Here is a 576,716-nt window from a genome sequence, read left to right on the forward strand (position 1 = left end):
GGAACAGCCCACAGTGGTGCTGTCGGACCAGATGGAATCTATTACGTCATGCTACAACATCTTGATGACAAAGCTTTGCGTCTCCTTCTGCTCTTTTACAATCGTATTTTTCTAGAAAATGTCTACCCAACTTCTTGGCATCATTCTACTGTTTTGGCATTCCTAAAACCTGGAAAAGATCCAACCAATCCCCATAGCTATAGACCAATATCCCTCTCAAGCTGCCTCAGCAAAATTCTAGAAAAAATTGTCCACTGTAGACACGTCTGGATCATTGAGTCAGAACAGTTAATGAGCAATAGTCAGTATGGCTTTCGTCAAAACAGGTCATGCTTGGACCTTATGGTCAAGGCTGAATTTGCCATACTTAATGCCTTTATTAAGCATGAACATCTAGTAATGGTTTCCATAGATATAGAGAAGGCTTTTGATACCACCTGGCGGCATGCCATACTAAGAGATCTTTACTCTCTTGGTTTGCTGGGCAATCTTCCTATATTTGTGAAGCATTTTCTACACACTAGATCGTTTCAAGTTCGATACCAACGTGCCCTCTCTGCAAATTTCATTCAAGAAGAGGATGTTCCACAGGGATCAGTACTGAGTGCCACTCTTTTCGTCCTTAGAATAAATTCTATCACTAAACAACTTCCAAATACCGTAGAAACTTACCTTTATGCAGATGAGCTTTCCATCTCCTGTCATTCCCAAAATATGAGATCTATTGAACGACAGCTTCAGATACCATTAAATAAAATACAGCAATGGGCCAGCCTTAACGGCTATAGGCTTTCGCAGCAGAAAACAGTTGCTATCCATTTTTGTATACAACGCAAATTTCATCTGGATCCCTAACTTCACATCTCTAATATCCCAGTCACTAGTAACATTAGATTTCTAGGTTTAATCATGGACAACAAGCTAAATTTCTTAGAGCAAATTGAAAAAGTACGTACTGCCTGCTTAAAAAAGATAAACATACTCAGAGCTTTATCTGCACAAACGTGGGGTGCAGATCGTACCTCCCTTTTTCGATTATACAGTACATTAATCAGATCCCGTCTTGATTATGGAGCTCCCATTTATGACTCTGCCAGATAGAGCGCATTACGCTGGCTTGATCCAGTTCAACACAGTGCACTGAGGATTGCACTTGGCGTATTCAGAACATCGCCAGCACATAGCCTTTACATTTATGCTCACGAGCCGCCACTATCTTTAGGTAGGAAATTGCTATTGCTGAAGTATTCTGTCAAGATACAAGTTTGTGCCTCGCATCCCATTCAGCCATATCTTTTCAATCCACCATTAGAAAATCTGTACAGAAATAAACCTAGCATAGTAAAACCAGCTGGTCAACGCCTTCTTGAACTACTGCAAGTTTGGAATGTTTCCATCCATTCCGTACAACAGGTAGCAACTTGTACTCAACCACCATGGGTTCCGCCTCCTATACCGACCTGTGACACTTACCTCTGTCAGTGAGGAAAGAATATTTTGCAATCATCAAATATCCGACAAGTTCATGCTGTTCACACTCAAAAATATATTGATTTTTTACCAATATACAGAGATGGCTCTAAATCCAATTCAAAAGTTGGAGCAGCGGCAGTGTTTCCGAATACAATTGTATCAGCAGCCCTTCCTTCTGAATTCAGTATCTTTTCAGCTGAATTATTCGCAATTATACTAGCTTTAAAAAACCTCTCTCCTGACTGCTCTTTAAAATCAGTAATTTGCACTGATTCCCTCAGCTCAAACAAGGCATTGTGTAATTCCTCAGATAAATTTCACCGTGTTATAAATGAAATTAGAAACTTATTACTAAAGATTAAAGAACGCCACCAACTGATCACCTTCTGCTGGATATCACACATTCTGGTATTTTAGGCAATGAACTGGCTGATAAAGCTGCAAAAAACCCTACCAGCTTAGATTTAACCAATATCCCTGTTCCAGCCTCAGATTATGCACTAATGATTCATGCTGCATGCCTATCAGAATGGACAGCACTATGGCATTCCAAACGAATAATAAACTCTTTCAGATTAAACAGGTTCCGAAAATCTGGCTCTCCACTGTCCGGACATCAAGACGAGAAGAAGCAGTTCTTTCAAGAGCAAGAATAGGTCATACTTACCTGACCCACCTTCATTTACTCACAGGAGATGATCCACCACAGTGTCCACATTGCTATATAAATATGACTGTTAACCACATTCTCATTGACTGCCTCTATTATAAACAAGACAGAATTTCAACCCTACAATCACTGGTTATCCTTCAACAACCAATAACCCTAGAGAATTTGACTGGTGACAAGGCCAATATATCTGAATTTTTCCGTTTTCTGAAGCAAACTAGAATTTTTAATCTTTTCTGATTAAGGACATTCCAGACAGTACGATTCTTTCTCTTTTCCTTTAATATAAACGAATAGGCGCATTATAGCCAAAGTAGCTTATGCGCCATGAAACCCCCACAACAGCAACAACTGCCTTTTGTTTATAGTGTTGCATTTGTTAAACTGATATTATGCGATACACTGAGAATCTGCTTATTTTGCATAGAATTTACTGATGTGATTTAGATTTATTGTGAAGTCGAGTGGTCAGGAGCGAGAGTGCAGTAGCGTATGCTCTTTGAGTGGACTGTGGTTCAAGCCCATGACTGCTAAATACGATTGACGATTATATTCATGATTTATTGTAAACTCCTCTGACCTGGTGGTTGTGCCGAAGTATAAACAAGAACATAAAAATTCTGTAGCTGCAGTTCGCAGGTACGCCAAAACAATTCCAGCTGGACTTGTACCAAATCGTTAAACATTTGCTGCTATAGATTTAGAAAAATAGTTACACGGAAACCATTACAGGTAAACGCTGATAGGGGAGATTTCTACGAAGTGTTAAAGGGCAAATACTTCGTGCTGTACAAGATCTTCTAATGGAAGGTCTCAGGTCGCATAAATATTTCATCTGATTATTTTATTTTGATGTGAACTGCAAAGTGAACATTAATATTTTTAGTAATTTTTACACTTTTTAGTTCTTTATCGCAATAGATTACGGCAAATCATTTCCAGAATAATTAACAACGAGTGTGATTTTAACCATATTCACGCGTGCTTGAACCACGGTCTACTTAAACTCATGTATACTATTGTACTCTCGCGCTAGACCAGATAAGTATACTTAAATCAAGCCGATATGGGATGATTGACTCATTAAACATGAACGCTTTTTTTTATTATTATTAAATAATGACACATTGCTTGTTACTGAAATTGACTCACCTAGGTATTTATAAATTGTAGCAATGAAACGGTCGCCGCAAAGAAGAAATTATTACATTTGCAAATCAAAATGAACTGTTTTACTCTCAGGATATGAGCAGCATTAACATTGTGTATGATCCCCACATGCAGTCCTCGTGGGTAGCACAGTTGGTAGGATCGCCGTCCTCCCCACACCAGGTGGAAAAGACCTGAATTCGAAACCCGTCGATGACGCGAGAAATTTTTATGGGTCTTTTTCACAACGTAGCTGAGTTAGTCGGTCTCAGGCGAGGGTAGCATAGTTTTTTCCTCCCAGAAACTCGGAGTTTTCTTCGAGAAAATTGAACACAGAACATACGCAATTTACAGACAATATACACGGAACAATATTCCTAAATGATGTTCCTAAAACCTAACTACGACAGCAATAACCCCACATACAGTGATAGGAGGCAGCTGATTCACTATCACCTTTCGTTAGCAAATCAGAAATGGGCGAATATCTTGCTGTGTGTAATATATAACAATTCTCTGCATTCGCTATTTGTGCTGTCTAAGTTCGGCAGCATGTTGACTTGGGCGAAACAGAAAGTCAGTGGATGCTCTTCCATGTTTCAGACCTCTGTTGAAAGACAACGGGTGACCTTTCGAAATAGGAAACCACGTTAACTAAAAGAAGACGTTTATGATATGTGGGCAAACAATGACTTGCTAGAGTACAGTGCAGTTGGAGAATATGAATGACAGAAAATGGATCTCAGAATGCACCAACATATTTTTGGACTGTCAAAATACCTTCAAGTAATCACTAAGAGTGTCCTGGCTGCTAGCACAGTGGTTACGATCAGTTCTCTTTCACACCGTAGGGAAAAGGTCTGGATTCGATTCCTGTTGAGACTGGAGGAACAAATATTAATTTTTTTCGTACCTTAGCAGTCGGTTACGCTTGGACGAAGTTTGTATGACTTTTATCCTCCCTGACACTCATGTTTATCCAGCTGACAAACAAACCACCATAAGAATACACATAATTTATAGCAACATAAACTGAGGCACCATAGCTGTAATTGTTTTGGCAAAAAAAAACAAACAACAAAAATATCAATGTGAGCAAGTGTTAAGAATTAGGAGATTTAAAATAATTTTCTGTGACTTTACTTGGTGCATTTGGATCATTACTACATAGTTTAATTTTTTAGACAAACCGAAATTTGTACTTTGGCATCATTATTGTAACATCTCATATTGTAATAGTAATAGTATTCGCCATATAGTGCAAGGAAGCCAGATGCTTTTGCGGGCACTGATAAAAAAAAAAAAAGTAGACAAGAAAACACAAATTATATGCTTCCCTCCTCACACAAGTAAGTATCCAGTTGACCTTTGCATTTATTGAGATTGTCAGCCTCGACTCCCTGACTTGTTCCAGCTATCAGAGGCTCGCTGTCTAAAAGAAAATTATGATATTGATTATGATGTGAATACTGTGAAACCTTCACAGCGAGTTGCCCTCCTTATACCGCATATAAGTAACACTTCACCATTAGAGAAGACTATTGTTACTTATTGGTTATTTACTGACCTAGCTGGTAAAGCTACAAGACATTTAATACTAATAACGACCTAATGCAAATTGCCCACTTACGTACTACGCCACTCGACAAAATTAACAGGACAAAATGTTTTCATGAATATTTTATTATGAACAGTGTCATCGAAGGCGAATATTTGATATGATAGGCATCCTGGCATCCAAATTCCGAGTAGCCAATAGAAACCGATCTACCAACTTACAGAGCCGCACATTATGCAAATTTTCCATGCCTATAAAAACACGGGTTGAGACAACATCACTTCATTTGCGTTTTTTTTTTTTTTTTTTTTTTTCCGGTAGGATAGTAGATATCTCGGTAGTTATCTCCAGTGCTCAGAATGGCAAGTCATCGCTATTTAGATGATTCTTTGAGTTGGCGAGCCGTTGGACGATTGAAGCCTGGCAGTCGCAGGCGGAGGTGGCACTTGGCTTAATGTATTACGCAGTGTCGTCTCGGCACTATGGAAGGAGTTAGTCTGCGCAGTAGCACAATGGTATCGTCACCGTCCTCCCCATGCCGAGTGGAAAACGGCCGGCTTCGAATACCGTCGATAACGCGAGGAACTTTTATGAGCTTTTTTCACTCCGAGGCTGAGTTAATGGGTCTCGGGGGTGGAGAGCAAGGTTCCCCCCCAGAAAAAAACAGGAGTTTTTCGTCCAGCAAAGCAGGCAAATCGACCAGAGAACACACGCAATTTACAGACATAATATACATGGGTAGTTGAGGTGACTTTATATATTAGGTGTCCCTAATATATAAAAGTTTGTAATAGTTTTATGGAAGCAGTTTCAGAAGACATGAACCATTACAAGGAGAGTTGGCCAAGGTCGCCTGAGGGTTACGTCAACCAGAACAGACAGCTAGCCGATTCTATCAGTAAGACGGAACCCTACGATGTTCTGTCATTAGCTATCCCTTGAGTTTGCTGCGGCTACAGGTGAAAACATTTCCCACAGGACTGTGTTAAGAAGGCTCAATTCAAGTGGAATCTTAAGCAAGGAAGCCAGTGGTTTATATCCCATTAGCCCCAAACTCCTCAAAGCTCGTCAAAATTGGTGCCATGGAGCCCTAACAAATGGGGTATACATAGCGTTTGGGGAGGGGGCGCCACCGGTGATTTCCCGCACCTGCGCCATAAGTACTCTTGTAAAGTTTACGTTACTCTGTAAAAGCTAGACAAAAGTATTGTTTAGAAATTGAGTAGTATTAGCATTAGTACTGGCAAGAAAGCAAGCTGACATAGCCCAGTGGTCAGGAGCGAGAGTGCGTAGCACGCGTTCCTTGCAGTGCACTGGGGTTCAAACCCGTGATTACTAAATACGATAAATATTTGTATTGACGATTTATTGTAAACTCTACTGACTTGGTTGTCGTGCCGGTGTATAAACAGAAAATTTATTTATTTATACAGCATCAGCCAAAAAAAAAAAAAAATCCTTCCCATTCATTCTTTCCAAATGTTTGTCTATTTTTTCCTTGAATTTATTTTAGCTATCAACTTCCACAACGACAGACGGAAATTTTGTTCCAGCAATCGACTATCTCTCCTCAATTTCAGTTTGTCTTTCCTCAGTTTCAGTTTATGTCCCCTGAGGTTTGTAATCTTAACAAGAGGAAGAATCCCGTCAGCATTGAGCTTGCTCAATCGATTGAAAGCCAATCGATTGAACACCTCAATCCGGTCGCCTCGCCTGTGCCTAGTCTCCAGACCCAGCAATTTTCAGAACTTAAGCCTTTTTTTGTAAGAACACCCCTTTGTCCCCTCTCACCAGTCGTGTCGCCCTTCTCTGTACTTATTCCAGCAGCTCTGCATCTTTCCTAAAATGATGCACCCAGATCTGTTTGCAGTACTCAAGGTGTGGCCTCACCATTGCCCTATACAAGGGGGTAATCACTTGCTTATCCCTGCTCGCAAAATTCCTGTATATCATTGATAAGACAACATGACCTACTCTGGAAGCCTGTCTGCACTGCTCACGAAACTTCATATCTGAATGCACAATTACCCCTAAGTCTCTTTCATTCTCCACTACATTTCTCTGGGGTTACTGCTAACCATATGCAGTACTGTGATTTGTCAATGTTAAACTTCAGTTGGCACTTCTCCAACCATCTGCCCAACTTTTCCAGATTCTGTTGCAGCTGTACACACCTACATTGTCATTACTGATATTAACAACCCTGCCAATCTTTGTTGGAACAAAATCCCTAGTAGCTTTCAAACTTTGACATTAAGCTTGATTTATCTTCATCAATATCATTGATAAATATACAACGCAACAGTGAGCACAACACCAAACCATGGGGGACACTGCTAATGACATTAGTCTAGGAAGAGCAGTGTCCATTGATTTCCACTCTATCTTCTACCACTCAGCCACCCTTTTATCCATTGTAGCAACTTACCCTTAACGTCATACTGATCCCATTTGTACAGCGGTCTTCCATGTGTAACAGCATCAAAAGCTTTCCTGAAATCCAAATATAAGATATCAAAATTATTTTTTGCATTCAGTTCCTTTGTGACCACGTCACAGTATCCAATCAAATTTGTCTGATAAGACTTCCTCTTAACAAACCCATGCTGTGTCTGAATTATTACTGCAGTCTTTTCTTGATGATCCTGCAATGCTACTAACCAGTGACTCCATTATTTTCTCTCCATTATATTCCCTCCATTATATTCTGAAACAGAAGTCAAACTAACAGGTCTGTAATTACTTGTGTCACCCTTCGATCGCACTTTGTGAATTGGAGATACATTTGGAATGAAAAGCCGATTAAAGTTCCTCGAGTCATCGACGGGATTCGAAACCGAGCCTTTTCCACCCGGTGTCGGGAAGAGGGTGACGATACTACTGTGCTACATGCGCAGACCGGGGTGTAAGAAAGGGAGAAGTAAAGTAGACCAAGCAAGGTTGCTCAGTCTTGACCGTCACTTGGCAGATTCACCGTTGGCAGGTTAGTTATACCTGCGTTGTTAATGTAGGTCAGTATGAGTTGTCTGATTGGAAGGTTTTGGCTAGTCTCAATCTTTCTGGTCTTAGTCAGGTGGATGTTGTCGTTGTTCCAGTGGTAGGGTAGGGATCTTCTTCTTGTGAAAAACTTCTAGCGATATTGCCAGAAGGGCCTTGTACTCTCTGTCACTGTCCAACAATCAGTGCTTCTGGTCTTTTGGATTGAATATCAGGATGCAGCGAAGGTCCTTACAAGGAGCAGTCATAGGAGGGAGGGGGTCTTCAATAATTTCAAGAGTTGGGAGCTTGGCTCTGATAGATCCTTATCCTGTAAGCATGAAAGTTGCGTGCAGATTAGGGTAGAACCATGGAGATAACTTGGGATAGACCTTGGTGATTTGTGGGATAAATATCCTAGTGACATCTCCTTTAGTGGAGTTAGCCCATCTATCTTGCCAGGTCTGCTGTAAGTAGAGGTTAAGTCTCTTCTTTTCAGCCTTCAAATTGTTGGTGGGATCAATGATATATTCCGTGAGGATTACCGATGTGCCTTTTGATAGGTGGTAGAGGAGCCCGCATCTGATCACCTCCAGGTCCAAGGGGAGGGCACCTGAAGCGCCAGCATCTGAAGGGCATGGGTGCTGACACTACGGCAAGCCCGGGTAAGGAGGATTAATCTTTGAATCGTATCGAGCTTCTTTCTGTTTATTGCTATTTTTGATTTCGGATACCAAAAAAAAAAAAAAAAAAAACAAAAACCCCAAACTATTATATTTGGGTCACCCGGTAACTCCTTACACCCATATATGTATTATGTCTGTAAATTGCTTGTGTTCTCTGGTCGATTTTCCTGTTTTTATGGACGATAAAACCCGTTTCTGGGGGGAAAAATTGCTATATACGCCTGAAACCGACTAATTCAGCCACGGAGTGAAAAAAAAAAGCCCATTAAAGATCCTCGCGTCATCGACAGGATTCGAACCCGGGCCTTTTACACCCGGTTTGGGGAGGACGGTGAGGATACCACTGTACTAATCGCGCAGAGCTCTCAGACACCCAAAAAAAAAAAAAAAAAACCTATTATTTTTAGGCCACCCGAATAATGAAATTCATCTGCCGTGCTGTGTATCTTATGTCTGTTAATTGCGTATGTTCTATGGTCAACTTATCTGTTTTGCTGGACGAAAATTCCCAGTTTCTGAGGGAAAAACCTTGCTATCTACGCCTGAGACCGACTAACTCAGCCACGGAGTGAAAGCTCTCGGATACCATATACCTGAGGTGTATGTAATCGCCAGTAGAAACACTGCCCTGAGGAACAGCGAGAGAGTGCGGCGGTTGAAGTCCCTGTCCCGCCGCATAACTCTGGGGACAAAGGCAGTATAGTTCCTTATCTTTGTCTGCAAATGTTTCAAAATGTGGGTGGAATGTGAGTCCCGAGTCGAGGATTATTCCTAGATATTTCAGTTCGGTAGTGAGACGAGTTATCCCGTCTGTCTTAATTTTGCGGGGGTTTTCTCGGGGAGCCTTTGAGGAAGATAGAATTTGCATTCACTGGAGAGATTTGAAGATTGTGATACCTTGCCGTTTTAAAACATCGAGAATCCCGATTTTCAGAATTTTCTAGTTGTGCTGTGCTGTCTGCAGCCGCGGCCAAAATTAGATCTTCTCCGTAGGCCTCGGAGAAACTTCATTCAGGTTAGTAGTGAAGTCAAGTACGACATTCTAAAGGAGTGGCCCAGTACCGATTCTGCGTTTGATTCTGCAGTATAGTGCATTGACACGTATTTTTCAGGCTGTGAGGTAGCTTTTTATGGAGTTATAGAGGTTTCTGGGAAGATGGGCACGTCGTAGACGGCTCAGGACACTCGGCCACCAGAGTGAGTCAAACGCCCCATAAAAGTCTATGGAAATAATCAGGAAATATTTTCTATTGAGTTTGTGGGACAAATGGGGGTACAGTTCTAGTCTCTGATGAGTCCCATTTTAGCCTACAAACAGATTCTAGACGTTATTTCATCTGGAGACAACGAGGAATATAGTACCATCCCCTCATTCACCGTTGGCAGGTTAGTATTTCAGCAGACAAACCTTTCTATTTGAACAAACATCAGAGAAAGGGACACTTACAGTGGCGGTGGTGTTCTCGTGTGGGACGGAATAATGATCAACGGCCGCACCCCTCTTCATAGGGGTGCCGTAGCAGTGCAGAAATAGCAAAGAAAGACCCTCGAACCCTATGTGCGACCTTTTTTATGGTGCGGTTTAGCCCAGATTTTCTTTTCATGCACGACAGGGCCACTGCACCACTCGAGCACATAGAGCTCGAATGATGGAGAAATATCTTGAAACTGAAGATATCCAATGACTGCCGTGGCCAGCATGATCAGCAGACTTAAATCCGATAGAACATGTGTAGGACGCCCTTGAGCGTCGCATTGTACGCCAACAGACAACTCCTCGGTCACTTAGTGAGCTAAGGTCTGCGCTGGTGGGAGAATGGGATTTGTTGCCACAGAATGTTATAACCCTTATATCTAGCATGGTTCACTGCTGTCTGGTCTGTTTGGCTGTTGGAGGGGATCATACGCCGTACTGATATCATGTGACTGACCATATTTTCGAACATCTTGTATCGACTTCTGTAATGTGACCTTTTTCATAATTCTTTTAAAACCCTTATATCTGTCTGAAGTTTCTCGCTGTCTTCCAATTTCATCGTTATTCTGTGGTACACCACCATACCAAATTTTGTCGCGGTTTATCTAAAGCTGTACGAGTTACACCACGTTTTCTACGTGTTATGTTAATTTTGTCGAGCGGTAATTTTGTTGTTCATTTATAAATAATCTGACCACTAATCTTTTCCTAATAGAAAGAATATATGTCAGCCATTCTCTGGGTAGTTCAGCTAATGAATGAATGAATATTGATTTTTTTCTACCCATGTTTCACAATATGAGCTGTTACAATAATGATGCTAATGGACAAACTGCGGTTTGTCTAACAAATTCAACTATGCAGTAATAATACATCTAATGTCATGGTTTGAATTTTACATAGTTTCAGGCTTTCTATCCTAAAATATTACTAGATTAATAATTTTCTGTTTATACTCTAGCACAGTCACACAATCGTTTACAACTACAGTGATTAAAAATAAATAGAATTTTCCAATCTTTTTTATTTATTATTATTTATTTATTTATTATTTTTTTTGACATCACGTGGATTCGAATATGCGGTTCGTCGCTTTGTATCAAATGACCACTCGGCTACTTTCCTGCCAGTAGTTGAACAAAGAAAAGAAATTATGTCATTAATTTCAAAAAGGGGAAGACACGGATTCCACATCTTGTTTAATAATTTTAGTTTTATAGTATTCACAAAAGATGCGTACAGCTCTAGCTTATAGAAACTCCAAAATTTAGCGATTAGCGTTCACCTACGTCTCTGGATTAATTATAAATTTGTCTTCGTGGAAAGCCAGTGAAAACACTGACTACATCCACCGAAAACTTCGAAAAAAAAATTTCGTAGCTCCCTGAATACTCCTTTAACATTTCATAAAGTCATCCGACTTTGCATTACTATGATGCCAAACAACATGAAACTGAGAATATTTTAGAAAAGAGTTCAGTGAAAGAAAATATCCATATTCATTTGTGAGCTGAACTACCCAAAGAATGACTGATATACACTGTGCTGCCACTTTATTAGGTACACCCCTACTGTGCACCCAAATGGTCTGTCCCACAACGTTGCAGGTCACATGACCACAGTTGTGGATATAAATGCAGCAGAACAATCTTTCTAGTATCAGTTAAGCGTACAAACCGTTGCAAGAATGGAGAAAAGGAGTGATCTAACGGACTTCGAACGTGGCATGGTAGTAGGTGCAAGACGTGGACAAAGCATCTCTGAAACGGCAGTTCTCCTGAACTATTCACGCACCACAGTTTCAAGGGTGTATCGAGAATGGTGCAACAAACAGAAAACATCTTCTCAAAGGCACTCCTATGGAAGAAAATCGCTTATTCATGAGAGAGGTCAGAGGACGATGGCTAGAATTGTGCAAGCAAACAGACGGGCCACAATGTCGCACATCACGTCAGAATACAACCTTGGTGCGCAGAACAAAATATCGCAACGGACCACTAGTCGCACTTTGTCGCGAATGGGCTACAATAGCCGACGGCCACATCGCGTACCTTTGTTATCAATGAAGAACAAGAGAGCACTTCCCCTTTGGGCACAGCAACAACAGCATTGGACTATCGAGGGTTGGAAAACAGTTGCTTGGTCTGACGAGTCGAATTTCCTGGTGCATCATGTTGATGGAAGGCTCAGAATTTGGCGAAAACAACATGAATCCATGATCCGTCATGTCTGACGACTACTGTGCAAGGTGGTGGGGGCAGTGTTATGGTGTGGAGAATGTTTTCTTGGTACACGTTGGGTCCATTGATATCCATAGATTCACGTCTGGATGCCACATCGTTGCTGACCAAGTGCATCCGTTCATGTTGACAGTTTATCCTCAGTCAGATGGTTACTTTCAGCAGGATAATGCGCCGGTACACAAAGCCTGAATCACTATGGAATGGTTCCAGGAACATGAAAATGACTTTTCTTTGCTGCAGTGGCCCGCTCAGTCCCCTGGATCTCAATCCTATTGAACATCTTTGGGATGAGCTGGAAAGGGCTGTTCGCTGCAGGCTTACACCTCTGTCGAATATCAAGGAACTGCGTGACACACTGATGTCTGCATGGTACCCCATTCCTGCACAACGTTTTCAGCATCTGGATTTTCAGCACCCTATTCATAATGGCGTGTGCATTGTTTCTGATATCGTCGTACAGACGCGAACCTACAGCATCTTTACTTATGATTGCTCACGCTAATCGCTAGACCACGGCCAGTCCCTCACTGCTTTTACTTTCCAGTAATGAACTGGTAAAATTAGTTGTAGTCAGGTTATTTTTCAGATCACCCAGAAGGCTCGTGAAGTGTTTCCCTTTAAATTCGGTCCGGTCTGTTATTATTATTATTATTATTATATATATATTTTTTTCCGGTTTTAAATTTTTACTTTCGAAATGTAAGAGCTGTTATATCCCACCATAATGTCTGTTTCTAACCTTAAAAGGCCACGTCATGATATGGTAATGAAAAGAGCAGAGAAAATGGAGAAGCAACAACTTTGTTCTGTTGAGTCCATATATAGTTTTCGACACTTCACCGCACCTGCGACGAGATCTGATTGAGGTGTTTAAGGCTTTGAATGGATTGTATAAACCAAATACTGATAGCATCCTTCCTCTTGCTTAGACAGCACGCACATGAGGAGCATAAATTTAAATTGAGGAAGGATGGCTGCAGGATAGATGTGCGGAAATTTGCTTTCAGCCAGTGGGTAATTGATTGTTGGAACAAATTTCCATCTGGTGTTATGGAAGTGAGTAGTTGGAATAAATTTAAGGAACAAATAGACAAATTATAGCGGGGTAAGAAAGTTGATGTGGTGGGAGGTGGGTTTTTTTTTTTTTTTTTTTCTCTTTTTGGCTGATGCTATATAAGCTTGCTTTCTTGCTTCAATTGTCAGTAATACTAATATGCAAGACAGTGGTACTACCTCAGGCGATGAATAACACCAATTTCCTAATATAATTAGGAAATGACATTACGTGGTGATTTTCCATGAAATTTTTTTCTCTCTAAATAGCCACTGTCATACCATGTGAGTTTTTTATGAGTTAATTTATTTAGCCTTATTGTCTAAATGTGCTATACAATTACTTAACATTTGGGGACAAGAATCCCTTGGCTCTTGTCCCGAAATGTTACTTACGACCTCTCATTTACGTGGCTGAATAGACCTCTCTCTCTCTCTCTCATTCATTTTACTCAACCCCCTTCAGCACTTATACACCTCAATCAGATTTCCCCCTTGGATGTCTAGTTGTCAAACTCTGTAGTCTGCACTTTCTGAGCAGTTTTTCATATGGGCATCGATTTGTACCTATCACTAACTTTGAACCTTCTCCAAGAGTTCTATGTCGTTTTTAGATGTAGTCTACAAAAATACAAGGTACTTCATAGGGGCAGCAGTAATCCCAGATTAATACACCAATTAGGTTGTACCTCACTTTTAATCCAATTACTAATTTTAATATGGATTTAGTTCTGTTGGAATGGGTGCAAGGAAGAGCAAGACGATTAGTCAAGGATACAAAGAGTACTCTTATCATGGCAGATTTCAATTATGCAAATTGTAGCACTTGGAAACCAGGAACCTGTAAGAAAAACTGATTTAATGTTTAAGGATTTAAATGGATTGAGTGAACTAAATGCTTCTGGCATCCTTAAAGGTTACAACCAAAAAAAAAAAAAAAAAAAAAAAAAACAAAAACACCACCCATGTTATTTGTCCATCTCTTTTAATAAATTTGTTAATCCTCCTTAAACTTATTCGAACAAACTTCCATCTAATGTTGGGGAAGTGGGTTGTTTGAATAAATTTAAAGAGGATTAGCCAAATTATTAGAAGAGAAGTACAAATAATATGGATGGATGTTTTGGCTCATGCTGTATAACTTTGCTTTCTTGCATTATTTTACAGTACTAACATTAAAATTAATACTAAAATTGTGAGATGGTTATTACTGATTTCAAGTTCGCGAACAGTTGTAATCAATCGGGAATTGTCAGAAGTGCCAACCGGTGTAGCATGACTATGTTGAATAAACTTTTGACAAAAATATATAACCCCATCTATACGATTATATATATCCCGTCACTTCTGTCATGTGTGAGTCATCTTTAGAGATTATGTTGGGCATCATGCCGAGATTCGACATTCCTCACATTTCGAGGCACACTTTAAAACAGTTTTAAAAAGTTAACGTTTGTTGCTGTTTTCCAATTTGAACACTGTGTAGTGCTTTGTCCTACACGCTGTATTTCACCCATTTGAACTATTACATCACTATGGTCCATGATAACCATAACAAACGAAACTGTTAAAAGTTTTGTTTATTTTCATTAACAAAATCTTTATGCTGTCAAAGGCAGTTGTTTCAACTAAAAGTTTGATTATTTTCTCTTAGAGTGAAAAACAGGTTTTTCCGCCTTCATTTCGATACTGAGTTAATTACTTTCTTTTCACTACACTAATTAACATACAGACAGATGTGTTAGAGATCATTCATAAAAACTGCCAAAAAGAATGTATTTCTTCTATTTTTTTTAGCAGATATAAATGCCGTTGCTAACTTGAGTACATTAAATCCTATGATGTCTAGAAGTCTAGTAGTAGTGACGTACTGAGAGAGAGAGAGAGAGAGAGAGAGAGAGAGAGAGAGAGAGAGAGAGAGAGAGAGAATGTGTATTCAGGAAGTATTCGGTTTCCTTGTCTTAATTCCTTAAGGCTGTATGTGAGTACTTCCGATAAGAAAATTGAGCTAACGGATTAATGCGGACAACGCTTGCTTATTATGACGTTGACAATTAGTCGTGAAGAACTGTGGGATACTAGCCTCCATCACCTTTGTTCTCCATCGTCACCAGCTCACACATGAGACTTGTTTCTTTCACTTCCTTCTTCCGCATCAGTTAACTGACATAAAAGATCAGATAACAAATCACAGAAAAAGGAAACTTGTTTGCAAAATAAAAACAGTGCTTCAGTCCGCTAATCTTAGCTAGCATGAGATTCAAGAAGCTCTTAAATATTTTTATTCTCTACTAGCGAATTTTAGACTGAAACCGTTAACTGATAGGTCAAAGGTTGTGAAAAGGTTGTTACAGAGTAATATTAAAACAATTACATATTGTAGTGGAAAAGTAGGCCATTAAGCGATAAACAGGATGTGCACGAAAGACGAAAAGTACCTATGGTTAGGAAGGCTATCGTTTACCGAAAAATTTTAAAATAGTATTTATTTACGAATAACATTAACCGATGTTTGACTGTGATGTCCTTGTTCTGAATAGTTTTTGTGGAAGTGTGTGTGTGTGTGTGTGTGTGTGTGTGTGTGAGAGTGAGTGAGTGAGAGAGAGGCCTGGCACTCGTGGGGAGCAGAGTTGGTATAATCACCGTCCGCCCACACGTGGTGGAAAAGACCCGAATTTGAATCTCGCAAATTAATTATCTCCAATAATTATCGCAGTATATTACATTCAATAAGATTAGTGTAATTTTTGAATCTATCATCATCCTGACAACTGTTTCGACGATGGCGTCATATCACTAAACGGCGGTTAAAACCAGCTAACATGAAGTTAACACTAGTTAGTCGATGGTGCTTGAATCCTTCAAGCACCATCGACTAATGGATTTGGACCTGGTAAAAAAACTAGTTAATGTACTGAGTGCTTTACATTTCAGGCTTTAGCAAATAATAGTAATTCATAACTTTAAAAAAACGAGCAAAACAGCAAGATTTTTATGCACAACCGAAAGAATTTCGTTTCTGCGCATCAACTATATAACCCAGTCATTCATCCAACAAGAGTCCAGAAATAAATACGATATTCAGTGCTTCATATACAACATTCGGCATATGGAAATCATATGTGATATGTATGAAAAAAATGAATAATAATTATCGAATATCTATTGGTCCGATTTTAATAAAATATGAGATTACTCAACGAATCTTTCGAATAGCGCTAAATATAAATTTCATGAAAATCCATATGGTGAGTGTCGAGTTATTACATGCGGAGTGATGGACAAAGAAATAATAATTGCAAGATTTGCGCTGACTAATTTTTTTTTTTTTTTTTTTTCCCCGATTTGGGACGGCTCGACAAATTTTTCTAAAAGGGCTAAAGATTCTTGAGCTGCTTCTATTGGAAAATGCAGCAGCCTGTAAAGCAAGGTGCCGGGTATTTCAGGCCTTGCTGTAGGTCATCATGGAACAAGTGAATAAATAGACTGTGTAAGCGTAACTAAGAGTAAGAACTTGCGCATATATACTTACATGTACACTAATGCCAGGAGCATTGTAAATAAACTTGATGAATTTCAAGTACAGATTAAGTCATCAAATGCAGACATTGTAGGAATAGCAGAAACGTGGTGTCACTCAGACATAAGTGATGCTAAATTTGAATATGAGGAGTACAATATATAAGAAAAATGTATACAATATATATGCTCTGAGTTCAGAAGCATATTAAATTTAAGGCAGTGCATCCAGTCGACATGGGTGACCAATGCAATGCTGAAGCCGCTTTGTGCGATATAAGCACTAGCAAAACAAAATTGAGAGTAGGAGTGTGTTATGGCTATGATGAGTATATCAAACAGCTATACAGAAGATTAGAGTGGGCCAGTAAATCAGAATGTCTTATTATAATGAGGGATTTAAACTTTCCTGATGTTAACTGAATTTGTAACTTGGTCACTCACACACTAGCAAGACTTTTGTAGATTTCTTGGATGAGTTTTCTACAGCAGCATGTTAGAAAGGCAACAAGAGGAAGTAATAGTCTTAGCATTAGCATTAGCATTAGTAGAGGCATATGATGCAAGAAAGCAAGCTTATTCAGCATCAGCCAAAGAAAAAAAAAAAAAAAAAAAAAACACCACTCCCATTTCACCCCTCCGTTCGCTCGAAATACCTGTCCAGTTGAGCCTTAAATTTGTTTAGGCTATCAACTTCAACAACAGGTGATGGAAGTCGGTTCCACCAACCAACCATCCGCTGGCCAAAGGCAAATTTCCGCACATCTATCCGACATCCGTCCTTCCTCAATTTGAATTTATGCCCTTTCAGGTGATTATTCTGAGCAAGATGAAGAATCCCATTGGCATTAAGCATGCTCAAACCATTCAAAGCCTTATACACCTCTATCAGATCACCTCGCCGGTGCCTAGTCTCCAGACTCTGTAATTTGCAAAATTTAAGCCTTTCTTCGTAAAAGCAACCCTTTGTTCCATTCACTAATCTTGTTGCCCTTCTCTGTACCCGTTCCAGCAGCTCTACATCCTTCTTGAAATGAGGCCTCCAGACCTGTATACAGTACTCAAGATGTGGCCTAACCATTGTCTTATACAAGGGAATAATCACATCCTTATCCCTGCTAGAAAAATTCCTGTATATCATTCACAAGACACCACGAGCTACTCTTGCAGCTCGTCTGCACTGCTCAGAGAACTTCATATCTGCCTGCACAATTACCCCCAGGTCCTTTTCATTCTCCACCACTGTCAGTGTAGTACCGCAGAGTTGATACGTTACTGTTTCCCATATGTAGTACTTTACATTTGTCAATGTTAAACTTCATTTGCCACCTCTCAGCCCATCTGTTCAACCTTTCCAGATCCTGTTGCAGCAGCGTAGCATCAGTGGTGTCCTTAACAACCCTGCCAACCTTTGTATCATCTGCAAATTTGGACATTAAACTTGATATCCCATCATCAATATCATTCATAAACACCGAAAACAAAAACCAACGAAAACCACGTTGAGCAGTGTCCATTGATTACCACTGTGTCTTCTGCCACTCAATTATCCCCTTATCCATAGCAGCAATTTGCCTCCAATGTCACACTGCTCCAATTTGTGCAGCAGTCTTCCATGTGCAACAGTATCAAAAGCCTTTCTAAGATCCAAATATATAATATCAAAGTTATTCCCTGCATCCAGTTCTTTTGTGACTACATCATAGTATCCAATCAAATTGGTCAGGCAAGACCTGCCCTTAACAAAACCATGCTGCGTCTGAGCTATAACTGAATTCTTGTCTAGATGATCCTGCAGTGCTTCTTTAACCAGTGCCTCCATTAATTTACCTGGAACAGAAGTTAAACTAACAGGTCTATAATTACTTGTGTCAGGTCTATAATTACTTGATCCTCCTTTGTGAATTGGGGTTACATTTGCACATCTCCAGTCTATGGGTACCTCCCCTGAGTCCAAAGAAGCTCTCATAATTATGGCTAGGGGTTTGCTTACCTCCTTTGCTGCCTCCTTTAATATAACTGGATAGATCCCATCCACCCCAGGTGCCTTTTTTATGTTTATCCTCAACAATCTCTCCTCCACTTTCCTCTCAGTTATTACAAAATCATCCAGCTCACTGCCAATTGTTTACTTTACCTACATCATTCTCCTTTCTGAATAACTCCTCATGCGTGAATGTATATGCAAAATTCTCGTTTAGATTGTTAGCCACCTGAGCAGGATCCTCAACTGTTGAACCATCAATATCCAGTGGACCAATCTGATTCATCCCTTTCCTTCTTGAGTTTAAATAGGTAAAAAACTCTTTTCTGTTTTTCTTTGCATCCTTTGCCAAGGATTTTTCATAGTCTGCCTTTGCCTGCCTAAATTCCTTTGTGACTTGGTTACAGACCAACTTATATCTATCATAGGCTTCCATGTCACCCATTAATTTGTATGTATCCCATGCATTTTTCTTCTCTGCCACATGTCTCATTAGTTCATCTGACAACCATTTAGGTCTTGATCTGGTTATCACTCTTGAGTCTGCATGCATTAAGAATCTGCAAGTAAAAGAGCCAGGGTGGCAGCGATCACAGCGTACTAATGCGGAATTTAATTAAAGACATAGCTACTGTCAAGGGTAAACGGAAAGGCTTTCCCATTCGTAAGGGTGAATACAGTGGTCTCAGACAGTTTTTAAATTCTGTGCAGTGGGACCAACTGATGATGTTACCAACAGCAAATTCTAAATGGGAAACATTCAGGGAAGTAATCAAAATACCTACTAGGCTTTTCATACCAACGAAGAAATACTGTTCAAGGCTTAGACCTAAATGGATGTCAGGCCACGTTATGTCAAGGATCTGGGTATATTCTTACCATGTGTTTTTTTTTTTTTTTTTTTTTTTATGAAAACCTCAAACACGAAAGGTATCAAAACCTATAGTACTTAGTACCGTGCATGGGTTGGAGGAGAAGTATGGGGGGAGGGGGATGCCGGAAACTTTGCTCTAGAGACTAAACATGGGTTTCACCACTTCAAGCCTCCAATAAGCAAAGTGGTGGTATTTCACCGGTTGATGAAAGTCATCTACCATATCCAAAAATTTCATTACTTCATACAGCATGTCCCACCCACTTTTTCTTACTATTGAATACACCATGAATTGTCAAACTAATAGAGCAAGCTTATCTGCGAAAAGATCTAAACCTCCCAAACACTTCCCAGTTCATTTCACAAATACACGTGGTCTCAGTTCTAATCACAACGGTGTCCATTTCCACATACACTCTGCCAAACCCCTTGTACTTTTTCTGACAGAATCTCAGTTATCGGTTGATTCAACAACTGTTCACCTCAGTTGCCCAAATTATTCGCTGTATGATTCCTTTCGACTCAAAGGTGGTACTTGTGCATATGTCCGTTCCGATATTCCCTGTCAGAGACTTGGTAATTTGGAATCTCCTCTTTTCGATCTTCTCTGGCTTAAAATCTCTCTACCTCATTGTGTCAAATTCATCTGTTGTCTCTATCGTTCTCCCAACCCCACTAATCACTTGGAACTCTGTGACTTCCTCTCTTTGCAACTAGATTTTCTCCAATCCAACTTTCCTAACAGTGAGGTAATCTTCTTGGTGATTTTAATGTTCACAACTCCAGCTGGCTTCCGTTTTCTAGTCATACCGACCCAGCTGGTCGAGATGCTGAGGCTTTTGCAATTACTAATTACCTTGCACAGATTGTTCATTTACCTACAATAATACCGGACAATCCTAATCATATAGCCAACACGCTTGATCTTTTTCTCACAAACAACCATTTTAAGTACACAGTCGAAGTGTGAGGTCCTTACGGCACCTCAGATCGCAACTTGGTGATTGTCTCTTCTCCAATGCAGCCTTTATCTCATGGCTAGTCCCAACCTCCTGTTATTGGGCATTACGAGAATACAAAGTGGGATGACCTGCGAGATTTCTTTTCTTCTTTTGCTTGGTCGGATTACTGTTTCAAAACTACTGATGTCATCGTTTGCTCAGATCGTGTCAGGGAAATTATTCTTGCAGGGATGGAATCCTTTATCCCACACTCCACTTTAAAATCTCGTCCATTATCTAAACCTTGGTTTTCCAATAAATGTGCCAAGGTTGTTCAAGAGAAGAACATTGCCTATCGTAATTGGCTTGTTTCTAATTCTTCAGTTTCATTTTCTGCGTACACCAAAGCTCACAACAATTGTAAAGCAGTTATTAATCAGTCCAAACTAGATTTTGATGAGGCTAAAAGTAGAAAACTTACTTTTTGCCCTACTGGTAGCTGAGCATTCTGGTCTCTTGCCAAAGCTATTGGGCACAACCTTTGCCCATCTCTGCTCCCGCCTCTGTCCAAACCAGATGGTTCTATTGTCACTTCAGCCAAGGATAAAGCTGACCTGCTAGCATCCCATTTTTCTTCCAACTCATGTATTAATGATCTTGGTAAAACACCTCTCACCATTCCCAACCCGCTCCATTCAATGCCGCCTGTGGTCTTCCGTCAAAAGGATGTCAGAAGGATTTTGACGAATCTTGATGCTAAGAAAGCTTCACGTCCCGATGGTATTTCTCCACACACAAAACGAGTGTTCCTGAACCTACTCCTATTCTTTGCCACATTTTTTTCACTTTCTTATTCGAAAGGTGTTTTTCCTTCTGCTTGGAAGTTTGCTCATATCCAGCCAGTTCCTAAAAAAAGGATGACAAGTCCCTCCCATCCAATTATCGTCCCATTACACTTACTTCTACTCTTTCTAAAATAATAGAGAAATAAATTAACCGCCAAGTCTTAATCTACCTAGAAACCTTCCGTCTGATCAAAGATCGCCAGTATGGATTCCTTCAGTGTCGATCCACTGGTGATATTCTGGCTTATGTTACCCATTTATGGACTAATTCAATGTAAAAGTTCGGTTTAACACAAGCAGTTGCTCTTGACATCTCAAAGGCTTTGGATCGTGTTTGGCATAAAGTCTTCTAATCAAGCTTCCATCTTATGGTTTGTCAACTGTTTTTTTGTAATTGGTTATCCAGTTTTCTCTCTAATCGCTCACTGAGGGTGATGGTAGATGACTCTCTGTCTTCTGACTTCCCCACTAATGCCGGTGTCCTCCGCGGTTCAGTTCTTTCCCCCACTCTTTTCCTCTTGTATATAAATGACCTTCTTCCATTGACTGGAAATCCTATCCACAGTTTTGCCGATGATAGCACATTGCATTCCACTTTCCATTTTGAGAAACCTTGTCCTGCTCAATCAGCTTCAACTTCTCGAAAATCTGCTACCAGTTCTTTAAATGCCGATCTCCAGGTAATTCTCCAATGGGGCAAAGATATCTTAGTTGATTTCAATCCTTCTAAAACTCAGTCTTGTCTTATATCTCGCAAAAAGGATTCTTCTGCTCCTATGCTTATCTTTGTTGAAACTCCGATTTCTTGGCAAAATGATATATCTTTTTTGAGATTATCGTGACTTGTGATCTCTCCTGGCACAAGCACATTACAAATATTGCTTCCTCTGCAACTAAAAAACTTGGTTTTCTCTTTCGCTCTCGGCGTTACTTTTGTTCCAAACAGCTGTTCACTCTTTACCAATCGCAAATCCGCTCTACCATGGAATATTATTCCCATATCTGGGGTTGTGCCCCCAAATTCTTTGCTTTCTCTGACTGAAAGCAAACTTTCTGACATACAGTCTACAGTTATTCGTATTATGTATAAGACTGTGCCCCTCCCCTGATCGCCCTCTTCAGTTGCAGTTGGTAGAATCACTGTTCTCTCCACACTGGGCGGAAAAGACCTGAGTTAGAGTCCCGTTGATGACGCCAGGAATATTTATGGGCCTTTTTGAATCAGTCGGTCTCAGGCGAGGATAGCATAGTTTTTTCTTGTGGAAACTCGAATTTTTCGTCTAGCAAACTGAAAATCGACCACAGAACACACGCAATTTACAGACAGTACAATTTATAGATAATATGGGCTATGATGCTCCTAAAACCGTACAACAACTGATCCAAGTCCCCTGATCCAAGTCACATTTGAGAGAGACTAAAAATATCTCCTCTACAATCTGACTAGCCAGATGTCACAAGGCAAGTCACCACACAGATGTCTAATTTCCACGCTCTGGAAACGATAAATTTGCAGGAGATTTGTGGTTTGCACCTTTTCAGAGAAGTCCGTATCCTTTCTGAACTGCTATTCCCAACCTGTATCCAGTACTCCACTGAGGCAGGTACTAATGACATTAAGCATAGGCAAACTGAAGTCTTAGACCTTAGTCAAGAGTTAATATGTAAAAAAGTCAAGACGTTTTCAGTATCTTCGAGTTTTAGAAAATTCGAAAAAGTTTTAGAATTTGGCCTAGACGTTTAAGATACAAGCTGTTCCGTTTAAGATACAAGCTGTTATTGTTATTTGATTTTTTAGGTGCATTAGCAACTAAGGCCATATTGCTCCGCGGGGATATGCAGTAGTCATTCCCTGACCTTTTCGCATCCTCCATATTTGGTGGTCACGGGCTCGAACCCCGGTCTAATCAAGAAGCGGGTGCTACGCACTGCTGCTCCTGCCCACCTGGCTACGGAGGCGCCAAGATACAATTAATGACAAGCCTTGTCATTAATATCAGCCTGGAGAGATAATGCAAAGCTCAGGGTAAAATCTTTCTCAGCGTGGCATACACTCGAATAGAAGTGGCGTATGACTTCTGTTCATGCTACTATGCTCGGTTTGTCGGAAAACTTTTGGTGAGAAAGGGGTACACAGACTACCAATTTAATGCCGGGTATTAAGGGGAGTACAGGGCATGGCTGGGATTTTGATGACACTGGTACAGTGAGTGCTAAAACTGGTTGGTAAAACCATGTAAAAGTCTCTTCCTCAAATATTTATGTGATAATGCCATGAATATGAAAAGGTAGCTTTTAACTTGCTTAATTTATGTTAGATTAATCTACTTGGTGGAGGGGGAGGAACACCGCTGCATTCAGGTCACAGTTGGGTCCAGTGCTCTCCCGAATATGTATTTTCTATATTCGGTATGCATCTTATTGTCGGTTTTACTTGTTGATGGTAGCACCATGGTTAAGATCGCTCTCTTTCCACAACGTATGGAAAAAGTCTGGGATCGAAGTCAGTCAATACGGGAGGAATATTTTACACCGTAACCATAGTTAGTTGGACAAAAGTTGCAACTGTTTTTTCTCTCCTAAACACAAATTTTTCTTCCAATAAAAGAGATAAGAGTGAACCCCCGAATGCACCAAGTTTACACTGACGTTTCATTGTCTTAGTTGATGGGGGGGGGAATTATAAAAAGAAGAATAAAGTTTCTGTTGTATTTTTTGCGCCAAGGCAACTAAGCCCACGAGACGCCGATATATTTCATGGTTAATTTCCTGTTTTGTGTAATGAAAAGCATTAGTTTCTGGGAGGAAAAACGATGCAACGAGACCAACTAACTAGATCATGGTATGGAAAAAAAAAAAAAAAAAGTCTGTCTACTGCTCTCTTATTTTTCACTTAGTGGGGTTCTGTGAAATAAAACCCGTGACAGCACCACATATCCCCATATGGCATCTCTCATATTCCACTTCTTTTCGCAACGTTGCCACGTTTTCAACTGGTATTCACCTGCCCTCTGATAAACAACTATTAGGATGATGATACCTTCTCGGAAGCAAATAAAATGCAAATAAATTGCGGTTTTCTTCTGAGAAGCGCAGTTTATTTGCAAGTAGTGCAAAACGAAGCATCAACACTGTTATGAGAGAAATAAAACGGTCACGAGGCATTTCTGTCTTTTCTGTTCATATCTTATCTGAAAAATCCAAGAATATGAAAATAATAGAACCATCTCTTTTCAGCTCTTCTCCAAATTGCAGGATGATCCATAATTAGTCTCTTATATATTTTTAAATATACGTCATTAATATAAATGATACATCACGCACATATATGCGCATATGCTTGCCACCGTGTCTTTCATTTTTGTTAACCATTTTTCGGAACACCTGAGATACAGATATTTCATCAGTGCTGACTTTCTCAAGCTAAACATAATTAAAGTGGATTGCGAAGAACAAACATTAAAGGATAGCCTTGAACTGTGACCTTCTATCCATGCTTGGCTGATAAATCGTTCACACTTGTTTGCTTAACATGAATGGAGGCGTATTTTCTTAGGTAATAAGGAAAGAAAAGGATTCTTGTCGGGAATGAAAGCCCTCGGTTTAGTAAGAAATTGCCTTCTCCTATGAAAGGTATTCACAAATCTTGTCATTATTTTAGGTGAACGTGACATCTGAGTGGGTATTAAATTACCTGAGCTTTTTTTATTACACGATTCTGAACAAGAGAAAGGTAGAGCGTAAACAGATAAATAATTCTCTAGAAGTGCACTCTTTATTTGTCTGCGTGAGTCGTAATGATATTTTTCTCACCAGGAAGACATTAAACTGTTACTGAGTCGTGACATTAAACTGTTACGGCTCTTTAACACTAAATAGTATGGTTTAACATTGGCATTTAACATTGGCATTCCTTCTAATTATTGGCATTTAACATTGGCATTCCTTCTAATCGCAGCAGGAATAAAGATTTCAGTGTTTCGAAAAAGACATGAAAAGTTTTCGAAATAGTTCTACGGAGGACCATATGTGTTTTCGCAAAGACATTATTGGACTTCTGAAAGAACTAGGTGAATGACGTTTATTAATATATGCCTCAAAATTAAGTTTAAAAGCAGTTTTGCTTCATAATGGCAACGAATTTCCATCAATTCTGTGTTTCATTCAGTTGGACTTAAAGAAAGTCATGAAAGCATGTCTAAGGGTCTACATGCTATAAAATACCAGGATTATGGAACATATGCAGTGATCTTAAGGTTATTGGTTTGCAGGGGAGTTTAAAAAAATATTGTTGTTTTTTGTGTTTGTGGGACAGCCGTGCAACAGAAGAACATTATGTTGTGCACCATTAGGACAAGCGGTACGAGTTCATACTAGGACAGTGGAATGTAAAATATATTCCTTTAGGGCAATTAAATATGGTTCTTTTTCCACCCCTGCACATCAAACTTGGATTGATGAAAAATTTCTTGATATTTCGTCTAGATAAAGAAGTTAAGGGATTTGCATACTTGAGAAGTGTGTTTCCCAATTAACATATGCCAAACTTAAGGAAGGAATTTTCGTAGGACCCCAAATTAGGAAACTCCTGAAAGACGATATATTTGAAACCCAGTTAAAGGAGGTTGAATTGGCAGCTTGGCGATCATTTAAGGCGGTAGTACATGGTTTTTTGGATAACAGGAAAGAAGAAAACTGTGAAATGTTGGTGTCTACATTTCGAGTGCTACAAAAACATGGGCTGTCGAATGTTGTTGAAAATTCATTTTCTTCATTCCCGAGTGACGAGTTCTTCATGACGAGTTATAACACAGTTAATGTGCGTATCCCATGGAAGAATGTAAAATTGGAATTTGGGTTGAAGAAGAAGAAAGGATAACAGATAGTTTCTTCCTGTAAATAGCTTTTCAAATAATTTAAAATTTTCAGCACTCTGGTCAAACTACAAATTTGATTGGATTGCTGATATTCATTAATTACTGGCGGATTCAGCACTTTGAAGGTAATGGCAGTGCGCTTAAATTCAAATGTTAATTCATAATTAAGTTCACAACAAATTAGTTTCTTCTCTCCGAAACGTCAGCTCATCTGCAGTGCTCAGGTTCTACATATTCAGCAACCTCTGCTATTTAAAATTATTGAAGGGATTGGAATCATGATTTTTTCTAAGTACGGAACAGACGCATCCACCAAAGAAAAGATCCAAATCCTTTCATGTTATTTGTTCAAGACTGCTAAAAAGAATAATGGATTAATAAAATATTGGAAATTCAGAGTGAATATAACTTACGCAGGATGTGTGTCTGTTATTGCATGTATTTTCTTTTATTAACCGCTCAGGTAAGAGAGTGCGAGGGGATGAAGATTTTCTGTTCTTAGAATAAAATTTCTATCAGATACGTAGATGGATATACTGTATATCAGTGACAACTGTGTTTGTTCACGAAGGTCAACGTACTATACGCGCAAAATTGAATACCTTCCTTTTCTGAAGAGTGTTTTTATGGTTTCTACAAAACAGAGTGCTAATCAAACAACTACGTTAAGCAATACAGGTACTTTATAAATAGATTTCTGTGAACTGGAGATATGGTGCATTTCTTTTCGCTCACAAAAAATTACAGAAAGGGACAGCAGCACTCAATAAAACAGATTATCAAAATATCAATAAAGTAAGTCATCAATCTATAAGATATCTGTTATATCAATAAGATATTTAACACGAATAGGCAATGCCCATTTTGCTTATAATAATAGTGCAGTTATATACAAAATCTACTGAAAAAGTTCCGGAAATATACAAGGTGTTTCAAAACTATTTTTAAAAACATTCAGCGATATATTCTAGGATCCAAACTAACAAAAAAAAAAAAAAAAAAAAAACACAATGAAAATAATAAAATTAAAAATTAATAAGAATGAGCAGATATATCACAAAGCAAAGAGGGGGGGGGGGGATAAGGAATTCTTCGCATATACAAATTTGTATAAATGCTAAGAAGAGCAGGCCAAACCAGATCGGACCTTTATGTAACTGAAAGGGGATAGTATTAAATATACCAGCTGTCGTAGCAGATGAACTCAACAGTTATTTTTCATCGATATTTACAGAAGAAAAACCTTTTGTGGCATAGTGTGCATAGTGTGCATAGTATTAGGGTCAGGCGCCACCTGTGGTTTCCCACATCTGCGCCATATGTTCGCTGTGAAGGAATACAGTACTACTGTAAATGCCAGAAAAGTGTTGTGTGTTGTATATGACATATTGCGTTAGGTTCTGTTGTGTGTCCTGGCATATGGCCGCAGGGCCCCTAGTGGGACTCCACGTTGCCCGCACACACCACTAGGAGGTAGCCAGTCTGCCCATTATTCTCTGGCTTGTCTCCGCCAGGGTCGCCAGAGCTTCCTGGACGGAGACAAAAAAAAAAAAAAAAAAAAAAGGTAGAGTTGGGGAAGTACAGAGTGTACGCAAGAAAGGAGGGTATAGCTAGAAATATGGAGGATGTAGGCGAAGGTATCCTCCAGGTTATCAATGGAGCAATAAGCGCCATCAGTTGAAAGGGGAACCCGGGAAGGACAATAAATAAGGCAGCAAGAGAGCTGCGTGTAAGTTGCCACTGAGGAATGAGATGGTCCATACGTCAGTTGATCCTATCCAGGTTAAGATCGGTTGGCCAGTTAGGTTAGGATCAGATGTTTGGGTTGTTCCTATTTTGTGTTGGCAATAGGGTGCTCCGTCTTGTGAAGAGGGCTTGTGCAAACTTGGTAAACTCATAGTAGTAGTTTTCTTCTGTGATGAATAAGTGTTCGTTTCCTTGAGGGTTATCTTGTATACGAGTAAACAGGATGCTGCGGAGGTCCTCATAGTGTTGGCAGGTATATACTAGATGGTTCCAGTCTTCTATTTCACCACATGCACAGTAGGGGTTGTCAATGATTCCCATGGATGTTAATTTATGGTTTATTGATCCGTGTCCAGTGATGAGGTAGGTGGTATGAAGACCAGGAGAAAACCAAGTTGGAGATTTAGGAAATACGGCATTCACATAAGGTATAAATTTCTTGGTGATTGGGCCCTTGCCGGTAGCAGTCCATCTGTCCTGCCAGGTCTGAAGTAGTAGGATGGCAATTTTTTTCTTTTCCTGCCTGATTTCATTCAGGTTATTGATGGAGTGTCCAAGGATAGTTGCTGGTATACCCCTGGATAGACAGTAGTGGAGGCCCCTTCGAATAACCTCCAGATCAAGCGGAAGGACGCCCGCAAGAACCTGAAGGGCTGGGTTGCTAACTGTGCAGCATGCCCTTGTAATAGTAAGAAGGATGGTGCGCTGGATGGTTCCCAGTTTACGTTTGTTGTTGTAAAGAGTTGCCCTGTGAAACCAGACCCCTGATCCATACGTTATGAAGGGAAGGAAGATTGATTTGTACAGAATCTTAAGGGTGCGTCGGTTCAATCCCCAATCGCGACGACTCACCCGTGCGATGAGAGCAGTGTAGTTTCTCACTTTCGCGTGGAGGTGTGCAAGATGCGGAGAGAAAGTGAGCTTAGAGTCAAGTACTATTCCCAGTAGTTTTAACGTAGAAACTAGCTTGACGGTTTGGCCTAGAAGTTTGATAGTGGGGTTTCTAGTAGGCTGCAGTGATCCCTTCAGGAGAATGGATTGTGTCTTTTGGGGTGAGAGTCTTAGTTTGTGTAGGGCTGCCCAGTTCTGAAGGATTTGAAGTGCCTGGTTTCCTCTGGCTTCCAGAGAAGCTCTGCTGTCAGCCTCAATCGAAATGGTCACATCATCAGCAAAGGCTTGTATACCAACAGGACCTAGGTCCAGTCCAAGGAGCTCATCCAGGACAATGTTCCACAAAAAAGGACCAAGGACTGAACCCTGGGGGCAACCTCTGTAGATTGACCTGGTAATTCTTCGGTACGTTGAGGAGATTGTAATTTTCCTATTTGATAAGTAGTTTTCGATGCATTTGTATAAATTTAATGGTATATTTGCTTGCCTAAGTCTGCGAAGGATACTTGCCCACCAGAGCCTGTCAAATGCTCCTGCGAAATCTATTGCTATTAGTAGGTAGTATTTGGAGGTAGAAGTTGAGACTGCAGAGATGATCCTTTGCAGTGCGTCTTCTGTGCAACGCCCCGGTCGAAATCCAAACTGGAAGTTGGACTGGAGCCCAGTTTTGGTGTAATGGTCTTGGAGCCGTACTAGGAGTAGTCGTTCAAACAGTTTACTGACCATGGATAAAAGGGCAATGGGTCGGTATGACTCTGGTTGTTGGAGTGGTTTAGACGGATTTTTTATGATCAGTTTTACATTGGCGTTTTTCCATTCTTCTGGGAAAGATCCATGGGACAAGCACTTATTGAAGAGGTCGAGTAGAAACTGGATGTTAATTTGGGCGGTCTTTTTAAGGACTTCGGGTTCAATGAGATCTGGTCCGGGACATTTCCTCTCTTTCATTTTTGTGGCAATGGAAAATTGTGGGAGCGAAGTTGAAAAATATGTAATTAATGATATTGAAATTTCGCAAGATTATTTAATGAAAAAACTTTCGAGCCTACAGGCCTGTAAGGCTCCTGGAGTTGATGGAATATACCCTATAATCAGGCGGTGGCAAGTGAGTGCATTGAACCATTGAGGCTAATTATGCGAGCATGACTAGACTCTGGGGAGATTCCGTTAGATTGGAAAAGTGCCAATGTATCTCTCATACATAATGGTGGTTCTAAGAATGAAGTGGGAAATTATCGACCTGTCAGTCTGACTTCAGTGGTAGGGAAAACCGTGGAAGCAATGATCAAGGGTGGAATTCAGGATCATTTGGATAGAATTGAAATTCTCAAGGATACTCAGCAGGGTTTTGTAAAGGGAAAATCGTGTTTAACAAATCTGGTTAGCTATTTTTAAAGGGTCATTCATGAGCTGGATTTAGGGAATAATTTTGACATTGTTTATTTAGATTTCAGCAAAGCTTTTGACTCAATTCCACATGAGCAGTTGCTTTATAAGCTGGAACAGATTTTAATCACTGGGAAAATCTTTAGATGGATAGCAGGATGGCTTCAGGGCAGGAGGCAGAGGGTCGTGATAAATGACTATTCCTCAGAGTGGGTTGATGTAAGAATGGGGTTCCCCAAGGATCAGTATTAGGACCACTGTTGTTTTTAATTTTCATAAACGACATTGATGAAGGGATAGAGGGCGTGATGTCTAAATTTGCAGATGATGTTAAAATTGGTAGCTTAGTTAATGATCACTGTCAAGCTCAGCTTGACAGTGATTGTTCAGAGAGACCTAGATAGACTTCAGGAATGGTCAGAAAATGGCAGCTATGCTTTAATCCAACAAAGTGTAAGGTATTACACCTGGGAAAAGTAATCCCAAAATAACTTATTCACTTGGTGGAATTCAACTAAACCCAGTATTGGAGGAAAGGGACTTGGGTGTTACGATACGGTCAGACATGAAATTCTCTGAGCATTGTAAACAGGTTGCAAGGAAGGTCCATGGTGTCCTATCGATGATCTATCGAACTTTTGCAAGTAGAGATAGGGACGTAATAGTCCCATTGTATAAGGCTTTTGTTAGACCACACTTGGAATACTGTGTTCAAGTATGGAGACCGCACTTAAAGAAAGACATCGAGCTTCTTGAAAGGGTGCAAAGACGGGTAACTCGCCTGGTGAGATCGGCAAAAGGGCATCCTTATGAAGAAAGACTTAGAATATGTGGGTTGTAGAGTTTGGAAACTAGACACCTTAGAGGAGATTTGATTGAGGTGTTCAAGGCTCTGAGAGGCATCAGTAAAATGAATGAGGACGAAATTTTCAAGATTATAAATGATGCTAGAACTAGGGGACATAAATTCAAGTTACGGGGGGTGATATTTAGATTGGACTGCAGGAAGTTTTATTTTAGCCAGCGAGTTATAAATTACTGGAATAAGTTTCCTACATGGTGGTAGAGGCTGACAGTTTGGGGAAATTCAAAGGTCATCTGGATAGTACCTTCGGGTGAGGGAAGCGCATGAGATGATAGGTTTAATTTCCTTTTCTTTTATTAATTATTAATTTTTTTTATCATTGTTTTATTCGGTTTTTTTTTTTTTTCTTTTGGCTGGTGCAGCATAAGCCATAGACTTTCTTGCACCACGCGGTCATTACTAATACTAATATCTAGTATGAATAAATATTTTATTAGCATATATCTGCATATTGTTATTGTTATTATATCTTTATTATTATATCAGGAAGATTCGATTAGGTGTACATTACCCATCTCGGTCGTTAGCCGGGGCTTAACGACAAAGAATGGCAAGTAATGAAATTACGTAATAGAGAATTAAAGAAAACATTATAACTCAATTCGACAGGCTTAAGGATATTAAACAGTAAATGTTATTAAATAACAGTGAATAATGCAGGTTTAGATAAAGGAGCGACAGTTTCAGTGCAACAAAAATGCACACTACTGCTCCCATCTAAGGTGGATGGAGTGGAGTGTCTGCAGGATTCGACGCCTAAACGCCTTGTCGTGCATAAATTTCTGGAAGTCACAAGTCTAAATCAGTGATTTTCAATCGTGTTCCGAGAGTATCGCCAAAAATGGGCACTTCTCTGCATTTCGATGTGCAGATGTGTCCATTTTTGGATTTCAATATGCAGATGTGCCCATTTTTGAATTCCAATGCATTATAAAATAAAAAAAACAAAATATACCCTGTCCATGTATACTACAAGTAAAAAAAAAAAAGAATTGTGATGTAGTTAATTTATATTATTATTATTTTTGAAAAATTAAGTAAATAAAGTTTATATAGATTTGGTTTTTCGCTAATTGCTTATTTATTCCATTACGCAGAAAAACTGATCTAAATCATTTTTAAATGGCAGATTGTAAAAAAGGAGGAATCTCATCATCATCACGGATTCTGTGTTTGCTTACTGCAAGTGATGTCCTAGATTTGAGGGAGGGCTGGGGAATTCTCCAGGTTATTATTGTTAGTGGGGGATAGCTGTTTTCCAAATCTCTGATCCGTAGAGAACTGCAAGATATACCGTTTAGTTCACATATCTACTGACAATTACTGAATCTCTCAAGTGGAGCGGATGTTTCTTCACAAGCCACCATAATCTTCAGAAATTAACATTAAAATTCTCAACGTGTTTATTGAAGCACAGCTTGTGAGCAGATAGGATGACAAGTTTTGTACTAGGTACAGTTGAATTACCAAGCATCATGTTGAGTTTTTTGGAGGTGAGGTTTCAGGGAGAAGGTCATCAAAGGTATCAGTTTTGGGAGTTAATGTGTAGGTCAAAGCTTGACAGGTAGCATTCCTATTTTGTAAACTTCTGTGGTGAAGGTAGTCGGGGTTAGCACCCGATGCTACCATTATGAGCGTTTTCATGTCATCAACCTGAACCATGCTGGAAGTGAACGGGGAGAGACAATAACTGCAGTGAACAGTACTCCTGACAACACTTATTTTGTGATCTTACGAGAGATGTAGTATTAGTGTTAGAATGTTTATAACATTCTAACAAAAATGATGCGAGGAAATGAACTTATTCTGTATTTGTCAAAAAAAAAAAAAAAAAACTTAAACTTTTATTCCCATCATAAAAAATGGCAATTAGTTGTCAGAATATGCACTATTTCTCGGAAGAGGGAATTGAGGAACCAGATGTCACCTCTGAAATGAAATTGGTGTATCAATAGAAAAGCAATGTTAAGGCACTCACATCATCAAAGGCTATGGGGATATCTAAACAGATGATAGCCATAGATGATAACTACTGCTGAAATACCTGAAGGATGTTAAAACATACTATCATATTAGAGACACTCGAATATTACCTTATCTACCTGTGTATTATGTCTGCAAATTGGTGTGTGCTTTCTGGTCGGTTTGCCTGTTTTTCTGGACGAGAAACCCAAGTTTTCGGAGAAAACTTTTCATTCTCTTCTGAGTTTGATTAATTCAGCAATTAAAAAATCCCATAAAAGTTCCTCGCGTTATTATCGGGATTCGAACTGGGCCCTTATACCAGGTATGGGGATAATTATAATCACTGTGCACCCACGAAGACCCTGAAGGATATTCAGCCTAATATCACCCTTGCGGGTAACACACTGAATATAATCAACGTCATCCCTCACACAGTATGGAAAAGGTTTGGGTTCGAATCCGCCTAAGACGCAAGGAATTTTTATGGGCATACTCGCAACGTGGTTCAGTTAACCGGTCTCAGGCGAGGTTGCGTGGTTTTATCTTCTGGAAACTCCAGTTTGTTATTCTGCAAACAGGTAAATCTACCACAGAATACACACAGGTTACAGACAATATATTAACGCTCCATAGCCTTAGCTACGTTGACACTTAACAAACATAACAACAACTGTTGTTGTAATAGGGTTTTAGGAGCATTAGCAACTAAGGCCATATTGCTCCGTGTATATTGTCCGTAAATTGTGTATGTTCTGAGCTTGATTTTTTGTTTGCTGGACGAAAAAACCATGCTACCCTCGCCTGAGACCGACTAACTCAGCCAAGTTGTGAAAAGGTTCATAAAAATCGGTTCCGTCGTCGACGGGATTCGGACCTGTGTCTTTTCCATTCGGTGTTTGGATGACAGCGATCCTACTAACTGTGCTACCACGAGAGCCATAACAACAACGTACAATCAACCACGTTGGTTATGTTTTAGTGGATCATCTTCGTGTTACTACATAATGTCTGCGCCAGTAGCACAGTGGTATCGTCACCGTCCTCCCGACACCATATGGAAAAGGCCCGGGTTCCACTCCCGTCGATGACGCGAGGAACTTTTATGGGCTTTTTTCACTCCGCCCTTGATCATTTTTAAATGATCAAGGGCGGAGTGAAAGTCAAGGGTGAGTTAGTCAGTCTCAGGCGTAGATAGCAAGGTTTTTTTTTCCCCAGAAAATTGGTATATGAAATAACTTTCTGGGTAACCCTAATGTAATATTGTTTTTTTTTTTTTTTTTTTTTTTTGTGACTGCATAATGGATTACTGCTGGCTGATATTGAAAATGTTGGGGAGTAATCGCTGGTAACGGTATTTTTTTCATAAGGATAGGTCTAAAAACTCGAGCAGCTATTATAATTATTCATGACAAATATTCAGAATATTTAGAAGAATAGATTAGAAGTGTTGAGAAAAGCCATGCGAGTATATGATGCACAAGTTCCCATTGAAAAATTATCTTATAAATGCCAAATTAGATCAAATTTCAATTGGAATTACGTCATATTCATATTTGAAATTTTTTGTTTCAGAAATTTTCAGTAATTCACAATATCATTGAGAGAAAGAAATAGACGAAACAATAGATGTTTTGCACTATCAGTTTCAGTATGAGACCTACAAGACGCTAATGTGAAAGCAGAAAGAATTAACGTACAGTAAGCTTGTTATACAATAAATTATCCCAACCTTACTCTAAAGGCACATGTGGTTACGTCTCCAAGACTATTGTAGAACCATGAAACCAATGCTGAAAATTAATGATACAGTTAGGGTAATACTTGACAAGGTGCAATTCTGCTACCTGAATATCACTATACCCTAATATTCAAAATAAAATAAAATAATAAAAATAAGAAACAACAAAACACTCACCTCGCAGTGCAAACGCACGACTCCCTGTCCAAGGAGACGCATGCTTACACTCACAAAAGGAAGAGTGCCACATCCACAACAAATGAAATTGAATGAAACAGGGAACACTGGCACTTTGAACTCCAAAAGGATCATATTTCAGTCGTTTACTACTGTCCAGTCAAAGGTCAACGGGTGTTCTATACAGTCCAAAAGCAAAGTGAAAAATAATTTTTCTGTCATTTGCTTTTCATTAATGATCTGATCACAATTGATTTAATTTAATTATTTTGCTAATCCTATTTATTATGATTTAGATTAAGATTAATTTATATTCTTGTTTTTGGTTTAGACCTGTCGATTGGTCGGTAAACGTTCAAATTGAATATTCTGTGATACTTTCGTTTATTTTAACATATGTCAAAGTAGTGCCACGGTATATGTTACATTGAACAAGGGGGGTAATAATTTTTGATATGATCTGCGTGTGTGATGATTTTTTGTCACAGATATGAGGGGCAATGACAGCTGTAAATAATTGGCCAGATATTATTCCTCCTTGGGAATACCAGTAGCGAACTTTTTTTTTTTGTGTGCGATTATCCATGGTCGGCGACCCATATTATCCGAGCATGGATGATTGACGCTTGGAGCCAGCGGATACTTTCATGGATTCGTATTTTTTTTTCTATAAATAAAGTCCTTTCTATAAATAATTTGTATTTTTTTTTTAATTTCTTAAGTTAGGGCGGTCCCAAGCCAGACTATGGCAAGCCCGCCATTCATGGATACTAGTGTGGGATTTACTAAAATTTCTAACGTAATTTTTCAAAAGAAAAACTGATTCTGCCCATCAGACAATGTTAGGAATTTTAATGGGCTTTTTTCATAACGTGATTGAATTAGTTGGCCTTAGGTGAAGGTTTATGGTTTTTCATTCCGGAAACCCGAAGGTCTTCGTCCAATAAGCAGCAAACCGACCGTTCAATAAACGCAATTATAGACACAATATACTGACGACTCAATCTTAGGTGATTTGGCGCTTAACACACACATAAGCTATAGTCCCCCCATTTTGTATGTCGTGATTTCATTAGCATTTGTGTTCATAATTGTGCGCTCGATTAAAATATGTATTACTAATAAAGTTATATTGATTAATTAAATAACAGCATTAATTATTAATTAGTTATATTATTTTTAAAATTGTAAAAATAATGTATAAATGAAAATATAGTAAAGCGTATATATACTGCGTGTACAGGGCATTCATTTTAAAAGTAAACCCAAAAAAAAAAACGAGCAAAGGAAATACAAATTGCAGCGTCTGAAGGCTAGGCACCTGCGAGATGATCTGACTGAGGTGTTTAAAAAGCCTGCAGATATATCACTCTCAAACGAATTTGGGAATTAATACTTCGAAGTGAAGATAGTGTTTTTGTAAATTTGAAGGAGCGAGGGTTTGTTCTAATGTAGCTTCTCTTAAACTAGGGTCAATGATCACCTGTTTGAAGGTGTTATTGCACTAAGGGAAGGGTGTCAACGAACTTTTGTTTGGGGAAGAAGAAAACATTACTTTCTAAATCTAACTTGCAGGTGTTCGACTCTACATGTGCGAAAGTGTGTCGATCAACGACATCGAAGTAAATCTTGTTTTCCCGCTTTACTTTTCGCCTTAATGACTCGTTTCTCTGGTGGTGTCCTACATCGAACGGCTAGACATTGACCCTGACTCCTAACACTGAACAAACGTTTCTCCTTTGTCTGCTGTCAAAAGGCTGGTTTGTTGATAACAGTCCTCATTTCGCCCAGATCGCCTTGATATGTATGTCTACAGGCCATACTTATTTAATAGGGGTTAAAAATAGAATGACGGGCTATGATAAAGAGGCAGCTTTATTTTGACTAGCCTCACAGCTTGGAAACGCGTGAAATATCGCAGCGTATGACCGACTGGGTCAAAAGTTGATGAACACCGAGCGACGTACGTGTAAAAAGCATCTTGGGAGGTATTTTTGCATTTACCTTGCTACCAGATCTCTAACCTAAACATCAAAATTACTGTCACATGACCCAGTAACCATGACATTATTACTATAGAAGTTTATGGCATTTCTGAAGTAAAATGCTTCATATGAAATAAGATAAGGGGTCAAGGAACACATCAGCCACAGCAGTATTCATATGCCACAATCAAAAAACTTTTCGTAAATCAGTAAATTTCCCAACTACAAGATAGTGCTTTGCCCTCAAATTCCAAATCCTGCTTTGTTGATTTGGTTACTAGAAAGGTGTCAAGTGAAGAGGCAAAAGTGAATTTCTTGTGAAATTGACTTGTGAAAAGGTCGAAGAACGCACCTGATGCAGCCGAGTAGTTGAGCATCAGAGTGCCCAAGCACACGAGTTTGAGTAGACTGTGGTTCAAGCCGGCATGACTTCTAAATACTTCCAAGGTTAACGATTGTATTCGTTGTCGAAATGTTTAGCTGTAAACTCCTCTGACCTAGTGGAGTATAAAAAGAACATTAATAACATTTAAGGATTAAATCAAGGTAAACTATTGAGATTTCAACTATTTAAAGAGTTATAATTATAGAACAGAACATAAAATAGTAATGTGCAGAGAAGCTGAGAACACAAAATCCATCGTAACCACTGTCACAAGAATTTCTTTCAGTGATTTTTTACAGATAGATAATAATGAACTATGTCAAGGAAAAATAAAATAAGAAATTTCAAACAATATAAGAAACAACCAAATGGAAAAATTACAATACTGTAATCGAAGGAGGATACAAAGGAATTTAACAGTGCAGTAATGAAGCCAGAATTGGGTTGGGTTGGGATGGGTTGTAAGCGCCGGAAAAAAAAAAAAAAAAACGTTCTTACCAACTTCGAAATTAATTACGAAATACTGGTATAAAGTGATAACTAGAATGCACGTAACATACAAAATTTAAATCATTTGAGGGTAAATCCTTAAGTTTAGCCCTGGCTCCAAATACGGTCCCTCTGAATATCTGGGCCTCTAAGTGGCGCACTGATGCAGCAACAGAAGAAATGAACGCTTAAATCTTGAACATATAGACAAATAAAAAAAATTTGTGATAATAGTGAGTTCTTTACGGACTTAATTATTATGAAAACATTTTATTATGAAAATTATGTTTTAAAGTCTTTATTTGTGATATGCCGCTCTTACAACGATGATACATTTGTATCATCGTCGTAAGTGGACACGATGATCTACCATGTCGAAAGCATAGAAAGCTCCAAATACGGCATCATTTATTAGTCCAAACGTGGCCCAGGGCCGTATTTGGATTCCAAAAATTAAGGGAAACCTGTTCACTGATATTTTTTCAGATGTCTAAAAGAAGCAGTTGTGATAAATTAATTGCTTAAAGCAGTAAAAGCTGTTAAAGAAGTTAAAATGTGAGTGAAACGAGCTCCAAGGGAATTTGAAGTACCACTACAACATTGTACACTTATTTACAAAATACTGTATAATGTCTAGCGATGAAATGCTTGTAAATCGCTAATTAGGTAGGCCTTTTTTTTTTCTTTTCTTTTAGTTTTAGTTCTGTCCCGCAAAAACATGGAGCATAAATAAATCATTTGAAGAGAATGAAATCTCTGCTTTGTATAAGAAACATCTTATCATATATTCATTTAAGATGGTTTCGCCGAATGTACTCCAGATACAATAAAGGAGAAAATCAATACGTTGTATAAAATGCTTTGTTTGGAATGAAAAATGTAATGAAAAAAAATTCTTGAGAAATAAATATTTATTTGTATCATTTGTTTGAAAGGTCGAGACAGAATCTGTTTGATTTATCAATGTTCTCTATTTATTATTATATTGTATTATCACCGTTAAACCCCTGGCCTGATGGCCGTGAAGGGCAATATTGCAATGTATCGATTAGTATTACTATTATCATTGCAATAAAGATTTCTTAAATCCTTGGTATTGTATTAGAGATAAAACATCATGTAAAAGAGTACAAAAATTGTTTGTATCCTTTTGCATGATATATATATTTTTGCATATTTACTGATAAAAAATGTTGAAGTAATAATTTTCTTTCATTTTTCTGAATTTGGGGCCAATTTTTCAAAAATCGAAAGACCTGTTTTTAAAAATGTTTGCTTTTTCATAATGTCAGATAATATAATCTGAAATAATGACTTTGGCTTATCATAGTGAAGGGATATGGATCGGCCATATCTTGTAATTGTTATCATGTAATAATCACAGTTGGAGTTTGCATCGTATGCAGAAAATAAAGAGGGAGCCGTAATTAAGATTTTATCCTTTTTCCCCCCTTCCAGAACAGAACTAGAATCAAAAATAGTGAAACATGGACAACTTGAAAGTACAGAGTTAAGAGATAAATTAAACATTTGAGAACAACATTATACAAGAAGGGAAATAAGAAAACCAAGAAGCTATAAAACAATAAGTTTTAAAGTTAAAAAATAAGAAAATCGTCAGTATTTAATTATAGAAATAGCAATAAAATATAGGGATGAGTTGTCTAAATTTTCCCTAAGACAGCTAAAAGCACGGGTCTTCTGTGTATTGTGATAGAAATTGCGTATATTCTGTGTTCTCTTTTTCCTGTTTTGTGGGATGGAAACTATACAATCTTCATCTGAGGCCAACTAACCCGTGCCGTTAAAAAAAAAGAACTACGGTAAAAAAAAAAAAAAGCTCATGAACGTTCCTTCCATCCAGAAGGAGTTGAATTACCATCACTGTCACGGGAATCGAATCTACTTGAATGAAATCCTGAGTACATCTCTCACGTGCAAAGTCTAAAAACACTATGCCTAGTATTCTGGAGATGACCAACCAGGAGTGAACCATCGTAAATAGGAGTCTGGGTATGGCTGACACTTTCTGTTACTGAGAAGTATCGCCACTTTTTTGCCTAATGAATATAGAGCAAAACTTCAGGCATCTCCTCATTTATTCTCTCACCCAGTATCGGCCATACCTTTTGCAGTTATGGCGAGCATCATAGCGACATCCAGTATTCTTTGCATTTCGAAAACAGTTTTAAAACAGTTTTCACAGGCCTGCAGCTAGGTAATTCGTATCATTCTATTTGTTTATGATAGCCCTGCTGTTGTGCCCTTGTGTCATTAAACCCCAAGCCAACAACAACAACAACCTGCTATTGCCTGCACACAGTACACTGTAAAGGCTAAAGATTTAAAAGTGTATGGATATTGTTAAGTGTAGTGTCGTGTACCGTTGTTCATCTGGCCATTTAGCTGTTGGACCCCTATTGGGGCCCACACTTGGCCCCGTGAAGGCAGACCAGATACACCAGTATTAAAAAAAAAAAAAAAAAAACGCGGTAGGATTGAGCACTGAAAGGGTTTCAGGCAGAGAGGACCACTTGTACAATGGAATTTGAAAGTTTTAAATTAAGACTGTTTGTTTGTTGTTTTGGTTTTTTTTAAGGAGCATTAGCAACTAAGGCCATATTGCTCCGTGAATATGCGGTGGTCATTCCCTGACCTTTCCGCATCCTCCGTATTTGGTGGTGACGGGATCGAACCCCGGTCTGATCAAGAAGCGTGTGCTACGCACTGCTGCTCCTTCCCACCTGGCTACGGAGGCGGCAAATTTAGACTGTGTGAGGCTTACGCTGTGAAAGTGAACAGACTAGGGGAGAGAGACTGAAGGTTGGGGACGAAAGAGGTGTGTGCGTGTGTGTGTGTGTTATGCGCTAATGCAACTAAGGCTGCTCTCCTGGATGAAAAATCCTAGTTTATGGTGGGATAAGAATGCAACTCTCGCCTGAGACCGGCTAACTAAAAAAGCCCATAAATCCTGAAGGAATTTTCTTGTGGGCTTTTTAATCGCATAGTGATTTATATCCATTTGTTTGTTTAAAACAACTTGATTTTCACCGCTGTTATGATAAAGTGTTTTCATATGATTTATAAAAATAAACAGTGTTGTGGTAACCACTTGGGCTACCCGGGAAGCCTGTTGCTCTGTTCTCATCATTCACTACATTGGAAATACTTTACCAGTAATTCCGAATACGATTGATAGGGTAATGAATATTTAATAACGGTTAATAATAATACTCACATACAGCATGATTAATTACTGAAACAAAGAAAAATTTTGCTATTGCAGAAACGACCTCTGTTTTCTGAAATCCAAATATATGATATCAAAATTTATTTTTTGCATCCAGTTCCTTTGTATTCACGTCACAGTATCCAGTCAAATTTGTCAGATAAGACTTTCCCTTAACAAACCCATGCTGTATCTGAATTATTGCTGCAGTCTTGTCTAGATGATCCTGCAATGCATCTTTAACCAGTCACTCCATTATTTTAGCCGGAACAGAAGTTAAACTAACTGGTCTGTAATTACTAGTGTCACCCTCTTTGTGAATTGGGGATACATTTGCACATCTCCAGTCCGTGGGGACCTCCCCTGAGTCCAAGGATTCTCTCATAATTATGACTAAGGGTTTGCTTAGTTCACATGCCGCCTCCTTTAATATAACTGGATAGATCCCATCCACCCCAGGTGCTTTTCTTATGTTTAACTTCAATAATTTCTCCTCCACTTTGCTCTCAGTTATTACAAAATCATTAAGCATCCTGCTACAATTTGATCACCTTCTGCCATTTTCTTTCCTTTTGTTGCATTCGGAGAGGTATACCCACGCTTCATCCAATGTTGCGCCGACCTGGCTAGCCGGGTGGGTAAAGTGCCTGCCTGGCAACCCAAAGGTCGCGGGTTCGAATCCCGCCTCGGGCTTGGATCAAAGTACTGCAAAAACCTTGGGAGGTGCACTATGGCCACAGAAGCCGATGCTCCAACAACTACCAAAAAAAAAAAAAAAAAAAAAAAATCCAATATTGTTACGAATTTCCACCTTTCAGCTGCTAGATATTTTTCGTAGAGTTTTCGAGCATTGACCCGCCGCTCTGCAATGTGCCTTGCTCCTAGGTGGGCCTTGTGCTTCTTCTCCAGTTGCACATTTTCGTTGATTATGCGACAAACGGTTGACTGGAAGGTTCCCACACGTGTCGCTATAGCTCTTTGGGTTTTTGGATTTTCACCAACAACGAGCGACTGCACTTTTCGTACTACCTTCCTCTTTCGTCTTAGAGCAGGTTGCAGTTTCTTCGGTGTTTTCCGCCCACTTGCAGCAGCTTCGCGAAATTTTCCTTTGCCATTCAAAACCTTATGGATAGTAAACTTCGATACACTAAAATTTTTCTACTTGCACCTATCAATAATTTTCACATAACTGTACTCTTCTTCGGAAAGCGCGGCTATGTAACCTTCCAAACATGGGTCCAATTTCCGAGGCATGTCGACATTAAAACAACTTCTACAACTGATGCACCTGTTCATAAGATTTAATATTAATCCTGCTTGTGACGTACGGCAACAATGTAAATTTTTTTTTTGCGCCTGCGCGAAAAAAAAAATTTACATTGTTGCCGTGCAGTTGACCCCACGAAGAAAGAGTGCTATTGTTGCTTTACGTGAGGAAGGATGTTCTTCCCGTCATATTGCTTACAGAGTGTCTTGTAATCAGTCGACAGTGAGTAAATTTCTTTCCAAACTCAACAATACTGCTTCTGCTGATAGGAAAAAAGGAACCGAACGCAACGAGTCTCTACGACAAAACAGGGCCGCGTTTTCACGCGCTTATGCCTTAAAAACCGTAAAGCTTCTTCGTGTGAGCTGAAAAGAGATGAGAAGAACATACAGGAGTGGTAGCAAGTGCAGTAACAGTCAGAAGACGCCGCTTCAAAAAAGGACTTGTAGCCCGTAGTCCTAAGGAGAAGCTCCTCCTCACACAAAAAATGAAAATGAATTTAGTGTCACGCTCATGCTATATCATATTGATTGCACACTGGTGTGCAAAACTTAAGGACCAGTCAGGTTTTCACCTCTAGCTTCTCAGGAGTGGCCTGGATATGGGAAAAGCATACCAAAGGAACCTCGTAAGGTACAGAAATGATGTAAACAACACCGACACAACAACGGAAACAAAACAGTACAGAGGGACTTGATTAAAAAATGGCAACAAAGCACTGGCTGCCATGATACAGATGCATCACTGCCAATGATGGAACAAAGGGAAGAGGTGGTCCTCAGTAGGAGATATGGTCACCCCTAATGTCGATGCAGGCTTTGCACCGCCTCTCCATACTTTGAACAATGTTGTTGATAAGTTCTTGCGGTAACATCGTCCATTCCTCTGTCAGCGCCATTTTTAGCTGGTGAACATTTTCTGGTGGGTGTGGACGTGCCGCTAGGCGTCTCCCCCAGAGCGTCCCATATGTGTTCGATAGGATGTAGATCGAAGGAAACGGGCAGGCCAATCCATACGAACAATGTCCTCACTTTCCAAAAGCATATCAACAGCTGCAGTGCGATGGGGGTGTTGCGTTATCATCCATAAGCAATAACTCGGGACCAATGGCACCTCGGAACAGACGCACATGGGGAGGGAATACCTCAGTACAGTAGCGTGCACCGGCTACAGTACCGGCTTCCAGTATCTGGAGTTGTGTACGTCCATCCAAGATAACGCTTCCCCAGACGTGAACACCTCGACCGCCATATCGATCCCTTTCAATGATGTTTCCGGGTTGATACCGTGTGCCAACCTCTCGCCAGATTAGCTGACGTCCAGAATCGCTGCTGAGACCGAATCTACTCTCATCAGTAAAGATGAGAGTAGATTAAGTAAATATTTTGTGGGCGTAAACTTCAGAAACAGTGTTAGTCCTTAAGTTTTGCACGCCAGTGTATAAAGGTTGCAAATGCTCATTTTGGAATATTTTGAGAGCGCCTGTGAAATATTACTTGGCTTTTCCTTAACTATTAATAAATATCTTTGGTTTATATTTCTGTTTGTGATGCTAGTCATTAATGTAACATACCATCGCGAAAAAGGGTTATATATATCTTATAAGTTTCTGTTAGGTATGTTAAGCATGAAAGGAACTAAAGCCATGAGGCGTCATATATCGACACTTCATAGCCTTAGTTGCTTTCATGCTTTTTCTGTTTTTAATTGCATGTTGGGACTGTCAAATCGCAATTAATCCTGAAGTGTTAATATTTTGGCGGAAATGAAATGTTTTTGCATTATTTACATCTATTACGTCTTATATATATATTACGCAAGTGTGTATCAATATTGTGATATAATTTTTATTCTGTTCGTTGTGGCTATCAAATGAAGATGTAAGTTATCTACAGCTCATTCCGTTATGTCTGTGGACATTATTTGTAGGTCCGACGCAAATGAAGCATAATATCGTTGATCGCGCCAAGTTTTTCAGTACATATGAAGCCATTTTGGAATGCCTATGGATCATAATAAATTATTGGCAGCTCTTATTTCTGCTATAAATTCCGATGGTTTTGTGGTAGGCTTAACTGTATGCTTTTTGCTGTACCTTGAATATGGAGAAAGCCTTCAGATTATATATTGCAGTGTATGCCAATATACCTATTGCTCCGGTGTCATACAATGGAGAGACCTGCCAATTCCCACTCCATCTTTCAGAATTGGTTGATTATACTGGTTAACAGTATAACGAAGCTTATACCTCAAAAGCTTCTTCAAGCGCCACATTTCCCTAATCAGCAAGAATTATATGACTTAGTGAGGGATTTGTGTTTAACCAATGTTCAATGCAGATATCTCGTTTGAAAGAATGAAATCTACTTTAACTTGCTGCAAGGCTTCCACATGTCTCTGCAGGTTTTACATCCTTTTATTTTGATTTGCCTTTAATGAAGAAATTAGTGTTAGTCACAATCCAGAAGAGTGGCATCTTTGCATAGACAGTTCAAATAAAAGCTTGAAAGCTGCATTACCTCACAAGGGAAATACACACCCATCGACACCTGTTGCGCACTCTGTCCGTATTGCACCGCGGGATTTTAGTGCGCTGAGCACTGACAGTGAATAGTAGACCCACGGGCCCGGCTTCTCCTGCCTAGGGACGGGAATTAGGCATTAGCTGCAAAGGTGTTCGCTGCTCCCTGGTGGCGAAGAGGCCTGACACTAACAACAGAACACGCGCATACATCAACACTTTTTGAGGTCTGTTTCGCAGAGGTTTTGCGCCATTACAGTTGAACAAGATGGAGATGGGCATATGCTTAGGAGCCACACACACACACATTATTAATATTAAAGAAGACTACGTGTTTCTTCTAGGTTTTTAATGTAGTTTTCACTGTTCTCTTGCTTTCTCTGCCTCTGGGACAGCAGGGCAGTAGATTGGCAAGTGAAGAGAATGGTCTGCCGGAATTGATTTGCAGCCTGGCTCACGCAGTGTAGTAAACAATCCCTTGATTTCAAGAAACGCTGTTGGTTCCACCACTCCGTATCAAACCGGGACTGATCAAACAAGTTGTTAAAGCATTGGATCCTCAAGAAGCACCCTTCAAGCATACATTCGGTGTATGCAATCTGTTTCCATAAGTGTTTGATGCAAAAGTGAAGTGCGGCATATTTATTGGTCCACAAGTTAAGCAGATGTTGACTTCACAAGAATTGGAAGACAAAATGACTGATGTCATTTAGCCGCATTGCAGTGAATGGCTTTTTTTTTGTTAACATTAAGAGTGAAAATTACAAAGAACTACTTGACAAATTGATTGAAAATTACGTAAATATGGAATGCAGAATATCAATCAAACTGCATTAATTGTATTCTCATCGTGATTTTTTCAGACCAAATTTCTGAAATAAATTACCCGATGTTAGTGAAAAGCATGGGAAGAGAAACAGGACATACAATCGATGGAGAAGAAGTACCAATGAATGTGAGATGACGTTATGATTGGTGACTATATCTGGTCCTTGGCTTCTGTTTTTTTTTTTTTTTTTTATTAATTAGAGTAGGATTTCTACTTTTTAATTTGTAATTTTTTATGCGCTTTAGCATATACACCGATGAGCCAAAACATTATGACCACCTACCTAATATAATGTTGGTCCTCCACGTGCAGCCAAAACAGCTCGTACCTGGAGAGGCATGGACGCTACAAGATTTCTAAATGTGTCTTGTGGTATCTGGTACCAGCACGTAATCAGTAGATACTTTAACTCCTGTAAGGTCCGTGTTTGAGACCCCCAGATCGGAGTTGCTGTTCTAACACAAACCACAGATGCTCGATGGGATTGATGTCTGAGGAATTTGGAGGCCCGGGCAATACCTGGAAGTCTTCCTCATGTTCCGCGCACCAGTCTGGAACAATCCGGGTGGTGTGGCATGGCGCATTATCCTGCTGAAAGATGGCACTGCCAGAGGGGAAGACCTTTGCCATGAAACGGTGTACCTGGTCAGCAATGACCAGGTACATATATGTTAATATGAACTTACCTGAACCTGAACTTACCTAGACGTCAGAGTGCCCGGTACATGGATGACTGGACCCAGGGTATCCCAGCAGAACATCGCCCAAAGTATGACACCGCCGCCACTGGCTTATTTTCGTCCCATGGTGCATCCAGGCGCCATCATTTCCCCAGGTAAACGACGCATACGTACCCTGCCGTCCACATGGTGCAACAGGAAACGTAATTCATCAGACCAGACGACCTTCTTCAATCACTCAAGGTCCAGTTTCGATGTTATATATTGATATAACATCATAATAATTATATATTGATATAACGATGATAATAATTCAGCAATTATTCCCTTTATTTGCATACATGTCACATACGGTATCCATATATCGTATATTATAGCAGAAGCACTGGATATTGTGTTGCCGTGCGCTGATTGGACGAATAAACTGGCAATATATCAGATGCGCAGAAAATGTTCTCAGTTCGCGCTTAAGAGTCATGACCTTTTTGCTCGTTTTTTTTTTTTTTTTTTAATAAATCATGAATTATTAAAACATATGTATATTACTAATTAGGCACCTGAAATGTAACGCACTGAGTACGCTAACTTCTTTAGCTTCTTAATTACTTGTAACAAAATTAATACTTTGTTTTTCGTTAATTTCTGGGCAAGCCGTGATGTTATGGAAAAACAGATCATATTCGGAATCAGCATATCCCAATTCATAAAGAAAAAATAAATGCATATAAACAGAACTTTTTTTTTTTTGAAAATTTGTTGCATGGTGATATGATAATTGATGAGTGTGCAATACCCCGATTCTGTTATTGAATAGAATATATATATGCTTGCGAAAATTATCTACTACTTTTTAAGTTATAATTACTTGAGTACAGTATTAGTAGTAGCAAATGATACAAGAAAGCAAGATTATATAGCATCAAGGCAAAAAAAAAAAAAAAAAAAAAAAACACTTCACCTGTTCAAACTCATTTAATAATTTGTATAATCCACAACACCAGATAGAAGTTTGTTCCAACAATTAACTATCCGCTAGTTGAAAGCAAAAGCTGAGCTTAAATGAAAAAAACTTTACTTTCCAATTTTGTCAATTTGTGTACGAATGTGAATATGAATCAGTACGAATGTGAATGGGTGGTTATTTATGGCCCACGTGGGGTAGCACAGTTTGTATAATCACTGTCTTCCTCACTCCTAGTAGTAAAAGAATTGAGCTCCAATGACGCGAGAATTTTTATGAGTGTTTTTTCTAAACATGGATTTTGAATTTTTCGATTTCAGGCGATGGTAGCATGGATTTTTGACCCCAGAAACGCGAGATTTTCATCCAGAAAACAACAAACCGACCAAAAAATCAGGCAATTTATAGACATATACATCGCAAATGGCTTACGTTTGCGCCTAAAACTCAAAAAAAAAAAAAAAATAATAATAAATAAATAAAATAAAAAATAACTTTGCTATTTACAGAAACACTTTTCTTTTGACTGATACGGGAAAAGCATACATTTTTGCATTCTTTTGATGTTTGCTAATACGAATATTAAATGAGTGGCGTGTTTAATATTTGCAATGCTTAAGTGATGCTAAGTACGTAATAAAAGGCATTCGCCTCAATAGAAATATGATAAAACTTAAACCCCGTTTTGTTTTTCTTCCCCCCCCCCTCCAAAAATAACTAAATACTCTTTGGTAACCCACTTTAGGAAGGAACACAGCACAATAGCGATACCTAGGAGACCTTTAATGAACTATTTCAACAACAATGACCTAAGATTGTGTCAAGCACGTGAAACTGGGTTGATTCAAAGTGGGAGAACGTGCCTCGTGAACGAGGAAAGATGTCACAGAGTACAACTTCGTTTTAACATTTGCTTTAAACACATATGTTTAATGTTATAGTTTGCACAACTTTGCTCTCGCGTATACCAATTACACATTTTGTTTCCTATTAAATATTTGGGATTTCGATTTTGTAAATTAGCTTGCAGTTTGACTCTTCCCGGCACTTGTAGTTAACCTTAAAATGTTGAGGGTGGAAGGAAGGCAATGCTGTAGTCGTAAAATTAGAAAAAGGTATATCCTATGAATGTTATAATGTTAAATATTTTAATATTTGTTTTTTCAAGTCTTTCAAAAACCAGAGGGTATACGCTATTCACCTAAAAAAAATCCAGAGGATATACGATGTATACTCGCGTATACCCTCCACTGCAGTCCTGAAGGAAGGTCCCACTTTTAGGCATCTGAAAGGGATGGCTACCCAGAGATTTAAAAAGGGCTCTAACATTAATAGAAATATCATTTTGGTATTGTGAATAAAATATATGAATACCTCTAAAAATGTTTATCCCCCACCGAAGAAAAAAGTTATATGCAGCAAGAAAATCTTACCTTCAATATATTGATTGAAACATAATATCAATTTTTTTTGAGTGCGCATTGAATGGTATAACGAAAAATTTAATTACTACAGCGTCTTCTAAATGTAGTATTTTATATATGAAAATAATTTTATAAAATTTTTAATTCACGATAGCATATTTACACGTAAAATATTTCGTTTAATTGAAAACGTTTGTAATAAAAAGTGCAGTTAATAAATGAACTCGATTCAATCTCTTCTTAATCATATTTAGACCCATCTATTTTCCGTCACAGTATGTATAATTTTTACAATGTCCATAGTTTTATTTTCTAAACTCCAACCATATAATTATTAGAGTATTAATAATTTTTAAGACTGCAATAATAGACTATGTATATAAAGTGCTTAGCATCATAATACACAGCCATTTCTGAATAAACAGAAAATTTTTAAGGTGGCATCGTTTTAGGTTATATCTCATATTGTGAATGCCTTCACAACGAGTTGCCATGATATTGCACTACTTCGAATAAGTAACGCTTCACCTAAGGAGAAGACTAGTGTTACTTATTCTCAGATAGGTACCACCACCCAGACAGCACTGAAACAGAATGCCTTCACAACGAGTTGCCATGATATTGCACTACTTCGAATAAGTAACGCTTCACCTAAGGAGAAGACTAGTGTTACTTATTCTCAGATAGGTACCACCACCCAGACAGCACTGAAACAGTGCTGTCTGGGTGGTGGTACCTATCTGAGAATAAGTAACACTAGTCTTCTCCTTAGGTGAAGCGTTACTTATTCGAAGTAGTGCAATATCATGGCAACTCGTTGTGAAGGCATTCACAATATGAGATATAACCTAAAACGATGCCACCTTAAAAATTTTCTGTTTATTCAGAAATGGCTGTGTATTATGATGCTAAGCACTTTATATACATAGTCTAAATTTGTTCGCAGCTTGAGGCTCTAGCCCTAAATGCGCCTTAGACTGCAATAATAATAAAAAAATGATGTAATAATAAAATAAAAATGATGTAATAATAAAATAAAAATGATGTAATAATAAAATAAAAATGATGTAATAATAAAATCCAAAATAATAATAAATAATCCAATAATAAAATAAAATTATTAATAATTTTATTTTACAACATAACTTCAACATAATAATATTTTCTATTCTGTTCTCCAACAAATTGTCACCGAGTTGTTGGAAAAAATTTTGAATTCATTGTTGTATGTCTTATTGCTTTAAATCTTTGGAAACTTCAGTTTTACCGAAATCAGTTAATCAACTCTTCATTATCTTATTGTAGTTCATTAATCCCTTAGCATCTTTAGTTATCCACTCAGGCATATTTCTTTTGTGATGCTTTTCCACTGGAACAAATCATTGGTGGCTTCCAGGATAAATCCCTTGAATAGTTCCCATAACGAACTCGTTTACAGTTGTTTCTCCAGTTAATATAACTCAAGAAATACCTCAATCCATTATAGTCCTCTCTCTCTTCAGATTGAAGCCTTCCCCCTTTGCCTTGTCCCCAGAAATATTTTTGTATACTACCCATTATATGACATTGTGTTACAACCCGAAATTGGTTCCTGCATTGTCAAATTTCGAATGCAGTTGTGGATCCTTGGGGAGAACCAAATCGAGGATATTAGCACTTGTTGTATTTTCTCTGATATCTTGGAATAAATAACAATGATCTCAAATGGCTCAAAAATCTGTTTCCCCATGGCGTATTTGCCGTCCATGACTTCAAATCTATAAGAGATAGGTTGAAGTTTCCTATAGAGATTGTTGTCATACTCTTCACAATCGTTTGGTTTGTAACATACCCTGGCTGTCATATTCCTTTTACTGCATGTCATCTTGCACCACACAGACTCAACATCCATTTGAACTTGATCTGACTCTGGGAACAATCCGATCGCTTTCAGAGAGCTTTAGATAAATAGCATGACTTTCCCTCTCCCCCTGTCCTTACTGAACACGCTAAACTCACCATAATAATATTCTTCATCTCTTAGTCCTGGATGATCACCTCCTTTTCCCTGCTAGCAAAATTCCTGTATATCATTGACAAAACCCCATGACCTGCTCTTGCAGCCTGTCTGCATTGTTCAGAAAACTTCATATCTGACTGCACAATTATTCCAAGATATTTTTCATTTTCTACCACCCTAAGTATAGTAACACAGAGTTGGTACGTTTCTCTGGGGTTACTTCCACCCATATGCAGTACTTTGCATTTGTCAATGTTAAACTTCAGTTGCCACTTCTCAGCCCATCTTTCCAAATTTTCTAGGTCCTGTTCCAGTAGTACACTGCCATTACTGTTATTAACAACACTGCCAACCTTTGTATCATCTGCAAACTTCGACACTAAGCCTGATATACTCTCATCATTATCATTGATAAATACACAAAACAACACCGAACCCTGCGAGACTCCACTAATAACATTAGTCCGCGAAGAGTAGCGCCCATTGATTACCACCCTCTATCTTCCCCCACTCAGCCATCCTTTTATCCATTGTAGCAACTTACCCTTAATACCACTCTGCTCTAATTTGTACAGTAGTCTTCCATGTGCAACAGTGTCAAAATATTTCCTGAAATCCAAGTACATGTATATGATATCAAAATTATTTTTTGCATCCAATTCCTTTATAACCACATCATAATATCCAATCAGATTTGTCAGACAAGACTTTCCCTTAACAAACCCATGCTATGTCTGAACTGTAACTGCAGTCCTGTCCAGATGATCATGCAGTGTTTCTTTAACCAGTGACTCCATTATTTTCACCAGAACAGAAGTGAAACTAACTGGTCTGTAATTACTCTGTCACCCATCGATTCCTCTTTATGAATTGGGGATACATTTGCACATCTCCGGTCCGTGGGGACCTCCCCTGAGTCCAAGGATGATCTCATAATTATGGCTAAGGGTTTGTTTAGTTCCTTTGCCGCCACCTTTAATATAACTGGATAGATCCCATCCACCCCAGGTACCTTTCTTATGTTTAACTTCAACAATTTCTCCTCCACTTTGCTCTCAGTTATTACAATATCATTAAGCACCCTGCTACAATTTGATTACTTTCTGGCATTTTCAATCCTTAATAATTCCTCATGTGTGAATGTAGATGCAAAATACTCATTCAGTTTGTTTGCTATCTGAGCAGGATCATCAACAGTCGAACCATCCATATCAGGTGGACTAATGTGATTCATCCGCTTCCTTTTAGAGTATATATCAGTAAATAAATCCTTGCTGTTTTTCTTAGCATCCTTTGCCAAAGATTTCTCGTAATCTGCCTTCGCCTGCCTAACCTCCTTTGTGATTTTGTACTTATATCTGCCATAGGCTTCTGTGTCGGCTGATAATTTATATGCATTCCATGCATTTTTCTTCTCTGCCATGAGTCTCATTAGTTCATTTGACAACCGTTTAAGCCTAAACTTTGAACAATATTTCTTAATATGTATGAAACGTTTAGTAGCTTCCACGTTTAATTCCTTGAATGCTTCCCACTTAGAATTTGCTGTTGGTAACCTCATCGGTTGGTCCCACTGTACAGAATTTGAAAACTCTCTGAGACCACTGTAGTCACCTTTACGGAAGCAAAAACACTTTCCTTTACCCCTGATGGTAATTATATCTTTAAGTAAATCCCACATCAGTACACTGTGATCACTGCAACCTAGTGGTTTCTTTATCTGCAAATTCTTAATACACGAATGATCACTGCTGATAACCAGATCAAGATATTACCTTCTCTGGTTGCCTCTCGAACATGCTGCTGCAGAAAACGATCATCCAATAAATCCACAAAAGTCTCACTAGTGTACGAGTGACCAATCCACACGTTCCAGTGAATATCTGGGAAAACATCCAGTGAATATCTGGGAAGTTAAAATCCATCATTATAAGACATTCTGATTTACTAGCCCACTCTGTTTCTCTGTACAGTTGTTCGTTGTACTCATTCTAGTCTTTAGGCCTATAACACATTCCTTCTCTTATTTTTGCTTTTGCAGTGCTTATATCACACCAAACTGACTCAACAGTTCACTGTCCATCTATATCAACTGGATGCCCTTCTTTTGATTTTGTTTTTTCTTAATTAACAGCTTAACCCCTCCTCCCTTCCTATCGTGTCTATCCTTTCTGTACACATTGTACTCCCCAAATTCCAATTCTGCATTCCTAATATCTGTCTGACACCACGTCTCTGATATCTCAACAATATCCGCCTTTGATTTCTTGACCGACACTTCAAATTCATCAAATTTATTTACTTTACTTCTAGCATTGGTATACATGCAAGTATACATGCACCTGTTCTTATTCTTAGTTACCCTAACACATCCCATATACCCACCTGTTTCACGATGACTGCCATCAGTCCCTGAAACCCCCAGCACCCCTCGCTCCAGGCCGCTGCTTAGAAGTAGTGCAAGAATCACCTTCACCTCTGCCTGTGGCTACTTTTAATCTGTGAATCCCCCGCAAGCTAGCAGTTTTCTGACCCACCTAACACTGTCTCAATAGCATCAGCAAATATTCTTGCACCCTTTCTATGTAAGTGTATCCCATCCCTGTAGAAGCAGTTCCTTCCGTTAACAAACACAGGACACACTGAAAAAAATTCTACCCCATGAGCCTTGCACATTCCTTCCAGGACCGAATTGATTGACAAGGCTCTCATCATGTACTCCCTCCTATCGTGTCTGGGCAGAATTGCAGACACTTTCAAATTTAACCCTAACTCACGACTTTTTTGCAACATTGACTTGTACTTGTTAAGTAAATCTGCAGATCTCCTACTCTTAATGTCATTGGTGTCAACGTGTACAACAATATCACCCTTTGTGCCCTTAAAAGATATGTTTGACAACATCATCAGCTTTTGTCCTTGGCAGACATACCCTGGTCCTGTTCCACCTATCCTTCTTGCATAGTATATTTCCCGTTTCCCTGACAATAGAGTCACCAACAATAACTAGTTCCTTTGGGATCAGCGCATTCTGCCTTGGAGATTGCCTGACTGATGCACAGGAGTGAGCTCTGCCGTTGAGCTGGGCAGCTGAGAGCTTGACGGGCCCGTCATATTAATTTCTTCGAGGGCATTTACCCTACACCTCAAGCTCTCATAGACGCCCATTAAAACTCTGAGTTAACGCCTAATTTCTAGACACTCTCTGAACCTGGCACACACACAAAGACGTCCTCCTTGGCTAAATCATGTTCTGTTCCAGAAGTTCGGCAAACATTTCACAAGTTGCACATTTTTTTAGGCTGTGATGCGTTGGAGAATCGCCCCCCTCAGTTCTCTCCCGAGTCACAGCACTCCTTCCACTTTGTGCCCGTTGCTTTGCTGCTCTAGTCTGGGGCATGATATTTTAAATTAATAAGATCAATAAATTTAATTAATTGTCAATACTACACTATCTAATAGAATCCTAAATGCATTGATGCGTATTACGCAATATAATTTTATGTTAGAGCTACCTAGTTACCACAATTAAAAATTTGAATTCCCTACCATTCTCTATACAAAAACAATGGTTGCAAGATTCGAACGAAACAACGGTTTTACGTATATTAAGTAGTAACCTACAAAAACTCTTATCTAAATTTAAAAAAATAAAAATAACCAGCGTAACTAGAACTGTAAGGCTACTTATAAAGTGCTATATAAAATAACAATTAGGTAAATAAAAGGCAAACACATCACTTTTTCGGAGCCTGTAATTCACAGTTGTAATTTTTAAAGAGAGTCAGAGCCCTCTGTAACTTTGTTTCTGACAGGGAATACAGACGCCGTATCCTTGACTTGTACTTTCCTGTTCCTGATCCTTCTCCTCGAAGCTTGTCTTAATGCTGCAAGCCAACATTACCATCTGATATAACATGGCATACTAACTTTTCAGTATGGCAGTGAGTACTGATGAACTAACTACTTCTGTTCAGTGCAAAGGACGTTGCCTGTCTTATATTACTATATGAAATTATTTGTTTCCACCAATATCTTCTTTGTATATTGTAGTGTAAATAACTGTATTATACATTGAGCTGTACCTCACACATGTATTTCCTTATGTTCGATATATCACTGTTCTCTATTTATTATTATATTGTATTATTACTGTTAACCCCTGGCCTGGTGGCAGTGAAGGGCAATATTGCAATGTATCGAAGTGTATTACCATTATTATTGCAATAAAGATTTCTAAAAAAATCCGAGTTTCTGGGAGAAAAAAACATGCTACCCTTGCCTGAAACCGACTAACTCAGCCACGTTGTGAAAAAAGGCCATCAAATTCCTCACGTCATTGATGGGACTTGAACTGTGGTCTTTTGCACCCAGTGCAGGGAGGACGGCGAGTCTACCAACTCTGTTACCCATCAGGGCATATTTTTGGTGGTGGCCTGCTTTACAGCCTTGCTGGAATCTAATTTACTTTCTATAGTTAGGGAAGGACTTTACGTAGTTGTGTTTCTTGAAGAGTGATTACTATATTTAATAACCACTCTTATACCACGCAAAATTAATAATATAGTTTATTAAGCTTATAGTCCAAACCACTATACATTTAAGGCGGCGGCGGCGACGTTTCAGGCATCTTTCCAATAGCCGTCATCAGACCATGCTGTTAGGGGTCGAAAAATAGAAAGGGTTACAATTTGAATCGAGACCGAGTAATTCAGTCACGTGATGAGAAATACCCATAAAAATTCCTCTCGTCATTGATGGGATTCAAATTCAGGTCTTTTCCACTCGGTATGGGAGGATCGTGATTATACCAACTGTGCTACTCATGAGGGTAGGGCGAGGAAGTGCGAATGCCTTGTTATGGGTAATTTCAACTTGCTTCTTATTATTTGGAGCAAAGGGTAGGAAACCTCACCATCGAGGAAAACGTTTTAAGTCAAGTAGACAATTGTTATTTATACAGCATGTTAGGGAAAAAAGGTACTAGGGACAAGAATATTCTAGACCCAGTTATCACAGGACTCGTACGAAATTTTTTTATTGAAAGATAATAAAACCATGCGGCAATTATATTACTTTGGACTGAATGGGTGTATTCAGAAGGCTATGGTAGGACAAAATTGGCCATGTGGTATTTATATTTCAGCCGCATACTTCTCTGTATACACCTTGTACAAGTACAGTATTATAAGTCACTTGGGTTCAATAGGCTTTAAGATAAACGAAAAGTTTCTTACGGAGATTGACCCTGAGCCCCCAAATTCCACGTATATCTACATTTTTCAGTTACTTAAAACGACTACCGTTGTGGGATCGTTCAGAAAATATCATTCATTTGAAATGACTCAGAATTTCTGCTGCACTGTTTTATTACACTGCAAAAGAAAAAGAAAAAGAGCCGTACGATGCAACTGGTTCGTGTGAAATGGGCCTTAGCGAGGAGTGATCACGAAATTATAGGTTTGACGATGAAGAAATAAGTCGCGATTGTTAATGATAACGGAATGAGTTTTCATTTCAGGAAAGGAGACTATGACAATTTAAAATACTACATGGCCTATTTAGTGGGCAGACAATTCACAGAGGACGAATAACGGAGAACCATTGCGCATCATTCTCAAGCCCGCCTGTATGAGTTTCAGCAATAATGTTTTGCTCTTTGAAAGATTTTTTCTGTGCCTGAAGTACTACTTGGCTGGTATAGAGCTCCGAATTATCGCGACTCGAATTATCACACGTGTACTTGATTATGCTGAAAATTTATTATACTAAACATAAATTGTTCTTAAAATAATAATAATAGTTTTTCTTGCTTCATGTAATTAATTCTGTTTCGCCAGATATTTCCACTTGATTCCTTTTAATTTTCGGATTAATTTCCTTCTTTCTATATATAAATAGAAAGAAGGAAAATAATAAGGGAACATTATGTGCACTATTTTAACTCGAATGCATAAAATTATCTCTGAAATTTCCATTTACGGTTTTATGATTTCGAAATATAAAATGTAAAGTATGCAGGCATCTTAACATGCAATTATTTTGCATTTTCTGCCTTCGGTTACCGGTATTTCGATTCATAATGTTTGCCTGTTCCTGTTCGCTTGTAAACTGTTTCTTATTCCACTAAATCAGAGGTTCCTAATTTTTTATACCTTGTGCCGCCCTTAAAATATTTCATAAATTTCACACTCATCCTCAAAGAACGAGTGCAAATAAACAGATTTGACATATAATTTAGCTAGACTGTATATATTTTTATAAAGTACTAAAAAGGATTTAGGGTTGAAAGCTGCAAACTACGGGAAGTTTACCAGGCAAACAAGTTAGTGCAAAGCATCATTTTATTTCGTAGTAAATCACCGAAGTAGATGAAATGGCGACGTTATTGTTACATCTCATTATGAACGCCTTCGCAATGTTACTTATTCTCGGCGGATACCACCACCCGGACAGTACCGTATCGAAGCGTGTTGGCCTCTCATCGGTGGGCTGGTAAATATCCCGGTGACAAAATGGGTGACAATTCAGTTAAATTTCTAATAAATTTCTCAACTTGTTCGTCTAGTAAATTTCCCGTAATCTGAGGCTTTCAGGCCTAAACATTTTTTAGTACTTCACTATCGCAAACCGTCTGTATCTCTCATATTGTGAAGTTAAACTTCATAACTGGGTTGTCACTCATTGTATCACTGCGGTTCCTACCCGCCCACCGAAGAGTTGCCAACAAGCTTCGAAACGGTGCAGACTGGGTGGTGGTATTTGCAGAGAATTAGTAACATTAGTCTTCTCTACTAGAGAAGCGTTGCTTATTCGAGGTAGTGCAATAACAGGCAAGTCGTTCACATATGGCACGTAATAAAAACGATGCAATTTCATTAACTTAGGTGATTTACTACGAACCAAAATAATGCTTTGCACTAACTTGTTCGTCTAATATTTTTATAGATTAATATATACTTCAATACACTTGAATTGACATCTATAATCCCCCATTCCCTTCCAGATTAGTCTGAACATGTGCCGCAACTACTAGCCAGCATCTTTTCACTGCCCAATTCCAAACTGACTTTTTTTTTCTTCTCTCATTTATCTCTGCTATTTCTGTTTTTTGGAACAACCTTCCTTCAGATGTATTTCTTGAAATGTGAGCCAAGCAAAGGGAAAAGAAGTGTCCATATTTCGTGCTGCATGCAAACATCAAGGCCCTCCCCACCAGAAAGCCGATTGCGTCCCCAGGGGAGGCGCATCTCACATTTTGGGAAGCTCTGCTCTAAGTAAAACATCCATTAATGTTCAAAATCATAAATGAAACCATAACGGAAAAATTTCATGTCAGTTTTAAGACAATATTCCCAACCTTGAGTAAAACAGTGAAAAAATATCGTATTAAAATATTACAAAAGCTAAAAATAAGCGAATAAAGCCGGATACAACGTTCCGTACATAGAATACTTTATGACGCACAATTTAATTTTACGTAAATATGTAAAAAATAAAATAAGGAATGGAATAGTAAGCTGTTTTAAGGAATCAATCATGAATAATTTTTTGTGTTCATCGGACACATTGAACCACTGTTAAGTCTAGTTCAGTATGTCAGGAACTCGAACTATTTCTTTTCAGGAATTTAACCAGAGCATCAAATCTACCGAATCGATTACTGTAGCACTGAGTGTGTGAAGGAATAAAAATGCAGGTTAGATGGAAAGAAAGGAGTGATCCAACAAACAATTTTGTCAACACTTTCCTTAGGGCTGGCCAAACATCCGTGACTGTTACAGGATGTCGCTTTCACTGGTGTGCACCACTTCAAAAGAATCCAAAAGAAGGTAGTAATAGCCGCACCGAGTATGGAGACTTGTGGAAAAAGCAGTCACATAGATCAATGAACCGTTGCGTAGAGAAAGGCAACAAACCAGGCCACATACCTAGATTCCAAATTAAAGAAAGTTGTCTTTACATGCGAATAGTACCTTAAATAAAATTACCTGTCAATGTGTCAGTCATCGGTCTGTGGTTTACGTTGTTCCAAATTATCACTTTTATTATGACTTTATTAGTTCATTCCACCCTAAAGGGACGAGAGTTGCAAATGAATCAGTATTACACAGCATAGTGATGGAATAAATAATCTGTTTATATAGAATAAGTAAATTGCCAGTATGACGATTAGTTAGGAATCCCCTGCAGGGTGAATTCCCACAAGTTACCGGGATTCTAATCTAGAAACATACCTAAACTGCCCTCGAGAAATGACTAATTGCAGACTGTCATGCTCTGTATATTTAAGGTATTAAATATTAAACCTCCTTAAGCTGCCTTACCACTTGCTTGAAATGTTCTCTAATCTTTTAACGTTTCTTAAAGCTTAATTTTCCTCTGATCATATCCACCAGACCAAATACTGTAGTCAGGACGCTACAGAATTATATGGCCGCATACCTCACAGGCAGAGAGGAGGAAAAATTTCTCATTCTCTTTCAGAATTAGAAAAATAATCATGAGGGCTTCCGGTTGAACTATAACATTGTTTGTCATTATTAAATATGTTTTTCATCTCTTCTTTGCATGATTCTTCTTCTCTTCATGTCTATATAGAGGAATTGGTAATAAGTACTTTTCTTTGGAAGCTGATCTCGGAGGACAAATCTGAGTCGAAAATATCTCTAAACACGAGTCAGACGTTTCGATCATAAGCTTGCACAAAGTTGTGTATGTAGAGAGAACGAGTTTCACAATTGCTGTCTTCCTTTCCTCTGTATTGCTGCCGTGTAGCGTATACAAATAACACTCGATTACCATACATATTCCGGCGCCTCCTTAGCCAGGTGGGCAGGAGCAGCAGTGACCACAGAGGATGCGGAAAGGTCAGGAAATTACCACCGCATATCCCCGGAGTAATATGGCCTTAGTTGCTAATGCTCCTAAAAACCAAATAACAACAACAACAACAAAAATCATACATATTCCATATGACAATATTTGTCCGATACTGTACTGTATTGCTGCTATGAGCAGTTTTACGTGTTCAGTACCGATGTTGTTACCCTTGTAAATGATTCATTGTAATATGTCCCTTGATCTCTGTGGGCTGTAAAAGGTTGGCTTGTACGTTTACTGGTTTTGAAACTAAGGCCATGGGCGTCAGTGTATTATGACTAAATTGCATGCAGTCCGTGGTCAGTTTGTCTGTTTTTGTGGATATAAAACCCAAAAATTTTACGACGAAATATTCAACTGAATCAGAAGCCCACAATTTTTACTTTTAATATGTTCTTGTTTATACTCCGGCACGACCACCAGGTCAGTGGAGTTTACAATAAATCAATCAATACAAATGTTAATTGTATTTAGTAGTGACGGGCTTGAACCCCGGTCCACTCAAAGAGCTTATGCTACTGCACTCGCGTTCTTGACCACTTGGCTACGTCAGGCCTAAATATATATATATATATATGTGTGTAAAATTTTGTCATTTTCTCATGGAATACCTTTCAAAAAGCCTTTGGCTTATGTTTTTCTTTTTTCCCTTTCTATTTTAAAACTTAAAAGGGATAAATAAATTTTATTTTATTATTATATATGGAAAATTGTAATTTGCATTATTTTCTGTCAAACAGTTCGCTAATAGCTAAAAACAAAATAAAACAAAATAAATAAATAACAATAATAAATGGTTGCAAGTAACACAGAAATTTAGGAGGGATAGTTCAAAAGAGCTTATTAAGAGTTGTAGCAGGGTTTTAGGATCATCAGCGACTAAGGCCATATTGCTTCGTGTATACGTCTGTAAATTGAGTATGTTCTGTGGTAGATTTTTTGTTTGCTGGACGAAAAACCCGAGTGTCCGGGAGGAAAAATGATGCTACCCTCACCTGAGACCGACTAACTCAGCCACGTTGTGAAAACGGTCTATAAAAATTCCTCACATCTTCGACGGGAGTCGAACTCGGGTATTTTCCACAAGCTGTGGGGAGGACGACGGTTCTACCAACGAGGGTCTCATTAAGAGACCAGATGAAAGGAAAAGAATTAAACTTGCAAATGAAACGGACAAATAATCGACTTATCGTTAATTGTTAGCAAATGGTAATAAATTACTGTTTATTGTTGTCTATTTGTTGTGAATTTGTTGTGCGCAGATGACAAGCCATTTGATCTGGAAATGGCAGATAATTTAATACATTAATTTTGAATATTTAGTTGGCGAATTGCATAATTAATATATGTGCTTCACTTCCTGGGAAAGTAGCTGTTGTCAGTAAAAGTAAATTAAAATAACACTAATTTTTTATTGCAGACTTCTAGGACACAGGTCGTTGTAGAATTTTAGACGCATCCAGCAACTTAGGCCATATTGCGCCGAATATAAATGTCTGTATTCTATGGTCGATTTGCTGGGAGAATAAAACACCATGCTACCCCCTTACATGAGACCCACTAACTCAGCTACTTGTAAAAATGCCCATAAAATTCCTCATGTTATTGACGGGACTCGAACTCAGTTCTTTTCCATGCGGTGTAGGGAGGACAGTGATTATACCAACTGTGCTACCAACGAGGGCGCTATTTCCCAACATAACTATTCCGTGGATTAAATAATTTCGTGAAACTGTTAAGATACATTAGTAAAATGAAAATTTAAAAGGAAAAAAATATCCATGCTATCAGCGAGCCCACTTCTAAAATTTAATCTCTAACTATGTATTTGGGAAGGTTCAATCTATTACACTATGTATAAAAAACACCCACAAGAAGTCTCAGAAGTTAAAGTTCATTAAAATAAATATGTACTCATAAGATTAACATTACTGTAAAGCGCTTCAATTTGAGAACAGCACGACAATTAGATGCTTTTATCAGAATATTAAACAGTTACAACGTATTGGCTATTTGGGTTGTTATTACGTACAGCACATGACTAAAGCCATATTGCTGTGTGTGTCTTATATCTACGCAACTGTGTGTTTACGTGCCGATTTGCTTGTTGTGTGGATTTTAAAACACGGAATAACTCACCCGGAAAACTCTACTCCCTCTGCCTGAGATCGGTTAACTACAACCGCAATTGAAGGTCTTTAATTAATTAAACGACACGGCGTACACTTTTTGATTTTTAGCATCTGGCAATACTACAATGATTTACTAACTGGACAGTTATTTGCCTGTTCGAAATGTTTGTTATTTGCCTGTTCGAAATGTTTGTTATTTGCCTGTTCGAAATGTTTGTTATTTGCCTGTTAGTGGCTTTTGATCTACTTTCCTAAAGTTTACTGAGTAATTTTGGCAGAAAAGGCTGCATGCAGTGGCGAAACAACACACTGCCAGGTCTCCTATTGAAATGGGAGGGTATGGGAGCCCGACAGCTCTGATTTGATATGGTTGATAACACCAGCGGCCGCTGGGCAATCTGGCGGAGAGGGCCAGAATTTGTAGTTTTGCTAATGGTGACAGGATTGTTTACGTAGAGTTGCATGTTTAATGAAATGGCTAGTGGAATAGAAGTAAACATTGAAATTGTTTGTTGAAAATATGTTTGTTTACGAATTTGCATTAAAACAACTTTTAAGAATTTCGGAGTGTAGTAATCTTCCTGAATCTCTGCTTGATGAGTATTTAACTATATTTACTTTTCACTTCTATTAATCACAGAAAAATAAAAATAAATCTATCGTTCCTGAAATGTAAGGCACATGTTTTTGATTATTGTCTGATCATTTGGGGTCCCACGCACAGGAATAGCCTTCTCATAAACTTGAGTGAATTCAAATCAAGTTCATTATATTCTTATGCTTTTCACCACCGCTTCAGAATCGTCCCTCTTCGCTCCAGACAACAATGGGTAGGTTTACAATATCATAAATTCTGTTGCGGATTCTCCATCTGTTTTTTCGAACAAATACGATTCACTATACTCGGCTTGAACTGTCATCATAAAATTTATTTCTTATTACCTGTCCTACCCAAATATATGTATAAGAAATTACGTAATTTTTACTCTGTTTCATTAATCCTAATTGTGGCATCATTTGGATGTACGATTATTATCTCTGCAGTTACCAGATTTTAAGGTCTGCGTGCCCTATAGGTGAGAAGTAAATAAATATTTTCGTTACAGTGATATTCGCTAATATACATTGTAAATTGGCAAGGGCTGGGAAGTGATTTCGTTATACCGAATATTTCATTACACTGGCATTCGTTAACATTTTACTGTACTAACTCTTAACATTTACCAACACACATTCTAAACTATCTTGGAATTCAGTGGACTTTTCAAAAATATTTTGTCGAATTAGAGTTATGAGTAATTTCCGGGTTTGAAATCGCAGATTTTTATTGCTTTTGCTTTTTTAAAAACTTTTATTGAACGAGTCATGCACAAGGTAAGCCCATTTGCGCTGCATGTACGATAACTGTAAAACGGCAACATATAATAAAATTAAATAGGTTAAGATGATAAAGTGTTAAAGCGTGCTGGGAGGGAAATAACTACAGAAGTCTGTCAGCCACGCTAGTAATACTGAGTGAACAGTAATTTCAGCAGCATTGTTCAAAGCGGTCTGAGAAGAGAGAATACGGGGAGAACAGAAATGTCTATACTGAACTCACTTGCAACATTCGCGAGTTTATTCCAACCCCGGAAGCAGCATTCGATTTATAAGAGGTGAGGAAAGACGAGAACATAAAAGAAGTACATTTATTAAAATCGGTATTGTACAGTTTGGTAAGTCTTGTGGAAAATTCCAGTCCTTGTGCTTTCTCAGAATACTAAAGTTCAGTTTATATCATATTTGTTGAATAAACAAATAGTATCGGGCAGGTTTGATCGAAGTGGTATGATGAAAAATCCATATACACCTCTTATGCCTCGTGTAATCATGATTGGTTGTATCTGAAGAATTGAGCATAAATGAAAGTAGTTTTTCTAAAGTTAATGCAATTTTTCTAATTTTGATTAGTTTCTCAGGGATAAAATTAGCAAAATATTTTGAGTATAATGCTCGAATTTTAGTTTAATTTATTACTAGCAACACCTTTCTTCAGGATGCATTGAATATATGAATTAACGAGGAGGAACTCTCAACAATGATCCACTGTCAATCCTCGAAGTGTATTTGCCTGTTGGCAAAATATCTGAGTTTCGCAGGGAGGATAAACATTCTTCACCCGAGACTAACTGACTAGGCTATTTAGTGAAAATAGCCCAAAAAGCCCTCTCCATTCCCGTATTATTACTATACGTATTTATTAAGCGTAATTATTACTAAATTATCATTACTAAAGCGAATTATTACTAAACTTCGTCGGCAACAAGAATTAAATCCAAGCCATTTTCCATTCGATGATGTGTGTCGCGCCATCTGCTGCCTACAAATGTGCTAAATTCCTTTAGCATTTGCAGTGTTTTTTTTTTTTTTTTTTTGGACTAAAGATGCAAAGTCAGCTAGGTCAGAATGCTCCTAAGCTGTTGTGAGAAGTGACATACAGTTTGAAGGTTTTCGACTAATTTTTAAAGCGCGTTATAGCATCGAATCCGTTTAAAATAGGTAAATACTTTGGCTACATCCGGTGTATCAACTAACATTCGGATAATTTGCAGCGACAATTAGCAAATCACAGAGTCAGTCATCCGATAAAGTTGGAACATCATCTCTATCCAGTCGATTGTTTTCTCATGTCAACTTTCTACTGTGTTCTAAAGCCTCGAACTTTTACAATGTGCTGCCATCTATGTCTCAAAATAACTACTATCATGAAAATGTCTGTACCAGGCATGCTAACCCGCGGCCATTCCTTCATGTTGTGGGACTCGCGGCCATGTAAGTAGATTTGAATGTTATCCAACGTCCCCCTCCCCAATCCCTGAGTTTTAAAAACTAGCGGTGGAGTGTCACTTATTTATTTATTCGTGTGATTAAAAGTAAATTTGAAGCTTTGTCATACAAAGTTTCAAATTGACCTTTAAAAAAATATTCGCCACGAATAAATGAAACTTCACCACATTTCTCAAATTAATTTTTTTCGAAAGTTTCTCTTAACATGCGAATTAGGCTGATTGTTCAATATTGTTTCCTCTTGCTAGAGTCAAATATATTGAACCGATGATCGGAAATGAAATATTGATTCATTCCCGGGTAAAATCCAGAACGCGGTGCCCCTTTGAAAATCACGTGCCTAACCTGCTATAGTTAGGGTGTTTATCTCACCCTTGCCGCTGTTTTAGAATCGGGAACTCGTTTTCGTATTTTAAAACAGCTGGAAGAGGGGGAATAAACACCCCAAGACCATGGCAGGCTGAAGGTGCACCATGTTCTGGATATAGCGCATTCCCGATCATTGTTATTTTATGAAGAGTGTCTTGCGTGAACTTTCACGGAAAGACAGTTTCATGGATTCGCGATTACAGAGAGAGAGAGAGAGAGAAACATTTACAGCAACTAAAACTTTATTTAAATATTAAATACATAAATGCCATTTGGAGTTAAACATCAAACGTATAAAACTATCTTAAATCATTTGACTTAAATGGAACATTCGAATTTATTTGTTCTGTAACGAAATAATTGTCATTTGAATGACGTAAGCGCACGTGCAAGGCACATTATAAGCTCAAATGCACAACTGACTAATAAATTCGATAACGTATAGTAGAATATTATCTAACATTAATTCAGATCACAGTTGGAATTTCTTTGATTTCCTTTTCAAGGATTTGACTCAGAATTTCCTGCGGCTTCACTGTAACTTCATCTACGGCAGTACACGGACGACACATACAGTCTACCGGGGCTCGAGTAACTATTTTCCGGAACCGAGGAAGTGAAGAGGGACAGTAAACACTGACACTAGCTTCCCTCTCTCCCATCTCCTGGCAACACATGCAGGACCTCTCGACCTGCCAGAATTTCGATCCAGACACCTGCAATAAAACATGTGCGTATAAATGTTATTATTGACAACATTATTAAAAAATTATTAACAGTGCATCCCTGTTAAATCTGTTTCTTAATAACAACAGTGTGTTTAATCTAATTAACCTTTCCGACGTAAGATAATCTAATGTCAACAAGTACAGTATCTTCTGTCTTCTCAGTTATGATTGAGTTAGTGTCATTTATTTTTATTTATTTATTTTTTTTTTATTAAAAATAAAGGCGGTACCCAGAACATAAGTTAAAATCCGCCTAACAACTCTCAGCTGAATATTTTTACATCTTTCATAAAATAAATAAATAAATAAAACGTTGGAAAAACATAAAATATATAAATTAATTTAAAAAAAAAACGCATAAAATTTACACTACCAACTCATCCATATCTTAAACAATTGTGGCTATCAAGAACTCTAACATCAAAAACAGACTTTTAAACTCTTAAGTATTGTCCAGGTCTTCTTGGTGAAACGAATCTTATTGTCCAATTTTATCTTCAGACTTGATTGATTTGAGGAAGAACCGGGTTCGCCCCTAGAATAAGCTTCTTCCTTCGAGCAAAAACTTCTTTTGCAAAGGCCTGGAGTGCTGCAAGATTACTTGCTGTTTGAATTAGCTGTTCCACTGCAGTTGAGGAGAATCCCTGGACGTTATTCCTCAGCTTTTCTGTGGATTCATTATACAAATTTGTATATTGCACAGTCGAAGAGTATGTGGGACCAGTTCTTCTTTGCTCCACAGAAACAAAGCTCTGACTCTGAAAGTCTAAATTGAAACAATTTCTCATTGAGGGGCCCCATGTCATGTGACTAGATAGGAGGTTTCCATCGTAAGAGTAAACCATTTCGTAACAGATTTTGCCATTGCAAAGGTAACATCAGGTATTAAGTTTTTCAGGACTAGTCCCTTGTTGGTTGTGTCCCATCGCGTCTGCCATACATGAACTAGGTAATTATAGCAGCGCAGCTTCTCTCTTTTCACGTCCGTGTCTAAGTAAAGGTGGATGCCTAGGATTGCTGCAGGAATCCTCCTCCTTATTCTGTAGCATAGTCCCCTATAAATTACAAAGTGGTCTAGTGGAAGAACCCCTGCAGTGACTTGTGTTGCCGCTGTGGAGACTGTTCTGCAGATCCGATGGGTGGCCAGGAGAAGTCCCCGTTGGACAGAGTTCAGCTTCTCTTTAATTTTACACTTAATTGCCCGGTGAAACCACGCCCCTGCAGCGAACGTGACTATGGAGAGGAACACCGCTTTGTAGTAAAGGAATATTGTGCGCTTGGAGAGCCCCCAGTCACTCCTGGAGATCCTGACTATTGAGGCTGAGAAGTTTCTTACTTTTATGTTGAGATTCTGAAGGTGAGGGAGGAAAGTAAGTCTATGGTCAATGATGACCCCTAGGACTCGGGTTTGAGTCTCAAGAGGTAACTGCGTGCCTTGGATTTTAACTTGGGGAGGCCTTCGAAGGTCGAGTTTGGCTCCAAAGATCATATTGGTTTTTGTTGGATTGATTCGGATCTTATTGGTTTGAGTCCAGTGGGCAAGGCCGTCAAGAACGTGGTTTGCAGTGGTCTCAAGGGCTCGCCGAGAGCGGCCCGAGAGGATAATGGTGAATGCAATGATCTTGGTACTGTCGAAGCTGCGGCGAAGCCAGTCCTGAAGAACCAGGTTCCAGATTAAGGGGCCCAGTACGGAGCCCTGTGGGCATCCTCTGTAAATTGGTTGTGTTAGTTGCCTATGTCTTGCTTGTACTGTAACGGTTGTCGGTGAAGTAGTTCCTAATTAACCAGTAGAGTTGTGGTGGGCAATCAGCATAGCGCAGCCTCTCAAGAGCGCTCTCCCACCATACCCGGTCAAAGGCTCTCTCAAAGTCTATAAAGATGGCCAGCTCGTACTTGGCTTTGGACGTTTCCAGATGGAGTGTTATTTTTGACCGTGCATCTTCACAGGAGCGACCTTGCGTGAATCCATATTGCGGAGAGATAAGTCCTTTATCTTGAAATATGCTTACAATTTTTATCGCTTAGCCTCATTTAGGATGTGATGTCTTTTGCGTCATTTCCGTCTCGCATTTTCGTTACCAATCGGTTTTATTTCAGTCCGAAAAATTTAGTAGGTGCCGCCAAAGATGTTTTCACATCAAAAAGAAATAATTATTGCTCGATTTCTTTGTGCGATTTTAAGGAAATTTGGGAAGGCTCGACAAATCGTTCTAAAAGAGCGAAATAAAAAATTTGAAAATCCATTCACTGATGGATGGAAAAAGAAATAATAATTGCCAGATTTCTACATGTCCAATTTTAATGAAATTTGGAATGGTTCGACAAATATTTCTAAAAGAGTCAAATATAAAATTTTATGAAAATGCATTCTTTAGGATTCGAGTTGTTACATGTGGTCGAATAGACAGACGGATATGGTGAGGACAATAGGCGGTTTACATATATGCTAACGTGCTTAAATAAACGAAAAACGCAGAAACAGGAAACCAGTTTACAAGAAGGAACTCTGATAGCGTTTGGCATACTTTAACACGTTTCCTGGTAGTTTTTCAGCTCGTAAGATTTTCTGTTCAAGTTTATATTTTGTCTCTAATAGCGTACAGTTATCAACATTTCTACGCCCGAACAAAATAATTGTAGGTCATTAAGCTCGCTTTGTTCAATCAGGCGTGATTCTTTGCTACTTTACAGATGTAGTTCGTATATGCTTTTTTTTTAAAAGTATTATTATTTAATTTATTACCGTATTTCTGTTGGTATGTTTTTTTTTACAGCTCGAAAAATCGTTCTAAAAAACAAAATATAAAATTTCATTAAAATCCATCCACTGAGAGAGAGAGAGAGAGAGAGAGAGAGTGTTAATTATTACATGAGGACGGATAAAAAAAATAATACTAATAACTTAATTTTACGCTTTCTGCTCATTTGAATTATTTTATTTACCATCTCTAATAAGGGCAACAAAAGATAATCGGACGCTTCTCGAAAAATGAACCTTTCCCACCAAAATGTCGAAAAAAGCAACTTTATATACACTGTTTTTTTTTTTTGGTAGTTGTTGGCGCATCGGCTTCTGTGGCTATAATGCACCTCCCAAGGTTTTTGCAGTACTTTGATCCAAGCCCGAGGCGGGATACGAACCCCCGACCTTTGGGTTGCTAGGCAGGTGCTTTACCCACCCGGCTAGCCCGGTCGGCAATATATACATTGTGCTGCCACTTTATTAGGTACACCTACCTAGTAGTAGCGTGTTGAGCCTCCTTTAGCCTTCAAAACAGCCTGCATTCGTCTAGGCATGGATTGAATAAGATGCTGAAACGTTGTGCAGGAATGGTGTACCATGCAGACATGAGTGTGTCACGCAGTTCCTTGAGATTAGACACAGGTGTAGACCTGCAGTGAACAGCCTTTTCTAGCTTATCCGAAATATGTTCAATAGGATTGAGATTCGAGCACTGAGCAGGCCACTGCAGCCAAGAAAAGTCATTGTCATGTTTGTGCATTCTTTCCCTTTAGTTTGCTCTGTTTTTTGATTGGGAGACAGAAGTAACCGTAGGTTACTTCTGTCTCCCAATCAAACTTGCTCCCACACAGTAATATTTCCCATATCGACCTGCACTGGTGAAAGCAGTTCACCAGTCACGGTGGCTTCACGTTTTCTTCATATGCTAGGTGCATAGAACATCTGAAATCGGGCTTCTAGCAGACGATCATTTTCAGTTGTTTTCATTTTTGGCTCATGTGACCTTTCCATTCCAGTGATCTTTGGCTCATTGTAAATATTTCTCTCTGTTGTATGCAGGCAGTAGTGGTATACTTCGTGATATTTAGTAATTACTTTTAAGTTAATTTTTTTTATGAAAACGCCAAACACGAGATGTATTAGAACTTATAGCACTTACGACCATGCTTGGGTTGGAGGATGAGAAGACGACAGAGAGAAGACGAAAGAAGATATTTGTTGGCATTAGACTTGAACTTCTGTAGACTGTAATCTTCAGGAAATACGAATGAAGGAAGGTTTTTCCAGAAAATGGCAGTTGAATGAATAAACGAGGAAGATGAAAAGTTGGTTCTGTGAGTTTGAAGTTGGACAGTAAATCGATGTTGGCTGGTGGTCGCACGTGTTCGGACTGTTTTGCAAGAGAGAGTGGGAATTATAGAAGCCAATTCAGAAGAACAGTGCCCGTGGAAGTATCTGTAGAAAAGGCATACAGCAGAAACAGTACGTCTATGAGACAGAGAGTGGAAAAGACTCTGTTAGAGATGAGTCATTAATTAACCTAACTGCCCTCTTCTGAATGGAATTTGGAAGCCTGAGAGTGATTTTGGGGGCATCACCCCAGTTGTGGGAACAATATTCCATGGAAGGGCGGATTTGCGATTTGTACAGAGTGAGCAGCTGTTTGGAAGAAAAGTAACGCCGAGAGCGAAATAGAAAACAAAGTTTTTTAGATGCAGAAGAAGCAATATTTGTAATGTGCTTGTGCCAAGAGGGATTAGAAGTCAGGGTAATCCCCAAAAAAGATATATCATCTTGCCTAGAAATCGGAGTGCCACCAAAGATAAGCATAGGAGCAGAAAAATCCTTTTTGCGAGATATAAGACAAGACTGAGTTTTAGAAGGGTTGAAATCAACTAAGTTGTCTTTGCCCCACTGGAGAATTACCTGGAGATCAGCAATTACGGAATTGGTAGCTGATATTCGAGAAGTTGAAGCTGATTGAGCAGGGCAAGGTTTCTCAAACAGGAAAGTGGAATTCAATGCCCTATCATCAGCAAAACTATGGATAGGATTTCCCGGCAATGGAAGGAGGTCATCAATATACAAGAGGAAAAGAGTAGGGGAAAGAACTGAACCTTGGGGGACACCAGCATTGGTGGAGAAGTTAGAAGACAGAGAGCCATCTACCATCATCCTCAGTGAGCGGTCAGAGAGAAAACTGGATAATCAATTACAAAAAACAGTTGGCAAACCATAAGATGGAAGCTTGTTTAGAAGGCCATTATGCCAAACACAATCGAAAGAATTTGAGATGTCAAGAACGACTGCTTGTGTTTCACCGAACTTTTCCATTGAATTTGTCCATAAATGGGTAACATAAGCCAGAATATCACCAGTGGAGCGACACTGACGGAATCCATACTGGCGATCGTTGATAAGACGGAGGTTTCTAGGTAGATTAAGACTTGGCGGTTAATTGATTTCTCCATTACTTTAGAAAGAGTAGAAGTAAGTGTAATGGGACGATAATTGGATTGGAGTGACTTGTCACTCTTTTTAGGAACTGGCTGGATATGAGAAAATTTCCAAGCAGAAGGAAAAACACCTTTGGAATAAGAAACTGAAAAAGGCGGCAAAGACCAGGAGTAACTTCAGGAGCACAGGTTTTGAGAACACGTGGAGAAATACCATCAGGACCTAGAGCTTTCTTAGCATCGAGATTCGTCAAAATCCTTCTGACATCCTTCCTTTTGAAGGCAGACCACACGAGGCATTGAATGGAGCGTGTTGGAAATGGTGGGACGTGTTTTACCAAGATCATTAATATATGAGTTGGAAGAAAACTGGGATACTAGCATGTCAGCTTCAACTTGGCTGAAGTGGCATTAGAACCATCTGGTGTTTACAGAGGTGAGAGAAGAGATGGGCAAAGGTTGCGGCCAATAGCTTTGGCAAGAGACCAGAATGCTAAGCATTCTGGTCTCTTGCCAAATTTAGGCTGCCATTAGGGCAAGAAGCAAGTTTTCTACTCTTAGCCTCTTTAAAATCTAGTTTGGACTGATTAATAACTACTAAAATGAAACTGAAGAATTGGAAACAAGCCAATTACGCTATGCAACGTTCTTCTCTTGAACAGCCTTAGCACATTTATTGGAAAACCAAGGTTTAGGTAAAGGACGAGATTTTAAAGTGGAGTGTGGAATAAAGGATTCCATTCCTACGAGAATAATTTCACTGACACATTCTTAGCAAACATTAACATCAGAAGATTTGAAACAATAATCCAACCAAGGAAAGGAAGAAAATAAATCTCGCAGGTCCTCCCATTTTGCATTCCAAACAACACGAGGTTGCGAATAGCCATGAGATAAAGGCTCCATTGGGAAAGAGACAATCACCAAGTTTTGATCTGAGGTGCCTAAAGGACTACTTACTTCGACCGTGTACTTAGAAGGGTTGTTTGTTAGAAAAAGATCAAGAGATATATTGGCTGTATGTTTAGGATTGTCCAGTATTCTGGAAGGTAAATGAACGATCTCTGCGAGGTCATCAGTAATTGCAAAAGCCTCAGCATCTCGACCAGCTGGGTCTATGTGACTAGAGAATGGAAGCCATCTGGAGTAGTGAACATTAAAATCACCAAGGAAAATTATCTCACTGATAGGAAATTTGCACTGGAGAAAGTGAAGCTGCAAAGAGAGGAAGTCAAAGAGCTCCAAATGATTAGTGGAGTTGGTAGAACGGTAGAGACAACAGATGAATTTGACACAATGAGGTAGAGAGATTTTAAGCCAGAGAAGACCGAAAAGAGGAGATTCCAAATTACCAACTCTCTGACAGGGAATATCGGAACGGACATATGCACAAGTACCACCTTTGAGGCGAAAGGAATCATACAGCGAATAATTTTGGCAACTGAGATGAGCAGTGGTTAAATCAACCGATAACTGAGATTCTGTCAGAAAAAGTACATGGCGTTTGGCAGAGTGTAAGTGGAAATGGACACCGTTGCGATTAGAACTGAGACCAGGTGTATTTGTGAAATGAACTAGGAAGTGTTTGGGAGGTTTAGATCTTTTCGCAGATAAGCTTGTTCTATTAGTTTGACAATTCGTGGTGTATTCAATAGTAAGAAAAAGTCGGTGGGGGGGGGGGGACATGCTGCATGAAGTAATTTAATTTTTGGTTATGACGTTCACATGGTAAGAATATACCCAGATCCTTTACATAACGTGGCCTCGACAATGCCCCCCGCATACACACTACTCGGACTCCCTCTAGTCACTATCTGGCTATAATCTTGCTACCTCTACTCTGGTAGAGGTAGCAAGATTATACATTAGCTGTTCCGGAAGCCTCCTGGAGAGTTATCAATAGGTTCAATCCAGTGTACTAACTAGCGGCCGGCCTGCGAACACCGTTTTAGAGCTGTTCTCTCGAAATGTAAGGAAGTTTGGATCTCGTCATGATTCCATCATAACCTCAAAAGACATCAGTCATACTGCAATGATGGAAGAGATTGGGAAGGTTTGACGGGATTTATCTCTGGAGACTAAACATGGGCTGACAATTGCTGAACTCTCAAAAAAAGATGTACTATCCGTTCATAACCAATTAAAGCAGGCAAAATTTGCTGAATTAAAATTAAAGGTGAATTTACTTTCTAAAATTGTTTGTAATGCATAAGTTTGGTTGCTTATTTTATTTAATTGAGATAATTCGCAAGCCAATGCAACCACGGTTTCTCCTCAATGCCAAGTAGTCCTCTAAAGTTTGGGTTTATTCGGATATATTTTACGAGTATATCGAGTTTGTTGAAGAAACTGCGGTAAGTAAAAAAAACTAATTCAACGTACAAATTGTTTTCAAGAAATGTCACTGATACAAATCATGTATCAATGTTAACGTATATTTAGAGAGGAATAAATATTAAAATACTGCTCAGCTAAAAATGATATTCAAAACATTTTACCTGTACATAAGAGGAGCAACTTCCTTGGCAGGCAAAGGAAGGAATGGGTTTGGGGATACAACCAGGCTGCTGCAGCACGTGAATCACTGGCCGAAGGTGACAGTCATCAGCTCGAACACAAGTTATTAACATAATCGTGGTAATTACGATCAAAAGCCCCTGACAAAAATTTCTTATTCTCACCGCAGGTTTACTCTGTACAACAGGCAGCCGCATTGGAACTCCCGTCTAAGCTTCTGAAAATATATAATTATTTGTTAAAAAGGTGAAATGGTTTAAAAATATTTGTGAATATTAAGTACGTTTGGCTTCAATAATCATTTGCGAAAATCTGGACTGGCTGGGCACTTTATTAGTACCATGAGGTAATTAGCGTATTGAATAGCCTTTAGTTGGAATCACTACTCAGAAACGACAATCAGCACAAAGAATATCGAACCATACATCTAACAAAACTATCCTCAGTTCCTTCACCATCCTCTGCCCACATTATTTCCTAGGATTAAGTGAGTAGAGAGTTGTACTAACTAAAACGCCTTTTCAGTACCACAAATGTGCAGATTGAGATTTCAGGGTTCTATAGTGTATGCTTTGGAACCTTCCTCTTTCAAACCACTCATTCGCACATTTGGTGGTGGATGCTTTCATTATCATCTTGAAAGGACTCTGCCGGGTGTATTTGATATTTGATCCTTAACGATGGTCAAGTATGCTTTGGCGTTCACGGTGCCCTCCAGGGGGATCAGGGGACTAAGGATACGTTACGAAAACATTCCCCAAAAACACTTAATCGCAGCTTGTACTATCGATACACAATTTATGGACATAATACACAAATGCACGGCAGATGAATTTAATTATTCGGGTGGCCTAAAAATAATAGGTAGGCGTACTGTCAATACGCAACAGAAAGGTTACAATGCCTTATGTGGTTCTTCCTTATCAGCACGCTTCCATCGGCGACGAAAAGCTTAGATCAGACAACGTGACTTACACTCTAGTTCTTTTTTTTTTTTTTTTTGATTCTTCCACCAACGGCTCAATATTTTCCGGTTTGTATCGAGATCACTGACTTCTGTGAAGGCTTCCTATTCCCTTAGCGCATTTTTTTCCCGCATTAGTTTCCCGCATTAAATGCAGTTTAATTGTTCCTTAAGGAATAATAATCCGCTCCAGACGTTGAGTACCTTTCTCAGTCGCCTTACATTTATCAGTCGTTTTTCCGTTCTCCAAAGATTGGAGTGACGCAAATTTTTATGATCACTCGCCAACTTCTCTACTATAGCACTTGCTAAAGTGCTACCGACCATCATCCTTTTTTTGCAAGCCGATCTTCTCCGTTCCCCATTGCTGGTGAAGCGATTTGGGCGTTAGTCGGGTTGCACTGCTTTATAGTACTTTCTTGCACACGGTGTATGCCGTGTGCAAGTACTTACTCACTGATGTCGTTGCGTCTTCTCCTCAACCGTTATAACAGATTCACAGCATTCCCAAACTTCCAGAGCTGATGAGACTTCCAGACCTGGATGGCCTGACGATTGCCTTATACAATGGGATAATCACCTCCTTATCCCTGCTAAAAAAATTTCCGTATGTCATTGACAGAACCCCTTGAGCTCTCGTAATAGCCCAACTGCACTGTGCAGAGAACTTCATGTTTGTCTGCACAATTACTCCCAAGTATTTTTCATTCTTCACTACTCTGATTGTGGTACCACACAGTTAGCATGTTATTTTGGAATTACCGCTACCCATATGCAGTACCTTGCGTTTGTTAATATTAAACTTCATTTGCCACTTCTCAGTGCATCTGCCTAATTTTTCTAGATCTTGTTACAGTAACATGCCCTGATTGCTGTCATTAACCATCATGTCAACTTTCGTATCATCTGCAAACTTAGACATGAAGCTTTATATGCCTTCATCAGTATTATTAATATAGAAAACAACACTGGGCCTAGCACCAAACCCTGGGGAACTTCACTAATAACAGTAGTTCAAGAGAGCAGTGCCCACTGATGACCACGCTTTTTCTTCTCCCAATAAACCATACCTTCATCTATAGCAGCAAGCAACTTTCCCTTAATGCCACATTGCTCCAATTTGTACAGCAGTCTTTTATATGGACCATTGTCAAAGGCTTTTCTTAAATCGTAAGTATATTATGTCAAAATTGTTCTTTGCATCCAATTTCTTTGTTATTGTATCATTAGTATTCAATCAGATTGGTCAGAGAAGATTGCCCCTTAACAAATCGATGCGGATTGCTGTGTAACTGCATTCCGGTGTAGATGATCCTGCATTAGTTCTTTAATTAGAAACTCTATTTTCCGTAGAACAGAAGTGAAACTAACAGGTCTGTTATTACTCACATCACTCTTTGATTCTCCCCCGTTTGTGAATTGTGGATACATTCGTATATCTCCAGTTCATAGGGACCTTCCCTGAATCCAAAGGTGCTCTCATAATTATGGCTGAAGGTTTGCTTAATAACGAACAGGAAACACTTAAATATCATTATTTCTGTATTCTGAAAATGAAAGACTTTCACGTAATTTCAACGTAAGAATTTTTCTGCAAGAGAAGAAGTCGTTCGCCATAACAGACTTGTAATCAACAACTAAACAAATAATTAAAAAAAACTAAACTTGCAGTTCTTTGAAACTGGTTTAAATTTGGTAAGCAACCATAAAAGTAAAATAGTAGAAACTTTCTTTTAAAGTTTGTAAGAAAATCAATAGATACCAAATGAACACGATAAAAATTTAATGAATAAAATCGCTTTTATTTATGTTCCTACCAACAGCCTAATTTTGACCCAGGACGGAAAACTTCGGGTGACATCTGATTCTAGAATTGCCACCTCTCTGGGTTTGACCCTGAGTCTTCCGGTTTAAGCATGGCTTATTTTCAGGTTTTGGGTTTTGCTGTCATTTCTCCGGATCACAGAATGACACGAAAAAAATAAAAATAAAATAATAATAATAAAATTTCCATTCCATTTTTAAACTAGTGTGTATTTTATATGCTTTTTTAGAATGTATATTACGGAGGAATTTAATACTTGTGTCATAATGTTTAAAACTATAGAATTGGTGTAGTCCTAAACCGAAAATTCTAAATTTATATATCAATAGCTTTCGCGAAAGAAGTCCTGTGATATGATTTTTTCTTAATAAAGAACGTTTAACCGATTAATATTTTAATTATAAAGTAATATAAATGTAGTTTATTAGAAAAAAATTCAAGATTGCTTTCATAACCATCCACAAAAAGCATCTTACTTAGAAAGAGATAAAAATATTGATGACTTTTCTTTAATACTCTTATATTTGTCCTAGATTGTATTTTGAAATGTAAATGTTTCAGTAGTGACAATAACGAAACTTTCTATATATGTGAAACTCTTCAATTAGCAGTTTGAACTTCGATTTCAGATGTTGACAGAAACATCAATTAACACTTCATCCCTAAGTGAGCGACATTACATCATAATTTAATCCTTGTGCAATATCCTTTATTTGTGTGTGATTTTTAAAATAATATGTATATTGTTATTTATTTTTATTGATAGAGTTCGAATTAATAAATATAATTCTAAGAAAACACTTTTGGCTGCATAAGGAGGCCATGCTGAAATGACTGCTTTATGCGGCACGAAGTGTTTAAAAAGTAAAAATAAAAAGTAAGGTCGTTGTTGGCTCAAATCTGAGTCTTTTTCCACACAACGTTTAATGGTAGGAGCTGTAACCCCTATGCCACACGAAACTGTTGAGGGTGGGATTGTAAAATATTCGAATGAAATGGTTTGAAATGCTATAAAAATAACTCTGTAATGCTAATGTGCTCTGCAGAGAAACGACATGTTCGGGAATAGTGTACTACAGTATGTACTAGAGTCCTTCGCGTGTCCACTGTATTAAACCTTAACCTGTAGTAATTGGAACCGCGCCCGAACCTTACCTCATTGTTTGTATCCACGACCCTAAAAAAATATAAAAATAAAAATAAAAATGACGTATTAAGAAAATTTGTTATTAAACTTTTTACACGTTAGTTATGACACAAATAGCGTTAAATTAAAATCAATCAATAATATTAATATTTTATTGTATATATAATACACAAAAAAGAAATATAAATTTAATACTAAAGAATGAAACGTATTCATAATATAATTACTTTTATAAATCGCTGCGCAAAAACAGGACGTCGACAGTTTCCGGTTTCAGCTGTATTCTTATTGAATCAGAAATCCAGATGGAGAAAACTTTCTCTCTCTTCCATCCCTCTTTAGCAGAGATGGCAAGAATTAAATCCCTCCCGTTCTCCAGCAGAGGGAAGGAATGTGCTTGATAAAGACCTAACGAAACGATACACCCTGAAATGTTACCTGCTATGTATCGACCCGGATGATACTATTTAATTTACGCAAATAGGGTAATCGGCCAAAACTACAATCGCTGTTCACAGTGTGGGATTTGTCCACCCAAATTCCCCCTCCCAACTTCTAGCTTCGATTTAAAACTCTAAATACACATTTTTATAATTATATAACCTATTATTTTTCATAAATGTGTACTCTTTTATTTTATATACCACATATCTTCATATACCACATATCTTCTTTACATCCTTGGATGGACTAGGCGCATCATGGCCTAAGTTGCCCATGCGCCATAAAAATTCAAATAAAGTATATACTTTCTAAAAATAAAGACCGCGCCCGTACTGCGGGTAATCCACGGATACCTGACCCGTTGCAGGACCCTACTATGTACTACAGTACGTAAATGGTGTGCTTGTGTGCACGCGCCAAAGGCCAAAGCAACTAAGGCTCTAGGCGTAAGTATATTGTGGCATCTGTAAATTGCTTGTATTCCGCGGTCGATTTGCCTGCTTGCTGGACGAAAAACCCAATTTTCCGGGAGAAAAAAAAAAACATGCAACCCTTCTCTGAAACCGACTAACTCAGCTACGTTGTGAAAAAAGCCCATAAAAATTTCTTACGTCATTGACGGAATTCTAACACAGGCCGTTTTCACTCACTGTGCTACATGCGAAGGCCTGTGTACTGCTTTCTTTTCTGTCTTCGACAAAGAAGGATAATTTCTGAACCTTATTTTATTGGAAGGGAAAAAAAAAAAGATTTATGCATTTCAATTAATAATTTAAAGATTATCATTACTAAAATAGAATCTTGTAGAATAAATTTTAATTTCGTGTTTTTAATTTTATTTTAGCTACTGTTGCTCACCATCAGTTGAAGTTGATATATAATAGTCGATTGTAACTTTTAATTAAAAAATATTTCACTATCAGAAAATAACTAGGTGTAGGAATTCGAATACTTATGATAATATAATATGACTGAATTGCCTTCTGACTTTAAAACTATATTGGTTCTTTATCTGTATTTCAGTTGTGATAAACACATAATTTAATCCATACAGAAAGTTTATATCATAAACAACGAAAGCATCCTTAGCATGAGTAAGCTAGTTACCTGAACGCATTTACACTTATAAATATTCGTAATTTCCTAGATAACTGTTCGCTAATATCTCTAAGAAATAAACTTACCTTGTGCCGAACCTTACAACGTTATCACAACTTTTGCTCTTGCAAAAGCAAGGTGTTCTCTAAACCCACGATTGTTCCTAGATGGCGTTGTACTCGAACAGTGATCCTCGTCTATCACCCTCCATATGCCTGACGGTTGCAGCAACTGCAGAGAACTAAGAAGGGGTTCACACTTACCGCCTTGTTCCTAGTAGGAGAACTGTCAACCGAAATGAATGCTTCCGCGTTTTCTTTCTCTCCTCAGGGGTTTCTCAGTGGGCAGTGAAATGCTTACTTCGATTGCACAGCGGTAGCATTCTTTTTGTCTACGCTCAAACAGAGAGCTGAGTAGCTCTTGGGTTACCCGCTAATGGTTAGGTCATTGGTTGGTTGGTATGCTGCTTTAAACCAACGATACTCAGCCTTCTTCTGATAATGGGAACTTTAATTTCTACGCTTGTTGTAGCTGAAAATTTATTTTGCAGTTGAAATAAATTGAAGAAGAGCTGAAGGATTTACTTTTCTTTCGTGGTACAGTAATAGATGATAAAGAAGAATTGGGAACTGAGATTCTCTCTCTCTCTCTCTCTCTCTCTCTCTCTCTCTCTCTCTCTCTCTCTCTCGTAATACTTAAAACTGAAAATTAGTCTCTAAATAAAATGTGATTGACTAATTCAAAGCAGTTAAAGCAGTGTTACAAATTACCACAAATCACTGTTGGTGGTTTATAGCTTCACAACGATTAAAATGCTCGAATTAAATATGATGTTTGGTCACTCATGTGCGGCCCTTGCCCTACAGAACTGGCGCGCTTAAATAAATAAACTATTATTTATATCTTTAAATATCATGCCACTAGTATGAATAAAGCTCAATTTTTTTTTTCTCACAGGACCATCGCGACAAGAATGGAATCCTAAATGGGTATCGGCAGAGCTTCGTAAAGGGGAGGGGATCTTTCCTGAAAAATATGGTAAATTACTGTGATGAGATTAGAAATCAGTTGGATGAAAGAACACCTTTAACATTATATATCTGGATTTCAGTACAGCTTTTGATACGATTTCTCGTGATCGCTTATTATGTAAATTAGAACAGGGCTGGATAACAGGGAAGGCCGATCGGTAGATTAGGAGTTGGTTGAAGGACAGGAGACAGAGTTTGGTCATAAATGAGTAGTTCTCAGAGTAGAACTTAAGAATTGGTGGTTAACGACCGGAACAGATAATGCTGCTTCAAAAGGATTACGACTGATTGCAAGTTCGAAGAATGGCTGCTAAAGTTTAACTCTAGAAAATGCAAAATGTTGCATTTGCGGAACGGAAACTAGATTGAGGGGTAGGAGAATCAAAAGATCTTCAGGATGAAAAAAACTGTGAAACAGAAATACTTGCAAGCTCAACGTGCAGTGTAACCTGGCGACAATAAAGGCACATAGAATTCTACGATTTACTGGAATTTTGCAAATAGACAGAAAGGGGTTATTATCTCTCTCTATAAGACGATGTTGAGCCCGCACTTGGAATAATGTATCCAGATCTGCAGGCCGCATCAGAAAGATATAGAACTTCTAGAGCAGGTGCAGAAAAGGTGCTAATTGCCGAAGTAAGGACATGATATATAAGGAAGATTTCCGGAAGTATAAGAACACGCCAGCACCACCTTAGGATTTCAGTTTAGGCATAACATATATAGAAAATTTTGCATCTTTTAACAGAATTTATTTATGTTTCAACATTTTCAATTTTTTTAGAGGTACCTAAAACCGACGTTCAGACACCTGTGTATTATATTTGTGAGTTGCCTGTCTTCTCTTGGTTTCCTGTGTGTTGGACAAAAAAATCCGGGTTTCTGGGAAAAAACTATATTTCTATCACTAGTGAATGACTAACTCGGCGACTGTATGAAGAAAAAGCCCATAAAAGTCTTCGCGTCAGTGACAGAAATGGAACTGAAGCCTTTTTCTCACCGTATAGAAGGATGGTGACTTTAATCACTATACTATCCTCAAGGGCAGTATAGTAACAATAACATATACAATTTTCTCAGTATTATACCCATACACTACCTGGTATTTTATTAGGATCATGATCCTAATAAAATGTCTCTGCAAGACGCTGTTGGCCCGAATTAATGCCTTGACTTTTAATGGCATGAAGTCAACAAGATGTTGAAATGTGACGTAAGGAATATTGTGCCATTCATGTAACAGAACTCTCTTCAATTCCTGGACTGGAGTGGGCAGAGGGTTGTGCTGACGAACAGCCATTGCAATTCATATCACAGTAGATTAAGATCCGAGAACTGGGCTTGCCAGTGTGGATGACTGACCTCATGTTCCTTAAACACCATTTCACACACTTGACGCGGTAGATGGTTGAAATGTCATCTTGAAAGTTACTCTGTCCACCACCGAGGTAAACATGCAGTACTTCCAGGTTTAACCGAAACTATTCGAGATATACTCCGGCGTCATAATGCCCTCAGCGGAATCAGAGGACCAAGTTGCACCATAAAAACATGCTTTGTACCAGGGACTTTCAACTTTTTTTTTTTTTTTTTTTTCTGACTAGGAACCAAAACCGATAAAATCTTAAAGGTCGCGGGCCCCTTTGATTTTCGCTGGGAGCGAAGCCGCCGCAAGAACCGCCGCAGTTCCTTATTACTGATTATGCATTTTTCCAAATCGATTGCTGAAATATGGCAAATTTCATGAATTTTAATCCGCTGAATCCAAATTTGAAGTCAGATATTGCCTGGCATCCACAGATTTAAAGAGGAATGGAAGTTACGCTTATTGAAATTTTTAATGAAATTTTTAATTATTACAATAAAAATACAGTCATTTCCCCCCCCCCCCCCCCTTTTAATGACCCAGGCAACTCTCTAATCAATGCCCAATATTAATCAGAAGAGCTCCTGATCATTACAAAAGTATTCCAGCGTACTAGGCTGCGACACCTTGATAACGTTTATCCATGGTAGAAAACAGTCTTCACGAGAACGTTCGCCGTATTCATTACTACCGGGTCCGGCGTTATCTGGGATAAAGTCTAAATGGGAATCTGATTTCATTAATTTTTGTTATTGATTTTTAGAGACGCCATAAAACGTAATAGGTTTTGGCCTGAAATAAACGTCCCTTTTAATAGTTTCGACGATTGGGCTAAGGCTAATGATTTCATAATCAACATAATAAATGCAATGTTAAGGATCCGAGGAAGTTGAACTATATAATTATTACGCCAACAGTCGAAACATTAAAATAATTAATTTCATATCAGATTTTAGAAATAATATTTAGCAATACTTGTTCATTTGTTTATTTAAGCATGCAAATAACATTGCTAGACAAGCATACACTAAAATTGGCTGCATTAAGCGTTTTTGTTCTCCATTATTCAATTCTGAGTTAGCTAAATCATTGTACACCTCCAGATTCCCTAATCTGGAATTTCCATGTCCTGTGTGCACCCTTAATTCTCATAATTTGGTCTATAAATTAGAGAAAATACAAATACCTGGATTAGTAAAATATCTCCTTATACACGATGTTCTAAGGAAATATTTTACTAGTCCATGCCCTAAATTTAGTTACAAAGTGGTCAACAGTTATTGCACTAACCATATTTTATTACCTGAAATATCCTTTCATCTTCCCCAACGACTGTAAACTCCTCTTTATTTTTTGTTACAACTCAGAATTGATTATAGCAAATATAATCAAATAAACTAAGATAGTTTACTTGCTCTCTCACTTATTAGACAATTATAAACTGGAAACCTTTATTGACAGTGCTGGCTTTACAGCTCAAAGCAATATATCCTGTTTCCGATTAGTTGCCATCCAAGCGGTATACCAAATAGTGTATTCCGTACTTAACTAATTGTTGTTTATTGAAAAGTTCTTTGAGTTTATTGAAGTGTTGTTAATTTTTATTTTTTGCCGTTTTCACCATTCGTTATAACGTATTCAGAAAGGATAGGAGGGGGAGGGGTTATGCTCTTAGTTAAGAAGCACATAAAATCTAAGCCAGTGCATCTAGTTTTCATGAGTGGACAGTATATGTTGAGTCAGTTTGGTGTGACATATGCACTGGGAAAGCAAAAATGAGAGGAGTGTGTTATAGGCCTAATGACTTTGAGTACAACGAACAACTATATAGAGAAATAGGGTGGGCCAGTAAATAAGAATGCTTATAATGGGATATTTTAACTTTCCAGATATTGAATGGAACTTGTAGGTTGGTCACTCGCAGATTAGCAAGACGTTTGTGGATTTATTGGATGACTGCTTTCTACAGCAGCATGTTAAGGGGACAACAAAGGGAGTAACACTCTTGATCTGATTATCAGCAGTGATTATTCATGCATTTGGAATCTGCAAATAAAGGAACCACCAGGTGACAATGATCATAGTATATTGAGTTGGGATTTTTCTTAAAGATGTAACTATCATCAAGGGTAAAGGGATGGGTTTTTGCTTTCGTAAAGGTGGCTGCTGTGGTCTCAGACAGTTTATAAATTCTATACAGTGGGATGGGATAAACTGATGACGTTACCATCAGCAAATTCTAAATGGGAAGCATTCAAGGAAATAATCATAGAAACTACTAGACGTTTCCCAAATGGATGTCAGATGAACTGTCGAAACTTGTGGCAGAGAAGAAAATTGCATGGGATGCATAGAAATTATCGGCTGACACAGAAGCCCGTGGTAGATATAAGCTAGTCTGTAATCAAGCCATAAAGGAGGTTAGGCAAGCGAAGGCAGATTACGAGAAATCTTTGGCAAAGGAAAACAGCTAAGATTTTACTTCAGTAAACTCTGGAACAGCGTTTCCCAAACTTTTTGGTCGCGGAACTCTTTAGGGATAGCGATGCCATCCCTAAAGCTTGAAATGAGTTTTGTAATAACTGAGAGGAAAGTGGAAAACAAATTGTTGAAGTTAAACATTACGAAAATCACCTGGGGTGGATGGGATCTATCCAGTTATATTAAGGAAGGTAGCGAGGGAAATAAGCAAACCCTTAGCCGTATGAAAGTATCTTTAGTTTCAGGGACAGTCCGCGCGGACTGGACACATGGGAATGCATCTCCAATTTCCAAAGGGGGATGAAAGTGGGACATAGGTAATTACATACCTTTTAGTTTAACTTCTGTTGCAGGGAAAATAATGGAGTCACTAGTAAAAGAAATAATGCAGGTTTATCTAAACAAGGCCGCAATTATCTTTCAAACACAGCATGGGTTTATTAAAGAGCAATCTTGGTTTCTTTTGCTTTATTTTGTTTTAATGTTCATTTTTCTAGGTAAGCATCTATTGTTGTCCCAGTACTGTCTCAGAGAGTGGTTTTAGACGTGTTCGTACTGCTTATACGGTAATAGTTTGTGAAGCTCTTGCTGTCTTTGCATCTACCTTAGGAATGTCCTATTTCTAAACTTGGTTATATTTTTTGGCCTTGTTGTTTATTCCTTGTTTATTGTACTTTACGCATCGCGGTAGCACAGCGCATATAAGACCGCCCACCCACACCAGATGGAAGAGATGCGAGTTCGAATCACGTCAATGTGTCGAGAAATCTTTATGGACTTTTTTCACAACATGGTTGACTTAGTCGGTCTCAGACAGGGTACATAGTTTTTCTCCGTGAAACTTGTATATTTCATCCAACAATCATCGAATTCGTTCAATTGGAATTCGAATTGGCCGAATGTGGTCGAATTGGATGAAATCCAATTCGACCACAATTCGACAGCTAATGGTGCTTTGTCAATAATATACACGAACTTTGCTAGCAGCTATAAGGAGATGATTATCCCATTGCACAAAGCAATAGTCAGGCTGCATCTTGAGTCAAGTACATAAGCTCATACACTTGCTTTCTTGCATCAAATGCCACTACTACTACTACTACTGTATACAGTTTTGGAGACTACAGTTTAGGAAGGATGTAGAACTGCTGGAACGGTTGCAGAGAAGGGCAACGAGATTGTTAAACGGAACGAAAGGGTGATTTTACCAAGGAAGGCTTCAATTCTGCAAATTGCAGCGTCGGGAGACAAGGCACCTGCGAGGAAATCTGACTGAGGAGCTGAAAGTTTTGAATGGATTGATTAAGTGCAATGATTGCAGAATAGATGTGAGGAGGTTTCCCCTTCAGCCAACGGGTAGTTGATTGTTTGGTAGTAAGAGTAGTAAGTTTTTTTGGTTTTTTTTTAGTAGTATTAGTAACTACAGGCGTATTGCTCCGTGTATATTGTCTGTAAATTGCGTGTGTTCTGTTTACTGTACGAAAAACCCGAGTTTCCAGAAGAAATGATCATGCTAACCTCGCCTGACACTGACTAACTTAGCCACGTTGTGGAAAACGGCAATACGAGCAATATGCTCGTATAAAAAAATTCCTCGAACTCAGGTCTTTTCCACTCGGTATGGGGAGGACGATGAATCTGCTATTTGTGCCGCCCACAAAATTCAAGGAAGAACTAGACAGATTATTGAGGGGGATGGAGAGGTGATGTGGGAAGGTGTTTTTTTTTTTGCTGATGCGTTTAAATTTGCTTTCTTGCATCATTCCTCTTCTACTACTGTACTACTTCTGTTGCCGATAACAATAATAATCCCTACGATAATAATAATAATAATAATAAAAGTATGGATATAACCTGAAAGAAGGAAGGAAAAACCTTGAAATACCTGGGGATGCAGGCTAAGCGGTTAGAGCACTAAGAGATCAAGTCGTGCCTGAACAAAAAATGCCATCAGAAAAATACTCAGAAGCCTGCTCAAAGCAAAGCTGAACGGAGGTAACACAGTTAAAGCCATAAAAACCTATACAGTCCCAGTGCTGACATATTCCTTCGGAATCATAGATTGGACTAACGCTGGGCTGGAGGATATCATGAGAAAGACAAGGACAATGATGACCAAGAGCTGCCAACACCACCCAAAGTCAGCCGTGGAGAGAATGACAATAGCTCAGAAAGAAGGAAGGGAGAAGCCTGATAGACCTCATTGAACAACAGAAGACAGCGATAGCTAACCTGAAGGATTACTCCTAGAAAAACACACACAGCACCACCACCACTCTACCAGGCCATAAGGAAGATAGACAAGCGGCATACTCTACTCAACCTAAGCGATGAGCTACAGATGGCACAAACGAAGCTAGAAAGATGGGCAAAGAAGACACCCCATGGGAGACATTACGATGACCTCCATCAAGACCACATAGATAAAATTGCTTCCAATGCTGGCTCACGAGTGGGATGCTTTTCCTCGAATCTGAAGGATTCATTCTCGCCATCCAAGACCAGGTGATCAACACCAGAAACTATAGAAAATAGTTTCTAGTGTTGATCACATGGTCAAGGAGCCCAGAGTGTCAGATGACACTTCTCGACAATGCCACCTGGCCTCATAAACGATCACACACACATCACCGCAAAATACAAGGTGACCACTCAGATGGAGTACACTCGTGTACCGACCAGGTTGCCAGAATAATACATCAGAAGCTAGTGAGGAAATACTAGTTGATCAAAGAAAAAGTGTACCGTATTACAAGTACGGATCCCAGGCCGTACTAGAGACCCCAACCCACAAGAGGTACTGGGACTGCGCCATAATAACGGACAAGACAATCCTGTACAACAGAGCGGACATAATTCTTGTCGAAATGAAGGAAAAGCCTACCTATCTAGTGCCCAACACTGGCAACCTCCAGAAAACCCACAAGGAAAAGATCAGGAAATACACGCACCTAAAACAGGAGATCAGAGATGTGGCATATGCAACAAGTAACGACCATCCCGATCATCGTGTCAACCACCGGTTTGGTGCCACAGACCCTGAATTGCCTAGCAGAAATATGTTTCTCAGATACCACATATAAGGAACTCCAGAAAGTCAATCCTGAGTACCTGTCGGATAATGAGAGTTCCTCGACTGACAGTAACACCAAACATAACAACCACCCTGTGCACTTGGTGCCAGTACCCATCACGGGGTGGAACCCCCATCAGGCAGAAGTAATATAACAACATCAATAATAATAACAGGATCAACCACCTGCATGGTGCCTAAGAATCTTTTTAAGAAATTAGCAGCAATAGGCCTCCCAGAGAACACTTATGTGAAACTCCAGAAAGCCATGATTCTGAACACCTGTAAGACAGTAAAAGAGCTCCTAGACCAACAGTAATAACAATAATAATAGTAACCGGACACAACGAACCAACCCATGCACTTGGTACCAATATCCGTAAAGGAGCGGAAAAAATCCCATAAATGAGAAAAAGTTTTTAAAAAATAATAACAATGCTGTGCTTGGTTTTGCTGAATAAATGTATTTCATGATTTCCGGTTCTTTCATCTGGATCGATTTTTAAATGAGGGTTTATGAGGGTTATAGGAAGAGTTATATCCGTCTCCCAGTTTGCTGGTTAAAATATTTCACGCGGGATCTTATTCCCCACAGTTTTTTTTTTTCCTTTGTTTTTTCGTTACCTAACTAGAACAAGTCATAATGACGTTTCGGTAGTTCCTTAATCAAGACTTGTATATTCCAATAATTTATATTGATAATCAGTTTTTACATATTCAATGAAAGACGTGGGAGAGTATTAACACAATGCAAAATATAAATAACATGCATAATAATATTATTATTATCAGTTTATTTATCTAACAACCCTGCACAGACATTATCTAGGAGGGTGGCTAATACAGACATCCTATAACAAATTAGACGGCAACATTGAAAATCAGAAAATACATAAGAATAAATAAATCAATAAATACATCAACAGTCACTTGATGCAAAAATCGTTCAATACGGATGATTAAGAGTTCATGGGCACAAATTCCACAGAAATGTACACTCTTCTCTTCATTAAATTTGTAGTGCAGTATACAAGTCTGCTGCTATCAGCTTCCTGTAGGCTTTGTCATGGCAGTACCTGTTCCGGTCGATTTTGAAGTCTCTAAAGAGCTCCAGAGTATTGGCAAGAACATTCACCTTAATCCCTACGTGTGATGTAGAGCGCTTCAGAGACTATGAGGGTAGTAGAGCCGGGTCCCAGGGCGTTACCTGACCACAAGGTTATCAATTTGTGGGTCATCTAAACTCCCAGTCAGAAGTTGTGTAAGAATGCTGATGTTTCGCTCGGTGACCATCTGTATCCATGGAGCTACGTTTAAGTTTGTATACAGTATGGATTTTTAAATTGTAAAGGGCTTCCCGGCAATCCTATTCAACTACCTGAGCACCCAGTAGTCCACGCTGAGAAACTTCCTAATATAGGTTTTTTTTTTTTTTTTTATGAAAACCCCAAACACGAAAGGTATCAAAACCTATATACTACTTAGTATAGTACTTAGTATATAGTACTTAGTACCGTGCATGGGTCGAAGGAGAAGTATGGGAGGAGGGGGATGCCGGAAACTTTGCTCTAGAGACTAAAGATGGGTTTCACCACTTCAAGCCTCCAATAAGCAAAGTGGTGGTATTTCACCGGTTGATGAAAGTCATCTACCACCTGCAAGATGTATTTGGGACAGAAGACCAAATAATTGAGGCATAGAGGGGAAACAGAAACAATACATCTTTAGATTGGGTCACTAGTTGTTGATTCCGAATTCCAGTTATCTCCTGTCTTATAGCCCAAATGGCAGTTTTTATTCTGGTGTTCTGAAAGTGCCTTTTAAAGGTAAGGCCCTCATCCCACGTCAATCCAAGCTCAGTGTAGGTGCCGACTTTCTTAATCTGCGCTCCATTTATCGATAACTAAATTCTATTCTTTATCTTCTTATTTATTATTGTCAGTTGTATTGACTTGTCAGAGTAAACTGACAAGTCAATACAACAACAAGTCAGTATAGCCATAAACCTATTTTACCTAAGTATAAATGCAGTTCTTGAAGCTGAGCGTTGGCGTGGTAATTGACATCGGACGCAGGACGAGTTCGCTAGAGACAACAAAATACTTAATGTCATTGGCGTATGAAATAAAACTATGATTCTGTGATAGAAAAGTTTCCAGAGCGGCCGCGAAAAGCAAAGCTGATAAAACACCTCCCTGAGGGATTCCCCAAGTGAGGGTGTGTTCTGCCCGGAATTCTTGAGCTGTTCCTCAATCAAATTGGTAGCTTCTTCCAGCGGTTTATTGTAGAGAGCATCCCGGTTAGGTCCTAAGATGTTCAAAAATAATTTCGGTTCTACAAACTTCAGGGAGTATATTTTCTTGGTTTGACTTGTTTGCACATCGATTTGTTGAAGAATAACTGTCAAGTTGTTCTTTTAGTCGCTGGTGCACAGGTAAACTGAAATGGAGAAAGGTAAAATTTTTAAGCACTCCAACCAGCATCAAGTAAAATCTGCGCCCTCGTGGGTAGCACAGTTGGTAGGATCGCCGTCCTCCCCTCACTGGGTTTTGGAAAACACCCGAGTTCGAATACCTTCGATGACAGAAGGAATTTTTACGGGTCTTTTTGACAAGGTGGCTGAGTTCGTCGGACTCAGACGAGGGTAGCATGATTTTCTCCAGGAAACTCAGGTTTTTCGTCCAGCAAACAGAAAAATCGACCTCCTTTAATCCCACAACAATACAGTAAAATCTGCCTTTCACTTTCTAAAGAATACAAATAAATCGCAGATGTTTCATGGTGCTTCTCATATCACTTTTCAGTAACTGAATTGCTTCACTTGTTTCTAAGTTTTAGTGGGTGGAATCGAAAACAATTCAGTCACTGAAGAAGCAGCGAAGGAAACATCTATGAAACATCTGAGCATTATCTGTATTCTTTTAAGAAATTAAATTTTAATTACTGAAAGTTTTCACGTTTCCCCAAGAACACTTACTCCACATGATTATACTGTATTTCAGTTAAATTAGTTTGTCTGACTATACAAAACGAAAAGATTGCAAAAAATCCCATATATAGACCAGTCCTAGAGTGAAGGGGACTCTGGTACAAGGATTAAAATTTGACGTATGAGGTCCTCCTTTCCGGGATATGGGGGCTGTTTTATTGTATTTCAGACTTTTCGTTCGCGACACCGAAGCATTGCGCTCATCGTATTACCCTTAAAGACTTTGTCGAGCCAAAATTAATAAATTTTAAAAATTATTAATTTTGACTCGACAATATAATAGACTCAATTTATAGGCACGGTATATCAACGTCTCGCGGCCTTAGTTCCCTTAGCGTAAATCTAAAAACACAAAGCTGGAAAATGTTAGAATCACAGGTAAGAATCTTAGATGGATCACTGGGTGGCAGGATCGTAGGCAGTGCAAGACTCAGAGGATAGTTAAAGGCAATAGTAAAACCGCAGTTGGAATATTGTGTTCAAGAATGGATACCACACCTAAAAATATGATATTGACGTCATCGGTGGGCAGGAAAAAAGCCCATTAACTTTAATGGGCTTTTTTCACTCCGTAGCTGAGTAGTCGATCTCAGGCGTAGGCAGCAAGGTTCCCCCCCCCCCCCCAGAAACTGGGGTTTTTCGTCCAGCAAAACAAACAAACAAATCGACCATAGAACACATGCAATTAACAGATATAAGACACACGGCATGGCAGACGAATTTAATTATTCGGGTGGCCTAAAAATAATAGTTTGGGTTTTTTTTTTTTTTAGTTTGACGCCCAAGGGCGTCACATTGCATGCCTGCATGTGTTCGAATCACTTATTCCAGGCAGCAGCGATGTCCGCTGGTCCTCAAAAAGTACCTCCCTCTTCCTGTAGGGATTGTGAAGGTGATTGGAGGGTGGCATTATACTTTCCAACAAAAGCATTCCAAGTGTCCATTTTACGAATAAGGTTTGGAAGTAATAATGTTGCCAATTTTATAATGATAGTTCATATCTAATTGTTGGTCAACGATATTGAAAAAATGTGATTGACGTTATTGTCCTGTAAAATGTAATTCTTTCCAATTGTACCTGAATAAGATCATGCCGAAATCTAAGATGCCATATTTGTTTATTTTTGCAGTTATGCGCACAATGGAACCAAATATAGTTCGGTATTTCCATCCGAAGAGATGTCTGTGCAAACCACCACCTTATTCCCCTTATTTATATTTTTAACTCCTTTCATCCTAATCTGTACAGTGATATATTGAGAAATGCTGCTCCTTGACTCTTCCAGAGTGCACGGCTCGAATCACTCTGTGTACAAAATATCAACGTACTGGTAAACAATACGCACCACAATTAGTTCGTTAGGTTTATCTAACATGGTATTATTTCATTTTGTTTGTGAACATCAATTAACGTCATCATAAATTTATTGCAAGTTAAAGGTTTTTGTCCTTTTGTCTGCTTCCACTCGAACTACACACACGCACACACACACGCACACACACACACACACACACACACACACACACACACACACACACACACACACACACACACACACACACACACACACACACACACACACACACACACACACACACACACATCCCTGACTCCTAGAACAGACCAGTTAGTTTAACTTCTGTTCTGAGGAGATTATAATGGAGCCACTTGTTAAAGATACATTGCAGGATCATCTAGACAAGACTGCAGTGATAATTCAGACATAGCATGGGTTTGTTAAGGGAAAGTCTTGTCTAACAAATTTGATTGGATACTATGATGTTACAAAGAAACTGGATGCAAAAATAATTTTGTTATCATATACTTGGATTTCAGGAAAGCTTTTGACACTGTTGCGCATGGAAGACTACTGTGCAAATTGGAGCAGTGTGATATTAAGGGCAAGTTGCTGCAATGGATAAAAGGGTGGTTGAGTGGAAGAAGATAGAGGGTGGTAATCAATGGGTGCTGCTTTTTGTGGACTAATGTTATTAATGGAGTCCCACAGGGTTCGGTGTTCGATCCACTGTTGTTTTGTATATTTATCAATGATATTGATGAAAGTATATCAGGCTTAATGTCGAAGTTTGCAGATGATACAAATGGTTTCCAGGGTTGTTAATGACAGTAATGACAGTGTGCTACTGCAATAGGATTTAGAAAATTTGGGCAGATGGGCTGAGAAGTGGCAACTGAAGTTTAACATTGACAAATGCAAAGTACTGCATATGAGTAGAAGTAACCCCAGAGAAACGTACCAAATGTGTGGTACTACACTTAAGGTAGTAGAAAATGAAAAAGATCTGGAAGTAATTGTACAGTCAGATATGAAGTTTTCTGAGCAATACAGACAGGCTGCCGGAGCAAGCCATGGGGTACTGTCAATGATATACAGGAATTTTGCTAGTAGGGAAAAGGAGGTAATTATCCCTTTTTATAAGGCAATGGTTAAGCCACATCTTGAGTACTGCGTACAGGTCTGGAGACCTAATTTTAGGAAGGATGTAGAGTTGCTTGAGCGTGTACAGAGAAGGGCAACAAGATTGAGAGGACCGAATGGGGTGGTCTTACCAACAAAGTCTTAAATTCTGCAAATTGCAGTGGTGGAGACTAGGCACCTGCGAGATTATCTGATTGAGGTGTATAAGGCCTTGAATGGGTTGACAAGCTGAATTCTGATGAGATTCTTCTGCTTGCTCAGATTATGAACCTGCGGAGGATAAATTCAAATTGAGGAAAGACAGTTGAAGAATATATGTGCGGAAATTTGCCCTTAGCGGATGGTTAATTGCTGGAACAAACGTCCATCTGTCGTTGTGGAAATTGATAGCTAAAATAAATTCAAGGAGGAACTGGACAAACCTTTAGAGGGAATGGATGTGTGAAATTTTTTTTTTTTTTTTTTTTTTTTTTGGACGATGCTATGTAAGCTCATGCGCTTGCTTTCTTGCATTGCATTCCTCCATTACTTCTACATGCTGAAAACCTTTAACAATTTAACAATCAGTACCAAGCCTTCTGCCTCCCTTTTCTTGTGCTTGGCCTTCTTCAAGCCTTTGAGATCTCCTTAACATGTTAGCAACCCTGAGGCGACTGGTTGATTCACGAAATGAAGAATAAGCTCTCTTTCGTACCAACTCCCTGCAGATTCTAGATAAGTTACCTGATTGTGGAGGTAGGCCATATTAATTTGCATGAAAGGAAAGTGGATGTAAGCCCGTCAGTGACGCGATATTATTATTATTTATTATTATTTTTTTTAGGGTTGCCCGTAATTAAATACATTAACCCGTATTTGTGTCTGTAAATTGCATATGTTCTATGGTTGATTTGCCTATTTTGCTGGACGAAAAAACCCCAGTTACTGGGGAGAAAAATCTTGCTATCTACGCCTGAGACCAACTAACTCAGCCACGGAGTGAAAAAAGCCCATTAAAGTTCCTCGCGTCATCGACGGGATTCGAACCCAGGCCTTTTCCACCCGGTGTGGGGAGGACGGTGACGATACCACTGTGCTAACCGCGCAGACCTCAGTGACGCGATGAAGTTTTGCAGGCTTTTACCACAGGCTGAATTAGTCAGTCCAAGACAAATGTAGCATGGTTTCGTTCAGTAAACAGGCAAATCCGCCAAAGAAAATGCAATCCATCCTACTGGGAATTAGGGGTTAGAGGTCAGGCCTGATGGAGGTGATTCTTCACCAGTTCAGTGTGCCACTGGTGATCCTGCCTCATGATGGGGTTGGTAGAATTGTACAAAGTAATCCCATACCGGGATGCAGTTCAAGCGTCAGCATAATCCTATTCTGTTCAGGATAATGTTAGCAGTGGTCAGAAGGGTTAGATGATTCCACACTGAGGGGAAAGGATCCCCAATATTCTCTTGAATCCCACACTACTCTGTGGTACCAGTGTCAACAATGCGTTAGTGGCTTGCTTGCCGATGAATGGCGAAGATGGCTGAGAGTAGGTAGTGAGCCACAGTCTAGAATGCCTGAAGGCGCTTCTGGATCTCGTCTGCGCGAGTAGCACAGTCGTATCGTTACCGTCCTCCCCACACCTGGTGGAAAAGGCCCGGGTTCGAATCTCCTCGATGACGGGAGGAACTTTAATGGACTTTTTTCACTCCGTGGCTGAGTTATTCTGTCTGAGGCGGGAATCTTCAACTGTTCCAAAGGCACACATCTGTGCTGATACTATCGAGACAATGTTAGGTGGGCCGGAAAACTGCTAGCTTGTGGGGATTCACACAATAGGCAGAGGTGTATTACTAAAAAAATATAGTAGCGGAACGCTCGTCGTAAAAAAATAGTCCAGAAACTCTCGATCTCCAGAAGACTGTAGGATAACGCCACATCGACTGTACAGTAACTGAATGAGACCTAATAACTCAGCAAGGTTCCCCCACCCCGGAAACTGGGGGTTTTTCATCCAGCAAAACAAACAACTCGACCAGAGAACGTACGCAGTTTACAGACGCAATAGATATACGGGTAGATGTGATCATTTACGGGTGACCCTAATATCATAATTTTTTTAAAATTTTTTTTATGCTTCTAGATCTGCTAGGGAGAGCTGTTCTTGAACAACTGGAAGAGATCTGATTTGTTCAGCAGAATGCTTCTGGGTTGATGATATAAAGGACAGCCGTGAAGATTATGTTTCCAGACCTCCAGCTCACCACTTGTGCAGCGGGGATCTTCAACTATTCCAAAGGCACGCATCTGTGCTGATGCTGTCGTGGCAATGTTAGGTGGGCCGGAAAACTGCTAGCTTGTGGGGATTCACATTCTAATAGGCAGAGGTGTATTGCTAAAAAAATAGTACCGGAACGCTCTTCGTAAAAAAAAAATAGTATAGGAACGCTCGATCTTCAGAAGACTATATGATAACACCACATCGACTGTACAGTAACTGAATTAGACTTCAGACTCACGGTTCATAGAAAAACCGGTTCTAGCTTTCAGCTCATGGCGAATCAAAATGCAGCGTTCGCATGCATCACAGTATATCTCATTTCGTTGAATCTCTTTATCTCACACATTGTACTTTAGTAAGAAACGTTCAAGTTTCATTGCAACATTTATATTTTTGTTTTAAAATAAATTTTTAAAGAAAGCTATTAATTTTAAAGATTACTATTAATATATATTTTTAGTAGCAATGGGTAAAAAATATATTTCTCCCTCCCCTTTGATTATGCCATTGTTTCATAATATTAGTTGTATAAATTTAATGATTTTCTATTATGACATTTATAAAAAAGTACCTGAACGTCGTTCCGGCCCGAATACACCACTGCTTATAGTTGTACAGTAGTCGCATGCAGAGGTGGAAATGATTCTTGCACTGCTTCTATTGGAATGAGCAGCAGCCCAGAAAGCCAGTTGCTGGAGATTTGAGGAACTAGTAGGGGTCATGAAACAAGTAAATAAATGGGCTGTGTTAGAGAAACTAAGAGTAAGAACAGGTGCATGTATACTTGCATTTACACCAATGCTAGGAGTATAGTAAACAAATTTTATGAATTTGAAGTGCTCGTTAAGGCAGCCAAGGCGGATATTGTTCAGATATCAGAGACTTGGGGCCACTCAGATATGAGGGATGCAGAGTTGGAATTTGGGGAGTACAATGTGTAAAGACAGGATAGGAAGGGAGGAGGGGTTATGCTGTTAGATAAAAACATAAAATCTAAGGAAGTGCACCCAGTTGATATAGATGGACAGTGCAATGTTGAGTCAGTTTGGTGTGATATAAGCACTGGGAAAGCAAAAATGAGGGTAGAAATTTGTTTTAGGCCTAATGACGCTGATGAGTGCAATGAACAATTATACAGATAAATACAGAGGGCCAGTAAATCACTGTGTCTTTTAATGGGGTATTTTAATTTCCCAGTTATAGATTGGAACTTTTGGGTTGGTCACTCGCACACTAGCAAGGCTTTAGTGGATTTATTCGATGATTGTTTTCTACATCAGTGGTAAAGGGAAGGGTTTTTTCTTTCGTAAAGGCGACTACAGTGGTCTCAGAGATTTTTTAGGTGATATTATCAAGAGCAAATTCTAAATGGGAAGCATTCAAGGAAGTAATCTTGGACTCTACTACTAGGCTTTTTGTTCCAACTAAGATATACTGCTCTAGATTCATGCTCCGATGGATGTCAGATGAACTAATGACACCTGTGACAGAAAAGAAAAATGAATTCAATGCACATAAATTGTGAGGCGACACAGAAGCCTCTGGTAGATAAAAGCTGGTCTGTAATCAAGTCACAAAGGAGGTCAGGCAAGTGAAGGCAGATTATGAAAAATCTTTGACAAAGGATGCAAAGAAAAACAACAAAGACTTCTTTACTTATATAAACTCTAAAAGGAAGGGATAAATCAGACTTATCCACTTGATATCAATGGTTTTACTGTAGATGATCAGTCTCAGGCAGCTGCCGAACTAAATGAGTATTTTGTATCTACACTCACACATGAGGAGTTATTGAAGGAGGAGAGGGCCAGTTGTTTGTCAAACTCTAACAGGGAGTTTTTACAATTATTCTGTAATAACTCAGAGCAAAGTGGAGAAGAAATTGTTGAAGTTAAACATAAGAAGGGCACCGGGGGTGGATGGATCTATCCAGTTATATTAAAGGAGGCAACAAAGGAAGTAAGAACACTTAGCCATAATTATGGGAGCTTTCTTGGACTCAGGGGAAGTTCCTATGGACTGGAGGTGTGCAAATGTATCACCAATTCACAAAGGGGGTTCAGAAGGTGACAAAAGTAACTACAGACCTGTTAGTTTAACTTGTGTTCCGGGGAAAATTATTGAATCACTGGTTAAAGAAGCATTGCAGGATCATCTAGACAAGTCTGCAGTAATAGTTAAGATACAGCATGGGTTTGTTAAAGGGAGGTCTTGTCTGACCAATTTGATTGTATACTATGATTTGGTCACAAAGGAACTGAATTTTAAAATAATTTTGATATCATATACAGTACTTGGATTTCAGGAACGCTTTTGATACTGTTTCACATGGAAGACTATTATACAAATTGGAACAGTATGGCATTAAGAGAAAGTTGCTACAATGGATAAAGGGATGGTTGAGTGGGAGTCGACAGAGAGTGGTAATCAATAGACACTTCTCTTCGTTGGCAAGTGTTATTAGTGGAATTCCCCAGGGTTCGGTTTTGGGCCCATTGTTGTTTTGTCTATTTATCAATGATATTGATGAAGGTATATCAGGTTTAATGTCCAAGTTTGCAGATGATACAAAGGCTGGCAGGGTTGTTAACGACAGTAAAGACAGTATGCTGCTGCAACAGGATCTAGATAAGTTGGGCAAATTCCCGCGAAGATAGCAAGTTGGTTAAGCAGAGGTCGGTTAATAGCTGTTGTACTGTATCCACTTCAGCAAGATGTGACAGATGACTAAAACAGGTGTAGGCTTATAGGGCTAATATGTGATTAATTAAGCGCGAATTTTCAAGCCAAAAAAATAGAGGTCGATTTATACATGGAATATACAATGAATGCTTTATTTAATGAAGATATAGAATTAAAACTTTCCAAATTTCTAAAAGTTACAGGTTTAATTGACAACATCCTAAACAGAATAAAGTTCAAAAGCCTACAAGGATATGAACTTATAAAGTGATAACAAGACCCACTTTACTCTATGGAAGTGAAACTTGGACAATTAAATCAAAATGTGAGAAAAGGATTGAAAGTGCTGAAATGAAATTTATTCGCCGAACCAGTGGATATAGATTATTGGACTAGAAGAAAAGTTCTGATATTTGAAAAGACTTAGGTATTGACCCAATAATGGATAGAAACTGCAAATACAGAGGAAAATGGATTAATCATTTGGATAGGATGCATGCAGCAAGATTATCGAAGAAGATTATGAAATATTGGACAGTTGGAAGAAGAGATCCAGGACATGCGAAGAAAAGATGGACTGCGGTTGGAACAGGCCATCTGGCCTAAATCCTTGAAAGGATGATGATTCTTTACTTAATGTGTAATACCCTCCTGGTTAGCACAGTTCGTATAATTACCACCCTTCCCACACTGGGTGGAAAAGATCTGAGTTAGAATCCCCTTAATGACGCGAGGAATTTTTATGAGTCTTTTTTCAAAAAGTGGCTGAGTTAGTTGGTGTCAGGCGAGGATAGCATGGTGTTTTATCCCGGAAACTCTGATTTTTCTTCCGGCAAAACAGTAAATAGACCATATGACACACGTAGTGCGCTCAGGGGCTCACATCTGGTGAGTATGGGCTTTGCACACACAGGGTTCTGTGCTGGATATCATCATTCTTCTCTTTCTTGGTGATTTCCTTTTACTAAATGGTTGTCAAATGAACTAATGAGACTCGTAACAGAGAAGAAAAATGCATGGGATGCATATAAATTATCAAGCGACTCAGAAGCCTATGGCAGATATAAGTTAATCTGTAATCAGGTCACAAAGGAGGTTCGGCAGGCGAAGGCAGATTACGAGAAATCCTTGGCAAAAGATGCTAAGAAAAACAGCAAGGATTTCTTTACTTATATAAACTCTAAAAGGAAGGGGATGAATCTAATTGGTCCACTTGACATCGATGGTTCGGCTGTTGATGATCCAGCTCAGATAGCAAACAAACTGAATGAGTATTTTGCATCTACATTCACACGTGAGGAATTATTAAGGTTTTAAAATGGCAGAAGGTTATCAAATTGTAGCAGGATACTTAATGATTTTGTAATAACTGAGAGCAAAGTGGAAGAGAAATTGTTGAAGTTAAACGTAAGAAAAGCACCTGGGGTGGATGGGATCTATCCAGTTATATTAAAGGAGGCGGCAAAACAACTAAGCAAACCCTTAGCCATAATTATGAGAGCATCCTTGGACTCAGGGGAGGTTCCCATGGACTGGAGATGTGCAAATGTATCCCCAATTCACAAAGGGGGATCGAAGAGTGACACCAGTAATTACAGACCAGTTAGTTTAACCTCTGTTCCAGGTAAAATAATGGAGTCGCTGGTTAAAGATGCATTGCAGGATCATCTAGACAAGACTGCAGCAATAATTCAGACACAGCATGGGTTTGTTAAGGGAAAGTCTTGTCTGACAAATTTGATAGGATATTATGATGTGGTTACAAAGGAACTGGATGCAAAAAATAATTTTGATATCATATATTTGGATTTCAGGAAAGCTTTTGACACTGTTGTGCATGGAAGACTATTGTACAAATTGGAGCAGAATGGTATTAAGGGTAAGTTGCTACCATGGATAAAAGGATGGTTAAGTGCGAGAAGACAGAGGGTGGTAATCAATGGGTGCTGCTCTTCATGGACTAATGTTATTAGTGGAGTCCCACAGGGTTCGGTGTTGGGTCCTCTGTTGTTTTGTATATTTATCAATGATATTGATGAAGGTATATCAGGCTTAATGTCGAAGTTTGCAGATGATACAAAGGTTGGCAGGGTTAATGACAGTAATGGCAGTGTGCTACTGCAATTCATATGGGTAGAAGTAACCCCAGAGAAAGTACCAACTGTGTGGTACTACACTTAAGGTGATAGAAAATGAAAAAGACCTGGGAGTAATTGTGCAGGCAGATATGAAGTTTTCTGAGCAATGTAGACATGCTGCCAGGCAGGTCATGGGGTTTTGTCAAGGATATATAGGGATTTTGCTAGCAGGGAAAAGGAGGTGATTATCCCTCTGTATAAGGCAATGGTCAGGCCACGCCTTGAGTACTGCGTACAGGTCTGGAGGCCTCATTTTAGGAAGGATGTAGATTTACTTGAGCGTGTACAGAGACGGGCAACAAGATTGGTGAGGGGAATGAAGGGATCCTCTTATCAAGAGAGGCTTAAGTGCTGCAAATTGCAGTGGCTGGAGACTAGGCATCTGCGCGGTGATCTGATTGAGGTGTATAATTCCTTGAATGGGTTCAGCACGCTGAATTCTGATGGTATCCTTCCACTTGTTCAGATTACGGACCTAAGGGGGCATAAATTCAAATTACGAAAGGACAGATGTAGAATAGATGTGCGGAAATTTGCCTTTAGCCAGCTGGTGGTTAATTGCTGAAACAAACTACCATCTGTCGTTGTGGAAGTTGATAGGTTGAATAAATTTAAGGAGGAACTGGACAGGCATTTGGAGGGAATGGTGTGATTTTTTTTGGCTGATGCTGCATAAGCTCATACATTTGCTTTCTTGGATCACATGCCACTACTACTACTACTACTACTTCCGACTTGTTCTCTCTCTCTCTCTCTCTCTCTCTCTCTCTCAGGGTGACTCCGATTTTTTTTTTTTTTTTTTTTTTTTTTTGGCTGGTGCAGCAAAAGCCTCAAGCTTCCTTTTGCACCATATGGCTAATTATAATAATAATCAGGCATACTATATACAGCGCAATATGGCTTAGAATACCCTACAATAATTAATGTGTAATTTTGAGTCGCTTTGATGTGACATAAGCACTGAGGAAACAAAAATGAGAGTAAGAGCTTTATAGGCCAAATGACTGTAATGAGCAACTATACTGACAAATAAAATGGACCAGTAAATCAGAATGTCTTATAACGGACGATTTTGTGAGTGGGTTACTGACATCATCCAATATATGTATTGGATGAATGTTTTCTGCGCAAACATGTTAGAGAGGCAACGAAAGGAAAGCAAATCTCTTGATGCGACCCTTAGCAGTTCAAGTTTTGGGCCAAATGACTGTGAAAAGGCGAAAAATTTATTAATAAAAATAGTAATCTTCACGTCGGTTTTATGCTGACCATGACTGCGGACATTTTCGTTGGCCAAATAAGAACAGTGGATATTTGTTAATTTCAAAGCTGTTTGCCGCAAGAGCACTTTCTTACTCCAAAGCTCTGCAAAACTTTGGGTTATTAGGTGTGTTCCAAGTTTAGAATTTGTTATGCAGTAAATGAATATGTTGGTGTCCACTTCTAGCTTTGTTTATTTTTCAGTGGAGAAGAACGAAGTAACAGTAATAAAAAAAGTACACTAAGAATTATATACTGTTATCAGAAGATAAGCAGAATAGTTGACAACCTGTAATTTCGACTTCACTGACGTCACAAACACTTCTTAAAAGTTTTGCAGTACGGCGCTATTCGTGTGTTTTTGCGCGATGAAGTGTTGCATGTTTAAAATGCTGTATAACTAATATTAATACATCGTTCTATGCAATTGGGAACTATTAGCAAAATAATTAATTCCTGCAAAGTGTTAGTACATTGTCGAATATTTGTTATGGCTAGTGACTTTCACCCCCTTCTAAGCCGCAAGCTTTCCCTCGATCTTCAAGGTAAAAGATTCAAGGTTAAGTTATAGGAAAAAAGGGAAAGCGTATTTTATAGAAATAAATAATCCGTATAACAAATATTTATGTGAATTTCTGGTTTCAGAGCTTGTGATATTTCTGAGAATCAACAGTTTTTTTTTTTTTTCGTAAATGTTTCTTTTTATTATTTTTTTATAACTCCAGGAGCTCACATCTGATGAGTATGGGCTTGGCATACCTAGGGTTCTGGGCTGGGCTGGATATCATCATTCTTCTCTTTCTTGGTGATTCCCTTCTACTTTTGAAGGTGCAATATAGCCACAGTAGCTTGTGTACTATAAAACACCCATACCACATACACACTTTACTTTTGACTCTGTCTCTCTCTCTCAGAGTAACTTGCAATTTTTTTTTTTTGGTTGGTGCAGCATAAGCCTCAGGCTTCCTTGCACCATATAGCTAATAATAATAATAAAAGCTATACCATATGCAAGAAACCCAAGAAGCATTTGATTGGATAATTATGAAATGATGCGATGTGAAAATTGTTCATATCTTTATCTATTAGCAGGTTATGATTTTTAAATATCGTATATAACATGCTGTCAGAAGGAAAGAAACAGAGTGGCATATATGCACATAAGGAAAACACATAAGTAATATTTTTGAAAACAACAGAGATATTAGAAGCATCCAGTGTAACAGTGTAGTGGTAGATAATGATGTATTATTAGTAAAAGCTCCAGCTGTGGAGTGCTATTCAGTAAAAGCTAGAGCTGGGAAGTGCTGAATATTGAAACCACAACATTCTACTGTAGCATGATCAAATAACATATAATGTGGAGTACATGCCTTTCACAGGTTTGGAAAAGTGAAATGAAATGCAGTACCATTATGAGGGCTTTCAGCTGAGGCTTGTTTGCAAGTTTTAAAGATGTGCAAGAGTTAAAGAATTTAATGATGTAAGTGCATATAGATAATTGGGAGGAGGTAAAGCTTCTAAATAGATTCATGAGGTACAGAAAGCATACCTTGTCCTGGCTCTGACAGAAAAAAACATTTGCCTTATTATATATAAATTTGTATATAAGAAAACCATACAGTTGGTAAATGTAATGGCTTATGAACATTTTCAGTTTATGAACAATAAAATCTTGTTTATACATTCCTAGTTATCTGTCCAAGCTTGTTCTAGGAATCTTTTTTTTTTTTTTTTTTATGAAAACCCCAAACACGAGAGGTATTAGAACCTATAGTACTTAGTACCGTGCTTGGGTTGGAGGTTGAGAAGATATTTGTTGACATTGGACTTGAACTTCTGTAGACTGTAATTTTCAGGAAATACATATGAAGGAAGGTTGTTCCAGAAAATGGCAGTAGAATGAATAAACGAGAAAGATGAAAAGTTGGTTCTGTGAGTTTGAAGTTGGACAGTAAATGGATGTTGGCTGGTGGCAGCACATGTTCTGACTGTCTTGAAAGAGAGAGAGCAGGAATTATAGGAGCCAATTCAGAAGAACAGTGCCCATGGAAGTATCTGTAGAAAAGGCATGCAGCAGAAACAGTACGTCTATGAGACAGCGAGTGGAGAGACTCTGTTAGAGATGAGTCATTAATTAACTTAACTGCCCTCTTCTGAATAGAATCTAGGAGCCTGAGAGAGGTTTTGGGGGCACCATCCCAGATGTGGGAACAATATTCCATGGTAGGATGGATTTGCGATTTGTACAGAGTGAACAGCTGTTCGGAAGAAAAGTAATGCCGAGAGCGAAAGAGAAAACCAAATTTTTTAGATGCAGAGGAAGCAATATTTGTAATGTGCTTGTGCCAAGGAATGACAGTTCTCAGCATTCTGCACATTGTAGGGTAAATGCACATAATGCATTTACCCTACAAGTTTATGAAGCATTGGCCAAAAAAAAAAAAGGAAAAACTCCCACATCACTTGTCCATCCCCTCCAAAAATTTGTCTAGTTCTTGAATTTATTCAAACTGTCCATTTCAACAACAGATGGAAGTTTTTTCCAACAATTAACCACCTGCTGGCTAAAGACAAACCTCAGCACATCTATCCAGAAACTATCCTTCCTCAATTTGAATTTATGCTCCTTTGTGTGATGTCTCAGCAGGAGGAAGAATGCCATTAGCATGATCACGCTTGATCAGTTGAAAGTCTTAAACATCACAATCAGATCACCTTGCAGGTGCCTAGTCTCCAGATTGCAATTTACAGAACTGAACATTGCTTTGATAAGACTACCCTTTAATTCCCTTTACCAATCTCATGGCCCTTCTCTGTGCCCATATCAGCATATCTACATCCTGTCTGAAATGAGGTCTCCTGACCTGTATGCAGTCCTCAAGATGTGGCCTAACTATTGCCTTATACAATGGGATAATCACCTCCTTATCCCTGCTAGCAAAATTCCTGTAAATCATTGACAAAAGCCCATGAACTTACCTGATAGCCTGTCTACATTGCTCAAGGAACTGCATATCTGACTGCACAGTTACCTTCAGGTCTTTTTTATTTTTCAACTACCCTGAGTGTGGTACCACAAAGTTATATTAATCTAGTATCTACCAGTATACAGTATCATGCGCCATAAAAAAATCAAATATCAAAAAACTCAAATCAAATTAAGAAACCTCGCATTTCTTAATGTATTGCACTTCAACTGCCATTTCTCAGCATATTGGCTTAATTTTTTAGCTCTTGTTTAGCATTTAGCATTATTAGAGGCATATGATGCAAGAAAGAAAGCTTATACAGCATCAGCCAAAAAAAAAAAAAAAAACCTCCCATTTCACACGTCTGTTCACTCCAAATGTTTCTCTAGTTCAGTAGCTTACCTTGACTACTGTATTGCATTAACAACCCTGCAAACCTTTGTATCATCTGCAAAATTATACATTAAGCCTGTCTACCTTCATCAGTATCATTAATAAATATTTAAAACAATAATGGGCCCAGGACTGACCCCTCTGAAACTCCCCTAATAAAACATTAGTCCATGAAGAACAATTTCCATTAATGACCACTTTCAGTCTTCTCCCACTCAGCTATCCCTTTGTTGAAAACAGTAGCTTTCTCTTAATGCCACACTGCTCCACAACACCAATTGATGTTGGTGGGCAATGCAATGTTGAGTCTGTTTGGTGTGACATAAGCACTGGCAAAGGAAAAATGAGAGTAGGTGTGTGTGTTATAGGCCTAATGAATCTGATGAGTATAATGAGCAATTGTGCAGAGATATAGAGTGGACCAGTAAATTAGTGTCTTATAATGATGGATTTTAATTTCCCGGATAGCTACATCGTATGTATAGCTTAACTTAATTTTGATTGGAATTTGTGGGTTGGTCACTCACACACTAGCAAGGCTTTTGTGGATTTATTGGATGATTGTTTTCTACAGCAGCATGTTTGGGAGGCAACTAGATTGAGTTTGTTTGTTTGTTATTTGGTTTTTAAGAGCATTAGCAACTAAGGCCATATTGCTCCGGGATATGCGGTGGTCATTCCCTGACCTTTCCACATCCTCTGTATTTGGTGATGATGGGCTCGAACCCCGGTCTAATCCAGAAGCGTGTGCTACGCACTGCTGCTCCTGCCCACCTGGCTACAGAGGTGCCTCACTAGATTGAGTAATACTCTTGATCTGATTATCAGTAGTGATTTTTTGTGCATTAAGAATCTGCAGATAAAGGAACCACTAGGTGGCCGTGATCACAGTGTGCTGAAGTGGGATTTACTCAAAGAGGTAACTACCATCAAGGGTAAAGGGAAGGGTTTTTGCTTTCGTAAAGGTGACTACGGTGGTCTGAGACAGTATTTAAATTCTGTATGGTGGAACCAACTGATGATGTTACCAACAGCAAATTCAAAATGGGAAGCATTCAAAGAATTAATCTTGGAAGCTACTAGGCTTTTCATACCAACAAAGAAATATTGTTCAAGATTTAGGCCTAAATGGATGTCAGATGAACTAATTAGACATGTGACAGAGAAGAAAAATGCATGGGATACATATAAATTAACACATGACACAGAAGCCTATGATAGATATAAGCTGGTCTGTAACCAAGTTACAAAGGAGGTTAGGCAGGCGAAGGCAGATTACGAGAAATCTTTGGCAAAGGATGCAAAGAAAAACAACAAACAGTTGTTTACTTATGTAAACTCTAGAAGGAAGGAGATGAATCAGATTGGTCCACTTGATATCGATGGTTCAACTGTTGATGATCCTGCTCGGGTAGCTAACAAACTAAATGAATATTTTGCATTGACATTCACACATGAGGGGTTATTCAGGGAGGGGAATGCCAGAGGTGTATTCAACTCTGGCAGTAAGCTAGATAATCTTGTAATAACTGAGAGTAAAGTGGAGGAGAAATTGTTGAAAATAAACACAAGAAAGGAACCTGGGGTGGATGGAATCTATCCAGTTATATTAAAGGAGGTGGCAAAGGAAGTAAGCAAACCCTTAGCCATAATTATGAGAGCTTCCCTGAACTCAGGGGGGGTACCCATGGACTGGAGATGTGCAAATGTGACCCCAATCCACAAAAAAAGAGGATCAAATGCGGAGCAATATGGCCTTAGTTGCTAATGCTCCTAAAAACCAAATAACAAACAAAACAAACAAAGGATCAAATGGAGACACAGGTAATTACAGACCTGTTAGTTAAACTTCTGTTCCAGGGAAATTAATGGAGGCACTGGTTAAAGAAGCATCTAGACAAGACTTCAGTTATAGCTTGGACACAGCATAGGTTTGTTAAGTGGAAGTCTTTTCTGACTAATTTGATTGGATACTATGATGTAGTCACAAAGGAACTGGATGCAAAGAATAACTTTGATATCGTATATTTGGATCTTAGAAAAGCCTTTGATACTGTTGCACATGGAAGACTGCTGCACAAATTGGAGGAATGTGGCATTGGAGGCGAATTGCTGCTATGGATAAAGGGGTGGTTGAGTGGGAGAAGACAGAGTGGTAATCAATGGACACTGCTCTTTGTGGACTAATGTTATTAGTGGAGTCCCTCAGTGTTCAGTGTTGGGTCCATTGTTGTTTTCTGTATTTTTAAATGATATTGATGATGTTATATCAGGCTTAATGTCCAAGTTTGCAGACGATATGAAGGTTGGCAGGGTTGTTAGTGACAGTACACTGCTGCAACAGGATCTAGAAAAGTTGAGCAGATGGGCTGAGAGGTGGAAAATGAAGTTTAACATTGACAAATGTAAAGTACTACATATGGGAAGCAGCCATCACAGAGTAACGTATCAACTCTGTGGTACCATACTGAGAGATGAAATGATACATGTAGAGAATGAAAAGGACCTGGGGGTAATTGTGCAGGCAGATATGAAGTTTTCTGAACGGTGCAGACGGCCTACAAAGTAGCTCATGGTGTTTTGTTAATGATATACAGGAATTTTTCTAGCAGAGATAAGGAGGTGATTATCTCCTTGTATAAGGCAATGGTTAGACCACACCTTGAGTACTGTATACAGGCTGGAAGCCTCATTTTAAGAAGGATGTAGAGCTGTTGGAATGATTATGGAGAAGGGCAACAAAATTAGTGAATGGAACAAGGGGTGCTCTTACGAAGAAAGGCTTAAGTTTTGCAAATTACGTGTCTCGAGACTAGGCACTTGCAAGGTGAGATGATTGAGGTATATAAAGCACTGAATGGTTCGAGCATGCTCAGTGTTGATGGGTTTCTTCCTCTTGCTCGGAATAATCACCTGAGAGGGTATAAATTCAAATTGAGGAAAGACGGTTGTAGGATAGGTGTGCGGAAATTTGCCTTTAGCCAGAGGGTGGTTTATTGCTGGAACAAACTTTCATCTGTCATTGTGGAGGTTGATAGTTTGAATAGATTCAAGGCAGAACTTGACAAACATTAGGAGTTATTGGATGGGTGAAATAACTGGAAATGTGCAAATGTGACCCCAATTCACAAAGGAGGATCAAAGGCTGACACAAGTAATTATAGACGTGTGAGCTTAACTTCTGTTCCAGGAAAATTAATGGAGGCACTGGTTAAAGAAGCACTGCAGGATCATTTAGACAAGACTTCAGTTATAGCTTGGACACAGCATGGCTTTGTTAAGGGGAAGTCTTGCCTGACCAATTTGATTGGATACTATGATGCAGTCACAAAAGAACTGGATGCAGGGAATAGCTTTGATATTATATACTTGGATCTTAGAAAGGCTTTTGATACTGTTGCACATGGAAGACTGCTTCACAAATTGGAGCAGTGTGACATTGGAGGCAAATTGCTGCTATGGATAAAGGGGTGGTTGAGGGGGAGAAGACAGTGAGTGGTAATCAATGGACACTGCTCATCGTGGACTAATGTTATTGGTGGAGTCCCTCAGGGCTCAGTGTTGGGTCCATTATTGTTTTCTGTATTTATAAATGATATTGATGATGGTATATCAAGCTTAATGTCCAAGTTTGCAGATGATACAAAGGTTGGCAGGGTTGTCAAGGACACTACTGACACTATTCTGCTTCAACAGGATCTGGAAAGGTTGAGCAGATGGGCCGAGAGGTGGCAAATGAAGTTTAACATTGACAAATGTAAAGTACTACACATGGGAAACAGCAACCCCAGAGCAACGTATCAACTCTGTGGTACTACACTGACAGTGGTAGAGAATGAAAGGGACTTGGGGGTGGTTGTGCAGGCAGATATGAAGTTCTCTGAGCAGTGCAGATGGGCTGCAAGAGTAGCTCATGGAGTATTGTCAATGATATACAGGAATTTTTCCAGCAGGGATAAGGAGGTGATTATTCCCTTGTATAAGGCAATGGTCAGGCCACACCTAGAGTACTGTATACAGGTCTGGAAGCCTCATTTCAAGAAGGATGTAGAGCTGCTGGAACGAGTACAGAGAAGGGCAACAAGATTAGTGAATGGAACAAAGGGGTGCTCTTACGAAGAAAGGCTTAAGTTTTGCAAATTACAGTGTCTGGAGACTAGGCACCAGCGAGGTGATCTGATAGAGGTGTATAAAGCCTTGAATGGTTTTAGCATGCTCAATGCTGATGGGATTCTTCCTCTAGCTCAGAATAATCACCTGAGAGGACATAAATTCAAATTGAGGAAAGACAGATGTAGGATAGACGTGCGGAAATTTGCCTTTAGCCAGCGGGTGGTTGGTTGGTGGAACAGACTTCCATCCCTTGTTGTGGAGGTTGATAGCCTAAATAAGTTTAAGGCCCAGCTGGACAGGTATTTTGAACGAACAGAGGGGTGAAGTGGGTTTTTTTTTTTTTTTTGGCTAATGCTGCATAAGCTTGCTTTCTTGCATCAAATGCCTCTACTAATGCTAATGCTAAATGCTAATAAGGATTTTTTTTTTTTTTTGGCTGATGCTATATAAGCTTGCTTTCTTGCATCATGTGCCTTTGCTAATGCTAATGCTCCAATTTGTATAGCAGTGTTTCGTATGCAAGAATATCAAAAGCTTTCGAGAAATTCAATTGTGATTTCATAATTATTTTTTGCATCCAGTTCCTTTGTTACTGCATCATGGGATCCAGTCAGATTGTTCAGACAAGATCACCCCTTAACAAATACATGCTGTGAGTGCAGTATAATTGCATTCCCTTCTAGATGGTCCTGCATTACTTCTTTAACCAGAGACTTCATTATTTTCTTTGGAAAAGAAATTAAGCTAACAGGTCTGTAATTACTAATATACCTTTTGACCTCCTTTGTGAATTGGAGATACATATTCACATCTCTAGTCCATAGGGACCTCTTCTGAATCCAAAGATGCTCTCAGAATTAATGCTATTGGTTTGCTTACCTCCTTTGCTGTCTCCATTAACATAACTGGTTAGATCCCATCCACCTCAGGTTTGTTTGTTTTTTTTTAATGCTACGCTTCAACAATTTATCACAAAATCATTTGTGCCTCCATAGCCAGCTGGGCAGGAGCAGCAGTGTGTAGCACACGCTTCTTGATTAGACCGGGGTTCGAGCCCGTGACCACCAAATACAGAAGATGCGGAAAGGTCAGGGAACGACCACCGCATATCCCCGGAGCAATATGGCCTTAGTTACTAATGCTCCTAAAAACCAAATAATAACAATAACAAAATCATTTAGGTCTCTGTTTGAGTTTGATAACCTGGCATCCCCCTCCATAAAGAATTCCTCATGCATGAATGTAGATACAGTATACCTATTCAATTTGTCAGCATCGTGAGCAGGATCATCAACAGTTAACCTATTGGCATCGGGTGGCCCAATGTGATTCATTCCCTCCTTCCTTCTACTGTTAATATAAGCAAAGAAGTCTTTGATGCTTTTATTTGTATTCTTTGCCAGAGACTTCTCATAATCTGCCTTAGCTTGGCTAACCTCCTTTGTGGCTTGATCATATACTAGTTTATATCTACCATAGGCTTCTGTATTACCTGATAATCTATATGTATCCCATGCATTTTTTAGTATTTTTTAGGAACAGTATTTCTTAGTTGATATGAAAAGCCTAGTAGCTTTTATGATTACTTCCTGATTTCTTCCCTCTTAGAATTTGCTGGTGATAATTGTCACATGGTCCAACTATATAGAATTTAAGAACTGTTTGTGGTCACCCCTTAGAAAAATAAAAGCCCTTCCCTTTACCCTTGACAGTAGTGACATCTAAGTAAATTCCACATCAGTACACTGCCATCCAGTGGGCAGTGTACTGATGTACACTGTACAGATCGCTGCCACCCAGTGGGCCTTTTACTTTCAGTTTCTTAATTCATGAAGAACCGTTTCTGATAGCCAGTTCAAGAGTACTGCTTCCTCTTCTTGCCTCTCTAACATGCAGATATAGCAAGCAGTCATCCAATAAATGCACAAAAGTCTCACTAGTGTGTGAGTAACATCACAGCCTTCTTAACTAAAAGCATAACCCTCCCATTCTCCTGTCCTGTTTGTTCTTTCTATATACATTGTACTCCCCATATTCAAATTCATCATCACTTATGTCTGAATAACATCATGTCTCCATTATCCCTACAATGTTTGCATTTGGTGACTTAATCAGTAGTTCAAAGTCATTAAATTTGTTTACACTGCTTCTAGTATTAGTTCACATGCAAGTATACATGGACCTGTTCATACTCTTAATTACCATAATACAGCCCATGTATTTGCTTATTTCATGATGACCCATAGCAGGGCTTGAAATCACAGACACCTTGCTTTCCAGGCTGCTGCAGGTTCCAATGGAAGCAGTGCAAGAATTACTTTCACCTCTGACTGCAGCTCTAGTTAATCTATTAGTCTGTGTATCTCCCCAAACTAGCAGTTTTCCAAACCACCTATCACTGCATCAGCAACAAAGGTTGGCAGGGTTATTAATAACAGTAATGACGGTATGCTGTTGCAACAGGATCTGGAACAGTTTGGCTGAGAAGTGGCAACTGAAGTTTAACATTGACAAATGTAAAGTACTCCATATGGGTAGCAGTAACCCCAGAGTAACATATCAACTGGATGATGTTACACACAGGGTAGTGGAGAATGAAAGAGACCTGGGAATAATTGTGCAGTCAGATATGAAGTTTTCTGAGCAGTGCAGACAGGTTGCCAGAGTAGGTCATCGGATTTTGTCAGCAGGGATATGGAGGTGATTATTCCCTTGTATAAGGCAATGGTCCAGCCACATCTTGATTACTGCGTAAAGGTATGAAAGCCTCATTTTAGGAAGGATGTAGAGTTGCTAAAACGAGTACAGAGAAGGGTAACAAGACTTGTAGGAGCAAAGGGATGCTCTTACCAAGAGAGGCTTAAGTTCTGCAAGTTGCAGCATCTGGACACTAGGCCCTTCGAGGCGATCTGATTGAGGTGTATAAGGCTTTGAATGGATTGAGCAGGCTCAATGCTGATGGGATTCTTCCTCTTGCTCAGATTACAAATCTGAGGGGGAATAAACTGAAATTGAGGAAAAAGTTGTCGAATAGATGTGTGGAAATTTGCCTTTAGCCAGCGGGTAGTTGATTGTTGGAACAAACTTCCATCTATTGTTGTGGAAGCTGATAGCTTAAATAATATCAAGGCAGAACAAGACAAACATTTGGAATGAATGGATAGGTGAAATGGGAAGCATTTTTTTTTTTTTTTTTTTGTCTGACACTGTATAAGCTTGCTTTCTTGCATGTATGCCTCTGCTAATGCTAATGTTATTCTTGCACCCCCTTCTGTTCAAGTGTATCCCACCCTGTTAACACTGACTTAGCGCATTATGGCCTTAGCTGCCAATGCGCCATTAAAAATCAAATCAAATCAAAATCAAAACCCTGTTAACAAGCACAGATTATGCTAAGAAAAATTCTACTTCAGAATGAGCCTTGCACATTCTCTCCAGGGCCGAATTGATTGACAAGGCTCTGAACATTAATTGGCCCACTTGATATCGATGGTTCAACTGTTGCTGATCCTGATTAGTTAGCTAACAAACTAAATGACTATTTTACATCTACATTCACACATGAGGAGTTATTCAGGGAGGGGAATGCCAGAGGTGAATTAAACTCTTGCAGTGAGCTAGAAGATTTTGTAATTACTGAGAGCAAAGTGGAGGAGAAATTGTTGAAGATAAACATAAGAAATGTGCCTGGGGTGGATGGGATCTAATCAGTTATATTAAAGGAGGCAGCAAAAGAAGTAAGCCAAACCCTTAGCTATAATTATGAGCACATCCTTGGATTAAGAAGAACTCCCCAAGGACTGGAGATGTGCAAATGTATCTCCAATTTGCAAAGGAGGATCAAAGGGCAACACAAGTAATTACAGACCTGTTAGTTTAACTTGTGTTCCAGGGAAATTAATGGAGGCGCTGGTTAAAACAGCACTGCTGGATCATCTAGACAAGACTTCAATTATAGCTCGGACATAGCGTGGGTTTGTTAAGGGGAAGTCTTGTCTGACCAATTTGATTGGATACTATGATGTGGTCACAAAGCAACTGGATGCAAAAAATAATTTTAATATCATATATTTGGATCTTAGAAAGGTTTTTGATATTGTTGCACATGGAAGACTGCTAAACAAATTGGAGCAGTGTGGCATTGGAGGCACATTACTGCTATGGATAAAGGGATGGTTGAGAGGGAGAAGACAGAGAGTGGTAATCAGTGGACACTACTCTTCGTGGGCTAATGTTATTAGTGGAATCCCCCAGGGTTCAGTGTTGGGTCCATTGTTGTTTTCTGTATTTATTAATGATATTGATGATGGTATATCAAGCTTGATGTCCAAATTTGGAGACAATACAAAGGTCGGCAGGGTTGTTAATGACACTAATGACAGTACGCTGCTGCAACAGGATCTACAAAAGTTGAGCAGATGGGCTGAGAGGTGGCAACTGAAGTTTAACATTGACAAATGTAAAGTACTGCATATGGGAAGCAGTAACCCCAGAGTAACATATTTGCCTAATTCTGCCTTGAATCTATTTATGCTATTAACTTCTACAACAAATGGAAGTTTGTTCCAGCAATCAACCACCTGCTGGCTAGAGCCAAACTTGCACACATCTATCCTACAACTGTCTTTCCTCTAATTTGAATTTATACCCTCTCAGGGAATTATTCTGAGCAAGAGGAAGGATCCCATCAGCATTGAGCATGCTCAAACCATTCAAGGCTTTATACACTTCAATCAGATCACCTCGCAGGTGCCTAGTCTCCATACACTGTAATTTCCAAAACTTAAGCATTTTTTTGTAAGAGCAACCCTTTGTTCCATTCGCTAATCTTGTTGCCCTTCTCTGTACTCATTCCAGCAGCTCTACATCCTTAAAATGAGGCCTCCAGACCTATTACAGTACTTAAGGTGTGGCCTGACCATTGCCTTATACAAAGGGATAATCACCTCCTTATCCTTTCTAGAAAAATTCCTGTGGTACCACACTGACAGTGGTAAAGAATGAAAAGGATCTGGGGGTTAATTGTGCAGGCAGATATGAAGTTTTCTGAGCAGTGCAGACGGTCTGCAAGAGTAGCTCATGGTGTCTTGTCAATGATATACAGGAATTTTTCTAGCAGGGATAAGGATGTGATTATCTCTTTATATAACACAATGGTCAGGCCACACCTTGAGTACTGTATACAGGTCTGGAGGCCTCATTTTAAGAAGGATGAAAACCTTCTGGAACGAGTATAGAGAAGGGCAACAAGATTCGCGAATGGAATGAAGAGTTGCTCTTATGAAGAAAGGCTTAAATTTTGGAAATTACAGTGTCTGGAGACTAGGCAGCAGCGAGGTGATCTGATTGAAGTGTATAAAGTCTTGAATGGTTTGAGCATGCTCAATGCTGATGGGATCCTTCCTCATGCTCAGAATAATTCCCTGAGAGGGTATAAATTCAAATTGAGGAAAGACAGTTGTAGGATAGATGTGTGGAAGTTTGGCTTTAGCCAGCATGTGGTTGATTGCTGGAACAAACTTCCATTTGTTGTTGTAGAAGTTAATAGCTTAAATAGATTCAAGGTATAATTAGACAAACATTTGGTCCGAGAGAATTGGTGAAATGAGAAAGTTTTTTGGCAGATGCTATATAAGCTTGCTTTCTTGCCTCATGTGCCTTTGCTAATAATAACATGTATTCCCTCCTGTTGTGTCTGGGCAAAATTGTAGACACATTCAATTTCAATCTGTACAACTTTTTCCCAACATTGTCCTGTACTTGTTAAGTAAACCCTCAGATCCTCTAATCTTAATATATTTGGGGCTAACAGTATCACCTTTTGTGCCCTTATTAAGATTAAAAGGTGATATGTGCTCTATCATCTTCTTTTGCTCATGGCAGCTATATCTTGGTCTTGTTCCTCTTATCCTTGCACAATATATTTCCCATTTCAACTGGCAATAAGTATCTCCTGTGGGACAACTGCATACTGACTTGGGGATTTCCTTTGTTGCCTCATGCACAAGTGTGAGCTGTGGTGTTGAGTTGGGCAGCTGAGAGCTTGATGAGTGCCCTATTTTAATTCTTTTGAGAACATCTGCTGTATTCTTCATGCTCTCATAAATGCCCATCAGAACACTGAGTTGGCACCTAATTTCTTCATGCTCTCTGCATGGAATACACATGAAGACTTCCTCCGTGGCTCTATCATTTTTCAGAAAGTCTGAAAAAATTGCACAAGTAGCACGTTTTGTTAGAGTGTGATTCATAGGAGAATTACCACTTCAGTTCTCCTCTGAGCCATAGCACTCCCACTGCTTTGGGCCTGTTGCTTTGCTGCTGTAGTTTGTAGCATTTCAGTTTAAATTCAATTTAATTTGACAATACTACACTAAGCTAATATATATCTAAATGCAATAATACATATTATTATGCTATGACGTTTATGTTTTATATGTTATGCTAAAGTATTACATTCATAGAGTTTTAAAATTAGTCATAGCTTTACTAAACATAGTTTTCTTAGCTGAAAATAAAAAAAATATATGTCAATCTATGTGACTAGAACCTTCAAGCTACTTATTTATCACAATTAAAACCCTACAATTCCACTACCAGAATTATTAAAAACTACTTTGTGGCTTCAATGACATCTGTCACTGGTACCATAAACTTTGGATTAATTAAAGAACATCACAGGAAAAAAAAAAAAAAAACAGTTAATCTACTTCTGGGAATTGTCTGCTTCTGCATATTTAATTTTTTTCCCCCCCAGTTGATGAAAAGATCACTTTTTTTGCATTGGTTAAACTGATTTAATTTATAAAATTTTACTGGATATTAAAGGTAAAATCATATGTTTCAGCTTGACTCTTTGTACCTTCACTAGTGATGAATAATTAGATTATTTAATTTTTTTAATAAATTAAGAAATCTGTGTTGCTGCTACTGTCTTATTCTTGCTGGGATCATTGAATTACAAACAGTCTTCTGTGATAGTGTAGCAGTTTTGCCACTTATCACTAGTAAGGACTGGGTTCAAATTTTGTCAGATTGAATAAATTCTTAAAGGCCCTTTGAACTCTGCACAACATGTAAATGAGCCTCTGAACACTTGATTTGAGCAGCTGAAGCTCTCAACTGCCCAACTCAATGCCAGAGCTCACTCCTGGGCATCAAGCAACAAGCGGCAATCTCCAAGGCAGAATGTGCTGGTCCCAAAGGAACTATTTATTGTTGGTGACTCTATTGTCAGGGAGACGGGGAATATATTGCGTAAAAAGGATAGATGGAACAGGACCAGGGTATGTCTGCCAGGGACAAAATTTGATGACGTTGTAAAGCATGTCATCTTTTAAGGACACAAAAGGTGATATTGTTGTACACGTTGGCACCAATGACGTTAAGAATAGGAGATCTGCAGATTTACTTAACAAGTACAGGTCAATGATGCAAAAAAGTCGTGAATTAGGGTTAAATTTGAAAGTGTCTGCAATTCTGCCCAGACATGATAGGAGGGGAGTACATGATGAGAGTCTTGTCAATCAATTTGGCCCTGGAGGACATGTGCAAGGCTCAAGGGGTAAAATTTTTTTCAGCCTGGTCTGTGCTTGTTAACAGGAGAGACTGCTCCTACAGGGATGGGATACACTTAAATAGAAAGGGTGCAAGAATATTCTTCTCCTCTTTCTTGGTGATTCCCTTCTACTTCTCTCTCTCAGGGTAACACAAAAATTTTTTTTTGGCTGGTGCAGCATAAGCCCCAGGCTTCCTTGCACCATATGTCTAATAATAATATTTGCTGATGCTATCGAGGCAGCGTTAGGTGGGTCGGAAAACTGCTAGCTTGGAGGGATTCACAGATTAAAAGGATAAAAGTAGCTGCAGGCAGAGGTGAAGGTGATTCTTGCACTACTTCTATTAGAATAAGCAGCGGCGTGGAGCGAGGGGTGTTGGTGTTTTACGGACTGATGGCAGTCATCTTGAAACAGGTGGGTATATGGGATGTGTTAGGGTAACTAATAATAAGAATAGGTACTTGTATACTTGCATGTATACCAATGCTAGAAGTATAGTAAATACATTTGATGAATTTGAGGTGTTGGTCAAAACCTCAAAGGCGGATATTGTTGGAATAGCAGAGATGTGGTGTCACACAGATATAAGCAATGCAGAACTGGAATTTGGGGAGTACAATGTGTACAGAAAGGATAGACAGGATAGGAAGGGAGGAGGTGTTATGCTGTTAATTAAGAAAAACATAAAATCAAAAGAAGTTCATTCAGTTGATATAGATGAACAGTGCACTGTTGAGTCAGTTTAGTGTGACATAAGCACTGCGAAAGCAAAAATAAGAGTAAGAGTGTGTTATAGGCCTAATGACTCGAATGAGTACAATGAACAATTGTACAGAGACATAGAGTGGGCTAGTAAATCAGAATGTCTTATAATGGGGGATTTTAACTTCCCAGATATTGACTGGAACTTGTGGGTTGGTCACTCACACACTAGTAAGACTTTTGTGGATTTATTGGATGATCGTTTTCTGCAGCAGCATGTTCGAGAGGCAACCAGAGAGGGTAATATTGATCTCGTTATCAGCAGTGATCATTCGTGTATTAAGAATTTACATATAAAAGAACCACAAGGTGGCAGTGATCACAGTGTACTGATATGGGATTTACTTAAAGATATAATTACCATCAGGGGTAAAGGAAAGGGTTTTTGCTTCCATGAAGGTGAGTACAGTGGTCTCAGACAGTTTTTAAATTCTGTACAGTGGGATCAACTGACGATGTTACCAACAGTAAATTCTAAGTGGGAAGCATTCAAGGAATTAATCGTGGATGCTACTAAAAGTTTCATTCCTATTAAGAAATATTGTTCAAGGTTTAGGCCTAAATGGTTATCAAATGAACTAATGAGACTCATGACAGAGAAAAAAAAATGCATGGGATGCATATAAATTATCAAGCGACTCAGAAGCCTATGGCAGATATAAGCTAGTCTGTAATCAGGTCACAAAGGAGGTTCGGCAGGCGAAGGCAGATTACGAGAAATCCTTGGCAAAAGATGCTAAGAAAAACTGCAAGGATTTCTTTACTTATATAAACTCTAAAAGGAAGGAGATGAATCTGATTGGTCCACTTGATATCGATGGTTCGACTGTTGATGATCCTGCTTAGATAGCAAACAAACTGAATGAGTATTTTGCATATACATTCACACATGAGGAGTTATTAAGGTTTGAAAATGGCAGAAGATTATCAAATTGTAGCAGGGTGCTTAATGATTTTGTAATAACTGAGAGCAACGTGGAGGAGAAATTGTTGAAATTAAACATAGAAAGGCACCTGGAGTGGATGGGATCTATCCAGTTATATTAAAGGAGGCGGCAAAGCAACTAAGCAAACCCTTAGCCATAATTATGAGAGCATCCTTGGACTCAGGGGAGGTCCCCACAAACTGAAGATGTGCAAATGTATCCCCAATTCACAAAGGGGGATTGAAGAGTGACACGAGTAATTATAGACCAGTTAGTTTAACTTCTGTTCCTGGAAAAATAATGGAGTCACTGGTTAAAGATGCATTGCAGGATCATCTAGACAACACTGCAGCAATAATTCAGACACAGCATGGGTTTGTTAAGGGAAAGTCTTGTCTGACAAATTTGGTAGGATATTATGATGTGGTTACAAAGGAACTGGATGCAAAAAATAATTTTGATATCATATTTTTTTTTTTTTTTTATGAAACCCCCAAACACGAAAGGTATCAAAACCTATAGTACTTAGTACCGTGCATGGGTTGGAGGAGAAGTATGGGGGAAGGGGGATGCCAGAAACTTTGCTCTAGAGACTAAACATGGGTTTCACCACTTCAAGCCTCCAAAAAGCAAAGTGGTGTTATTTCACCGGTTGATGAAAGTCATCTGCCATCATATACAGGGCTATTCAAAATGAAGTCCGGGGTTTCAGAATTTTTTTTTGGGAAAGCGCATGTGTCATAATCATTTGTAGCCATCTGAAAAGAACGCATAATATCACAAGTTTCGTTCCCACTCTCTTGATGTTCGGTCTTCATTTTGAATAACCCTGTATATGGGTAGATGTAATCATTTACAGACGACCCTGGACTTCATTTCGAATAACCCTGTATTTAGATTTCAGGAAAGCTTTTGACACTGTTGCGCATGGAAGACTATTGTACAAATTGGAGCAGAATGGTATTAAGGGTAAGTTGCTACAATGGATAAAAGGATGGTTGAATGGGAGAAGACAGAGGGTGGTAATTAATGTGTGCTGCTTTTCGTGGACTAATGTTATTAGTGGAGTCCCACGTGGTTCGGTCTTGGGTCCTCTGTTGTTTTGTATATTTATCAATGATATTGATGAAGGTATATCAGGCTTAGTGTCGAAGTTTGCAGATGATACAAAGGTTGGCAGGATTGTTACTGACAGTAATGGCAGTGTGCTACTGCAACAGGATCTAGATAATTTGTGCAGATGGGCTAAGAAGTGGCACCTGAAGTTTAACCTTGACAAATGCAAAGTACTGCATATGGATAGAAGTAACCCCAGAGAGACGTACCAACTGTGTGGTACTACACTTAAGGTGGTAGAAAATGAAAAAGACCTGGGAGTAATTGTGCAGTCAGATATGAAGTTTTCTGAGCAATGTAGACATGCTGCCAAAGCAGTCATGGGGTTTTGTCAATGATGTATAGGAATTTTGCTAGCAGGGAGAAGGAGGTGATTGTCCCTCTGTATAAGGCAATGGTCAGGCTGCACCTTGAGTACTTCATACAGGTCTGGAGGCCTCATTTTAGGAAGGATGTAGATTTGCTTGAGCATGTACAGAGAAGGACAACAAGATTGGTGAGGGGAATGAAGGGATTCTCTTACCAAGAGAGGCTTAAGTTCTGCAAATTGCAGTGGCTGGAGACTAGGCACCTGCACGGCGATCTGATTGAGGTGTATAAGTCTTTGAATGGGTTGAGCACGCTGAATTCTGATCGGATCCTTCCACTTGTTCAGATTACGAACATAAGGGGGAATAAATTCAAATTAAGAAAAGACAGATGTAGAATAGATGTGCGGAAATTTGCCTTTAGCCAGCGGGTGGTTAATTGCTGGAACAAACTTCCATCTGTCGTTGTGGAAGCTGATTGGTTAAATAACTTTAAGGAAGAACTGGACAGGTATTTGGAGGAATGGTGTGATTTTTTTTTTTTTTTTGGCTGATGCTGCATAAGCTCATACACTTTGCATTCTTGCATCACATACTACTACTACTACTACACATAACACTTGTACAGACATTAGCACAGCACAATTTGTCCTTAGATGATAATGCACTATAAATTCATAATTTTAGTAACAAAGTAGCAATTATGCAAAGAAGAAAGTTCTGTTCCACCGTGGTAGCTGAAACTTAATTCCCCTCGGCCATAAGGACAGATGCACATAAAACCTTGTGTGTGTAGTTCCTCAGTATTTCCAAGAGCTTTCATCATCATCATCAGCCATTTTCAATCCACTGCAGGATGAAGGCCTCTCCAGCAACTTTCCAAGAGCTTTACATAACTTTTTTAAATAGTTATGTAAAGCCTTTCAGTATTTTAGAATTAAAATTTAGAATTGACTTTCAGTATTTTAGAATTAGGTAATGTTATGTAAAATAAATAATATATATTCAGTCACCCAAAATCATATACAAAGAAAATTGCCATTGTACCTTTTGAGGACAATTTTGACTCTATTCAATGGAAAAGTCTCAAATTTTTAAAAAGAAACTCTGGGGTATTGGGGATTACTCTGGAAAACATTAAGTTACTCCTGAATGAACAGAAGTGTTTTTCATTTGCAGATGAGCTAAACAATAGTATGATACAACCTCCATATGACTTCCAGTAGGTTAATGTCATAATTCATATTAGCCCTTGCTTTATTCTTGCATGGAGTCTTTTTCAGTGATATTAGCAGAAATTTTCTCTTGTCTCTATACTTTGCCAGTTTCTTTAATAAGCGTTTATATAATTAGCAGAGAACTAGCATTAAATTCATTTTAAATGTCAACATAAGATTTACAGCTGGACTGCAGAAGTATTTTTCTTTTTTTATAGATCTGCGAAAACCATACAGATCAAAACAAGAACCATTTACAGAAGAGTCCCTTCTTGCCAAAGAACCAATAGCTATTTTCCATGACTGGTTAGAAGTTGCTTGCAATACACCAAGTATTCTAGAACCAAATGCAATGGCTCTTGCAACTGCTACTAAGTGACTATTTTAGAAATATCTTTAATCTGATTTAATTCTCGTTTTAATGTAATTTTTTTACATTTGATGCTTTGTGTAATTTAGTGTGATAAATTTTTGTCAATTTTCAGCCACCAAAACATGCAGATCAGATATACTACAGTATACTGCTCATTTCTAATCTTACATAGTACAGAATACATCTGATTAACATTGCCCTTTCTGTACAATGCAACAGATATTTGAAAGTTTCGGAGTGGTGGAAGGTTAATGGCAGAACTCTCGCCATTTGAAGCCAGAGCTCTAAATGTGAATAATGGTAATTTAAAGGTTATAGCATAATGTCAGAAGTTAAGAGGTGCCTTGAACAAAAGTAAAAGGTCTACCAATTGTTGACCTTCCAGAATAATGGCATCAATAATTTTTTATATATTCTGTGCCTTGAAAAGCACGAGTGTCAATAATTTTATTAAGCTCTATTGAATGTAGTACATCTTGCTCTATATTCATTATCGTTAGAGCCTGTAAAATTTCTTCTCCCATGTGCTGCATAAACATGATTTTATTATTCTTAATATTGAAAATGCATGTTCATGCCACTTGTATGTGCAAATATGCATATTGTGTTGTCTAAATTTTGATAATTTTCACTGAAGTGAAATCAGTTCATTTCACAATTCTATATAGTCAACATTAATATTTTGTTCTTCAAATAGGCCTCTGTGGGGTTTGGAATATTCATATTCATAATAACTGCACAATCCCACACAGTTGGTGTAAGATTGTTCAGTTGTTATGAATATTAATATTTTGTGATATAGAAATGAATGCCTCATTATTATCATTGTTTATTAATTAATTTATACTATGTAGATTTCTTGGATCAAGGAAGAAAAATCCTCTTTTTTTTTATTTTTTATTTGTTTCAAATCTGAACTCAGTGATTGTTACTGCATTATTAATTAAAGTTTTGTAAATTTCTTGTTGTATAAGGTAGTCCTGAGTGACTTCCCCAGACATTCTTTTTACTTTTCTGAGTCTTAACAGCAGGGTAGTGTGGTACAGTTTCATTAAGCAATTCAAGATCTCTTAGATATTTAATAAATTCATCTGTTTGTTCTTTCACTTTTTCAAAATTATTGAACATTTTTATTTGATTTTTTGAAGTTATTACAATATGGCAAACTTGCATTAAGTCTGTGCCTTGCACAGTCCATGGGGATTTCCCCTGAATCCAGAGATGCTCTCATAAAAATGGCTAACAGTTCGCTTCCCTCCTTAGCTGCCTCTCTTAATATAACTGGATATATCCCATCCACCCCAGGTACTTTTTTTATGTTTAACTTCAACAGTTTCACTTCCACTTTCCTCTCAATTATTACAAAATCATTTAGGTCCTTATTAGAGTTTGATAAACTTCTGGCATCCACTCCCCTAAAGAATTTTTCATGTGTGAATAATGTAAATGTAGATACAAAATGATTATTCAGTTTGTTAGCAATCTGAATGGGATCATCAGAAGTTGAACTATCAGTATGAAGTGGGCCAATATGATTCATCTTCCTTCTAGTGTTTACATAAGCAAAGTGGGCTTTGCTATAGTCAAACATTTGGAAAACATTACAGAGGGAATAATTTGCTGATTTCATACAGTGCATATCTCCTCCTCTCCTTTCTTATGGGAATTGTTAATGATTGTTTGCTCTCCTAGAGATTTTTTTTTTTTTTTTTTTTTTTTTGAAATTCAAAGATAGTTGACAAGATTGTGTGTGCATGCATGAGAATCATATATGAAGCATTGTTTTGATTGTTTCAAGATAAGAGCTGGATGTGGTTGTGGGATAGTATATATGACCACTAGTGTGCAGTTTCTGGCTGGTTTATTGGCTGGCATAAAAACAGTTATAATGGAGCTATAAGCCCTACTTGCTGGCTGTATTGGAGTAAAATAGAAATATGCTCTATTTTACTAAACTCTTAAGCAGTAAACACCACCAACTTCATTTAATCTTCTCTTCCAGTAATTTATCTAGTTGTTAAATCATCTTAAACTGCCCACTTGGTCTCTGGCTGAAAGCATATTTTTGCACATCTATTCTGCAACCATCCTTTTCTATTTTAAAGCTATAGCATTAGCATTAGTAGAGGCATACAATGCAAGAAAGCAAGCTTATACAGCATCAGCCAAAAAAAAAAAAAAAAAACCCTTCCCATTTCACCCATCCATTTATTCCAAATGTTTGTCTAGTTCTGCCTTGAATTTATTTAAGCTATCAATTTCCACAATGACAAATGGAAGTTTGTTTCAGTAATCAACTACCCGCTGGCTAAAGGCAAATTTGTGCACATCTATTTGATGACTGTCTTTCCTCAATTTCAGTTTATGCCCCCTCAGGTTTGTAATCTGAGCAAGAGGAAGAATCCTATCAGCATTGAGCCTGCTCAATCCATTCAAGGCCTTATACACCTCAATCAGATTGCCTCGCAGGTGTCTAGTCTCCAGATGCTGCAACTTTCAAAACTTAAGCCTTTCTTGGTAAGAGCACCCTTTTGTTCCTTTCACCAATCTTGTTGCCCTTCTCTGTACCTGTTCCAGCAGCGCTATATCCTTCCTAAAATGAGGCCTTCACACCTGTACGCAGTGCTCAAGGCCATTACCTTATACAAAGGGATAATCACCTCATTTTTCCTACTTGTAATATTCCTGTATATCAATCACAATACCCCATGACCTGCTCTGGCAGTCTGTCTGCACTGCTCAGAAAACTTCATATCTGACTGTGCAGTTACCCCCAGGTCTCTTTAATTCTCCACTACCCTGAGTGTAACACCACCCACTTGGTATGTTACTCTGGGGTTACTGCTACCCATATGCAGTACTTTACATTTCTCAACGTTAAAACTTCAGCTGCCACTTCTCAGCCCATCTGCCCAACTTTTCCAGATCCTATTGCAGCAGCATACTGTCATTACTGTTATTAACAACCCTGCCAACCTTTGTATCATTTGAAAACTTTGACATTAAGCTTGATATACCTTTATCAATTCATTGATAAATATAGAAAACAACAATGGGCCCAACACTGAACCCTGGGGACACCACTAATAACATTAGTCTACAAAGAGCTGTGTCCATTGATTACCACTCTGTGTCTTCTCCCACTCAAACATCCTTTTATCCATTGTAGCAACTTGGCCTTAATGCCATACTGCCCCTTGTCCTTAATGCCATGGTGTACCTAAAATCCAAATGTATGATATTAAAATTATTTTTTGCATCCAGCCCCTTTGTGATTACGTCATAGTATCCAATTAAATTAGTCAGACAAGACTTCCCCTTAATAAACCCATGCTTTGTCTGAAGTCTTGTCTAGATGATCCTAAATACTTTTTTAACCAGTGACACCATTATTTTTCCTGGAACAGAAGTCAGACTAATAGGTCTGTAATTACTCGTGTCACCCTTTAACATTAGTAGAGGCATACAATGCAAGAAAGCAAGCTTATGCAGCATCAGCCAAAAAAAAAAAAAAAAAAAAAATCATTTCACCCCTCCATTCATTCCAAATGCCTGTCCAGCTCAGCCTTAAATTTGTTAAATTTGTTTTGTCAACTTCCGCAACAAAAGATGAAAGTCTGTTCCACCTATCAACTACCCTCCGGCTAAAGGTAAATTTCCACACATCAATTCTACAACTGTCTTTTCTCAATTTAAAACTGTGCCCCCTCAGATTCTTAATCTCAGCAAGAAGAAGAATCCAATCAGCCATTTAGCTTGCTCAACCCATTCAAGGCTTTATACACCTCAATCAGATCACCTCACAGGTGCCTACTCTCCAGGTGCTGAAATTTGCAGAACTTGAGCCTTTCTTGATAAGAGCACCCTTTTGTTCCCCTCGCCAATCTTGTTTCCCTTCTTGTAGGCCGCCGGAGCCTAGTGGTCAGGCGCACGGGTGCATAAGTACACGTGCCTTGAGTGACCGGAGTTCAAATCCGTGACTACTGAATACGATGCTGTTTGTTGTATTCTGTCTATCTTGTGAACTCCTCTGACCATTTGGTTGTCCCGGAGTATAAACAGAAAATTTATTTATTTATTTATTTGTATTTGTATTAGCAACTCTACATCCTTCCTGAAATGAGGCCTCCAGTCAATAGGTGTGGCCTGACCATTGCCTTGTATAACATGATAATCACCTCCCTGTCCCTGCTAGCAAAATTCCTATATATCATTGACAAGACTCCATGACCTGCCCTGGCCACCCGTCTACACTACTCAGCAAATTTCATATTTGACTGCACGATTACCCCCAGATATTTTACACTTCCCTGAGTGTAGTACCACATAGTTGGTACATTTCTCTTCTGTTATTACTACCCATATGCAGTACTTTGCATTTGTCAATGTTAAACTTCAGTTGCCACTTCTCAGCCCATCTGCAAACTTGGACATTAAACCTGATATACCCTGTTCAATATCAACGATAAATATACAAAACAACAATGGGCCCAACACCGAACCCTGGGGAACTCCACTAATAAAATTTGTCCATGAAGAGAAGTGTCCATTGTTTACCACTCTGTCATCTCTCATTCAACCATCCCTTTATCCATTGTAGCAACTTGGCCTTAATGCCATACCTCTCCAATTTGTACAGCAGTCTTCCATGTGCAACAGTATCAAAAGCTTTCCTGAAATCCAAGTATATGATATCAAAATTATTTTTGGCATTCAGTTCCTTTGTAACCACATCATAGTATCCAATCAAATTGGTCAGACAAGACTTCCCTTTAACAAACCATGCTGTGTCCTAACTATTACTGCAGTCTTGGCTAGATAATCTTGCAATGCTTCTTTAACCAGTGATTACATTATTTTCCCCGGAACACAAGTTAAACTAACAGGTCTATGGCTACTTCTGTCACCTTTTAAACCCCCTTTGTGAATTGTTGGTACACTGGCATACTTACAGTCCATGGGGACCTCCCTGAATCCATGGAAGCTCTCATAATTATGGCTAAGGGTTTGCTTACTTCCTTAGCTGCCTCCTTTAATATAACTGGATAGATGCCGTCCACCTTAGGTGCCTTTTTTATGTTTAACTTCTACAGTTTCTCCTCCACTTTGCTCTCAGTTATTACAAAATCACTTAGCTCCCTGTTAATTTGATAAATGTATGGCACTCCCCTCATCGAATTACTCCTTATTTGTGAATGTAGATGCAAAATACTCAGTGAGTTTATCAGCTACCTGAGCATAATCATCAATAGTCAACCCATCTATGTTAAGTGTTCCAATGTGATTCATCCCTTTCTTTCTAGAGTTTACATAAGTAAATAACTCTTTGCTGTTTTTCCTTGCCTCCTTTGCCAAAGATTTCTTGTAATTTGCCTTCGCCTGCCTAACCTCCTTTGTGACTTGATTATAGACTAGTTTATATCTGTCATAGGCTAAAGTAAATCAGTATGTCACTTCATACTTTATATGCATCCCATACATTTTTCTTCTCTGTCACAAGCCTCATTAATTCATCCAACATCCATCAAATACCTTGAACAGTATTTCTTATTTGGAATGAAAAGCCTAGTAGCCTCCAAAATTAAGGTCCCTGAAAGCTTCCCATTTAGAATTAAATGTTGGTAACATCATCAGTTGATCCCACTGTACAGAATTTAAAAACTATCTGGGAACACTGTAGTCACCTTTGCAAAAGCCATTCCCTTTAGCCTTGGTGGTAGTCTTATACTTGTGAATACACTAATGCTAGGAGTTTGTTAAATAAATTTGAGGTATTGCTCAGAACATCAAAGGCAGTATTGTTGGGATATCAGAGACGTGGTATCACACAGATATAAGGAATGCAGAACTGGAATTTGGAGAGTACAATGTGTACAGAAAGGATAGGAAGGGAGGAGGGGTTATGCTATTAGTTAAGAAACACACAAAATCCAAGGAAGTGAAGCCAGTCGACATCGCGGGACAGCACAGTGTCTAGTCAGTTTGGTGTGACATAAGCTTTGGGAGATCAAAATTGAGAGTAGGAGTGTGTTTTTGGCCTAATGACTCTGATGAGTATAATAAGAAACTGTACAGGGAAATAGTGGGCCAGTAAATCAGAGAGTCTTATAATGGGGATTTTAATTTCACAGATATTAGCATTAGCAGAGGCATATGGTGCAAGAAAGCAAGCTTATGCAGCATCAACCAAAAAAAAACCCCGCTCCCATTTCATCCCTCCGTTCGTTCCAAATATCTGTCCCACTCAGCCTTAAATTTATTTAGGCAATCAACTTCCACAACAAAGGATGGAAGTCTGTTTCACCAAACAACTACTTGCTGGCGAAAGGCAAACTTCCTCATATCTATCCTACATCTGTATTTCCTCAATTTGAATTTATGCCCTCTCAGGTGATTATTCTGAGCAAGAGAATGAATCCTATCAGTATTGAGCATGCTCAAACCATTCAAGGCTTTATACACCTCAATCAGATCACCTCGCAGGTGCCTAGTCTCCAGACACTGTAATTTACAAAATTTAAACCTTTCTTCATAAGAACAACTTTCTTCATGGAACAGACTTCCATCCCTTGTCGTGGAAGTTGATAGCCTAAATAAGTTTAAGGCTCAGCTGGACAGGTATTTCGAACGAACAGAGGGGTGAAGTGGAAGTGGTTATTTTTATTTATTTATGTTACTTTTTTTTTTTTTTTTTTTTTTTTTTTTTTTTTTGGCTGATGCTGCATAAGCTTGCTTTCTTGCATCAAATGCCTCTACTAATGCTAATGCTAATGCTAACAACCCTTTGTTCCATTCACTAATCTTGTTGCCCTTCTCTGTACTCGTTCCAACAGCTCTACATCCTTATTAAAATGAGGCCTCCAGACCTGTATACAGTACTCAAGGTGTGGCCTGACCATTGCCTTATACAAGGGGATAATCACCTCCTTATCCCTGCTAGAAAAAGTCCTGTATATCATTCACAAGACGCCATCAACTCGTATTACACTGACAGTGGTAGAGAACGAAAAGGACCTGGGGGTAATTGTGCAGGCAGATATGAAGTTTTCGGAGCAGTGCAGATGGCCTGCAATTGTAGCTAATGGTGTCTTGTCAATAATATACAGGAATTTTCCTAGCAGGGATAAGGAGGTGATTATCCCCTTGTATAAGGCAATGGTCAGGCCATACCTTGAGTACTGTATACAGGTCTGGAGGCCTCATCTTAAGAAGGATGTAGAGCTGACGGAACGAGTACAGAGAAGGGCAACAAGATTAGTGAATGGAACAAAGGGGTGTTCTTATGAAGAAAGGCTTAAGTTTTGCAAATTACAGTGTCTGGAGACTAGGCACCTGCGAGGTGATGTGATTGAGGTGTATAAAGCCTTGAATGGATTGAGCATGCTCAATGCTGATGGGATTTTTCCTCTGGCTCAGAATAATCACTTGAGAGGGCATAAATTAAAATTGAGGAAAGACAGATGTAGGATAGATGTGCGGAAGTTTGCCTTTAGCCAGCGAGTAGTTGGTTGGTGGAACAGACTTCTATCCTTTGCTGTGGAAGTTGATAGCCTAAATAAATTTAAGGCTGGGCTGGACAGGTATTTGGAATGAATGGAGGGAGGAAATGGGAGCATTTTTTTTTTTTTTTTCTTGGCTGATGCTGCATAAGCTTGCTTTCTTGCGTCATGTACCTCTACTAATGCTAAAGTGTTCCAATCTGATTCATCCCTTTCCTTCTAGAGTTTACATAAGGAAAGAACTCTTTGCTGTTTTTCTTTGCCTCCTTTACCAAATATTTCTCGTAATTTGCCTTTGACTGCCTAACCTCCTTTGTGACTTGATTACAGACTAGTTTATATCTACCATAGGCTTCAATGTCACTTCATACTTTATATGCATCCCATACATTTTTCTTCTCTGCCACTAGGCTCATTAACTCATCTGACATCCATTTAGGCCTAAACCTTGAATAGTATTTCTTAGTTGGAATGAAAAGCCTAGTAGCCTCCAAAATGAAGGCTTCCATTTAGAATTCAAATTTGGTACCATCATCAGTTGATTCCACTGTACAGAATTTAAAAACAGTCTGGGACCCCTGTAGTCATCTTTACAAAATGAAAAGCCATTCCCTTTAGCCTTGATGGTAGTTACATCTTTAATTAATTCCCAGTTAAGTACATTGTGATCACTGTCACCCAGTGGTTCCTTTTCTGCAAATTCTTAATGCATAAATAATCACTGTTGAAAATCGGATCAAGAGTATTACCCCTGGTTGCCTCTTAAACATGCTGCTGTAGAAAACAGTCATCCAATAAATCCAAAAAAGTCTTGCTAGTGTGCTAGTGATCAAACCACAAGTTCAAGTTAATATCTGGAAAGTTAAAATCCCCTGTTATAATACATTCTGATTTACTGGCCTACTCTATTTCTCTGCACAATTGCTGATTATACTCATCAGATTCATTAGGCCTATAACACACACCTACTGTCATTTTTCCTTTTCCAGTGCTTATGTCACCCCGAACAGACTCAACATTGCATTGCCCACCAACATCAGTTGGATGCATTTCCTTAGATTTTGTGTTTCGTAACTAACAGTATAACCCCTCCTCCCTTCCCGTCATGGCTATCCTTTCTGTACACATTGTACTCCCCAAATTCCAATTCTGCACTGCTTATATCTGTGTAACACCATGTCTCTGATAACCCAACAGTATCTGCCTTTGATGTCTTGACTAGCACTTCAAGCTCATTAAATTATAATTCTAGCATTGGTGTACATGCAACTATACACGAACCTGTTCCTACGCTTAGTTACCCTAACACAACTCATGTATTTACTTGTTCCACTATGACTCCCAGCATTCCTGGAAATCTCCATTACCTTGCTTTCTCATTCTAATAGAAGCAGTGCAAAAATCACTTTTGCCTCTGCTTGCAGCCACTGTTAATCTTTTAGTCTGTGTATCCCCTCAAGTTAACAATTTTCCGACCCACCTAACACTGCCTCAATAGCATCAGCAAATATTCTTGCACCCTTTCTATTTAAGTGTACTCCATCCCTGTAGAAGCAATCTCTACTGTCAACAAGCACAGACCAGGCTGAAAAAAATTCTACCCCTTGAACCTTGCACAATCTGTCTAAGGCTGAATTGATTGACAAGGCTCTCATCATATGCTCACTCCCATCGTGTCTGGGTAGAATTGCAGATACATTCACATTGAACCCTAACTCGCGACTTTGTTTCAACATTGACCTGTACTTGTTGAGTAAATCTGCAGTTTTCTTACTCTTAATGCTATTAGTTCCAACATGTACAACAATATCACCTTTTGTGCCCTTTAATGATGATATCTGCTCTACAGCGTCATCAACTTTTGTTCCTGGCAGACATACTCTGGTCCTGTTCCATCTATCCTTCTTGATTAGTACATTCCTCGTCTCCCTGACAATAGAGTCACAAACAATAAATAGTTGCTTTGGGACCAGCGCATTCTGCCTTGGAGATTGCCTCTCTGTTGCTTGTTGCACAGGAGTGAGCTCTGCTGTTGAGCTGGGCAGCTGAGAGCTTGATGGCACCTCATATTAATTTCTTCAATGGCATTTACCCTACACCACAAACTCTCATAGATGCCCATCAGATGTTGGTGCCTAATTTCTTGACACTCTAGACACTTAGCGCGCGCGCGCGCGCACACACACACACACACACACACACACACACACACACACACACACACACACACACACACACACACACACACACAAAGGCATCCTCCTTGGCTAGATCATATCCTGTTTTAGAAAGGTCGGCAAACTTTTCACATTTCACACATTTTTTGAGACTGTGATGCGTTGGGGAATCGTCCCCGTCGTTTCTCCCCCGAGTCACAGCACTCTCGCTAGTCTGTGATCTTTGCTTCACAGCTCTAGTCTAAATCATGATTTCCGTTTAAATACAATTTAATTAACAATGAAATTTAATAAGATTAATAATATTTTTGATTAATTGATAATACTATAATAGATTCCTAATACAATGCTTCGTATTACGCTATCTAGTTTTACTTTATACCTTACGCTATCAGTTCAAGATATATATACGTTACGCTAGTTCTTATCGACTACAATATGGCGGCTAGTTGAACAATATTGGTGCCAATACCAGGAGTCTTCCAAAAATCTCTAGTTAAATTCAAAATAAGAAGCTAACGAACACTACTAAATCTATTTAATATCTCTGTAAAACACAATGTACTATGTTAATTAATGAAGAATATGATAAACCTTATGTTGTACTGAAGATATGGTCTAACCATGCCTTATACAATGGGATAATCACCTTTTTGTCCTTGCTGAAATTCCTGTATATCACTGAAATGCCTGAATTGTCCTGGCAGCCTGTCTACACTGCTCACAGAATGTCATGTCAAAATGTAAAATTACACTTGGGTCTTTCCCAAGTGTAATTTTACATTTGGGTGATAGTATGCACCTTGTGCATACTATCACCCAATTGGTATGTTATTCTGCTATCACTGTTACCCAAATGCAATACTTTGCATTTATCAATGTTAAACTTCAGATGCCATTTCTCAGCCCATCCAGAATTTCTCTAAGTCTTGTTGAAGTAGCATATCTTGATTATTGTCATTAATTACCTGCCCACTTTTGTAAAAGTGGGCAGGGTGTGGTTAATAATGCAAAGCTTAGACATTAAACTAAATACCTACATCAATAACATGAATGAATATTAGAAATGCTAAGGGGCCAAATTTTTTTTAGTTGGTGCATCGGCTTCTGTGGCCATATTGCACCTCCCAAGGTTTTTGCATTTTCTACTCTGATCCAAGCCCGAGGTGGGATTCGAACCCGCGACCTTTTGGTTGCCAGGCAGGCACTTGACCCACCTGGCTAGCCCTGTCAGCGGCCAGTAACTAAACCCACTTATAACATTAGTCCATGAAGAACAGTAGCCATTTAACCACTTTCTGTCTCCTGGCCCTCAACCATCCCTTTATCCAAAGCAGTAACTTGCCCCTAATTTCCCACTACTCCAACTTCTACAGTCACTTTTTTTGTGTGAAACAGTATCAAAAGCTTTTCTGAAATTTAAGTGTATGATGTCAAAATAATTTTTGCTTCCAATTCATTTGTTACAGAATTATAGTATTCAGTCAAATTAGTCAGACAAGATCGCCCCTTAACAAATCCATGCTGTGATTGTCATATAACTGCATTCCTATCCAGGTGGTCTTGCATTACCTCTTCAACCAGTGACTCTGTTATTTTCCTGAACAGCTCACAGGTCTGTAATTACTTACTTTACTCTTTCATCTCCAGTCTGTGAGGACTTCCCCTGAATCAAAAGATGCCCTCATAATTATGGTTGAAGGTTTGTCTACCTCTTTTGCTGTCTCTCTTAATATAATTGGATTGCTCTTATCTACCTCAGGTGCCTTATTTACTTTTAGCTTCAAACACTTTTCTCCTACTTCCTCTCAGATATGATAAAGTCATCTAACTCCCAGTTAGAACAGTTAGAATTTGGTATGCTTCTGGTATTCCTGTCCCCAAAACATTCCTTATGCATGAATTTCGATGCAGTATAGTTATTCACTTTGTTGGAAATTTGTACATGGTTGTCAGTAGTTATACCATTCATATCCAGTTAACTAAAGAGGTTATGTCTAGTTTTTAATGTAAACAGTGTGTGTTCTTAGTCAAAGACTCCTTGTAAGCTTCCCTAGCATGCTTACTCCTCCCCCATTAACTCAGTTTCAGGTTAATATATATACTTATTGTAGGTTTCTGTTTTCCTTGATAATTTATAATCATCTGATGCATTTTTCTTCTCTGCCACTTTTGTATTCCGTTCTAATATTCATTTAGGTCTAAATCTGGGTTGGTCTCTTAGTTGGTATGAAAAGCCTAGTAGCTTTCACAATTTGCATTTGTTATCAACATCAGTTTGGTCCCAGGTCCCACTGAAAACAAATTAAAATTATCTAAGACTACTGGAATTGCTTTTGCAAAAGCACAGTCCTTTCCTTTTATCATTATTGTTGACCGAATTAAAAAAGAAAATCTGTGAGAATTACCTAATTTTGGTTAACTTTACTCAGGTCTACAATTTTTTTTTTTTTAAAATAACTCCCCACCCATGTGAATTATAATATTTAATTCTAATGTTATTGAGTTAATGTTTATATTAACATAATGTTATTGAGTACAGAAAAAAAAACATATTGAAAATTGCATGTTGTCTTCTCTGTTGACAACCATACTATAAATTTAACAGATTCCATTAAGAAAATGATTTACTATAAGCGGTTAATCATTTTGCTGTGTTACAAATTCCCATCACCTGTTTAGGAATTTTTGATTTTTGCTTCCTAAAGGGTTAAAGAAGGTAGCTGATGAGAATCTCATTATTGGGATTGCATTTAAACTGTTGAAACACATTGTGCCTGGACCACCATTGACAAGGAGGAATGCATGGAATGTCATTTTGCAGAAAGTACTCTGTCACTTTCATGAATTAGATGCATGTCTATTCACTCTGCACTTGTGTAACTTGTTTATCTGGCAGATTTCTCTGCATTCTACTAATGTTTTATATCAAGTTATAAAAATTTAATTTTGTGTTTAGTTTGACGTTATTCCACTATGTGAATAACATGCTCTGACCAGAGAATATCCCTCTTTATTAATTACTGTAAAATAATGCTACAAATACTTTGGATTTGTATATTATTATGTTCCTGTAATTCTAACTACAAACAATAATTATAGTCAAGTGATTTGTGTGATTTCAAAAATTATTTTCAGACACGCCATACACAGTAGAATAAGACGATATCATAAAAGGACAGTGTCATATAAATTCTAAAAACAAAAAGTAAAATGTAAAGAATAACTATCAAAATTACTCATACATTTTTCTCAATAGTTTTAACAGGTAGAGAAGGAGAAATGATTAGTAATTAATTATTAAAAATTAAAAATTATTATAGATGTTTGTATGAGATTCATAAGTTGCATTACCATAACTGGTGTTAATCATGTTCCATAAAGATATCAGAGAAAAATTTAGTATCCCTTCTGACCAGTGCTACAGTTTTGAATTGATAAATTGTATGAATGTGCGCAACTATTGTCATATTTGATGTTCAGTCTGTCTGGTTGAATATATGTGAGATTTATTTCACTTGAAATTCAATATAATTTTTTTTTTTTTTCTTTTGGCAGGAGGGTTTCTTAAAATTCTGTTGTTATTGCTTTCTGGTGTGAATAGTTGAATGGTTGTAATTTTTAGAAACTGTATAGGTGTTGTGTAATTAATGTATATGTATACCAGAAATATATGCATAAGCTACATTATAAACATGTTCTCTCTGGAATGCTAGAACTGGAAGACCATCAGTAAGATATGTTTTGCTGAAAGGCTATGGAAAAGATGGCTTTCTCTTCTTCACTAACTACAACAGCAGGAAGGGAAAAGAATTGGTTAGTTTCTATATATTTTTTGTTTCAAATTTCATTTATTTAATTAAACCTCAATTTAAAAACCATTTGGAAATAATGTACTGCATTCACTGAACCAGGTTTTTCGTCCATGTAGGACTCATTAATCATATTTACTATGTGAACAAGTGAGACTCATGTACAAGGTGTGGAGTTTTGTTCTCATGTGAACTTGTCTTACAATACTGTGGTTTCCAACTAAGCCATTTTGTATTAAAGCTTTAAGTCTCAGAATTTTATCAATAGATAAATCAGCAAATGCTTATATATATATATATATAAGCAATTTGTGTGTGTGCGTGCCTCCTAGCCATATAGTTTAATGTGTTGGAAATATTAAATTAAAATAAATGACCAGAAAGGGAAGGAAATTAAAAGAACTTTAAGAGAACTTAGATGGAACTGAATTTTTAAATTTGTAAGGAAATCCCCATCAGATGTCCAGTTATGAAATTTATTTAGTATGCAGATGATGTGTTGATAGTACTGAATCGGCAAACCATTAATGACCTTTTTGAACAGTTCAATTCAGTCCATAGCACATTAAAATAAATATTAGAATTAGAATCCAAAAGTAACCTAAACTTCTTTAAATCTCTACATTTTTAAACATAATTATCAGCTTAAAACTCACATCTGTGTGAAAAGTATACATACAGAAAATTCCTACACATCATCGTCACAGAATCAAGAAACTACATTATATACACAAGTTTACAGTGCTATAAAGTATTGTTTTATTGAATATAATTTAAAATAGAATTGCAGGATTTAAACTATATGTTCATAAAAAGGGAATATCCATCACACTTGTGCAGAACCATATGAGAAGTCAGAGGGGTTTGATTTCCCCCCCCCCCTGCACTAAAGCATTCCCTTAAAAATTATTCTGCTATATCACAGTTAGCCAGCTCATCAAATCAAACTTTTTTTTTTTTTTCTGGCACAAATATCATCTTAATTTTTTCTACATATAATAAACTACTAATAAATTTCACATAACAAGGCATAATACCACCAAGCAATTTTCTGCACAATTCATTCAAGGACAGAGCTCAGCTAGCACCTGTGCTCCTCTTCCCAACTTCCCCTTAGTCAATTCAGCCTAAATTCTATTAAAATTAAAATTTGGTTACAAGTTACTGACACATGAAGCTTTAGCTGTTGAAGAGTTTGCCAAAATTCCCACTAAATGTCCTTAATATTAAGTTGGACTGCAGACATAGATATGATAATTGAATCATGTTAAATTTTCAGATTTCCATATTACACAAGCATACCAATTGATGATGCTTATGAAAGTCTGTTTTTAGGGGTCTTGGTTTTTCACATTTTTATCATGACAAACCTTCATAAGGAAAATTTACTTTTTACCAGTTATAAGTTCTTTTGAATTTCATGCCATTCTGTTCATTTATTTTATTTTAATTCTGTCTTTCCAGCATCTTGAACCATTTGCTGGGTTAGGAAATAACTTTCATATATATGTATTTTTAAAATAATAAAAGAAGTTTACCTCAATATAGTATGTAGAACACTTCTGTATGATACTCTCCAGAAATTAAAACGAAAATATCAAACTTACATTAGAGTAAAAAATAAATAATTAAAAACCAATTTAATTGATTTGAATTGTGTTAAATTGGTTTTTAATTATTTATTTTTTACTCTAATGTAAGTTTTCGATTTTTTCATTTTAATTTCTGGATAGTATCATATGGAAGTGTTCTACGTACTATATTGAGGTAAACTCCTCTTATTATTTTACATATATTAGAGTAACAAATAATTTAAAAATAATAAAAAATCAATTTAACACAATAAAACTCAATTTAAGACAATTAAAAATCAATTTAACGCAATTAACGAAAAAATTGTAAAATGATTTTCCTTCCTGAAGCTGACAACGCTTTTCGACCGTATGCCGTGATCACAGGAATGAATGAATTTTCATTAGCGTAGCGAGTTCATTTTCCTTTGCATTTTGGTTACTATTATTTTAATTAGTTGTGTATTATTATTATCAGCATAGCGAGTTAATTTTTCATTGCATTTTGGTTACTATTATAATTATTTGTGTATTATTATTAGCTATATAATATCGGTGTTTAGATACACCATAGATAACTCTTAATAAACTACAAAGTAGTTGTTGTAGGCATCATTTGCTGTTTCTCATATTGTGCTCTGCCTTCACGCCGAGTTGCCATGATATTGCACTACTTCGAATAAGTAACTCTTCACTAATAGAGAAGACTATTGTTACTTATTCTCAGTTGAGTACCACCACCCAGACAGCACTGTTTCACGGCTATTGGCCGATCATCAGTGGGTGGGCAGGTACCCTGGTAATGCAGACATGACGACCCAGTTGTGAAGTTAATCACACAATATGAGAGATGCCAAGAGGTGTAGATGTCAATATTTAAAATAAATAAATGCACAAGGCATAATACTTTAAGAGTTTGGTATCTATATAATATCGGTGTTTAGATACACCATAGATAACTCTTAATAAACTACAAAGTAGTTGTTGTAGGCATCATTTGCTGTTTCTCATATTGTGCTCTGCCTTCACGACGAGTTGCCATGATATTGCACTACTTCGAATAAGTAACTCTTCACTAATAGAGAAGACTATTGTTACTTATTCTCAGTTGAGTACCACCACCCAGACAGCACTGTTTCACGGCTATTGGCCGATCATCAGTGGGTGGGCAGGTACCCTGGTAATGCAGACATGACGACCCAGTTGTGAAGTTAATCACACAATATGAGAGATGCCAAGAGGTGTAGATGTCAATATTTAAAATAAATAAATGCACAAGGCATAATACTTTAAGAGTTTGGTATCTATATAATATCGGTGTTTAGATACACCATAGATAACTCTTAATAAACTACAAAGTAGTTGTTGTAGGCATCATTTGCTGTTTCTCATATTGTGCTCTGCCTTCACGACGAGTTGCCATGATATTGCACTACTTCGAATAAGTAACTCTTCACTAATAGAGAAGACTATTGTTACTTATTCTCAGTTGAGTACCACCACCCAGACAGCACTGTTTCACGGCTATTGGCCGATCATCAGTGGGTGGGCAGGTACCCTGGTAATGCAGACATGACGACCCAGTTGTGAAGTTAATCACACAATATGAGAGATGCCAAGAGGTGTAGATGTCAATATTTAAAATAAATAAATGCACAAGGCATAATACTTTAAGAGTTTGGTATCTATATAATATCGGTGTTTAGATACACCATAGATAACTCTTAATAAACTACAAAGTAGTTGTTGTAGGCATCATTTGCTGTTTCTCATATTGTGCTCTGCCTTCACGACGAGTTGCCATGATATTGCACTACTTCGAATAAGTAACTCTTCACTAATAGAGAAGACTATTGTTACTTATTCTCAGTTGAGTACCACCACCCAGACAGCACTGTTTCACGGCTATTGGCCGATCATCAGTGGGTGGGCAGGTACCCTGGTAATGCAGACATGACGACCCAGTTGTGAAGTTAATCACACAATATGAGAGATGCCAAGAGGTGTAGATGTCAATATTTAAAATAAATAAATGCACAAGGCATAATACTTTAAGAGTTTGGTATCTATATAATATCGGTGTTTAGATACACCATAGATAACTCTTAATAAACTACAAAGTAGTTGTTGTAGGCATCATTTGCTGTTTCTCATATTGTGCTCTGCCTTCACGCCGAGTTGCCATGATATTGCACTACTTCGAATAAGTAACTCTTCACTAATAGAGAAGACTATTGTTACTTATTCTCAGTTGAGTACCACCACCCAGACAGCACTGTTTCACGGCTATTGGCCGATCATCAGTGGGTGGGCAGGTACCCTGGTAATGCAGACATGACGACCCAGTTGTGAAGTTAATCACACAATATGAGAGATGCCAAGAGGTGTAGATGTCAATATTTAAAATAAATAAATGCACAAGGCATAATACTTTAAGAGTTTGGTATCTATATAATATCGGTGTTTAGATACACCATAGATAACTCTTAATAAACTACAAAGTAGTTGTTGTAGGCATCATTTGCTGTTTCTCATATTGTGCTCTGCCTTCACGCCGAGTTGCCATGATATTGCACTACTTCGAATAAGTAACTCTTCACTAATAGAGAAGACTATTGTTACTTATTCTCAGTTGAGTACCACCACCCAGACAGCACTGTTTCACGGCTATTGGCCGATCATCAGTGGGTGGGCAGGTACCCTGGTAATGCAGACATGACGACCCAGTTGTGAAGTTAATCACACAATATGAGAGATGCCAAGAGGTGTAGATGTCAATATTTAAAATAAATAAATGCACAAGGCATAATACTTTAAGAGTTTGGTATCTATATAATATCGGTGTTTAGATACACCATAGATAACTCTTAATAAACTACAAAGTAGTTGTTGTAGGCATCATTTGCTGTTTCTCATATTGTGCTCTGCCTTCACGACGAGTTGCCATGATATTGCACTACTTCGAATAAGTAACTCTTCACTAATAGAGAAGACTATTGTTACTTATTCTCAGTTGAGTACCACCACCCAGACAGCACTGTTTCACGGCTATTGGCCGATCATCAGTGGGTGGGCAGGTACCCTGGTAATGCAGACATGACGACCCAGTTGTGAAGTTAATCACACAATATGAGAGATGCCAAGAGGTGTAGATGTCAATATTTAAAATAAATAAATGCACAAGGCATAATACTTTAAGAGTTTGGTATCTATATAATATCGGTGTTTAGATACACCATAGATAACTCTTAATAAACTACAAAGTAGTTGTTGTAGGCATCATTTGCTGTTTCTCATATTGTGCTCTGCCTTCACGACGAGTTGCCATGATATTGCACTACTTCGAATAAGTAACTCTTCACTAATAGAGAAGACTATTGTTACTTATTCTCAGTTGAGTACCACCACCCAGACAGCACTGTTTCACGGCTATTGGCCGATCATCAGTGGGTGGGCAGGTACCCTGGTAATGCAGACATGACGACCCAGTTGTGAAGTTAATCACACAATATGAGAGATGCCAAGAGGTGTAGATGTCAATATTTAAAATAAATAAATGCACAAGGCATAATACTTTAAGAGTTTGGTATCTATATAATATCGGTGTTTAGATACACCATAGATAACTCTTAATAAACTACAAAGTAGTTGTTGTAGGCATCATTTGCTGTTTCTCATATTGTGCTCTGCCTTCACGACGAGTTGCCATGATATTGCACTACTTCGAATAAGTAACTCTTCACTAATAGAGAAGACTATTGTTACTTATTCTCAGTTGAGTACCACCACCCAGACAGCACTGTTTCACGGCTATTGGCCGATCATCAGTGGGTGGGCAGGTACCCTGGTAATGCAGACATGACGACCCAGTTGTGAAGTTAATCACACAATATGAGAGATGCCAAGAGGTGTAGATGTCAATATTTAAAATAAATAAATGCACAAGGCATAATACTTTAAGAGTTTGGTATCTATATAATATCGGTGTTTAGATACACCATAGATAACTCTTAATAAACTACAAAGTAGTTGTTGTAGGCATCATTTGCTGTTTCTCATATTGTGCTCTGCCTTCACGACGAGCTGCCATGATATTGCACTACTTCGAATAAGTAACTCTTCACTAATAGAGAAGACTATTGTTACTTATTCTCAGTTGAGTACCACCACCCAGACAGCACTGTTTCACGGCTATTGGCCGATCATCAGTGGGTGGGCAGGTACCCTGGTAATGCAGACATGACGACCCAGTTGTGAAGTTAATCACACAATATGAGAGATGCCGAGAGGTGTAGATGTCAATACAAAACAACTACTTTGTATTTTATTAAGAGTTATCTATGGTGTATCTAAACACCGATATTATATAGATACCAAACTCTTAAAGTATTATGCCTTGTGCATTTATTTATTTTAAATATTGACATCTACACCTCTTGGCATCTCTCATATTGTGTGATTAACTTCACAACTGGGTCGTCATGTCTGCATTACCAGGATACCTGCCCACCCACTGATGATCGGCCAATAGCCGTGAAACAGTGCTGTCTGGGTGGTGGTACTCAACTGAGAATAAGTAACAATAGTCTTCTCTATTAGTGAAGAGTTACTTATTCGAAGTAGTGCAATATCATGGCAACTCGTCGTGAAGGCAGAGCACAATATGAGAAACATTAAATGATGCCTACAACAACTACTTTGTAGTTTATTAAGAGTTATCTATGGTGTATCTAAACACCGATATTATATGGATACCAATCTCTTAAAGTATTATGCCTTGTGCATTTATTTATTTTAAATATTGACATCTACACCTCTTGGCATCTCTCATATTGTGTGATTAACTTCACAACTGGGTCGTCATGTCTGCATTACCAGGGTACCTGCCCACCCACTGATGATCGGCCAATAGCCGTGAAACAGTGCTGTCTGGGTGGTGGTACTCAACTGAGAATAAGTAACAATAGTCTTCTCTATTAGTGAAGAGTTACTTATTCGAAGTAGTGCAATATCATGGCAACTCGTCGTGAAGGCAGAGCACAATATGAGAAACAGCAAATGATGCCTACAACAACTACTTTGTAGTTTATTAAGAGTTATCTATGGTGTATCTAAACACCGATATTATATAGATACCAAACTCTTAAAGTATTATGCCTTGTGCATTTATTTATTTTAAATATTGACATCTACACCTCTTGGCATCTCTCATATTGTGTGATTAACTTCACAACTGGGTCGTCATGTCTGCATTACCAGGGTACCTGCCCACCCACTGATGATCGGCCAATAGCCGTGAAACAGTGCTGTCTGGGTGGTGGTACTCAACTGAGAATAAGTAACAATAGTCTTCTCTATTAGTGAAGAGTTACTTATTCGAAGTAGTGCAATATCATGGCAACTCGTCGTGAAGGCAGAGCACAATATGAGAAACAGCAAATGATGCCTACAACAACTACTTTGTAGTTTATTAAGAGTTATCTATGGTGTATCTAAACACCGATATTATATAGATACTAAACTCTTAAAGTATTATGCCTTGTGCATTTATTTATTTTAAATTATTATTAGCGTAGCACATTCATTTTTCATTGCATTTTGGTTACTATCATTATAATTATTTTTCTGCATTATTATTATTTTATTATTTTATTTTTTTTTTGTATTTGTCTGCTGACATTATGAACAAGAAGTGCTTCTTGTGTAATAAATCTGGAGTGCGATTATACTGATTTCTGAAAGAACATTTAAGGTAATTTAAATCAACATAATTATGCATCATTATTATATAATAATACTAGACCGTATGGATCTCATATTTATGATTGGTGTTTTACAAGCACTGAAAGGGAAAACCTTATCAAATTTGCTTGGCCAAATACTGAGGTTCTCCTTCAATTGATTGTGAGGCATTCAGTCCATGTGTTTCAGCCATGCCCGACAGAAACAATTCTGGTGAGTGATACTTTGCATGAAGTACCTAGGTTAAGTGCAGAGAATGAGCAAACACCCAAAATACAAAAAAAATCTTAATGTTGAGATCAGTTACATCCAATCTTAAAAGAAAGTTCTGGAATTTTGGCAGAATAAAAATTTATTGCTCAAAATGGTTAAGAATAGTCTTACTGCAGCACAATATGCATTTCTCTTATCCCAAATTCTGTCATCTGCATGCAGCTTGAAAGGCAGAAGGTGGGCAGCCATAGTCAAGGCCTTTGCTTTTAATGTTTACCTTCAAAGCCCAAGTACTTATAAGTTATCGAGAAGGAAGCTCAATTTACCAAGCAGAAAACCCTGAAGCATTTAATGTTGAACATTGCTAATAAGCCAGGATTCTGCCCTGTTTTGCTGAATTGTTTAAGGAAGCAAATAACAGCTATGCAGGAAAAAGCCAAACTGTGTATCAATGAATAAACAAAGTGCATTATCTAATTGTGAAGGTGATGATGCTGCTGTTCTTAGCCTCTTAAACCATACTGATACTTTTTCTTGAATTGGTTCACCTGGATGCTAGTGAGCCAGTAAGTCTCACTGACAAAGTGAAAGAGTCAGAATCAACCAGGTACAGTGAGGATATGGATATTTCTGATGAAAATGTACTGGCATATGTCTCAGGTTACTTAGCTAGAAATATTTTAAAGAGCAACAGTTGTGAAAGGTAAAAATTTACTATTAGGCCCAAAAGATCTTGATATTAAAAAAGTTTTGTTGTATTTTAAAGATTTTAATGTGAGGAGTATGGATTGAAATGGCCATCAAAGGAATTGTTGAATACAATGATATGTTTATCAAATATCATCTTTTCTGAAATTGAATTGAAATTTTCCATAAGGAAAATTTTGTAAAAAAACATGTTTGTGATAAAACATGTTTCATTGACCTTGAGTGGATTGGGAACCACAAGCACAAAGATAATATGCAAAAAGTGCTTATTCAGTCTTTCTTGAAAATGATGTTAAAACAAAGTGAAAAATGTGAACTTGGCTTACCAGTCTAGTCAAGCATCAAAATCCCTTAAAAAAATTGAAATATGTTAAACACACATAACTGGGAATTGTTAAACATGTGCTGTGAAAGCTAGAGGGAAAAATTGTCATGATTTTTAACTGTTTGATGAGGTGACATACTAGTGAAATATCAGAGGGGTAACATTCTTTTAAATAAATAGCTGTATACTCATTAGGAAGTGCTATTTATCTTAAAGTCTCAATACATGGCAAGTCAGCTATAATCTGTAAAAAAAAAAAAAAAGCTTTGCAGACTTAGGTTTCCTACATAAATTCATAGTTTTAGCTATTTTAAAAAGTTCTTAAAATTATAGTAGATATAGTGCAAAGTAATTGCAGTAAACAAATATAATTTTTTAATAAAAATTTACAAACAAATTTACTTCTATTTTTGTTTTAAGGCAGAAAACCCATATGCTGCACTTCTATTTTTCTGGGAATGTTTAAGTCGGCAGGTAAGAGAATTTTTCTGTGCAAATATTTTTAAACCATCATGTTATCTAGTAATAAATTATAAAATAATTGAGCATATATTAAAATCTTAAATTTGAATTGGATGAGGGATAGCCAACCCAGAGGCCCTTGTGGCTTGCAACAGCCCTTACTGGTGGCACTCCCAATGTGGTGGGAGAAAAAAAAGAAGAAATTATACAGCTGATATAAAAAATCAGAAATGAAGGTAAACACACACAGCAGAGCTATCCATAGTGGTCATTGCAACCCCTCAAGGTGCCTCATCATGACACAAAGGATCACCGAATTTTGACATCATGTCAGCATTGTTTAAACTCTCATTTCCTTTACTGCATATATTGATATAATTGATTGATTAAAATATAAATTATTGATTAATGCATAAAAACTTGTAAATTTATTTATTCATATGCTTCATACTTGGAGGTTGGTGAGCTCTGGACACTTTCTCTTTGAAGGTTAATAATGATTTCAAATAGTCTTCATTAAGCTTATTCCTAGTAACACACAACTATTCTCTTTTAATCTTGTTTACATTGTTTTTGGCCCAAAACTAAGAAAGTTGCATTGTATTTATCAACAACTTGAAGATAAGGAACAAAAATGGTGAATTGTGAAATAATTACAAAATTCTAGGTGAAATTTTACTTTTGGCATGTGCATAGCATGTTGGTGTCAAACAAAGTTTGGAATATACTGGCATAGTTTAAATTCCTCTTTTATTGCCAGAAATTGTGACCTGAGTTTCAGCATGATTGGAACCTTATTTACTGCCTTTTAGATTTCATTTAGCACAGGTAAGTAGAGATGCTAGTGAGCTTCTCACAACATAAATTCTGTGGGACAAACATATATCTGTTAATCTACATTAATTTTATTTTATAAGCAAAATTGTCTTAATTTTTTTTTATTACAAGTGCTTAGCATAAAATTCATTTACATAGTTAGCAAAAACATTTGTTAGTACCAAGCGTGGATCAGTGTAGAGGGAGGAGAGTATTGATTCCAGTAGCTTCTGGATCCACCACTAGGTGGCATGCAACACATTCCTATTGTAATGTGTTGCACATTGCAAGAAAAGGATGGTCCCTTCTGGATTAGAAAAGTATGGTATAATTTTACAGTCAAGATTTTACAGCTCTGTTTTGAACTTCATTAGGGATAGTAGTAGTAGTAGTAGTAGTAATAGAGGCATGTGATGCAAGAAAGCAAGTGTATGAGCTTATGCAGAATCAGCCAAAAAAAAAAAAAAAAAAGTCACACAAAAAGTTTGTTCAGTTCCTCTTTGAATTTACTTAAGCTATCAACTTCCACAACGACAGATGGAAGTTTGTTCCAGCAATTAACCACCCGCTGGCTAAAGGCAAATTTCCGCATATCAATTCTACAACTGTCTTTCCTCAATTTGAATTTATGCCACCTCAGGTTCTTAATCTGAGCAAGCAGAAGAATTCAGCATGCTCAACCCATTCAAGGCCTTGTACACCTCAATCAGATCACCTTGCAGGTGCCTAGTCTTCAGCCACTGCAATTTGCAGAACTTAAGCCTTTCTTGGTAGAAAAGGTTTGGAAATCTCTCTCTCTCTCCCAAGGTTTGGAAGAGTGATGGTATTGCATTAGGTGGATGAGTCATTTACCATTTAGTGTTGCACAGACTTGACCATTCTTCTGTGTGGCATGGGCACCACTCTTCCATTCTCGCTTATATTAGTTAGAATGGAAGAGTAGCTAATGTTAGTCATCACCTACACCATATTAGAAATTCATAGTCATTTTAGACCATGTGCAGGTGGATACTGGTAGCTCCACTGGCATGAAGGTGGAAGCAAAGGATTTGTATGTTGCAAAACAACTAGGCTTTGCCAAAATTTGGTGTTTTATACCCACAGGTGAGGCTCAATATCAACTCTAACAATGAGGCTCACGTGGTAACCTTACTTCACTGGAAGAATGTCAATGAAATGTTTGTGTGCATATAGTAATAGTAATCGTGGCATGTGATACAAGAAAGTAGGCGTATGAGCTTATGTAGCATCAGCCAAAAAAAAAAAAAAAAAACAATTCACACAGCCATTCTCTCTAAATGTTTGTCCAGTTCCTCCTTAAATTTATTTAACCTATCAACTTCCACAACAACAGATGGAAGTTTGTTCCATCAATTAACCACCCGCTGGCTAAAGGCAAATTTCCGCACATCGATTCTACAGCTGTCTTTCCTCAATTTGAATTTATGCCCCCGTAGGTTCGTAATCTGAACACGTGGAAGAATCCCATCAGAATTCAGTGTGCTCAGCCCATTCAAGGCCTTATACATCTCAATCAGATCACCTCGCAGGTGCCTAGTCTCCAGCTGCTGCAAATTGCAGAACTTAAGCCTCTCTTGGTAAGAGGATCCCTTCATTCCTCTCACCAATCTTGTTGCTCTTCTCTGTACATGCTCAAGCAAATCTACATCCTTCCTAATATGAGGCCTCCAGACCTGTATGCAGTACTCAAGGCGTAGCCTGACCATTGCCTTATACAGAGGGACAATCACCTCCTTTTCCCTGCTAGCAAAATTCCTGTATATCATTGACAAAACCTCATGACCTGCTATGACAGCCTGTCTGCATTGCTCAGAAAACTTCATATCTGACTGCACAATTACTCCCAACTCCCAGGTCTTTTTCATTTTCTACCACCCTAAGTGTGATATCACACAGTTGGTATGTTCCTCTGGGGTTACTTCTACCCATATGCAGTACTTTGCATTTGTCAATGTTAAACTTCAGTTGCCACTTCTCAGCTCATCTTCCCAAAATTACACTGCAACAGGATCAGTTGACAGTTGTGCTACTGCAACAGGATCTAGATTCTGTTGCAGTAGCACACTGTCATTGCTGTTATTAACAGCCCTGCCAACCTTTATATCATCTGCAAACTTCAACACTAAGCATAATTACCTTCATCAATATCATTGATAAATATACAAAACAACAGTGGACCTAACACCGAACCCTGTGGGACTCCATAAATAACATTAGTCCACGAAGAGCAGGACCCATTGATTACTACCCTCTGTCTTCTCCCACTCAACCATCCTTTTATCCATTGTAGCAACTTACCCTTAATACCATTCTGCTCCAATTTGTACAGTAGTCTTCCATGTGTAACAGTGTCAAAAGCTTTCTTGAAATCCAAGTATATGATATCAAAATTATTTTTGCATCCAGTTCCTTTGTAACCACATCATAATATCCAATCAAATTTGTCAAACAAGACTTTCCATTAACAAACCCATGCCGTGTCTGAATTATTGCTGCAGTCTTGTCTAGATGATCCTGCAATGCATCTTTAACCAGTGACTCCATTATTTTACCCAGAAAAGAAGTTAAACTAACTGGTCTGTAATTACTCCTTCGATCCTCCTTTTTGAATATCTAACAATGCCATGTAAAGTGGACTCTACTAGAAGGAAAAGAGTACACATCGAGCAAAAAATAAGAAGATACAATTGAATATATGCAACAAAACTTTCACAGCCAAAACTATACATCTCTCACCATTAGGATATAACACACACACACACACACACACACACACACACACACACACACACACACACACACACACACACACACACACAAGCTTCTGTACTGAATGGGTAAGGTGAGACCATTCTTGTTTTATCTACAGATTTTTCTCCCAGAAAGCCAAGGTTTTCCATTGTACAGAGCAAAAAAACTGACCATTTGATACCTGCCACTTGCAGAAACCATATACTTGTGGCCTTGGTGGCCATGGCAAAAATTCTAAACAACACAACCCATATAAGGTAATCCAATTTTTTTATGAAAATCCCTTTCTTATCAGAGACTCTTGACTGAGGTGACGTGTATTGCTAAGTCAACGAATTTACCATGCCTATATTTTTCATATCTCCAGTGGAAAATATTGCACAGAATGCATACGGTACTTTCATACTAGCATCTGTGCTCTTTATTATTTGGAATTATTTGAATATATTTTTTGTTTATGTTCTTGATTAGTTGGTACACAGTGTCTAGCTTTTATATTTATGCAGAATTGCATACCTATTCTTGACTAACTAAATGTTTGGATATGACAAAAAATTAGTGAAAACTTATTTTCAGTGTAGAATTTTCACAAATAGCTGTTTGTGAAAAAGTATTTTGTACTTTTTTTAGTTGTAATGAAAATTATTTTAAACAGATGTGCACTCTAAAATTCATTACAGATTCGAATTGAAGGGACGGCTGTAAAAGTTGATGAAAAGGAATCTGAAGAATACTTTCATCGCAGACCATTTGGCAGTCAACTTTCAGCTATAGTTAGTCAGCAAAGTTCTGTTATTAGAGATAGAGAGGTAAGGAATATCAGCATGTAATGTACTTGACTCACACCCACCAAAAACAGCATGAAATTATGATTTACAAGTGTTGGCCACCATTTTAAAATGCATATAGTGTGGATAGTTTTGAATATTTCTCATAGAATTTTTCTTTTCTTAATTAGTTGAACATTGGACTCGCGATATTAAAACTATAAAAATCAAAATGGAAGTGGTATATATTTCAGTTTTATTTTCATAATGTAAGTGATAAAATGCTAGTTCTCTGTGACAATATAATGATTTTGTTATGTCATGCATTTGAAAAAGCCTGGGCTCAGATCCTGGCAGAAACTGAAGAATTATAGTTTTCTTCTCTCAAAATTCAATTCATGTTTGTGAATTGAATTTTAATTGTATTAAACAGTGATTCTAATTCTAATAAGCAAAAGTAGGAGGAATATTATCCATAGGCTATAAAAGTAAAGATATATATTAAGCACAAATTTACACTTTATTACCTTACCAATTAAAAAATTAAATGATACGTGAAAATTGGAAGAATATTTTCCAGAGGTTAGCAAAATAAAAATATGCTTGCATACATAGCTTAATTAATACTGTAATATGTACATACTAACCAATTGATATTTCTGTTCACTGACTTTTTTTTTAAATTTAAAACAGTAAAAAAGATAAGCAATCAATAACAAAGAACACGGCACGCACAAATTGCAACTAACATGATATTCTCAAGTGAGATACGGAGTAACAAATTTACGAAGCTTTAAAATTAGGAATGAAGAGAAGATTCTGAAAATTTGTTTTTTACATGAGTGAAGAGGAAACACATTTCATCATATTAGCATAAAATTACATTATTATGCCAGATCTTGAAATTTTTTTTATTTATGACAACTGTAAAATTATGACTCCAGATTTAACTTAAATATTCAGCAGCAAAAAATAATCTCTTATCAGATTGCTTATTAAGCTTGTTTTGTAAAATAGCTTTTCAGAGTAATATTACAAAAAAAAATGGTTGTTAAGTAAATTAAATATACACTTCTTATCTCTACAAAAAATTAAATATATACTGTAAATATCATGTAATTATGCATACATTTTGATATTATGTGAGAGAAAAATGATTTTTAAGACTGAATTTATTTTTATTTGTTAGAAACTGAAATGCTTAAAACTAAAATTTGTTGAACCATAAATTTTATAAAAATATGTTACTAAAGAGATATATTATTTGGTTGTACAGTCAAACATCTCATATCTAGACATGTTCTTGCCATATTCTAGAATTTTTCGGTTTTTGGGTGGCCATGAAAAAAGGCTACAAAAATACTTTCATTATTGTACAAGTGTAGCCTTTTTTTTAAATGAGAAAGGTAACATACAGCACACAAAAAGTAGGAGTAAATATACAGTTCATTTTAGTGTTATTAAATTAGCCACTTCCTCAACACCATTTGGAAGTTTGTTCCAACAATCAGTTACTATCTGGCTGAAAGCAAATTTTTGCATATCTATAATGCAATCATCCTTTTTCAGTTTCAGTTTATGTTCCATTATGTGTGGTGTCTGAAAAAGAGTAAGGACATGTCAGTTGGATCTCCTTGCAGGTGCCTAGTTTCCAGGTGTTGCAATTTTTAGAACTAAAGGCTTTCTTGGTAAGAGTATCCTTTTGTTCACCATCACAAATCTTGTTGCTCTTCTCTGCATCCATTCCAACAGATTCACATCCTTCCTAAAATAAGGCTTCCAGACCTGTGTTCAGTACTCAAGGTGAAGTGTAACCATTACTTTTTACAATGGGATAATCAACTCCTTGTCACTGCTATCAGAATTCTTGTATATCATGGCAGAACTTGTATATGTTCTGCCTCATGGCAGAACCCCATGAGGTGTCCTAGCAGCCTGTCTGCACTGTTAAGAGAACTTCATGTGGCCAGACTTTGCAATTACTCCTAGTCGTTCTCCATCACTGAGAGTGTGGTACCATCCAGTTGGTGTGTTATTCTGAGATTACTGCTGACTATGTGCAGTACCCTGCATTTATCAATGTTAAACATCAATTGCCACTTCTCAGCCCATCTGCATAATCATTCTAGGTCTTGTTGCAGCACTGCACCCCGATCCTGTCATTAACCACTCTGCCAACCTTTCTGTCATCTGCAAACTTGAACATTAAGCTTGTATTCCTTCATCGATATCATTAATAAATATTGAAAGGGGGTCAGCACTGAATGTTGAGGCACTCCATTAATACATTAGTCCAGGAAAAACAGTGCCTAACCTTTTGTTTCCTGCCACTGAACCACCCCTTTATCCATATCAGTAACTTTCCCCTAATGCCACTCTTCTCCAATTTGTACAGCAATTTTTCTTGTGGAACAGTGTCAAAAACCTTACAGAAAGCTAAGTATATGATGTCAAAATTATGTTTTGCATCCATTACCTTTGTTACTGCATCATAGCTAATCAGATTGGTCACAAAAGATATTCCCTTAACAAATCCATGCTGTTATTTCCATTTAACTGCATTCTTGTCAAGATTGCAAGACTTCTTAACCACTGACTCCATTATTTTCCCTGGAACAAGTCAAGCTTACAGGTCTGTAATTACTCACTTCACTCTTTGATCCCCTTTTATGAATAGAATAAACATTTATGGAATTCCAGGCTGTAGGTACTTTTGAATTAAGGATGCCCTCATAATTATGGTTAGAGGCTTACTTACCTCTTCAGCTGCTTCTTTTCATATAATAGGGTATTATATGAAAGCTGTCAGCCCCAAGTGCCTTATTTACTTTTAACTTCAATAGTTTCTCTTCCACTTTCTTCTCAATTATCACAGAAACATTTAGCTCCCAGTTATTATATATACACTTCTGATGTTCCCATCTCTAGAAACTTCATGTCTGAATGTAGTTGAAAAATAATTATTCAGTTTTTCAACAATCTGAACAGGATCATCTGTAGTTGTGCCATTCATATTGAGTGGACTAATGTGGCTCATCTCTTTTTCTTCTAGTGTTAATGTAAGCAAAGAATTCTTTGCTGCTATTCTTTGCATCCTTAGCCAAAGACTTCTCATAATATGTCTCAGCTTGCCTATCCTTCCCTTAGTTGACTTAGTTGCAGACTAGTTTCTACTTAATGTAGGGCGCCTCTGTAGCCAGGTGGGCAGGAGCAGCAGTGCGTAGCACATGCTCCTTGATTAGACCGGGGTTCGAGCCCGTGAGCCACCAAATACGGAGGATGCGGAAAGGTCAGGGAATGACCACCGCATATCCCCGGAGCAATATGGCCTTAGTTGCTAATACTCCTAAAAACCAAAAACAACAACAACAACTTAATGTAGGATTCTGTGTTCATTGATAAGTTATAACAACTCATGCATTTTTCTCTCTGTCACGAATGTCTTCAGTTCATCTGACGTCCATTTAAGCCTAAAAATCGAACAGCATCTCTTAGTATGAAAAGTTTATTAGCTTTCGTGATTATTTGCCAAATGCTTTGAATTATGTTCTTCTTAACCAAGAAAACTACTCTCTTCCTACTGTCCTGTCTGTCTTTTCTGTACATGTACTTGCTACATTCTTATATATCTGAGTGGCACCATGTTTCAGATATTCCTACAATGTCTGCATTTGATGACTTAACCATTACTTCAAATTCATCAGATTTATTTACTATTTATTTATTTTGGATTTAGTTGCTACACATTAGTGTAATGTTTCTCAAAGCGTGGTCTGCAGTCTGGTACTGTTCCTTGGGGAAAAAAATTCCAGTACTTAGAAAATACACAAATAATTGTATGATCCTATAATTAATATAGGAAAAAGTCATAAGCAATATAAGTGTGAAACTATTTTCTCATCTTTGATGTTGCTTTTCCCAATAATGCTCCACCACGGCTGATTTCGCTGATTTCTTGGAGGGGATGAACAATTTCACCTGACGTGCTCCTGAGCCACTTCCGGTTCCGTTACGCATGAGAACAATGCACGTGTCATTGAATCACGTGACATGTGCCGTGAATCTGCAGGTATTTAACATTGCACTTCAAAAATAAAGCATACTGTTGAGAAAGAAGGCAGACCCTTCGAAAGCTTCAGATTTTAGCGCTTTTAACTCTGTATATTTTATGGTATTCTTTTTCTTTTTATATGCTTTTTTGTAAATAGTAATTTATTGTAAATTAGTAATACCAGTTATTAAACTATTAATTTTGTTTTTTGTTTTATTATTTCAACGCAAGGTTGGTGTAAACTACTAAAAATTTATATTTTTATGATGAGAATTCTTGAAATAGGCCCCAGAGGCCTATTTCAAGAATTCTCATCTTTGGTTTTCTTCAAAAACAATTATATAAATAGATTGGCTGTTGAACCAGATTTGAGAATAAAATTGTCTTGTTTTGCTCCTGACAAAATTACTATATGGTGTTAAATGATATCACTGTTCACATGAGTTCCTTTCTTAGTTATTTAAAAGCTATAGCGAACACAGTACTGTAAATAATTTATTGTTATAAAATTAAATAATGGAGATTATTTAATTGGTTTTTTTTTATATATATTTATATTTTTCAGCTGCAAAAAAAAAAGCATTGGAAAGGAGAGGAAAAAAAATAAAAAAAAATAGGTCCCAGGTATATAAAGTTTTTGGGGTCCCCAGCTGTATGCAGTTTGGCAAACACTGCATTAGTGTACAAGCATGCATATGTATGCCTGTGTTGCTCATAGTAACCCTAACACGGTCCGTATATTTTCTTTTCCCATGAGGACCACAAGCAGGCCCAGTAGACTTCCTTTCCTTGTTTTCCTGGATGCCCTGTGGTCCAATATAAGCAGCACAAGAATCAATTTCACAGGCGCCTCCGTAGCCAGGTGGGAAGGAGCAGCAGGCATAGCACGTGCTTCTTGATTAGACCGGGGTTCGAGCCCGTCACCACCAAATGTGGAGGATGCGGAAAGGTCAGAGAATGACCACCGCATATCCCTGAGCAATATGGCCTTAGTTGCTAATGCTTCTAAAAACCAAATAACAACAATCAATTTCACATCTGCTTATAGCTGCCATTAAAGTATTCATCTTGTGTCCCCTCCCAAACTAGCAGTTTTCTGACCCACCTAATGCTGCCTCAATAGCATCAGCAAGTATTCTTGTGCTCCTATTTAAGTGTAGTCCATTTCTGCAAAAACAGTCTCTCTCTCTCTCTCTCTCTCTCTCTCTCTCTCTCTCTCTCTCTCTCTCTCTCTCTCTCTCTCTCTCTCTCTCTCTCTCTCTCTGTGTTAGCAAGCCCTGACCACTCTGGGAAAAATTCTAACCTGTTTTCCTTGCATAGTCTCTCCAGGTGAATCAATTGGCAAGGCTGTCATCATGTACTCCTAGCAATCTTATAATTTCATTAACTTTCACTCCTTACAGACATACCCAGGTCCTATTTCATGTATATTTCCTATCTCTCTGTTAACAGAGTTATCAACTATATATGCCTCTTGTGGGAACAGTGCTTTTTTTTGGGAGGAAGAGGATGCTGCTATATTATCTGATGCATGACTAGGCTCCAGTATTGAGTTGGGAAGCTGAGTACTTTATGGGTCCTTTTTTTTTAAATTTCTTTGAGGGCATCAACCCTGTTCTTCTAGCTCTCATATTTTCCCATCAGAATGCTGAATTTATGCTTAATTACAACAAAAACACACAATGGCATCCCCCTTCACTGTATCATGTCCCATTACAGAAAACTTCACAAATAAGCAAAGAGTAATGCATTGTATAAAACCATGATTTGCATGAAGGAGAACTCAAAGTAGCGAGACTGCTCTCTGTGTTATAAAATACATAAGTGCAGTAATGCGCTACACTAGTCCGAGGTTATGCAACAGCAGTACATGCTACACTATCAAATTATATTACACATTGTTATATAGTTATGTTATTAAATTACATTCATACTGCTATAAATTTATAGTTTACAGACTTAATAAAAATACTTCTACTATTATACTCCTACACAACTGCATAAAAGAATTTTTGATAGCATATATGTTGTCTTTATATCAATGCAATAAGCACCAAACAACATCGGTAGAAATTCTCTCCTTCAATTCTCATGTTTGAGCAATTTCCAAGGCCAAGTAAAGAAAAAAAAATTTCACCTACTTTATCAGATAAACACAAATAATAATTACATTACTAATTTTAAGAAATATAAAAAGTCTATTTAAGAGGTTTTGAAAATCACTCCTGCATAATAGTCAGCAGCAAGGCCATAATAGTCAACTACTGTGTGGGAGCACTTCCACCTCCAAAAATCTGTCCTACTATATATGCTGTTTAAGGAGAAAAGCAAACATTTCACACAGTCGCTTCAATAAAATCCCAGTATTGAGTGTTTTTGACAATACAACCTTTCGTCAATCAATTAAAACCTGTGTATGCATTTGGAAAGGCCACTGTCCTCTAGGCTGCTTAATTTTCTTTTGGTGACATATGGACAAATATAAATGAATGAAAATTTTCAGTGTCGACATTGTTTGCTAACAACAATATAAAAGTTCTAAAAACATTCACCAAACAAAACAGGTTTAATGAATCATTGCTTCAGCCTAATGCTTCTGAAACTGAGTAATCCATTGTTTATTATTGAGTTGCTGATCATGTTCACAAATATAAATTAGACAATCCCATGACCTAACAAATACAAATTTCTCATTGTTATAGAAGCATAATAAAAACTTAACAGCTTTGTGGTGAAATCCTGGCCCTACACAATCAGCTAACATGTTGCTTTGGTGAACATTCAGTCCACAATCAAAATTTCCCAATTCTCAGCCACTTTGCTGTATTCATCCATTTTCCTAAATGTAGCCAGAAAATGTTGAGTGCCAGATAACAGATTACTGGTGAACATTCAGTCCACAATCAAAATTTCCCAATTCTCGGCCACTTTGCTATATTCATCCATTTTCCTAAATGTAGCCAGAAAATGTTTACTGCCAGATAATAGATTACTGGATTTGGCAGATTTGGCTGTATAACAGTTAGTCCTTTGTTTAATGCTGATTTCACACAAATGTTTCAACTACAGAAAAAATATTTAAAAGTATACTAGCAGGTCATAAAACTTGTTGGCCTTCTGCTTCTGAAATGACTTGTACTATAATAAATATAAATCACTTCGTGTCAGAGAGTTCTGTTTTAGGATAGGAAACAAGTTTTATGATCAGTAGTGTACATCTGACTGAATATACTGAGTTTATTTAGTATTTTTATTCTTTTTAATTAGGAGCTAATGAAAAAACAAGAAAGTTTGCAACTTGAATATATGAACAAGAATGAGAAAGTTCTTCCTAAGCCCAGTTGTTGGTAATTACAGATTAATATTTTTTAACTTAAATGTTTGTTATAGTCACCATCATGTAATGTAAGAGGGTAGGTGATTGCAAAAGTCTCATCACACATGGAGGTGATATCTACTCATTTGGTATGTAGCCATACAGTTGCTGTAAGTATTGTTTGTGGGTGAAATGTGATCAAAAAAGTTTAAGAAGCAACTTTGTATTTTGAAATTGTGACGTAATGAGTTGTGACTTCTCCAGAACATTTTTGGTGACTCATCTAGACAAAAGTAATGCCTGAACCACCTGTTTACATGCGGTCATTCTGAATTAGTACACATTAACTGAGATTGGGCAATTTTACTGAGCAGAAAATTAGCATAACATTTTTTTTTTCAAATTAGGGAAAGGCACAACAGAAACTCACAAAATGTTAGACAGTTTTTGGAAAAGATGCTGCTTATCTGTTAAATTATCTTTGCCACGATTGCTCTTCAACTTCAAAAACCAAACATTCAGTCATTTATGATCTAATCAGGAGTGATTAACATTTCACTATCCACAAAGTTGCTAGTGAAATTGGTATTTCTTATGGGATATGTCAATCAGTTTTAACACGATTTGGGAATATGATGCATTTCAATCAAGTTTGTGTTTCGCATCCCTGCTGATGATCACAGTGAGTTCTTGCATCTCGGAATCTTCATCAAAATGCTGCTACTAACCCACTTTGTGTCCTCTGTCATTACTAGTGTTGAATCAGAGATGCAAGTCTGTGACCCAAAAATAAAGGTCTGGTCCTCTTGCCTGAAAACAGTCTTCTCCAAGATCCAAAAAAGAAAGATAATCTCACTTAAATATGAAGGTCATGCTTATCATATTTTTTGACTTGCAGGATATCGTTCATTGTGAATTTGTCCCACGTGGTCACAGAATGAACTAGAAATACTACAAAACAGTTCTGTGTTGAGATGCTGTTCGAAGAAAACTGATGGAAAAGTAGATTTCAGGGAATTGGTGCTTGCATCATGATAGTGCCCCTGCACTCTTGGTGCTTTCCATTCAAGAATTTCTTGTGAAGCATGCCATCATTGTGGTTTCCCATCTGCCAAACTCACTGGATTTAGGTCCTGTGATTTATTTATTTTTTTTTGGTCCCCTTGAAAGGTGAATTTGTAATGACTGAGAAAATGATTCAGAATGCCACACAGGAACTGTTAGCAATTCCTAAGGAAGTCTGTTCAGAATATTTCTATAATTTGTAGAAGCACTTGAATCCGCATATATAGTGTCAAGGAGACTACTTCAAAGGAGATCAGTATTTATTTATTTATTTATTCAGTTTATTGCTTTTTACAAACACCTTTAGAACAGCATGCAAGCTAGAAGGGTGCAAAAAAGAAACCAACTTTAAATAAAATAATTACAATTAAATAAATAAAAAAAAAACAATGACAGTATTGATCTGCAGAAATATGTACAATTGATAATTTAACATTTACATAAATATAAGGAATTGGACAAACTGGACTGTAAAAAGGAGAGATCACTGATTCCTTGGATCAAGGGGAAAAAAACAGTTGGTTCTTTCATACTAGACATCAACAAGGGGTTAAGGCATGGCAGTAAGTTTTGTTTCTGTCCCGAAACTGCTTGATCATACTTTGAATGTAGGGACTATAATGTATTCTTGTGTCTATATCAGAGGTCATTGATTGTGTATTAATGACTCAGTCTGAGATTTTACCAACTTTTAACATTATTTCCTTTTTCATTTGTACAGTATATGTGCTGTCTGTGGCCTTGGATGAATTTTCAATATTGGAAATCTTAATGATATAATAATATTGATTAATTTAATTTAATTAGTAATATTTATTAATACTGAGCACAGTGATGGTAAATTGCCACTGAAACAACTTAAATTTGCAAATAAAAACAAGGAATGACAAAAAAATATATAGTTGACAACCAAGTTAATGATGCTTATTGTATTTTTTTTTATAATTTCATAATATTTCACATTTTTTAGGCTTCTTATATTCTTGCATATAATTATCAAGCAATCTAAAATCTGAATTTAAGATTAGCAAATTTTTTATTGCACAGTCATTGTGTGCTGGCTCCACATTTGATCATAGCATCTCACAGTGTTGGTGCTTTGCTTGTACCAGATGTTTACATTTATTACCATTATGCAACATCAGAAACATGTGGGATTTTTGATTATGTTTTCTTTCAGGGTTTGCTTTCTGACAGTCAGTGGAGATAACATACACGTATAGGCTTTAATAAAAAAAAGTTATAAAAAACATGTTTAAAGTTTATTCAGAGCTGTAATTTTCTTTTAAAAAATTGTTTTCAATTAAAAACATGGATTTTTTTTTATAGTTGTGTTTATGCCTTTAGCTAGCTGGTAGCTGATTTCTGGAACAAGATTCCTATTATTCCTATTATAATTAATATATATAACTTGAATCCTATCAAACATAACATTATAAATTAATACATATAACTTGATAGGAGATGCGAAAGTCATATAACATAACTCGGAGATAATACTCGATACTGAAATATATATATAGTAGTAGTAGTAGTGGCATGTGATGCAAGAAAGCAAGTGTATGAGCTTATGCAGCATCAGCCAAAAAAAAAAAAAAAAATCACACCATTCCCTCCAAATGCCTGTCCAGTTCCTCCTTAAATTTATTCAGCCTATCAACTTCCACAACGACAGATGGAAGTTTGTTCCAGCAATTAATCACCCGCTGGCTAAAAGCAAATTTCCGCACATCTCTTCTACATCTGTCTTTTCTTAATTTGAATTTATGCCCCCTTAGGTTAGTAATCTGAACAAGTGGAAGGATCCGATCAGAAGTCAGCATGCTCAACCCATTCAAGACCTTATACACCTCAATCAGATCACCGTGCAGGTGCCTAGTCTCCAGCCACTGCAATTTGCAGAACTTAAGCCTCTCTTGGTAAGAGGATCCCTTCATTCCCCTCACCAATCTTGTTGCCCTTCTCTGTACATGCTCAAGCAAATCTACATCCTTCCTAAAATGAGGCCTCCAGACCTGTATGCAGTACTCAAGGCGTGGCCTGACCATTGCCTTATACAGAGGGACAATCACCTCCTCCCTGCTAGCAAAATTCTTATATATCCTTGACAAAACCCCATGACCTGCCCTGGCAGCCTGTCTGCATTGCTCAGAAAGCTTCATATCTGACTGCACAATTACTCCCAGGTCTTTTTCATTTTCTACCACCTTAAGTGTAGTACCACACAGTTGGTACGTTTCTCTGGGTTAAACCTTTTATATATATATATATTTAAATTTGTCAGGGTTAAACCTCAGTTGCCACTTCTTAGCCCATCTGTCCGAATTATCTAGATCCTGTTGCAGTAGCACACTGCCATTACTGTCATTAACAACCCTACCAACCTTTGTATCATCTGCAAACTTCGACATTAAGCCTGATATCCCTTCATCAATATCATTGATAAATATACAAAACAACAGTGAACCTAACACCGAACCCTGTGGGACTCCACTAATAACATTAGTCCACAAAGAGCGGCACCCATTGATTACCACCCTCTGTCTTCTCCCACTTAACCATCCTTTTATCCATTGTAGCAACTTACCCTTAATCCCATTCTGCTCCAATTTGTACAATAGTCTTCCATGCGCAACAGTGTCAAAAACTTTCCTGAAATCCAAATATATGATATCAAAATTATTTTTTGCATCCAGTTCCTTTGTAACCACATCATAATATCCTATCAAATTTGTCAGACAAGACTTTCCCTTAACAAACCCATGCTGTGTCTGAATTAAGTGTTATAACTGCATTGGGATATAAGTTTAGTGTTATATTTTTGTATTGAAATTGAATCTAAATCATGACTCAGACCAGAGCAGCAAAGAAAAAGGCTCAAGCTAATGGGAGTGCTGTGGCTCGGGAGAAATGAGGAAGGGGAGGGGGGGGGAGTTGTCCTCTGAAACACAGCCTTTTGAAATGTACTGCTTGTTTGATATTTGTGGAGCAACCAGGAACGGGAAATGATATTACAAGGGGAATGTCTTTGTGCGTGTTGTAAGAAGTGTGAAGAAATCGGGCACCAATTCAGCATTGTTATGGGCCTATATGAGAGCTTGAAGGACAGGGTGAATACTCTCGAAAGATTTAAATTGAGGGTCCCATCAAGCTCTTGGCTACAACACCAGAGCTTGCACTTGAACATCATGAAACAAGGGCAACCCCCAAGGCAAAATATGCTTGTCCCAAAGGAAATAGTTGTTGGTGGCTCTATTGTCAAGGAAACGGGGAACATATTGTGCAAAAAGGATAGGTGGAACAGGACCAGGGTATGTCTGCCAGGGGCAAAGGTTGATGATGTTCTAAAGAAGATATCATCTTTTAAGGGCGGAAAAGGTAATATTGTTGTACACGTTGGCACTAATGATATTAACAGTAGGAGACCAGCGGAATTACACAAGTATAGGTCAGTGTTGAAAAAAAACCTTCAGTTATTGTTGAATTGGAAAGTGTCTGCAATTCTACCCAGAGACAATAGGAGGCAGTATATGATGAGAGCCTTGTCAATCAATTCGGCCATGGAGAGATTGTGAATTGTGCTTGAGGGTAGAATTTTTCTCACCTGGTCTGTGCTTTTTAACAGAAGCGACTACTTCTAAAGGGATGGGATACACTTAAATAGAAAGGTGCAAGAATATTTGCCAATGCTATCGAGGCAGTGTTAGGTGGGTCAGAAAACTGCTAGCTTGGGGGGGGATACACAGACTAATAGATTAACACTAGCCGCTGGGAGAGGTGAAAGTGATTCTTGCACTGCTTCTATTGGAATGAGCAGCAGCCTGGAAGACAAGGTGCAGGGGATTTCAGAGACTGCTGGAAGTCATTGTGGAACAAGTAAATACATGGGCTGTGTTAGGGTAGCTAAGAATAGGAACAGGTGCATGTATACTTGTGTGTACACCAATGCTAGGAGCTTTGTAAATAAATTTTATGAATTTCTGGTGTTGGTCAAAACCTCAAAGGCAGTTATTGTTGGGATATCAGAGACTTGGTGTCACACATATAAGGAATGCAGAAATGAAATTTGGGGAGTACAATGTGTACAGGAAGGATAGACAGGATATGAAGGGAGGAGGGGGTTATGCTATTAGTTAAGAAACATAAAATCTAAGGAAGTGAAGCCAATCGACATCGCTGGACAGTGCAGTGTCGAGTCGGTTTGGTGTGACATAAGCATTGGGAGATCAAAATTGAGAGTAGGAGTGTGCTATAGGCCTAATGACTCTGATGAGTATAACAAGAAACTGTACAGGGAAATAGAGTGGGCCAGTAAATCAGAGAGTCTTATAATGGGGGATTTTAATTTCCCAGATATTGACTGGAATTTGCGGGCTGGTCACTCACACACAAGCAAGGCTTTTGTGGATTTATTGGATGATGGTTTTCTATAGCAGCATGTTCAGGAGGAAACTAGAGGGAGTGATACTCTTGATCTGATTATCAGTAGTAATTCTTCATGCATTAAGAATCTGCAGATAAAGGAACCACTAGGTGGCAGTGGTCACATTGTGCTCAAGTGGGATTTACTCAAAGAGGTAACTACCATCAGGGGTAAAGGGAAGGGTTTTTGCTTTCATAAAGGTGACTACGGTGGTCTGAGACAGTATTTAAATTCTATACGGTGGGACCAACAGCAAATTCAAATTGTGAAGCATTCAAAGAATTAATCTTGGAAGCTACTAGGCTTTTCATAACAACTAAGAAATATTGTTCAAGGTTTAGACCTAAATGGATGCCAGATGAACTAGAGACATGTGGCAGAGAAGAAAAATGCATGGGATACATATAAATTAACAGGTGAAATGGAAGCCTATGATAGTTATAAGCTGGTCTGTAATCAAGTCACAATGGAGGTTAGGCAGGCAAAGGCAAATTCTGGTCCCCTTGAAAGGTGAATTTGTGATGACTGAGAAAATGATTCAGAATGCCACACAGAAATTGTTAGCAATTCCTAAAGAAGTCTGTTCAGGATATTTCTATAATTTGTAGAAGCACTTGAATCTGCATATATAGTGTCAAGGAGACTACTTCAAAGCAGATCAGTAAGTTTTGTTTCTGTCCCGAAACTGCTTGATCATACTTTGTATGTAGGGATTATAATGTATTCTTGTGTCTATATCAGAGGTCATTGATTGTGTAATAATGACTCACTCTGAAATTTTGCCAACTTTAACTTTATTTCCTTTTTCATTTGCACAGAATATATGCTGTCTGTGGTCTTGGATGAATTTTCAATATTGGAAATCTTAATGATATAATAATATTAATTTAATTAGTAATATTCTAATTATTTTAGTATAGTTTAATTAGTAAAAATGTATGGGATATATACAAATTAACAGGTGACATGAAAGCCTATGATAGTTATAAGCTGGTCTGTTTACCAAGTCACAAAGGAGGTTAGGCAGGCAAAGGCAGATTATGAGAAATCTTTGGCAAAGGAAAACATCAAAGAGTTCTTTACTTATGTAAACTCTAGAAGGAAGAGGATGAATCAGATTTGTCCACGGGATATTGATGGTTCAACTGTTGATGATCTTGCTCAGGAAGCTAACAAACTAAATGAGTATTTTGCATCTACAATCACACATGAGGAGTTATTAAGGGAGGGGAATGCCAGAGGTGAATTAAACTCTGGTAATAAGCTAGATAATCTTGTAATAACTGAGAGTAAAGTGGAGGAGAAGTTGTTGAAGATAAACACAAGAAAGGCACCTGGGGGTGGATGGAATCTATCCAGTTATATTTAAGGAGGTGGGAAAGGAAGTAGGCAAACCTTTAGCCATAATTATGAGAGCTTCCCTGGACTCAGGGGAGGTACCCATGGACTGGAGTTGTGCAAATGTGACCCCAATCCACAAAGGAGGATCAAAGGGAGAAACAGATAATTACAGACCTGTTAGTTAAATTTCTGTTCCAGGGAAATTAATGGAGGCACTGGTTAAAGAAGCATTGCAGGATCATCTAGACAAGACTTCAGTTATAGCTTGGACACAGCATGAGTTTGTTAAGGAGAAGTCTTGTCTGACTAATTTGATTGGATACTATGATGTAGTCACAAAGGAACTGGATGCAGGGAATAACTTTGATATCATATATTTGGATCTTAGAAAAGCCTTTGATACTGTTGCACATGGAAGACTGCTGCACAAATTGGAGCAGTGTGGCATTGGAGGCAAATTGCTGCTATGGATAAAGGGGTGGTTGAGTGGGAGAATACAGAGAGTGGTAATCAATGGATGCTGCTCTTCGTGGACTAATGTTATTAGTGGAGTCCCTCAGAGTTGGGTCCATTGTTGTTTTCTGTATTTATAAATGATATTGATGATGGTATATCAGGTTTAATGTCCAAGTTTGCAGATGATACAAAGGTTGGCAGGGTTGTTAATAACACTAATGACACTGCTGCAACAGGATCTAGAAAAGTTGAGCAGATGGGCTGAGAGGTGGCAAATGAAGTTTAACATTGACAAATGTAAAGTACTACATATGGGAAGCAGTAATCCCAGAGTAACGTGTCAACTCTATGGTACCACACTGACAGTGGTAGAGAATGAAAAGAACCTGGGGGTAATTGTGCAGGCAGATATGAAGTTTTCTGAGCAGTGCAGACAGTCTGCAAGAGTGGTGTCTTGTCAATGATATACAGGAATTTTTCTAGCAGGGATAAGGAGGTGATTATCCCCTTGTATGAGGCAATGGTCAGGACACATCTTGAGTACTGTATACAGGTCTGGAGGCCTCATTTTAAGAAGGATGTAGAGCTGCTGGAACGAGTATAGAGAAGGGCAACGAGATTAGCAAATGGAACGAAGGATTACTCTTATGAAGAAAAGCTTAAGTTTTGAAAATTACAGTGTCTGGAGACTAGGCACCTGCGAGGTGATCTGATTGAGGTGTATAAAGCCTTGAATGGTTTGAGCATGCTCAGTGCGGATGGGATTCTTCCTCTTGCTCAGAATAATCGCCTGAGAGGGCATAAATTCAAATTGAGGAAAGACGGTTGTAGGATAGATGTGCGGAAATTTGCCTTTAGCAAGCGGGTGGTTGATTGCTGGAACAAACTTCCATCTGTCGTTGTAGAAATTTATAGCTTAAATAGATTCAAGGCAGAACTTGACAAACATTTGGAGCGAGTGGATGGGTGAAATAAGGGGTTTTTTTTTTTTTTTTGGCTGATGCTATATAAGCTTGCTTTCTTGCATCATGTGCCTTTGCTAATGCTAATACTAATGATATACAGGAATTTTTCTAGCAGGGATAAGAAGGTTATCCCCTTGTATAAGGCAATGGTCAGGTCAAAACTTGAATATTGTATACAGGTCTGGGGGCCTCATTTTAATAAGAAGGTTGTAGAGCTGCTGGAAGAAGTACTGAGAAGGGCAACAAAATTAGTGAATGTAACAAAGGATTGCTCTCACGAAGAAAGGCTGAAGTTTTGGAAATTACAGTGTCTGAAGATTAGGCACCTGCGAGGTGATCTGATTGAGGTATATAAAGCCTTGAAAGGTGTGAGCATGCTGATAGCTGATGGGATTCTTCCTCTTGTGCAGATTACAAACCTGAGGGGGCATAGATTCAAACTGAGGAAAGACAGTTGTAGAATATATTAAAAAAATTATACATACAATAGACTGGGTAATCTACCTTGTTTATTTTATTACATAATACATAACCTAATGAAATTTTAAACTTTTTTTATTATTTATTTTTTAACGGGTCATCAAAAAATCATAGTACCTATTTTTAATTTTTTGACTTACGTTGGTCTAGTAACGTCATAAAAAATTTAAAAGAAAATGATATTATATAATTAAATTATTAAACTTCTTTTCTAAAAAAGTCAGTCAATTTCTTTTGTTTCATTACCCCTCGAGCCTTTTGGGAGGCAATGTTACGAATTTTACACAAAAGTAACACGTGCATGGCATTTGCTTCTTGTACCTTGAACCACTCAATAGTAGTAGTAAACAAATTATGTTTTTTGTTCCATCAGCAACAGCTTTTTCTTCTTCAGTTTTAGAATCATCCGAAATTGTCATCACTCTTTGCACAGTTCCATCGTCGTCTGATTAAAAATTTTGGAATGGTTTCTCTATCAGTTGAATATATTTCTGGCCACAACTTATTGCAGCTTCTTTGTATTGTTTGAACTGGAACATCATTCCAGGTATCAGCAACATTGAAAATTGTGTCTTTTATAGTGTAACTTTTCTAAACTCTATCAAATCTAATTTATTTTCTGCTTAAACAAGTTTTTGAATGAACATTTTGTGATAACGCCCTTGGTCCATCAGTTGAATGAGAGATGTCATGTTTGCTGGCAGAAAGTGGCATGATATTTTGCTGTCATCGCTTCTTAAATCACATACATGTATAGATTAAGTAGGTGCATTGTCCATCAGTAGCATTGCATTTTGTGGTAAACCTTTTGATGCCAAATGTGATATTACACATGGTACAAATATTTTATGAAACCAATCATGAAATATATCTTGGCTCATCCACACATTGTTTTGTGAGAAATATTTAATTGGCAAAGCATTTTAATTAATATTTTTAAATGATCTAGGCCTTTTTGGTTTTCCTATAACAAAGACAATTTATGACTACTGCTGGCATTAGCACATACCATTATAATGATGAGATCTTTTATCCTAGTGCCATATGTTCAGCCATTGAGGCCAGTATCTTTTGAGGTAGTATCCGATGCTAGCCTTGAATGAAGGATCTCTGCCTAGTTTTTTTATTGATTTAAATGGCTTTTTCGATTATTATAGGTCCCAACAATGGAATTCCTTGGCTACGTTTTTGAGCAAACCATTGAAACATTGCAGTATCCAATTGTTCATTTTTACCAAGCTTCATTGTTTTATGACTTTTAACCTTACCATCAGTGGTTTCCATTTTCGACATGTGGTTTTCAATTTAGTCTGCATCACACTTTATATCATTTACTGTTGTTCTTCCTATTCCATAAATTGATGCTATACTTTGTAGCACTTTCACCTTTTCTTAGATGATTGATTATTTCAATTTTTTGTCATAATCCCAACACTACTCACTTACGTTCTCTGTCATTTCAGTGAGTTTAATAAATAAAACTTATTATTTTTAAATTTAAAAAAAAAATCATTTTAATAATTTTTATTTATTAAACTGTGAAAGAAGAGGTTAAAGTACAACCGTATACAGTGAGTTGTATACAAAGACTGAGTAACACATGGTGCCAATATCACAATGCATTATGGCATGTAGTGCATTATAGCCTTAGTCGCTGATGCGCCAATAAAACCTAAAACAACCAACCAACCATTATGGCATAGTGGGATTAAGTGACTGTTAACAGAGACTAACGGTAAATAGAGTGATGGACAATCGAAGTTCTACTGTAATTAGTTTAAATAGAATGTGTCAAATATTGATACTATGCTTCCAAGATGACAAGCCTAGTTATGTGATGGTGGCTGTAGCAGAATTTAACAAACTGAATTTTTATAAATTGCTTGAAAATACTGTGATTTAATTTTAAGATATCCACTCTGCTACATTAAAGCAAAGTACATATGCAGAGTAGTTAAAGAGTTTAAGTTAAAGTAGTTAACTTTGATCCCCTGTGGGTGGCAAACCACGAATTGCCCATACGTTGAATTTGGAATAGCTATTCTCTAAACCATATGGAAATGAACAACAAAATAAATAAAATTCCAAAAAGTGACATTTGGGTGCATTTGGTATTGTATGTGTACTGAATATCATGTTTTGACTAGTGATGCACTTGAATTAACATGCATCACTAGTTGTATGTGACCACATTATTTTTTATTCATTTTACTTGACAGCCCCAGCCAACTCTCCTGCCATCCTTGCCATCTATTTACAATACTGTACAGATAATCACAGACTTACAACTACTAATTAATACCCACTCCATTATAAGGCATTGAAGTTCTGCACTTCATGCACCTTCTCCATTATAAGGCATTGAAGCCCTGCAGTTCACATAATGTGAATTTGAAGTCCCTGTCATGAAAAGTAGTTAGTCAAATTGCAGTTCATAACTGCAATTTGACTAACTACTTTTCATGACAGGGACTTTGACTATGTATGTCCAGTCTGGGATAAAGTAATTTTTAATAAATGAAATATCCAGAAAGCTGAATTCCATACCATAGAAATATTCTGGTCAATAAATTGCAGTCAGACCACAGAAGTATTCTCATCAGTAAATGCAGTCAGAAGAACACAAATCTGCTGCAAGTGCTTCATCTTCATAATCATTGAAATGTGCTTAGTTAGATGTTGATGTTTCTAATGGTCTCGTTGAGTACACTGACTTGAAAACCAATCAGTGATGAAATGTACACCCTGAGGCACCTACCGTCAATGAGTACTCTAACTTGAAGATGTTAGTACATGAACACAGTTGTAAGAAAAAGTCCAGATGTACTAATGAAGGATCATGCTTTGTTGATAAATTCCAATGCCTTGGCTGTACTTTAGGAATACTGCCATTTAAAAAAAAGAGAAGGAGAACTTTTTCACTTAAAGAAGAGAGGACACCTTTCGCATGGATAGTGCAAAATGATGAGGAAATTAAAGAAATGGATTTTTTCTCTGTCGCTCCCAGCAGAGGACATTGCTCGATTGCTACAGTTGTTGTTGGCAAAATCACTGTTGTTGTGACTGATGGTGCTACACCAACTGTTCAGTCATCTGTTAGTGTTGGATATACTGCACACAAAAACATATTTCAGAATGCTTCAATCCCTCCTGCAATAGTTTTCTTACAAGATCCATACGCTGCACAAGTTAATTCCTGGATATTACCAACAATATACAGTGACTTCTTACTTTACGCATATTTAAATTACGCAAATTTAAAATAACGCGCAGCAGCCATATTTAAGGAGAGTGCCATGGGAGGCCAGCATGATAGCCCACCATTTTATCATTTGCTGAAGATTGTCAGTTGATCGTCTATAAGAAGTGCACAATTTTTTTTCTTTTGTGCTTATTTTTATTTATTTTGTTTTTATTATTATGCTTATGGCTACTAAGTATCCTGGTGGTTTTAGCGGAATTTTAGTTATCATATATTTTATCGGAAGCAGAAGTTTTACCACTCAAGGAAATAGTTCACTTGAAGTGAAACTGGAAGTGCTTCAGCACTAAGAATGAGGTAAAAGCATGGCATGCATTAAACATATTCTAAGTCTGAGTGAGACTATGTTATGTACTATTTGAGATAGTGCTGATAAAATTAAAGAAAGTGTTAATATTGGCGTGCCCTTAACTTTACAAAAGTCGTTATATGCTGGGTCAAGTTTGATGGAAAAAATGCTTGCTACATAGATGAGTGACCAAAATAAAAATTATATTAACATTAGCTAGCACAAGTGCATGAGAAAGCTCAGCCTTTATGATAATTTAAAATAACATGATGATGGGGAAGTTAAGCCCTTTTCAGCAAGTTCAGGATGGTTTTCAAATTTTCGTAAATGGTATGGTTTTCATAATTGAAATGTGTGGAGAAGCTACATCAGCCGATAAAAATGCTGCGGATGCGTTCCTTGAAAAGCAAAACTGAAGGCGATCATAGAGAAAGGGGGAGTACATACCCAAACAGATATTTGACCACAACGTAACAGGGGTATATTGGAAAAAAAATGCCTGATCGCACTTATATTTCCATTGCTGTAAAGACTGAACCTGGCTTTAAGGTGCCGACTGATTAGTTAATATGGAGGGTTATAGACTGAAACCTGTGTGCATTTACCACTATCAAAACCCTTGTGCCCTTAAAGGTTACAACAAGTCGTACATGCCCATGTACTGGTACTCAAACCCTAAAGTGTGGATGAGTGCTGTTATTTTCAGAAGTTATCTTGGATCTCAGTTACAACCAGAATTGGAAGTATATTGCAAGGCAGAAGGAATTCCTTTCAACATCTTAACTTATTCTTGATTATGCCATAAGCCATCCATCCCATATTGTTGATGTCTGTTCCATTATCAAGATTGTTTTTTATCCCAGCAAATACAACCTCAGTACTCCAGCCTATGGACCAACATGTGATTAAATATTTTAAGGCTTAGTATTTAAAGCACATTCTGGCTGATCTAATTGACAAGACTGACCATAAACAGACCATAAACAAGTAGTTTGAATAACAAACTACTCACTTATTAGAGGTGATTAATAGGAGGAGGTTTTTTGTTTTTTTTTTTCCTGATGCTGCAAAAACTTGCTTCCTTGCGTCATTCTCACTACTAATACAAACTAGACTAGTACGAGCTTCAATATTTCTTCTGTTTGGGGTCATCATGAAATAAAATATAAAAAATTCAGCTTTCAGTTTATTTAATTTAATAAGGTATAAAATAAGTCTGACTGAAACTAAAAATTAATTTTTGAGATGATAAATATGAGAAAAAAAGGTGAAATATTTTTCTCTTATAGGGGAGGGTACAGAGTGATTCCTGAAGTAATTGAATTCTGGCAAGGTCAGACTGACAGATTACACGATCGTATTCGTTTCCGGAAACTTCAGCCAAATGAAGAAATTGATGAAAGCTTGACTCATCTTGGCGAAGAAGACTGGGTATATGAACGTTTATCACCATGATGTTTTAAAAAGCTAGTACATTGTTACCTGTATAATAAGACATGATTTAGTATTTAGATCAATTGTATAATTAAAGTATATATTCCACTTATATAGGTATGTGGTGTACATTTTTAATATCCATATGATGGTATTTTATTTTTTAATCTAAATTGCCATGCTTGAGACTGTTAGATCTCAATAATGACATTTTAATATCTTGCTAGCTGGTTAACTACCAGTGTGAACAACTATGAATAATCACTTTAGAATATAAATTTTAGCATAAAAACATGGTTTTTTTTTTTTTTTTTTTTTCCTTATTCTAACAAAAAATAATATAAGACAAGAATTTAATGAGCTCTTTGCTTAGTAAATAAATTGCTGGATTATACAGTATTATTAATTTTAATATTATTCTAATGGAAGCTGAATTATTGGTTTTTATTTTGCTCTGTAATTTATAGAAGAGAGAAGCATACCAAGTTTATGCTTTGATGATATTCATGATGAAATTTTCATATAGCTTCTTGGGCTATTATGAAGCTTTTTGTGAATTCTTGTTAATACAATGGTTATGTGAGCATAAGTAATTAATGGAAACTGCATCTGTACGCAAAGTAATCATTATTACCTAAAGCATATAGAATCTTTTTCATACTAAATTTTAGCACAATATATTGCAATTTAATTATACTGAGTAATTGGTCATTTAATCATACAAAATGTTTTGGTTGGTTTTTAATGACCAAAAATATTACATATATCATGATTCCAAAATAAATTTAAAAGAATTTTGTTATCATTCTGGGTTTTTTTTTTTTTTTTTTTGTTAGTATTTTTTAAGACTTAGAATGGAATATTATCTAATATGGACCCATGCATATCATTATACTTATAATGATATGCCATAATATTAAAGAAAAAGTTACATTTGACTTTATTTCCAAAAAGACAGTCGAAGGTAAGAGATGGAATTGACTTTGAAATATAAAAATTATAGGGTTTTTTTTTTAACAATAATTAATGGATGTTGCCCACTTTCTAAAAATAATGCAATTGGTTTGATAAGTTAATAAGTTTATATAACTTATTCAAGTGTTCAGTAAATTTTCAAATTATTTTTAACATAAATACGTAAGTGGTCTGATTAAATTAAAATCTGAAATTTATATAAGAAGAGCAAGTGTGGTTTAGACCTGCATACATGTTAACTAGTAATTTTTTTTTAGATCGTTAAAGGTGCAAATAAGTTCATGATGTTTATAATAAAAGTAATGGATGAAATTACTATATTAATAATGGGAATAAACTTTATGTATATGTTCAAATTTACTGTATCAGACAGCTTTGTTTGTTGCTCTTTATGATAATAACTGTAGGAAACAAACCAGCTAGTTAGTTCCCAGCAGGAGAAAAAATGTCTAGTGATAATAAAAAGAAAAGGAAGGGAAGTAAATACAGTAGATTCCGGTTATTTGGGCCACCGGTTAATTGGGGCAGCTGTTTATTTGGGGCAAATCTTAAAAAACAGAACCCAATCGAAAAAATAGCCAGGGTTTACTTCGCTTAATTGGGACAAAATGCCGTTTAATCGGGGCAAGAGACCGCAGCACTGAAGATTACCCTACGATTATCTCCGACCGTACCACGTAGTTCGGTTGGATTTCTGGAGGTCACAACCATAAAACAATAAAAACAATTAGCAGTTACCTGTTTATTGGGCTTTTGTGTTAGTGAAATCTATCATAAACTGATAGTAAACTCGATCTTATTGAATTTGTGATAATACCAACAGCTGGAATTCTGTTGGTGATTATGGTAAAATGTGTTTACACTTCTATGGAATCTTCAATCATATAAAAAAAAAGAATTTTCAGAATCTTTTCTTCATTCCTATTTTTAAAGCTTCGTAATTTGTTACTCCCTTCTCACTTGTGCGTATCGTGTTACTAGCAATTTGTGTGTGCCGCGTTCTTTGTTATTGATTGCTTATCTTTTTACTGTTTTAAATTTTAACCCCCACCCACAAATGACAGTGAACAGAAATGTCAGCTAGTTTAGTTAGTATGTACACATTATTACAGTACGTATTAATTCTTCCGATTATCACGTATATTCTTCCGAATTTCACATATCATTTAATTTTTTAATTGGTAAGGTAATAAAGGGTAAATTTGTACTTAATATATCTTTACTTTTATAGCCTGTGGATAATAGTCCTCCTATTTTTGCTAATTAGAATCGCTGTTTAATTGAATTAAAATTCAATTCACAAATGTGATCACAATGACCGGCGCTTATTACACATCGTATAGTGAACGGTACTTTACAATGGTGAGTCCATCATAACGTGATTTGATTCTACAGTGAACCAATTGCAGAGGGGGGGAGGGGTCATTGTATTTTCAGCTATTTACGGGAAACTTCAGATAATTGGGGCAGCCGCTTAATCGGGCCAAAATGCACTAGTCCTGATGTGTCCCAAATAACTGGAATCGACTGTAGTTGTAAGTTGGTTACTTCTGCAAGAACTCACAATATGAGAAGTTTTCAGATAGTCAGTTTGCTCACAGTGATCACTTTCTTTGATGGTGTATTGCTTTTTATTGAAGCATTTTAACTTAAACTGGATTACCTTGAGTTTCTGTTTCTTCGTTTACCCTTTTACTTTTGTGTATCAGTGAACTTAATTGTCTTCAGGTCATAGCTGTATTTTTGCTGATGATAGTATGCTACATTCTTTTACAAATATTGCCCTATATAAGGCGCCTCCATAGCCAGGTGGGAAGGAGCAGCAGTGCGTAGCACACACTTCGTGATTAGACCGGGGTTCGAGTCCGTCACCACCAAATACGGAGGATGCGGAAAGGTCAGGGAATGACCACCGCATATTCCCGGAGCAATATGGCCTTAGTTGCTAATGCTCCAAAAAAAAAAAAAAAAACCAAAACCAAAGCCCTATATAAATAATTGAAACTCCTAAAATATGTGCTGCTGTTTACTGAAATATTAAACCCCAGAATGTTATGCAATGAATAGCAGATAACTAGTAATTTTAATGCTTACAAAAAAAAAAAAAAAGAAAAAAGAAAAAAAAAAGTGCTAATATCCAATGAGTATGGTGGATGGGAAACAATGGTGGTAAAATGCCTCACAAGAAATTCTCGAATGGAAAGTGCCAAGTTGGGCTTTAATCATGATGTAAGCACCAATTTCCCGAAGCCTAATTTTCTGGCTTTCTCCAAACAGCATTTGCATTGGAACTGTTTTGTAGTACCCCTGGAAGTAAAAAAAAAAAAAAAAAAAAGATAAGTATGACATTTGAATTTGATTGAGATTGCTTTTTTTGGCCCCTGGAGAATATGGAGTCTTTTATTGAGAGGACTGGCATATTTTCCAGGTCATAGCCACACATCCATGTTTTGTCACCAATAATGATGGAAGAAACAAAATGTGGGTCAGCAGAAACATATTGACAAAGACTCTGACATACAAGAACTCATTACTTTCTGTGGTCATTAGTGAGGATGTACGGTACAAACTTGGCTGAAATGCATAACATTCTCAAATCGTGTTAAAATTAATTGACATGTCCAGTAAGAAATACTAGCTTTAATAGTAACTTCATGGATAGTTAAATGTGGATCACTCTTAATCAAATCATGAACACAGGTAATTGAACCATTGGTTTTTGAAGTTGAAGGGTGGTCAGAACAAAGATCATCTTTGATGAATAGGCGGTCCTCTTTAAACTTTACAAACCACTGATGTCTTCAAGTGACATGTAGCATCTTTTCTGATAGCTGTTTTTAACATTTCTTAAGTTATTATTGCATTTCAACTTAATTTGAAACAACATTCCTCTTTGCCATCTGAAAAAGAAAATATCCATGTGATTTTGGTTTTGATAACCAAAGATAATGATGTATAGAAATTAATATTTTTAATTTAATTAATATTGAAAATTAATAACTGTTTGTGATGGACTCCCCACTTAATGTAATACCACTTTCCAATTCAACATAATTATAAAATGATAGAAATAAAGAATATATGAAAATAATTTGACTAGGGCAGAGGATTTTTCTCTAAGTTCTCAAATGAATTAATTTTGTTTTATTCTGATTGCATTATGGAAGATTAAATAATAGAAGTAACTTATTAAAAGAATATTCAAAATATTTTACATTTAAAACTTGGGTAGTCACACCTTTAAATGGAATGCAAAACAGTCTATTATGATTTACATCTTTTATCCCATTTCTCATAAATTGACTTTTCTTGTGTTACATGCATTTTTTTTCACTTATCTTCTATTATTATATTCCACAATTATATCTACTTCTGTCAGTTTTCCATTTAGCAAATATATGTGACAATGCAATTTTCAAAAAAAAAAAAACATATGATACAGATTATAGAATCCATTTAGTGAAGAGATACTACCCTTATTTATCTACCCACCTACCCCAAAGAGTGGGTGGGTGAATAGGTGAATTAGGGTTATTGGATGTTGTGTGTTGAGTGAAGTTGTTTGTGTTCAAACAAAATAGAGACCATCATTTCCATGGAATCTGGTATAGTCCAGATTTCGATATTGTAATGAAATTAGCACTATTTTTCAGATTCAGAACAACTGATGGAAGATTAAATTAATTTTTTTAACTCTAAATCAAGTTCTTAATTTAAAAAAAAATAGCAAATGCTGTTCTAGTCTTGTGCTGTTGGTGAGTTGAAGGGGCCATAATTAAAGTGTCACAATAACTTTATCATTTTAGTACAAATATGTTCAAAAAAGTAATTACTAATATAAAGAGTATTACTAACAAATTGATGAGATTATTACAGTATAGTTTTCATTTAGATTATTAAAAAAAGAAAAAAAGAAATCTTTTACACTGTGCATATTTTAAGTGATATGCTTCTTGTTTTTCTTCCTTTCAACAGTGGAATTCATACACTCCACTTTTAAAAAAGAGTTTGTATTAGTTGCTACTATACTAGCTGCCATAAGTGTTGCACTAGACATTATAATTGATGCCAGGTCTTATGATATCATAAATTTAAGGTGTATTTTAGGGACAGACTTCTTCCTCAGATGTGTTCTATGTTTATGCATTAGTAGAGGTAGTTTTATTCTACTGATGTAGATTGTGCTTTGTTATTAAAGTGAAAAGTTCATATGTGATGCTCAAATGTTTATTAAGCTGTGGATATGACTTATTGGATTTGTATTGAAGGTGAGCATCACTCTATTGTTATTTATCATATGTTGTTAGGGCAGTGTGCCTTAAATCTGTTATAAATTAAGCCAATAAGGGAGGCTTCCTATAGATTTTAGTAAGCTGTGAGTCAATTTAATTCAGGGAATCAGAAAGAAATTAATACATAATTTATTCTGTAGTATATATTGATCATTGTATGTAAATAAATGTTAATGAATATTTTATTACAGAAATGTTTCGGTCTCTGATTCTCGTAAATGCAGTCTAAAGAGAACTATTGATATAACCATGTTCGTTATACTAACTCCATAGACTAATTTTACTGCAATTTATCCAGTGAAATGAATAACAAATTCACTTCTAAAAAACTTACATGAATATGATATTAACCATTGCCATATTTAAACCAAACTGAAATAACATTGTAATAAAATAACTTTTGTTAGTTAACTTGGACAACCAGTCATGATGAATATCAAATGAACTTTAAAAAGTTGATTATTTTGTAATCATTGTTGTAATTATTTGATTAAATAATTACAACTGATTAATTGTTATTTCTTCATTCCTGAACCTCATCCTTCAGTGGAGTAAACATATATATTGCCACACATGCCACTGAATAGCCCAAAAGGTGCCATTGCTAAATAGGACCTTTTGAACGTCATAGAAAGCAAACTTGTACAAGATTTGTGATCAACTGGTTATTCAGGCTAAATGTAGTAATAGTAGTGGCATGTGATGCAAGAAAGCAAGTGTATAAGCTTATGCAGCATCAGCCAAAAAAAAAAAAAAAAAACACCATTCCCTCCAAATGCCTGTCCAGTTCCTCCTTAAATTTATTCAACCTATCAACTTCCACAATGACAGATGGAAGTTTGTTCCAGCAATTAACCATCCGCTGGCTAAAGGCAAATCTCCGCTCATCTATTCTACATCTGTCCTTTCTTAATTTGAATTTATGCCCCCTTAGGTTCATAATCTGAACAAGTGGAAGGATCCGATCAGAATTCAGCGTGCTCAACCCATTCAAGGCCTTATACACCTCAATCAGATCACCGTGCAGGTGGCTAGTCTCCAGCCACTGCAATTTGCAGAACTTAAGCCTCTCTTGGTAAGAGGATCCCTTCATTCCCTTCACCAATCTAGTTGCCCTTCTCTGTGCACGATCAAGCAAATCTACATCCTTCCTAAAATGAGGCTTCCAGACCTGTACGCAGTATTCAAGGCGTGGCCTGACCATTGCCTTATACAGAGGGACAATCACCTCCTTTTCCCTGTTAGCAAAATTCCTATACAGTAAACCCCCGCTATTCGTGGTATCTGTATTCGCGGTCGCTGATTTAATATAAAATGAAATCTAAAAAAATGTGAATTTTAAATCGCCGTGAACATTTTCTGCCATAAAAAAACATGGGCGTGGCTAAAATCACCTTTCCCGGTCAAAACAGTGCTCAGTGGGTGACAAAATCGCGGGCATGGATGTTTCTCGCTAATCCTTGTTCATTATGTGTTATGCGCTTGTCATGGAAGGTTTTGTTGTTTGCTTTTAATTTATATGCTTATAAATTGATATGCTTACAAAAGTGATAAATCTACCGTTTTGCAGGGTAAAACAGACTTTTTCGAGTGTGTTAACGGAAGAAAGTGACTTTATTGTGGACAAGTTCTTTCTAACCCATACAAAAATATGGCTACGAATAACAAGGGAATTGTGAAAAGATCAAAGAAAGTGATGACATTAGCGAATAAAATTCAGTTATTAGACAAAATTTCTAATGGTGAAAGTGTCTCGTCAGTGGCAAAAAATAAAATCAATAAGTCAATGGTACAATCAATCAAGAAATCGGAAGAAAAAATCCGCCGTAGTGTCCGTGAAAACGTGCTAATTGCTTCAAAAATTTGCTCTGTAACTCGTGATGTTAAATTAGAAAAAATGGAAAAGGCTTTAAATCTGTAGATAGAAGACCGAACTCAAAATAAAATTCCCTTAAGTTCACTCATCATTCGTGAAAAGGCAAAACACCTTTATCAACACTTTAGCGAAACTGGTGATAGAACTGGAGGAACAAGTTTTTTAGCTATAGCAAAGGCGCTGAATTGAATGATTTGTTTGAAATTTCTAATAAATATTACATTTAATATTAAATTGTTTCTTATTTTCATTTCGATGCCATATGCTTGCATTTCACTATGTACTGTCTATGTACATAGTCATATTATGAAGGTATACATAATACATACATAGACAAAATTTTAGACTAGTTTTCTTATATATTTCATACTTTGGAACGGAACCCCTTTATTACTGTGGGAGCCATAGCTCAGTATTCGTGTTTTCGGTATTAGCAGCATTTTTCAGGAACGTAACCCCCGGGAATAGTGGGGGTTTATTGTATATCATTGACAAAACCCCATGACCTGCCCTGGCAGCCTGTCTGCATTGCTCAGAAAACTTCATATCTGAATGCACATTTACTCCCAGGTCTTTTTCAATTTCTACCACCTTAAGTGTAGTACCACACAGTTGGTACGTTTCTCTGGGGTTACTTCTACCCATATGCAGTACTGTACACGGTGTAGAGTAAATAATGTGACTCATCCAACCAGCACACCTAACGTCCAACTTGCAGCTCTCTTGAACCAGGCGAGTCTTTTAAGCCAATGAACCTTGGTTCGAAGAGGATGCCGTAGGGGTTGTCTGCTGGTATAGCTCATACATGCGAGTGTGCGATGCATGGTCATGCCAGATTTCCTGGTTGGCCCATGTTGTATTGGGTAGTGACCTCTTATTATTATTTATTTATTTATTTATTTATTTTTCTCATTTTATTTTATTTTATTTTATTTTTTACTGGTACCACTGGTTTGGGCTCCCAGTGGTATGGTATTTTCTGGCATCCACTGGAATTGATTTTTCCCCAGTGGATGCCGGGTTCTTACCTTGTCACTATCGGTTGACAGTGCGCGTGTTGTTGTGGCCTGCCTCCTCATGGCATAGACAGGTACTACGGAGCAGCCATCCTGGTGATTGCTGCTCCCTAGTAGTTAAGTGGCTAGATACAACAGAACAAGACACAACACACTTTGCAGGCATAACACCGTACTTGTATTTGGCCATATCACAGAGCTCTGTACTCATCAGAGTGTACCATGGCGGAGTTGAAGTAACGTTTAAGTGCTGCCATACATAAGACACAACACGTCCACACACAAACACCCCTTGAAGCCTCAGGACTGCCTACCCCTGAACACACCTCTTTGCAGATGATCTGTCAATTTAGTGTCACTCTCATGCTATATCATATTGATTGTAAACTGGTGTGCAAAACTTAAGGACCAGTCAGGTTTTCACCTCTAGCTTCTCAGGAGTGGCCTGGATATGGGAAAAGCATACCAAAGCAACCTCGTAAGGTACAGAAATGATGTAAACAACACCGACACAACAATGGAAACAAAACAGTACAGAGGGACTTTATTAAAAAATGGCAACATAGCACTGGCTGCCATGATGCAGATGCATCACTGCCAAAGATGGAACAAAGGGAAGAGATGGTCCTCAGTAGGAGATATGGCTACCCCTAATGTCGATGCAGGCTTTGCACCGCCTGTCCATACTTAGAACAATGTTGATAAGTTCTTGTGGTAACATCGTCCATTCCTCTTAGTGCCACCTTCAGCTGGTGAACATTTTCTGGTGGGTGTGGACGTGCTGCTAGGCATCTCCCCAGAGCATCCCATATGTGTTCGATGGGATTTAGATCGGTCGGGAGGAACGGGCAGGCCAATCATATGAACAATGCTTTCACTTAAAAGCATATCAACAGCTGCAGTGCGATGGGATGTGGCATTATCATCCCTAAACATGAACTCAGGACCAATGGCACCTCGGAACAGATGCACGTGGGGAAGGATTACCTCAGTACACTAGCATGCACCAGTTACAGTACCGCCTTCCAATATCTGGAGTTGTGTACGTCCATTGAAGATAACCCCTCCCCAGACGAGAACACCTCGACCGCCACATCGATCCCTTTCAGTGATGTTTGCAGGGTGATACCGTGTGCCAACCTCTCGCCAGATTAGCTGACATCCAGAATCGCTGCTGAGACTGAATCTACTGTCATCAGTAAAGAGTACCTTACCCTATTGCACTGCTGTCCAGTCCTTGTGTTCTCTGCACCACTGTAAACGGTGTCTCCAATGAGCAGGTGTTAAAGGGACACAACTGTTCTGGCCGTCAGGCAAACAGTCCACCTTTGTGGAGTTGCTGGCCACAGTAAACCGCGATCTGCTACGTCCTGGGCAGCTGGTTTGCAATGGATCCCGCTGTCTGGTTTCGGTCCCTCTTGGCCTGTAGGAGTATATAGTGGTCATCATTGGGCGTTATCTTTCGTGGACCACCACCACTGGTCCTTCGAACAGCTGTACCCGTTGTTCTGAAGACCGACCACCCACGTGAGACGATGCTATGGGCGATACCGAACTCTGCAGACACGCTTCCCAATTAGTCGACCCCAGGTAAAGTCACCCAGATGTTGTCTACTGGCCATTTCGTTGTCTGTAGCACTATGCAACCAATCGAACGTCTGTAACAATCATACTCACCATTCGATAATTTGCACATAACTGCTGCTTTTATCTGTTTATGTGAACCCTCTCATCACGATTCAAATTTTTGCATTTATACCAGCTTTCTACTGAACGGCCACAGTTATGCAAATCGCCATAGGCTGCATCGTTTGATTTTGTGATTGTAACTTTTAGAAATAATCTTGGTCCTTAAGTTTTGCCCGCCAGTGTATTATCAGCAACTTAGGCCATATTGAACCGTATGTAATGTGTCTGTAAATTGAGTTTATGCTGTGGTCGATATGTTGTTTGCTGGACAAAAAACTCGAGTTTCTGGGAGAAAAATCCATGCTAACCTCGCCTGAGACCGACTAACTCAGTCAGAAAAAAACCCATAAAAATTGCTTGTGTTATTGACAGAATTTGAACTCAAGTGTTTTCCACCTGGTGTAGGGTGCACAGTTATTACACCAACTGTTCTACCCACGAGGATGCTATTATCATATATTGAGAAACAACTGCAAGTTGCAATAAAATCTCTGATTTATACGTATAATTTTAGAAATAAAAAAAAATGTTCTGACTCTCCTTGTAAAAAATATTTTGGTGCATTGATTTTATATTATTTTAAAGACGATAATGATATTGCCACTATATGAAGCAAAAGAGAGCAGCCATAAATTTCTTAGCATTAACAAGATGTGGATTATGGGCCACGTCTTATCTATATAAATATGTGGACCTGTAATCTACATCCGGACTATATCATCCCGTTTTGCAATTTGCATCCTGTTGATTGAACTAATACTATATTTTTAAACAATAATAATTTCTTAGCATATACACTGCCATCTAAAAGTTTGCCATCGTGTTTCACTTTTCTCAATTTTTAAAGCTTTTATTAAAATAGGGCCAACTTTGTTACCAATTTTTATTAAACTGTTTTCTATTATGTATTATGTATAAAATTCAAAACACTGAAATAATATAAGAAATTTCTAGAATATTCAACAATGATTCAGAAAGGTGTAGAAGTAAATGTGGTAGAAATTAGTGGAAGATTCCTGAATGTTATAGAATATATAGATGATGCTAGAATATTCTTGGAAGTAAGAGTATCGTTTCAATATTATAAAAGGTTGTAGTCGATTCTAAATTACTTTGCGATAATATAAATTGAGGAGTAAGAGCTGTAAATTTTAAAATCGAACACCGATCATTCAGTAAGTGTGTTTTGTGTAAGTTTTGTGTGCTTCGTGATAAACATGGCAAAAAATAATGGAGTGAATGTTTAAAAAAGGAGCGCTATTATGCAGTGGCGGACAAAAAACTGTATCACCTCAAAAAAAGTAACATTTGTAGTGAAACGTATAAGATATTGTTTTATTACAGTTTGATTAATGGCAAGGACTGCATCAGCCGTTTCAATAAATACTCAGTTGGAAGGGTATACACGCTCATTAATATCCTGTTTTGCGGACCTGTAAGCATGGTTCCATATGTTCAGTTGACACCAAAAAAAAAAAGTGTAGCTGTTGCTCTGTCCCAGGACTACGCGTGCTATCGCTGATAAAATAGGCTGCCTCGAGTCAACAGTATCTCAGGTGCTGAAATTAAAGCGGGAAACTGATGATGTGAAGAGTGACTACGCCTTCACAAGATCGATATTTGAAATCGGCTATGCCTTCGTAATCGCCAAGTAGTGCTCCTGATCTGAAATTGGACTTTTAGATTGCCTCTGGTGTTGAAACAAGTGCACGAACTATCCAAAGACGGCTTTCGGAATGCATGCCTTTTGGTCTGCATGCCTATCGGCTGAAGAAGAAGCCTTTGATGACCCAACTAATGAGGAAGAAGCGACTTGCTTGGCCTAAAACGCATGTTTCATGGACAAAAGAGCAATGGGATACCGTCACCTTTTCTGACGAATCGAAATTCAACATGCATGGCTAGGATGGGAAGCAATATGTCAGAAGACAAAAATCAGAAGCATACCATACCATACTGACTGCATAACACTGACTGTAAAGTCCCCCCCCCCCGGTCAGATAGTCTGGGGATGCATAACAAGCAAAGGGGTGGGATGAATTAAGTTTTATAACGGAACTGTGAATGTAGAAACCTACACTGCTATCTTGGAGCAGTGCCTGAAACCGGTTATTTGCGATCACCACACAGACTTCCAAAACTGCATTTTTCTACAGGACTCAGCACCCAGCAAAATTGGTAAGTTTTATGCTATTTAGACTTAATGATGAGTTTGTCTTTTTGTCTCACAAGGCTTAAAACATACTTACACCAATGCTTTTCCCCCTTAAGGTGTAGTCATACCTTAGAAATGCTGGCATTACAGCATTGGACTGGCCCAGCAACAATCAAGATTTTAACCCTATTGAAAATTGCTGGTACATAATGTCGTCTAAAATTGCTCAGAATAAGCCAACAAGTAAGATTCAGCTGCAGGAGAGCATTGTAATGGTGTAGTACCACGAAATTGGGCAACCATATATCCAGAAGTTGATTAACTCTATGCCAAATCGTTGCAAGGCTGTAATTGCAGCTCGACGAGGAACAATAAAATATTGAAGACTTATTTTGCTGATTTACAGTACATAATACTATTACGTTAACTTGTCATTTCAGTTTATACATGTAAATGCAATAAAATGTGTGTTTCATTGTCATGATTGCCTTTTGCATGATTTCTCATATTTCCATTAATTACTCATTTTACCCTTTGGGAAGTTATTTATGGGAATTAGGTATATCAGGCGGAGTCTTTTTATTGGATTTCATTCACAGAGAAATATATCCCATCTAACAAATGCATTTCGAACATTTTTGTAACCCACAATGCAGCTCAAAACACATTATTTGCAAAATTCACAAGTGATACAGTTTTTTTGTCCGCCACTGTTACTCTCTATAATGAAAGTTATTCCGTAAGAAGTGTTGGAAAAAACTAGATGCTTCGTTTAAAGGAGTTCAAACTACGATTCCAGGAGACTGACAGTTTAAACCAGGATCGCGCCTAACAACAGAAGCACAAGATAAGACCATTACACTGATTTTGCAATCGACGACTAACTGCACCTGAAATCCGAGCCGAATTCAATAGTAACAGATAAACACTCGCATCCAATGTAAAACTTTGTCTTAAACAAGCAGGACTATATGGTTGTGTAGTGGTCTGAGATCCAGGGTCTGCCGAGCCATTTTATTACATGAGGAAAGAATTACATAGTATGAATCAGAGTGTAATACTCAATATGTTCTACGTTGATAATAATATTAGTAAATTAATAAGAGGAGTTTCCCTCAATATAGTACGTAGAACACTTCCGTATGATACCCTCCAGAAATTAAAACGGAAAAAACGAAAAAATCGACAACTTACCGGTACATTAAAGTAAAATATAAATAATTAAATAATCAATTTAACACAATTCAAAAACAATTAAAAATCAAATTAACGCAATTAAAAGAATCTAACGAAAATATTCAAAACGATTTTCCTTCCTGAAGCTGCCAACGCTTTTCGACCGTATGTCGTGATCACAGGAATGAAAATTCATATATTGAGGTAAACTACTCTTATTAATTTACTAATGAGGAAAGAATGAAAAATTGCGCCCTCCACTAAAATATTAAAACACAAAATTACTTATTTAAAATACATTTCTGGTACACGTTTTAATGAAAAATTAAAATTGAGGTTATAAAAATGACAACCAGTGGGGCGACAACCATGGTAGCGCCCCAGTAGCTCTCGCGTGAAGAGCTCGGTATCTGTACAATACCCCAACAAAGATTTTCGCCTTGCAAAGGCAAGATGATAAACGGATTGGAATAATCAAGACAAAATCGAAATCGCTGGCAATTATTAAATCTTTCTTTTGGCGCCCCTTTCAGCTTTTAACCTGAGGCAAGAGTCTGGTTCGCCTCACCTCGGCACGGCTCTGTTGAAAACCCTAATACAAACCGGATAATCAAAAGAAACGGTTGGCTTTCGCTAAGAGTAGAAGAGTGGAATAACGTACTGTGACGGATGAATCCAAATTTGAAATTCTTTGATCGAAGCGTAGAGTTTGTGAGACTATCAACGGAAGTAAAAATGGTGCTACATTGTTTAGTACCTACACTCAATCACGGTGGTAATTCCACCGTTATCTGAGTTGCTTTTGTTTTTCTGGAGTGGGTAACATCGTCATAATTGAAGGAGCATGAAGAAAACGGTGCTATAAAAACATTCTTGAACATGTTACAATATCCTCTGGACTTCGACTTTGTGGAAGAAATTTTATATTACAACAGCCCAATGAAGTAAAGTACAGCTCTCAGCTGTGCAATGACGTTCTCACAACTAAGCAACTGGAGAAGGGGTATTGCAAATTATGTTCTAGCCACGCTAGTAGCTTGACTCAAACGCAATAGAGCTCTTATGGGATCATCTAGACAGGGTTTTCAACCGGGTGGCCACAACAACATTTTAGGGGTGCCACGTAATTGGGTTTTTTTTTTTTAATTTATATATTTATTTCATTATAAAAAGGTGTACGGTATCTTTTTAATTTTGTGGTGATCTATAATTGATGTCAATTTAGTACTTCCATATAAAGAATAAAATATCCCCCATGCTTGTGCAGCACTAACAACCGTTCTGGCAGAATTGATTGAATCAAAAAAGAAATGTTCGACGAACATGTAAATAGAATTATTTATTGTATTTATTCATTTTTTTATCACATGCGCAGGAAAAATTACAAAAGCGTGCAATGTAAAAAAATTTCAAAATTATAAAATTACAAAAAAAGAGAGGAGACAGGCATAACATCAGTAAGTCTTACCTCTCGAGCAATTTTGCCAGAACCGACGTCTTCAGCTGATAAGTACACCGCTGCGGAGATTTAGAAGGGGTCGGCCGCTCGACCTTACGAAAGAATATTAATGGATGACTGGACGGTGGCTTTTTCCTTTTCATCGTAGATTTCTTTGTAGCAAGCAAGCAAGCATATCATTCACCCCTCTGTTAACTTTTAAGAATCGTTCGCTGTCAGGATCCATCTTCTCAAACTTCGCCATTACCGATTCAATTTCACGAAATGCCATTGCCTTTTATCTGGCGATGAAGCGTCTCGGCTGCTCATTTGGTTCATCTTGAGCTTCATCAGCATTTTCTTCTTTCACTATTGCTGCCTGCAAGTCAATATGTTATTCATTAGATAATTCCTCCTTTTCATCCTCTATTAACTCCTCCATGTCTTTGGCATCAATCTCCAACTGAAGTAGCTCTACAACCTTTACAATCTTATCTGTAACTTCTTCATATGATTCGTCTTTTCAAATCCTCCATAGCCTTTTACGTGCCGTGGGCATATTTTCTTCCATGCGCCATTTAAACAACTTTTAATAATTTCCGCCCAGGCCTTATTAATGTTAATATGGCGTGTTAATATTGTAAGATTTCCACAAGTCTCTCAACGTAAAATTTTTCTCATTGTGTACTGCAGACAATAAATAAATTTTCTGTTTATACTCCGGGACGACCAAACGGTCAGTTCACAAGATAGACAGAATATAAGAAACAGCACCGTATTCACGGGCTTGAACCCCAGTCACTCAAGGCAGGTGTATTTATGCACTCGCGCGCCTGACCACTAGGCTACGGCGTCCTGCCTGAGCATATGTTGTGCGTAAATAGTATGCTTTTAAATTCGAAATAACGTGTTTGGTGGTAGAAATATGACTGTCATGTTCAAATTGAAATCATCTAGATGCGTATGGTATGATATCCAGGAGCATTATCTAATAGAAGCAAAATCTTGAAAGGAACGTCGTTGTCTTTACAATATTTTTAAACCTCGGGAATGGAGCAGCATTTAAACCAATCCTCAAAGAGAGATATTGTTATCTATGCTATATGGTTCGATCGGAAATTCACGGGTAGGATGGCTTTATTGATGCTCTTAAATGCACGAGGATTTCCACATTGGTACGCAAGCAGTGGTTTTAAATTGTGTTATTTGTTATTTATGGTGTCTCCCAGGGTTTGGCCCATTGTTATTTTGTATTTTTATCATGATATTGATGATGTTATGTCAAGCTTAATGTCAAAGTTAGCAGATGATACAAAAGTTGGCAGGGTTGTTAATAACAGTAATGACAGTATGCTGCTGCAACAGAATCTGGAAAAGTTGGGCAGATGGGCTGAGAAGTGGCAACTGAAGTTTGACATTGACAAATGCAAAGTACTGCATATGGGTAGAAGTAACCCCAGAGAAACGTACCAACTGTGTGGTACTACACTTAAGGTCGTAGAAAATGAAAAAGACCTGGGAGTAATTGTGCAGTCAGATATGAAGTTTTCTGAGCAATGCAGACAGGCTGCCAGGGCAGGTTATGGGGTTTTGTCAATGATATACAGGAATTTTGCTAGCAGGGAAAAGGAGGTGATTATCCCTCTGTATAAGGCAATGGTCATGCCCCGCCTTGAGTACTGCGTACAGGTCTGGAGGCCTCATTTTAGGAAGGCTGTAGATTTGCTTGAGCGTGTACAGAGAAGGGCAACAAGATTGGTGAGGGGAATGAAGGGATCCTCTTACCAAGAGAGGCTTAAGTTCTGCAAATTGCAGTGGCTGGAGACTAGGAACCTGCACGGTGATCTGATTGAGGTGTATAAGGCCTTGAATGGGTTGAGCACGCTGAATTCTGATGGGATTCTTCCACTTGTTCAGATTACGAACCTACGGGGCATAAATCCAAATTAAGAAAAGACAGATGTAGAATAGATGTGCGGAAATTTTCCTTTAGCCAACGGGTGGTTAATTGCTGGAACAAATTTCAATCTGTCGTTGTGGAAGTTGATAGGTTAAATAAATTCAAGGAGGAACTGGACAGGCATTTGGAGGGAATGGTGTGATTTTTTTTTTTTTTTTGGCTGATGCTGCATAAGCTCATACACTTTCTTTCTTGCATCACATGCCACTGCTACTACTACTACTACTACTAGTACGTGGAATGATCAATTGGCCAACACGAAAAAAACATTCTGAATTGATATTTCTCATTCTTATCATGATGTTCGAAATTAAGATCGTGAAGAACACGTTTCCGTGAAAATTACGTATCGCAATTTACGAACTACATTCTTGACAGTTTGTCATTCAACTTTCGAGAAATTTAAAGGAAGTCAGTTAAATTAATAACACGGTACACCATCCCATGAATCTTTGGGCAAGGAATGATGAACAAGCGTAGCTCCTACCATTTATTGCTTTAATAGGTTGCTAATTACCAGTGGTTTGCGTTAGAGCGAAATCTTCTTTCTGCCGACTAACTCCGGTAGGTTTGCAGTCTGCTAATTACCTGTGATTTGTGTAACGCAAATCACTAGAATTAGCAGCCTGTCAGAACAATAAGCGGGATGACCTACACTTGATGAACTACAGGGATCCATGGGACGGGGCACCGTGCTGTAAAGTTTAACCAGAATGCCATTCTAGCTTGTGAATAAAAAAAAAAAAAAAATGTGTGAACCACGAAAGGCTTGATCCAGAAGAGGTGTATTATACAATTGATGATTACTGCGACATGTACTACATGTTCAAGTACTGTTGAAGTGCATACATTGCCGCTCACACAAGCAACAACGATGACGACGGTGTTATCATCAGGCGAATGGAGCGCCTACAATGGCCGCACATCGTGCTTATAGTTGTTGCAAATAAGGACCAGCAATAATAAATTAATGACTGAAGAATTAGCTGTTTTGGAGACAGTAGCATCTGATCTGACTTGAACTTGCACTTGCTGCTCTCGCTGAAGAACGTACGATACTACCGTTCCTGAGAGGAAATAGTGTTCAGTTTGCTAATTCTTTGTCGAAAGGCTATAAACGCTGTGAGTAGCTTCTGCAACAAGTGCTACTCACGAACAGTCAGGGATGGCGCTAGTGTTTGTTGCGCCTGAGGCAAAACCTTGTAACGGCGCTTAATTCATCTCGTATCTTAACACAAATATATATACAGTAGCGCATCTAGTAGCGCCTATTTTAGGCGGTGCCTGTTGTAAGTTTATCAGTTGCGCATAACTGGGGCCATCCCTGCAAACAATTTTACGAGCATATCCTATTTACTATCGAAGTATTCTTCCGACGGTTGGTCTGCACGGTAGCACAGTGGTATCATCACCATTCTCCCCACACGGTCCAGTGCTGGATTAAGGCGTGGGCTAGCAAGGCGTGGGCCGTTTCCCGGGGCGCAAAAATATCTTTCCGCCACTGGGTTCATATATAACGTCTGTAAATTGTTTCTGCTGTGGGGTTAATTTACTATTTTCTGGATAAAAATAAAAAACATTCCATCCTCGCCTGAGACCGACTAACTCAGACATATTCTGAAAAATACCCATTAAAAATTCTTCGCGTCATTGACGCGATTCGAAATTAGGTCTTTTTCACCAGTGTAGGGAAAACAGCGATCCTGCGGACTGTGCTTTCATTTTGGGCAATGGTTCTGCGGTAGCGACTAGGGGGGGGGGGGGCAGTTGGCAGCCAGTCGCTATGATCGCTGTCTTTCCAGTCCACGTGAAAAGGCCTGGTTCGATTTCCAAAGTAATGGGAGGAACTTTTGTGGATTTTTTTTCACAGTAACTGAATTAGTCAGTCATCACCGTCCTTCCATATCGTGTGCAAGAGGAAACGGCAGATAAAAATTCCTTCAGAGGAATTTGTATCTGTTTTTCACAATATCCCGAGTTACTCTGTCTTGGTGTGGTGGGTGGGAGAGTGGGAGAATTGCATACCTTTAATCTATCGGAAATTCGGTGTTTTTGTCTGTCAAGCAGGTTAACCCATTGAAGAAAACGGAACCTAAAGTATCATTATATTTTGTGTAATAACACATAAATATACAGATGCCTTATGATCTTAGTTGTTTTGATACTAACACCCAAACACATAAGACTTGTTTTCCACTTTTGCTAGCCTTGTCATTTGGACTTTTGTAAGGAAGTGAAACCTTGGAAATTATTCTTAGTTTATAGTTTCCAGGATTGAAGGTTTTCATTTTCAGCTTTTACTTTAAGTAAATGAAACTGCAGCCTTTCGAGTACCATAGAATAAAATTTAGTAGTCTAAAGTTTTGGTTTATTTTCTTAAATTCGGGATTATAAATTATGTATGGTTATGTCTTGAGATATGATTCGCTCCACCACCTAAGATATACTGTACTGTGTATTAATTTAGTTTTAGATTTTGTTATTTCGTCAAATAGACGGTGGACATTGTCATATTATAAGAATGGATTTATAATATTTTAAAATCATTTCATATAACGTATTTGCCACATTATGTTTATGGAATGTATTATCTTTTTTTTTTTTATTATGCCCATTTTTATTTTTGTCTTTTAGCGATGAAGCCACACATAAAGCCTTATATTATACTGAGTTCGTTAATAGCCAAATTTTATTTGAGTTTTTGTTGCTGCCGCTAAGCGTCTGTTCAAACCAGTGTAGTAATGATTAGTTGGATAATTCTTACGTCGGTTATTTTGAATTTTTTTTTTTTGTGGTGTGCTTCGTTTGAAATTTTCATATACTGATGTTTTCAGGTTTTTCTAATACTCTGAAGAAGTTAGTGTGGAGTTCTGATGATGAATATGGAATGAGTGTTAGCAGGAAAAGAGAATATGAATCAGAGAGGTAGGGGATCTGAGCACACGCTATTTGTATGTGTATTGCCAATGCAGCTTAAGCATTTCATTCATTGGTAGAATTGATATTGTTAGCTGTCACTTCTTTTATTTGTTTATATAGTATCTCCAGTTTATATATTTGTTTCGAAACAAAAATTAAAAAAAAAAAAAAAAAAACAATTTAGGTACAATCCGGCATTCATTTGAATCACGTGTAGAAATCCATAATTGTTTTCCCAATTAGATGAGTTCATTCACTTTCGGCTAACAAATGAATGCCACGAACTGTATGCAATCATATCTATAAATATTCGATTCAGATTATTTATAGATCTTACAGGGAATTGTAAAATTGGAATATTACTTATATGTCACCCCAAGACGATTTTTGTTTTATACGTAAGAAATACGAAGAATGCAATTTTTGTATATGTACAGAGGGTGTTACCCGCAAACTTACTTTACATCTGCAAACAAAACACAAAACCCTCTCACATTACTCCTGTCATCTAAAACGTACTTTATCCAGTTTGCCCATGAATTTTGTCAAACTCCGTGCTAGGCCACCCTTGCAGGTTACTATTCCCTACTGCCTGAAGGTAAACTTTTAGTCCACTGTAGCCTCATAAGATTATGTAGTCTTTCCTTCTGGTTCTTGTCTCAGTCATTCTTGCTTTCTGCCTTCTTTCATTCATTTCACTACTACCCCTCAGGGCATCTTCATTTGTCTCCCTTCCAAGTGTCTGATTGCCATCCACTGAAGACCACATCTTCTAAACCATTCCTCATAGGACTAATACCTAGTGTTCATCACGAAGCCTTCAGTAGGTCATAATAGATGAGCATTTTATTGTTTTCAAGTAGATTTTAGTGGAGAAATGAGATATGTATGTATTTGGTTATTGTGACTCATGTTTTTTAAATATTCCTCAGTGATATTTACCTTCAGTCATCATCTTTATTCCTCTTACCTCTAGGTAATTTGTATTTATAGCATAATAAACATAGTGGCTTGCTTAAATGAAAAGACATTATGGAGCAAGGCAAGGAATCTTACTTGGGGTTCCCTTCGTGGCATGAAAAAACATTATCAACATGATTATTTTATTTAATTATTACTATTAATATTTTAATGAAGTTGATAGAATTGAGAAGATAAAGGAATAATGTCTCCTTCGAAAGTTTTTGGTGAAATAATTTTTCCTTTCCTTAGATTAGTGCATTTTTTCCCCAGGGAAAGGGAACAGATTATCTCTGTGGTAGAGTGGAACCATGCCAAGCACTTTTACAGACATAATACACAATAAACCATACAAATTGGCTTACAGTTGATAAAAGTAGTTATTCTGCATTATTATTGGGTAGTGGAAATTTCACTGCCTACCATTTTGATAGTGTGGGTTGAAATCTTCATAATAGTGGTTGGAACTTATTATAATCTTTTCAGTGAGGTCTTAAACAGATGAAGAGGGGTTTTTTTTCCATCACAAAGTCACACAAGTAAACAAGCCATCCTTAGAATACATCCACTTAAAACTGTGCATTAATGGCCTGAGTTGCATTGATGCTAATATAAGCGAGCTGGCTTCCTGGAGACACATTCTAGAATTATTAAAAAATATAGGGAGCCTCCTGCAAGTTAGTTATACATCATTCCATAAAGATCAGTTGATCAGTGATTGTTTGATCAAGAGGTCTAGGACTATATTACAAAACAAATGGTGGAGATAGAAGGCCAAGTTGATGATTAAGCACAGGGAAGGGGTTGCCACGTTATTCTTTTTGAAGGTATTTCATGCTCCACCAAACAAGTCATAAGCAGCACTTGTTGTATTTTGGATGTGTCTTAGGCATCTGTTGTGATGGTAAGGGATACAAAAACAGAACTAAGTTTGGGCATCAAGTCTTCTAGAGAACAAAAAATGGAGAAAAAATCCTTCAGATATTAAGAACTATACTTAGGTAAGGTTGTCATTTAACAGCTGATGAAACCTTTCCAAACAGGAAAGGTTTCATCAGCTGTTAAATCTGTCTGTGAATCTGTCAGAGATGACCAATGTTCAGATCGTTCTTTAACTTCAAACATCGCACATTAAAAATAATTCTAATCAGTGATTAGAATTATTTTTAATGTGCGAAATTCTGAGAAATTGCTGACGAACTGGGAGTCCTCTCTGTATCATGAGAGGTGATTTTGGCTGAAAATCCTGGCCAAAGTTTGTTAATTTGTTTCAAAATTGTCAAATGACGATCAAAAGTTTCACTGTTGAACTGTGTGAGGAACTGAAAAAAAAAGGTAAAAAATGGACCCTAATTTAATTATTTGAATTGTTACTGGTGATGAAACATGGGTGTATGGCTGTTTTGACCCCAAAAGAGTTCTAGGATTATATTACAAAACAAATTATGGAGGGCCAAGATGATGAGTAAACACAAGGAAGGGGTTGCCACATTACTGTTTCAAGGCGTTTCATGCTCCAATAATAAGTAGCACATGTTGTTCAGACGTATCTTAGGCCTGTGTAGCAATGAGAAGGGATATGAAAACAGAATGTTTCAGGTCAGTCTTCAACTTCAAATGGCGTGCATTAAAACTTTCATTCTAATCAGTGATTAAATTAACCTTCTGAGAAATTGCTGACAAACTGGGAGTCCTCTCTGTAAATTTGTTTCAAGATTGTCAATTCATTGTAATAGTGAAAATTCCACCTTTATTCACTTTACCAAACCCTCTCAGTGTCTTATAAAACTTAATCTGGTCACCTCTTAGTTGCCTGATTGAAGTTTGTAAGTTGCCAAGTTCTGTAGCCCACATAATCGGAGTCTTTCCTCATACCTTTTGTCCTTTTGTCAATCTCACCATTTCAGTTGCTTGTCTTTAGACCCTTTGAAGAAGCTCATTGTCTTTTTTTCAGATGACGTCTCATACTTGGACACAGTATTCCAAATGTGGTCTTACAATTGTCTTATACAGTGGTGGGATTATGATCTTCCTATCTGATCATTCGTGTATTAAGAATTTGCAGATAAAGGAACCACTAGGTGGCAGTGATCACAGTGTACTGATGTGGGATTTGCTTAAAGATATAATTACCATCAGGGGTAAAGGAAAGGGTTTTTGCTTCCATGAAGGTGAGTACAGTGGTCTCAGACAGTTTTTAAATTCTGTACAGTGGGATCAACTGACCATGTTACCAACAGTAAATTCTAAGTGGGAAGCATTCAAGGAATTAATCGTGGATGCTACTAAAAGTTTCATACCTATTAAGAAATATTGTTCAAGGTTTAGGCCTAAATGGTTATCAAATGAACTAATGAGACTCGTAACAGAGAAGAAAAATGCATGGGATGCATATAAATTATCAAGCGACTCAGAAGCCTATGGCAGATATAAGATAGTCTGTAATCAGGTCACAAAGGAGGTTAGGCAGGCAAAGGCAGATTACGAGAAATCTTTGGCAAAAGATGCTAAGAAAAACAGCAAGGATTTCTTTACTTATATAAACTCTAAAAGTAAGGGGATGAATCTGATTGGTCCACTTGACATCGATGGTTCGACTGTTGATGATCCTGCTCAGATAGCAAACAAACTGAATGAGTATTTTGCATCTACATTCACACGTGAGGAATTATTAAGGTTTGAAAATGGCAGAAGGTTATCAAATTGTAGCAGGGTACTTAATGATTGTGTAATAACTGAGAGCAAAGTGGAGGAGAAATTGTTGAAGTTAAACATAAGAAAAGCACCTGGGGTGGATGGGATCTATCCAGTTATATTAAAGGTGGCGGCAAAGCAACTAAGCAAACCCTTAGCCATAATTATGAGAGCATCCTTGGACTCAGGGGAGGTTCCTATGGACTGGAGATGTGCAAATGTATCCCCAATTCACAAAGGGTGACACGAGTAATTACAGACCAGTTAGTTTAACTTCTGTTCCAGGTAAAATAATGGAGTCACTGGTTAAACATACATTGCAGGATCATCTAGACAAGACTGCAGCAATAATTCAGACACAGCATGGGTTTGTTAAGGGAAAGTCTTGTCTGACAAATTTGGTAGGATATGATGTGGTTACAAAGGAACTGGATGCAAAAAATAATTTTGACATCATATATTTGGATTTCAGGAAACCTTTTTGACACTGTTGCGCATGGAAGACTATTGTACAAATTGGAGCAGAATGGTATTAAGGGTAAGTTGCTACAATGGATAAAAGGATGGTTAAGTGGGAGAAGACAGAGGGTGGTAATCAATGGGTGCTGCTCTTTGTGGACTAATGTTATTAGTGGAGTCCCATAGGTTCGGTGTTGGTCCACTGTTGTTTTGTATATTTATCAATGATATTGATGAAGGTATATATCAGGCTTAGTGTTGAAGTTTGCAGATGATACAAAGGTTGGCAAGGTTGTTAATGACAGTAATGGCAGTGTGCTACTGCAACAGGATCTAGATAATTTGGGCAGATGGGCTAAGAAGTGGCAACTGAAGTTTAACCTTGACAAATGCAAAGTACTGCATATGAGTAGAAGTAACCCGAGAGAAAAGTACCAACTGTGTGGTACTACACTTAAGGTGGTAGAAAATGAAAAAGACCTGGGAGTAACTGTGCAGTCAGATATGAAGTTTTCTGAGCAATGCAGACAGGCTGCCAGGGCAGGTCATGGGGTTTTGTCAATGATATATAGGAATTTTGCTAGCAGGGAAAAGGAGGTGATTGTCCCTCTGTATAAGGCAATGGTCAGGCCATGCCTTCAGTACTGCTTACAGGTCTGGAGGCCTCATTTTAGGAAGGATGTCGATTTGCTTGATCATGTACAGAGAAGGGCAACTAGATTGGTGAGGGAAATGAAGGAATCCTCTTACCAAGAGAGGCTAAAGTTCTGCTAATTGCAGTGGCTGGAGACTAGGCACCTGCACGGTGATCTGATTGAGGTGTATTAGGCCTTGAATGGGTTGAGCACGCTGAATTATGATAGGCAGAATTCAGCGGAATTCAGAACAAGTGGATCCTTCCACTTGTTCAGATTACGAACCTAAGGGGGCATAAATTAAAATTAAGAAAAGACAGATGTAGAGTAGATGTGCAGACATTTGCCTTTAGCCAGCGGGTGGTTAATTGCTGGAACAAACTTCCATCTGTCGTTGTGGAAGTTGATAGGTTGAATAAATTTTAAGGAGGAACTGGACAGGCATTTGGAGGGAATGGTGTGATTTTTTTTTTTTTTTTTTTTTTTTGGCTGATGCTGCATAAGCTCATACACTTGCTTTCTTTTAAAATAACTAAATGCACAAGGCATAATACATTAAGAGTTTAATATCTATATAATATCGGTGTGTAGATACACCATAGACAACTCTTAAGAAACTACCAAGTAGTTGTAGGCATCATTTGCTCTTTCTCATATTGCGCTCTGCCTTCATGGCGAGTTGCCATGATATTGCACTACCTCGAATAAGTAACGCTTCACTAATAGGGAAGACTATTGTTACTTATTCTCAGTGAGTACCACCACCCAGACATGTTTCAAGGCTATTGGCCTATCATCTGTGGGTGGGCAGGTACCCTGGTATTGCAGACATGACGACCCAGTTGTGAAGATAATCACACAATGTGAGACTTGCTTTCTTGCATCAATGCCACTACTACTACTGCAGGATAATGTTTGATAAATCATCGATAGGACACCATGGGCTTTCTTGCCTGCTTATTTACACTGTTCAGAAAATTCAGATCTGCCCATACCGTAACTCCCAGATCCTTTTCTTCCTCTACTGTTTTTAATTCACCTCAACCAAGTTTATAATTTATTTTGGGGTTGCTCTTCCCCAAAAGTAAGACCTTGCATTTTGCTGCATTGAAACTTAGCTTCCACTTTTCTGACCATTCCTGAAGCCTGTTCAAGGCATCCTGAAGGAGTGCTGCTTGGCACTGATCATTAACAACTCTACCAATCTTTTCATCATCTGCAAATTTTGACATCATGCCTTCTCCATTTGTCTATGTCATTTATGAAAATGAGAAACAACAGTGGTCCTTGAGGGACCACTGTTGTTTCTCACTCCCGACATTACATAAATCTGAAGAAAATCCATTAATCACAACCTTCTGGCTTCTACCCTGTAGCTATTCAGCAATTCATCTTAGAATTCTTACCAGTAATCCCAACCTGTTCACGCTTATACAGTAACCTCTGATGAGGGACTGAGTCAAATGCTTTGCTAAACTCCAAATAAACTATGTCAAAATTGTTCCCTACATTGAGCTCATGAGTAACTGCCAAAAAAATAGTCTAGTAACTCATGGTAAGTGTATCATGTTTAACTGAGTTAGTTAAACATGATTTTCCCTTAACAAAACCATATTGTGTGTCCTTCAGAATGTCATACCTATCTAAATGCCCTGGATTGCACTCTTAGTCATTGCCTCTAATATTTCCTACCACTGAAGTCAGACTAACCAGTCTGTAGTTACCAACTTCACCCTTAGAACTGCCTTTATGTATTACTGATAGGGTAGTACTTCTCCAATCCAAAAGAAACTCGCCCAAGTCAAAAAATGCCCATCATAATTAACCTCAGTGGTTCAGTACACTCCCTGGCGGTCTTCCTCAAAACTACTGGGTATATGCCATCAACTGCAGGAGTCTTACTTGCCTTTATGCCCAAAAGTTTCTCTAATAAACAGCCATCTGTAATTTTGAAATCACTAATTTCATATAACTCAGCCTCTTCTCAGTATGAAGAGGCTGTGTACAACCTCTTTCAGCACGAAGGGTCTTTTCATTAGTCTTTCACCGATGTAAAGTACCTATTCAATTCATCTCCCACTTTAGCTGGGTTATCCAAGAATTTCCCACACCCAAGACACAAAGTTCTGATCCTATTAGCTTTCTTCTTCATTGTATTCACATACACAAAAAATTCCTTGTCCCCATTCTTTGCTCTCTTAGCCCAGTGCTTCCCAACCTTTTTGCACCATAGCACACTCGGAAAATTATAATGTTTTTATGGCACAGAAATAAACTGGGACCGATTTTGGGGTGTCTACAAGGACTGTGAAAAAATTTATTACATTTGCATTATGTTATATATGTAATTATGATAAGAAAAGTAAAATATAGATACTATGGAAGATATTCAATATTTAATACTAAATTCATAGAAAACTTCAAAATAAAACCTTTTCAAAAATTTTTTTTTATGAGAAACATTTTTTTTATCAGGTTTTATTCTTGAAATGTCGTAACTCCTGATCCAAACTTTTTAATGATGATCTGTTCAAATTCTTGATAGTCACCATTGACAAGAAACTTTGTTTGCACAAATAGGTGTTAGCAAATGGAAGAAGAGTGTCAATTGCTTTTTCTTCAATTGAAGGAAACTCCTTTCTTGCCATTAACCAAAATTCAAATAACTCGATTTCTTTAAATTATAGTTGAAGGGTGCGATCATTTCTTAAATCTAACGACTCTTCTTTTTCTTTCATTGATAAATGTAATGCTGGAATTTCTAGGGATAATGTGAATGGATTTTGAATCCAATAAAATTTTTTTTACATCAAGTATTTCAAAATAGTGATGAAATTTTTCCTCAAGCAAACACAAATGTTGCTATACCGATCCCAATAATTCTTCTTTAGGATTTAAATTATAATACCAATTAAACATCATTAGTGATCCATTTTTAACCTAATTTTTCTAAAGTTTAATTTTTTTCTTTGAATCCATAAACATTAGTATGTTTTTATGTGATCCTTGCAATTTTCGATTTAGCTCATTCAGGTGCTAAAAAATATCAGTTAAGTAAGCTAGTTTTTGGAGCTAATAACTATCCTTCATTAAATCTGCAGAGTAAGAATTATTCACAAAAAACTTTTTCACCTCTTCTCTTAGCCCATAAACTCTTGATAAAACAGTCAACATACTTCAGCGTGAAAAAACAGAGTGCTATTCTGATCCTGTTTCTTCACACAAAGCTGAAAACAGAACAGACGTGGCTTTAATGGCTTGGATTTTATTAAATTCACCATCTTGATAACATCATGTAATGTGGAATTCAGATCCACAGGCAGACTTTTAGTTACGAAAGTTTCTCTGTGAATAAAAATGGAATTTCATGTAATTTCCGAGTTTTCAGAATCTTTATGTAAATCCTTCAAATCTTCTAGTTATTGCAGTTGCACCATTAGTACACATGTTTAAGCAATTTGTCTTAATGTATTCTTTACCACTTTGAATATTTCATTCCCAGTAGTGTTATTTGGCAGTTCTTTGCAGAATAAATAATCTTCTTTCAAGCATTTCTCTTCAATGATTCTAACTAGTGCTATTAATTGAGCACAGTTATTAACATCTGTAGATTCATCAATTTGCAACGAAAATTTTTTAGATTCGATAATTCTCTGAACTGATTTTGTTTATATATCATCTGATATGCCTTTAATGCATCTTCTAATAGTGTTATTTGAAAATGGCACTTTTTCAATTTGCTTTGCTTCTTTTTTTCCAAGCATAGTGCTAACAATTTCAGTGCAGGCTGGTAAAATAAGCGATTCTGCAATTGTATGAAGCGTTTTGGATTTGGCTACCAATTGGATGACCTTATAACTACCCTCTTGAGCTCAATTTGATACTGTTGTAATGAAATTCATAAGAGAACTTTGCTGCCTATTTTGCATTTGAAGATGCTTAAAAAATTTCGAATCTTTTTCTGCACATGATGATTGTTTCCTGGTATGGTGCCAGCTTCTTTACTTGGTACCATTGCTTCATTTGATAACTCTTCTAGGCAAATAAGACATATGGGTCGAGGAAGAGAAGAATTCTCACAGCATACAAATCTATATTTGATACAGTCCTCATTATATTGCCTAAATACAGGCTTTATTTATTTATTTATTATTTTTTTTTTACTACTTTGTTTGTCCCATGAATCTGATGACTTTCTAGCTCTCTTCAAAAGTTTTCCATTATATGTGGAAAATTAATATCTACAAAAGTTAAGTTTTGTTAAATATAAAGTAATTAAAAGCAATTTAATAAATATATTTTGAATAAATATTTGTTTTTAGATATAAACATTGCTTTTTATTTCTAAAAGTAAGCAATAACTTATTATACGTATATCTTTTCAGTAGAAAAATGTGAAAACTGGTCCAAAATAATTCGAAAAAACCAATAGGCAAAACAAATCGTGACTAAAGTAAGTAAATCTAATCTTTTTGCGTTAAGCGGTGATATCGAACTCGATTTTCATATAAAATTTGATTTTTATCAAAGATAAGAGAAAAAACATGTTATCATGTATATTTAAAGTGTTCTACTGATTTTCTGATTATGTTTAAATTAAAGAAATCTTTCTTGCATAAGAAATGATTTACATCGTTTTTTCCTTGCATTAAAAAGATATTTTTAAAATTTAAGTTAAAAAAAGAGGAAATATAAAAAAAAAAAAGAAAACGTGATTTTTATACTTCCAACAAAGGTCAAACTGAAGTGCTTATAAACTAAAATCAGTGGCTGGTGGAAATGGCATACAGCTATACCTGGTTAGTGATGCCACAATTCAATCTAATTAGGCTCTTTTATCTTTTCATATAATAAAATTTCAAACAGTTGTACAAATTGGATTTGATTTTTTATAAGTATGAAAATTTTATAAAATTAAATCTCTCATGGCACACCAGTAATCATTTTGCGGCACACGAATGTACCACGGAACGCCGCCGGTTGGGAAGGTCTATTTTAGCCAATGCTTTTTCATATGCATCCTTGCCCTCTTTAACCTTATTTGTGGTAGTACTATTACAGACAGCTTGTACCTGTTGTAGGCTTCAGTACTTTTCATCACTCTATAACTATCGTGTGTTATCTTTTTCTGTTCTGTTTGACTGGCCAGCTCTGCAGTCATCCATTTCGGTATCCTCCTGCAAAATTTTTTTTAATGGTATGTATGCATTCATGGTGTCTGTGATTTTTGCCTTAAAGTATTCCATAATTCAAATGTATTTTCCCTTCCTCGGCAATCTACCTAGTTCATAGATGCCATATAGCACCTTTACCTTTAACTACTGGATCATCTTTCTTCATCTTCCAACGTATGATTGATCACTTCCGACATGCTTCGTGTACTTTAAGCCCTATGATGTCATCTGATTTGTAAGTAATGATGAGGTCGAGAATATCCTCACCTAGTACTCTCTCTAAAATGCTGGTACAAATAATAATCATCTGGTCTATTGAAAAAAAATTTTCCCCATGGTAAGTTTCCTTCCCACTCATTCCAGTCAATATGGGGCAGATTAAAGTCACCCATAATAAGACATTCATGCTTTCTTTATCATTCCATCTGCATGTAGAGACTCTCATCATACTCTTCACAATCTTCTGGTCTACAAATTACTCCCATTCCCTTTGCTTCCAACTAACTCATACCACACAGATTCTATGTTGGTAACTATAATTTCAGACTCAGCAAAAGCTCTTTTTCAAAAGTTTTTTCTTTTTTCATGCTTATGCTGCTTTTGATAAGAAGCATGACTTTTCCATCCCTTCTAGCTTCCATATCTTTCCTAAATACATTATACATATATAGTTGAACTCGTCATTCCCAATTTCCTTGTGGCACCATATTTCTGTTAGCTCTATTATATTAGCATTAGTTGACCAACCAGGTTTTCAAATTCAGCCATCTTATTGACAGCACTCATGACATTACTGTAGACATGGTTAAGACTAAGTTATCTTCTTTAGTTGACTACTCTGACATACCCTTGAAGTTATTTAGGTTTGTATCCCATGCTTTTTCTTCCCCCTCATTTGAAATGTTGTTACCCTCAAAACATCTTATCAACATCAGCTTTTGTGGCAACGAACAAATATTCTTGAGGTGAGTGCAAGCATTACTTTGACCCATATTATCAGATAAAGCGGATCTAAATTACCCTTCCTCCTCCCAACTAGCAGTTTCTCTGAACCCTTAAGGTGTATCCTCAATGATACTGGCAAAAATCCTTTGCACCACCTTTGTTCAAATGAATACCATCTCTACAATATAGATTCCTTCTACTTAGAAATGTGGGCCACGATGATAAAAATTTCTTCAGTAGTGCCTTGCAGATACCCTCAAGTCTTGAGTTAATCCACAAAAGGTTCATGATCAGAAAGTTCACTCTTACAATTTCTGAGGAACTGAAAAAGATAAAAATGGACCCTGATTTCATTATTTGAATTGTTAGTGGTGATGATTTCATGGGTGCATGACTGTTAGACCCCAAAATGAAATTGTCATAGTTGGAAAACTTGCCCCATTCAAAAAAAAAAAAAAAAAAAAAAATTTGTCTAGGCTTATTAAGAGGCCCTGATTGGATTGAGAGAAAAAATAGAGAAAATGCCACCAACTTGTTTGAAAATGGTAGATGGTTTCTCAGTGTTATGCCTATGATCCGTACACCACACAATCTGTTCAAGAATATATAACCCAAAAAAATCATTTGCATAGTATCCTACTCTCTATATTCTGGTGAATATGGAGGTTAGAGTGGGGTAGGGTAGGGTAGAGTAGGACTTAATACAAAAATCACCGTTGTAATTTTTGCATCATATGATTCTCCCCTTCCTGAAACTCAAAATGAAAATGGCAAGGGACGTTGGGACACTTGCATATCATCAGAAGGACCATTTTGAAGGTGACTGCTTATAAAGAAACATTGCATTTAACCAAAATTTTGTTTAAACAAATTGTCTTCGAGTTTTTTTAATTAGCTCTCATATTTCATCTTTAAATTTTACTTAAAAAACTAATTAATAATCATTCACTACATTTCGTTTTACCTTTCCTCCTCCAAATTTGGTATCATCATTGGGATACATTAGTTTTTCTGTATGTGAAGCTGCTGTATTGATTTATATTTGTTGTATGAAAAAAATGTTCTTGTTTAACTAGTAATAACTAAATAGCCTCTGCAGCGGTGAAATCGCAAATCCCCCCCCCCATTCCTTTCATTCACATCCCATACTATGGTATTGGACCTGGCATTATGTTCATTATGTTAATTTCACTAGTGAACCTCTTTAGCTTAGAAGTTAAGATAAAAGCTTCCAAAGGTTGTAGATTCAGGGATATGGTATTTTCAAGAACAAAGAGGTGATTATCCCATTGCCAACCATGAAAGGTATTAGAGAGCATCCGTGGACTGGAGATGTGCAAATGTATCCCCAATTCACAAAGGGGAGATCAAAGGGTGATACGAGTAATTATGGACCTGTTAGTTTCACTTCTGTTCTGGGGGAAAATAATGGAGTCACTGGTCAAAGAAGCACTGCAGGATCATCTAGACAGGACTGCAGTTATAGTTCAGACATAGCATGGATTTGTTAAGGGGAAGTCTTGTCTGACCCATGCAATTGGATACTGTGATGTGCTCACAAAGGAGCTGGATGCAAAAAGTAATTTTGATATATACTTAGATTTTAGGAAAGCTTTTGATACTATTGCACATTGAAGAGTACTGTACCAATTGGAGCAGTATGATTTTAAAGGCACGTTTCTGCTATGGATAAAGGAATGGTTGAGTGGCAGAAGACAGAGTGGTAGTCAATGGACACTGCTGTTTGTGGGCTAATGTTATTAGTGGATTCCCCAGTGTTCGGTGTTGGGCCCATTGTTATTTTCTGTATTTATCTGTGATATTGATGAAGGTATATCAAGCTTAATATCTAAGTTTGCAGATGATACGAATAATGGCAAGGTTGTTAATGACAGTACGCTACTGCAACAGGATCTAGAAAAGTTGAGCAGATGTGCTGAGAAGTAGCAACTGAAGTTTAACATTAAAAAATGCAAAGTACTGCATGTAGGAAGCAGTAACCCCAGTGTAATGTACCAACTGTTCGGTACTACGCTCAGGGTTGGGGAGAATGAAAAAGACCTGGGAGTAATTGTGCAGACAGATATGAAGTTTTCTGAGCAGTGCAGACAGGTTGCAAGAATAGTTCATGGGGTCTTGTCAATGATATACAGGAATTTTGATAGCTGGGATAAAGAGGTGATTATTCTCTTGTATAAGGCAATAAACAGGTCCCCACCTTGAGTACTGCATACAAGTGTGGAAGCCTCATTTTAGGAAGGATGTTGAGCTTCTGGAATGAGTACATAGAAGGGCGATGAGATTGATGAGTGGACCAAAGGGTTTCTCTTACCAAGAAAGCCTTAAGTTCTACTGATTGCAGTGTCTGGAGATTAGGCACCTGCGAGGTGATATGATTGAGGTGTATAAAGCCTTGAATGGTTTGAGCAAGCTCAGTGCTGATGGGATTCTTCCTCTTGCTCAGATTATGCACCTAAGGGAGCATAAATTCAAATTGAGGAAAGACAGTTATAGAATAGATGTACAGAAATTTGCCTTTAGCCAGTGGCTGGTTGATTGCTGGAACAAACTTCTATCTGTTGTTGTGGAAGTTGACAACTTAAATGAATTCAAGGCAGAACTAGACTAACTTTCGGCGTGAATGGATTGATGAAATGGGAATTTTTTTGGCTGATACTGTATAAGCTTGCTTTCTTGCATCATATGCCTCTGCAAATGCTAACGTGTTAAGCCTGGTAAGCAGGGCATAGGGGCACCAACATCTGGGGGTGCCGAAATTCAAAATTTTTATTATAATAATAATATTTAATAAAAGTATCTGAAGGGTACCAAATACATTTCTGTCTAGAGCCGTGTCTGATAGTTAGGATGAAATTGAATGTCATATATATGTTTGGAAGCTTCAATTTAGGATAAAGATCTGTTGGAACTGGTGCAGAGAAGAGGTGCAAGTTTAGTTAGAGACACAGAAGAGTACTCTCACAAGAAAGACTTGATTTTTGTAAATGCAATACCTGAAAGCTAAGTGAGTTGCATAAAATAAATGCTGGTGACATTTTCACTCTTTCTGATCTCACACACACAAGGGGATATAAGTTTAAATTGGAAAGGATGGTTGTATAATAGATGTGGAAAAATGTGCTTTCAGCCAGAATAATTGATTGGTTGTTGGAATAGGCACCCACCTAGTGTTATGGAGCAGAAGGTGGGTAGTTTTAATTAATTTAAAGGTTGTTGTTGTTATTTGGGTTTTAGGAGCATTAGCAACTAAAGCCATATTGCTCTTGGGATATGCGGTGGTCATTCCCTGACCTTTCTGTATTTGGTGGTCACGGGCTCGAACCCCGGTCTAATCAAGAAGCGAGTGCTACGCACTGCTGCTCTTGCCCACCTGGCTACGGAGACGCCAATTTAAAGGATTCAACAGGTTATTGGAAGGGACTGGCAAACAGTCAGTACGTTTTTTTTTTTTTTTTTTTTGGCTGATGTATATAAGTTTGCTTTATTGCATCATTTTGCTACTACTGCTACTAATAGTGCTTTTGAGATGTGTGAATAATTTTCTCAGTGGGTAACTCATCTTTAAAATTCTTGATGTTCTGTTTGGAAGGGAATGAATGATGTCCTTCATAGGTCATTAGCATTCTTTTTGGGGGTGCCTCCGTAGCCAGGTAGGCAGAAGCAGTAGTGCGTAGCACACGCTTCTTGATTAGACCGGGGTTCGAGCCCGTGACCACCAAATATGGAGGATGCGGAAAGGTCAGGGAATTATCACTGCATATCCCCGGAGCAATATGGCCTTAGTTGCTAATGCTCCTAAAAACCAAATAACAACGACAACAGCATTCTTTTAATTGTTTTGGTATTAAACCCCGGGGGCTCACATCTGGTGAGTATGGGCTTGGCAAACCCAGGGTTCTGAGCTGGATATCATCATTCTTCTCTTTCTTGGTGATACCTATCTCTCACACACACATCCACACACACACATAGGGGTAACTCGGGAATTTTTTTTTTTTTGGTTGGTGCAGCATAAGCCTTAGGCTTCCTTGTACCATATGGCTAATAATAATAATAATAATAATAATAATAATAATAATAATAATTTGTAGTGGCAAATGACACATGAAAGTAAGCTTATAAGAGCATCATAAAAAAAAAAAAAACACTACCCACCCCATCCATCCCTTCAAGCCTATTTCTTCCTTGAATTTGTTTAAACTACCCATTTCCACAACGACAGATGGAACTTTGTTCCAACAATCAACCATCTGCTGGATGAAAGCCAACTTCCATACATTTATCATGCAATCATCGTTCTTCAGTTTGAATTTATGTTCATTCATGTGTAGTCTCAGCAAGAGAAAGAATGCCATTATCATTCAGCTTACTTAATCCCTTCAGGGCTTTCAACATCTCAATCAGATCTATTTGCAAGTGCCTAGTCTCTACACACTGCAATTTGCAGAACTGAAGCTTTTCTTAGTAAGAGAACCCTGTTGTTCCCTTCACCAATCTCATTGTCCTTCTCTGCACCTTTCCAGAAAATTTGAGCAAACAGAAATATCAATTCTTCACACAAATATACTTCTCTCCCCATACACACAAACAACTGTACAATTGTGATGTTATTGGCTCCATAAAAGTCACAGTTTTTATTATTATTATTAGTAGTAGTGGTGGTGGTGGTAGTAGTAATAGCGACATATGATGCAGGACAGCCAGCTTATAAAGTATCAGTCAAAAGAAACCTACCTCCACACATCCATCCTGCAATCATCCCTCCTTAATTTGAATTTATGTCCCCTTATGCACGTAGTCTGAGCAAGAGGAAGAATACCATCACCATTGAGCTTGCTGAGTCCATTCAAAAGTTGCTGGTGAGTAGAGATTATCATCAGTAGCTTGGCTTATCTATTATTCTGGGATGATTCGTTATCTATCACTGTGTATACATTGTGGTAGGTAGTAGCATTTCAACTAGGTATTTTGTATGAACATTTAAGGTTTTTTCTTCCTCATTAAATATATCAAATTGACCTATTGATATTTTGCAAAAACAGTACACATCAAAATTGATGCTGGAGGGTCCACTTTGATGTCTGCTGTTATATCCCAATTCATTTCATCATGTTAGGGAAAGTACTAGGAGTTAAACTTCATCACCTGTGATTCTGGTAATATCATAGGATCAACATTATAGGAATTCTGTAATGTTGAGCGTATTATATATACAGGGTGTTTCACATAAAACCGGCCCCAGTCACTGGCAAAATAATTAGAGAAATCTAGACAGGAGTAAAGTGAGATAAACAAAAAAAAAAAAATCAGTTGAAAGTAATTTTATTTATTCTCTCTGAATGTACACACACACAGTTATAAGAGATGCTGGAAATGATGTCCTTGTGCATCTATACACTTTTGTGCACATGTTAATCATATTCAAGGTGACCCAATGCAAAACTGACATCAGTAACCTTGATATTTCTTTGAATGCTGTTCTTTGGTTCATTTATTGTGTGGGTTGTGCTCATAAACTCTTCCTTTCAAATATCCTCACCGGTAAAAGTCACACGAAGGCAAATCTAGAGAATGCATTGGCCACAATTCTTTGCCAACTGTTCTTTCCTCTGTGAAACTGTCATGAACATGGGCCAGTGATTCATGAGACGTGTGACATGTAGTGCCATTCTGTTGAAATTAGCAGTTTTCATGCTCGTGTTCTGTTCACTGAGTGTAGAAGTTCTCAAAAATCTGAAGATAAGCTGCTATGTTCACTGTAGTGTCAAAAAATATCGGGCCGATGATTTGATTGCCAGAAACTGCACATCATAGCCCGATTTTCTGGTTTTGAAGCAGTTTCTGATTTAAGTTGTTAGGATTTTCGACACACCAGTATCGAGTGTTATGAGAATTCACATGACCAGAAAGATGGAGCTATGCTTCATCACTCGTGAAATAAAGCAGTGGGTCGAGTTCACCGTCTGCAATCTTGTTAAGGAGCCACTCACAATAATTCAGATGTTTTGCTGCATCAGGTGGCAGTAATTCTTGGACACACGTCATGTGATAGAGTTTCAGGTAATGAAGTACATGAAAACAAGAAGTTGATTTCATTCCAGTTAGCACACTGTCTTTGATTAGACTGGGGTTCGAGCCCATCACCACCAAATACGGAGGATGCAGAAAGGTCTGGGAATGACCACCGCATATTCCCGGAGCAATATGGTCTTAGTTGCTAATGCTCCTAAAAACCAAAATAACAAATAACAAATCATTCCAGTTTGTTGTGATAATTTCCTGATAGATTTTCTGGGGCTAGCTAAAATTCTCTCTTGAATGTTCAACTCTGCCTCTGGAGTCCTAACAGAGGGTAGATGATTTCTCAGTGCGTTTACAATGGAACCTGTTGTCCTCTGTTTTGCAAGTAAGCACTGAATAGTATTCTTAGCTGGGATGGTAGCAATAGGAAATTTCTCAGAAAACAATTCCTGTGTTTCCTTAAAAGAGCCAGTACGTACATAGGCTTCCACTATACAAATTCTTTCTTGCAAAGAATATGGCATTCTTGATGATACTCTCACACACCTATTGCTTACATTGCCAAATGCCAACTGTATGTTGAGCAACACAAACTGAAATGATTTGGTTAAAATTCGTTCTTTGAACAACTTAGTGCTGGAGTTGTTCAAAAATGAATATCACACCAGTATGAGGCAGGCCAGTTTTATGTGGAGCATCCTATATATATATATATATAAGTGGATAAATAATAGACTTGCCTCCAATGCCACACTGCTTGGAGCAGTGTGGCATTGGAGGCAAATTGCTGCTATGGATAAGGGGATGGTTGAGTGGCAGAAGACAGAGAGTGGTAATCAATGGACACTGCTCAACGTGGACTAATGTTATTAGTGGAGTTCCTCAGGGTTCAGTGTTGGGTCCGTTGTTGTTTTCGGTGTTTATGAATGATATTGATGATGGGATATCAAGTTTAATGTCCAAGTTTGCAGATGATACAAAGGTTGGCAGGGTTGTTAAGGACACTACTGACGCTATGCTGCTGCAACAGGATCTGGAAAGGTTGAACAGATGGGCTGAGAGGTGGCAAATGAAGTTTAACATTGACAAATGTAAAGTACTACATATGGGAAACAGTAACCCCAGAGCAACGTATCAACTCTGCGGTACTACACTGACAGTGGTGGAGAATGAAAAGGACCTGGGGGTAATTGTGCAGGCAGATATGAAGTTCTCTGAGCAGTGCAGACGAGCTGCAAGAGTAGCTCATGGTGTCTTGTCAATGATATACAGGAATTTTTCTAGCAGGGATAAGGAGGTGATTATTCCCTTGTATAAGGCAATGGTTAGGCCACATCTTGAGTACTGTATACAGGTCTGGAGGCCTCATTTCAAGAAGGATGTAGAGCTGCTGGAACGGGTACAGAGAAGGGCAACAAGATTAGTGAATGGAACAAAGGGTTGCTCTTACGAAGAAAGGCTTAAGTTTTGCAAATTACGGAGTCTGGAGACTAGGCACCGTCGAGGTGATCTGATAGAGGTGTATAAGGCTTTGAATGGTTTGAGCATGCTCAATGCCAATGGGATTCTTCATCTTGCTCAGAATAATCACCTCAGAGGGCATAAATTCAAATTGAGGAAGGACGGATGTCGGATAGATGTGCGGAAATTTGCCTTTGGCCAGCGGGTGGTTGGTTGGTGGAACCGACTTCCATCACTTGGTGAAGTTGATAGCCTAAACAAATTTAAAGCTCAACTGGACAGGTATTTCGAACGAACGGAGGGGTGAAATGGGAGTGGGTTTTTTTTTTTTTTTTTGGCTGATGCTGAATAAGCTTGCTTTCTTGCATCACATGCCTCTACTAATGCTAATGCTAGTTTAATAAAAAAAAATTTAAAAAAAACTACATTGTACAGTATAGTGATGAAAAGCTCTGAAGTATATAATAGTTCACTATTTCTGTGGTCTGTTATAGTACCACAGAAATGTTGCATATTTTATGCATGTACATACAAAGAAGAGAGCAAAGCAGGTTGGTCTCTTACATTAACCCTAGGGGCTCACATTTGGTGCGTATGGGCTACACCCAGGGGTCCTGAGATGGATATCATCATTCATCTCTTTCTTGGCGATTCCCTTCTACTTCTCTCTCTCTCTCTCTCTCTCTCTCTCAGGTTCTTTTTGGCTAGCGTAGCAAAAGCCTCAGGCTTCCTTGCACCATATGGCTAATAATAATGGGTATGTCATTGTTTTAGACCATCCTGTATTTTATGTTAAATGAATATTTAACATGATTTTAAATGCTCATTTGGAAAATTCAGAAGCCATTCTTTTATTATTTCTAATAAAATTATTTAGATGTGAGTCTGTTTTGGAAATATTTTTCTGTTCTATGAATTATTACTCATAAATTCCAAAACAAAAATAATGTACCTTGTTGAAAATTTCCTGAAGCTCTGTGGTAACCTAGGGAATGCTTGTTTTACCTAGGAAATGATGGCTTTAATGTCTAGTTTATTTTCCTTCCATTAATAAATAACATTAATGCTCATTAATGTTATTTTTACTTGCATGAAATTTTATATTTAATAATACATTTTTATAGCCTAAATATTTTATAAACTTTCTTTGATGAGGGTTATCAGCAGCATATTTTAAAAATACATGTATTGAATATAATTCAATACAAGTAAAATACAATTTATGTGTATTGAATCTGTTATATTTACAGTGATGAGGAAAGTGATTCCTTTTTAAGGCCAGCCAAGGAGAGAAAAGTAGAAAATGCTGAAGCTCCAGAAACCGGTTGTAAGTCCCCCTATCGCTCTCATTTATTTGCATTTATGTAACAGAGAACAAGCGTAAGACAGTTAACACTTGAACTCCATAAAGAATTGGAATGGTTTCTTGTTATGCTGTGAATAAGTTTCCTCCCCCCCCCCATGTACAACATTTAATTGTCATACTCTATAAATAAGACTCACCAAATCATAAATCTTGGTTATGACTTATACATACCTCTTGCTTTCCCCCCCCCCCAAACAACAAGCCACAAAAAAAAATAAAAATAATAAATATATATATATATATATATATAAAATAAATAATAAGAATAGTCAAGATTACAAGTAAAGCCCAATAATTTGATTTTTTTATAATAATTGAATATGTATTAACGTTACTCAGTTTTTATCAGTTGATTGCAATGTGCATTACTTTGGTCAAAGCATGTAAATTTTTTTTTTTTTTTTTTTTTTATATATGAAAACCCCAAAGAGTGAAGGTTGAGATGAAAGAAGATAATTGTAGACATTAGGATTGAATTTCTGTAGATTATAATTTTCAGGAAATACATATGAAAGAAAAAATTTAATTCAACATTACTTTTCTGCTTTCCTTGCTGGTATAGTAATCAGCATCTTTTTTTGTGCATGCTCAGCATGGCATCAATAAATTTCATAAATGGCAGCATTACTATTATTATGTTAATACAACTGTATCTGTTTTATAATATTTTAGATATATTTAATTTAATAAAATCTTTTTTTTGTTGTTAATAGCGTACAATAAAGTTTGAAAGTTAAAAGTAAGTGTAGTACACTGTGTTCAGGTTTTAAAGTAATGTATTAAGCATTAATATTAGTAGAGGCATATAATGCAAGAAAGCAAGCTGATACAGCATCAGCCAAAAAAAAAAAAAAAAAAACTTCCCATTTCACCCATCTACTACATTTACTACAAATGTTTGCCTAGTTCTGCCTTGAATTTATTTAAGCTGTAAACTTCCACAAAAACAGATGGAAGTTTGTTCCAGGAATCAACCACCCGCTGGCTAAAGACAAATTTCTGCAAATCACAAGGTGTCTCTCATTAATTCTTTCCTACTTCTCTTATCGTCAGTTATCTTCAAATATCTAATTATCTGAAAACATTTGCCATTGGAAGTATTCTCAGTCCCTATTGCTTCAAATATCTGGGATTCTACTGTAACTTATTTCTGTTTGTTCAACATTAAAGTTTGCATTGCTAATAATAAACAGAATGTTTCTTATTCAGGCTATCTGCAATTAGCATTAGTTGAGTAATATATGATGCAAGAAAGCAAGCTTATACAGTAGAGCATCACCAAAAAAATAAAGTAAAGTAAAATAAAATAAAAAATCTTCCCATTTCACCCATCTGGTCACTCCAAATGTTTGTCTGGTTCAGCCTTAAATTTATTTAAGCTATCAACTTCCACAAGAACACATGGAAGTCTGTTCCAGCAGTCAACTACCTGCTGGCTAAAGGCAAACTTCTACACATCTAGTCTACAACTGTCTTTCCTCAATTTGAATCTATGTTCCCCTCAGGCTCTTAATCTGAGTGAGCAGAAGTATCCCATCAGCATTGAGCCTGCTCAAAACATTCAAGGCCTTATACACATCAATCAGATCACTTCGTAGGTGCCTAGTCTCCAGATGCTGTAATTTGCAAAATTTAAGCCTTTCTTTGTAAGAGCAACCCTTTGTTCCATTCACTAATCTTGTTGCCCTTCTCTGTACTCATTCCGGCAGAAACTACATCCTTCTTAAAATGAGGCCTCCAGACCTGTACACAGTACCCAAGGTGTGGCCTGACCATTGCCTTATACAAAGGTATAATCACCTCCTTGTCTCCACTAGAAAAATTGCTATATATCAATGAGAAATCTCCATGACCTGCTCTAGCTGCTCGTCTGCACTGTGCAGAGAACTTCATATCCAACTGCACAATTACTCCCGTGGTCTTTTTCATTCTCCACCTCCCTGAGTGTAGTACCACACAGTTGGTACGTTTCTCATGGGTTACTGATACCCATATGCAGTACTTTGCATTTGTCAATATTAAATTTCAGTTGCTACTCCTCAGCCCATCTACCTAACTTTTCTAGATCCTGTTGCAGTAGCATACTGTCATTACTATTATTAACAACCCTGCCAACCTTTGTATCATCTGCAAACTTGGACATTAAGCCTGCTATACCTTCATCAATATCATTAATAAATACACAAAACAACAATGGGCCCAGCACTTCACTGATAACATTAGTCCACATAGAGCAGTGTCCATTTATTACCACTCTCTGCCATCTCCCACTCAACCATCCCTTTATTCATTGCAGTAACTTGCCCTTAATGTCATACCGTTCCAATTTGTACAGCAGTCTTCCATGTGCAACGGCATCAAAAGCTTTCCTTAAATCCAAGTATATGATATCAAAATAATTTTTTTCATCCAGTTCCTTTGTGACCACATCATAGTATCCAATCAAATTGGTCAGACAAGACTTCCCCTTAGCAAACCCATGCTGTGTCTGAACTATTACTGCAGTCTTGTCTTGGTGATCCTGCATCACTTCTTTAAAAAGTGACTCAATTATATTCTCCAGAACAGAAGTTAAACTAACAGGTGTATAATTATTTGCCCCACCCCTTTTGACCCCCTTTGTGAATTGAGGATACATTTGCACATCTCCAGTACATGGAGACCTCCCATGAATCTAAGGATGCTCTCATAATTATGGCTATGGGTTTGCTTACTTCCCTTGCTGCCTCCTTCAATATAACTGGATAGAGGTGCCTCCGTAGCCAGGTGGGCAGGAGCAGCAGTGCGTAGCACACGCTTCTTGATTAGACTGGGGTTCGATCCCGTGACCACCAAATACGGAGGATGCGGAAAGGTCAGGGAATGACCACCGCATATCCCCGGAGCAATATGGCCTTAGTTGCGAATGCTCCTAAAAAAACCAAAAAACAATAACAATAACTGGATAGATTCCATGTGCCTCACATGCCTTATGTTGAACTTCAACAGTTTCTCCTCCTTTTTTTCTCTCCATTATTACTAAATCATTTAGTTCCCTGTTAGAGTTTAGTAAACTTCTGTCCTCCCCTTCGTTACAGAATTACCCCAGGGGCTCACATCTGGTGAGTATGGGCTTGGCAAACCCACGGTCCTGAGCTGGATATCATCATTTTTCTCTTTCTTGCTTTCTTAGTGATTCCCTTCTGTCTTTCTCTCTCTCAGGTTAACATGGGAATTTTTTTTTTAGCTTGTGCAGCATAAGCCTCAGGCTTCTTTGCATCATATGTCTAATAATAATAATAATTCCTCATGTGTGAACATAGATGCAAAATACTCATTCAGTTTGTCAGCTATCTGAGCAGGATCATCAACAGTCGAACCACCAACATCAAGTGGACCAATCTGATTTATCCCCTTCTTTCTAGAGGTTACACAAGTAAAGAAGTCTTTGCTGTTTTTATTTGCATCCTTTGCCAAGGATTTCTTGTGATTAGCCTTCATTTGCCTCACCTCCTTTGTGATTTGATTACAGACTAGCTTATATCTGCCCTAGGCTTCTATGTCACATGCATAATTTATATGCATCCCACACATTTTTCTTCTCTGCCACGAGCCTCATTAGTTCATCTGACATGCATTTAGGCCTAAATCTTGAACAGTATTTTTTAGTTGTTATGAAAAGCCTAGTAGCTTCCAAGATTAATTCTTTGAAGGGTTCCCATTTAGAATTCACTGTTTTTAATATCATCAGTTGATCTCACTGTATAGAATTTAAAACCTGTCTGTGACCACTGTAGTCACCTTTACGAAAGCAAAAACCCTTCCCTTTATCCTTGATGGTAGTTACATCTTTAAATAAATCCCACATCAATAGACTTTGATCACTGTCCCTAGTGGCTCCTTTATCTTCAAATTCCTAATGCATGCATCATCACTGCTTGATAATCAGATTAGGAGTATTACTTACTCTGGTTGCCCCTCGAACATGTTGCTGTAGAAAACAATCCTGCAATAAATCCACAAAAGTCTTGCTAGCGTGCGAGTGCCCAACTCACAAATTCCAGTCAATATCTGGAAAGTTAAAATCCCTCATTACAGGACATTCTGATGTACTGGCCCACTCTATTTCTCTGCACAATTGTTCGTTATACTCATCAGAGTCATTAGGCCTATAACACACTCCTACTCTCATTTTCCCTTTACCAATGTTTATGTCACACCAAACTGATTTGATATTGCACTGTCCACCTAAGTAAACTGGATGCACTTCCTTAGATTTTGTGTTTCTTAACTAACAGCATAACCCCTCCTCCATTCCTACCCCGTCTATCCTTTCTGTACACATTTTACTCCCCAAATTCCAATTCTGCACTACTTATACCTGTGTTACACCATGTCTCTTGATATCCCAACTGTATCTACCTTTGATGCCTTGATCAGCACTTTAAATTCTTAAAATTTATTTACTATACTTTTAGCATTGGGGTACATGCAAGTATACATATACCTGTTCTTACTCTTAGTTACCCTAACACAACCCGTGTATTTACTTGTTCCATGATGACTCCCAGCAGCTCTTGAAATCCCCAGAAACTTGCTCTCTAGGCTGCTGCCCATTACAATAGAAGCAGTGCAAGAATCACTTTCACTTCTGCCTGTGGCTACTGTTAATCTTTTAGTCTGTGAATCCCCCCCAAAGCTAGCAGTTTTCTGACCCACCTAACACTGCCTCAATAGCATTAGCAAATATTCTTACCCCCTTTCTATTTAAGTGTATCCCATCCCCATAGAAGCAGGTTAGCAAGATATGCTTATAAGCATTGAAAAAAGAGAGGGAAATACTGAAAAATAGATGTTATTTTTTGTAATATGCTGTACATGAAAGACTGCTAAACAAACTGGAGCAGTTGACATTAGGGGCAAATTAAGGGATAGTTGAGTGGAAGATATTAGAGAGTGGTTATCAGTGGGTGCTGCTTTTCTTGGACTAAGAATAGCAGTTATTAGTGGAGAACCTCAAGGTTTAGTGCTGGGCCTATTTGTTGCATTTAATATTTATAAATGATATTCATGAAAGCATATCAAGCTTTAATGTCTAAGTTTGCAGATGATACAAAGGTTGGCAGGATGGTTAATGATAGTGATCTGGCTTTGCTACTACAAGATCTAGTAAAATTAGGCAGTTGGGCTGAGAAGTGGCAACTGAAGTTAACACTGACAAGTGCAAGGTACTGCACTTGTGGTACCACACTGAAGGTAGTAGAGAATGAAGAAGACCTGGGGGTTATTGTACAGCAAGGCATGATGTTCTCTGAGCAGTGTAGATAGCCTGTTAGGATAGCTCATGGGGGGTTTTGTCAATGATATGCAGGAATTTTGCCAGCAGGGATAAGGAGACAATTATTTTGCTGTATAAGGTAATGGCTAAGCCACATCTTGAATACTGCCTACAGATCTAGAAGACTCATTTTAGGAAGGATGTGGATCTGTCAGAATGGGTGCAGAGAAGGTCAATGAGATTAATGAAGAGAATAAAGGAGTACTTCTACCAAGAAAGACTTCAGTTCTGCAAGTTGCAGCATTTGGAAACTAGAAACCAATGAAGAGATTTGATTTGAGGTGTTTAATGCTTTGAATTGGTTGAATAACCTAATTATCGATAGGATCTTTACTTTTGGTCAGACAACAGGGGGAAGCATAAATTTAAGTTGAGGAAGGATAGATATATGGAAATTTGTTTTTCCACTTGATAGTTTATTCCTGAAACAAATTTCAGGAATAAACTATCAAGTGGTGTTGCAGAAGAGGGTAATTTGAATAAATTTCACAAAAAAAGTAGGCAAATTATTAGAGCAGATGGATAGGTATGTGGGAAATTTGTCCCCCCCCCCCCACTGATTCTGTATGAGTTCACTTTCTTGCATCATTTGCCACTATTAATACTTATCAAAATAGTGATTCCAGTATAGGTTGAAGTGATTTTATTGAGAGTGTAATGCAAATTAAAAAAAAAATTTTTATAATTATTTTAAAGCAATTGTTGTGATGTTGCAGTATGTGGCTTTCAAAGAGCACTTCAGGATATGTGAAGTGCTTTCTTATGGCATATAGAATTAATCAAATACAGTATAATGATTTCAGTATTGATTGAAGTGATTTTGTTGTGAGTATAGTGTGGATGGTAATATTTTTTAAAATTATATCAAAGTATTAATGACTATCAGAGTATTAGTATTAGTAATGGCCGCATGGTGCAAGAAAGCCTATGGCTTATTCTGCACCAGCCAAAAAAAAAAAAACCTAATAATTTAACCAGCAGTTCGAATTCACTCATTTTATTGACAACACTTCTAACATTACTATATAAACAATTAAGACTTACTTTTCTTGTATATTTAACAACCCTAACACAATCCTTGAAGTTTTTTAGGCTCTCTTCCCTGGCATTAGCTACCCGCTTACTTGAAATGTTTCTACCCCCAGAACATCTAGATAATATGTCCAGTTGGGGAAACAGATAAGAACTCTTGAGGTATGTGCAAGAGTTACTTTGACCAATATTATCAGATAAACGCGTGTGAGTATTACCCACATCCCCCCCCCTAACTAGCAGTTTCCCTGAACCTTTAAGGTATCCTCAATAATACTGGCAAAAACTTTTGCACCACCTTTGCTTAAGTGTATCCATTCTCTACAAAACAAATTCCTTCTTCCTACAAGTGTGGGCCAAGCTGATAGAAATTTCCCCCCAAAAGCCTTGCAGAGTCCTTCAAGTCTAGAGTTAATCCACAAGGCTTTTAACATATAATCCCTCCTATTGTGTGTGGGCAGAATTGCAGACACATAGACATTGTGGCCTAGCTCACGGCATTTCCTCAGCATGGTCCTATATTTTTCCAACAAATCGTCAGATCGTGTATGTTTAATGTCATTAGTCCCCACATGAATAATAATATTCTTGTTACCTCCCTTAAAATCTGACAATCTGTTGGTGACATCATTAATAGTTGCTCCCGGCAGACATACCCTGGTTCTACTCCACCTATCCTTATTACAAAAAATATTCTCTGTTTCCCTGATAATAGTCTCCTAATAAAACAAAGTCCTTTTGAACCAGAGTAGTTTGCACTTGGTTTTTCTGTTTTGAGGCCTGAATCGAGAGTGCATCACTTGGTAGATTGCTGGAGTCTTGAGTCCCTCACTAGCTCTCAGATGCATTATTCTCGAGGGCAAGCACCCGTTTTTTCAGTGATTCAAATTGTTCCATGAGTGCACCAAATTGTAATTTAAGATTGGTGCACTCCTTACATCGATCACAAAGAAAAGAATCCCCAGGTGAGCTATGATTAGTCACCAGGTCGACCTTGGAAAACATTCCACAGGTTCCGCAACGGATTAAATCATGACTCACACGTAAATCGCCATCGGCTATTTCCATTTGAGTCACAATACCCTGTGACATGTTTAAGGTAGATCTCGTAATTACCATTATAAAATTAGCTAAATATCAATGAAAATTAACTTTTAAAAATGATATCTATAATATTATAAAAATCAAACTGTTACAGGAAAACCTATAACAAAATAATCCAACAATATACTAAACAAATCATATATTTAAAAGCAATAATCAACAGTAATCCAATCTAGGAAAGGAAAGGAAAAAACTGACTTGAGTAAATAATACAAAGGTCTTTGAGATAACAGAAGAGGAGAAAAAGCAGTATGTACTGGAACTTAAGCACAAGTTTGAGCTTCTGCAGACTGCTCAGGACCAAGATATTGACGAGGAATATTACAACTTTCTGAAAGTGATAAAGCCCAAAAAACCTATAGGAAAAAAGAAATCCAAAGAAGGGGAAAAAAAAAAAAAAATTAGTCAAGAAACACTTGTCATGATGAACCGAAGACGACAAATGAAAAGCAAGAAAAACACTGAGAGGGAGAAAATTGAGTATACTAAGTTATGCAAAGCCATTAGAAAGAGACTCAGAGAGGACATAAGAAGATTTAACACAAGAAAAGTAGAACAAGCATTAAGGGAAAACAAAGGATTTAAATTAGCAGCCATGGGCAGTAATACAGAAAGACAAATGATACTGAAACTGAAGAATAGCGATGGTGTACTTATAAACAGCAAAGAAGGCATAATTCAAATAGCAGAGAATTATACAAGGAGCAGGGGAATGATGCCAGCAGTGGGGAAGATGGATTGCAAAGTAGCAACACATATGACATACCCGATATTCTTCCTGATGAGGTAGAACATGCATTGAAGAAAATGAAGAATCAGAAAGCCCTGAGAGAAGATGAAGTTACCGTAGAGTTGTTAAAATTGGGAGGAAGAGACATAACACAGAAACTGGCAAGGCTCTTCACAAAGTGCATTAGAAAAGGTGTGACGCCTAAGCAGTGGAATAATGCAATCATAGTTTTGCTGCATAAGAAAGGAGATAAATCAGAAATTGGAAATTATAGACCAGTTAGCTTGTTATCCCACATCTACAAGTTGTTCACAAGGGTCATTACTAACAGATTAGAAAGAATACTTGATGAGAATCAACCGAAAGAGCAAGCTGGCTTTAGGACAGGATTCTCAACTATGGATCACCTTCATGTAATATCACAGCTAATGGAGAAAGCAAATGAATATAAAACACCATTATGCTTGGCATTTGTGGATTATGAAAAGGCATTTGACTCCATACAGCATAAGGCAATGTTTTGGGCACTGCAAAGACAAGGCATAGATACCCCATATATTATGATTTTGAAGAAAATATATGAGAGTGCTACCTCCTTTATTAGACTAGACAAAGACAGTAGGAAATTTAAAATTGAGAATGGGGTTCGACAAGGAGACACAATATCTCCGAAGCTGTTTACTGCTGCCCTTGAGGAAGCTGTCAGAAGATTAGACTGGTCGCAGAAAAGAGTCAATGTGAACGGAGAGTACCTAAACCATTTACGATTTGCAGATGACATTGTGGTCATAAGCCACGATCCCAAAGAATTAGAGGAAAATCTTAATCAGTTGTGCACAGTTAGTAAGGATTTTGGACTAAAGATGAATATGGCTAAAACAAAAGTAATGATGAACAAGTATGCCACAGAAAGGGAAATAATGATTGAAGGAGCAGTAATTGAAAAGGTGGAGTCATATACTTATCTGGGACAAGTTATCAGCTGTAATAATGATAAATGGCTGGAAGTCAAGAGAAGAATAAATTTTGGATGGATAGCATTCAGGAAATATAGTCACATACTGAAGAGCAATATCCCCGTTTGTCTGAAACATAAAATAATGAACCAATGTATACTCCCCACCATGACTTATGGAAGTGAAACTTGGGCACTCGCCAAAAGAATGGAAGAGAAGCTGAGAACTACACAGTGAAGAATGGAACGAATTATATTGGGAATCAGACTGTTAGATAAGAAGAGAAACACATGGATTAGGCAGCAAACTCAAGTAAAGGACATTCTTATCAAAACTAAAGAACTAAAATGGTCTTGGGCAGGACACATAGCTTGAAGACATGATGACAGATGGACTATGAAAATAACAGAATGGTATCCAAGAGGAGCTAGAAGAAAACCTGGAAGACAAAGGTGAAATTGAAAAGGTGGATTGAAAATGGCTGATGATGATGAATCCAGTCTACTAAACTGAAGAGCCCTGACGAAGCGTGTCCGCTCACCTTGAATGCCAACACTCCTATATGAGTGTTTCAAAGAAAAGCTTATTTTTAGATTTAGATTATTTTTCATCACCTTCTTTGTCATAGTTGGGTTGAAATTTTTGAATCTGATAAAAAACAGCTGATTAAGAAAAATTAATTTTAGAAATTGTAAAATCTAAGCAGTAATACTTAGTCAAAATTTTAACAAACAATTCAAAAATTTAGCAGCTCAAATTCAGTGAGATAAATCCCTGGTGCCTTTTAGTTGAAACACTGCATATGCACTTTCACTCAACTCTGTCTCTCTGTGTTTGACTATTTGTATTCAGATATTCTTCAGTATATCTGAATATTTCTACTGTTTGTTGATGTAATTTTATTTTCCCTTTTAAATTCAAATTCATATGATAATTATAATCTTAAATGCAAGATGGTGTTAAAGCAGTGCCCAAGCTAATAGCTCATATGCACCTTATAACACTTACTTAATTAATTTAAAATCATTAAGATCACATAGCCCTCCCCTACTGTCTGAATATCAGACATAGTAAGGCAGGTTACCGTCCTTGCTCCGGGGAGGTGAATCTTTCACTATCTAGTTTACATCTTAAAGTATGCATCTCTGGACTCTGTACAACTCCTTCATCTCACCTTTATTGTATAAATAAATCTCTGTATATCTAAAAACAGTTAATCTTATATAACTCCTTTCCATTTTTTAAATACTGCAGTAATAAACTACAAGAAAACTCATAACCTTCTTTATAAACAAAAAGCTCAGTGGCACTGTACCAATCAGAATAAAACTTTTCTCTTAAATCATAAAGAGAGTGCATTCCTAAATCAACAAGCCAATAACACAATAAATGAACTGGAGCATTACCTCGACTGTATTGGACTACATTTAAACCCAAGCAAACCTGCCCAGGTGACAATTACAAAGAAAAAGAGCAGGAACAATAGCTCTATGCTGGTAAGCGAATGTGAAGTTCCAAACGTTAAATCGCACGTAGATCTTAGCCTAAATTGGGATGAGGGACTAACATTCTCTGAGCACTTTTTGATTACATCGAAGCAAAAACATATGTAGCACTCTGGGCTGCCAAACAGGAGTTAACTGGCATTAGAAACCCAGATCTTGTTAAAAAGTATATCTTTAAATGTATACTGCCCATCCCACTGTATGCCTCACAGATTTGGTCCTCTTCCCCACTGAGCAACCTCAAAGCTTTCCTAAGCATGGAATATTGGCTCTTGAACAGGATCTCAAATCACCTATTCACTATTTTTAGAGCCATCCTACTTTCCAATCTCAGCATTCCTCCCTGGAAATAGACAATTAACACAAGGAACATTTTCACATTAGCCCAACTGCTAACATGAAGATTAGATGCTCCCGGTATGACGGCTTGTTTCACTCTTGTCAAGAAGCCACCGAGATTGCTGAAACAAGACATCCTCTTCAAAGCAACTAAAAAACCCGGACAGCCTAAGTCGCTTTTTTCCAGCAAACACAATAGAACTCTTCAGCCAACTAAGAATTGAGTTGGAAAAGCTCTGTAACGAAAAAGCCTACAGATTGAAAGTTTTTGCCAACTCCTATCGTCTTGTGCAACTGTAGTGCACAGCCACTCGGCTCAAAAACTGCATTTAATTTTAATCCCTTTTAACTATATATTCTCAGTATTCTAGATGTCAATATAAGATGTCAAAATTTTAAATATTCTGTGATGTTCAAAGATGCCAAAAATTTAAATATTCTATTATAAAATCATAATTACTCATGTATTTCAAAATTCTGTATTCAACCTTTGAGGGTGAATGTCCCATGGACTTTGTAACCTTTTGCTCATGGGGTCCGCTTCACGCCTTAGAATGAAACTCGCACCCTTCTAGCCAATGGCTGTCTTAGGGATGTCTCCTCAACAGAGAAATACATTGATAATAATAATATATGCCAGGTATCTTTGCTTATTCCTCATCTACAGTAGTTGCTGTCTACAATGTCAAGGTCAAAAACTTTTGCCATTAGGCTATATCATGTTATTATCATCGTTCCAAATAAGAAAAATTCTGGCCATTTTCTTATCTTAGACGTTATCCTCACTTCAGACAAAAAAACATAAGTGTACTGGTCCTTAAACTATCCCAGCACTCTTGCCACAAAACACAACATGATGTTGGAATCTTTTAGATTTATTTCATTAGTTTTATGTATTTTCCCTACATCTGGACAAAATTTAAGTCCAAATATATTCATTGATCTGTTAACTTTAGTGGAAAATTCTAACGTTCTTTCCACTACGTTGACTGGCCCATGCCAGTCAGGGCATGGGTCTGTCACCTGAAATGCATTGGGCCCATGTAACCCACCATCCCCAAGAAGAACAAATCTTTGTGTGGAAATTAATTATTTCCTTATGGCAGAATTCTTTATTCTAAAGCCCCATATTCTGCAACCATATTCAATCATAGGGACAAAAAAGCACTAATCAATAAAACAAATCCAATGATTTGCCCTTAACTCCACATTCTACTCTAATAATCCTTCTTAATTTAGGATGCACTATTCGTATTTTCTCCTTTAAATGTTTTGTACAAGGCAAAAAGTACAGCTTCTCATTAAAAATACACAAATATATCTGTTTAAAATAATACACCAAGAGTATTATTATAACCAGCAGGACTATGGAGGAGATCCACTGTAGGGTTGCTTTCCTTGACCCAGAGTTCCCTTTGATGACACATCTTTATTTTACTGCTGGATATTTTCATCTTGTGCACCTCTGATTGCTCAGTCCTCATCATTGCTTCTCATGCTTTCTGTTCTAATTGCAGATGAGAATGCCCGTGTAATGTCATCAAATTGTCTTCATGAGCAGTGGCCTCTGAATCATCCCGGTCATTCAAGAGCTCATTGATAACATAAATTCGATAAGTTTGTGTAAAAAGACCAACAGTTGATCCCTGCGGTGCTTCTCTTGTAATAACTTTTTCAGTTTCAGTATGTAGAGTTCTCTCAATAACTTTACACTGATCAGAGTATCTCCTGAATAGGTTATTAGGGAAATTCATAACTCTGAGTCTTTTAAGAACACTCTCCCATCATAGACTGTCAAATGTTCCCTTAAAATCTATAAAGAAGACAGCCAAGGCATACTTATGAAGAGATCCTGGAACACTTTCTACCATAAAGCCATTGCATGTTCTGTAGATTTGTCCTTCCAGAAACCAAATTGCCTGTTTGAACTGGAACATATCTCTGTGTAAAGTCTTTCAATTCTTTTAATTAATGATCATTTGAAACATTTTACCTAGCAATGGCCAATAATGCAGTAGGTTTGTATGGCCCTGGTTCATTTACACGTTTTTTAGAACTCTAATAATATCTTAAGAAGTGCTTCCTTCCATACACTAGGAAATAGTTCCTGTCCAAGCAAGCATTAGCATTAGTAGAGGCATTTGATGCAAGAAAGCAAGCTTATGCAGTATCAGCCAAAAAAAAAAAAAAAACCACTTCCACTTCACCCCTCTGTTCGTTCAAAATACCCGTCCAGCTGAGCCTTAAACTTATTTAGGCTATCAACTTCCACAACAAGGGATGGAAGTCTGTTCCACCAACCAACCACCCGCTGGCTAAAGGCAAATTTCCGCACATCTATCCTATATCTGTCTTAAATTTAGACAGATGTAGGATAGCCATTATAGACATTTTAAGAATAGAGACATGTTCTCATCAGCAAATTGCTTTATTGTAAGTAATTTGCTAAAGAGAAGGTAAGGGCATGATACCTCTATCATACCCCAGGGGCTCACATCTAGTGAGTATGGGCTTGGCACACCCTGGGTCATATCATCTGGATATCATATCATCATTCTTCTCTTTCTTGGTGATTCCCTTCTACTTTTGACTCTCTCTCTTTCTCAGGGTAACTCGGGATTTTTTTTTTTTTTTTTGGCTGGTGCAGCATAAGCCTCAGGCTTCCTCTTGCCATATAGCTAATAATAATAATAATAATGATGTCCTTACCTTTTGCTTTACCATCTAATTTTTCATTAACTTTTAAGCTTCCTTTAAGTGGTGAAACCCATGTTTAGTCTCTAGAGCAAAGTTTCCGGCATCCCCCTCCCCCCATATGTCTCCTTCAACCCATGCACGGTACTAAGTACTATAGGTTTTGATACCTTTCGTGTTTTGGGTTTTCATAAAAAAAAAACTCAGAAAGGGTAAAAGCTTCTTTCTATGGTCAAACATGTTTATTCTCTCATTATCATCTTCTGTACATCTGTCTGAAGGCCCCCCCCCCTACAGTTTCCAGGAACAAGGAAGTCAGTATTTCATGAATCGCCTCAGACCATCCAGATGTCTCAGTCCCAGACTTTAAAAAACAGTAAGATCTTGTCAAGTTTAAGCTTGTCAAACAACTGCTTATATGGCAAATTCCAAGTACCCTTGGAGCCTTTCACTTGTACATAATTTTGCCACAACTCCCTGTTTCTGCATCTGTATCATATTTACATAACTTCTTCGACATTCATATGATAATATGATTTCAAAAGTGATGTGAAGAAGCAGAAGTGAGTGATGAATCTACAATTAAAGAACATATCCATCAGTTGCAGCTTGAAAATCTGAGCAGCTGACAGAATTCTGTGGGAAGAGTTAGAGGAATTTGTGCAATAATGATATTTTAAGAAAATATACAAAAACAAAAACCCATCATAGGTTAGATTTAAACACTAATTTTTTTCTACAATTATATGATGAGTTATACACTAATGTATAATAAAAAGACAAATAACTTGCTCAGTCCTGTTGGCATAAAATAAATATATACTAGCTGTGTGAAACTTTATCATCACATTAGCTCTTAGAGACTTCTATTGGAAAAATAAGAGGCTATGCATTACTAATGAGGGTATTACATGATATTGCTTTGTGAATTCCACTTTATTGATTGCTAATCATGTTTAATGAAATGATAGTAGTTGAATGTAAAAAAAAAAAAGGGGGGGGAGAGAGAGAGAGAGAGAGGGGAGGTGGGAAAGATAAAAGAGAGCAGTTAGGTGTATTAGAACTTAGACTAAATTGTACCGTGTATTATGTTTATACATAGTGTGTGTGTTCACAGGCTGATTTGCATGTTATGTGGATCTGAGATTGGCTAACTGCAGCCCTGATTGAAGAAGTCGTTAGAAATTCCTCCAATCTATGACAGGACTCAAACCAAGGTCTCTCCAAATGAGTGACAAATGGTGAAACCACTGTACTGTCACAGAGAGAGATATTTTTTATGTAGCACTGCTACTTATTATGAATAGTTATGCATTTTTACTTCTTATTTCGTTAACAGTACAATTCATAATGGGTTCACCAAAGGAAAATCTGTATTGGTTCTTTTGAAAAATGGCCAGTATAATGGATAAAAAATACATGGTACATTCATAAGTTCCAAAAATGTTTTTTTTTTTTATTTTTTACTTCTCTTTGAAAATGATTGAATCACTTTAAATAACATTTCCTTCAAAGTAGTGGCCTGGGGCATCAATATATTTTTAAGAAGCCATTTTATGACACTGTCTTTAGTGCTTGTCGTAGAAACTTGCACCCAGGAAGATCCTGTGCAACTCATCCTTGACTGTATTTCATCAAATTCTCGCCATATTTGATTTTTATGTTGTGTAGGGAAGAAACTGTGTGTCTTGTAAAAAAAAAAAAAAAAAATAAAAAACACCTTTGCTGAGATATTACAGGAATGTTGCCACATGCATGCATACTGTTTGGCTCAAACAGCAATGTAAGCAGCCCAGAAAAAAAAAAGTAGCCACCTTTGTGAACCAAACAGTTGTCATGTCATCCTGGAATATAGGGGTATTGACATCATGAAGGACCCTCAAATGTTCAGCAAAAGGCACAACGTGATATCATCCAGGATATTTATATAGTCAGCCTAATTTGTCTTATTTGGTATTTCAAGTGACAGACCCAGTTCACAATAGTTAAAGTACTCCTAAAGCATCACTGACCACCACTAACTTGCATAACACATTGCACACAGTCTGGATGAAATGCCTCATTTTTTCTTCTTTTAACTCAGTGTCTGGCATCATTACAGTATAAGCAAAATTTGCGTTTATGAGGCCACATCCAACTTTCCAACCATGAACAGTCTTTTTTTATGCTTTTTAGTCCATATTAGCCAGAATTTTTTTGTGCAGCTGTTAACATTGGTTTTTTTTTGAGGGACCCTACTCCAGATATATGTGTTATGCAATTCTTTTTTTTTTTTTTTTTTTAGTATTCTCTCAGAAATCACCTGATTTCTGAGAGAACACTAAAATTCCTTGGTTGGTTAACAATCTGCCACAGTTGTCTTGGTTTAGTTTTTTATCAGTAGATGATATTTGTTGCCAGTCGTGACCACTTAGTATAGACCTTTGACCACAATTTTGCCACTGCTTTCTGGTTGATTTAAACTTGCCCCATTCCTTAAAAACTTTTATTAGTGTTCTTTCTGAAACACCAGAAAATTAGTATTAGTAGTAACAAATGATGTTAAGGGCTAAGATAAAGAAAGCCAACACGAGAACCATGGTGCCTCCGTAGTCAGGTGGGCAAGAGCAGCAGGCGTAGCACACAGTTCTTGATTAGACCGGGGTTCGAGCCCGTGACCACCAAATGTGGAGAATGCGGAAAGGTCAGGGAATGACCACCGTATATCCCTGGAGCAATATGCCCTTAGTTGCTAATGTTCCTAAGAAAAAACCAAATAACAAATAACGAGAACCATGGGAAACTTCGGAAAACTTTTACGAGTCAAAAGTATTTTCTGGTACTGCAGCTTCTCCTTGCATTCTCGGTAAACAGATGATGCGTGTTATCGGTAGTGGCAGTAGAAGTCAATAACAATGTATTCATTTTTTCTTATTATTAAAAGCAGATTATCAGAGTTCATGAGTGGGCTGAAATTTACTTATGGGTACACCCTCCAGACTACCTCAGTCTTAGGGTGTTTATCCTCCCTTCCCGCTGTTTTAACCTGTTACGAAAACGACTTCTACAGATGGTGCGTGTTATCAGTAGTTGTAGTAGAAATTGTTTTCCTATTGGGTTAAAACAGCAGGAAGGGGGGGGATAAACACCCTAAAACTGAGGCAGTCTGGAGGGGGTACCCTTAAGTAAATTTCAGCCACGAAGGCATTACACTCATGAACTCCAATAATCTCCTTTTAATAATGAGAAAAAACTAATCAATACATCGTTATTGACTTCTACTGCCATTACCATTACCAATAACATGCACCATCTGTTTACTGAGAATGCAGGGAGAAGCTGTGGTACCGGGAAATGCGTTGTACTGCTAAAAGTTCCCCTGGTTCTCGTGTTGGCTTTCTTTACCTTCACCGATGTAAGAAAGCAAGTTTATATGGCATCAGCCAAAAAAAAAAAATAATAATAATAATAATAATAATTTCACCTATTCCCCCTCTGATAGTTTTGTCTAGTGGATAGTTTGAAGAAATTCAAGGAATTTATTCAAACTATCCACTTCCACAACAATGGCTGGAAGCTTGTTATAGCATGCAACCATCCTTCCTCAATTTAAATTAATGTCCCCTCATCAGCACAGTCTGAACAAGAGGAAGAGCCCCACCAGTATTAAGTTTGCTTAAGTGATTCAAAGCCTTAAACACCTCAATCAGATCATCTTGCAGATGTCTACTCTCCAGATGCTGCAATTTGCAAAACTGAAGCCTTAATTGGTAAGAGCACCCCTTTGTTCCTCCTCACCAGTCTCATTGCTGTTCTCTGTACTAATTTCAACAGCTTTACATCCTTTCTAAAATGAGTCCTCCAGACCTTGTATGCAGTACTCAAGATGTAGCCTAACCATTGCCTTAGACCAGGGGTCCCCAAACGTTTAGAGAAGCAGGCCAGATATGAATTTTTGGAATATTTGGTAGGCTGGAAAAAATTTCTAATTATTGAAAACCATATTCGATCATATTTATGCAGAGAAACAAATTTTATACCTCCCTATATCTGCAGTTTCAAAAAATAAATCGATGTATATGTAATATAAAGTATACCAGTTTTTTTATACCGATTTTTAATTATTACTTGTTTATTGCTAATCACAAAAACCCAGTTAGTTAATACAACAAAATTATAATTAATGTGATGATTGAGTGGTTGTAGAGTGCAACTGAGTTTTGTAATATCGGGTTTTAAAGTACTAGTTCTAATTCGTAAAAAGTCATGTAGATGCTTGTCAGTTAGACATGATCATATTTTTGATTTTACATACAGTATTTCATTTTTTAAAAGGTCTGCTCACTTATATATGTACTTCCAAAGATTAATGTAACCTTCCTTGCAAAATTTTTAATTTTTGGATAATCCGACTCAGATAATGTTGAATGAAATTGAATTAGATTTTCATTTTTAAATATTGTCTTCAGTGCATCATTAGATTGAAGATCTACCAAATCTAATTGTAAATTCTCATCAACATTGTTGACTGGTAAGTCAAATGGATTTTGAAAATCTTCAAATACCTTTGAATTATTTTTAAAATCAGAAAATCTATCCACAAGATTTTCCTGCAACAAACTAAAGTTTTGAACAAAATTTTCAGTGGAAAAATTACAACTAGGCATATTTTTAGATAAATTATTGCAACATGGAAAATGTTAAAAATTATTACAAAGTAGTTGACTTTTAAATATTTTCTATGTTTCCATGTTAATTTTTAACATGGAAAATATTAAAAATTATTCCAAAGTAGTTGACTTGTAAATAATTCCAGTTTTGTTTCAAGTGCTTTGACATTATAATACAATTTATTGACGAGCTTGCCTTGCCTTGTCCTTGTAGTTTCATATTAGGAAAATTCGGGTGTTCACATATATCTGTTAAAAAGGCAAAGTTCCACAACCATTTGAGATCTGATGGATCCAGAACAAGTTTAAATTTTTCGTTCATAAATAGACTATTTTGATCCTTCCTAAGTTCAAAAAATCACTTCAACACATTATTGCGACTCAACCATCGTACTTCAGTGTGGTACAACAAATCGCCATACAGCAAAAGCTCCTTGAAATTTATCATAATTTGAAGCATGTTTTGTGGTATAGTGACATTTCACATTATATTCCTCGAACACCGACAAGGCTTCATTGCAAATAAGACAAGTGCAAGTATCATTAAGCAGTGCAAAAAATAATTAATTGACCACTGCTCATTAAAAACGTGACACTCGGCATCAACTTTCCTTTTTTTTCGACATGTTTTTTATGGGATCACTGGAATAAAAAAAAAATACTTGTGAATATTGAAATAAGCACATATACCATAGACAAGACACAACAGGGCTTCATAGCCATTGTCAATAAACTTTAGTTAGCATTAGTAGAGGCATATGATGCAAGAAAGCAAGCTTATGCAGCATCAGCCAAAAAAAAAAAAAAACGCTCCCACTTCACCCCTGCATTCGTTCCAATTACCTGTCCAGCTCAGCCTCAAACTCATTTAGGCCATCAACCTCCACAACAAAGGACGGAAGTCTGTTCCACCAACCAACCACCCGCTGACTAAAGGCAAACTTCCGCACATCTATCCTACAACCGTCTTTCCTCAATTTGAATTAATGCCATCTCATGTGATTATTCTGAGTAAGAGGAAGAATCCCATAAGCCTTGAGCATGCTCAAATCATTCAAGGCCTCATACACCTCAATCAGACCACCTTGCAGGCGCCCAGTCTCCAGACACTGCACTTTGCAAAACACAAGCCCCTCTCCATAAGTGCAACCCTTCGTTCGACTCACCAATCTTGTTACGCCCTTCACTGCACTTGTTCCAACAGCTGTACATCCCTCCCAAAATGAGGTCTCCAGACCCGCATACTGCACTAAAGGTGCGGCCCGACCACCGCCCTATACAAGGGGACAACCACCTCCCCATCCCTGCCAGAAAAATTCCTGTATATCATTGACAAGACACTATGAGCTACTCTTGCAGACCATCTGCACTCTCAGGAAACTTCATATCTGCCTGTACACGTCTTAAAATTGTATGAAATATTTTAACATAAATTTATTTACAAATTTGAAATAAATTTTAAGATTTATTACAAAAAAATTTAAACAACTGATTTTTGGCAAATTCTTTCTGCGACTTTTCGTATGACAGGGAATGGGATTTTAATTACTACCTAAAATTTCCCTTTGGATAAAAACAGCACCTACTTACCTGGTACAAAACACGACACTAAGTCGTTGTTTTTGTTCAGATTTTCATAAAACTATTTGTCGAGGCTACCAAAGTTGGTTGTGCTCTTGAAGCGTTTAATCAGTACAACACTTAAGTATTTTCTCTTAACGGTTTATTAGACGAAACGTATATACAGGACTTGAACAAAATGTTTAACTTAGAACTTAACAAATGAACTGCTAACTTAGTACTAAAGAAAAATATTTACAAGATGATGGGCAGAAAGTAATCCCCACTACAAAAGGGGTAGGTCTCTGTGGAGGGGACGCATGTCACCCAAGCCAAGATAAGGGATTAGGAAATCCCTAATTGCTGTCTCTAACAACTATTGCTGTTTAATGATAGGGCCAAGATTATTGGATTATTTTAATGATGTTTCAAAGAATAGCTTTGAGTGGAAATAACAGAATTAATACCTACCAAGACTGGACTGACAACACAGAGTTGTCAACACTATTACTCAACCAACGAATGTTAAAATAATCTGCAAATGTATTTTTCATAAATTTTATTGTGATCTAATATAAACATTAATTTTAGCCGACCGGGCTAGCCGGGTAAATAAAGTGCCTGCCTGGCAACCCAAAGGTCGCGGGTTCGATTCCCGCCTCGGGCTGGATATCACGATGGTGCCGAACCAACCGGTTGGTTGGATATCCTGGCCACGGTACACGAAGGAAGCAAGAAAAAACTGGTTCCTTCGTGTATTGATCACATCATACGAAATAAAAAATAAAAACATTAATTTTTACTATCTGATTGAAATATCTGCAGGCTGGATAGAATTCTTTTGCAGGCTGTAGTTTTGGGACCCCTGCCTTAGTCAGTGGGATAACCACCTCTTGAACCATGCTAGCTAGCAAAATTCTTGTATATCATTGACAAAACACCATGAGCTGCCCTGAGAGCCTGTCTGAACTGATCAGAGAACCTCATATGAGACTACACAATTACCCCCATGTCCTTTCATTTTCTACTATCCTGAGTCTAGTACCATGCAGTTGATATGTTACTCTGGGATTACTGCTGCCAATATGCGGTATTTGTCGATATTAAATTTCAATTACCATTTCTCAGTCCATCTGCCAAATTTTTCTAGATCTTCTGGAACCTTCATTACTCATTAACCCTGCCAACTGTTGTGTGTTCTACAAACTTAGACACTATGCATGATATATCCTCATCATTAATAAATATACAAAACAATGGCACCCAGCACCAAACCCTATGGAACTCCACTAATAACTCTACAAAGGCTGACTGGGCTAGCCTGGTGGGTAAAGTGCCTGCCTGGCAACCCAAAGGTCATGGGTTTGAATCCTGCCTCGGGCTTGGATCAAAGTACTGCAAAAACCTTGGGAGGTGCATTATGGCTACAGAAGCCAATGTGCCAACAACTAACAAAAAAAAAAAAAAAAAGTCTACAAAGAGCAGTTCTGTCTTCTCCCACTCAACCATACCAGTAACTCAACCATGGATAAACTCCTTCATCCATAGAAGTAACTTGCCCTTAATGCCATGCTGCTCCAATTTGTAGAGCAGTATTTTATGTGTAACAGTATCCAAAGCTTTCTTGAAATCCAACTATATGATATCGGAATTATTTTTTTCACCCAGTTCCTTTTTCACTGCATCCTAGTATCCAGTCAGATTGGTCAGACAAGATCTCCCCTTAACAAACCCAAGCTGCAACTGAAGTACAGGGCTTTCCAATAGTAACGCTCGATTTTTGTAACGCAATAAAACAAATTGTGAGAGTGATAGTGATCTATTTTTATTTTTATTATGAAGTATATGTGTTAACATTATGTTTTAAAAATTATATCAGATAAATGTCCGCCGCGGCTTTGTCTGGTTTGGTTAATCCTGGATACCCAATTGGTGATGACGTTATCGCATAAAAGTGGCTCAATTTCAGCAATAACGCGCCTAATGTTGGCCTTTAGCACCGTCTTGCTGAAACCAAATGTTTGTTAGATCGATTCCATCCACTGCCACAGACCCAGTTGCTTCGAATTTGTTTATTAAACGGCGAATTGTGGATTCTGAAGGACGTTCGTCGACACCATAAACTTCACGGAGTGCACGAAACGTTTGACGAATAGAACATTGGTTTTGATAATAATTTTTTACAATTTCGACTCGTTGCTCAGTCGTGTAATGCTCCATAATAAAATGCAGAGACTAACTGAATACGGCTACCAAAGATACCACCTGTGTGACTGTCGACTTCATCATGCGCTGTTGCCAAACATCGAGCGTTACTATTGGAAAACCCTTTATAACTGCACTCCTGTCTAGATGATCCTGCATCACTTCTTTAATCAGTGACTCCATTAATTTCCCTGGAACAGAAGTTAAGCTAACAGGTCTGTAATTACTAGTGTCACCTTTTGATCCACTTTTGTGAATTGGAGATACATTTGCACATCTACAGTCCATGGGGACCTCACCTGAATCCAAAGATGCTCTCATAATTATGGCTAAGGTTTTCCTTACCTCCTTTGCTGCCTCCCTTAAGTAATTGGATGGATCCCATCCATCCCAGGTGCATTTTTTATGTTTAACTTCGTCAATTTTTTTTCCACTTTCCTCTTAATTATTACAAAATCATTTAGGTCCCTGTTAGGGTTTGACAAACTTCTGGCATCCACTTCCCTAAAGAATTCCACATGTATGAATGTAGATGCAAAAATGCCTGTTCAGTTTGTCAGAACTTCTTTAATGGATGTTCTTTACAACTGCCAAATGTTATCACTCCTTTTTGCAACTTCCCTACATCTTATCCCTGGCTTTTTGCCCATGAAAGGCTTATACAACAGTACTGTTCATTTTCTTGTTGTACAATAAAGATTATTTATTTATTTTATCTTTTCTGCATACCATTTTTTTTTTGGCTAGAAACCTTTGCTGTTTCAGTCACAGTTGGTATAGTTGTAAATAGAGAATCAGATTAACCTTATACTCTAATTTAAGTGCTAAAAGGAAACAAGCTTAGAAGATGCACTTGTTCAATCTGTTGTATGCCCTGAATAGATACCATAAGTGGCTAATATTTTGACCGAAGTCATTTATGTACACTGCTTTGAACCAGGAAGACATTATGTACAGTGTCTATAATTATGCATATCATATTGCTCTATCAATTCATTACTGATTTATGTTGAGTATGCTGCCATAGGTTTTTGTTTTACTGGGCATCTTCTCTTACAGAGAAGTTTGTTTACCATAAACATCTATCAGGCTTCATGAATGGGAGGGATCCAATGACAAAATATTTATTATTATTTCTCCATGATGTGTTGGAACCTTTATTCCCCCCCCCACCCAATATTATAAAAAATCTTTCTCTTTATGGGATTTCTTTCACCCCATGATGGGTACTGGTACCAAGTGCATAGGATGGTTGATTGTGTCCGGTTATTGCTATTATTAATGTTGGTCGAGGAACTCTGCCTGTCCTACAGGTGTTCAGGATTGTGACTTTACTGAGTTCCATGTAAGTGGTCTCCAGAGGCCTGTTGCTGCCAGGTTCTTATGGAGGCTCTTTGGTTGACACGGTGATCAGGATGGTCTTTACTTGTTTCATATTTTACATTTCTTTGATTTCCTGTGTTGGGTTTATGTACTTCCTGATCGTTTCTTCATAGTTTTTCTGAAGTTTGCTGGTGTTGCTATCATCAGGTTTGTTGCTATTGAAGTTTGGGGCATTGCTATTATCAGGTAGCCTTTATTTTCCTTCTTGTCGATGAGGGTTTATGTCTGGTCTGTTGTGCTGGATTGTCTCGTCTGTTATTATGGCACTGTCCCAGTTTGTGAGTAGGGTTCTCTTGTACAGCTTGAGTTTTGTACTTGTAATATGCTACACTTAAAATAAAATAAATACATTTTCTGTTTATACTCCGGGACGGCCAACAGCACCGTATTCAGCAGTCACGGGCTTGAACCCCAGTCACTCAAGGCACATGTACTTATGCACCCGCACACCTGACCACTAGGCTATGGCAGCCTTTGTTACTTTGATCAATTGATGTTTTTGTGTTAATTTCTAATGTATTATCGTCGACATTTGTCATCTGCCATTCTGAGTTCTTTGGTGATGTATTTCCTGTAGTTCCTGGTGTTGACCACCTGGTCTTGGATGGCTATTATGTGAATCCTTTGGTCTCAGAGAAGAGCCTCCTGCTTGTGAGACATACTTTGGATGCTATCTTATCTATGTGGTCTTGGTGGTGGTCATTGTAGTGTCTGTGACAGAGTGCCTTTTTTGCCTATCTTTCTGTCTGTGTGAGTGGGGGGGGGGTCTCCTTGTTAAGGTTGTGTCATGTGTCCCATTTGTCTATCTTTCTTATGGCTTGAATTGGTGCTATGTTTTTCTGGAAGTAATCCTATATTTTCTTAATCGCCTTCCCTTGTTCAGTGAGGTCAGTCAAACTCCTTCCTTTGTTCTGGGTTCTGTGATCAGTTTGGTCAGATATGGTCTATTTGTGCTATGGTCAGTCTCACAATGGCAGACTTTGGGTAGTGTTGCAGACCCTTAATCATCATTATCCTGGTCAATATCATAATCTTCTCCAGCCAATGCCTTCTGGTCAGAAGGTCCATTGCTCTCCTTCTCTTTATCCAAGGTTCCTGTAGAAGATTCTCTGGTTTCATCAAATATCCATTTGTTTGTTTTCCTCTAGGCACTCTCCCTATATCAGTAAAGTTTCTTATTGAGTATAAGGAGGTCGAGCCTCCGATTATAGGTCTTGTGTTTGCTGTGGATGTCTTTCTTGAGTATGGTCTTCACATTTCAGATAAGCTTCTTACTTCTGTTACCTTGTTGACACTGGGTCAAGCTGGCCTACTTTCACTCTTAGTTCTTCTATCTTCTTCTGTAGCCTTCTTCCTAGGCTGGTGGTACCTTTTCTTTGTGTTTTGATTTCTGTTGGTCTCTGATTTTCAAAACACAAAGAAAAGGTACCACCAGCCTGTTGGTCTCTGATTTTGAACAATGGTGGTTAGCTGTGATTGTTGCTATTATATGTGCTTTTGTTAAAAGTGTTTATAAATATAGTATTTAAAGTGCTTACTTTAAATACTTTTGTGATACACGGATATATTCTGATGAGGTCTACTAGGTTTGACGATTTATAATCAAGGAAAGGTAATATTCAAGCTAGATTTATGATCAGTATGTTTTGGCAGTTAGAGCATTCTCTGTTCTAGCTGTCAGTTCCAGCTGCCTGTGCTTTAGCATAGTGCTGGTACTTCAAAATTTGAAGAGCTACTTTTTAAAATCTGCAATGTATGGATGAAGGGGACTTCAAATAGGTGGAAGGATATATCTGGCTGATTAGTTTCATCTAAGTTTGGAACAAAATATCTTCTTAGCAGAAAAGTTATATAATTTTAAAGAATTTTAGTGTAAATAGTATAAAGGCCTATACAGCCATTGTTAATGAAGGAAGAAAGCTGGTAGTGCCCCTTATGTGGTTATTAGTGTCCTCTCATAATTTAAAAAAAAAAAAAAAAACTGTTTATAAAATGGAGGCAGATACATACAGGGTTGATCTCAGATGTGAAAAAAATTGTGGCGTTGAATTGAAAGAGGTTGCAGGTTCTAAGAATCTTGAAAATGGTGCTAATGAGTCTGATCTCACTGTTGCTACAGACACCACTAAGTCTGCAAATTTCAAACATAGATTAAGGAAGAATTGGAATTCGTCACGTAAGCTAGAATTTCAGATCCAAGTATATCTCGAAGTAAATTGTCACTGGGTCAAAGCAAAGAATCTTCTGAGGCCTCTATCCCTGGAAGTGTAGGTGAGAAGATGTTGGAATGGGAGGAGGTTCTCTCGGGTGAAGCTATCATATTAACAGAAATGGATAATGAGGATAATAAGGATGATAAGGACATTGCACTTTTGACTCCTGAATATTCCATCAAAACATGTCGTCAAAGATGGTTATGCTATGGTTGGGAAGAAAGTTCAGTTGAGAAAAATAAATTCTTCAGCTAAAATTGAGATAGGGAATGACACTGAAGTGAGTATCTTGTCATTGTGTTCAAAAGAAATTAGGAACGAAAACATGAATTTTAATCCTGTTGTCAAAAAACACTTCTTCTGGGGAGAGAAACTGCCTCGTGCAGATGGTGATTTCGGATGAGATTTATACTCATAGCTTTACAGAAATAACATTTAAATTATGCAAGGATTTGGAAGATTTCCTTTTTGCCAAGGAGAGTGGTATCAATAGGAGTTCAATGAGAGGGATGCTGTCTAGATGGAATCTTCTTGAAGCCATGGTTTTGGAACTTGGAATACAGAATGAGAAATTTAAGGAACAGATACAACGTATGCATGAATCCACTCAGAATTATTGGCAAGATACGGATAACCGACAAAATCTGAAACTTTATAGTGATGTAGTTAAGAGTGATGTAACCTCTGTTGCAAAGGACATGGGCTTGAAAGTGAGTTCCTCAGACGATGAAGCAGCTAGATCATATGATGATGAGCATGTTTTATTAATTCAAGCTAATGATGACTCTGTACTTAAAAGTAGTGAAGATATCTGAATTGCTGTGGATAAGGAAATGAGAAACTCATTGAGAGGGGACAGGATACGGAAAGTAAGAAAAGTATTTGATTGTGGCATTGTTTTAGAGTGCAAACTAAAAAAGACATAGAAGAAATAAAAAAGTGCGAACAATTGACATTGCTTGGATTAGCTTTTGGATTTCCCAAAAGATCTGGAATGAAGTTAATTGTGTATGTTGTTAGTAAGGAAGTTCAGAAGGATGATCTTCTACGTGACATGTATGAGAAAAATCTTTTGCATTTGGGATTGATGAAAGAGGAGATGGTTGCTGAGTCACTGTTCGCTTCATAAGTAGAAACAGGAGTGATTCCGGGAATAACTGGATTTTGGAGGTTTCACAAAGAATTAGAATGTTTCTAATGCAACAGAAGCGCTTTTTTGTTGGACTGATGTCATACAGGTCAAACAATTTCTATCTTGTGACTGTATGTTATAATTGTCAGGGTTTTGGGCATACAGTCAGTCCTCGTATAATACTTGTTTACACCACATGAATTCGATCATAAAGGATTTATAAATAGGGGAACGATATCGTATATAACACGAACTGAATTCGCTTATGCACGATTCGCCTTTGTGTTTACAAGAAATGGCAGTCGAATGCAGAATCACCCCAACTGAACGCAACATGATAGCAATGAAGAGAAGATTCTGAAAATGTATTTATGATTTTTATATCAGTGAAGGGGAAACGCTTTTCGCCATAATAACATAAAAACCCACACAATTTCAGCTATCGGTATTATCGCAAATGCAATTAGATCGAGTTTACTACGAGTTTATAACAGATTCCACTAGCAGAAATGCAGCTGAAATAGTTTTTTTTGTTTTATGGTAGTAAACCCCCAGAAATGTGCTTTAGTAAAATGTAAGCTAGTGAGGTGTTAGTGTATCTCTGCCTTTACGGTGTTGTTTATTCACTTGCTGCACGCACGCAGCTTTGTTTATGTGTATCAAGCGTGCCTGCTCATTTTGTAGTTGTGCTTTATTCCCTAAAAATGAGTAAAATACTTAAAAGGTGTGAAAAGGAAGCATCCTGGTGAAGACACTACAGATTCAGAGAGAAAAAGAAAAGCAGTACGGTATCAATAAACAGAGGCGGACTTGGTTAAAAATAATTCTTACCCGGGAAAATTTGTAGCAGCCTCATACTAGCGTTTATGGCATTAGTAGTAGCATATGATGCAAGAAAGCAAGTTTATACAGCATCAGCCAAAAAAAAAAAAAAAAAACCCTTCCCATTTCACCTATCAGTTCAGTCCCAAAGTTTGTCCAGTTCTTCCTTGAATCTATTTAAGCTATTAACTTCCACAATGACAGGTGGAAATTTGTTCCAGCAATCAACTACTTCCTGGCTAAAGGCAAATTTCTTCTCATCTATTCTGCAATTGTCTTTCCTCAGTTTGAATTTATGCCCCCTCAAATGCTAATCTGAGCAAGAGGAAGAATCTCATCAGCATTGAGCTTGCTCAAACCATTCAAAGTCATATGCATCTCATTCATTTTAATGCTCTACTTCATGTGTTGCCTTTTTTCTTCCTTCCTGGATGATCACTAGTACAGTTGCATAGGGAGCACTTCCAGTTGGTTTGGCTGGATGATGTTACCTTTCCCCTGTAATAGCCATGCGAGCGACAGTGCCACTCGAGAGACTTTCCGACTTTTCAAACCAACCCCTGCCTAAGGCCTGAACACGTGATTTTATCCTTTGCCACACTCTATGCAGTATGTTCAATATTTCTGTTTCTCATTTTCATCCAACTCTGGAGGTGTATGTGTTTAGCTTTGGCTTTTGCATCCAGTGGTAGGTGGCAGTTAGTCGAACTGAAACCAGATGGAATCAGTTTGACTTTTCGGGAAGTAAGTCTGGTGAAACAGCTTTCATTATTTTTTTTTTTTTTACGTTGGGATTTGAACTTTGGTCTATCACATTGGTGGTCTGATGTCATAACCACTAGGCTAATTGTGCTCCTTATTTCTCCCTGATGGGGTCTCCCCCCCATGATGGGTGGAACCTTCCCCAATACATTATTATTATTATTATTTAGGTAGTTAGTTATTTTTATGTATATCACCTTTATCACTATTCTGTATTTATTTTAGTCATATTTTATGTGTATATTATAGTATCAAGAAATTTTCTTTTAAAAAAATGCTTGTTCTTTCAGCACATTCCTCACTTCGGGAACGTATCTTTAGCTGGTTGAATTGGATGAAGGATTCTCCAATGAAAAATTATTTTGTACAGAGTGTTATTTCAGCAATAAAGGGTCCCTTAGAAGGAAGATGGAAACATAATTCTGAAGTCTTATTGGAAAATTCTGAAGTTTTATTGGAAAATTCTGTACAGAGAAATGTGAATTCTAATGTATGTTTATATTGCATTTAATAAGTGTTTGTCTTAATATTATTATTATACATGTTTGACTGTATCAAATTACCGTGTGACTGGAATTCATAGTCATTTGATACAGTCAAATATGTATATTCATACAGTGTCTGGCAGAATTACTATTAATAAAAAATGCGTATATTCCATAAACTAATGGTGATAGACTAACGATTTTTTTTTACTCACAGATGCATGAACTTTCAGAATATCAGTAGATCTCCATGTTGTGCCTTTGGTGGCACACCAAAGATATCAAGATGGTATTTTATCTTTCACGAGGTGTTTCACAGCATCATCTGTGGTGTGACGGATTCACAAGCAGCAATTATTTATTCATTGCTGTAGCTCAACCACATCCTGCTTGTTTGTTTTTTTGGTTTTTAGGAACATTAGCAACTAAGGCCATATTGCTCTGGAATATGCGGTGGTCATTCCCTGACCTTTCTGCATCCTCCGTATTTGGTGGTGACGGGGTTGAACCCCGGTCTAATCAAGAAGCGTGTGCTACGCACTGCTGCTCCTTCCCACCTGGCTACGGAGGTGGCTCACCACATCCTGCACTGATGTTTGGTACCCAAGGTCTTTTATGTACCCTTCCAATCTAACTCTCTGGAAGCTGCTTGTTCAGGTAGGCTTTCACTGGATTGGTGTAATGTGTAGGACTCCTACTGAAAAAGGTATTCTTGTGGTGTCTGAGGGATTGCATAATTTTGTAGCATGTTGAGGTATCCTACCCCTGTTCCTGTGGCATCTGCGAAGAAGAATGGCCCGGTCACAAAATAAGTAGTTTGTGACTGTTCCATCAAATGGATTTGTGGGGTTACATTGAAATTCTTCCCGAATCGCTTCAATTTGATCCACATCCACTGCCTGGTTGCTGCTTCTTTTCTTCCTCAATGCAGAATCTGTTTCCAACAATTGTTTATGCCATTTTGCTATGCTATGATGCTCAGGTAGATTCTATCCATATTCCTGACTGAATTTCCTTTGCACATACAGGAAACTTTAATTCAGCAAGCCAAAAGCAACACAACTTTCTGTTGCACAGTGAATGATGCCACTTGATACTAAGTTTTGCACATCTGCAACACAGTATGTGTGATCAATTGCTCTTCTGGCTGCACAAATTTAGTAGGTTTCTGCACCTGCAAAAAAAAAAAAAAAACCCTTTTATCATTATTAGTTTACGAAATATATCTTTTATCGGTAGTAATTCTGCCAGACACCTTGTACATTTGTATAATATAAACATCTGTAAATATAAAAACCAATATATAGGGTGTTTAAAAAGTGATGGCAATAATTTAAAGGTGAACTGTACAGACTACAATAAGCAAAAAAAAAAAAGCCTAATAAACATGAGTCCTTAAGTGAATTGTTTGAGATATTGCACATTTCTAGTTGGGATCCACCACTGAAGGGTACATCAATGCCTTAGAGAACATGGACGCTTTGCACATGGAGTATGAGCAGGTAGGCCAAGAAGCATAACACCTGACATTGAGCAAAGGGTGTTAGAAGGAATAGAACAAAATCTAGGAATGTCGACAAGGAGGATTGCTCTGCAAGAGCGTGTACTGAGTCATAGCAGTGTGTGCCGAATTTTATATCACCAATTACTGTACCTCTACCATATCTAGCTTGTACAAAGTCTCAGCAATACAGACTACCCTCCCAGAGTGAACTTCTGCCAGTGGATGCAACAACAGTGTGTCCTGAACCCCCAATTTTTTAACAACATTTTGTTCACTGACAAAGCTGGGTATACTCGTGATGGCATTTTTAATTTTCATAACTGTCACGTTTGGTCCGACGAAAATCCTAATGCAATTCACGAGTCACAACATCAACAATGTTTCTCGTTGAATGTCTGGGCAGGACTACTAGGAGACCATTTAATTGGATCACACTTTCTGCCAAACAGGCTAACGGGAGAGAGCTGTACCTTCAGTTCCTGCAGAATGTTCTTCCACACCTTGATAATGATAATGTTCCACTTCAGCAGTGCCAGAACATGTGGTTTATGCATGATGGTGCACCAGCACATTTTGCTTGAGTTGTGACTTTGTATCTAACTGGAACGTATGGTCAATGGTGGATGGGTAGAGGTGGGCCTGTAATGTGGTCTCCCAGATCACCAGACTTAAATCCTATGAATTTTTGTATCTGGGGTCATGTAAAAAGCTTGGTGTACACTTCTGACATTAACACAGTTGAGGAATTGCAGTGTTGGGTTGAAAGAGCCTTTCAGCAAATCAGAAATGACCTTGGAATTCCTGAGAGGATTCACAACTCAATGCAGAGAAGACTACAAAGCTGCATATGGATGCAAAGACAGCATTTTGAACACCTTTTGTAACATCTGTAAAATCCTGTGGTGTTGAGACCAAAAATTAAAAATGTATTATCTTATGTTTAATAAAACCACCCTTAGCAAAGGATTCACAGCTTTTTTGCTAAACTAGTGCTCCCATAGTCGGTGGCGGATCTTAACAGAAAATGGCATCTCGAAAATGGTTCGTTCGTTTGTGGCCTTGAAATTTCATTGGGACTTTTGTGCTTATTTTAGTTTGTACTTTTCGTTGTGTAAGACACAACACATGTCCACATGTACTTTTCACATTTAAATTATTGACCATCATTTTTGAAACACCCTGTATTTGATTTCTTTTCTTTACTTCTAATAAGTGAAGGATTCCTCACTACTATTTTTTGCACTAGTAGCTAAGGTTTTCTTGTAATCTGCTTAAAAATGTCTAATCCCCTGAGTAATGTCATTACAGACTAATTTATATTTACTGTGAGAATTCAGAGAAAGCATGTAATAATTTTTAACATTCCAATGTATTGTTCTTTTTTTGTCAGTTTGAAATCTATTTCGGTCTTCCCATCATATAAGGCAATGGTTAAGCCACATCTTGGGTACTGTATTCAGGTCTGGAGGCCTCATTTTAGGAAGGATGTGGAGCTGCTAGAAAAAGTACAGCGAAGGGCAACAAGATTGGTGAGCAGAACAAAGGTGTGCTCTTACCAAGAAAGGCTTCAGTTCTGCAAATTGCAGTATCTGGAGACTACGCACTTGCAATCTGATTGAGGTGTCTAAGGCTTTGAATGGATTGTGCCATGTCATACAACTGTTATGGGACCTTACTGCAGAACTGTACTGCACAGGTTGCTGGCACATTTGTCGAAAATGACCACAACTGCATGCAGGTGGGTGATGGGATGCTGCATCACAACAATGTGAGACTTCACTTTGTTCATACCATCATTGAATACTTAGCCATCATTAGTGTCAAATGTGTTTGTCATCTGCCCTATAGCTCTGACCTTTGCACCTGCAATTTTTTTTATGCTACATATCCTTCAAAATTCCATTTATATCCAAATGATCCTGAATTCCACCCTTGATCATTGCCTCCGTGATTTTCCCCTACTACTGAAGCTGGACTGAAGTTAAAGGAGGAGCTGCAAGGAAAACATTTCCAGTCATCAGAAGAAGTTATAAGACATTGGAAGCAATTCTCAAATCTAAGGGTTTTCACTATGATTCCAACCTTTTCAGCTTATAAAGTAATTGCTCATGTGGGACTGAATCAAATGCTTTGCTGAAATCCAAATGAATGTCGAAATTATTCCCTAAATCCAGCTCACGAGTGACCCTATCAAAATAACTAACCAGATTTGTTAAACATGATTTTCCCTTTACAAAACCATGCTACATATCCTTCAAAATTCCATTTATATCCAAATGATCCTGAATTCCACCCTTGATCATTGCCTCCGTGATTTTCCCCTACTACTGAAGCTGGACTGAATGGTCGGTAATATGTCACTACACTCTTAGAACCATCCTTATATAATGGAGATACTTTGGCACTTTTCGAATCCAATGGAATCTATTCTGAGTCCAGTGATGCTCTCATAATTAGCCTCAATGGTTCAATGCACTCACTTGCCGTCTCCCTTGAAATTATAGGGTAAATGCCATCAACCCCAGGAGCATTACTTGCATGTAGGCTCGAAAGTATTTTCTTTACATAATCATGTGAAATTTCACTATCATTAATTGCATATTTTTCAGCTTCACTCTCATAATGTCTCATTGACATATAAAGGATTTTTCTTCTGTAAATATTGATGTAAAGTAACTGATGAGTTCATCTGCAACATCAGTTGGGGTATTTAATACTCTCCCACGTCCATTACATAAGGGTCTGATGTGGTTTGTCCTCCTCTTCTTTGCATTTATATATGTGAAGAATTCCCTATCCCAACTCTTTGCTCTCTGTGCCTGCAATTTCTCATAATCTGCCTTTGCCAGCCTGACTTTTTCTGTGTCATTATTACAGGTCAGTTTATAGCTGTTATAGGCTTCAGTACTTTTTATTTCTCTGTAACTTTTCCATGCCTTCTTTTTCTGCTCAAGTAATTTGGCAACTTCATTATTCATCCAACTTGGAATCTTCCTCTTGGAGTATTTTTTTATTGAAGCATAAGTATATAAGCATTGAAGTATATAAGCATAGGTATATAAGCATTGAAGGCTTCTGTGATTAATGTTTTAAAGATATACCATAATTCAATTGTATTTGCTCTCTGTGAGATATCTATCCAGTTAGAGGCCATGTAGCACTGTAAGCTGTCATAATTTCCTTTCCCGAAATTATAACCCATACCTTTGCCTGTAACTACTGCTACCTCTCTCTCTCTCTCTCTCTTCATCGTCCACTATAAAACTCTGTGATCACTTCCTGCTACTGGTTCCTGTACTGTCAGCCCTATTATGTCATCTGATTCATGGGCGATGATCAGGGCTGGAATATTCTTTTCCTTAGTACTTTCCCTGATATGTTGATACAAATAACAATCATCTAGTTGATTTAAAAATTTTGTCCCCCATGTGGAGTTTCATTCCCATTTGCTCCAATCAATTAGAGGCAAATTAAAATCACCCAGAATAGGACATTCAGAAATAGGGGATGAAACTCATCATCCCCTATTTCTGGGTAGCCATGTTTCTGTAAGCCCTATTATGTCAGCGTTAATTGTCCTAACCAGCAGTTCGAATTCACTCATTTTATTGATGACACTTCTGACATTATTGTATAAGCAATTAAGACTTAGTGTTCTTGTATAGATAGTTAACTACCCTGGCACACCCCTTGAGGTTATTTAAGCTTGCTTCCCTGTCATTGGTTTCCTGCTCATTTGAAATGCTTCTGCCCTCAGAACACCGGTGCCTCCGTAGCCAGGTGGGAAGGAGCAACAGTGCATAGCACACGCTTCTTGATTAGACCGGGGTTCGAGCCTGTCACCACCAAATACGGAAGATACGGAAAGGTCAGGGAATGACCAATGCATATCCCGGAGCAATATGGCCTTAGTTGCTAATGCTCCCAAAACACCAAATAACAACAAATAATAACAGCCCTCAGAACATCTTGCTAATATGATCTGTTGCAGTAATAAACAAGAACTCCTGAAGTATGTGCAAGCATTACATTGACCAATATTATCTGATAAATGTGTGTTTATATTACCCTTTTCCCCCCCAAAAAGCAATTTTCCTGAACCTTTAAGGTATCCTCAATAATACTGGCAAAAACTCCTGCACCACCTTTGTTTAAATGTTATCCTGTCTCTACAAAACAGATTCTTTCTACCTATGAGTGCGGCCATGATAAAAATTTCCCCCCAAAAAGCCTTACAGAGTCCAAGTTTTGAGTTAATCTACAAGGCTTTCAGCATATAATCCCTCCTATCGTGCCTGGGCAGAATTGCAGACATATAGACATTCTGACCTAACTTGTAGCATTTCTTCAGCATGATCCTATATTTGTCTAAGAAATCATCAGATCGTGTGTGCTTAATATCATTAATCCCCACATAAATAATAATATTCTCTTTACTCCCCCCTTAAAATTTGGCAATCTGTTGGTGACATCATTAATTGTTGCTACTGGCAGATATACCCTGGTTCTAATTCACTTATCCTTATTACAAAAAATTTCCCATTTTGCTGACAATGACGTCTTCTAATAGAACCAAGTCCTTCTGAACCAGAACAGTTTGCATTTGGTTATTCTGCTCTGGGGCCCGAATCGGGATTGCATCACTTGGTAGATTACTAGAGTCTTGAGTCACTGACGAGCTCCCAGTTACATTATTCTTGAGGGCAAGCACCCATTTTTTCAGTTGCTTAACTTCTAACAATGCACCAAATTTTAATTTTAGATCAGTACACTCCATACAACAGTGACAAAGAAAAGAATTGCCAGGTGAACTATGATTATCCACTAGGTCGACCTTGGAATGCATGCCACAGGTTCTGCAAACGATAAATTCATAATTCATCTGGAAATCGCCATCAGCTATTTCTGTATGAGTCATCCTCTGATGAAGTGTTCAAGGCATATCTTGTCACAACCATTGTTAATTTGCTAAATATATCACAAAGTAAAAATTATATTTATATTATAAAAATTAAATTTGCAAACTATATCAAAATAAACTTAACAATATATTAAATAAATTATTTAAATGCAATTAACCTCTCAAGCCTAATCTAATCCTTTCTAATCACTGTGCTCTCCCTGAGCTTTAGAAATGCATCCACTCACTACGAATATATTACTAATTCCATTTGCACATCGTGCATTGGTGGAGATTTAACCTAGATGCAACTTGATTCATCTATTGAAGTGTTCGCCAATCACAACACTTAATAAAACCATGGTTTATTCAGGGCTCTCATGCAGCCATAGGCATAAACAGTAAAAAAAAAAGAAATCTCAATAAGAAATATGATAACATGCTTTGACTGTGGAAATCTTTATAAAAATGTTTCAAATAATAAATAAATAATACTTATTAAATTAATTTTATTAATTAGTTTTGTCCAATTGGCTATACTTTTGTAATTTGAAATCTCAAATTAGCACTTATGATGCCATTATTTAAAAGCATTACTGCTGAGTGAGAAGGCATACTGTTTATTGGTGTATGTGCTATATCATTGAAGTATCAAATAAAGGAAAAGGTGACTTTTTTAAACACACTACGGCGCCTCCGTGGGCAGTAGTGGCAGTGCGTAGCACACGCTTCTTGATTAGACTGGGGTTCAAGCCCGCCAAAATGACCACCAAATATGGAGGATGTGGAAAGGTCAGGGAATGACCACCGCATATCCCCGGAGCAATATGGCCTTAGTTGCTAATTCTCCTAAGAACCAAATAACAAACAAACACACTGCAACAAAGAAGCGAGAGTTCAGGGCCAGTAGCAAAAGTAACAAGGAGCCAAAATGATAAAAAAAAAAAATTTCTTGGATCTTGGAAAAAAAATAAAAAATCATTCAAAAACTTTCTGTTTATGACTTTGTAAAATCCCACCCAAATTTAAAAATTTTGTACATTTGGCATCATGATTTTCTAAAAAAATTTCCTATGGGAGTATCACGGCACCCTTTCTTTTCCTAGAAAGACTTCCCCAGCATCCCAGAAGTTTATATTTTATAAAAAAAAAGCACTGGTTTTCTGCCATCTAGTAGGTCCTTGCTAACAGAATTCAGTTGCATCACAATCTCTTTCTATCTCTAGCTCTCTCCAGGAGCCCATGTTACTATCAATCTCTATCAAATCATCATATATTAAAATTCTCCTTCTTCCTCCTGATTTCTTGCTCTTCAATTTCCTTTTGATTACAACTCTTAATAAATTAGAATGCAGTAATTCAGCAAATCCAGAAGTACTTTGCTGCTAGGTGAGCTACCAACTCTCAAGTTCTAGTCAATATTTGGAACATTAAGCCCTTCTAATAAGACATTTTGATTTGCTGTCCTTTTTTTTTTTTTTTTTTTTTTTTCTGTAAAGATGGTATTATGCTCACCAGTAATCTGGTCTATAACATGCACCCACCCTCATTTTTATTTTATCACACAAAGCAAACTCAGAAATATACTGTATATGCCTGTTGTGAATCTATATGCTTAGCAATATACAGCATATCCCCTCTCCTTTCCCCTTTCTTCATTTTTATCATGTCTCTCCTTCCAATCTCATTGTATTTACCATATTCTAATTCTGCATCCACTATATTAGGGTGACCGATTTATAAAACAAAAAAACAGGACACTCATGGCAAGTTGACATGATTCGACTGTCATACTAGTTAAAACGAACCTCTTGTACTTGTTTCATGCCAACTAGCCATAACTGTTTAGCTTGATTAAAATTAATATAGGTTACTTACATATTTATTGCTGTCTTAGTCTCACATTAACATTGTCAAATTACACAAATCTTTATTGAGCAGATGGTCCAGGATATACACTATTGATATTTTTGTCATATTTTGTAGATGACTGAATTTCTTCCAAAAGGTTTGGCTGTTTACAAGAAATGTCTTTAAAATGTGTTATTGTTATTAATATTGCCTGTACAGTTTAAACAGACAACTGGTTCCTTTCATCAGTCCAAAATGCATTCATTAAAGAAAACACCCTCTCTAATGATGCATTTGTGTGCCCGGTATTCCTAACACAAAACTCACAATGTGTATTATGTTCCCAAATCTAATGTCTTCATTTTTCATTGTCTGAATTGTCTTAGTCCACCTGTCACTAGTCATCACAACACATTTCTTCCATTGATCAATCTTAATTCACATATATTCTTCTCATGATTCACTTAATTGAATAGTTTGTCTTCATCTATTCCTTTTATTATGTTGGTGTCAATTTTGGATATGTTTTGGACACACTGTTGAACAACACATCAAGATGGAGGGATATTAAACAAAACCCATTTAAAGTAACATAGCTCTGCAATGGATTTTGAGGTCCAGGACAGCAGATGTAAAAAAAAAATGTTGCTCCTTTCTATTGAGTATTTCTTCTGTCGGGCATTCAGTTCTTGTGCCATTTCACTGCCACAAACGTCCTCTCATTCAATCTTTTTGATAGCATTATTACACATTTTAAGTTGGCTGTGAATGAACTTGAACCAGAGAAGGAACTGTAGATTATTTAAAAAAATCCCTCAAGAGTTTGGGGCTTTTATCTTGTGATAGAAATATGACTTGAGACCATCACATATTTTGATTCTTCTTTCCACTGCAGGTAGCAAGAAAGCCATCGCATCTTCACACTTTCTAAAAGTTGCTTGTATTCCACTTCAACAAAGTTGCAGAAACATTTCAATGCCTCAGGCCCATTCCCTTTTAATTTGTTAATAACTGATTTCACATCAATTGGCAATGTATCAGCACTTGTTTACAAAGCATTATACACGATATGTGCAGCACAGCCTACTCCCAAGATGTTTATTTTCATGTTCTTGCTTAACTTATGAAAGACATTCTTGCATTTTCTTGCAATGCATCTGCAGTTGGTGTTGCAGTTGTCACCACAAAATGCTATCTTGTTGGTTAACTTATATTTCTTCAATATGGACAGAATATTATCCACTAATATCTTAAGACGTTTCTCCTATGAGATTTTGGAATTCTATCAATTTCCCTTGTATTCCTGTCGTGGGTATAAAATACCTCACCAAAACCAGGACCAACTTCAGGCTTGAGTGATTTGATGAATCTACCATAACAGATACATATTTTGCCTCACATAAGTCACTGATCACTTCACAAAATACAAATGTAGCCAGTACATTCACAACTATACTTTCACATTTTGTTCTTGCACATGTGAAACTTTGAGGATAAGTTTTGTATGATGGTAGATGTGCAATCCACTGATCTAAACAAATGGTTATGCTTGATACTATGGAAAGCTAGCAATCCTTCTTGTGCAGCAAGCCTTTTACATTCACCATTTACATCTTGTTGTTTTGTCATGATAGAGGTTAGTTTACAGCTTGCACTTTTTGCTGCAACTGCTTCTTTGTGCATCTTTTTAGCAGTATGCTGTGTAATATCTGAATGACCACCACGTTCAACAGAAAATTCAGCTGTACAAACAGTGCATAAAACTTTACTGTTAACGTTATTAATGTTACTGAGTTTACATCACCACCAACACATCAATACTTTGAAAAACACCAGAGAAAATACTAGAATTCATTCGCACGTGTCTTTCACGTTGGCCATGCTACGAACAAAAGTCTACTGTCATATTCTCGACTGGCTTGTGCATTATAATGCCACTTGTGGAAACTATGTGAAAGCCATCTGAATCATATCTTACTGGATTATGGTGCCCATCACCCTACACTATATCAGAATGATAACATATTTCTTATGTTCCTGTTGTGCCTTCATTTGTTGACTTAAACAGCACTTCAATTAAAGTGCTTTACACTGGACCAGTGGATGTCATTCATCTGGCTTAATCAGTATGCAAACATTGAAAGTCTACCTTTTTATATTTGTTTGTAACTGCATATAAAAATTCATGCAATCACAGAATAGATGTGTGAATTTTATGTTTTGAAAAAGAATGTGGATTTTAGTTATCCTCAAGTTTGGTATTTACACGTGATCTGTGTCTCTTATTTTAATTAGAGAAATAAAGCTATAAAATTTCTTTAAGCTCCATGATGGTGCTGAAATTACATAGCCCTCCCACACCTGGATTTTTCCATACAGTTTTTGGTGCCCTTAGATTTTGTCTGTATTTCTACTCCAAAATTTGATATTTAAGTTGGGTATTTTTTTTGATAATAAGGTTATTATTACTAAATATATTTTTCGATTTATTATCCAGTGTAGCCAGAGTTAATAACAAAATTTTAAAGTTCTCCATTTTCAACTATTGATTTTCAGAATCGCTTGATGAATTTATATATCAACATGTTTGCTGCCTTTTTTATTTTTATTATTTTTTTTTTATTTTGGTAAATAGGTGGCTGGAGGTAATTGCAGTATATTTGAACAGTGCAGTATTTGTTAGTGAAGTGTTCAGTGTCAGTTTTATCAAAGATGAAGAATGCATGTTTATTTTTCAAACATCATATTTGCAATATCAAGAGACATTCAGTAATAAATATCCAAACAGGCCTGTACCAAATGTTGACAACTTTGTACAGAATTTTTGCCAACCATGTAATTTGAAGAACTCTTGAATATAACCACAAGCCAATGGTTTTAATGGAAGATAAACTGCCATAAGTGGTACTTTTGAGATTGCCTAGTAAATTCATACTACAATGAATCTACTGACAGTTCTCTGATGACCACATTATTTTATAGGGTTTATAGCTTCCCTATTTGTCAGATCTGTCACCTCCAGATTTTTATCTGTGGCAGGTGCTCTCAGGAATAAGACCTGCATGAACAATCCATGCACTTTGGATGAACTAAAGCAAAATATTGAGAATTGCATTCATTGCCATTGATGAACATATTCTTCATTAAACACATTAATAGTCAATGAATGTCTATACGAGTATGGTTTACCCTTCTAGCACATTTTATAACAGTTTTAGTTGGGAAAGTGGGGTAAATCTAAAACAGTTATTTTAATATACCATTTGGATTTTTTGAGGAGATCAAAGAAAACCTCATTAATACAATATTTCAAAGGACCTAACTTCTCTCACACTGTTAATAATAAGGTTTGCAAAATGAACATGTCAAATTCAACTTTAGTTTGTCATTTTACACACATTTTTACATAAAATTAATATATTTTTGAATTTAAAAATAAAAGATAACTTGATTCTGAAAGAATGAAAAATACTTGAATTTACAAGGATTACATTAAAAAAAATTAAAAATTAATTGTTAATTAAAACAATCAAGGTTTTCTACAATAAACATTAAGAATTCATAAGAAATGCAGGATTTAATGAAGGATAAAACAAGCAGTAAAGGTTACTTTACTTGAATTTTGAATTGTAAACAATAAAGATTAGTTTGGAAATGAATGAAAAAAATTGTACCTTGTTCATGCTTCAAAATTAAATTAACTTAAAAAAATGTCCAACTTCTTCTGAACAATTTTTATGTTCTTTTTATTATGTTCTTACATAATTATTAAGAACAAAATCGTGTTCTTAACAATAGCATAGATCTGATCAAAGGCTACTAGCACATCACTGCAAATTGCACCAGTACTTTTCAGTTCTTTTAAATTCTATGCATTTTTAATTCTATGCATTTTTGGACACCTGCTTTGTTAGGTAATGTGTGCATAGGTTCTTCATTATCTTGTATAACCTCTTCATTATTGTAATCTTGACTGCTTTCAACATACTGAGAGTTTAGTAGATTTTCTTCTGATGGTGTAGTTGTGGTGACAACAGAGTCATCTGCATGAATGTAGTCTTTAAATTCCTCCTCAGAAAGGTTCATGTGTGTGCCCCCTCAATTCCTTCAATTCACTTGATAGTCATATTTATCTTCTGGAGAAGGTCTACATCCTTCTTGATAACACCACTTTTGGCAAAACAATTTAATTATGACATTAGAAGAAATGCCATCCCAAGCAATTACAGTGTTTTGAATGACATCTAACACATTCCATTTTTGAAGCAATGCTGTTTTTACTTTCAAGGTTGGGATCAAATAATGCATGAGGTACAGTCTGTAGGCTTTAAGTTATGATTGATATCCTGATTCAATGACTATATTAAACTTGTGGTGCTTGTCAATAGAAAGAGCAATCTAATATTTGACAGTTTTAGTGCCCATAGAATGGGTAGTACAGTGATGTAGGATCATCAGGATTTTCCATGAGCTTTCTCTATACAATTTAGAATCCATGGTTGAAAAATTTTAGCAATAAGCTAAGCTGTTTTGTTTATTCTTTCTGGCAAGGGAGAGTGGCCAGTCCTTTAAAACGTCTTGGCCGAGAAGACTTGCTACTGACTAGGGGTAAAAGCTTTGTAGTGCCATCTGCATTGGTAAACAATGACAGTCACCATCTGTTTGCTAAAAATTTTTTTCCATGACAGGTTTCACCAGAAACAGCAAGTGAAGCAATTGGGAAGTAAATTGTAAAACAGTCCTGTCTTATCCATGTTGAAATTGTCTTTTGTTTCATATTTGCCAAGAATTGGTTGCATGGACTTCAACTAATATAGGGATTTCTCCTTGTTGTTTCCATATTTACTGCAGAGATCATGTAAAATGTAGTTGTTTTGTTCTTTAAAGCACTGCAGCCAACCATTGAAATTACCTATACCAAGGCTCAGTGTGAAACAATTGGGCTTTTTCTACATAAGGGATCCAATACTGATAAATTCGATGCCCGTGTCTGGTAGAACCATTCCAGTAGCCTTTCTTCAAGATCTTTATGCTTTGCACCATGTAAATGTTTTCTTCTTTTTTAGCACCATTTCAGGTTCCAAAATTTCTGTTTTCCTCTGTTTTTTTAATACTGGTGGTAGTTTTGGTAGAGGAATGTTAAATTGCTTTCCCACTTTTGATTTGGTTGCCCCATCTTATCAACTTCTTCAATGATTTTCAGTTTAGTATTCAAGTGTACTTTGTAATTTTATTCTTTGTTCTGATATTATATTGGATAATAAAAATAATATCATCAGTTTGTTTTCCTTTATATTCATGTTCATCAGCAGTAATTTTCACTTTTGACACAAGCCAAATGCTTACTTCACTAAAAACTATACGTAGTTCAAAACTTGAAAATATCACTTGTACAAAATATGTCAATGTTTGAATACATTTATAACTATAGCACAAATTATGAGCCTCGTGTTTTAGTTCTCATTATTCACACTAAACTGATGGATCTGGCTTCCCCCCTCTTCTGAAATGACAAAGTGAATTTGGCAGCTAGGTATCATGACATGAGCAGCATACTTTGTACTAACCATACTGAAAAAGTATAGTTATACTATCCATGTCACAAGCACTAACTTTGTAAAACATATTAAATATATTTTATTAACATATAATATAATTAACATATAATATTATTAACATATAAATATAATTTTTTAACATGAGAATACAAGTTGAACCTCTCCCTTTTGAAGAGCAGTGAAATCCACTTTGTATAAATGAGAATTTTAATATAAACCAGTATTTTATTAACAAGATTTCTCTATTATTGAAAATGTGTACTTTGTAATTTTATTCTTCATTCTGACATTATATAGGCGCCTCCGTAGCCAGGTGGGAAGGAGCAGCAGTGCGTAGCACACGCTTCTTGATTAGACCGGGGTTCGAGCCTGTCACCACCAAATACGGAGGATGCGGAAAGGTCAGGGAATGACCACCGCATATCCCAGAGCAATATGGCCTTAGTTGCTAATGCTCCTAAAAACCAAATAAAACAAAAACAAATCTGACATTATATTGGATAATAAAAATAAATAATGTCTTCAGTAAAAACAGTCCTGTTATCCAAAAAAAAAAGCAGCGTGCGTATCCTATACGCATGAAAGATGTTTTATTTTATATAGCGATACTAGAGTAAAACCATTTAAATTTTTGAATGGTTTGATCGAAACTTACTTACGCTACTTAGAAGGTTGATGTTGATCAAAATCTTGAGAAGCCGATTTAAAGTCTGCATTTTTTTTCGTTCTCTGTTTTTGAACTCATTTTTTTTTGACACAAGAGGCTTCTTCAGTGGCTTTGAAGCTTTTAGTCTTGCATAATATTACTACCTGCTTCTTACTCTACCAAATCAACGTTAGTGACAGTTGGCATTATTTAGGAAGTGTCATTTCCATATCTTAGTGTGAACTTTACTGAATCAACTACTTATGCTACCGAATTAACATTAGTGACTGAGTTGGCATCGTTAGTGCCAACTCAGTCACTGACGTCATTATATTTAAAATCTAACAGCCACTTAATAGGAAGTGGCATCATTTCCATAAAAAATTTGGTTACCAATCGATTGCATCATTTCCGTAAAAAAAAAAGAAAGAAAATTTTTGTTTCTAATCAGTTTTACTCCAGTGCCGCCATAGATGTTTTCACATCAAAAAGTTATTTCCTGATTACCTCACTTCCAGTGCTGAGTGGCACCAAGCAAGCAAGCAAGCAAAGACAAAGCTGAACCAGAGCTCAACAGAAAATTAACACAGAAGATGCTCTATGTATATTCTACACAAACATGGTACCTTAATAATTTTTTTACAGCTATACTTTTCTAATTAGGAAGTAAGTAATGATGTAGGTTGAAAGTGAGTACCATACTAATCACTGACACATTTAGTGTATCCAGTATGCCAGGATGCACACCAGAAAGTTAAAATTCTTTATTCACAAATAAAATTTGTTTCAAAGCTAAGTTGCATTTTAATTGAGTAACCTTATCCTTTATCAATCATATGTGAACTCTTATTTTGTTATTAGTTGTTAATATATTTCTTTCTTTTCTCTCCTCTAAAATTTCACCTAAGAATTTTGACATGGCAGATTGGAGAAGGACAAAATTAACTAGATCTCCACTACAAAGAAGCAGTAAGTTATAATTTTTTGAATTTTTTTGTGTTATTTCATTGTGTTTTTCAAGTAATAATGACGTTAGTATTAATGAGATTGTTACCTTAGAATCACACCTTTCAGATAAGCAACAGGTAATTTTATTATATCTTATCTATGAAAGGATATGTAAGAGATAAGTATAATGGGTATTTGCTCTGGGGAGTTTGTTTGCACTTTGTATAAAGTGATTACAATTACAATTATGGCAGTGACCTCTTGTACAGTTATGAAAAGCTAGCACCCTTTTGAAAAATAATCAGACCAATAAAAAACTGAAAAGATCTGAACCCCCCCAAAAATTTCCTCGTTCATTTCACAAATATACTTGGACCTTTTTTTCAGTGAGAGACAGCAACTAAGAACTCTCCATTTCCACCTACAGTCTGCCAAGCCCAACTGGCTTTTTCTGACAGAATCTCAGTTATTGATTGCTTCAGCTACTACTTATCTCAGTTTCCTTAATTATTTGCTCCATGATTCATTTAGCTTCAAAGGAGGTACTTGTGTATATGTCTTTTCTGATATTCCTTGTCAGAGACTTCCTAATTTGCAATCTCCTCTTTTTGACCTCTGGCTTAAAATCTCTCTGCCCTATTCTGTCATATTCACTTGTCCTCCATTATTCTTACAACACCACTAATCACTCTGAAATCTTTGACTTCCTTTCTCTGAAATTTGACTTTCTACAATCTAACTTTCCTAACAGTGGGGTAATTTTCTTTGGTTATTTTAATATGTTCACAACTCCAGTTGACTTCGGTTTACTAGTTGCACAGACCCAGCTGGTTGGGATGCAAAGGATTTTGCAGTTAATAATGACCTCACCCATCTTGTTCATTTAACTACCAGAATAACACACAATCCTAACCACATCCAACACTTGATATTTTTTTCAGAGTATATGGCTAATGTTAATGGTTCTCTAGGCACCTCAGATTGGAACTTGATGATGGTCGCTTCTCCAATGAAGCTGCGGCACCTCCGTAGCCAGGTGGGAAGGAGCAGCAGTGCATAGCACACGCTTCTTGATTAGACCGGGGTTCGAGCCCGTCACCACCAAATACGGAGAATGCAGAAAGGTCAGGGAATGACCACCGCATATCCCGGAGCAATATGGCCTTAGTTGCTAATGCTCCTAAAAAAAAAAAAACCCAATAACAATAACAACCAATGAAGCCCCCCCCCCCCTCTCTCTCTCTCTCTCTCTCTCTCTCTCTCTCTCTCACACACACACACACACACACACACGGCTTCATCTTATTTGGCTTTACAGGAATAATTTCATAATATATTCCATCTTAAAATCTCATCCTTTATCTAAATCTTTGTTTTTTTCCAGCAAATGAGCTATGGTTGTTCATACTAAAAATAATAAGTATTAGTATTAATAGTGGCAAATGATGCAAGAAAGCAAGCATATACAGCATCAGCCAAAAAAAAAAAAATCCATTTCATCTATCCATCCCCTCCAATAGTTTGATTAGCTTCCTTGAATATATTCAAACAATCAACCACCTGTTGGTTGAAGGCAAACTTCTTTACATCTATTCTGCAACCATCCTGCCTCAGTTTGAATTTATGTCCCCTCGTGTATAGTTTGAGAAAGAAGAAGAATCAAATCAGCATTGAGTTTGCTCAAGCCATTCAAAGTCTTAAACACCTCAACAGATCACATCTCGCAAGTGCCTAGTCTCCAGACACTGCAGTTTGTAGAACAGAAGCCTTTCTTGGTAAGAGCACCCCCACTGTTCTGCTCACTAATCTCATTACCCTTCTCTGTACTCATTCCAACAGCTCTGCATCTTTCCTAAAAATGAGGCTGCAGACCTGTATGCTGTACTGAAATTTGGCCTGATTAATGCCTTATACAATGGGATAATCATCACCTTGTTCATGGTAACAAAACCCCTGTATATCATTGAGCTGGCCTGGCAGCCTGTCTGCTCTGATCAGAGAACTTCATATTAGATTGCACAATTACCCCTAGGTCCTTTTCATTTTCCATAATCCTGAGGGTAGTATCACACACTTGATATGTTACTCTGGAATTATTGCTAGCCATATGCAGTATCTTGTATTTGTCAATGTTAAAATTCAGTTGACATTTCTCAGCCCATTTGCCTAATTTTACTAGATCTTTTTGATATAGCATGCTCATTACTGTCATTAGCCACTATGCCAACCTTAATCATCGTCAAACTTAGACATTAAGCCTGATGTATCGTTATCATTATCATGGTAGAGAGTGAAAAGGACTAGGGGGTAATTGTGCAGGCAGATATGAAATTTTCTGAACAGTGCAGACGGTCTGCAAGCGTAGCCCATGTTGTCTTGTCAATGATATACAGGAATTTTTCTAGCAGGGATAAGGAGGTGATTATCCCCTTGTATAAGGCAATGGTCAGGCCACACCTTGAGTACTGTATACAGGTCTGGAAGCCTCATTTTAAGAAGGCTGTAGAGCTGTTAGAGCGAGTACAGAGAAGGGCAACAAGATTAGTGAATGGAACAAAGGGTTGCTCTTACAAAGAAAGGTTTACATTCTGCAAATTGCAGTGTCTGGAGACTAGGCATTGTGCTTGAGGTGTATAAGACCTTGAATGGTTTGAGCATTCTCAATGCTGATGGGATTCTTCCTCTTGCTCAGAATAATCGCCTGAGAGGGCATAAATTGAAATTGAGGAGAGACAGTTGTAGGATAGATGTGCAGAAATTTGCCTTTTGCCAGTGGGTGGTTGATTGCTGGAACAAACTTCCATCTGTCATTGTGGAAGTTGATAGGTTAAATAAATTCAAGGCAGAACTAGACAAACATTTGGAATAATTGGATGGGTGAAATAGAAGGGTCTTTTTTTTTTTGGCTCATGCTGTATAAGCTTGCTTTCCTGCATCGTATGCCTCTTCTAATGCTAATGCTCTGTGGGCTTCCCTAATAACATTAATCCACAAAGAGGTTCCTCTGCATCCACAGATGCTCTCATAATTATGGTTAATGGTTTGCTTACCATCTTTCTGCCTCCCTTAATATAGTTGAATTGTGCTGATCCACCCATGGTGCCTTTTTTTATGTTTAGCTTTGACATTTTCTCTACCACTTTCCTCTCAGTTAATGCAAAATCATTCACCTCCCTCTTAGAGTTTAATAAGTAGAAGGAAGGAACCCCTTCCTTCCTTCTACTGTTAATACAGGTGACCCCCGCTTAACGCTGATCATTCGTTCCGGAAAAACAGAGCACTAAGTGAATCCGCGCTAAGCGAGCGCCGCTTTCCCATAAGGTAACATATGTATTTGTGAGCTGCGGTCGGTGCCATAGGATATTTCCTAATCAATAATAAACGGTAATGAAAAGATGCACAAATGTCGGTCAAAATATTTAATATTCAAATATTTGCACATATAAAATATTCTGCATTACATACGTATAATTATGTGGTAACTACTTGCGTATCAAAAGTAAACTTAAAATTCCAATTAAAATCATGAAAAATGTGTGGATTTTGAGTTGAACTTTGGCCCTCTTCCAAATAAACTAAAAGGGGTATTAATTTTAAATGGCCCGCAGCGTTACCACCCAGCAATAACGTCAACTGATCCTTCGCCGCTTTGAAACTTGGCATGTTTTTTCTTCTTTCAATATGAAACTTCTTTTAGGCATTCGTTTCCACAAAAGTCCTGCTTCATCTATGTTAAAAACTTGTTGAGAAGTATAACACATAATACCCCTCTTCAATAATTTTAACAAGTTCTTTTTTGAAAGTTTCGGCTCCTTGATCTGCATTCTAAATCTATTCTACCAGCCCTTACCAGTTTTAAATGGTTCCACATTTTATTTAGGCGAGTTTTCTTCAGATCGATCTCGATCTCTCTCTCTCAATATTTAACTTAACTGAATTCTGCATTGGACATTATCTTCAATAAAATTAAAGTCTTTCCATTTCAATCCTAATAGCCGGCCTAGTCCTAGTTGCTTGCAGTGGAACAGCTACCTTTCCCGCTGCAAAAATTAATTCTTTATTTTTTTATAATTGTTCTTACAGTTAAGGTTGGAAGTCCTAAATTATGGCACACATCCGCTTGTCGTTGACCGGAATCGATTCGCTTCAAAACGTCTAATTTTCAAATTCAGTCTTTTTCTTACATTTATAGTCTTCGTACTGTGCTCAGACGTTGTTGATTTTTCATTCTTTTTTCATTCTTCGAAAATGTAACTGCGTTGGTTGCATTAATTAATTATGATACAATGTTCGAGTAAACTGTCCGTTTCGCACGTTGTCTAATACGGTACTGAGTGATGACTAGACTTCGGATAAATGCATATAACGCAAATATTAGAAGCAATATACTTCGTCATTTTTTAAAATGTTGATCTAGGAACTACGTAACAAGCCACTGTACTGAAATTAAATTAGCGTGCGAGAAAATTTCAACTGAGCGTGGGAAAATTTCTCAAGTCGGCGTGGGAAACGTTTTAATGCTGTTTTGCTATTCATTTTCAAGCTATCGACTCCATCAAATGAAACGATTTCGTTAAATATGTCAAAAATGTAATCTGTAAAAGAGCGTTATAGTGATCTGTGACAGCGTTATAGTCAGACACGGGTTATAATATAATAACAGCGTTATAGCGAATCAGCGTATAGCGAACCGCGTTATAACGGGGGGCCTGCTGTATAATTTTTGTGAAATAATAAGAGGAGTTTACCTCAATATAGTACATAGAACACTTCCGTGTGATACCCTCCAGAAATTAAAACGAAAAAAATCGACAACTTACCGGTACATTAGAGTAAAATATAAAAAATTAAATAATTAAAAAACCAATTTAACACAATTCAAATCAATTTAAAACAATTAAAAATCAAATTAACGCAATTAAAAGAATCTAACGAAAAAATTCAAAACAATTTTCCTTCATGAAGTTGCAACACTTTTCGACCATATGTCGCGATCACAGGAATGAAAATTACCGAATCGGGTTAAACCTGAAACTTAAATAGTGATTATTTGTCTTTGCGCATGCACGTAAAGGTCCACGCATCGGAGATCAAATACGGCCGCCGAACATTAACAAAATTCTTGTGTAATTTAATTTCTACGGTTTCTGCAATTAATAGTCGCGTATAATTACGTTGAACATTAAGTATTTTGGCCTCGTTAAATAAAAAAGTATGTTTTTCATTAATGGCATGAAAGGCTAATTCTGACACTGCTGAACGAGAAGCACGAACTGAGGCTTCATGTTTGATGTACATGAATATTAAGAGAAAATCGCGTCGAACCTTGGTAAGACGAGTCATAATCACCGCAAGAAATGTTGTATCAGATCATTAATTTGTGTTGCGAACGCAGAAAGAACCGAGCGATTGTTCAGTATAGTGTGTAACTTCCGTATTGGTCTGGCTACAGTTTTAAATTCAGTATCTTTAAAGAATCTATTAAGCTGTTTGTGCCACTGTTCAACGTATGGGACAGAAATAAAATTGGTTTTTTAATTATTTAATTTTTTATATTTTACTCTAATGTACCGGTAAGTTGTCGATTTTGTCGTTTTTTCCATTTTTAATTTCTGGAGGGTATCATATGGAAGTGTTCTACGTACTATATTGAGGTAAACTCCTCTTATTATTTTACAAATATTATTATCAACGTAGAATGTATTGAGTATTACAGCTCTGATTCATACTATCTAATTTTTTAAACTCTTATTGACTATTTCATTCACTTCCTGTCTCTCCAGTAGTAAACAATCGATACACACAATTATGGGAAATTTTTTGAATGGCTTGGTGCAAAATTACATTAAATCTACACTAAGGTACTCAGCCCAAAGTTATCATATTTCTTTTCTAAAATATTGCCTTCAAAACAACATCGTTCCAAAGTTTGCCAGGGTTAATTTAAATCAAAAAATTTCAGGCATAAAACAACTAACACTGGCGACATCGTGTGATATTGTTAAGCTTTCCTTAAAATCTCGATATTCGAATAAACAAAAATACCTTTCCCAGGTTAGGAAGCTTCGCGATAAATTAAAAAATTATCTACATCGAACGATTGGTCTGTATTGAAGACCTCCATAGATTTGCGACGGGAAGCACAGGCCTCAGAAATAAAAAAACAGACATGTTAATAAGTTGCAAACATTATCAGATAGGTCAAGACACGTTCATGCGAATTCTAACACGTTGTCGCGGGCTTGCGACCAAGCTCATACGAGTTGGGTGACAACCTCCCCCCCACAGACACACAACGTACTACCACAGAATATGTCAGCTAGTTCACGAACACCCCCTCACCCAGTATTCAATGAACCGACACATCAACAGGTTATAAATCTTTCCTCATGTACGCTATCGCAGGACCAGATTTCACTTTTATCCAAAAGACTAAATTATAATTTACCACCTCGAAAACTACCTAAAAAAACAATGCGTAATTGATATTGAATTTGGACTTCGTAATGTTCCATAAAAAGATGTATTTATTCAACAAGTTAACCAAGTAGTGAATAACATAAAAGAAACGTGACTTCCTAAACTGATTACACATGACAATTCAGCTTTACGAGAACTTCGGAGAAATAAGGCCATTATTATACAGAGGGCAGATAAAGGAGATACAGTGGTAATATTAGATAAACCTGATTATATTAATAAGTTAGATTCAGTTGTTTCTGATACCTCCACTTATCTTGAAGTAGACCCGGCAATGTTTACCAATTTGGTCAATCTAATTTTTTAAACTCTTATTGACTATTTCATTCACTTCCTGTCTCTCCAGTAGTAAACAATCGATACACACAATTATGGGAAATTTTTTGAATGGCTTGGTGCAAAATTACATTAACACTACACTAAGGTACTCAGCCCAAAGTTATCATATTTCTTTTCTAAAATATTGCCTTCAAAATTGGTCCTTGAAATTGGTCCTTGAGGTTGTGAGAGACATTCTCTCAGATATGCCAGACAAGCTGTTCTTGCTACCTGTGAGTCTAAAACGCTGATGGAACTGATATTCGGGTGACACTCAAGTCAAGTGGACCCAATTTCGGCGAAGTCCAGACGGTCTATGACAGCCAAATCCTCTGCTTGCACCTTCACGATGGTGGGACTGTTAGTAATCCTGGGTATAACCTTCATGCACAAGTACATGGTGGGTGACCACCCAGGTGTGAACCAACGTAAGCAGGGGTCGAGGTGTGGCGCCCACACCACATGGAGGAACGCCGCCCCTCTATGTTACCAGGCAGTACTAGGTGGTAGATGACTCTCATTAACCGGTGAAAAACCACCACTTTGCTTATTGGAGGCTTGAAGTGGTGGAACCCATGTTTAGTCTCTAGAGCTAAGTTCCGGCCAACCCTTCCCTATCTCTTCCATCATGCAGTATGATTGATGATTTTTGAGGTTATGATGAATGTCGTGGCGAGATCCAATATTCCTTACATTTCGAGGGTACAGCTCTAAAACGGTTTTCGCAGGCCGGCCGCTAGATAGTACACCGGACCAAACCTATTGGTAACTCTCTAGGAGGCTTCCGGATCAGCTAATGTATAATCTTGCTACCTCTACTCTGCCAGATAGTGACTAGAGGGAGTCCGAGTAGTGTGTATGCGGGGAGCATTGTCGAGGCCACGTTATGTCAAGGATCTGGGTATATTCTTACCACATGTACGCCATATCCAAAAATTTCATTACTTCATACAGCATGCCCCACCCACTTTTTCTTACTATTGAATACACCATGAATTGTCAAAATAATAGAGCAAGCTTATCTGCGAAAAGATCTAAACCTCCCAAGGACTTCCTAATTCATTTCACAAATATATGTGGTCTCAATTCCAATCTCAACGATGTCCATTTCCACTTGCAGTCTTCCAAACCCCATGTACTTTTCTGACTGAATCTCAGTTATCAGTTGATTCAACTACTGCTCATCTCAGATGTCCAAATTATTTGTTGTATGATTCCTTTCGCCTCAAAGGTGGTACTTGTGCATATGTCCGTTCTGATATTCCCTCTCAGAGACTTGGCAATTTGGAATCTCCTCTCTTTGATCTTCTCTGGCTTAAAATCTCTCTACCTCATTGTGTAAAATTCATCTGTTGTCCCTACCGTTCTCCCAACTCCACTAATCACTTGGAGCTCTTTGACTTCCTCTCTTTGCAACTTGACTTTCTCCAGTCCAGCTTTCCTAACAGTGAGGTAATTTTCCTTGGTGATTTTAATGTTCACAACCCAGCTGGCTTCCGTTTTCTAGTCACACCGACCCAGCAGGTCGAGATGCTGAGGCTTTTGCAATTACTAATGACCTAGCACAGATTGTTCATTTACCTACAAGAATACCGGACAATCCTAATCATACAGCCAATACGCTTGATCTTTTTCTCACAAACAACCCTTCTAAGTACAAGGTTGAAGTGAGAGGTCCTTTAGGCACTTCAGATCACAACTTGGTCATTGTCTCTTCTCCAATGGAACCTTTATCTCATGGCTGTTCCCAACCTCGTATTGTTTGGCATTACAAGAATGCAAAATGGGATGACCTGCGAGACTTCTTTTCTTCTTTTCCTTGGTCTGATTACTGTTTCAAAACTTCTGATGTCAACGTTTGCTCAGATCATGTCAGTGAAATTATTCTTGCAGGAATAGAATCTTTTATCCCACACTCCACTTTAAAATCTCGTCCTTTATCTAAACCTTGGTTTTCCAATAAATGTGCTAAGGCTGTCCAAGAGAAGAATGTTGCATATCGTAATTGGCTTGTTTCTAATTCTTCAGTTTCATTTTCTGCCTACACCAAAGCTCGCAACAATTGTAAAGCAGTTATTAATCAGTCCAAACTAGAGTTTGAACAGGCTAAGAGTAGAAAACTTGCTTCTTGCCCTAATGGTAGCCGAGCATTCTGGTCTCTTGCCAAAGCTATTGGCCACAACCTTTGCCCATCTCTGCTCCCACCTCTGTCCAAACCAGATGGTTCTGTTGTCACTTCAGCCAAGGATAAAGCTGACCTGCTAGCATCCCATTTTTCTTCAAGCTCATGTATTAATGATCTTGGTAAAACACCTCCCACCATTCCTAACACGCTCCATTCAATGCCTCCTGTGGTCTTCCGTAAAAAGGATATCAGAAGGATTTTGATGAATCTTGATGCTAAGAAAGCTCCAGGTCCTGATGGTATTTCTCCACTTGTTCTCAAAACCTGTGCTCCTGAACTTACTCTTATTCTTTGCCGCCTTTTTTCACTTTCTTATTCCAAAGGTGTTTTTCCTTCTGCTTGGAAATTTGCTCATATCCAGCCAGTTCCTAAAAAGGGTGACAAATCCCTCCCTAAAAAGGGTGACAATTATCGTCCCATTGCAATTACTTCTACTCTTTCTAAAGTAATGGAGAAATCAATTAACCGCCAACTCTTAAACTACCTAGAAACCTTCCGTCTGATCAACGATCGCCAGTATGGATTCCGTCAGTGTCGATCCACTGGTGATATTCTGGCTTATGTTACCCATTTATGGACTAATTCAATGGAAAAGTTCGGTGAAACACAAGTTGTTGCTCTTGACATCTCAAAGGCTTTTGATTGTGTTTGGCATAAAGGTCTTCTAAACAAGCTTCCATCTTATGGTTTGCCAACTGTTTTTAGTAATTGGTTATCCAGTTTTCTCTCTGATCGCTCACTGAGGGTGATGGTAGATGGCTCTCTGTCTTCTAACTTCTCCACAAATGCCGGTGTCCCCCAAGGTTCAGTTCTCTCCCCCACTCTTTTCCTCTTGAATATCAATGACCTTCTTCCATTGACTGGAAATCCTATCCATAGTTTTGCCGATGATAGCACATTGCATTCAACTTTCCATTTTGAGAAACCTTGTCCAGCTCAATCAGCTTCAAGTTCTCAAAAATCTGCTGCCAATTCCTTAAATGCTGATCTTCAGGTAATTCTCCAGTGGGGCAAAAACAACTTTGTTGATTTCAACCCTTCTAAAACTCAATCTTGTCTTATATCTCGCAAAAAGGATTCTTCTGCTCCTATGCTTATCTTTAGTGACACTCCGATTTCTAGGCAAAATGATATATCTCTCTTGGGGATTACCCTGACTTTTAATCTCTCTTGGCACAAGCACATTACAAATATTGCTTCCTCTGCATCTAAAAAACTTGGTTTTCTCTTTCGCTGTCGGCGTTACTTTTCTTCCAAACAGCTGCTCAATCTGTATAAATCGCAAATCCGCCCTGCCATGGAATATTGTTCCCACATCTGGGGTGGTGCCCCCAAAACCTCTCTCAGGCTTCTTGATTCCATTCAGAAGAGGGCAGTTAGGTTAATTAATGATTCATCTCTAACAGAGTCTCTCCACTCGGTTTCTCATAGACGCACTGTTTCTGCTGCATGCCTCTTTTACAGATAATTCCATGGGCACCGTTCTTCTGAATTGGCTTCTATAATTCCCGTTCTCTCTTTCAAAACAGTCCGAACACGTGCTGCCACCAGCCAACATCCATTTACTGTCCAACTTCAAACCCACAGAACCAACTTTTCATCTTCCTCACTTGTTCATTCAACTGCCGTTTTCTGGAACAACCTTCCTTCATACGTATTTCCTGAAAATTACAATCTACAGAAGTTCAAGTCCAATATCAACAAATATCTTCTTTTGTCTTCTCAACCTCCAACCCAAGCACGGTACTAAGTACTATAGGTTCTAATATCTCTCGTGTTTGGGGTTCTCATAAAAAAAAAAAAAAAATCAATACAATAAAATGTTAACCACGTATCGAAAAAACGACTACATTACTATGGTCCAGTTGAAGGAATTGAAGGACAGAACATACAATATTCCTGCACTTTTTGGTCAGGTAAAATTACACAAAACTGGATTTCCTATTCGACCTATTGTTTCCTACAGGAACTCGGCATTTTCATCCTTAGCCACACATGTATAATACATTATAAAACCCTTTAGACATGTAATACAATTTGGGATTAAGAACTACGATACATTATTTAATAAGCTTAAAGACTGTAGACTCGGCGACAATGACAGTTTATTCTCACTAGATGTTACCTTGTTATGTACGAATGTAAACGTTGAATACACATTAGATATTATTTGGGATATGTTAAATAAAAACTCGATCCCGATTAATTATACGAAGCTACCTATTAAGGAAATTTTTCACTTAATTAAACTGTTAGTTGAGGCCAACTACATCACCTTTTGAGACAAGGTGTACAAACAAATTTTTGGATTACCAATGGGCTTGAACCTGAACGGCTTAATGTCAGAGATCTATCTCTCAACGATTGAGCATATACATTTTACACCTTTTCGACCCCGTATCACATACTATGGGAGGTATTTAGATTATTTTATAGTTATTACTGATAGTAGTACTATTGAAGACATTTTACATTTGTTTAATAATATTCATTCTAGACTCAAATTTACATTGGAAAGGGAGGATACAGATACAAAGTCATTAAACTTTCTAAATTTCACGCTTACCTGGGACTTGAATAAAATACAATTTAGCATCTATCGAAAACCTACACACACCGGTATGCTTCTACATTATAATAGCTATCACCCATTCACCTACAAAAGATCGATTATCTTTAATTAATTTCTAAATGCCTATAAATATTCAACAACGGAATCTGTATTGGACTCAGAAATACAAATATTAACTAGCAGGTTCTTAAACAGAGGTTATTCCATTGCCACAATAAACCGAATTAGGGTACAGGCTAAGGATAGGATACAAAATACTACACCAACCAACAATAGTAATATCAAAAAATACTTTATTTCTGTCCCATATGTTGAACAGTGGCACAAACAGCTTAATAGATTCTTTAAAGATACCGAATTTAAAATTGTAGCCAGACCAATACGGAAGTTACACACTATACCGAACAATCACTCAGTTCTTTCTGCGTTCGCAACACAAATTAATGATCTGGTATACAACATTTCTTGCGGTGATTGCAACTCGTCTTACCAAGGTTCAACGCGATTTTCTCTTAATATTTGTGTAAATCAACATGAAGCCTCAGTTCGTGCTTCTCATTCAGCAGCGTCAGAATTAGCCTTTCATGCCATTAACGAAAAACATACTTTTTTATTTAACAAGGCCAAAATACTTAATGTTCAACGTAATTATATGCGACTATTAATTGCAGAAACCGTAGAAATTAAATTACACGAGAATTCGGCGGCCATATTTGATCTCCGATGCGTGGACCTTTACGCGCATGCGTGTAGACAAATAATCACTATTTAAGTTTCAGGTTTAACCCAATTCGGTAATTTTCATTCCTGTGATCACGACATACGGTCGAAAAGCATTGTCAGCTTCAGGAAGGAAAATCGTTTTGAATATTTTCGTTAGATTCTTTTAATTGCGTTAATTTGATTTTTAATTGTTTTAAATTGTGTTAAATTGGTATTTTAATTATTTAATTTTTTATATTTTACTCTAATGTACCAGTAAGTTGTCGGTTTTTTTCGTTTTTTCTGTTTTAATTTCTGGAGGGTATCATACGGAAGTGTTCTACGTACTATATTGAGGTAAACTCCTCTTATTATTTTACAAATATTATTATCAACTTAGAACGTATTGAGTATTACAGCTCTGATTCATACTATCTAACTGTTAATATAAGTAAAGAAGTCTTTCCTGCTTTTCTTGCCATTCTTTGCCAGAGACCTCTTATAATCTGCCTTGTCTTGTCTAACTTCCTTTGTGACTTGATTGCAGACTAGTTTATATCTATTATAGGTGTCTGTATCATCTGATACTTTATATGCATCCCATACATTTTTGTTTTCTGCCATGAGTTTTATCAGTTCATGGGACTTCCATTTAGGTCTCAGCCCTGAACAGTTTCTCTTTGTTAATATGAAAAGCCTTGTAACTTCTACGATTACTTCTCTGAATGTTTTCCATTTAGAATTTGTAGTTGGTACCATCATTAGTTGTTCCTACTGTATAAAATTTAAAAACTGTCTCAGATCACTGTATTCACCTTTATGAAAGCACGAACCCTCTTCTTTACCATTGATGGTAGTTACATCTTTAAGTAAATCCCACATCAATACAGGTGATCACTGCTGATAATCAGATCAAGAGTGTTTTTCTCTCTTGTTGCCTTTCTAAACTGTTGCTGTAGAAAAGTCATCCAGTAAATCCACAAACGTTTTGCTAGTCTGTGAATGACCAACCCAGAAGTTCCAGTCAGTGTCTGGTAAGTTAAAATTGTACAATAGTTATTAATAAAACCAAACGATTTTGAACAGCTGAGAGCAATAAACGTATTCATGCCATTGATGAAAACTTGTACTTGTGGTAATTGAGCATTCTAGTCTTTTGCCAAAACTGTTGGCTGCAACTTCTGTTCATCAATGCTCCCACCCCAGTTACAACCTGATGGTTCTGTCTCATCCTCAACTAAAGATAAAGCTTTCTTACTACATCCTGCTTTTCTTCTAAGTGTTGTACCAGTGGTCTTGAGAAACCATCTCCTGTCCTGCCCAATACACTTAACTCAGTGCCTCCCATGGTCTTCTGACAGAATATTAGAACTCTGAACCCTGAACATTCTTGATGGCATTTTTCTCCACTTTTTCTCAAAACCTGTGCTGAGCTTGCTCTTGTTTTATGTCACTTTTTACACTCTCTTATTCCACTGGTGTTTTTCTTTTTGCTTGGAAATATCCAGCCACTTCCTAAAAAGGGTGACAGATTGCTCTTCTGCACTTACCTTTACTATTTCCAAAGAAATGGAGAAATTCATCCACACCCCCAACTCTTAATCTTGAAACCTTCCAAATGATTAATAATTGACAAGGTGGATTCCATCAGTGTCGTCAATATATTGGTCATAACTTGGCATATGTTATTCATCATTGGAAAAATTGGATGGAAAAGGTTGGTGAAACAAATGCAGTTGCTCTTGACATTTCTAAGGCTTTTGATCATGTTTGGCATAAAGGTCTTTTAAACAAGCTCCCACCTTATGTATTGCCAAACTGTGTTTTTCAATTGGTATCAAATTTTCCCTCGGACTGTTCAAACTGAGTGATGGTAGATGACTCTGTTTTTTAACTTTTCCATTAATGCTATTGTTGCCCAAGGTTCAGTTCTTTCTCTGATACTGTTCCTCTTGTTTATTAATGACCTTCTTCCACTAACTGGAAATCTTATCCATAGTTTTGCTGATGATAACACATAACATTCCACCTTGTGGTTTGAGTAACCATGTGTGCACAAGCAGCTTCAACTCCTTGCATATCCACCACCATTAATTCGTTGATACTGATCTTCAAGTAATTCCCCAATAGGGCAAAGAAAACTTAGTTGACTTCAATCCTTCTGAAACTCTGTCCTGTCTTATTTCTCACTTAAAAGAGTGTACTGCTCCAATGCTCATCTTTGATAACACTCAAAGTTCTAGACAAGATCACATATATCTATTGGGAATTACACTGACTTCTAAACTCATTTTACTCCTCTCCTACAAATTCTCTCCTATATTCTAGCACAGCAGTTCCCAACCTTTTTTGACTCGCGAACCCCTTTCAGTATAATATTTTTTATCACGACTCCCTTTCAACACAATATTTTTAATGCGAATCACTAAGCTTATATTCTCTGAAATCGCGTAATATTTCTGAATTTTTATTATAAAATATTTCCAGTACTACGTTTTTATAAGTGACATTGCATAATAATAAAAATTATTATTAAGTATTATTTATACTTTGTAAAGCAGTTATTAATAAATCCAAACTAGACTTTCGAACAAGCTAAGGATAGAAAACTTGCTTCTTGTCCAAATGGTAGCCAAGCATTCTGGTCTCTTGCCAAAGCCATTGGCTGCAATTTTTGCTCATCTCTGTTAAAACCAGATGGTTCTGTTGCCCACATTCTGTTGGCCACATCAGCCAAAGATAAAGCTGACCTGCTAGCATCCTATTTTTCTTTCAACTCATGTTAGGATGATCTTGGTAAATCACATCAAACTGTTCCCACTACGATCCATTTAGTGCCTTCTGTGGTTTTCTGTTAAAATGATATCAGGATTTTGATGAATCTGATGCTAAGAAAGCTCCAAATTCTGATGGTATTCCTACACTTGTTCTCAAAACCTGTGCCCCTGAACTTATTCCTGTTTTGCATAGTCTTGTTTCACTTTCTTATTCCAAAGGTGTTTTTCCTTCTGCTTGGAAATTTGCTCATATCCAGCCAGTTCCTAAAAAGAGTCACAAATCCCTTCCATCCAATTATCATTCCATTGCGATTACTTCTACTCTTTCCAAAGTAATGGAGAACTCAATTAACTGCCAACTCTTAAACTATCTGTAATCTTTCATCTGATCAACGATCACCAGTATGGATTCCGTCAGTGTCGTTCCTCTGGTGATACTCTGGCTCATGTTGTCCATTTATGGACAAATTCAATGGAAAAGTTTGGTGAAACTCCAGCCATTGCTCTTGACATTTCAAAGGCATTTGGTCGTGTTTGTCATAAAGGTCTTCTAAATAAGCTTCCATCCTATGGTTTACCAGCTGTTCTTTGTAATTGGGTATCCAGTTTTCTCTCTGACCTCTCACTGCAGGTGATGGTAGACGGCTCTCTGTCTTCTAACTTCTCCACTAATGCTGATGTTCCCCAAGGTTCAGTTCTTTCTCCACACTTTTCCTCTTGTATATTAATGACCTTCTTCCATTAACCGGAAATGCTATCCATAGTTTTGTTGATGATAGCACATTTTTTCCACCTTCCAGTTTGAGAAACCTTGCCCTGCTCAGACAGCTTCAACTTCTCGAGTATCCACTGCCAAATCTTTAAACGTTGATCTCCATGTAATTCTCCAGTGGGGCAAAGATAACTTAATTTCAATCCTTCTAAAACTCTATCCTGTCTTATATCTCTCAAAAAAGGATTCTTCTGCTCCTCTGCTGCTTATCTTCAATGACGCTCCAATTTCTAGGCAAGATCTTTGGGATTACCCTGACTTCTAATCTCTCTTGGTATAAAGCACATTACAAATATTGCTTCCTATGCATCTAAAAAACTGGGTGTTCTCTTTCGCTCCTGACATTACTTTTCTACCAAACAGTTGTTGACTCTGTAGAAATCATAAATCTGGCCTACCATAGAATATTGTTCCCACGTCTGGGCACAGTGCCCCCAAAACCTCTCTCAGGCTTCTAAATTCCATTCAAAAGAGGGCAGTTTGGTTAATTAATGTCTCATCTGTAACAGTCTCTCCACTCTATCTCAGACGTTCTTTTCCTGTTGTATGCCTTTTCTATAGATACTTCCATGGGCACTGTTCTTCTGAATTGGCTTCTGTAATTCCTGCTCTCTCTTTCAAAGCAGTCTGAACACGTGCTGCAACCAGTCAACATCCTTTTACTGTCCAAGTTCAATCCCACAGAACCAACTTTTCTTCTTCCTCATTTATTCATTCAACTTCTGTTTTCTGGAACAACCTTCCTTCATACGTATTTCCTGAAAATTACAATCTACAGAAGTTCAAGTCTAACGTCAACAAGTATTTTATTTCATCTTTTCAAACTTAAACCTCTTGACGGTACTAAGTACTATAGGTTCTAAAAAAAAAAAAAGTACCTATACATAACAATGATCCTTGAGAATGAAAAAAATTTAGTGTGGAAAACATATTTATTTAAAAAAGGTTGTTTAGGCATGGGTAATGCACGCACTTCCATCATTTCTGCTACCCAGGTAGCATGCATACATCATTTGATTATATCTCATATTGTGAATACCTTCACAACAAGTTGCTGAAGTATTGCACTGCTTTGAATATTAATGCTTTGCCAGTGGAGAAGACTAATGTTACTTATTCTTGGTGGATACCACCACTCAGACAGCACCGTTTGAAAAATGGTATGGGATAAGATACGCTGTTATCCACATTCTGTCCCTATTAGTCTTAGGAAAGCAAAATAGGTGTAGGGAAGTGATAGTAGGAGAGGAGGAAGAAGAAGAAGAAATGCCTTTGAAAGAGGAAAGGGACATTTTACTCCTCATACTCACACCACTCAAAAACTCATCGAATAGGCAACACTTCCCCAGTAGTGAAGACTATTGTTACCTATTCTTGATAATCACAGAAACTCCGTGATTATCAAGCTCTCCAGGCGGCAACATTTCGAAGCTTGTTGTCTTCTCCTCTGTGGGTGGGCAGGTACCTTGATTTTGCAATAGTGATAACCCAACTCCACAATATGAGAGATGCGTGTGGTGTGCAATGTCTAAGAGTGTGAAAAAGGTTGTTTATGCATGGGCAATGTACTTCCATCATTTTACTATCCACGCAGTATGCATGCATCGTTTGATTATATCTCGTATTGCCCATGCATAAACGACCTTTTTCCTACTCTTAGACATTTAGTCAAGAAATAGTTTTAAATTAAACCATGCAGACCATCAAGCATCTCTCATATTGTGGAGTCATACTTCATAACTGGGTTGTCACTATTGCAACAACAGGGTACCTGCCCACCCAACAATGAGTAAGCCAACAAGCTTCGAAACGGTCCCATCTGGGTAGTGGTATCTGCCGAGAATAACATTAGGCTTCTCCACTGGTGAAGTGTTACTTATTCAAAGCAGTGCAATACCTTGGCAACTCGTTGTGAAGGTATTCACAATATGAGATATAATTAAATGATGCATGCATACTACCTGGGTAGTAGAAATGATGGAAGTGTGTTACCCATGCATAAACAGCCTTTTTCATACTCTTGGATATTTAGTCAAGAAATAGTTTAGATATTTATTTAATATGAAATACTGTAAAATAGTAAAATAATTATAAGGAATTGATTATATGTGGGATATGTGGTTTCTTTCTTTGGCAATTCTTTACATTTTATTTAATTTTATTTTACTTTATTGTGTATTATTAGTTATATTTTGTAGTTTCAATAATATACCTATGTAAATCTAAGCAGACACCATTACAGAATTTTTAATGCAAGCCCCCAGGGTTTGTTGGGAACTGCTGTTTTAGCACATAGACATTCGTTTTCTCCTGCATGTTTTTTTTTCTAGATATTTCTATAAGCACTTCTTTCATATTGATATATATATTTCATGAAAATTACAATCTGTAAAAATTCAGATCTGATTTCAAAAGTGTCTTATAGTTTATAATTATAATTCTCTATACTGTCTTATAATTAGCTATAGAGAAAATAATGTAGAGATAATTAGAGAAAACTATAATTAATTTTCTCTGTCTTTTATCCATACATAATACAATAGGTTCTGAAACATTTTCATATATTTGGGGTTATCATAACAACAACAATATATATATATACAGTGAAACTTCTCCTAACAGACACCTCTCATTAACGGACATCTCTCTACAACGGACATTTTCAAATTCCCCAACTCACCTCCATTGGTTTTAACGTGTTTGCAGCTTCTGTCTAGCGGACATTCTCTGTAACGGATGTGGACAGGCAATCTGCACTGTTTCGTTTAGATTAGCACTTAATTTGATCTCCCCATAATGGACAGCGGGCGAGCTTACAGCCCTTTTTTTTAGGAACTTTTCTTCCACGTATTGCCTCAATCGTGTGTTTATTTTCTATTTCCGATTCTCTGAATTTTATCAAGGTTTACGTCGCGGTTCTAAACCCTTTTTCAAGAATTTTAAGGCATGTGTAAAACTTCTGATGAATTCAGTGTGTGCAGGGGGGGGGAATATGGTCGGCCTTTCGTCTTTTCAGTTTCAGTTTTCAGTTTTGTTCAGTGTCGTGTGAAGTGAAGTGCACAATGTCTTCTCGTAAACATTTAACTTTAAAAGATAAAGTCGAACTCATTAATGCGTATGATCGGCAAAAAAATAGTGTTCGCAATCTCGCTGCAAAATTCAAAATCGGGAAGACGCATGTAAGCGACATCCTAAAGAAAAAAAATTAACTGCTCAAACAATTTTGGCAACACGGAAATGATCAGGTTCAAAAATCATTCCCGAAAACTGTTGGACTTCAAATTGACAATGTTACGTATGAGTAGTTTAGTCGCGAACGTGCTAAAAAAATTCCCATTAATGGGCCTATTATTAGGGAAAAGGCTTTGGAGGTTGCGAAATCTATGGGAGTAAATGAGTTCAAAGCTTCTGTGGGATGGCTAGACAAGTTCAAAACTCGGCATAAAATTTCTTGGGAAACCGTAAGTGGTGAAGGTGGATCTGTTGATACTGGGGTTGTAACAGAGTGGACCGTCAAATTGGAAGATTTATGTCGTGATTTTGAAGCTAAGGATATTTACAACTGTGACGAAACAGGGTTGTTTTTTAAAGTTCTTCCTGAAAAAACAATGAGTCTAAAAAACGAAAAGTGCCAGGGCGGAAAAATTTCTAAGGAACGCTTGACTGTACTATTGTGTACAAATATGCTGGGAGACTTAGAACAACCTCTTGTTATAGGAAAACCACAAAATCCTCGTTGTTTCAAGGGCATAAAGTTGAATGTTGATTGGAAGACTAATAAAAAGGCGTGGATGACACGAGATATCATGAGCGAATGGATAAGTCACTTTAACCAAAACATGATTCGTCAAAACAGAAAAATTATTCTTTTCATGGATAATGCTGCATCTCACCCGCACATTGAATTGTCCAACATTCAAATCGTTTTTTTGCCACCAAACACATCTGCAGAGTGTCAGCCCTTGGATCAAGGGATAATAAAAAATTTTAAACTTCACTACAGAAAACGTGTTTTAAGACATCTCGTTGCAAACATGAACGATGTAACATGTGCGAGTGACCTTGCAAAGAAAATCAGCATCCTAGATGCGATTCAATGGATTTCCTCTTCAGTAAACGCAATTAGAAAACAAACTGTCGTGAACTGTTTTGTAAAGTCTGGCTTCTCAAACGCAAAAATTGACGTTGTGAACAGCAATGTGGAGCACCAAGAAGAACAAGAACTTCATCTATTGATAATGTACGATACTTCAGCTACAAGTGACCCTGGCTACAAAGATATAGACTCGAACCTCACTACAGAAGATGGTGCTACAGATATCAACGACATTATCATCGATATTTTTCAGGAATCCTTCATCCTCATGAGGAACTCAAGAAGTTCCTCATGAGGATGAAGAAATAGAAGAAATGTCATTATGTCGAAGAACATATTAACGACGAACCACCGATGAAAATAGAAGAAGCGCTCATACAAATCAATCGTTTAAAAATGTTTTTCGCCGCTGAAGAAGATACTGAAGGACTTTCAATGGTTTCTTCACTCCAAACAAATGTTGAAAACAAAATTATCAGCCGGAAGAAGGTGCAGAGAAAATAAGTGATTACTGTATGTATTTTTCTTAAGATAAAGTCATAATATGCATAGCACTTGTATGTATATTATTTACAAAAATATTGTGCAAAATCTGTATATAATTTAATTTAATTTTACATTAAACGTTTAACGATTTTTCTTTCTTTTTTTTTTTTTTTTCTCCCTTAGACTTCTTGTTAGCGGACACATTTTCGTTCCCCGTGGCTGTCCGTTAAAGGGAAGTTTCACTGTATATATAATAATAATAAGTAATAGCAAATGTCACAGAAACCAAGAGGATGGACACAGGGAACCTGAATCTAACCAATAATTATAATTTATCATTCCAAGACATGCCTAGTTAATTACGATAGTACAAATACAGTTTATCTCATTTATTTGTACTATGATATAGTGTACAGAAGAAGTATTTATAGCTTTTAGGACCAGTTTTAAAGTGTAAAAAGTTTCTTATACCTGAAATATGCTCATCACTGTAATTGTCTTGTCAATGTAAGTTAGCTATTTCTTTGCTTAATTTAATCATTCAATCAAATGACAAACTGAAGGATGGACTTGTATTTTAGGCCCAAATGGATGTCAGATGAACTAATGAGACTCGTGGCAGAGAAAAAAAATGCATGGGATGCATATAAATTATCAGGTGACACAGAAGCCTATGGTAGATATAAGCTGGTCTGTAATCAAGTTGCAAAGAAGGTTAGGAAAGCGAATGCAGATTATGAGAAATATTTGACAAAGTATGCAAGAGAAAAACATCAGACTTCTTTACTTATATAAACTCTAAAAGGAAGAGGCTGTATCAGACTGGTCCACTTGATATCATTGGTTTCACTGTAGATGAACATTTTCAGATAGCTGCCAAACTATATGAATATTTTGCATCTACATTCACACATGAGGAGTTATTCAGGGAAGAAAGTGCCAGATGTTTATCAAACTCTAACAGGGAGTTAAATGATTTTGTAATAACTGAGAGCAAAGTGGAGGAGAAATTGTTGAAGTTAAACATAAGAAAGGCACCTTGGGTAGATGGGATCTATCCAGTTATATTAAAGGAAGTAAGCAAACCCTTAGCCATAATTATGAGAGCATCTTTGGACTCAGGAAAAGTCCTCACAAACTGGAGATGTGCAAATGTATCTCCAATTCACAAAGGGGATCAAAGGGTGACATGAGTAATTACATATCTGTTAGTCTACTTCTATTCCAGGGAAAATAATGGAGTCACTGGTTAAAGAAGCATTGCAGGATCATCTAGACAGGAGTGCAGTGATAATTCAGACATAGCATGGGTTTTTTAAGGGGGAGTCTTGTCCAACCAATTTGATTTGACATTATAATGTGGTCACAAAGGAACTGGATGCAAAAAATAATATGATATCATATAGTTGGATTTCAGGGAAGCTTTTGATACTGTTGCACATGGAAGGCTACTGTACAAATTGGAGCAGTATGGCATTAAGTGATAGGTGCTACAATGGATAAAAGGATGGTTGAGTGGAAGAAGACAGAGTGGTAATCAGTGGACACTGCTCTTTGTGGACTAATGTTATTTGTGGTGTCTCCCAGGGTTTGGCCCATTGTTATTTTCTATTTTTATCAATGATATTGATGATGGTATGTCAAGCTTAATGTCAAAGTTTGCAGATGATACAAAGGTTGGCAGGGTTGTTAATAACAGTAATGACAGTATGCTGCTGCAACAGGATCTCAAAGTTGGGCAGATGGGCTGAGAAGTGGCAACTGAAGTTTGACATTGACAAATGCAAAGTACTGCATATGGGTAGCAGTAACCCCAGAGAAACGTACCAACTGTGTGGTACTACACTCAGGGTAGTGGAGAATGAAAGAGACCTGGGGATAATTGTGCAGTCAGATATGAAGTTTTCTGTGCAGTACAGACAGGCTGCCAGAGTAGGTCATGGGGTCTTTTCAATGATATACAGGAATTTAGCGAGCAGGGATAAACAAGTGATTACCCCTTGTATAAGGCAATGATGGTTAGGTCACACCTTGATTACTGTGTATAGGTCTGGAAGCCTCATTTTATGAAGGATGTAGATTTTCTAGAACGAGTATAGAAAAGGGCAACAAGACTGGTGAGAGGAACAAAGGGGTGCTCTTACGAAGAAAGACTTAAGTTCTGCAAATTGCAGATTCTGGAGACTAGGCACCTGCGAGGTGATCTGATTGAGGTGTATATTATTGGGATATCAGAGATGTGGTGTCACACAGTTATAAGCAGTGCAGAATTGGAATTTGGGGAGTACAATGTGTGTGTACAGAAAGGATAGACAAGACAGGAAGGGACGAGTTATCCTATTAGTTAAGAAACACATAAAATCTAAGCAAGCGCATCCAGTTTACTTAGGTGGACAGTGCAATGTCGAATCATTTGGTGTGACATAAACATTGGTAAAGGGAAAATGAGAGTAGGTGTGTGTTATAGGCTTAACGAATCTGACAAGTATAATGAGCAGTTGTGCAGAGAAATAGTGGGCCAGTAAATCAGAATATCTTATAATGGGGGATTTTAACTTTCCAGATATTGACTGGAACTTGTGGGTTGGTCACTTGTACACTAGTAAGACTTTTTTGGATTTATTGGATGAGTGTTTTCTACAGCAGTGTTCAAGAGGCAACCAGGAATAATACTCTTGATCTGATTTTCAACAGTGATTATTCTTGCATTAAGAATTTGCAGAAAAAGGAACCACTGGGTGACAGTGATCACAATGTTCTTAAATGGGAATTAATTAAAGATGTAACTACCATCAAGGCTAAAGGGAAAGGCTTTTGCTTTCATAAAGGTGACTACAGGGGTCTCAGACAATTTTTAAATTCTGTACAGTGGGATCAACTGATGATGTTACCAATGTTGAAATCTAAGTGGGAAACCTTCAGGGACTTAACCTTGTAGGCTACTAGGCTTTTTATTCCAACTAAGAAATACTGTTCAAGATTTAGGCCTAAATGGATGTCAGATGAATTAATGAGGCTTGTGGCAGAGAAGAAAAATGTATGGGATGCATATAAATTATCCGGTGACACAGAAGCCTATGGCAGATATAAGCTTGTCTGTAATCAGATCACAAAGGAGGTTAGGTAGGCAAAGACAGATTATGAGAAATCTTTGGTAAAGGATGCAAAGAAAAACAGCAAAGAGTTCTTTACTTATGTAAACTCTAGAAGGAAAGGGATGAATCAGATTGGACCACTTAACATAGATGGGTTGACTATTGATGATCATGCCCAGTTAGCTGATAAACTAAATGAGTATTTTGCATCTACATTCACACATGAGGAGTTATTCAATGAGCAGAATGCTAGAAATTTATCAAATTCTAAAAGGGAGCTAAGTGATTTTGTTATAACTGAGAGCAAAGTAGAGGAGAAATTGTTGAAGTTAAACATAAGGAAGGCACCTGGAGTGGAAAGGATCTATCTAGTTATATTAAAGGTGGCAGCAAAGGAAGTAATCAAACCCTTAGCCATAATTATGAGAGCTTCCTTGGACTCAGGGGAGGTCCCATGGACTGGAGGTGTGCAAATGTATCACCAATTCACAAAGGGGGTTCAAAAGGTGACAAAAATAACTATAGACCTGTTATTTTAACTTGTGTTCTGGGGAAAATAATGGAGTCACTGGTTAAAGAAGCATTGCAGGATCATCTAGTTAAGACACTGCATGGGTTTTTTAAAGGGAAGTCTTGTCTGACCAATTTGAGTGGATACTATGATGTGGTCACAAAGGAACTGAATGTCAAAAATAATTTTGATATCATATACTTGGTTTTCAGAAAAGCTTTTGATACTGTTGCACATGGAAGACTGCTGTACAAATTGAAGAGGTATGGCATTAGGGGTAAGCTGATACAATGGATAAAGGGATGGTTGAGTGGGAGACGACAGAGACTGCTCTTTGTGGACAAATGTTATTAGTGGAGTTCCCCAGGGTTTGGTGTTAGGCCCATTGTTGTTTTGTATATTTATTGATGAAGGTATATCAGGCTTAATGTCCAAGTTTGCAGATGATACAAAGGTTGGCAACATTGTTAATGACAGTAAAGACAGTATGCTACTCCAACTGGATCTGGGTAAGTTGGGAAAATGGGCTGAGATGTGGCAACTGAAGTTTAACATTGACAAATGCAAAGTACTGCATATGGGTAGCAATAACCGAAGAGAAATGTATCAACTGTGTGATACTACACTTAGGGAAGTGGAAAGTGAAAAAGACCTGGGGATAATTATGCAGTTAAATATGAAGTTCTCCAAGCAGTGCAGATGGGCTGCCAGGGCAGGTCATGGAGTCTTGTAAATATATAGGAATTTTGCTAGTAGGGACAGGGAGGTGATTATCCTGTTATACATGGGAATGGTCAGGCCACACCTAGAGTACTGTGTACAGGTTTGAAGGCCTCATTTTAGGAAGGATGTAGAATTGCTAGAACAAGTACAAAGAAGGGCAACAAGATTGGTGAGGGGAACAAAGGGGTGCTCTTACCAAGAAAGGCTTAAGTTCTGCAAATTGCAGTGCCTGGAGAGTAGGCACATGCAAGGTGATCTGATAGAGGTTTATAAGGTCTTGAATGGGATGAGCAAGCTGAATTCTAATGGGATTCTTCCTCTTGCTCAGATTAAGAACCTGATGGGGCATATATAATCAAATTGAGGAAAGATTGTAGAATGGATGTGCTGAAGTTTGCCTTTAGCCAGTAGATGGTTGATTGGTGGAACAGACTTCCATCTTTTGTTGTGGAAGTTGATAGCCTAAATAAATTAAGGGTGAGCTGGACAGGCATTTGGAACAAATGGAGGGGTGAAATGAGAGGGTTTTTTTTTTTTTTTTGGCTGATGCGGCATAAGCTTGCTTTTTTGCATCATATGCCTCTGATAATGCTAATAAGGCCTTGAATGGATTGAGCAGGCTCAATGCTGATGGGATTCTTCCTCTTGTTCATATTACAAACCTTAGGGGGCATAAACTGAAATTGTGGAAAGACACTTGTTGAATAGATGTGCAGAAATTTGCCTTTTGCCAGTGGGTAATTGATTGCTGGAACAAATTTCCATCTGTTGCCATAGAAGCGATAGCTTAAATAAATTCAAGGGAGAACTAGACAAACATTTGGAACAAATGGGTGGTGTATAATGGAAAGATGTGTTTTTTTTTTTTTTTTTTTTGTTTATGCTGCTTTCTGCTATAAGCTTGCTTTCTTGCATCATATGCCTCTACTAATTCTAATATGCTCATCGCTATAATTATCCTGTTAATGTAATTTAGCTATATCTTTGCTTAGTTTATTCATTCAATCAAATGGCAAACTGAAGGATGGAGGGTATTGTACTACACAATCATATATGCAAAGAAGAATTGATACAAATTATATGGGGTATGAAATTCATTGATTTTTATAATATGCTTTATTTAGCTTTTTTTATGAAAACCCAAAAAATGATAGTCATTAAGAATCTATAGTACTTCATACCGTGAATGAGCTGGTTGAGAACATGACAGAAGATACTTGCTAACGTTAGACTTCAATTTCTGTAGATTGTAATTTTCAGGAAAAACAAATAAAGAAATGTTGTTCCAGAAAATGAAAGTTGATTGAATAAACGAGGAAGAAGAAAATTTGGTTCTGTGAGTTTGAAGTTGGACAGTAAAAGGATGTTGAATAGTTGTGGAATGTGGTCAGACTGCCCTCGAAGAAAGAGCGGGAATTATAGAAGCCAATTCAGAACAGTGCCCATGGAAGTATCTATAGAAAATGCATTCAACAGAACAGAACATCTATGAAACAGAGAGGTATGCATTTTAGTTACTGCAGTGGGATTATACACTAGCCTCGAATAGAGTTACCAATAGGTTTGGTCTGGTGGGCTGTCTAGTGGCCAGCCTGTGAACACCATTTTAGAGCTTTACCCATGAAATGTAAGGCAGATTGGATATCGCCATGATGTCCGTCATAACCTAAAAAGACGTCAATTCATACTGCATGATGGAAGAGTTGGAGGTTGCCAGAGCTTTGCTTTGAATTCTAAACATGGGTTCCACCACTTCAAGCCTCCACTTAGCAAAGTTCTGGTATTGCACCGGTTGATGTGAGTCATTTACCACCTAGTATTGCCTGGTTATACAAAGGGGCAGCATTACTACATATGGTGTGAGCACTACACCTCAACCCCTGCTTACATTGGTTTGCACCTGGATGGTCACCTCCAAAATGCCAGCTTATTGACATGATATCTAAAGCATTGCTTGTTAAATTTTAGCCCACACTTCCTGTTAAGTTATGTCAACACTTGGAGGAACAATAAATATGATATAAAGTATACTCGCACTACAACTGATTACATTGCCTTGTTAGAAAAAAAATAAATTTGAGTTGAGACAGAGACCATTTTTATATAGATGATTTGTTGTAATAAGGTAACAATTAATTTGCTAGAGAAATTTAATAAGGTTACTCTTAATACATTTTGTGACTGAGGTAACTTGTTAAGGCTGCTGAATGAAAACAAAGTAATAAAGCCAGTTAAAGGTAAAGCTTTGACACTGGCTTATGCTGTTTATATGTACTTATTATCATGAGTAGAACATTCAGTACAGCTAAAATAGGTTGCTAGTAATTTGAATTGGGAAATGATTTAATTTGAATGAGGAAGAAATATTTAAACTGGCTCAACCAATTTTAAGTTTTGCTAAAGGTAAATTAGACAATTGAACTTATCAAGAAAGTGGTAACATTCTATCCATTTAATTGTAAATATAGAACTTGTATTCATAGAAAGTAAGTAGAACTTGTTTATAGAAAGGAATGATATTCTCATGACATGTGGTTCCTTAGTTGTGAAGTTATAACCATTATTATTCATCAAACTTCCAGAAATTTCTTATTTTTTTAACATATAGTAGGCAAACCTTACATAATTTACTTCAGTGATTTGACTAACTTCTGTACAGGTACAGCTTACTGAATAATATGTGCTTTTCATTACAGTGAAAAATTAGTCACATATGTGTTTCTTGGGCAATTTGTTAAAACAGAGTGAAATCCTTATAGCTAATCTTTAAAGCTGGTTTTTTTCATATCCTTATTATAAAAGTGTAATTAATTAACAAAAATATTTGATTAATTAAAAGATAGTATTTTTAAACTAGATAACATCCATACCATAGATGTTATGTTTTGAAGCAATATTAATCTGAGTTTCTATGTTATCCTTTTATTATATAACACAACATATACAGAAAGTATACTTTCTGTATATGTTGTTCTTATCCATGATACCATTTTGTAACTATCATAGATAAAGGTTCATCCTCTTTATCTTAACTCCAATTATTTCAATTTTGTTATAAAGTTGATAATTGAAAGCAAGTCTGGTTTACCTATGTTTATTTTCTTTTAACAGATCATCATGATAAATGGCTTCCTGTAAAGAGGTCAGAAAAATCACCCAAGTCAGAAATGTTTCCTGTGACATCAAAAATCAATGGTTCATGGGAGATTAAAAATGCTGGTTTATCATCAGGTTAGTTACTAAGTTACAAGTTGCTTGTATTGTATTATTCTAAATATTTGCATACCTGCCAACTTTGACAGTTCTTTTGTAAAATATACAGAAAGTGTCTTGTGGTTTTGAGATGCTTTCTTCTTTATTTGTAAATGAATTTTAGATTAGTTTTTCAAATAAACTCCCATTATAGCATTTGAGGGAACAGTCTTCAGAGAGTACTATAAGTGGGCTATTTTTAATTTTTCATAAATATTTTGAACGATAACATTGCTATTTTATTTTGCAGTGTGTATGAAGAATTGGTTTATATGTAAGTTGAAAAGTGTACTACACTTAATTTAGTGCACACTAAATTTACTACAATTGCTTTTTGGGCACATTCAATGTGAGGTTTTTTTTTTTTTTTTTTTTTACATGTTATTAAAAAGATTTTAATAAATGTATTGAAATTGGATATAATTTCAATATTTAATTCAAGTTCAATATATTTAAGAATATATTGAACTTGACTGTTTCTATGTAACTCTATTTTTTACATTATAAAATTAAATTTTCACATATTTAAATTTGTATATCCTAAAATTTTGTAGTATTTACAAATATCTGTTAAGCTTCTAACAGTTATTTGACTTAATACAGAGTAGATCTCACTCATTTATTAGAAAAAAAATTTTTTAAATAAAAATCACTTAAAAATCAATTACTTAACACTTTGATTTTTTCAACATTTTTATGTATAAAATGAGTAAAAAAATTCAGTGATTTTCTTATATTTTTAAAATTAATTAATTTTTTCTGATTCTTTTTTCTAGAAGATTCATTCTATGTTGGTTTGATTTTCTATGATTATATTATATATACTTAATTTACAAAGTTTCATTCTGCATTCACAATTTATGACTAATTATGTTTGTTAATAGGAATTTTTTGCACATTCATAAACCTTGGATATTTTTAAAATTCTGAAATAAGCTTTTTGTTTTTCACATTTTTTTCTTATTTTTTTCCCTTTAAGTTCCATAAGACTTCTTACATGTAAATCTGTATTTCTGTGTTTCTCCAATAATTTTTTTGTACTTCTCTTTCACATTCACATGAAATAACTTCTCTGTTTTTGAGTGATGTTTTAAATTTATAATATTATTTTTATATGCTTTTTTAGTCTACAATATGGGTGAGATGTGTTGAATGTACTTTCATTTTTTTCTTGCTCACATTTCTTAGAATTTTATTTCCATTTATGAAAAGACAATTTTTCTAATAATTGATAAAAAAATTTCAATATTTTTAAAATAATTTTTCCATCGAAAAATTAAAATTATTTAATTTTTTTGGAAAATAATGTAATTGATTTTGAAGCAGAAAATATGAAAAAGAAATAAATTTATTGAGGGAGACTTTTAGTCATATTTTCTTAAAAAATTTAAATAATTTTGATTTTTTGTAATTTATTTTAGGAAAATCAATAATTTTAAGGAAAAATGGGGGTGTTTTTAGAGGTGTGTGTGTGTGTGTGTGTGTGTGTGTGTGTGTGTGTGTGTGTGTGTGTGTGTGTGTGTGTGTGTGTGTGTGTGTGTGTAAAAGTATCATTAAAAGCAGAATATTATAGTGCAAGTGTACTCATACTTTTGTGTTATGTTTTTCCATTACAGACCTATGAAATGTTCATATCATAATTCATGTAATTTTATGTTTTATTGATAAAAGTCACAGTAAAATTAATAAGTCCACAGCTGTCTGTATGTATTGATACATATCTATCTGTGTTGTATACTACAAATGCTCATTCCTGATGAAATTCTCTCTGCAAGACTTGATCAAATATGAGTCAGAGGACTATGCATTTCCATTCTTTACTACTGTCATTCATGATTTCTTAAGACATTCCAAAACAGTTGGATTTATTGAGGTTCTATTGCACGAGGGCTCATGCAGCTTGCATAGTGATTATGACTGAGCTTTTCCACATTTCATTTTCCATCAATGTTTTTAAAAATTCATAAATATCATGTGGAAAAGGCCTCAGTTCAAATTCCATTAAGTTGGGAAGAATTTTGTGAGCATTTTCATGCTGTGATTAATTAGTTGGTTTCAGGGTAGGATTGTTTTTTTTTTTTTTTATCCAGCAAACAGGTTGACTCACTATGTATGTTTGTTATTATTAGTGGCATATGATGCAAAGAAGCAAGCTTATAAAGCATCAGCCAACCCACCCCCCACATCAGTTTCCACTCCTTCAATAATTTGTCTTGTTCTTCCTTGAATTTATTCAAACTGCCTACCTCCATAACACCAGATGGACGTTGTTGTTTGGTTTTAAGGAGCATTAGCAACTAAGGCCATATTGCTCCGGGGATATGCAGTGGTCATTCCCTGACCTTTCTGCATCCTCCGTATTTGGTGGGCACGGGCTCGAACCCCGGTCTAATCAAGAAGCATGTGCTACACACTGCTGCTCCTGCCCACCTGGCTACGGAGGCGCCACACCAGATGGAAGTTTCTTTCAACAGTCAGTAACTTGTTGGCTGAAGGCAAACCTCCTTACATCTGTCCTGCAACCATCCTTCATCAGTTTTAATTTATGCCCCCTCGTGTGTTAAGGCAAAGCTAAGTAATATTTGACAGGTGCTCTCAAAATATTCCAAAATGAGCATTTGCAACCTTTATACAACAGTTTTGGTAAACATGACAATTATGGCTGGAATGTTATCAGGAGCCCTCAATTTGAAGTTTTCTGAGCAGTGCAGATGGTTCTGCAAGAGTAGCTCATAGTGTCTTGCCAATGATATACAGGAATTTTTCTAGCAGGGATAAGGAGGTGATTATCCCCTTATATAAGGCAATGGTCAGGCCACACCTTGAGTACTGTATACAGGTCTGGAGGCCTCATTTTAAGAAGGATGTAGAGCTGTTGGAATGAGTGAGAAGGGCAACAAGATTAGTGAATGGAACAAAGGGTTGCTCTTATGAAGAAAGGCTTAAATTTTGCAAATTACAGTGTCTGGAGACTAGGCACCTGCAAGGTGATCTGATTGAGGTGTATAAAGCCTTGAATGGTTTGAGCATGCTCAATGCTGATGGAATTCTTACTCTTGCTCAGAATAATCATTTGAGAGGGCATAAATTCAAATTGAGAAAAGACAGATGTAGGATAGATGTGCGGAAGTTTGCCTTTAGCCAGCAGGTGGTTGGTTGGTGGAACAGAATTCCATCCTTTGTTGTGGAAGTTGATAGCCTAAATAAATTTAAGACTGAGCTGAACAGGTACTTGGAACGAATGGAGGGGTGAAATGGGACGGGTTTTTTTTTTTTTTTTCCGGCTGATGCGGCATAAGCTTGCTTTCTTGCATCATATGCCTCTACTAATGCTAATCTAACATATATTTAGATCTATGTCTGAAAGTATTTCTTAGTCTGTATGAAAAGCCTGATAGCTTCTATGATTACTTCCCTGAATGTGTCCCATTTAGCATTTGCTGCTGGCAGAATTATCAGATAGTCCCAGGTACAGAATTTAAAAATTCTCTGAGAACACAGAATACATGCAGTATACTGAAACTGCATGGCCTTAGCTATCTTGTTGCTTACTTTGAAAATAACCAACAAACCAATCATTGTGCAAGTACCTGGGAATTAGGTCAACTTGTATTCTCTCTCTACCTGGTAAACTCCTCTGGCCCCATATGGCCACCCTGTAGTGATGTGCACATAGAGAACATGCATTTGCCAACATTTTCAAAAAAGTAGACCACTGTGGGGACATAATCAACCGAAGGTGGAGAAGACAGAAAAAATAAATTAAACAGAAAGTGGAAGCAAAGAGAACTGGTCAATAAACACGTAATCAGTATATAATCAAGTAACTAATGAGCTAATATAATTAACTTTTTTTTTTCCCCTTCAAATATGGTATTGCAATAGACAAAACATTACAGTATGTTAACTATTTAAATAAAATTAATTTTACTGTAAATGAGTTGGCAAAAACCTCAGTTCTTGATGAGACAATAATGTTCTGTAGCTCTTGTAGCTGCTTATTGGAGGTGCAGGAACGAGGTAAGTTGTGGTTAACTTACTTTACAATATGAGGTCATTGCATTTTGTAGCAAACTTACACTTCCTCTAAGCTATATACTTAGCCCTGAGTTAGGCACATGGGGGTTGATTTGACCCTAACAATATTTCAGCAATTTGTATTTCATCTACTCATCCACACAGCTGAAAATTTCAGAAATCTCTGTTAATTATTGCACAATTAGAAAAAATTCATGATTAAATTAAATCTAATTATATGCACATATTGATTGGCATCTGTCCTCTGCAATTATTGATATTAAGCTCGATTTACCACCATTCACTTTCTCCATTTGGTAACACTCTGGCTTCATGACATTGTTGCATCATCTGGAATCAAACTGTTGATGTGTGTGCTCATATTTTATGCAGTGAATGTTCCTGTTATCAAAAGGCTGGCATCTAATTGCAGTGTTCATTAAAGTGGGTGGTTTTTACATATACATTTCCTTGCTGACAGGTCTAAAGGAAGTTTGAACTTCAAAAAAATGTTTTTAAAATAGAACATGGATTTTTCACAGTTGTGTTCAGAAAAGATTGAAAATAAAGGTGGCATCAAAAAATTAACAATTTTGAATTAAATGTTTTTGCTGATTTTTCAAATTTTTGCATGCTTAACTCTGAGATAACTGAAGCTTTTGCATTAAATTTATTTCAGTTCTAAAAGTAGTTATATATAGTTAATAAGCTCTATCCAAAAGAACCTTAGTATTTTGTAATTTGTGATTTCAAGTTATATAAAAATGTAGGATATTCACTCTTGCTTAGTTAGTAATTAATGTAAATGAATTTAATCTGATATTTTGTAATTCAAAATAGGTAATCCATTCAATTTTAAACTTCCTGCAAAATCCAAGAATTCCGACATAGAGAAAAACCTAAGCAGTCATCCATTTAACAACCATCATTTTCCATCAACTAGTGGCTTTAATTCTAATCAGGTAAATTTAAGTGAACTGCCAGCAAAAAAATTTAAGGACTTATTAAGTTTAAAAAATACAACCAGGGATGTAGAGCAGCCTTGCAATTCTAAAAAGCAAGTAAATCTTTGTGCTACTTTAAACCTATCAAAAGAATATGTACAAGGGAAAAGAAAACAACGAGCAAAACATACGCCAGATGAGGTAAGTATTAATGTGAATGTTAAAATTGGTAAATACTAAAACATTATTTCATGTCAGAGTGCAAAGTAACTCCCAAATTTAAAATTCTTATAAATTTTCTTATTTCATTAATCAATTTTAATGAAACAAACTTTGAAATTTTCAGTATTAATAGAGATTAACAAACATACACATGTACTTCAGAAAGTCAGAATATATTGAGTATTGCAAGAGCCTTTCATGTCCTCAAGCTATCAGTTAAAACCTTTAATGTCAATAGTTGAATTTGGTCATTTATATCAAAGAACAGTTGCATTTCATGAAATTCATTTACACTTCTAAATGCTTTTTTTACATTATCACAATGTATCCTTATATGAACAAGAATATTGTCTGCTGCTGCTCATTTGTTCAGAATATGGCCAGTTTCTTAACTGTTGTGACTAAATTGTGTCACATTCTTTCTCTAGCATTTTTAGGGCAAAATAATTGTTGCACAAAAAATTTGAATTATCTGAAAAAAGATTTCAAACTATTGCAAGCTAATATTATGTCAAAAATATGAATTATTACTTTCTAATATTATGCTGAATGTGCTATAAATAAATGCCAATGAAAATATATTTGGGCATGCAATATTGCAAAAATATAAATTTATTAAATTTTATTTGAAAGACATAACATCAGTAATACTAATCTTATAAAATATTAAATGCTAACTTAATAGCTCAACACATATTCCATGTTTTTGGCAAAATTAAATACAGGCAACCCCCATATAATACAGTACTTCTACAACACGGTTTCGCTCTAACGCAATTTATAAAATGCGGCAATTCTCGCACAACATGGTACTTCTACAACAAGGTTTCGCTCTAACACAGTTTGAGAATTGCCGGAAATCTCGCATAACACACCGTATTTTGAGATTTTGTGCTGGGAAAACCCTGCAATTATGTTAGATGTAAATTTCAACGTTTCTATTCCTTTTTGTGAATCCCTGCTGTTGACTTGCTAGTTGTTATCGCCTTTGTGATATTTTTCTAAACCACATTTCTGGAGGTCACTACCATAAAACAATTTGTAGTTTCCGCTGTATTGGTCTTTTCTGCTAGTGTAATAAATTATAAATGGGTAGTAAACTCGATCTTCTTGCATTTGTTATAGTACCAATAGCTGAAATTCTGTGGGTTTCCCCATTATTATGGTGAAATGTGTTTCCTCTTCCAAGAAATATTCAATCATATCAAAAACAAATAAATTTTCAGGAACTCATTACTCTGTATCTCACTTGTGCATATCGTGTTTGTTGCAACTTGTGCATGCCATGTTCTTTGGTATTAATTGCTTATCATTTTTACTGTTTTACATTTTAAAACAAAAAAAAAAAAAAAAAAAAAGCCAGTGAATAGAAATATCAATTAGTATGTACATATTACAGTATGTATTAATTAAGCTATGTATGTAAGCGTAAATATATTTTTATTTTGCTAACTGGAAAATATCTTCCAATTTTCACATATCTTTTAAAGCAGGGGTCCACTGTATTTTGTCGGGAAATCCCTGGGTTAGGTTCTGTGCTATTGAACTTGTGCTTGTTTGAGACCATAAAAAATAATTGTGACTTTGAAGAGTGCAGTTCGTGACTTTTAAAGAGAGCACAAGTTACATGAAAGCTAGATGCTGCAGAAGAGATTGTGCTTAGCAGCGATGAAGGGGAAGAAAATTAAATGAACGTACATTATCTCACATATAAGTATTGCAGTTTGTAAATTAAGACGTTTGTTCAGTTATTACTATTTAAGTTACAACTATTATAAAAATAAAGTTAAAAGTTTCTGATAGTTATAAAAAAAAAAAAGAGGCGTATTTTTGTTAGCCTTTGGAATGTAACCTCCCTTTTTGTACTGGTTCTTAGTCCCATATAACACTGTTTTGCATTACATGAGATTTTGTAGGAACCAAACTACCGTGTTATACGAGGGTTACCTTGTATTTATAGGTTTCCAACACATACAGTCTGTAACAGATTTCAGTTGAGTTAAGTAATCAAACAAATTCTTGACAGCATTTCTCTCTCACTTTTGAAGTGATATTAATAATTACAAGAAAGACAATATAAATCATGTTATTATCATTAGCTATATTGTGCAAGGAAGCCTGAGGCTTGTGCTGCACTAGCCAAAAAAAAAAAAAAAAAATCCTGAGTTACTGAGAGAGAGAGAAATAGAAGGGAATCACCAAGAAAGAGAAGAATGATGATATCCAGCTAGGACCCTGGGTGTGCCAAGCCCATACTCACCAGATGTGAGCCCCCAAGGTTAAATTAATAACACCATAACCACCAATGCTGGTACCTAACATCTAGGCATCATTTCATTACTCACTTGGGCAACATCATCAGACCTAAATAGGGTAGGAAAGAAAAGTACTAATTTGCAAAGGTAATACATATAACTTATAAATTAAAAATCAAATTGGTAATGACAAATAAAAATGTTTGGTGTTAATAACAAAATTTATTTATTTATTTTTTCTAGAGCTGTTGGTTCTCAAGTAGGGATAGCAAGGGGTACCTCGGGCATTGCATCCAAAATGGCAGATTTTCACGTGTGTAGTTTTTAGTAAAATATTTATCAGCTAATTGTGAAATCATTTAGATTCTAAATGATATATGCATATTTATGATATTCCTATTTTTACTATTATGAGGAGAGAGAGAGAGAGAGAGAGAGAGAGAGAGAGAGAGAGAGAGAAGTAGTAGAAGTCCAGACTTATGGCTGAATATCAGATGTGGCAGTGTGATTGCAGAGAGCCATTGAGATCTGTACACAGCTCAGGCGATGGGGAGAACAGTCGGGCCTGTATTACTGTGGGTACCAGTGCAATCACTAGAATCTGTTGCAGTCACGCGGCTGTGTCCAATATTTAGATGGGAGATTCCCAGAAATGCGTTGTGTTGTTCTGCAGTGACAGTTTTTTTTTTTTTTTTCTGCGTAATTATTTTTTATTTTTATTTCCCAACATCCAATCATGAATAAATTTTTAGTAAGAGGAACAAAAAGAAAGTAGATTCTACCAAGAGAACAGAAAATCCTGTGAAAAGATGCAAAGACAAGGCGAGAGAACCTCAGTATGAGACCAAGTGGCAAGTGTGGTCATGACCATTCACCAAGTCATTCTACAAGCAAATCAGCTCTAGATAAGAACCAAACAAAATGACAACATTATCAAAATTAATATTTGTAATATGGCTTCTATTATTGTGGTGATGGGCAGAATCAAATCCCTCTGTGTTTAATATGTGAACAGAAACTGTGTGAAACCTCTACTGATGAGATATTTTGAAAGAAATCATCGAGACTTGAACTGTAAATCCACTGCTTATTTTGAAGAGAAAAAGAAGTGTTACATAAAGACTTCATTTGTGAGTCATAAAAAAGAATTACAATATTCAGACCTGACAAATCAGCAAAAGTAAAACAGGTGCTGCTCTCTAATGACACTGTAAAAAGAAGAATTTTACTTTGCTCAGCCGATCTTCTCAGTGAACTCATTCGTATGCTTAAGTTGTCTCCTTATTAACCTTGCAACTCAATGAGAGCACTGATGTTGGTAGCCTAGCTGTGTTGTTGGTATTTGTTCGATACCTGTATGATGGTGAACCATGTGAAGACATTTTTATCTGTGATAATTTGAAAATGACTATAGGAGCTGATATTTTTGAAAAAATTGACAGCTTTTTTGTGCTCATGAACTTGACTGGAAGAAGTGTATTGACATGTATACTGACGGTGCCAGGGCTAGGTAGGGCCCTATTTCAGGTGTTGCTACTGCTTTGATTCTCATAACACCTTTTTTGTTTGGGGTTTTCAAAAAAAAAAAAAAAAAAAAAAACCAACAAAGTGAGTAATTACGGACATTTTCAGCTTTAATTCTTGCTTGGAGTCAGTTGTTAAAGCCGTAATGCAGGACCATCTTGACATGAATGCAGTTATATGGTGATTACAGTATTGCTTTCTTGAGGGGAAAATTTTGACTTACCAGTCTGATTAACTACCATGACATGGTCACAGGAGAACTGTATGAAAAAAATAATTTCAACATCATATACTTTGGTTTCATTAATGCTTTTTATACTATTCCACATGAGAAACTGCTGACAAATTGAACAGTGTGGCATTAGGGGCAAGTTACTGCTATGGTTAAAGGTATGTTGAGTGATAGGAGACAGAGTTCTTCATGAACTAATTATTAATGGGGCCCTTACTGTTTTCAGGATTTATTAACGATATTGATGAAGGCATATCGAGTTTAATGTCAAGTTTGCTGTCTAAGGACTCCAGAATAGTATACTGATTTGGTAGTACCACATTCAAGTTAGGTGGGAACAAACAGAAAATACCTAATAGTACAGTCTGAAATGAAGTTTTCTGAGAGTGTAGACAGGTTGCTGCAATAGCTAATGGGATTCTGATGATGATGATATATAGGTACTTTGTCGGCAGGGACAAGGTAATTATCTCACTGTATAGGGGAGCAGTGTGGTTAGGCCCTCTTGGAGTACTGCATACAGGTCTGGAAGCCTCATTTTTGGAAGATTGTGAATCTGTTGGAACACATAAAGAGAGAGAGAGAGAGAGCAACAAAATTAGTCAGGAACACTAAAGGCTACTCTTACCAAGAAAGACTGCAATTGTGCAAACTAGGAATCTGAGGAGACCTGATTGAAGTGGTTAAGGCTTTAAATGGATTGATAAATAAATGTTGACAGCATCCTCTCTCAGAATGCTCAAAAGGGGACAAATTTAAACCCCTCAGAACTTTTTTGACTCTTTGAACTTAACTCTTTCCATTATTAACTCGACTAACAGAAAAATAATTTTCCTTGCTGATTTAATGTTCACATTTAGCTCCAATTTCAGCTACCTTCCCAGCATCTCCTCCTAGAAAGCTAGGTAGAGTAAGTTCACGTATTACTAATGGCATTACATGGTTTGTTCATTTACCTACTATAATATCAAACAATCCTAAATACACACCTAGTCTCTGGATCTTTTCCTCACTAACAACCCTCCAGAGTATACAGTTGTTCTCTGGGGATACTTCAGATTACAGATTTGGGTCTCTTCTCCAGTGGAATCCCTGTCCCCACAGCCATTCTCAACCTTGTCATTTGGTATTCAACAATGCCAAACAGTTATAAACAAATTGTTAATAAGTGCAAGCTAAATTTTGCAAGTCGAAAAATAGGAAACTTTCTCTTGTTAAAATGGTAATTGAGCCTTCTGATCTCTTGTCAAAGCCGATAGCTGCAACTTTTATCCCTCCATACCTGCACATCTGTTACATTTTGATGGTTATCTGGCATCTTCATCAAAAGATAAAGCTGACTTAATAGCATATTACTTTTTCTCTGTTTTATTGGTGACCTTGGTAAATCTTATCCTACTGTATCAAACATATCCACTCAGTTCCTCCATTGGTTTTGTGACAAAGAGAGATTAAAAGAATCATGAATAATCTTGATATCAAGAATTCACTAGGTTATGCTTATTCTTAAAACTTGTTCTCTAGAGTTAACTCCTGTTTTGTATTGCTTCTCCCCCCCACAGTTTCTTTTTCTTCTGATGTTTTTCTATATGCATGAAATTTAATCAAGCATGGTCAATTCTTAAAGAAAATGACAAATTCCTTCTTCCAGTTATTGTCCTGTTTCAATTACCATAACCCTTTTTAGAGTAATTGAAAAATCCATCAGCCATAACCTTTAAAAATATCTCGAGGCCTCCCGTCTGATTAATGATTGCCAAGATAGATTTCATCAGTACTGATCTGCTGGTGTTGATATATTGGTTTATGTTATTACTCATCTGTAGACAGATTCCATGGAAAAGTTTGATGAAACCCAAGCATCCGTCCTTGACTTTTCAAAAACTTTGTTGTTTAGTAAAAGGCCTTGTAAGCAAGCATTCCATCTTATGGAATTCTTTCTGATCTTTGTAATTGGGTTACCACTTTCTTCTCTAACAGCTTACTGCATGATGGTAAATACTACTCCCTCTTCTAATTTTTCAAATAATACTGGAGTTCTCCAAGGTTCTTCTCTTTTACCCCTTTTTTTTCCCTTTCCTTCTGTGTATTAATGATCCCCTCCCACTGACCTGGAAATGATATCCATAGTTTTGTTGAAGATAGTACACTACATTCCACTTTGGCAAACCCTGCTCGAGAAATATTCAAAAAGAGCCATTTTTTTGAATATCCAACAATTTCTTAAAATTTTGATTGTCAATTAATTTTTTAGTAGAGCAAAGAAAACTTAACTTCAAAACCTAGATTTATAGACAAGAACCATCTTTTTTATACTTTTTTACATACATGCACATCTTTATTGTGGAAATCTCTGACTTCTGTTCCTTTTTGTCTTAAGCATATCACACATATTGCTTCCAGTGCATCAAAAAAAAAACTAGAATTTCTCTTATGTTCTTGATATTATTATTTTTTTTTTTTTCTCAGCAGTTGCTGATTCTGCAAAAATTACTTTTTTTTTTTTAACCATTTCCCTTAAATATTTTCTTAGTGTTGTTGGGGTGTATGTGTTGTATCATTGCAATATTTTATTTAACCGAAAAAGAAAAAAAAATACACTAGGAATGTCAGTGCATGTGATATGTAAATGCAGCCTTGTAGCTCTCCAAGAAGGTAGTAGTAGTAGTAGTAGTGGTGGCATGTGATGCAAGAAAGCAAGTGTATGAGCTTATGCAGCATCAGCCAAAAAAAAAAAATAATAAATAAATAATAAAAAAAAATCGCACCATTTCCTCCAAATGCCTGTCCAGTTCCTGCTTAAATTTATTCAACCTATCAACTTCCACAACGACAGATGGAAGTTTGTTCCAGCAATTAACCACCCGCTGGCTAAAGGCAAATTTCCGCACACCTATTCTACATCTGTCTTTTCTTAATTTGAATTTATGCCCCCTTAGGTTTGTAATCTGAACAAGTGGAAGGATCCCATCAGAATTCAGCGTGCTCAACCCATTCAAGGCCTTATACACCTCAATCAGATCACCGCGCAGGTGCCTAGTCTCCAGCCAGTGCAATTTGCAGAACTTAAGCCTCTCTTGGTAAGAGGATCCTTTCATTCTCCTCACCAATCTTGTTGCCCTTCTCTGTACACGCTCAAGCAAATCGACATCCTTCCTTAAATGAGGCCTCCAGACCTGTATGTCGTACTCAAGGCGCGGCCTGACCATTGCCTTATACAGAGGGACAATTGCCTCCTTTTTCCTGCTAGCAAAATTCCTATATATCATTGACAGAACCCCATGACTTGCCCTGGCAGCCTGTCTGCATTGCTCAGAAAACTTCATATCTGACTGCACAATTACTCCCAGGTCTTTTTCATTTTCTACCACCTTAAGTGTAGTACCACACAGTTGGTACCTTTCTCTCGGGTTACTTCTACCCATATGCAGTACTTTGCATTTGTCAAGGTTAAATTCAGTTGCCACTTCTTAGCCCATCTACCCAAATTATCTAGATCCTGTTGCAGTAGCACACTGCCATTACTGTCATTAACAACCCTGCAAACCTTTGTATCATCTGCAAACTTCAACACTAAGCCTGATATACCTTCATCAATATCATTGATAAATATACAAAACAACAGTGGACCCAACACCGAACCTATGGGACTCCACTAATAACATTAGTCCACGAAGAGCAGCACCCATTGATTACCACACTCTGTCTTCTCCCACTTAACCATCCTTTTATCCATTGTAGCAACTTACCCTTAATATCATTCTGCTCCAATTTGTACAATAGTCTTCCGTGCGCAACAGTGTCAAAAGCTTTCCTGAAATCCAAATATATGATATCAAAGTTATTTTTTGCATCCAGTTCCTTTGTAACCACATCATTTACTTTCACAGTATCTCGGGAGAATGCGATACTCACTCTGTATGGGTTTCCTTTAACATTTTTTGATATATTTCCTCTTCCAGCCCTCAGTTTTTTTTAAACAACCTTATGCCAAAATGGAAAACCTGTTACAATTTGGAATTGTTATAACATATGGCTGAACAGTCTCGTGAGTAGTGCCTCTATAGGTAGTCACATGCAAGTGGCATATAACTTGAAATGCTCATTTTAGGATAAAAAAATATGGACATATATACAACTGATAAAAAGTAGATAAAGAAATATAAAATGTCCATAGTAATAGTGAATTAAAAATAATAATAAAAAATAAGTAAGTGTCAAAGATGCTATACTTGTATTATAGAATTGTTTTAACACATGAATTCCCTAAAATACCATGGCTATAATGTTTTTTTCTTTGTTTGGGTAATGAACATGCATGATTTAGAATTAACTTTTGATGTCATTTCAAAAGAGATGTATTTCTTCATTAACTAATTTAACTTTATATCAATCCCACACTTGAAGATATCATGTTTTAATTCGTATAGGCAATACGCCTTGAAGAAAGAGAACGGTATAGGATGCTGTTACAACAGTACACATCTGAACCGCTTTTTGAGCCTGTGCATTCATTGCCAGTTATGAAAGATGCATCTATGCAGACTGATACATTCAGGTAAAATTTTTAGAGATTAATATAATTAATGTCTTTTTATGTATTAATAATATTTTTTTACAATAATAACTCTTTCAGTAAGTTGATGTTTGAATTTATGAATACAGCCATAACATGAGTTCGATTAATACCTTTTTCGGTTACTGCTACTTGAAAAAATTATACCACTTTTTACTTTATGCGATGAAAGTTTCCAGTTAATGCTATCTTTTTTATGTGATAGTTGAAAAAGATTTGAATCATGTGCTAAGCATTTGACGGCCAATAAACAAGCATTTGTCCGCTGCCCGCCTCAGTGTGTTCCATCGGAAGCATACGTGTTACTTGTTTGTCTCCTGCTAATAAAGTCACATGCAGATGCATTTAAAAATTAATTTTCTACCCCCTGTTAATTATGGATAAAAGAAAGAGTGAAAAACAACATGATTGCAATTAAAAAAAAAAACAAAGTTATTACTTTAGCTTGAAAACTTGAAGTTATTAAAAAACATGAAAGTGGTGCAAACCACGCAAAAATTGTAAGAGATCTAGGATACAGCGAGTCTACGATATGCGTAAAGGACAAATACAAAGAGAAACGCAAAGTTTTATCAACTTCTTTTGTTTTACAAAATACAAGAAACAGAACTCCAATAATGATTGAAATGAAAAGTCTTTTATCAATTTGAATAGAAGATTGCAGTAAAAAAAGAATTCCATTATCTAAGGACGATCAATTCGGCTCTGGAGAGATTGTGCAAGGCTCAAGGAGTAGAATTTTTTTTCAGCCTGGTCTGTGTTTGTTAACAGGAGAGACAGCTTCTACAGGGATGTGGGATACACTTAAATACAAAAGGTGCAAGAATATTTGCTGATACTATCGAGGCAGTGTTAGGTGCTTTGGAAAACTGATAGATTGGAGGGGATACACAGACTAATAGATTAACAGTAGCCACTGGCAGAGGTGAAAGTGATTCTTGCACTACTTCTATTGGAATGAGCAGCAGCCTGGAAAATAAGATGGAGGGGATTTCAGAGACTGCTGGGAGTCATTGCGATACAAGTAAACACGTGGGTTGTGTTAGGGTAGCTAAGAATAGAAACAGGTGCATGTATACTTGCGTGTACACCAATGTTAGGAGTTTGGTAACTAAATTTGATGCATTTGAGGTGTTGGTCAAAACATCAAAGGCAGATATTGTTGGGATATCAGAGATGTGGTGTCACACAGATATAAGGAATGCAGAACTGGAATTTGGGGAGTACAATGTGTACAGGAAGGATAGACAGGATAGGAAGGGAGGAGGGGTTATGCTATTAGTTAAGAAACACATAAAATCCAAGGAAGTGAAGCCAGTGGACATCGCTGGACAGTGCATTGTGGAGTCAGTTTGGTGTGACATAAGCACTGGGAAATCAAAATTGAGAGTAGGAGTGTGTTATAGGCCTAATGACTTAATGAGTATAATAAAAAACTGTACAGGGAAATAGTGGGCTAGTAAATCAGAGAGTCTTATAATGGGGGATTTTAATTTCCCAGATATTGACTGGAATTTCTGGGTTGGTCACTCATACGCTAGCTGGAAGATGCTGCGGCCAGGTCATCAGAACCCCACAACACTTATTGCTCCCTATACAGACTACAGGCAGCTAATATACGCTAAATTACTGTCCCAATGGTAACAATTTTGGCATGAGCAAGTCACAAACAAGCTCTATCAGATAAAGCCTGTAATCCGACATTGGCAGTCTAGTCTGCGCTAGAATCGCAGAGAGGAAGTTGTTTTTAGCTCGCCTCCGCATAGGACTCAGTCATCTTACACATGCATTTCTGCTGAGGGCAGATGACTGTCCTATGTGTGAGAACTGTAACACCTATTTAAGTATACGTCACATTTTAACCGAGTGTCCATGTTTTAGACACAAACGTGATTTTTATTTTACCACTTTTAGTCATCTGGCTGAGCCTTATACACTCAGTCAGATTTTATCCGACAATGACAACGTGTCTGCTGTTTTTAGCTATTTAAAATCAGTAAACATTTTTACTCGTATTTAAAATTTACCTTTTATTGTTATTTCTTTGTTGATATATTTTTTACTTTTATACCTTTTATATCTATGTTATATCTCAACATAGTGGCCTAACTAATTAGGTCAGTGAATGTTTAACTTTTTATATGACCTCGATTTGGCACATTATAGTCTTAGTTGCTTATGCAACAATAAAATACAAATCAAATCAAACTCATACGCTAGCAAGGCTTTTGTAGATTTATTGGATGATTGTTTTCTACATCACCATGTTCGAGAGGCAACTAGAGGGAGTAATACTCTTGATCTGATTATCAGTAGTGATTCTTCGTGCATTATAAATCTGCAGATAAACGAACCACTAGGTGGCAGTGATCACAGTGTGCTCAAGTGGGATTTACTCAAAGAGATAACTACCATCAGGGGTAAAGGGAAGGGTTTTTGCTTTCGTAAAGGTGACTACAGAGGTCTGAGACAGTATTTAAATTCTATACAGTGGGACCAACTGATGATGTTACCAACAGCAAAATAAAACGGGAAGGATTCAAAGAATTAATCTTGGAAGCTACTAGGCTTTACATACCAACTAAGAAATATTGTTCAAGGTTTAGGCCTAAATGGATGTCAGATGAACTAATGAGACATATGTCAGAGAAGAAAAATGCATGGGATACATATAAATTAATGTGTGACATGGAAGCCTATGATAGATATAAGCTGGTCTGTAACCAAGTCACAAAGAAGGTTAGGCAGGCAAAGGCAGATTATGAGAAATCTCTGGCAAAGGATGCAAAGAAAAACAGCAAAGAGTTCTTTACCTATGTAAACTGTAGAAGGAAGTGGATGATTCAGATTGGTCCACTGGATATCAGTGGTTCAACTGTTGATGATCCTGCTCAGGCGGCTAACAAACTAAATGAGTATTTTGCATCTACATTCGCACATGAGGAGTTATTCAGGGAGGGGAATGCCAGAGGGTGAATTAAACTCGGGCAGTGAGCTAGATGATTTTTTAATAGCTGAGAGGAAAGTGGAGGAGAAATTGTTGAAGATAAATATAAGAAAAGTGCCTGGGGTGGATGGGATCTAACCAGTTATATTAAAAGAGGCAGAAAAGGAAGTAAGCAAACCCTTAGGCATAATTATGAGAGCTTGCTTGGACTCAGAGAAGGTACCTACAGACTGGAGATGTGCAAATGTGACTCCAATTCACAAAGGAGGATCAAAGGGCGACACAAGTAATAATAGACCTGTCAGTTTAACTTCTGTTCCAGGGAAATTAATGGAGGCACTGGTTAAAGAAGCACTGCAGGATCATCTAGGCGAGTTTTCAGTTATAGCTCGGACACAGCATGGTTTTGTTAAGGGGAAGTCTTGTCTGACCAATTTGATTGGATACTATGATGTGGTCACAAAACAACTGGATGCAGGGAATAACTTTGATATCATATATTTGGATCTTAGCAAGGTTTTTGATACTGTTGCACATGGAAGACTGCTGACCAAATTGGAGCAGTGCGGCATTGGAGGCAAATTGCTGCTATCGATAAAGGGATGGTTGAGTGGGAGAAGACAGAGTGGTAATCAATGGACACTGCTCTCCGTGGACTAAAGTTATTAGTGGAGTTCTTCGGGGTTCAGTTTTTCTGTATTTATAAATGATATTGGTGATGGTATATCAGGCTTAATGTCAAAGTTTGCAGATGATACGAAGGTTGGCAGGGTTGTTAAGGGCACTAATGACAGTACGCTTTTGCAACAGGATCTAGAAAAGTTGAGGAGATGGGCTGAGAGGTGGCAAATGAAGTTTAACATTTACAAATGTAAAGTACTACATTTGGGAAGCAGTAACCCCAGAATAATGTACCAACTCTATAGTGCTACACCGACAGTGTAGATAATGAATCGGACCTGGGGGTAATTGGCAGGCAGATATGAAGTTTTCTGAGCAGTGCAGATGGTCTGCAAGAGTAGCTCATGGTGTCTTGTCAATGATGTACAGGAATTTTTCTAGCAGGGATAAGGAGGTTATTATCCCTCTTATATAAGGCAATGGTCAGGACACACCTTAAGTACTGTATACAGGTCTGGAGGCTTCATTTCAAGAAAGATGTAGAGCTCCTGGAATGAGTACATGAATGGAACAAAGGGTTGCTCTTACGAAGAAAGGCTTAAGTTTTTCAAATTACAGTGTCTGGAGACTAGGCACCAGCAAGGTGATCTGATATCAAACCATTGAAGACTTTATACACCTCTAATAGAGGTGTATAAAGTCTTGAATGGTTTGAGCATGCTCAATGCCGATGGGATTCCTTCCTCTTGCTCAGAATAATCACCTGAGAGATCATAAATTCAGATTGAGGAAAGACAGATGTAGGATAGATGTGCGGAAATTTGCCTTTTTACCAGCGGGTAGTTGGTTGGTGGAACAAACTTCCATCCCTTGTTGTGGAAGTTGATAGCGTAATTAAATTTAAGGCTCGGCTGGACAGGTATTTCGAACGGACGGAGGGGCGAAATGGAAGTGTTTGTTTTTTTTTTTTTTTTTTGGCTGATGCTGTATAAGCTTGGTTTCTTGCATCGTATGCCTCTACTAATTCTAATGCTAAATGCTAAGGACAATATTCAGAGCAAAGCTATTAACATTTTTACTAATCTCAAAGAAAGAGAATTCAAGGGGAGACTGAAACATTTGTTGCTAGTTTAAGGTGGTTTGAACATTTCAAAAATCAAGCAGAGCTGCATAATGCTAAAGTAACAGGGGAAGCTGCTAGTGCTGATGAATATGCTGCAGCCAGATTTCTTCAGAATTGCAAAAAATCATTCGGGGTGGTGAAACGATGATTGGCAAATATTTAATGTAGACAAAACTGGACTATTTTGGAAACGGATGCCAACTAAAACTTATTTGGCTGCAAATGAAGCATCACAACCTGGGTATAAAGTCTCAAAAGATTGACTAATGCTTTTTTTAGGAGGTAACACTGGAAGTGATTTTAAATTGAAACCTATGCTTGTGTACCATACACAAAATCCTAGGACTTTATAAGGATACAGCCATTGAACTCTTCCAGTCATTTTGTGTTCAAATAAAAAAGTGCAGATGACCAAAGCCCTATTTGAAGACTGGTTTATGTCTTATTTCTGTCCAACAGTTGAAGCCTATTGCAAGAAAAATAATCTTACTTTTAAAGCCCTGTTGCTTTTAGATAAGCCCCTGGACATCCTTCTGCACTTGGCGACTTAAATGAAAATGTGAAAGTTGTTTTTTTACCGACCAATATGACTTTGTTATTGCAACCTATGGACCAGGGGACGATTAAAACTTTCAAGGCTTACTATCTCCATAGAATATTTGCACAGGCATTTGAAGCTACAACAGGAGACAGTGCAATTTTTGTACCAGAATTTTGGATAAAATATAACATACGAGTGGCCATTGAAAACATTCATGCAGCATGGGAAGAAGTGACAACCAGCAATATGAGAGCAGTTTGGAAGCATCTTTTACCCCATTGCACAATTGATTTTACTGGCTTCAAGGATGCAGTTCAAAAAGTTATTGAAGACATAACTAATATTGGTAATGACCTTAGTTTCAAAGGCTTGGATATGGCTAACGTTCGAAAATCACTCAATTCGTATTCGGAACAGCTAAGTGACAATGATCTCCTTCAAATAGCGGAACGGCATGCGTATGATGAAGCTGAAGAAAAAAGAGTGTGACCTAGATGAAAATGTTATTACAAAGGAGAACAGTAAAAGAACTAGGCAAAATCTTTCATATTACAGAGAACCTTAAATAAAAAAGGTAATGGATGTCGATCCTAACGTCAAAAGAAGCATGTTATTTCACCAGGGTGTAGAGAAGCTTGTTGTCGGCTATTGGAAATTGTATGATAAAAAAAAGAAAGCCAAAATTTCAGATATTTCCGTAGCAGATAGTTAGTTTCTTCATTATGTATTTTATACAATAAACATTTAATTCTATAATTATTTTTTATCTTTTACATGGTATACAGTTAAAAGTTATTTAAAAGGTATTTTTAAAATTCTTTATGGACATTCCTGAAGGTCACGGACCAATTATAATTTTTCCTATTGATTATTATATTTGTATTATTGTGTTTCCATTTTGCGCTCGCAGGACGAATTAATCAAGGCCAGCCTGAATATATCATTGCATTCATGTGTGAATGTAATACCATGTTCTTACATATTGAATTATTATGTAACAAAAACTTCATTTTTCAAAGTCCCAACTAGATACTATATATTTCATTTTCACATTTTCAAACCTCATTTTCACACCCCATTTCATTTTCTGCTAATGAAACTTCCATATCACACATTTCCTGATTACCCCAGTTTGACCTCTTTAGAACATATAAAATTACCCATGCTTGTCTTTTTCTTATATTTTTCATTTTAAAAAAATTACAAGTTATGTCACTAACAAAAGCCAAAAATTGTACTTTCAGGTGGTATTTTGATTTATGTGCTAAATCTTTAGCGTTAGCATTAGTAGAGGCATTTGATGCAAGAAAGCAAGCTTATGCAGCATCAGCCAAAAAAAAAAAAAAAAAAAACCACTACTTCACCCCTCTGTTCGTTCAAAATACCTGTCCAGCTGAGCCTTAAACTTATTTAGGCTATCAACTTCCACGACAAGGGATGGAAGTCTGTTCCACCAACCAACCACCTGCTGGCTAAAGGCAAACGCAGGAAGAACAAGGCAGGAAGAACCTTTAAACAAGGCAGGAAGAACCTTTAAACAAGGCAGGAAGAACCTTTAAACAAGGCAGGAAGAAATTGCTAAATAATTTGCAACCCCACTTTTCGATGTTAGTTTTAAACCCTTAAAAAAAAGTTGTTGCCACATTTTATCTTCATATCAAGTGTTTTCACTGATTTTCTTTCATTATTTGTATAGATGTAATTGATTAAAATAAAATTATTACATTAAAAATTTACATTTATTTCTTCATACTTGGCAGCTGATAACTTATACAGGTCGACCGTCACTAATCCATCACTAACCAACTTTTCATCTTCCTCGTTTATTCATTCGGCTGCCATTTTCTGGAACAATCTTCCTTCATACGTATTTCCTGAAAATTAGTCTACAGAAGTTCAAGTGTAATGTCAACAAATATCTTCTTTCATCTTCTCCGCCTCCAACCCAAGCATGGTACTAAATACTATAGGTTCTAATATCTCTCGTGTTTGGGTTTTTCATAAATAAAAAAAAAAAAAAAACACATATGTGGCTGACACGGCTTCTCAGGATCTAATCTATTGGGCCACGTCAGCCACATATGTGACATAAAAAAAAAAAAAATTTTTTTTTTCCTTCGATATTTTAAGCGAAAAAATGACAATACTGACATTACAATATTTATTTTAGAATTACTAATCAAATTATTTGCTAAATATTTTTTGGCTCCAGGGGAATTTTTTTCTTAAACTAGCTTGGCAGTCAACGTGTTAAAGGTAGGATGAGGCGGTTAGCTGTTGGGTAAACTGTATGTGCTAAAATAACCACTGTTGATCCGGCAAACTCACTAATGGATGTTGGCTGATGGCGGCACGTGTTCGGACTGTTTTGAAAGAGAGAGTGGGAATTATAGAAGCCAATTCAGAAGAACAGTGCCAATGGAAGTATCTGTAGAAAAGTCATGCAGCAGAAACAGTAAGTCTATGAGACGATGAGTGGAGAGACTCTGTTAGAGAGGAGTCATTAATTAACCTAACTACCCTCTTCTGAATGGAATCTAGAAGCCTGAGAGATGTTTTGGGGGCACCACCCCAGATGTGAGAACAATATTCCATGGTAGGGCGGATTTGTGATTTGTACAGAGTGAACAGCTGTTTAGAAGAAAAGTAACACCGAGAACGAAAATAAAACCAAGTTTTTTAGAAGCAGAGGAAGCAATATTTGTAATGTGCTTGTGCCAAGAGAAATTAGAAGTCAGGGTAATCCCCAAAAGAGATATATCATTTTGCCTAGAAATTGGAGTGTCACCAAAGATAAGCACAGGAGCAGAAGAATCCTTTTTGTGAGGTATAAGACAAGACAGAGTTTTAGAAGCATTGAATTCAACTAAGTTGTCATTGCCCCACTGGAGATCGACATTTAAGGAATTGGTGGCAGATATTCGAGAAGTTGAAGCTGATTCAGTAGGGCAAGGTTTTTCAAAATGGAAAGTGGAATGCAATGTGCTATCTTCAGCAAAACTATGGATATAATTTCTAGTCAATGGAAGAAGGTCATTAATATACAAGAGGAAAAGAGATAGGGAAAGAACTGAACCTTGGGGGACACTAGCATTAGTGGAGAAGTTAGAAGACAGAGAGCCATCTACCATCACCCCCAGTGAGCAATCAGAGAGAAAACTGGATAATCAATTACAAAAAACAGTTGGCAAACCATAAGATGGAAACTTGTTTAGAAGACCTTTATGCCAAACACGATTGAAAGCCTTTGAAATGTCAAGAGCAACTGCTTGTGTTTCACCAAAATATTACGGTGTGACGCTATTACAGCATACATATGAAGGTCGTTTGTGATTAGTTTATTGCATGTGTGGCGAGCACTGCAATAAAACTAATTGCAATAAAATAAACTCTCAAACGTTGCAATAAGTTTGTCAGAAATTTTGTCAGAAAAATTGTTAGAAATTTTGTGAAAACAAGTTCATCAGCGTGCTGTATTATCCATCATATTGTTGTTTTTCTGCAAGTTTGTACAGATGTGTTGTAAAAATCTAAAAAGGAATGGCTAAAAGAAAATTACTAAAATAAAAGGAACTGAGAGAAATTGCTGGAATTTACAATTAAGCAGAGTTAAACTTCTCACAGACATGCTCTGTCGAGTTTTTTCAGAAGTTCAACTTTATCTGTTATGGACAGTGTACGGTGTTTGCACTTTACACCACGAGAGGCATTTCCTTTATGCATTGGAACTGTGGCTGGGGCTAAATGTGAGCAGGTTACAATAAATGCAGAAAAACAAGTGGGAATGGCATTTCAGTGTTTACGAGTTCATGCCAACAGCTGATGCTGGAACCAAAGCCACCAAAACAGTAGCGACAGGTCGGTGCACTGAGCTGGGAAATTTGAAATTACGTTTGCGGAAATTATGTCTGAATTACCGGTGGCCGGATTAATGATGGTCGACCTGTACTTGATTTTAAATAGTCTTGGTTAAGCTTCCGCTTAGTATAACATATCTTTCCTCTCTCTTTTATTTTATTTACATGCTTTTGGCACAAAGCAAAGGAAGTTGTGTACCATCAGCTTGAAGATAAGGAACAAAAAAAGGGGTGGAGAGGGTGTCAAATACCTGCAAAATTCTCAGTCGGATATGGAATTATGTGTGGCACATAGCATGTTGTCATCAAAAAAGTATGGAAAATGCTATTTATGAATAAACAAGAAGAACCTGCTACATGGTTTAGCTCTAAAAAGAAGAGGTCCAAAATTTGTAATAATGTAGTTTGGAGAGAAAATTGTTTGACTGGCTTGGTCAAGCAAGAGCAGCAAAAAAACAACAATCAGGTTGTGAAGGTCTGAAAATAGGCATGTAACTTCCAAGCTTCCAATGGCTGGAAGCTGTTATTAACTGTTGCACTGTTTTTTAAATATTGACAGAATGAATCGCAAACATGAATTGCCTTTTTTTTTTTTTCTCTTTTTTTTTTTTTTTTATTGGATGTTCTGGGATTGTTGAAATACATGGTTATTTTAAACTTAAAATAGATATTCGTTTTAAACCCATCTGATGCAACAGTTATCTCACAGATTTCCTTGGGCTGTGAATATGAAATATTTTCAGGTATCCTCCTAAAATTTTTTTTCAACATCAATTACAGAATCAGACTGTCCAAACTTCTTTACTGACCTTGAAATTGTTGATCTGTCTGGACCTTTTTCTGCAATCAAATCTCACTTTAAATTCATGCATCCTGCACTGTAATAAATTCCATATCTTCAAATGTGTTGGAGATACAAATTGGAATACTGTGTTCAAGTATGGAGACCGCACCTAAAGAAAGACATCGAGCCTCTTAAAAGGGTGCAAAGATGGGTAACTTGCCTGGTGAGATCAGCAAAAGGGCATTCTTATGAAGAAAGACTTCGAATATGTGGGTTGCAGAGTTTGGAAACTAGACACCTTAGAGGAGATTTGATTGAGGTGTTTAAGGCTCTGAGAGGCATCAGTAAAATGAATGAGGACGAAATTTTCAAGATTATAAATTTTAAAAAGATTATTTATTTTAGCCAGCGAGTTATAAATTACTGGAATAGGTTGCCTACATGGGTGGTAGAGGCTGACAGTTTGGGGAAATTCAAAGGTCATCTGGATAGTACCTTCGAGTGAGGGAAGTGCATGGGATGATAGGTTTACTTTCCTTTTCTTTTATTAATTATTATTATTTATTTTTTTATTATTATTATTTTTTTTTAATCATTGTTTTATTCGTTTTTTTTTTTTGGCTGGTGCAGCATAAGCCATAGGCTTTCTTGCACCATGCGGCCATTACTAATACTAATGTTTTAAGTTAAACCTGCCAATGCCAGCCCAAGATGTGAAAAAAATATATATAGGCATTAAAGTGTTGTGGCTCTTCTTGATAACTGTGTGTGTGTGTGTGTGTGTGTGTGTGTGTGTGTGTGTGTGTGTGTGTGTGTGTGTGTGTGTGTGTGTGTGTGTGTGTGTGTGTGTGAGTCAGTCAGTCAGTCAGTCAGTCAGTCATGTTTTGACTGACTACTGACTTTTCTAATAGTGGGTAAGTTCTCTTCCAGCCAGTACAGCCACCACACAGCAAGATTGCACCATGTCGCAAGGAGTGAGTCCCGTAGATCTGTGAGAGTCCATGATAGAGAATCCAGCTGCCATCTGTCAATCCACATAAATATTATTATTATTTATTATTATTATCATTATTAATAGCCATATGGTGCTGCAAGGAAGCCCAAGGCTTAGGCTGCATCAACCAAAAAAAAAAAAAAAAAAAAAATATTTTTGAATTATCCCGAGAGAGTTGAAGGAAATCACCAAGAAAGAGAATGATGATATTTAGCTCAGGACCCTGGGTGTGCCAAGTCCATCACCAGAAATAAGCCCCTGGGTTATATTTTTAGTCTTCCAGCTTCAAAAATATTACAATCAATTTCAGTTGAAATTATATTTCTGTCACTGCAATGAATCGTTTTGATTTCTCAAGGTGCATAAGTTAGATTTGGAGAAGGGAAAAAAAAAAAACAAGGTCATGACCCACTTGGCACTATATAACTGTTACAGTAAGCATGCCAAACATGGTGATAAACGGCCACATGAGAGTGAGGAAATATGGGTCGAACTGAACAGTTTCAGATTGCTAATGAGCAGGAGACTGAGTACTCAAGAACCTGTTACCGCTTCAGTAGAAAAATGGAGGTCTTTTATCGTTCATTACTTTTAAACTACACTCCTCAAATATTGGTTTTATTTTAAAAGATGGAGACCAAAAACATCAAACAAAAATATCTAATTAATTAAAGATAAATGGTGTAATTAGAAGCAACAGAACTGGGAAAACCATGAGTAATTTCCTCTTAATAAATATGCAATTCACTTTTCAGGTCATATGAGTGACAATATATATATAAGCTGTCAGTCATGACACTTATGAATAAACAAGTAGATGGCAAATTTGGTGACCAAGGTAGCATGTAAAAGCGCCTTTCAGGTTGGGAATGTGACTGGGTGCATTATCCTGCTGGAATTGCCATCCAGGAAGGAAGTCATCATGAAGGGGTGTAACTGATCTGCCACAATGGATATGTAGTTTTTAGCATTCAGAGTACAGTCAAGTGGGATTGAGGGCTCCAAGCGATTCCCAGGAAAACATCCCCTTATGTCAAAAAACTGCTGCTACCTGTCTGTTTCTATTGGACCAGGACATTTGAGCAATTCCTCTCCACAGTTTGTCGCTGTATCCATCTGCCATCCGCATTGCATAGCAGGAAACATGATCCATCAGAAGAAGCAACTTTTTTCCAATCATCAGTGGTCCAAGGACACCGTACAGATGCAAAATGTAGACATAAATGGTGATGTGAGTCCATAAGCATAGGTACCTTGACCAGACGCCTGCTCTGGAGGGCCCATTTAGAGGAGGGTTCATTGGTTAGTGGTCTTGGAAATGCTGCTGGTTATCCCCTGGTTAAAGTCCATTATCAGCTGTTCCACCATTTTCCATCTATTGGCTCGCACAAGGTAGGACAGCTTAAGTTCATCATGACCATCAATGAGGTATGTTCATGTCAGACGACACCTAGGATTTCTCCCATCTCCACTCCACCCCATCAATGAGATATGGGAGCCTGCCATTAGCCCAGCAACTGCTGCTCTGTCTACTGTCTGTTCACTTTTGGAATGCTTGAACTATAGCACTCTGCAAACAACTCACAAGATTTATAATTTCTGTAATACTGCCACCCTTCAACCAGCACCTGATAATCATGCGTTTTTTTTTTTTTTTTTAAGTCCATCAGATCACATCCAGTGCTCATGTTGATCGAGTACTTCATGTCGATCGCATACCACAAACCTGCAGTATCACATTTATTGGTCCTTGCCTTGATGCATCTGCCACTGTAAGGAACAACTGATTGCTAAAACATGGGGGGGGGGGGGGTTGTTATAATATTTTGACTGGACAGTGTGTATGTGTATGCACACTTTTTTTTTTTTTTTTTTTACTTTTAGCAGTTTATGATGCTACTATAATATATCTGATGTGTTGCTTGTATTTCTCATTGTGTCAAACTCTTATTACTTTGAATAGTCATATGTATTATCATTCTGTTTAATCAGTGCCTTGTTGAACTTCTTCTCTAGCCTTATATTTTCTATGAACAGCTTGTGGTACTTTCTAGCTTTCTGGCATGCATGTGTCATAATTTTTCATGTAAAATGAATGCTAGGTTCATGTTACATGTCACTTATCTATCAGCCCTAACCAATCCTTCAGAATTTCAGAACCACACCTTCAGATTCACATGCAAAATTTGGGGAAATTTGGCATAGTTTGGTGGCATTTTTGATTATTTTACCAACTCTAAAATGGAAATGCCTAATAGTTTAACATTTATACTATATATTTCTAATAAGGAATAAATGCCCAAGGCATAATAAACTACGCACTTGAAATTTACTATAAAACTTTCAGTGTAAATACACAATTCTTTGTTTGAAATAGCAAACTGCAGTAGTAGTGTGAACGGCATTGATTTAATTGTATCTCATATTGTGACTACCTTCACAACGAATTACCATGTATTGTACTACCTCAAATAAGTAATGCTTCACCAATGGAGAAGACTATTGTTACTTATTCTCTTTGGATACCACCACCCATATGGCAATGTTTCAAGGCTTGTTGGCCTATCATCGTGGGTGGGATTGGTACCCTGGTGTTGTAATCATGCCAAATCAGTTATGAAGTATAACTCCACAATGTGAGAGATGCCAAAAGGTGTACATAGTAATATTACTAATAAGGAATAAATGCCAAGGCATAATAAACTACGAACGTGAAATTTACTATAGAACTTTCAGTGTAAATACACAATTCTTTGTTCGAAATAGCAAACTACAGTAATAGTGTGAATGCATTGATTTAATTGTATCTCATATTGTGACTACCTTCACAACGAGTTACCTAGTTATGTTCTACATAGTATGAATTGCCATCTTCAAATATGTGTTTTTCCAATGATGTGTAGTAGAAATCTTTCAAATGGAATAATTTAAAATTTGACCACTTATAATTTAATTTTAGCAGCAAAACATAATCATTGTTAAGAAAATTCATATCTTTATATATTTGTTTGATCTCTTTCAGTAGGTATAATGTATTGAATATTTTTCCTCCCTTATAAAGCAAAATTAGAAATATGAAAAGAAAAAAAAAAAAATTAGAATGACTTCTTTGAAAGGTGTGCATGTTCTCAAAATCTTTAATATATAGTAGATATCAAATAGTTGCAAGCTGTATTCGCCGCCATTTGTTAAAAGGCAGAAAATGCATTGAATAGCATTTAGCCCTTTGAAAACAACTCACTACTTGAACCTTGCCCTCCGTGTTCTCAATTATTTTTCAAAAATTTGGATTTTCTGACAATGTAAAAAAAATGCTACAGATAATAAATTTTGTGTGATATATATGTGGAACATCTTTATTAATGTCAGAAAACTTTTATTGAATGTTTAGCGTGGATCAGTGCACAATACTACACCATATCTGGAACATATTTGAAACCGTACTCCATTTTTTCTCTTTTGACATGTATATAAACATGACTGTGCTTTCTCCCCCCCCCATCCATATAGTATGCTTGGCACAATAGAAGGAAAATGCTGTTCACGCCGTGTTAGGTTTTCACTTGATTTTCTTCAACCGCTTCTTCCTATTTAGTAAACGTGCATCAAAAAATGTAAAAAGCCTTTTTGTACCACTTTATTGTTTTGTGTGCACTCACATATACACTACTGAACTGACCATCATATTAGATCTGTGCGTAGCATATACGCGTCTTGATTAGACCGAGGTTCGAGCCCGTCACCACCAAATACGGAGGATGCGGAAAGGTCAGGCAATGACCACTGCATATCCCGGAGCAATATGGCCTTAGTTGCTAATGCTCCTAAAAACCAAATAACAAACTATTAGATCTGTCCACTGAACATGTTTTTGTTATAGGCATTTACACATTTTGACAATTTTTCTTCTGTTTCCTGTTTACTTTATTAGTGCCAACTATCTTATCTGCCTGAAGTGGTTCCAGCATTTTAACTTCCCTCTAGTGCAGTACCATCATTATATTGCTGTAGAATGATTGTGTTGCACCCTTTGCTAACTTTTCCTTTAATTTGAAGGGTAGCATTCCATTTTAGGACAAATGTTAGGGATTGCTCTTTGTTTAAGGAAATGAATGCATCAGTTCCTTAGAAGGCAATGTGCCTCTTTACCGATTGTTTGTATAGATACAATGGCTCTTACCCAGATATGGCTGAATTAAAAGCATAAGATATATCCCACTTGCACCTAAATTCGCATTTACTGATACTTCAATTGTGGATCTAGTATAAACTATTAGATTGTTAGATTATTTATACGAAATCTATATTGTTCTGTATGATCTTAGTTTTATGCCACGTCACCCTTTGAACAGAAGTAGGCTCTCATAGATAACTAAGTTTTCAAATGCATAAAAGTGTATGAATAATTTTCTCTGAATGTTCAGCACAGATCTCAGCTTATGCATATAAGCTGACCTTTTTCCTGTGCCTGATTATGACTAAAATGTAGCATTTTCAGTAATAGAAGAATCCCCCTGCCAATCTCAGAGGAAGCTGAATATCTTGAAAGCCAATTACTTGAGCAGTACTCATTTAGAGATAGTGTCTTATTATGTCTTATTAATAATTATGAAATTTCAGTTGCATTTTCAGTTACATTAGTGGCATAAATGTTTACCTCTCGAAGAGCTAATTGTGCAACTTCCCTGTCAACCTTTTACAAAAGAAAAGAAAAAAAGCCTCTTTCAGGTTACTTCCATCATCAGGAACTACTGTTTCTTTAATGTGTGGATTACTGTTTTCATACTTGTGTATTTTATAATTAAAATTAAGTGGAGTGTGGATGAACAAATTCATCCATACCCCATTTAATTTTGTTTGTTTCCAATTTCTCTTTCTTTGAGATTGTCCAGTTTCTCCTTCATAATCAGAACTTATCTCAGCTGTTGAATTGAAGACTCATACACACTTGAGTGCAAGATATTGGCAATGAATATAGTACCCCATTATAAAAGAGTACATAATAGGTTAAGAGAAGTAAAGTATTCCATATTTTTACCATCTCAGTATATAAATTTATAAATACTTTTGATCAAAGTAGGCTACAGAGCTTGGCAGCTAGGCACCTTAGAGGCGACCTCATTGAGATTTATAAGGCTATGAAAGGGTTGGTAAAATTAATGGAGGCAGAATTTTCACTGTTATAGAGAATTCCAGAACCTGGGCATAAATTAAAATTACAGGAAAGAGTAGAAAGACTGCAGAAGAGACTAGACAGTAGAAAGTTTTTTTTTTAGGCAGTGAGTCATTGATTGCTGGAACAGGTTGCCTTTGCAGGTGGTTGAAGCTGACAGTTTGAATAAATTCTATAACTCCTATACAATGTAATAAGGGAGTAAGAAAGAAAAACCTTTACTGGATTTGTGATTATTTGGTGAATCGTAATTATTGTTACAACATTCCCCCTCCCCTGTGATTCACCTGTCCCTGTAATAACAGCATACTAAATTGAGATTCTGCTGGATTATCAGTTATATGAATGCACTGCTTCAGACTGATCATAAATCAAATGGGATTCCATAGTAATAATGTATGCAGTTGCTTTTATTTAACTCTCCTGCTGCTGAAAATTTGATATGTATTTTTTGGAAGAAAAGCACATTTCTCAAAAAAACAATATTGTTTTTATTTTAATAAATAAATAAATAATTATTTTATGGTGATATTTAGGCAGGAACTACTTGGATGTTATTTCTTTAGAATTTGTTCTGGAAAATATTATTTAATAAAAAATATTCTTTATCTTTTATTACTTAGGGATTTACAGTGTATAAAATATTTTTTGCCACAAAATTTGCCAAGATCGTACATTTTGAATAAATTATTCTAATTGACAGCATAAGAGACAGATTAGCAGTATTAAAACTAGTGTATTTTCTTGTACATCTTATATATTAATATATTTTTTTATTAAATTCAACTATTTTTTTTTTTGCCTAAAGTATGTAATCAATGTTATCAATTTCTATGGTTAATTTTTGAATATAATTATGGACTTTAATTGAAATCAGTAATTTTTTATTTATAGTTATATTTATGCATTTATATATTTCAGACAAAATGAAAGAAATTTAGAACTTGGTACTTCTGCATTTAGTACTCAAAAATTGGATGAAAAGCATACCCAGTTATTCATTCAACATTTAAAATCTGGTGGTTCTCATATTGATTCAAAACAATCTTCCAGAACAAATATACAATCGAGTGCAAAGTCAACTATATCTTATCGACTCAGTACAAGTTTATCAAATTCAGAAAGGTGTAGACAAGAAATATCAAATGCTGATAAAGGTAGGCAGGATTTTAGAATTATTATGGCTACTGAACCACCTGTATATAATCTCCTGAATTACAAACACCCATGCATCCCTGCAAAGTAGTTTTGTAAATCAAATAGTGCAAGGAAACCATTGGTTAATTCCTGCTTTATTTAATGCATAGTTTCCTCTATACAGCTGTACTGTACTGTAGAGGAAATAAAGTAAGCATTAAATAAAGAAGACATCAACCAATGATTTCCTTGCACTCTTTGATTTACATATCTACTTCTCAGGAATGCCTCTTTATAACAGTAGAGCTATATGCAGAAAATAAAGTTATATCATAGTGAAAACAAAGTGCACTATACTATTATGTTGCACCATTGTAGATATGGCAGTACAGTGCTGATAAGATTTTATTCTGAAATCTTACAATGGTTTAGATGCAAGGTTGCAGAATTTCACACTATTGTATTCATTTATTTAAAATTTATTCTCTGAAATTTCCTATTTGTAATAATGATGTATTGTACTATGTAATAATACAGTAAACTCTCAATATTCATGGCTTTAATATATTCATAGTTTTCATTATTATTCATAGGTTGGGTCTTTTGTACAGTATGCTTATTTAACATTCACAGGTAGTTTCTCTTCAGGCCTCTTATATTTCCAGTATATCTATATGTAACTACCATCAGGGGTAAAGGAAAGGGTTTTTGCTTTAGTAAAAGTGACTGTGGTGGTCTCAGACAGTTGTAAATTTTATACTGTGGATCCAAATGATGATGTTACCAACAACAAATTATAAATGGGAAGCATTCAAGAAATTAATCTTGGAAGATAGTAGGCTTTTCATACCAACTAAGAAATACTGTTAAAGGTTTAGACCTAAATAGATGTCAGATGAACTAATACGACTCGTCCCAGAGAAGAAAAATACATGGAATGCATATAAATTATCAGACAACACAGAAGCCTATGGTAGATATAAGCTGGTCTGTAATCAAGTTAAGGCAGATTACGAGAAATCTTGAGCAAAGGACGTAATGAAAAACAGCAAAAGCTTTTTTTACTTATGTAAACTCTGGAAGGAAAGGAATGAATTTGATTGCTCCACTTGATATCGATGGTTCGACTGTTGATGATCCTGCTGAGGTAGCTGACAAACTGAATGAGTATTTTGCATCTATATTAACACAGAGGAGTTATTAAGGAGTTTATCAAATTGTAACAGTGTGCTTAATGATTTTGTAATAACTGAGAGCACAGTGGAGAAGAAATTGTTGAAGTTAAACATAAGAAAAGCACCTGAGGTGGATGGGATCCATCCAGTTATATTAAAGGAGATAGCAAAGGAAGTCGGCTTAGCAAACCCTTAACCATAATTATGTGAATATCTTTGGATTCAGGGGAGTTTTCTCCACAGACTTGAGCTATGCAAATGTATCTCCAATTCACAAAGGGGGATCAAATGGTGCACGGTGATTACAGACCTGTTAATTTAACTTCTGTTCCTGGGAAAATAATGGGGTCATTGGTTAAAGAATCATTGCAGGATCATCTAAACAAGACTGCAGTTGCAGTTCAGACACAGCATGGGTTTGTTAAGGGGGAATCTTGTCTGGCCTATTTGATTGGTTACTGCGATGTGGTCACAAAGCAATTGGATGCAAAGAATAATTTTGATATCATATACTTGAATTTCAGGAAAGCTTTTTATACTGTTGCACATGGGAAAACTACCATACAAATTAGAGCAGTGTGGCATTAAGGGCAAGCTGCTACAATGGATAAAAGGATGGTTGAGTCGGAAAAAAAAACAGAGTGGTAATCAGCGGACACTGCTCTTTGTGGACTAATGGTATTAGTGGAGTGCCCCAGTGTTTGGCACTGGGCCCATTGTTGTTTTGTATATTTATCAATGATATTGATGAAGGTATATCAGGCTTAATGTTGAAGTTTGCAGATGATACAAAGTTTGGCAGGGTTGTTAATGACAGTAATCGCAGTATGCTACTGAAACAGAATCTAGAAAGGTTGGGCAGATGGGCTGATAAGCACCAAATGAAGTTTAACATTGACAAATGCAAAGTGCTGCATTTGGGTAGCAGAAAGTCCAGATTAATGTACGAACTGTGTGATACTACACTCAGGATAGTGGAGAATGAAAAAAACCTGGGGGTAATTGTTCAGTCAGATATTAAGTTTTCTGACAGTGCAGTCAGATTGCCAGAGCAGCTCATGGTATACAGGAATTTTGCTAGCAGGGATAAGGAGGTGTTATCGCTTTATGTAAGGCAATTGTCAGGTTACATAGAGTACTGCATACAGGTCTGGAGGCCACATTTTAGGAAGAATGTAGAGTTGCTTGAGCGTGTACAGAAAAGGGCAACAAAGATTGGTGATGGGAATGAAGGGGTTCTCTTACCAAGAAAGGCTTAAGTTCTGCAAATTGCAGCATCTGGAGACTAGGCACCTGCAAGGTGATCTGATTGAGGTGAATAAGGCTTTGAGTGGCATTGAGCAAGCTCAGTGCTGATGGGATTCTTCCTCTTGCTTAGATTACGCACTTGAGGGGGCATAAATTCAAATTGAGAAAAGACAGTTGCAGAATAGATCTGCAGAAATTTGCTTTTAGCCAGCAGGTGGTTGATTGATTAATCAAACTTCCATCTGTCATTGTGGAGGTTGATAGCTTAAATAAATTCAAGGAAGATCTGGACAAACACTTACAGTGATTGGATAGGTGAAATGATAAGGATTTATTTATTTTATTTTATTATTATAATTTTTTTTTGCTGATCTTGCATCATGTGCCTCTGCTAATGCTAATGTACTTGCCCCTATGTAGTTATGCTGCAGAGGTAGATGATAGGCTGATCCAACCGGTGGATCTGAGACTCATTACATCTAAGTCATATTACAACTGTTACACATTCATTAGAATTCTCTACTAGAGTTTTGCATTTCTGAAATTTCTTCCAGTCATTTTATTTCCTTAAATTAGCATTATTGTTGTCAAACTCTGAGTTGATGAATAGAAACACATGGTCTTGTTAATTTTTTTAAAGTTTAATTTCCCCTTTTGTTGATGGCAGCAAGATTTTTTATATATATCTTATTTCTGATTTTAATAAAGGGCCCTTTTAAAGTTAGAATGTTATTAATGATGGTAGTGCTTCTGTCTAATTAAATGAAAACCCTGTTAAGCCTTTAATCACAAAGCAATATAAATCAGCAGGACCTTATTGCAATGTACCTCTGAAAGATATAAAAAACCTGAACCCCTTGAATGTCTATATCTTTTCTAGATATAAAATTAACATTATAAACTCTTCAATTTCATCAGCTCTTGCTCTGTTAGCTGGTTTTGCATTTTTTGTCATTTATTGATATAGAAACCACTGTAAATACAGTAGTATAAAAAGGTAATGTATGCACTACATTACATTCCAGGAAAGTTTGATTTTTTTCCCCCCTTGAATAAATTTTTTACATTTTCTCCGATTAACAAAAATGAAAAGTAAATATTTTACTTTTATCTATTAATTACTAATTAATTAGAATAATATATAAAAGTTATATGTTTTGCTGAAGTAATACCAGCAAAATACACTTTAAACTGGATTTGAACATCTTTCATATAAAGGGAGGGTCTGAGCTTAAATCATGTGAAATTCATTCAGTAGCATTTGGAGTCCAGTACCTCACTGTGACCTCTGGAAAATTATTGTAGTCTAACCAAAAGCATTCTTTATCATCTTACTATTCTAATGCATAATTATGCTTCCTGATTATCATTATATGTATAATTAAATCAAAATACAAGAGACATTTCAACATTTAATGGGTTTTATTAGCAAAACTGTTAGATGTATTGCTAGTATTACTGGCCATTGTAAATAAATTATGGGGAAAGCACATACGAATTCAGTCCTCAACTACAGCTGGTAAAAAGTATCACTTTCAAGTGACTGACTGCTCCGCGAACTGTGTCAACAGAGGCATTACAGGTCATCGCAGGAACTATTCCTTTGGATTTGTATATTGTGTATCGGGGAATGCTGTACGCACTGAGGAAGGGAATTCCAACTGAATATTTGGACATTTCCATTGACCTTACTAATAACATCAAAGAAGAAAAACTTAAAGCCTGGAATTCATTAGTGGAAGTTTGGAGGAATCGGTGGAGCTCTTCTGAGGTTGGAAAGGTAACAAGGAAGTTAATCCCATCAGCAGACTTTGTATTGACAAAAACAGTGTCGTCATGGTTTCATCCTTCGATGTATACCAATTATATATTAACAGGACATGGGTCCATTCGTGAAAAGCTACATTCTCGAGGACTGGAGCCTGACCCGTGGTGCTCCTGCGGCGATGTGGAATCTTGGTCACACATCTTATTTCTCTGTCCTTTATACAGAACTGTGCGGAATCAACTTTTTAAAGAACTTACAAACATAACATCACTGAGGATAATGTGCAGCGACGCTTCCAGTTTTCAGGCCTTGCAGAGGTTCGCATCCGCAGTGTTTACCAGAAGGACAATCTTAAGAAACTTGTCAGAGGTCGAGTTGGCTGCATATTTGAACTATGCATAATGCATCTGGGTTGGGAGCTCCAGATCAGGAAGCTATACGTCTGATCTGGGGTTCCTCAACATGTACCACTACGGTGGTTTTTTTTTTTTTTTTTCTTGGTTCTTGGGTTTGGGCGGCCTAAGACCAGGAACGCTGGCACCCAACAGTATTGCACTTTTTCTGTTGGGTGCGGGATTGTGCTTTGGCACTAAAGATTACAATAGTAGAGCAGGTCCGGCTCCACGTGCCGGGGACGGGCATCAGTTAGCAGCTGTAGATGACAGCTGCTTCTTGATGGCAAAGTGACCTGACATTAACAACACACTAGACACACAAACACTTCTATAATACAACTTTAGCCTTTCCTATACTAAAATTAGTTATTAATTTTAGATCACTATTCAAAATTATATCCATCTCAAAATTTTCTTCTTTTGAATATTCTATTTCTTAGCTATAATTCAGGCCCACTTTACAGTTTCTCTGTTATTAAAATGTTTTAGGTGGAGATGGGCATATGCCTAGGTACCACCCCGACACAGTACACACACACACACACACACACACACACACACACACACACACACACACACACACACACACACACGTTCAGACAGTGTCATTCAAAGTACTGTTCTGAGTGGGTAAGTGTGTGTGAGAATGGTGAGTGCATGGGAATGTTCAATTAATGTAGATTGTTTAAATTGTACTTTGAATATTTACAGTAAATAAATAAAATTGCAGTGACTAGGTGAATGCTTGTGGTTAGTATTATATATATCTATATAATAATAATAAAAAAAAAGTGATTGTCTTGGTAGCTGTCCATATATAGGTAGCACCTATGTCCTGTCTAGTTGAATGGTGATGGATGTATTCATATATTCCATGATGACCCACAGCAGGACCCGAAATCCCAGACACCTGCATGTACCAATACAAGAATCACTTTCACCTCTGCACGTGGCTCTAGTTAAACTATTAGTTTGTGTTATTGTGTTAGTCTTCCTGAAATCAGGAAAACCCCTCCTTACCAAATAATTACAGACCAATCTCTTGTGCTTAGGCAAGAAACTGGAAAAGATGGTACATTGTTGATCTTAGAAACACGCAACATCAGTGCAGCTTTTGAAAGAACCAGTCCATCTTAGATGTACATATCAAACACAAAGCAAACATCCACGACTCATTTCTCAAAAGAGACCATTTGGTAACGACATTGCTAAATATTGAAAAATCCTTTGACACCACATGGAGGTATGGCATTCTCAGAAACCTACATAATTTCAGCCTTAGAGATTACTAGCTTCAAATGATACAGGACTACCTTAACCTCAGGACTTTTTAGGTTTTACAAGACTTTATCCTCTGTATGTGCTCAAGAAGAGGGTGTATCACAAGGGACCATTCTCAGTGCAACATTATTTTCAGTCAGAGTAAACAGCATGACCCAAGATGTCACTAGCACTGTTGAATCACATATGTATGCAGATGATATCACCATTTCCTATCAGTTTCAAAATGATTACTATGGAAAGACAACATCATTTGGCAATAAATATTAGAATGGTGGACTCTGCAAAATGGATCCCAAATATCTGAACATAAATCTACTGCCATCTTCTTCTGCAAACAACATTCACTACACTCCAAACATAAGAGTAAAAAAAATTTTTGGAAATCTTAAAGTCTCGAAACTTCGTTAGACATATTGGGCAGACAACTTGTGTAGTTGAGACCCGCTAATTAGGGGGTCTCAACTACACAAGTTGTCTGCCCAATACACTGAACCTGAAGAAACTGGGATCAGATTGGAATAATCTGATTCCAGTTTCTAATACCATCAGCTTATTAATGGATAATAAACTAAACTTTCAGGTGTGTGTAACATGTCTCTGAACTAACTTCATACAGAAATTAAATTCTTCAGTCAGTATTGGCTACCTCATGAGGCACAGAGACTCAGTTTTACATCTCTATAAGGCATTAATCAGGTTGTGGTTTGATTAAGGCTCTCTAGTACATGCTTCAGCCAGGAAAAGTGTTTTGCAACGGCGTAGTACCATTCAGGACATCTCTCTTCAAATAGTTCTTGGAGCTTTTAGAACTTCTCCAATGCACAGTTTGTATATTGAAGCTAATGAACCCCATTACATCTCTCAGAAGGCAAACTCTTCTATGTCTATATACTTCAAAAATACAAAGCTTTTTTATACAACTGCAAAAACTTGAATTTAGATTGCAGTGACATCCAGCAGGATACTTGCCAGAATTGCCACGGAGGACTCTTACTCTTCACTGCAACTCCTTTGCACAATGCAGTAAGAATAGTCTGCCAGCCCATAGTTTCCAATGATTGCATGAAGATCATACTTCAGAAAATGCACATAAATTTCCAATATACACAGATGGTACAAACTCTGACAACTGTGTAGGTGCAGCGTCCACTTTTCCTTCCTTCCTTCAAAAACAGTATTTCACTACCTGTGGAATGTAACATACTGATGGCTGAGCTGTGTGCAATCCAGCTAGTATTGATAAAAAAAAATTGTAATCTTTCCTTATTGTCTGTTATAATTTATACAGATTCCCTCGGCGCATTATTAGCTGTTTAAAATAATCTGCCCTCTCATCCGGAACTGAAATTTATCAGAAGTCACCTTCAATGCTGTCAAGAACACAAAGTAAAGAAATAACACTCTGGGTACTCTTACAATTGGAAGATACACTCTCATACTTGGGCACTCTGGTATTCAAGGAAATGAGAAAAAAAAAAAAAACAGCCATTTAGCTCAGTCTTCTCTGCTTCCCTACATGGATTTTAAGAACATAATCCATAAATCCTACAATTTTTTAACAACAGAACAGGCTTTTAACAAACTCTGTCATCTTAAAACTGAACCGCTAAAATGGATTTCTAGCTCGTGCTGAAACAGATGAGAGGAAGTTGTATTAGCATGTTTGCACTTGGCCACATGTACCTTACCCATCTCCATTTACTTATTAAAGTCCTCCTCAATGCAATTCATGTAAAACCAGCTCGCTGTCAAACATATCTAAATTTGCTGTCCCTGTTACTTAGATATAAGGTTTAGCACTTTCAGACTCTTCAAACCTACAGTACTCTCCAACACTGCAACATCTAGGATATATAACAAATTTTGCAGAATTTTTTTTTCCTTACACACAGATAAAACTTTATTCCTGCATTTAATTTACATTGATGTGCTGCTGATAATCTGATTTTCGAGTGAATTGCAGAGAAATGCCTTTTAGGCCATAGCTGCCCCTTGTTGCTGTTAGGCTCCAATCACAACATCTTAATTCAGTGCCAAGATAAAACTGAACAGTAACCTATGGTTCCCAGCTCTTATGAGGCATCCTGTATACTACTTATTGACATTATATTAATATTATTATTATGACATTATTATATTAATGTTTTGTCTGTTATGTTAATAATGCTATCAAAAATGTTTTAGAAAACTTTCTTTTGAGCAATCATCTGTTCTTGATTAGTCAGTGCCATTGTTGTCATTTCTTTAAACACAGTTAAAACTAAGAATTCTTGAATTTTGAAATTGATTAATAAATGCAGAAGTGCATGAGAAATTACACATGCATCAAACCTGTTAGAAAGTAGCAAAACAACTGTGAATCTGTATATTCTGAAATCTTGAAGAGATTAATGCACAAAATTTAGCCTTGCTATTATTTTGCACCACAGAAAACAGCTCACAAATATAAAAATCTTTTTTGCCAAGTCCTAAGTTGGACTAAGTCTTTTTGGTACAACTTTTGTCAAGCATTGCAGTCTGTATTTTGAGATATTATTTAAAGCACTGAGCAGTTCGTGTTGTAGGAGGTGAGAAGAAACTTTCATATGTGCATTCAACTTGATATAATAGTGATATTTATTATCTACACTAAATACAACCCACTAAACAATTGTGTGATATTTTAAAATGAGCTGATGAATTTTAATCAAGTTTTTGAAAGTTTTAAAAAAGTGAAGTGGCAATAACAGTTTAATATTTAAAGATAAATTATTGTTGATCCAAGGACAAACAGTCAACAATATTTATTATTGTTGGTTATTATTCAACTTTATTTAAATATATTTAAATAAATCAGTACCTTGATTAGTTAAAAGAAAGACAAGCTTCCCAAAACATTTTAGATAGCATAATAAATCAAGGTATAGTGAACTTTTAGTTGCCCTACAATCAACAATTTGAGTTAATTTTCTTTTGTCACAACCACACAGGATTTGATACATTTTCAAGTGTGTTGTCTTATAATATTTCCCTTCTTGTCAATAAGTTGATATTTGTTTATTTAATATTTTCATTGCTACATTCTATACATATTTCATTATGGTCTCTTAATCCATATCTGTAATATTTGTTATTGAATATATTTCAAGTATATAATGAAAGCTCAATATTTATGAATAGATCATGAAAATGCCATGGTTAATAGAACAGAATCTTACAGTGGGTAAGTACATTATTTGGTTGTATTTGTAATATTTAAGCCTACCATTCTGTTAACATTGTTCTGATAATATGAACTTATACACATAAATGATTTTATAATTGTTTATAAATATGTTTATGATTGTCATTATTAATATAACATAAGCACTTCAGATTAAAAAAAAAAAATTACTCACCTATGTAATTTTTCAATTAATAGTGTGTAATCCTCCTTTATCACGAATCATACATGAATTCTCATTGTTAGGGGTTCAACTAGGCTCCTTAAATAAACAAATAGTTTATATTAATATTAAACCCTTCTACAATTTGAACCCATAATTCATTCAGATTTCATGGGTGCTGTTATGTTTTCATTTTCTGTTCAAGATAATCCTGTACCCTCTATATGAAAACATAACAGCATGGGTGCTGTTATGTTTTCATTTTCTGTTCAAGATAATCCTGTACCCTCTATATGATTTAGATCTGGAGGCAAGGCTGGCCAATTTAAATGCCTTACTATTCTCTTGTTACTTGAGCCATTTAAAACAGTGGAGATCCTGTGAAATAGACAGCTGTCTTTCTAGAATACAAGAGTGTCAAAATCGTTAATGTCCCTCAGATATCCAGCAAAGGGCACACAACTTGATCGCCCAGAATATTTATATAGCCAGCCTAATTCATCCTGGTTGGTATTTCAAGTTATGGACCCAGCTTACAGTATGAGGGTGCTCAGTACAGAATGACATGACTTTTTTTTTCAAAACATACCTTTATTAATCATCCATATTTTGATAGTCCATTTCAAAGTAGTCCTCATTTGATGAAATGAGTTTACTCCAATGTTTCTGCCATTTTTCAAAATCATGATGAAACCATTTTTTGACATGCGTTTGAGAATTGCCTCCACTGTCTTTACAACTTCTTCTGACAGCTGGCAAGTTTTCTTTTTAGCTCCTTTTTTAACTTTGGAAATAAAATAAAAAATCACAGGGTGCAAGGTCAAGGCTGTAGAGCAGATGGGGAACACATTTGACATTAATTCTGGCTAAGTATTCAATGACAGTATGAACAATGTGAATTGTCATGATGCAGCATCCACCCACCTGTTAGGAATTCATTTGTGTGATCTGTAAAGTGTGCAGTAGTGTTCTGTAGTGAGGTCCCCTAAGTGACCCAACATGCTGTTGGGTCACTTAGGGGACCTCAGATATCCTCAGATATCCATTGTCAACATGCAACAAGTAAACCATTCATTGAATGTAAAAAAAGGATGACCATAACCTTTCCTGCAGAAGCCACAACTTTTACTTTTTTTGGTGTTGACAATGACATAAACTTCCCAACAGAGCTTTGTTGCTTACTCTCTGAGTCGAAATGATGACGCCATGTCTCTTCCACTGTTCTCACCTTGTGCAAAATCTCACCACCTTTGGTAGCCATCTGTTGCAGGATGACAAAACAAAACAAACCTCAATGCAAACTTGCTGTAGGTCAGGTGTAAGTAGTCTTGAACCCAGTGTGCACAAACATGTGTCTTATGCAAACAGTCATAGAGAATACTGTGTGTGCTACCTACTGATATTCTCAACATCTCTGCCAGTTGTCTTACTGTTATATGACAATCTTCTCTCGTGATTACAGAAGCAATGTTTATGGTTTCTATGGTGACAACAATGGTTAAAGCTCCAGGACTGCCAATTTTTATGATTGAATCACATTCATCTTTAAACACTCCGAACCACCATAAACTCTCTTTTAACATTTCATACACTTCAGCTGATGATTTCTTGAGACAGAAACAAAATTTGAGAGCAGCATCTGTTCCTCACATGTCATGTCCATTGTTAGGTAGGCAATCTGAACAGGCATGAACTTGATTAACTGTCAAGGACCCACTGTATACAGGAGTCAACTGCACAGTTGCTATTGATGCAGCTTGGTTTGGTTTAAATTCTGCAGCTCAGCTATAAATAGCAAGCAGTATACAATTGTTCGTGAAAAATTACGATCAGGTTTTATTGAACAGCCCTTGTAGTTTTGCTCTGATTATCAGTAAGGAATCACCAAATATAAAGATTCTTTAAATAAGAAAAGAGTAGGTATCCAGTGGGCATCAGTTTGCAGTAAAATTTTTCCGACTGATTTTCAAAATTTATTCTGTTTGTTTTTTTTTTTTTTTTTACAGTTTTGGTAAAATATTGACTATGGGTACACTAGAATAATTGTAATTTTTTTTATCTGTGCAATAATCGTCATTTTTTTAAAGGACGATATAATTATACTTTTAAAAAATGATTAAATTACATTTTTAGTAATTTTTTTATTTTAAAAAATAACAGAACAAAAATAAACAGTTTGTTGTCTTCAACAGTCTGTACAGTAAGTTTTGTATCCACCCACACACATAACATTCATTCTTATATTTAACAATATCAGTAATGAGTAAAATGACTAAAAATGCAATTTTTAGTTATTTTATTACCCAAATCTGTCCCACTGTTTAACTAGTGTACCTGTGGTACACTAGTTAAACTGTAAAAACTAAGGAGTGATTTCCCCATGAGTTTAATATTAAATTCCTGTTAGAATTCAGAATTTCAACTACAGCTAGGCCTCGCATAACGCGAGTTCGATTAATGCGATATTCAGTTAACGCTATTTGAAAAATGATACCACTTTTCACTTTACATTGTTGTTGTTGTTGTTATTTGGTTTTTAGGAGCATTAGCAACTAAGGCCATATTGCTCCGGGGATATGCGGTGGTCATTCCCTGACCTTTCCGCATCCTCCGTATTTGGTGGTCACGGGCTCGAACCCCGGTCTAATCAAGAAGCGCGTGCTACGCATTGCTGCTCCTGCCCACCTGGCTACGGAGGCGCTTCACTTTACATAATGCAAATTTCCAGTTAACGCAATCTTTTTTTTTTTATGCGATAGTTGAAAAAGATTTGAATCGCGCGTTAAGCTTACCGCGAGTCGTACGGTCAATAAACAAACGTTTGCCTGCTGCCCACCTCGGTGTGTTCCATCAACCATCAGAAGAAGACGTGTTTGTCTCCTGCTAATAAAGTCAATGCAGACTTGCATTTAAAAATTCAAATTTTTAAATGAGCCAGATGAAAATGTTACCGCAAAGGAGATAACGGTAAAAGAATTGGATGAAATCTTTCATATTGCATAGAACCTCAAACAAAAGGTTTGATGTTCTCTGCGATATTTATTTCGTCAGGGCCCAGAGAAGATTGTGGTTGGCTGTCGGAAATTGATTGATGAAAAGAGAAAGTCAACACTGTTCAAATATTTCTGCAACAGTAATTTCTTCATTGTGTATTTTATGTCAGAGGTTCCTAAAGTTTCTCGGTTCACGGCGCCTTTAATGTCTCAGTAATTTTTTCAAGGTGCACCCAGACCAAAAGAAATACTTAACAGTTTCATTTAGTAGTTAGGTCTAAACAACTTAATAAGAAATGCTGAAACTGTGAACTACCTCGAGCTATTAGTTTGCGCGGTGTCTGACAGATGTCAAGTATCGCTGTGTTTCCCTCGAAAATTTAAAATATTCTGCGGCGCACAGTTTAAGAACTGCTGTTTTATGCAATAAACATTTAATTCCATAATTATTTTCATTATCTTTTACATTATATACAGTTAAAAAGTTATTTAAAAGGTATTTTTAAAATTCTTTATGGACATTCCAGAAGGTCAAGGACCAATTATAATTTTCCTATTGGTTATGATATTTGATTAATGCGTTTCCGTTTTGCGCGCTGCGCTCGCTAGACGAATTAATCGAAACCCGCCTGTACATCATTGCAGAAACTCAAAAGAAGTTACTCAAAACAATTATCCATTCTGCAAGAGTCCAGTGACTCTGAAACTGTAATACTTTACTGCCTTAAATTTCTTTACTTGTTTTCTAGAAGACATTTGTACATTCAAGAGGAAGGCAAGCAACCAAATGTTTGTTGTTGTCTTCAACATAGTCTGTGCATCCCCCCCCCACCTAACATTTATTCTTACATTTAACAATATCAGTAACAAATGAAAGAATCCACTTTGCCCACTACATGTCACTGCCTGTGTCAGATATGACATACTTTGGTTGCAGCACTCTGTTGTACTCAATAATGGAGTAATGACTGCTAACCAGACAAACATTGTCTTTAATCACAGTAGAAGGACCTTGTTGGAGGCAGAAATGACTGTTCTTTATAAAGGCATTCAGTAAACTTCAGTTCCTAAAACACTTCCATTTTAGAAATTCTAGCACATATGAGAATATTGCTAACCCGGCACTAGAGAGTTTTTATTAATACAATAAACCTCCGCTATTTGCTGCGGTTACGTTCCTTAGAAATGATGCAAATACCGAAAACATGAATATTGAGTTATGGCTCCCATAGTAATAAAAGGATTCCATTACAAAGTATGAAATTTATAAGAAAAACTAGTCTAAAATGTTGTCTATGTATGTATTACAGTATATGTACCTACATAATATTATAGTGAAATACAAGCATAAGGTATCGAAATGAAAATAAGAAACAATTTAATATTAAATGTAACATTTATTAGAAATTTCAAACAAATCTTTCAAAAACATAATCAAGAATATGGGTTGCTGGGTGAAAAATAACTTTTAATTGAAGTTTGTTTCTTAATTTTTTTTTTATTGAGCTCCTTTTGAATTTCCCTGTACGGCAAGAGTAATTGTTCTAGGTCTCATATCGATTTTTAAACCTTTCAAACCAGCCTTTGCTAGCTTAAAAACTTATCCTGCCAGTGCTATCACCAGTTTCATTAAAGTGTTGATAAAGGTGTTTTGCCTTTTCACAAATGATGAGTGAACTTACCAAATTTTATTTTAAGTTTGGTCTTCTATCCACAGATTTAAAGCCTTTTCCATTTTATCTAATTTAACATCACGAGTTACAGAGTAAATTTTTGAAGCAATTGGCACATTTTCACAGACACTACGGTGAATTTTTTCTTCTGATTTCTTGATTGATCGTACCGTTGACTCATTCATTTTATAATGTTTTGCCACTGACGTGACACTTTCACCATTAGAAATTTTATCCAATAACTCAGCTTTACTCACTAATGTCATCACCATTAGCATTAGTAGAGGCATATGATGCAAGAAAGCAAGCTTATTCAGCATCAGCCAAAAAAAAACAACCACTACTCCCATTTCACCCCTCCATTCGTTCGAAATACCTGTCCAGCTGAGCCTTAAATTTATTTAGGCTATCAACTTCAACAACAAGCGATGGGAGTCTATTCCACAAACCAACTACCCGCTGGCTAAAGGCAAATTTCCGCACATCTATCCGACATCCGTCCTTCCTCAATTTGAATTTATGCCCTCTCAGGTGATTATTCTGAGCAAGAGGAAGAATCCCATCGGCATTTAGCATGCTCAAGCCATTCAAAGCCTTATACACCTCTATCAGATCACCTCGCCGATGCCTAGTCTCCAGGCTCTGTAATTTGCAAAACTTAAGCCTTTCTTCGTAAGAGCAACCCTTTGTTCCATTCACTAATCTTGTTGCCCTTCTCTGTACTCGTTCCAGCAGCTCTACATCCTTCTTGAAATGAGGCCTCCAGACCTGTATACAGTACTCAAGGTGTGGCCTGACCAATGCCTTATACAAGGGAATAATCACATCCCTGTCCCTGCTAGAAAAATTCCTGTATATCATTGACAAGACACCATGAGCTACTCTTGCAGCTCATCTGCACTGCTCAGAGAACTTCATATCTGCCTGCACAATTACCCCCAGGTCCTTTTCATTCTCTACCACTGTCAGCGTAGTACCACAGAGTTGATACGTTGATCTGGGGTTACTGTTTCCCATATGTAGTACTTTACATTTGTCAATGTTAAACTTCATTTGCCACCTCTCAGCCCATCTGCTCAACCTTTCCAGATCCTGTTGCAGCAGCATAGTATCAGTAGTGTCCTTAACAACCATGCCAACCTTGGTATCGTCTGCAAACTTGGACATTAAGCCTGATACACCATCATCAATATCATTTATAAATACAGAAAACAACAATGGACCCAACACTGAGGAACTTCACTAATAACATTAGTCCACGTTGGGCAGTGTCCATTGATTACCACTCTCTGTCTTCTGCCACTCAACCATCCCTTTATCCATAGCAGCAATTTGCTCCAATGCCACACTTCTCCAATTTGTGCAGCAGTCTTCCATGCGCAACAGGATCAAAACCTTTCTAAGATCCAAATATATAATATCAAAGTTATTCCCTGCATCCAGTTCTTTTGTGACTACATCATAGTATCCAATCAAATTGGTCAGACAAGACCTGCCCTTAACAAAACCATGCTGTGTCTGAGCTATAACTGAATTCTTGTCCAGATGATCCTGCAGTGCTTCTTTAACCAGTGCCTCCATTAATTTTCCTGGAACCGAAGTTAAACTAATAGGTCTATAATTACTTGTGTCAGCCTTTGATCCTCCTTTGTGAATTGGGGTTACATTTGCACATCTCCAGTCCATGGGTACCTCCCCTGAGTCCAAAGAAGCTCTCATAATTATGGCTAGGGGTTTGCTTACTTCCTTTGCTGCCTCCTTTAATATAACTGGATAGATCCCATCCATCCCGGGTGCCTTTTTTATGTTTATCCTCAACAATTTCTCCTCCACTTTCCTCTCAGTTATTAGAAAATAATCTAGCTCACTGCCAATGTTTACTTCACCTACGACATTCCCCTTCCTGAATAACTCCTCATGTGTGAATGTAGATGCAAAATACTCGTTTAGATTGTTAGCCACCTGAGCTGGATCCTCAACTGTTGAACCATCAACATCCAGTGGACCAATCTGATTCATCCCTTTCCTTCTTGAGTTTAAATAGGTAAAGAACTCTTTTCTGTTTTTCTTTGCGTCCTTTGCCAAGGATTTCTCATAATCTGCCTTTGCCTGCCTAATCTCCTTTGTGACTTGGTTACAGACCAACTTATATCTATCATAGGCTTCCATGTCACCCATTAATTTGTATGTATCCCATGCATTTTTCTTCTCTGCCATATGTCTCATTAGTTCATCTGACAACCATTTAGGCCTGAACCTTGAACAGTATTTCTTGGTTGGTATGTAAAGCCTGGTAGCTTCCAAGATTAGTTCCTTGAATGCTTCCCATTTTGAATTTGCTGTTGGTAACATCATCAGTTGATCCCACTGTATAGAATTTAAATACTGTCTCAGACCATCATAGTCGCCTTTACAAAAGCAAAAACCCTTCCCTTTACCTCTGATGGTAGTTACCTCCTTGAGTAAATCCCACTTCAGCACACTGTGATCACTGCCACCCAGTGGTTCCTTTATCTGCAGATTCCTAATGTATGAAGAATCACTACTGATAATCAGATCAAGAGTATTACTCCCTCTAGTTGCCTCCCGAACATGCTGGTGTAGAAAACAATCATCCAATAAATCCACAAAAGCCCTGCTAGTGTGTGAGTGACCAACCCACAAATTCCAGTCAATATCTGGGAAATTAAAATCCCCCATTATAAGACACTCTGATTTACTGGCCCATTCTATTTCCCTGTACAGTATCTTATTATACTCATCAGAGTCATTAGGCCTATAGCACACTCCTATCAATTTTGATTTACCTATGCTTATGTCACACCAAACTGACTCGACACTGCCCTGTCCATCAATGTCGACTGGCTTCACTTCCTTGGATTTTGTGTTTTTTAACTAATAGCATAACCCCCTCCTCCCCTCCTGTCCTGTCTATCCTTTCTATACAAATTGTACTCCCCAAATTCCAGTTCTGCATTCCTTATATCTGTGTGACACCACGTCTCTGATATCCCAACAATATCTGCCTTTGATGTTTTGAGCAATACCTCAAATTCATCAAATTTATTTACTAAACTCCTAGCATTGGTGTACACGCAAGTATACATGCACCTGTTTCTATTCTTAGCTACCCTAACACAACCCATGTGTTTACTTGTATCACAATGACTTCCAGCAGTCTCTGAAATATCCTGCATCTTGTTTTTCAGGCTTCTGCTCATTCCAATAGAAGCAGTGCAAGAATCTCTTTCACCTCTGCCAGTGGCTACTGTTAATCCATTAGTCTTTGTCTCCCCCCAAGCTAGCAGTTTTCCGACCCACCTAACACTGCCTCGATAGCATCAGCAAATATTCTTGCACCCTTTCTATTTAAGTGTATCCCATCCCTGTAGAAGCAGTCTCTCCTGTTAACAAGTACATTCCAGGCTGAAAAAAATTCTACCCCTTGAGCCTTGCACAATCTTTCCAGGGCCGAATTGATCTTTTCACAGTTCCCTTGTTATTCGTAGCCATATTTTCATAGGGGTTAGAAAAGAACTTGTCCACTATAGAGTCACTTTCTTTTAACCATTAACACACTCGAAAAAGTCTGTTTACACTAACACACTGCAAAATGGTAGATTTTTCACTTTTGTAAGCATATAAATTAAAAGCGAACAACAAAACCTTCCATGACAAGTGCATAACACATATTGAACAAGGATTAGTGGGAAACATCCACACTCGCAATTGTGTCACCCCTCTCCCCCACCCACTGAGTTTTGACTGGGCAAGATGATGGTAGAAAATGTTCAGTGCTTTAAAATTCACATTTTTTTAGGTTTCATTTTATATTAAATCAGCAACAACGAATATGCAAAATCATGAATACAGATACTGTGAATAGTGGGGATTTACTGTAGATCTTCATATCTTGAACAAATTTAACAGGGATTTAACAAATAGTGCACAAAACTGTAATTAAACTATAATCTAAACAGTAATGAAAGAATAGCTCTGGCCAACCTGAAAGCATTGTAATTTACATATTATTAAAGTGGACAGGTGGCCATTATATTGGACAAAATATGTATTATAACCAGAGACCTTTAAAAGGCAGTGAAACATGTTTTCTGAAAGTAGGAATTTGAGACATTTCTGAAATGCCTGTGTAATAATAATTAAATAAGCTACATGGCATTGAAATTCAAAGGAATGATTTTAAAGAACTTACAAAAGTACACCAATGCTTGCCAAGACTATCTTCTCTTCTTGCAGCTAGCTTTCAAAGGGTATTGGATTTGTGAAATAAAATGCCACAAATTAATAAATAATAGAATACTACTGAAGAATAATAGTATTATATCATTTAAAATACTAGAACCAAGGTACGGATGTCTCCAAAAAAAAAAAAAAAACTAAGGGACATAGAATTTTGATTTTCTTTAAAACTGTCTTAGGGCTGGGTTGAGAAGTTGTGGTTCTATGCTGTGAACCACTATCAAGTGAAATATTTGCCCAGTAACTACTGAAGACAAAAGAAAGCACTGGTAGAATACTACCAGAGAGTGCAAATTAGTCAAAGAAAATGTGTAAAAAGGAAATAAAATATGTAATAGAAAATTGGGGACAGAAAGAAAAACCACACTAGATAAAATCAATGAAATGAAAGAAACCACTAAAAATTACTTGACAGTGACATTTCAAATGAGAAGACACTGTCTCCCCAACATTCTTGCAGTTCCAATATTGACATGTATTGCTGTACATAGTCATATGGCACCTCTGTAGCCAGGTGGGCAGGAGCAGCAGTGCGTAGCACACGCTTCTTGATTAGACCGGAGTTCGAGCCCGTGACCACCAAATACAGAGGATGCGGAAAGGTCAGGGAATGACCACCGCATATCCCCGGAGAAATATGGCCTTAGTTGCTAATGCTCCTAAAAACCAAACAACAACAACATAGTCATACAGCACAACATATGAGCATGTAGATTTTTTATTATTTTTAATGAAAACTCCAAACACGTAAGGTACTAAAACCTATAGTACTTCGTACTATAAATGGATTAAAGGTTGAGAAGACAGAAGATGCTTTTCGATATTAGATTTTTGAATTACTGTAGATTGTAATTTTCAGGAAATACATGTGAGGAATGTTCTTCCAGATAACAAAAGTAGAGAGGATAAATTAAGAAAATAAAAATTGGTTCTGTGACTTTGAAGTTGTACTGTAAATGCATGTTGACTGGTTGCAGCATGTGTTTGGACTTGTTTGGAAAAGAGTGGGGGAATTACAGATGGCAGTTCAGAACATTCCTATGGAAATATTTATGGACAAGGCATGCAGCAGAAATAGAACATCTATGAGACAGAGTTGAGGGAAGACTTTGTGAGGCCACTAATTAAATTGAGACAGGCCATTAACTAACTTGACTGTCCTTTTTTTGAATAGAGCCTAGGAGCTTGAGAGAGGTTTTGGGGCACCACCCTGATGTGGGAACAATATTCCAAGGTGGTGTGGATTTGGGATTAAATACAGTAACTGTTCAGAAGGAAATTAACACTGAAAGTGAAAAAGAAAACCCAGTTTGTTCATGCAGAGGAAGCAATAATTGTGATGTGCTTAGCCAAAAAAGATTAGAAGACAAGATATTTTATTCTATTATGTTACAAAAAGGTACCATTTCTTCAAAAAAAAATACATGTCAGTCTCCCATGATAATGGATTTTTATAAGTTGGGAAATTTATAAGAAAGAGGATCCCTTATAAATTTCTAGTTTTTTTTTTTTTTTTATGAAAACCCCAAACACGAGAGGTATTAGAACCTATAGTACTTAGTATGGTGCTTGGGTTGGAGGCGGAGAAGATGAAAGAAGATATTTGTTGACATTACACTTTAACTTCTGTAGATTGTAATTTTCAGGAAATACATATGAAGGAAGATTGTTCCAGAAAACGGCAGTTGAATGAATAAACGAGGAAGATGAAAAGTTGGTTCTGTGAGCTTGACGTTGGACAGTAAATGGATATTGGCTGGTGGCAGCATGTGTTCGGACTATTTTGAAAGAGAGAGCGGGAATTATAGAAGCCAATTCAGAAGAACAGTGCCCATGGAAGTATCTGTAGAAGAGGCATGCAGCAGAAACAGTACGTCTATGAGACAATGAGTGGAGAGACTCTGTTAGAGAGGAGTCATTAATTAACCTAACTGCCCTCTTCTGAATGGAATTTAGAAGCCTGAGAGATGTTTTGGGGGCACCGCCCCAGATATGGGAACAATATTCCATGGTAGGACGGATTTGTGATTTGTAGTGATTTGTGATTTGTGAACGAAAAAGAAAACCAAGTTTTTTAGATGCAGAGGAAGCAATATTTGTAATGTGCTTGTGCCAAGAGAGATTAGAAGTCAGGGTAATCCCCAAAAGACATATATCATTTTGCCTAGAAATCGGAGTGTCACCAAAGATAAGCATAGGAGCAGAAGAATCCTTTTTGCGAAATATAAGACAAGACTGAGTTTTAGAAAGATCAAAATCAACTAAGTTGCCTTTGCTCCAATGGAGAATTATCTGGAGATCAGCATTTAAGGAATTGGTAGTGGATATTCGAGAAGTCGAAACTGATTGAGCAGGACAAGGTTTCTCAAAATGGAAAGTGGAATGCAATGTGCTATCATCGGCAAAACTATGGATAGGATTTCCAGTCATTGGAAAAAGGTCATTAATATACAAAAGGAAAAGTGCGGAGAAAGAACTGAACTTTGGGGAACATCAGCATTAGTGGAGAAGTTAGAAGACAGAGAGCCATCTACTATCACCCACAGTGAGAGGTCAGAGAGAAAACTGGATACCCAATTACAAAGAACAGCTGGTAAACCATAGGATGCAAGCTTGTTTAGAAGACCTTTATGCCAAACATGATCAAAAGTCTTTGAGATGTCAAGAGCAACTGCTTGTATTTCACCAAACTTTTCCATTGAATTTGTCCATAAATGAGTAACATAAGCCAGAATATCACCTGTGGATTGACACTGACGGAATCCATACTGGTGATCATTGATCAGACAGAAGGTTCCTAGGTAGTTCGAGTTGGCAGTTAATTGATTTCTCCATTACTTTAGAAAGAGTAGAAGTAATTGCAATAGGACGATAATTGGATGGGTGGGATTTGTCACCCTTTTTAGGAACTGGCTGGATATGAGCAAATTTCCAAGCAGAAGGAAAAACACCTTTGGAATAAAAAAAGTGAAGAAAGGCGGGAGTAAGTTCAGGAGCACAGGTTTTGAGAACAAGTGGAGAAATACCATCAGGACCTAGTAGTATCTGTGAAGATTCGTCAAAATCCTTCTGACATCCTTTTGACGGAAGACCACAGGAGGCATTGAATGGAGCGTGTTGGGAATGGTGGGAGGTGTTTTACCAAGATCATTAATACATGAGTTGGAAGAATAATGGGATGCTAGCAGGTCAGTTTTATCCTTGGCTGAAGTGACAACAGAACTATCTGGTTTTGACAGAGGTGGGAGCAGAGATGGGCAAAAGTTGCAGCCAATAGCTTTGCAAGAGACCAGAATGCTCGGCTACCATTAGGGCAAGAAGCAAGTTTTCTACTCTTAGTCTGTTCAAAATCTAGTTTGGACTGATTAATAACTGCTTTAGAATTGTTGCGAGCTTTGGTGTAGGCAGAAAATGAAACTAAAGAATTGGAAACAAGCCAATTACAATATGCAATGTTCTTCTCTTGAACAGCCTTAGCACATTTATTGTAAAACCAAGGTTTAGATAAAGGACGAGATTTTAAAGTGAAGTGTGGAATAAAGAATTCCATTCCTACAAGAATAATTTCACTGACACGATCTGAGCAAATGTTGACATCCCAATTTTTGAAACAGTAATCTGACCAAGGAAATGAAGAAAAGAAATCTCGCAGGTCATCCCATTTTGCATTCTTGTAATGCCAAACAATACGAGGTTGGGACTAGCCATGAGAAAATGGCTCGATTGGAGAAGAGACAATCACCAAGTTGTGATCTGAGGTGCCTAAAGGACCACTCACCTCGACCATGTACTTAGAAGGGTTATTTGTGAGAAAAAGATCAAGCGTGTTGGCTGTATGGTTAGGATTGTCCGGTATCCTTGTAGATAAATGAACAATCTGTGCAAGGTCATTAGTAATTGCAAAAACCTCAGCATCTCGACCAGCTGGGTTGGTGTGGCTAGAAAATGGAAGCCAGCCGGAGTTGTGAACATTATAATCACCAAGGAAAATTACCTCACTGTTAGGAAAGTTGGACTGGAGAAAGTCAAGTTGCAAAGACAGGAAGTCAAAGAGCTCCAAGTGATTAGTGGAGTTTGGAGAACGGTAGAGACAACAGAATTTGACACAATGAGGTAGAGAGATTTTAAGCTAGAGATTATTGAAAAGAGGAGATTCCAAATAATCAAGTCTCTGACAGGGAATATCGGAACGGATATATGCACAAGTACCACCTTTGAGGCGAAAGAAATCATACAGCAAATAATTTGGGCAACTGAGATGAGCAGTAGTTGAATCAACTGATAACTGAGATTCTGTCAGAAAAAGTACATGGGGTTTGGCAGACTGCAAGTGTAAATTGACGTTGAGATTAGAATTGGGACCACATATATTTGTGAAATGCACTAGGAAGTGTTTGAGAGGTTTAGATCTTTTTGCAGATAAGCTTTCTCTATTAGTTTAACAATTCATATTGTATTCGATAGTAAGAAAAAGTGGGGGGGGGTGCTGTATGAAGTAATGAAAATTTTGGATATGGCGTACACATGGTAGAATATACCCAGATACTTGACATAATGTGGCCTCGACAATGCCCCCCCCCCACATACACACTACTCGGACTCCCTCCAGTCACTATCTGGCAGAGTAGAGATAGCAAGATTATACACTAGCTGATTCAGAGGCCTCCTAAAGAGTTACCAATAGGTTCGGTAAGGTGTACTAACTAGCGGCCAGCCTGCAAACATTGTTTTAGAGCTGTACCCTCGAAATGTAAGGAAGATTGGATCTCACCATGATGTTCATCATAATCTCAAAAGTCATTAGTCATACTGCATGATGGAAGTGGTGGGAAAGGGTTGACTGTAACTTAGCTCTGGAGCCTAAACATGGGTTCCACCACTTTAAGCCTCCAATAAGCAAAGTGGTGGTATTTCACCGGTTGATGAGAGTCATCTACCACCTGGTATTGCTTGGTAACACAGAGGGGTGGCATTCTTCCATGTGGTGTTGGCACCACACCTCGGCCACTGCTTACATTGGTTCACACCTGGGTGGTCACCCACACTGTGCTTGTGCATGGAGGTTATACCCAGGGTTACTAACAGTCCCACCATCGTGAAGGTGCCAGCAAAGGATTTGGCTGTCACAGACCGTCCGGACTTCACTGAAATTGGATCCACTTGACTTGAATGTCACCCGAATATCAGTTCCATCAGCGTTTTAGACTCCCAATTAGCAAGTACAGCTTGTCTGGCATATCTGAGAGAATGTCTGAGACTAGTCATCTGCGAGGTGATTTGATTGCGGTGTATAAGGCCTTGAATGGTTTGAGCAGGCTCAATGCTTATGGGATTCTTCCTCTTGCTCAGATTACAAACCTTAGGGGGCATAAATTCAAATTGAGGAGAGACAGTTATAGAATAGATGTGTGGAAATTTGCCTTTAGTCAGTGGGCAGTTGATTGTTGGAACAAACTTCCATCTTTTGTTGAAGTTGTTAGCTTAAATAAATTCATTGAAGAACTGGACAAAATTTTAGAACAAATGGATGTGCGAAATGGGATCTTTTTTTTTATTTATTTATTTATTTATTTTTTTTGCTGATGCTGTATAAGCTTATTTTATTGCATCATATACCTCTGTTAATGCTAATTGTCAACATGCAAAATTCCTTAAAATTTCTTGACTGTCTCAATTTTCAGTAGCATTTGTGACAAATGCTTATATTTTCAACAGTTCATTGAAAGAGGTAGACTAATGCATTTTTTTGCTCTAAGTCAAAGGGAATTGAAACTTATTCATTATTCACTTAAATTTGCTATTGTCAATGCTTTGCTAGCATTGACAATAGTTTGTTTCCTTATCAATATGAGACTTTTTAACTGATTTCATCTAAATCATTGATATATGCATGTCACTACTTTTTCTTGATTTTAGCTTGTTTCTAATAGAATGAGCCATTAACAAAAGAAAAATTGCATACGAACTGTGATCTGTGAACTGTGTTTATAATGCTATATAACTTATAACGTTATTTATAATGCATTGTTTCCCTGACATTTATAGCTCAAGTAAGCTGTTATCAAAGATGAAGGAAGCCCCTTTCTTTTCTGAAAAATGGATTGAGGAGTTGTAAGTATTCGAATAGAGGTTTTTTCAGCTATTTTCAATTAATTTCGATTAATTTATGTCTTTAAAGAGTATAATGTATATACTTTAAGTGTACACTTTCTTTTAGGAAAAACAATATCAAAGTAACAATATCCAAGTGCAGGAAAATAAAGACCATTTCTGCTTCCAAGTTTTATATCTGTTAATATTCTTCATGCTTCTTGATCTTTACTAAACTTGAACACTTAGTCATTCATCTTATCCAAAAATGACTGCTTTGGTTTAATAAATTTAAAAAAAAAAAAAAAACTGATTATTTTTATAAGTTATTTTATTTTTACAGTACATAGATATGGCTTGATTGATAAAAGTTCTCTATTTGCTGCCATGTTATTTTTTTTATTTTTACAATATTTAGACATGGCATAAAAAAAAAGAAAATCCAGAACTTTTGTTGTTCGTGGGCTGTGTTATAAATTTTTTTTAAATTCTCATTATGAAAATGATATTTTGCTTTTATTAGTGTGTAGTGCTATTCGCCAGAAAAAAACATTAAACAGAAACTTTAATTTCATATTTCTTATGTGGCTTTGGGTAGAAATTGTGGGTTTTTTTAACTTAATTACTGCAATTATGATCATTATAATTTAGATTTACAGTTTATACAATGTACTGACAGGGGGAGGACATTAATCAATGAATGTAGCTGGGTGAGGATGATATTTCAGATTTTCTATGCATGTAGTAATTAGTAACCAGAATAGAAAAAAGAAAAAAAAAAATTCACCCATCTACAAATCTTCCTTTGTCTTTTGTAATTATAACCTGATGTAGGTCTTGGTCTGCTCTCTGATTTTGTGCCAGAGTTTTTGTCTGTTGATTTTGTCTCAGAATTTTCTATTTGTTGCTCTTGCTCTTCGTTATTTTGGTCAAACAGTCCTGTATAATGGTCACCACAATCACCTGACCATGCAAGATGAACTGGAAAATCATATTTTAGAAGCTACTGAAATCCTTAAGAACAGCTTTTTAACAATAAGATATGGCAGGGAGTTGTGCATTGAATGCTGCATTGAACAAAATGGAAGTCTTTGAACAGCTGCTTTCGATTTTTCCTTTTAGAGGTTTATTGTTGCTTCTTTTTATGTTTTTTAACATTATGATCAATGTTTAATATCTCTCAAATAAAGACTATTGAGGCATATGTTTATAGGATGTTTTTTTATTTTTAGCTGTAGAATATGCGAATATGCTCCTGCATTTGTTCTGTGCATTTTTGAAACACCCAGCATATGTGCATTCTTCTTTGTTCCTTTACATGAACAAAAAAAAAAATGCTTTTTAATGCCCTATAATATCTTTAATATCCCTAAAATAACATATTTTACTTTAAGTTATAATATAGCACCAGAAAACAAGTTAACAGAATGTTTTGACTGGATCTCCCATTAAAATTAGACTGTCTGACTGGGAGATGATAAAATACCTAGAATAATAGAAGGAATTCTGATGTCTGTTGAGAAGAACGCTTTCTCTTAGTGAGTTGGCAATTCTGTGGCACCATGAAGTAATAGGTAATTACCGAATAGTTATGCAGAGAGTGCTAGAACTAAAAATACAGTGGGCCACCTCACCTTATGATTGGTTCACTGTACAATCCATTTTACGATGGACTCTCCATAATAAAATACTGTTCACTACACAATATGTAGTGATCACATTTGCAAATTTAATTTTAATTCTTTAATTAAACAGCAGTCTAATAAACAAAAATAGGAGGAATATTATCCACAGGCGATAAAAGTAAAGATATAAAGCACAAATTTACACCTTTTTATCTTACCAATTAATAAAATTAAATGATATGTGAAAATCGGAAGAATATTTTCCACATCAAAATAAAAATGAATTTGCGCTTACGTACATTGCTTAATTAATACTGTAATATATACATACTAACTAATTGATATTTCAGTTCACTGATATAAATTTATTTATTTATTATTATATATATTTTTTTAGTTTAAAATTTAAAACAGTAAAAAAGATAAGCAATCAATAACAAAGAACACGGCACACACAAATTGCCACTAACACGATATGCATAAGTGAGATACGGAGTAACAAGTTTATGAAGCTTAAAAAATAGGAATGAAGAGAAGATTCTGAAAATTTATTTTTGTTTTTTATATGATCGAAGAGGAAACACATTTTACCATAACTAAAAACCTACAGAATTCCAGCTATCTGTATTATCACAAATGCAATAAGATAGTTTACTACCCATTTATAATAGATTGCACTAACAGAAAAGTCTTAACAAACTGGAAACTGCAAATTGTTTTTATTGTTTTAAGGTAGGGACCTCCAGAAAGGTGCCTTTGTGATACTTAGAAAAGTATCACAAAGGCATTCAAAATTAATTCTTATAACCAAACGTGATAAAGATGAAAGTGTATTTATAAAGTGGCTTTTCTACTAACCACTGATCACATTAACTGGCATCTACTTATTTCACTTTACGATTGTCTCTGACCGGACCACATAGTCCTTCCTCTTAGTCAATAGCAGTGTTTGTAAACATGTTGGCCACATGTTTTGTTTTTTCATCCTTTGGTTGAAGTGATTTGCTTGTGTTGTGCTTTAATCAATATATTAGTTTTAATCAATTTTTTTTTGAATCAATAAGTACAATTTTCATTATAAAAATCACCTTTTAGAGAGATAAATAGCTGTTATATAGTGAAAATTTCAACTTCCAAGGTCTTGGAACAAATTACTAAAAAACAATGTGTTATTGTGTTCACATTACGGTTTTTTTACGATATGATGGTGTCTCTGGCATGGATTAATATCGTAAAGTTTGGGTCTGCTGTATATCCAATTGAAAAATTCCTGGGGAAACAATTTCCATAAGTGACTGCATGGGGTGTGTTATGGTTACAACGAACATGAAAAGGCAACTTCTCAAATGTTTGCATACTAATTCTTGAAGTATAAAATACTCCTAGTATAGGAGTTAATTATAGATTTTTAGTTCTAGCACTCTCTGCATAACTATTCGGTAATTACCTATTACTTCATGGTGCCACAGAATTGCCAACTCACTAAGAGCAAGCGTTCTTCTCAACAGACATCAGAATTCCTTCTATTATTCTAGGTGTTTTATCATCTCCCAGTCAGACAGTCTAATTTTAATGGGAGATCCAGTCAAAACATTATAGGCTGGATATTTTTAGATGATTGTTCAAAATTTGGTTGAAAATTTGTGATGGCAAATCTCAATACGGAATGAGAATGCTCATCTGTTGTTATTCTGTTTCTTTTTAAATATTTATTTGATTTCGTGCATGAAAAAATTTGCTCACAAACATACGTTGATCCGAACAAAGGAACCATTTTCACGGCAACCTCTTTTATTAGTAGAAAACCTTCAGATAGGAGAGCCTTGTTGAATTCAAGTACAGTTGAACTTGGTTATAATGAGCATCAAGGGACCGACAAAATTTCCTCGTTATAACCATTACTTGCTAAATCAGTGATAGCAGAGATGGGGTAACCCCGGGGGCCCATTAGACAATGAACACTTTATATCGGTGATGAGTTAAAATCTACTTCCTATTTTTTTAAATTCTAAATAATTGATAAAAAGATAGATTCAAAAAACAAAAGAAATATTAAAGAGAAAAAAATAATATAAGTATATACCTGCATATTACTTGTATTAATATGCTTGTATAAACTACAATACACTTAATACTAAACACAATTTACTTCTCTGTAATTAAAAACAATATTATTTAATAATAAACACGATTTTAATTAGTCTTTATTTATGACTCTTAAAATTGATGTTTGTTTTAAAGATTTCACTTTAATATTTCTTAAGTTTCCCCTTAAAACACTCAATGCGTTAAAAATCTCATTACTTGCCTCATTTCCTTCAAAAAAATTGACTAATGTGTCCCTTGCACCTTGAGCTTGTGGGCACTGATTTTGATTCACTTTCACTTGTCATCATATCATCATCATCGTTATCATCTTTATTGAGCACAGCTACTACAATGTCAATCTCTGTAGGAAGACCAACAGTTAACAAGTTGTCATCGACTCGTACAAATTTATTGATGTTATCTGTATTAAAACCTACAACGTTGTTACGTAGCAACCATTTGGATAATGGCAAGTTGTTTTCTTCGTTTCCATCATCTTTGTCTATGATTGAAATTTCATTTGAATTTAATTTCGATTTCTTGAAGAAATTTGATATGGTTGAAGCAACGTTGTTTCACGCATCATACAATAAATTTATAGCATCCAATATCATACAATAAATTTATAGCATCCAATATAGATATAGACTTGGTAAGTTTCTGTTCTCTTTGACTGAACAGATGTAGAGCTAGAAATCTTTTATAAAATCCTTTCAAACTGTTGATTACACCTACGTCCATTGGTTGTAAAATTGATGACGCATTGGTAGGCAGAAACACCAGCTTAATGTTGGACAAATTTTGAATATGGGGATGTGCAAGACAGTTATCAACTAACAATAAAATATTTTTCTTCTTTTTAAATAGCTCCTTATTCCAGTCACATATGTATTGCCGAAAAATATCCAAAGTTATCCAAGCTTTCTTGTTTGCAGTGTAATCCACAGGAAATTTCCTAACATTTTTGAAACACCAAGGTTTTAACGAATTTCCAATTAACAAACAGGGTTTTTTTTTTTTTTTTATCAGTTCCTGTCATATTTGCGCATATGAGCATCATCAAACGAGCCTTTGATTTTTTTTCCACCAACACATTTTTCCCTTTTGAATTTAAATGTATTTTCATCATTGAAATCTTTCCTGATTTCTGCCCAAACACGGTCAATCCATTCATTTGCCATAATTGTATCTGCAGATTGAGATTCTCCACTAATTTTTGCATAAACGATGTTATGTCAGTTTTTAAATCAATCCAGACAGCCATTGTTACATACAAAATCATTGCTTCCAAATTGTTTAGCAAATTTTTCTGCTTGAGCCTTCAAGATCAGACTGTCTATTGAAAATCCAGCACTTCTTTGTGTGGTGAACCATTGAAGCAATGCTTCATCAACGTTTGTAACCTCGCACTTTCTAATTTTTTTTTTTTTTTTTTTTTTTTTTCGGTTATTTCCTTTTCCAGTGCAGCTATGTAAACATCTTTATTCTTCCACAATGTCGATACACTTGAAGAGGACAAAGAAAACTTTTTACACACTTCAACATTTTTTGCCCAACCTTCCAACTCACAAATAATTTTGACTTTTTTGCAAATCAAGAGATACTTTCTTTTGCTAGTAGACATGTTTCTGAAGGAAGGGTTTGTTTCTAACTGATTTTACTTTAAAATGATAAAGTGATCTGCATACAAAATTCTTAGAAGCCTGAAATGCATACAAGTTCTTAGAAGTCCCGAAATAAATTTATGATTCAGTGAATACAAGATCATTTGTAAATAGGGTAATGCAACGAGCGAAGTCACCCTTTTTCATTTATATCTAATCCAAGAATTGGGTTTTTTAAACTACCCAAGTTACCAAAATATTTTTGGGATATCCGTGTAATATGCTTGTTATAACAGTGAACGATTGTATGGGAATATGTAAATCTTTATGGCTGTTTGCTCGTTACAGCCGTGATCTTGTTATTTCTGTGCTCAAGAAGTAAATGGATTCTCAAACAAGCTTATGTCTTTTTCATGGAATCTTATATCAGCAAATCAACTTTCAAACTTGTCAAAAAGCAATAACAAGAGGCAACGATTCTTTGGAAATGTATTTCTCTTTTAGCTCGGTACAACATTCAAAGTGAACTAAATCGTCTTGTCCAATTTGGGATTTAAATAATAACTTATTCTGGACCGATTTGATGTCACCATAACAAATCAGAGACCAATTTTCCTTTCCTTTGTAGTTTTAAATTAAGAGCATTTAAATTACTATAAATGACTATAAGAATTGCAAGATCAAACAGCCACCCCACATTTGATAGTTGTTTTATTGGTTTCCCTTTTTCTGTCATAAAAATATCAATTTCATGATGCATTTTAAAGAAACAATATAACACTTTGCCACGACTAAGCCATTTCACTGCACTATGCAAAATTACATTTTCATATTCAGCTTCAATTTCTGAAAGAAACTGTTGAAACATGGTAATTAAGGCCATACGATCTTATTAAATTTACAGTTGAAATACCACATTCATAATATGGTGGAGATCCAGTACTTTCCCACAGAGAGCTTCTTGATGCACAATACAGTGAATTCCAATCGGAGCTGAACCTCCGATTGGAATTCACTTTAGTTATTCTACCCATAAGCCCAATGTTTTTACCAATCATATTTTTTGCACTGTCAGTTGTGACTTCTACCAGGTTTTTAATATTTAATCCTAACTTTTCAATAGATTTGTAAAAATTTTAACCTGTAGTTGTTCTGCGCATACTCTGTAGATCAGCTAAATCTTCAACTGCTACAAAGTTATCATTAATTCCACGGATGAAGATAAAGAGTTGGGCTGTGTCATTTACATCAGTACTGTCATCCAGTGCCACACTAAAATATTTCATTTGTTTTATGTTTTCCAAAAGTTGTTTGAAAAATTTTTTTCCAATATCTTCTGCTCTGCGCATGATCATTTGTAGAGACAACCTAATGTCTTGTATCACTATTCATTTCTACAGACAAATTTGTTCCACAACCTTTAACAAGTTGTGGAAGAAACAAACAACGTTTAACAAATTCACCATCACTGAACAGTTTACTTTCAAAAGTGATCAAATGTGCAACTTGATAACTGGCACTTAGAGCAGATAAATTTCTTGACTGATATGTTTTCAATGTGTTTTGTTGTTATCTTAATTTGTTTTGTAACTTTTGAACACTTTTCTTTTCACAACACTCCTTTATATTGATCATAAAAGACTTGTGCTTGGAATCAGTGTTGTTAAATTATATTTTTTAAAAACTGATGCAGTCTCCTAACACACCAAACACACTGCTTTTTTGTCATACTCAATGAAAAAATAGTCTTCAGTCCACCTTTGATTAAAAACATGACACTCCAAATCAACTTTCCTCTTTTGGAACATTTTTAAGGAAGATTTTTTTTAATTCAATACAAATTAATAATAATTCAATACAGTGAACAAGTTATATCAAAATAGTAGAATTTCACAATATGAAAAGATTGATACGTACATAACTGTATTCGGTGTACATATGACTGCATACCTGAACATTCAGTGGTACAACTCTAAAATGCTGTTTTGGTTCACTTTCTGCATGGGCTGTAGGTTGAACACCACTGGATTAGATGATTGCTTTTTATAACACTATATCAGAAATTTCACATAGAAGAACAGTATTCATGACTTCATTTTTGAAAGGCCTACTTTTCTAGTAGGCCTTTCTAAAATTTCTAAACACTACTTTTCTACTCACCGGCCACAGGCCTTGAAAGGCCTGTGGCCGGTGAGTAGAAAAGTAGTGTTTAGGCCTGGGTACAGCCATGCGGGAGCTTTGGGATACAGCTTGGTTACTTGGTGAATAAATTTTTTTGTTATCGCTCCTTTTTCCACGTCTGTCCATCTTCTCTGCCAAATTTGTACAAGGTGGTCCACTATTTTTTGTTTTTCCTGTTATTGGTGATGTCAATGGTAAGACCATTGTAGGTGGTTTGGGTTCCTTTGGCTAGTAGATACATAAGTCTGCAGTGGGTTACCTCTAAATCCAAGGGTAGGGTCCCCGCAAGGACCTGTAGGGCACTCGTACTAACCGTGTTACATGCTCTTGTTATTGTTAATAATATGTTGCGTTGGATCGTGTCCAGTATCCTTTTATTCACTGCTGTTCCTGCTTTCTTGTACTATATGGGAGATCCATATGTTATTATCGGGATGAAGATGGCTTTATAATACAGGGACAGGGTTCTCCTGTTTAGCCCCCAGTCCCTGCATGTAACTCTGGCAACGAGCGCTGTGTATTTCCAGTTTCTCTTTTAGATAGGTTAGGTGCAGTTTAAATGATAAGTTCTGATCGATGATCAGTCCCAGATATTTAATTTGCATTGACAATTTGACTGTCCTTGCCAGCTTGATTTGTGGTGGTTTTCTAAGGTTTAACCTCCCTCTCAGTAGTACTGAGTCCGTCTTCGTTGGCGAGATTGTTAAGATGTGTAGTTTTGCCCAGTCCTGCAAGGTTTCAAGGGCTTAGTTTGTTAGCGTTTCAAGGTTCTGTCTGGAATCCGCCGCGACCGTCAGTACGAGGTCGTCTGTGAAGGCCTGGGCTTCCACCTCCCCCCAGGTCCATGGTGAGGAACTCGTCAAACACTATGTTCCACAGGAGCGGCCTCAGGACAGATCCCTGCGGACCGGCCAGGTCAACTTCTTGTAGGGCATTATTACTTGGACGTTTCTGTCAGAGAGATAAGTTTTGATACTCCTGTACAAATTGCTTGGTGTTCTCTCTGCCCTGAGCCTGCAAAGGACGCTCAGCCACCAGAGGGTGTCAAACGCCCCAGCAAAGTCGACGGCTATGACCAGGAAATATTTCTTGGTACACTGCATCGCTTTGGTGATTAGGCCTTGGATGGCATCTATGGTCGAATATCCCGATTTGAAGCCGTATTGCTTGGGTGAATTCAGGTTTGCCTCGTTATAGTGGTTGTGGATCCTTTTATGTAATAATCTTTCGTAAAGCTTGCTTAGTGTCGACAATAAGGCTATGGGTCTATATGAATTGGGATTTTCCTGGTGTCTGTTTCGATTTTTGAGGATCAGTTTTAGATTGGCCGTCCTCCAGCTGGTGGGGAACTAGCCCTCTTTGATACAGGTGTTGTACAGTCGGAGCAGGAGGTCCGGTATAACCTCCGCTGCTTTCTTGACCATTTCCGGCTCGATGAGATCAGGGCCAGGGCACTTTTTGTTCCTGGTTTGTGATACCGCTTCTTGTAGTTCGTTGGCTGTGAAAGGGGGTTCTAGTTGTTGGGTCTCATATTCTTCGTTTGCATGGCAGATGGCTTTCTGGTCCTCTGTTAGTATGCCTGGTGGGTCTTGGATTAGATTGCTGAGTATGTTCTTTATTGAGTCCTGCCATGTTGCAGTGAGTGTTACGCAAGTGAGTGTTGCGGCCATCATTTCACCTCTGGGGAGTTTTTGGTGATTTTATACACCACTCCCCCAGGGTTCAGTATTTCCTGTTACTTGGACAAGTCGTTTCCAGGATGTTTTCTTGTTTTTCTTAATAGTTTCTGTATAAAAGTTTCGGATCTGTCTATATTGTTGTCTCAGTTCCACGACTTCCGCCTGGGGCCATGTTCTTCGTGCCCTTTGATACTGCTTTCTTCTATCCTGTACTTGTCTTCTCATTCTTTGCAGCTCCGGGGTCCACCATGGCATTGCTCCCATCATCGGAGTTTTCGTTTTCATGGATGCTTCCGCTGCATTGGTGATTATGCAGGTTATATCTTGTGCGAACTGGCTGGGGTCTATCCTTTCACCTTCGGTCTCCCATCTATCCAAGTCCTCCATGTACTGTCTCCCTTGGGTGAATAAGAAATTGCAGTAGGCATCCCAATTTGCTTTCCCAATTGCAAATCTGTTTGACAGGTATTTAGTGGCGACTGTTCTAGCCTGATTCCTTTGTATACTGTAAGTGATGGTTCGGTGGTCAGACGTAGTCCACGCGTTTTGTACAGTCCAGTGGATTACATTTGTATCTATATTTCTGGACATTAAAGTTATGTTGATCGTTTCTTCCCATAGTATGTTACAATATGTTGGGAGGCAGAACGGCTGGTTTATGACTGTAAATATTGAATTTGCTAGGAAGTCTTCTAGTTTCCATCCGTTTGAGGTTTGGCACTGTGCCAGATAGGTGATCGGCAGTTAACATCCGCTCCAATCAAGATTTTATGCCCTACCAGGGTTGTCTGTACTGATTGTAGATATGTTGTGGTAAAATTGATTTCTACTCCAGGCCTACAGTAGAGAGCTATTATGGAGTAGCTGCCTATGGAGCATATTATATGGGCACAGGCTGCCCAGGGCGTTTAAAGTTGTGTGTATCTTTGTAACCGTTATCTCTGGATTTCTTACTAGTACTGCTGCCCAGGGGGTGTCTTCGTTGCTTTGAACAATTTTATAATTGTGCGGGTATCCCCTTACTTGTTTCTGGTTGGTATACGGTTCTAGGACTACGATAATGTCGGCATTATCCTCATCTGCTTGGAGTCGTACCTGCTCAACAACCGCTCGAGCTCGGTGGGCGTTTAGTTGGTGTATCTTTAGTACGCTGCAATTGTATTTTTTATGTTGTATTCCCATAATCGATTTTTTGTTGGTAGGTGCCTTTTACCTTGAGGTAAGTGGGACAGTTTGAGTCTCGGATGGAGTGGTTGTGATCCATTCTGAGGCTTTTGCAATTGGTGCAGATGGGTTCCTTAGTTTTGTTGGGGCAGTTCTTAAAATCATGTCCCCTCTCTGAGCAGTGGCCGCAGGTTGGTTCCTTTTGGGCACAGGTGTGAGTGGTGTGGCCATATTTGCAACATCTAAAGCACGTCGGTATGGCCACATGCTCTCTAAAACGGAGGCAGCTCCACTCGACAAAAATCCTGCTTTGGTTTTTTAGGACCTGCCAGGCGGGCAGAGTCAGCTCAACTGTCCAGTTATATCCTCTATTTGTTTTGGACTGGGTTCTGTATTTTGGGGTCAGCAGTGTCAACCCTTCTTGATTCGGTAGGTGGCTTTTTAGGTTTCTTCTATATATTTCTTCCGTGAGTTGTTGTGGTTGTAGATTTTGGTCCACATTGAAAATAACTATTGATGGGCCTTTTTTTTTTGGTGTCTCTGCCATTGAGTCCCGGGGTATTTAGCTTGGGGTTCGTTATTATCCCCTCGGCTTCCTCCTTGCTTTCCGTCTAAATTACGATATCAGGATTTCTTGTTTTCCGGATAGACTTTATCCTAGTGTCTCTGAAGTCCTCTTTGAGATTGTTTATGACTTTTTTGCTTTATTTGTTCACTGGAGGGTCTCTCTTCTCCGGTGGGTCTCAGTATGACGATGTTCGGGGTTTTCAATAATACTTTCTTTTGTTGGATTTCCACTTTGTTTTCTCTGCCTCGTTTGGTATATTCCTCAGCGCTTGGGCATATGTGGGAGCGCGTTGTGGCATTTTGTTTGCCCCACATTCCATGTAGGTTTGTAGCCGGGTAGCTATTCTCTCACTTTCTAAGTATGTATCATGAAATATTGTCACAATTTGAGACCTCAGTCCGGAGGAGATCCTGTTAGGGTTCTCTTTGAATATATTTTCAAGGGTTGTTTTTAAAATGAATGTTTTCTCATAGACGACCCTCTGGAAGAGTGTGGTTCAGGGGTGGTTCCTGTTGTTTGTTTCCCTTTGAGATGCTGTGTGGTCGGGCTGCTCTCTAGACTCGTTCTGGGAGCGGGTTACTCGCTTATTTTTCCGCTTGGCTTGAGAGGCCCCTGATCTGGTGTCCTCCATATCTTCTGTCTCGTCAATAATGTCGAGGTGGTCACTTTGTGACTGCATCAAGGATTCCATAATTTTTTCTGTTTTCCCTTCCATTTAGCGAATTCCGGATAACCCGGACAGTTCAGTTTATCGGGCGTATGTTGGGATGATCTGGTAGGGCACTGAAAATGCTGTCAGACGATGTCCTCCACAAATCTGTGGTTGAATTTGGAGGCACACAGGTGGTTATTGAAGTTTTGTGCTATCCCCTTCGGTCACTAACAGTAAACCCCTGCTATTCGCGGTATGTGTATTCGCGGTTGCTGATTTAATATAAAATGAAACCTTAAAAAATGTGAATTTTAAAGCGCCGTGAACATTTTCCGCCATAAAAAAACATGGGAGTGGCTAAAATTATATTTCCCAGTCAAAACGGGGCTCAGTGGGTGGGGGGTTGCAAAATCGCAAGCGTGGATGTTTCTCGCTAATCCTTGTTCAATATGTGTTATGCCCTTGTCATGGAAGGTTTTGTCGTTTGCTTTTAATTTATATGCTTATAAATTGAATAAATTTATCAATTTATAAATTGATATGCTTACAAAAGTGATAAATTTACCGTTTTGCAGTGTAAAACAGACTTTTTCAAGTGTGTTAACGGAATAGAGTGACTTTATTGTGGGCAAGTTCTTTTTTACCCGTACAAAAATATGGCTACGAATAACAAGGGAAATGTGAAAAGATCAAAGAAGGTGATGACATTAGCAAATAAAATTGAGTTATTAGACAAAATTTCTAATGGTGAAAGTGTCTCCTCAGTGGCAAAACATTATAAAATCAATGAGTCAACAGTACGATCAATCTAGAAATCGGAAGAAAAAATCTGCCGTAGTGTCCGTGAAAATGCGCTAATTGCTTAAAAAATTTGCTCTGTAACTCGTGATGTTAAATTAGAAAAAATGGAAAAAGGCTTTAAATCTGTGGATAGAAGACCGAACTCAAAATAAAATTCCGTTAGGTTCACTCATCACTCATGAATAGGCAAAACTCCTTTATCAACACTTTAGCGAAACTGGTGATAGCACTGGCGGGATAAGTTTTTTAACTAGCAAAGGCGCTGGTTTGAAATATTTGTTTGAAATTTCTAATAAATATTATATTTAATATTAAATTGTTTCTTATTTGCATTTTGATGCCATATGCTTGCATTTCACTAAGTGCTGTCTATGTACATAGTCATATTATGAAGGTATATATAATACATATATAGACAAAATTTTAGACTAGTTTTTTTTATATATTTCATACTTTGGAACGGAACCCCTTTATTACTATGGGAGCCATAACTCAGTATTCGCGGCATTTCTCAGGAACGTAACCCCTGCGAATAGCGGGAGTTTACTGTAGTTTATATTTAATATATACACTTAATTAACATGTTACTGCCCAAGAGAAATGGTATTATGTTAAATTTACCCAGGGAAGTTGTTCACTTATATGTTTTACAGCCATATAATTTATGAAATTATACTGGAATCAGATGGCAGCTGTTTCAAATGGACTGCATAACAGTAGAGCATGAAGGCTTGCTAAACACAAAGCTTGATATACAAATATAAATTTAAATAAAGATTTTAATACATTTATGCTTGTTAGGTAAAATATTTATCTTGATTATTTGCATAATCAAGATAACAAAAACTGCATTTATAATAATGATTTACAAAATTACACTCTATTATGGAGTGTTTAATTTACAATTTAGTGCTTTTTAATTTTTACCAATTTTGAGTGTAACGGAGAAAAGAGAGAAATTAGGGAATGCAAGAATTAAATTTTTTTTTACACTGGTTGAAGAATCTGAGTTCTAGCAGTTTTCTACATTAATCTGTCATAGTGTTTGTTGAAAGTTAAAAGTCTTGTTGTTTTAGTCAAAAGACTTATTTTAAATCTTTTTTAACTTCAAAATACTTAAAATAACAGATTATTTTAACTTCAAAAAGGATTTGTTAAATGTTCATATTAAAATTAGAGAATGCAACTAGTTTTAAAATCAAGGTGCCCACCTTACTTTAACCCTTTCAGGAGTAAACATGTTGACATATCAGTTGTTTTGAAGGTCACTTCAAACACATTCAAAATAATGTATCCTCTTGCATATGAATTGTCTAGAAATTTTTCAAGCTACCATCTCTTATCTTTCCATCTATAATGGTAGACAGATTTAAAAGATATCCACATGAAAGTAACTTGGAGAATCAGATGATGGCTTGTACCTGTTACCCTTTGTCTGATTTCGGCTTACAAAAACTAAAATTCTGTAGAATTCAGATCATGTGAAATCAAATGAAGCGTTACACAAATAGAAGTAGCATTTTGTTGCTTCAAAAAAAAGTAATGAGTTTTTTAATAATTTTTTTTAGATTTTTTTTTAAGCTCTACTTTCATTTTTGACAGGAATTTTACTTTAATGATGAGCAATCAAGTCTGAGTTAGAAGAAATTAATAATTGAAAGCATTTACATACTATGTTCTCATTTTTCAACTTCAGAATTTCTTAATGAAATTTATTCCACAGACTTCTTGCAGTTGTGTGGAGCAAGTTTGTAAGTTTGGGGAATAGCAATCCCAAAATAACTTATACACTTGGTGGATTTGAATTGAAAACAGTAGAGGGAAAAAAAGGGATCTGGGAGTTGCAAACAAGCAGATTGAAGTTTTCTGAGCAGTGTAAGCAGGTGGGCGTGAAAGCCCATAGAATCCTGTTGATGATTTGTTGTTGTTGTTTGGTTTTTAGAAGCATTAGCAACTAAGGCCATATTGCTCTGGGGATATGCGGTGGTCATTTCCTGACCTTTCCGCATCCTCCGTATTTGGTGGTCAGGGGCTCGAACCCTGGTCTAATCAGGAAGCGTGTGCTACACACTGCTGCTCCTGCCCACCTGGCTATAGAGGTGCCTGATGATTTGTCAAACAATATCCTTGTAGAGATAGGGAGGTCATAATCCCACTATATAAGGCAATTTTAAGACTGCATTTGGAATGCTATGTCCAAGTAGGGAGACCCCATCTGAAAAAAGACACTGAACTTTTTGAAAGGATCTAAAGGGGGGGCAACTTGCATGTTGAGATTGGCCAAAGGGCAACCGAGGAAAGACTAATTGTTTGAGCTACAAACTTTGGCAACCAGGTGCCTTAGAGGGGACCTGATTGAGGTTTATAGCCGGGTGGGTAAAGTGCCTGTCTTGCAACCCAAAGGTCGCGGATTCGAATACTGCCTCGGGCTTGGATCAGAGTAGAAAATGCATAAACTTTGGGAGGTGCAATATGGCCACAGAAGCCGATGCGCCAACAACTAACAAAAAAAAAAAAAAAAAAAAGATTGAGGTTTATAAGGCACTGAGAGGGATTAGTAAAATGAATGGTGAAATTTTCACTGTTATGAAAAATTCAAGAATTAGGGGTCATAAATTCAAATTATAGAAGAAGAGGTATAGACTAGATTGTCAGCAGTTTTCTTTCAGCCAGCAAGTTGTTAATTAGTGGAACAAGCTGCCTCTGCAGGTAGTTGTTGAGGCTGACAATTTTAAAAAATTCAAAGGTCAACTGGATAGTTACTTGTGTGAGAAGGAAAGCACATAATTTGTATTATCTTATCTACTTCTTTTTTTTTTGCTAGTGCAGTAAAAGCCTGTGGCTTCCATGCACTATATGGCTAATACTAACCCACCTCCTCTCTCACTACAGGAATCCCATATGCATGTTTAGGAAACTCACTCATAAACGAGCTAGCATCATCTTACTTGATTCTGTTTATACTGTGGTAAACATAGGTAAGGAGTTCATGGTTGGTCATTTTGGCAAGAATAATGTATTATCATTAACTGTATTTAGTGGTCTAGTGGGTTTGAACCAGGCACCAACTCAAACACATGTACTGCTACACTCCCACTTTGGCCACTTAACTGTCAGGCCTAATCTTATATGTGTACTATAAATTTTATAGTTGTGTATATTTTTTTTATTTTTTGTATAATGAATATATTCAAACTTTGTTTTTTGAAACTAAAGAGAATTAAATATAATTAAAGAGAATAAAAATATTATAGTTTTATCCATAAAAAATTAGGTGGATGTAGGCAAGTTTGTTCTCCTGTTTGTTTTACACAAACTGCACTATGTAATGACAGCTCATCATTCTATGGGCAACTGTATGCAAAATGCTACAAAACATGCCACACTAATAAATGCACAGACATTGCTCGGTAATTCCTAGATGGATGGAAGTGTATTCAGTGAAATATTCAGTGAGCTGACAGGATGTATTTTCAGTTTAATAATTACATGAACGTAATTTGTACATATGGGGATACTCAGTTCCATGTATCACTTATGAAATTCCACTGCATTTCAAAGGTGTTACTGTATAGTGTAGTTGTACTACTGATCTAATCATTCAATCCCATTTCTTTAAATTTTCTTATAGGTCTGGGGTGGCCAACAAGTCGATCGCGGATTTAATTTCGGTCAATCACGACGAATTTTAAATATACAGTCATCATTCGATTTGTGTACCTTGTGCAATGAAATTTTTGAGATGGTAGATCGCGGCACATTTTGAAGGAAAAAAGTCCTGTTATAGGTTGATGCACTACCCACAGTGTTGTCCATCTCAGTCACATGATCTCAAGCCATGCAGCTTCTAGTTATGGGGATATCTCAGGGATGAGATACCTTGCCATTAGGGAAAAATTTCAATCTTGTGGAATTTGAAGAATTACATTATAAAACATATCACAAACGTCCTGTAGGAAATGCTCTGAGCAACAGCTGAAATTCAATTCTGTGCATATTGTCAGTATTGGTGATCATCACATTGAATGGTTTAAGTAACGTAGACATGTATTGTAATGCATACTACTGTAATACTGTGGTTTAAAATGGTGTTTAGCAGTTGCATTGGGATAAACTTGTTATAAAATAAAATAAGTATACATCATTTCACAGTATTACCTTTATAATAAGTTCAGAATTTATTGAATTTTTAAACCTGAACAGATACACTAGTAAAATTTTTTTAAAAAAATTGTTTCGGTTTCTTCCCCATCACTTTTTTTGCCACAGTTGAAGATTTCAAGAAAGAGATCAAATATATTTTCATAGTGTATTTGTTTAGGTTTCAAAAATTTTAATAAATTCCCAAGTTAATTATATGCAGTGAAGTGTTTTACTTAATTTATTTAGTGTATCTGTATGATTTAGTTATGCCCTTGAACTCTCATATCAGAAACACTTATTATATCATATTGACTGCCAATTTTATCCTGGTGGTCCTTTTCGAAAAATTTTTCTTTCCTTGCTTTTCATTTCCACATTTTTGTTTTCTATTCTGAATTTCAGCTCCATGCTGGTAACTGTTTTCTGTTGACAGGTTTTTACAGTGACATGATTTATATGTACATATCATATGTGCCTCTGTTTGATTAATTCTTTGATTGGTATTTATTACTCCTAATACCATTACCCCCCCCCACGTTTACTGAATATTGTGGGCATTCTTTATGAATGTGTAATATAAATAATATAAATTATTATATAGGAGGAAATCATTGGCAGTTCAAGTTGAACAATGTGGGCAGCGGATAAGAGAGCAGGAAAAGCGTGCCAAAGAAATTCAGGCTTCTGTAAGTCTAGTCATTAATGTGTTAAGTTGTTAATGATTATTATTTTCTCTTTGTTGTTGTTAATAATAAATTAATATTTTTTAAACAATTAAATTAACTGCTTATAAAAGTAGTTGAATTAATCTTAATTTATATAATCCCTGCTGTTAACCTAACAGTCAAATAAGCTATTTTTTTAATATAGTGAAAAGTGATCTTTCATGTATAATTCACACTTAAATCTCACTTTACCTTAGTGTGTGGTAATTTCACCACTGGCAGTCAGTGACAAAACTACCGTTCTGCCAGGTTTACCACCAAGTGAGGAGGAACTGGAGAGGCAAAGGACTGACATTAATTTGGCATAGTTGTTTGGGGGAGACAGAATTATAGATTTATCTCTGTACATATTTCTTATTTTAGAGTTCAAAAGGTTTTTACATCACCTTAAATCTTCTTTGAAAGAGTATCTCACCTTTTTGAAATTGGTAATTTAAATTATAAAAAATAAATTTATAAAGATCAAACATAGTAATAATAGGAAAATCCACATCTTTAAAGCCAACTGCATTTTCTGCATCCAGAACCAGAATATTTATACAGGTGTAACAATTACAGCAACGTTAACATTTGTGACTTCCATTATTATGGCTTTAAAGTTATTTTGTCTTTTCCATACTATCTCCCAGTTGATGGAGACCATATAGCAAGTGGACTGTCATAGTCCATTTTCCTGAAAACCTACTCTTTAAGAGCCAAAATGTCATTTATCTTCATCCATTGAAGCACTCCATGATCACTCTCTTCTGTTGGTTCCTTATTGTCAACCTGTAATAAACCTAGAATACTCTAGTTCATTCACTAATCTGGCCACCGGTAATCCGGTTCCACCGCTAATTCGAACATAATTTCCATGAACGTAATTTCAAATTTCCTGAGTCAGTGCACCGACCTGCCGCTACTGTTTTGGTGGTGTTGGTTGCAGCATCAGCTGTTGGCGTGAATTCGTAAACACTGGCAAGCCATTCCCACTTGTTTTTCTGCATTTATTATTATTATAACCTGCTCACATTTAGCCCCAGCCATGGTTCCAATGCATAAAGGAAGTGCATCTCATGGTGTAAAGCACAAACGCTGCACATTGTCCATAACAGATAAAGTTGAAATTCTGAAAACTCGACAGAGCGTGTCTGTGAGAAGTTTAACTCTGCTTAATTGTAAATTCCAGCAATTTCTCTCAGTTCCTCTTATTTTACTAATTTTCTTTTAGCCATTCCTTTTTAGATTTTTTTTTTTACAACACACTTGTACAAACTTGCGGAAAAACACAACACAATATGATGGATAATACAGCACACTAACGAACTTGTTTTCACAAAATCTCTAACAATACTGACAAACTTATTGCGTTGGTTGAGAGTTTATTTTATCGCATTTAGTTTTATTGCAGCACTCGTCGTGCGTGCAATAAACTAATCACAAACAGCCCTCATATGTATGCCATAATAGCATCACACGTATGTGGCGGACACAGCTTCTCAAGAAATAAAGTAACTACTGGGCCATGTCGGCGACATAAAAAGTCTCTTTTTTTTTTTAAAACGACAACACTAACATTACAATATTTATTTTAGAATTACTGATCAAATTATTTGCTAAATATTTTTTGGCCCCTGGGGAATTTTTTCTTAAACTGGCTTGGCAGTCAACGTGTTAAAAGTAGGAGGAGGTGGTTAGCTGTTGGGCAAACTGTATGTGCTAAAATAACCACCGGTGATCTGGCAAACTCACTAATCTGGCACCCCACAGGTTCCAACGCTGCCAGATTAGTGACGGTTGACCTGTATTTGTAGGCAATTTCAGTAGGTATTGTTTTTACGAATGGAACCCTTTTGATAATCACCATTTGACTCTAAGCAGAAAATGAGGCTAAGTAGTTGATCATAATCAGATCTAAGGTAATGGTCATCTTGAAGTGACATACCTTGATTAATTTCATATACTACCTTGCCCATCTTTTGTATCATTAACAAACTTAGACATTAACTTAAAATATTTACATCAACGTCATGACGTATTGTATTGTGATGTTGATGTTAGATATTTTACTCATAACATTAATACATGACGAGTAGTGGCCATTTATGAATACACTGTTCCTTACCACTTCACCATTCCTTTATCTATGGTAGTAACCTGCCTCTAATTCCATATTGTTCCAGTTATACAATCTTTCATGAGATTGGTACCAAAGGCTTTACTGAAATCTAAGTACATGATACAGAATTATTCTTTGCTTCCAGTCCTTTTATGACAGTCTCATAGTAGCTAATCAGATTTGTCAGCTGTGATTCCTCCTTAAAAAAATTCATGATGTAATTGCCTTATAATAAAAAAATTCCTGTTTTGATGACTTTGCATTACTTCTTTAACCTTTGACTCCATTATTTTTCTTGACACAGAAACCAATCTTACAGATCTGTAATTACAGACCTGTAAGTTTACAGATCCTATTGAAATAATACTGCATTGACTGATGAACAGATAAATAAGAGAAGTTTATTAAAATAAATTAATACAAATAAAAATTAGTATAATAAAAATAGGCTATTGTACAAGAAGAGGGATAAAAGTGATAAAATATATAACTGAATAAAAGCAATAAAATAAATAAATGCACACAAGGTAAGTAGCTTTCAAAACAATGTGCCTCTTTGTCAATTTAATGACAATTTAAATCAAGGTTGACCATTTAAATTTAAGCAAAAACTGGATCAATACTTTCTGAGGGTGGGAAGAGTATGATAAGAGCAGATGTAGTTATACACTTTTTTTTTGTCTTTACTAATACTAATTACAGTTGTGCCCCTGTATCCACTGATTTGGTATCTGCTGATTCAGTTACCCGCGGTTAACCACGAAAAAAAAAAATAAAAAAACTAAACATGTCCAATACGATTCTTCCCTTTATTTTTTTCAATGTCATGTATGGTTTGGTCACCAACATTATAATTAGGGCTTACAATCCCAGTCATTTTTTTCCGGTATTGATACAAAAAATACCGGTTTTTCAGTAATAATTTTTAAAAAAATATTTTTTATAATTGTTTAAATTTAATAACATAAAGGTTATAAAATCACCTTTATGTGATTATGATGTCGTTATCTCTACTAGCAAATGTTCGATAAATCATCGATAGAACACCATGCAACATTGCAACCTGTCCACAATTCTCGGACAACTTCATGTCTGGCCATATCGTAACTCCTAAGACCCATTCCTCCACTACTGACTTTAGTTCAACTCCACCAAGTGTATAAGTTATTTTGGGGTTGCTGTTCCCCAGGTGTAAGACCTTGCATTTTGCTGAATTAAAGCACAGCTGCCAATTTTCTGACCATCCCAGAAATCTATCTAGGTCACTCTGAAGAAGCTCTGCTTAGCGGCAATCATTAACTACTCTACTGATCTTTACATCATCTGCAAGTTTAGACCTCACGCCCTCCACTCCTTCATAGATGTCATTTAAGATAATCAAAAACAACAGTGGTCCCAATACCGATCCTTGGGGAACTCCACTTCTTACATTAACCCAATCTGAGGAATAACCATTTATCACAATCATCTGCCTGGTGCCCTCAAGCCATTGTGCTATCCATCTAAAGATTTTACCTATGATTCCAGCCTGCTCCAACTTATAAAGTAACCACTCGTGTGGGACTGAGTCAAATGCTTTGCTGAAATGCAAATAAACAATGTCGAAATTATTCCCAAAGTCCAGCTCTTGAGTGACCCTGTCAAAATAGCTAACCAAATTAATTAAACATGATTTTCTCTTTACAAAACCATTCTGTGTATTCTACAGAATTCCGTTTCCATCTAAATTATCCTGAATTCCACTCTTGATCATTGCCTCCATGATTTTTTCCTACTATTGAAGTTAGACTGGCCGGTCGGTAATTTCCTGTTACACTCCTAGAACCGCCTTTGTGTTCCAATTTACACCAATCCAACAGAATCTCTCCTTAGTCCAGTGATGTTCTCATAACTAGCTTTAATGGTTCAATGCACTCACTTGCCGCCTAATAACTTGCCTTTAAGATTATAAGGTATATGCCATCAACCACAGGAGCCTTACTCGCCTGTAGGTGCGAAAGTTCTCATTTGAAATTTCAACATCATTAATTATATTTTTTTGAACTTCACTTCCATAATATCTCATTGACACAAAGGCTTTTTTTATGTAAATATCGATGCAAAGTAACTGTTGAGTTCATCTGCAACTTCAGCTATGTTATCTAATACTATCTCACGTCCATTACATAAGGGTCCAATCTGATTTGTCCTGTTCTTTGCATTTATATATGTGAATAATTCCTTAACTGCACTCTTTGCTCCCTTCTTTATTCCTTATCCCCACTCTTTGCTCTCTCCCAGACTCAGTAAAGATACTATAGTGAAAATTATACTTCGCTTAATAAAACGTCTTTCTCCTTCAGAAAATGATGAACATAATTCAACCATGGAAGACTAACATGGAACAGAACATCAGTGTTTCGCAAATTCTTTCCAAATAAGAAATTGCCTGACTCCAATGAGATTTTAAAAGATGAACTTGAGTTGGAAATTAATGAAATACTTTAACTATTTTGCTAAAAAAGTTCAAAGCCTAGAAAACGTGGACTGAGATCATCTATGATTATCTCAGTACAATAGTACCAGAATAGAATTCGAAAGGGCATTTTCTGCCACTAATCAAATACTGTATGTACCAAAATTAGATCCATTTTAAACGATCATACTATTGATTGCTTATGTTTCTTAAGAACTCACTTTATTCGGACAGGTAGTGTGGATGCTTAAACATAACTAAACTTTCCAGTAACAATATGTATTTTTTTGTTTTTAGAATAACTGTATTTTAATGATTTTTTTCTGAATATTTATTATTGCAATAAAAGTAATTTAAAACATGAATTACAGTACTTGTTTTTTTCCTTATTTTATTGCACCTAATTGTCATCAAAATTTATTGAGAAAAATGTGTTTTTGAAATACCGGTATCTCGGTTTCATAAATTAAAAATACCGAAATACCGGTATTAAGATTTTGACCGGTATTGTAAGCCCTAATTATAATGGTTCTTTAGAGATTTAACAGATGCATCGTTTTCAAACTTTTGAATAATTTCAAGTTTTTGTTTAATTTGAAAGCACAACTCTTGAGTTTGCCTATCATTCTCACGATTTCTAAAAAAAAAAAAAAAAAAAAAATTCCGACATCCCTGACATAAATAAAAAACATAACTGCCAAAATTTGTCCTTTTGTGGTGCAACAGAACACAATTGACGAAACGCATTAAAACAAACTAAACATTTGTCTCTCTCTCTCTCTTTTTTTTTTTTTTTTGAGCGGTAGGTGTGAAGACAGTGAGGGGGGGGTTGCAAGATAATAGGTACACTAATCTCCCAATGACAACTTATAACACCAGTTCTTGTCACTTATTTACGATTTGCAAAATAAATGTTTATACCTATTCTAGTTATTACTTGAATTTTATGATTTCTGGTTTATCAATTAAACTTTATTATATGTATGTATGTACAAGAAAATCACATATGTGGGATCAGCAGGTGTTTGCTTATATGTGTGTGCGGCTTCAGCCATTCTTGGAACGTATCCCCTACGGATACGGGGGTCTTACTGTATATCTAAGGAGCCAATACAGTTAATTCTTTTCCTTCTAGTTAAAACCAGAAGAAAAGGAATGAATTGCATTGGTTCATAGAAATAACATAACTATTGATGATCCTATATAGGTTTCTGACAAACTGAATAAATATTTTGCATCAACATTCACATATGAAAATGATTTTTGGATGTGGATACCAGAAGTCCACCTAATTCTAACTGGGAATTGTATGATTTTGTAATATGACTCTCATCAACCGGTGCAATACCACCACTTTGCTTATTGGAGGCTTGAAGTGGTGAAACCCATGTTTAGTCTCTAGAGCAAAGTTTCCGGCATCCCCCCCCCCCCCATACTTCTCTTTCAACTCATGCACGGTACTAAGTACTATAAGTTTTGATACCTTTCGTGTTTGGGGTTTTCATAAAAAAAAAAAAAAAAAGAAAGAAAGAAAAGAAACTGGACAAAAAATAGTTAATACTACAGGAAACAAGGTAAGCAACCTTTTAATTATGAGAGAGTCGTTGAATTTAGGGGATGTCTCTACAGACTGGAGATGTAATGTCTTTCCTGTTCACAGTAGGAGATCAAAGGGTGAAGTGAGTAATTACAAACCATAAGCTTGACTTCTCTCTGTTGATAGTGGAGTCAGGTTAGTCGGAAAATAGTAGTCAGGTTAGTCGGAAAATAGTGGTTAAAGAAGTAATGCAGGATTATCTTCATGGATGCACAGTTAAGTAGCAATCACAGTATAAATTTGTTAAGCTGGGATCTTATCTTATCAACCTGATTAGCTGTTATGAGGTAGTTTCAAGCAAGTGGACACAAAAATTAATTTTACATCATATATTTAGCTTTCGGTAACATTTTCAATATTGTTCCACATGAATGACAGTTGTATAAATTGGAATAGTGTGGCATTGTATGCAGGTTTGCAGCAATAGATAAGTAGATGGCTGAGTGGTAGAAGCACAGAGTGGTTATAATGGCCACTGCTCTTTGTTGATTGTTTAGCATGGGATCTCACAGGGCTCAGTGTTGGACTTACTTGTTTTTGATGCTTATTAATGATATTGACGTAGTAATAGTAATGGAGGCATGTGATGCAAGGAAGCAAGCGTATGAGCTTATGTAGCGTCAGCCAAAAAAAAAACCAATTTTACACATCCATTCCCTCTAAAAGTTTATCCAGTTCCTCCTTGAATTCATTTAAGCTATCAACTTCCACAACGACAACAGATGGAAGTTTGTTCCAGCAATTAACCACCCGTTGGCTAAAGGCAAATTTCCATACATCTATTCTACAACTGCCTTTCCTCAATTTGAATTTATGCTCCATCAGGATCGTAATAATCTGAGCAAGCAGAAGAATAAGGCCTTGCTCAAGGCCTTATACACCTCAGTCAGGTCACCTCGCAGGTGCCTAGTCTCCAGATGCTGCAATTTGCAGAACTTAAGCCTTTCTTGGTAAGAGGACCGCTTCATTCCATCTCCAATCTTTGTTGCCCTTCTCTGTATATGCTCAACAACTCTAGATACTTCCTAAAATGTGGCCTCCAGACCTGTACGCAGTACTCAAGGTGTGGCTTGACTATTGCCTTATACAAAGGGATAATCACCTCCTTTTCCCTACTAGCAAAATATTCCTGTATATCATTGACAAAACCCCATGACCTGCTCTTGCAGCCTGTCTTCATTGTTCAGAAAACTTCATATCTTCTTCATGTATACATATCAGGTTTAATGTCTAAGTTTACTAATAATACAAAGATAAGCAAGGTGGTTAATGACAGTAGTCAGTGATCTTGATATGCTACTTCAGCAGACATAGGATTTAAAAATGTGTGGTACTGCATTTGATTAGCAGTGATTCCAGAATAACATGCCATTTGAGTGGTTCCAAACTCAAAGTAGTACAGAATGAAAAACACACAGCAGTTATTGTAGAGTCTAACATGATGTTTACTGAGAAGTGAAGACAGGTTGCTTAGGACAGCTCATTGGGTTCTGTCAATGTTATACAGAAATTTTGCCAGAAGGGACAAAAAGGGTGACTAGCTCATTTTATAGGGCAATGATTAAGCCACATCCTGAATTAGATCATTTGCAACAAGTGCAGAGAAGTGTAAGATGTTGGGTTACATGGAGACACTCTTACCAAGGACTTGTTCTATAAATTTCAGTGTCTGGAAATAGCATCTGCAATAAGACCTAATTGAAGTAAGCAATGCAGAGTTCGTCCTTACTCTTTTTCAGACCACACACACAAAAAGGGTCGTGATTGTATAAGAAAGGATGGCAAGATAGATATGCAGAAATTTTCCTTCAACCAGTGTTGTTAATTGTCAGCATAAACTTCCACCTGGTTTTGAGGAAGTGGGTAACTTGAATAAATTTAAGGAAGGATTGGAGTAATTATTAGAAGTGATGGGTAAACTAATTTTTCACTTATTTTTATTTTTTTATGGCTGAGACTACAATCTTGCTTCCTTGCATTATTTTGTCTTATACTAATACTAATTCACTTAGTTGTGTGTCACTGAGCACTGATACCCAATCAGTAGGAATATGATTAAAGAGGCCTGTGCACTCTGGATTCATTATTATTATTAAATTACAGTTACTCAGAGCGAAACGGATACAAAAATAGATTGTGACAAGTTTAATAATAGGAAAATATACATATATTAGATTGGTATATATGTATATTTTCCTATTATTAAACTTGTCACAATCTCTTTTTGTATCCGTTTCGCTCTGAGCAACTGTAATTTAATAATAATAATCAGTAGGAAGTTACATCCACAAGTCTGCATAAATTATTGAAGAACTTAAACAATTCTAAGCAAGTCTTCAATGTCAGTGAAATGGGCTGTTCTGGAAGAAGATGCCTGACAGAACATTCATCACAAAGGAAGAGAAGAGCTTGCTTAGTTATAAGCCATCTAAGATTAAAGTGACCTCTGGGATGCAGTGCATTGGGATTTCTCATCAACCACTTATTTACCAAGAGTTTTATAATACAGGTGACCCCCCCCCCCACCAGGCTGGGTATTACATTTCAACCAATACCTGCACACGCCGATTCTGCGTTTTTCGGAAAAATGGGGTTTGGGTTCTGAAACTTTTTATGTAGGAAATTAAAACCATACTCTGTGTTACAGTTTACAATTTATTTTTAAAAGAAATTAACTTTATAATTTAAAATGTATTCCAACTAAAATCATCATAAAATATATGGAAGTAATATTTTTTCAATGCTAATTTTTGCTGTAATGGTGGTTTCAAAAATGAATGGCGAGACTGACTTCCTCCATAATTTCTCATCTATCATTCCATTGATCCAATTGAGTGACAGCAAGTTCGTGACCCTAACATAAATGTAAAGGACTGCTATGTTAAAATAAAACACAATGAAAGAAAACTAAAGATCAAAAAAATCAAAACTAAATTATGGGAACAACAGAAACTTAATCGGGTATACGCTTCTCTTATGGAATCGGAATGATGATGATCATCATCAGCCATTTTCAATCCACTGCAGGATGAAGGCCTCTCCAGCAACTTTCCAGTTCCTTCTGTTTTGAGCATTGGCCATCCATTTACTACCCACAAACTCATGAATTTCATCTATCCATCTCCGCCTTTGTCTTCCAGGTTTTCTTCTAGCTCCTCTTGGATACCATTCTGTTATTTTCTTAGTCCATCTGTCATCATGTCTTCGACCATTTTAGTTCTTTAGTTTTGATAAGAATGTCTTTTACTTGAGTTTGCTGCCTAATCCATGTGTTTCTCTTCTTATCTAACAGTCTGATTCCCAATATGATTCGTTCCATTCTTCGCTGTGTACTTCTCAGCTTCTCTTCCATTCATTTGGTGAGTGCCCAAGTTTCACTTCCATAAGTCATGGTGGGGAGTATACATTGGTTCATTATTTTACGTTTCAGACAAACTGGGATATTGCTCTTCAGTATGTGACTATATTTCCTGAATGCTATCCATCCAAAATTTATTCTTCTCTTGACTTCCAGCCATTTATCATTATTACAGCTAATAACTTGTCCCAGATAAGTATATAACTCCACCTTTTCAATTACTACTCCTTCAATCATTATTTCCCTTTCTGTGGCATACTTGTTCATCATTACTTTTGTTTTAGCTATATTCATCTTTAGTCCAAAATCCTTACTAACTCTGCATAAATGATTAAGATTTTCCTCTAATTCTTTGGGATCGTGGCTTATGACCACAATGTCATCTGTAAATTGTAAATGGTTTAGGTACTCTCCATGCACATTGACTCCTTTCTGCGACCAGTCTAATCTTCTGAAAGCTTCCTCAAGGGCAGCAGTAAACAGCTTCGGAGATATTGTCTCCTTGTCGAACTCCTTTCTCAATTTTAAATTTCCTACTGTCTTTGTCTAGTCTAATAAAGGAGGTAGCACTCTCATATATTTTCTTCAAAATCATAATATATGGGGATGCCTTGTCTTTCCAGTGCCCGAAACATTGCCTTATGCTGTATGGAGTTAAATGCCTTTTCATAATCCACAAATGCCAGGCATAATGGTGTTTTATATTCATTTGCTTTCTCCATTAGCTGTGATATTACGTGAAGGTGATCCATAGTTGAGAATCCTGTCCTAAAGCCAGTTTGCTCTTTCAGTTGATTCTCATCAAATATTCTTTCTAATCTGTTAGTAATGACCCTTGTGAACAACTTGTAGATGTGGATAACAAGCTAATTGGTCTATAATTTCCAATTTCTGATTTATCTCCTTTCTTATGCAGCAAAACTATGATTACATTATTCCACTCATTAGACATCACACTTTTTCTAATGCATTTTGAGAAGAGTCTTACCAGTTTTTTTGTCATGTCTCTTCCTCCCAATTTTAACAACTCTACAGTAACTTCATCTTCCCCGGGGCTTTCTGATTCTTCATTTTCTTCAACGCATGTTCTACCTCATCAGGAAGGATATCAGGTATGTTGTATGTGTCACTAATTTGCGATCCATCTTCCTCACTGCTGGCATCATCCCCTCACTCCTTGTATAACTTTCTATAGTAGTCTTCTGCTTTTGAATTATGCCTTCTCTGCTATTTATAAGTACACCATCACTATTCTTCAGTTTCAGTATCATTTGTCTTTCTGTATTACTGCTCATGGCTGCTGATTTAAATCCTTTGTTTTCCCTTAATGCTTGTTCTACTTTTCTTGTGTTAAATCTTCTTATGTCCTCTCTGAGTCTCTTTCTAATGGCTTTGCATAACTCAGTATACTCAATTTTCTTCCTGTCAGTGTTTTTCTTGCTTTTCATTTGTCGTCTTCGGTTCATCATGACAAGTGTTTCTTGACTAATTTTTTCTTCTTTGGATTTCTTTTTCCCTATAGGTTTCATGGGCTTTATCACTTTCAAAAAGTTGTAATATTCCTCGTCGATATCTTGGTCCTGAGCAGTCTGCAGAAGCTCGAACTTGTTCTTAAGTTCCAGTACATACTGCTTTTTCTCCTCTTCTGTTATCTCAAAGACCTTTGTATTATTTCCTCGAGTCAGTTTTTTCCTTTCCTTTCCTACATCTATATCAAGTGTACATCTTGCCATTCTGTGATCACTTCCAACATTTACCTTATTCAGGACGGTAACATCATTCACAATATATCTTCTGTTAGTGAGGTTGAAGTCGATTTCATTAGTAGTTAATCCATTTGGACTCTTCCATGTCCACTTTCTGTTCACCCTTTTCTTGAAAAAAGTGTTCATTACTGACAGTCCTTGAGATTCTGCAAATTCCACAAGTCTTTCACCTCTTTCATTTCTTTCACCCATTCCAAAATTTCCTATATCCCCTTTCTGTGCTGTTTTGTCTTTTTCCAACCTTAGCATTGAAGTCTCCCATAATAATAGTGTAGTGGGTTTTCTGCTCATCTAGAAGACTCTCAATTTCAGTGTACATTTCTTCAACCTCTTCATCATCATGCCTCGATGTTGGTGCATAAATCATTATAATCTTTAGCTTGTACCTGTTAGAAATCTTGAGTATTAGTCTTGACACCCTTGGTGATGTACTTTTGAATTCCAAAATGTTGTTTTTAAAATCTTTATGGACCAGAAACCAAACTCCACCTTCACTCCTTTCACTATTTCCATTGGTGTACAGCAGATTTCCACTTGATAAACTTATAAGTGATTCATTTCTTCTTCTTGTTTCAGCCAAGAATTTCAACCAAATTTAGGTAGGAATCAAAATGAATTCCTACCTAAATTTAAAATAAAACTGCATGCTGAAAGAGTAAAATGATGAAATAAAACTTTTAATTGACCATGACTTACCAACACATATGAAGAAACATTCAGAAGGTGAACATGCGTTTGAAGTTGACTTACTTATAAAATCTGTAATTTTTGTCTGTTGTTGTTGTTTTGTCATGATCTTTCTAATGTCAACATAAGAAACCATAATATTGTCAGTACCTCTCTTAATTTTCATACTCCTACGAAAGTCAGGACTTCTGCATAATCTTCTCCTTCAGGAACTTGGCTGCTTTTAGAATCTCTTTTATGGCCTTGTAAATTTTGACTAATCGTGAAACTGCAAAGTGCCACAAAACAGCTGTCTCTGATAACAAAGTCGCTTAGAATGAAATCGATGACACTATAAATTCAATCGCATTAGAGTAACTACATACTATGTAATAAGGTAGCACAGCTTAGTCAGATAACCCACACTACTGCGAACCTTGGGCCACGTATGGCGCAAGGTTCGCGTGGATTACTACTGCTTAGGTGCTAATCCATACATGGTGAAGCTGCGCTTGGCAGGGGTCACCTGTACTTTAGCTTTCTCTGATTTTGAATCCAAACATGAATGTTTGGATTGCTAGGACCTTACTTCAGAGTAGTTCTACTATCATTTCCGCCCTGCAGTGAAGGTCTACTTCTACAAAAATGAGTTGAGTAAGGTGTTGTTTGTTAATAATGCTTCAGGTTGCCCAGGCAACCTTGATGAGATGAATTAATAAAGGAATGGTGAAGATGGGATGAAAAAGTCCATCTTCTTTCCTCCAGTACAAAATCAAACGTGCAGCCTAAGGAGCAGAATATGACTGCTCATTCAAGCTGTACTACCAATTCCATTCACTAAATGCTTGGAGGTCACTGTTTAAAAAAGATCTCACTTTAAGGGAGTTGAAAATGCTTCAATGTCAAAAATGCAGTAGGCAATATTACAGTTATATATAGTGAAGTGAGTTCCTATTGTAAGAATGCTACACGAAGAAAGTTATGGCTTGAAGCCATCACTGATTTTCGCTAGATTTCAAGGGAAGACACTCACACAAAAAAAAAAAAGGCAGGAAAAGATTGTTCCCTTTGGAATTAGAACACTGATGTTGAATGTTGTTGTTACATGCTGAAAACTTAAGACCTGGTTCAGTTGAATGAATTCAAGGCCTAAGAGGAGTTACCTGATGAAGATATAGAGAAGAAACAAGAACTTCAATTTTTTGAGGGATTTCTTCAAACATGAGAGGCAGTGAAGTAGCTGTAGATGAGTACTCTAATGCAGAGTGATCTTCCTTTTAGCTAGGGCTTGAAATGGAAAATTTTATGAAATGTAATACTCATCAGGCTAATACCTGCAGAAGGCAGTAATGCTTATACTTGACATTACCAATGAGTTTGACAAACCAGAACAATGTTCCAGCATCTTTTCCCAGCCCTGCTTGTAGCAACAAAGATTGGTTTCTACTGATCTTTGTTGTTATAGGAGAGTCCAGTGAGTGGAAGAAAGCTAAGATGCAATTAGCTCTGTATTCCTTTTTCAAGAATACAGGTGATGCTGCCAAGAATCTGTAGCTGTCAACCTCTGGATTTTAAGTTCCTGTTATGTAGATTGAGGGTGATTTGCCCTTCAAGAAATGGACTTATATGTATGTTTAAATTAAGTTACCATTAAACTAATTTTATTGGTGTTTATTATCCAAACAAACTCTTAGCTCACATTTGACTTCTCTGGAACCAATTATGACTATGACCTTATCTGTCACACTTTTAAAAAACAGTTAATGATAGATGTGAAGGATCCACTATACTACCTGTTATATCACTGTATACTATGTTACAATCAGTGTTTTTTCTTTGACCTTTTTAATGAAGAGGCCTCAAAAACAAGCCTGAAACATTCAGTATTTCTTAACTTTTTATAACATTTAAGAAATGCTCAAGTGGAATAATATGCAGTAACTCTGACCATTATTTAAAATAAAATGTTTCATTCACCTATATTCAGTATCAGAAAAATTACCCACCCTAAAAAATTGCTTAGAGGGGAACAGGCATTCGGTGTGTTATCAGAAACTCAGTCTAAAACACTGATGGATCCAATATCTTTCTATTTCAGAAGATTTAGAAGTCCGATTGACCTGCCTCCCTAAAATTCACTCATGTACACCTCGATGGTAAGCCCTGTTACGTCACTTAGGTGGCAACGAACATGTAGAGTGGTCCTCTTCAAGATACCTGGTCAGCGTGAAGAGGAAAAAACCAAACCCTCCAGCACATGACAGTAAGATGAAACAAATGGCCCTCAGTCCCCAGCAGCTTTCACTCCCCCTCCTACAGCAGCGAGAGGATCAGAGTGGAAGCAGAGGGTGTTAAGAATCTCTTGGTATGACCAGGCTGCCATGCACAGAAACTGAACTTGGCCTGTTACAACGTAAGATTGCACATCAGTGAATACAGGATATTAGAGCTGGAAAAGGAATTAGAAAATGTGAATTGGAATATCATCGGTTTGGCTGAAACAAGGAGAAATGAATCACTTATAAGTTTATCAAGTGGAAATCTGCTGTACACCAATGGAAACAGTGAAAGGAGCTAAGGTGGAGTTGGCTTTCTGGTCCATAAAGATTATAAAAAACAATATTTTAGAATTCAAAAGTATGTCACCAAGGGTGTCAAGACTACTACTCAGGATTTCTAAGAGATAAAAGCTAAAGGTTATAATGATTTATGCACCAACGTCGGGCCTTGATGATGAAGAGGTTGAAGAAATGTACACTGAAATTGAGACTCTTCTAGACAAACAGAAAACTCACTACACTATCATTATGGGGGACTTCAATGCTAAGGTTGGAAAGAGACAAAACAGCGCAGAAAGGGGAACTATAGGAAATTTTGGAATTGGTGAAAGAGGTGAAAGACTTGTGGAATTTTCAGAATCTCGAGGAATGTCAGTAATGAGCACTTTTTTCAAGAAAAAGGCGAACAGGAAGTGGACATGGAAGAGCCCAAATGGATTAACAACTAATGAAATAGACTTCATCCTCACTAACAGAAGATATATCATGAATGATGTTACTGTCCTGAACAAGGTAAATGTTGGAAGTGATCACAGACTGGTAAGATGCACACTTGATATAGATATAAAAAAAAAGAAAGGAAAAAACTGACTCGAGTAAATAATACAAAGGGCTTTGATATAACAGAAGAGGAGAAAAAGCAGTATGTACTGGAACTTAAGAACAGGTTTAAGCTTCTGCAGACTGCTCAGGAACAAGAAACCGATGAGAAATATTACAGCTTTCTGTAAGTGATAAAGCCCAAGAAACCTATAGGTAAAAAGAAATCCAAAGAAGAAAAAATTAGTCAAGAAACGCTTGTCATGATGAACCGAAGACCACAAATGAAGAGCAACAAAAACACTGACAAGGAGAAAATTGAGTATACTCAGTTATGCAAAGCTATTGGAAAGAGACTCAGAGAGGACATAAGAAACTTTAACACAAGAAAAGTAGAACAAGCATTAAGGAAAAACAAAGGATTTAAATCAGCATCCATGAGTAATACAGGAAGACAAATGATACTGAAACTGAAGAATAGTGATGGTGTACTTATAAATAGCAGAGAAGGCATAATTCAAAAGCAGAAGACTACTATAGAAAGTTATACAAGGAGTGAGGGGATGATGCCAGCAGTGAGGAAGATGGATCGCAAATTAGTGACACATACAACATACCTGATATCCTTCCTGATGAGGTAGAACATGCGTTGAAGAAAATGAAGAATCAGAAAGCCCCGGGGAAGATGAAGTTACTGTAGAGTTGTTAAAATTGGGAGGAAGAGACATGACAAAAAAACTGGTAAGACTCTTCTCAAAATGCATTAGAAAAAGTGTGATGCCTAATGAGTGGAATAATGCAATCATAGTTTTGCTGCATAAGAAAGGAGATAAATCAGAAATTGGAAATTATAGACCAATTAGCTTGTTATCCACATCTACAAGTTGTTCACAAGGGTCATTACTAACAGATTAGAAAGAATATTTGATGAGAATCAACTGAAAGAGCAAACTGGCTTTAGGACAGGATTCTCAACTATGGATCACCTTCACGTAATATCACAGCTAATGGAGAAAGCAAATGAATATAAAACACCATTATGCCTGGCATTTGTGGATTATGAAAAGGCATTTAACTCCATACAGCATAAGGCAATGTTTCGGGCACTGGAAAGACAAGGCATCCCCATATATTATGATTTTGAAGAAAATATATGAGAGTGCTACCTCCTTTATTAGACTAGACAAAGACAGTAGGAAATTTAAAATTGAGAAAGGAGTTCGACAAGGAGACAATATCTCCGAAGCTGTTTACTGCTGCCCTTGAGGAAGCTTTCAGAAAATTAGACTGGTCGCAGAAAGGAGTCAATGTGCATGGAGAGTACCTAAACCATTTACAATTTACAGATGACATTGTGGTCATAAGCCACGATCCCAAAGAATTAGAGGAAAATCTTAATCATTTATGCAGAGTTAGTAAGGATTTTGGACTAAAGATGAATATGGCTAAAACAAAAGTAATGATGAGCAAGTATGCCACAGAAAGAGATATAATGATTGAAGGAGCAGTAATTGAAAAGGTGGAGTTATATACTTATCTTGGACAAGTCATTAGCTGTAATAATGATAATTGGCTGGAAGTCAAGAGAAGAATAAATTTTGGATGGATAGCATTCAGGAAATATAGTCACATACTGAGGAACAATATCCCAGTTTGTGTGAAATGTGAAATAATGAACCAATGTGTACATACTGCCCACCATGACTTATGGAAGTGAAACTTGGGCACTCACCAAAAGAATGGAAGAGAAGCTGAGAACTACACAGTGAAGAATGGAATGAATTATATTGGGAATCAGACTGTTAGATAAGAAGAGAAACACATGGATTAGGCAGCAAACTCAAGTAAAGGACATTCTTATCAAAACTAAAGAACTAAAATGGTCTTGGGCAGGACACATAGCTCGAAGGCATGATGACAGATGAACTAAGAAAATAACAGAATAGTGCCCAAGAGGAGCTAGAAGAAAACCTGGAAGACAACAACGGAGATGGATAGTTGAAATTCATTAGTTTGAGTAGTAAATGGATGACCATTGCACAAAACAGAAGGAACTGGAAAGTGGCTGGAGAGGCCTACATCCTGCAGTGAATTGAAAATGGCTGATGATGATGATGAAATGCAAGTAGTTATCACAAAAAAATATATATATATATCTTTTTATCGTGGAAAACCAGTATATATCAATACATAAATACATCTGTATTACTGACCACTTCTGGCAGAGATGTGAGCTATTCTACATTTTAGTGTTGATTAAAAAGAGGCACCTGTACCAAACCCTTTTAGCATTAGTAGAGGCATACGATGCAAGAAAGCAAGCTTATGCAGCATCAGCCAAAAAAAAAAAGAAACCCTCCCATTTCACCCTCTGTTCGTTCCAAATGCCTGTCCAGCTCAGCCTTAAATTTATTTAGGCCATCAACTTCCACAACAAAAGATGCAAGTCTTTTCCACCAATCAAACTACCTGCTGGGGCTAAGGTAAAGAAAGCCTGCACGAGAAGCATGCAAAAGTTTGATGAAATTTACCGGTAAAAGTACTTTACCGTAATGATATTTGTATTGTTGATCACACGGAAGGTTTGTAGGTAATTTAAGAGTTGGCAGTTAATTGATTTCTCCATTACTTTAGAAAGAGTAGAATTAATTGCAATGGAACAATATTTGGATGGGAGGGATTTGTCACACTTTAAGAACTGGCTGGATATAAGCAAATTTCGAAGCAGAAGGAAAAACACCTTTGGAATAAGAAAGTGAAAAAAGGCGGCAAAGAACAGGTTAAGTTCAGGAGCACAGATTTTGAGAACATGTGGAGCCATCAGGACCTAGAGCTTTCTTATCACCAAGATTCATCAAGATTTCTTAGCATCAAAATCTTTCTGATATCCTTTTGATGGAAGACCACAGGACACATTGATTAGAGCATGTTGGGAATGGTGGGAGGTGTTTTGCCAAGATCATTAATACATGAGTTGGAAGAAAAATGGGATGCTAGCAGATCAGCTTTATCCTTGGCTGAAGTGACAACAGAACCATCTGGTTTTGACAGAGGTGGTTGCAGAGATGGGCAAAAGTTGCAGCCAATAGCTTTGGCAAGAGACCAGAATGCAAATTACAGTGTCTGGAGACTAGGCACCAGCGAAGTGATCTGATAGAGGTGTATAAAGCCTTGAATGGTTTAAGCATGCTCAATGCTGATGGGATTCTTCCTCTAGCTCAGAAAAATCACCTGAGAGGGCATAAATTCAAATTGAGGAAAGACAGATGTAGGATAGACGTGTGGAAATTTGCCTTTAGCCAGCGGGTGGTTGGTTGGTGGAACAGACTTCCATCCCTTGTGGTGGAGGTTGATAGCCTAAATAAGTTTAAGGCTCAGCTGGACAGGTATTTTGAACAAACAGAGGGGTGAAGTGGAAGTGGTTTTTTTTTTTTTTTTTTTTTTGCTGATGCTGCATAAGCTTGCTTTCTTGCATCAAATGCCTCTACTAATGCTAATGCTACTCGGCTACCATTAGGGCAAGAAGCAAGTTTTCTACTCTTAGTCTGTTCAAAATCTAGTTTGGATTGATTAATAACTGCTTTACAATTGTTGCGAGCTTTTTTGTAGACAGAAAATGAAACTGAAGAATTGGAAACAAGCCAATTATGATATGCAACGTTCTTCTCTTGAACAGCCTTAGCACATTTATTGCAAAACGAAGATTTAGATAAGGGTGGGATTTTAAAGTGGAGTGAGAAATAAAGGATTCCATTCCTACAAGAATAATTTCACTGACACGATCTGAGCAAACGTTGACATCCCAAGTTTTGAAGCAGAAATCCAACCAAGGAAACGAAGAAAAGAAATCCCACAGGTCATCCTATTTTGCATTCTTGTAAAACAACACGAGGTTGGGAATAGCCATGAGATAAGGGCTCCATTTTGAGAAGAGACAAACACCAAGTTGTGATCTGAGGTGCAACTCTAAAGGACCACTCACTTCGACCGTGTACTTAGAAGGGTTTTTTGTGAGAAAAAATCAAGCTGGTTGGCTGTATGGTTAGGATTGTCCAGTATTTTTGTAGGTAAATTAACAATGTGCAAGGTCATTAGTAATTGCAAAAGCCTCAGCATCTCGACCAGCTGGGCCAGTGTGACTAGAAAACGGAAGCCAGCCGGAGTTGTGAACATTATAATCACCAAGGAAAATTACCTCACTGTTAGGAAAGTTGGACTGGAGAAAGTCAAGTTGCAAAGACAGGAAGTCAAAGAGCTCCAAGTGATTAGTGGAGTTTGGAGAACGGTAGAGACAACAGAATTTGACACAATGAGGTAGAGAGATTTTAAGCTAGAGATTATTGAAAAGAGGAGATTCCAAATAATCAAGTCTCTGACAGGGAATATCGGAACGGATATATGCACAAGTACCACCTTTGAGGCGAAAGGAATCATACAGCGAATAATTTGGGCAACTGAGATGAGTAGTAGTGAATCAACCGATAACTGAGATTCTGTCAGAAAAAGTACATGGGGTTTGGCAGATTGCAAGTGGAAATGGACATTGATGAGATTAGAATTGAGACCACATATATTTGTGAAATGAACTAGGAAGTTTTGGGAGTTTTAGATCTTTTCACAGATAAGCTTACTCTATTAGTTTGACAATTCGTGGTGTATTCAATAGTAAGAAAAAGTGTGTGTGTGGGGGTGCTGTATGAAGTAATGAAATTTTTGGATATGGCGTACACATGGTAAGAATATACCCAGATCCTTTACATAACGTTGCCTCGACAATACCCCCGCATACACAATACTCGTACTCCCTCCAGTCACTATCTGGCATAGTAGAGGTAGCGAGATTATACACTAGCTGATCTGGAAGCCTCCTAAAGAGTTACCAATTGGTTCGGTCCAGTATACTAATTAGCAGCCGGCCTGTGAACACCGTTTTAGAGCTGTACCCTCGAAATGTAAGGACGATTGGATCACACCATAATGTTCATCATAATCTCAAAAGTCATCAGTCATACTGCATGATGGAAGAGCTGGGGAAGGGTTGACCAGAACTTAGCTCTAGAGACTAAACATGTGTTCCACCACTTCAGGCCTCCAATAAGCAAAGTGGTGGTATTGCACCGGTTGATGAGAGTCATCTACCATCTAGTATTGCCTGGTAACAAAGAGGGGCAGCATTCCTCCATGTGGTGTGGGTGCCACACCTTGTCCCTTGCTTATGTTGGTTACCCATGGTGTGCTTATGCATGGAGGTTATACCCAGCATTAGTGGCAAATTTCTGCCATCCACTCCACAACTGTCCTTCTGCAATTTGAATCTATGTCCCCTCAGGTGCTTAACCTGAGCAAGTGGAAGAACCCCATCAGCTTTCAGCTTGCTCAATCCATTCAAGGCCTTATACACCTCAATCAGATCACCTCGCATGTGCCTACTCTCCAGGCATTGCAATTTGCAGAACTTAAGCACTTCTTTGTAAGAGCACCCCTTTGTTCCACTCACCAATCTTCTTACCCTTCCTTGTACTCGTTCTAGCAACTCTACATCCTCTCTAAAATGAGTCCTCCTGACCTGTACACAGTACTCTAGGTGTGGCCTAACCATTGCTTTGTACAATAGGATAATCACCTCCCTGTCCCTGCTAGCAAAATTCCTGTATATCAACAAGACTCCATGACCTTCCCTGGAAGCCCATCTGCACTGCTCAGCAAACTTCATGTTTGACTTCACAATTACCCACAGATCTTTTTCACTTTCCACTTTCCTGAGTGTAGTACCACACAGTTGGTATGTTTCTCTTATGATACTGCATATGGGTTTATGCTACCCATGTGCAGTACTTTGCATTTGTCAATGTTAAACTTTAGTTGCCACTTCTCAGCCCATTTTCCCAACTTATCTAGATCCAATTGGAGTAGTATACTGTCGTTAACAACCGTGCCAACTTTTGTATCATCTGCAAACTCGGACATTAAACCTGATATACCGTCACCAGTATCATTTATAAATGTACAAAACAACAATGGGTCCAGCACCGAACCCTGGGGAACTCCACTAATAACATTTATCCATGAAGAGCAGTGTCCATTGATTACCACTCTCTGTCATCTCCCACTCAACCATCCCTTTATCCATTGTAGCAGCTTACCCTTAATTCCATACCTCTCCAATTTGTTCAGCAGTCTTCCATGTGCAACAGTATCAAAAGCTTTCTTGAAATCCAAGTATATAATATCAAAATTATTTTTGGCATTAAGTTCCTTTGTGACCACATCATACTCAAATTGATCAGACAAAGACCTTCCTTTAACAAGCCAATGCTGTATCTTAACTATTACTGCAGTCTTATCTACTTGTGTCACCTTTTGAATCCCCTTTGTGAATTGGTGATACATTTGCACACACCTCCAGTCCATAGGTATCTCCCTCTGAGTCCAAGGAAGCTCTCATAATTATGGTTAAGAGTTTGCTTACTTCCTTTGCTGCCTCCTTTAATATAACTGGATAGATCCAGTCCACCCCAGGTGCCTTTTTTATGTTTAACTTCAAACTTCTTGAGGACTATCTTTCCATATCTTGGTTAACTATTCCCATAAAACTGCTGTGGTTTGAACTAGTTTAGGCATTACTCTAGGTTGCTGTCCCATCATGTTTCAGACATCATGGGATGTCTGGAATATGATGGGACAGCAACCTGGATATTGTCCTGTTGGATTAAAGGGGGTTATATAACTGTTAAAGAAATGACAAAAAAGGACTGACAAGTACAGTTTTAATGTAATATTGACCTATGACAGTCTTGACTCATGACTTAAAACAATCGTTGGCATTCTTTCCACCTGTCTCTTTATCCCACTGAAATGTCTGTACATAATGTGTAATCAAACAGAGTGCAGTCCTGTTTGTGCTCTTCTTGATATTGAATGTTTCCTAGATAATTTAACATCACCTCTAATCTGTCTGAGAGAGGGAAATCTATCATCCATAGCCTGCCAATGAATTATCCAATCCTCACTGATTTTTGTTTTGTGCTCCAGAACCCCCTGTCATTATTGTGCATGCATGCGTGTTTTCTGCTATCCACTGGTGCCAACATCAACCACCTGCCCTAGCATCCGGCATGATTAGATTAGCGCGCCTCCGTAGCCAGGTGGGAAGGAGCAGCAGTGCGTAGCACACGCTTCTTGATTAGACCGGGGTTCGAGCCCGTCACCACCAAATATGGAGGATGCGGAAAGGTCAGGGAATGACCACCGCATATCCCGGAGCAATATGGCCTTAGTTGCTAATGCTCCTAAAAACCAAATAACAAACAAACAAACCGGCATGATTAGCAATTTGTTGGGTGAACTATTGTCTCACGGAGGCTGACTGTGCAATCCTGTTCAAGCTCATTCAATTGGATATGTGGTCTGGGTGTCTTAAAACCTTTCCAGCAAACCAATTAACCATTTTCCATTTTATTTTGTATCTAATAATAGTATGTATCACACTTAACATTCCAGTAGCTCTGTATTCTACTTATTTTGCTTCTTGCCTAGTTGACCATTGTATATATCATCACTGTATACTGATGATGTGCAAATTTTCACAGTACCATTAACAGAATAACAATTTTTCTCTAACTGAATGTATTTGCTCTTTGTCACATTAAACGAGTAACTGTGTCAAGGAACAAAAATACACAAAGAACACACTAGGGAAAGTATCAGTAATCCCTTGGAATGAATAGTGATGTGATTAGAAACAAAGCACATTTCATATTTCTTAGTTGAAATTATACTTGGGAAAATATTTGCATGTGTGCGCCATTTTTGTTTATTTTAAAATCTTATTTCACATAACTGCTCTGTCTCCCACTTTTTATTCTAAAGTTACTTTTTTAATGTTTTGTGTTTTGTTTTGTTTTTTTTAATTTAGAGGGAGGCAAAATATAATGCTCTGGAAGAGCAGGTGAGTTTTTTTTTTGTTTTTTTTTTTTTTTATCGAATCAGTTATTATTTATACCAGTTGTTGCTTTAGGTATTATCCTGAATTTTTTTGGAATCACATGAAGAAATAGATACAGGCTGTTTTCAGAGTTTCATTCAAATTCAAAATGCAGGTTTGAGTCTATTTATCATGATTTTATATTTTTTTGACTTCGTTTTGTATATGCATTCCTTAAAAAAATAATGGGAAACAATTTGCCATGGCACATCAGAACAGTGATATAACACCAGAAAGTTTTACTAATCATTGTTATCACTGTAAGATTTTTCAGTCCATTGCTGATAAATTCCTCAGACTTATTTTATATATTACTATATTTCTGACTCATTTGATATCAGAGTTCCAAATTAGTTAATTAGTTTTGAGCAGAGCACTGTTGTTTTTTCAGTAGGATGCTTTGGTTTATTGTCTTAAATTCATAAATTGAATTCATAAAGCCATGTGGGGTGTTTGTATTCTGTTTTCTGAACTTACCCACTAGCACCTATTTAGCTCTGGACGGTATAAAAAAAGTAAAATACAGCCGTTATCAACCCACTGCAGGATGGAAGCCTCCTCAACAATTCATGCTGAGGGAAATGGACCGTAATCTGCCACGCTGGTCCAGTGCAGGTTGGCAGATCGACCGTATTCATCAGTCAGGGGCTTGAACCGCGGTCTACTCAAAGAGCGTGTGCTACTGCACTCCCGCTCCTGCCCACTCGTATACCATGGCTTAATTAGCTGACCAGTTTTGGCACATATCAAGTAACTTTATATATCTACATTATAAAATTTTTGCTGTGTATTAAATTGAATTTTGAAAATTGGTAAGATAAAGGATTCTGCAGAAATCCATATTTATCTAGCTGATAAATATGATATTTGTTGAAAGGGCGTTATATGGAATCATATAAGATTTTTACATGAGAATATACGCTGATTACATGTGATATTTAAATTTTGCTATTGTTTAAAAAGTAGAAAGTACATATCCTATTAACTAGCAACAAAATTCTAAAATTGGCTTGTTGGCTATACTTTTATAGACACATTAACTCACATCTTGTCCTGAAATGGATTAATGAATATAAAATTAGAACATGAAAGATTAAAGTCACAACATTTAACTTTTAATGTGGACAGAAAACGGCATACTTTGCTTTTCAGGTGCAAAACATTTCTTGGGTTCCATGTACAATTTGGGTGTTGAACTTTGAGTGAATTCCCAAGATGGGAAGTTCATATTGCACATTAATTGTTCATGTTAATTGTGTAGCAGACAATTAACCTTCCTCTTATTCTTGTATTTTCCTAGTGGTTGCTTCCTCTTTTCTTCCCCTGCCTACTGTATCTGTTCTCTCCGCTTCCTGTATCACTGCTTTTTTGTTCAGACATTCTTTTGCAGGAAGTTCATCTTCCCGTACTTGAGCAAGGAGATTGGGTGCTCATCCCTGTCCTCATTGTCGGGGGTTGGCACCAGGATACAGCCTTCAAGTAATTGGTGATCTCTGGTAGCAAAGTGGCCAGCCGGACAATAGGACCATGTAGTAGTAGTAGTGGCATGTGATGCAAGAAAGTAAGTGTATGAACTTATGCAGCATCAGCAAAAAAAAAAAAAAAAATTCACGCAACCATTGCCTCTAAATGTTTGTCCAGTTCCTCCTTAAATTTATTTAACCTATCAGCTTCCACAACAGATGGAATTTTGTTCCAGCAGTTAACCACCCACTGGCTAAAGGCAAATTTCCACACATCTATTCTACATCTGTCTCTCCTTAATTTGAATTTATGCCCCCTTAGGTTCGTAATCTGAACAAGTGGAAGAATCCGATCAGAATTCAGCGTGCTCAACCCATTCAAGGCCGTATACACCTCAATCAGATCACCTCGCAGGTGCCTAGTCTCCAGCCACTGCAATTTGCAGAACTTACGCCTTTCTTGGTAAGAAGATCCCTTCATTCCCCTCACCAATCTTGTTGCCCTTCTCTGTACATTCTCAAGCAAATTTACATCCTTCCTAAAATAAGTCCTTCAGACCTGTATGCAGTACTCAAGACGTGGCCTGACCATTGCCTTATACAGAGGGACAATCACCTCCTTTTCCCTGCTAGAAAAATTCCTATATATCATTGACAAAACCCCATAACTTGCCATGGCAGCCTGTCTGCATTGCTCAGAAAACTTCATATCTGACTGCACAATTACTCCCAGGTCTTTTTCATTTTCTACCACCTTAAGTATAGTACCACACAGTTGGTACGTTTCTCGGGGGTTACTTCTGCCCATATGCAGTACTTAGCATTTGTCAAGGTTAACCTTCAGTTGCCACTTCTCAGCCCATCTGCCCAAATTTTCTACATCCTGTTGCAGTAGTACACTCCCTTTACTGTCATTAACAACCCTGTCAACCTTTGTATCATCTGCAAACTTCAACACTAAGCCTGATATACCTTCATCAATATCGTTGATGAAGATATATCACCCAACACAGAACCCTGTGGGACTCCACTAATAACATTAGTCGATGAAGAGCAGCACCCATTGATTACCTTCTGTCTTCTCCGCTCAACCATCCTTTTATCCATTGTAGCAACTTGCCCTTAATACCATTCTGCTCCAATTTGTACAGTAGTCTTCCATGCACAACAGTGTCAAAAGCTTTCCTGGAATCCAAGTATATGATGTCAAAATTTATTTTTTGCATCCAGTTCCTTTGTAACCTCATCATAATATCCTATCAAATTTGTCTGGCAAGACTTTCCCTTAACAAACCCATGCTGTGTCTGAATTATTGCTGCAGTCTTGTCTAGATGATCCTGCGATGCATCTTTAACCAGTGACTCCATTATTTTACCCGGAACAGAAGTTAAACTAACTGGTTTGTAATTACTCGTGTCACCCTTCGATCCCCCTTTGTGAATTGGTGATACATTTGCACATCTCCAGTCCGTGGGGAGCTCCTCTGAGTGCAAGGATGCTCTCATAATTATGGCTATGGGTTTGCTTACTTCCTTTGCTGCCTCCTTTAATATAACTGGATAGATCCCATCCATCCCTGGTGCCTTTCTTATGTTTAACTTCAACAATTTCTCCTCCACTTTGCTCTCAGTTATTACAAAATCATTAGCATTAGCATTAGTAGAGGCATTTGATGCAAGAAAGCAAGCTTATGCAGCATCAGCCAAAAAAAAAATAAAAAATAAAGTAAAATAAATAAATAAAAAATAACCACTTCCACTTCACCCCTCTGTTCGTTCGAAATACCTGTCCAGCTGAGCCTTAAACTTATTTAGGCTATCAACTTCCATGACAAGGGATGGAAGTCTATTCCACCTACCAACCACCCGCTGGCTAAAGGCAAATTTCCGCACATATATCCTACATCTGTCTTTCCTCAATTTGAATTTATGCCCTCTCAGGTGATTATTCTGAGCAAGAGGAAGAATCCCATCAGCATTGAGCATGCTCAAACCATTCAAGGCTTTGTACACCTCTATCAGATCACCTCGCTGGTGCCTAGTCTCCAGACACTGTAATTCGCAAAACTTAAGCCTTTCTTCGTAAGAGCACCCCTTTGTTCCATTCACTAATCTTGTTGCCCTTCTCTGTACTCGTTCCAGCAGCTCTAATCCTACTTGAAATGAGGCCTCCAGGCCTGTATACAGTACTCTAGGTGTGGCCTGACCATTGCCTTATACAAGGGAATAATCACCTCCTTATCCCTGCTAGAAAAATTCCTATATATCATTGACAATACACCATGAGCTACTCTTGCAGCCCATCTGCACTGCTCAGAGAACTTCATATCTGCCTGCACAACCACCCCCAGGTCCCTTTCATTCTCTACCACTGCCAGTGTAGTACCACAGAGTTGATACGTTGCTCTGGGGTTGCTGTTTCCCATATGTAGTACTTTACATTTGTCAATGTTAAACTTCATTTGCCACCTCTCAGCCCATCTGCTCAACCTTTCCAGATCCTGTTGCAGCAGCATAGTGTCAGTAGTGTCCTTGACAACCCTGCCAACCTTCGTATCGTCTGCAAACTTGGACATTAAGCTTGATATACCATCATCAATATCATTTATAAATACAGAGAACAATAAAGGACCCAATACTGAATCCTGAGGGACTCCACTAATAACATTAGTCCACGATCAGCAGTGTCCATTGATTACCAATCTCTGTCTTCTCCCCCTTAACCACCCCTTTATCCATAGCAGCAATTTGCCTCCAATGCCACACTGCTCCAATTTGTGCAGCAGTCTTCCTTGTGCAACAGTATCAAAAGCCTTTCTAAGATCCAAGTATATAATATCAAAGTTATTCCCTGCATCCAGTTCTTTTGTGATTGCATCATAGTATCCAATCAAATTGGTCAGGCAAGACTTCCCCTTAACAAAACCATGCTGTGTCTGAGCTATAACTGAAGTCTTGTCTAGACGATCCTGCAGTGCTTCTTTAACCAGTGCCTCCATTAATTTTCCGGGAACAGAAGTTAAACTCACAGGTCTATAATTACTTGTGTCAGCCTTTGATCCTTCCTTGTGAATTGGGGTCACATTTGCACATCTCCAGTCCATGGGTACCTCCCCTGAGTCCAAGGAAGCTCTGATAATTATGGCTAAGGGTTTGCTTACTTCCTTTGCTGCCTCCTTTAATATAACTGGATAGATCCCATCCACCCCAGGTGCCTTTCTTGGGTTTATCTACAACAATTTCTCCTCCATTTTACTCTCAGTTATTACAAGATTCTCTAGCTTACTGCTAGAGTTGAATACACTTCTGGCATTCCCCTCGCTGAATAACTCCTCATGTGTGAATGTCGATGCAGAATATTCATTTAGTTTGTTAGCTACCTGAGCAGGGTCATCAACAGTTGACCCATCGATATCAAGTGGACCAATCTGATTCATTCCCTTGCTTCTAGAGTTTACATAAGTAAAGAACTCTTTGCTGTTTTTCTTCGCATCCCTTGCCAAGGATCTCTCGTAATCTGCCTTCGCCTGCCTAACCTCCTTTGTAACTTGGTTACAGATCAACTTGTATCTATCATAGGCTTCTGTGTCACGTGTTAATTTGTATGTATCCCATGCATTTTTCTTCTCTGCCATATGCCTCATTAGTTCATCTGACATCCATTTAGGCTTAAACCTTGAACACTATTTCTTAGTTGGTATGTAAAGCCCTAGTAGCTTCCAAGATAAGTTCTTTGAATGCTTCCCATTTTGAATTTGCTGTTGGTAACATCATCAGTTGATCCCACTGTATAGAATTTAAATACTGTCTCAGTCCATCGTAGTCGCCTTTACGAAAGCAATATCCCTTCCCTTTACCCCTAATGGTAGTTACCTCTTTGAGTAACTCCCACTTCAGAACACTGTGATCACTGCCACCTAGTGGTTCATTTATCTGCAGATTCTTAATGCATGAAGAATCACTACTGATAATCAAATCAAGAGTATTACTCCCTCTTGTTGCCTCCCGAACATGCTGATGTAGAAAACAATCATCCAATAAATCCACAGAAGCCTTGCTAATGTGTGAGTGACCAGCCCCCAAATTCCAGTCAATATCTGGGAAACTAAAATCCCCCATTATAAGACACTCTGATTTACTGGCCCACTCTATTTCTCTGTACAGTTTCTTATTATATTCATCAGAGTCATTAGGCCTATAGCACACTCCTACTCTCAATTTTGATCTCCCAATGCTTATGTCACACCAAACTGACTCGACACTGCACTGTCCAGCGATGTCGACTGGCTTCACTTCCTTGGATTTTATGTGTTTCTTAACTAATAGCATAACCCCTCCTCCCTTCCTATCCTGTCTATCCTTTCTGTAGACATTGTACTGCCCAAATTCTAGTTCTGCATTCCTTATATCCGTGTGACACCACGTCTCTGAAATCCCAACAATATCTGCCTTTGATGTTTTGAGCAATACCTCAAATTCATCAAATTTATCTACTAAACTCCTAGCATTGGTGTACACGCAAGTATACATGCACCTGCTCTTCCTCTTAGCCACCCTAACACAACCCATGTGTTTACTTGTACCCCCATGATTCCCAGCAATCTCTGAAATATCCTGCATCTTATTTTCCAGGCTGCTGCTCATTCCAATAGAAGCAGTGCAAGAATCACTTTCTCCTCTGCCAGTGGCTACTGTTAATCTATTAGTCCTTGTATCCCCCCCAATCTAGCAGTTTTCCGACCCACCTAACACTGCCTCGATAGCATCAGCAAACATTCTTGCACCCTTTCTATTTAAGTGTATCCCATCCCTGTAGAAGCAGTCTCTCCTGTTAACAAGTACAGACCAGGCTGAAAAAAATTCTACCCCTTGAGCGCTGCACAATCTTTCCAGGGCTGAATTGATCGACAGGGCTCTCATCATATACTCCCTCCTATCGTGTCTGGGCAGAATTGCAGACACTTTCAAATTCAACCCTAATTCACGGCTTTTTTCATCAGTGACCTGTACTTGTTAAGTAATTCCGCCGGTCTCCTACTCTTAATATCATTAGTGCCAACGTAGACAACTATATCACCTTTTGTGCCCTTAAAAGATGATATCCGCTCTACAACGTCATCAACCTTTGCCCCTGGCAGACATACCCTGGTCCTGTTCCTCCTATCCTTTTTACAAAGCATGTTTCCCGTTTCCATGTTTTCCGTTCATTTAAGCACCCTGCTACAATTTGATAACTTTCTGTCATTTTTAAACCTTAATAACTCCTCATGTGTGAATGTAGATGCAAAATACTCATTCAGTTTGTTTGCTATCTGAGCAGGATCATCAACAGTCGAACCATCGATGTCAAGTGGACCAATGAGATTCATCCCCTTCCTTTTAGAGTTTATATAAGTAAAGAAATCCTTGCTGTTTTTCTTCGCACCTTTCCCAAAGATTTCTCGTAATCTGCCTTCACTTGCCTAACTTCCTTTGTGACTTGATTACAGACTAGCTTATATCTGCCATAAACTTCTGTTTCGCTTGATAATTTATATACATCCCATGCATTTTTCTTCTCTGTCATGAGTCTCATTAGTTCATTTGATAACCATTTAGGCCTAAACCTTGAACAATATTTCTTAATAGGTATGAAACTTTCAGTAGCTTCCACAATTAATTCCTTAATTCCTTCCCATTTAGAATTTGCTGTTGGTAACATCATCAGTTGATCCCACTGTACAGAATTTAAAAACTGTCCGAGACCACTGTTACTCACCTTTACGGAAGCAAAAACCCTTTCCTTTACCCCTGATGGTAATTATATCTTTAAGTAAATCCCACATCAGTGCACTGTGTGATCACTGCCACCTAATGGTTCCTTTATTTGCAAATTCTTAATACACTAATGATCACTGCTGATAACCAAATCAAGAGTATTACCCTCTCTGGTTGCCTCTCGAACATGCTGCTGCAGAAAACAATCACCCAATAAATCCACAAAAGTCTTACTAGTGTGTGAGTAACCAACCCACATGTTCCAATCAATATCTGAGAAGTTAAAATCCCCCATTATAAGACATTCTGATTTACTAGCCCACTCTATTTCTCTGTACAATTGTTCATTGTTCTCTTCAAGTCATTAGGCCTATAACACACTCCTCTTATTTTTGCTTTCACAGTGCTTATGTCACACCAAACTGACTCAACAGTGCACTGTTCATCAAATCAACTGGATGCACTTCTTTTGATTTTATGTTTTTCTTAATTAACAGCATAACACCTCCTCCCTCCTATCCTCTCTGTACACATTGTACTCCTCAAATTCCAATTCTGCATTCCTAATATCTGTGTGACACCACGTCTCTGATATCTCAACAATATCCGCCTTTGATGTCTTAACCAACATTTCAAATTCATCAAATTTATTTACTATACTTCTAGCATTGGTATACATGCAAGTATACATGCACCTATACTTATTCTTAGTTACACTAACACATCCCATATAGCAGGGGTGGGCAACAGCCGGCCCGCGACGATGTTGAATCCTGCCCCCTCGGTAAATGCATAAATATAGAAAATTCATACCTGACTACACTCGCCGTAAACGTTCGGCTTAATTTGGTTCAATCGGGAATCGCGGCCAGTACAACAGTAACCAAGTGATTCTACGCAGCGTCAAAGAGTTATTTCCTAATAATTATTGTAGCATCGATCGAACGAAGTTCCTTTGAGTTTGACTTCTTATTGAAAAAAATAATATTGGTGCGAGATATTTTATGTTTTATGCCTTTTCTAATTATTACAATTTTTAATATAATTTATAGCCCATAAAATGAGCCAATTAAAAAAAAAAGAAAAATTGATGCCGAGTGCCGCATTTTCAATGATAATTGGACATTCAGATATTTTTTTAAAAAATACATTAATAATTTGGTAATTCAAGTAATATAACATTTTTTAGGTTCTGATTTTTTTTATTAAATCGTTCAATCTATTCCGGCCTGCATCATGATGCGAAAATTTCATTCGGCCCGCATCATGATACGAAAATTTCATTCGGCCCGCATCATGATACGAAAATTTCATTCGGCCCGCTGACGAAAAAAGTTGCCCACCCCTGCCATATACCCACCTGTTTCACGATGACTGCCATCAGTCCCTGAAACCCCAGCACCCCTCGCTCCAGGCCGCTGCTTATCCTAATAGAAGTAGTGCAAGAATCACCTTCACCTCTGCCTGCAGCTACTTTTAACCTTTTAACGACTTTTTTGCAACATTGATCTGTACTTGTTAAGTAAATCTTAGATCTCCTACTCTTAATGTCATTGCTGCCAACGTGTACAACAATATCACCTTTTGTGCCCTTAAAAGATGTTATATGCTTTACAACGTCATCAATTTTTGCCTCCCGGCAGACATACCCTGTTCCTATTCCATCTATCCTTTTTTACACAATATATTCCCCATCTCCCTGACAATAGAGTCACTAACAATAACTAACTCCTCTGGGACCAGCACATTCTGCCTTGGAGATTGCCACCATGTTGCCTGATGCCCAGGAGTGAGCTCTGGCATTGAGTTGGGCAGCTGAGAGCTTGACGGGCCCCTCATATTAATTTCTTCGAGGGCATCTGTTGTTGTTTGGTTTTTAGCAATTAAGGCCATAATCGGTGATAAGCAGTGGTCATTCCCTGACCTTTCCACATCCTCTGTATTTGGTGGTCACGGCCTCGAACCCTGGTCTAATCAAGACGCATATGCTGTGCACTGCTGCTCCTGCCCACCTGGCTACGGAGGCACTCGAGGGCATCTACCCTACACCTCAAGCTCTCATAGATCCCCATTTGAATGCTGAGTTGATGCCTAATTTCTAGACACTCTGCACCTTTCAAAATCAAAGACATCCTCCTTGGCTAGATCATGTTCCGTTCCAGAGAGTTTGGCAAACATTTTAAAAGTTGCACATTTTTTTTTAGGCTGTGATGTGTTTGAGAATTGCCCCCCCCCCAGTTCTGCCGCGAGTCACAGCACCCCTGCCACTTTGTGCTAGTTGCTTTGCTGATCTAGTCTAGCATATGATATTTTAAATTAATAAGATCAATAAATTTAATTAATTAATTGTCGATACTACACTATCTAATAGAATCCTAAATGCAGTGATGCATATTATGCTATATAATTTTACGTTAAAGCTACCTACCCTGGTTACCACAATTAAAAATTTTAATTCCCTACCACTCCATATCAAAACAATGGCTGCAAGATTCAAACGAAACAACAATTTTATGTATATTAAGTAGTAATCTACAAAAACTCTTATCTAAATTAAAAATAACCAGCTTAACTAGAACTGTAAGACTACATATAAAGTACAATATAAAATAACAATTAGGTAAATAAAAAGGGAAAACACTTATTGCTTTTTCGGAGCCTGTAATATTTAAAGAGAGTCGACGCCCTCCACTACCCAACACTACCCCATCCGCTCATAATCCATGCTTTTCATACAACTGTCTTAGTCTGTGAAGCATTAACTTTGCACACAGTGAGGAAAAATTTTGATTTTTTTTACATAAGAAAGAGTGCGTGCTACTGCACGCACTCTTTGAGTGCACGCACACTCCTGACCATTTGGCTACATCAAGCTAATTACAGGTTTATATCGTTATATATTACGTTATGATTACTTAGCATTAAAATGATAGACTTATGAAAGTTATTAGCATTAGCAATGGCAAATGATGCAAGAAAGCAAGCTTATATAGCCCAGCCAGAAAAAAACCCCTTATTTCATCCATCCCCTCGCTCCAAATGTTTGTCAAGTTCTGCCTTGAATTTATTTAAGCTATCAACCATCCGCTAGCTAAAGGCAAACTTCCACACATTTATCCTACGACCGTCTTTCCTCAGTTTGAATTTATGCCATCTCAGGTGATTATTCTGAACTAGAGGAAGAATCCATTAGCATTGAGCATGCTCAAACCATTCAAGGCTTTGTACACCTCAATCAGATCACCTCACAGATGCCTAGTCTCTAGACACTATAATTTGCAAAATTTAAGCCTTTCTTCGTAAGAGCAACCCTTTGTTCTGTTCACTAATCTTGTTGCCCTTCTCTGTACTCATTCCAACAGCTCTACATCCTTCTTAATATGAGGCCTCCAGATCTGTATACAGTACTCAAAGTGTGGCCTGACCATTTCCTTATACAAGGGGATAATGACCTCCTGATCCCTGCTAGAAAAATTCCTGTATATAATTGACAAGACGCCATGAGCTACTCATGCAGACTGTCTGCACTTCTCAGAAAACTTCATATCTGCTTGCACAATTACCCCCCAGGTCCATTTCACTCTCTACCAGTGTCAGTGTGGTATCACAGAGTTGATACGTTGCTCTAGGATTACATCTTAATGTCAATGTTAAACTTCATTTGCCACCTCTCAGCCCATCTGCTCAACTTTTTCTAGATCCTGTTGCAGCAGTGTACTATCATTAACAACCCTGCCAACCTTCGTATCATCTGCAAACTCGGACGTTAAGCTGATATACCATCATCAATATCATTTATGAATACAGAAAACAACAAAGGACCCAACACTGAACCCTGAGGGACTCCACTAACAACATTAGTCCACGAAGAGCAGTGTCCATTGATTACCACTGTGTCTTCTTCCACTCAACCATCCTTTTATCCATAGCAGCAATTTGCCTCCAATGCCACACTGCTCCAATTTGTGCAGCAGTCTTCCATGTGCAACAGTATCAAAGGCCTTTCTAAGATCCATATATATGATATCAAAGTTATTCTTTGCATCCAGTTCCTTTGTGACTACATCATAGTATCCAATCAAATTAGTCAGACAAGACTTCCCCTTAACAAACCCATGCTGTGTCTGAGCTATAATCGAAGTCTTGTCTAGATGATCCTGTAATGTTTCTTTAATCAGTGCCTCCATTAATTTCCCTGGAATGGAAGTTAATCTAACAGGTCTGTAATTACCTGTGTCTCCCTTTGATCCTACTTTGTGGATTGGGGTCACATTTGCACATCTACAGTCCATGGGCATCTCCCGTGAGCCCAGGGAAGCTCTCATAATTATGGCTAAGGGTTTGCTTACTTCCTTTGCTGCCTCCTTTAATATAACTGGATAGATTCCATCCACACCAGGTGCCTTTCTTGGGTTTATCTTCTACAATTTCTCTTCCACTTTACTCTCAGTTATTACAAGATTATCTAGCTTACTGCCAGAGTTGAATACACCTCTGGCATTCCTCTCCCTGAATAATTCCTTGTGTGTGAATGTAGATGCAAAATATTCATTTAGTTTGTTAGCTACCTGAGCAGGATCATCAACAGTTGAACCTTCGATATCAAGTGGACCAATCTGATTCATCCCCTTCTTTCTAGAGTTTACATAAGTAAAGAACTCTTTGCTGTTTTTCTTTGTATCCTTTGCAAAAGATTTCTCGTGATCTGCCTTTGCCTGCCTAACCTCCTTTGTAACTTGGTTACAGACCAGCTTATATCTATCATAGGCCTCTGTGTCACATGTTAAGTTATATGTATCCCATGCATTTTTTTTGTCTGTCACGTCTAATTAGTTCATCTGACATCCATTTAGGCCTAAATCTTGAACAATATTGCTTTGTTGGTATGAAAAGCCTAGTAGCTTCCTAGATTAATTCTTTGAATGCTTTCCAATTTGAATTTGCTGTTAGAATTTAAATACTGTCTCAGACCACTGTAGTCACCTTTACGAAAGCAAAAACCCTTCCCTTTGCCCTTGATGGTAGTTACCTCTTTGAGTAAATCCCACTTCAGCGCACTGTGATCACAACTTAGTGGTTCCTTTTTCTGCAGATTCTTGATGCATGAAGAATCACTACTGATAATCAGATCAAGAGTATTACTCCCTCTAATTGCCTCCCGAATATGCTGCTGTAGAAAAAAATCATCCAATAAATCCACAAAAGCCTTGCTAGTGTGTGTGTGACCAACCCACAAATTCCAGTCAATCTCTGGGAAATTAAAATCCCCCATTATAAGACACTCTGATTTACTGGCGCACTCATTTCTCTGCACAATTGCACATTATACTCATAAGATTCGTTTGGCCTATAACACACACCTGCTCTCGTTTTTCCTTTCCCAGTGCTTATGTCCCACCAAACAGACTCAACATTGCATTGTCCACCAACATCAATTGGATGTACTTCCTTAGATTTTTTGTTTCTTAACTAACAGCATATCCCCTCCTCCCTTTTTGTCCTGGCTATCCTTTCTGTACACATTGTATTCCCCAAATTCCAGTTCTGCACTGCTTATGTCTCTGATATCCCAACAATATCTGCCTTTGATGTCTTGACTAGCACTTCAAGCTCATCGAATTTTTTAACTATACTCCTAGAATTGGTGTACATGTACCTGTTTCTACTCTTAGTTACCCTAATACAGCCCATGTATTTACTTGTTCCACTGTGACTCCCAGCAGTCATGGAAATCCCCATTACCTTGCTTTCCACGCTGCTTCTCAATTGCATTTCAATAGAAGCAGTTTAAAAATCACTTTTACCTCTGCCAGCGGCTTCTGTTAATCTATTAGTCCGTGTTACCCACACCCCAAGCTAGCAGTTTTCTGACCCACCTAACTCTGTCTCCATAGCATCAGCAAATATTCTTGCACCCTTTCCATTTAAGTGTATCCCATCCCTGTAGAAGCAGTCTCTCCTGCTTACAAGCACAGACCAGGCTGAGAAAAATTCTACCCCTTGAGCCCTGCACAATCTCTCCAGGGTCAAATTGATCGACAAGGCTCTCATCATATACTCCCTCCTATCGTGTCTGGGCAGAATTGCAGACACTTTCAAATTCAACCCTAACTCACGGCTTTTTTTCAGCATTGACTTGTACTTGTTAAGTAATTTTGCCAATCTTCTACTCTTAATATCATTAGTGCCAATGTGTACAACAGTATCACCCTTTGTGCCCTTAAAAGATGATATCTGCTCTACAACGTCATCAACCTTTGTCCCTGGCAGACATACCCTGGTCCTGTTCCATCTATCCTTTTTGCACAATATGTTCCCCATTTCCCTGACAATAGAGTCACCTACAACAACTAGTTCCTTTGCGACCAGTGCATTCTGCCTTGGGGTTTGCTGCTGTGTTGCTTGATGTTCAAGTTCAAGCTCTGGCATTGATGTGGGCAGCTGAGATCTGGATGGGCCCTCAATTTAAATCCTTCGAGGGCATCCACCCTGTCCTTCAAAGCTCTCATATAAGCCCATAATAATGCTGAGTTGGCACCTGATTTCCTCGCACTCCTTACATCGCGCACACACAGAGACATTCCCATTGGCAATATCATGTCACATTCCTGTTTTTTCCACAAACATTAAACAAGCAGTGCATTTCAATAGACTCTGATTCAGAGGACAACTGCCCACCTCAGTTCTCTCCTGAGCCACAGCACTTTCATTTGTTTGAGCATTTTGCTTTGCTGCTCTGGTCTGAGTCATGATTTCTATTCAAGTTCAATAAAATTCCAATACAAAATATAACCTTAAACTTATATCCCAATGTAGTTATAACACTAATATATATATAATGTATTTCGGTATCGAATGTTATCTCCGAGTTACATTATATGACTTTCTTATCCCCTGTCAACTTATATGTATTAATTTATGATGTGCCGTTTGTAAAAACTAGGTCGCTATATTTATTTAGTTAAAGTATAACAATGACATTATTTCATTGTCAATATCAATTGACAATAAAATTTAATAAGATTAATAAATTTTACTGATTAATTGATACTACTATGCTCGATATCTAGTTTTCCTTTAGACCTTATGCTATCTAGTTCGGTGCACATGTATCGTATAACAATGGCTGCAAGTTAAGAATGGTTAATCTAAGGACACGAGGCATTATTTACTTTCCAAATCAGCACCACCGTAGCCAGGTGGGCAGGAGCAGCAGTGCGTAGCACACGCTTCTTGATTAGACCGGGGTTCAAGCCCGTGCCCACCAAATACGGAGGATGCTGAAAGGTCAGGGAATGATCACCGCATATCCTCGGAGCAATATGGCCTTAGTTGCTAATGCTCCTAAAAACCAAACAACAACAACTTTCCAAATCGCGTTATCTAAATTCAAATTAAACCATGGAGTCTGACTAGGTCTGTAAGCTACTTATAGAAATAATTTAATCTAACAATTAAGTTAATAACGTGGCTAAGTATAATTAAAAGCTTTTCGTTCATGGGAGCTGCAAAACCTGTTCAACACATGGATTTGATATCCTTACCGATACTAAGTAATAACCTACAAAATGTCTATCTAAATTCAAATTAAACTAAAGTATTGTTACTAGAAATATAAAGCAACTCTAAAAAATAAATTGATATGCCAGTTTAAGTCAATAAAAAAGCAAAACTTCTCTATTTGCTGGAGCCAGTAAAAACTTCGCCTGTTCACATGTACTCTCGCACCAAGAATTATTTACAACACTTGCTTACCTTTGGAGTTATAGCTTATCACGAGGAAAGAACAAAAAGCAGTTTGTTAACTGAAGAATTGTGCAACAGTAGGAAAGGTCCTGGGATAGTTATTCTGCATATAATGGAACTGTTCTATTCCATTTTTAGTACAGTACTGTAAACTCTTGATTATCCAAGCTAATGGTGGGAGTGGAAAGCATTGATACCTGAAAAACACTGATGACCCTGGTCAACAAACAATTTTTCTTACCTCTGGAGCTAAAGTTGTAGACTCTAAAGGAGATTGGTGTGCTGATTCCAAAAATACTAAAATTATGTTTTTGTCATGTCTGTCATATTGAGAAAATTTAGTGAAATTTTAACTTAATGAATGAACAATTTTAAAAATCATACAGTAAAACATATGTTGTCTTAAAAATGAGTGCTATTAGTTTTAAAATTCTTTAATCAAATATATAATGTACTACATAAATTCTGTTTCCTTAAAAGTGTTTTCCAGACTTAGGGTCCATTTTACCTTCCCTCGTAAGAAACCAGCAGTAATTTCCCATCATTTCGTGTATCCCAGCAACCTTGGTATTGCCTTTCTGTGTGGACATGTCCTGGTGAAAATGTTTCCCTTACTCTTCACTTAAATTTCCAAAATTTTGAGGAAAAACACTAACTTGGGAATAAATAAGATGAATTTTCAAAGACATTCATTAGCTCGTATCTTTATAACATTGCAATAAAGTTCACACCAGAGATTCATAATTTCTTTCTTTCATGCACAACTGCTTTAAATGATTGCAAGTTGCTAGTTGAATCTATCCTGTAGCTTTGTTTCAAATACATCTTTAAGGAATTTCTTTATTTGAGGCCCAGTGAAAATTTCTTCTTTCAGTTTTGCATCTGTGAAATGGGGAAGCACTTCCCTTAGCAGCATGTGCTTCCCTCTTTATCCAGAGCCTTAACGAAATTCTTCATTAATCCAAGCTTTATATGCAAAAGTGGAAGAAGAACTTTTTTTGTTGTTTTTCAGCCAATAGAACATATTTTATACTGTATTACTTGTCTCTGGTAAAAATTCCTCTCTCTTTTCCTACTGTTGCACAATGTAATGCTCTTCTTTTGCAAGATTGTCCCACAAATCTAGAAAACAACTATTTTGTGAAACCTCCCTGTAGACCAGAGTCCCAATACCTTAAGATTACTACAGCCATTTCAAGCAAAGTCACGATACTTTATTGCACTCAGGAGCTTGGATGTTCATATCTTTTTTTCAAGCCAACAGCATGAAGTAGAGGAACTGATGTGAATGCATTTCCGTTGTGCAGAAAAACTGCTTTTAAATTTAATTTTGAGGCATCAATGAATATATCTATTCATTAGGATTGTGCTCGGTGCCCAGTTCATTTATAAGGCCACTGATATCTTTACAGAAACACTTTGCGACAGTTTTCAGTATGCTGCAGTTTTAGCTCTTCTTCAAGTAATTTCCACTGTTATAACCTAGAACTGGGGAGTTCTGCTTGCTCTTTAGATAAGTTTAAATCACAAACTAGGGCATTCAATTCTTGGTAATTAAGTGCAGCAAATTATAATTTTATGGTTGGTAGTCAAAATCCGTTGAAGTGGATGATCCAGTGAAGTCTGCAACACAAGAATTCTCATTATTCATCACTGCTAGCTTTATTCCATGATTTTGGGGATCTGGTATTGGTAGGTCTTTATTACATGGAATAGACCTTATTGCAATGATGTATTAAGATATTTGATGCTGTACTTGGTTTTTGCTGGACATCTCTGATGATATTTTTCTCATGCAGAAATAGCAATTATCAGTGTGTTTGTGCCATTCTCATCCATGCCTTCTGCTCTTCCATTCCATGAGAACAGCAGAAGGTGCATACTGCAGATTTTCTTCCTTATGAGTTTTTGTTGTAACCCCCCCCCCCCCCCCACACACACATGGCGCCTCCGTAGCCAGGTGGGCAGGAGCAGCAGTGCATAGCACATGCTTCTTGATTAGACTGGGGTTTGAGCCTGTTACCACCAAATACGGAGGATGCAGAAAGGTCAGGGAATGACCACCGCATATCCCTGGAGCAATATGGCCTTAGTTGCTAAATCTCCTAAAAACCAAATAACAAACAAACAAACACACACACAGCAGAAATTTTCAGTGATTAGATACTTCCTTTGCTTCTACTTAAACATTTTAAAAATTCAGCATTAAGTTAAAACACAAAAGAAACAAATATATGCAATATTTAGGCAAATAAACTGTATATATATTTATACTATAACTGTCTTTCCATTACTGAAATAAAGGTGGGAAGAAAACAGACAAGGTTGAAAATGCTAACCCTACCCAGAATTGCTGACATCTGTGAGTATGTGAAAACATTATTTTAGGGCAATATACAAGAGCAGTATTCTATCTACCCCTAAGTTATAGTAAGATATACAGATTATGGGTAAACACAAAAATCTGTATATGTAAACATTATTACATGATGTAAAATATGCCAATGTATAGAAAAGGGGCCAGAGTAGCCTTTTACATTTTTGTGTTGTACAGTGTGAAAGAGTAAAGCTAACAGCTGTTGCCAGATGACAAAGCTTTAATAGTTTTTTTTTTTTTTTTTTTTTTTAATGAAAGTAACCATAATATTGTTATGACCTTCCACCATTTTCAAGCTATCAAACATGTAACACAACTTCCATGTTCAAGACATGTTAATATGATTACAAGATTTGAAGAAGCAGAAAATCTTTGTGATAGATCATGAAATGGATGTCCTTCAGTTTAGTTGAATTTATCATGCAGAAAGCTGAATCTCTCAGTGAAAAGGCTGCCACCAGGACAGAACTTTTAATGCAAGATTCATCATGCTTACCTGCACCAGTATCCCTATAAAATCACAAAATGCATTACACGTTATCCACAAATAAGCTTAAACATGTGCTTTTGTCCACTAGTTGCTGAATAAATTGGAAACAGATGTCTTGATTGATAAGTATGTTCTGGTTGATGAAGCATAATTTTCTTTCAATGTGGCATTGAACACTCATATTGTATTTGGCTGTAAGATCACGCTTGTCACTTTCAGGAAGTCCCTCTCGATTCTTTATAGGTGATTGATATTATTTTACTGTTTTGTTTGTCTTTAGGCCATACTTTTTCAAAAGATACACTTCTGATGGAAAGGAAAATACAACTGTTACAAGGCAATACTATAAAAACCTTAACTTCACATTTATGAGAGTACCAAACTTTTGCACCTACCTACTGCTTCATCAGTTTGACCTATAGCATGTAGCCTGAAAGTAATCTTTGTGAGATCCAGCCTTCTATTACCCTTAAAAATTTTTGTATTTGTCCCCCTAATTCTTTTCTCCTCATCCAGTGAAAATATACTTCCCTTGTTCATTTTACTTATTCCCTTCAGGGTGTTATATACCTCTGTTAGGTCCCTTCCCCTAAGATGTCTAGTTGCAGAGTTTTGCATTTTGAACTTTTTAAGCTGTTATTCACTTGGACATCAAATAACACCTGTTACCAGTATGGTTGTTGCTCTTCTCTGAACCTTTTCTAGAAGTTCTGTGTCTTTTTTTTAAGTGCGGCCTCCAGACATGAGCACAGTATTCTAAATGAGGTCTTATAACAAAGGGATGATGACGTCCTTTTTCCTACATATGGGCAGCCTATAAATTACACATAGAACACCATGTGCCTTCTTAGCTGCCTGTTTACACTACATGGAAAATTTTGTCTGACTAAATTGTAGCCTCTAAGTTGTTTTAATCCTGGACCACTTTTTATTCCCCACCCGAGTTTGTAAGTAATTCCTGGATTTCTTTTCCTAGGTACGAAACCTTACATTTAGAAGCATTAAAGCTCAGCTTATTTTTTAGATGGCTAATGAAAAACTCCAGGCCATTTTGGCAGCCCCCCTTTCTACTTTTAAATCAACAAACTGGTAAATTCTCCTGCACCCTCATTAATGTCAATGAAAAAGATAAACAGGAATGGCCCAAACACTGATACCTGAGAGGTGTCCATTTATGACTACTCTGTCTCCTATCTTTTAGTGAGCCCTTTATCCAATGAATTATCTTCTCAATTTGCTCCAGTTTATATAGCAGCCTTTTATGGGGAACCATATCAAAAGTTTTACTGAAATCAAATAAGTCATGTCCAAGTTGTTTTTTCTGTATACAACTGCTTTATAACTTCATTATAATTAATTAGATAAACAAGACTTCCCCATCAAAAACCCATGCAGTGATCCATTGAGGATACCACTCCCAACAAAATGGCCCTGTACTGTATCCTTAATCAGAGGCTCCGTGACCTTACCTTCCCCACTGAAATCAAACTCAGTGATCTATACTTGCCCATCATGTCTTTTGCACTCTGTAAAGACCATTGCGAAGTACCTATTAAACTTATTTTCCACTTTTGTTGGGCTTTGTTTAACTTTTCCAGTTCAGTTAAGTGAATGACTGATCTGATTGACTCTCTTCCTTTTTTGTGCTTGTGTACCAAAACAGCTTTGTTTCCATTTTTAGCTCTCTTTGCTAGTAAGATCTCATACTGAGCAAAGGCAGGCTTTCACCTCTTACCCCATTAGTGGTTTTGTTACAAACACTTATACTAATAAATCATTATCACACAGTAGTCAGAATTGGAATTTGGAGAGTACAGTATGCATAGGAAGGAAGGAGGGGTTTTGCTATTAGTTAAGAAACACATATTGCAGTGTCGAGTCAGTTTGGTGTGACATAAGCACTGGGAAAGTAAAATTGAGAGTAGTAGTGTGTTATAGGCCTAATGACTCTGATGAGTATAATAAACAACTGTACAGAGAAATAGTGTGCCAGTAAATCAGATTGTATTATAATGGGAGATTTTAATTTCCCAGATATTGACTGGAACTTGTGGGTTGGTCACTTGCATAATAGCAAGCTTTTGTGGATTTATTGGATGATTGTTTTCTGCAGCAGTATGTTCGAGAGACAACTAGAGGGAGTAATACTCTTAATCTGATTATCAGTAGTGATTCTTCATGCATTAAAATCTGCAGATAAAGGAACCACTAGGTGGCAGTGATCACAGTGTGCTGATATGGGATTTACCCAGAGGTAACTACCATCAAGGGTAAAGGGAAGAGTTTTTGCTTTTGTAAAGGTGACTACGGTGGTTCTGAGACAGTGTTTAAATTATATACAGTGGAACCAACTGATGAGGTTCCCAATAGCAAATTCTAAATGGGAAACATTCAAAGAATTAATCTTGAAAGTTACTAGGATTTTCATACCAACTAAGAAATATTGTTCGAGGTTTAGGCCTAAATGAATGTCAAATTAACTAATGAGACATTAGCTTAGTAGAGGCATATGATGCAAGAAAGCAAGCTTATACAGCATCAGCAAAAAAAAAAAAAAAAAAAAACCCTTCCCTTTTCACCCAAAATGTTTTTCTAGTTCTACCTTGAATTTATTTAAGCTGTCCACTTCTAAATGACAGATGGAAGTTTGTTCCAGAAATCAACTGGGTGGTTGATTTCTGTTTTTCCTCAGTTTGAATTTATGTCCCCTCAGGTAATTAATCTGGGCAAGAGGAAAAATCCCACCAGCATTGAGCTTGCTCAAACCATTCAAGACCTTATACACCTCAATCAGATCACCTCATAGGTGCCTAACCTCCATGTGGCAGAGAAAAAAAAAAATCATGGGATACATAGAAATTAAAAGGTGACAGAGAAGCCTATGGTAGATATAAGCTGGTCTGTAATCAAGTCACAAAGAAGGTTAGGCAGGCAAAGGTAGATTACGAGCAATCTTTGGCAAAGGAAGCAAAGAGTACTTTACATATGTAAACTCTAGAAGGAAGGAGATGAATCAGATTGGTCCACTTGATATTAGTGGTTCAACTGTTGATGATCCTGCTCAGGTAGCTAACAAACTGAATGAGTATTTTGTATCTACATTAACACAGAGGAGTTATTCAGGGAGAGGAATGCCAGGGATGTATTAAACTCTGGCAGTTAGTTAAAACGATTTCATAATAAGAGAGCAAAGTGAAGCAGACATTATTGAAGATAAACATAAACAAGGCACATGGGGTAGATGGGATCTATCCAGTTATATTAAAGGAGGCAGCAAAGGAAGTAAGCAAACCCTTAGCTATAATTATGAGAGCTTCCTTGGACTCAGCAGAGGTACCCATGGAGTGGAGATGTGCAAATGAGATCCCAATTCACAAAGGGTGAATTGGGATCGCAAACTGTTCCTGGGAAATTAATGGAGGCACTGGTTAAAGAAGGACTGCAAGATCATCTAGACAAGACTTCAGTTATAGTTCAGACACATGGGTTTGTTAAGGGGACGTCTTGTCTTACTAATCTGATTGGATACTGTGATGTGGTCACAAAGGAACTGAATGCAAAAAAATAATTTTGATATAATATACTTGGGTCTTAGGGAAGCTTTTGATACTGTTGCACATGGAAGACTACTCTACAAATTGAAGCAGTATGGCATTAATGGATAGTTGCTACAATGGATAAAATTATGGTTGAGTGGGAGAAGATCAGAAAGTTTTAATCAATGGACACTGCTCTTTATGGACTAATGTTATTAGTGGAGTCCACCAGGGTTCAATGTTGGGTCCATTGTTGTTTTCTGTATTTATTAATGATATTGATGAAGGTATATCAGGCTTAAAGGCTTATTTTGCAGATGATATGAAGGTTGGCAAGGTTGCTAATGACAGTACACTACTGCAACAGAAACTAGAAAAGTTGGCAGATGGGCTGATCAGTGGCAATTGAAGTTGTACATTGACAAATGTAAAGTACTGCATATGGGTAGCAGTAACCCCAGAGTAATGTATGAACTGTGGTGCTGCACTCATGGTGGTGCTAGAGAATGAAAAGGACCTTAGGGCAGTCAGATGTGACGTTTTCTGAGCAGTGCAGATGGTCTGCAAGAGTAGCTCATGGTGTCTTGTCAATGATATAAGGAATTTTTCTAGCAAGGATAAGGAGGTGATTATACCCCTTGTATAAGGCAATGGTCAGGCCACACCTTAACTACTGTATACAGGTCTGGAAGCTTCATTTTAGGAAGGATGTAGAGCTGCTGAAACAAGTACAGAGAAGGGCAACAAGATTAGTGAATGGAACAAAGGGTTACTCTTATGAAGAAAGGCTTGAGGTTTGCAAATTATAGTGTCTGGATACTAGGCACCTGCAAGGTGATCTGATTGATGTGTATAAGGCCTTGAATGGTTTGAGCAAGCTCAGTGCTGATGGTATTCTTCCTCTTGTCCAGATTAATCATCTAAATAGACAAATTCAAATTGAGGAAAGTCAGTTGCTTGAATAGATGTGTGGAAATTTCCCTTACCAGTGGGTGGTTGATTGCCGGAACAAACATCCATCTGTCGTAGAAGTTGACAGCCTAAATAAATTCAAGGCAGAACTAGACAATCATTTGGAGCGAATGGATGGGTGAAATGAGAAGGATTTTTTTTTTTTTTTTTGGATGATGATGTATAAGCTTGCTTTCTTGCACCAAATGCCTCTACTAATGCTCTCCCCTTTTCCCTTGAACAGAATCTCTTTTGGCACTACACATTTTATGTCATTGTAGTTACTATCTGTTATTTGTTCCTGCACGCTCAAATTTTGATTTTGAATGAGTTTGAATCCTTGGTAAGAACCAAGTTGGGGATATTATAACTCCTTGTACTTTCCCTGACATATTTGAATGAATAACAAATTTTTAAGCCATCTGGGTGGCTCAAAAATCCATTTTAATTTTTTTCATATTGCCCATCCACGATTTTCAGTCTCGATTTTCACCTATAAGAGGTAGATGGATTTGCCCATAATGAGGCAATCATAAGGCTTTTCCTTAACTCAATCAATTCTGATATAACAAGCTCAAATTCATTTAATTTACTTTCAATACCCCCCTGGCATTACTTTATAAACAAACACAAGGCTTTCATTATATATTTGCTCGTGTCATGTCTGAACAGAATTGTAGACTCATCAAGAACATTTTGTTCTTTTTTTAGCATGACCATATATTTCTTGACCAGTCAGTTTGTTTTAAGTCATTAGTAGCCATATGGATTACCATACCCCCTTTATTGATACACTCTTAAACTGATAACTGACTGGCTAGTCACATCTCATTCATTTTCACACCTGGCAGCATACTCTTGTTCTATTACACCTGTGTTTGTTATAGAATATATTTTGAGTTACCCTTACAATTCTCTAGTAAGACTACCTTGAATTCTTTAATTCTCTAGTAAGACTACCTTTTGGAACCAAAGCATTCTACACTGAAAAATTCAATCCTGGGGCTGGACTCAGAAGCACATTGCTTGGCATAGAATCAGATTCTTAGGTCCCTGTGAATCCCCCAGTTCAAATTTTCTTTTGTATTACATTAAAATCATGGTTCTCTGGTGTTGAACATTGAACTTTTTTGTTTCTCAAAAAAATCCACTAAATTTTATTCATGACTGTGAAATGTTTTTTTCTGTGAGGCCTTGTTTTTTTTCTTCAGTATTTTATTTTTTAAAATAACTAATGTTTAATGAAAATAACCACTCTACTTATTTTCTGTATTTTTACAAACATCCGAATATTTTTGTGGACATGGCCAATTTTAGTTTTGCTTTACAGTAGTTAGCATTCCTGTTCTGTATCCTTGTTTTTTTTCTGAAAAGCATACAGATATTCTTACAGGGAGAATGTTAATTCCTTAAGTTTCAAAGTTTAGAAACCAGGCATTTCTGCTCTGAAGTTTTGGGAAGGGGTGTAGGGCATTGAATAGGAACAGTAATCTCATGCTGTATCACTATTTTAAGTGAAGGGTTTAGTTTTCATATAAATTTTAAAACAGGCAAAATCAATTCCATGTTTTTGAAGCTTCAGTAGAACTGCATTTTGTTTGTATATCATTCAGATTTGTGTATTTATATCCCTTTTTGAGGAATAATTTGTAGAAGAAATATTTTATTTTATTAATGTTTCTGTTAAAATGAACATTTTTTTTTTTTTTTTTTTTTTTTTTGCTTTTTTTGCTTTTTTCTTTAAAAAGATGAAGGAAAGGATGAAGCATAAAGGTACTCCAATTGTTCTAGAACCAATGGAATTTGAAGAAGAGGAAGATATATCTGAAAGCTTTCCAGGTTTGTTTTTTTTTTTTTTTTTTTTTTTTTAATAAAATATATGAGAAATAATATTATGAGGGCTGTTTAATAAAGAATGATCATATTTTTTTCTTTCACAAAATACCTTCATTAATTATTCATATTTTGTTTGATGGTCCTTTTCAAAGTAGTGCCCATTTGATGAAATGTGCTTACTTTAACATTTCTGCCATCCTTCAAAAACATGGTGGAAACTGTTTTTGACATGTGTTTGAAAATCGTCGCTGGTGTCTTTACGACTTCTGATGACTGGAAACATTTTCTTTGTAGCTACTTTTTTTACTTTAGAAATAAAATTTAAAAATATCACAGGGTGCAAGGTCAGTGATGAGGAACACATTTGACATTAAGGCTGGCTAAGTACTCCGAGAGTATGAGCAATACAGAACCACCCACCTGTGTGCATTTGGGGTCATTTACAAAGCATGTGATCCTACAAAATGTGCAGTACAGTTCTGTAGTAAGGCCCGTAACAGTCATATGACATGGCAGAGCATGCTGGTAAACCATTCCTTGAACGTCAAAAAAAAAACAGTTGTTGCAGAAGCCACAACTATTGCTTACCCTATGGGGTCAAAATGATGAAGCCATGTCTCATCCACCGTTATCACCTTGCACAGAACCTCACCATCTGTTGCAGCTCCTGACAAACGTCCATGCGAACTTGTTGTTACTCAGGTGTGAGTAGTCATGGGGAATACCATGCATGCTTCCTACTGGTCATCATATCTGCCTTACTGTTGTACGACAATCTTCTGTCATGATTACAGAAGTAGTGTTTATGGTTTCTGTGGTGATAGCAGTGGCTGGAGTGACTGCCAATTTTTGTGATTGAATCATGTCCATCTTTAAGCATTCTAAACCACCTGTGAGCTGTGCTATATGGAAATATAGATTTGTTGTAAGCCTCTTTTAACATTTCATACACTTCAGCTGATGTTTTCTTGAGGAGGAAACAGAAGTTGAAGTGGCATTCTGTTCCTCGTATGTCATGTCCATTGTTATGTAGGCGAAACTGAACAGGCATAAACTTGACTGACTTACACTGTGCACACAAGTCAGCTGCCCAATTGCTATGTGATTCGCCGACCGGGCTAGCCGAGTGGGTAAAGTACCTGCCTGGCAACCCAAAGGTCGCGGGTTCGATTCCCGCCTCGGGCTTGGATCAAAGTACTGCAAAAACCTTGGGAGGTGCAATATGGCCACAGAAGTCGATGCGCCAACAACTACCAAATCAAAAATCAAATCAGCTATGTGATTCAGCTTGGCTTGGTCTTAAATTCTGAAGTTCAGCTATAAATAGCAATCAGTATGGTTTTTCATGAAAAATTATGCTCATTCTTTATTGAAAAGCTCTGGTATATTACATACATATTTGGAAATTACCTATCCAGAAGCATGCAGACCTACCAGATAGGGTTCAAAGAACAACAGAAGCATATTCTTACAGGTAAAGGCTTTAATTCTATAAGTTGCAAAGTTTAGAAACCAGTCGTTTAAGGTGTAAAAGAGTTAAAAAAGTTAAATTCTGGAAGATATCATTTTCTTTCTCGGACAACACAAACTAAAGAGCATTGATTTAAATACAGAAAGAATAATTGTAGACTAACGTAAAACCTCATCTCACTTGGAATTTGAGATGTGGCCTCCATATCCAAGTATGGAGGCTCTATTTAAAAAAAGATGAGCTTTTTCAAAGAGTCCAAAGAGAGGCGAAAGACTTCAAATATGTGGGCTATAGAGAATGGTTTAGTTAGGTTAAGTTAACCTAAACAGGGCTCCTTAGAGGATATCTCATTAAGTTCCATAAGACTGAGAGGGAAGAGAAAAATTAGAGGGAAAATCTTCACTGCTCTAAATTATTAGCATTACCAGATGCATATGATGCAAGAAACCAAGCTTTATTCAGCATTAGTAAAAAAAAAAAAAAAAAACCTTCCCATTTCACCCATCCATTTGCTCCAAATGTTTGTCTAGTTCTGCCTTGAATTTATTTAAGTTGTCAACTTCTACCATGACAGATGGAAGTTTGTTCCAGCAATCATCAACCCACTGGCTAAAGGCAAATTTCTGCACATCTTTTCTACAACTGTCTTTCCTCAATTTGAATTTATGTCCCCTTAGGTGATTAATCTGGGCAAGAGGAAGAACCCCATCAGCATCAAGCATGCTCAAACCCAGATCCGTGCCTTTTAATCTCAGGCAAACGAGGCTCTTGCCTGAGATTAAAGGCTGAAATGGGTGCCAAAAGAAAGATGAAATAATTGCCAATGTTGCCATGATTAACAGTATGCAGCAATTTTTCATTCTTGCCTCAGGCACTAAAATGGTTCGACACAGCCCTTCTCCAAACCATTCAAGGCCTTATACACTTCAATCAGATCACCTCACAGTTGTCTAGTCTCCAGACACTGTAATTTGAAAAACTTTAGCCTTTCTTTGTAAGAGCAACCTTTTGTTCCTTTCACTAATCTTGTTGCACTTCTCTGTACTCGTTCCAGCAGCTCTACATCCTTCCTAAAATGAAGCCTCCAGATCTGTATACTGTACTTTAGGAGTCTGACCATTGCTTTATACAATGGGACAATCACTCCTTATCCCTGCTAGAAAAATTCCTGTATATCATTGACAAGACACCATGAGCTACTCTTGCAGACTGTGTCTTCACTGTCAGAAAATTTCATATCTAACTGCACAATTACCCCCAGGTCCTTTTCATTCTCTACCATCCTGAGTATAGTACCATACAGTTGATACATTACTCTGTGGTTATTTCTACCCATATGTAGTACTTTACATTTGTCAATGTTAAACTTCAGTTGTCACATCTCGGCCCATCTGCTCAACTTTTGTAGATTCTGTTGTAGCAGTGTACTGTCATTAGTGTCATTAACAACCCTGCTGACCTTTGTATCATCTGCAAACTTTGACATTAAGCCTGATATACCATCATCAATATCATTAATAAATATACAAAACAACAGTGGACCCAACACTGAACCCTGGGGGATGGCACTAATAATTCCATGTGCAACAGTATCAAAAGTATTCCTAAGATCCAAGTATATCCAAGGTGGCAGTGATCACAGTGTGCTGAAGTGGGATTTACTCAAAGAAGTAACTACCATCAGGGGTAAAGGGAAGGGTTTTTGCTTTTGTAAAGGTGAATACAGTGGTCTGAGACAGTATTTAAATTCTATACGGTGAGACTAACTGATGCTGTTACCAACAGCAAATTCAAAATGGGAAGCATTCAAAGAATTAATCATGGAAGCTACTAAAAGTTTCATACCTATTAAGAAATATTGTTCAAGGTTTAGGCCTAAATGGTTGTCAAATGAACTAATGAGACTCGTGACAGAGAAGAAAAATGCATGGGATGCATATAAATTATCAAGTGACACAGACGCTTATAGCAGATATAAGCCAGTCTGTAATCAAGTCACAAAGGAGGTTAGGCAGGCGAAGGCAGATTACGAGAAATCTTTGGAAAAGGATGCAAATCAAAATGGCAAAGACTTCTTTACTTATGTAAACTCTAGAAAGAAGGGGATGAATCAAATTGGTACACTTGATATCGATGGTTCAACTGTTGATGATCCTGCTCAGGTAGCTAAAAAACTAAATGAATATTTTACATCTACAATCACACATGAGGAGTTATTCATGGAGGGGAATACCGGAGGTGTATTAAACTCTGGCAGTAAGCTAAATAATCTTGAAATAACGGAGATTAAAGTGGAGGAGAAATTGTTGAAATTAAACATAAGAAAGGCACCTGGGTTGGATGGAATCTATCCAGTTATATTAAAGGAGACAGCAAAGGAACTAAGCAACCCTTAGCCATAATTATGAGAGCTTCCTTGGACTCAGTGGAGGTACTCATGGACTGGAGATGTTCAAATGTGACCCCAATTAAAAAAAAAAGGTGGATCAAATGGAGACACAGGTAATTACAGACCTCTTAGTTTAACCTCTGTTCCAGGGAAATTAATGGGGCCACTGGTTAAAGAAGCATTGCTGGATCATCTAGACAAGACTTCAGTTATAGCTCGGACACAGCACAAATTTTTTAAGGAGAAAACTTGTCTGACCAATTTGATTGGATAATCTGATGTAATCACAAAGGTACTGGATGCAAAGAATAATTTTGATATCATATATTTGGATCTTAGAAAGGCTTTTGATACTGTAGCACATGGAAGACTGCTGCACAAATTGGAGCAGTGTGGCTTTGGAGGCAAATTGCTGCTGTGGATAAAGGGATGGTTGAGTGGGAGAAGACAGAGAGTGGTAATCAATGAATTGTTGACTTTGAACATCTCCTTTGCGGACTAATGTTATTAGTGGAATCCCCCAGGGTTAGTGTTGGATCCATTGTTGGTTTCTGTGTTCATTATTGATGATGAAGATGGTATATCAGGCTTAAAGTTTGCAGATGATACAAAGGTCGGCAGGGTTGTTAATGACACTAATGACAGTACGCTGCTGCAACACGATCTATAAAAGTTGAGAAGTGGCAACTGAAGTTTAACATTGACAAATATAAAGTACTGCATATGGGAAGTAGTAACCCCAGAGTAACGTATCAACTGTGCGGTACTACACTGGCAGTGGTAGAGAGTGAAATGGACCGGGGGGTAATTGTTCAGGCAGATATGAAGTTTTCTGAACAGTGCAGACAGTCTGCAAGAGTAACTCATGGTGTCTTGTCAATGATATACAGGAATTTTTCTAGCAGGGATAAGGAAGTGATTATCCCCTTGTATAAGGCAATGGTCAGGCCACACCTTGAGTACTGTATACAGGTCTGGAGGTCTCATTTTAAGAAGGATGTAGAACTGTTGTAATGCGTACAGAGAAGGGCAACAAGATTAGTGAATGGAACAAAGGGTTGCTCTTATGAAGAAAGGCTTAAATTTTACAAATTACGGTGTCTGGAGACTAGGCACCTGCGAGGTGATCTGATTGAGGTGTATAAAGCCTTGAATGTTTTGAGCATGCTCAAAACATTCAAGGTAGCTAAATGGGATTCTTGCTCTTCTGATGGGATTCTTCCTCTTGCTCAGAATAATCGGCTGAAAGGGAATAAATTCAAATTGAGGAAAGACAGTTGTAGGATAGATGTTCGGAAGTTTGCCTTTAGCCAGCGGGTGGTTGATTGCTGGAACAAACTTCCATTGTTCGTTGTAGAAGTTGATAGCTTAAACAGATTAAAGGCAGAACTAGACAAACATTTGGAGCAAGTGGATGGGTGAAATGAGAAGAATCTGCATTTGTGTTTTTTTTTTTTTTTTTCTTTGGCTGATGCTATATAAGCTTACTTTCTTGCATCATGTGCCCATGTTAATGCTAATATGATTTCAGATTATATAATTCCGGAAACAATCCGGATTATATATGATTCCGGAAACATAACATTAGTACAAAAGAAGGCACATTACTATAGATTCTTCATTTTAATAGGAAACATAATAAAATGTAGGTAACAAAACGGCACACTCCATCGTGGGTATCAGTTTTCTGAGTTACAGTGCACTCATAACACATTTCTGTCTTTTTCATTTCACACCAGAGATCATCTAGAAATGTTAGTTTGTTGCTGCACTTCATTTTTGTGATTTCTAATGCAGAGAAATCACTTTTGCAGAGTGAGGTAGATCCAAAATTCAAAAGGATGCAAATGCTATATCACTGATTTGGATATACCACACCATATTTCACCAGGTTTATTTTTATAAAAATCATCTTTGGCTGAAGAATCATTAATTAAGAAGTTTTTTGATCTACTGTACTGTGGCTGCCAAGCCCTTCAAAAAGTTTTTAACATTAATTCTTACAACAGAACAATTATCTGTCTGTTGATTATCTAAGATGAAGAGACAACCCCCATTATCTTGTTTCAAAATATGGGAAGTGGCAAAAAATACATTAACAAATGTCTGATCCAAAGACACTAAATAATACACTTCATTTAACCATGTCTCAGAACATGCAACAACATTAAAACATTCAACAGACAGTGGAACCACTAAGTTTGGCAGCTATATCCAAAAATATGAAAATAGGGGACTTGCTGTTTCTCCCCCTCCCCCCATGTAGATCAGGAGATGGAGAGGAGTAAAGATTTTCACTGACAAGAAGGGTGTTAATACAGGCAGATGTGAAATTCTCTATGCCATGCAAACAGGTTCCCAGGATGGCCACTCTTATGTATGATTTAACATGTTCACTTCCTTTGTGCATATAAGCATCAAAAGGCACCAGAAGTGATCTGCTGTCATGTATAGAGAGTTCAAAATGCACATAAGCAGTTAAGTTACAGTTCCAGCTGTAAGTCCATTGTGAGATGGCATTTGAAATATTGTAGTCAGGATGGAAAGCTGCACCCACAAAGTATTTTATTGATTAAATAACATCTGGGCTTTAGTTTTAATATCTCAAAAAGTGTAATTTAATTTGTGGTTTAAAAGTTATTATATTAAGAAAAATGAAGAAACAAGGAAAAAAGGTGATGTGCAAAGTGAGTTATGGATCCACCTTATATCCACTATGTGGCTTATTGTACAAAGGTATCTGAAAAATTGGGTTCAAATAGGCATAGCAAAAACAAATGTGCAATAGACAGCATATAGCATATTTCCTCACATGTTAGAGGTGCAACAGCCAGTTCTCATAACAATTAATGATTTTGCCATTGGTGAGGTCCATAGTTAGATCCCACAGCGAATGAAGGAATTTTTTTAATTCTTCATTGAAGGCTGTAGTTAATATTAGGTTTTTTGAGTTTTTCAGCCCACATAATATGCAAATTGACCCATGAACATATTTGCATAGATATAATTCACACAGTGCAATATGGCTTTAGACCCTAATGCACTATATAAAAACTAACAAGAGAAACAGTTAGCCAGTGGTTTTCAAGCTTTTTTCTAATACCGGCACCCTTAAGTAATTTATTTTATTTTGCGGCACCCTTAAGTAATTTTCTGCCTGTTAGATCCGATTCTCTGTGTGTGTGTGTGTGTGTGTGTGTGTGTGTGTGTGTGTGTGTGTGTGTGTGTGTGTGTGTGTGTGTGTGTGTGTGTGTGTGTGTGTGTGTGTGTGTGTGTGTGTGTGTATCTCGTATATAATATTAAAAATATATGTTATATGATAGTTATTACAATAATATAATTATAAAAATTACATTTCATAATACAAATTATATATATACAGTATATAATAATTTTATTCTTTATATAGAGGTAATAAGTAAACATCAGTTGTAGATCACCACAAAATTAAAAAGATACTGTACACCTTTTTATAAGGAAATAAATATATAAATTCAAAAAAAGAATAAAGTTTAAGTAACTTAAACCCAAATTATGTGGCACCCCTGGAATGCTGTTGCAGCACCCCGATTGAAAATCACCGAGCTCGGCAAATTCTTTGTACATATTCATTTGCATATGGCATCAGTACAAATACAACAGTAGTGATAGACAATATAGGGATGAACCTCAAGCTTTGCACTCTGGTTTTATTTGTTTGTCAAGGAAGAAGTTTTCAACTGATGATTGTCTCATTGCAGTTCTTCATAGTTGAGTATCCAAGCATACTATTCTGTTTGTATATCAATGTACCAATCTTGTTCACCTTACTTTCTAAAAGTAGTTTCTCTTCACTTTATTCACCGTATTTTAATTTTAAAATATTATTATTATTTATTATTATTATTATTATTATTTTTTTTTTTTTTGAAGAATTAACGCCAGAAATGGATGCTCAGGTTGAAGATGCTCTTAGATTTAATCCACCTGAAGAAGTTATTGCTGAAGGATTCAGGTTATCAGTTACTAGAAAGGACATGGAAACTTTGGCAGGACTCAATTGGCTTAATGATGAGGTAAATTTAATAATCAATTAAATCTTTACTTTATAAAATAGATTAAGTTTTTGTGGCAAAAGAGGGGCTATTCATATTAATTATAAAATTCAAAACTTGTAATTATTATTCTTTTGATCAAGTGAAGATACTAAACTATTATAATTGGCAAAATACTGAATTGTAATACATAAAACCTTATTTCTGAATTAATTTTTCCACATTTGTTGTTAACATAACATCTCTACGTAAACATATATAAACATCAAGGCAGGTCTAAAAAGTTCGTATATCAATTCATAAGCAGCAATATGTGAAGCATCACAATTGGATGCATGCACGCATGCGTGCATACATACGTGGTTTTGAAGGAACCAGGATGGGCCCCACCATATTTTGGAAATTATTTTTCATTTTTCATCAATGTTTTGTTAGATAACATTGGTTTTCTTTAAGCTTTTTTTTGCAGTGTTTACGAAGTGATGGTTTATATGTATGTTGAAAACCTGCACACAGTGTACTGTACTTGCTTTTTTTGGCACCTTCAGCCTTTCTTTGCATGCTTTAAAAAAAATCAAAATTTTAAAAAGATTTTATTAAATTTAACCTATCTTGAGTATTACTGTATAAATGAAATATTAGCATAATAATTGTGCTGTCATTAATGAAATTTATTGATGCCATGTTAAATATACACAAAAGACACTGATTACTGATCAGCGAGAAAAGTAAACAATGTTGAATTTAAAAAAAAGTGTATGCAAATGCACTGATAAATGGGTAGATGCTTTAGTCATAAAGAGTGGCCTTTTTACCTTCTAAGCTTTGAGTTAAATGTATTAATATTAGCCAAATGATGCAAGAAGCAAATTTTTTCTGCATCAGCCAAAAGTAAATAAAATAGAATATTCATACTATTCCCATATCCCACAAGATAATTGCACGGTATAGCCACTCCCTGACTCACATAATGGTTGAATTCTGCGGAACTGTACGCAAGTTGGAATTTCCCTAAATGCTTGTACAGCACTTGCAAATTTGATTGAAGCAAAAAAGAAATGTTCAACAAACATGTAAATAGGTTTATTTATTCATTTTTTTTTATCTCATGCACAGGAAAAATTAAAAAAGTGTACAAAAATTTAAGAATTATAAAATTACAAAAAGAGAGAGGAGACAGGCATAACATCAGTAAGTTTTACCTTTCGAGCATCATTGCCAGAATTAACTCTCCAGCTGATAAGCACGCCACTGCAGAAGTTGAGGGCTGTGGAGATTTAGAAGGGATTTTTTTCCAACGCATCACAAAATTTCTTTGCAGCTGCAGAATCGGCACTGGCGACTTCACCACATACTTTAATGTTTTGGAAACCAGCATGATGCTTAAACATATTAAGCCACCCGTTGCTTGCCACGAACTTGGCTTGGGGTTCGGCGTACCCATCCATAATATCTTTATAAATACTTCTTGCTTTTGGTTGAATGGCCATTGGACTCAGGGGCACTTGCTTCTGAATCTGATTTTCCATCCATATTATTAATAGCTTTTCCATCTTTGATATAGCACCTCAACACTGTTTTGTGATCACTGGTGATCTTAAATGCGTTGATCCTTTAACATGTTCTTTTATATGTGCACTGTCCCTTAAAATAGTATTCACTGTTGAAGCAGCAAGACCTAATTCCGTGCAATAGATGACAAACTTTGTCCTTCTTCATACTTAATTAATCATCTTCATTTCTTAATCAATTTTGTTTCGTTTCTAGTACTGCTAGCATTTGCACTTTCTGTTGGTCCCTTTCCCTTCAGCATTGGAATAAGTAAATTACATAATTTATATATTTATTTTTTATATGATTGATTTGTTATTTATATGATTAAAGATTTCAGCGAAGGGGAACTCATTTCACCATAATACCGTAACGTAAAAACCCACAGAATTCCAATTATCAGTATTATCGCAAATTCTATAAGATTGAGTTTACTGGGCGCCTCCGTAGCCAGGTGGGAAGGAGCAGCAGTGCGTAGCACACGCTTCTTGATTAAACCGAGGTTCGAGCCCGTCACCACCAAATACGGAGGATGCGGAAAGGTCAGGGAATGACCACCGCATAACCCGGAGCAATATGGCCTTAGTTGCTAATGCTCCTTAAAAATCAAACAACAAACAAACAAACATTGAGTTTACTACCCGTTTACAATAGATTGTGCTAACAGAAAAGCCCAATAAACCAGAAAGTGCAAATTGCTTTTATTGTTTTATGCTAGTGACCTCCAGAAAATGTGTTTTAGAAAAATATCACAAAGGCATTCAAACTTGATTCTTATAACGTGACATATGATATCACTGAAAGTGTAGTGCAATTTCCGTTATAAAAATGACCTTTTTTAGAGAATTAAATAGCTTAATTATATAGGGAAAATTTCAACTTCCAAGGTCTTGGAACAAATTACCAAAAAAAAAAACAATGTGTTATTGGGTTCACATTACAATATTTTCATGATATTTATTTATTCCTACAGGATGCAAAATATATTTCTACGATTTTTTTAAGTTTGCACCAGCCGACAAAATCTTATGTAAAGTCGAATTTCCTTAATTTGAGTATTACGTAAGCTGGGAAGCGGCTGTACTGCTTTAAACTTAGCCAGATTCACTTGCCACATGCTGGGAGCAGTGCACATATATACAGTTCCATTCCAATGTTTGACAACCCTTTGCCTGTTAGGTGAAATTTAATCAATTTTCTGAGATTTTATATTTGTGTCTCACCCATGAAGAAGGAGAACAGAACTTCCTGATTGATTTTATTCAATCCATTCAGTGCCTTATACACTTGAATTAGATCTTTCCTTAAATGTCTGGTTGTCAACCTTTGTAGTCCACACCCTATAAGCCATCCTTCATATGTGCATCGCTTCACATTCATTACTCATCTGGCCACCCTTCTCTGAACCCTCTGCAGAAGGTGTTTTTTTTTTTTTTTTTTTAAAGGTGCGGTGTCCAGACCTGAATCCAGATATGGTGTAACCATCACTTTGTAAAATATGAAATAAACAAACTGCATCATAAACTTTTCCTAGACTTTAGTCACTTTATCATCCATTTTCCAAAACCAGAACCCAATATGTAGGAGGATTATATCCAGATTTATTTCTTCCTGGAACTTTAAAAAGGTGATATATATGGGAAAGCATTTTAAATGTACTATAGATGGTAAAAAATGCGTGGAACTTCATATGATTGATTATGGGTCCAGAAGAAAAGGGCGTCGTAAGCAAGATTATTATAATGGGAGTTTACTATGTGTATATATATATATATATATTCTACTTTTCCCGGACCATCACTAGTGCAGACAGAAGCTTCACTCTTAGAAAGCTTGAGTACAAACTTTGTTATTCATTCATATGCAGTACTGGACCCCTTATCCAGAAAGTATGAGGCTAGAGGCTTTCTGAATTTTGGACCCTATGCAAAACAAATTAGAACACCTGCAAAATAAAATAATTAAAAATCTTATATTAAGATTTGCTTTATCTAAAAAAGTATTAGTAAATACAAATTTTAATATAACTATAATGAATATAAAAACAATAGAATAAACATATATATATATATATATATATATATATGAACAGAATATAAAAATTTAAATATTAAATAAGTTGATTGAACCTGCTAAAATTAAATTAAGTGTAGGTAAGTGTTAACAAATGTAATAAAATATTACTAGAACCTCAGTATGGGAGAGTGTTCAAAATTTTGTCCTCTCAAATATCAGTGTTTTTACAACAAAAAATGAGCATTATGATATGTATTAATACATGCTGTGTAACCTCAGTATAACCCAAGTGTGTTATAGTGAGGTCTATATCTTTAACACCCACATTATAACCTGAAGTAAAATTTACCTCTTTTGTTTTTTTCTCCTAATTTTTAATATGAATATACAATGGCCTAAATAACTATTTTTATAGTAAGCAATTTCATTTTTGCATGTATTTGGTGATTACTTTTCATATTTCAAGGTTCTTCTCCTACCCCCCCCCCCATTTCCTGCTCCTCTCCCATAGGATTGCTAAGTAGGAGCAATGAGTGCATATCATTTTATTGCCAACAAATGTATGTAAACTAATTACACATATTTATCACTTTATTATCTCTTTTTACAAAATACCAAATGCAAAATAAAGTTCTTGTTTATTTTCATGAAACAAAAATAATAAATTTTATTACTATCTTTATTCATGGTATGGGTCAGCTTTTGCATTTGCTCTGCCTGCCATCCTTATGTAGTACTAGTAGTACGAGGGGTTTAACGTAACACATTTTTTTTCATAACGGTGAAAGGGAATGAGATAATGTGGTGAACAGATAGACCCATTAATAACATTAAAAAGACCGCCAGTGCAGTTTTGTGGTGCTGTCGCCTTACGGCAGATTCCAGTTGCAAAATGGCAGCTACCATGTAAGTGTGGTCCAAAACAGGTGTTCGTGAAGTTATTCGCTTTTTTCAGGGAAAAGGGTCTTCACTAAGTGACGTTCACCGTGAACTGGTTGCTGTGTATGGCAATAAGGTGATGACAAAGAAGCAGGTGTGTTTTTGGTGAAATGAATTTAAAGCGGGCCGTGTTGACATTGAAGATCGAAATGGGGAAGGCAGGCCTTCATCAAGCAAGACAGAAGACAACATTTCGCGCATTAAGGACATCGTTCTTGAAAAAAGGCGAGTGAAACTGCGTGAAATTGCACAAATAGTGAACATGAATAAGTCGACTGTTCGCGAAATTGTTTACGACGTCCTTGGCTTTCGAAAGGTGTGCTGCCACTGGGTGCTCTGACAATTGTCAGAGGAGGACAAAGTAAAATGCATGGGGATGTGTCTGGAGAATCTGTTGCGATACAGCGACGAAAGAGAGGATTTTCTTGTTCACGTAGTCACAGCAGACGAAACGTGGGTTCATCAATTTACCCCGAGAGCAAAAAAGACTCCACGACCTGGAAATGCAAAAAAATTCAAAACTGTTCCCGGTGTCTGAAAGGTCATGGCCACAGTGTTCTGGGATCGCCAAGGTGTTCTGTTGGTGGATTTCTTGCCAAGGGGAGGAACAGTCAATGCATGGCTTTATTGTGCAATGTTGGAAAAACTGAAAACCTACATTCGATGCAAATGACCAGGACTCCTGACAAGCGGAGTGATTTTGTTGCCTGACAAAGCAACTCCACATACTGCCTACACCACTCGTGAGTGGTTGCGCTGTAATCGTTTGGAAACTCTGTCACATCCCCCCCCCCCCTACAGCTCAGACTTATCGCCTTCAGACTTCCATTTGTTCGGTCCTCTGAAAAAACACCTTTAAAGCATTTCACCACAGATGAGGAAGTTCATCAGGCGGCGCGATGTCGGTTACTGTGTCCGGGCACAGACTTCTACAGTACTGGTATTGATAAACTGATCCATTGTTGGGACAAGTGCATCAGTAAAACTGGAATAGTGCATGTTCACTTATTTGTTGGTGTGTAATTTCAACTTTGTATTATTAAACATCATCGAGAGAAAAAAATGTGTTACCTTACTTTTCAGAAACCCCTCGTAGTAGTAATGGCAAATGATGCAAGAAAGCAAGCTTATATAGCATCAGCCAAAAAAAAAAAAAAAAATCCTATGCAGTTCACCCATCTGTACCCTCCAAGAATTTGTCTAATTCTTCCTTGAATTTATTCAACCCATTCACTTCCACAACAACAGATGGAAGCCTGTTCCAACAATCAACCCACCTGCTGACTGAAGGCAAACTTCTGCACATCTGTCCTGCAACCATCGTTCCTCAACTTGAATTTATTTCCCCTTGTGTGTAGTCTCAGCAAGTGGAAGAATCCCATTAACAATTAACATTCAACTGATTCAATCTATTCAAGACTTTAAACACCTCATTCAGATCTACCCACAGGCACCTAGCCTTGAAACATTGCAATTTGCAGAACTGAAGCCTTTCTAAGTAAGAGCACTCTTTTGTTCCCTTCACCAGTCTAATTGCCTTTCTCTGCACTTATTCCTGCAGATTTACATCCTTCATAAAGTGAGGCCCCCCCCAGACCCATATACTGACCATGGCTTTATACAAAGGGATAATCACCTCCTTATTCCTGCTAGCAAAGTTTCTGCACAATTACCCTCAGGTCTTTTCATTCTCTGCTACCCTGAGTGTAGTACCACACAGTTGACAGGTTACTCTAGCGCAGCATTTCCCAAACTTTTTTTAGTCATAGAACACTTTTTATCTCACAATATATTTGAAGAAACGAGTTTAGTGGGAGCCAAAGAACTGTATGCTAGTATTTTATTACATACAACGCACTGTGCATCAGGAGCATCTTTGTTTCCAACACATGTAAAGCCGAAATTCAAATAACTGTCATCATACTTTCATTTTGGTCTTTTATTAGTTGGTTCCTGTTTTTTTTTTCACTTCGGATTTTTGGGAAACAAAAAGCTGCGATTGTTCATCCTCACTTTGAAGTGTGTTCGTTTTCATCGACTGCAATTTCAATACTAGAAGTACTTGCTTCTCATTTTAAAGTTCCTTTTTTAAACCACAAATCCATGGTCATTTATTTCAATGATATTTCGAAATACTGATAATTATCAAAAAAATATTTATACAAGGAAGCGAGTTTAGTTATGCTTACTAGTTTTCCACACTACTGCAGAACTAATCTCGTAATTGTGAAGACAGTCCACACCGCACCACCAGCACTGTGTAAACACGCAAGAATGTGTCAGCGGAAGGCTACTTTGTTTCATCCACCTGAACGATGAATGATATCAGTTCGCTTCTCCCTCTTCCTCAACCAATGTAAAAGGTAAAAAAGGTAAACTGCAGCCATTATCAACCCACTGCAGAATGGTAGTCTCCTCGACAATTCATGTTGAGGGAGATGGACCATAATATGCCACGCTGGTCCAGTGCGGGTTGGCAGATTGACCATATTTAGCAGTCAGGGGCTTGAACCCTAGTCTACTCAAAGAGCGTGTGCCACTGCACTCCTTGCTGCGAAGGTCTGCCTCAACCTGTGTACTCCAGACTAAATCGCATACGGATGACATATTAGATCACTACATTGCTACTTTTTCGTGGATGTCATTACCTCTACGCATACTTCTCTATGCAAAGCCTGCCAAAATAAAGTGTTCCTTTGTCTATTTTATTATTAGTCTATGCCACTATATTAATAACTGAGAAAGAAAAAAAAATTATGTTAAAAGTTATAATGGTACAAAACAAAAAAGGTGTATGCTACAAATAAGCAAAATTTATTTATTTTATTTTATTTTTATTTTTTGAATTATTAATTATGATTTTTCAAGGAACACTTGTTCATATCTCACGGAACACTATCGTTCTGCGGAACACAGTTTAGGAAACGCTACTATAGGGTTACTGCTACCCATATGCAATACCTTGCATTTGTCAAGATTAAACTTCAACTACCATTTCTCAGCCCATCAACCCAATTTTCCTAGATCTTGTTGCAGTAGCTAACCCTGATGACTGTCGTTAACCACCCTGTCAACCTTTGTATCATCTGCAAAATTCAACATTAAGCCTGATATACCTTCATCAATATCATTGATACATATTGAAAATAACAATGGGGCCCAGCACTGAACCCTGGGGAACTTCACTGATAACATTAGTCCATGAAGAGGACTAATATCACACAGTAGCCTGTTAACTACTAATATCACATAGTAGCCTGTTTCATTTGTCTTCAAATTTCATTTTTAGCTGTTTGAAATGAAATATCTTTTTGCATCTGTTGACATAGTTGTTACGTGGCAACAGGTGCATATCCCGGAGCAATATGGCCTTAGTTGCTAATGCTCCTAAAAACCAAAAAACAACAACAACCTCCATGAGGGTAGGGGAGGGAAGTAATTGTTGTACAACACAATAGCTGCCAACAGCAATTATTCTGTTAGGATTACTTTTTCCCCAACTCACTGTTGTGTTCATTGGATGAAAGAGAATATCATTAACAAAAAGATGTTTCTATCATAAGCAACTTAGCGTATGTTACAGAGGAATTGGAAAATCATTTGTTCTATAATATATTAGTGTTGACTTTGATTGCTGTTCTTTGAAAGAGAGCTCACCCTTGTTTCTATAGAATTTCTACACTTCTGAATGAGTTCACACATGTAGTTTCCCTTTAAGGATGCTCACTTGTAGTAATGCTAATTGAGAGTGGTGACGGTACTACTTATTTTGTTGTCGGCAAGCCTGTGTGAACTGTCTACATTGGGAAAAATTAAATTTATCTTTTGCTTTCACCACTGAAAGGAAAGTGGAATAAACGGAGAAAATGTGTCTGCACAACGTAGATTGCTCGTGGTCGATTGGGAAGTTGCAGTGGACAAAAGTAGGAAATATTCAAGACAGGGAGAGAAAAGGATAAAATGGTGGAGATTGAAAGAGGAGGGTTTGAGGAAGGAGTTTAGGGAAAAGGTGCTAAAAGGAATAAAGTTACCGGAAGACGTGCAAGAGTAGTGGAAGTTAAATAGTTGTATCATAAGGAAAGTTGGAGAAAAGTTGTTGGGGGAAACATCAGGAAAGGGAGTGCCGGAGGAAAAGGAGGCTTGGTGGTGGAATGAGGAAGTGCAATCGGTGATAAAACAAAAGAAGGAGAAGAAGAAAAGATGGGATTTAACAGGTAGCCGGGAAGATAAAGAAGCATATAAATTAGCAAATAAGGAGGCAAAAGGGGCTGTGGCAATAGTAAAGGCAAGGCCAGTGGATGAGGCCTATGAGGAACTGGAAAGAAAAGATGGAGATAGGCAATTGATGAGAATAGCCAAAGCGAGAGACAAGGCATCAAAGGACTTCTCATCAATAAAACAGATAAAAGATGAGAGGGGAGTGGTTATACAGGAGAAGGTTAAGGAAAGGTGGAGAGACTATTTTAAGAAGTTATTAAATGAGGAAAACCCAAGAGCATTATGTGAGGATGGAGAGATGAATGAAAGAGTAGTGGACGGCACAAGCAGGAAAGAAGTAGAAAGCGCACTCCGAAAAATGAAGAGGGGGAAAGCAGTAGGTGTTGATCAGATACCAGTAGAGGTATGGAGAAGTCTGGGAGAAGAAGGGATCGATATCCTATGGGACTTTATGGAAAAACTGTGGCAGCAGGAGAGAATACCCAATGAGTGGAGAGAAAGTATACTTGTGCCAATCTATAAAGGAAAGGGAGATGTGCAGGAATGTGGGACCTACAGGGGAATAAAGTTAATGTCTCATTCGATTAAGATCTGGGGGAAAGAATTGTGGAAGGAAGGATAAGGCAGGAGACAGAAATAGGAGAGGAACAGTTTGGTTTCATGCCGGGAAGAGGAACAACAGATGCAGTCTTTGCTTTAAGGCAAGTGATGGAAAGATACAGGGAGATGCAAGTAGAGTTGCACATGGTGTTCATAGACCTGGAAAAAGCATATGATAAGAGTGCCCAGACAAGAGGTATGGAGATGCATGAGAGAGAAGGGTGCATTAGAAAAGTACATAAGCATGAAGGAAATGTACGAGGAAGAGATGACTCAGGTTAAGAGTAGTGTAGATATGACTGTGGGGTTCTCTGTAGAAGTTGGACTGCACCAGGGATCAGCTCTCAGCCCATATCTGTTTGATCTGGTAATGGATGTGTTGGTGAGAGAAGTGAAGAGTAGAGCACCATGGAGTATGCTGTTCGCGGATGATATCATACTGTGCGAACCATCCGAAGGAAAGATAGAGAAGAAATTGGAGGAATGGAGGAAAGCATTGGAATAGAGAGGCATGAGGATAAGTAGAACAAAGACAGAATATATGGTACTAAATGGAGAAGATGAGAGTTCTATAAAACTGCAGGAGGAAAAGCTACCATCAGTTTCAAAATTTAAGTATCTGGGATCGAACGTTGAGAGGGATGGAGGACTGAGTGCAGAAATACAGCATAGAGTGCAATGTGGATGGTTGAACTGGAGAAAGATGAGTGGGGTGCTGTGTAATAAGAAAGTAAATTGTAAAATGAAGGGAAGACTATAAAACTGTGGTTAGACTCACATTGATGTACAGTGCTGAGACATGGGCGATTGCAAGGGCCCAGGAGAAAAAGATGGAAGTGGCGGAGATGAGGATGTTAAGATGGATGTGTGGTGTGACGAGGAAGGACATGATAAGAAACGACTACATCAGAGGTACGGTTAAGGTGGGGCCTCTGAGTAAAAAAAATGCAAGAATCTAGGTTGAGGTGGCTTGGACATGTGGAATGAAGAAGTGAGGAGTGTGGGGAAGAAGTCTGAAAAGTTGGAGGTGATAGGGAAGAGGAAGAGGGGGAGACCTAAGTTGAGATGGAAGGACAAGGTGGCAGAGGATTTAAAAGAGAGAGGAAGCCCAGGATAGGGAGGAATGGAGGAAAAGAATTAAGTACGGAAATGCTGACCCCATATAAACGTGGGAAGAAGGCGAAGATAAAGAAGGCTGAAAGGAAAGTGGAAGTGCTCCATGTGTTGCCTGCGGGACAGGATTATGAGGAATTTGATTTTTCAAATAAGCAGGAGGATGACTACCACGAATTTATCCATTGCAGCAAGACAGAAATTGGAATGAAAAGTCTACAAATATAATTTAAATTTGATTGCAAAGCTTTTATTTATTTATTTATTTTTTTTTTTATTTTTTATTTTTTTTAGAGAAAATATATATTTCACATCCAAACAGTTAAAAAGTATATTAAAAAATTAATTATTTCATAGAGATTCAAAGAGCAAAACTGACGTAATTTTTTCCTTTCAAACCGAAATTTATGGAAAATAACTGTAAAAAAACTGATATGCTTATAAAATGTTACAAAAATTTAATTAGAGAATACCTGATATTTACAATCTGATATTTTCTTTGTTTACCAGACTCTTTTATGAAGGGTGATGTTCTTACTTAGCTATACTGTAGTGAGGTATTTTCTGAACATAAACAAATCTTATCTCCTTTGATACCAGAAAGTAACAAAGGCCAGAAGTTTATCAAACTCTTAACAGACAGCTAAATGATTTTGTAATAATTGAGGGGAAAGTGGAAGAGAAATTGTGAAGATAAACATAAAGGCATCTGGGAGGATGGGATCTATCCAGTTATATTAAGGGAGGATGCAAAGGAAGTAAACAAACCCTTAGCCATAATTATGAGCGCATCCTTGGATTCAGGGGAGGTCCCCGCGAACTGGAGATGTGTGAATGTATCCCTAATTTACAAAAGGGGATCAGCGAGTGACATGAGTAATTTCAGACCTGTTAGTTTAACTTCTATTCTGGGTAAAATAATGAGTCACTGCTAAAAGAGGTAATGAAAGATCATCTAGACAAGGCTGCAATTATACTTCAGACAGAGCATGGGTTTGTTAAGGGGAAATCTAGTCTGGCCAATTTGATTGGATACTACGATGTGGTCACAAGGAACTGGGTAAAAAAAAAATAAATAATTTTGATATATACTTGGATTTCAGGAAAGCTTTTGATGCGGTTGCGCATAAAAGACTGCTGTACAAATTGGAGCAGTGCAGCATTAAGGGCAAGTTGCTGCTATGGATAAAGTGATGGTTGTGTGGGAGAAGACAGAGAATGGTGATCAATGAATGCTGCTCTTCGTGGATTAATGTTATTAGTGGAGTCCCCAGGGTTCAGTGTTGTGCTCATTGTTGTTTTCTATATTTATCGATGATATTGATTAAGGTATATCTGGTGTAATGTCCAAGTTTGCAGATGATACAAAGGTTGGCAGGGTGGTTAATGACAGGAATGATGGTGCGTACTTCAATAGGATCTTGAAAAGTTAGGCAGATGGACTAAGAAATGGCAACTGAAGTTTAACATTGACAAATGTAAGGTACCACCTGTGTAGTGCTACACTCGGTGTAATGGAAAATGAAAAAGACCTGGAGTTAATTGTGCACTCGAATATGAAGTTGTCTGAGCAATGCAACAGACAGGCTACCAGGACAGCTAATGGGGTTTTGTAAATGATATACAGCAATTTTGCTAACAGGGATAAGGAAATAATTATCCCATTGTATAAGCCAGTGGTCAATCTACATCTTGAGTACTGTGTCAAGTCTGGAGGCTGCATTTTAATAAGGATATAGAACTGCTGGAACAAGTACAGAAAAATTCAACAGATTGTGAAGGGAATGGAGGGATGCTCTTACCAAGAGAGGCTTCAGTCCTGCAAAAATGTAGCATCTGGCAACTAGGTGCCTGTGAGGTGTTTAAGGATTTCAATGGATTGAACAAGCTCAATACTTATGAGTTTCTTCCTCTTGCTCAAGCAGAATAGGTGTGCGGAAGTTTGCCTTTATCCAGTGGGTGGTTGATTGTTGCTGGAACAAACTTCCACCTTTTGTTGTGAAAGTTGATAGCTTGAATAATTCAAGGAAGAACTGCAATTCAGTACAGGCAACCCCCATATAACATGGGAGTTGCCTGTACTGAATGTAATGCCTGTAATGATTGATAAATTGTGGCAATCATCGCACAACACAATACTTATATAACATGGTTTCGCTGTAACAGGGTGCTTTTGTGCGGAGAAAACCCTGCTATTATATTGGATGTAATTTTTCAACGTTTCCACTCTTTTTGAATCCCCACTGTTGATCGCTAGTCAAAAAATAATTAGAGAAATCCCTGTATTTTATTTTGTTGGGAAATTCTTGTGTTACATTCTGTGCTATTGAACTTGTGGAAAAATCTAGATTTCAAAGTTTTATTACTATTGGATAGCACACCGGGCCATCCAAACATTGAAGTTATGTTCCTACCACCACAGTTGTACTCAGCTAATACAACTTCTTTCATTCAGCCATTAGATCAAAGCATTATATCCACCTATAAAACTCATTCCATCAGAAAATCGTTACAATGGATTTTGGAAAAAATTGATTCAGAATCTATTGAAGTAAAGGAGGCATGGAAACATTTCTCAATTGTGGACTGTATCAGAATCGTAGCTTTATCGCTGAAAGAGGTAAAACCGTCAACATTAAATGTTTATGGAAAAATGTATGGTCAGAGTCACTTCATTCAGGAAATATGATCGAACGGGCAGAAAACGGAATCGGTGCGATAGTAGAACTAACTTGGTAGGAGGGAAAGGTTTTTATGATATGACTACTGAAGCCCTTGTGGTTGATAGAATCGCCCTCCTCCCCACACCAGCTGGAAAAGACTTGAGTTCGAATCCCGTCGATGAAAGAAGGAATTTTTATGGGTCTTTTTCACAACATGGCTGAGTTAGTCAGGCTCCGGCAAGGATAGCATGGTCTTTTCTCCCGAAACTTGGGATTTTCATCCAGCAAAACAGAAGATCGACCTCAGGACACACATGATTTATAGACAATATACAGAGAAACATAGCCTTAGTCGCTGATGCTCCTAAAAAAAATAAAAAAAGATATGATTACTGAAGACATTCAAGAATAGCAGATTTGGTGCAAATGGCATCGGAGGTAAAATCAAATCAATTCAGATGATGATATCACAGATGAAAATTCTAAACTTCCAAATTTTACACTAAAAAACATAGGGGAAAGCATAAAGTTAGCCGAGCAATTAGAGTATTATTTTTTGAATGCAGATTCTTGAATGAAAGGAGCCCAAAGTTCAAAAGGGATCTTCAAAAATGCTTAGTTCCATTCGATGAAATTCACAAAGATTTATTAAACAAAAGCAAACAAACCCAGATTCCTAATTTTTCAAAGAGAGCAGAAGATACACGAAATCTAGAATGGTGTATTTTTGTTAGTTTTGTTAACGAAATAGAGTATTTTTGTCAGCTTTTGTAACTTAACCCCCCACCTCTTTTTGTACTTTTTCTTAGCCCTGTATAACATGGTTTCACACAACATGACATTTTACAGGGACCTAATAACCATGTTATATGAAGATTACCTGTATTGTATTGCAGTTCTTTTCAGAAAGATGCAATTGATGTAAACCTCTTTCAATAAACAGATTGTATGACATTTTAATGCTAAGCAGAGTTGGGTAGTGGTGCCTTCTGAAATCTCTTACAAAACTTAGGAATTGAATTCTGAAAGGGATTTCAGACCTACAATTGCAACAAAGTTTTAAAGATAAAAGTACATGTTCCCATGACATTACAATACAAAAAAAAAAAAACTTTGTTTATATCTAACAAATACCCCTTTGTTGCACTATTAATGTATTCCTGAGCACACTTTGCATTATGCCTATAGTCATGTATCGGTTTAAGCAGTTTTTGCCACTCTATATATGATTTCTTATTTTTGTAAAGGATGTCACATGCTGTTGCTTACAAAAATTTATAAGTGAATATATTGCAACTTGTAGCTTATTCTCATTTTCCCTCTCAGAGGAAAAATAATGTTTACCTTTTTAAGTTCCCTATTATGCAATTACTATTTCAGTGATTCTTTTTTTTTTTTTTAAATTGTATCTGTAATTGTGGTGCAGTAGGCAAAAAACTGAACATTTATTGAAATTACTCTAGGATAAGCTTTGTTGTTCATTAAAATTTACTGCAAAACGGAATATAATAGTTCAATGGCCTGCATTTGGATTAGCTGGTTCTCTCACTGCAAGGTACGGAGTTTATTTTTCTCAGTCTCCATTTTTGAAATTTCTGTTTGCTGTAAACTTCATTTTTTCTTTTATTCTCTTCAAGGACAGGATTACACTCATTAAATCTGAAATTGTGGCATAACAAAGTGAGGATATATCAAGATTGCACTGTATCTAGAAGGGATGTCATTTGTTATAAAATTTGTCTCTGACATTTTCTGAAGTACTATATTTTTAAAACAAGACACAGCTCTGCTTGAAATCAGTAAAGGATTGAGGGTCCCCCCCCCCTGTTTACGCCAATGGTGATAAAAATAATTTTTAACCATTCATCAAGGAATAAAAATATGTAGATTATCCAATAATACTATTATTTTTTGTTTGTTTCTTCACTCTCTCCCTTTGATTTTGTTTATTTTTTTTTAATAGTTGGGTATCCTCTTGGGCCATTCAAAATCATCATCGTAACAATGCGGTATCTCATTAATGCAGTATTTCATTATGAAATGCATTATTTCAGCAAGATATCATTGCACCTAACTTTTTGTACATAACTTTTGCACCTAACTTTTTGTACCTAAAATTGCACCTAACTTTTTGTACATAAAACAGCTCTGATTGAAATTAATTAAAAAGTTGTACCAACTTGGAAATATTTTAATGACAGCCCAAGGGGATGATATGCTGCATAGAAGAACAGAAGGTTCACACTTGCACTTATGCCAGTGGGTTGTAAAAATTTGCTGTGAAACACAGCAGGAACCTTTGCCATAATCTGTAGCAGTACCCTTTCATAAGTTATTGAGAAAATAGATATAGATGTGGTGGGAGAATGAGCTGAGCTGAACTGGGCAGCAGATAAAATTCAGTTCCTTTCATCAGTTACCAAAATCTCAAATGTAGTTAGTATTAGTGTTAGTAATGGCCATATGGTGGAAGGAGGCCTAAGGCTTATGCTGCACCAGCCAAAAAATAATAATAAATAAATAAAAATAAAAAATATTTACTGTAAATAAAAAGAAATGTCATTATCAAATAAGCATAGCAATTATTAAAATTTCATGTAAAAATGGTTTTCAGTCTAACATGTTCTAATAGACAGGTAGGAGTGATGCTAGAACTGCATTACATAATCAGATTAAAAAATAGAGGTCTCACATACTCTACTACTTTTGTAGTCTATTGTATTTCAACATTCTTGGCTGTTGGGCTAACCAAGAGTAGGAACTATCTGTTTCTCTCCTAAATTCTTTACCTATCACCTTCATTAAGTAAAATTGATAGGCATTTACTGTTTCGTGTAATCCCATGGCAAAGTTTTTTAGAAAAACTGAGTGTCATATATGACACTTACTTTACTCTTACTTTGCTGCCTTTCACATGACAAACAGGATAGACTCCAATACTCTATAATATATAGTACACATTAATTCTAGCACGCTCACGAATTGGATCAGTTGTTTTACTTTTTTTTTGGTTATTTTCTTTATTATTAGTATTTTTTAACTAAATTATTTGTGTATATTACAGTATATATTTATTTATTTTATTTATGCTCATAAATTATGTGCCGTATACTTAAGTAGAATTATTTGAGAGAAATCTCTGTGTTGCAGATTTTTTTAATATACTTCTAGAACCAAAAACTTCTAAATTGTGATAATTTTCATTAATTTATATATTTGTAATTCCTGCTCCACACACGTGCATACACACTCCATTTCTTATACTTATTGTTATTGTTTCTGGTCTTCTCATTTTTCTCTCTCTCTCTCTCTCTCTCTCTCTCTCTCTCTCACACACACACACACACACACACATATACACACACACACACACACACCCCTCCCTGAACACCTGAGACCATTTGTGCAAATTTGCAACTGCAAATTGTACAAACAATCTCTGAACTGAAGTGCGTGACATTGGAAATTGAAAATTATAATAGAACTGATTTTAAATATTTTACGAGATTCTTAAGTTCTAAAATGTACAGAAATAAATCAATGGAAATATTTTTTTACTCTAAGGATCAAACTCTAAGATTAATTATTATGTTAGCTTGAATACTGTTTGTACTCTGTGTGTGATTATAAGAATTTTTGATGAATATATATTAGCTTTACCACAAAGAAAGGGATTTTTTTTTTTTTTTTTTTTTTTGCTGTTTTACATTTACTGTTGACGCAGTAACTTAATAATGCAGAGGTTTATAAAAATAACATAAAATATGTACAAAACAAACATAATGTACCACTTGGATAGTTATAAAATAGATTATGATATTTATTGTGATAAGTGAATTACAAAGTGCACTAACTCACCACAACATATCTACTTAATTGGCAACATTTCTGGGTTCTGTTTTAAATCCTCTCATCAGGCCTTAGAACCAATGTTGACTGACTAACAGTTAACTTGCCTAAAGTCTATTTAATCAAATGTGAAATGGGTTCCAGTTCTAATCCTTTGTTTAATTAATTAATATGAATCTGTAACAAATTGTTCACTTAATGATGGTGGAGGTGATGAATAACTTAATATTTGCTTAATATTAAGTTATACTAAATTCTGGACAACAGAAATATATGTGCATTTTACATATTTTACTTATAGAGTCAATAATTATTGCAAACCATTTTTGAGTATATTGAAGATAGAGATAATAGATATTTATTTATGATAACTATTTAATATTTCATGTAAGATAAATATTTAAAAGTAACTATGATAATCAGTGTTGGATGTAATTTTTCAGATCATTAACTTTTATATGAATCTACTGATGGAAAGGAGCAAACTAGATAATTTTCCTGCTGTTTATGCCTTTAATACATTCTTTTATCCAAAACTTATAAGTGGTGGCCATGGTGCTCTTAAACGATGGACCAGAAAAGTGGACATATTTTCATATGACATGATTTTAGTACCTGTACATATGGGTATGCACTGGTGCTTGGCTGTAAGTAGAAAGTTTATCATTAAAAGGTGTATTGAACATATTCTCTTTTTAAGAATTTTCTAAATTTTTAAGTTTTCTCGTTTTAAAAGATAAGGTGACTTTCATTTATAACAGCTGGTTAGCAGTGTCCCCCCCCCCCACTTTGCTTTATAAGGATCTCCAGTAAACTTGATAAGGCTATTCAGTAACTATAAAACCAGTCAGTGTATGGTGTTCCAAAAGTTGCCTATGACTAGGAATAGTGAAATTAATGTTGTTACAGATTCTGACTAAAATGGCTCATTAGTGAAATTAGCACTTCACCAAATATTCATTGGAAAATATCTTCCTAGCTAATGTTATTACAGACCACTGGCTCATAAAACTTTTGCATTAACTCTAGCTGCTTGTGTAAGTGATTGGTTCAGGTCCCAATGATTTTTGATCACTCTTTCACTGATTCTGCTGACCATCTTCAGGCTTATGAGATAACCCTAAAGCTGAAAAACTCTGTTACTGTCATATAGGACAGCACAGCCGTCCTTCTCTGGACACTACTGTAAAATTCTAGTATAGAACCACTATTTCCACTTTTTTTTTTTTTTTTTTGGTCATTTGATTCCACATTGTTGAAGCATCTCTAAAGGTGGCTTAAAGCCTTGTAAAATAAAAACTGACTCAGGTTCTTCAGATTCTTTCAAAACCTGAATCAACTTTTATTTTACAAGACTTTCTACATTTTCATATGCATTTGAAATAGCTTTGCACTGGGAACACCCCTAACTGTGACTTCACGCATGGTGTTCTGACACTAGTATTTAATAGACCAGTGTTCCAGGCAAAGAACAGAGGCGTGACCTAACAGAGTTTGAACAGATGGTAATCATCAGTGCCAGATTAATGGAGAAAGTATCTTTGAGTGCATTAAGAGTGGGTAAACTGTAGAAGAACAGCTGGCCAGAGGTCCCATGCAAAGCAGCCATATCATTGACCAAAGGGGATGACAGAATGGTCCAGTATGCTGACCAGTGGGACAGACATGCCACAGTGGAGTAAGGTAGTAGGTAGTAGAAAGGAGAGGGGGGGATGCAGTAGTTGTGGACTATTGCTGCTGAAGGCCCATCACAAGCCAGTTTACCTACAGTGGCCACAGGATCAGTTTCAGTTCTTGGATGGTGGATGACTGCAAATGGTATACCAGCTATGATGTATTAACATAGGGCTCTCCTTCTTTACTATATAAAGGGGGGGTATACATGATGTATTAATGTATTAACATAGGGCTCTCCTTCACTATATAAAATGGGGAGGGGTATACATGATGTATTAATGTATTAACATAGGGCTCTCCTTCTTCACTATATAAAAGGGGGATATACAAGCAGTGAGGGTAGTAGAATATAAGGCAGGAGTCTGCACACGATCAGTTGTAAGCACATTTTGGTTGATTGCAGTGAATAGAAATTAAAATATACCCACACAAGAACAGTTGAAATATCCACCAAAAATTAATGTCAGTGTTACTGTAGTTTTTATAAAATTTGTTTTTATATTAATATTAAATAATATTCTTATTAAATATGGTATTTTTTCCTAATTTTTTATAAAAAATAGGTAAAGCTAGGTTTGTTAAAAAATTGTAATAACTACAAAAACTCTCATACAGGACATTGTGGAATTGGTCATTTGGCCCTTGGATACAATGCCCATGATTGATTACCCAGAAACGGCGGGATTGAGCTGACTAGCATTGGTTACCATGCCTGTAGATTGTGTTGAGTACCTCTTGCAGTCCATGCCATCATGTATCCAGGCTGTTCTGTGTGCTAAAGATGATGCAAGAGAGTACTAGGTAGGCCTTTCTAATATAAAGCTATCGTGCTGTACACCCCTGATTACTATGGAAATATTAACCAAATTGTTGATAACCATGATTTCTCTGGCCCAAATTAATCCTGCTTTGTCTTGTATGGACTCTACTAGAATACGAAAAACAAGGACACGCTGCTCTCACTGACAAGATGATGCTTTGAAATTTACTTAGTATACCATTCATCAGAAGGCCAAGGGGAAAAGGCAAACTTCATTATTTTCCTAATTTTTTCACATTTATAAGATTTTCTTTAATTTTGCAGATTATATGGGGAACTTTATTATCCAGTCACCCCGATAATCACTAATCTGCTGCATACATATATAATATAGCCATGCAAATTCAAGCATAAGAGTTTCTTCCACTCTAATTTCCCAGACAAAAAAAAAAAACATTTCTTGGGAGAAATTTGAATTTTTTTTAATTATACCATTTTTTCATATATGCAATCTTCACACAAATGCTTGTACCGTTAAATGGGTTCAAACATTTGTGTGAAAATCATGCTTTTCTACTATATATGTTGAATATTTAAAACCATTCATTCCGCCTATCATGAATAGTAAACTTTTGTGGTCTAGTACATGGGGATAGGAGCATTGATCATCTCAGAAAGTTTAAAAAAAAAAAAAAAAAAAATCTATACCATTATATGATAGATAAATTTGGTTGATAACCTTATAATAAACACCTGAATAAATGGATATTGACAACTAATACAGAAAGTGCACATGTGCACAGACACAATACTGCCATTTATACTACTATAAAGGTTTTTTTTAATAACTGCCTTAAAAAAAATATAGAAAACTGTTTGTGGAATTTATTGATTGATATACACCTAATTCTGTTTTTACACGACAGATACGTTCCTAAAAAATTCGTGTAAAAAAAATTCGTGTAAAAAAAGACATTGTATTTATGGAAGGAAAGACGATTTGTTCCGGATCTAAAAAATCAGTAAAAATAATTAAAAAAAAACACATAAAAATATTCGTTTTAAGCTTATTATTTTATTTCAACAAAATACACATGAATAATATGTAATGAAAATGTATTAAAGTAAATTTGTATGCATATGAAATGAAAAAAATTCTTCATGAACAAAAAAAATCTGTTTTACATATAACAAGATTTTATTCATTTTCACTTTCTGATAATAAACGGCGCATACATTTGCGTACGACTGGTATATCACTAGAAATGTTGTGGACATGGTCTTCTTCCTCTATTATGAAATTCTATCTGTGATCTCTTGAGAAAAATCAGCACGAGTCTCCTCTGGTAGCTGATGTTTCACCGGTTTTTACGAACGAATTCAGTTATTAATCGTTGTGTTCGTGTTTTGGTTAGACCGTTATATAATTCTCTGTAAGAGGCTGTCAACAACTTCAGTTCACGTTGAAACTTCCCAGCGCGTTCTTCATTAGGGTCATGTTTGACAAAATGATTACCTAATTTTCTGGCCAGTTCCAGACCTTCTTTTATTAAATCTGCATTTAGAACAGAATCATTTTCTTCATTATCACTACGTTCTGTGGGATAAGGAGTCCCAAGGACAACCTCTAATATTTCATCTTCGCTTAGGGCTTTGTCGGTTAACAATTCATCAGTATCTTCAAACGATAGATCATCGAATCCTTCTCCACCAATTTTGTGTGCCATTGTAATTATGTTGGGAAATTCGGTCGTATTAGGAATGATGGGATCTTTGCTTTTTACACATTGTGGCCAAACCGCTTTCCAACACGCATTTAAAGTTGCTGGTTTTAATTCAGTTAACGCTAATCCAACTTGATTGATACAATCCATAATTGAGAATTTCTTCCACACATTAATGACTGTTAGTGTTTCATCATTCAGTTTGTCCAAAACGTGTTGGAATGTTCGTTTTACGTAGTATGTTTTAATTGTCGCAATTATACCTTAGTCTAGCGGTTGTATCAAAGATGTAGTTTTAAGTGGCAGAAATAAAATTTGTATGTTTGGGTGTTCCAAGACAGGATGGCCGGGTGCATTGTCAAGAAATCAGAAGAACTTTAAATTCGAGACCTTTCAAATTCATATAACATCTGACTTCTGGGGCGAAACATTTGTTGAACCATTCTGTAAAGATAGCAGTTGTCACCCAGGCCTTCTTGTTTGACATCCAGTGAACAGGCAGTTTATTGATATCTACACCTTTCATTGAACGTGGGTTTAGGGCTCGATTTAACAGCAGTGGTTTCAACATACGATCTCCTGAAACATTGGAGGAAAATAACAAGGTCACACGATCCTTAGCTACCTTAAAACCACCAGCAGTTTTCTGCGATTTGGCTACATACGTTCTGTTCGGCATTCGTTTCCAGAAGAAACCAGTTTCATCTGCATTCCACACTTGATCAGGAGTATATCCTCCGTCTTCAATAATTTTTGCAAGTTCCTGCGGGAATACTTTAGTGGCCGGTTCATCTGCAGATGCAGTTTCACCTTTAATTTTTATATTAGGAAGAGCATTCCTTTTAAGAAACCCTATCATCCAACCTGTACTCGCAAAAAATTCATACTTTCTGTTTAACTTTCTGTTTTTTGTTTGAGATGAAGTGCTTGGCTTCTTTTCTTTACTCTGTCTGTAAATTCTTAGTGCTGTTTGCTTGATGGCATTTCCATCTACTGGTACTCTTTTTTGTGACTGATCTTCTATCCATATTACCAGAGCCTTTTCCATTTTTAGCTTGACAATATCTCTTGTATATGATGATGAATTAACACTTACTTTTGTTCCAGAACATACCGACTTCCTAATTGCAGCTTCATTTTTCTTAATAGTTCTTACGGTAGCTTCATGTACACCAAAATGCTTTCCTACAGACGTAGCCCCTTGTCCAGTTGCAAGACGATCTAAAATTTGAATTTTAAGTTCCAAAGAACTCGCTTTCCTTTTCATTTTGGTAATAGGCGAATTATTCGACATTATATAAGGGCTACCGAAAAATATCTCAGTTATAGTTAATAAAAAAAGTATGAAAAATTTGTAAACTTACAATTTATTGACTATAGGCAAAATTAATAAATTTATATGTGCACAAACTTCACTAAAGATTCTTTCACTTTGAAATAGAGCTTACTACTAAATGTCTTTCGAAGATACAATGCACGAATACCGTAGATGTGCACCAAATTCAATAAAAATGTTGATGATTCATAGATACCTAGACGTACACATTGGTAAACAAAAGCACGCATTTCAAAACGCACACACTAGCTAATCTATCACACTAATAAATAGCTGATAATCACACTAATCTATTGGTGCGTGTAATATAGAAATGATACTAATATGCCACAAATAAAAAAAAAATTCTTAGAATTTAGGCAAAAAAAATTCATAGAAATCGTGTTAAATCAAAATGACTCGCGTAAAAAGAGATTGAAATATTTAATTTGAATTCGTGTTAAATCAAATTCGTGTAAAAAAAGTTCGTGCAAAAACAGAATTAGGTGTATTTGATATATATACACACATACAGGATATTTCAAAAGTGTGTGGGAAAGAAAGAAAGAAGAGTCTGGGAAGTATTTTAGGATCCAAAATAAGAAGAAAAAAGTTTTATAAACATAGGTCTGATTCTGAATATTTAGAGAGCTATAGCTGTTTGAATTTAAAAAAAAAATTGCTATGAAGTATGGCATTTTATTTTTTGAATGGTGAAAAGTAATAAAAAAAAAGCTTAAGAATAAGCATACCTAGTATGAATAAATATTGTAATAAGTACATAGCTGCTTATTCTTTTATACTTTTTATTATTTTCATGAGTACCATTCACAGCTCCATGAATGTTCAAAATTAGACTGACTTTTTTTTTTTTTTTTTGTTATTTTGTTATTTTGTAACCTATAATAAGTATTAAGGAAAAACACTCAAGAGTCATGTGAATTAGAGCAAAACTGTGAGTTTATCATATGTGACTCACTGCATTGAGGACTGTTTACCATTCCTAGTCATTTTCTGACACTGACCTTAAAATTCAGAATTTTACAACTGGGTAATTACTTTGTTGTTCCTCATGACCTAAAACTTAGGAATATATCATAGAAATGTTATCTCTGGAGAGGTAAAATCCATGAGAGGGGTAAGTACTATAGACGTGGAGATTATTCTGCTTTTTATTATTATTTTCTTATTATGACCATTATTTGGCACTTTTCTTATTACTTTATGACCATTTGGCACTTGAAATTTCTACCTATCAGAAATTCTGGTCCATGAGCCTTAAGATTGCCAACAGAATTTGTGAGTCTGGCCATAAATACGTACAGCTCACAAATGCTATTTTGAGAAGTATTCAAAAGATGTATCCTAGAAGCTGCAAATGTATTTGTTCCAGTGCAGAATTTCCACAAATGAAATATGCAAAAATGGATGAAGAGAGCAAAAGAATTAAGCATGGGACAGTTACAATCACGAGATGCCTTTTATCCATATTATAAGCATATATATAACAAAACTGCAGATGGAGTATGATAGGTAAATACTTATAATAGCCAAGTAGTAAATGCAGGACAGGACTGCAGTTGGCCTTGGTTTCAGGTTCACATGACCACATGAAATACAGTTAATAATAATTATATTTGCTGTCAAAATGATTAGTTGGGAATTCTTCTGATCTATAGATCAGTTAATAATAATTATATTTGCTGTCAAAATGATTAGTTGGGAATTCTTCTGATCTATAGATCATGCTGGAATACAAGGAATTTCCCACTGTAAGAAATCAGTTGGTTTTCCAAAATACCATTCACTGAACATAAGGAAAATTGTTTATTCATTCCTGAAATACTAAATGATAGCAAAAAGAAAAAAGTTGAATAAGAACATATATATTAATATTTAAAATATAATTAATAAATGAATATCTGTTGTGAATCTAAAAGAATTAGAAGAGAAAATTCATATTTTTTGTAGTATCAAATTAATCATTAGCAGATTTAGTAGAGGTAGTCCCTTAAAGTAGGAGTTGTTCATGGCTAGCACAGTATCGTGGTTTTCCTTCCAGAAACTCAGACACCTTTCATCCAACAAATGGGAAAATCGACAACCGCAGAACACATGCAGTTTATAGGCAGGATATGTGTGGTGCAATGTGGCCTAATTTGCTGATGCACCTAAACCCTGTAACATCAACAGCTTAAAATAGCAGTTCAGGGTTGTTTGTCTGACCTTTCATTTCCTCTCACATAATGTGTGTTTGTAGCATGCTATTTGCTGATCAGCACCATTGCAAAATCCAATGCTCCTCTCAGTCAGAATTCCCCACCTCAAAAACAAATCTCTTTGTTCCAAAAGCCCAAAAGAGCACTCATTGCAGGACTCACCACTAATAAAGACTCTTCAGTAGCTGTCTTCTTTTGCACTTCCATAAGCTCATCATTCTCCATTTCTTGGAGTTCCACTTCTAAGTTCAGTTGTGTAGCAGTCACCAAAGCCTCAGCATCCACTGCTACCCTGTGAGGTTTGACATTTCAGAATTCATTTATGAAAGTTGGACACAATTTTTTCTGTAACCCATTCATATTACTTTCTTTGTTTTCGGATGATATCTGTACAATAATCTTCATTGCATCCAGGACACTGAATTTACTCCAGAATTCTCTGAAGGATGGTATATTTTCTTCATCAATTTCTGCATTTGCCTTCATAAATTGTCCTCTTCAGGTTTGAAGGTGGCAATATCTCTTTGGTCCACAAGTTGCAAGATGGATGTTCAGGAGTGTTATCGAGAAGTTGCAATTCCATAAATTCTATCTTATTTGCCTTGCAGTAATCTTTAACAGCAGGCCCAGAGTTTTAGGTGAATCAGTGAATTAAAAGTGAAGTGGACACCAAGGCCCTTGCATTTGATTTCCAAATAACTAGAAGCATACCTTTTCCTACAGCCTTTTAATGCTAATGGCCTCAGCATGGTAGATGAGCAGAGGTTTAAGTTTGAAATCTGCCTACACATTGTACCCTAGCAAGAGAGTCAATCTGTACTTAATAACTTTGTAATCCAGACATAGATGTATATTCTGGTGGGCATCATTTTCCAGAATATCCCTGTCTTATCAATATTGAAAACTTGCTTTGAAAAGTTACCCTCCCTCTTCAGTGATCTCCAGCTGTTTTGGGGGATGCTTCAGCCACCCTTTGCATTCTGATATTGTGGAGCTGATATAATGTTTTCTGAAAGTCGGATCACTTATTGCTTGCTTTAAATTCCTGTTCATGTTTTTCTGTCACATTCTTTAACACATGATGGCTTAAAGCTTTGAACTTTGTCACTACCAGGCCCAAAGGAATACGTTTCAGAACCTGATTGTTGACACCAGATAAATAGCTGCACCAGATAAATAAATAGCTTTCATTTCCATGATATTTGAATTGTAATTCTTTATTCTTATTGATGTCATTAGCATTTAATTCATTATAGTGAGGATTTGTTAAATGGGAATTCACTAAATTAGAGTTGTGTGTATAAAAGAGAACTAAGAATTGGGACAAGGACTTATGTTCCAACATAAATACAAAAAAAAAAAAAAAAAAAAAAATGAATTGAGCAGCTCAAATAGACCCCCTTACTAAAAGTAAAGGAACTTAGAAAGCCAACAGAAGTTGTAGAGGAGTTGAATTGGTATTTGGGAATGCTATTTACAATGAAAAGACAGTTAAAACTATAGGAGAACTGTAACAAGGAGTGAGATGGCTGTAATATAAATGATATATAAGGATCTTGGAAAAGAGTCTATTAGAAAAGTTGCTAAAGCTTGAGAGAAGCTAGAGGCAGATTGTAGTACATTCTGTAATACTAAAAAAGACTGTGGATGTATCAGATAATAAGTTGTCATTAGATTTTGGGATGATTCAGAGTTGTTTTGTGCATATTATTATACCCACTACTGAAGTCACACCGGTGAGTTTGACTTCAGTAGTGAGTAAGATAATGGAGTCTGTAGTTAAAGATATGAAAAAGACCATCTTGATAGAATGGTATCTGTAAAGGAACACAGCATGGATTTTGGGAGATGTCTTGCCTGACCAGTTTTATTAACTGTTATGCTTAAATTGCAAAACAGTTAGATACAAGTGACAGCTTTGATATTGTCTTGCATTAAAGTCTATTAAATATATTGGAGAAAATTATGGTAAGAAGTAAGATTCTTCATGGATAAAGGATGGGCTGAAAGGCAGGAGAGACAAATGGACATTCTTCAGGGTAGACTAGCAGTCCCTCAGGAATCAATTTTGGGGCTCTCCTCCTGTTTCTTATCTTCCTTAATGGTTTTGAAAAGGAAGTGCAGGGAAGGTTGCCAAAGCTGATGATTTTAAGGAATGGAATGGTGGCTAAACCAGATCCATGACAATTAATGACACTGATGTGCAAACCAAGAACTTTTTTTTTTGCACATTCGCCACGTTGCCAATTTATTCCTCCAATTGGTGCACAGCAACAAACATAATATCCAGTTCTTCAACTACAATATGTGAAATGTATGGAGGAAAAAAATAATACATTTTCTGGATTTCTGTTGTTCTGATTTTAATGAAATTTGGGAAGGCTCATCAAATCATTCTGAAAGAGTTGAATATAAAATTTCATGAAAATTTTTCTACTGGGAGTCAAGCTATTACATTTGTACAGATGGATTGGTAAAAACAACAGGCACTTTACAGATGTATGCTATCACATCAACTGAGGAAAATGAGTTGAAAGTGCTTCAAGACAAACTGGGGGGGAGGTTATGATGCAGTAAGATATGAAACTTACCACGCAGTGTAAAGATGCAACTAAGAAAGTAGAGAGTATATTGTTCCTCTGTGTGAGAAGACAGTTAGACCTCATTTGGAATGTTGTTCGGGTTTGGATAAACCACCTGAAAAAAGACAACTTCCAGAAAAGGTTCAAAAAACGCTGAGCAGATTAGTGAGGAACACTAATCTGGTCCATATGAAGAACATCTTAGAAGGTGCAGACTGCTGCAGAGATTGGCAATGAATTGTTATGTCTTATGGGGAGAGACCTAATTCAGTTATGTAAGGTTATCCTGAAAGGGATCAGTAAAATGAATGAGGAAAATATATTCTTACGGGAAAGAGACTGTAATGGGGGCATTTAAATCTTAATAACAGTAGGATAAATAAGGGAATAACAGAAAGGCTGGTTCCGATGAAGTTTACTATCTTCAGGCAGCATGTTGTAGATCACTGGATAAATTATCTGCCAGGGTGGAGAGTGTGAAGTAAAGTTCAAAGCAGAATTATTCTTTTTTTTTTTTTTTTTTTTTTTTTTTTTGCAGTGGAGTCTGCCTCCTTGTATCTTTAGTCATTTTAATACTAATACTACTATATGCTGATTTCCTTTGCCTTAAACAGATAAAACTCACTGTTATTAATTGCACAGTACAGTAAACAAGAATGATACACTGAAGCCCCATTTAATTTAGATAAAGTAAGTAACAATTTTATGTAGAAGACTAAAGTGTGGGTGGGCACTGCCTTAAAGTATACTTAGAACAGCATAAATCCAACCCAAGGACACATCTTCCCTTAAAAAACACCTGCCAAATTGGAGAGAAAAATTATTATTTATTGAAACTTGAAATTTTGTAAATTTAAGTGGGAATAAGTAGAGAATATATAAAACAAGAGAGAGAGATTTTATTTTTCTTTCATTTTTATCTTTATAGGTGATAGACTTCAGGCATAAGAAGATACAGTATTATGATTCTATGGGTGGTCAAAACAATGAATGTCTAAATTCCCTTAGGTAAAATAAAACTTTTTTAATGTCTATTTTTTTATATAAAAATTATAAAAGTAGTTCAGGAATAGATCATAAGATCATATTTATTAATACTATCATTTCCATATTAGATTATTGTGTAATAGAACAAGCACATATATTTTTAATGATTTAAAACATTCACTTATAATTTCCTGACATTGAATACTTTTCACAGAACTGATAGCTATATTTAAGTAAATTATTTATTTATCTCTATTCCATATTGCACAATTGTGTAATGGAGCGAGCCCATACATTTGTACTCATTTAAAGCAGTTGTGTATAATTTATTAACTGCTCTTGAACACTTTGTATAAAACTGAAAATTATGTTTATTTTAAGTAAAGTAAATTGTTCTGTATGTATCATCTGTTAAGCTTGGTATACTTTACTGACAGTTCTCTTTATTTATCACTTGATAGCACAGTCTGTGAGAGACTATAACAGTTGTAATGAATGGGCCTGGTGTACTGGGGTCCATGGTTAAGAAAAAATATATACATACAATGATAACCCAGTTTAATATAATATAATAAAATATATAATAAGTAGCATTAGCTTTCAAGACTAACAAGTCTCTTTTTCAATTGATTTAAATACAATGGATTTAAATCAGTTGAAAGAGAGACTCGTTAGCCTTGAAAGCTACTGCTACTTATTATATATTTTATTATATTATATTAAACTGGGTTATCATTGTATGTATATATACTATAACAGTATCTTACAGTGAGATACTGTTATAGTTTGTTCACAGCTCTTATGTAATTTTCAAAAATGAGTACTTGATAAAGTTATCATCACATCAGAATTGTATCATTTACACTCTTTCTAGTAATTTCATTCCAGAATGTTCAATCAGTGTCTGCTAAGGATGGCACTGGATCTTGAATGAAAATGGAGAAAGGAAGTGAAGTTCCAGTGAGAAAGAGTAGTAATGATAGCATTGGAGTAGTGTAATTAGTTTCATTATAGCAAAAGAAATTTAGTTTCCAATATTTGTTTTAGAAAATTTTGAAGTCCTGTGATAAACGTCACATCAATTTAATTTTATGTTATGTTTAAAGGCAGCCAACCTACAAAAAATTAATAAATAAAATAAAAATAATATATACTTAGTGAAAAGCTATCTTAGCTGAATGTGTTCTCATGTGTGAAGCATTTGTGAAACACTTACTACCATGAAACTTTTGTTGACTATTCAGTTTGCTGGAATACATGAATTGCGGAATGTTTATCATAAATTGCTTATCCTAAAAGGGGATCGTGAAAGATATATACGATAGAGACTTTATATTATTCTAAAATTCCAGTTGTCAAAAAAAAAAAAAAAAATTAGGAACTTTCACTTTAGGGAGAGATCTCCAACAAATTGTTCACAATAACATAAAATACAGAAATGATATGACATTCTTTCTAAGTTACAATGTAATCTTATTCTGAAGGTATCCTTTTGTAAGTTTTTAAAGTAACTTATAACCAAAAAAAAAAAAAAAAAATTAAGCATAGGGGTTGCATATGATACATTACTGAATAAGGAATTAATTGGTAAAGAATGTTTTTTCTTTATCATTAATATGGGTGGCTCTTAAGGATACTAAAACAGGAAAGAGTTTATAGGTAAATGCTATTTGTATATTGAAAATCACACAGCTTGTTTGCTTTATAAAATGAGAGTCAGTTATCTAAAATCCGTATGTGATTGGATTAGTCCGCTCACACGTTGCATGAATAACTCATTCGTTCTTGATATACATCCATTTCATAGCTTGTATGAACAATGTATTGTTTGTATTAACTTATTCATAATTCTGTTTCTGTTTTATGAAGCATAATATATCATTTATTAAATAAACTACAATCAGCTGTGCCCCCACTTACTTTTTTCTGACTGAATCCCAATTATGGGTTGCTTCCACAAATACTCATCTCAGTTGTCCTAATTATTTGCCTTGTGATTTCTTTTGCTTCAAAGCTAATACTGCACATATGTCCTACTGGTGTTTTTACTTCTGCCTAGAAACTTTCTTATATTGCCATTTCTCAAAAAAGAATGACAGATCCTTCCCATTCCAGTTATCGCCCAATACGCTTAACTCTACTCGTTGTTTCTTTGTATAGGCTACTACTCTAAGATTATTATTTTTGACTGCATTATGAGTTTCAATTTGTCTAATACTAAGGATTTCACAAATCATACTAGTAACATATTCAGGATGGGTACAAACACTCCATACGTAGACTCTTGTATAATCATTGATCACAGTTACATAGAACAAATAAATGCATGGTGTTTATATATGTTACTTTAATTGCTGTAGCTTCTCTCTCTCTCTCTCTCTCTCTCTCTCTCTCTCTCTCTCTCTCTCTCTCTCTCTCTCTCTCTCTCTCTCTCTCTCTCTCTCTCTCTCTCTCTCTCACACATAGTAAAGGACAAGTCTTAGTTTAGTGTATGTACATCCTTTGCAAAATGTGTTATAAAGGCAAACATGTTTTATTCTAATTGAAGAACCGCCGACCGGGCTAGCCAGGTGGGTAAAGTGCCTGCCTGGCAACCCAAAGGTCATGGTTTCGAATACCACCTCAGGCTTGGATCAGAGTAAAATGCAAAAACTTTGGGAGGTGCATTATGGCCACAGTAGCTGATGCGCCAACAACTAACTAAAAAAAAAAAAAAAAAAACCCTTTAAGTTTGGGAATTGGATACATGTGATTTCTTCAAAATACCAACCAATTCAAGAGAAACTTTTTTTATATAGGATAAAAATATACAAACTATAGTTAAAACTCATAAAATCAGTTAAAATATAAAAAGTGAAAGTGTTAAAAGCATATTATAATAAAACCAAAACACAAATGCATAGAAACTTTTGGCTACTGCATGAAGCCTTTATCAACTAAGCTAGAATATGGCTAGCAGTGTCTTATGTACATGTGAGAGGGTGATGTATTTCATAATGTGTGTGCAGACATGGGTCATGGAAGATGAGAGAAGAGAATAATATAAGTATCAAGAGGAATAGATGAATAAGGGGGGAGAAGAAAGTCTAGGTTGTAGAGGAAGGTAAGGGAAGAGGGATAGATGGCAGTGATGCCTACCAACATGCATGCTGTCCCTGTTAATTGTAGCCTAATTGTGGGCCAGTGGTACTGATGTATGGAGATTCTAACCAGCAGTGAATCTTAAAATCATGCACATAACCTATTATGTGGCATCACTTGGCAAGAGGTTATGACCTGTCTGCCAGTGATGTATAGAAACTGCTGACTGCACAAAATCAGCCTCCCTATAATAGCATTGTGGCTATCTTTCTAAGTTGATCTTCCAAATGACAGATAGCCTTGCCAGTGTAGATACATTATGATCCCTGTAGGTTATGTGATAAATGATCCCATACCTTTGCATAGGTGGTATGAATGTTTTAAATGGAAGGAGGGCGAGTATTGTTTGTCATTTCCTGCCAGATGCTTCTACAGTGTGGATATTACAGCTCCACAAAATGCTGACAATACCCAGGGATAATGTTGAATAGAAAGGAATGCAAACAAAACTGGTAAGGTGAGTCTGTGTCTTGGAGTCAAATGGTGTGTGAGGTTGTAATCAGGATGCATGTGGTATGTGCATGAACCATTTTTGCACCTCTAGCATTTCACGATGTTGGCAGATGCCATCTACCCCTCTTCCCTTAACTTCTACTTCGTAGATCCTTTCTCCAAATCCCTCCCCCCCCCCAATTTTATTCATCTATTCTTTAACTTTTATGAGTTTTAACTGTAGTTACTTTGTAAATTTTTATTTTATAATAACGTTTCATTTGAATTGGTCAGTATTTGCAAGAATTGATAGATAAGATTTATTCTGATATGATCAATAAGTATTAACTATATAATTCATTAAAGAAAAATTATAATTGTGTATAAATGAAATATCATACACGCACACGCATATATACCAGGTGTTTAATTCTAAATTTGGAAAATAACTTATGACTGTTCCAGTTGCTTATATTTCTAAATGTAAATTCTCTAACTTTTACAGATGCTATTTACAAGAGGAAAGTCTAGACAAGAGAAAACAAGAATATGACATGAGTGGGTGGTCATTAGAAACCGTAAAGGTCAGTTTTTAGTATATGTTGCATTTAGAATGTACTTGTAATTTTTATTCTATTCATATGAATAGTCTGTACTTGTCCATATTAAGCTGATTTCAAAAAATTATGAGGAGGAAGAAAGTGAATTATTCAGCAAGAAACTTTGTGATGTGAAATTCACTTCAAATGAGTGATTTTACTGAGCAACAAATCTGCATCAAATTTTGTTTCATATTAGGGAAAAGTGTAACAGAAATCCACAAAATGTTTAAAGCATCTTTTGGGGAAGGTGCTATGTGTTGTTAGAAACGTTTTTAGTGCTTTAACACGGTTTAAAGAGAGCCACTTGTCCATCAAAGCTGATCATTGCCCTCATTACCCTTCACTTTTAAAAACCACTGACTCAATAGCTTTTGTTTGTGATCAGTTCAGACATGATCATAGTTTAACTATCTCCACAAAGTTGCTAGTGAAATTAGTATTTCTTATGGGACATATTGATCAGTTTTAACACAAGATTTGGAAATGTGATGGCATTCACTGATGATCACAGTGAGCAGCAGGTTCTTGCATGTCAGGATCTTCAGCAATGTGCAAATACCAACCCACACTTTGTTTCTTCCTTTGTTTCATCCATCCCCCAGAGAAAGTATAGCATAGAAGCCTCTAGTTAGTGTAATATTAAGTGGGGATAAAATAGAAATTGCGAAAGCTTGTGGTAAAATATCAATCTACAGAAGAGTCATTGAGGAAAAGATCCCACACCAAGGTGGCGTACTTGGTGCCACCATAATAATATTCCCACTCCTGGTATTCCAAGGGGTCAGGAAGTAAGGCTTCTATCAAGTTTTGCAAAGCTTTGGAAGAACATAAGGAGGCCAGAGACCTCCACATTCTATGCAAAGATAAAGAGTACATAAGTGTTGGCAGAGAAGTAGAGCCATCATAAGCAAGGAAGATCTCAGTTGAGTTGGTTGACAGCCTAGCCCAGCAGGAGGCTGTAAGAAGAAATCCCTACCTAAAGGAAGTTAACAAGAATCTCACACAAGAGATGTTTCTGGAGTCATCAGTATCAAGGCTTGATGGTAGCAAAAAAATCCTGCAATAGAGAATTTGTTGTCAAGCAGATCCTACTCAGTAGAAATGATCTAAGTTTGAATTGTGCAAGAGTTTACACTTAAATCCCACCTGGGTGAGACAGGTCTATCCAGATCAGTAGGAAATAGAGATGTTTTCAAGGCACAGTGGAGAAGTGCAGCAGCAAAGAGAAAGTTCCATCCTGAAGAGCAGAAATCCTATGATGATGAAGGAGCCATTGTCAACACAACCCTATCCAGAAGGCAAACAAGTAGCCACTAAGTTAGCAGGAGCTGACAGTTCATATAGCTGTTGTTGTTATTTGGTTTTTAGGAGCACTAGCAACTAAGGCCATATTGCTCCGGGATATGTGATGGTCATTCCCTGACCTTTTCGTATTTGGTGGTGACGGGCTCGAACCCCGGTCTAATCAAGAAGCGTGTGCTACTCACTGCTGCTCCTTCCCACCTGGCTACGGAGGTGCCAATTCATATAGCATAGAGAAGAGAGAATCCAGTGTTGAAGAGGTGACACTGGAATGGTCATGCACTGCATAATGACTTGTTCCCTGTAGAAGGGGTGAGAAGTAGGGTTAAGTGGGGGCTCATTTTGGGATGATTGTGGAGGAATTGATGACAAGATGTGGTGTTGTCACTTTAAGAAAGAAGTAGCAAAAGCATGTTTGGAATTGATTAGTGCACTAACTAGCTGCATAACAGTTTGGTTAAGATCTTTGAGTCGTTTGTGCCAGAAGTCAATATAGATGGTGCAAGAAGAAATTGGCGCCTCCGTAGCCAGGTGGGCAGGAGCAGCAGTGCAGCACACGCTTCTTGATTAGACCGGGGTTTGAGCCCGTGACCACCAAATACGGAGGATGCGGAAAGGTCAGGAAATGACACCACCGCATATCCCCGGAGCAATATGGCCTTAGTTGCTAATGCTCCTAAAAACCAAATAACAACAACAGCAAGAAGAAATTAAGTGGTCCCAGTTTTCAGTTTCCCTGCAGGAACATAGATCATCTTCAGAAAGGCCTGGTTAGCAGACATGAGATCTCTAGATTTGGTGTAAACCATTGAAGGTACTTCTCATCAACAGAAGAAACTAAGGGAAGGAACTTCCTGGTAATAAGACCTTTGTCACCAGTTGATCAGCTAGTCTGCCAACGGAAAATGAGTTCTGCCCAAATATTCAAATCAGCCTGTGAATGCACACTTGTAGAAACTTCATATTATGATAGTGTAATATTGTAATAATATAGCGTAATATTGCTGATATGCCAAAAAGTCAACAATAGCATCTGGCAGTTCTTTCATGGAGAAACTGTTTCTTGTGGTGCAGATTAAAATTAATTTTAAAAAATAAGGGATTATCTTTTTTGTTAACGTTTCTTATAAGATTATTATTTTCAATTATCAAGATTTCCTTTCTTTTCTTTGCATTTTTATTTTATAACTTTCATAACTAATCAACTTTGCTGTTGATTAGTTGACACCATAATGGCAGGAGGCCTACAACACAAAATCCCCTGCTGAAGCCTTGCAGGAGAGTAAAATAAAATATGCTGTGCTTTCTGTAGTGCTGGAACCTAGTTTAAGATAGTTTTACTAAAAGCTTCCATGATCTTTAACCAAAAAAGTCTCCATTGATTTTTTTTTTTTTTTTAAGACCATTTCACTGTTAACATTTAATTGTTTAGAATCTATTAGTTTCTGATTAAAGCTGATGCTCAGCTAAAGACAATTGACCCATCTCTTTCTCTAGATGGCAGGTTGATATCTGTTCTAAAGCATGGAACCAATCCTTCTATTCTGGAAATGTGATAAAAAACTAAAAAAAAAAAAAGCATCATGTTTGTTACTTTAAACACATGCCAGCTCCTTGTTTTTTTTTTTACACTTGTGATAACTCTTTGAATGGTGAACACAGAATTTTTTTTTTTTTACTCCATGACTGGTTGGCCATGCCTTAATGTACATAAATTTGTGCTATAATCAGTGATGGCTATTGCTGTTATATTTTGATGTTAAACTTTTTTTGAACTAGAATATACCACAGCAGATGAATGGAAGTGACTGTGGAATGTTTGCACTAAAGTATGCAGAATATATTACAAGGGATGCCAGGATTAACTTTACTCAGGTAAAATAAGAGATTTAAAATTCTTGATATATATTAAAAAAAAAAAAAAAAAAAATCTGTTTATCAGTTAATCAGTACAGCCATTCTTGTAACAAGAATGTCTGATGGATGATTCTAATTTAATAATAATATTATTATTAATGCATTGTATTGTTTCTTTTCCCATGTTCTGTTTTTTTTTTAATTGTGAAAGTAGCCAAGCTGCATATAAAATGATTAGACATTTGCAACTTTTCAGAACATATAGAGATTGGTTTATATAATGAGCTGAATGATTTGTTAAAATCTGAACTTCAAATATCATGGCAGCCGGAGAAATCATAGCTGGTTTACTTTCATCAACCTTATTAAGACTACTGAATCATCTCTGATTTTTGACAGGTGTTTTTTTTTTTTTTTGCAAGAAATTTGTTATATTTGGACTATGATTATTCACTGCACTGATCATTTTTGATTAGTCTTGTGTTATTGGTCTGAGTTTATTGTCTTGAGGCCTCTTCCATGATTGCTCTAGGTTTCTAACCTTGCAAATCATAACTCAATCATTGTATACTTTCAGTTTTCAGAAAACGTGATTTAACACAAACTCAAGGTTAGGTGGTGATATTTTCCTGACACTGGCTGTTGTTATTAGAAATTACAGATGTCTCAATGTGTAGCTGGGTCAAAAACCAGCATTCACATTTTATGAACATTTCTAATCCTTGAGGCATTTAAAATTGCTAACGTAAAAAAATCTCAGAAGTGTAATTTTGGGCTTGTTTCATGTTACCAATTGTAGTATGTTATGTGGAGATAGTAGTACATAGTGTTGCAGTCTTTCTGTAGTAGTGTTGGAACTCATGTTCACAGTGTTTCTGTGAACCTGAGCTACTTTTTAACAGTATTTTAGTGGCTTTATTACCAAGTTGAAAACAGTTTCTAGAAATATTCCCTGGTTAGTACACTTGAAACAGGTAATAGTTATTCTCTATTTAGGTTGATTCATAGATGAACCATTATAGAATTATATAATAATCATTCATCCCTGATTATTATATAATCATAGATGATTTAGTTTATGTTGTTGCTGCTGCAGAATCGATAACAAAGGGATTTTTTTTGCATGTTCTGCAAGGTTTTCACCTAAAAGAATATTTTATCATTCCAGTGTTTGAGCTTCTTTGAACCGTTCCAAGCTGACGGATGGCAAGCTAGAAGCCTTCTTATATTGTTCCTTCTGGGATTTGCATAATGCCCTCAAACTTTATTTCTTTGGCTCTGATAAGAGCAAATTTCAGTTCTTTTTATTCTTCACAATAATTACTTTTAATCTTACCAGTACCTTAGTCCGGAAATAGAAACACAACAACTTAAAGAGGCCTTTGCACCATTTGGAGAAATATCAGATTGCTGGGTAGTACGAGATCCACAGACTCTGAAGTCGAAGGACTATGGGTTTGTGTCTTTTGTTAAAAAAGCGGTACGTGTTATAGTAGGAGAGGAAGGTAGGCTACAAACAGGGATAGGGTGTTGCGCAGTCTACCGGGAACACAGTGGTGGGTAATTATGTGATGGCTTCGTGACTCTTTGATTTCCCGTTTAGCTTATGGCATTTACACATAAAAAAGTTAGAAAAAAAGTGGAGAGAGTGAGAGAAAGATTTAGTTATCTGGCTTTAAAAGGTAATTTAGATTATAAAAAAAAAAAAAAAAAAAAAAAATAGAGAGAGGATTAGAAAATTTAGTCTTATAGAAAGGAGCAATAACTGAATATTATATTTCAGAAATTGAAATAAGTTCTCATGTAATTAGAATCTGTAGCTGGAATGAAAATATGTATTGAGTGTGTACATATATATATAACTTATATTCTAATATGAATTAGTTTTAAATAGTATTATTAAATTAAATTACATATTAATTTAGTGTGTTCATTTCAGTTCCTGAAGCCGCTTCACTGCTTTATGAAGTTCTGGGGAAATAAAAGAAAAGCTTTCTTTAAAAAAAAAATGGAAATATATCTTGGTTGGGGGGAGGGGGGGGTGTTAAAATAAGCATTATTATACCACTGTGTATAACTATATTATTGGTGCTATTCTCTCTCACCACATATACAGGGTGATTTTTATTCATGGGACAATTCCATGTATTTTTAATTTTGAAGCAAATTTTGGGCCTAGGTGGGTAAAATTGCATTGTTTTTTATAGTACAATTTTATGTTCTTTGGCATAATTTCAAAGTTTTCTGTCTACTTTAAAATATAGTTTATAATTCTGAAGCAAGGGGCCTGGGTATGTAAAACTGCAAGTTGTTTCTTATGGCGCAATTTTATGATCTTTGGATATTTTCAACACTATATTCCTTTAAACTAATTTTTATTGTTTGTTTGCCTTCCTGTGTTCATCTCTTTCTACACACACTCAGTGATCACTAAATTGTGACCACCCCATTCGTAATGTACTGTGCCACATAGCTTGCTATATAAAAAGCAGAACAGCTTTGTATGCTAGAAGGGTGCAAATTTGCATATGTGTGAACAAGTAAAACTGATAAAATAGCAGTTATGGGAAGAAATAGTAGTAGTAGTAGTGACAAATGATGCAAGAAAGCAAGGTTATATAGCATCTTCACAAAAAAAAATAAAAACTATGCACTTCACCCATCCATACCCTCCAAGAATTTGTTTAGTTCATCCTAGAATTTATCAACTACCTGCTGACTAAAAGCAAACTTCCGCACATATATCCTCAATCATCCTTGCCCAACACAAATTTATCCCTTCTTACGTGCGTAGTCTGAGGAAGAATGCCATTCACATTCAACTTACCCAATCCATTCAAAGCCTTATACACCTCAATCAGATCACCTTGCAGGTGCCTAAGTCTCCAGATGCTGCAGTTTGCAGAACTTAAGCCTTTCTTGGTAAGAGCAACTCTTTTTTCCACCTCGGCAATCTCATTGCTCTTCTCTGTACTTGTTACAGCAGCTCTACATCCTTCCTAAAGTGAGGCCTCTAGACCTTTATACAATACTCAGGATGTGACCTAACCATGGCCTTGTACAAAGGGATAATCACTGCCTTATCCCTGCTAGCAAAGTTTCTGTATATCATTGACAAAACCCAGTGAGCTGTTCTGGCAGCATGTCTCTGCTCTGAGCATTTTATATCTGACTGCACAATTACCTAGGTCTTTTTTTATTTTCCATTACCCTAAGTGTAGTACCATACAGTTGATAAGTTACTCTGGGATTACTGCTACCCATAAGCAGTACCTTGAATTTGTCAATGTTAAACTTGAACAGCCATTTCTCAGCCCATTGACCCAATGTTCCTAGATCTTGTTGCATTAGCTCACCCTGATTACTGTCATTAACCACCCTGCCAACCTCTGTATCATCTGCAAACTTTGGCATTAAGCCTGATATACCTTCATCAATATCATTAATAAATATTGAAAACATTGGCCCAGCACTAAACCCTGAGGGGCTCCACTGATAACATTAGTCCATGAAGAGTAGTGCCTGTTGATAACCACTCAACCATCCTTCTGTCCATAGCAGCAACTTGCCCTTAATGCCATACTGCTCCAGTTTGTATAGCAGTCTTTCATGTGCAACAGTATCAAAAGCTTTTGAAATCCAAGTATATGATATCAGAATTATTTTTTGCATCCAGTTCCCTTTGTGACCACAACATGGTATTCAATCAGATTGATCAGACAAGACTTCCCCTTAAATCCATGCTGTGATTGCAGTATAATTGCATTCCTATCTACGTGGCCCTGCATTACTTCTTTAACAAGTGACTTCATTATTTTCTTTGGAAAAGATGTTAAGCTAACAGTTCTGTAATTACTCTTTGACCCTGGGTGCCAAGCGTTTTCTACAAAGAGCATTTGAGTGAACATATTCTGTTTTTTGTTTCAAAAACCGTTTTCTTGAATTGATTTGTATATCAGAGTAGCACTTTCGCTCTACAAGAAATAGGCAGATGCCCAGAAAGGGAAACCACCTTTTTGTTTATTTTTTTTCTATAAGTACTAATTTACTAACTCAGCCTCTTGGTCAGCTCATGGCACTGCTCTTGCTTCCCTGTGGCCGGGGGTGGTAAAGATAAACCCCCAGGGCCAAAAGGAGCTATCATGGATTCTAATAAACCACCTCATACCCTTCAAGACAAGAATCCTGTCATGATAACAATAGTCAACCTAAAAGGCTTTGAACAGAAGCACAGTGTCCAGGCATTTCCTAATTTTCTGGTGATACTCTTTGTCCACCCAGCCTGTGGACCAGTTATCGCCATTTATGATTCAAAGACATCTGGAATCTATTTTAGTCTCACCAAAAATGAAGTGACGTGACTACAATCTGGAGATCTCCTGATTGAAACAGCAACCTCCAAACATAAAGACAACGATATTTGGTGGGTTGCCAGTATCTGTTACTCCCCACAATACCTTAAATTCATCAAAAGGCATCATCACAGAATGGAACTCAATTACTGTGTTTGAGGAGGAATTAGTTCAAGAACTTAGCAATCAAAAGCTAATTAGTGCTAAAAGAATGACAAAAAAAAAAAAAAAAAAATGGAAATCTCATTCCCACTCGTTCCATCATTTTAACTTTTAGTACTCCTGATTTTCCATCCTCAGTAAAAGCTGGATATCTAAACTGCCGAATTTGCCCATACATTTCGAATCCTGTTCGCTGTTTTTAATGCCAGAAATATGGCCATTCACAGCAGGCATGCAAAGGTGACACCATCTTTCCTATTTGTGGATCAAAAGATCATACACAAGCAGATTGTCTAGCTGCAGTTCCCATTTGCCCCAGCTGCGAAGGCAGTCACCCTGCCTTTTCTAAATTATATGGAATGTGGAAAACAGGTAGGAAAATCCAAAAATACAAAGTAGAGCATAAAGCCACATCCTGAGGCATGCAGACAAATAATGTTGACCATGCCTAGTCCATCTTATGCCTTTTGCACCTGAAGTTTTCATATAACTGCTGTTCAAACAGAAGTGTCAATAGTGCTGAACATCTCACTAGCTGATTGGGTTAAAGCAACTTTATCAGCCACTGGAAAAGATAATCCTAAAACTAAAAACCACCAACACCCCAATTAGTATCTACTCTGATACCCTGACGGTCTCGAATGACACAGAAGAATTGAAACCTACTAAACTGTAAGAAAACTGAACCACCTATCAACACTATGGAAGTGGATATACACCCAGGTTATGAAGAACCTATCCTTGAACTCCATGCCAATGACATTAAGGAAACTAGACGCCCCTTATTCCCAAAAAAAATGTCAGATAAATCATCCTCAGCCAAATCAAAATAATGCCTAACATCGTACAGTGGAACTGCAGAGGACTAAGCAGCCATTCTGATGACTTTAGGGGGATTTAATCTCTCAATTGAGTCCCATGATGCTTACAGAAAACATTGTTGCCACCCCAAGTTTTTCTGAAATTCTTAAAGTATATGATGTATAGACGAGATAGGAATCCAGTCTCCTGCCCATGGAGGAGTAGCCATTCTTGTAAATTCTAACATATCATCCAGACTGATTCAGTTAAGAACCATCCTAGAGGCTGACAGCTCGAATTGCAGTTGGTATTTCAGTTACCATTGTTTCCATTTATATTCCACCAACTCTACCAACTCAAGTTTGTCTTTTCATTGACTTTAATGGACACCACCCATTGTGGGGATCAGCTACAATGGACAGAAGAGGCAAGTTGATTGAGGAATTTATGAATAATAATGATCTGAATTCATTAAACTCTACATCCACCTTTCTACAGGATCTACTTCTGAAATTGACTTGTCAATTTGCTCACCATCCATCTTTCCATTCATGACATGGTCTGTATTAACCGATCCTTTTAACAGTGATCATTTCCGCTTATTTGCTCCTTACAAACAGGTGTAACTCCTAATGAACGATCCACTTGGAAGTTTAAAAAGGCAAAGTTTGATTGACTTCTGGCATCCCCTCTCCTAAAGAATTCCTCATGTATGAATGTAGATGCAAAATACCTATTCAATTTGTCAGTGATCAGAGCAGGGTCATCAACAATTAACTATTGACATCAAATTGCCCAATATGATTCAATCCCTTCCTTCTACTATTAATATAAGCATAGAAGTCTATGCTTATATTAATCTGCCTTAACTTGCCTAACCTCCTGTAGACTAATTTATATTTACTATATGTTTCTGAATCATCTGATAATTTTTATGCAGCTCATATACTTTTCTTCTCTGACACTTTTCTCAATAATTTATCTGACAGCTATTTAGATGTAAGACTTGAACAGTATTTCTTCGTTGGTATGAAAAGCCCAGTAGTTTTTGCGATTACTTCCTTGAATGCTTCCCATTTAGAATTTGCTGTTGGTAATATCGTCAGTTGGTCCCACTGCATAGAATTTAAAAACTGTCTGAGATCACTGTAGTCACCCTTTCGAAAGCAAAAGCCTTTACCTTTGATAGTAGTTAAGTCTAATTAAATTCCACACTAGTATACTGGCGCCTCCGTAGCCAGGTGGGCAGGAGCAGCAGTGCGCAGCACATGCTTCTTGATTAGACCGGGGTTCGAGCCTGTGACCACCAAATACGGAGGATGTGGAAAGGTCACGGAGTGACCACCGCATATCCCTGGAGCAATATGGCCTTAGTTGCTAATGCTCCTAAAAACCAAATAACAAACAAACAAACTAGTATACTGTGCTTGCTACCAACCAGTATGTCTTTTACTTGTTCATTCTTAATGCATATAGAATCATTGCAATAATCAGATCAAGGGAATTGTTTCCTCTTGTTGCCTCTCTGAGAGCTTGCTGTAGAAAACAGTCATCCAAGAAATCTACAAAAGTCTTCTTCAACTTCAAACATCGACTTCTGGAAAGTTAAAATTCTCCAATTGTAAGACATTCTGATTTACTGTCCCACTGTTTCTTTGTATATCTGTTTGATTTACTCATTAACGTCATTAGGCCTATAACACTACTACTTTCAGTTTTGTTTTCCCAGTGCTTATATCACACCATACTGACTGAACCATGTCAACTGGATGCACTGCCTTAGAATTAAAATGCTTCTTAACTAAGAGCATAACCACTCCTGTCCTTCCTGTATACATTGTACTCCCCATATTCAAATTCAGCATCACTTGTCTTAGTCACACCATATTTCCAATATCCCTACATTGTCTGTCTGTCTGGCGCCTCCGTAGCCTGGTGGGCAGGAGCAGCAGTGCATAGCACACGCTTCTTGATTAGACTGGGGTTCAATTCCATGACCACCAAATATGGAGGATGCAGAAAGGTCAGGGAATGACCACCGCATATCCCCACCCCACTGGAGCAATATGGCCTTAGTTGCTAATGCTCCTAAAAACCAAAACACAAACAAACAAACAAACCCTACATTGTCTGCATTTGATGACTTAATTAGCACTTCAAATTTTTCAAGTATTATTTATAATACTCCTAGCATTGGTCTACATGCAGGTATACATGTGCACATTCTTACTCTTCGTTATCCTTTTACTCACCAGTTCCATGATGACCCAAAGCAGAGTGTGAAATCCCCGACACCTTGCTTTCCTGTCTGCTTCATTTTCTAATAGAAGCAGTGAAAGAATCACACTCACCTCTGCCTGTGGCTCTCGTTAATCTATTTGTTTGTGTATCCTCCCCAAACTAGGAGTTTTCTGACCTACGTATCACTGCCTCCATAACATCGGCAAATATTCTTGCACCCTTCTATTAAAGTGTATCCTGTCCCTTTAAAAACAGTCTCTCCTGTTAACAGTCATAGACCATGGGGAAAATTCTACTCCATGAGGCTTGCACATTCTCCCTGATGTTGCCTGATGCAAAAGTGTGAGCTCTGGCATTGCATTGGGCAGCTGAGAGCTTGATTGTCCCTTGTTTTTATTCCTTCGGGGGCATCTACCCTACTGTTCAAACTCTGATAAACATAGTGAAGATATTCTAGAGTTTCAAAAAAGGGCATGATTGTGGGAGCTTGTTTGTTCTATTCTTCCATAGTGGAAATGGCATGACTTGTCAGTTGCTCACGACCCACAGTAGTCAATGTGTACAAAGAATGGATGAAACCACCTCCTGTAGTGGATGTTCGTGGTGAGGAAGGGTGCAACATGTTGTACAGGCTGAATGGCAGGTCACTGTTGCAATACAGTTTTGAGAATGGAAGAGCAACATATAAAATTACAATGTGTCCCACACTAAGGCGTATAGGGTTCCACTTGCAGACAGCTCAAGAGACACCCTCTCCTCACCGCCCATCATCTTCAATGATGAATGCCATGTCATCTGCAACGTGCTAGTTTGACACTGGAGGACTGAAGTGTGTGCTGATCAGAGGAGTCGAAATACCTGGTGCAACATGAGTCTATGGACCCATCATATGTGGTACTCACTTTCCAAGCAGTTCATGATGGTTTCTGAATGTATGGCATGTCTTGCTGGCAAGAACTAGTACCCCTAGTCTGTATGGGCCAGTGTTTCACTGGTGAGGTTATCACCAGATCTTAGGAGACCATGTGCTCTGCAAGGTTGCATTTTTTTCCTGGAGCAAAACTAAATCTTCCAAGACAATGTGCCATGTCATTGAGCATGCATTTGCACCACGAGTGGTACGAGGAACACTGAAGATATCATCCATCTTGAATGGCCTCTAAATTTGTATGACCTCAGTCCAATTCAATATATGTGGGATGTTTGGGAATGGGAAGTGAGCCATATGGGCACACAACTTTCATCTATTCCAACACTGTGGATAGCCCAGGCACCATGACGGTTGATGCCTTCAGACACCTAGTGGAGTCCATGCCTAAGTGAACAGCAGCCATGCAAAAACTGTATTAGGTAGATGATCATAATTCAGTGATCACTTTGTGTGTGGTCCATAATTTCCCTGTTGTTCAGCGAAGAAAAATTTTGAATTTTATACTAACAAGCAGAAGCAGTTGTAGATTTCATATACTGTAGTCCTAGTTTATCCTTGTATATATGGATTTTACACAAAGAATTAACATTCACAGTTTGAAGTACAATGGTTTGAATTCTTCCGGAACAGTGACAATCTTATTAAAACCAATGGGAATTCTTACATTTCTAGTGAATTCCAGACCAAAGATTTTAGCGATATTGATAATGCACACAAAACTATTTGTTGAACCCCTGCAATTTTTCATTGTCTTGTTATGTGGCTGAATGGAAAAATTTGGCCTGGGATGCCATTATATCAAGTAATTTATATAAATTGATGTATTCCTCACATTGATATAACTTTACCAGTCAGAACCTAGTCATTGTAGGTGGTAGATGACTTTCATCAACCGGTGAAATACCACCACTTTGCTTATTGGAGGCCTGAAGTGGTGAAACCCATGTTTAGTCTCTAGAGCAAAGTTTCCGGCACCCCCCTCTCCCCATACTTCTCCTTCAACCCATGCACGGTACTAAGTACTATAGGTTTTGATACCTTTCGTGTTTGGGATTTTCATAAAAAAAAAAAAAAAAAAAAGTACTGCCTAACCCAAACATGTGATAAGTTTATCTTTTAGGGATGCACTTTGTCCAATATGTCAGATATGTTAACATCCTATTTCATGAGTATTAATCTGTTTGCAAAGTGAGATGCTGCCTCTTTGTCCATTTGAAGAGTTTTAAAAAAAAAAACTTTGGAAATTCCAAGATTTAACAACTTCCTTTAATTATATATAAGGCAGTGGTTCCCAAACCACTGAGATCTGTCAATGCCTTCAAAAATCAAAAAACGTTTATGTACCCCTACACAAATGTATGTATATATATACCGGTGTGCAAAACTTAAGAACTAGTAAGGTTTTCACCTGTAGCTTCTCATAGGAGTGGCCTGGATATGGGAAAAGCATACCAAAGGAACTTCGTGAGGTACAGAAATGATGAAGGAAACAACACTGACACAACAATGGAAACAAAACATTACAGAGGGACTTTATTCAAAGATGGCAACATAGCACTGGCTGCCATGATACAGATGCATCACTGCCAAAGATGGAACAAAGGTAAGAGGTGGTCCTCAGTAAGCGATATAGTCACCCCTAATGTTGATGCAGGCTTTGCACTGCCTGTCCATACTTAGAACAATGTTGTTGATAAGTTCTTGCGGTAACATCATCCATTCCTCTGTCAGTGTCATCTTCAGCTGATGAACATTTTCTAGTGGGTGTAGACGTGCCGCTAGGCATCTCCCCAGAGCTTCCCATATGTGTTCGATGGGATTTAGATCGGGGGAAACGTGCAAGAAAATCCATACAAACAATGTCCTCACTTTCCAAAAGCATATCAACAGCTGCATTGCGATGGGGTGTGGCATTATCATCCATAAACACAAACTCTGGGCCAGTGGCACCTCAGAACAGATGCACATGGGGAAGGATTACCTCAGTACAGTAGCATGCACCAGTTACAGTACCGCCTTCCGGTATCTAGAGTTGAGTACGTCAATCCAAGGTAATGCCTCCCCAGACAAGAACACCTCGACTGACATATCAATCCCTTTCAGTAATGTTTGCAGGGTGATACCGTGTGCCAACCTCTCGCTAGATTAGCTGACGTCCAGAATCGCTGCTGAGACTGAATCTACTCTTATCAGTAATGAGTACCTTATCCCATTGCGCTGCTTTCCAGCCTTTGTGTTCGATGCACCACTGTAAACAGTGTTTCCTATGGGCAGGTGTTAAAGGGGCATGGTGTACTGGCCGTCGGGCAAACAGTCCATCTTTGTGGAGTTGCCTGGCCACAGTAAACCGTGATATCCTGCGTCCTGTGCTGCTGGTTTGCAATGGATCCTGCTGTCTGGTGTCAGTCCATCTAGGGCTGTAGGAGTATATAGTGGTCATCATTGGGCATTGTTTTTCATTGACGACTACCACTGGTCCATTTTTAGCTTAGGATAAGGATCAGCCTTCCTCAGCTTTCGTAGGTAATATTAAAGGGAACTAGCCTTGCGTTATACCCTTATGTGAATAATGGCAACAAGATTCCGTATCTGATCATTGCAGCAATATGATCAGTAGATTTGTCCTCACTGGTATTATTAATGTGTTAACTAAGATTTCCTGTGCCATTTATCCTTTGATATAAAATTTTCGTCTTGGTTGATATATTAGATAACTGCATTCCTTTTTTCAAAATTAAGTACAGTAAACCCCCGCTATTCGCGGGGGTTACGTTCCTGAGAAATGCCACGAATACCACGAATACCGAAAACGCGAATACTGAGTTATGGCTCCCATAGTAATAAAGGGGTTCCGTTCCAAAGTATGAAATATATAAGAAAAACTAGTCTAAAATTTTGTCTATGTATGTATTATATGTACCTTCGTAATATGACTATGTACATAGTGAAATGCAAGCATATGGCATCGAAATGAAAATAAGAAACAATTTAATATTAAATGTAATATTTATTAGAAATTTCATCAAACTAGTGCCTTTGCTGGCTAAAAAACGTATTCTGCCAGTGCTATCACCAGTTTCGCTAAAGTGTTGATAAAGGAGTTTTGCCTTTTCATGAGTGAACTTAACGGAATTTTATTTTGAATTCGGTCTTCTATCCACAGATTTAAAGCTTTTTCCATTTTTTCTAATTTAACATCACGAGTTACAGAGCAAATTTTTGAAGCAATTAGTGCGTTTTCACGGGCGCTACGGTGGATTTTTTCTTCCGGTTTCTTGATTGATCGTACCGTTGACTCATTGATTTTATAATGTTTTGCCACTGAGGAGACACTTTCACCATTAGAAATTTTGTCTAATAACTCAATTTTATTTCTAATGTCATCACTTTCTTTGATATTTTCAAATTTCCCTTGTTATTCGTAGCCATATTTTTGTATGGGTTAAAAAGAATTTGTCCACAATAAAGTCACTTTCTTCCGTTAACACACTCAAAAAAGTCTGTTTTACACTGCAAAATGGTAGATTTATCACTTTTGTAAGCATATCAATTTATAAATTGATAAATTTATTCAATTTATAAGCATATAAATTAAAAACAAACCACGAAAACTTCCATGGCAAGTGCATAACATATACTGAACAAGGATTAGCGAGAAACATCCATGCTCGCGATTTTGTCACCCCTCTCCCCCCACCCACTGAGCGCTGTTTTGACCGGGAAAGATAATTTTAGCCACGGCCATGTTTTTTTATGGCGGAAAATTTTCACGGCGCTTTAAAATTCACATTTTTTTTGGGTTTCATTTTATATTAAATCAGCGACCGCGAATACAGATACTGCGAATAGCGGGGGGTTACTCTATTTTAAATGTTTGTTTCGTAGCAAAGTTTGTCTCTTAGATAAAGGAAAGATGAGCATAGCACACACACACACACATTCAACAAATAAAAATAGATAATTATATTTCAGTCTAATAAATATTAATTACAATAAAAGCAATCATGCAAATATATTATAGAATTTTTGCACTTTTGGCTGAGAAGCAAGATTTTTATCTGCTGAACAGGATTTTGTTTCACTGAAACAAAGTTTGTAGAATAAGCATTCCTGCCTTGACACCTCTCAAAACTTTCCTCATTCATTTCACAAATATGCATTGTCTTAGTGATATCCTTTTCTACTTACTATCTGCTTAGCTCCACTTAATTTTTCTAATAGAATCCCAATTATCACTTTCTTCAACCACTGCTCATTTTAGCTATCCTACTATTCACTCTACAATTCCTTCTGCTTCAAAGGTGGTACTTGTGCATATGTTTGCTCTGATATTCCCTATCGAAAACTCAGTAATTTGGAATCTCCTCTTTTCAATTTTCTCTGGCTGATAATCTCTCTACCTCCGTTACTTCAAATTCAGCTATTGCTTCTATTGATCTCTGATTCCACTATTCACTTGGAACTCTGACTTACTTTCTTTGAAATTCAACTTTCCTAACTAGGTAATTTTCCTTGGCAATTTTAATGTTCACATTACCAGCTGGCTTTTGGTTTTTAGTCACACAGACCTAGATGATTGTGTTGCTGAGGTTTTGAAATTTCTAATGACCTCATACAGATTGTTCATTTACCTAACAGAATACCAGACAGTTGTAAGCACACAGCCAACACTCTTAATCTTTTTTTCTGGAAAAAAACTTTCCAGGTACACTTTGTAAAGTCAAGTACCTGTAAAATCAAGGTGAGTGGTCCTCTGGGCACCTCAGATCACAACTTGGTGATGGTCACTTCAATGGAGCTTTCCCTTATGGCCATTCTCATCCTCTTGTTGTTTGGCATTACAATAATGTAAAATGGGATGACCTGCGAGATTTCTATTCTTTTTTAACCTGGTTGGATTACTGTTTTAGATCTTCTGATGTGAACGTTTGCTCAGAATGTGAAATTATTCTCCTTCTATTATACTCCTATTATATTATACTCTCCTAAACCTTGGCTTTCTAAAAAATGTGCCAAGGCTGTTCAAGATGAGAATGTTGCATGTCTAAATTGTTTGCATCCAAATCTCCAGGTTCATTTTCTGTTTACATCACAGCTCACAATTGTAAAGCAGATATTTTCAATTCAAACTAGATTTTGAACAGGCTAAGAGTAGAAAATTTGCTTCCTCTCCAGATGATAGTCAAGCATTCTGGTCTATTTCAAAAGCTGTTGACCACAACATTTGTCTATATGTACTCCCACCTCTGTTAAAATCCAGTGGTTCTATTGCTACATCAGCTGAAGATAAAGCCAACATTCTAGCATTCTACTTTTCTTCTAACTTTTCTATTGATGATCTTTTTAAACCACTTACTACCATTCCTAGTACACTCTGCTCAGTGCCTCCTGTGGTCTTCCATCAAAATGATATCAGAAGAATTTTGAACAACCTTGATGCCAAGATAGCTGCAGTTCCTGGTGATATTTTTCCATTTGTTCTCAAAACGTGTTCTGAACTTACTCCTGTTCTCTGTCACCTTTTAACACTTTTTTTTATTCCATTGGTGTTTTTATTTTCTGCTAGGAAATTTGCTCATATCTGGCCAGTTCATGAAAAGGATGACAAATCCCTCCCATCCAGTTATCGTCCTATTGCACTTACCCCTGCTCTTTCTAAAGTAATGGAGAAATCCATTAACCACCAACTCCTAAAATGTCTTGAAACTTTCCACCTGATCAATGATTGCCAGTATGATTTTTTTTAGTGTCGATCCACTGAGATATTGTCTTATATGATGGGGTATCAAAAAGTTCGTACCCTGACCTGGATAAAACATCAGTAAGAAGATGCCGTTTTTAATATAAGTTGTCTACACATTCGATAATTAACATGTGAAATTTCATTCCTGTAGGTGATCGTACTCCAGAGATGGAGCCTGGAATCTGAGGAAGGATTCTATGGTTGACAAAGTGGAGTATCGAGCAGTGATCAAGTTTCTATATTTGCAGGGCAAGAAAGCTCAGGAAATTAATGAAGAAATGAAAGCTGCGTATGGGCAAAATTGTCCGTCCTATGACACTATAAAAAAGTGGAAATGGGAGTTCCAGTGCAGTCATACAAATATCTTTGATGAGCCAAGAGAAGAACGACCATCAACATCCACAGACAGTAAGATGGTTGCAAAGGTTGAGCAGCTGGTGCTGAGCGACAGACATGTGACAATTAATTTCATCGCAGATGCAGTGGGAATTAGTTATGAGTCTGCTGACAGCATTTTACATAACCATCTGCATATGTCTAAGGTCTCCGCACGATGGGTTCCAAGATTGCTGATGCCCTTGCAGAAGCAATGTCAAATGCAATGTTCTTGCCAACTGTTGAATTTGTGTGCGGCTTCAAACTACTGCAGCACCCACCCTATTCTCCTGACCTAGCACCGTCAGACTTCTTGTTTTGAGAAACGAAGAAACCATTGCATGAATGCCACTTTGATTCATCTCAGGAAGTCATCAATGAAGTTGAATCGTAGTTTCAGGAAAAATGTGTGTAATGGATCAGTTGTTTAATGCCTTGATCTATGATCAAGGCATTAAACAACTGATCCATAGATGGGAGAAATGTGTTACTATATGTGAAGAATACATAGAAAAGGGTTAAAGTTCCTGAAGTTTCACCCTTCTATGGCTAATTATTTCTAGGTGCGGGTACGAACTTTTTGATACCCCTTCCCCCTCATATTGCCCATCTGTGGACAAATTCAATGGAAAAGTTTGGTAAAACTCAAACAGTTGCTCTTGATACTTCTAAAGCTTTTGATTGTGTTTGGAATAAAAATCTAAATAAGCTTCCATCTTATTGATTGCTGACTGTTTTTTTGTAATTGGGTATATCCAGTTTTTGCTCTCACCTCACTGCAGGTGATGGTAGATGACTCTCTGTCTTCTAACTTCTTCACCAATGCTGGTGTTCCCCAAGGTTCAGTTCTTTCTCCCACTCTTTTCCTCTTGTATATTAATGACCTTTTATTGACTGGAAATCCTTATCCATTACCATCCTTAGGAAATCCTTACCATCATTGCTGATGATAGCACATTGCATTTCAACTTAGCATTAGTATTAGTAGAGGCATATGATGCAAGAAAGCAAGCTTATTCAGCATCAGCCAAAAAAAAAAAAAAAAAAAAGCACAACCACTACTCCCATTTCACCCCTCCGTTCGTTCGAAATACCTGTCCAGTTGAGCCTTAAATTTGTTTAGGCTATCAACTTCAACAAGTGATGGAAGTCTATTCCACAAACTTCTCATATATCCTCTGTCAATTCCTTAAATACTGATCTACAGATAATTCTCTAATGAGACAAAAATAACTTAGTTAATTTGAATCCTTCTGAATCTCAGTCCTGTCTTATATCTCACAAAAAAAAAAAAAAAAAAAAAAAAAGGATTCTTCTGCTCCTATGCTTATCATCGATGACACTCAGATTTTTAGGCAAGATTGCATATCTCTATTAGGAATTACCCTGATTTCTAATTTCTCTCTCTTGACATAAGCATATCACAAATATTTCTTCCTCCGCACCTATAAAACTGGGTTTTCTCCTTTGCTCTTTGTATTACTTTTCTTCTAAACAACTACTCACTCTGTACAAATCTCAAATCTGCCATACCATGGAATAATGTTCCCACATCTGGGTCAGTACCCCATAACCTCTCTCAAGCTTCTAATCTCCATTCAAAAGAGAACAGTTAGGTTAATTAATGACCCATCCCTTCAGAGTCTCTCCACTCTGTTTCATAGACATTCTGTTTCTGCTGCATGTCTTTTCTATAGGTACTTCCATGGCCAGTGTTATTCTGAATTGGCTTCTATAATTTTCCCTCTCCCTTCCTGACCAGTCCATATACATGCCACAACCAGTCAATATCATTTGCTGTCCATTTGTTCATTTTTCTTGAAAATTACAGAAATTCAAGTCTAATTTCAACAAATATCTTCTTTCATGTGCACATGGTGCTTATAGGTTCTAATGGCTTTTCTGTTTGGGATTTTCATAAAAAAAATATCCTATATCTATTGCATTTATAATTCACTTGCCATCTGTTGGTTATGCATGCGTATATCAATTTTTTTTTTTTTTCATATGAATCTTTGCAGCACTTCACAGATGTAAAGACAAGGAATATTTTCAGAGATAAAAAGTCATGCATCTATGACCAAATACTACAGTGTCCAACGAGCAAAATAGTTAAGTTTCTCTTACTAAATTTAATCTTCTGACTTGCACATTAACTGACATCCTGATGGATAAGTACAGTGTTATGCTGAAAAAATATGAGTTTAGGGCATAATGTATAGGTGACTACAATTCTGTCTAGGCATTGATTGATCAAGACTTGAGGAATTCTGCAAGAATTTTAGTGGAAATTTTTTATCATTATGGCCTGCCAGCTATACAGGTGGAAGGAATCTAATATGTAGAGTTGGAATACATTTGAACCAAAGGTGGTGTAAGGGTGTTTGCTAATGATGTCATTGAGAAGGCCTTAAATGTTTAAGGAAACAGCTAGTGTGAAGATATGTGAGTCAAAGTAACACTTGCACCTGATATAGGTCAGTGTAACACTGACAAACATCTAAAGGGTTAGATGTTTGTGTTATGAAGCCACAAAAGACAATCTTCTGATATTGGAAGGATATTCCAGTGATAGCAGCATTTCAAATGAACCAGAAGGTATGCTAGTGCAACAAGGTAAATAACTTTAAGGGATGTGTCAGGATTGTAAACAAACAAGATCACTTAGTCTGTGTCTACAGCAATGTGGGGACTGTTATCAATAAAATGAGTGAGTTTGAACTTCTGGTTTGGACAACTGATGTTGACATAATAAGGCTAAAAGGAATTTGGCATCACGAGAAATACAGCGCCTCCGTAGCCAGGTGGGAAGGAACAGCAGTGCGCAGCACACGCTTCTTGATTAGACCGGGGTTTGAGCCCGTCACCACCAAATACGGAGGATGCAGAAAGGTCAAGGAATGACCACTGCATATCCCGGAGTAATATGGCCTTAGTTGCTAATGCGCCTAAAAACCAGCCAAACAAACAAACAAACAAGCATCACGAGAAATAGGGAACAGTGATTTTCACTATGACACAGTATATTTCAGAACGACAGACATGAGTGGGAGGAGGTTGTCATGTTACTTACCAAAAGTAGTTTGTGTGCATGTGACAAGGGCAAATTGTCCACCCCCCAATTCAGAACTAAACACATCAATATTGAGTCTGTGCAGTGTGAAGTAGTAGGAAGAAAAGGAAATATGAGAACATAGTATGGTACAGACCAGAAGAGCATGATGAGAGCCTCTATGTAGATGAAATTAATGAGTAAGTGGAAGTACCTTGTTAGAGAAGATTTCAATCTGCTGTTTACTGATTGGAGTAATTTGTAGGAAAGTTCACTGTGGGGACATTTTTAAATTAAACGAGGAGTGTTAAATTGACTGATGATATTTTAAGGAGTCCTTATGTGCTGTGATGTAATGACTAGATCGTAGATATAGCTTAGCTTAATTTTTCAGCACTCATCTCATAGTAATCCACTTAGTTGGTTGAAAGTTTTACTACATACATAGTGGTTATGAGATTCTAATAACTTACGGGGATTATAAATTTAAAAACTAAGTTATGGGCTTTAAAAATATAAGTTATCTCACTTCATTTAATTTATTTAATTAGACAACCATAGAATGGAAGGTGCACTTTCCTTTCTTAGAAAAATTTTTAAAGCCTGTAACTTAGTTTTTAAATTTATAATCCCTGTAAGTTATTAGAATCTCATAACCACTATGTACGTGGTAAAACTTTCAACCAACTAAGCGGATTACTATGAGGTGAGTGCTGAAATATGAGGAGTGTTATCCATATCAGTATGTTAGAGAAAGTACTGGATGCAAGAATATTCTGGACCTGATCATCATCCTTGATCCTGATAGTATCATATGAGTTAACAGTACAGAACAGAAACTATTGTATTATAGGATATATTAATGAGTAGTGATTATGGGGTGCCTTGGGGAATGATGACAGCCAGGGTCTAGGTTGTTAAAAGGTAAGTACAGGGGTTTTGATTTCAGGAAGGAGACTATGGATTATGACTAGAATGTTACATGACCTTTTCCAACTGAGAAGACACTATGAGAAAGGAGAATACAGGTGAATTGTAGAATAACTTTATAGCCACCATAACAGAAGCCATGAATGCATATATATACCATTAAGAAAACAGGATGTCAAAGTAAATGAATAAGCAACTGGTGTTAGTTTAGTAGAGTATAAAAAGATACTATGAGATAGTTATAGAGCAATGAAAAGCTCTAAAGTATGTAATAATTATAAGTTGTTCTGTAATAGTATGACATAAATAGTCTTTCAAAGGCTTAGTATAAGAAATAGCAAAGAAATGAGATAAGGAATTTTATGTGTGTAAATTCAAAAAAAAGGAAAGAGCAAATCAGATTGGAACATTTGGCATCCATTAACTAATGGATGTCAAGTTAATGAACATCAGCTAGTCATTACATCCATTAGTTAATATATGGTAATGAGCAGCTGATAAATTGAATGGGTAACATAATTTCTCCTTGATGGCAAAGAGAAACTATGCTAGTGAACTGGAACACTGCAAAATCAGCAATATAGAAATTACTGAGAAGAAATGCTTGAGCCGCAAGGCTAGTATAGGTGTTGGAGTAGGCTGTATATATCCAGTTATTTTAAAAAGAAGCACCAAAGGAATTCATCAGACCATCAAAGTTATTCATCAAGGTTTCATTAACTTGAGTTTGGTTGAAGATGTGCCACTGTATTGCCAGTCCTTAAATGGTTCAAAGGATGAGGTGAGTAACTACAGAGGAATTAAGAATGCAATTCAGGGTCTTGTAGATAGAACTACATTTCTTAAGAGAACACACTATGGAATTGTAAAGGGTAAATCTTATTTAACTAAGCTGATAAGTTATTATGGCAGTGTCACTCATGAGTTGGATGCAGGAAATAATTTTGATAGCATTTATGTGGACTGGAATTTTTACACAGGAATTGCTACATAAGTTGCAACATATTACAATCACAGGTAAGTCTTAGGTGAGTAATGAGATGCAGTGGCGGATTCAGGGTAGGGGCACCGAGGCACATGCCCCCCCTGTCATTTTTCAGAAAATATACACCAATCATTTAAATTCCCTTTAGCTACAAAAAAAGTTTTTTTTTTCCCATTGTTAACATAGGATTTTATCTATTTTTCCATTGTGGCTCAGCTATTTTCAACTGACTGCAGTTGGCAACACTGATGCTAATGTGATTGCCATTCTAGCACAAAATGGTGTTCCTCCATCACAAATGGTGCCCCTCCTGTCATTTTTTCTGGATCCACCACTGATGAGATAACTATACAATAGGAAACAAAGGGTTGTAATTAATGGTTATTCTTCAGAGTAGGTTATAAGTAGTGGAATTCATCGGGGATCAATGCTTGAACTGCTCCTGTTTATGATTTTCTTAAATGACACCATTAGAGGAATACATGGCTTTATATCAAAATTTACAGATATGAGTATTGGGAGAGTGGTTAACAACCACCATCAAATGAGGCCTATCCAAAACAACTTGGATAAGCTTTGTGCAGGGTCAGATAAGTGTAAAATGCATTATGATGTATTATCATCATCAATAATTCAGTCTTGGAGAATAACAAATCCAAAATTACTTATACACTTGGGAGGGGGCTCTATTAAAGACAGTAGAGGAAGAAAGGGATTTGGAACATTATAGTAAATGAGTATAAAGATATTTATTCATTATGAAATTTTCTGTAAAGGAAAGCCCATGGGATTCCTTGAATGATTGCTTGTAGAGATAGGGAGGTTATAATTCCCCATGTGTAAAGCAGTTACAAAACTGCTTTACACTTGGGAGGAGTAGTGTCCAGGTATGGAAACCACACTTGAAAATAGACATCAAGCTTCTCAAAAATGTACTGTAGAGGAGGATATCTGATTGAGGCTATGAGAGGTGATAGTAAAATGAATGAAGGCTAAATTTTTGAGGTATTATGTGATAGAATAAGGTGGCACATTGGAAGTTTTTTCTTTAGTCATTAAATTGTTATTTATTGAAATAATTGTCTCCATGGACAATTGAGGCTGATCATTTGGGAAAATTTAAAGACCTACTGGATAGGTAATTTTGTAGGTCTCTCTCTCTCTCTCTCTCTCTCTCTCTCTCTCTCTCTCTCTCTCTCTCTCTCTCTCTCTCTCTCTCCCCCCCCCCCTTGATATGGCAAAAGCTAATACTTTTTTACTTTGATACTAATACTCTTAGTAACTTGGTGTGTAATCAGTATGCTTCATCCCCTTTAAATGTTGGAGAATTGCTGAATTTTGCAATTTTTTTTTTTAACTATACCTATGATCTGTGAATGCAGCCTCCATAGCTGAGTGGTCAGGAGAGGGAGTGCTGTAGCTCACACTCTTTGAGTAGACCAGGCTTCAAGCCCCTGACTACTAAATATGGTCGATCTGCCTACCCGCACTGGACCAGCATGGCAGACTATGGTCCAGTTCCCTCAACATGAATTGTTGAGGAGGCTTGCATCCTGCAGTAGGTTGATAATGGCTGTAGTTTACATTTTTTTTTTTTTTTTTTTAATGATCTGTGAATTGTTTTTATTCTTAAATCAGAATTGACTTTTAATATTAACAGTTGTGTATTCTGATATGGCTACATTTAGATAATATTTACACTATTAGTTCATTTTATGTCCTTCTCCTGAAATGGTTTTGTAACCATAGTTAACCATATGTAACTGTGTAGCTGGTATGATGTATTATCATCATCAATAATTCAGTCTTGTGACTGGTCAGTTCCTCTGATGAGCTCTCACCCACCTTTGTATCTCCTGTGCCGTTTGTTTTAGTTCCTCAAAATTTCAAAGTCCTGCTTCATCCTGCCACATCCTGATGAAGGTATTTTTTTGGTCTTTCTCTAGGGCATTTTACCTCCACAGTCCCCTCCATGTCATCCAGAAACAAACCACCATGCTGAATCGTGTGGGCCACCCGTTTGAGTCTAGTTGATCTTATTCTACCTAGAATTTTCCTTTGTTTTTGGACATGTCTTAATACTTCCACATTTGGCACTTTTTCAGTCCATTTAATTTTTTCCATCCTGTGCCAGCACCACATCTCAAAGGCCGCAAGTCTCTTTTTATCTGTCTTTGTAACAATACATGTCTCTGCTGCATATAGAGCCACTGACTAGATATGTCATTATTATCTCCTTCCTAATTTCCTGTGACATCACCTTCTGTGTAATCAATGATAGTTTATTCTTGAAAGATTGTTTTGCAATTGCAATTCTGGTTTGAATCTCAGTTTGCCATGAAATGTCCTGCGCAAATAACTGCCCCAGATACCTAACGCTATCTATCTGTTCTATCCAGAAGGGAATTGATGTTTTACCAATCATCATTGCCTTTGTTTTCATCACTTTTATGTTCATTCCATTCTGATTGTTTTTTGCAGTATAGTAGGGCAACCTGTTAGTTTGGCCTGATCATATGCAAACTTAATAGCCTGTACAGGCACTCCCTGGCTTACAATAATAGTCGACTTACGGAAATTCGACTTTACATAAGTTTTTGCCGGCTGGCACAAACTTAAAAAAAAAAAAAAAAAAAACACGTGGAAACGTATTTTACATCCCGTAGAAATAAATGGAGGTATCATGAAAATATCGTAAACCCAATAACACTTTTTTTTTTTTTTTTTGGTAATTCTTTCCAAGATATCGGAAGTTGAAATTTCCACTATATAACTAAGCTATTTATCTCTCTAAACGATCAATTTTTATGATGGAAATCGCACTACACTTTCATCGTTATCATATTTTCCATTATAAGGATCAATTTTGAATGCCTTTGTGATATATTTATACTAGATGGTAGATGACTCTCATCAACCGGTGCAATACCACCACTTTGCTTATTGGAGGCTTGAAGTGGTGGAACCTGTGTTTAGTCTGTAGAGCTAAGTTCCAGTCAACCCTTCCGTATGTCTTCCATCATGCAGTATGATTCATGACTTTTGAGGTTATGATGAACATTGTGGCAAGATCCAATATTCCTTACATTTCGAGGGTACAGCTCTAAAACGGTGTTCGCAGGCTGGCTGCTAGTTAGTACACCGTACCGAACCTATTGGTAACTATCTAGGAGGCTTCCGGATCAGCTAGTGTATAATCTTGCTACCTCTACTCTGCCAGATAGTGACTGGAGGGAGTCCGAGTAGTGTGTATACGGGGAGCATTGTTGAGGCCATGTTATGTCAAGGATCTGGGTATATTCTTACCATGCATATGCCATATCCAAAAATTTCATTACTCTCCTCTTTGATCTTCTCTGGCTTAAAATCTCTCTACCTCATTGTGTCAAATTCATCTGTTGTCTCTACCGTTCTCCCAACTCCACTAATCACTTGGAGCTCTTTGACTTCCTCTCTTTGCAACTTGACTTTCTCCAGTCCAACTTTCCTAACAGTGAGGTAATTTTCCTTGGTGATTTTAATGTTCACAACTCCAGCTGGCTTCCGTTTTCTAGTCACACCGACCCGGCTGGTTGAGATGCTGAGGCTTTTGCAATTACTAGTGACCTTGCACAGATTGTTCATTTACTTACAAGAATACCAGACAATCCTAATCATACAGCCAACACACTTGATTTTTTTCTCACAAACAACCCTTCTAAGTACACGGTCAAAGTGAGAGGTCCTTTAGGCACTTCAGATCACAACTTGGTGATTGTCTCTTGGCCATGGTGATTGTCTCAATGGCCATGAGATAATGGAGCCATTATCTCATGGCCATTCCCAACCTTGTGTTGTTTGGCATTACAAGAATGCAAAATGGGATGACCTGCTAGATTTCTTTTCATTTTTCCTTGGTCGGATTACTGTTTCAAAACTTCTGATGTCAACGTTTGCTCAGATCGTGTCAGTGAAATTATTCTTGCAGGAATGGAATCCTTTATCCCACAAGCCACTTTAAAATCTCGTCCTTTATCTAAACTTTGGTTTTCCAATAAATGTGCTAAGGCTGTTCAAGAGAAGAATGTTGCATATTGTAATTGGCTTGTTTCTAATTCTTCAGTTTCATTTTCTGCCTACACCAAAGCTTTTAACAATTGAAAGGCAGTTATTAATCACTCCAAACTAGAGTTTGAACAGGCTAAGAGTAGAAAACTTGTTTCTTGCCCTAATGGTAGCCGACCATTCTGGTCTCTTGCCAAAGCTATTGGCTGCAACTTTTTCCCATCTTTGCTTCCACCCCTGTGGAAGCAGAGATGGGCAAAACCAGATGTCACTTCAGCCAGATGTCAAACCAGATGTCACTTCAGCCAAGGATAAAGCTGACCTGCTAGCATCCCATTTTTCTTCCAACTCATATATTAATGATCTTGGTAAAACACCTCTCACCATTCCCAACACGCTCCATTCAATGCCTCCTGTGGTCTTCCGTCAAAAGAATGTTAGAAGTAGGGCTTGCATAAAACCGAGAAATTTCAATACCGAGTTTAACCGAAGTTTACTCTTAAAACCGGTTTTAAAACCGATTTTCTCAGACTTAGGGAAAATAAGTAAAAGCTTATAACACAGGTATTTATTTTATCTTGGGTAGATTGTACAAATCGTAATCAAATCTTTTAAACAAAATCTATCACCTCTTATAGTAAAAAAAATAAAAAAATTAAAATGCTCCAAAAAAGTAACCGGCTTGAGATTATACAAAATTACAAATTGTAGTCAAATCCTTTGAATAAAAACTATCTTCTTGTATAGTTAACAAAAAAATAATAAGCCCTATAATAATAATAATAATAATTAATAAATAAAAATAATGTGAAAAAAAACAGCTTAAAGTATTTGTAAAATACTTTACAAATAGTAAAGTATTTAAAAATAAATACTTTACTATTTATTGCTCAGCTTTCTTCTGAAAATGATCCTTAAAAAAAAAAACACAGTAAATTAAGCATTTTTCCTGATAGACTTGACCTTATTTTTGTGTTAAAGAGACCAGTGATCGAAAACACTCTCTCAGATTGGACACTTGTTGGGTTAATGGTCAGCAGTGCTCTATAAACTTTCTCCAGCTTTTCACTTCTACTGCTAGTTGCCTCCAAAATTTTAAATTCTTTGCTGATTTCCAATTCACTTGGATATTTTGAAGGCTCTTCAGTTAATCTCTTTATTACTTTTACTTAGAGATACACTCATTTATGCATGAGTGTATCTCCAACATCGGAACTAGACGAGTCTTTGTTTTCTTCTAAAAGAACAGTTCGTTTATTTTCAGTTTCTTCATTCAATGCTAAGACTCCTTCGGAATGTTTTGAAAATAATCTCTGATAAATCTCTTCAGGGTGCTTTTTCCAAACTTGCTTACTTGGAAAATCAAAAGTTCTTGAACCTGAATCTTCTTTCCTAAACTTTTTGGGGTCGTGTAGATAGCTCAGCAAAGCCACAGTTGGGCAATTTCATCTTGAATTGTAACGCTGCAAAAGGCATTGGTGAAACTTTAAAGCAAATGGGTTTTCTGCTGTATCAAGCTTAGCAAGCAAAAATTCTATTGAAGACTCTGCTTTAAGTAAGTCTGTATCTTCTGAGGTTATAGCCTTCAGAATCATTTCAACTGGTTGCAAAGTTTCACGTAGCAATTCAAGTGTTTTCCAGTCATCGTCAGACACGGCTTCAGTTGACAGTACTGCACATAGAGCATTTGGAATGCAATTTTTCAATTTCAAAAATCTCTCAATCATATAGAATGTGCTATCCCATCTAGTCTTGCAATCTATAAGTTTATATTCTTTCCTATAAAATTTTGTAATATGTCATTTTTGTAGGCAATTTTCGAAAAAGCTTGCAAATTTTTCTGAATTTGTTAATAGTTTGTGCAATATTGGCCATTGGATTGAAGAAATAAATGAGCTCATCGGTAAAGTCGGTTTGATAAAGCATGCCTTACTCTCTTTCTTCAACTTCTTCGTCATCACTACTTTCTTCATTATTTTCATTTTCTTCATTGTCTTTGGAAGACTCAGAGACTGTGGCACCATAATTGATTGCTTTTTCGTAAAGTACATCTATAACTGACAGATGTATACAATGGGCTATACATTGTTGATTAGGTGCAATTTACTTGCCAAACTTAATCATCATTGCTGCTCCATCGGTGGTGCAGGCAACAATATCCTCATCCAAGTTCTAACCAAATTCCTTCAAGTGTCCATTCACAATTTGCTCAGTTCTTCTGCTATCAAGTGAACCATTAATCTCAATAAGACCTAACGACCAATGATTGTCTTTTGAATGCATATTTATATTCATATACCTTTTTATTTTGTATAGACGTATATTCATCTAGAGTCAATGAATACCGTGCACCCAAAACCAATGAATTTTTGAAATGCTGAATGAGTTCTTTCTTAGTTTTATAACTTCACTTTCTTAGTGAAGCTGCTTTTTGGAGAACATTTGATCGCAAATTTAATTGGAATAAAGAAGCAAAAAAACTTTCTACAATCGAAATTTGATGCAATATTCAGCGAATCTGTTTCTAGTGGGTAACCATTAATAAGGCGCGTTCCATAATTTGCCTGGCGAACAAGATAGATGGAAAGGAGAAATGTTGAGCATTTTCTTTTACGCTATCGCTCTGACTCACTCAGTCGTAAATGAGTACACCTGCATCGTGCCATGATACAGGTGGGAAGATAAAAAGGTACCCCTCCTAGATTTGGGCCACTTGCCCATGAGATTCGTACCTAAAAATAAAATAAAATAAAAAACGTGTTTAAAACATAAAGCAGTTGAACGATCCAGACAAACGAACAAACAAAAGAAAATGTGCGTAACAAAATACTATATTCGCGAGGGCTAACTAAAAAAATATTCGAATCCGGTTTTAGAAGCTCGGTTTCGGTTTTAACAACTCAATATGAAAACCGGGTTTAACCGGTTTATAAAACCGGTTTGCAAGCCCTAGTTAGAAGGATTTTGACGAATCTTGATGCTAAGAAAGCTCCAGGTCCCGATGGTATTTCCCCACTTGTTCTCAAAACCAGTGTTCCTGAACCTATTCCTATTCTTTGCCGCATTTTTTTCACTTTCTTATTCCAAAGGTGTTTTTCCTTCTGCTTGGAAATTTTCTCATATCCAGCCAGTTCCTAAAAAGGGTCACAAATCCCTCCCATCCAATTATCGTCCCATTGCAATTACTTGTACTCTTTCTAAAGTAATGGAGAAATCAATTAACCGCCAACTCTTAAACTACCTAGAAACCTTCTGTCTGATCAACGATTGCCAGTATGGATTCCGTCAGTGTCGATCCACTTGTGAAATTCTGGCTTATGTTACCCATTTATGGACTAATTCAATGGAAAGGTTCGGTGAAGCATTAGCAATTGCTCTTGACATCTCAAAGACTTTCAATCGTGTTTGACATAAAGGTCTTCTAAACAAGCTTCCATCTTATGGTTTACCAACTGTTTTTAGTAATTTGTTATCCAGATTTCTCTCTGATCGCTCACTGAGGGTGATGGTAGATGGCTCTCTGTCTTCTAACTTCTCCACTAATGCCAGTGTCCCCTAAGGTTCAGTTCTTTCCCCCACCCTTTTCCTCTTGTATGTTAATGACCTTCTTCCATTTGACTGGAAATCCTATCCATGGTTTTGCCGATGATAGCACATAGCATTCTATTTTCCATTTTGAGAAACCTTGCCCTGCTCAATCAGCTTCAACTTCTCGAAAATCTGCTACCAATTCCTTAAATGCCGATCTTCAGGTAATTCTCCAGTGGGGCAAAGACAACTTAGTTGATTTCAACTCTTCTAAAACTCAGTCTTGTCTTATATCTCGCAAAAAGGATTCTTCTGCCCCTATGCTTATCTTTAGTGACACTCCGATCTCTAGGCAAAATGATATATGTGTTTTGGAGATTACCCTGACTTCTAATCTCTCTTGGCACAAGCACATTACAAATATTGCTTCCTCTGCATCTAAAAAACTTGGTTTTCTCTTTTGCTCTCTGCATTACTTTTCTTCCAAACAGCTGCTCACTCTGTATAAATTGCAAATCCGCCCTGCCATGGAATATTGTTCCCACATCTGGGGTGGTGCCCCCAAAACCTCTCTCAGGCTTCTTGATTCCATTCAGAAGAGGGCTGCAATTAAAGATTCTATTCTATTCTATTCATCTGTAACAGTGTCTCTCCACTCTCTGTCTCATAGACGTACTGTTTCTGCTGCATGCCTCTTCTACAGATACTTCCATGGGCACTGTTCTTCTAAATTGGCTTCTATACTTCCCGCTCTCTCTTTCAAAACAGTCCGAACACATGCCACCAACATCCATTTACTCTCCAACTTCAAACTGACAGAACCAACTTTTCATCTTCCTCGTTTATTCATTCAGCTGCCGTTTTCTGGAACAACCTTCCTTCATACATATTTCCTGAAAATTACAGTCTACAGAAGTTCAAGTCCAATGTCAACAAATATCTTCTATCGTCTTCTCATCCTCCAACCCAAACACGGTAATGAGTACTATAGGTTTTAATACCTCTCGTGTTTGGGTTTACATAAAAAAAAAAAAAAAAAAAAAAAGAAAGAGAGATTTTTGCATTTTTGCAGTCTCCTCTCTAAATTTCTCAATGTTCCATCTCATGAATGATTTCCTTTTATTCAGGTGTTTCAATTTTAGTTCCACATTCATCTTCATGAGTGAGTGGTCTGAATCGCCATCCACTCCTGGATAGGACATTGCTTTCTTCACTTGGTTATGGTATCTCTGTGTAACTAAGATGTAATCAATTTGGTACCTTCAGGAGTCACGAGGATTCTTCCATATATATATCTTTTGCAGAATGGTGCCTTAAACCACGTATTTGCTACCATTAGGCTCTCTTCTGTACAAAACTTCACTAAGCATTGACCTCTTGTGTTTCTCACGCCTAGACCAAAGTTCCCCACAGTCTTTTCTTCCCTTCTCTTTCCAGCCACCACATTCCAATCCCCCATAATTTTCACGTTGTCTCTTGATCTCGTTTTCTGTGTTAATTCCTCCAGCTGTTCATATGTCTTCTCAACTAATTCGTTAGCACTGTTTGAGGTTGGCATATAAACTTGTATAATTACCATGTCAACTGGATTTGCTGCAAATCTGACCATGATAAGTCTATGTCCCAATGATTCCACATCTACTAGTGCTCTCATGAATCACCTTGTCATAAGTATTGCCACCCTCCCCCCGTCTGTCACTACTTCCAGAGTGCACAATTTTATAGTCACCACTTACAGATTTGCCCACTTCACTCCATCTTGTCTCCACCACTCCGAGCACATCAAACTATTAATGTGCTTGGAGTGTGTTTATATTATAACAAACAAAAATTTTAAAAAATTGTAAATTAAAGTATCTGCTAGAAATATGTCAGTGTTAATTTTAGTATTCCTCCAGCATTGTCTTCAGTTTCAATTCACAGGATTATTTTTTTAATTGGAAAAGTATAACTGTAAAAAATTCTTTTTGGCTCCATTTGTATACAAAATACAGCATATGTATAATTGTGTTTATCTGCTGTAGAGTTTTGGTTTTAGCTTCAGTTTCTCACTTTGTATCACTGTGCATTGTAAATAAGTTAGTTTATAATTTTTTTTTAGATAACAAGACTACCGTTACTAAATATGTTATTTGTTCTTTCCAGTTTAAGGCCAGCAGGTTCTGTTGGTATACAGTATACACCAATGCACCTGCTGTCATGATTTATTTTATTATCTATTTTTGACACCCACTATAACAGAGGCTTTCAAACTATATTCCATGAGATCCGGTTTCCCCAAAGGATTATTGGTGGTTCTTCACTTTATTATTGATTTGTATTTAATTTGTACAAGTATATATTGCTATTTTTTATATATTTGGGTTTGCAGAAGGAATCCATGGCCAAATTTTTTTTTATAAAGCACTGCACTAGAAGGTAAATTCCAATTTCTAAAATAATGCATGCTTAGTAAAGGCCATTTTTCATTTACAGTTATATAATATTTCTCAGCAGAAACATTTCATACAATATTTAAACAAATATGCTCATTGAAATTCTGTACTATTGATTAAAATGTGAAATAAATATTTTGCCTTTATTTTTATGAGATAATACTAATACTAACTTGTGTGATATCCTATGTTAAATATGGATAATTATGCATTGATATTATTTCTTCACTACATAAATGTTTGGCTACTTAAAATCAGTTCAGCTGTAAAAATTATGATGAAATAATATGTGTCTAGAGCTGTTGTGTTTTTATTTCTTTATTTGTTTCATGTTGTATTTATATAAGCACAGTATGAAAGTTATGTAAGTGCAATAAAACTGTATAAGAGAATAGCACTTATATAGTTTTATTTTCCTAATTCATTAGTTAATTTTATATTGGAAAACTGATTAAAAATTAATTTATTTTTCTTCCAGGGGCATATGGCATACTTCCGGAGACGCATGATATATGAAATTTTAAATAAGCGTTTGTTATAATTATGAATGAAAAACGATCACGTCCTTGCCTATCTCAATAAATCATAGTAAATTATTTTTTGGAGGGAAGCAAGATTTTTCCCTCCATGCTCTTGACCTCCAAGATACTCAAATCAAATGTGAGGACTGAGCATGTTTTGCCCTCTTCTCAGAATAATATTTCACAGTTATGTGTATAACAAGATGAACTTTGAATTGCTCATGACAGCATATCTTGCTAAACCACTGGTTAAAACCAGGTAACATTTCTGTCATACATGCGAGCACTTCTATGAGGACATTATTCCCAGTGCAAAAAAAAAACAGTAAGAAAAATAAGTAAGCATCAAGATTTTAAACCATATGTGCATCTTTTTTTCTCTACTGTGAATTAGCATTTTTTTAGTGAAGTGCTTTTTACTTTTCCAAAGAAGTTAAGGTCTGGAATGTGATGCGATCATCATTCAGTAAAAGGGTATATTAAATTTCATTCATTCTAAAATAAACTATATGGCTGTAAAAGGCTATACCCTGTTTAAGAAAGCTTTTGAATTATAAATGTATATATTGTACAGAAGTTCCAGTTGTTTATATTTTCAATAACTGTAGCCATTTCATTATTTCTTCAGTAGTGGTGAAGTAATTTTTTTTATGGAGTCATTCATATTTTTCTATAAAAGTGATCGAGTGTAATTAACTACCATCATTTACTTGGTCACAGTTTTTCAGGAAAAGGAGTAGTTAATTACATTAGCTAAGCACCATTTTTTATTGTATATAGGAAGAATTTGTATATGGATTTCTAAAATGTCATTATGTATGTAAAACATCTAAGAGAAAAAAAAAAAAAGAGAAACTGACTAAGGCTTTTTCATCTGTACCCAAGAATACAAAAAGAATACAAATATCTTAGAAATGTCATAGTATTTGTGCATTTTATCCCTTCATTCCATCCTTCCTTCTCCTTATTCATAGCATATTAATTATACCCCATTGTTTCTCTTTTTGATTAGTGACATAAGATATCAAATTATTACACAAAATTTTGAATTTAAAATTCATGTTGGATATTGTAGTATTAACTACACACATGTAAAATAAATATATTCTGCATGTAGCCATGAAAGTCTTAGGGAATGCAGTTTTTTGTTTTCTGCATTGTTTCATTTTGCTTTTTAAATAATGAGAGACTAATTCCCTACCCTTTGTCATAATTAAGTACAACTCAGCTGTATAATTTATGACTTAGATTATAATTGGAGGTTGTACCCATTTAACATGAATCGATAACTTTTTAGTTTAGTTGTAAATTTGTGTTTGAACTTTTAATGAAGAAGTTTTAAAGTAATTAAAAATGGAATTTCATGTTTAAGTATAGTATGCAGATTAATAATGCAGACTTGTTTTTAATACTGTTCTTTGTTGTGACATTTTTCACAGCAGAGGAACATGAACTATGAAGTTACATTTTTTATTATTATATTTTAATGAAAGTATTTGTTATTTTTGCATTATTATTAAATTGTTACATATATGATTGTAATATATATTGGCCTAATATCCAGTGATTTTTCAAATCAGTCTGTCATATAGGCTTGTTTCATAAGTTTTGTTTTTTGTTGTAGCAGATTGTAATGACCAAAATTCTTGACTAAAATTACTATAAACAGGCATTTGAATTGTTCCATTTGCATTTGAAATATGCTAAATGTAAGTGCTCCAAAGTTAACTTAAATTAAAAATACACTGAAATGGCATTGAAATAGAACCATCTATCTGATATACCTCCATGGACTCAGAATGACTGCCACACATCGTGGTACAAACATTACAAGACCTTTGAACACAGCTGGAAAGAAATATGGCTCGTCTTATCTGTATAACTTCTCATAATTGTCCCACATTGGAGAGTGATGGATCTACATCTGACAAGCCACTTGACCTTATCCTATGGTTTGGTGTTCAAGGTCAGAAATTGAGGGTGTTTATATTCAAAAAACCTTTCCTGCACACACACATGCAGGAAAGGTTTTATGAATATCACACACACCTGGCCCAGTGACAGTTATTGGTGCATCTTCCAATAGAATAATGGTGTATTATTCTAATTGACCATCTGCTCTAATGGAAGGTGGCAAAAACATTGATATATGTGATCAGCAGTGATGGTGCATTAGGTGTCTGTCATCATTCTTGCACACATATCAGAAGACATAGAATATCCTAGAAAATCATTCCCTAGACCAGAACTGTCACCAGCCTGTACTTTCCATCTCCTCTTGTTGCCTTCACCGTACATGTACTTTTCTGTTAGCATAATACAAAAAGAAACACGATTCATCCAACTATCACACCTTCCAGTTATCTGCTGTTCAAATAAGTCACAGTTGTCTTTGGCATGCAGTCAGAAAACAATGTAGAATTGACCATCTGCTCTAATGGACAACTTGGCATCAATGCTACAAAGTATCAGGATATCTTGTACCCTAGTTGTTTGTACCATCATGACCATCCTATTATTCTAAACTGTAGGGTGAGTGCAACTGTAACAGCAGTTGTTGCCCACCCTGCTCATCCACAATCATTTTTGAATTAGAGGTTTTGTTCAAACTAGTTATTTTCTTCCATATTTGTCACTCCTGGTAAGCTCACACAATAGTAGGTTAGGAATGACCCACTAGATGTGCTATTTCAGAGATGGACACACCTTCCCATCTTGTATCAACAACAATCACATCTCATTGAAAGTGTGTTATATTAGAGCCCTCTCTCCTCATGCTCAACACATGTTTTCAGTGACTTGTCAGTCTATTATAGAAATGGCATGGTATGGGTAGAGGAAAATCAGAACCATGTAATCACACAATTAAAGATAAACATTGGCTGCAGTGAAATGTTTTTTTTACAGGGACAATAAGATATATGATCTAAACAATGTAGATGTATTTTTATATTCAAAAAGTTGCTTTAGCTTGCTTACTAGATATTTAGGTAGTGTATAATTACTTTTATGTAATATGACTTGTAATTATTTATGAATAACTAATGATATTTGCTATTAAATTCCTTAAAAAGCTAAAGCATGCAAATTTAAGTTTGGAAGTTTAGAAATTTTCAATTTCAGCAATAATTAACATTTGTAGAGGAATCGGAGAAATTTACCTCAATATGATATGTAGAACACTTCTCATTACATAATAAATTAATATAAAAAAGTGTTCTATGCATATTGAAGTAAATTTCTCTGATTCTTCTACAAATATTGAAATACAACATAGAACGTATTGAGCATCGTAACTTTGTTTTATACCCAGCGATAATTAACATATTGTAATATATTAATAACATTCAAGATATTAAATGAATTATCACTACTGATAAAGCATATTGAAATTAGATTCTGCTGTACACCTATTAATTAATAAAATTTCATGCTTTAATTTTTTTAAGGAATTTTATATTCCTTTAGATAAGCAAATATTAATTTGAATTTTCAAAAGAGTTAGAGCCCCTAATTGAAAACTGCTTCATATTTCATTCTACTCAGGAAACCACTCTACAGGTAACTGTGTATGAGAATTTTCAGTAAGAACAAAACAGAAATAACAGTAGATATTTTATGTTGCACTCCAAATTTTGAATTAAAATTTGAAGTTTTCAGTTTTAATGCTCTTTATAGTTTTATATAAAAGTACATAATGAGATTTTCTGTTTCTAGAAAAGATTCAAGAATGAAAATATTTTCAGTGAATTATAATATGTTATATAAATCCCCTTTAACTTATAACAGTTTGCATTTAGCAAAAATAAGAAATTGTTTTGTTATTCCTAGTGTATTTTTGTTTGGGATAATACAAATTTACCCTAAAATGTTTTGAGTAAAAACATTCTCTAGATGTTCTCTTGAAATGTTATTGTTCAGATTGGAAGTCTAAAGTAATACTTCTAAAAATGAGCCTGCAGTGAATTATTTTCTAAGTTATTAATTTAGACTTCAATTAATTATTTCAATTATTTCTTTAATTATTTCAAAAGATACTATATGCATTTCAACAAAGATTTATTTGTGGATGAAGTTCCAAAAAAACTGGTACCTGACTTTTTGTGGAGGAAAGTCTTAGAAGGCTTAATGTGATTTTTTGGGTTTTCTACTAACATTGTACTTAAGTTAAAAAACTTTCTTTGTGTTTTAGCTAGTTCAAAGAGCATCTTTCTGAAAATAATAAAAATGACACTCATAAAATTTGTATGAAATAAATACTTGAAGCAAAAGAGTTTATACAACTATAGTTGTTGCAATTCTCAATATATTATATAAACAATTCATGAAATATTCTTTTCTGTAATATTGGACAATGTGTGAACTGTTTGGCATAATTCATTATAATATTGCTAGAAAAATAGTTACCTTCACAGATTGATTGATTGATCAGTATACATATTGATAATGGATATTTTAAAATAGTATGATGAAATATCTTGTGTCATGTAGATCCTATCTGTAGAGACAATGAGGCATAAAACTTAAATGATGCATGATATTTTAAAGTCTGCCTATAATTATTTTCATTACAAACTTATTTCATCCTTTTGTCTTCCAGAATAGTGTTATGATCTCCTTTTGTAATGCACTTTTTTTTTTTATTATTATTATTATTTAAGAAATCAGATGAATTTTTGAAATGTAAAATAAATTTATTTAACTGTCTTAATTTTGACTCATTTTCATTAAAAGTTTCATTCCAGTTATTGGGGCGAAAAATAGAACGTGACCTTTGATTTTTCTTCATTTACGATAAATTACAGATCTTATGGGAAGGACCAACCATTCTGTTATTTTAGAACTGGACATGAATGGTAAACTGTGAATAAAATCGTTTACTTTACTAAAGAGGCTACAATAGGTCATAATGAATTTCTGCAACCATTGGCAATGTACAAATAAAGCAGTCAATTTAGAGCACAGCTCCATTCTGTACAAATGAAGGTATATTAGGGTTAATGTCTAAGTTTGCAGACAATACGAAGGTTGGCAGGGTTGTTAATGACAGTAATGATAGTACACTACTGCAACAGGATCTGGAAAAGTTGAGCAGATGGTTGAGCAGATGGCTGAGAGGTGGCAACTGAAGTTTAATATTGACAGATGTAAGGTATTGCATACAGGTAGCAATAACCCCAGAGTAACGTATCAACTGGGTGGTACTACACTCAGGGTAGTGGAGAATGAAAAGGACCTGTGGGAAATTGTGCACTCAGATATGAAGTTTTCTGAGCAATGCAAAAAGGCTGCAAGAGTAGCTCTTTGGTGTCTTGTCAATGGTATACAGGAATTTTGCTAGTAGGGATAAGGGGGTGATTGTCCCCTTGTATAAGGCAATAGCCACGCCTTGAGTACTGTATACAGGTCTGGTCTGGAAGCCTCATTTTAGGAAAGATGTAGAGCTGCTGGAATGAGTACATAGAAGGGCAACAAGGTTAGTGAGTGGAACAAAGGGTTGGTGTTACCAAGAAAGGCTTAAGTTCTGCAAATTGCAGCTTCTGGAGACTGGTCACCTGCAAGGTGATCTAATTGAGGTGTATAAGGCCTCGAATGAATTGAGCAAGCTCAGTGCTAATGAGATTCTTCCTCTTGCTCAGATTTCTCACCTGAGGGATGTGTGGAAATTTGCCTTTAGCCAGCAGATGGGTTGATAGTTGGAACAAACTCCCATCTGTTGTAGTGGAGATCAGCAACTTAAATAAGTTAAAGGCAGAACTAGACAAACATTTGGAGTTAATGGATGGATGAAATGGGAAGGGGTTCTATTTTTTTTTTGACTGATGCTACATATAAGCTTGCTTTCTTGCATCATGTGCCTCCTACTAATGCTAATATTCGGGTCTTCACAGTACTCACCCATTGACAAGACCCCAAGTGGTGTTGAAACCAGCAACCTTGGTAACAGCATACACTTTAAATAAATAGCAGTACACATCTGCAGGGCAGTGCTTTTTATATAGAATAGGGCAGTAACAAGCAACTTGTAGCAAAGTGCCTCCACAATATGTGATTGATGCACTGTCAGTGGTTCCCAAACTACTAAGATGTATGGACCCTTACAAAAATATCAAAAAAAGTTTACGGACCTTGACATATAACACAGGCATATATATATATATAGAATATACATAAAAAAAACATAGAATATACATAGTAACTAAGCAAGAACATGTAACTAATTCGTGTAGACAACTTATAAGCAAGCTAGACTATGATCACAAAAGGTAGACATAAAGGTATACATAATGGTGGAGCCTCAAGATTCGCAGACCATATAAATTATCAGTTCACATTCCCAGATAATGGATACATACATCAATGCAAGGTAATAGACGCAAAAGGGCCAGTTACCATAATTGTTAACAGTATATATACAGCAATGCCCTGCATAGCACTGATAATTGGTACCGAAACTGTTCCGTGTTATATGAAACTGTGCTGATTGAGGTATAATTATAACGGGTTTTAATTGAATGTGTACCAGAAAAACAGTCTATAAACAAATTATAATAAATCTATAAACAATTTGCACTTGATAGCCAATTAAAAGGATTTGAAATAAAAAATATTGCAAAAATTTTATTAATGAAAAGGTAACATCATCAGAGATGCGAAAAAAGCTTCATTGTTTTTTTTTTACCTATTAAAATAATAAAATTTGCCATATCGTGATGCTACATGCAACATCCAGATCTCCATTCATAATCACCTCACAGACCATGTCAATCCCCCCCCAAAAAAATTTTTCTTCAATTCTTCTGTTGAAAATTCTTTTGGTGCCACTTCAGTGTTATCCACTTCAGAATTGTTTTCCTCTTCTTCATATGCAGTTTGCTCATCAATTTCAAGGAGAGTTGCATCAACTAAGTCATTTGCATGTGAGTTAATGCAGTCACGTACGTTGACAGTGTCCAAAGTTTCAAATCTTGTTTCTTCTGATCTTCACAATGTCTTCTGCAGTTGTCTGAACTTGAGATTCAAAACCAGTGAAATCATTTGCCAAATGGGGCAAAACATGCCAAACAGAATGCATGTTGTTGACAGCGATTTCTAGCCAAGATGCAAATACAGTTTTGATCGTATTTAAAGGGGTAAAAAATAAATTATGAAATGAAAAGTTGAAAAGCTATGTCATCTTGTCAGTATGGATGGAATTAAGAATACTGAACACTGTTGCACGTTGCCACTGACTGCCCAAGTGGAGCAGTCACATGTGACTGCTCATGTGCATGGCATAATTGCAACATCTTTATTCTGGGATACCTGTTGCTGGAGGATTGCCCCTGCTACCCTTAGGGCCAATTCCCTAGCTCTACCCACGTTTGGCACGACTCCATCTCTCAGACAGGTTCCTCCCTCAGCAGATGCTCAAGAAAACCCAGGCACTTGACACTAACCTGAACAAATTCACCATTGACTGGCCATACCGGGAAAAAATTGTGACAAACAGGATTAATCAGCAATGACTGATCTGTACCTTGCATCTGCTTCTGTCTGATTGAGCTCTTATCTCAATGTTAATCCAGCTCAGTCAGACCTAATTCTTGTGAGGAGTTCTTTCCATTGTACTGAAATAAGTTTTCATTTGTATAATTACCTTTTTACATTTTGTAAATAATTGTTCGAGTATCCCGGAAGTATCGGGAGGCTGTAAATCCCTGGCTTTATGACCTTGAAGGGCAATAAAGATACCTAGGCTATTGAATGAGTTTTAATATGTACAGTAAATTTTCGACTTAAACTTAATTGAAAACCGTATTATAGTGAAACCCGTGCTGTTTGAAGCCATGCTAAGCAAGGTATTACTGTATATGGTGGTCGACCACTGTTTCGCGGAACCCCTGGAACTGGCTACGGACCCCAATTTGGGAAATGCTGCGCTAAGTAAGAAACCTAATTTTCTCTATTGCTACATTTGGAATGAAGCTATGCCTTACATGTATAAACAAACCAGTATAGAAGTAAAATCATATTGGGGGAAGAAAAAAAAAAAAAAAAAAAAAAAACTGCCACTAGAACTTTGTACTGGCTGTACTCATTGTCGACCAGAAACTTAAAATGCGAGGCATCAACGTATAATGGATATGACACGTGCCCTTTGTTGTGTGATGGCATCCATTACAGTTTTAATTTCTTTTAATTATTATTTATTATTATGATTTTATTTCAGTACGCTTTTATTTGTACATAGTCATATTATTTTATTATAAATTAGGTTTTTGTGCATTGATGGTTGAAACAAATTTATTAAAATAAATGACACAAAAAATTTTAAGAGAAGAAACAGTTTTCTAATCAGAATATACAACTGGTATGTGCACATAAAGATAGAAACAGTACAGTATAACAGAATATATGTCAATGAAGACATAAATGAAGCCCTTTGCTTAATTTATGAAAATAAATTAAATTTTATTTTATCCATGTTCTTTCAATTTCATAGTATTCCCTATTGACAATGCTTGCATTTTAGAACTATTTCTATTGGATAAAACATGCAAATATACAAGGTGTTTCGAGTAAAAGGAACTGGGCTCCATCTTGCATATTTTTTCAGTTTAGGCTATTTGTTGTGTTGATCTTTTTTATCATATTCATGCTGAAATTTTTGACTGTGGTGTTAAATTGGATTAGCATTCAGATTTTACTATTTCTAACTTTAAATTTTGTGTAATCAACTGCATTTTTCTCAAAGAGAAAGTTGTTCCCCATCAGAAATTCCACATCTTTATGAGGGAGGTGCCTTTGTGCAGTGTTATTGGTCCATTCCCCCCCCCCAAAAAAAAACTAATAATAATAATAATACAGTCAGTCCTCGTATAACACGTGTTTACACTACACGAATTCGATCATACACGATTTATAAATAGGGGAACGATATCTTATATAACACGAACCGAATTCGCTTATGCACGATTCGCCTTTGTGTTTACAAGAAATGGCAGTCGAACGCAGAATCACCCCCAACCGAACGCAACAAGATAGGAATGAAGAGAAGATTCTGAAAATGTATTTATGTTTCTTATATCAGTGAAGGGGAAACACATTTCACCATAATAACGTAAAAACCCATACAATTCCAGCTATTGGTATAATCGCAAATGCAATTAGATCGAGTTTACTACCAGTTTATAACAGATTCCACTAGCAGAAACGCAACTGGAAATTGTTTTTATTGTTTTATGGTAGTAACCCCTAGAACTGTGCTTTAGTAAAGTGTGAGGTGTTAATAGTGTATCTCTGCCTTTATGGCATTGTTTATTCAGTTGCTACACATGCGCAGCTTTGTTTATGTGTATCAAGCGTGCCTCCTCGTTTTGTAATTTTGCTTTATTCCCTAAAAATGAGTAAAATACTTAAAAGGTGTGAAAAGGAAGCATCCTGGTGAAGACACTGCAGATTCAGAGAGAAAAAGAAAAGCAATATCGATAAACAGAGGCGGACTGGCTCAAAAATTCTTACCCGGGAAAATTTATAGTGGCCTCATACTATGGTTTATGGCCAAAATCACACCGGCCTTCGGCCCACCAGGGTTTCCCCGGGAAGGTTTATGGCCAGTCCGCCTCTGTCGATAGAGAAAAAATATGAAATTGGGAAATGCTTTGAGCGAAATGAAAAAACCTGTGATATTGCACGTGCTACAGACCTAAATGAGGCAAGGCCGAGAATTATGAAGAATGCAGAGAAAATAAAAACAACTTTCGTAGCAGGAACAACCCAAAATGTAATTAAAATCCATTAGATTAAGACACAAAGAATTGGAAGAGATGGAACGGCTGTCATCTGTTTCGATAGAAAATCAAACAAAAAACAAGTTTGCTTATGATAGAAGCAAAAGCATTAGCAATATTTTATTACATAATAGTCATAATAAAATACTTACGTATTTTATTACGACTATTTATTGTGTTTGGTAATGTTTTGGTTACAAATGTGTGTTCAATCTTGGGTGGTCGGCACCTAACCCTATTTCTCCCATAGGGCCTGTTGTTCGTATTGCACGAGGGTTTCTAGGAACACAACTATCATGCTATACGAGGACTGATTGTATTATAGACAGTTATTTTAATATATTTTGCAATGATCAATAAACACATAAAATACATTTTGGAATTTAAAAAACCTACAACTATGTTATAACAATCTACAAGAAAAAGTTTTATAAGAATATTTTTCATCCTGTTTCTTATAATTTATGGCTGAAAACAATTTTCATATAAAGTACTGGACTGGCAACATTTTAGTAATGTGCATAGTAAATTACAGACAGAAATGAGAATAATCATTCTTGTTTTTTTATTTTCCTTTATTTTAATTTTTTTTAATTTTTAAGCTGTTAAACTCCAAATGCCCCTTAATTAGGTACTTTTATGCAACACACACACACACACACATGGTGGCCCCTGTTCCCCATCCTCTGTTTGGTTTAAAAATTTTATGAATGGACTGTACTTCTGAAATGAATGTAAACTGGCTTTATTTTATGAAAAAAAAACAAAAGCAGGCACAATGATTGTGTATTGTGTTCTCTCTTATGTGTGTTTAGGTGTGATTAGTTGGCCATATCGGGACATTTTATATCATGTATCCTCATGCTGTTATAGTGTTATTATTTAATACCAACTTCAAATAACTGAAAATCACTAAACACAACAGGTCCTATTCAGATTAATAAGGAACTATATCAAGAATACCTTAATTCCTAAAATAGATTGCCTGGTGGTGAATTTTGAGTTATTCTCGTGGTAAGACAGTGACAACCTGCCATAAGCAGGGGTCAAAGGTATAGCATCTGCACCATACAGGAATGGCTGGCCTTTGGTGACATGGCAGTACTAAGTGGAAAATGGCTCATCACCTTGTGCAATCCATAACTATAATGGAGATAACAGAAGTAGTAAAGACCACGTTTGGCCTCCAGAGCATGGCCCCACATCTCTACTGAAATGCAGTGAATTTTTGTTTAAGGGTACAGCTTTAAAACAATTTTAAACTAGCTCGGACTAAGCCTATTGGTAACACTCCAATAGGCTTAGTCCGATGTTCGGCTGTTGTATAATCATGCTGAGAGACGAAACTAAAAATTCTGTCTCCCCCCCCCCCCAGCCTGCCAAATGGCCCCAAGTAATCTTTAATTTTTGTACCAAACCATCTATCACTAACTTCCCCCACCTTTAGTAGCAGATTTCATTGTACGGTAGTTTCACTCATTATGCTTCCTTTATTCTCTTCTGGAAGGAGTCCAGATTGTGTATCGGTGCCGTGGTCACTGCTGAAGCTATGCTATATTAAGAAACTAGCCTTGCTGTATGTATGCCACGTGTAAAAATTTTATTAATCCGTACATCTGCCTACCCAACAGGCCCTTGCGAGTAATACGGTGCATACATGCACCATCTTCACCACACTGGGTGGAAAAGGCCTGTGTTGAAATCTCATCAGTGATGCAAGGAATTTTGTTTTATGGGTTTTTTTTTTCATGTGGCTCAGTTAGTTGGTCTCAAACAAGAATTACATCATTTTTTCCTGCTGGAAACTCAAGTTTTTGTCCAGCAAACACGCAAATTGACCATGCAGTTTCGATATATATATATATATATATACACTGTATATGATACAATATGATATAAGTCACTTATGTACCTAATACCCTATAACATTTGAACAACCACAACCTACCTAATGTTATGAATAGTTAAACTGATACTCTCTAAACTTTGCCGATGTCACTGTGCACCAAAAATAATCAGCCCTCCCACCTTTGTTTTTAAGTTGATTGTACAATGGCATGCAGTTTCCTTTGTTTCAAGCTAAATGTATGTAAATGGGTAAGAAAGGGAAGATATATTAAACAAGCTTGAACAAGGTCATCTAAAATCAACTGCCAGCTTTCAAAGAAAAAAAATGCAACCAGAGCTCACTTGCCACCAGAGAATTAGCATGTGAAATAAACGTAAATTTTAAAAGATTTTATAATTTAAATAATAAAATTTGATATCTAAAGTATAATGTAAAACTATATAGCGGAATATAAGTATTACTGCATTTAGCTTAGTATAGTGTTGTATAGTATAGTAAATTAATCATTTAAATTTATTGACTTTGTTAATTTTCATTCTTAATTAAATTGTATTTAAATAGAAATCATGCCCCAGACTAGAGCAGCGCAGCAACGTGGACAAAGTAGTAGGAGTGCTGTGGCTCAGGGAAGAACCGAAGGGGGCCATTCTCCAATGTATCACAGCCTAAAGAAATGTGCAACTTGTGAAATGTTTGCAGACCTTTCTAGGATGGGACATGATGTTGCCAAGGGGATGCCTTTCTGTGTGCTCAGCTTAAGCAGTGAAGAAGTTAGGTGCCAACTCAGCTTTATGAGAGATTGAAGAACAGGGTAGATGCTCTCAAAGGGCTTAAATTGGGGGACCCATCAAGCTCTCAGTTGCCCACATCAATGCCGGAGCTTGCACTTGATCATCATGCAACACATTGGCAACCTTCAGGGCAGAATGCGCTGGTCCTACAGGAACTAGTTATTGTCGGTGACTCTATTGTCAGGGAGACGGGAAATATATTGTGCCAAAAGGATAGATGGGATAGGACCAGGGTATGTCTGCCAGGGGCAAAAGTTGATGTTGTTGTAGAGCAGATATCATCTTTTAAGGGAACAAAGGATGATACTGTTGTACGCATTGGGACTAATGACATTAAGAATAGGAGATCTGCAGACTTACTTAACGAGTACAGGAAAAAAAGTCTCAAGTTAGGGTTAAATTTGAAAGGGTCTGCAATTCTGTCCAGACATGATAGGAGGGAGTATATGATGAGAACCTTGTCAATAATTTCAGTCCTGGAGAGATTGTGTAAGGCTCATGTAGTATAATTTTTCCCAGTGTGGTCTGTGCTTGTTAATGGGAGAGATCATTTCTACAGGGATGAGATACATGTAAATAGAAAGGGTGCAAGAATATTTGCTGATTCTATTGAGGTAGTATTAGTTGGGTCAGAAAACTGCTAGCTTGCGGGGGGGGGATTCACACACTAATAGATTAACGGTAGCTGCAGGCAGAGGTGAAAGTGATTATTGGAATGGACAGCAGCCTACAAAGTGAGATACTGGGGATTTCATGGGCTGCTGGGAGTCATCATGGAACAAGTAAATACATGGGTTGTGTTAGGGTAACTAAGAGTAACAATAGGTGTGTATACTTGCATGTACACCAATGCTAGGAGTATAGTAAATAAATTTGATGAATTTGAAGTGCTGGTCAAGACATCAAAGTGGATATTGTTGGGATTGTTTGTTGTTATTTGGTTTTTAGGAGCATTAGCAACTAAGGCCATATTGCTCCTGGATATGCGTTGGTCATTCCCTGACCTTTCCGCATCCTCCGTATTTGGTGGTGATGGGCTCTAACCCCAGTCTAATCAAGAAGCGTGTGCTACGCACTGCTGCTCCTTCCCACCTGGCTACGAAGGCACCATGATATTGTTGGGATATCAGATATGTGGTGTCACACAGATATAAGCAGTGCAGAATTGGAATTTTGGGAGTACAATGTGTGCAGAAAGGATAGACAGGACTGGAAGGGAGGAGGCATTATGCTGTTAATTATGAAACACACAATCTGAAGAAGTGCATCCAATTGCCATTGTTGGAAAATGCGAGTAGATCAGTGTTATAGGCCTAATGAATCTGATAGTGATAGTAATAGAGGCATGTGATACAAGAAAGCATGCATATGAGCTTATTTAGCATCAGCCAAAAAAAAAAAAATCACACAGCCATTCCCTCTAAAAGTTTGTCCAGTTCCTCCCTGAATTTATTTAAGCTATCAACTTCCACAATGACAAGTGGAAGTTTGTTCCAGCAATTAACCACTCACTGGCTAAAGGCAAATTTCCACACATCTATTCTACAACTGTTTTTCCTTAATTTGAATTTATGCACCCTTAGATTCATAATCTGAACAATCGGAAGAATCCTATCAGAATTCAGCATTCTCAACACATTTAAGGCCTTATGCACCTCAATCAGATCACCTCGCAGGTGCCTAGTCTCCAGCCACTGCAATTTGAGAACTTAAGCCTCTCTTGGTAAGAGGACACCTTCGTTCCCCTCACCAATCTTGTTGCCCTTTTCTGTACACGCTCAAGCAAATCTACATCCATCCTAAAATGAGGCCTCCAGACCTGTAAACAGTACTCAAATCATGGCCTGACTATTGCCTTATACAAAGGGATAATCACCTCCTTTTCCCTGCTAGAAAAATTTCTGTATATCATTGACAAAACCCCATGACCTGCTCTGGCAGCCTGTCTGCATTGCTCAGAAAACTTCATACCTGACTATACAATTACTCCCAGGTCTTTTTCAATTCTACCCCCCTAAGCATAGTACCACACAGTTGGTACGTTCCTCTGGGGTTACTTCTACCCATATGCAGTACTTTGCATTTGTCAGTGTTAAACTTCAGTTGCCACTTCTCGGCAGGCACCTCCGTAGCCAGGTGGGAAGGCGCAGCAGTGTGTAGCACACGCTTCTTGATTAGATCGGGGTTCGAGCCCATCACCACCAAATACGGAGGATGCGGAAAGGTCAGGGAATGACCACCGCATATTCCTGGAGCAATATGGCCTTAGTTGCTAATGCTCCTAAAAACCAAACAACAACTTCTCAGCAGATCTGCCCAAATTTTCTAAATCCTGTTGCAGTAGCACACTGCCATTAGTGTCATTAACATCCCTGCCAACCTTTGTATCATCTGCAAACTTCGACAATCAATGGACGTTGCTCTTCGTGGACGAAGAGCAAAGTCCATTGATTACCACTGTCTTCTCCCACTCAACGACCCTTTTATCCATTGTAGCAACTTACCCTTAATACCATTCACCTTCAGTTTGTTCAGTAGTCTTTCATATGCAACAGTGTCAAAAGCTTTCCTGAAATCCAAGTATATGATAATATGAGAATTATTTTTTGAATTCAGGGGCAAAATCAGAGTGAAAAAGATGATGCAATGCCCTTTGGAGCATCATGCAACACCCACTTTTAGAAAGTTCAACATGGAACAGGCTTATATGCAAAAAAAAAAAAAAAGAGAGAGATTTTTGTTCAAATGTTGACCTTGCAGGTAGCCCACTGCTTATAATCACTATTCTTCTGCACTGGGTTTGATCCCATCACTGAAGCAAGGAATTTTTATTAACTGTTTTCATAACATGGCTGTTTGTTTTTTTTTATCTTGAAACCTGTTTTTCAACCAGCAAACCAACCAAAGAATGTATGCAATTATAGACAATATATTGATGCCTTGTACCTTAGGGCACCTCCATAGCCAGGTGGGAAGGAGCAGCAGTGCGTAGACATGCTTCTTGATTAGACCGGGGTTCCAGCCCGTCACCACCAAATGCAGAAGATGCAGAAAGGTCAAGGGAATGACCACCGCATATTCCCGGAGCAATATGCCCTTAGTTGCTAATGCTCCTAAAAACCAAATAAGAAACAAACAAACATAACCTTAGTAGTTTCACTCCTTGAATACATCCTAAACTAAAATTGATGTTTCTTGCTAGTGACTTCCTATTAAAATCTTGGAGGCATGGTGTAAAATTCATTTGTTGCCTCCAGTGCTTTCCTAACTCGAAAATTACTCAGAACTTGATTTGCTTCCTTTGAAACACTTTCTCTTGCCTAACTTTCTTAACTTTGAAATACATGTTCGTAACTCGCCTGTTTCTTATTAAATTGGCAGTCAAGTCTTATGATCTCTTGCCAAAGTACTTTCACCCCTACACAACGATCAATGATGTTCTGAACATCATTGATCGTGGTAAATCTACCTACCATAATGAATAGCATTGAGTAATTTTGTTTCTCAATTAGCCTTAATAATTTGAAAATGAAGGTGACCAAATTGAACACCTCAATTTAGACTATTGATGTTTTGCCCTGAACAGATTTTGAAATATTTTATATTACCTTGGGTGTAGAGATGAAATTACAAATTGTGGACTCCTGTGAGAGTTTTCGATGCTTTGCTTTTCTTCCTTCATTGGTGCACCTGGTGGTGTGGTAGTTTCACCACTAATACAAGGTAATAAATGTCTATAAAAGTAATTTCACTTCCTTCATTTTCACTTTGTTTATAAAAGTTAAATTTACTTGGGGAATCTTTTATACTTGCTGTGTACACTATACTCACTGTGTATTGAAACCTTAATATATTCTTAAATTTCATAAAATTAAAAAAAATATTTACTGTGTGCCTCGACTTGCTACATATAGTGTGCTATAAATTAACATTTTTGATCACCAAAGCCAGATTACCATGTTCTCATGTTATGATATTGATTTTTGTCTCCCTGTTTTCTTTTCAAAACAATTTTTGTCTGTGGTGCTTGCTATAAGTAGTATACCACACAGTAGCACATGGACACAGTCTTCTGGGAGTATTTTGCTGATGTAGCTGGGATTACTGAGATATGGTGTCACTCAAAGATACAAGATGAATTTCATTTTGGTGAATATTGTGTTCAGTAGAGACAGATAGTGGGGTGGAGGAGCAATGCTTCACATCAAAAAGTTCCTCAAGGTAGCAAGAATAATTCCCTGAGCCAGATCAAGGTAATGGAGTGTTGAATCTGTATGTTGTGAAATGACTTGTAGTAAAGGGAAGATGATAGTTGGGTGTTACAGGCCAGATAACTTTGAGGACTATACAAAAATCTCTAGGCAGACTGAGTGGGCAAACAGGCACCACTGTTCACATTATGGGAGATGTTAACCTCCCTCTTATAGACTAGAACACAGGTTCTTAAACTGTTTTTATCTGCAACTCCTTTTCATTAATGAAATTATTAGCAACCCCAGGCAGTACTTGCTAAGTTAGATTTTTTATACCCTAATCACTAGAGTATAAAAAACTTAACACTAGAGTCTAGTGTCAGATCTTAGTTAATTATACAAATGATTATTGAAATTGTGTTTGTGTAATCATGCTTGATGACGTTTATTTCTGCAATAAACTAAATAAATATAGAATGAAAGGTTGTAGCATATAATTTCAATTGTTCTATAATAAATATTTAATTCCCTCTTGTTTATCAATGATTGGTGACCCCTAGAATCTTTTTCACAACCCACAGCTTAAGAACCACTGGACTAGAATATACATGCCTGAAATATACTGTGTGGTAAGAGGTTTTGAGCAAACTGGATAATTGCTACTCATCTCATCATGGCCAAGAAAGTACAAGGGGCTCTAATATTATTATTATTATCTTAGAACTGATCCTCACTAAGGATCCTAACTGTATCAAAAACTTGACAGTGAAAGTACCCATAGCAGGCAGTGATCACAATACCTTGGCACCTCTGTAGCCAGGTGGGAAGGAGCAGCAGTGCGTAGCGCACACACTTCTTGATTAGACCAGGGTTCGAGCCCATCACCACCAAATACGGAGGATGCGAAAGGTCAGGGAATGACCACCGCATATCCCAGAGCAATATGGTCTTAGTTGCTAATGCTCCTAAAAACCAAACAACAACAAACAAACAATCACAATACCATAAAGTAGACAGAATCTAAATAAATATGCAGTCAAAGGTGAATGCAAGAGCTTCAAATTCAAGAAGGGGGGACAATGTTAGAAAGATATTCCTTGGGCTTGATTAACTGGAGAGACTACCTACTGTATGATTTCAGATACAAATATACAAGGGATTTATCTGCAAGCCACAAATGATATTTTACTACATGTATTCATACAGGTAGTAAAATATCATAAACATAAGATGCCAAAATGGATGAGCAATGCAGTTAAGTGTTTGAGCAAAAAAGCATGGAAGGGATAGTTACACAAAAATAATGTAATTGCAATTTATATAAGTATTATAAAATATGTAGCAAATCCACAGCAACTGATGGGGTAAGACAGATGAAAGCTAATTACAAGAAATCACTGGCAAACAGAGCAACGAATGTGTACAGAGTTCTCATAGGTAATTACAAAAAGGAAAAGTAAATCAAATAGGTCCTTCAATTGGTTGAAGTGGAAGGTCCATAGAAAGCCCAGCAGAAATGGCAGATGAGCGAAGATACTTTTCAATGATATTTACAGTTGAAATTTGAATCTTTGGGGAATACTAAGGAATCAGATTTCTGTAAAATAAGTGATTAATTACCTCAGAGAAACTGCTATCAAAGCTAATGAGTTTAAAGAAGAGCAAGGTTCCAGAGGAGGATGCTATATGGGGCAATCTTAGGACTTTCTATAGGAGGGCTAAAACAGCATTCAAGGGAGTCATTGAGCTCTAATCACATACCAGTAAAAAATGCACATTATTTTTATTATATGGGGAACGTAGTAGTAGTAGTAGTGGCATGTGATGCAAGAAAGCAAGTGTATGAGCTTATGCAGCATCAGCCAAAAAAAAAAAATTAAAAAAACAATCACACATTCCCTCCAAATGCCTGTCCAGTTCCTCCTTAAATTTATTCAACCTATCAACTTCCACAACGACAGATGGAAGTTTGTTCCAGCAATTAACCACCCGCTGGCTAAAGGCAAATTTCCGCACATCTATTCTACATCTGTCCTTTCTTAATTTGAATTTATGTCCCCTTAGGTTCATAATCTGAACAAGTGGAAGGATCCCATCAGAATTCAGGTGCTCAACCCATTCAAGGCCTTATACACCTCAATCAGATCACTGCGCAGGTGCCTAGTCTCCAGCCACTGCAATTTGCAGAACTTAAGCCTCTCTTAAGTTCTGCAAATCCCGGGATCCAATCACTCATTGGTGAGGGGAATGAAGGATCCCTTCATTCCCCTCACCAATCTTGTTGCCCTTCTCTGTACACACTCAAGTAAATCTACATCCATCCTAAAATGAGGCCTCTAGACCTGTACGCAGTACTCAAGGCATGGCCTGACCATTGCCTTATACAGAGGGACAATCACCTCCTTTTCCCTGCTAGCAAAATTCCTATATATCATTGACAAAACCTCATTACCTGCCCTGGCAGCCTGTCTGCATTGATCACAAAACTTCATATCTGACTGCACAATTAATCCCAGGTCTTTTTCATTTTCTACCACCTTAAGTGTAGTACCACACAGTTGGTACGTTTCTCTGTGGTTACTTCTACCCATAGGCAGTACTTTGCATTTGTCAAGGGTAAACTTCAGTTGCCACTTCTTAGCCCATCTGCAAAAATTATCTAGATCCTGTTGCAGTAGCACACTGCCATTACTGTCATTAACAACCCTGCCAACCTTTGTATCATCTGCAAACTTCGACATTAAGCTTGATATACCTTCATCAATATCATTGATAAATATACAAAACAACAGTGGACCCAACACCGAACCCTGTGGGACTCCACTAATAACATTAGTCCACAAAGAGCAGCACCCATTGATTACCACCCTCTGTCTTCTCCCACTTAACCATCCTTTTAGCCATTGTAGCAACTTACCCTTAATACCATTCTGCTCCAATTTTTACAATAGTCTTCCATGTGCAACAATGTCAAAAGCTTTCCTGAAATCCAAATATATGATATCAAAATTATTTTTTGCATCCAGTTCCTTTGTAACAACATGATAATATCCTATCAAATTTATCAGACAAGACTTTCCCTTAACAAACCCATGCTGTGTCTGAATTATTGCTGCAGTCTTGTCTAGATGATCCTGCAATGTATGTTTAACCAGTGACTCCATTATTTTAACCGGAACAGAAGTTAAACTAACTGGTCTGCAATTACTCGTGTCACCCTCCAATCCCCCTTTGTGAATTGGGGATACATTTGCACATCTCCAGGCCATGGGAGCCTCCCCTGAGTCCAAGGATACTCTTATAATTATGGCTTAGGGTTTGCTTAGTTGCTTTGCCACCTCCTTTAATATAACTGGATAGATCCCATCCACCCCGGGTGCTTTTCTTATGTTTAACTTCAACAATTTCTCCTCCACTTTGCTCTCAATTATTACAAAATCATTAAGTATCCTGCTACGATTTGATAACCTTCTGCCATTTTCAAACCTTAATAATTCCTCGTGTGAATGTAGATGCAAAATACTCATTCAGTTTGTTTGCTATCTGAGCAGGATCATCAACAGTCGAACCATCGATGTCAAGTGGAGGATTCAGATTCATCCCCTTCCTTTTAGAGTTTATATAAGTAAAGAAATCCTTGCTGTTTTTCTTAGCATCTTTTGCCCAGGATTTCTCGTAATCTGCCTTCGCCTGCCTAACCTCCTTTGTGACCTGATTACAGACTAGCTTATATCTGCCATAGGCTTCTGAATCGCTTGTTAATTTATATGCATCCCATGCATTTTTCTTCTCTGTTATGAGTCTCATTAGTTCATTAGATAACCATTTAGGCCTAAACTTTGAACAGTATTTCTTAATAGGTATGAAACTTTTAGTAGCATTCAACGATTAATTCCTTGAATGCTTCCCACTTAGAATTTACTGTTGGTAACATTGTCAGTTGATCCCACTGTACAGAATTTAAAAACTTTCTGAGACCATGTAGTTCCTTTTGCTGTACCAGGGATTGCTCCTGATTGTATGTATATACACTGTGCTGTCACTTTATTAGGTACACATACCTAGTAGTGTGTTGAGCCTCCTTTAGCCTTCAAAACAGTCTGAATTCGTCTAGGCATGGATTGAACAAGATGCTGAAAACGTTGTGCAGGAATGGAGTACCATGCAGACATGAATGTGTCACGCAGTTCCTTGAGATTCGACGGAGGGGTAGGTCTGCAGCGAACAGCCCTTTGCAGCTCATCCCAAAGATGTTCAATAGAATTGAGATCCGGGGAACTGAGTGGGCCACTGCAGCAAAGAAAAGTCACTCATGTTCCTGGAACCATTCCATAGTGATTCGGGCTTTGTGCACTGGTGCATTATCCTGCTTGAAATAACCATCTGACTGAGGATAAACTGTCAACATGAACAGATGCACTTAGTCAGCAACGATGTTTACTTATGATGTGGCATTCAGACGTGAATCTATGGTTATCAATGGACCCAACGTGTGCCAAGAAAACATTCCCCACACCATATGCCCCCACCACCTTGCACAGTAGTTGTCAAAAATGACGGGTCCATGGATTCATGTTGTTTTCGCCAAATTCTGAGCCTTCCATCAACATGATGCACCAGGAACTTCGACTCGTCAGACCAAGCAACTGTTTTCCAATCCTCGATAGTCCAGTGCTGGCATTGCTGTACCCACAGTAGGCGTGCTCTCTTGTTCTTCATTGACAACAAAGGTACGCGATGTGGCCGTCAGCTGTTGTAGCCCATTCGCAACAAAATGCGACTAGTGGTCCGTTGCAATATTTTGTTCTGCGCACCAGGGTTGTATTCTGATGTGATGTGTGACATTGTGGCCCGTCTGTTTGCTTGCACAATTCTAGCCATCCTCCTCTGAACTCTCATGAACAAGCGATTTTCTTCCACAGGAGTGCCATTGAGAGGGTGTTTTCTGTTCGTTGCACCATTCTTGATACACCCTTGAAACTGTGGTGCGTGAAAAGTTCAGGAGAACTGTTGTTTCAGAGATGCTTTGTCTAGCACGTCTTGCACCTACTACTATGCCACGTTCGAAGTCCGTTAGATCACTCCTTTTCCCCATTCTTGCTGCAGTTTGTACGCTTAACTGATACTAGAAAGGTTGTTCTGCATTTATATCCACAACTGTGGTCATGTGGCTTGCAACGTTGCAGGACGACCCAATTGTGTGCACAGTAGGAATGTACCTAATGAACTGGCAGCACGGTGTATATATTTGGTTATAACTAAATATACCGTCAGCTGTTAGAATGCTGAAAATGTTCATTAAATGAGAAGAACACCTTGGCCTGGAGAAGTGTCTCCTCCTGAGTCCACAAAGGTAGTGCTAAAGAGTTAGGTAAATATAGGCCAATCAGTTTGGCTACATAAATCTGGTATTGAACGCTTGGCATAACAATAGGCAGACATTGAGATCGTCTACCAAGAATGCATGACTGGTTCGAGTGTTTTCATAGTGAAAACTGTAGTCTCACATTGGAAGATGAGGTAGATAGCAAAATATCCATAGCACTTCAAAATATTCCGTGGATATCCAAAATGCAGAGAAAGCTATTCGGTTGTATTGTTTGTGGGTTATTAGTAGCAGCAAATGAAAGAAAGTTTATACAGCATCAGCCAAAAAAAAAAAAAAAAAATCCCATTTCACTTAGAGTGCACATAGGATGTGGGTACTGTTTTGATTACTGGTGAATCTGCTTTGCTCTACCTTCCTCAACTCCCAATGTCTGCTGTTCACCTAGTGGCATCTCTTCTCTTGAGTTGTGTGCTGCCAAGAGTTTCAGCTTGGACTATATTCTGATTTAGTGTTATTATATTCAATACTTGATGGACTGCTGATGATCACTGGACTTGATTTGGTTCTTCTGGACTTGCTGCTAACAGTGTTTGCAGTCTGCCAAGATGTGGAGAGTGCATCTTTAGTGAGCCCATCACTTCTTTTGGACTTCATTGAATTAAGTTAGCTAACGTGGCAGTGACATCTTTGTTAAGTGGCATCTTTCTTCTTCAACATGAAATTTTTATAACTGATGGACTAATGGTGTTTTAGTGAGCTTTCAATCTAATGGGGTTGTAGTTCCTGAATGTTATGGGACTGGACTAACTGCATACATAAATATATGTATATTGTATAAGTGGATTCATGTATCTGTAGCTCTAAGTATGGTATTGTATGATATGGCAGGGATGCCAGTTTTTACCAGGGAATGCCTAGTATAATAAAAAATATATATACCCATTCCCTCCAGTAGTTTGTCTTGTTCTTCCTTGAATTTAAGCTATCCTCTTTCACAACAACAGGTGGAAGTTGGTTCTAGCAACCACTTGCTGTCTAAAGACAAACTTCTGCACATCTATTCTGCAACCATTAGCATTAGTAGAGACATGTGATGCAAGAAAGCAAACTTATGCAGCATCAGCCAAAAAAAAAAAAAAAACACTTCCATTTCACCCCTCCGTTCGTTCGAAATACCTGTCCATCTGAGCCTTAAATTTATTTAAGCTATCAACTTCCACAACAAGGGATGGAAGTCTGTTATACCAACCAACTATCCGCTGGCTAAATGCAAATTTCCACACATCCTTCCTGCATCTGTCTTTCCTCAATCTGAATTTATGCCCTCTCAGGTGATTATTCTGAGCAAGAGGAAGAATCCCATCGGCATTGAGCATGCTCAAACTATTCAAGGCTTTATACACCTCTATCAGATCACCTCGCCAGTGCCTAGTCTCCAGACACTGTAATTTGCAAAACTTAAGCCTTTCTTCGTAAGAGCACCGCTTTGTTCCATTCACTAATCTTGTTGCCCTTCTCTGTACTCATTCCAGCAGCTCTACATCCTTCTTGAAATGAGGCCTCCAGACCTGTATACAGTACTCAAGGTGTGGCCTAACCATTGCCTTATACAAGGGAATAATCACCTCCTTATCCCTGCTAGAAAAATTCCTGTATATCATTGACAAGACACCATGAGCTACTCTTCCAGCCCGTCTGCACTGCTCAGAGAACTTCATATCTGCCTGCACAATTACCCCCAGGTCCTTTTCATTCTCTACCACTGTCAGTGTAGTACCACAGAGTTGATACGTTGCTCTGGGGTTGCTGTTTCCCATATGTAGAACTTCATTTGCCACCTCTCAGCCCATCTGCTCAACCTTTCCAGATCCTGTTTGCAGCAGCATAGTGTCAGTAGTGTCCTTAACAACCCTGCCAACCTTGTATTGTGTTCAAAATTGGACATTAAGCTTGATATACATTCATCAATATCATTTATAAATACAGAAAACAACAATGGACCCAACACTGAACCCTGAGGGACTCCACTAATAACATTAGTCCACGATGAGCAGTGTCCATTGATTACCACTCTGTCTTCTCTCCCCTCAACCATCCCTTTATCTATAGTAGCAATTTGCCTACAATGCCACACTGCTCCGATTTCTGCAGCAGTCTTCCATGTGCAACAATATCAAAAGCCTTTCTAAGATCCAAATATATAGTATCAAAGTTATTCCTTGCATCCAGTTGTTTTGTGACTGCATCATAGTATCCAATCAAATTGGTCAGGCAAGACTGTCCCTTAGCAAAACCATGCTGTGTCCGAGCTATAACTGAAGTCTTGTCTAGATGATCCTGCAGTGCATCTTTAATCATCAGTGCCTCCATTAATTTTCCTGGAACAGAAGTTAAACTCACATGTCTATAATTACTTGTGTCAGCCTTTGATGGGGATCACATTTGCACATCTCCAGTCTATGGGTACCTCCCCTGAGTCCAAGGAAGCTCTCATAATTATGGCTAAGGATTTGCTTACTTCCTTTGCTGCCTCCTTTAATATAACTGGATAGATCCCATCCACCCCAGGTGCCTTTCTTGTGTTTATCTTCAACAATTTCTCCTCCACTTTACTCTCAGTTATTACAAGATTATCTAGCTTACTGCCAGAGTTGAATACATCTCTGGCATTCCCCTCGCTGAATAATTCCTCGTGTGAATGTCGATGCAAAATATTCATTTAGTTTGTTAGCTAGCTGAACAGGATCATCAACAGTTGAACCATCGATATCAAGTGGACCAATCTGATTAATCCCCTTCCTTCTAGAGTTTACATAAGAGTTTACTCTTTAGTGTTTTTCTTTGCATCCTTTGCCAAAGATTTCTCGTAATCTGCCTTCGCCTGCCTAACCTCCTTTGTAACTTGGTTACAGACCAGCTTATATCTATCATAGGCTTCTGTGTCACATGTTAATTTATATGTATCCCATGCATTTTTCTTCTCTGCCATATGTCTGATTAGTTCATCTGACATCCATTTAGGCCCAAACCATTCTCAATTTGAATTTATTTTCAATCATGTGTGGTCTGAGCAAGAGGAAGAGTCCCATCAGCATTGAGCAAGCTCAATGCTGATGGGATTCTCCTCTGAGAGGGCCGAATGTGTTCAATTCTTTGCGGTATATGTTGAGTTTCGTTAGGTCCATCATAACCAAATGCAAGAATGCACTAACATAAGATTTTGAGTGGACTGTGGTTCAAGCCTGCATGACTGTAAAATATGATTGATTGTATTCATTGTAGAAATTATTGCCTGTGGTCTTACTGACATATAAACAGAACATTTTTTATAGTAAAATATATATGGTAGTCCATAACTATGGAGTTATATAGCAAAACTATATAACTCCTTATCTAAGTGATTTAACTGTTGGATTTTTGTCAGATCTCTTGCATTTATTGTGCTTCTTGTCAGTCTGCTATGTTTCATTTAATTGCTGGAATGGTCCCAAGAAATGTAGATGGAAAGTATTCTCAAAAAGATATTGAGATATTTTCTGATATTCACATAATCCAAAAAAGGTCATCTTTTGTAAGTTTTGTTTGGCACTAGCTAACATAATTGCATCTCTTTTCTCCTTAGGCATAGCAGAGGTGTTATAGACTTACTGTTTGGGAATGTCTGTGATAGACCACTAGCACAGTGGCATAACTATGCCCATGCAGCCAGTGTGTTGCATTGGAGGCTCATGACTGAAAGGGGACCCACTGGCCTACTGCCCAAAGCAGAAAAAAATTTAATTGAGTAAAAATGTAAAATTTACTGTCTACAAACAATTTTTTTCAGACAAAGTTTTACTGTTTATTGTTAGCTAGCTGCACAGCACAAGTGAAACTGCAGTGAATAGAGATGAAATGGTATTAGCATATCTGCTGCTTCCAGGGCAATTTTTAAGGATTTTTTTGTTTTTACCAAAACAATTATTTTCAGGGGGATCCACACTAAACTTTGCATTGGGGCCCACTTTTTCTAGTTACAACACTGCACTAGCAGCCCAGAAGGATCTCAGTGCCCTCACAGGAATCAGGTAGAAATAAGTTGTTCCAGTTGATGGTTTCCTTCATACCACTTCAAGTTGGCTGTTCAAGAATATGCATGTTACTACATTCTTTCAAAAACATTTTTTTATTTATATTTGCAATGTGAATTTTCAATACATCAGATGTTCCAAATTTAAATAAATATTGGTTTATGTTTATATTGCCACACATATAAACATTTACTTATATGTGTGGCGATATTGGTCAAAGAATCTTAGAAGATAGAGAATACAAGTAACATTACCGCATTTTTGATTCATTTTACTTTGAAATATTAAATGATTTTTATCCAATATTTCTTATCCAAAAATTGATTCATAAAATATCCCATTGTGAATTATTAACAAAACACTTCTTCCCCATTTTTACATAGGGACAAAGAAATGTAATAAGCAAAATTTTACAAATAAATAACACAAGTCAGAAAATAGCTTACTATGATATATTTATCAAGTCTTAATATTCACAATAGATCTTAAAATATTCAAAATTTTAATGCAAAAATAAATTTTACTAGAATATATTTCTTTCCTGCTGTCCTTTATTAACAAATTAACTTTGAAACTATAAAATTACAGTTCTGAACTGAACCATATAATCCAAAGGTGTCCAATGTGCAGCTAGTAGGCATGGGCCGCCCACTTCCTCATTGTGCATCCCACAGACTTAGGTTTTTTCATGAGATTTGCATACAAAATATACAAATCCAATGAAAATATATTAAACTGTAGATCTAGACGTTTATAACAAAAATTCAATTGTGAAAATTTTCTTCCATCTTCTGAAGTTACTTCAAGGAAATCTGTAGATTGTACCTGCTCAAGACATGGTATCTCATTTTATCAAATATACAGAGCCCAAGATGGCAGATTAAATTGATTTCAATGATTTAGCTTTATAAATCATTATCTTTCAGAGGAATTATGTTGCTGATCAGTTGTTCACAAAGTCTTACTCATGATATTGAAGGTTTCAAGTGTATCATCAGTATTGTCAGTAATCCATATTGAAGGTGAAGTTGTAACTTCACAGTACAATTATTGGTAGATAGTAACAATAATTTCTGAAGTTGTTGTTATTGAAGGTTTTGGCACAAGGACTACAGAGGCCATAGTGTAGCTTTCAAATTAAATAATAGTTTCATGTTTGTAAGTTTTTAGAGATGAGAGAACGTTCTTATCTTCTTTAGAAGGGAGAAAAATTCTTCTAGGTTTGCTTCATTTTCAGATGTGCTTCATTATTATAGGTTACTGTAAATTTCTGTGAGATAGGAAGGATTCTAGCCTTTCCTGCGTTACTGAGAGAACATTATGGCAATAAGTACACTGTGAAGGATCTTCATTTCTGAGAAGGTAACGATGAGTTATATAAGAGTGTCCAATGCATGCTCCTGCAAGAACCACTTCTTTTCTTACTTTCCCGGTGCTGGAGGTCCAGAAGGGATGGCTGTGTCAATTTCTATAAGTTTATTGTTGCTATGTTCTTTCCGTATATTTTTTCATTGGGAGTAGTAGGTTTTTAATATAATGGTTTTTGTAGCCATGCACAGGAATCTTCGTATCAATTACATTTGAATTTATTGATTGTTTTGCTTCCTGATCTGTGGTTTCTTTTCCGAATATTCCACAATGAGCTGGACTCCAACAGAATACCACTGTATGTTGTTTGTTTTGTAGCTGAATCAGTTTAGATCTGATTTGTTTCAGCAGGGAATGGTAATTGTGTGTTTCATTCTGCATTGGGTTGATAGAGCTTAAAGAATCGGTATAAATGATATGCTGTGCACTAGTTTGAGAATCTAGGTGATTAAGAGCTAGGTAGATGGCAAAACTTTCTACAGAGAAATTGCTGAACACTTGGTAGAGAAGCAGAAACAGTAAAAGCAAGTAAGACTGCCACAGCACCTACTGTCTTGACTGATTTTGAACCATCAGTATATATCTGATTATATTCGGCTTAACTTTGGGTGTGGTTAGCATGAAGTTATCTTATATTTAAGCATGCCTGAGAATGCAAGGGGTGATTATCCCGTTGTATAAGGTCAGGCCACACCTTGAATACTGTATACAGGTCTGGAAGCCTCATTTTAAGAAGGATGTAGAGCTGCTGACTAGGCACCTGCTAAGTGATCTGATTGAGGTGTATAAGGCCTTGAATGGTTTGAGCATTCTCAATGCTGATGGGATTCTTCCTCTTGCTCAGAATAATCACCTGAGAGGGCATCAATCCAAATTAAGGACAGAGTTGTAGGATAGACGTGTGGAAGTTTGACTTTAGCCAGCGAGTGGTTAATTGCTGGAACAAACTTCCATCTGTCGTAGAAGTTAATAGCTTAAATAGCTTCAAGGCAGAACTAGACAAAACATTTGGAGTGAGTGGATGGGTGAAATGAGGTTTTTTTTTTTTTTTGCTGATTCTGTAAAAGCTTGCTTTCTTACATCATATGCCTTTACTAATGCTAACCCCACTTACTGAATTAACTACCACATTTAACCATAATTCTAGCCCACGGAGGCTTAGATAGGAGCACATCTAGATAGATTTTTTCAATCAGTAGATTCCAGTATGAAGTGAGTTCATGGAGTCTAATGCCTGCTGGTTCACTGAAATGCAGCTTATTTATATATTGAGAAATCAATGAGGCTGGAAGAGGTAAGGCCAAATAGTATGAGTTGGCAGGCTCCAATCTTTGGATGCATTGTTTGCTAATAAGATTTTTCTTCTATGATTAATGATGGTTCGTGAGTTTCTATATAAAAGCTTTGAGCTGGGGAAGTTTTAAAGGCTCCTAACCCAATTCTGAGAATGTTGTGCTGGATAGGTTCAAGCTATGCTAGTGCACTCTTCTTGGCAGAGTTATAAATTGGCGGGCCATAGTCCAGACACGATCTAATTACAGCTTGATAAAGATTGAGAAGGCTAGCACAATGAGCACGCCAGTTTTTGGCAGATATTTCTGTAATGTTCATTTTTTTTTAAACAGTGGATTTGCTTTATATATGCTTTCATATGGATGATATGGTCATATAAATATAATTGAGGGTCCAGTGTAGATTTCATTTTTTACAGCAATGTGTTGCTACTCTCTTTTGTTTTGATAGACAATAGTCATTTCAATTTGCTCATGCAGTGGTTCCATTGATTGTCATTTGCAGTTGTCTTTCTACACTGAAAGGATAGAAATCATGGGATGCCTGGCTCCTGGGCAATGTGATGCTGTCACCCCCTCATGCTAGTGGACGAACCTACTGCTTGGCAGGTGTAAGTTCACTGCATTCATCTAGATGGTAATTCAATGTCACTATGAATAAACATGAGTTAACTGACTTTGAAAGAGGGATGATAGTGGGTGCCCGATGCACGGGTCACTATCACAGAGGTTTGTAAAGTATTTAGTGTCTGATGGCATCAGGGGCTTACCTCATCTCTGCGTTGTATGCATTGTTTGTAACACAGTACTCTGGAGGCCAGAGATTTAAAATGTATGTGGGTATTGTTCTGTAGTGTGTTGGATCTTCTAGCCGTTGGAACACACCATTGCCCACACCCAGCAGATTATATTTCGTACTCTGGCAGGCCCTGCCACCTAGTTTCTGAAGATTTCGGTGGAAAGGGCCTATTGTTTAAAAAAAAAATGGAGTAGGGTGATTAGGCCAAAATGGTTTAATGAGAGTGAGGTTGGAATTTTGACTTTAATAATTTTACTGTGTTAATTTGGGGAGCATAAGCTGTTTTAGTTAAAGTGGAGAAGACTAGGCTGGGGAAACAGAATGAAATATGGAGACAATAGAAAAGGTGACCCCAGACATCACCTGGACGTGCCCCACTAGAGGAAGAATGGGTGGGGAGGAGACAGAGGCCCATACCCTCCCCTCACCAAGGGAAGAAGTAAAGGTATCGAGAAAGTGAGTACGGATTGCCAGAATGGTGTTGGCAGCACAGCTGCAGATGTCATGGTCAAGTCCAGTTTTTCTGGAAATGTCCCCGTCTATGGAGTCCATTCTTGGGGCATTGCTGAGTCGTCTAGGCTGTTGTGCTACCCATACATTGGGGGGGGGTGTAGCTTTTGGAGTCAGAGTAGTCCAGTGTTGCATTCCCTTTGGTCAATCAACAGCAGCATAAGCCGAGCTGTCGTTTTCAGGAGTTATGAATTTGCCATTATGAGGGCTTTTCTTCATGCAAATAGTGTTTGCGCTAACTTCATAAAGGCCTTATATTCACCTGCCGTGTCCAGTAGGTGTGATTCTATGTTTTGTGGCAGGTATTATTTTTGCGATGAGAATGCATCTGTCTTCGTAGAGTTTGCAGTCAAACATGATGCCAACTCCATTTCTCTACAGATACGTAGGGGGGGCCCTGGGTAATCCCAAAGTAGGCAAGTTTTGCAATAAATGCACCATGGCCTGTGAGGAGGTACGTCAAATGGAGTCCTGGGTGGAATCAGGTCGTGGAGCTGGGATAAAAACTCAACTGTAGGGATGAACTTTTTGGTGATCTCCCACTTCGTTGAGGCCATCCCCCCCCCCCCCGGTCTGCTGTAGATGTCTGGAATCTTGCTTTTTCCAGTTTTTGGTCATTCTCCGGATCAAGTGAAGTCAAGGAGGGTATGCATGGATCCATTACAGTGACCCCCACTTAACGCTGATCATTCGTTCCGGAAAAACAGAGCGCTAAGCGAGTGCCGCTTTCCCATAAGGTAACATGTATTTATGAGCTGCGGTCGGTGCCATGGGATATTACCTAATCAATTATAAACAGTAATGAAAAGATGCACAAATGTCGGTCAAAATATTTAATATTCAAATATTTGCACATATAAAATATTCTGCATTAAATATGTATAATTATGTGGTAACTATTTGCGTATCAAAAGTAAACTTAAAATTCCAATTAAAATAATGAATTTAATTGATTTAATTTAATCATGAAAAATGTGTGGATTTTGAGTTGAACTTTGGCCCTCTTCCAAATAAACTAAAAGGGGTATTAATTTTAAATGGCCCGCAGCGTTACCACCCAACAATAAAGTCAACTGATCCTTCGCTGCTTTGAAACTTGGCATGTTTTTTCTTCTTTCAATATGAAACTTCTTTTAGGCATTCGTTTCCACAAAAGTCCTGCTTCATCTTATGTTAAAAACTTGTTCAGAAGTATAACACATAATACCCCTTTTCAATAATTTTAACAAGTTCTTTTTTGAACGTTTCGGCTCCTTAATCTGCACTAGTCTTCTCCCTGGATTTTAATTAAATCTATTCTACCAGCCCTTACCAGTTTAAAATGGTTCCACATTTTTTTTTTTTTTAGGCGAATTTTCCTCAGATCATTATATTGGCTAATCTCTTTCTCTCTCTCTTTTTTTTTTAATATTTAACTTAACTGAATTCTGCATTGGAATATTATCTTCAATAACATTAGTCTTTCCATTTCAATCCTAATAACCGGCCTAGTCCTAGTTGCTTGCAGTGGAACAGCTATCTTTCCCGCTGCTAAAATTAATTCTTTATTTTTTTATAATTGTTCTTACAGTTAAAGTTGCAAGTCCTAAATTATGGCACACATCCGCTTGTCGTTCACCGGAATCGATTCGCTTCAAAACGTCTAATTTAATTTTCACATTCAGTCTTTTTCTTACATTTATGGTCTTCGTACTGCGCCCAGACGTTGTTGCTTTTTCATTCTTATCGGCCATTATTAACTCTTCGAAAATTTAACTGCGTTGGTTGCATTAATTATGATACAATGTTCAAGTAAACTTTCCGTTACGCACGATGTCTAATACTGTACTGAGTGATGACTAGACTTCGGATAAATGCATATAACGCAAATATTACAAGCAATATATTTGATCATTTTTTAAAATGTTGATCTCGGAACTACGTAACAAGTCACTGTACTGCAATTAAATTAGCGTGCGAGAAAATTTCACTGAGCGTGGGAAACGTTTTAATGCTGTTTTGCTATTCATTTTCAAGCTATCGACTCCATCAAATGAAACGATTTCGTTAAATATGTCAAAAATGTAATCTGTAAAAGAGCGTTATAGTGATCTGTGACAGCGTTATAGTCAGATACGGGTTATAATATAAGAACAGCGTTATAGCGAATCAGCGTAAAGCGAACCGCGTTATAACGGGGGCCTGCTATATATATAGGTGGTACGACATGCCAGTTCTGATTACTTCAAAGTCGAGTGGGAGAACCCCGCCAGGACCTGTAGGGTGTGGGTGCTTACCATGTGGCAGACACGAGTGATGGTAAGTAGTATAATTCTTTGAATTTTGTCTAGAAGGCGTTTTTGTCGGCTTTGTGGAACCAAACTGCAGAGGCATAAGTTAGAATTGGAATAAGGGTGGCTTTGTAGTAAAGTGACATGGTTCGTTTGTTGAGGCCCCAGTCCCTTCTGGAGACTAGTGACCATCACCAAGTATGTCCAAATCTTATCTCTGATGTACGTTAGATGCGGTTGGAAAAAGAGGGAGTCCAGGATAACCCCAGGTATTTAATTTGTGTTGCCAATTTATTAATTTTACCTTCAATTTTAATCTGCAGTGGCCTATGGAGGTTAAGGGTTCCTTTGAGCAGTATTGATGAAGTCTTGTTTGGTGAGATCCTGAGAAAGTGGGTTACAGCCCAAGTTTGAAATAGGGTCCCCAGCTGGATATCACCATTCTTCTCTTTCTTGGTGATTCCCTTCTCTCTCTCACACAGGGTAATTCAGAAATTTTTTTTTTTTTTTTTTTGGCTGGTGCAGCATAAGCCTCAGGCTTCCTTGCGCCATATGGCTAATAATAATAATGTCGAGTACCCTACTTGCCATTTTCTCCAGCTGGGTTTGAGTTTGCCGCCACAGTAAGGATGAGGTCATCTGCAAAGCCTGTGATCTCACTTCTCCCAGGTCTAGGATGAGGTTCCAAAGGAGTGGCCCCAGGATGGATCCCTGGGGGCACCCCCTAAAGACTGGTCTAGTGAGGTTTCTGTAGAGAACATCATGGAGGTGTTACAGAAATTGCACAATTTCCGTTCGACAGTATCAAGAAGAACGGATTGGGAATACGGCATTTCCGGAATAACCATGGGCAGTGCTATGGGCCAAGAAAGGTGGTGGATGAACGTGGCCATTAACGTCTGTCTTGCATTGTTTTAGCCAACCGGAGAGTGGTGGTGGCACAAATAACTGCCGACTTCAATGGGGGAGGTGCCAGAAACGTCTCCACCAAGACCATCGGGCGATCATTAGCCGCAATAGGTTATCAGAGCTGCCGACCGTGTGTATACTGTCCCATTGCTAACACCGTGACAGTACTCTACACCTGAAATGGGCAAAAGAACCTCAGCACTGGGCCTTGGATGATTGGATATGGGTCCCCTTGTCCAATGAGTCCTGTTTCTAGTTATTTCGAGTGGGAGGAAGGTGCATATCTGGTGAAACTGAATGAAGCTATGCACCCTTCATGTCAACAAGGAACTGTTGGTAATGGGCTGAGGCGAGTTCAATTGGCATGTCAGGACCTCTGGTATGTCTACATGCATCTGAATGGTCAAGGTTATGTGCCATCCTTGCAGACCACTGCATCCCTTCATGGTCAAGAAAGGATGCAGACCCCTATATCCAGACTCTTCCTGCAGGAGAACGCCTCCTCACGGAGCCATGATGACTAGAACATGGTTCGAAGAGCATTCTGCAGATTTTACCACCATGGAATGGCTTCCCTATTCCTTGGACATGAACCCTGTGGAGCATCTTTAGGACACTAGAAAGGTCAGTTCGAGCTTCGGATCCTCCACCCAGGAATGTGATGGAATTATGGACAGCGGTGCAGCAAACAGATGGAAATACCTGTGGAACACTTGTGACTAGTGGACTCAATGCCTCGCTATATGACTGCCCTTATCCAGGCGAGAGGTGGGCCTACCTCTTACTAACTAGGTATCCAATAATTTCTGTCCACTCGATGTATTTTATTATTATTATTAGCATATGGTGCAAGGAAGCCTGAGGCTTATGCTGCACCAGCCAAAAAAAAAAAAAAAGATTTATGAGTTACCCTGAGAGAGAGAGAGTCAAAAGTAGAAAAGTGAATTGCCACAAAAGATAAGAATAATGATATCCAGCTGAGGTCCCTGGGTGTGCCAAGCCCATACCAGATGTGAATCCCTATGTCTAGAGAGTGACATGACATTGATAGGCTGTTGGTGAAAAGATATGTTTGCACTGAATTCGGAAAGTCATCAGTTACTTGATTAAGTCTTAGAGCAAAGAGAAGTGGGACTTAGTACGTATACACCTGGGGTAGTCTTTGTTCTTGTGTATAATGCTTGTAGAGAGAGTATCTGATATCGTACTTGGAAGGATTGATGTTATAGAAAGTTTTGAATAACTACTGCAAGGTTGCCTTGAAGCCCTACCTTATAAAGATCTTGTAGGATTCCATAATGCCAAGTAGTGTCAAATGCTTTTCCTATACCCAGACTCACCATAACCATGTACTCTTTTTTAATGAATGCATTGCGAATGTTAGATTATATTTTGAACATAAGGTCAAAGGGGATCTGTGGTTGTGAAAACCAAATTGATTACCATTCAGCAAATGTTGGGTTTTTAATAGCCAAGTTAAGCGGTTATGAATCATTCTTTCAAGAGTTTTTTGCAAGACACCTGGAAAGCGATATCGGGCGATTGAATGGAACCAAGATCACGAATAAAGATTTTCTAGAAAAGTACGGTTGCAACAGTTTTATAGGCCTAGGTCTCCTTCATTCAAGTGTAGTAGCATTGAATTGAAAATTCTGTCTGTACCAGCTGCACATGTGGTTTCAATAGAGTTAGGAACTTCAGCGACTAAGTTGATATTGCTCCGTGTATACTGTCTGTAAATTGTTTATGTTGTGTGTATGGTCGATTTTTTCTGTTTTCTGGATGAAAAACCCGCGTTTCCGAGAGAAAAAAAACATACTACCCTCAGCTGAGACGGATTAACTCAGCGACGTTGTGAAAAAGGCCATAAAAATTCCTCCCGTCATCGACGGGACTCGAACTTAGGTCTTTTCTATCCGATGTGGAGAGGACAGTGATCATACCAACTGTTACCCACGAGGGCGATCAGCTGCACAATCGAGAGATTTGCCTATAGACTGGGTTCTGATAATCCAAACGGCTGGTTATAGAGAAAAGGGTATTTGTATGGAAATTAATTTTGTACTGCTCTGCGTGAGGTTTAGTTTTTTTAAAGGTTGAGCTGTGTGTTGCCACTGATGATACATAAGCAAATGATTCTCTTAGGACATACGCGATTTCTTGTGGTTAGGAAAATTCATTCGCATTCTAATAGATAATTGGAGAGTGAGCTGGTGGAAACATGTTATTGAGCAGTCTAATCTTCCAAATGAATCTGATATCAGTATCTTTGTTAACTAATGAAGCGAATCTGATCCTGGAATCTTTCTTTGCTTTTCTGATAACTTGTCGAACGTTTGCTTTAAGTTGTTTATAAGTTATGAGGTTGATAGCAGTAGGATATTTGCGGAATCGGCATGCTTTGTTTTTCTCCTTAGCTTTTCTACAATCTTGATTTCATTAGTCATTATGCCGTCTTCGGAGTGATGATGCTTGTGGAACGGGGGCGCTTGCTGCAACTATTATTTGCTTTATGTAGTTATTTACTGCATCGATGGGTTGAGACTGGATAAAATTCTAATCTAGTTTACCAGTCAGGCGTTCAGGATTGTGGCTTTCTGAAGTTCCATGTACGTGTTCCCTGTGAGACCTGTTACTGCTATGTTCTTATAGAGGCTCTTTAGCACCATGCTGGAGGCTGACAGTGATTGGGATGGTCAATACTAGCTCCACATGCCGCATTTCTTTGATTCTTGTCTTAGGTTTGTGTGCTTCGTTCTCTTTTCCTCGTAGGTTTTCTAGAGATTGCTTATTGAGCACCACTATATCAATTCGCTGCTTCACAAGTTATCCTAATGAATGTGATTAGTATCATGGGGAATTGTGCAGAGAAATAGTGGGCCAGTAAATCAGAATGTCTTATAATGGGGAATTTTAACTTTCCAGATATTGACTGGAATTTGTGAATTGGTCACTCGCACACTAGCAAGACTTTTTGGATTTATTATTATTATTATTAGCCATATGGTGAAAGGAAGCCGAGGCTCATGCTGCACCAGCCAAAAAAATTTTTGATTTACCCTGTGACCCAGAGAGAGAGAGAGAGAGAGAGAGAGAGAGAGAGAGAGAGAGAGAGAGAGAGAGAGAGAAGTAGAAGGAAATCAAGAAAGAGAAGAATGATGATATCCAGCTCAGAACCCTGAGTATGCCAAGCCCATACTAACCAGATGTGAGCCCCTGGGGTAATTTTTGGATGACTGTTTACGACAGCAACCTGTTCGAAAGGCGACCAGAAGGAGTAATACTCTTGATCTGATTATCAGCAGTGATTATTCATGCATTAAGAATTTGCAGAAAGAAAGGAACCACTGGTGATATTGATCACAATGTACTGATATATGAATTACTTAAAGATGTAACTACCATCAAGGCTAAAGGGAAGGGCTTTTGCTTTTGTGAAGTGACTACAGGGGTCCCAGACAGTTTTTAAATTCTCTACAGCGGGATCAATTGATGATGTTAGCAACATTTAATTCTAAATGGGAAGCCTTCAGGGACTTCTTGGAGGCTACCAGGCTTTTCATTCCAACTAAGGAATACTGTTCAAAGTTAAGGCCTAAATGGATGTCAGATGAATTAATGTGGCTCCTGGCAGAGAAGAAAAATGTATGAGATGCATATAAATTATCAGGTTACACAGAAGTCTATGGCAGATATAAGCTTGTCTATAATCAAGTCACATAGGAGATTCGGCAGGCGAAGGCAGATTGCGAGAAATCTTTGGAAAAGGATGCAAAGATAAACAGCAAAGAGTTTTTTACTTATGTAAATTCTAGAAGAAAGGGGATGAATCAGATTGGTCCACTTAACGTAGATGGTTCGACTATAGATGATCCTGCTTAGGTAGCTGATAAAACGAATGAGTGTTTTGCATCTATATCACATGAGGAGTTATTCAGTGAGGGGAATGCCAGAAGTTTATCAAACTCTAACAGGGAGCTAAGTGATTTTGTAATAACTGAGAGCAAAGGGGAGGAGAAATTGTTGAAGTTAAACGTAAAGTACCTGGGGCGGACGGGATCTATCTAGTTATATTAAAGGAGGAAGCAACGGAATGGGAAGCATTCAAAGAATTCATCTTGGACGCTACTAGGCTTTTCACACCAACTAAGAAATATTGTTCAAGATTTGGGCCTAAATAAATGCCAGATCGACTAATTAGACATGTGGCAGAGAAGAAAAATGAATGTGATACATATAAATTAACTGGTGACACCGAAGCCTATGATAGATATAAGCTGATCTGTAACCAAAACATCTAACCCCAGGGGCTCACAACTGGTGAGTATGGGCTTGGCAAACCGTGGGTCCTGAGCTGGATATCACCATTCTTCTGTTTCTTGGTCTCTCTCTCTCTCTCGGTCTCTCTCTCTCTCTGTAACTCAGAAATTTTTTTTTAGCTGGTGCAGCATAAGTCTCAGGCTTCCTTGCACTATATGGCTAGTAATAATAATAATGTCTCAAAGGAGGTTAGTCAGGCAGGCAAAGGCAGATTACGAGAAATCTTTGGCAAAGGATGCAAAGAAAAACAGCAGAGTTCTTTACATATGTAAACTCTAGAAGGAAGGGGATGAATCAAATTGGTCCACTTGATATCGATGATCCAACTGTTAATGATCCTATATCTAGGAAATAAACTCATACACCGACCATTGAACAAAATTAACTGTAACTAAAATTTTTACAAATAGTATAAAAATATGATATAAAACAAATTATTTACAATTAACTAATGACTGTACATTACGGAATACTAAAAACTGTAATAAAAGATCGTTTACAATAAAATAAGCTAAAATATAAAATTAAAAGCGCTAAAAAGCCTGGAGCTTTCGAGAGCGTCAGCTCTCTTCTTCAACAGTAATATAACTTTCTGCAACATCTCCTTAAATAGCAGGTTCACGGTACTTCCACACGTGGTATTTCTCCACGTGGTTCAATCGGCACATGGTCAGAACCGGAAGCGGAAATGTCTCGGGTACGTGGCAAAGAAAATCGTTCATCCGAATTTAATACAATTGTTTCAAAAATAGGATGAATACGCATGCCTCTATCTCTATTCATGGTATTCTTACTGGATGAACCAATCCGTAAACCCTCGAGCCATTTACGCTCCCAGTATCCGTGTGCATGATCCAAAATAATAGCGTCCTCCGGGGAGATTTGATCAGCATCAAATCTCTCCGGAGGACGCTATTGTAAATAATTTGTTTTATATTATATTTTTATACTATTTGTAAAAATTTTAGTTACAGTAAATTTTGTTCAATGGTCGGTGTATGAGTTTATTTCCTAGATATGAGTTTTCCCGACCTCAGAGGCCTCTTTCAGGATATGTTGATGATCCTGCTCAGGTTGCTAACAAACGAAATGTATATTTTGCATCTATAATCACACATGAGGAGTTATTCAGGGAGGGGAATGCCAGAGGTGTATTAAACTCTGGCAGTAACCTAGATAATCTTGTAATAACAGTAAAGTGGAGGAGAAATTGTTGAAAATGAGCATAAGAAAGGCACCTGGGGTGGATGGGATCTATCCAGTTATATTAAAGGAGGAAGCAACGGAAGTAAGCAAACCCTTAGCAATAATTATGACAGCTTCTTTGGACTCAGAGTAGGTCCCCATGGACTGCAGGTATGCAAATGTATCACCAATTCAGAAAGGGGGTTCAAAAGGTGACACAACTAACTATAGACCTGTTTAATTTGTGTTCCAGGGAAAATAATGGAGTCACTGGTTAAAGAAGCATTGCAGGATCATCTAGACAGGACTGCAGTAATAGTTAAGACACGGCATGGGTTTATTAAAGGGAGGTATTGTCTGACCAATTTGATTGGATACTATGATGTGGTCACAAAGGAACTGGATGCAAAGAATAATTTTCATATCGTATACTTGGCTTTCAGGAAAGCTTTTGATACCGTTGCACATGGAAGATTGCTGTACAAATTGGAGAGGTATGGCATTAAGGGCAAATTGCTACAATGAATAAAGGGATGGTTGAGTGGGAGACGACAGAGAGTGGTAATCAATGGACACTGCTCTTCGTGGACAAATGTTATTAGTGGAATTCCCCAGGGTTTGGTGCTGGGCCAATTGTTGTTTTGTGTATTCATCAATGATATTAATGAAGGTGTATCAGGAGTAATTTCCAAGTATGCAGATGATGCAAAGGTTGGCAGGGTTGTTAACGACAGTAAAGACAGTATGCTGCTTCAACTGGATCTAGATAAGTTGGGCAAATGTGCTGAGAAGTGGCAACTGAAGTTTAACATTGATAAATGCAAAGTACTGCATATGGGTAGCAATAACCCAAGAGAAACGTACCAACTGTGTGGTACTACACTCAGGGAAGTGAAAAGTGAAAAAGACCCTGGGGATGATTGTGCAGTGAAATATGAAATTTGCTGAGCAGTGCAGACGGGTTGCCGGGGCGGGTCATGGCATCTTGTCAATGATATATAGGAATTTTGCTAGCAGGGACAGGGAGGTGATTATCCCATTGTACAAGGCAATGGTCAGGCCACACCTAGGGTATTGTGTCCAGGTCTGGAGTTGCTAGAACGAGTACAAAGAAACGTAACAAGATTGGTCAGGGGAACAAGGGGTGCTCTTACCAAGAAAGGCTTAAATTCTGCAAATTGCAGCGCCTGGAGAGTAGGCACCTGCAAGGTGAGCTGATTGAGCTATATACGGCTTTGAATGGGTTGAGCAAGCTGAATGCTGATCGGATTCTTCCTCTTGCTTGCTTAGATTAAGAACCTGAGGGTGCATATATTCAAATTGAGGAAAGACAGTTGTAGAATGGCTGTGCTGAAGTTTGCCTTTAGCCAGCTGGTGGTTGATTAGTGGAACAGACTATCATCTTTTGTTGTGGAAGTTGATAGTCTAAATAAATTTAAGGCTGAGCTGGACATGCATTTGGAACGAATGGATGAGTGAAATGGGAGTTTTTTTTTTTTTTTTTTTTTTTGGCTGATGCTACATAAGCTTGCTTTCTTGCAACGTTTGCCTCTACTAATGCTAATTTCCTTGTTTTCAATGAGGGTTATGTCTTTTCGGTTGTGCCGGATCGTCTTGTCCGTTATTATGCCACGGTCAAAGTATAGTTTGTGAGTAGAGGACATCTCCCTAGAAGATTCCTCTTCTGATCGCGATCGGTCTGGTCGTGATGTGCTCGACCTTGATGGTGGTCCTCCATTTCACTATTGTTGCTTCTAGAAAATTTCAGGGTCTAGTTTACTTTGTAGATCTACAGTGTCTCTATCAGCCAGCTGTAGGATACGGAGTCGAGGGCTTTTCGTAGTTTATTTAAGTCATGCACAGGATTCAGTGCTTCCCGTAGGCTTCTCCATAACTGCCGCATAAATGGTCAGTTTCTCCTTGCGTGCTTTGCTCATTTTAAATTCCTTTTGGCCATGATGTCTTGGCTCTCCAGTTGGTCTGATTTCTTGGTTATGCAGCTGGTTAGGATCTTGTATATTGTTGGTAGATAGGTGATGGGTCTATACTTCACTCGGTTTGTGGTGTCGTTTTCCTCAGCCTTCAAATAAGTGATTCCTTCAGTCAGAGACTCTGTGATTGTTTCAAGGGTGCCTTGTCATCTATTAAATTATCATATTAGGCCACCCTAATATTTTTATTCATCTGCTGCACATTGTGTATTATGTCCGTAAATTGCGTGTGTTCTATGGTTGATTTGCCTGTTTCGGTGGGCGAAAACCCCGTGTTTCTGGGGGGGGGGAACCTTGCTATGTACGCCTGAGACCGACTAACTCAACCACGGAGTGAACAAAGCCCATAAAAGTTCCTCGCGTCAGTGTCGGGATTCTAACCCAGGCCTTTTCCACTCGGTGTAGGGAAGACAGTGACGATACCACTGTGCTACTAGCGCAGACAGGTGCCTTGTCAGCTGGGTGAACTGTACCTCTATGTGCTTGTGTGTGCAGATGAACGTCTTGTACCAGTAGTTGTGGGTGTTATATGTCCCTCGTGTTCGCCATCTGTTGGGCGTCCTGATCGACTCTTGCACTTCTTTTCAATTCACAGGAACTTAGTATTAGTACTGACAAACGATGCAAGACGGCAAGCCTATACAGCCAAAATATATCAGACATTAAGCCTGATATACCTTTATCAATATCATTAATAAATATTGAAAACAATGGGCTCAGTTCTGAACCCTGAGGGACTCCACTAACAATACTAGTCCACAAAGAGCAGTGCCCATCAATAAACAGTCTTCGCCTACTCAAACATCCTTTTATCCATATCAGTAACGTCTTAATTCCACATTGCTCCAGTTTGTACAGCAGTCTTTTAAGTGAAACAATATCAAAAGCCTTCCTGAAATCTAAGTATACGATATCAAAATTATTTTTGCATTCCAGTATCTAATCAGATTGGTCAGACAAGACCGCCCTTTCACAACTCCATGCCGTGGCTGCAGTATAATTGCATTTCTGTCTAGATGATTCTCCATTACTTTTTTAACCAGTGATTCCGTTATTTTCTCTGGAACAGAAGCCATGCTAACATGTCTGTAATCACTCATGTCAGCTTTGATCTCCTTTGTGAACTGGGAATATATTTGCATATCTCCAGTTCATAGGGATTTCCCCTGAATCCAAGGATGCTCTCATAATTATGGCTTAGGGTTTGCTTACCATCTTTACTGCCTCCCTTAATATTAGTAAACTAATAAGAGGTGTTTACCTCAATATCGTACGTGGAACACTTCCGTAACGGAAGTGTTCCACGTACGATATTGAGGTAAACACCTCTTATTAGTTTACTAATATTATTAACAACGTAGAACATATTGAGTATTACATCTCTGATTCATACTGCCTCCCTTAATATAACTGGATAGATCTCATGCACCACAGGCACCTTTTTTATGTTTAGTTTCAACAATTTCTATTCAACTTTCCTTTCAGTTATCGCAAAATCATTTATTCCCCCATTAGAGTTTGATCAATATCTAGTATCTTCTTTACTAAAGCATTCCTCATGCGTAAATGCAGATGCAAAATATCTATTCAGTGTGTCAGCAACCTGAACAGGATCGTCAACAGTTAAACCACCGATATCAAGTGCACCAATATGATTCAATCCCCTCATACTGTTAATAGAAGCATAGAAATCTGTGCTCCTGTTCTTTGTGTTCTCTGTCGGAGGTTTCTCGTAATCTGCCTTAGCTTACCTAATCTGCTTTGTGACTTGATTTAAAAACTAATGTATATATACCATAGACTTCTGTATCATCTGATAATTTATATGCTTCCCATGCACTTGTAATCTCTGCCACTTGCATCAATAGTTTATCTGACATCCATTTAGATCTAAACCTTGAACTGTATTTCTTAGTTGGTATGAAACGTATTCTTGGTATTAAACTTAGTAGCTTCTATGATTACTTTAGAAGTTGCTGTTGATAACATCATGAGTTGGTCTCACTGCATAGAATTTAAAAACTGTCTGAGACCACTGTAGTCACCCTTACGAAAGCCTTTCCCTTTACCCTTGACAATAGTTGTCTTTAATTAAATTCCACATAAGTATACATTGTGATCGCTGCCACCCAGTGGGCCTTTTACCTGCAGATTCTTAATGCAGAAGAATCACTGTTCATAATCAGATCAAGGGTATCGTTTCCTCTTGTTGCCTCTCTGACGTGCTGCTGTAGAAAACAGTCATTCAAGAAATCTACAAAAGTCTTGCTGGTGTGTGTCCAAGCCACTAATTCCAGTCTACACCTGGAAAATTAAAATCCCCCGTTTTATATAAGACATTCTCATTTACTGGCAACTCTATTCCTTTGTACAGTCGTTTGGTACTCATTTCAGTCATTGGGCCTATGTCACGTTCTTTCTTCCTTTTTTTTTTTTTTTTTTTTTTTTGTTTTCCCAGTGCTTATGTCCAGGGGCAGGCTGTCCCGAGGGTAAAGGGGTGCACGGCACCCAGGCGCTAACGTTCAAGGGGCGCCTGAAAACCTAAAACTTACATACATACATGAAGAAAATTGTAAAGGGAGTGCCAAATTACGATTGGCACCGGGCGCCACATTCCCTGGGAATGTGGCGCCTGGTGTTTATGTCACATCAAACTGACTCAATGTTGCACTGGCCACCCTTGTCGATTGAGTGCCTTAGATTTAATATGCTTCTTAACTAAGAGCATAATCCCTCCCTCCGCACCTCTTGCCCTGTTTGTTCTTCCTGTATACATTGTATTGTCCAAATTCAGCATTTCTTATGGCTAAATGACACCAAGTCCCCGATATCCCTACAATGTCTGCATTTGATGAATTAATCAGTATTTCAAAGTCATCAAACTTATTTACCATGCTGCTAGCATTGGTGTACTGCATGTATGCATGCAGCTGTTCTTACTCTGAGTTACCCTAAAACAGCCCACGTATATACTTGTTCGTGAAGACCCGCAACAGGGTTTGAAAACCCCGGCACCCTACTTTCAAGTCTGCTGCCTGGAATAGCAAGGTGTCGGGGATTTCAAACCCTGTTGTGGATCGTCACGAACTGATTAGAAGCAATGCAAGAATCACTTTCACCTCTGCCTGCGGTTCTAATTGGTCTATTAGTATGTATATCCTCCCGAACTTTTTAAAATTTTTTTAAACCTTTATTTGAATATCTGATAGAGCTGAGATCCATATCTCAGAGGTGTATAAAGGGATTGGCATGGGATACTTTGCAGCGAATATGTATTCAGTGATATCTTTTGGCATCCAATAAGCACCTGGCGGATTGCCTAGAAGGTTGCATAACTTTTTCTTGGTTTGGATTAAATTCTTCTGAATGAGTTTTTTATCCCAAGGTGCCAAGCTTCATGTGCGATGAAGCATTTTTGAATTGTTCTTATTTATCATGGTATGAATCTTATTTTTAACTGTTTTTTTGTAATGGAAATTTTGTAGGATTTTACCCGATTTACTTGTAGCCCTGCCATCTCTAAATAATCGAAAAGTAGGTTGATTTGTGCAGAAGTGTTTTGATTTATTTTTTCATTGCTTTTCGGATTATCAAAGATGACAAACAACTTCAAGACGTTTGCTTAAGAGTTGAAGTTAGTAAACTTTGCTAGAAATGGTTCCAGAATGAGTGCAAAGAAGGTGACATCTTTGCACTCTTCTTAGGTGGGGTGATGGAGTTTTATCTATTATCTCATAAGGTTGGGTAATATATAAAGCTCCAACTTGTGTGTTGGACACCTGTTATAAGTCTTATTCTGGCCATATAATATCACGACCATCCGTTCCTTAAGGAAGTTGTAAGGGAGAGATGAATGAGTCGGTTGCCTTGAAAAAAATTTTAATATATGAAGCTGAGTTTGAATTTAATACATTGTTAAACGATGATTTTGTGAATAATGCTTTCAGAAAATGAATATTAAAATTTTATTTAAAAACTATTGGAAAATTCTCTTAACATCTTAATTATGTATATTATTTGTTCCAGTTGAAATCTAGGAACAAAAATGGGTTCAATTAGGAATATCGAAAGTAAAAATATAGCATTTTGTATACAACGTTGATATTTAATAATTTTTAAAAATATGAGTTTATTTAATTAATAATTAAAGAAATGATATTATAGTCAAATTGTTATATTAATTAATTAATTTTTAAAATAAATATATTGTAATTATTATGTTACTGTATATGGAGTTAGGTGACTATCTAACTTTTCACTTTTTTGGCAATGATATTACATTGTCAAAAGATGAACTGCCATTTGAACAAATGTGTTTAAGATTAATGCAATACCAAGGCAATTCGTTGTGATGACAAATTTTATTCTTCTGTGAGCATTAAGACCGTTGTATGAAAAGCACAGTTTATCAATCTGCCATAAAGCGAGTATGCCATTGTTGACCATTTGGAGAGAGCTCCTGATGTTATGTGTAGAATTTTGGCCTGAAAAGCGAGAAGCCTTAGACGCTTGATGATTTGTAGTTCTTGTGAACTATAACCCTTTTCAGAAACACATTCTGAAAACTGGGGACAAATAAATTCCTCAGACAGACAGACAGTCATTTCCAGGAACTTTTCCTAGAAACTGGGAACATCTACTTACGGTTGTTTCATTGATGTTGTTTGTTTCAAAGTCCAATACCAGGACAACTCATGGTATAGGAATTGGTTGGATCGTGAGAAGCAGCCGCTTTGCAATTTATTTTAGAGAGCTGCTGACGAAATTTTGTACACTCCAGCAATATATACACTGTGCTCGACAAAATTAACAGAACACGTCGAAAACGTTAAGCGGGATAAAATCAGTTCTGGTCCACTGCAGTGGACCAGAACTGAGAGATAGCGATCTTCCCTCGGTGATGTTGATAGCGCTGCCCTCGACGTCTATAAATGGTCTGCATTTCTTGTAATCAATTCCAAAAATTTCTGATGACACTTTGTAACACACAAAACTGTACCACAAATTGGCATTGTAACTGTAAGCAGTAGGTTCGGGCAAATCTGTCCGTGATGACATTTTTAGATGTGTTCCTATTATCGTGAGATGTGTTGTCTTTTGAAGCTGTAGTTCATTAATGAAATACATCTAGGACATGGTCGAATATTTAACTAACGGACGCACGCTTGAAATGTTCTCGCCCTCTATTTGTTGGAGAATTTAATAACTTACATCTGAACATCAATCTGTAAACTTGTGCGTAATCTATTGGACAATCCGTATGGTGGGTTGTCCAATAGATTACGCAGTAATTCATAATTGTTTTGACCAGTGTAGTCCCATTTTTGAGCTTAAATTTCTGTTCAGTGCTGAAGTCTACGGTTCGAAATATGATATTTTTCCGAATCTTTTTAGATCACTTTATAAAACTTTTGTATCATGAATTCATCTGTGAGTGATTGAATAGGCTAGATGGACATTATACAGATCTTTGCAGGTTAAAAGGTTCCCATTTCTGCGCAAGAGAGAGAGAGAGAGAGAATCTTTATTGCAACACCATTTGATTGTAACCGGTTACAAGTTAAATAGTGTTGCACTTTCCCTTCACGGCCAAAAGGCCAGGGGTTAGCTACAGCTTCAAGTGTCATCAGGAAAGCTTTCCATTTATTGAAATTTCTAGAAATTCTCAAGAAATTTTCTTCCAAATTATAAACCCATAAAAAATCCGCAGCACAAAATATCTCCTAACTATTGTACCGTGTTTTAGATAACTTCTTTAGGACTTAACGTATTATTAGAGCAAATACAAACTACAAATAAATGTATGTCTTCGTGTTGGATGATCAAACTATTGTACTTCAGAGGCCAAATGTTTGTTAAAAACAGTCTTAAAGACCTTGGACAAGGCCTTCAGCATACTTTGTGTATAAAGTGCATGCATTGTGTGTTTAAGTTTGCCTATTTTCAGGTCCCAGGCAAGGATTACTTTCTCGCAGTTTCAGTCCAAGAGTAAATAACCACAGAAGGAAAAATCACATATAAGGGATGCATCAGACAAGCAAAAAATTGAGTGTTCCAGTATAAAGGAAACAGCATTACTTCGAGACACTGAACTCATTAACTGTTTAATTATTGCTTATAATTGTTTATCTTTAAAACGTTAATGATGAAGATTATTGTTAAAATGCAGTTAAGTTATTAATCAAGGAATGCCGTTATAAAGATTCAACTTTGAATTGCCAATGGTCTTCCATTGTATGGCGATGCTATTTACCGCTTCCTAACTCGAGCCGAACGAACAAAACAAATTACTTGCAGTTTTGTACGGACAGCTCAAGTCAGCTAGCGGTGCCTGCAATCTAACGTGCAATACCTGAGGTGACGTTTCTTCCTGAGGAACTCTTCATTATGCAATAAAAACGGAGCGATACATCTGCTTATGTCGATCCCTTTCTGGAAATATATAAAAATATAATGTAAAACTGTAACTTTTTTTAAACATCGTTAAGGGATTTAGGAAAGTTTTAATAAAGAAATATATATATATATCTTTAAACTTCTTAACTGTGGGTGATGGTAGGTGGTTCTCTTTCTTCTAGTTTATTTATTAATGATGGTTACACCATCATTAATGGAGAGTTCATTCAGTTCTTTCTGCCACTGTTTTCTTGTGTATTACGGTGTGTGGCTGCATATATCCGAAGCTCTTCATTGCAGGTTAGTTTTTGAAATAATTTTGAGGATTTTTTTTTTTTTTTTTTGTTTTAATATACTAAACTGTAGTTAATATATAGTTTGAATTCCTATAGTCACATGGGATAGTTTATTTTTGTATTTAGATAAGTATTTGGAAAGCTACAGTTTAATATTCAGATAACCTTTGCTATCGATATTTTGGGATGGGGGGAGAACTTTGTAACTTTCATTGGGTAGCTTAAATTTAATTTCACTAGTGGTTAAACGTTTTGTCAGCAGTATAGTATACTTTCTGTAATACTCTGTTAATTGAAATTCTGTAATATTGTAAGTTTAAATTTGTAAAGTATTTGAAAGCAAATAGACTTCGTTATCGATATTTTCGTGGGAATTTCGTAACTTTCGTTCGGTAGTTAAATTTAACTTTAGTCATTTAAGTTTTGTCAACGGTTTATCTGCAATATTTTGTTAACATGAATTCTGTAATATATTGTAAATTTAAATTTCGTGATCTTTCTGTGTGGTGTGAATTAGTTGGAAACAAAGGAACAATGAGGGTGGGAGTAACCACAGGCCAGAAGATTGCGAAGAATATGACAAGAGTCTTTACATGCAGATGGAATGGGCAAGCAAGCGTGAATGTCTTATTATGGATGACTTTAATCTGCCTCAGATTGAGTGGAAGGGAAACTGACCACGGTGAAAAACTTTTTTAAATATACTAGATTATTATTTGTACCAGCATGTTGGAGAAAGTATTAGCGGTGAGAATATTCTTGATCTCATCATTACTAACGAATCAGATTACATCATAGGGTTTAAAGTACAGAAACCATTGACAGGAAGTGATCATGCAGTCGTCAGTTGGAAGATGAAGAAAGATGTTGCAGTAGTTAAAAGTAAAGACACGGGTTTTAACTTCTGTAGAGGTGACTTGGACAGTTTAAGGAGCTATATGACATCTGTGTACTGGGTGGATTGCTGAAGGATAGCGAATACATTTGAATTATAAAATACTTTTAGTGCAAAAATAACAGGAGCCATGAACGCATACATATCTTTAATAAAATATTGTAGGAGGAGTATGCCGAAATGGATGACTGCGGAGCTGGTTGGTCAAATAGAGCAGAAAAAAAAAAAAATAATAGCATGGAACAGTTACAGAACGATGAAAAGTACTGAAGCCTACAACAGGTACAAGTTGATTTGTAATAGTACCACAAATAAGGTCAGGGAGGCCAAGGCTGTGTATGAGAAAGCATTAGCTAAGAGAGCTTGGGGACAAGGAATTTTTCATGTATATGAATACAACAAAGAAAAAAGCTAATCACATCAGACCCTTGTGCACTGTGTGGGAAAGTCTTAGACAACCCAGCTGATGTTGCGGATGAAATGAATAGGTGGTTTGCATCAGTCTTTACTGACGAAAGACTATGCTGAAAAGAGGCTGTGCGAGTAAGACTGAGCTATATGAAATTAGTCAATCGTAATTATAGATGATTGTCTATTGTTGTTGTCATCATAATAGGGTTTTAGGAGAACCAGCAACTAAGGCCATATTGTTCCGTATATACTCTGTAAATTGCGTGTTCTGTAGTCGATTTTCTGTTTACTGGACGAAAAACCCGAGTTTCCCAGAAAAAAAAAGATTGTTTCTTAGGAAAACATTTGAGTATAAAGACAAGCAAGGCTCCCGGAGTTGATGGCATATATCCTGGAGTTTTCAGAGAGAGAGAGTGCGAGGGAGTGAATTGAACCATTAAGGTTAATTATGAGGGCATCTTTAGACTTGGAAAATTCCTTTGGATTGTAGAAGTGCCAATATGTCGCCAATACATAAAAGCGGTTCTAAAAGCGAAGTTGTTAACTGTAGATCGGTTAGTCTGGTTTCAGTGGTAGATAAAATTTTAGTGGCAATGATTAAAAGTGCATTCTAGGGCCATTTAGATAAATATGGAATTTTGAACAACGTACTACATGACTTTGTTAAGGGAATGCTTAACTAAATTAGTAGGCTATTTTGAAACAGTTACTCGTGCTGGATTTAGGTAACGATTTCGACACAGTTTATTTGGATTTTAGCAAAGCATTTGACTTGGTCCCTCATGAGAGGTTATTGTGTAAGTTTGATGATAAGGTTGGAATTACTGGTAAGATTCTAAGATGGATTACTGGGCAGCTGCAGGGCAGAAGGCAGAGAGTTGTGATTAATGGATATTCTTCAGATTGGTGTAACTTCAGGAGTAGAGTACCTCAGCGGTTCTTGGACCACTGTTGTTTCTCATTTTCATAAACATCAACGAAGGGATATAAGGCTAGATATCGAAATTTGCAAATGCCGTAAAGATTGGCAGAGTCATTAATGATCAGTGCCAAGCAGCGCCCCTTCTGGATGACTTGAACATACTTTAAAGATGGTCAGAGAAGTGGCGGCTATATTTCAATTTTGCTAAATGCAAGGTCTTACACTTGGGGAATAGCAACTCCTAAATAAACTATACACTTGGTGGGGTTGAATTAAAAATAGTAGAGGAGGAAAGGGATCTGGGAATTACAATACGGACAGATATGAAGTTTTCTGAAAAGTGTAAAGAAACAGCCAGAAAAACCCATGGCTCCTATCGATGATTTATCGAACTCCTGTAGAGGCCATAATCCCACTATATAAGGCAATTGTAAGACCACATTTGAAATACTGTTCAAATATGGAGAATCTGAAATAAGAATATCTGAAAAAAGACATTGAGCTTCTTGAAAAGGTCCAAAGACGGGCAACTCGAATGGTGAGATCGGCAGGACGACCGACAAGGAGAGATTCCGATTGTGTAGGCTACAGAGCTTGGCAACCAGGCACCTAAGAGATGACCTGATTGAGGTTTTAAGGCTTTACTAATCAGAGGGATTAGTAAAATGAATGAAGGTGGAATTTTCAGTTATAAAGAAATCCAGAACTAGGGGTCATAAATTCAAATTACAGGGGTTGAGGTTTGCATTAGATTGTAGGAAGTTTTCTTGTAGCCAGCGAGTAGTTAATTGCTGGAACAAGATTTCCTCGCAGGTAGTTGAAGCTGACAGTTTGAATAAATTCAAAGGTCAATTGGACTGTTACCTGTGTGAAGAGGGAAGCATGTAATTTGTATTTTCTTATCTACTTGGGTTTTTTTTTTTTTTTTTCCACTACAGCCAAACCCTGTGGCTTCCACGCACTATATAGCGAATACTACACTGGTGAGCAAAACATAAGGACCAGTCAGGTTTTCACCTGTAGCTTCTCATAGGAGTGGCCTAGATATGGGAAAAGCATACCAAAGGAACGTCGTGAGGTACAGAAATGATGAAGGAAACAACACCGACACAACAACGGAAAAAACGCGTTACAGAGGGACTTTATTCAAAAATAGCAACATAGCACTGGCTGCCATGATGCAGATGCATCACTGCCAAAGATGGAACAAAGGGAAGAGGTGGTCCTCAGTAAGAGATATAGCCACCCCTAATGTTGATGCAGGCTTTGCACCGCCTGTCCATACTTAGAACAATTTGTTGATAAGTTCTTGCGGTAACATCGTCCATCCCTCTGTCAGCGTCATCTTCAGCTGATGAACATTTTCTGGTGGGTGTGAACGTGCCGCTAAGCGTCTCCCCAGAGCGTCCCATATGTGTTCGATGGAATTTAGATCGTTGGACCGGCAGGCCAATCCATACAAACAATGTCCTCACTTTCCAAAAGCATATCAATAGCTGCATTGCGATGGGGTGTGGCATTATCATCCATAAACACGAACTCGGGGCCAATGGCACCTCGGGACAGACGCACATGGGGAGGGATTACTTCAGTATAGTAGCGTGCACCGGTTACAGTACCGCCTTCCAGTATCTGGAGTTGTGTACGTCCATCCAAGATAACGCCTCCCCAGACGAGAACACCTCGACCGCCATAACGATCCCTTTCAGTGATGTTTACGGGGTGATACCGTCTGCCAACCTCTTGCCAGATTAGCTGACTTCCAGAATCGCTGCTGAGACTGAATCTACTCTCATTAGTAAAGAGTACCTTACCCCATTGCCCTACTGTCTAGTCCTTGTGTTCGATGCACCACTGTGAACGGTGTCTTCGATGGGTAGGTGTTAAAGAGACACAGCGTACTGACCGTCAGGCAAATGGTCCACCTTTGTGGAGTCGTCTGGCCACAGTAAACCGCGATATCCTGCGTCCTGCGCTCCTTTGCAGCTGGTTTGCGATGGGTCTGGTGTCGGTCCCTCTTGGCTTGTAGGAGTATGTAGAGGTCATCATTGGGCGTTGTTTTTCGTGGACGACCACCACTGGTCCTTCGAACAGCTGTACCTGTAGTTCTGAAGGCCGAACACGCACGTGAGACGATGCTATGGGCGATACCGAACTCTGCAGCCACACTTCGACCTTCTCAATTATTCGACCCCGGGTAAAGTCATCCGGATGTTGTCTACTGGCCATTTCGTTGTCTTGTAGTGCTACAGACAACGAAATGGCCGTTGACATTGATAAATATCAATGGCCATTTCGTTGTCTGTAGCACTGTATGAAACCAATCGAACGTCTGTAGCAATCGTGTTCACCATTCGGTAATTTGCACATAACTGCTGAACTGCTGATTTTATCTGTTTATGTGAGCCCTCTCATCACGATTCAAATTTTTGCATGTACACCGGCTTTCTACTGAACGGCCACAGTTATGAAAATCGCCACAGGCTGTTTCGTTTGATTTTGCGATTGTAACCTTTAGAAATAGTGTTGGTCCTTAAGTTTTGCACACCAGTGTAGTACTATTACTGTTACTATTTCTCGCAAAAATTAGTGTACTGCTCTCGTGTTTATCTCCGATAATACTCAGACTTGTAGTCAAGATCACATAATGTATTGTGGATATTCTAATTGCTCTTGACATAAGCACATCACAAATATTACTCCCTCTGCATAAAAAAAGCTGGGACTTTTTTTTCCCTCCCTCGCTTCACTTTTCTTCTAAACTATTCACTGTGTACAAATCTCAAATCCGCTCTACCATTGAATGTCGTTCCCATATCTGTGTTGGTGCCCTGAAAAACTTATTTTAAGCTCCTAAAAGCTATCCAAAAGAGGATAGTCAGGTTAATTAATGATCCATCTTTTACTCTCTCTCTCTCTCACATCGAAGTTAAGTTTCTTGCACATGTCTTTTCTATAAATATTTCACTGGATACCATTCTTCTGAACTGGCATCTGTAATTATCTCTCTCTCTCTCTCTCTCTCCCCCCCCCCCTCCTGGTCTCTCTTTCAAACCAGAACTGAACACATGCCTCAGCTAGTCAACGTCCATTCATCGTTCAACTCCGAACTAAAATTACAATTTACAAAAACATTATCAATTGTTCACACACGGTACTACAGTACTATTGGCTCTAATACTTTTCGTATTTGAGGTTATCATAAAAAATAATAATATGGCAATAATAATGCTAAATGGGACCATGAAAGAAAACGAACATTTCATCATTGGAGGGAATGTGAAAATACAAATTTCTACCTTACGTGTGGCTGTTTCATGGAATCTTTTTAGCATTAGCATTAGTAGAGGCATTTGGTGCAAGAAAGCAAGCTTATGCAGCATCAGCCAAAAAAAAAAATAAATAAATAAAATAAAGTAAAATAAATAAATAAAAAATAACCACTTCCACTTCACCCCTCTGTTCGTTCGAAATACCTGTCCAGCTGAGCCTTAAACTTATTTAGGCTATCAACTTCCACGACAAGGGATGGAAGTCTGTTCCACCTACCAACCACCCGCTGGCTAAAGGCAAATTTCCGCACATCAATCCTACATCTGTCTTTCCTCAATTTGAATTTATGCCCTCTCAGGTGATTATTCTGAGCAAGAGGAAGAATCCCATCAGCATTGAGCATGCTCAAACCATTCAAGGCTTTATACACCTCAATCAGATCACCTCGCCGGTGCCTACTCCCCAGACACTGAAATTTGCAAAACGTAAGCCTTTCTTCGTAAGAGTACCCCTTTGTTCCATTCACTAATCTTGTTGTCCTTCTCTGTACTCGTTCCAGCATCTCTACATCCTTCTTGAAATGAGGCCTCCAGGCCTGTATACAGTACTCTAGGTGTGGCCTGACCATTGCCTTATACAAGGGAATAATCACCTCCTTATCCCTGCTAGAAAAATTCCTATGTATCATTGACAATACACCATGAGCTACTCTTGCAGCCCGTCTGCACTGCTCAGAGAACTTCATATCTGCCTGCACAACCACCCCCAGGTCCTTTTCATTCTCTACCACTGTCAGTGTAGTACCACAGAGTTGATACGTTGCTCTGGGGTTGCTGTTTCGCATATGTAGTACTTTGACAAATGTACTGTTAAACTTCATTTGCCACCTCGAAGCCCATCTGCTCAACGTTTCCAAATCCTGTTGCAGCAGCATAGTGTCCTTGACAACCCTGCCAACCTTCGTATCGTCTGCAAACTTGGACATTAAGCTTGATATACCATCATCAATATCATTTATAAATACAGAAAACAATAAAGGACCCAATACTGAACCCTGAGGGACTCCACTAATAACATTAGTCCACGATGAGCAGTGTCCATTGATTACCACTCTCTGTCTTCTCCCCCTCAACCACCCCTTTATCCATAGCAGCAATTTGCCTTCAATGCCACACTGCTCCAATTTGTGCAGCAGTCTTCCATGTGCAACAGTATCAAAGGCCTTTCTAAGATCCAAGTATATACAAATAATATCATTTCACAAATAATTTATAATATCAAAGTTATTCCCTGCATCCAGTTCTTTTGTGACTGCATCATAGTATTCAATCAAATTAGTCAGGCAAGACTTCCCCTTAACAAAACCATGCTGTGTCCGAGCTATAACTGAAGTCTTGTCTAGATGATCCTGCAGTGCTTCTTTAACCAGTGCCTCCATTAATGTTCCGGGAACAGAAGTTAAACTCACAGGTCTATAATTACTTGTGTCAGCCTTTGATCCTCCTTTGTGAATTGGGGTCACATTTGCACATCTCCAGTCCATGGGTACCTCCCCTGAGTCCAAGGAAGCTCTCATAATTATGGCTAAGGGTTTGCTTACTTCCTTTGCTACCTCCTTTAATATAACTGGATAGATCCCATCCACCCCAGGTGCCTTTCTTGTGTTTATCTTCAACAATTTCTCCTCCACTTTACTCTCAGTTATTACAAGATTCTCTAGCTTACTGCTGGAGTTGAATACACCTCTGGCATTCCCCTCGCTGAATAACTCCTCATGTGTGAATGTCGATGCAAAATATTCATTTAGTTTGTTAGCTACCTGAGCAGTGTCATCAACAGTTGACCCATCGATATCAAGTGGACCAATCTGATTCATCCCCTTCCTTCTAGAGTTTACATAAGTAAAGAACTCTTTGCTGTTTTTCTTCGCATCCCTTGCCAAAGATTTCTCGTAATCTGCCTTCGCCTGCCTAACCTCCTTTGTAACTTGGTTACAGACCAGCTTATATCTATCATAGGCTTCTGTGTCACGTGTTAATTTGTATGTATCCCATGCATTTTTCTTCACTGCCATATATCTCAATAGTTCATCTGACATCCACTTAGGCCTAAACCTTGAACAATATTTCTTAGTTGGTATGTAAAGCCTAGTAGCTTCCAAGATAAGTTCTTTGAATGTTTCCCATTTTGAATTTGCTGTTGGTAACATCATCAGTTGGTCCCACTGTATAGAACTTAAATACTGTCTCAGTCCATCGTAGTCGCCTTTACGAAAGCAATACCCCTTCCCTTTACCCCTAATGGTAGTTACCTCTTTGAGTAACTCCCACTTCAGAACACTGTGATCACTGCCACCTAGTGGTTCATTTATCTGCAGATTCTTAATGCATGAAGAATCACTACTGATAATCAAATCAAGAGTATTACTCCCTCTAGTTGCCTCCCGAACATGCTGATGTAGAAAACAATCATCCAATAAATCCACAAAAGCCTTGCTGGTGTGTGTGAGTGACCAGCCCACAAATTCCAGTCATTATCTGGGAAATTAAAATCCCCCATTATAGGACTTTCTGATTTACTGGCCCACTCTATTTCTCCGTACAGTTTCTTATTATACTCATCAGAGTCATTAGGCCTATAGCACACTCCTACTCTCAATTTTGATCTCCCAATGCTTATGTAACACCAAACTGACTCGACACTGCACTGTCCAGCGATGTCGACTGGCTTCACTTCCTTGGATTTTATGTGTTTTGTAACTAATAGCATAACCCCTCCTCCCTTTCTATCCTTTCTGTAGACATTGTACTCCCCAAATTCCAGTTCTGCATTCCTTATATCTGTGTGACACCACGTCTCTGAAATCCCAACAATATCTGCCTTTGATGTTTTGAGCAATACCTCAAATTCATCAAATTTATTTACTAAACTCCTAGCATTGGTGTACACGCAAGTATACACGCACCTGCTCTTCCTCTTAGCCACCCTAACACAACCAATGTGTTCACTTGTACCCCCATGATTCCCAGCAGTCTCTGAAATATCCTGCATCTTATTTTCCAGGCTGCTGCTCATTCCAATCTTATACCCTAACAACCATAATTTGTATGTTAATTACTCAAAAACCAAGACTGAGCATTTTAATGTATATCTAAATAAATTATTTTTAATATTTCTATTGTGGAATGGCCAAAGATTGCTGAAAAATGTGTTTTTTGGGGGTGAGGGGCAAAAGAGAGGCCAAAGATCCTCCGTACTGTAAAATGTGTTTTTTGGGGGTGAGGGGCAAAAGAGAGGCCAAAGATCCTCCGTACTGTAAAATGTGTTTTTCGGGGGAGGTTGGGGGAATTATCGCACTTACTTTAGATAAACATTATGAGTAGTCTAAATTATTAAAGACATTTGCTGAAACTTAGTTAAAAAAAACAACCAGCCAAGTATTATATGGAAATTATATTTAATTCAAAAATCGGAGATGGGAAAGGATTTTGATACTTTTGTAGTCAATAACGATTTTATTGAAAATTCCCAGAGGCGTTTCCACCCAAACCCAACAAAATGAATTGAATTAACAAAGTCGTTCTGTGATTGGTTCTGGCGTACAGTAGTAGTCTATCACCAGAAACAAAATCTTGTACGATGCTAAAAAAACAAACCTCGGAATTAATATATTCTTCTACACTACACCAATATGTGATACTGACTTAAGACTGTCCTCCATTACGATTGAATAGATTTGTACAAAAGAAAGGTCGTGTGCCGTGGAAGTGTTAATATTCACGATAAAGTTACAAGGTTCGTCCATATTAGAGGTATTTTTATATATATATATATTTTTTTTTTCTGAAGAAAGAAAAATTAAACTTATGTATTTATTTTAAATGAGTTGCTCTAAAACGAACAACGTGTGAACACCAAATAAGACGTCATCAAATAGTATTTGGAATTTGTAGCAAATTAGGTCTTCATACTAAAATGGTAGTTAACCTTGAAAACTATGCCATATTCATTTGATACAAAGACTTCAATGTAAGATCAAATTTTGTGTTGTTTATTTATATTTAATGTTGAATGGTTAATTCCCAAGAATTATGTGAAAAATCTTTTATGGCGAAGCATTCTTGAAATGACTAACTAGTTTGATTGTACAAAGTGTTAGTATATTTAAAGATAATTTTAATTTGCAGAAATGAATTGCTAAAACCATAGGCAAAGTAGTAGAGAGACCAAAACAATAAACAAACAAATATATATATAGTGAGGAAAGAAGAAGTTTTGTTCAGCGCATTTCGAGATGGTTGCACAAATTTACAAGAGAGAATTCGACAGAATATTGTCATAATTTGTGGCGTCATGGGGTTCAAACATAGCATACACTATCCCATACTTTGACGGGCTAACCCGAGAATCTATTACTTCATATTGAGTCCCCACGTGGGTGGCTCTACTCTTCCTTTCAGCTTAAAACTATGATTTAAGCCTGTCGTAAAATATGATTTCACACTGCCTTTTGAAAATATTCGTTTTCAGAATACTGTATTTTTCTCGCGATGTTTTTATCTATCTTCCTCAGTATTTAATGATATTATTACAACCATGTAATTACGAATGTTATTAGTGTCATGTAATAATGTGAAATTTTCGTATTTAATATGTGAAGACGTGGCAAAAATTGAAAGTAAATATAAACGTTGATCAACAAAAATTGAATCCTATTTTGAAAAAAAAAAAAAAAAAAAGCATAATAGTAGTTAAGGGACTACTAACTCTTAGTACTAAGGGACTACTAACTGTTCTTGCAGAGCGAGGCGTTGAACATTTTATCTGAATAGCCCCTATCTATAAAAAGTTGGACACCCCTACCCTACTGCTCGGCTATGATGATAATGCCTACAATATTTACTTCCTGTAGAAGCCATTCAAGCCACTATAAGGAACATATAAAAATGGTGTCCCGTTGGCATTGAGTATTCCAAGCAAACTATGATATACTCGTACATAACATGAAAGTACGTTTCATGCTTTTAGAAATGCTTCATGCTTGCAGAAGAAAGTACGCTTTTCTTCTGCAAGAAACGACGCCTTCAATACTTTGAAAAATTTTAAATACTCAATCGATCTCTTGGTACAAACTTCTGTGATATTTGTTGTGCGTACCGTCCCCCCCCCCAAGGATTGTCAGTTTTCACAGTTGATCAGAAAATTTAATAAAAATATATATTTATATAGTGGGGTTTTAAACATAAATTAAAATTATCCTAATAGTTAAATCCTGAAGGATTTAATTAAAAACCAAAACATCGAAGGTAATGCAAATCCTGTGTTACAGAAGTGTTGTACAAGAATTCCAGGAACATTCAGTATAGTTTAAGTGAGGGGTAAATCTTTACACAGCTAGAACCAAGGCCCACTATTTATGAGAACTGGTTCGATCTCAAGGGGAAGCATTTGTATGTAAGAACGAGACATGGATGTGATTCTGGTTGGCTGTAAAGTGTCCTGTGTATTCACTTTTCAGATTGTTGTATAGAACTGTCGTGTTAGTTGGGAACATGCAAGAGATGTAAGCTAAATTCTGAGGGTGTTACGGTAGTTCGTCGTTGCAGTATGCTGACCTCTCCTGCTGGTTATGATGACGCCATGTTTCTTTTTCTTTTTTTGAGAATCTAGTGTATGAGTAAAAAACTGGCTAAATATTACAGAACAGCATTAGAAATTTCCATGGTGTAATATCCTAGCTAGAGTATAATTCTAACCTGGAAGTTGTGAACGGGTTCCTTGTAGCCCATTTTAGCCATCTCATGAACCAATACTTCGAACTTACGTGTCGTTTCAGATGTGACGGGACTATGGTAAGACGACCTGTTGTTGTAGTGGGGTTTTAGGAGCCTCAGCGACTAAGGCCATATTGCTCCGTGTATATTGTCTGTAAATTGCGTGTGTTTTGAGGTCGATTTTCTGTTTGCTAGAAGAAAAACCCGAGTTTCCGGGAGAAAAACCATACTACCTTCGCCTGAGACCGACTAACTCGACCACGTTGTGAAGACGACCAGATCACCGATGCGTAGAGCATTATAGGGACCAACCATGCATCTCTGGACGTATTGGACAATGAGTTCCCGACGGCCATTGAACCCTTGTTTTGATGGACCACGTAGCTGCGAAGTACGTCTTCATGTCTTTGAAATGGGGAATAAAGGAAAGGTTACTGCCTCACGTTATTCCTAGGTCTTCGCGATCCGCGCTCTTTGACATGTGATCCACTTATGTACATTGGGATGTCTATCTTCGTTATGCTTTCTCTTATGCCACTTCATTCTGGAAGACTTTGATGGAGTCAAAACCTTCAGAAGTAATGAAGAATATAATGTTGTCTGCATGAGAGATTAAATCTTTGTTCGCTGACAAGAAAGACTCGGAAGCGACTGGAAATAGTACCGAAAAGAGGATGACCCTTTCTATAACTCCTCTGGTGACTGTAATTACATATTAAATCCCGAAGAATTTTAGTCATTTTGAAGTATGATCGCAGAATATGGAGTGCAGCTGGGATTAATATCCAGTCGAATGCCGCCTTCACATCAAGGAACACATCTGTTTGTTAGGTTTTAACTGGGGTTTTTGAGATGGTTGGTGATTGTTGACCTTCCACTTAACAGTGTGCAGTTAAGGTCTGTAGCCGAAACAATAATTCGTTCGGCCCACATACTCTTGTAAGGACCCGTCCTTACATTAATTAATAAAAATGGTTAAATATTATGAGAATTTAACTGTAATACGAATAGTGGTTTTCTGGTAAAAACAACATGAGTTAAGTAGCACTGGAATTCAAAAATACCTTCCAGTCACTCCTTGTGTAGTTGTAGCTTGTTTGTATGGAAGTTCTTTGACGAGTCAGTGAAAGTAATATACCATGACAAATCCCCATTAAGACAGAAGCAGATGCACCATAGTAAGGGCCAAGAGTGCTTAAGCTGGCCCTCTTAAAGATTTCACGGTGAAATGCTATTAGAGGTGGGCGACGTCACCAGGTGTGCGCGCGTGAGGTCACGGGAGGAGCTGTGACGCTTCTCAGTTGATCGGAACTTCCGCCTCTCTTTCTAGATTGTTCTCGTATGTTCGAGGTCCACGGAAGTGGGGACACAAAGAGTAAAGAAGACCCGCCCACGGAAGAGGAGAGGAGACAAATGAGAACACAGGAAAAAGGATGTGCAGATCTCCTATTGGCCAGGAAGAAAATAGAGGGAATTTTGAGAGGGAGATTCTAAAAAGGTTTTCGTGGCATTCTGAAAAGGTTTTCGTGACATTCGGAAGAAGTTTTCGGAGGAGACTGAAGAAGTTCACGGAACGGTCTGGAGAATGAATTGAAGGAGTTGGAGAACGATACTAAGCAGAGCAGTAGTCTAATTTGGGTGATAGCTGCAGACCTGAGATAGATGGAAGCAGTGATAGAAATTCTGCATATCCCGACAGCCCGTAGGAATGTTCACCTGTAAACATGGAAGCCGTAGTGAGGAAGAAGGTAGAATCACGCCCTGAGAATCATATAGGCAAAGCCAGTCGAATGAGTGGTCGAACCATTGACCTACTCGAAAACCCCTCTATCCACGGAAGAAGAAATGCTGACCTGTAAAGAGTAGGCTACACTGATTGATTCCAGCCGTGCAGTACCCGGTAGGGAAACACCATGATCACCGAGAGCCCCAAATGAGCGCCCCCGCATTCCAGTACCTGAATGACCGATATGAAAGGAAGCCGAGCAGAGAGGAAAGTTCCAGGCCAAACACGTAAGTGCTAGAGAGTTTACCGAAATAGGTGTACTTAATTTATTAAGGAGAGGACTTTAGGAGAAAAATGTGTATATTTAAGTAATGAATATATGAATAAAGGGGTAATGTATTTAAGACGGACGCAGCCTATAATTTGGAGTGAAGCTCCTCATATAAATGCTTGTTGGAAGGAGAGGGTATAATAGATAACTGAGAATTGTTTAAGATTGGCAAAGGTTTTTATAATATCTATGAAATTAAAGTTTGAAATTTTAATTTATTATGAGTTGATTTGTGGAGAGTATTTCTGATTTGAGTAGGGGCTCATTAATAAGTGATATATAAAGGTATAGAGGATTAACTGTTCTGAAAGGTAATGTTAAATTGAATTGATTGATATTTCCTGTTGACCTGATTGCAGAATGGGTGTCTGATTGAATAAATGAAATTTTCTTACAAATTGAGACACAAACTCTGAAGGTTTTTGTGAGCCAGTTCATTGGCGGGTAGTTGTTGGTTTATTATACAGACTGTTCAGAAGAAGAGTGGGAAGAATCTATGTAAAGTGTATGACACGACCTATTGAAGTCCCTGTAAAGAACATGAAGAGACACCATGTCATAATGAATAATAATGTGTATTAGAATAGGATACCTGATGATGAGACAATTGAGTTTGAACAAGATATTTACACATATAAAGGTTAATGAAATAACAAGTCACCAGCCAAATATAGTTTGACTAAATACTATTGCTAGTCTCTGTATGATAAGTTAATAAACATTGTTTTATTTTACATTCATGTGTTGGAGTCTGTCATTCCGAAACTCAGCCAATCCGGTAGAAAAATACCTAAAATAATTGGGGTCCCCTTTGGGTCTGGTAATCTTCTGAGAACAAACAAGTCAGATGCTAAGTGGGAGGATTGGACTACGGGGATATACATATAAAAAAAAGGGGATAAATTATAATAATTAAAATATAAAGAAAATTAGGGCAACCAAGAAAAACAATAATACCCCCACAATAAACAAGAGTATAAACAAGTACAACCCCCACACTCTCACATCAGCCTTAGGGTCTGAAAGTCACGGGGAGCCCCCAAAAAAAAAATGAAAATGCATTGGTCGAAGGCCCCTGCGAATTTATAAAATAGCGCCAGGGACCCAGTAATGAACTGTATTGAGCCAACGTTGATACAGAAATGTCAACTGGACTACGTCGATATTTACACCGCACGAGGAAATCCCATAACCGAAATGCAATCGTAGTTGCTTTCTTTCGGCAACTCCCACCGTAATTTAATCATTTCCGTTGTTCCATTATTTTCAATTTTAGCTCTGTGCGCCGTTATTCGCAATCCACTTTTTCTACATGCAAGCAAGCAAACACACACACACACCTCCGGCGCACGTGGCAGACTCCAGGTTATGACAGATCACACGTGTCAACTTATTGGAGCAGCCATATATGCACGCAGGCAAAAGCCAACACGCGACTACCCTCCTTCCTATCGCTACCGCACTCTTACGGCTTCTGGCAACGCGAATACGAGTCACGTGAATCAGAGCGTCTTGTTCGCAAAGAGGACTGTCCGTCACATCACCCCATCGTCCAAGTTCGCGTGGCGCTCGTGCTTCCGTGACTCAAGTCATGACCTTGCCATCGTTGACGGAGAGAAGAAGGATATTGGATACGGATAGTTACCAGCTCAGTTCCTCCCCTCTCCCCCGTGCCCACACCCAGAAGCCTGTATTGTCATTTCTACGAACGTACTCTTTAATGTGTCCGCAGAACCTTCAAGTTCTCCATTCCGATTATAAAAGCATAAATATGTCACACGTTTCAGGAATAATATTTGGTTTATGACGAACTCGTTCCTTTCATTTTCTTTCTATTTTATTTCGATTGCCAAAGAATTAGCTGAGCTGAAGAAAATTCTATAGACCATGAGTTTTAAAACTGAGGTTTTCCTTTTTTTTTTTTTTTTTAAATAAAACCTAATAGAAATATGAAAGTATTAGAACCTGTAGGTATGGGCTGAGAAAACAAGAAGATACTTGTTGATGTAGACTTGAATTTCTGTTGATTGTAATTTTCGGGAAATACGTGTAAAGCTCAGTTGTTCTAGAAAACAAAAATTGAAGGGATAAATGAGGAAAAGAAAAGGTTCTTTCTGGGAGTTTCAGTTGGACAATGAATGGATGCTGACTGCTTGCGGCACGTGTTCGGATTGACTTGGAAGAGACTTGGGGAATTACAGATGCCAATTTAGAAGAACAGTGCCCACGAAAGTATCTATAGAAAAGGCATGCAGCAGAAACTGAATGTCTGTGAGACAGAGCGGAGAGAATTTGTGAAAGATGGGTGATTAATTAATCTGACTGTCCTCTTTTTGAATGGAATTTAAAAGCCTGTGAGAGACAGATTTTGGGGGCACACCCAAATGTGGGAACAATATTCGGTGGTAGCGCGGATTTGATATTTGTACAGAATGAAAAGTTGTGTAAAAGAAAAATAACGCCGAGGGCGAAAGAGAAAACCCAGTTTTTAGTTGCAGAGGAAGCAATATTTGTAATGTGCTTATGCCAAGTAAGATTTGAAGTCAGGATAATCCCTAATAGAAATGTGATCTTGTCTAGAAATCTGAGTACATCGAAGATAAGCATAGGCGGGTAGACGCCTTCTTGCGAGAAATAAGGCAGGACTGAATTTTTGAAAGGTTGAAGTTAACTAAGTTTCCTTTGATCCACTGAAGAATTACCATACTTGGAGGATATTTGAGGAGTTGGCGCTGTTTGTAAAGGGCAAGGTTTCTCAAATTGGAAGGTAGAATGTACTGTGCTCTCATCAACAAAACTGTGGTTAATATTTCCAGTAAGTGGAAGATTATTAATATGTAACAGGAAGGGATTTTCAGATGGATATAGTAGTAGTACTAATAATAATAGTGGCGCCTCCGTAGCCAGGTGGGCCGGAGCAGCAGTGCGTAGCACACGCTTCTTGATTAGACCGGGGTTCGAGCCCGTGACCACCAACACGGAGGATGCGGAAAGATCAGGGAATGACCACCGCATATTCCCGGAGCAATATGGCCTTAGTTGCTAATGCTCCTAAAAATAACAAGTAGTAATAGTGGCATGTGATGCAAGAAAGCAAGCGTATGAGTTTATGCAGCATCAGCCAAAAAAAAAAAAAAAAAAAGTTTACACAACCAATTCCCTCTTCACAACGACAGACGAAAGTTTGTTCCAGCAATTAACCACCCGCTGGCTACAGACAAATTTCCGCACATCTATTCTACATCTGTCTTTCCTCAATTTGAATTTATGCCCCCTTAGGTTCGTAATCCGAACAAGTGGAAGAATCCCATCAGAATTCAGCGTGATCAACCCATTTAACGCCTTATACACCTCAATCAGATCACCGCGCAGGTGCCTAGGCTCCAGCCACTGCAATTTGCAGAACTTAAGCCTCTCTTGGTAAGAGGATCCCTTCATTCCCCTCACCAATCTTCTTGCCCTTCTCTGTACACGCTCAAGTAAATCTACATCCTTCCTAAAATGAGGCCTCCAGACCTGTACGCAGTACTCAAGGCGTGGCCTGACCATTGCGTTATACAGGAGGACAATCACCTCCTTTTCCCTGATAGCAAAATGCCTGTATATCATTGACAAAACCCCATGACGTATCTGACTGCACAATTACTCCCAGGTCTTTTTAATTTTCTACCACCTTAAGTGTAGTACCACACAGTTGGTACGTTTCTCTGGGGTTACTTCTACTCATATGCAATACTTTACATTTGTCAAGGTTAAACTTCAGTTGCCACTTCTCAGCCCATCTTCCCAAATTATCTAGATCCTGTTGCAGTAGCACACTGCCATTACTGTCATTAACAACCCTGCCAACCTTTGTATCATCTGCAAACTTCGACACTAAGCCTGATATACCTTCATCAATACCATTGATAAATATACAAAACAACAGTGGACACAACACCGATCCACTGTTTTGTATATTTATCAATGATATTGATGAAGGTATATCAGGTTTATATGCTTACAATAATTTAAGTATGGATTAAGAAAATCCAAGATTCATAAAGTCTTAGTGCCAACGGTTTTCAAAGTGCATTCCGCAGAACCCGGGGGATTCTGCAAATTTTCCGTTAATTTTTTTTATCGTTCATTTTTAAATTTGTAAACATTCATTAGTGATTTTAATTTACCGTTAGTTGTTTCATTCGACATTACAGTTCCGCTGAAGGCTTAGATCTACAAAAGGATTCCACTCACTGTTTAAAAAATAATAATAAAAAATAAAAAGTTTAGAAAGCTGTACTATAGACTAATGCTTTTCAATTTTTCAAATACAAGCACAGTTAGTTGATATTTTGGTCGTTTTGACCAGAATATCAAACGCCACCGTGTTTTCTGGGAGTGTTTTGGAACCAAAAACGCAACTCTGTTAAAGGCACCTTGTAAAATCTTTAAAGAAACTCATAAAAAAAAACAAAACAATGTACAGTACTTCGAATCATTGGTTTATGAATGGCTGCCCACAGTGCATTCAACTTAGAATGAAGTTTCTCTTCGCTCCATTACTGTTTGTTAACAGTTCCATTCAAATGGAAACACGCTTCATCGGTGAAGCAGATGACTGAAACAACGGTCAAATTATGTATCTGCATTGACACTACTCACTCATAAAACTCAACTATTCTGACACTGTTGTTTCTGTGTAACACGAGAGACCTGGGTCAAGAGTAACTTTTTTTTTCTCATTTACTTATATAATGAAACTAATTTATTTATGAGAAATATCCGTATTAGAAGCTTAAAGCATTTTAGGGCTAAAGCCTCTGGTTGCGTAGAAGTTAATTGACCTACAGGTTAGTGCAAATGCATCATTTTAGTACGCAGCAAACTACTAAAGGAGCTAAGAATTGACATAATTAAGTATATCTCATATAGTGAATACCTTCACAACGAGTTGTCATGATATTGCACTACCTCGAATAAGGAAGGCTTCACCAACGGAGAAGACTTTTGTTACTTATTCTCGGCAGATATCACCGCCCAGATGGCACCGACTGTAATATACAATGGCGGACAAAAAAACTGCAGCACCTTAAAAAAAAACCAACATTTGCAGTGAAATGTATAAGATATTGTTGATTACAGTCATTTTGTTTGTCGCAAAGCAAAGGTATTGCGTCATATAATGCTTCTATTGCATCAGACAGTAATTGCAAGGTATTGCATCAGCTGTGTCTATAAATACGGCGTTGGACGGGCACACACGCTTATTAGTATTCTGTTTTGCAGAAGTGTAAGCATGGCTCCATACGTTCAGTTGACACCAAGAAAAAAAAGTGTAGCTGTTGCTCTGTCCCAGGAAGGGGTTTCTACACGTGCTCTCGCTGATAAAATAGGCTAACACCAGTCAACAGTATCCCGAGTGCTGAAATTAAAGTTTCAAACCAGTGATATGAGGAGAAGACCTGGATCAGGCCGTAAGAGAGTGACTACGCCTTCCCAAGATTGATATTTGAAACGGCTAGGCCTTCGTAATCGCCATGCTAGTGCTCCTGATCTAATCGCTTCATAGTTGCTAATGCTCCTACAAACCAAATAAACACAACAATAACAATAACGACCCAACAAATGAGGAAGAAGCAACTTGCTTGGACTAAAAGGCATGTCTAGATTTGAATCCTATTGAAAATTGCTGGTACATAAGTCCTCCGCAAAACAGAATACTAATGAGCGTGTGTGACCGTCCAACGCCGTATTGAAACCTTGCAATTACTGTCTGATGCAATAGAAGCATTATCTGACGCAAAATTACTCAGAAGAAGCCAACAAGTAAGATTCAGCTGCAGGAGAGCATTATAAGGGTGGTACCACGAAATTGGGCAACCGTATATCCAGAAGTTGATTAACTCTATTCTAGATCGTTGCAAGGCTGTGATTGCAGCTCGAGGAGGAACAACAAAATATTGAGGACTTATTTTGCTGATTTACAGTACATACTACTATTACGTTAACTTGTCATTTCAGTTTGTACACGTAAATGCAATAAAATGTACGTTTGGTTGTCATGATTTCCATTTGCATAATTTCTTATATTTCCATTAATTACGCATTTTACCCCTTGGGAAGATATTTATGGCAATTAGGTATATCAGGTGGAGTCTTTTTATTGGATTTAATTCACAGAAATATATATCCCATCTAACAAATGCATTTCGAACATTTCTGCAACCCACAATGCAACGCAAAACACATTATTTGCAAAATTCACAAGTAATGCAGTTTTTTTGTTTGCCGCTGTAGTATGGGATAAGAAACTGTGTTATCCACATATCTGTCCCTATTAGACTTAGGAAAGCAAAAAGGTAGAGGAAAGGATAGTAGGAGAGGAAGAAGAAATGTCGTCGAAAGAAGAAAGGGGCAGCTATTCCTCACTCATAAATCCCTCGAATACGCTTCCCCATTAGGTGAGACTGTTGTTATCTATTCTCGATAACTCAGGCAGCATCAAACCCCTGCGTACGGCACCGTTTCGAAGCTTATTGGCTTCTCATCGGTTGGTGGGCAATTACCCTGGTTGTGCAATGATGACAATCCAGTTATGAAGTATAACTCCGCAATATGAGAGATGCCTGATGGTGTGCAAGTAGATTAAACTTAAAAGCATTTTAGGGCTTTAGCCCATACCATTTTACGAACGATGCCCTCTGGGTGGCGGTATCCGCCGAGAATAAGTAACAATAGTCTTGTCCGTTGGTGAAGCATTACTTATTCGAGGTAGTGCATATATGGCAACTCGTTGTGAAGGTATTCACAATATAAGATACTACTTAACGATGCCAATTCTTAGCTACTTCAGTATTTTGCGGCGTACTAAAATTATGCATTTGCACTAACCTGTACGTGCGTATTAGAAGCGTAACATTTATCTTACAGCTGTATTTCGTAAATATTTTCACAAAACGCGTTGTTACAGTTTTCCACACTTGTGGGTCAATTGTAACGCCTAAGAGGTCCATTATAACGAATATAAACTGATAGGGAAATTAATATGCAACCGGTTTTTCGAGCAGAACTTCTACTGCTCCTCGTCTAGGTGTCAATGAACCGTAGTGGCTCTCCTGTTCTAACCATTTTGGCCAATTACCGTCTTCATAGTGAGTGCCTCATTCTTTTACTGATAATCATCAGTACGGTTTTCTTCCAAAGAATTTCCTTTTTTCTCCAATCACGCCGTATTTATCCACGTTCTATTTATTCTTAATAAGATTCGGCAGATCCTCGATTATACACCACCACCTGCATTTGATTCTGTTCATCACAATATTCTCCTCTTTAAAATCCTATCTCTTGTAGATGTTTCGCTTTACCGAATCTGCTTCATCAGATTAAATGGTGTAAAAATCAGCATTTATCTATTGTCTTTTAAGGTAAGGTTTTCAATTCTTTTAAGTCCCAAATGGTTCTCCTCTAGTCCCTCATTTGTTTATACTACGAGTATATCTAAACGATTTGTCGTCCTTGTTCCAGCCTGCCAACATCGAGCAGCAATTGTTCGCGGACGATTTAAGCTTTACAGAATTATTAGCTTATTATCTTCAAACAGCACAAAACCTCAATCAAAATGTCTTTATTGAACAAGAATATGTTTCTAAATCCTTCAAAGTTTTCTTTCAAATCTGTCTACACCAGGTGGTAAAAGCCTTAGTTCGAACCCGGTCGATGACCTGTGGAATTTTGATGGGTTTTTTTCAGTACGTGGTTGAGTTAGTCGGTCTCAGGCAAGGGTAGCGCCGTTTTTTTCTCCAGAAAACTCAGGGATAATAAACCTTCAGCTGCAGTACAATAATAAAGAGTCCAAGTAAACAGAATTTTACTTTGTTGTTGGGAAAACGCGTTAAACCATGCAGCACAATAGTTTCCTACCTAAAGTAAAATGCTTTTGTTTCATAAATCGCAAAATGGTCCACTGCTCAAAAATCTCCTGGCTGGAGTTGGGGTAAACTCCTGTTGCACCATGTCCTTCTATTTATTGCTGATTTTGAGGGAGAAATTCTCTAAAAGTTTATATGTTGTATTAATTTCTATCACTTAATATATATATTTAGTTGGTCGCCATTTTCTTACGAATATGGCGACCAACTAAAAGAAACGCCACATTTTAATAAAATCCAGGACAAAGCAGATACGTTTTGGAAGCAAAGGGGAAACCTCTCAAAGGATTTATGGTCAGATTAAAACCTTTCAGCAATAACGATACACTTCCAATTTAAGGGGCACCATTAGCTTTCTATAGTCATTGTGTTATCTGAATTTATTAGGGCCGGCAACAGGACTATAAATAATCGCATCATCTACACATAAGCACATAGATCTGTGAAATGAGCGGTGTCCAGTGTACTGGCCCTTCTTCTCCACACCACTGTACTGCACATCGCGGACCCTGCTGTCCCCTGGTGAACTTCATGAATCACACGGCCCATTTCAGCAGTCATTATCAACGGGCTAATGACATGCACGAACACTGAGGCTAACTTGCCGCTACATTTAATCACTCGCGCTGAACCGCAGCCCCGTGTACGGTGTGGCTTCCCTGCACGCAACCACCAAGCACATTTAATGAAAAGAAGTCTTCTAAAGATAGAACATGTTTGACTTGCATAAGTGGGCAAGGTAGGGAGAGGATAACAGTTTTTCGTCTTTGGAGACTTGTACTTTTTAGATTTGCTGTTCTTTTGAAGGTCGAAAAGAAAGGGAAAGTTTCCATTTTTCAAGGGTGCAGAGATCAGCGACTGACCTTTGTGATTTAATAACAGGTTAACTTAGAAGAAGTGTCCATACATCCTCCAAAATATCTAGACGTTATAATATATCTGAATCTAAAACATTCTAATGTATATAGAAAGTACATTATAGGTTGTTAATTCGCTATTATTTTATATTTTTATCACAAAAGTTTTATGATAATAAAAAAAAAAAAAGAAAGAAAAAAGCAGCTCGTGATAAATGAACTTTTCAACCTAAAGAAAACTTTTTAATATACATAGATATGCAACAAGCAATCCCAAGGACGGTGTCTAATTGGTGGTAAGTTTCCTCACTGCCTATAGAAGTCTCGCGCTCGTTATATTTATAGGTTTTTTTTTTTTTTTTTTTTTTTTTTTTTTTTGTATGTACTGGATAAAAATATATCTGGTTTCATCCCATAAGTGATGCTCCCCTTTTTCAAAATGTAAAGATCCAACACAATCTTTTCACTAATCTTGACGTTTCCTTCGCAGGTTATTTCCATTAAGAAATAACTACTAATTAATACACTGTTACACTGCAGTTTTTATCTTTGTTAATAGCAGCACCTTCCGGAACTTCTGCCAATCCCTTGGTCACATGCTTTAGTCCTCTCGGTGATTTGATCGTTTAGTGGAGTAGTGCATATCACCAAAGGACAGGCAGAGGTTCCTGAACGTGATGCTGTTAATAAGTATAATAATCGAGGTTTGGCCTTATATTAATTGGTAGTTATCTCTTTATGTTGTTGTCATTGTGAAAAAGGGTGTGGACGTTACTTATATATGGACCACTTGCATATCTATTCGAATCAAGTTTTTTAATCGAATGTATATACTTTTCAATACAATATTCATAAAGTTTCTCTGGCTTGGAAGCAAAGAATGGGGACAGTACCCCTTGACAGCAACCACACTTTCAAATTATTTTTCATTGTGATACTGTTGTAGATCTCTGCAACATGTCGATAATGTCGCACCTCAACAGTGTGAAAACGCGCGTGTTCCTAATGAAACACAGCACCCTTGAGATTGATCTAAGAAGGATGTTTTTCTTTCAATGCATTTCCAGTCGTTGGCATTAGATTTCGGCTGCAACAGACAGTTCAAAATAAACCAAAGAACCACGACCAGAATATCCTACTAAATTCACAGCAAATTCTTCTTGAGATGAAGACCACCTCTTGGCAGGGCAAATTCTCTAATATTAACCCGCTATCGATATTGTGATAAAGCACCCATAATTTTTTTTTTTTTTTTTTAATTTCTCTAGTAATGATTCCATTCAAACATGGCGCTTGCATTTTATGAGATGCAGTGAAGCGCATATTTTTATCCGATCTTTCATAAGAGTATTTGTACATCATATGTGGAATCCATGTCCATGTTTTGACAGTTTTCCCAGACGTCGCAAGTAGCGAAGAATGGTGGAATGGGTAGAATTTTCGTTCCTAGGCAAGACCTTCAGCAGTTAAAGTTATCAATCCAACCGACCTTTGACAGACCTTTGAATTTTTAAAAGCTGCCAGCTTCAGCTACCCACAGAAGTAACTTATTCCAGGAATTGTTGTTGTTTGTTGTTGTTGTTGTTTGGTTTTTAGGAGCATTAGCAACTAAGGCGATATTGCTCCGGGATATGCGGTGGTCATTCCCTGACCTTTCAGCATCCTCCGTATTTGGTTTCCAGGAATTAACAACTCGCTGGCCAAAAGACAGTTTACTACAATCCTGTATAAATCTCTTAATCGTAACTTGTCCTCTAGTATCATTTATAACCGTGAAAATTTCTCTTTCATTTATTTTACCTTTCCCCGTAATCCTTGCAGACCTAAATCAGGTCCACTCTACGGTGTCTGGTTAAAAAGTTCTATAGCTTGCATTTTAGAAGACTTTCCTCACATAGGCGCCCTTTTACCGATCTCACCAGACGCGAACCAGGACTTTTCCAAAGGAATACCTAGCGACATAAGCACAATATCTAATATAGAATGCATGTTTATAAATAAATTCAGCATACATTAATACAAAAACACAATATCGAATATAAGAACAGATGTTGATGTAGCTGCAAAAGAACACTGGAAAACAAACAAAATATCGAATACGAAATTTAAAAAGATATCTCGTCATTCAACAATGTATATGATTGCTTGCAAGATTAAATCTTGTATACGAATGCATAAAATTTCGTGGAGTTAATTATCCTCGTATATCAATCACGCAGTGGAATCAAAAGTACAAATAGTTCGAGAAATTCCACATGTATAGCATGGTGGTTACAATCGCTGTTCTGTATCATGTGAAGAAGATCTCGGTGGAATCCCGATTCGATAAGACGAACTTTTATGTCCTGTTTCATACGGTGGAGAGTTAGTCAGTCCTTGGCAAAGGATTGATTCAATTTCAAAACCACCATTGCAGTATTATCAGAAATTACGTTCTTTCCATCGGCACTAAGAAAGTTCTAGTATGTGTTTAAGAGAGTGCTTATCGGAAATTATATGAGGAATATTTGAATTGGAATATTTACATAAAGTTTCTATTAACTGATTTTGTATTTATATACGAAATCGTTTAATATAAATAAACTAAAAATATACCAGAATGCCCACCGTATATATACAAAATATAGTATATGCAAGATCTTTTGAGTTTAAAAGACAAGGAATTTATTTTCAACGTACATTGAAGGACTGTGCTGCTATTTATCTGGGTATTAAAAATAAATCGTAGTATTCTATTAAATTATAAAAAAAATTAATAAAATGTTTCATTTTTAACCATATTTATATATTAAGTTCTCTAATGCAGTCGTGTCTTCCAAATCCTTTAGGGATAAACAAAAAAATCGTGTCCTTAATCCAGGGAATTTACAGGTCATATGGCGGCTTCGCATTTTTTTTTTTTTTTTTTTTGCACCTGTGCAGGACCGGCTAACCTAGCACTTTATACAGCCGGGTGCCCAAATAAACAATATACTTGTGTATTTATATTTTCATTTAATTTGCATTCATATAATAAACGGATAAGCATTTATGTTTTTGTGCTATTTTTAGCCTATATACTATTCCCCTACTACTTGAATACCAATAGCAATGATATGGGGCGCTGAAAGAAGACTTGACCTGGGGCACCGTGTGTGTGTGTATGGATCTGCGTCTGGGTGTATTCAGGGTCGGGTTATCTGGATAGAGAAAATCCCGCACTTTCATTTGAAACTGGTTAACTGAAACCCAAGTGAGAAGGTCTTAGAAATTTCTCCAGTCTAAGACGGACTTTAACTTAGCCATTAACAAGCGACTAAGCCACTATACTGACATGGAGATCCACACTAAGGAGAGTCCCTTTTGGGTAACATAGATGATAGAATCGCCGTCCTCCCCAGACCGGGTGGAAAAGACCTGAGTTCGAGTCCCGTCAATAATGAGAGGAATTTTTATGGACATTTTCACAATGTGGCTGAGTTAGTCAGTCTCAAGCGAGGATAGCGTGGTTTTTTCTCTCGGAAACGCGTGTTTTTCATCCAACTTCAGAATATCGACCACAGAACACACAATTTACACAGACAGTATACACGGAGCAATATGCCTTAAATGCTGATGCTTCTAAATTTCCTACAACAACAACAACAACACTAAGGAGAGGGGGGAAATATATATATATCAAATCGTCTATTTAAGTTTAAGTTATCCTAATCGAAACCAAAGTATTTAAGAAGTTTTTGTTTCATCAAATTTGGGTCATTGACTCCTGCTTTTTTAAAGTATGCTAGCAGGCAAATGTCAACATATAACGGAATCGACTGTTTTTAAAAGAGGTATTTTAAGGAGATATTAAACACCTCTGTGCTTATTTTGTAAGATTCCACATCGAAGATAGTGTTCAATAATTTGGTAAGTACTCTGGACCACACCCTTCTCTCCAGAGGATAGGAAAACGGTATTAAAAGATCTCATCGTGATCAGAACCCACACCTCCCAACTCTGTGCTATGGACAGATTTCTAGGTCGTTCGATATTTCTGACAAACTATAATGCTGCATATGCGCTGAAAGGATTTTTCCCAGAATGAACTGAGTGTGGCATTGTCTTTAATGTGTGTTTTATACTTCGATATAAATCTGCACTGAAAAGTAATGAAATGCTGTTTTAACTTTCTTTGGAAGAAATTCTCTGAAGAAATCGAGAGCTTTTCGTGTCTTCAATGGCTTAAAACACCATCGTCTAGGAAGTGAGTGAAGTAATTACAGTTTCTTTAAGGAGTTAGTTTTACATGAATAATAGAATGTAATAGAATGAAATCCGTTAACTTATTTCTATACATCAGAGCTTTATAACTCTAGTTTTTATTATTTTTTTTAATCTCAAATACTTTTGAAAGCTAATTCCAGCTGCTGAAATTACAGCTCCTCTGTTCAAAAGAGAGGGTAGTCAGGTATATGGTCCATCACTTACAAACTCCGGTCATATTCATATATGCTCAAAGCGCGTGCATTTGACACCAGTTCCAGAGGAGGGTCCGCGAAACGACCCTCTGGAACTGATCAAATTATTTGTTCTATGTATAGTAAATTGATGATAAATAAAGTTATTATATGTTTATGTAAGAATAAAGTTAAGTTGTTTTAAACATAAAACTTTGAATTTTCTTTTCAGAAAACCCAGTGTTCATACATACACACAGAAACATATATTTATATAAATACACACTGGTGTTCAAAGAAAGTGCATCACCCCTTAAAATTGTAATTGTCGTCCGAAAAACATAAGTATGTGGCAATATTTCTTACAGATTGCATCAGATAAGATTGACATGCGTATGTGATGACGTAATATTGCATCAGCTGTTACTTTCAGCTGTACAGGGTATCTCAAAAATACACGGCATAACTTCAGGAATGAGTTCCTCGTATGTAGACAATAAAAATATTTGATATCAACATAGTTCCGGAAATGCTTGGTTTCCGAGTTTTGAAGGTCTGTCTATGACACTTAACTGTTCACATCACCTTATAGTAATTGTTCAAAATGTCCACCTTCTGCCTGAATACATGCGTATGTGATGTCACATCGACAGGCCTCACATCGACGTCTCATGGACTCGCGAAGACGATGCCAAATTGGTGACAAGGATACAGATGATAAGGACCCATTGCAGATGATAAGGATACAGTTGGTGTACTCGCAACACTCTCCAAATAGTCGAACGTTGAACAGCCAGTTGCATTGCTATTCTGCATGTGCTGATCAGTGGTGGGATTCAGCCGGTTCGCACCGGTTCGGCAGAACCGATACCTAATTTTTTGTTGAGTTCGGCGAACCGGTTGTTAAAATGGCACTTGTGATCAGGGTTCTCTCTAAGGTGGGCGCCTGGTATTCTATGCCATTTATTAATTCAGCAAGAAATTTTCGTTTAGTATCGATAAAATGAAGAAAATGTATGTTCTGACTGATGTTTATCAATGGTATAAGCATAGTGCTTTGTTTATAAAAGTTTATGATATGACCACACGTGGACAGAACCAGTAAAAATATTCAGATATATTGGCACATATCCGCTTCTGCTCGATAATATATTAAAATAAAACATTTTAAAATTTTTTTGCAGTAGCCCTTAAAAGGATGAAAAGGCAACAGAGTTTGACAGATTTTTTTCAATAAGAAACCAAAATCAGAATTTGTTGTATTACAATTGGCCTTGGATTCAGTTACATCACCAACAATTTTCGTTGAACTAGTTGAATTGGAAAAACAAGAGGCAGAGACAATATGTTCTTCAGTTATGGAAAGTTTAAATAATGTTGGGCGTACTAACAACTACCTAGAAAAAAAAATTAATAGGATTTTGCTCCGATGGTGCCAGCGTTATGCTTGGGAGAAAATCTGGAGTGAGCACTAGGATTGCAAAAGAGTTTCCAAACATAATAATATGGCACTGTTTAAATCATCGCCTCCATCTTGTTTTAAATGATTCGATAAAAGAAACAAAGCAAGTAAATCATTTTAAAATATTTATTGATAAGATTTTTACTATTTTTCATCAATCCAATAAGAACCAAATTGAACTTTCCGAAATATCCGAACAACTTGCAATTGAAATTATAAAGATTGGTAGAGTTTTGGGACCAAGATGGGCTGCCTGTAGTTTAAGGTCAACCCTAGCTGTGTGGCGCGCTTATCCAGCGCTACATCACTATTTTTATTCAAATAAAAAGTACTTAGGTATGGCTGCCCGTATTGAAAATATATATTTTATAACTGATTTGGCATTGATGATTGATATTTTAAACGAAATTTCTCTTTTTTCAAATGCACTGCAAGCAAGAAATACTGCTGGCTGAAAAACTCGTGATAAGATCTATTAAAGCATTTCAAATGCTTGGAAAGGAAAAGGGTCCATACGAAAAAAAGGTTGAATTAATTACTTCAGAAACCTTCAAAAATATAAAATTTGTATAAAATCATCGATTTGTCGGGCTTCCTCGGGAAAGACTTTTAGAAAACATCGTAACGAATTTGAAAAAAAAAAAAAAAAAAAAAAAAAAAAGACTAATGGATTGTGAACATTTAAAAGCAAGTTGTAGCCAATTTCAAGATAGGAATAAATTACAATTTCTCAATTTTTTGGAGCCAGATTACTGGAATATTGAAGAAGTACTAGTTCCATGGAAAGCAGCTGAAGAACAATTGCTCGTATTTAATGACATTTTTAATTACCAAATTGATATTAATGATTATCGAGATTTCTTGGAAAACGTTTTAAAAAATTCCCAGAATTATGCAATTTCTGAAAGTGTTCAAAGAGCTAAAAATATTGTCAGAACAATTGCTGTAAGTTCAGCAGAAGCGGAAAGGGGTTTTTCAAAGATGAAAATAATGTTCAGAGAAGAGAAGTCGCCTAACTGTTTCTAATATATCAAACACAATGACTATTAGTCTAATCGGCCTACCTCTAAAGGAATGGGATCCTACTCCTACAGTGGTTAAGGATAAATCACTCAGCCGATGATGCTCGGATAAAAGCGAAGAAAATTGCAAGCGAGGACGCCAATCAAGAAGCAATATGGAAATATCTTAAATAACAGTTTTATTGTTTTTTGTCAGGTATTATTTAATATTTTTTCATTAATATTTTAAAATTCTTTCTTATAACATAATCTAGTTTTGTGGGCCTCTTTTATTGTTCTTATTTAAGTATTAACTGCATGAAATAATAAACTACCTTTCGTATATAGTTTTTTTTATACTTAGAACGGTCATTAGGGCAGCGAACCGGTTGTTAAATTATTTGAATCCCACCACTGGTGCTTATTCCAGGAGTGGCATGCACAACATCCAAAATCTCCTCTACTTCAGGAGTCGTAGATCTTGGTCGTCCTCTGTCGGCAGCACGAGGTGTAAAGGTCCCATGTTCACATAGGCTGCGATGGATACCTTCAAACGTTTTCCTGTCTGGACATCTTCGTTCTGGGAATTTTTCGTGGTACAAACGACGAGCCTCCAGAGCATTGCCGTCCGCCAAACCGTATATAAAGTGCATATCCGCTTGCTCCTGATTTGAGTACATGGTCGGAATCGGAATGGAAAACCACCAGATTCTGTCAGTACAGTACGTTGTGATGAAGGAAATCACCTGCGGGAGATAACACATTCCGGTTAAAAACTCGGGAACCAAGCATTTTCAGAACTATGTTGATATAAAATATTTTTATTATCTACATATGAGGAGCTCATTCCTGAAGTTATGCCATGTATTTTTGAGACACCCTGTATAAGCACGCACTGCAAGAATTGGTCATTCCTTGCTTGTGTCAGGATGGCGAGTTAGGTGCAGTTGACGCCACGAAGAAAGAGTGCTGTTGTTGCTTTACGTGAGGAAGGATGTTCTTCCCGTCATATTGCTTATAGAGTGTCTTTTAATCAGTCGACAGTGAGTAGATTTCTTTCCAAACTCAAGATAGAAAAAAGTTCTGCAGATAGAAAAAAAAAAGAAACCGGACGCAAACGAGTCTCTATACCAAAACAGGACCGCATTTTGAAGCGCTTATGCTTTAAAAACAGTAAAGCTTCTTCGTGCGAGCTGAAAAGAGAATGGGAAGAACATACAGGAGTGGCAGAAGACGCCTCTTCAAAAATGGACTTGTAGCCCGTCGTCCTAAGAAGAAGAAGAAGCCCCTCCTCACACAAAAAATGAAAAAGGCCCGATTAATTTGGTGTAAGGAGCATGTCAAATGGACCTCCGAGCAATGGAAGTCAGTTATTTTCTCGGATGAGAAGAAATTCAACCTGCATGGCTCTAATGGGAGACAAACGATTCGCCGTAGATGTCGTGAAGAATACCATCTAGACTGTATGGTGTTTACAGTGAAATTCCCTTCTTTAAACACCAGTGTATGTATTAAAGGGTCCGCGAACTTTTTTTCATTTTTGAAGGGGTCTGTAGATCTCAGTAGTTTGGAAACCACTGGCACAGAAGATTTAGAGCTAATACATACGAGACGAATCAGCAGTTAGTAGATTTCTTCATTGATTCAAAAATAAAGTAATAAGAATGGACTATATTATCACCATACTTTCAAATCTCTGCCATCCACTTATTTTATTTTATTTTTATTTTTTTGAGGCTGTTAATGCTATTTTAATACTTAAAGAATATTAATATTAACAATGGCGAATACAAGAACTACGGGCAGATCGAGATTTCAAAACTTTCGATTGAGTTCATCTCCATGGCACTGATAATTCAAGTACCTGCGTGAAAGATATAGTACTTCTCCTGGCTGACTTACACGGTTTAAAATTAATAGAAAGCCTAATAAAGAATGAGAAGAACGTTGTTAAAGACGTTTATCTTAATGTCATTGATAAGTAAAATGACCGAAGAACTGTTCATTAAGTCTGCAACAAACTTAATGGAGTTTTAATCTATAAGACTGTCCCGTATCTATCGTCATCACATGCTGAACGTTCGATATTTTGTTATCGTACATTCGCTTTTTTTTTTTTTTCTACAAAAAGAATACTAATTTCGCAGTAATCATTTAAAATTAAAAACCAAAAACTATAGATCAGCTATTAGAAACATCGTACGTATATAAAGAATAAGATTTCGAAATGGTTCTTTAAATATAAAGAAGTGCAACGTGGTTACAATTATACAAATCTTTAGTGAGAAGGCATTATTATTAGCTATATGGTGCAAGGAAGCCTGAGGCTTATGCTGCACCAGCCAAAAAAAAAATTTCCCAAGTTACCCTAAGAGAAAGAGAGACAAGGGAATTACAAGAAAGAGAAGAATGATGATATCCAGCTAAGGACCCTGGGTGTGCCAAGCCCATACTCACCAGATGTGAGCCCCTGGGGTAATCTCCAGCCTCAATGACAGAAACTGAAACATTATGGACACCCAAGAATTACCTCATCTACCTGTGTGTATGACGTCAGTAATTTCGTGTATTCTCAAGTCGGTTTACCGGACGAAAAACCCGAGTTTTCGAAACCTTAATATCTTTACCTGAGACCGACTAACTCTGCCACGGAGAGATAGAGAGAGAGAGAGAGAGAGGGAAAAATAAGCCTAAAAGTTACACACTTCACTGTCGGGATTCGAACCCAGGCCTTTACCACCCGATATGGGGAGGACGACGATTATATATATATAATGTCTTAGACAATTGCAGGTTCAGGTTTACTGAAAGATTATGAGACGTGAAAAATGACAAGTAGCGAAGATTAATAATTCATATTCAGCAAATTATAATTTCAAAGTAACGCTTAATATCTAATACAAACATGAATTTAAATTGTCGATATGACGCGTATATTTATTTAGGAAATTACTTAACGTATGAATAATAATTTATAAATATTTTAAAGAAAAATTTGCTGTAATCGTGTAAATTCATATGGCGAATTGTAGTAATCTCCATCTGTTTCTTCCTTGTTGTCATTTATAGAAAACAACTGGATCAATTTGTCTACCTTCAACCACAGAATCTTTAATCTAATAATTATTTTCCACGTTTCTCTAATGTGTCTAATCCACTAAGCCCATCTATAAATTTCTACGCGATTCAGAGCTTCTTGCCATGTAATTTTTACATTATTCTCATTGTACGAGTGATTTCTGCAGACATGATTTTCATAATAATATGTGTTTGCTCAATAAAGTTCGATTGGATTCAAGTTCTTCTAACAGTTCGTCAACAACACAACGTTTTGGTTTAAATTTTATTTTCTCAAACTAAAGGAGAATTTTTTTTTTAAGTGTCAGGAGGATAAGTAATAATATATTATGTTAATAAAGTCTTCCCCAAAAATTCGGGTTTTTAACTCAACAAAATACGCAAACCGACCATAGAATACACTGACACCTCACAGCCTTTTGTTACAATATCGTCAGTAGGAGGGGAGGCACTTTGAACCAAACTGACCAGGGGGGGCGGTCTGTCAAGCCTCCCTTCCCCCACCCCGCCAACCCTCCCCTCTCAGAGCTTGCGGTCTGCCTCCCCCCTCCCTCCCCTACCCCCGAAACACTTTGAACAGAATTGCACAGCGGGTGGTCTGGCGACTTCCCCCCTCCCCCACCCCAAAACACTTTGAACAGAATTTGTCAGCGGGTGGTCCGTCGACCCAACCCCGCCACTAGGTGGCACTGTCATCGAAACACTTTGAACAGAATTTCAAAGCGTGTGGTCTTTCGACCCACCCCCGAAACACTTTGAACCGATTTTGGTTGCGACGGTCGCCGCTAGGTGGCACTGCCATAGACCAAGGGCAGTATTCCACCCTCTCCACCCCCCGCACACAGATGTTGAATCTTTGATTGTGATGACATCACCAATCACGTGAATCCTTCCCATGATAATGTTATTTTTAGGCAATAAATTAATTAGTGCTATTTTGAATTGTTTTTACTTTAAAGTATTCATGAACAAATCAATGGTATTTTTAAAGTATTCATGAACAAATCAATGGTATTTTTAAAGTATTCATGACCAATATTTTTAACCAATGGTATTTTTTAAAGTATTCATGAACAAATCAATGGCATTATTTGAACATAATTAAAGTATTCATGAAGAAATCAATGGTATTATTTGAACGTCGATGGTATTTTTTAAAGTATTCATGAACAAATCAATGGTATTTTGTGATTTGAAAGTGATTTTCAATATAATTTTTAATGAAGACAGATTTTAACGGATGACCTTTTTTGTTTGGAATACTGAACTACAGTTGCTTTCGAATAGATTTGAATAAATTTGTACATGAACATCCTCGTGAATATTGTTGTTTGCCGTATAACGAACAGTCAAACTCATTCATGGCAAGATTTCACTGGTTCTCTTTATTTCGAACACAGTTATAATTTGATTAGTGTTATTACTTGAATGCAGTTAATGTGTTTTTTCATAATTATAAAGTTCGAAATTAATTTAAAATGGTTGAAGTTTAAGGGGAAATTTAAAAAGTTAAAATAAATTAAGGGGAAATTTAAAAAGTTAAAATAAATTTACCACAGGTTGTGTGAAAATTACAAGGTAAACATCGTAACTCCCAAGCTGTATAACATTCTTACTATTCTGGTTAAAATTCTAAAATCTTCATTGCAGACACGGGTTAAACGAGCTTTTATCGGAATTCTAAAGAGACCGCACAGGTCTTTACTAATAATAAAATCTCAATTCAGATTGCATACTGTTATGAGAACAATCCATTTTTTTGTTTTCCCGTATGAAGTTTTCAATCATAGTTCCAGAAAGTGTTCAGCATTTACAGTATGGAAAAAATTTTGAGCTCCACAAAAATAGACCGGTGATGCTAAGTTTAAGTACTTAGCAATTAAATTTAACTTATTTACATAGTTTTCCGCTCATCTAGTTTTATTAGAGTTCACATTTTGTCTTTCCAGTGAGCGAAATTTTTACCCACACATAGCTGAACGAGAATGGTTTGAATTTGAAATTGTACGTTACCCAGAGCCACAATCCTTGACACGTTGTCTTCCTTTTGCTGCGAATATTTTATCAATTCAGGACGTTTCTTCTCCACTTTAATAACAACAACACAAGAATCTGAATGGAGGGTTGAAAATTCACAAAACCAACACGAGCAATCCATTTGAAGATACAGAAATTGTAATGATATCAACCCCACGGCTAAAAGGCAACTGAAATGCTATAATTATCACGTGGGAGTTTAACCAATCATAAACCAGCTTTGCACGATAACAAGCAAAAAATTAAGTGATATCCACAATATTTTTTCAAAAATGTTTCCAACATTTGTGCGAAACGTAATCTGTATACTGATATGTCCATAAGCCTGGAAAACGCAAAATAGGTAGAACTCTGAGAAAAAACCCCCAAAACAGCAGTGCCATAAACCTCCGTTTACGTCATAATCCTTTGGTTTAATTCCAGGAACACAATTCCCAATTAAACAACGTAGTTTTACATAATTGTAACATGTCTCTGTAGCCAATAGAAAATAATTGCATGTCTATATGAACGAAATAATATTTATTGTGATCCAGCGATTGTGTTTTTACCAAAACACTAAGACGTTAGTATGAACTTATTTTCTCTCTCTCTCAATAATAGTACTAAGACACAGATAAAATTCGCAAAAGAATAAAAACTTATTTCTCTATCAATAATAATGTTAAGGAACCACAAAGACACAGATAAAAGTTACAAAAGAATATTCTATTTTATTCTTAAAAAAACTAAAGAAAGATACAAAATACTTACAACTAAAGATTCCCTAATCTAAATAAATCAAGCTACTGTAACCACCATCTGTTGTTAAAACATCGTTACTCCGATCGTGCCAGATGATGGGCATGGTGGAAGCACCGGACGTGGAAAAACCGCTCTCGTCAACGGCATAGGGATTCCGAGGACCACCAACATTTACTTCTTCTTCTTCATACTCCCTGACAATAATTATGTCCGGTGAATGAACCTCACGATCAACGTATGCCGATCCTATTGACACTTCCGATGCCGACCGTGAGGAGTTGGATGCGGATATATCACCATCGTATGAAAGATGCAAACTTGCAGAGGTTGAAAATTTCATGGACACTTCCCATGAACAGAGGCTATCATCCAGCGATAGAGATGAAAATTGGTGTAATCGATACAGGACTGCCCCGTACTAATGGGAGTTGAGCTCCGTGTTTTTGGAAAATATGTCGAGGCATTCCAGTCAAAGACCTCATAACGGTTAGAAACGTCCGAAAGGTCTTCGCAGGAATCCAAGGGAGTTGAACTCCGTATTTTCGGAAAATATGTCGAGGCGTTCCAGTCAAAGGTCTCACAACAGTCGGCAACTTCCAAAAGGTCTACGTCGTTGCAGGAAACCCACGGGTCACAACACTCTGAACTTTTATCATAACAGACAACTGACCCTGAACACATGCACAAACTGTACCTACACAACATTGTAAGGATGGAAAAAACGTGAGAGTAGCATGAAGAAATAAACAAAAAACTAGCCCTTTTAAACTCAAGCAGGTTCAAATGTTAACCCAATACAACCAATCAGATTGGTAGGGAAAGCTGAAAAATACTGTTGCTAAAAACAACTTATTAGTTAACGTGCTACTTTTTACATAATTTGTTAACACACATTTTGTTGGATCTGTGAACTGCAAAGATTTAGAACATATTTTTCTGATATAATTTAAAACTTCATAAATGAACGTTCTGTTATGGTAATAGAAATGAGAAAATACAGATATATACACCTAAAAATTAACAGATTTTCTAATTTTCACAACCTATTTGTAGGTGTCAAATGTATATTTTAGCCGTTAGGGGATAGCACAGCTTGGAACTCCACAAAGTTTACGAAAGATAGCCTTTGTTTGTCCATAAGATCTTCACTGAAAATGGGGAAGTTTGAGAAAATCACATGTCACCTTTAGATATTTTGCGTGTCCAACCGGAAAAAATTTGTCCCGTTATATTATTTTCAATTGCTAGAATTTGTACGAAATCGAACTTTTTGTGGCAGTTTCTCTTTCGAGATAGAGAAATTGTCCTTAAACGATTTCGCCCACCTTTCAATCCAACCCTCAGGTTTTTTATGCATTCCAACTCAAAAAAATCACGCAAAACGACTGTAAAACGGTTCGCAACCGACTAGTCGGAATTATTGAAATCATGAAAAATAAATATCATAAAGCTACATTGACTGGTAGTTTAAAATCAACACTTGTTGACAAGCTGATGGAGGGGAAAAAATAACGTTCAATCTCAGCAACTGCGAATAGATCCAAAACAGTTAAAAGCTGAGATTTTTAATAAATTTTCAGTTATCCATCAACACTTTGTAATCTTTTCAAAACAAACGTGAAAAAATCAACTTAAAATTCTTAATTTTAAGCATTTTCCGTGTACTATAAGATAAATTTGAACTTGAACAGCTCATTCAAATCATAAAAAACATCCCCAAATAGCGTAAAACCCCAACAAATACAGCCAAACCTCGGAAAATCTAAGAAAAATTATGTAAAAAATCTTAACATGTTTTTCAACATTTATTTGCGATTGAGACCCACACAAGAGGATTACGGTGTCACAGCAGATTAAAGCCTCATGATTCAAAAATATATAACTCAAGGGGATTAATAATGATTATAACGTTCTTGGGTTTTTTTCTCAGAATTCCAATAAGCTTACACATTAACATGAAAAAACAACGGAAACTGTGTACATGTAATTAATGGACCCTTTAAAATTAGAGAAAATGATCAGAAAGAGAGAAAATAATCGGCTTTTCCCCATGTACCCAAAGGATATGTTTGTGAGATTTTTACACATCATTAGTGATGTGTAAGCAAATTAAAATTTGCTTACACATCATGTGTAAGCAAAAATGTTGTGATGTGTAAGCAAATTAAAATTTGCTTACACATCACAACATTTTTGTGCTGTCAAAACATGAAATTCATTCATCACAGTAAAAATCAGGGTGGAAACACACAAAACACTGTCAAGAGACAGAAATATAAGAAAATTATGTAAAAATATCTTAAAAATACAGCTTCAACATTTATTCAACCCTCAGACCCCAGCCACAACTTCACAGGTTCTTAGAAACCCCCCTCAAAACGATTATGGTGTTAAGACACGCCTAAGGTTAAAAAAATATTAACCGTTATCATTGAAATAATCACATTTTAGATCTTTTGTGTACTGTAAAATTAACAATGACAACAGAAACTATACTTTTATGAATCTATCGGCATAACAACTGATGAATTTTCATATGCACACACTCATACAAAAGATGAGCAAAGGTAATTTGAGACAAAAATCTTGATTTAACACAAAAACAACATAATAGATGATGGGCAAAACACCATACATGTGTTCATACAATTCTAAACTACCATATTTAAAGTGCATGTTACAATAAGAAAAACAAGCAGTGTGTTACAATAGGAAAACTCACCACAATGTTCCAGAAACATAAGTAATTTTGAATCTCAAAGCCAACAAGAGTTCTGAAACCATGGTAATAGCAGTAATAATCACCGCTGTTACAATCATATCCTTATTGATGTACCGTGTTTATTATATAATTCGTCATTTACCAATGTAACGCCTTACTTTATATTTGAAAAAGGAAAAATTCGAAGCAAACACATGAAAATTTAAGATAATTTTAACTGGAAGCGTATACATTTCAAGCGTCACACTTTAAATTTCATTATTTCGACCGAAAATAGCCGATGCCTGCAGAAATAGTACCCACCGAAGGCAATTAGGCTAAGACTGCATGCTATTTTCACATTCACATTGAACCAAAATAAACCTGAAAAATAAAATAACCGCTGCAGATCACCGACTATTTTACACACGATAAGACCGAACAACACCAACCTAAGTCAAAGATTTCACTAAATCAAATAATTTAGTGAAAAGATCACTAAATTATTTGATTTAGTGAAATCTTTGACTTAGGTTGGTGTTGTTCGGTCTTATCGTGTGTAAAATAGTCGGTGATCTGCAGCGGTTATTTTATTTTTCAGGTTTATTTTGGTTCAATGTGAATGTGAAAATAGCATGCAGTCTTAGCCTAATTGCCTTCGGTGGGTACTATTTCTGCAGGCATCGGCTATTTTCGGTCGAAATAATGAAATTTAAAGTGTGACGCTTGAAATGTATACGCTTCCAGTTAAAATTATCTTAAATTTTCATGTGTTTGCTTCGAATTTTTCCTTTTTCAAATATAAAGTAAGGCGTTACATTGGTAAATGACGAATTATATAATAAACACGGTACATCAATAAGGATATGATTGTAACAGCGGTGATTATTACTGCTATTACCATGGTTTCAGAACTCTTGTTGGCTTTGAGATTCAAAATTACTTATGTTTCTGGAACATTGTGGTGAGTTTTCCTATTGTAACACACTGCTTGTTTTTCTTATTGTAACATGCACTTTAAATATGGTAGTTTAGAATTGTATGAACACATGTATGGTGTTTTGCCCATCATCTATTATGTTGTTTTTGTGTTAAATCAAGATTTTTGTCTCAAATTACCTTTGCTCATCTTTTGTATGAGTGTGTGCATATGAAAATTCATCAGTTGTTATGCCGATAGATTCATAAAAGTATAGTTTCTGTTGTCATTGTTAATTTTACAGTACACAAAAGATCTAAAATGTGATTATTTCAATGATAACGGTTAATATTTTTTTAACCTTAGGCGTGTCTTAACACCATAATCGTTTTGAGGGGGGTTTCTAAGAACCTGTGAAGTTGTGGCTGGGGTCTGAGGGTTGAATAAATGTTGAAGCTGTATTTTTAAGATATTTTTACATAATTTTCTTATATTTCTGTCTCTTGACAGTGTTTTGTGTGTTTCCACCCTGATTTTTACTGTGATGAATGAATTTCATGTTTTGACAGCACAAAAATGTTGTGATGTGTAAGCAAATTTTAATTTGCTTACACATCACAACATTTTTGCTTACACATGATGTGTAAGCAAATTTTAATTTGCTTACACATCACTAATGATGTGTAAAAATCTCACAAACATATCCTTTGGGTACATGGGGAAAAGCCGATTATTTTCTCTCTTTCTGATCATTTTCTCTAATTTTAAAGGGTCCATTAATTACATGTACACAGTTTCCGTTGTTTTTTCATGTTAATGTGTAAGCTTATTGGAATTCTGAGAAAAAAACCCAAGAACGTTATAATCATTATTAATCCCCTTGAGTTATATATTTTTGAATCATGAGGCTTTAATCTGCTGTGACACCGTAATCCTCTTGTGTGGGTCTCAATCGCAAATAAATGTTGAAAAACATGTTAAGATTTTTTACATAATTTTTCTTAGATTTTCCGAGGTTTGGCTGTATTTGTTGGGGTTTTACGCTATTTGGGGATGTTTTTTATGATTTGAATGAGCTGTTCAAGTTCAAATTTATCTTATAGTACACGGAAAATGCTTAAAATTAAGAATTTTAAGTTGATTTTTTCACGTTTGTTTTGAAAAGATTACAAAGTGTTGATGGATAACTGAAAATTTATTAAAAATCTCAGCTTTTAACTGTTTTGGATCTATTCGCAGTTGCTGAGATTGAACGTTATTTTTTCCCCTCCATCAGCTTGTCAACAAGTGTTGATTTTAAACTACCAGTCAATGTAGCTTTATGATATTTATTTTTCATGATTTCAATAATTCCGACTAGTCGGTTGCGAACCGTTTTACAGTCGTTTTGCGTGATTTTTTTGAGTTGGAATGCATAAAAAACCTGAGGGTTGGATTGAAAGGTGGGCGAAATCGTTTAAGGACAATTTCTCTATCTCGAAAGAGAAACTGCCACAAAAAGTTCGATTTCGTACAAATTCTAGCAATTGAAAATAATATAACGGGACAAATTTTTTCCGGTTGGACACGCAAAATATCTAAAGGTGACATGTGATTTTCTCAAACTTCCCCATTTTCAGTGAAGATCTTATGGACAAACAAAGGCTATCTTTCGTAAACTTTGTGGAGTTCCAAGCTGTGCTATCCCCTAACGGCTAAAATATACATTTGACACCTACAAATAGGTTGTGAAAATTAGAAAATCTGTTAATTTTTAGGTGTATATATCTGTATTTTCTCATTTCTATTACCATAACAGAACGTTCATTTATGAAGTTTTAAATTATATCAGAAAAATATGTTCTAAATCTTTGCAGTTCACAGATCCAACAAAATGTGTGTTAACAAATTATGTAAAAAGTAGCACGTTAACTAATAAGTTGTTTTTAGCAACAGTATTTTTCAGCTTTCCCTACCAATCTGATTGGTTGTATTGGGTTAACATTTGAACCTGCTTGAGTTTAAAAGGGCTAGTTTTTTGTTTATTTCTTCATGCTACTCTCACGTTTTTTCCATCCTTACAATGTTGTGTAGGTACAGTTTGTGCATGTGTTCAGGGTCAGTTGTCTGTTATGATAAAAGTTCAGAGTGTTGTGACCCGTGGGTTTCCTGCAACGACGTAGACCTTTTGGAAGTTGCCGACTGTTGTGAGACCTTTGACTGGAACGCCTCGACATATTTTCCGAAAATACGGAGTTCAACTCCCTTGGATTCCTGCGAAGACCTTTCGGACGTTGCTAACCGTTATGAGGTCTTTGACTGGAATGCCTCGACATATTTTCCAAAAACACGGAGCTCAACTCCCATTAGTACGGGGCAGTCCTGTATCGATTACACCAATTTTCATCTCTATCGCTGGATGATAGCCTCTGTTCATGGGAAGTGTCCATGAAATTTTCAACCTCTGCAAGTTTGCATCTTTCATACGATGGTGATATATCCGCATCCAACTCCTCACGGTCGGCATCGGAAGTGTCAATAGGATCGGCATACGTTGATCGTGAGGTTCATTCACCGGACATAATTATTGTCAGGGAGTATGAAGAAGAAGAAGTAAATGTTGGTGGTCCTCGGAATCCCTATGCCGTTGACGAGAGCGGTTTTTCCACGTCCGGTGCTTCCACCATGCCCATCATCTGGCACGATCGGAGTAACGATGTTTTAACAACAGATGGTGGTTACAGTAGCTTGATTTATTTAGATTAGGGAATCTTTAGTTGTAAGTATTTTGTATCTTTCTTTAGTTTTTTTAAGAATAAAATAGAATATTCTTTTGTAACTTTTATCTGTGTCTTTGTGGTTCCTTAACATTATTATTGATAGAGAAATAAGTTTTTATTCTTTTGCGAATTTTATCTGTGTCTTAGTACTATTATTGAGAGAGAGAGAAAATAAGTTCATACTAACGTCTTAGTGTTTTGGTAAAAACACAATCGCTGGATCACAATAAATATTATTTCGTTCATATAGACATGCAATTATTTTCTATTGGCTACAGAGACATGTTACAATTATGTAAAACTACGTTGTTTAATTGGGAATTGTGTTCCTGGAATTAAACCAAAGGATTATGACGTAAACGGAGGTTTATGGCACTGCTGTTTTGGGGGTTTTTTCTCAGAGTTCTACCTATTTTGCGTTTTCCAGGCTTATGGACATATCAGTATACAGATTACGTTTCGCACAAATGTTGGAAACATTTTTGAAAAAATATTGTGGATATCACTTAATTTTTTGCTTGTTATCGTGCAAAGCTGGTTTATGATTGGTTAAACTCCCACGTGATAATTATAGCATTTCAGTTGCCTTTTAGCCGTGGGGTTGATATCATTACAATTTCTGTATCTTCAAATGGATTGCTCGTGTTGGTTTTGTGAATTTTCAACCCTCCATTCAGATTCTTGTGTTGTTGTTATTAAAGTGGAGAAGAAACGTCCTGAATTGATAAAATATTCGCAGCAAAAGGAAGACAACGTGTCAAGGATTGTGGCTCTGGGTAACGTACAATTTCAAATTCAAACCATTCTCGTTCAGCTATGTGTGGGTAAAAATTTCGCTCACTGGAAAGACAAAATGTGAACTCTAATAAAACTAGATGAGCGGAAAACTATGTAAATAAGTTAAATTTAATTGCTAAGTACTTAAACTTAGCATCACCGGTCTATTTTTGTGGAGCTCAAAATTTTTTCCATACTGTAAATGCTGAACACTTTCTGGAACTATGATTGAAAACTTCATACGGGAAAACAAAAAAATGGATTGTTCTCATAACAGTATGCAATCTGAATTGAGATTTTATTATTAGTAAAGACCTGTGCGGTCTCTTTAGAATTCCGATAAAAGCTCGTTTAACCCGTGTCTGCAATGAAGATTTTAGAATTTTAACCAGAATAGTAAGAATGTTATACAGCTTGGGAGTTACGATGTTTACCTTGTAATTTTCACACAACCTGTGGTAAATTTATTTTAACTTTTTAAATTTCCCCTTAATTTATTTTAACTTTTTAAATTTCCCCTTAAACTTCAACCATTTTAAATTAATTTCGAACTTTATAATTATGAAAAAACACATTAATTGCATTCAAGTAATAACACTAATCAAATTATAACTGTGTTCGAAATAAAGAGAACCAGTGAAATCTTGCCATGAATGAGTTTGACTGTTCGTTATACGGCAAACAACAATATTCACAAGGATGTTCATGTACAAATTTATTCAAATCTATTCGAAAGCAACTGTAGTTCAGTATTCCAAACAAAAAAGGTCATCCGTTAAAATCTGTCTTCATTAAAAATTATATTGAAAATCACTTTCAAATCACAAAATACCATTGATTTGTTCATGAATACTTTAAAAAATACCATCGACGTTCAAATAATACCATTGATTTCTTCATGAATACTTTAATTATGTTCAAATAATGCCATTGATTTGTTCATGAATACTTTAAAAAATACCATTGGTTAAAAATATTGGTCATGAATACTTTAAAAATACCATTGATTTGTTCATGAATACTTTAAAAATACCATTGATTTGTTCATGAATACTTTAAAGTAAAAACAATTCAAAATAGCACTAATTAATTTATTGCCTAAAAATAACATTATCATGGGAAGGATTCACGTGATTGGTGATGTCATCACAATCAAAGATTCAACATCTGTGTGCGGGGGGTGGAGAGGGTGGAATACTGCCCTTGGTCTATGGCAGTGCCACCTAGCGGCGACCGTCGCAACCAAAATCGGTTCAAAGTGTTTCGGGGGTGGGTCGAAAGACCACACGCTTTGAAATTCTGTTCAAAGTGTTTCGATGACAGTGCCACCTAGTGGCGGGGTTGGGTCGACGGACCACCCGCTGACAAATTCTGTTCAAAGTGTTTTGGGGTGGGGGAGGGGGGAAGTCGCCAGACCACCCGCTGTGCAATTCTGTTCAAAGTGTTTCGGGGGTAGGGGAGGGAGGGGGGAGGCAGACCGCAAGCTCTGAGAGGGGAGGGTTGGCGGGGTGGGGGAAGGGAGGCTTGACAGACCGCCCCCCCTGGTCAGTTTGGTTCAAAGTGCCTCCCCTCCTACTATCGTCTTTTTAGTAAGAACTCCTGTTTGCTACAAGTAGAAGTATTACTTAAAGATGAAAGATTGTTTGATGATTCTCTGCATTGTCCAACACACTAATACTTTTTATTATTATTAGCCATATGGTGCAAGGAAGCCTGAGCCTTATGCTGCACTGGCCAAAAAAAAAAAAAAAATTGAGTACACTGAGAGAGAGAAAGAGAGAGAAGTAGGAGGGAATCATCAAAAAAGAGAAGAATGATGATATCCAGCTCAGGACCCTGGATGTGCCAAGCCCATACTCATCAGATGTGAGCCCCCGAGGTTAACTTCTGCTCGGAATGTTTAATACGAGGTTTCTGACATTGATTCGTGAATATTTTCGCTTTAGTTAGCCACACAATATCACTTATTACCATTATATTACAGCACAACAAACATAAAATCAATGTTAAATCATCACGCAACTTATTGCGCACGTTGTTCGAATGTCTTGCACTACTGTAAAGTAATCAAGTATCTTTTTTTGTTTATTTCGTCTTCACTTTTTTTTTTTATTTTCATACTTACGCAAGAATTATTTGTGGTGGAAGGCGGTCTAAGTTTACGGCGCATATAATCTTGTAACTGCGCAATTCGCATGCGAATCTCGAATACATGTACGTGACCACCACCTTAATTGTTTTAGAGAGGTAGTCTATCACAAATGACTTCATGTTTTGATTTACGTTGCTGTTGTTCGTTGCAAAATCGTGTCTATTGGGAAGTGATGTTGAATTAGTAAACATTATTTTATTATGATTGTTTCCTTTCAATACTTTAAAACTGAAATGCTGTTCATATAATAAGTCTTACTTACAAAATCCAATTTTAGGGATATGAGAGATTACAAGCGCTTTAGTTCCGACAGAGTCAATGATTATTTGCTTTTGTGCAGTCAGCTTATCGAACGACTAATAACATTGAAAAAAAAAAAATAAATAAAATACCAGATGCACCTATGGACAGTCGAGAACTGTCCATAGGTGCATCTGGAGCTCTGACATCAGATTCTGTTTGCGACATCTTCCGGTATTAATGGTTTCCTTACCTGTTAGTTTTCTTTTCCTTTCGGATTTCATTCAGTTTTCGTATTCACCCTGTCTTCCATATTTTTCCATAACAAATTATTAACTATGGAAGATTTAAATTGTCTGATGTAGCACGCACCAGCAAATTACAGTCATAACAAGGACCTCGTTGGGGATCATTGTTACAATTTCTGTTTTTTCATAGGTCGATTTAGTTAGTCTTCGGAGAGGGCAGCATGTTTTACTCCTGTAAACCGGGTTTTTCATTTTTCATCCAACAAAACAGTCATGGAACACATGAAATTTATATACATGCCTCAAAGATTTAGCTGCCTCAGATAGTGCTATATCAGCAGCAACAACTACAGAACCAGCACAAAAAAAAAAAAAAAAGAAGAAAACGAAAACCTGTCATATCATGGCCACCCTAGAATTAGCTCATCTACCCGTGTGTATGATGCCTACATTTTGTGTGTGCTGTGGTCGGTTTGCCTGTTTTTCTGGACGAAAAACCTGAATTTCCGGGTGAAAAACCTAGCTGTCCTCGCCTGAGACCGACTAACTCTGCCGTCATTGACGACAGAGTTAGTCGGTTCGAAAATCAAACCAGGACGTTTTTTATCCGGAGTGGGGAAGATGGTGATTATAACCACTGTGCTTCCCGCGAAGACAGGGGATCAGCACAGGCAAAAAAATGAAACTGATATACGATAGTTGTTGCTGTAAGGTTTTAGGTACATCAACGACTTAGGCTATATTGAACCCTATACATTATGTCTGTAAATTGCATGAGTTCTGTAGTCGATTTGCTATTTGCTGGACGAAACACCCAAGTTTCTGGGAGAAAAAAAAACATTCTTTTGATACTGTTGCACATAAAAGACTGCTGTACAAATTGAAGTAGAATAGCATTAAGAGCAAGTTGTTTTTGAGGTTAAAGGGATGGTTTAATGGGAAAAGACAGAATGGTAATCAATGGATACTGCTCTTCGTGGACTAATGTTATTAGTGGAATCCCCCAGGGTTCGGTTTTGGGAGCATTGTTGTCTTCTGTGTTTATCAATTATACTGATGAAGATCAAGCTTAATGTGAGTGTATATAAATTGCAATTTTCTTCGATAACTATTATCATTGAAATCACTCTGATTATTTACAATGCACATTCTCCTAGCCAAACTAGGCTGTATTTGGAGTGGCTTGGACGCGGAAATACAGTAATAACAATAATAACCGGATACAACCAACCTCCTCATGCACTTGGTACCAGTATCCGTTACGGGGCGGAAAAAATCCCATAAAGGAGAAAATGTTTAATACTAATAATAATAATAAGTTCCGGAAATAAATCTTTCAAGGTAGGAGTACATAAACCATGTCTGCTATATTCAATACACTTTTAGGACCAGAGTGTCTCAAAAGTTCTTTCCCACGAATATAAGGCTTGTTTGTTGGTAATATTGTTATACTAAAGTTGGATATCACATGTTGGATATCATTGTGAAGCATGTTTCCAGACGTTTATGACCAATTGTGTTATTTGTTATTATTTTGCTTTCATTAGGCTAAGGAAAATGTGAGAATGCATTCTTCGTCACACATTCTCCGTATGGAATTACAAATCGAGTATCTCTGCGTTTCTTCTGGAAAAAAAAAGCTTGAGTGCAAAGGCAGCTGCTGAACAAATTTGTGAGGTTCAAGGCGAAGGTGTGGTAAAAAGACGAACAGCATCAAATTGGTTTGAGCATTTCAATGATGGAGACAAGCCTCGTCAACAAACCTCGCTCGGGACAACCATCTGGTGTGGACAACGAGGCTCTATGGGTCATGCTGGAGGAGTAGCCGCATTCCAGTACCCTTGAATTTCTTAGCTGTTACTTGGCCCTTTCAAAGATACTATCAATCATCACTTGCAAACTTGGCTTTTTCGGTAAGCGACCTCGACAAAATCTGCACGAATTGACTAAAGCACAGGCCCAACAATGACTTGACATTTGCAAACAACTACTGGACAATTCACTTGACAACAGGTTCTTGGAACAAATCGTAACCTGTGATGAGAAACGGGTGTTTCTGTATAATCTTGACAAGGAAACGCAGTGGGTACCCTACGATAAAGTGCTTCAACCGGTGGTTCGACAAGATCGTTTCGGACACAAGGTGATGTTATGTGTTTGGTGGAATTTCCAGGGTGTTCTGCACTTCCAACTTGTTCCAGACGGTCGTGCTGTGGATGTCGAACTGTACTGTCAACAACTGGATTATATACATAAAGCATCGCTACCCAGCTTTGGACAACTGAAAATGCATACTCTCCAACACGATAACTCCAGCTCACCGAGCACGACTGACCCAGGCTAAAGTTCGAGATATTTAACGAAATCTAAGAGGCCTGTCACGAGTTTTTCGCCTCCAAATCCAAGGATTGGTACCATAGCCAAATTTGACTGCTTTCAGACACATGGATCAAAGTAATCGAAAATGAAGGTCTGTATTTTGCAGATTAATTTCTTCTTGCAGTTTCGTGTATGACCAAATGAACTTTACATTGTGGGAAAGAACTTCTGAGACATCCTGGTAGCACACAATTTGGGACATGTTTGCAAGTTGAAGGATAACATCAATATCCAAACCTTTCATATGAAAATTTTTTTTATTTATGTGAAATTATAAAAAGCATATAATTGTAGTAAGAATTAAAAATATACGATTTTAATATTTCTGTATAACCCTCGAACAGACCTTCGATAATACCATACGTACTAATGTTGAAGGACTAACAAGGACTAACAAGGCCAAGGACATAATAAAAAAAGACAGGAGTAATTATGATTAAGTATTTAAAGTTTTATTAGTCATAAAAGAGTTTGCAGTGATATTATATCCGAACCAAAAACAGCCTTGGATTTTAGGAACTGAATTCGAGACAGACAATCGCGATGTCCTAGTTATCCCATTAACCAAGTCATTATAAGCGAATGCTGTAATTAGTAATATCGATTTAGCTTCACATCTCTTTCAGTTATGTGGCCCAAAACACAGCAGTATGCCATCAGGAGCCCATGACAATATCCAGTAATTTTGAGCAGGAGATACGTTCCATGGAATACTGCAGCTAGTCCACAAGAAATCTCCCAGCTGTGAGAGATGAACGACCACTCGGATTAGCATGCATGGAAACACCGGGTGAAATGCTGACAATTTAGCATTTAATGAGAATGTCAGCAGTCCGTATGTAGAAAGCTTTCAGTAAATTAAAAATATCGACAGGGTTGTCGCACGATGAGCTCAGTTTTTCATGGAAAAACATTTGACGGCGAAGAAGTTAAGGTTAATAATAAAATAATGAACGGTTATATGTTTATTCCAGTTACTATGCAACGAGCAACAAATCCCCCTTTCGGAAGTTTCTGTATAACATGACGAAACAGAAATGGTTTCTTTCTTGACATTAAACTCAACTTCATATATTATTTCAATTTATTTCGAATAAACTTATATTGATTTGCACCAAAACTCACTAGTAACTAATGGAAATCGAATTAATTTCGTGTACAGAGTGACTGAGAGAATTTTTTTCTCTTAAACGTTGAATATACACTTCCCTACGCATTAATATCCGAACCTACCCTATGCATTAATATCCATGTCCTACACAAGCACGTGGTGCTTGGATCAAGAATATACGAGCTCGTATACCAATGCCTGAGCAACCTAAAAATTGAGTAATATGCAAATTTTGAAAGTAAAAATTCTTCGTCTGCCAATAATCTTTTTTTTTTTTTCTTTTTGTCAAAATAGAAAACGTTTTATATAAGTAGAAATTTGCTTGTCAATGCGTTGCCTTACACTTTTGTTACAAATTCTAAAATGTCTTCCATATTAACATCTGTCAATTAGCGTCGATACCTAAACGATTTGGGATGGGGAAGAAGACACGTAACGAAAACTGTTTTTCTAAACATATTGACAAAATTTTCATAACAATTCGTAAACTTTAAATGATTAATTATAGAAAAAAAAAATGGTGTTCTTAAAAATTCTCGTATAGTTTTTACGTATACAAGCAACCTATCGAAAATAAAATCTGAACAATTTGATATTAAATTCATCTTCGCGCGACTACGTATTACACTGCTTAGCCAACAAATCAGAAAGTTATCTCAGCATGACAGGACTACCATGTGCTTCGATTACAGTTTGAATTCGATGTATTGGACTCAACTAGTTCTTGTTTTAAGCGCATTAGACCATATTTCTCTGTATATATTTTGTACTATATACGACGTTATATTATTATCTGTAAATTGCATATGTTCTGTGGAAAATAAAATAAAAAGAAAGGAATGTTATCTTTTAAATAGGACAGTTGTAGAGATTTATAAAAGAAGAGGCTACAACAGCTTGACATACAAAGCGTTTACAAGAGAGAGAGAGAGAGAGAGAGAGAGAGAGAGAGAGAGAGAGAGAGAGAGAGAGAGAGAGAAAGGAAAGACAAAAAAAGGTCATAAGTTGTTGTTATTGTAGTAGGGTTTCAGAAGCATTAGTGACTAAGGTCATAAGTTGTTGTTGTAGTAGGGTTTCAGAAGCATCAGTGACTAAGGTCACATTGCTCCTTGTAGTGTCTGTAAATTGCGTTTATTTTGAAGTCTGTTTTCTGGACGAAAAACCCGAGTTTCTGGGAGAGAAAAAAACATGCTTTTCTTTCCTGAAACCGATTAACTTAACCACTATGTGAAAAAACAAAAATTCCTCGCGTCATTTGACAGGATTCCAAACTGGGCCTTTTCCAGTCGGTATGGGGAGGATGATGCTTAAAAGTGTTGCCCTCCTCTGGGTGAAAAATGAAATAATTCAGGCTGTAAATAATTTGATAAATTTGTTAAATATGCGCTGCTTTTTGTCATTATTTTCAGACGTATCAGTAGATCCAGTACCACGAGACCATTCACATCTTTATTCCACCTTTCACAGTAGGTACAACATACAATATATTCATCATCTCATACAATTGTATCTATAACCTATCCCTGGCATCTGTACAGCAGGATGTAAATTAAGATCCATCAGATGAGAACTCAATACTTGTTTCCAATCCTCTAAAGTCCAGTCGTGTAGACTCAAATACCACTGGAAGTTGAGTCCTCATTTTGTCTAAACGAAATCTTTATTTTTATACGTAACGAGAGAATTGTCTTATGAAACGAAATAATCTTTTGTTTGATAAGCCCGTTGTATTTTATTTCACATCTCGAGATACTCTGATATTGAAATAATTGGTTAAAGAAAGGAATATTGTCGTTTAAATAGGACATTTATAGAAGATTATAAAATCGGAGGCTACAATAGCTTGACATATATATATAAAAATAAAAAGATAAAAGGTCATAAGTGAGTCATAAGAGCTCATTGGCCAGTTAGTCAAAATGGCAAAGAAAAGTGAATTTTTGCAGAATTGCACGAAATGAAAATAAATCACCGTGTCTGCGTGGAAAGTAGACAAGGGTAATAAACAAGGCAAACAAAGGAAAAATTATCGGATAGGAAATAATTCTCAAGACGTGTAGCAAGTTATGGAGGAACTGATAAGGTTGAAATGAGTGGCAGAAGAATAAATATAAGAACTTCCTGAAGTCAGACACAGAACAGCCGACGCTGGAAGAATGGACAAAGAGATAAATTAATATTGACATTAATGTTAGTAAAGGGCATGCTAAAAATACTTCTGAATTAACTGTACATAAGAAATCGATGGCATGTGCACTACTGACCAAAAGTTAGGAGCACCCTTCTGTACTTTCAAAATGGCTTTTAAATGTGTTTAGGATAAATCGTAGGCTATAATCCAGAATAGAAGGGATGGCAGTAAGAGGGCAGTTTTTAAACTTTTTGGAAACCTTTGATAAAATTTCGTGCTTTCGTTTGACATTTGATAACAGAGTAAGTATACCTACTTGCTCTCTATCCTTTTTCTCTTTTTTCTTTCTAAAACGATTTCCTCTGCCAAAAGTTTTCAAATAGTCATGAACATTAAGGGCGTCAGACTACGCAACCACTTTACGTACAAGCCCCGTGTTTCATCGAAAAGACCGCAGTACCTACACTGGACTTCGTAAACACGCAATTAGGGTATTATACAGCACGGAAGGAAATATGTTGTCAGCATGGAAAAGTTATGAATTTAGAAATATTACTGGCTTGCTTGAAGGTCAATGACTGGCAGTTCGGTTCGAGACACGCTTAACCACACGAACAAAAATACTTTGAAAAAGGCTGCTCGCTTTCCAACCCACAGTACATGTTTACGTTAAATATTACCATATTTTAATTACCATGAATGCCTTGATTTGCCAACATAACCTAAAAACATAATTTTACTTTAAACGGCACTCTTCATATCGGAGGAAGCTCATTATCCAGGAGAGACCAATTCATCCAAATCGCTCTACTGTGGGCGATTGGAGTAATTCGTGTCTTCCAACTGCGTCATCGATCCTTATATTTTTGGAAGAGAATGGTGATGCTGTAAATAGAAATTTATAAAAACATGTTGGAACAGTTCTTTTAAACCCCAACTTTGCTCTACGATTTACATGGCTTTAACAAATTGGAAGAGTCTTTTGTGTTACAAAAGATGAAATAAACCCGTTACATCGAGGGGAATTCTAAGGAGGGGCAAATTTTCTTTTCCTGTCAGATGACTTGATTTGATCCCCTATCTCTTTATGTAGAGCTATTATAAATTCGATGTATAAAAAAAGCAAGGCAAATAATTCAGAAGAGCTGAAAGACTTAATAAGATATGTAATATGTAGAATTCGCTAAGGTAACGCTAGTTACCATGATGTTCTGGTGTGATAAGAACAGGTCGGTTTAATGATGCACATCGCACGATCATTTTTTAAAAATTGTTTACATTTTTTAAAAGGAAGATTTGACTTTCACAGCTACAATGTATTTAATTTTATTGTAAAATCTGTTTTGTATCGTAATGGGTGGTTCAGTTTAAACGGATATTTCCATATGAAGACACTTAGAAATATAAACAGACTAATTAGTCATCTAGTAATCCTCGTGGGTAGCACAATGGATATAATCATAGTCCTTCCCACACTGGGTAGAAAAAGCTTTGGTTCGAGTCCCGTCAATCAAGCTAGGAATTTGTACAGGCTTTTCTCACAACTTGGAGAAAAAAACCATTCTACCTTCACCCTAGACCGACTAACTCTAGGGTGAAGGTAGAATGGTTTTTTCTCCTGGAAACTTTGGTTTTCATTCCATCAGATAGGCAATTCAACCAGAATACGCGCAATATACAGATACAATATATATTCTTGCCTTATTTGCTTTGGCACTCAACACGTACATACTAAATACCAGTGTATGTACATACCGGTATTTAGTAATGTACTTAAATGAACTTGTTATAAATAAAATTGCATAGTCCCAGTGACGTTATTAATGCTTTAATATGGGAAAGGAGAAGAGTTAGAGAAGAACATTGTTGGCAGCCATTAAGCGGTAACATCCCCAAGGACAACTGCAAAGGAGCACATGATGGTGAAAACATTCTTGTCCATGTTGCTGGACACTGGGAACAAACATGCCATGAAGATATGCTCCACATCACTATTCCTCCAACAGCGGCCTGTACTGCCAGTATGCAGCAGGCAAGGTCTTTTGTTTCAAGTGATTTCTTCCATAAGTGAACGTTTCCATCCCTTCTGAACTTGCAGGACTGGTGCACTGGCGATCCTACTTTGTTTGAGGCTAGTAATTTCCTTTCCTTTCCTTTCCTTTCCTTTCTCCATTGCAAGTGAATAGAATGTGAGTGGACTTCCCATACATATTTATCGAAGTTCTCTTGTATACATCATACACTTCATGATTGCTTAATTTGCATAAATACAAATTTGTATACTCCAAATGCTACTCATATTACAAGGCCTCATCGATCTTAATAAAGTTGTAAGTAGTGTAGTTTGTTGAGGCAAAGTAACTACCATAAATCACCTGGCATATTTCAACTAGAGAAATTATTAACCAAGAAAACAATTAGTTTAACATGTTACTGCTAGGGAGTGCATTCGTTATTCATTATGAACATCGTTTCTGTCAGTTTATGATGCTGAATAGAAATGTTGGCAAGTTGAATAATGGATGTTTTTAACTTTACTGTTATGCTAGTAGTGCAGTGTTAAAACTTTCAGAGAACCAAGCAGAAAATCACATGGTGTGATATCAGAAGAGTGAGGTAGTTATTCTAATAAAAATTCTCATAACATTCCTTGCCTAGTAGGACACTGCTCGGTCTTGCATAAAAATTATACATTTCTCATTCTCTTTGCTACAGCTTGGGGAGCACTCAATGAGATCACTGGCCCCGAGTAATAAAACAGTAATAACTTTAAGCAAAGACAAGCTCCGCTTGAAGCTTCACTGTGTAAAAATTAATCACGAGAAGCTGAAACAGCTAGTTTCAGTTAACAAAATAATTTTGCCAATTAGAAGAAAAAAATTAAAATCCCAGATATATATACAGTATATATATATGCACAATATAAAATATACTTCTAGGGCATAAACAATTTTTAATTAATGAATAAATGGCTTTTTTGTATGAGGCGCAGTGAATTAAGAAAATTAATGCAATAGTATGAGGTTAAATGAATTACAGCTAGCACAGAAAAGAAAAGATAGAAAGAAAGAATACATATATAAATGATCAAAAACCAAATTGCATATTATCTTATCAAGAAGCCCCAGTATGCCTATGGTTTATGAAAACAAAGTATTTCGATTAGCCAGGCAGTTTAGTGAAAGTTCCGCAAAAATTTCTTACAAAATTATTTTTGGTAACTTTTTCTATTTTAAATTTTATACATCTAAACTGAATGGTAGTGACTTCCATAAACCATGGTCATGTTGTGGCTCCTTGATAAGATAATGTGTACCTTGGTTTATGATCATTTATTTATTTATATATTCTTTCTTTCTATCTTTTCTATGCCATTAGTTGTGATTCACTTAACCTCATATTATTACATAATACTATTACATTAATTTTGTATACAGGGTGTTTCAGAAGTGATGGTCAATAATTTAAAGGTGAACTGTACAGACTACAATATGCAAAAAGAGCTTAGTAAACATGGGTTCTCAAGTGAATCGTTTTCACGATATTGCACATTTCTAGTTGGTATCCACCACTGACTTGTTTGTTTAGGTTAGGTTATGCTCATTCTCTCCGTTTCCCCTCTCTCAATGCTCTGAGACGTAGCAGGCATACTTATCAAAGGATAATTAACATGGAAAAAGGTTACAGCAACGAAGAGTATGCGGATATGCACTTCATGTATGGTAAAGCCAACGGCAGTGCACTCGAGACTGCACATTTGTACCAAGAAGCATTTCCCTGCCGAAGGCAGCGCAATAGGCACACATTCATCAGGGTACATCAATGCCTTAGAGAACATGGACGCTTCGCACATGGAGTATGAGCAGGTAGGCCAAGAAGCATAAAACCTGACGTTCAGCAAAGGGTGTTAAAAGGAATAGAACAAAATCCAGGAATTTCGACAAGGAGGGTTGCTCTGCAAGAGCGTGTACTGAGTCATAGCAGTGTGTGGCGAATTTTACATCACCAATTACTTGGGATACACTTCTGACATTAACACAGTTGAGGAATTGCAGCGTCGGGTTGAGGGAGCCTTTCAGCAAATCAGAAATGACCCAGGAATGCCTGAGAGGATTCGCAACTCAATGCAGGGAAGACTACAAAGCTGCGTACGGAAGCAAGAACAGTATTTTGAACACCTTTTGTAACAATCCTGTGGTGTTAAAATTAAAAATGTATTATCTTACGTTTAATAATGCCACCCTTAGCAAAGGATTCACAACTTTTTGCTAAACTAGTACTCCCATAAACAGTGGTGGATCTTAACAGAAAATGTGCATTTTCTATTAAGATCTCGAAAACGGTTCATTTGCTGCCCGATGTTCACTGGGACTTTTTTGCTTATTTTAGTTTGTACTTTTCACCTTTAAATTATTGACCATCATTTTTGAAACACCCTATATATATAATTGTATAGTAATAGTACTGTACATCATATAGTTTGTGCGGTAGCAAAATGATTATAATCATTGTCCTTCCCACACCAGATAGAAAAGGCGCGGTGTGGCGAGGCCTGTGTCGCGTCATTTACGGGCCGATTCCCGTCAATGGCATGAGGAACTTTTATGGATTTTTTTTTCACTTCGTGGCTGGGTTAATCGGTATCAAGTATGGATAGCAAGGTTTTTAAACCTGGAAACTCCGGATTTTCGTTATCAGTTCAGACTTGGGTCTCTCTAATGAGACAGTTATCTTCTTTCTTTCTTTTTTTTTTTTTTTTTTTTTTGTAAACTGTTATTTATACATATGCGATCATGAAACTAAACCACGCGGCATTTAATTGACAGCATATCCATCCAGTGAATGAAGCGCGGTTAATATGAAGAGCTCTTATACAAGATTCATAGGCCATTTCTTTGCTCACGTTAGTCTGTTAGTCTTATACAGAGCTCAGTTTAGTCTAATTTCTTTAAAGTGGACTTCATATGTCAGTGGGTCGTCTATTCCAAATCTTTTGAGTCTTTCTCAAGCCTATCCTCAGATGTGGTTCAAGTGTTACTTCAAAATTTAGAAACCTGCTGATGGCATTTTTCAGCGCCTCATCCCTTTAAATGCTCAAACTCTCCGTTTTCTATTGGATTGGTAAGTAGGAATGATAAATCCGCAAATATCCCGCTCCGGCGAATCAAAGGCTCTTATGGAAAACATGGTAAAACTTGCAAGACCCAGTATTAAATCTGTTTAAATACAATAATAACGGAATATTTAAGGAGACGTAACTGCAAGCAGCTCTTTTCACTGAACCATAAATAAGGAGAGTTCTTTCAGGATTAATTAGAAAACAGAACTTCATGTAGGAGAACTGAAGAGATAGCTTCTCGTTCTTAGTACTATTCTACAATATGAGATAAAGTTAGCCAAGGTCTGTCCACCTTCGGTAGATGTATTTTCTGATGTTGAGCGCTACATCGGCAAGTCGTTAAGCGTATCACAGCCACGCAGTTAGCTTCACACGATATGTCACTTTCATCGGTGACACCGCTTCATGCATGACACATCATTGCAGAGTCACGTAAATTACTCATTCCGCATGCAGGTCATGTCCTTAGGAATTCGCGCATTAAACACTTTGTTAAAGACGCATACCAATCAGTTATACTATCTGGGAACATAGCATTCAAATTCTTTTGCAGTTTTTCAGCACGCACACAAGGAATCATTCGAAACTTTCAAAAGCATACGTTGCTTCTGCACTCAGTTTTAGTCAGAAGTTTGACTTCTAGAAAGATCTAAGCACCAACATTTTCTAGGACCTTCGCTAAGCAATTTCACAAGTACGTGGTGTTGCATTTTTTTTTTTTTTTTTTAGAAATTGCCGGTGAGGTGAATTTTCCAATGAATTCTTTTTTCCTTTCCTTAAAAAAACCATCACGTGATTCTTAATAGCCAATGTGGATAAAGCACAATTTTTGAAACGTTGGCGAGCAATACGCGCTATACGAAATACTGACACCACAAACTGGCTAATTAAATCTTGGATTGTTTACATTTTCAGTTATCAATAAGTAATCAACAAGTTTTATTTATGTGAAATGCA

At 37.1% G+C, this 576,716-nt stretch overlaps 2 protein-coding genes and 1 pseudogene across 3 annotated transcripts; 2 read left to right on the top strand and 1 right to left on the bottom strand.

Annotated features, from left to right (window-relative positions):
* Positions 1-65,539: 65,539 nt before the first annotated feature.
* On the bottom strand, positions 65,540-79,223 carry LOC150079397 (bursicon pseudogene; annotated as a pseudogene). Its single transcript, XR_016547541.1, has 3 exons — positions 79,081-79,223; positions 73,498-73,733; positions 65,540-65,788 (listed from the first exon to the last, which is right to left on the bottom strand). The product of XR_016547541.1 is annotated as a bursicon pseudogene (transcript).
* Positions 79,224-101,002: 21,779 nt separating this feature from the next.
* Positions 101,003-168,512, top strand: LOC150079398 (pyridoxine-5'-phosphate oxidase-like). Its single transcript, XM_090382569.1, has 7 exons — positions 101,003-101,260; positions 120,300-120,456; positions 133,847-133,946; positions 142,922-142,975; positions 147,232-147,360; positions 154,637-154,716; positions 168,256-168,512. Exons 1-7 carry the CDS (start codon positions 101,137-101,139, stop codon positions 168,419-168,421), a joined length of 810 nt encoding a protein of 269 aa, XP_090238695.1. The 5' UTR covers positions 101,003-101,136; the 3' UTR covers positions 168,422-168,512.
* Positions 168,513-187,785: 19,273 nt separating this feature from the next.
* Positions 187,786-473,347, top strand: LOC150079399 (uncharacterized). The gene is made up of 19 exons (XM_090382711.1): positions 187,786-187,902; positions 207,517-207,593; positions 236,326-236,525; positions 251,888-251,948; positions 279,756-279,875; positions 284,754-285,058; positions 293,521-293,648; positions 310,628-310,863; positions 319,873-319,915; positions 335,050-335,115; positions 352,201-352,285; positions 375,278-375,310; positions 399,415-399,505; positions 407,275-407,417; positions 424,789-424,992; positions 435,551-435,630; positions 439,688-439,766; positions 442,866-442,961; positions 473,001-473,347. Exons 1-19 carry the CDS (start codon positions 187,802-187,804, stop codon positions 473,061-473,063), a joined length of 2,211 nt encoding a protein of 736 aa, XP_090238837.1. The 5' UTR covers positions 187,786-187,801; the 3' UTR covers positions 473,064-473,347.
* Positions 473,348-576,716: the final 103,369 nt, after the last annotated feature.

The sequence above is a fragment of the Mastigoproctus giganteus genome, chromosome 10 (assembly GCF_048544385.1).
Source record: "Mastigoproctus giganteus isolate SK-2022 chromosome 10, ASM4854438v1, whole genome shotgun sequence".
In the NCBI taxonomy this organism is placed as follows: Eukaryota; Metazoa; Arthropoda; class Arachnida; order Uropygi; family Thelyphonidae; genus Mastigoproctus; species Mastigoproctus giganteus.

Excerpts from the sequence above, each read along its gene's own strand:
- LOC150079398 (XM_090382569.1), top strand. The coding sequence starts at position 101,137 with ATGCAATTGGGAACTATTAGCAAAATAATTAATTCCTGCAAAGTGTTA. Across the intron at positions 101,261-120,299 it reads GCTTTCCCTCGATCTTCAAG|ATCTGCGAAAACCATACAGA; the intron begins GTAAAAGATTCA and ends CTTTTTTTATAG. Across the intron at positions 147,361-154,636 it reads CTGTTATTAGAGATAGAGAG|GAGCTAATGAAAAAACAAGA; the intron begins GTAAGGAATATC and ends CTTTTTAATTAG.
- LOC150079399 (XM_090382711.1), top strand. The coding sequence starts at position 187,802 with ATGTTTTCAGGTTTTTCTAATACTCTGAAGAAGTTAGTGTGGAGTTCT. Across the intron at positions 236,526-251,887 it reads AGAGAAATGTGAATTCTAAT|AATTTTGACATGGCAGATTG; the intron begins GTATGTTTATAT and ends ATTTCACCTAAG. Across the intron at positions 439,767-442,865 it reads GGTCATTAGAAACCGTAAAG|AATATACCACAGCAGATGAA; the intron begins GTCAGTTTTTAG and ends TTTTTGAACTAG.